At 45.0% G+C, this 576,716-nt stretch overlaps 1 protein-coding gene across 2 annotated transcripts; it reads right to left on the bottom strand.

Moving 5' to 3' along the window:
• Positions 1-110,947: 110,947 nt before the first annotated feature.
• On the bottom strand, positions 110,948-433,774 carry GPR176 (G protein-coupled receptor 176). 2 transcript variants are annotated; one of them, XM_085628096.1, is made up of 3 exons: positions 432,893-433,774; positions 131,623-131,875; positions 110,948-115,577 (listed from the first exon to the last, which is right to left on the bottom strand). In XM_085628096.1, exons 1-3 carry the CDS (start codon positions 433,143-433,145, stop codon positions 114,470-114,472), a joined length of 1,614 nt encoding a protein of 537 aa, XP_085484222.1. In that variant the 5' UTR covers positions 433,146-433,774; the 3' UTR covers positions 110,948-114,469. The 2 variants fall into 2 exon arrangements, with proteins under 2 accessions (XP_085484222.1, XP_085484223.1); XM_085628097.1 differs by lacking the exon at positions 432,893-433,774 and adding an exon at positions 400,303-400,494.
• Between the last annotated feature and the right edge of the window lie 142,942 nt (positions 433,775-576,716).

The raw sequence follows: 576,716 nt of genomic DNA, 5'->3' as shown, positions 1-576,716 counted from the left end.
AACTTTTGGCCTGAAATGTGCCCATGTTCAAATTGTGCCAGCGTGTACCACAAAAGTGTAAAAGTGGTACTTGTGCACTCCCTTGGGAGACCTCTGTCATGCAGGCACATCATTGTTCTTCACAAAAATCAAAGTGAAGCATATAAATTATTGGGACATGTTGACAAGTGTAGTAAGTGCCAGGGCACATGCCGTCGTGAATAACAACTTAAAACATGCCACCTGTCACATGGCCATCCGTACCATGATGACACAGTTGGCAACACATCTGACACACTACCTGTCATGTGGAGTGGCACACATGTCAAGACACAGGACAATGCATTAGCAAATGGCCCTGAAATTGTGTTGGAATAAGGAGCACCTGCACTGAGGAGACACCCTGATGTGAACGAAGAACGTCCACACAGATGTCAGCACACACAGACCAAACCACATAGCATCTGGAGCACACACCCGTGCCAATAATGGATGAGCAGGAAACTTGTTTTTTAACTTGTGACACATGCTGCAAAGCACACACATGACACCCTGCACAACATGTCTGGGTCACTGCAAGTTGAGTACCTGTCCAGACAATCATCACACACTGGTCAGACCTGGCAAGGAGACATAAGGTATGGACATGTAGTCCTTGCCTGCAAAAACAACCCATACCTGAGACAATGTGATTGAGACAGCTCAAAAAGTGACACCTCTCAATCTGGGTTTACTAAAAAGTGCATCAGGAAATCCTAAATGTACTCCACATCACCTCGTGAGGCTGCCAACACATATTTGTGACACAAAACCTCAACAGATTGTTGGACATAGACACACAGGCACTGGCCAGTGTGAGGATGCAGAAGCAAAATGGGGTCAGCCTGTACAATGGGCACATGTAGCACACTTTAGATAAATACAAATGAGGCCAGGGAACAATGCCACAGAGGCAAAACTATGCTGAACACATTGAGAATAGGCACAGTGTTGGATGACACACATGATACCGAGGCAAATGTGTCTTAGGGTACTGAAGTGGGCACACTGCTCCATGGGCCTGGAATTATCTGACTGTAACATGAGCTACCGTCCCGGCACTATGCATATCTCCCACTCATGCACATCATGTCTGAGGCAACAACATCGGTCATGCATGCTGCAAGTCTGTTCATTTGAACACTCACACTCCTATGTTGAGACTCAGCATCAGTGCCAACTGATATGGACCCCCAAATGACAACAGGACAGGGCACAGGCAAGGTAACAACACATGTCTCCGACCCCACCCCCACATGATGCAGACAGCAATGTGCACTTGGATCAACCGCCAGCCTAGATGAGCATGTGCAATAGTGATTACACACAGACCAGGGAACACATGTCAAGGAGGGGAAAGGAGGAAGAACAGCAGCGCATGACTTTGGGGAACAGGAAATGCAATGCACATCTTAACCCTGCCAGTGTATCGATGCGACTGGGCACTTCCCAAAGCTGGTGACACACAACAAACACACATGTACCTACCCCCTTGCTGCTGCTGCATCGCCTGTAACCGCCTATCCATGTCAGGGAAGACCACCACCAGGACACGCTTCATTTGGTGGGTCAGGCGCCGGCGCCGGCGCCGGCGCCCGCGGTTCTTGCCTTCTGGTGAGTCCCCCAGCAGGAACCGGGCGATCCTCCTGGTCCAGCACCGGATGTCCTGCCAGCGTTTCCTCACCTGTGCCAGGCGCCGACTGTGACCCTCCACAGATCTCACGGCCCTGACGGCCCGCTTCCATATCTCTCCCTTCTCGTAGGCGGTTACCTGTGAGGATGATAAAGTGAGACAACATCACTACACCTGCTCCATGTCACAGAGACACACATTTGAACATCTTTGATATGTTGAACAGGGCATAGTATGCTGCCAACGAATAGCACCTTTGTCATAGGGACATTAGGCTCAGTGGAGGCCCCAATGCACTACATGGTATTGAAAGTACACAGGTGGCATGAGGGGTGCGACACACTCCCTGATCATGGCACACACTGGACATCACAAGCAACACAAAACTGATGGCCAGCACCTCCAAGCAGTCACATGCCCCAGGCCACTGACCCAACAACAGCAGACTACACAGACACACACAGGCACAGATCATTCACCTGCCAGTGGCAACAGCCGATACAAACCTCACTCTGCACATGTGCCACTTGCCTGGGGGGTGTCACAGGCGTGGGGCTAGCCAAGCAAGTCAGACACACAGCACGGCTTACTTCTCACATCAGATGGGTCGAGCTGTTGCCTCCTCCATGCAGCTGTGGTGCAACACTCCACATAGACACTCACCCACATGACAAGGAACATTCACACACATCAATGTCCAGATCATTTGGACACTCTCACCACAGCTCCACTCAACTCACACACATCTGTGGGTACAGTCACCTGTCACACGGGGAGAACACTGAATCACCTCAGGACTATAGAACAAGATGGGCCAAGAGGATTAGCTATGCTGAATATGCCATGCAGCATGCAGTGAATGTCACAGTAAGCACAATGCAAGTGAGGAGTGCACACATGAACCACATCATGCTCTGCATGACAGACATGAGCCATTCCCCCCCCCCCCCCCCCCGGGACCCACTCTAAACAACATTTCATGTCTGTCACACCTGGACACAATGCCAGAAGTGCCAGCCACAAAAAGAAGGGGCACAGTCAAAGGTAGCGGAGTCAGCACTCACCTGCACCCCTGGTCTACCATACAGGCTGGGGAACTGTGGGAGGATGACGTCCAGCAACGCCTCATTCTCCTCCTGGGTGAATGGCTGGGCCCTCTCCACAGACTACGACATGGTGCCAGAGGAATCAAAAGCAGCAGCAGTGGTGTCGAATCAAAGGTTGTGCAGGCAAGTGCCCTCTCATGGGTTCTGCCTGACTTATATCTGCCTTGCTGCAGGAGTGCAGAGTGATTGGTCAGACTCCTTTGCATCCTAGGTTTCCTCCAATCCCTTTAAACATACACCAGTGACAGCATTAGCATTTTTTCGAATTTGCAGCATCATGTCAAGTCAACAACCACTTTGCAACAATGTATATTGTGGCCAACTGCTTTTTCCAGGCCACATGATGGAAAAATTTGAACTTCAAACTGGGTATCCATGACAACCAGCATGCATGTAGGCCCTAATACTTGTCCCTTATGTGTCCTCATTGTAAATTTCAAATCCCCACACAGGTACGGTGCGTTTCACACGTACCCCTAGGGCACCACTACTCTAGTGCTACGGGCCGTACACGCGTGTGTAAGGCCCGTAGCACTATGGTGGTGTTGCTGTACGCGAAGCCATAGTGCTACGGGCCGTACCCGCATGTGTAGGGCCCGTAGCACTATGGTAGTGTTGCCGTAGGTGTACGCCATAGTGCTACGGGCGGTACCCGCGTGTGTAGGGCCCGTAGCATTATGGCAGTGTTGCCGTAGGCATACGCCATAGTGCTACGGGCCGTACCCGCGTGTGTAGGGCCCTTAGCACTATGGTAGTGTTGCCGTAGGCGTACGCCACAGTGCTACGGGCCGTACCCGCGTGTGTAGGGCCCGTAGCACTATGGCAGTGTTGCCGTAGGCGTACGCCATAGTGCTACGGGCCGTACCCGCGTGTGTAGGGCCCGTAGCACTATGGCAGTGTTGCCGTAGGCGTACGCCATAGTGCTACGGGCCGTACCCGCGTGTGTAGGGCCCGTAGCACTATGGCAGTGTTGCCGTAGGCATACGCCATCGTGCTACGGGCCATACACACGCGGGTACGGCCCGTAGCACTATGGCGTACGCCTACGGCAACACTGCCATAGTGCTACTGGCCCTACACACACGTGTGCAGGGCCCGTAGCACTATGGTGGTGTTGCCGTACGCATACGCCATAGTGCTACGGGCCGTACCCGCGTGTGTAGGGCCCGTAGCACTATGGCATACGCCTACGGCAACACTGCTATAGTGCTACGGGCCCTACACACGCGTGTGTAGGGCCCGTAGCACTATGGTGGTGTTGCCCTACGCGTACGCCATAGTGCTACGGGACGTACCCGCGTGTGTAGGGCCTGTAGCACTATGGCGTACGCCTACGGCAACACTACCATAGTGCTACGGGCCCTACACACGCGTGTACGAGCCATATCTCTATGGCGTACGCTTACGGCGACACTCCCATAGGGATAGGACCAGTGTGTACACGTACATGTGTACGGTCCGTACACACACGCGCACTCCTACCCAAACCCCATATAGTGATACGACCGTACACACGCCCTCAGAGCGTGTGTACGGTGCGTTTCACAGCTCACACTGGTGATAGGAGGCGTACAGGAAAGGAATGGAGGTGTCAGACTCGCACGAGGATGGACATCAAGTCATTGTCAGGGCAGTGATTCATGTGTAGGGCCTAGGTGTGTTAGGCAGTGAGCTGGCACATGTCTCCTCATGTTTTAACCAAATAGTTGTGTGATGACCTGTGTACACATGTCATGTGTGATGGGGCACTATGTGGTGCACTTCCCCTTCACACCTTTTACATGTGTGCATGTAGTTCAAACTTGTCAAGCACTGCATCACTGGCATGGCACAGTCACCAACACCCGCAACTGTCCCCTGATGCCAGGTACAGGGATGATGACACCTGACATCTCACTACCAGCGTGCCCCGATGTGACTATGTCATGTGTGTGTCATGTGTTTCCATGATCTTGCTGTTGGTGTTCCGTCAACGGCATCTGCTGTAGCTGCATCCTACATGTGTCTGTGTGTAGATGCCCATGTCACACTATTACGCAAGCCTTGTAAAGACAAGGAGAGGGGCTCGATAGAGTCCAAAGGGACAGAGCACCAAAATATACTGTAAAGTTAAAAGATTCCCTTTGAACTGTCTCACATCAATAATAAGGGCACTACTAAGGTGTCCTGTCCAAGAGAATTATCACCTACGGAAATGTCAACCAAGACCAGATAAGTGGACCAATGGGGTTCAAGGCCCCCAACAGGGAATAGAAATAAATCTTTCCAACAAAATTATCACAAGGGTGATCCAATACATAGCAATAAAAATAACAAAAACATACGTAGAATAAATTCAATAGATCAATACAAATTTTATTAAAAACAATTTTAAAAAAGCGCATCACAGATGCACACACTCAAAATAATTGCATAAATCTATATAAAAAGTTATAAAAAAATACACATAATGAAAATCAATCTATCTCACAAGACTAATCACACAAATCTAATGGAAGGACACATTTTACAATTAAAACACCACAATCGTGCTTTAGCAGTGTTGGTTTGTGTTCCCTATGGACCAATTCCCACCGGGCTCACTATACCCAAGTATTTGGCAACCTTGGTCCCAGGACAAATGCAACTCAGATTTTGAGCGTCGCCGCGTTTCAGTGGAAAAATTTATAGAGCCACCTTCTTAAGGACGAGTAATAGAGATCCTTCCTTCTGTAAACCGTACATCTACCAATTCCTAACAATAAAATACATACATAACGTACAGTCAGTTTATGTAGATAGTAAAGCAAAAACAAACATATATATCTCAAAATTATGAATAACATCCTATCAACATCGTGTCTACAAATGTTAAGAGAGCTAGTCTCGCAATTCATTTTTAGATATCAAATTTATCCACAATTTGACTAATTGCTGTGGGAGGATCAAACCGGGAAAGACACATTTCCTTTTTTTAAAAAAAAGAGCAAAAAGGCTTCTAAGGCCAAAGTAGATCATTTCCGTAAACGTGACAATCAGTGAGCTCATTATTGAATATAAATTGCAGGCGCAGTATAATTTTTAAACAAACGGCCAGCATAGTCAGGTGTACAGAATAATAAACCAGACCTTTCTAGTTGTTTAACGAAAGAGCAGAAGTAAGCCAACATGTAAAAGATATATACCTCAATATGTGCGATTAAAAAGATGCCCGTAGTCTGTGATAGTTAGTTGAAGACTCGCAGTCTACCCATAGAGATTCGACTGGTTCACGAGAGGTAACAAAATCGATGTGGATATATCTGTCAAATGGCAGAGAGAACAAACTGCACTAGTTATCAATAGGCTGACTTAATTGTACTGGGATGTACAGTAAGTGATAAAAAGTCGATACTCACTTTAATCAACTGCCTCACACATCGTTCAACTATGGTTTTATTTAACCAGTTTATTTATTGGCTGAGGTTAAAACACTGTTGGTTTTCAATCTACAGATGAAGAAATGTCTAGATTAATACTAATCTTAGATAGGTCATTGTCAGATTAATCTCACTTTATTGGGGAGATAGCATACGCTTACCTATCAGCAGCAAGTTTGTTCCTAAACAGTAGTGGGAGGGGGGGATGAAAATTGGTAGTTGGTAGTCTGTATCCACTTGTTTGCCAACTCACCCGAATTGAGTCTCTTCTGTTTAGAAACTGGTATGCTATAGAGGGAAACAATGCCCCAATTTATTAAAACCAGAACCAATCTTAACCACACACTACTGCATGTTATCACACGGTTAACTGTCATTTATCCTTTGGGTAAATATCCCCGCATCGAGATAATCGTAAGGGAAATACGGCACCCAATTATACAGGTAAGGTACCAAATCATCGAGAAATATTTGTATATTATGCGCAGTATCGGCACATTGTATTGACAAAAAAAGGGGCTACTGGGGGGGGCCTAACACCTTCAACACATCCCCAATGATCAGCGCTGAGATGTTAAACGATATTACAATCAGTGTCCAAAACCACTAAAGCTCGGACATTGGATATTTCTTCACGTTCTTAGCGCTATGGTATATTATCAAAGCTAGGAGTAATATTTGCCAGTATCGTATTCTCCCTCACTTGCCTGTATAGCTCTACAGATTCGGGATTCCATTATGCCACCTCGTTCATCGCGGGTAAACACATTAACCGTGACTTGAGTTCCTTAAGTACACGGCGCCCCACCCATCTGCGTCATATAAGTGGGACTACCCATATCTCTATGATGTAACTTTGCAAGATATAACTAGGGCGCCATCTTGGAGTGTCAGTGTCAATAGTCCAAACGTTAAACACACCATATCTAATAGCCCGCACAAACGTGGGAATGAGCAAACCATAGTTGAACGATGTGTGGGGAAGTTGATTAAAGTGAGTATCGACTTTTTATCACTTACTGTACATCCCAGTACTATTAAGTCAGCCTATTGATAACTAGTGCAGTTTGTTCTCTCTGCCATTTGACAGATATATCCACATCGATTTTTTTACCTCTCGTGAACCAGTCGAATCTCTATGGGTAGACTGCGAGTCTTCAACTATCTATCACATACTACGGGCATCTTTTTAATCGCACATATTGAGGTATATATCTTTTACATGTTGGCTTACTTCTGCTCTTTCGTTAAACAACTAGAAAGGTCTGGTTTATTATTCTGTACACCTGACTATGCTGGCCATTTGTTTTAAAAATTATACTGCGCCTGCAATTTATATTCAATAATGAGCTCACTGATTGCCACGTTTACGTAAATGATCTACTTTGGCCTTAGAAGCCTTTTTGCTCTATTTTTTTAAAAAAGGAAATGTGTCTTTCCCGGTTTGATCCTCCCACAGCAATTAGTCATATTGTGAATAAATTTGATATCTAAAAATCAATCAATCAATCAAAGACATTTATAAAGCACACTACTCACCCGGAGGGTCTCAAGGCGCTACTGCTCGAACAGCCAGGTCTTGAGCTTCTTCCTGAAGAAGAGGTGGTCTTGGGTCAGGCGCAGGTCGGTCGGGAGGGAGTTCCAGGTCTTGGCGGCCAGGTGGGAGAAGGACCTTCCTCCTGTTGTCGCTCTTCGGATGCGGGGGACGGCGGCGAGGGCGTGGCTGGTTGATCGGAGATGGCGTTTGGGAACGTAGAAGTTGAGGCGGTTGTTGAGGTAGCTCGGGCCTTGGTCGTGTAGGGCTTTGTGTGCGTGGGTGAGGAGACGGAAGGTGATTCTCTTGTTGACGGGGAGCCAGTGCAGGTCTCTCAGATGTCCGGAGATGTGGCTGCTTCGGGGGATGTCGAGGATGAGTCTGGCTGAGGCGTTCTGTATCCGCTGGAGTCTCTTCTGGAGCTTGGCGGTGGTTCCGGCGTAGAGGGCGTTGCCGTAGTCCAGTCGGCTGGTGACGAGGGCCTGGGTGACCGTCTTCCTGGTCTCGGTGGGGATCCACCGGAAGATCTTCCGTAGCATGCGCAGGATGCTGAAACAGGACGAGGAGACGGCGTTGACTTGTCTGGTCATGGAGAGGGAGGAGTCCAGGATGAAGCCCAGGTTGCGTGCGTGGTCTGCCGGTTTGGGTGCGGTGCCCAGGGCGGGGGGCCACCAGGAGTCGTCCCAGGCGGAGGGCGAGGAGCCCAGGATGAGGACTTCCGTCTTGTCTGAGTTCAGTTTCAGGCGGCTGGTCGTCATCCACTCGGCTACGTCTTTCATCCCTTCGTGGAGGTTGGCTCTGGCGGCGGCGGGGTCGTTGGTCAGGGAGAGGATCAGCTGGGTGTCGTCGGCGTAGGAGATGATGTTGAGGTTGTGTTGGCGTGCGATGGCCACAAGGGGGCTCATGTAGACGTTGAAGAGGGTGGGGCTGAGCGAGGATCCTTGAGGGACGCCGCAGATGACTTCGGTGGCCTCTGACTTGTACGGTGGTAGGCGGACTCTCTGTGTCCTTCCGTCGAGAAAGGAGATGATCCATTCCACTGCCTTCTCCTGGATTCCGACGTTGCTGAGGCGCTGCACTAGGGTGCGGTGGCAGACAGTGTCGAATGCTGCGGAGAGGTCTAGGAGGATGAGGGCCGCTGTTTCTCCGTTGTCCAGCAGGGCTCGGATGTCATCGGTGGCAGCGATGAGGGCGGTCTCGGTGCTGTGGTTGGCTCGGAAGCCAGACTGTGAGGGGTCGAGGGATCCATTTGTCTCGAGGAAGGCGGCCAGCTGCTTGTTGACGGTCTTCTCGATGACTTTGGCTGGAAACGGGAGGAGCGAGATGGGGCGGTAATTCTTGAGTTCGGTGGGGTCCGCTGGTGGTTTCTTTAGTAGAGCGCTGAGTTCGGCGTGCTTCCAGCTCTCAGGGAAGGTGGCAGTGTTGAAGGAGGTGTTGATGATGTCCCACAGGTGGGGTGCGATGACAGCGTCGGCCTTGTTGAATACGTGGTGAGGGCAGGGGTCGGTCGGAGATCCGGAGTGGATAGAGTTCATCGTGCGGATGGTGTCTTCTGTGTTGATCAGGGTCCAGGCGCTGAGGGTGGTGGTGGGGGGCGTTGGTGCGGTCTTGGGGGGTGTTGTTTGTGGGATGAAGCTGTTGTGTATGTCAGCGATCTTGTTGTGGAAGTAGGAGGCGAGGGAGCTGCAGAGGTCTTGCGATGGGGTGATGTCGTTGTTTCCGGCGTTGGGGTTGGAGAGCTCTTTCACGATGTTGAAGAGTTCCTTGCAGTTGTGTGCGTTGTTTTCCAGCCGGTCCTTGAATGCTGTTTTCTTGGTGGCGTGGATCAGTTGATGGTGCTTCCGGGTGGAGAGCTTGAGGGTGGTCATGTTGTCCGGTGTTGGCTCCCTTCTCCAGGCTTTCTCGAGGGCTCGGCAGTTCTTCTTGGAGCTCTTGAGTTCGTCAGTGAACCATGGGGCCTTCTTGCTGCCGGGTCTGCTGGGCGGGGTCCTCAGTGGGGCGAGTTCGTCCGCGCAGGTGCTGATCCACTTCGTGAGGTTGTCGGCAGCCTGGCTGGGGTTCGCTGAGCTGGCGGGAGGGTGCTGGCTCAGGGATGCGGCGAGCTGGTCGGCTGTGATCTTGTTCCAGCTTCTTCGAGCAACCTGTTGCTGGTGGTGGTGGATCGTGATTCTTCTGAAGGTGAAGTGGACGCAGCTGTGGTCCGTCCAGTGGAGTCCAGTGGCGTGGCTGAAGGCGATGTCTTTGCTGGATGAGAAGACGGCGTCGAGTGTGTGTCCGGTGAGGTGGGTGGGGGTGGACACCAGCTGCTTGAGTCCGAGGTTGGCGAGGTTGTCAAGCAGGGTGGTGGTGTTGCGGTCGTTGTTGTTCTCCAGGTGGAAGTTGATGTCCCCCAGGAGGATGTAGTCAGCGGAGGGGAGGGCGTGCGGGCTGATGAAGTCGGCGATGTCTTCGCTGAATGGTGTGCGTGGTCCCGGGGGTCGGTAGATCAGGGTGCCTCTGAGGGTGGTCTTAGGGTCGGTGTGGATCTGGAAGTGTAGGTGTTCGGCGGTAGTCAGGGTGTCGTCGGTGTTGGTCGTGATGCGGATGGTGTCCCTGTGGATGATGGCGATGCCTCCTCCAGTCTGGTTGTCGCGATCTCTCCGGGTGATCTTGTATCCCTCTGGGATGGCGATGGCGATGTCGGGCGCTGAGGAGTCGTTCATCCAGGTTTCCGTGAGGAAGGCAACGTCTGGAGATGTGGTGTCGAGGAGGTTCCAGAGTTCGATGGCGTGTCTGTGGACGGAGCGGGTGTTGAGCAGGATGCACTTGAGGTGGTTGCTGCTGGTGTTCGGCTTGGCGGGTGCTGGTGCGGGGCAGGTCCGGATGCAGGTGAACTTGCAGGCGTGGCAGCTGAAGGGTCCATGGGTGCGTCTCGGGGTGGCTCGGTAGCATCCCGGGATTCGGCCGGTGTTGAGTGCGTTGAGGGTGGCGGCGTCGTACGTCTGGCGGGTGGGCTGGGGTCCTCGGGGGCCAGGGGTTCGGGCGCTGTGCGCGGTCCAGGCACGGACGGGCGCAGACGGGCTTACCTTTGGCGCACCTTTGGCGCACAATCGGCGCGCCCGCTGCGCGTGCACGCTGCGCGTTGGCCACTCTGCCATATGAGGAGAGTGGGGGGGCGGAGCGAGGCAGGGGCAGCTGGGAGGGGGAGCGGGGTGGCGAATGGGGAGGGCGAGCGAGGCAAGGGGGTGGGGCCGCAGGGGGGCAGCGGCGGGGAGGTGGCGGGAAACGCGGCCGGGGCTGGGCGAGAGAGGGGGGGAGCACAGGGGGCTAGGGCAAAACGGCGGGAAAAAAAGACGAAAAGGCGGCGAAGCAAGCTGGTGGCAGGAGGCGCAGGAGATCCGCGGACCAAGCGGATCCGGCGGGCGGGGCACAGCAGAGATGCACAGGGCACAGCTCAGGGCAGAGGCGGCACCAGGGGACGGGCTCACTCACGGGGAGTGTGCTCGGGGGGTGACCTGCCCGGAGGGACAGAGGTCAAAATGAATTGCGAGACTAGCTCTCTTAACATTTGTAGACACGATGTTTATAGGATGTTATTCATAATTTTGAGATATATATGTTTGTTTTTGCTTTACTATCTACATAAACTGACTGTACGTTATGTATGTATTTTATTGTTAGGAATTGGTAGATGTACGGTTTACAGAAGGAAGGTTCTCTATTACTCGTCCTGAAGAAGGTGGCTCTATAAATTTTTCCACCGAAACGCGTCGACGCTCAAAATCTGAGTTGCATTTGTCCTGGGACCAAGGTTGCCAAATACTTGGGTATAGTGAGCCCGGTGGGAATTGGTCCATAGGGAACACAAACCAACACTGCTAAAGCACGATTGTGGTGTTTTGATTGTAAAATGTGTCCTTCCATTAGATTTGTGTGATTAGTCTTGTGAGATAGATTGCTTTTCATTATGTGTATTTTTTTATAACTTTTATATAGATTTATGCAATTATTCTGAGTGTGTGCATCTGTGATGCGCTTTTTTAAAATTGTTTTTAATACAATTTGTATTGATCTATTGAATTTATTCTACGTATGTTTTTGTTATTTTTATTGCTGTGTATTGGATCACCCTTGTGATAATTTTGTTGGAAAGATTTATTTCTATTCCCTGTTGGGGGCCTTGAACCCCATTGGTCCACTTATCTGGTCTTGGTTGACATTTCCGTAGGTGATAATTCTCTTGGACAGGACACCTTAGTAGTGCCCTTATTATTGATGTGAGACAGTTCAAAGGGAATCTTTTAACTTTACACTATTACGCACACCAGGACACATGTGGAATAACACGTAACGTGTGTCTGTATGCATCGAACAGGGACTTGCGAGCTTAAGACATATCAGCATAGTCTCAATGTCTATGTGATCATTTTTGACATGTACCCCTTCATGGCAAGGTGTGTGGTCTGTCCTTTTTCCATGACATGTGTCCTGTGCGTCTAGCTTGCCGGCAGCTGTCTGTATGAGATAACATCCTTCAAATGCACATATGTGGATGTATGTCACTCCTGTAATGTGTCTAGCTGTTCACTCACACTGGCCCACAGCTACTTTCATGGCATGTCATGTAGACCTTGACAATCCAGGTTTGTAGCTGGCTCTTGGTAGGAGTATCACCTGGCTGTCATACGTGTGCAGGATGTAATGCACAGACCAGACTCTGTATGTAGCATATGTGTATTAGCTGTTGAACATGTGCTCAGTTCTTTGACATTGGTGTAGTAATGTACTCAATCATCGTTATTCCTTCCAAATTTCTGCAGGGCACCGCCTCTCCCCCGACCAATGCCAGACTTGGCTGCCATAAGGGAACGTGACTGCATACGCCGCTACAGATTCCCCCAACAGTTAATTATGGACCTGACAAACAGGCTGGCCCCACACCTCCAACCGCGACACAGTTATCCGACTGCGCTGACCCCCAAGATGAAGGTGATGTCAGCCCTACATTTCTTTGCCACCGGTACGTTTCAATTGACCATAGCTGATGTGGGTGGCATGTCCCAGACCATGTTCAGCCGTGTCCTGCATGATGTTTTAGAAGCCATGTTGGAGCACCTGGATGAATTCATCCATTTTCCAACTCCTGAGCAGTTGACAGGTATCAAGGGTGAGTTCTATGCCCTGGGAGGGATGCCCCATGTAATTGGGTCTATTGATGGGACACATGTGGCTTTGGTACCACCACAGGCACAGGAGGTAGCCTTTCGTAATGGTAAACATTACCACTCCATTAATGCCCTTGTGGTGTGTCTTGCTAACATGGTGATTTCCCATGTCTGTGCACGTTTTCCAGGGTCAGCACACGATGCCTACATCATGAGGCGTAGCAGGGTGCCAGAAATGATGCTGCAGCTGCACAACGAACGAGCATGTCTTGTTGGTGGGTAGACTCTGTTTGTCCAGTATTCAGCGGTATCTTAGTATGTGATGGCATCTCCTGACCCACTTCTTTAGATTATGTTTCCATGTAGGGGACTCTGGCTATCCCAACATGCCATGGCTGGTGGCGCCTCTCCGCAACCCGAGAACAGCTGCAGATCACCGTTACAACAACGCCCATGGGTAGACCAGGCGAGTGATTGAGAGGACGTTTGGCCTCCTGAAGAGCCGATTCTGTTGCCTCCACAAGACCGGCGGGTCCCTCCCATATGCACCGGTGAAGGTCTGCAAAATCTTCCTCGTGTGCTGCATGCTGCACAACATGGCAGTGGAGAAAGCTGTGCCACTCATCCTGGATCCCGATGAGCAGGAGTATCCACCCGTGGAGGATGACGGCCTTGGTCACTAGGCAAGTGAGGAGGAGGAGGAGGAGGAGGAGGAGGACATCCGGAGTCAGCTCATACGCAACTTCTTCTCATAATGGTGAGTCCCTGGGTCTGAGTGTGCACGCTTGGAGCCTTGTGTGGCATGTGTTGCAATGTGTGTGTCCAGCTGACTGTATGCGAAGTGACTTTGAGGTGTGTGCTGATGTGTCACTCGAGTGCTGATGTCATTCCACACATTTTATCTGACACACTCAATTGACATCTAGCATGGTGTCAACCTTATTCATGTAGAGTACATGACCATGCATGCGGATGACGATGTGTTTCCTGACTTCTTGTGTGTCTCTCATCCCCATGTATTTGCGCATGCTGTCTGCTCGTGGCATCGTTGTGCTCCTGCTATTCCTCATGAGTAATGCAACGTGTGCTGAATCAGCGTTACATGCACGGACATGGTGAGAAGTCCTCTTTGGGTAAGGATTGCAGCAAGGCTTTTTGGGTGTGGTAGTTGTTTGTAATGTGTGGGCACTGCTCCTGTGCAGATATTGTTACTATGCATACATGTCGACTCACCATGGGGCACATAACATGCAGTATGACTCACATGAATTGATAGTCACACTTCGTGACAGTCATCTGTTATGGGATTGTGGATTTTGATGAAGGCATCTATGTGTGTACAACTTCCCTCGGAAACATACGGGAGGCTACGGGTGGACATATTGCGGGATATCCCCATGAGAGGCTCAATGGGGAATTGCAGCCTCTCCGTGTGCAGCAGGGGATGTTTGGCTCACCCCCTTCACTTTTGTGCCACTCCCATGGATTGACAGCATCTGTGGTGCGAAGGGGGTGTCCAGTGTAGGTCCCACATGTTAATCCAAAAGACCACGTGAGTCTATTAATATTGATGCATTTCCATAGGTGTGAGCCTGAGTAATAAAGGTGTTCCTCAGCCTCCAAGGTGCCTCATCTCTGTCAATGCAGGTCTCTTGCCACTGTGCATGCGCCATCTCTGGCATGGTTGTCAAGGATTGTGCATATGAGTCTATGTGCAGATTAGCAACCTGCATGCTGTTCTACATGTATTTGATTCTCTATTGGGCATGACGTCCATGGCTGTGTATGTGTTTTGGTATCTTGGTCCCCACAACGGGCCGTTAACACCTTCTGAGGTGTGTTTCCTGTGCGCAGCTTGGCCTTCAGTTTCATGATCCGGTGTCAGTCATCTTTGGGGATTGTGCATCCTTTGTCTCTGGGTGTGCCATTGAAAACCGGTCACTCCTTCCTTGACATACACCTGTTGCAGTAGTCCTTTCTAACATCCTAGTCTTTGTGTGGAAATTGTGGCATAGTTCCCAGGACATGCCGCCTGCTGTTGCAGCCACTGCAGCAAGGGCACACAAAGTTTCCTGATTTGGCAACACACACACATCAAAGATGCTCCTCCCTTCCTCCATCAACCCATTCATTTGGCTGTCATCAGCTTGTCTGTGCCACAGTTGCGGCCACGCCGTCTCAAAGGCTGGACCATCAGAACATGCAACGTGCACATTGCACGAGCTTCGTGTCCTTGCATGACCCACATCACACTACAGTCTGATGTTGCAGCCACCCTCCAAGCAATGTCCATCCATACATCTGCCGCCTGCTCTCAGGGATACACTAAGCGCACACACAATACCTTTGCATGGTGAGTGTGCAACTCCGACTGCCTAAACAGTGCTGCCACGCCTTCCAGGCCCTGTCACACCCACCAGGTCATGTCCCTCATACTCCCCACCGACACCCTCTGTACCCCGGCAAGGACATGGGAGTGGGACTCAAGGCTTCTGCATGTAGTATGCTGTCGTTGTGAGGCACATGGCACAGGTATCATCTGTCAGCGTGCCAAACTACAATTTGTCCAGGACCCCCCTCTCCACCATCACATGCGCACACAACCTCATCATCAACTCGTATGCCATTGACAGCCAGGTGCTCCTCACCCTCACCAAGGGCGCAGACATTGCCAGTTCCAATATCCTAGATTGCATGAGATCCATTGATGAATGGCAGAACAGCAGCCACCTGAGGCTGGACTTGTACAGGACTGAGGTCAACATCTGAGGATTGTCCCCTTACAGCTGGGTCAACTGTTTGTGTCCCACCCGCAGAAGCCCCGCACAAGCACCCAGTGTCCATGCACACAAGATGGTGTGCATCATGGATTGCTTGCTCACATTTGCCATGGTAATCACCAGCATCTGTGCCTCAGACTGCAACACCCTCTGCATTATGCACATGATCTCCAGATAGATCCACTCCAAGGAAAGACGGACCATCCCCCAGGTCCACGACAACATCCGTGTCAAATACTGCCCTGCTCTCTACGGGGCAGCCACATCCAAACTCCCAGGACACTTGTCCACATCCAGGCTGCATCTGCACACCTCAGCTGCAACATCCCGCGCCCCAGCCACATCACCGTCCAGCAGAGATAGCTGCAATGGATCACTGTGTGCTGCAGGATGACCTTCATACTCCCCACCCACACTCAGGAGCCAGGCCACAACCCCGACCCAACACCAACCTTGTACCACTGTCATCCGAGACCCCGTAGTGCCATCTCCGTGCATCCAACCTTGACCTGGCCACCATTCTTCAGATCCACCGTACTCCAGCATGCAGGACATAGTTCTCCCACCTGGGTACGCATACCTGGGACTCCCTCCCCGGGAACCTCCGAATGAGGCATAACCTCTACGCCTTAATGGTACTCTTCCAAATAGGTCTGTCGGCACAGTATTGCATGCACCGCTCAGTAGCTTGAGGCCATCACAGGTGAGTATTGTGCTCCATGTCTGCATTGAATGATACATTGTGACCCATGTGTGTCCTGTACCAGACTCCGATCCCAGGGTATGGATGTGTGGAGTTAGTTCAACACTCAGGCATAGTTTGACATTTACACACACATATGTTGGGGAATAATGCCAAATCACAGCAACTTCTCATGATAAAATAAAGTATTCATTTTTGGTGGGGTAAGTCTTTTGGTGGATGAAGTAAGGTGCTCTACCGGGTGCATAGAATCCAAAGTTCACAGGAGGAGATGGCATCCTTGTCAGTTGGAGTCATCAGAGTCCAGACCACAGTGTTGGTCATCATTGGTCAGACTGTGACCAGCAAGTCCATATGGCAGAGAATGTCATTAGGTGAGGTGGTGCTGTTGCGCCAGAGGGCCAGGTGCCAGGCCAGGTGACCTGGGAGATGTGGATGGTCCGCTGACTCTCACGGTCTTTTCCGTGGACGACCCACCTTCCTCGGGGGACCCTCAGATGCAGGCCTTGACGATGTCTGTGATGCTCCGTCGGACGAATCCTCCTCCTCCTCCTCCCTCCCTGTGGCTGGTGCTGGTCTTCGACTGGTGTTACAGGGAGGGTTGCCCATGTTGTTGGCAATCCGACGGAGTGAACGGCTCATGTCCGTTTGCACCGCCAGGAGCTCAGCCAGTTTTGCCTCCATCCGTCCTTGGTGTTGTTATTGACTGGCATGTTGCTCGGCCTGCAGGTTCTTCATCTCGTCGAGGGTCGACACTACCTGGCTGAAGCCCCTGGTGTCACGCCGGTATGTGTCCAGGATGTGGCGTATGTGTGACATACCGGTTCCCTCAGCTGGCTGGTCAGGTTCTCGCCTCCGCCTGCCTCCACTCCCACCACCCCTGCCCACACGAGCCTGGCCTGCCGTTGTGGGCACATCGGATCTACGGGACCCCTGAGGGATGGCATTATCGGGGTTGTCTGCCTCCTCCTGGGTGCCCGGAGAACCTTGTCCCTCCTGGTCAGACTGGCTGTGTTGTTCAGTGCGAGCAGGGCTCCTGGGTGTCTCCTGGGATGTGGCAGGAATCGGGGTGGTGGTTGGCACAGATGTACCAGACGCAGGTGCTGCAGGGGCTTGGGCACCAGAGGGGCCAGGTTGGTCGGGGTCATCCACGGAGTGGTGAGAGTCGTCGCTGCCGGTGGGATCATCTTCACGCTGAGCCTGGGACTGTGATTGTTCCCCCCCATTGTTGGGGGGAGGTCGATGACATTGCCCTGTGTGTGAGAGAGAGACAATGTTAATGCTGTTTCATGCCGCATTCATGTTTCATACATATTCAAGTTGTCACAGATCCTCCAGGTAGTTGGATGTGTCTAGCATTCCTCTCAATGTCCACTTGGGGATGGGTATGTTGCGGGGGACAGTTTGGTATGTTCTCCTGAGTGTTTGACCAGTAGAATTTTGGCTCGGATGCTTATTTGGCGATGGATTGGTCTTGTTGTGTCACATGTCCATTGTGAGAGTGGGTAAATCCGTTGCCTGCCCCGGGGTTGTGTGCTTGTGTGAGGGGGGGTGTGTGACCGGGCCTGCTGTTGGGTGTAGTGTGATTTGTCATTGGGTCTCCCAGGTGATGTGTCTGTCCCCTCATGGTGCATGCTGGCATGACAGTGAGTTTGAGTGCCTGTGCTAGATATCTGAGCTTGTGTAGTTGGGGTTTGAGTGTACAGTGGTCACAGAAGGGCCTTGTGCTGCATACAGCAGGGCCAAGTGTCAGCTACCTTGTCAGTACTTTGCCAGTCTCTGTGCATTGGGCATGGTGCATGGGTATGTTCCTAGGCCATATGGGCTGAGGGCATTGGTGTCTGCTTCGGAGTTGCACAATGTGTTGTGTGAGCCCTACCCTCCCAGCATCTCGGACATCCAGTCTTGGGTTTGTGGTTGGTGTGGCCTGGGACATGGCATTGCCTTTATTTGTGAATGGGGCATGGAGAAGTTAGTGGCATGAGCGTGGTTGTGTGCGGTGAGGGCTTGGGGGAAGTTGCGTGCATTTGGTGTATTTGTGGTGTGGATGGCATTCCCCCCATGTTACGTGAGTTGTTTGTGTACTCACCATGCTCTGCGACTCCTTCGACTCCGTTTACTCCCACCGGCGGAAGCATGGCCATCACCTTCTCCTCCCAGGGATGGTAATGTACGGGTCTGCGGGGCAGCCCGCCTCCAGTTATGCACATGATCTCCAGATAGATCCACTCCAAGGAAAGACGGACCATCCCCCAGGTCCACGACAACATCCGTGTCAAATACTGCCCTGCTCTCTACGGGGCAGCCACATCCAAACTCCCAGGACACTTGTCCACATCCAGGGTGCATCTGCACACCTCAGCTGCAACATCCCGCGCCCCAGCCACATCACCGTCCAGCAGAGATAGCTGCAATGGATCACTGTGTGCTGCAGGATGACCTTCATACTCCCCACCCACACTCAGGAGCCAGGCCACAACCCCGACCCAACACCAACCTTGTACCACTGTCATCCGAGACCCCGTAGTGCCATCTCCGTGCATCCAACCTTGACCTGGCCACCATTCTTCAGATCCACCGTACTCCAGCATGCAGGACATAGTTCTCCCACCTGGGTACACATACCTGGGACTCCCTCCCCGGGAACCTCCGAATGAGGCATGACCTCTACGCCTTAATGGTACTCTTCCAAATAGGTCTGTCGGCACAGTATTGCATGCACCACTCAGTAGCTTGAGGCCATCACAGGTGAGTATTGTGCTCCATGTCTGCATTGAATGATACATTGTGACCCATGTGTGTCCTGTACCAGACTCCGATCCCAGGGTATGGATGTGTGGAGTTAGTTCAACACTCAGGCATAGTTTGACATTTACACACACATATGTTGGGGAATAATGCCAAATGACAGCAACTTCTCATGACAAAATAAAGTATTCATTTTTGGTGGGGTAAGTCTTTTGGTGGATGAAGTAAGGTGCTCTACCGGGTGCATAGAATCCAAAGTTCACAGGGGGAGATGGCATCCTTGTCAGTTGGAGTCATCAGAGTCCAGACCACAGTGTTGGTCATCATTGGTCAGACTGTGACCAGCAAGTCCATATGGCAGAGAATGTCATTAGGTGAGGTGGTGCTGTTGCGCCAGAGGGCCAGGTGCCAGGCCAGGTGACCTGGGAGATGTGGATGGTCCGCTGACTCTCACGGTCTTTTCCGTGGACGACCCACCTTCCTCCGGGGACCCTCAGATGCAGGCCTTGACGATGTCTGTGATGCTCCGTCGGACGAATCCTCCTCCTCCTCCTCCCTCCCTGTGGCTGGTGCTGGTCTTCGCCTGGTGTTACAGGGAGGGTTGCCCATGTTGTCGGCAATCCGACGGAGTGAACGGCTCATGTCCGTTTGCACCGCCAGGAGCTCAGCCAGTTTTGCCTCCATCCGTCCTTGGTGTTGTTATTGACTGGCATGTTGCTCGGCCTGCAGGTTCTTCATCTCGTCGAGGGTCGACACTACCTGGCTGAAGCCCCTGGTGTCACGCCGGTATGTGTCCAGGATGTGGCGTATGTGTGACATACCGGTTCCCTCAGCTGGCTGGTCAGGTTCTCGCCTCCGCCTGCCTCCACTCCCACCACCCCTGCCCACACGAGCCTGGCCTGCCGTTGTGGGCACATCGGATCTACGGGACCCCTGAGGGATGGCATTATCGGGGTTGTCTGCCTCCTCCTGGGTGCCCGGAGAACCTTGTCCCTCCTGGTCAGACTTGCTGTGTTGTTCAGTGCGAGCAGGGCTCCTGGGTGTCTCCTGGGATGTGGCAGGAATCGGGGTGGTGGTTGGCACAGATGTACCAGACGCAGGTGCTGCAGGGGCTTGGGCACCAGAGGGGCCAGGTTGGTCGGGGTCATCCACGGAGTGGTGAGAGTCGTCGCTGCCGGTGGGATCATCTTCACGCTGAGCCTGGGACTGTGATTGTTCCCCCCCATTGTTGGGGGGAGGTCGATGACATTGCCCTGTGTGTGAGAGAGAGACAATGTTAATGCTGTTTCATGCCGCATTCATGTTTCATACATATTCAAGTTGTCACAGATCCTCCAGGTAGTTGGATGTGTCTAGCATTCCTCTCAATGTCCACTTGACGATGGGTATGTTGCGGGGGACAGTTTGGTATGTTCTCCTGAGTGTTTGACCAGTAGAATTTTGGCTCGGATGCTTATTTGGCGATGGATTGGTCTTGTTGTGTCACATGTCCATTGTGAGAGTGGGTAAATCCGTTGCCTGCCCCGGGGTTGTGTGCTTGTGTGAGGGGGGTGTGTGACCGGGCCTGCTGTTGGGTGTAGTGTGATTTGTCATTGGGTCTCCCAGGTGATGTGTCTGTCCCCTCATGGTGCATGCTGGCATGACAGTGAGTTTGAGTGCCTGTGCTAGATATCTGAGCTTGTGTAGTTGGGGTTTGAGTGTACAGTGGTCACAGAAGGGCCTTGTGCTGCATACAGCAGGGCCAAGTGTCAGCTACCTTGTCAGTACTTTGCCAGTCCCTGTGCATTGGGCATGGTGCGTGGGTATGTTCCTAGGCCATATGGGCTGAGGGCATTGGTGTCTGCTTCGGAGTTGCACAATGTGTTGTGTGAGCCCTACCCTCCCAGCATCTCGGACATCCAGTCTTGGGTTTGTGGTTGGTGTGGCCTGGGACATGGCATTGCCTTTATTTGTGAATGGGGCATGGAGACGTTAGTGGCATGAGCGTGGTTTTAGAGCGTGGTTGTGTGCGGTGAGGGCTTGGGGGAAGTTGCGTGCATTTGGTGTATTTGTGGTGTGGATGGCATTCCCCCCATGTTACGTGAGTTGTTTGTGTACTCACCATGCTCTGCGACTCCTTCGACTCCGTTTACTCCCACCGGCGGAAGCATGGCCATCACCTTCTCCTCCCAGGGATGGTAATGTACGGGTCTGCGGGGCAGCCCGCCTCCAGTGATGTTACTCTGGGCGTATTCCTCGTTCATCTTCCTTCTTGACTGCCCTGCACAGATCGTACCACCTGGCTTGGCATTCATGCCTGGTCCTTCGGATGGGCGCAACAGCATTCACCTTATCGATGATCCTCTGCCACAGGCTTGTTTTTTGGGCTATGCTGGTCTGTCTGACCAATGTTCCAAACAGCTGTGGCTCGACTCTGATGACTTTGTTGACGAGGAGGTCCAGCTCCGCCCTTGTGAACTTTGGATTCTTGTCTGTGGGCATGGTGTGGGGTGTGGGTGTGGATGGTTGTGGGTGTGTGGGTGTGAAGGTGTAGGTGTGTGTGTGAATGTGAAGAGGGGGTGTTTGTGAATGAGGTTGTGTGAAGGTGTGTAAGTGAAGGTGTAGTTAAGGTGTAAGTAAGGTGCAGTTGTTTGTCTGTGGGGTCTGGCAGCAGTGAGTCTGTTGCAAAGGCTCATGGGTTGTGTGTGTGGGCCCTTTTTATTGGTCCATATGTGGGTGTGGCTGGGTTTGAATTTGTGGTGGGTGTGTTATAATAGGTGGTTGTGATTTAAGGCCTCTGTTTGCCTGTTTGCATGTGCCATGTCAGTCATAGAGATGTATTTTGTCATGTTGACGTGTTTTGTGGTGTTGTGCGAGTCAAATTGACCCTCCTTGTGCTGTTTTACAGTGTCCTGGTTCTGTACGAGTCTTTTTCGCATAGGTAAGGTCCGTACATACGTGATGCTGGGTGAGGGTGCTGGGGTACGGTGTTGGGGTATGGTGCATACAGGTACGGGGCTGGGGTACGAGCCTGGGGTGCGTCGTGTACAGGTGGGGGGCTGTGCTAAGGTGTTGGGGTATGGTGCGTACAGGTGCGGGGCTGTGCTACGGTGTTGGGGTACGGTGCATACAGGTACAGGGCTGTGCTATGGTGTTGGGGTACGGTGCATACAGGTACAGGGCTGGGCTACGGTGTTGGGGTACGGTGCGTACAGGTGCGGGGCTGTGCTACGGTTTTGGGGTACAGCGCGTACAGGTGCGGGGATGTGCTAGGGTGTTGGGGTACGGTGCGTACTGGTGCAGGGATGTGCTACGGTGTTGGGGTACGGTGCGTACAGGTGCGGGGCTGTGCTACAGTGTTGGGGTATGGTGCGTACAGGTGCGGGGATGTGCTACAGTGTTGGGGTACGGTGCGTACAGGTGCAGGGCTGTGCTACGTTGTTGGGGTACGGTGCGTACAGGTGCGGGGATGTGCTAGGGTGTTGGGGTACAGTGCGTACAGGTGCGGGGCTGGGCTACGGTGTTGGGGTACGGTGCGTACAGGTACAGGCTGGGCTACGGTGTTGGGGTACGGTGCATACAGGTACGGGGCTGGGAGACGGGCCTTGGGTGCGGCGCGTACAGGTGGGGGGCTGGGGTATGGTCCTGGGGTACGGGGCATACAGGTGCGGGGCTGGGAGACGGGCCTGGGGTGCGGCGCGTACAGGTGCGGGGCTGTGCTATGGTGTTGGGGTACGGTGCGGAGGGGGAGTACGGTGCTGACATACGGGGTACGGTGCTGACATGTGCGGGGTGAGGGGGGCTCGTATCCAGGCACAAGTTTACCCGTGTACATGTACGCTACAGCGTTCGCTCCATACGGGGCATTTTACATGCGGTTGTGTATTCGGACGGGCGGTACGGATCGTTCTTGCACGCTCGGACTTCTGTTTTACGATTTGCACGTAAAAATGTCCGGCTCCCTTTCGGACACTTTTCCCGACGCTATTCGGACGTAAAAATCTACGGCTTCCTCTCGGACCATTTTCCCGACACAATTCGTATGTATTTTTCACGTACGAATCGTACTTCGCAGTTTGTACGGTACTTGTACGATTCGTACGTGAAAATATACGGATACGAGTCGTACGCAAATTTTTTTCCCAGATCGGAATCGGCACCAGAATGTTAAAATATAGTTAGCTAAAATATCTAATTTTTTAAATGTATTAAAAATAATATAAAAGTAATTAAATATTAAAAACAATTAAATAAAACATACATAATATAATATAAAAAAGCTTAAAATGTAAACATAATAAAAGTAATGTAAAAAAAGTAGAGCTTTTGTTGGATAGTGAGAACGTAAAAATTACTATTCCCACTCCAGTGAGTGCAACAGTAGGGAAAACGTTGGATAGCGTAGGGGTAAAAATTACTATTCCCACTCCAGTGAGTGCAACAGTATGGAAAGTGTTGGATAGCGTAGGGGTAAAAATTACTATTCCCACTCCAGTGAGTGCAACAGTAGGGAAAGCGTTGGATATCGGGAATGGAAAAATTACTATTCCCACTCCAGTGAGTGCAACAGTAGGGAAAGCGTTGGATAGCGTAGGGGTAACAATTACTATTCCCACTCCAGAGAGTGCAACAGTAGGGAAAGCGTTGGATAGTGGGAGGGTAAAAATTACTATTCCCACTCCAGAGAGTGCAACAGTAGGGAAAGCGTTGGATATCGGGAATGGAAAAATTACTATTCCCACTCCAGTGAGTGCAACAGTAGGAAAAGTGTTGGATAGCGTAGGGGTAAAAATTACTATTCCCACTCCAGTGAGTGCAACAGTAGGGAAAACGTTGGATAGCGTAGGGGTAAAAATTGCTATTCCCACTCCAAAGAGTACAACAGTAGGGAAAGCATTGGATAGCGGGAGAGTTAAAATTACTATTCCCACTCCAGAGAGTGCAACAGTAGGGAAATCGTTGGATAGCGGGAAGGGAAAAATTAATATTCCCACTCCAGTGACTCCAACAGTAGGGAAAGCATTGGATAGCGTAGGGGTACAAATTACTATTCCCACTCCAGAGAGTGCAACAGTACAGAAAGCATTGGATAGCAGGAAGAGTTAAATTACTATTCCCACTCCAATGAGTGCAACAGTAGGGAAAGCGTTGGATAGCGTAGGGGTAAAAATTACTATTCCCACTCCAGTGAGTGCAACAGTAGGGAAAACGTTGGATAGCGTAGTGGTAAAAATTACTATTCCCACTCCAAAGAGTGTAACAGTAGGGAAAGCGTTGGATAGCAGGAGGGTAAAAATTACTATTCCCACTCCAGTGAGTGCAACAGTAGGGAAAGAGTTGGATAGCGGGAGGGTAAAAAATACTATTCCCACTCCTGAGAGTGCAAAAGTAGGGAAAGTAATGATTTAATTTTAAAATAAGATTACATTAATTATCAATACCAATAAAAAGTTAATTAAAAGTAATTACCAATTAATAACAATTAATTACCATTGAAAAATATTAATTAGCAATTAATACAAAGTATTTACCAATTAATACAAATTAATACAAATTAATTACCAATTAATAATTATTTATCAATTATTTATCAAGTATCAATACACATAAATAAAAAAATTAATATTTACTTTATTACAATTAATTTACTTCCCACCCAATTCCCCTATAAACCCACAACCAACTCCCAATAATAAAAAATACAATTAACATTATTCTCAATTAATCAATTAATAAAAATAATTTTGCGATTAATAAAAATTAATTAGTAATTCATATAAATTATTTTCCCATTAATACAAATTAATTACCAATTAATAATTAATTATCAATTAATTATCAATACACATAAATAAAAAAATAAATATTTACTTTATTACAATTAAATTACTTCCCACCCAATTCCCCTACAAACCCACAACCCGCTCCTAATAATAAAAAATACAATTAACATAATTATCAATTAATCAATTAATATAAATTAATTACCAATTAATACAAATTAATTACCAATTAATAATTAATTATCAATCAATTAATTATCAAAACATATAAATATAATTAATATTTAATTAACCATAATTGAATTACTTCCCACCCTATTCCCCTGTAAACCCACAACCCGCTACGGAATTAAATTATGCAAAAATTAAATTACATAACATTCATTAGTTTAAATAAATTAAACATACATTACCAAAATAATACATAATTTTAACACATATACTACCATACATAACACTAAAATACATAACAAAAAAAAAATATGATATTATATATATCTATATTTTTAAAATCGATATTATGGTAATCTATATTTTAAAATTCGATATTATGGAATTCTATATTTTTAAATTCTATATTAGGGAAATCGATATTTCGTACCCCAATTTCGATATTCTGACCTATCTATATTTTGATAATTCGATAATCTGTCCACTCTATATTTTAACTTCGATATTCTGGGCAGTCGATATTTCGGAATCGATATTTAGGGCGTTCACCAACAGCGGGGAGGCATATACACTCCCCAGTATCACAGTTTCACCACCTACTGTGCCCTGTAAGAAAAGGTACCTGCCCTGTATGTCTCCCCACGTCTTCACATGTGTATAGGGGACCCGGCGATGGATCAGAACTGCGACTGCCCGAGATCCCCTTACAAACCCTGAGTGGAACACATGTATGTAGCCAAAGCGTTGAAAGCACAGCGCCTTCATCCCCATGAGGGGTGTCTCCTGCAGCATTAATATATCCACGAGGGGCACGTTTGGCTTGTTTAAGGATAGCCCCACGTTTCACCTTATCCAGCGCCCCTCTAACATTCCAGCTCATTATCCGCAGGGACACAGTGGGATCCGGTGAACTACCCAACATGTCCGCCATTGGGGGCTTCACAAATGCAAAAGACACAGATGACAGAATAGAGGAAGCGCGGCATGGCTCCGACAAAAGATAGAACATTGCGATTACAAAACGACAACTCCCCAGAACAACCCAACAAGTGCCCCCCACCCTACACCTCAAAAACAGTGAAGTACCTGTTGTGGCAGGCAGAGCAGGCTGACCCCAACAGGAGGTCCCACCCCTCACCCGCCAATGGATCCCCAACTTACAGCCCATTGTCTGCTGGCCCTATCTCTGTCCGTCAAAGTCCAGCAGAGATGTAGGCCATCTTTGTTCTACTCTGGCCAATACGATATACCTGAGGTCCTTAGACGATTGCTCCAAGTGTCAATTAGTCATCTGGTGCATTCTGTCGCGAGGCAGACCCCGTCCGAGACGAGGCATCACCGGATTTGGATCGCCGTCTACACCTGGAGCGCCTGGAGCCTCTGCCCTTGACTTTGGGCAGATTCTGGGCCACCCCATTCGAGGATGAATCAGAGTCCCTCCCGGGCGGCGAATGAGGGCGCAGCCGCACCGTCTCATCAGTCCACTGGAACACCTCCACCGGGGAATCAAAGAAGTGGGTACGAGAGCGATACACAACCCGCAGCCCGGCTGGATAAAGCAATGCATAGGAGAGCTTGAGCTCTTGGAAGCGGGCTTTAGCTGCTAGAAATGATTGCCTCTGCTGCTGAACCAATTTTGTATAGTCGGGAAAGATCAGAATGCAGGCATTGTCATACATCAGCAGTTCCTTGGCCCTAACCTGTTTCAGGATAGCGTCCCGATCATGATAATTGAGTAGTTTTGCAATTACAGGCCTCGGGCGGGCCCCCGCCGGGGGTTTCTGCATCAGGGCCCTGTGGGTGCGTTCCACAACAAAACATTTGGAAAGGGATTCCGGGGGCAGCCAGCTCTCCAACCACTGAGTAAGGAACCGCTCCATATCTCCAGACTCGCATCCCTCCGGAAATCCAACGATGCGTAGATTGTTGCGCCACGCCCTTCCCTCAGCATCTTCCACTCTCAATGCCAGACCCTGTTGGGCGCTCTCCAAGGAGGTCACTCGCTGCTGCAGGCTAGTGACCACGTCTTCCACCCCTGAAATTCTTGTTTCAGTCTCAGTAATGCGAGCGACCGCATTCCGTAGGTCCTGCCGCAGTAGCATATCATCGTAGCCTACCGCCCCGATCTTGGCATCGAGGATGTCCCTGGACTGTGTGATTGCTGCCATGAGAGCGGTGTTATCTGGCACGTCTCCCTGGGTACCCCCCGTCGCCGCCGTAGAGTTCCCTGGGCCAGTGAATTTGTCGATTGTGCCCTGCTTGGTCGACCCTCCCCCGGGTTTATCCATCGTCATGACTGGCCAAGTGTCCCTCAACGACCCGGGCGGCGGTCCATCAGACACCAGCGCACATCCGCCCTGAAAGTGGGGTCAGCACAGATATTGCAGACGTAGCAACTGTGCGGGGCTACGACCCAAGCGCCCAATCCGACCGCCGATCTTTCCACTGTTGATATGGAACCCAGGGGCGGGACGCGGACTCCAGAGCCTCCACACGTGCCCCAGGTGACGCAGCCAGCACCAGAGTGAGTACCACCGCGGTCTGACGGACCGCCGATGGGAGGGAGATAGCACCGTACCAGCCCCCCGTCAGGCAGCAGAATGCGCAGGTGGGCACGCTCCCCCGTCCGGATCCCAGAGCGACCAACGCCTCCTCACAGCACCTCCAGGTGGCACCCCTCCATGGCCCGGCATGGCCGTCTATTCCCCGGAGCCAAATCGTGTAGGGGGAAAAGGGAGACTGGAGCGTCTGATGAGCAGGGTAGGTGGTGGCAGCACAAGGCCCCGTCCCCCAAGGGCCCAGGGGCTGTCTGACCAGGTCGACGGGCTGCCGACGGCAGGCAGGATGGGAAAGGAAGGGAGGCGCCGCCAAAGTCCGCAGGCACTCAATGCGAGCGCCCCCAGGGCAACCAGAGGGAAGCAGAACTCGGTTCCCGCTGGGGCCCCCAATCCACACCCCTGCATGGCCCGATTATGCCGCCGAACCCCCGAGTAGGCCTGTGGGGGGGGAGAAGAGGGACCCAAATAGCTGAGCGGGCGCTGGTCCGTGCCAAGTCTCAGGCCTCTAAGGGCCCCGGGCGCCGCTCACGAGTCCCCCAGGCCACCAGAGGAGAGACTACGCTGAGCAGGAAGGAGGCCGGCACACGCTGCCGCACAGCGAGGGCGGCCCGTTCCTCCACTGCCTGAGGCTTCACAGAGAGGTCAGCGACTCACCAATGTCACCGCGTGTACCTCCAACGTTCTTCCCTTGCGGTCCGACTCGACCGCCGATCGAGGGAGGTCTGTCCCGTAGTACTCAGGGCGCGAGGTGGAGATCAGGCCCCGGTGGAAGCACAGAGGAGTCGGCTCGCCTTCTCTTGGCAGGCCAGTCCCACCGCAATGGCTCCGCCCCCCCGCCGGGGAACACCGACAGCGCCGCACGCAAGGTCGCGGCTTCCACAGTGCCGCCAGGCCTCAGCCGCGGCCGTCGTTGCCTCACCGCTCCAGGGCACGTCGCGGGTCAGGATTCACCTTAGTATGCAGCGCCAGGTTGCTAAGCCTCAGAGGCGACTTGAAGGAGGACATTGTGGCCGGAGAAGCAGGATAATTGAAGGATATGGATCAGGGCTGGACAGAGCTCACTCAGCAAACGTCTGCCATGATGGCTTGCTAAGCCATGCCCCCAGCCCCCTTTTCTTTCTACATTTTTTGTGGGACTCTGCTTTAAGCCAAGTCCCAAGATGGCCCAAGATGTTTGCTAAGGTAAAAAAACTCTCCAAGCTCCCTGAAATTCAAAGCCAGGGCAATAGCCAGCACTTTTGCAACAGGCTAGCAAACGCCTTTCTACTTAAAGTCAACCAAGTCTTTGACAGCTTTATCCCACAAGTCAAATCATCTGCACTAACAGAGAAAAATTCCAGTGTAAACACATCCTACCAAATCAACATAGCTAGTCCTCCCACCACTATTCTATCTACGTTTTCACCAATTACTCTTGATCGCACTATTGAGCTGATCTCCCTAGTAAAATCAGGATCACCCTCTGATCCCTGTCCCCTAAAATTGTGCATCTAGTCCCAGAATTCGTGGGACTTGTCCTTTGGCCAATCTTTAACACCATGATCTTCTCAGGAGCCTTCCCTACTGAATGAAAAAAAGCATCTTTATTGCCTCGCTTGAAAAAGCCAAATTTGGACCAGATGATCCTTCCAACTACAGACCGATCTCCAGGATACCGTTCCCAGCTAAAATCATAGAAAAATATCCAAATGAGGAACATTCCACCTTCCTCATGGAAGGCGATATCCTAGATCACTCACAGTATGGAACTAGCCCTAATTACAGCCAGGGAGGGACTTAGGACAACCCTCGACAAAGGTGGAAGTGCTGCTCTGATACTTTTACACCTGTCAGCGGCATTCGACACCGTCAATCAAGACGTGCTGGTCGATCGTCTTGCCTCACTGGGAATAAGGGACAAAGCACTCCTCCTACTCTGATCTTGCATGTCAAACAGAACACAGTCCGTAGCGCTTGACCCATTTGTTTCCCCAAACTTTACACTGCCCTGTGGGAGTGCCTCAGGGCTCGTCGTTGAGCCCCACTCTTTTCAATCTCTACGTCACTCCATTGGCCAAATTGATAAAAACGTTTGGATTTACCCTGGTGTCACATGCGGACAACACGCAAATCATAGTGTCTATTAATAGTTTGTCCGTAGACAACGCGTCTCGGTTTAAAAAATGTATAAGCCATATTGGGGATTGGAGGCAGACAAATTGTCTCAAGCTCAACACCTCAAAAATAGAGGTCGTGCTTTTTGGCAATACACCTATTGTCTGGTTAGATAGCTGGTGGCCAAGTCATATGGCCACCCCCCCAGTACCAGCTGATAAGGTCAAGAACTTGGGAGTTCTGTTTGATGCCAAGCTCTCCTTTGAGCCCCAGATTAACCATACAACAGCAACCTGCTTTTTCATGCTCAAAATCTTGAGGAAGATATTACCGCTTATCCCGTTAGAGCTCAGGAAAACAGTGGTCACAGCCTTGATTGGCTCCAGACTAGACTACTAAAACGGCCTTCTGACCAGTGCAAGCGAACGTAGTCTCCAAAAATTGCAGACTACCCAAAATGCCGCTGCTAAAGTTCTGCTTGGGCTTCTTCGTCTTGCCTCAGCATCCAAGGCTCTTGCAGAACTACACTGGCTGCCTATCGACAAGCGCATCCAGTTTAAAGCCTTGTGCATCACATTCACGGCAATACACAGCAAAGGCCCACGACAACTATCACAACTCCTTAAACCCTACATCCCAGGCAGATCACTAATGGCAATCTCGCCATCCCCAAGATCTTAAGGACAAAATGGGGAGGCAAAAGCTTCTCCTACACCACCACCAAACTCTGGAACTCCTTGCCCACCTCCCTGAAAAACTAACACAACCTGCTACAGTCTAGGAAGCGCTTAAAAACTTGACTCTACCAGTAACATTTCTCTGGGAATAACTGCCTTCTAGTGTTTCTAGCACCTAGATACCTCCGGGTCATGTTGCACTTTAGAAATTCTTCATTTCAGTTCATTTAATTTCATTTCATGGCTGCCAACACTTCCTGGTTGAAATGTTGACAGCCATTCAAATTTCAGTAGGATTTCAATAGGATTTTGGGCTCCCAGATATCTATATTTTCTAAACTTAAATATCTCTGACACTACTGAACAGATTTACACCAAATCACAAAAAGCACGCCTTCTGGACCAACATCTAGCTTTCTTCCAAATTTGGTGTAATTCCGTTTAGCGGTTCGGGCTTTAGTCGTGTTAAAAAAATTAACAATCCCTATAGACATAACAGAGGGAAACATGTTTTGGGACTGCCCATTTTTCTGGGTCCCCGCTAGATGGATCACCCCAAAACTTTAAACACAGCAGCTGAACCAAAAAGGAGACGTTTTTGGAAAATATTGTGAAGATTCGTCAAGCAGCACTAAAGTGATTGGCAAATCGAAAAAAAGCTTTTTCTATGGAAACTTTGATCCTACCTATAACTTTAAGTTGTAGTTTGAAACAACTTTTCCTATAGACAAAGTTTTTTTTGTTTTGCTAATTACTTTGACACCTTTTGACAAATCCTGATGAAATTTTCAAAACCAGTAAGTCAGTTAGTTCAGCTGCTGCTTGCGGGGGATCCGCGGAACCAGAGCTAAAAGCAAGGCTCTGATTGGCTGGCTGCAATCTGAAAGGAAAGTTGCAGTTGCCATTTTGTTTCTCGGTTGGGCTCCCGAGGAGAAAACATAAATATAAATACACATAAGGGGTCAGGATAGAGGCATCCTTTCCCCCTAAGACACATGGAGGCGGTCTCTGAGGGACCCCTCAATGACCCAATTTTTATTGGGCCCGAGAGGAGGATCTGCAGACTTGTCGTGGCACTCAGCGTGACCCCCAGTGAAAATCCACAATGGCTCAGTGGACCCAAATCCCAATTTAAAAAAAATACATCCACTGACGCACCAAACCCCTGTCGCACACAGCCAAAGGCTGTGTGCAGCGTGTGGTTGGGTGCATGCAAGGGATTGGCCGCAAGTACTGGCCGCAGGCGAGGCCCTGCGCCTACCCCCACCGCACACAGCCTTTGGCTGTGCGCGACAGTGGTTGTATTGTTGATATAGTGGATGGCACTATACTAATCCTATGCTTAAAGACTTTGCTGTAGAAATGGCAAAATACTGTGTCACTTTCTAGCTCAGCATGGATGGCACTGTGCTAATCCTATGCTTAAAAGGTTTGTGTAATATTTCATAAAATAAAAGATGGGTCCTTGGGTTGCTGTATCCAGATGTACGTTTATTTTCATTAATCAGGAATCAATGTACAGGATACAGGCCCCAGTTAAGATCCAGTTAAAACTGAGTTAAGCCCAGTTTAAAACCCAGTTAAGCCCCACCGGGAGATCTAACTGGCAGTAGAATCAAAGATACACAAAAGGAACTCTTAGGTGACATCACAGATACAGGCTGAGGGGCTTCGAACAAACACAGAAGAAGGACAGAGAAGAAGGAAAAGCAGGATGTAACAGTTTGCTAGAAAAACTGACATTTGAGGTGAGCAGATTCAGAGTGCTGCTGTTGTTGTTGGGTGCTCTATACAGGAGCTGCTCTCCACTTACATTTAAAAACTACCCAGAGTTCTCTATTTCTTTTTTGCATAATTTATGCTGCACTCTAAGCCTGAAATGGTATTGTTTTGAATTGTACTGGGTGCTCTATTGTGTCGGGACTAAGCTGAACCTCTCCGAGGAGCTATAATGTTTGTGCAACACCTGTCAAGAGTTGCTTTTATTCATTCTGGGTTGGCTTGGAAGATATTTTACCAATCCAAAGCTGTAATACTTTGCCTGGAGTTGTAAAAGGCTTTTGCTATTTTACACCTGAGCATGGACTGCACGGTGCTAATCCTGCGCTTAAAGACTTTGCTGTAGAAATAGCAAAAGCATCTTCCTTTCCAGCTCTACACAGATTGCACTGTGCTAATCCTACGCTAAAAACCTTTGCTGCAGAAATTTGAGGTCGGCAGATTCAGAGTGTTGCTGATGTTGTAGGATGCTCTGTACAGGAGCTGCTCACCACCTAAACTTGGGAACTTCTCAGAGTTCTCTGCTTATAATTTGCATAATTTATGTGGCACACTAAGCCTGATATATATATTTCCTTACACAGTCTCCTCCTCTTCAACTTGACTTGTCCACAGCCATAAATGGTGCACAAAGAATAATTATTTTATTGGTAAATACACATACACACACACACTCACACACACACACACACACACACACACACACACGTAATTTCCTTATTATAATAAATGAACAATTTTACATTACATCTAAATATATTATATTTATATATACTTACATTATTTGTGAATAATGAATATGCATAATTAGTATTAACATTATATATATATATATGATGAAGTTGTTGATCTCCGATGAACCTGATTTGGACCTCTACTCTCTCAACTAACTTGTTTTCTCTTCTTGCTTGTGTTTCTCCTCTTTTTACTTCCGCCCTAGAAAACATAGGACTTTGAAACCTTTGCATTTTACATTAATCATGCCGCTTGTATAATAATTGTACTATACAGTTACTTGAGCATGTAATCTACACTGTCAGATATCATGATAGTACTGTCACTTATCGTTTCTTTATTAGCACTATAATTCACACCTATTTGAAATGTCAGGTACTAGACCGTAACTCAGTTGAAAGTCTCTTTTCCTGTTATTTAACAGTCGAATTTGAGTACCCTTCTGGATTTATATACACTTTTTGTTTTTTAATGCACTACATCACCCACAATGCAACATTACGATCTAGTGGATGTATATAAGGTGCAATAGAGAAAGGACTCACTGACCGTGACCAAGGCCTTGTTGGCTGAAACGCGTTGGTGGAGCTGTTTGGCAAATAAATTTACTTTTGAAAAATCTCTCTCCTGAGTGCCGCATCTTTGGATTTACAATATATATATATAAGTAGTTAATGTTGTATACACTCACACATCTATACATATATATAAATATATATATAACCATCATGTAAACTTTTCTTACCTGTGATCATGCTGCTTAAGAAAAAAAATTGATTTTTTAGAAAACAAAAACATTATTTACTCACCGAGCCCCGCAGCCTCGACACCCAGCAGGTTGAGCAGGTCCTGCTCTCTGCCCAGGATGTCTGCCCAGCTGCTGCAGGGTAGGTGCGATGCAGTGCTGCAGGGCACACATCGCCGCACTTGCCCCGAGAGCACTCGATGCTCCTGCAGGGCATACCCCTTTCCAGGACTGTCACCTGCTGCCAGCATGCGGGGGAGGTGGCGCTGCACCCAGAAATTGAGTGCGGCCACTTCCACCTCCATGAAGATGGGGATGGGCTATTCCACTGCCCACCTGCATCTCCCACGGGGGGGGGGTTCCCTGCTTCCGCTGTCGCTTCTGCCATTGGGAGGGAATTAGACTGGGAACAGGAAGGAAAGAAATGTGAGAACAGACAGAGAAGACAGGCCAGGAAAGTAAAACGAAAACAAAGAGGCCTATTTATTATAAAATCATTAGGAAAGTGCGGGGATGTGTCATAGTTACAGCAATAGGATGCATCCCTGTGCTTTCCTCTGCACTGGCGCCCAATTAGCTGCGTAGTGCAAATGCAGGCACACTTGCACCATGGTGCAAGGGTGTCTGCGTTGCAGGGATGGTTGATTTTGTGCCGGAAGCGACAACTTTCTGCACAAAAACAATAATTGATGGATTTTTCCTCCTTCTATGAATGCTGCAGAATGCATCACACATAGAAAGAGCAAAAAACGAGGAGAATTAAATGGTTTGGTCTTCTGCCTGGTGGCCTAACCAGCTGGGCCCTCCTCCTGTCCCAGTTGATAAGGCCAGAAACCTGGGAGTCATTTTTGACAGCAAGCTGTCATTCAACCTTCATGTCAACAAGGTTGTGTCATCTGCGTTCTTTATTTTAAAAAAAATTAGGAAAATACTGCCTTACCTTCCCACCTCAGCTGGGAAGACCCTGGTCTCTACCCTAGTGTTTTCTAAAATCGATTATGGGAACGCCCTCTTCCTTAATACTCAGAAACTCGTTCTATCTAAGCTGCAGTCCATGCAAAATGCTGCTGCAAGAATTCTTCTTGACATCCCCCGCCGCCAGCCAACTACTCCAGCCATTCGTCACCTGCATTGGCTAAGAGTAGAGGGCCGCATTAAATTCAAGGCCCTCTGCATTGCCTATAAGGCAGTGCATGGCGTCGGTCCAAAGTTTCTGATTGAAGCATTCCAGTTGTATAGCCCCAAGAGACAGCTGAGATCCGCCAACTCCTGCCTGCTTCCGTTACCTCGCACCAGAACGGCAACCTGGGGAGACAGGCGCTTCCTGGTTGCCACACCTAAACTCTGGAACCTTTTGCCACTCACCATAAAAACTGCCCCCAATTTGATAAGTTTTCGTAGGCTCTTAAAGACATGGCTGTTCAATCAGTAATCCTGCGGCTTGGTCTCTCGTTTGTCACATGCGCCGAGACACCTTCGGGTATTTGTTTGCGCAATAAAAATCGCGAAATAAATAAATAAATAAATAAATATTTCTCCTCATTGCGCCACGTTAATGCTTCCTCTGGGGAGGCAATAGAATCAGACACATTCCCAGGTTTTGAAACCATGTAAACCTGGGAATGCATCAGAATCCATGGGTGTTGCGTGGGAACACCCACAGCAACACCCATGGTACACACCTTTCATGCCGAGTAATGTATGAAAGGGGGCCATATGTACAAGGCCATGAAGGGTGGCTTTGCGTGGTCTTGGAAATATGGCTTAGCATTGTGCGCCACTGGATTGTCAAAAAAGTGACGTTTTGGTGGCACAGGTGTCTTGTAAATATGCTCCAAAGTACCAAAAAGTCAAACAAACATACACAGAAAAGTAAAATAAACCCAGCAACACAAACAAGTAAACAAAAGTTGTGATTGGGAACTGGGTGATCGGATGGGAGTGGATTGGGATGGATTCAGTGGAGCAGGCAGCCAGCAAGGAGACAGAAACACGAGAAGGCGAAACAAAATGGGAGCGCCTTTGCGCACCGCGTGGTCCTGTCCGTGCTGATTTTTCAGCGTGGAACACGCCACTGATGTGGAAAAAGCAGTGTGAACGGCACGACAAGCATTTTTTGTTTGAGAGTTAAACAGAATCTCAAAGAGTTTTTTTGTTACTCCACTCCGTGAATTCAGCCGAGGCCCAATTTTGAGCATTGTAGAAAATCCATGAAGTGTAAAAAATTAACTAAACAGATCTTGTACATTATATGCCATTATTTGGCCACAAGATGGCAGTGATGCTCCACCACTGGTACCAATGGAGCTACGGTTCAGCTGATCTAAGGAACATTGGGCTTGGTGTACTATGATTCCTATTAAAAAATAGAACATTCCATCAAATAACGATTTGCAATTTGCGATTTCTTCTCAGTAATCAATTCAAATGGATTCAGCGCTAACAAGCAAATTTCCCACACTTTTGACCCTTCCAGTTGGAATCATTTCCTTATTCACGTAAGATCACTGACAGACCGGACTGTTGTGGTCTGTCTTTTCTTTTATGTTGTTATTGAGTGTTCACTTGTGGAATGCCACGTTGTCTCTGCAGAATGCCATGTTGTCAGTGTGGCATTTTGTTTCAGTGAACATCAGTCCTCTGCCTGACCTGCATCTTGGTGGTCTCTCTCTGGGTACTCACAAACATTTGCCCAGGGGCCACAAAGTAAGGTCTGTGGTGTGATCGAGGGCCAAACTGATGCCAGTAGGGTGGCGGTAGGGGGTCTGGGTGGGTCGGGGGTTGTGTAAGGAGGCCCACAAATATGATAAATAAACGGGCAAGCATTTATTTGCAGGTTAATAAATGCTTGCACATTTATTTAACATTTTGTTTCTGAATATTAGTGCTCAGCAACTAAACAGCAGCATGTGTTGCTGTTCACCAGGGGGGCCGCATGTAAAGGTCAAGAGGGCCACAAGCGGCCCCCGGGCTGTACTTTGAGTATCACTGCTGTACACCAATAAACATCTGAAACCAAGGTGCGTCGGAGCTCTTTGTGGACAGGAAAGTCCATAAACTTCTAAAATCCTGCTTATGCGCAGCTTTTTATTGAATCAGCAGGCTACTAGTACGTCACTGTCTAGTGCAAAGAAAATCTTCCTAGTATACAGGCACACAGTGACGTAGTGTAACCAGAGTGAGAGCACAAGCACACGATCCCTTCCACTCTCCCAGCCCTGACCCACACATCAAAAGGGGTGTGTGCAAAGGCCAACCGAAGCGCTCATTCTTTCCAGCACTGGAGACATCTGGAACTCTTCCCTGACTCCTGTGGGCGGCCACCGTGGACTCTACCTTAGGGAGGTGACTGTAGAGTAGTGGGCTCTAGGCTCACATACTTGGAAATGATGGATGCAGATACAGTAGTACGATTCCTGGAACTGGCCCAGGTCATGTGCGCCCAGCCCCTTTTATTAGCAGGGTCACCTGACTGGTTACGCCAGTGATGGGCGGGTGTACAGCGTATGTGCAGCACATTCCTCGAACACTAGAACATGTGCAGCAGGACACTGCATCCCTCCCAGACTTTATTGAAAAAGAGATGAACATATCCAACCCGCAGGAAAGAGCAAACAACATACAGCGCCACTGAGTCTCTTCAGGCCATCCGCTGCGCGGTACTGGATCGCTTGACCACATGTCCATAAGGTTTTAGTCCACCTCGGTGATGTCATTCGGTCCGGCCTGGCCTCACGTTGTTGGAGACTATTTATATAGTTCAATGTCAAGTGTATCCAGAGTGGTGGTGGAGTCCTCTGCGGAGATCTCTTTGAAGGAGCTCAGGCTCCAGGGACGGCAAACCTGCAAAGACTGAGGACGACATCGATGAATGGGAGTCTTTCTTGAAGGCCATGATGCTGCCCAGTGCCCGCTGGCGGAGCAGCTTCAGACGTCCCTCTCGTGCCAGGACTCCCCTCTCACTGGAATTTCCTTGAGGCCCTTTCTGCCTTGCTGCCATGGGACTGTGTGGCCTCTCGTAGGTCGTGCAAAGGCGTCACAGAGCAACTGCCAACAGGGCCACATCCAAGTTGCTCTTGCAGCCACAAAAGGGGGCTATCTCAGTGGTATACCGCCCTGGGGTGGACAATCTCATGGGCTATTTTACACAACACCCTCCTCAAGAGGCTGCTGATCAACTCAAAGATGTCAAATCTGCTGAAGGATTCATGAACATAGTAGTGCAAGTGGCGTGCCCAAGGACTATGTCGCTGGCAGAGATATGGTCAGCTACAGCTGAAGATGCTAGCCTGAAGAAGACTCTCCAGGCCTTGCAGCTCCACCAGTGGAAGGGATTCCTGAATGCCACCCACCAGTGGAATGCCACTGAATGCATGGAAAGGATGCACCGCCTGAGGAATCAGGGATGAATTTAGCATGACAGCAAATGTCCTGTTGCTAAGAGTCCATCGCTTGATGATAGCCCACGTGCTTTGGGATCATGTGGTTGACCTGGTCCATCCAGGACATCAAGGGGCAGGGAAAACAAAGGTGAGGTTGTGGGAAAAGGTCTGGTTTCCTGCAATGAATGCAAAAGTTGATGACAAGATAAGAACCTGCCATCTGTGCCAGATCACAGGCCAGGCCCTCACTCTGCACCAATGATGACAGAAGAGACAAGCAGTGAGCCTTAGAGCAGACGAAGTACGGACTTTGGGAATTTCCCTGATGGGCGACAAATGCTTGTCATAGTAGACACCTACTCCTAAAATCCTGCGTTAGAATTGATGCCATCCCCAGTGTTCCACAATGTGAGAAGACATTTGTCACCTTTGGCCTGCCTGTAAAAATATTAATGGATAATGAACCTCCATTTCAGGAGTTTAAAGAGTATCGCAAATCTCTAGGTGTAGCACTACGTGTAGCGCTGCAGAAGACCACACCACAGTTACCTCAGGGGAATGGGAAGGTGGAATCTTTTATGAGGACGTTGAACTAAATGTTCAGGATTATGGAGGCCCAAGACAAAGTCCTCGAACGGTGCCTGCACCGTATACTACGAGTGTAGTGTAACACACCCCACAGTACCATGTCATGTGCTCCCATGTCACTCATGTTCCAAAGGTCAGTGAGGGAGAGCCTCCCTACTGGGCTTGGGGGGCACCCAACACCCATTGACCACCATGCAGTAGAGGCAACAAGGAAGACTGCCAGTGATTGTGGAAGTCAAGCACAACGAGCAGGCTTACCACAGCTGCAGGTGTGTGACAGTGTGGTGGTCTGTAACAGACATCCAGGGTAGACATTCCAAACACTTTTTGAGAAGAACTCCTGGCAGGTAGTAAGCATTCGAGACACCATGGTAACAATTACCTGAGAGCAGGCAAACTATACCCTGAAAATCTTGTGGTACAAACGAGTGAAAATGTCCCCATCAGCAAGGAGGACAACGGCGAGCGGCTCTCTGGAGGGAAGGTGGACAATAGCGGCTAAGTTATGTAAAGTTATGGCAGTTTATAAAGCGCCAAGGTTACTCCATTAAGGAGTGTCCTCGCGCTGAATTCCATTCATAGGCTGAGATCATGAAGCGCTTAAAGGATAGAGATATTCTTGGTAGCGAAACTTTTCCTAAACAGCTAAGTTTTAAGTTGCTTCCTAAACGCTGCTTCTAAAAGGCTCCTGTCTGAGGTAAACAGGTAAAGAGTTCCACCTCTTAGCTGCCACGTACCTAAAAGAGAAGCCTCCAAAACGTTTCCTATTAAATTTGGGAATGCAGACCAGTCCTGTTCCAGCTGATCTCAGGCTGCGCGTGGGGTGGTAGGAGTGTATCATGGGACGAAGATATTTCGGGCCCTTGCACTGTAGTATTCCGTGAACATAGCATATGGCTTTAAAGGAGATACTCTCATCAACAGAGAGCCAATGGAGAGTCTCCAAATCGCAACCAGTTGGGGCGAGTCTAGGGATGTTTAAGAGCATCCAAGCAGCCACTTTTTGCACCCACTAGAGCATATGTATGCTCCTCTTTGGTGCCCCCAGATAGAGGACATTGCAATAGTCTAATCTGGATGTTACAAGCACCAGTACCACTGTCTTCCTAGCATTGTCCGGGATGAGTCCTGAGATTTTTTCCAACATTTTTAAAATCCCAAAACAGGAGCCTGTAAGAGTTGTAATCTGGTCGGAGAAGGATAGGGTTGAGTCAAACCAGACTCCCAGATTTTTAACTTTCTGACTCGGGGAAGGTGGAGATGTGTGTCATCTGCATATGCCATCATCTGCACCCCATGTTTGTTCAGTAGATCTGCCAGAGGACGCATGTATAGGTTGAAAAGGGTCGGGCTCAAGGCGGAATCTTGAGGCACCCCCTGTTTCAGATGTTGAATAGACAAGACATAAGGTTGCAGAGTAGTTTGAAAGTTACAGTTTTCCAGAAAGCTTGCCAGCCAACCCAGAACCAAGCCACCTATGCCAGCCCGGTGTAGTCTGCCAAGTAGCAGACCATGGGAGACCGTTTCAAAGGCGGCGCTTGGGACAAGCATGATAAGGGCTGTCGTTTGACCATCATCAGCAATTTTGCATAGTGAATCAGAAGCTAGAAGTAGTGCTTATTCCGTGCTGAAGAGGGGTCTGAAATCAGACTGTGTCTCATGGAGGAGATCGTAATCCTCTAAAAACTGAAATATTTGTTGATTGACAAACATCTCAGCCACCTTTGCAAAGTAAGGGAGTAGTGAGATAGGTCTTAACCCCGAGCGTGCGTCAGACGGCCGGGAACCGTCCGATGTCACGGTGGGCCTGTGCGTCGGACGGCTCCCGGCTGTCCTAGCACCCAACCACGGGGGAAGCGCTGGTGCTCCCCCCATGGGCCGCCCTTTAAGCCGCCCCCACCGGGGAAGGCAGGGGAAGCCCTGCCCCCCCTCCACGTCATCTAATGACATAAGTGTGCGAGGCGCGCTGTCGTCATTAGAGGATAACGGATGCACTGGAAGCCATTTGCTTCCAGTGTGTGTGGAGAAGAGGAGGTGAGTTTCTCCTCGGGGAAGGTGGGGTTTCTTTTAAAAGGCATTTGAGGAAAGAAAAGGGTTTTTTTCTCCTCCGATGCCTTTTTAAGGATTCCTGCTGCACGATTGCGCCTTGGGCACGATTGTGCAGCAGGAATGAGGTTTTTTTTTCTTTTAAAAGCTCTTTTGTGTCGGGAGAGGCACCTTGGGCAAGGGTCGCTCCCCTTGGGGGAGCAATTTGTTTGCCTGGGTCTGCCCTCCCTGGGGGGGCAGATCAGATTATTAAAAAATAAATAAATATGTGGGTATGTGCCCACTATGCCACCAGGGATTTTTTTTTTATGCCCTTTTGTGTCGGGGAGCGGCCCCTTGGGCAGGGGTCGCTCCCCTTGGGGGTACGATTTGTTCAGCTGGGTCTGCCCCCTTCAGGGGGGCAGATCAGATTTATAAAAAAATAATAAAAAAGTAGCTGTGTGCCTACTAGGCCACCAGGGATATTTTTTTTTGTTATGTTTTTGGGGAGCAGCCCCTTAGGCAAGGGCCGCTCCCCTTTGGGGAGCATTTATTTGGGCCGTTTCTGCACCCCTGGGAGGGCAGATGGCCCAAGTAAAATATTCATTTTATTTTGTGCTGACTAGGCCACTCTGGATTATCTCTTTCTTTTTAAATATGTTTGTGGGGCGCGGCCCCTTAGGCAAGGGTCGCTCCCTTTTGGGGATCATTTATTTGGCCGTTTCTGCCCCCCTTGGGCACAGATAGGCCTTGTGAGTCTAGGCCCATCTGCCTCCAAGGGGGGCAGAAGCCATTAGATACCAGGGATTGTTTTAGTGTTGTTGGGGAGCGGCCCCTTGGGCAAGGGTCTCTCCCCCTGGGGGAGCAATATGTTTTTCGGGAGCAGCCCCTTAGGCAATAAAGAGCATTTATTTGGGCCGTTTCTGAAGCCCTGGACGGGCAGATCGACCCAAATAAACAATTAATTTTATTGTGTGCCCACTAGGCCACCGGGGATTGTTTTAGTGTTGTTGGGACCGGCCCAATGGGCAAGGGTCGCTCCCCTTTATGGGATGATTATTCTGGCCATTTCTGACCCATTTGGGGGCAGAGTGGCCATATGTTTTCAGGCCCATCTGTTCCCAAGGGGGCAGAAGCCACTAGACACAAGGATTTTTATAATGTTGGTGTTGAGGAGTGACCCCCTTGGGCAAGGGCGCTCCTCCTTTATGAGGGTGAATGTTTTGGCTGTTTCTGCTCCCCGTGGGGGCAGATCCGCCTTATGCTTTTAGGCCCATCTACCACCTTTGCTTGGCTGGTGGATAGTGTGTGGACTAGTGCACTTTTTTGCATATGTGATTGTAATGTTTTCTTTCTCCTTTATATTCTAGTGCACAGCTTTTGATTCTTGTTTGTGGGTTCGGCAGTGGTTGATCTGCAGTTTTGCTTTGCATATTTGTTTTTTTTGGTAAGGAAAACATTTTTGTTGTGTTTACTCCAAATGAGTGTTATCGTCATGCATGAATGTTTTTTTGTAAGTATTATCATAATAGCAGCATATTTAGTTAGCGTTTTGAGCATGAAATTCTTTGCAATGTGTTTTGCGTTGTCTCATGTGTATTTTTCTTTTCTTTTTCTTTTTTAATGGGATATTGTTGGTCCTTACTGTGTCTGTGCAGAGTAGGTGTTTGTGAGTCTAACTGTTTCTGGCAAGTGAGTGGTATAGTTTTGGAGTATATAGGTCTTCGTGATAAAGCCACAATTTGTTTATTACTTATTTTACAAAATGTTTGTTGTTGTTGACTTGTTTGACAAGTTACCTTTATTAGTAAGGTTTATGGCTGGCCGTAGAATTACTGCTCAGCAAGTGGTTAGTATGCTTTTTGAGTCTTCCTCTGAGCAGGATTATGAGACTGACAGTGCGTCTGAGGGAGAGGAGTGAGTGCAAGATTCTGGCAGTGAGTTTTCCGTCCATGAGGAATCATCTGATGATGAAGCTACTCTCAGCGCAGATGAAGCTACACTCAGTGCAGATGAAGTGCCTTTTTTAGAGAAGGACACTGATGTGTCGATGGTGCAGCAAGAGACATTGGAATTGCAGCCTCCGGCTGCAAGGCTTCCTACTGGAAGTGCTGGACACTGGGTTGATCAAAACATGGTGCAGCCGGTGTTGTCTGCCTTTAGTGGTGATGCAGGGTGTAGAGTGGATTGTGAATTTTTTTTGCCTATACAGTTTTTTCATTTGTTTATGGATGATGTATTTTTGGCTGAGATTGTTGAGCAGACTAATTTGCATGCTGAACAGTTTTTGAGGGACAACAGTGCCAGACTTAGGTCCCGCTCTAGAGCTACCGGGTGGACTCCCACAAATCTGGATGAGATGAAGAAGTTTTGGGGTTTTACTTTTTTGATGGGCTTGATAAAGAAGCCGTCCCTGGCTTCATATTGGTCTACTAGTCCCTTGATGGCAACGGCGTTTTTCCTGCAATTATGAGTCATTATCGGTTATTTACTTTTGCTACGTATGCTGCATTTTTTTGATAATGCTTTGGTGTTGCCACAAGATCACCCTAACTGTGACCGTCTTTTTAAGATTCGGCCTGTTCTTGATCACTTTGTAGATTGATTTTCAGAGATCTATACTCCAAGGAAAGAAATAGCTGTTGATGAGTCTTTGGTCCTGTTCAAGGGCCATTTGGTTTTTATGCAGTACATTCCTAGCAAGAGGGCAAGTTATGGAATTAAGATGTATATGTTGTCTGAGAGTAGGACAAAATATGTCGATAATTTCCGGGTGTACACTGGTAGAAATTCCACTATTGACCCCCCTGGTTGTCCGTCCACTTTTGGAGTTTCAGAGAAAATTGTGTGGGATCTTGCTAGAGGACTGTTTAACAGAGGTCACCATTTGTACCTTGATAACTTCTACACTGCTGTGCAATTGTTTAAGGAATTGTTCAAAGGGGACACTTTTGCTTGTGGCACATCCGCTCTAACCGTAAAGGTTACCCAAAAGATCTTGTTTCCAAAAAGCTTCAGAGGGGACAGTGCAGTGTCTTGTGTAGTAGGGAACTGCTAGCTGTGAAATTTGTGGACAGGAGGGATCTGTACATGCTGATTACCATCCATGATGAGAGTACTTTACCTGTGACTGTTTGGGGTCAGGTTGCTGAAGTGCGCAAACCTGTGTGCATTGTAGACTACAATAAGCATGTGGGTGGTGTTGACAGAGTAGATCAGGAATTGGAGCCTTACACTGCTGTTCATAAGGCTTATTTATTTATTTATTTATGCGATTTTTAAAGCGCTGCAATTACCCATAGGTGTCTCGGCGCTGAGAGCTATATCTGATACCAGTGAAGTAAATCTCTGAGGCAGTTTTAGAGTGATTTATGAATAATCATGTCGTTGAGAAAACAGCCATGTCTTTAGCTGCTTTCTAAAGATGATCAGCGTTGGACTGGATTTTATATTAAAAGGAAGGGAGTTCCATAGTTTTGCAGCTGCGATGGTAAAACATCTGTCTCCCCAGTTAACTTTCCTTGTTCTGGGTATATGAAGCAGATGAGCAGTATTGGAACGAAGCGTTCTGGAGGTTGATAAAGGCTTAAGTGAACTCCTAAGAAATTTAGGTCCCATATTATTTATTGCCTTGTAGACAATACAAAGGGCCTTGAATTTCGTGCGACTTATGACCGGGAGCCAATGCAGTTGGTCCAAATGTCTAGAGACAGAGCTAAATTTTGGAATGCCCAATAAAACTCTAGCTGAGGCATTTTGTATCATTTGAAGTTTGGAGATGACCTTTTTTTGTGCATTGAGGAAGAGGGCATTGCAGTAGTCAGTGCGTGAAAACACCAGTGTTGAAATTAGTGTTTTTCCTGTAGTTGTAGGAAGATATGGGAGAAGTTTCTTTATTTTCCTTAAGATGTTGAATGATGATGATACTACAGCGTTCACATGATGATGGAAAAGAAGTTTATCATCAAATATTACTCCCAGGTTTCTGACTTTACTGACTGGTTGAGGTGGAGTCCCCATTTCCTCCGGCCACCATAAGGGAGACCACAGAGGCTGAATCTTACCAAAGAGCATGACTTCCGTCTTTGATGAGTTAAGTTTTAGACAGTTGGAAGCCATCCAACTGCTGATGGCCCTCATGCCATCTTTGAAGTTTGCTGCTATGTTGGAGCCGTTTTTATGTATGGATAGTACCAACTGAGTATCGTCGGAATATGTTGTTAGGTTGATGTTATAAGCTTTTATTACCCTCGCTAAGTCCGAAACATAGATATTGAAAAGGGTCGGACTTAGCGAGGAACCCTGTGGAACTCCACAAGGATGGCTGAAAGTAGGAGAGGTGAATGTACCTAACTTAACTGCCTGTTTGCGGTCAGCCAGGAAAGATGTAATAAGATCTCTGGCTTTGCGTTTAATACCGATGGCCTCGACACGGCCGATCAAAGTAGAGTGATCGACCGTGTCGAAAGCCGCCGATAGGTCCAGCAAAATCAAGACAGCCTGTCCTCCATTATCCATCGTGGTTCTTATTTCATCTGCAGCCTTAATCAAGGCAGTTTCTGTTCCATGACCTTGTCGGAAACCGAACTGAGTGTCGTCTAAAAGGTCGTTGCTTTGAATGTAATCAGACAGTTGTTTGTTCATGACAGATTCGAAGATTTTAGCTGGGAACGGCAAAGATGCGATAGGACGGTAGCTGGAGGGTAGTAAAGGATCAAGCGATGTTTTTTTAAGAAGTGGTTTAATTATAGTGTTTTTCCAGATGGTTGGATATGAACCTGTTGAGAACATGATGTTACAGATGTGTGTCAGTGGTAAAGTAATAATGTCTGGAATAGTGTTGAGTATAGAGGGGTGACAGGGGTCCAATGGGGAACCAGATTTAATTGACAGAATTAGTTTATGGATGTATTGTGAATGTATCTTAGTGAATTCCGTTAGAGCTGTTGAGTTCAAGTTTGTTTGTGTGTTAAATGATTCAGTGATGTTGGAATTTGGGGTGAAATCCTTAAATATAGATGTGACCTTTTTAGAGAAGAAGTCAGCCAATGTGTTGCAGAGAGTTTGAGATGTTTCGGTGGGTGGATTGGATGGTTCAGCAAGATGGTTTACTACTTCGAACAATTTCTTCATGCTGCATTTGGCCTGGTCTATTTGGGTGGTATAGTAGATATTTTTTTCTGTAGCTATTCTCTGCTAATAAATATGAAGTGCAGCTTTATATGTTATTTTATCTGATGAGTTGTAATGTTTGCGCCAATGGCGCTCTAGGTTACGACAGTGTTGTCGTTGTAGTCTAAGTTGTTCAGTAAACCAAGGGGCCGAGGGGGTCTTCCTGTTGTGTTTAGATGTTCTGGATGGAGCTAATGTAGAAAATGCCCCTTCCAGAATAGAAGTATATCTGGTGGCTGCAATATTTGGATCAGTTTCGGTGTTTATACCCATGAAGGCATCAGTAAGAATCTGTGCAAGCTGAGTATGATCTAGATTTTTCCAGTCTCTGGTGGTTTGATAGGAGTTCTGAGATGTACTTTTAGGAGCTGTTGTTTTAATTTTAATATCGAATAGAATGGCGGAGTGATCAGACCATGTTAGAGGTAGAGGTAGAGGCTTACATTTGGTAATAAGAAGATGTCCATCCGTCTCTTCAATTTAGAAACTTTTAATTCTTTTGTTGTGTTCAAGGAGTGTTCTCCTGCGTCAAAGACGACTTTTGTTCAGTTTCAGGAGTCTGTGATAGGCAGCCTTGTTGTAGTGGAACAGGCAAGTGTTCCTAGAGTTGGAGTGGTGGAGGATGTGGCTAGAATGAAAGATCGCGACTTTCCTGATTTAATTCCTTCCACGCCCAAAAAAACCAAACCCTGTAAGAGATGTAGAGTCTGCTTGCGAAGCGGTATGTGAAAGGAGAGTCCTATGCACTGTGCTGATTGTCCTTCTAATCCTGGGCTGTGTGTGCCCACATGTTTCAGATTGTATCACACTCAAAAGAGTTTTTGGGAGCATCCGTGAGTCTAATAGTGTACTGCCTGGTCTGTATGGTTTTATATAGTTGTTGTTCAGTTTCACGTTTGGCAATAGAATGATGTCTTTAGTTACTGATGTTGCTTTTGTAGTTATAGTTTTGTATCTAGTTGCAATTGGTTTGTGTTTTCTTTCTTATTAAAAAAAATGTAATGACGGTATGCGTGGACTGGCGCTTGACTGGCGGTGTGCGTGGACTGGTGCTTGGCTGGCGGTGTGCGTGGACTGGTGCTTGGCTGGCGGTGTCGGTGGACTGGCGCTTGGCTGGCGCTGTGAGTGGACTGGCACTTGGCTGGCGTGTGCATGGACTGGTGCTTGGCTGGCGGTGTGCGTGGGCTGGCGGTTGGCTGGCAGAGTGCGTGGACTGGCGCTTGGCTGGCAGTGTGCATGGGCTGGTGCTTGGTTGGCAGTATGGGTGAGATGGTGCTTGGCTGGCCGTGTGTGTGGGCTGGCATTTGGCTGGCAGTGTGTGAGTAGTGACTTGCTGCTGGTCATTACACACTCTGCTAGTCAAAATCCACTGCAGACACTATGTCAACCACCAGCCGGTGTGATTGCTGTATCAGTCATGTGGGCATATGAAAGTGATGGGCCCTTGAATGGCGCTGTCTGTTGATGTGAATGTTGTAATGTGCTGGGCCCACGGCTGGCAGTGTGAATGGTCTTGTGTGTCACGTATGAAAGGTGTGTGAATGTCCTGTAAAGAGCTTGATGCCTTGCCGTGGCTTTACAGCTCGCGAGCTGTCTGTCATGGGTTCAGGTTTTAACCTTTTAAATATTAACAGTGCATTTCCTTTTTGTGAAATCTCTTGTTAATAGAATTTTTGCTCGGAACCATCACTCACCCTCATGCCAAATCCAACCAGTATGTGTGAGTACTTAAGGAATTGTTCATTTTGAATGAATATTTCTCTGCCGGGGTGTACATTGTCTCCACATTGTCTGTGGATGTGCGTGTTGTAATGTGCTGGGGCCGCAACTGGTGGTTTGAAAGTGTGTGTCAAGTATGAAAGGTGTGTGAATGGCCTGTAAAGAGGTTGATGCCTTGTCGTGGCTTTACAGCTCACGAGCTGTGAGTCTTTGGTTCAGTGCATTTCCTTTTTGTGAAATCTCTTGTTTATAAAATATACATTTTGAACCTTTCACTTACTCTCGTGCCAAATCCAACCAGTATGTCTGTATACTTGAGGAACAGATAGATAGGCAGTCATATTTGTCTCATCTGTCTTTCTGTGCTAAGGTGTTGTCTGTCTCTAGGGAAAATTTACAAACTTTAGATATTTCTGTAAAGTAAAAAAAATGGGGAGAGCTGGGTGGTGTGCCTCTCATGGATCCCAACAAGTTTTTTTACTCATTTGGACCATTTCCTGTTGCAGCCACTATGCCTACCCGCACAAGTGAGGTACCATTTTTATTGGGAGACCTGGAGGAATGCTGGGTGGTATGAAATTTGTGTCTGCCGAGTGAACCTACAACTTTTTCACACAGAAAATTTAGATTTTTGTAGCAAAATTTGAGGTTTGCAGGGGATTATGGGTAGGGAAACTTTGGGGGATCCACGCAAGTCATACCTTCTTGGACTCCCCCGGGTGTCTAGTTTTCAGAAATATGTGGGTTTGGTAGGTTTCCCTCAATGGCCGCCGAGCCCGGGGCCAAAAACCATGGGATCACCCCTTGCAAAACCAGATTGTTTTGAGATAGGTAATTTTGATGTCGCCTCAATAGGTTTTGGGCCCTTGCCTGTCACGGGTACTTGACCCACCCACGCGAGTGAGGTACCCTTTTTATTGGGAGACCTGGGGTAACGCTGGGTGGTAGGAAATTTGTGGATCCATGCAGATTCCAGAACTTTCCCACACAGAAATTTGACAAAAAAGTGATTTTTCAGCTAAATTTGAGGTTTGTAGGGGATTCTGGGTAGGAGAACGTTGGGGGAGCCCACGTAAGCTATACCTCGCTGGACTCCCCCGGGTGTCTAGTTTTCAAAAATGTATAGGTTTGCTAGGTTTCCCTAAGTGCCAGCAGAGCTAGGGTCCAAAATCTACAGCCGTTTTCCCTGTGAAAATGTGGTGTGTCCACGTTGCGTTTTGGGCCGTTTCCTGTAGCGGGCACTAGGCCTACCCACACAAGTGAGGTACCATTTTTCTTTGAAGACTTTAGGGAATGCGGGGATGGTGGAATTTTGTGGATCCACACAGATTCAAGAACTTTCCACCATAGAAATATGAGGAAAATGTGTTTTTTAAACAAATGTTGAGGTTTGCAAGGAATTCTGGGTAACAGAACCTGGTGAGAGCCAGATAAGTGAAGTGACCCCATCCTGGATTTCCCTGGGTGTCTAGTTTTAAAAAATTTATAGGTTTGCTAGGTTTCCTTATATGCCGGCAGAGCTAGGGTTCAAAATCTACAACTAGTCACTTTGCAAAAAAAAGGGTCCGCTTTCACTGCGAAAATGTGGTGTGTCCATGTTGTGTTTTGGGCCGTTTCCTGTTGCGGGCACTAGGCCTACCCACATAAGTGAGGTACAATTTTTCTTGGAAGACTTTGGGGAATGCGGGGTGGGTGGAATTTTGTGGATCCACGCAGATTCCAGAACTTTCCACCTTAGAAATGTGAGGAAAATGTGTTTTGGGGAAAATTTATAGGTTTGCAAGGGATTCTGGGTAACAGAACCTGGTGAGAAGCAGACAAGTCACCCCATCCTGGATTCCCCTGGGTGTCTACGTTTCAAAAATGTATAGGTTTGCTAGGTTTCTCTATGTGCCGGCAGAGGTAGGGTTCAAAATCTACAGCTAGGCACTTTGCAAAAAAAGGGTCAGTTTTCACTGTGAAAATGTGGTGTGTCCACGTTGCGTTTTGGGCCGTTTCCTGTCGTGGGCCAGTCCTATCCACACAAGTGAGGTACCATGTTTCTCGGAAGACTTTGGGGAATGTGGTGTGGGTGGAATTGTGTGGATCCACACAGGTTCCAGAACTTTTCACCACAGAAATGTGAGGAAAATGTGTTTCTTTGGACAAATTTTGAGATTTGCAAGGGATTCTGGCAGTGCTTAATTTGTAAAATATTAAGTGCCAGGGCTCTGACCAGGAGGCCACTTCAGCTTTCACCACCCATCGCCCCTGTCATTGCTGCCAAAACAACTCCTAACCATCTCTCTCACATGTAAATGCGACAGTTCAGATTATTCCAGGTCCCCAAAACTAAAGGAATGGCTGGGGAGGCAGGTATTAGTAATTTTTTTATGTATATTGTTTCCCTAAACAGCTATTATACTGCTCATTTCTAAATTACATGAGCAACGCCAGCTTGTGGCAGACTGCCCTAAGTGTGGTGGTGACAATTAGGTGCCGGTGCCGAGCACCAGAAACCAATTAGGTGCCGGTGCTCAGCACCGGAAAGCTCCGGCTCAAATTAAGCACTGGATTCTGAATACAGAACCTAGTGAGAGCCAGACAAGTCACCCCATCCTGAATTCCCCTGGGTGTCTAGTTTTCAAAAATGTATAGGTATGCTAGGTTTCCCTCTGTGCCGGCAGAGCTACGGTTCAAAATCTACAGCTTGGCACTTTGCAAAAAAAGGGTCCGCTTTCACTGTGAAAATGTGGTGTGTCCACATTATGTTTTGGGCCATTTCCTGTTGTAGGCACTAGGCCTACCCACATAAGTGAGGTACAATTTTTCTTGGAAGACTTTGGGGAATGTGGGGTGGGTGGAATTTTGTGGATCCACGCAGATTCCAGAACTTTCCACCTTAGAAATGTGAGGAAAATGTGTTTTGGGGAAAATGTATAGGTTTGCAAGGGATTCTGGGTAACAGAACCTGGTGAGGGTCAGACAAGTCACCCCATCCTGGATTCCCCTGGGTGTCTACGTTTAAAAAATGTATAGGTTTGCTAGGTTTCCCTCTGTGCCAGCAGAGCTACGGTTCAAAATCTACAGCTAGGCACTTTGCAAAAAAAGGTCCTTTTTCACTGTGAAAATGTGGTGTGTCCACATTATGTTTTGGGCCGTTTCCTGTTGCAGGCACTAGGCCTACTCACTCAAGTGAGGTACCATCTTTCTCGAAAGGCTTTGGTGAATGCGGGGTGGGTGGAATTTTGTGGATCCACGCAGATTCCAGATCTTTCCACCACAGAAATGTGAGAAAATGTGTTGTTTTTTTTTGTACAAATTTTGAGGTTTGCAAGGAATTCTGGGTAATAGAACCTAGTGAGAGCCAGTCAAGTCACCCCATCCTGGATTCCTCTGGGTGTCTAGTTTTCAAAAATGTATAGGTTTGCTAGCTTTCCCTAGGTGCCGGCAGAGCTAGGGTTCAAAATCTACAGCTAGGCACTTTGCAAAAAAAGGGTCAGTTTTCACTGTGAAAATAAAGTGTGTCCACGTTGCGTTTTGAGCCATTTCCTGTCGCGGGCACTAGGTCTACCCACACAAGTGAGGTACCATTTTTATCGGGAGACTTTGGGTAACACAGAATTGTAGAGCCACTGTTATTACCTATTGACTTTCGATTCATTTCTGCCTTCCAGATGAAAGACAATGTGTCAAAAAGAAGTCACTTTGAAAAATGTCATATAATTCTCATGCTAGTATGGGTACTCACAATTTCGGAAATGTGCAAACATCTACTGTTTTGAAACTCTATATTTTGTTCCAATTTCAGAAATACATAGGTGTCTTTTATACCGATTTTTCCATGTATATATTTTCCCAAATTAATTGCTATATACACGGTACATAACAAAAAACCATTGCAAGACGCTGCTCAGTTATTGGCTCTGGGTTCGTCGGGTTCTTGGTGAACCTACAAGTCCTATATATCCCCACAACCAGAAAGGTCCAGTTAATGTAACGGTATATTGCTTTAAAATAGCTGTCATAATTAGAAAAAGTTACAGGTGAAAACGTTGGTACAAATGGCTGTTTTTTTTCAACTAATTTTCAATTTTTCCTATATTCAACTGTTAGTTTATATAAAGAAACCTTGAAGGATCTACACAAATGACCCCTTGCTGAATTCAGAACTTTGTCTACTTTTCCAAAATGTATAGCTTTCCAGGATCCATTATTGCTTTCATACCCATTTCTACCATTAACTGGAAGAAGGTTGAAAGCACAAAAAATAGCAAAAATAGGCTATTTCCCAGTAAAATGCCAAAAATGTTGGTTTTCTGACAAAAGTCTGTCAGTCCCTGAAAGCTGGGAAAATGGTGATTTCAGCCACACAAACCCTTTGTTGATACCATTTGCAGGGAAAAAAACCCAGACACTTTCATTTGCAGCACTTTTTTTCCTATTTTTCCCAGAAAAAACTAAATGTAGCTGTATTTTGGCTAATTTCTGGGTCCCCTCCAGAAGAATCCACAAACCCTGGGTATCTTTAGAATCCCCATGATGTTGGAAGAAAAGGACACACATTTGGCGTGGATACCTTATGTGGTCAAAAAGTTACAGGGACCTCAGCGCGCACTACCCCAAATAGCCAAAAAAAGGCTTAGCACAGGTGTGGAAAAGGCCTGGCAGCAAAAGGGTTAAATTCTCAGGCTGTAAAGGGTCCAGGTTAGACTTTTGGAGCAGGGGAATTACCATGGCGTGCTTCCACTCTTTCAGAACTAGGCCCGAGCAAAATGACAGGTTGAGCAGCTCCGTTAGTACTGGGACAATGGCAGCATTGCCTTTATCCGAGATGGCCAGGGATGCGGGGTCTAGAGGGGATCCCGATTTGATTCTCAGCATAAGGCTGTGCGTATCAGCCTCAGCAATGGGTTGTAAATTGAGGAGCTTACCCAAGGTGCCTGGCAAGGTATTGGAGAGATGCGGATTCTTAAAAGTTCTAGCACTCTCAGGGAAAGAGGTGTAGATGCTATCCACTTTATTCACAAATAATCCTGCAATTTGATCACAGCGCTCAGTAGAGGGAGGGATTATTGCTGTGGTACGTCCAGTTCCGCCACCTAGCCTGAACAATCAAGTCACATCTCCAGGTTCAAGCGAACCATCATTGTTTGCCACTCTGATGGATGCCTGTGAACAGAATGGGGGTAGTGCCCTACCGGCAAGTGGAGAGCCCGGGAGAAGTTAAAGCTATCAGTTGAGACTTAATTCTAAATGCAGTCAAAACCTGCTTGACGTTTTACTCACTCTTTTGCGGATATCCATTTATTTAAAATGGGCTTGCCTGTCAACTAACATGTGAAGGGATGTAGATGGCCACCCGCCTCTACCCTAGGCAAGTGGTTTCGACACATACCCCCTGAGCCGGGTGCAGCCAATGGTATATATACATGGGAGTTGAACCGCTCTAGGAACTCCGAGCTTAGATATCCCTTATTTAGACAGCCTCACTTTCTCTCTTTTCTCCTTCTCATCTAGCCGAGAGCGTAGTCCCCTAAGCAAGGTGAGTCACAGTCACCACCCTCACTACAATTCCATTCTGCTTTTATTTTTTTATTTTTTTCTGCAGTTAAATATAGCATGAACTTGACCCAAAGGTATTGGAGTACTTTGCATGAGAACCCGTTACATTACACAAGGTCGCATTCTTTTTTTGGTGTGTGTGCGGGGAGATTACGTGATTTGCCCTGAATCACAGGATGTTGATCTGATGCTGAGAATTGAACCTGGTTCCCCAGCTCCATAGTCGGCAGCTCTTGCCATAACCCCACATTCTCTCCTCATTTCCTCTGGGTCCATCCCAGGTGATATCATTGGAACAGCACTGGGATTCTTAAACCCAGATGTTGGTACTGGGCCAATACTTGGTCTCCCACCTGAGTGATTCGGTCTTAGCACCGCTGTCATGGCAGACTCTATTATTATTGGTGCAGTGTTTCTATTCCATGTCTTCCTGTATGGTGGTGGGGGACAAAGTGGCTGCCATAGGGATTGTGTTACGTACAGCCCATCCAAACAACATTGAGGGGAATATTTATCACATTTTCACACAACACAGCATGTCACGTTGCTGCGCTGTGCAAAAGAGAGAGGCAGTAATGCACCGGATTAAACATTGTATGGTGCATCCCTGCTCTCTGCCTGCACTTGTGCACGATGTGCTGCCCAGAACCAACTCAGGCACCCTTGCACCATGGTGCATGGGTGTCTATGTTGTAGGAAGGAATATTTTTGTGTAGGAAGGGACTCTTTCCTGAACAAAAACCCGAAACTGGTCCCAGGATGCTTGTTTCTGGTCCAGGGAGGACCCAGCTTGGCAGTTTGGCCTGGACTGTTCCCATGAGGAGCAGGGTCGAGACTGATTTACATAAGGCTGGGACCAAACTGGGGTGACGAAGTGAGCAAAAGAACAATGGATTCAACCCAAATTTCTTGACTGGGGGTAAGTGGTTGAAAAGTTTCAGCACTCTGTCCATCATCTTGTTATGTTTGCTACATTTAATTATCCAGGCATGCACAGGAAATGCAATCCACTAAATTAAAAGTTTTACAGGGTTGCTAAATTTACCTATGTCATAGGGTGTATAGATAGTATACATGTTTCTATTTGTCCTCCATCACATCTAGAATATTTTTTTAGAAACAAGAAAAACACACATTCTCTGAACAATTAAGTGGTGCATGACGCAAACAACATATTAACTGATATTGTGTCCCTATACCCACAATGCACTCATGACTCCTTCATCTTTAGGCACAGTGAAATATACCGACGGCTGGCAAGAAGGGAGTTTGATGATGGCTATTTGTTATGTAATGATGCTAAATATAATGCCACATGTGTTTGAGCTTATCAAATGCAAAATGAAAGAAAATTCAAAGCTATTTTCTTGTTTTAGATGATAGTGCGAATGCCCTACGTCCACGGATTCTGAAACCACACCTATCCCACACTCCCCAAAATGAAAGATGATACAACAATCAATCAATCAATCATCGCTTTTGTAAAGCGCACTACATACCCGTGAGGGTCTCAAGGCGCTGGGGGGGGGAGGGGGAAGTGCCGCTACTGCTCGAAGAGCCAGGTCTTGAGGAGTCTTCTGAAGGTCAGCAGGTCTTGGGTTTGCCGTAGGTGGATGGGGAGGGTGTTCCAGGTTTTGGCACATCATAGCACAAGGGGTGTGATTGAGAGGACATTTGGGTTGCTGAAAAGTCATATCCAGTGCCTACATAAAGTGTGGTGCCTTTCAATATGCTTCGGAAACTGCATTCAAAGTAGTGGCAGCGTGTGCCATTCTACATAACATTACAGCCTGGAGAGGCCTGTATATCACCGTGTCAGACTCGGATTCCGAGGATGAAGATCTTGAGCCCCCTGTTCAGCAGCCAACAGAGGAGAGTAGAGCATTTGAGGGGAGATGGCGATGGGACCATATTGTCAACAATTACTTTTCAAGGTGAGTCATATTTGAAAGTACAAAAAGTTACATTTTACAAAGCTTGTTTGATGCTTCAAAGAATTAAGCAACCTTTATCATCAAGTTTTTTTAAATTTGTTTTGTCAAATTGTTTATTTTAACATTTAAATGGTAAGTAATGTTGACATCAAATGCCAGTTAAGTCACCGAAAACACAAAAATAAAGTACTATTGGTACTTCCTGTATGGCGACCTTTACTGCTTTTTCTGGATGCATCCCAAAGGGGTTGTGGCCACATGTTGTGCAGCCGGAGTATGGCTGCTGCTGGTTCGCAGTAACTGTGCATCTTTAGCAGAGATGCTGCTGACACTATCTTGAGGTTCTGCAGCTACCCACTAGCTATTTGGGCAGCTTGTAGTGCCTCGACTGCACAGGTAATCTGCCCTAAGTCCGTTGCGACATCCCCACTAAAGTGTCCCATCTGCTCTTGGAGATTGACTGTCCGCTTCAATAAGGTTGAAGTAGCATGTTCCAATCGCCCAATGGAACAGGTTAACCCATCTATCCTTGCTGCAGTGGTCTCTCTGTGGAGCAGATTAATTAATAACCTGCTGGTGCAGGGATCGCCACTTCGCCACGGGTTCTTATCAAGTAAGGAGGAATCAACAGTGGAGCGAAGTACAAACCATAGGTAATTTATTAAGCATTCAGAATGGGTCTCCATCCAACGAGCACCATGGAGTTACTCAAGGAAAGGAGCACACTTGAACAACTGCTACATGGGTTTTTATAGGGAAGATCACAAACAAGGAACGCCCAGAGGTAAATAGAACTTTGGAAAGAACACACAAATGAGCTAAGGCAAGAATCTGACAGCCTCGGTGTCTTGTGCAATTTCTACGTTTTAAGGCTGAACAACAAAATGTGCTATTCTGAGTAGACTTTACTTAAGGATTAACTATTGCCTGAGAACGTTTGAGCAAGCTGACTCTGCATGTTTACGCAGCCTACAATGTCTCAACTTTAGCTTCGTGACCTAATGTTCATGCAGGTAGCGTCAGGGACAGAATCGGGCTGAAAACAGATCAAAGGTGAGTATGAATGAAGCACAGCTAAATTAAGAAAATGAGAGATTCAGATTTTAAGGTTTCACATCTCTCTATATTGGCGAGGCTCTCCATTTTGTGCTCATCTTTTCTTCCATTTCCACCAATTGATGGGCCACATTATTGAGGCTAAATGAATTGCATTGCTGCATGTGTTGCAGGTTTTTGTTTACTATTTTATCTGCTTATGGTGCAGATGCTGAACTTGCAGCATGGAACCATCAAGCCCGCCAAACAACTGGGTATTTGCAGCTCTATTTTCTGCCAACTATACTTGGTTGGCATGAGACGCCTCCCAGCGCCAAGTGCGAGCCCGCACGGTGACACACTGGTGTCGTGGCCTCACAGCAAGCTGCAGGATTGGACTTTGAGGCTGTTGGACATCATCCTCATCCAATGATGGGGGCTGTGGGGAGAACAACGCACTTCAACAGTGGCCATGAGGTGTGGTTGGCTGACCGTCTATTTCAATCGGATCTTCCATCGCCTTGTGTGAGTCATCCTGTCATACCACATTTGAGCCATTGTTGTCTCCCTCAGGTTGATCTGTAATGAACTTAAAATAATTTTCTGTATGAGTGAAAAACATTTCTTACTATTTTCTATAATTTGTTAGATAAGTTTCTAAGACTGATCATTGTGAGTGACAGTTGTGTAAAGATTCCTTACTGCAAACTCTGTATTATGATAAATCATTAATGCACGTAGAAGGCACATTTAAGGTAAACTTACTTCGAGATGTTGCAGGAGTAGATGTATCAATCCCTGCTAAACCCACAACAGTTTCTGGCTCCAAGGCAGACTCCACTGTCGACTCCAGTGCAGTGGATCAGGGGGTGGGGGGGGAACAGTTGAGGGGCCACCTCCTGCTGCTCCGGACTCACTCTGTCAAGCCGCAACCTTCACCTTTGTTCGCGTCCTGAGGTCGTAACACCTCTTTCTAATTTTCAATGGAGCTCTATTACTATAACAGCATTCATTTTTTGCTGCATCTCCTGCCATGTTTTATTTTCACGCGCCTCCAGGACAGTCATGGAAGATCTCCCAAACAGGAGGTCATGATTGTTGCAGCACTCTTCTGTAAATATTTCAAGTTCTTTCTCAGAGAACTTGAGTTTTCTTTTTCAGCCCGTTGTCTCCTTCTCATGCTCTGGCTCACCCTTGCTGGTGTACTGAGCTGGCGCTTGCTGTTCAGATTCGCAAATTGCACTGGAAGCTGTGCACCACCTCCTCTCTGTCTGATTTCCAGGATTGAATTGAGAAACAGTTCCTGGTTTTGTGGTCATTACCCAGAAACAGGAAGTGCTTCTCTGTATTTGCAGTCACAATTTGTGACTGAGATTGTAATTTTGTTAATTGCATAATGCGATTATCAAAATAAAAAAGTGACTAAATTGTGAGTCGCAAAATATGGCCTCAACTCAATCGTTCATTCTGATTTGCAATTACCTAATTGCGATTTGCAAACAAACGCAATTAGGAAATCGCAAATCAGTACTTTTCTACATCTGGCCCAATATTCTTATCTGCAATATTCTGCGGCATGATATTTTCTTCATCACAATATTTTTTAATAATATTTGTGTCAGACAAGTATTTTTGACACAATATTAACGTCATGCTCCCCATTTTGATGATGTTAAAACTTTGAGGGTCCAAGCTGACCCCTTTGTCCTAGAATGCAGTCCTAACGAATTGTTGGTTGTTCTTCATAAACTCACATTTCCTCCTGTGAAAGGTTTAGCTGCAGTTTGAGATCTTCTGGATCGTGGCACGTAAGAGAACATGATTACTGATGCTCATGACGCCTTCCATTCCATCCATGAATTCTCAATGGAATCTTGGCCTACTGAGGAAGTCAGTGAGATGGCAATGTTGAACCAACAGTCTCATCGAATATCAAATTGGTTTAAAAATGTGGCACATTAAATGAAGTGTTCAGCATATGTTGGTGATATCCTGCTTTAAGGGAATGCCAGCTGAACCCTTTTGCCACAAGTAGGTCAGCTAGGATGTCACTGATTGGGGGTCAGGTGCCTTTCCTTCTTGATTGCTTGGTTTGGGAGCCTCATGTCTATGCAGATTTGCCATTACTTGTTTGGGTTTTCTTGTCATCAACATTGGGGACACCCAGGGGATAATCCCTGGTTGCCTTCATGATGACCCCCTTTCCTTCTAACTTTTTCAGTTGAGTTTCAACTTGGGGGCAAATATGGAAATGAATGCCGCTATGCTTAGGAGCCAGTGGTTTGACAACTGGGTGTATATGGAACTTCAACAGCCATCTATTAAGAAATGAAATGCGTTAAAGAGGTATTGAAACTTGCAGAAGATCTTTATCTTGCAGGTGCAGGCATTCCAGGCCACGCGCATATGACACATGCCGTGTGCTGGGCTGATATTCAGTAGCTTGTCTATACCTCCTTCTGTATGAAGATTTTCTTCTTGACATTTTTAATTGTGGTCTTAATGTGAGCTGGAGATGCAAGGCTGATTCACAAAGGTAAACATAGACGTTTTGTGTAAACTTAGACCAAATTTCTAAGTTTACGACTTTGGGAACTCACAAAGGGCATTTAGGAGTTCTATCTTTATGTGTGCACTCGGAGCTGAGATCCTCCCCGATTGCAGACGTAAAGAGAGTACTCGTAAATGCCCTTTGTGAATTCCCAAAGTCATAAACTTAGACGTTTGGTCTAAGTTTAGACCAAAAGTCTAAGTTTACCTTTGTCGAATCGGGCCCATTGTTTTTTGTCCATCACATTCACAGAGGCATATATGTCCATTATGCCCTAATGTGAAGCCCTTGTATATGCACACTGCCGATTCACTGTGATCTTTTGAGCATGACTCTTCATTGTAAGAATTCCTCTTTTTAGGTCTCGCCTAGGCAGCGCTTGCTCTGGCTCTTCCAGACATGCTGCTTTGAGGTATGCAGTGTAAGCTCTGCCCACTCTCCACCCAGCTTTTTAATTGGCTGCTGTCACTGTCCTTTGTAAATGTTGGCTTTCGAATTGTTAATAGGCTTATTAGTCCCTCCTTAGAACCTCCCTGTCTTCTGTTGTTACCTCCCAGAAGGTGTTGTTACATGGAATGCTTTATTTACAGTCTGTCTGCACTATTTTCATACATGACTTTTGACTGCCTGCAGCTGCAGGCAGGATACCTCTCCGACAATGTAATGTGTTTTTTGGCAGCAAAAGAGTGCCTTTCCCCTTCGTCTTGGTAAGCATCGACTTACTCCAACGAAAGACGAGGCTCGCCAAACTCTCTTTCAATATTTTATGCTTTAAATAAGCAGCGAGGCACAGGCGGCATGTTGTGCTGCTTACTAAAAGCATAAAATATTGAAAAAATAGAGTTTGGCAAGCAACTCCTTTCTTTTACTCAGCGCCACTCGACAAACTCTGTTGGGCATTTTGCAAGCCCCACCAGCCACACTCCAATGAAAGGCACGGCTCGGCAAACTCTATTTTACAGTATTTTATGATTTTAACAAAGAGCGCGGCACAGAATGCATGCTGCGCTGCTTACTAAATGCATAAAATACTGAAAAAAATAGATTGGTGAGCCCCGCCTTTATGTTACTTCTTTCACCGGCAGACCGAGCAGAAGCAAACTGGCTTTGCTGACCGATGTCAGCTTCTGGAGGAGGCAGATGTCAGGGGATAAAGACATCGCGTCGGCCTCGAAACAAAACAGTTGCAATCGTTGCACACAGTACATATAAAGTCGGTCTGCCAGTGTATTATCTCAGGCTTTTCTGCGAGCAATGATATTTACTGGAGCGCTGGCTTTTGCAGTTATACCCAGGATACCCCTCAGGGTTGGACTATGTGCCAGCAGGGACACAAGGTAACCTTTCTTTAGAGCATGGGCAGCCGTCGACCTGAAGTTGCATCAGGGTTCGAGTCCTGCACCAACAGTCGTGTTTCTTGCATCAGCACCTGGCAGGAACCCAATGAACTCTCTTCAAGCAAGGATCTGCATGTGTTCGTGTGCGAATCACGCACAACAGCTGTTTGATGAGCAGGAACAGACCAGCCCAGCTGTGGAAGAGGGTCGGCTGCCTTCCGCAGTTTAGAAGCAGTGTCAAGTCTTGTGTACATGTTTTAAATTGCTTAATCTGCACAGTGGTATTTAAAGCACCAAGGGCCATATGTATCATTCCAAATTGCGATCGCAAACGCCGAAATTCGCAGAATTTCGGTGTTTGCGATCGCACTTTGGCTCAGTGGTATGTATGAAAGCAAAACTGCCTTGCAAAATAAGGAATCGCAAAATTTGCGATTCCTTATTTTGCGATTGCATTTAAGGAATCGCAAATTGCTATTTCTTAAATGCAATGTAAGAAACACAGAAAAAGTGCAATTTGGCCTTAAGGAATCGCAAATTACCACCAACTTCAACTTGGTGGTAATTTGCGATTTCTTTGAAAAATGCACTTTGTTGCATTTTTCAAAGTGCCATGTGGCGCACATACATGCCCTTAGGGCATGTATGTGTGCCACATGTGCACACATGCACATTACAGGGGTGCAACAGGGTGTCCTTTTGACACCCTGGCACCCTTGAAATTGCATTCTCAATTTGCGATTCTCTAATTGAGAATCGCAAATTGAGAAGGCCTTCCCATTCATTCCTATGGGCCTCTAGGCCCATAGGAATGAATGGGGAGGTATTCCTTAATTGCAAATTGCAATTTGCGATTTGCAATTAAGGAATATGTAGGATTCGCAAAATTATTTGCAAATCCCATATACATAGCATTTTGTGATTCTCAAATAGCGATTCTCTAAAAATTGCCATTTGAGAATCGCAAAATCTAAGTTTCATACATATGGCCTCAAGACACAATCCAGACGTGCCATGCACAGTAAAAGTAAAGCTAAGGAATGTAATAGACCTGCTGTTGGAAAACCACTCCCACACTAGAAGGGGTGGTGGTGGTCTTCCGGACACACTGTGGTAGCTTGGCTCGAGTGGTCAAGAAACAGGCGCAGTGCTAAGCATACAATATACCCATACAATAACCATGCGTGCATCCGTTCCAAAAACGACTCTACACCGTAAAAATTATGAAAATATTCTTTCTTTATCTTTCTTCTCTTAGTTGCTGATTGGGAAAATAAATAAGTCAATCACAGTATATACATTTTAAATAGTGCAGGTCAAATAAATATTGGCTGTTTGCTGAAATAAATAGGGGTGATCATAAATAACAGGGCCTAAATACAAGTGCAATATATACAGACAATTAAATATTTTGAGGCAATAAATACCGTATCAATAAATATTGTACACCAACCAGTCCTGTGGACCTATAAATATAGTGCAACAATAAATAGATAAAAATTCAATAAATACAGTACCCCCAATAAATAATTAACAGTATACAGCAACACTCCTGTAATCAGATGACACTTCACTTCTGAAGGGCTGATTTGGCCCAGGCACAGCTTGTAGGGTTGTGGTAGGCTTGAGGGGGGCTACTCCCTGACTGAGGCAAAGGCTGAGGCCTAAACTGAGGTAGATCAAAGGGGGGAATTCCAATGCCCTGGCTTTCCTTCTCCACACAACCTCTCTAGGTTAGTCCCAGTTCACCCCAGGCACAGTCAGGTGGGTTTCAGCACCTCCCTAGCCCCTTAGAGTAGTCTCTCAGGTCTCCACAGGGCCTAAGGCGCCCTCTACTCCACTTACTGCCCTTTTCTGATGTTCCGACGCCGCTGGAGTCGTGTCGACGCCGTGAGGCGGTTCCGGTTCGGTCTCGGCGGCCTCGGCACAATGTCAGTTCTTTGACGACGCCGGCCGGCGGTTCCGGTCCGATGTCGGTGGCCTCGGTTCGATCTCGACCTCCGATTCGACGGCGTCGGGCAGTCTCTTCACGATGTCGACTTCGGGCGGCTCCGGTCCGATGGCGCTCTCGGCTCCGATGACGTCGGCCGGCCTGGCCTCGATGTCGACTTCCGGCGTCTCCGGGGTGCGATCCTCACCCCCGACCTCCGGTGTTCCTCCTCACAGGTTCCGGGTGACTCCGGAGTGCGATCCTCACTCCCGTCCTCCGGTGCTCCTCTACCTCGGTCTCCGACGACTCCGGAGGGCGGACTTCACTCCTCCGATGACGCCGCTCACTCGACCTCGGTTCACTTCCTTCTCGACCCTTGGTATTCCTCTCGACCTCCGTCGGTGCCCTCTTACGACCTCAGGTGGCTCCGGGTACGACGTCTGCTACCTCAGTCAGCGCCGCTTCTCCACCTCGGGCTCCAGGTCTTCGGCTACTCGACGCCAGACTCCAGGGAAACCAGTTCTCAGGTCAGAATCTTGCTGCTTTCTTGGTTCTAAGGCCTGTTCCTGCTGTCCAGGTCCTTAGGTTGAGTTTTTCTGTATTCTTCCCACACAGGGCTATAGGCTGGGATCCATCAGTAGGGACAAGTATCAAGGGTGGGTTTATGGACCCCACTCCAGGCACAAGTTTCCACCCCTGCTGCTTCACTCCGTCCTCCTTCACTGTTGTGCTCCTCTCTCTTCACCAGTCAGGTGCCAACTGCCAGCTCCAACTGCCAACTGCCTCTCTTATCCTCCCAACATTCTAAACGGTCTCCAACTGTCACAGAGTTCTGGAATCTCCCGGAATGTTCTGGAAGGTGCTGGTAGGTTCCAGTGGATGCTGGTGATGTCACAGGTGGCCACCATTTTGTGCTCCAGGCCCTCAGACAGAAGTTTCAGGGGTAGCTAAAATGGCTCCCTGAATCTGCAGCAACACTAAAAAGTCTGGTGGTTCCCAAAAAGGAAAAATTCAAACTGGGTTTGAGGCAAAAGTGGGACAAAATAAATAATGATGAGGAGGGACCACCCAAAGGGCTGACAGGTCTAACACGCGTCCCCCCCAGCTGAAAGTGGGGAGAGCTACCCAACCCCTTGGGAGTTCTCATCACTAAGGCGGAAATACCTTGAGAGACCGTCTGCATTGGCGTGGTCCACTCCAGGCCGATGTTCCACCTGAAAGTCCATCCCCTGTAGGGAAATAGACCACCTCAACAACTTGGGATTCTCCCCCTTCATTTGCATCAGCCAACGAAGGGGTCTGTGGTCGGTCTGAACTAGGAAGTGCGAGCCAAACAGGTATGGCCGCAACTTCTTCAGAGCCCATACCACTGCAAAGGCTTCACGCTCTATTGCACTCCACTTCTGTTCCCTGGGAAGTAGTCTCCGGGATAGGAAGACCACGGGTTGATCCAGACCCTCTTCGTTGAGTTGCGATAACACTGCCCCAATGCCATGTTCTGATGCATCTGTCTGGACAATGAACTTCTTGGAAAAGTCTGGGGCCCTTAAGACCGGGGCCTCGCACATGGCTTTCTTCAATTTCTCAAAGGCTTGCTGACAAGCCTCCGTCCAGACTACCCGTCGAGGTTGTTTCTTGGACGTGAGCTCCGTGAGAGGGGCTACGATGGTACCGTACCCCTTCACGAAGCGGCGATAGTATCCCGTGAGGCCCAAAAATGCTCGGACCTCAGTCTGTGTCTTGGGGGGTTCCCAGGCCATGATGGCCTCGATCTTCGCCTGGAGGGGTTGCACCGCTCCCCTACCCACCAAGTGTCCAAGGTACACTACCGACCCCTGCCCGATCTGGCACTTGCTGGCCTTGATCGTCAATCCAGCTTGTCTCAGGGCCTGGAGAACAGCTTGCAGGTGACGCAAGTGATCCTCCCAGCTGTTACTGAAGACGGCTATGTCATCCAGATAAGCAGCAGAGAAACTCTCCATTCCGGTGAGGATCTGGTTTACCAGGCGCTGAAACGTGGCAGGTGCGTTCTTGAGCCCAAAGGGCATCACACAGAACTGGTAGTGGCCATTGGGCGTGGAGAAGGCTGACCTTTCCCTTGCTCCATCAGTCAAAGAGATCTGCCAGTACCCCGAAGTAAGGTCAAAGGTACTTAGATATTGGGCAGCTCCCAGCCGGTCAATCAATTCATCCGCCCTAGGGATCGGATGTGCATCAGTCTTTGTCACTGAATTCAGTCCCCGGTAGTCCACACAGAACCTCAGTTCTGGTTGGGCACCCGGTGGTGCAGCTTTTGGTACTAACACCACCGGACTGGACCAGGGGCTGCTAGAAGGTTCAATCACTCCTAGCTCCAGCATCTTAGTGACCTCACTATGAATGCTGGCCTTCACCTTGTCTGACATCCGGTAGATCTTGGACTTCACAGGTGGGCTGTCTCCTGTGTCCACGTCATGGACACACAGGTGAGTCCTACCCGGGACAAGGGAGAACAACGAAGAGTACTGCCCCAGGACCTGGCGACAGTCCTCCTGCTGTTCAGGAGTTAGAGATGGGGAGAGTATCACTCCCTCCACCGACCCATCCTTTTCTTGAGACGCAAACAGATCAGGGAGAGGCTCGCTTTCCACGTCCTCTCCTCCGTCAGTCACCATCATCAAGATGACTTCGGGCCTCTCGTGGTGGGGTTTGAGGCGGTTGGCATGCAGCACCCGCAGGGGCTGACGAGGGGTCTTCAGGTCCACCAAGTAGGTAGCCTTACCCTTCTTCTCCAACACCTCAAAGGGTCCTGACCAGCGATCCTGGAGGGCACTAAGCTCTCCTGGTTCGATCACCCACACCTTCTGGCCAGGCTCCAACTCCACCGGGTGAGCGTTGTGGTCATACCACGCCTTCATCACTGCTTGGCTGGCTTCCAAGTTGTCAGAAGCTTGCTTCCACAACTTAGCCATTTGGCTCCGGAAGGCCAGCATGTAGCTCACCACATCCTGGGGAAGCTTTCTGGGAGTTCTTTCCCATCCGTCTCTCACCAGGTTGAGAGGTCCACGTACAGGGTGCCCATACAGAAGCTCGAAGGGGCTGAAGCCCACTCCCTTCTGTGGCACTTCCCTGTAGGAGAAAAGTAAACAGGGTAGGAGGACGTCCCATTTCCTCCGCAGGCTTTCAGGCAGACTTCTGATCATGCCCTTCAAGGTTTTGTTAAACCTCTCCACCAGACCATTTGTCTGGGGGTGGTAAGGAGTTGTGAACCGGTAGGTCACTCCACACTCCTTCCACATCGCCCGCATGTACGCTGACATGAAGTTGGTCCCCCTGTCGGACACAACTTCCTTGGGAAAACCCACTCGGGTAAAGATTCCCATCAGGGCCCTAGCCACAACAGGTGCTGTTATGGTCCTCAGAGGTATTGCCTCTGGGTACCGTGTGGCATGATCCACCAGAACCAGGATAAACCTGTGACCAGCTGTAGTTGGTGGATCTAATGGACCCACAATGTCGATGCCCACCCTTTCAAAGGGGGTGCTAACGACAGGGAGTGGTTCCAGGGGAGCTTTCAGCTTCACCCCTGTTTTCCCACTGGCTTGGCAAGACACACATGTCCGGCAGTAGGTATCGGACGACACTTTCATCTGAGGCCAATAAAAGTGTGGGACAAGACGGGCGAAGGTCTTGTCTTGCCCCAGGTGTCCTGCCAATGGTATCTCGTGAGCCAACTCTAAAAGGAAGGCTCGATAACGTTGAGGAACTACCAAGGCTCGTGACGATCCATGTAGGGGTGCCTTGGGTTCACTGTAGAGGAGGCCATCCTCCCAGTAAACACTGTAGTTCCCTTCAACGTTCCCTGCTGCCTGGGCTTCGGCCTGTCGCCTCAGCCCCTCAAGGGTAGGGCACTCCCTCTGGCCCTGGCAGAATTCCTCCCTGGACGGGCCTCCCTCCACGTGCCACTCGGCCGGGATGGGTAGGTCCTCCAGGTTGGTAACGTCCCCCTCCGCAGACTCCTGGCCCACCACCTCCGGTGGCCTATCCGTCCTACGGGGTGGAGACGCCGAGGCAGGCTCCTCCTGTCCTCGGTTCTTCCCTTGACTGGCAGCTGGCTGGGCCTTTGTTCCAGGCTCCAGCCGGAATGAACTCCCTCTTCGGGTAGTCTCGGACCTTGTGCTAACACAGGCCCAGTCAGGTGTACCCAGCATCTCGGTGTGAGTCCGGTATTCCACCTCCTTCCAAGCGTTGTGCTCCATGTCATTGCCCAGCAGACAATCGACTGGCACGGCAGGGCTTACGGCAACTCGAAGTGAACCTGCAACCCCCCCCCATTCAAAGGGAACCTCGGCCACTGGATAGTGACCTGTTCTGCCGTCAGCCATCGCGGCTGGGTGGAGTACATCGGGAATTACCTGCTCTGGAGACACCAGCTGGCTACGCACCATAGTCATACTGGCTCCTGTGTCCCTCAGAGCCTCCCCTCTTTGGCCGTTGATGGTGATCCACTGCCCATACTTTGCGGTATTTGCGGGCACCTGGATCTTAGGAACCATCTCCCGTTCTCCCAGGGACACTAAAGTGACACCCGCCCACTCCCTTCCCTTAGTTAAGGGCATCTCCTCCCCGAGCACTACACTAGCTACTCCGGGGGGCTTTCCTCCAGTGGGAGGGGGTGATCGTTTCTGACACTTCGGATCTCCTTTATAGTGTCCAACGCCACCGCACTCGTAGCAATGGACAACCCTTGGCTGCTGACTCTGGCCAGGATTAGGGTTTCTGGGTGGGTTAGCCTTAGAGGTGAATCCTGTTCCCTTCCCTTGGAAGTTATTTTGGGGGCCTTTGGAGAACTCCTTTTTCTTTTCCCCTCCTTCTTTCTTCTGGGGGGCGCCCTGTCCGGCCTTTTGAGTATCCCCTCCAGTCCCCCTTGTGGACACCCGGGTACTAGCCCAAATGTCCGCCTCCTCAGCAAGCTTCCGGGGGCTGGTCAGCTTGCTATCCACCAGGTGTTGCCGCAGTTCAGGGAAACATTTCTCGAGTAGGTGTTCCTTCAGTACTAGGTCGAACAACTCCTCGTAGTTCCTTACTTCACTGCCCTGAATCCAACCTTCTAGTGCCTTCTTTGCATAGTCCAGGAAGTCCACCCAATTCTGTGTGCCCAGTTTGTGACTACCCCTGAACTTCTGTCTGTACTTTTCAGGTGTTAGTCCAAACTTTCTGATGAGCGCCAGTTTCATGGTGGGGTAGTGGGTCTGCTCGTCCTCTTCGAGGGCCAATAAAGCATCCCTACCAGCTGGAGGCATGTACCTATACAATCCTCCTCCCCAATACTTCACTGGAACCCCATGGGCCCTCAACGAGACCTCATAGGCTGCTAGCCACTTGGCGATGTCGTCACCCGCCCCATAGCTAGCTACTATGTCCTTTGGCAGGTAAGGTTTGGATTCCCTGGTGATTTCTTGGTCTTTGCTGCCACCATTAGGAACAGTTGGTGCCCCAATTCTTAAGATCTGAAGCTCTATCTCTTTCAGTCTTATCTCATGAGCCATCCTCTCTTTCTCCGTCTCATGAGCCAACCTCTGTTCCTCCTTCTCCTTCTCCAGCTTTGCTAAATCCCATGTGAGCTGTCTTTTCTCTCTCCGATCTGCTAACTCCACGCTGGATAAGCCCCCGCTAGAGACAGTGCTGCCCTTCCTAGAAAGTGTCCTGGGCCCTGCTGACAGGTTCCCCACCTCAGGTTGGTACATCTCAGCCCCCTCGGGGTCAGGCTCTCCATCCCTGTCTTCCTCCTCAGCCTTGCTTTCTCGGCGTGCCTCCCCCCAAGCCCTTAAGCTGGTTTGGAGTGCACCCTTCTTTGCTCCTGGGGGACAGTACACCCCCTCCCGCTGGCAAAACTCCCTGAGTTGGGCCACAGTGTACGTTTCTAGATTCTCTAGTACAAACTCCATCTTGCCCACTCAGGTTAGAGGACAGGTTTTGTGCAGTAGCAATGTAGGGGGGTACCTTTAGTAATACCTCCTCCCACCACCAGAGTAAATTTGGAAAAAACAAAAACCCACAATTAGGAAGGCCGCTGTGAGAAAACTCCCGGTGTAGGCCTATGGACTACCCACAGTTATTGTTGAGTATATGTAGGCACAGCTCTATCCCACCACTGAACACCAATTTATGTTGGAAAACCACTCCCACACTAGAAGGGGTGGTGGTGGTCTTCCGGACACACTGTGGTAGCTTGGCTCGAGTGGTCAAGAAACAGGCGCAGTGCTAAGCATACAATATACCCATACAATAACCATGCGTGCATCCGTTCCAAAAACGACTCTACACCGTAAAAATTATGAAAATATTCTTTCTTTATCTTTCTTCTCTTAGTTGCTGATTGGGAAAATAAATAAGTCAATCACAGTATATACATTTTAAATAGTGCAGGTCAAATAAATATTGGCTGTTTGCTGAAATAAATAGGGGTGATCATAAATAACAGGGCCTAAATACAAGTGCAATATATACAGACAATTAAATATTTTGAGGCAATAAATACCGTATCAATAAATATTGTACACCAACCAGTCCTGTGGACCTATAAATATAGTGCAACAATAAATAGATAAAAATTCAATAAATACAGTACCCCCAATAAATAATTAACAGTATACAGCAACACTCCTGTAATCAGATGACACTTCACTTCTGAAGGGCTGATTTGGCCCAGGCACAGCTTGTAGGGTTGTGGTAGGCTTGAGGGGGGCTACTCCCTGACTGAGGCAAAGGCTGAGGCCTAAACTGAGGTAGATCAAAGGGGGGAATTCCAATGCCCTGGCTTTCCTTCTCCACACAACCTCTCTAGGTTAGTCCCAGTTCACCCCAGGCACAGTCAGGTGGGTTTCAGCACCTCCCTAGCCCCTTAGAGTAGTCTCTCAGGTCTCCACAGGGCCTAAGGCGCCCTCTACTCCACTTACTGCCCTTTTCTGATGTTCCGACGCCGCTGGAGTCGTGTCGACGCCGTGAGGCGGTTCCGGTTCGGTCTCGGCGGCCTCGGCACAATGTCAGTTCTTTGACGACGCCGGCCGGCGGTTCCGGTCCGATGTCGGTGGCCTCGGTTCGATCTCGACCTCCGATTCGACGGCGTCGGGCAGTCTCTTCACGATGTCGACTTCGGGCGGCTCCGGTCCGATGGCGCTCTCGGCTCCGATGACGTCGGCCGGCCTGGCCTCGATGTCGACTTCCGGCGTCTCCGGGGTGCGATCCTCACCCCCGACCTCCGGTGTTCCTCCTCACAGGTTCCGGGTGACTCCGGAGTGCGATCCTCACTCCCGACCTCCGGTGCTCCTCTACCTCGGTCTCCGACGACTCCGGAGGGCGGACTTCACTCCTCCGATGACGCCGCTCACTCGACCTCGGTTCACTTCCTTCTCGACCCTTGGTATTCCTCTCGACCTCCGTCGGTGCCCTCTTACGACCTCAGGTGGCTCCGGGTACGACGTCTGCTACCTCAGTCAGCGCCGCTTCTCCACCTCGGGCTCCAGGTCTTCGGCTACTCGACGCCAGACTCCAGGGAAACCAGTTCTCAGGTCAGAATCTTGCTGCTTTCTTGGTTCTAAGGCCTGTTCCTGCTGTCCAGGTCCTTAGGTTGAGTTTTTCTGTATTCTTCCCACACAGGGCTATAGGCTGGGATCCATCAGTAGGGACAAGTATCAAGGGTGGGTTTATGGACCCCACTCCAGGCACAAGTTTCCACCCCTGCTGCTTCACTCCGTCCTCCTTCACTGTTGTGCTCCTCTCTCTTCACCAGTCAGGTGCCAACTGCCAGCTCCAACTGCCAACTGCCTCTCTTATCCTCCCAACATTCTAAACGGTCTCCAACTGTCACAGAGTTCTGGAATCTCCCGGAATGTTCTGGAAGGTGCTGGTAGGTTCCAGTGGATGCTGGTGATGTCACAGGTGGCCAACATTTTGTGCTCCAGGCCCTCAGACAGAAGTTTCAGGGGTAGCTAAAATGGCTCCCTGAATCTGCAGCAACACTAAAAAGTCTGGTGGTTCCCAAAAAGGAAAAATTCAAACTGGGTTTGAGGCAAAAGTGGGACAAAATAAATAATGATGAGGAGGGACCACCCAAAGGGCTGACAGGTCTAACACCTGCCATGGCCTTTTTTTTAAACAAATCATTGAATTTATGTGCGTAAGTTCATTTGAAGAGAGCTGAGACTAAAAGTCACACAGTGCATGTAGTTGTTTAGCGAATCCCAAGAGTTGGAGCAGCACGTCATCGATGGCACTGAATCACCTTGTAACCTTGAATATCAAGCCCCAGGAAGTTGGGATATTTTTACTGGCAGCGAAACAGTAACGAAACAACTATTCATTTGTGAAGTTGCTCTACTTTTTAAATACAATTTTTGTTTCATGTCGCTATCCACTGCGTACAGACCAGACTCTGTGGGAAAGGTTAGTTCCTTTCTATCGACCTTTAATCAAACCAGGAGTTAGGAGAAAAAGCCCTGAAGAAGCCGTGAGACCTAAATGGCGAAACGCATGTTGGCTGTTTTTATGTTACCTCTGCAGGAGTCTTATGCAGTTTCCCCAATGGAAGAAAACTTCTTTAGTCTGTTGACCTCTATTGGCCCGACTCTACTCCTATGACTTGTGTTATGACAAACGCTGCACAGAAATGACTGGGATTGGAACTGTTTGTTAAAAAAGATGCTTGATGTGTTTCTTTTTTTAAACGCAATTATTGCCATAATAAAATGCGAAACGGGTTATATGGTATATTTCATTGATTGTTTAATTATAGTTGATGGTGTATTAGACTCCATATCAATTATAATGCCTGACGTACTAGAGTGCGTTAAAATTAATATAAAATGCTATTTTCCAGGGATATCCGACATGGTGGGTGGCAGGCTCTGCAGTGTCACTAGTTTATAACTCTTGTAAGACTTTGATATTTTCCTAAGAAAACCCCAATCTGTGTAATTGCTGGTTTGTATATTTTCTGGATGGAATTTCTCTTTTGTTATAAATAGCTTTCTGAACTAGTCAGAGTGATTCTATCTTGGTTCAGCTCTTTTTTTAGAGCAGATAATATGGGTTTATGCTTTTTGACGTTGAAGATCAGCCAAGATTATATAAATGCCTAAAAGATCAGGAATTGTTGTGCCTGGGAGAACAGACTTATTACTTCTTTCAGAATGTGGATTGGTTACAGACAAGACTTGGATACTTCCTTCACTTGTTCTTTCAGAGTGAGTGCTGCATCAGACTTCACCCCTTGGTTCTTCACCGCCTGAACTGGACTCAGGGCTTGCCCTAAGGATGGAGGCCAAAATCCATGATTCCAAATGGATGCCTCAGGGAAGGGTGCCAGCATCTCTGCTTTTCATGCCTTTCAACCTCAGCTGATTACTGCTCTTCCATTGCTCTGTCTCGGTCATGCAATTCTGCACGTTGTCTGCCTCGGTGGCAGGTTCCCCATCAATCCCACAAAAAGATTTGGGTGTCATCTGCATACATCACAGGAGCGAGGCCGAATGATTGTATCAGGCATGTCGGGGTGACCATGCAGGTGAAAGGACTGAGACTTGGGGTACTCCTGACCTCAGTGTTATTCTTCTGAGCTGTAAGACCCAACACTTCACTAGGTTGATTGGCTTCGACTGTGCATGAACTGTGGCTCTGATCCCAAGACCATCAAGATGATCAAGCAGCCCCTGATGATCCAAGTGCAAGTGCAAATATGAATCCAAGGGTGTGATGTCGACACTCTTCGGCACTGGAGCAATGGTGAGCATTATGCTGCTAGAACAGTACTAGCATCTGGGGGACAAACCACGCCTGACGCGGACATGATTCTATGTCTACGACAGCCTCAAACCACCCCCACTCAATGGCTGTTGTTGGGTCTCGCCTACAGACAGCTTGTAGCGGTTTCTTGTTGAAGACCTATTGTGTACAGTATCAATAGTTACAGGAGGCTTTGGATCAGCCTGGTGCTAATCATCATTTGTTGGCCTTCAGGAGATCGCCTTTGTTTTCTTCTTATTCAATGGCTTTCGCGCCTCCTCTTGTGTTTGTCTCTCCCCTGAAGCAAAGCGTATTTGCCATCCTTTTGATTGGATGACTCACACCGCGCCACCTTTTGTTTCAGCACTCATTGTTAAGTGTATGTGTTTCCAGCTCTCTCCCTCGTGCTACTTTTCCTCACATCCCTGCCACTCTGCGCTCTCTGTGTTACTTCCACCCAGCTTGTTTATAGCTGCCACCACCCCACTCCACCCATCTTTTTTGCTGCCCCATCAATTTCCTCTAATGCTCCACACTGTTTAGTGGGGTTTTATTTGCTCCCCTCACTTCTTTGTTGCCCCGACACTGCTTTTTTGCTCCACTGGCCCTCTCCATTAATTTTGCTTTTCTATTTTTTTTCTTTTTTGGAGGGTCTGGTAGGTCCAGTTTACTACAGGGCTGCTCTGAACTCCATTGACAGTTGTTTGCACTTTTTTCAAATTCACTACTCCAAGATTGGCATCCACCATCTTAGAAGAGTAAATTCAATCTAAGCAAAAAATGTCACCACAGGGTCAGTATGAATAAGTACGCATGTGTGCTGACACGTGCACGTGTACGTCATCACACTAAAACCTGGTAAAATAAAAGTAAACAAACAAATTACTGCCGCAGAGTCGTGACACATTTGTGTGCATGTTACGTGACATATGGTCGGTATATGTCATCATGCTGGCTGACTGTTCAGTATCCTCAACAACCATTTAGTTTTTTGCTGATGCTGTTGATCATCAGCAGCAAGCACTGGCAAAGCCAAATGCACAGCTAACGACTTTTAAAGGCAAACCCTATTGGCTATGCCAATGACTCTTGAATGAGTCATCTACCATGGATGGATGGAAGCCCTAGTAAACATATTTGTCACTGAGGCGGGGGGACTGCTAAGCTGCAACACAGCTGATTCACTTTGGACTCACTGTCAGACACGTGTGAGGTAGACACGCTCCTTAAAGTCTCTGCTGAAGTATTCTGTTTGGATGTCTCAGGCAAAAACAAAGACAACTACACCTAGATCATTCCTTGCAATATGTCACACGACTGCAACAAAGAATGCAGTTACATATCTTCAGAGAGAGCTCATCAAAAAATAATGACATGGATGTGGGGGCTGTCAACGAAGAGCTGAAAAGAGATGAGAACATAACAGCATGCTTCTATCCCCAGCAAGAAACTGAGATCCGGGTGTCCTGGCTCAACCAATGCGGGGGAACCCACCTTCAGAGGCAATGACTGAGGTCAGCTGGGATCCCCCCACAAACAACTGCAATGGGGGAAGAGATGATGGGTCTAGAATGAGGTACCAAGAGGCATCCTCAAGGCCTTCTGTTGAAGGATGGAACTTACACAGAATTGTGGCACAGTCCCCCATGGCTTCCCGAAGAAGTAACCAGCAAAGCCCCTGCAGCAGCCCTCTGGAGACTCACTTGTTGAGGATGGATTCCAGAAACGTAATTGTTCCATTGAATAGTATTTGGGAGAAGAGAACTCTACAGATTCCATGTTTCAAGACTCCAAGTAAGCCACACAGTAAGAGGAAGTGTAGATGACAGAACTGCATGTTACACTGGTGGAGATTGCGACCTTACGGGTGGAGGTGACCACAGAAACAGCCAATTGGTTGCACTGTCCAACTAACAAAGGTTTACACCAGGAAACCCCTTGAATGGAGACAACACCACACTTTCATCATAAGATGGGAGCAGACCACCTCAATCTAAGCCTGGGCGGAGGTCACGGAGTTCTACGTAGCAGAACTTCGCAAGCGGCGGAGTGCGTTAGATAAATGACGTTCGCGGTGATTTTGTGGAGAAGTGTGGCTCAGGGGTTAGAGGTGGCAGACCCGGAAGCTGAGATTGGTCCTGGACCAGGGTTCAATTCCCCGCCTCGGCGGGTCTTGGGCTAAAAATTCCACGGACTCGATAATTCTCACCCCGTTGCCTCCTCGACTCACGGGTTCACACTCTGCGACTCTGGGCAATAGCTTGCTTAATCTCCACAACGGCCCCTCGCGGCGGGATGCCTGACTTTCACCTTGTGGATACCCCGTTATCTCACAGGGGAATACCAGGACGGGTTCCCTAAGCAAGCGCCGGGAAACCCACTGCGGGTAGCTGTGCGCTATATAAGCTCAACTACATTTACATTTACATTTTCAGTGCTGAGTGTTTGACCGCCCTGTACAATTATCGCGAACGGCGCAAGTGGGGGTTGCTCCCTTTCTGCCGCTTGAGAGGATTTTTTTCTCGAGCGGCAGCTTTCTCAACGCGAACAGACGGTCGGGAGCACACGCGACCACTTGAAAAGAGAAATTCGACTGTCTGCGTTGAAAAATCTTGCCTGAAGGTTGATTTTTCACACTCACGCTCGCCAACTTGACATTGACAATCACAAACAAGGAAAAATCTCGCCGGGAGGTGGATTTTCCTTGCTTGTGCTCGCCAACATGATGTTGATGAGCGCGAGCGAGAAAAAAAACTCTGCTCTGCTACGCGGTGTGGAATGTTTCTGAACTCCGCGAGCTCAGCGTATTGTAAAGTGCGGAATACTCCATAAACTCTTCGAGCAGAGCAGAGTTCACCGCCCAGGGTTACCTCAGTCTCCATCATCTCCTAGAAGTGAGGAAACAAAGGGGATGAAGAAGGGTCTTGTAGGTTCACCACTCACTTCACCCAGCCCACTCTTGCACTATGAGCTCACAAGTAAATGTGTCCATCAGGGCTAGGCAGGGGACTGTGGTTTGAGAGCAGATGCTGCTGGAGGAATAAGAGGTATCAATCTTTTACTACATTGGGGTGCTTTTAGGCCTATTATTGCTGTAAGAGGCTACCTTTAATCACCTGACTGACCTAATTCAGCCATCAGTCAGACACTCCCACTAACTTACTCTCTGTCCTATGCACATGCACAGTGATTGTATTTCCCTCCTTCACACAATCCCTTCCTACCTCTCTCCTTCTCTTTTAACACTAACATCACAGCCATACAGAAACTTTGCTTGGAAAGTGTTTTGGTGCCCTGCTGATGCTCTGAAAAGGTTGATAACATAACATAGCATGTATCTGTATGGACAGCACGCAGAGTCAAAGACAGACATTGACCTCCATTCCAGGGACAGAAGACCCAGCACTTCACAGGACAGACAGCATCCGCCTATGATCAGTGCTTAATTTGTAAAGGTAGGAGTGCCGGTGGCCAAAGCTCTGCTCAGAAGGCGCGGACGATACCATTACATGTTAGATCAACTAATACTAAAGCTACTCCGTCCGCTTTACACCTCATGGCTCTTTAATCCACCACCAAACACTCCCTGCTCCTTCCTCTCACTCTTGCAAGTTCCTGCTTTCTCCCTTGGTGGCCATTTTTTCATCTTTCTCTTCCCCTGTCTTTCCACTTTGTTTGTTTTTCCCTCTCTTGCTCTTGGTAAATGGCAGTGTACCAGGTCTTCACACTGTCATTCCATCTGTGAACGTGATGGCCCTTTCTAGGGTGACTCAAACCACCCAGCTACCCACTAAACATCAACAGTTTTGATTAGTCGACAGTTCTACACTGACTAAGCAATCAGTGGAGACATGCCAAAAATGGGCTGTCGCCCATGTTAGCCGAGACCTCACCCGCCATCCTTTGTCCATGCATCACAGGCCTGCATGCACCGACCCCCAGTGCTTCTGCACAGTGGCCTTCATTAACTAGGGTCCATAAACACTGAGGCCTGATTCACGAAAAAGGAGAAAAATATAAGAAAATATATAAGATGCATTATCAGCTTCTGCCTGAACACATTTTCCCCTTTTTTTCTGATTCACAAACATTCCCAGGAGAACGTCTGGAAAGATAAAAAGATTTCTTGTGAGAACTTAGTTCTGTTGTACAGAGTTCCCATTGGAGGAGAACTGTGCACAGGGGGAGCAGAATATCCTGTGCAAATGTACTTTCTATTGCAATTATATTTGTTCTCTTATCAGCTCAAGCACATCTGGGGGCCTTCGGACCTCGAAAATGGATTTACATCAGCCCTGTGCCTGAGTACATTTCCAAGCATCTCCAGGGTAGAAAGATAATCGGTTGGAGCTGGGAAATGCCCACAAATGTATGAGTTTGGGGGCGTTCCCAAACTTCCAAGGCTAACCATACCTTGGAACTGAGTGATATCTGAATATCAACTCCAAAATATAGTGTGAATATACTGTCATAACATTTTTTCCAGTGCAGTGACAATAATATTTATGTTTAAAAAATGGTACACCAAATCTTGTTGTTCTTACGCATTATGTTAATTCGTTTTTAAAAAAAAAAAATGTTTACAAACAATTAGATCTCAAGTTATTGTTACTTAATTTCATATTTCTTTATGTGGCAACTTGTTTTGGATGGTTGGGTTTATTAGGGGCTTTGGTGGTTAGTGTTTAATTTAAGCAAATATTATTTTGTATCTATTTCTTTTAAATATGTTACCAATGTTAAGTTTCTTATGTTAAATCAATGTTGTATTATATTTTGATATGTTTTTATCTTATGGGTTGTGGGGGTTATAAGAGGATTGGCTAGATAGTGTTTTATTTTGATATATTAATTCATCTGAAATTGAAATGAAGAACTTTAAAGTATTTGAATTCAGTTAAAGTGTTTTATTTTATAATATAAAAAATGTTTAAAAGTATAAAAAGTATTGAGCTTCATTTATATCAGTTTCATAAATTGTAAATAAAAAATAAGAAAACAGGTTTCATTATTTTTGAGGGGTTGGTGGGTATTGTATTATTAGTAGTTAAGAGTCATATTCTTATATAGTTGGACATATAGTTGATATTAATTCATTTTATGTTAGTATTGTAATTGTAGAGGCTTTTAAAAATACAAATTGGGGTTTAGTGTTTAGGTTAATATAAAAAATAAAATAATCACAATTTCAATAATTAATCATTTTCCTTTGATCCACCGTATCCTATAACACAGCGATAGCAGCTAGACTACCCAGTTTGTACCAATGGAAAACCCTGACTATGAATGCTAACAAGAGTCATTTGACAACTTCCATGCATTCCTAAAAGACCTGCTCAGCACTTGCATGTTACATGACGAAGCAGAGGAAATGTGTGATCAGATCTTCCAAGGGTCTACATTTGTGAAGTTGTGGCCTTCATCCATGGAGATACTGGGATATCCCTACCTAACACACGCACGATAGTCCACTCTCTCTAACTGTAGGGCCTAGCATATGGAATCTACACTGAAATGGTTTTCAAAGGGAGTTCTACAGGCAGTCAGCGTGGTGGTACTACCATCACTCATAAGGAGGGCGTGGGGGATTGTTTCATTTGTGTGAAGATGAACCATTGCACGAACGTCTGTCATCCAGTGTCTAGTGTCCAGACGTCCAGATGATCACGGGTGACCTCTCTGACTCAGTAGGTCTGGCCTTTACACCTAAACCATTGCTGACCACACTTTCCAAGGATCAACCAACCACAACCTGTTGGTTCCCCTTTCCAAGGATCATCATCCAGAAACCCCCCATGAATTAACAAAGTGGATTCTGCAACATCCGGAATATTCTTTCAGAGTTATATATCGGTGGGATCCCACAACCTGGCAGACTATCTATCATGACACCAGTGGCTTGTAAACAACACAGATGTAGAAACTGCCACGGAGATGGAAGAATATGTCCGATTTGTTGTACAACGCCTATCGCCTCCACCACTGTCATTATCTGGCATTCAAACAACTACCCCAGGTGATGTCTGTCTGTAAATAGTAATCCAAGCAACCCTTCAAGGGTCATGGGAAACCATAAAACAAAAGCAATCATGCGGCACCATGCAAGCTTGCTAGACTGTAGCATGACCTGATATGGTTTACTCCTCAAAGGGAGTCGCCTGTGATCCCATCAATTTCTTATCAATGATGTCTTTCGGCTGGCCCCGTGGGTTACAAGTAAGCAGAAAAGGCTCAAGTCAGACTAAGAAGTAAAGTTTGGTTTCCACAACTTGGTGACATGATAGAAACAATGATAGCAGAATACCACTGCGGCACGCAGGTGTTCTACCTGTTTCCCAGCTCCTGTTATCATCAAGGACATCCTGCCCCACTTGTGGGTTAGGGCCAGTGCTGAATTCAGCTTTTTTCCTGATGGGAGTCACATCCTAGTTGTCATTGATAACTATGCCAAAGTTAAGAAAGTAAGGTTGTAGTACCTACTACTGCTGAAGAAGTAGTTCCGAAGATCGAAAAGATCGTATCTAGCCATGGACTGCTGAAGGAGCTACCAGCTGCCAATTGGCCACCATTTCAAAGGCAAGAGCTGGCAGAATAGCTCAGTTCCCTCAAAATCAGTCATACTGTGGACCCCAATTCAATGATAATACTGAAAGGTTCATGTGGACTTTAAATACAACTCTTACTACAGGATCCAACACTCAATGCACATGTGTGAATTCTTGGGAGAGTATTGCAATACCCCTCATCTAATTATTGGATGTAATTCTGTGCAATTCTGCATTGGATGAGCAAGGAGGGTTGCTGATATCATCTTACATCACTGCACCTAGACCTTGGTACCAACTGATGATGAGGCCACCTACAGAAGTAATGAAATACTATGCCAACTATGCCAGTGGTTGAGCATCCGACAGGCATTGTGGGTGCAAATTGAGACTTCCACACCAAACCTTGTTCAAGGGTGTTATCTGACACCAAATGAACTCTGGAAACTGCACGCAGAAATTAAGAGACTGTTGTAAAGAATCTATCCTTTGTCAGTAGATTCCATGGACCAACAGAATCTCAAAGAAGAGATGACTAAGATGAACTCAACCAAGAACTCCTTGCATCCCATGGTTAAGATGATCTTTTGGCCATGCCACCCTCTCCTGGAAATCCTGTGAAGGCAGCTCTTGAGCCCGATCCTTGATCCGCATGGACTCCTGCCATGAGACCTTAGTATGCAGTGCTGCAGAGGTCATTGGTACACCCAACTCTTCATAAGCTCCATTGGCTTTACTCATCCGATGCTTCGGATATTTTATTATTACGTATGCATCATTTGTTTGGATGGGATCATGCCCAGAATTGTATTTCCTTTGAACTATATTTGTCAGCCACAGCTAACCGGATGCAGAATAATACACTGAGAAATTCTGTTAAGACAGAGGTACTTGTTTTTGTCCTGAGTAATAGATTTATTCTGATACGTGGAGGCCTAGTAATCTGGCCCTCACCACCATCTTCACCTACAAAGGCGATTAGAAATCTGGGCAGCTTTTGAAGAGACACTCTGTACAGCAGCGTCTGTTACCGATCGCAAGTGGTAGGGCAGGGACGGGGGCTGGGTGGGGTAGGTTGCGGGATGGAATTAAATTAAAAAAGAAATACTCTTACCTGGGCCGGCCGGCTGCTGGATCGTCTCCATCCGATTCTTCCTGTCTACGCCGGCTGCAGGAACAAGCAGGAAGCACCCGGGCTCCCAGGCTCCCTATACCCAATCACAACACTGCAATGCAGCGTAGTGATTGGTCTGAGCGCCAAACCACGACGCTCAGATGGGGCCTGGGAGGTTTTGCATGTTCCTCACCAGTCTGTGTAATGCAGCCTGGTGGGGAAGATGCAAAATGTGCAGGACTGTTTGGCTGGCCCGAGAGGGCCGGCCAAGAAGTCATGTACACGGAAGGACTGCAACCACTCCTATCTCTGCTGTGGCCAGCCCCACCCTGAGAGCCACTCCCTTAAATAGGAGAATTAAAATGATAATAACAATACATTCTTTTTATTTTATTTGTCCTATTGAAGTCAGTGGGGCAACGCTCCTCTGCCTTAGCGGAGGTGCTGCCACTGACTCTGTATCTTATCAGATCAATAAGACAGTGTCCACCTGCTCTCTTCAGCTAAGAATGCCAAAATATTGTTTACCTCAGGAAGGCCTCTAGCTTGTTCTCAGGCAGTAATCCTCTTGAGGAATCCTTACTGTAATAGCCTTTACTTGGGAGCTCCCAAGGTTTTAATAGCTAACTTCTATATATTACAAGACATGGCTATTCATCCATTGTTTGGTCTCAGAGGAAGGGCTCATGTGTTCTCCTACATAAGTGCTCTTTATTGGCTCCTAGTAGAAAATATAATGTTTCGGTCCTCCGGCCAGTCCACAAAACCGTTCTTCTAGATCTGAAGGAGAAATTTCTGAAATAATCTCTGATCTGTTCTCTTTGGTCAACTGAGATGTGTTTCTTTTAGTCATTTGGCAGCCAAACACTCAAATGCCCTTCTCTGTCCTTTGAAGTCCACTCCACATTTGTCTTCCAGGCTATCTTTAAAGCCTCATCAATGAGGTGTGGCTGGTATTTTGTGTGTGTCTGTTAATCTTTGTTGGATTTAGCACCAGGACACTCTGTTTGGGTAATAGTTTGTTAGTCCTATTAACTAACCTTGTTGCCATCATCCAGATCCAGGTACTTCTCAGAAGGTTTGTGTCTCTCCAAGCCCTTCACTCACCCTGACTCCTGATCAAACTACTGGCCAGACTTCATTCTTTCTAAGATGTAATACTGTGCTGCCTTCACAGCAATGCAGAGAACACGGGCCCTAATTCGTCTCTGGCAGGCTGTGCTCTGTGCCACCCGGGAAGTGGCTGGGTGACCTCTGCCGCCCTCCTGGACTGAAGCCGGTCCTGCTGAGAGTGATCCACCAGCCTGGCAGAGACCGCAGTGCTTTCAAAGGAGGCAACTCTGCTGATCGCACTCTAGGTTTACTATCTGGGCGACCAGTGCTTAATTTGTAAAAACGTAAGTGCCAGGGCTTCTGTCAGGAGACCACTGCAGCTTGCACCACACCTCGCCCCTGCCATGCTGCCAATCATCATAACAACACAACACCTAACCATCACACTCCTACAAGTGTGACAATTCGGACCATTCCAGGCCCCCAAAACGATAGGAATGGCTTGAGTGGCAGGTAATAGTAATTTTTAATATATATTGAATTAATAATTTACTGTTGTTGTGGTCATCTCTAAATTAGACAGACAGTGCCACCTTGTAGCCGGTGTTGACAAATTAAGTGCTGGTGCTGAGCACAGGAAACCACCGGCTCAAATGAAGCACTCTGGGAGGCATGTCCAGTCTGCCCATGTGCAAAGTTTGTGTTTTACAAATACAACCTCCTACAGCCAGAATTGTTGTGCTTTCCTCTTGAGAACTGGCTTTTCTGGACAACCCAGAGCATGAAAAAAGTACATCAGAATGTGCACTCTAAATAGGATGGACAGTCTGGTGCCGATTACGATCCTGTAAAAAATTTCCCCGTACGACTCGTATCCGGTCTTTTTACCGTACGAATCGTACAAGTGCCGTACAAACTGCCAAGTACGATTCGCATGGGAAAAAGTCCATACGAATCGCATTGGGAATAATTCCCCACACGTCCTCGGGTCGGAAAATGTGTCCGACAATTTACCGTACAAACGTGAAAAGTGAAGTCCGACCGCGCAAGTACGATCCAACCTGTGCGTCCGATGTTACAACCGTATGGAAATAACACCATCCGCACCGAACTCCCATAGCAACCATGGAGACATGTGCCCACATACTCCCCATATCCCCCCCCAGCCCCCGTGAGTACGTGCCGTACCCCCCCAGCCCCCGTGAGTACGCGCCGAACCCCCCGTGTATGTACACCCGTGTACGTACGAGTCGTACCCCCACCCGTGTATGTGCACCCATGTACAAACGAGTCGTACCCCCACCCGTGTATGTGCACCCGTGTACGTACGAGTTGTACCCCCACCCATGTATGTATGAGTCGAACCCCCACCCGTGTATGGACACCCGTGTATGTACGAGTCGTACCCCCACCCGTGTACGTACGAGTCGAACCCCCACCCATGTATGGACCCATGTATGTACGGTGCGTACCCCCAGCGCTACGCGCTGGGGGTACGCACCGTACATACACAGGTGGGGTACGACTCGTACGTACACGGGTGTCCATACACGGGTGGGGGTTTGACTCGTACGTACACGGGTGGGGGTACGACTCGTACGTACACGGGTGTACATACACGGGTGGGGGTTTGACTCGTAGGTACACGGGTGTCCATACACGGGTGGGGGTTCGACTCGTACGTACACGGGTGGGGGTACGACTCGTACGTACACGGGTGTACATACACAGGTGGGGGTTCGACTCGTACGTACACGGGTGTCCATACACGGGTGGGGGTTCGACTCGTACGTACACGGGTGGGGGTACGACTTGTACGTACACGGGTGTACATACACGGGTGGGGGTTCGACTCGTACGTACACGGGTGTACATACACGGGTGGGGGTTCGACTCGTACTCACGGGGGCTGGGGGGGTACGGCACGTACTCACGGGGGCTGGGGGGGGGGTACGGCACATACCGGGCCTCCTAATCTGCTTGTTTCGCGGCGTACTTCGCTTTTCCGGCACTTTTTGGGTGCCGTAAAAATATTGCCGTCCGGACTGCTGTCGGTTCGATTCGTACTTCCTGGGTCGTGAAACCCTGCCTGAAGGCGTCCCAACGTCACATCGGAGCATTCCCGGATCACATTCGTATGTATATTTTCGGCGGTCGGTGTTTTGTACGACTCGTACGGAAATGGTGTTTCCGTGCGAATCGTACTTGCATGTTTGTGAAGTTTTACAACCGGGTACGAGTCGGACGGAGAAAAGCCTCCGTCCGACGGCTCGTACCTGGTTTTTCCAGGATCGTACTCGGCACCTAAGTGGTACGTTGACCAACTACCTGATGTCAGTCGTGCTGTCGGTCCAAGGTTTTTACAGGGGGGGGGGGGAGTGCTAGCGGGAGCTCTTCTGGCAGAAACATGATGATTCGCTCTACATTAAATAAATAATGCCGAAAAGACAGGAGTTTGGAGCACAGGACACTGGTCCATGTTGGTGGTGGAGTGCCCTGTCCACTAAACTTTAAATAGGCCCTTTGTTAGAAGCACTTAAACATCACAGGCTTTTGATTTGTTTATGTACTGTTTAGTGGCATTTTCACTTTAAAAAATGTAATACTCTTTTTTTGTCTCAAAATTGTTGCTAGAAGTAGCCAGGTGGACTCCACCACGGTGTTCCATTGTTGATTCTGACCAAGAGACAAGCATGATGTTGAAAGGAAGGCCCCACCGCATGTGGCTTCAACTTTTATTCAGTCACTGCTGCCTTCTCCTCCTTCATTCTCCCATTGAGGGACTATCCAGATACCACCACAGATACAGCATCCCATCACCACTGTGGAAGCAGGGAAGTGCCTGCTATCTATCAGGGAACTGTCTGCCTGAGGCTGTTGGCACTCTGTGCTGTGTTCCAGGTTGCAGGTATCTCACAGAGCGCCTTGAGACCCTCACAGGTGATTTGCTGCACTTTATAAATACTTGATTGATAAAGAATTGCTCATCAGAAGTGTTACTTGTTGGTCTCCTTGTGCCTGGTGTTGCTGTAGGTTTTACTGTCGAGGGCAGGTCATGGGGTGGAAAAGGAGGAGACATCTCTTTCCAACAAAGAGTCCTGAGGCTCCAGTTGCCCTTGTTAGGGAGGCAGACATGGTAAGTGTGGGTGCCAATGTTAGACTGGTGCTTACCAGAGCCCAGTATTGTTCTTGGACTGATGTGTAAACAGCCTAAGGCTGACAATAAATCTCAAGGGCGCAAACACAGATCATATTTTGGGGGGCAGGCAGAGGTCCAGAGGCAAGCACAATATATAAGCAGGAAAATGTAGCATTGCGGTCGCAAGTCACATGTGCTAAGTACAAAACAGATCAAACATGGACACTGTTGTGATAATCTTTCTACTGTTGAAATATTCAAAATGCTCCTCTGTGATCCAGATCTCCACCATGGACTGAGAATCCAGCATCAGGAGACCTGTGGAGCTCTCACAGTACACCTCCACCCTACCGTGGCACGTGCTTCTAATCTGCAAGTGGGTGTTGTTCTCAAAACACCAGTGACATCCTAAGGATTTTGGGTGGCCCTAGGTCAAACCTATTTTGGGGGGCCCTACTCAGAACAGGTTTGAATTTATGATTCAATTTCAACTTTTTCATGCCCTCTTTGGCGAGGTCACTGAGAGTGGACAGGCGCACTCGTCCAAATTCTAAATGTGTTTACATCTCATGTTCAGCTAGTGATGTGTGTTTTCAATATTGTAACATAGCAGCTGTTCATTAATATCACTGAAATTAATCTATTTGATACCCTCCCATTTTTCATATGTTATGTACGTTGCATGAAAAATGAGCACAACATTTCTCTGCAAAATGTTTGCAATAGACTCTCACACATCACCCACATTAAAAATAAATTGAAGGAAAACGGTACTTAAAACAATCTGTTTAAGAGTTATTCAAGGTCGTCAGGGCCAGACTCTCTGCAGAACAGAGCAGACTCTAACAGGGGGCCCCTGAAAGGCTGGGGCCTAGGGCCAGAGCCCATTTTGCCCTTGTCTTAAACATCTCTGGAAAACACTGAAACCTCCTGATAAAAGCCAGGTTTTACAATAATGGCATGCATGCATGACATAACTACCAGTCAATCACACACATCTGCATGCCCTTAGAGAAAGATGCCATCCTTCAGGTACAACATCCCAAAGCGACAACATCGCCCTCTTTCAGACCCGCTGCAGCGCCCAGACAGCCACTATCCAGGCCAGAGGCAAAGCTCTTCTCGTGACAGACACAAGCTACAAATGCCATCTGGTCCTGCTTCAATTATTCATTTTTATTTATTTTTTGGGGGATTTATTTAGCATGACCTGGCCTTTCTGTAATAAGAGGTGTGTCGTATCCAATAAAAAGCGTCCAGAACAATTTATTTGCGTTCTAATAGTGACCTCGTTAGACAAGATTACATAAATAGCCGCCATATGCAAGATTACCAGTAACAAATATCTCAGTGCACCAGAGATAGTTATCAGCAGTAATATTAAAGATGCTTTTTACTACGGTGCAGCCATTGGTGCAATGCCCCTGGCAAGGAGTTAATAATATTAGTTACAAGTCTTTTGAAGATCACATTATTTAACACTCAAATATCAGGTTTAAGTATATTTTGGAAATTCCACCTTTTTTCTACAAATATCTGCTAATGAGTTCTAAAAAAACGCCCATTTTTGTCTCAAATACACACTATATAGGTTGAGCCTAGCGCAGCGCGCATGCGTTGCACTAGGTGAAGGACTCTTGGAATCACTTCTGCAAACTCGTGCGTGCGGTGTTCGATTTTCCACACATGCTATTGGCCTTTGCGTGTGGCTTTCAAAAATGAAAGCACGCAATTGGCCAAAGGCGGGTGCATGACCCACCTTTTCTGAAAATGTTTACTCCCACAGCGTTTAGCTGTCGGGAGCGAGCAGTGGCCATCTGTTGTGGATCATGTTTCATTTTAAGACCTTGCAGCTTTCCCTACAAGGCGCGTCCCCTCCACCCCGGCCAAAGGACAGACCCTACCGCCACAAGAGTGCGCGCTTCTTTTTCCAGCACTCACATTTCATCTATGTCAGCACTCTCTTTCTTCCTGCACTGTTATCTTAGTATCTTATTGTCAAGACATTTGCTTGTACTCTCTAGTTGGCCTCTATAGGCGCCTCATTTTCGGTACCATCTAAAAAATTGACCACACCTTTTAACATAAGCGTTTTTTCATCACTGTGGTGCATGCTTCCTTTTACACATCTGTGCAGCTGTGGTGCGTGCTACCTTTGACATCTCTGCATAGTGCAAGGCTGTGGTGCATGTTTCCTTTCCCCACATTGCTTTTGATGATCGCTCAATCCAGGGGTGTAATGCAGGCCCTTACTGGGTGCTTAATTTGAGCTGGTGTCTACCGGTGCGCACATGGGCACTTAATTATTAGCACTTGCTTTTTGTGCGTGCTTGCTGGCACCAGCTGCTAAATAATGCCTCTGTGCAGCTGTGGTGCATGCTACCTTTCACATCTCTGCACAGTGCCCAGCTGTGGTGCGTGCTTCCTTCCCCCATTGCACAGTACGAAGCTTAAAAATTGACGGAACCTTTTTAACGTTTGAGTTTTTTCAGCGCCGTGGTGTGCGCTTCCTTTCACACCTCTGCGCAGCTGTGGTGCGTGCTACCTTTGACAACTCTGCACAGTACACAGTTTCAAAATGGACCGCACGTTTTAACATTCGCGTTTTTCATCACTGTGGTGTGTGCTTTCTTTCACATCTCTGCGCAGCTGTGGTGCGTGCTACCTATGATATCTCTGCACAATGCATAGCTGTGGTGCATGCTTCCTTTCCCCTCCATTGCACAGTGCACAGCTGTGGCGAGTGCTTCCTTTCACCCCACTGCACAGTAGTGGCGCGTGCTTCCTTTCACAACACTTCACAGTGCAGATATGTGGTGTGTGCCTCCTTTCGCCCCCATTGCACAGCTGTGGTGCGTGCTTCCTTTCACCTTATTGCACATTGCACAGTTGTGGTGCGTGCTTCCTTTCACCCCACTGCACAGTGCACAGTTTTGGTGCGTGTTTCCTTCACCCCACTGCACGTGCCCCCTCCATCACACCTACATGGGTCTCTCGTTTTCACACACAGATGCCCAGGTTTCCGATGTTAGCATTTGTGAACTCACTGAACCTCCCAGCTTTTCTTACAAGGCACGTCCCTTCCACCCCAGCCGAGGGACAGACCCCACTGCCATAAGCTGGATTATAAAGCGCCCTGACAGAAGCACCAAGGCGCTGGACCTTGCAGCTTTCCTTACAAGGCGCATCCTCTCCACCCCAGCCAAGGGACAAACTCCTCCGCCACAAGCTGCTGTGATAGTATGATAATATTATTAATTTGTATTATTCCTAGCAACTTTGGCATTGACATTATTGCCCTTTATTACACCATTTGTTAGTTTTTAAATCATTAGCAGCAACATTTGTGCCCCTGTGCTGCCTAGACAGGAAGCACACCAGTACCGCCACTGTAACAGGAGGCAGACCCACTACCCCTCCCACACTTCCAACAGACGACTCTACAGTAAACAGTCTGTGTATTGTTTCTTATCACTGCAATTTATCTCCCTTCACTGGCTCCTCAACTGCCCCCTTCACTCTTACTCTCTCTCCCTCCCACTGTCTCGTCCCCGAGATTGGTGCAACAGACGTAAGTGTTTAGGCTCTGTTAATCTGCAGGAACGTTAATACCCTTAACAGGTCCACGCTGCCACTGTTATTTTATTTTTCAGCTACACTGATTATAATGATATGCAAAAACCATCAAAACATGCAACAAGGTGCCTACTATACAAAATAAAGGACACGTAGCATTAAAAGATGTTTTGTTTTTGGGAATATTGTTAAATAAAGAGTTTTCCGTGGGAGGCCTGCACACGGGGACAGTTCAGAAAGCCAGCACATTTCACTCTACAGGAGAACTACAGATCAGCCGCTGCGTACCAGGCATCCCTTGTATTACAGTTCCTTTGAGTGTGTTTGTGTGTGTAGTAGTCCAGGCTCTTGGTGCTCGCTCGATCCAGGGGCATAACGCAGGCCCCTGGTGGGGGCTTAATTTAAGCTGGTGTCTGCCGGTGCGCACATGGGCACTTAATTATTAGCAATTGCTTTTTGTGCGTGCTTGCTGGTACCTGCTGCTAAATAATGCGTCTGCGTGGCTGTGGTGCGTGCTACCTTTGACATGTCTCTACAGTGCACAGGTGTAGTGCGTGCTTCCTTTCCCCATTACACAGTACACAGCTTCAAAATTGACCGCACCTTTTAACATTCCCGTTTTTTCAGCACCGTGGTGCGCGCTTCATTTTACACTTCTGCGCCGATGTGGTGCGTGCTACCTTTGACATCTCTGCACAGTGCACAGCTGTGGTGCGTGCTTCCTCCCCTATATCCACATTGCTTTTCGGACTAAACGAAACTAGAACACATTTTTTGTATTCATTTTTTATTTTTAGTACAATACTTCAGTTGTATATAATGTTTTTTTGGTTAGATATAAGGTGACAGAAATAGTTATAACACTTTGTTTATTATAACTTATACATTTTCAACATGCTGCACAACATTCACAATGCTCTACAACACATATTCCAAACACTTATAACGCCCCCAAAGGCGAGACCTATTGGCTATGCCAATGCTTTTTAATTTTGGTGTACGTATGTTTGTTAAGCCAAGTAGAGCTTATAATTAAGTAGGCTGGGCTGCACACAGGAGAGCTACTCACAGGTAGCTGGGGAGCTACTCGTTGGAGAAACCTTTTATAGAGAGAGACCTGAGACAGAAGCATGAATGGAAGTTTACCTTCTCAGCTGGTGAATATTGTATGGTGGTGGCCAGAGTCTGAAAAGTGGAAGTGTGCTGTTACAAAGGCAGAATGGGACATCTGTAGTTCAGGCTAAGATCTGCCATGCATCTAAAAAGGTCAGGGGGGGGGGGGGTAGTTGGGAGCTGGATGTTGAGAGTAATCAGTTCTATGACTTGACATGCTGTTCCAGGCTGCAGGAGTCACCCTGTAACTATTGCCAACCACGGTTCCAGCGGTACAAGGTGGGGGCTTCTGAGTAAGGGCTGGTAACTTTCCCCATGGAATTGTCAGGCACTCATGGCCCCCCCCAGAGCCCTTCTGGTGTATGTGTGTTCCACTGGTGAGAGAGATATTGCAACGGTTGCTGTCTCCCATGGGCGGGGCAATGTCTGCGATAGGAAGTATGGTGAGCCGGTACTTTAATTCACACCAGACAGATAAGAGCTATAGATATTTAACAGCACATGACACGGGATAAAGGGTCCCTAATTCCCATCGACCTGCCCGGGGGTTCCCTCACACTTGCCATGATAGACAGGAACATGCAAAAGGGGCAGAAACTGCTGATGCAGGCAGTTGATGGGAGGCTGCAGAACCAATCATGCCACAGGTCAGGTCGCAGAACACACCCACAGAACATTCTCAGCCAATCAGGAAATGAAAGGGGGCGGGGCACCCACATCCACGTGCTAGGCTCCCTATATAAACTACAGTATACCGCTGGCCAGAGAGGGAGAACCATGGTGCAGGGGTGGTGGTGGTGCTGGGGGGGCTTATGATGCCTCTCTTTTCTGTCTCTCCTCAGGACGTATAATTGTATGAGGACCCTGAGTAATTAACAGTAGAAGGATTCCCGAGCAGACTGTGTGAAATTAAAGACTTTCCTGGGACTTGTACTCTTACTCGGAGTATGGAGATGTAGTCACTAGCTGAAGATTTCTCCTAGCAGCTGGAACTTCTTCTCAGCAATAAAACCAACCAACCAATTGCTGTACTTGAAACCTGGCTTCAGCTGTGGCATCATAACAAGGAAGATATTGATTTTCTCATTGATGGTCAAGAGTGAAGGGGCCAGGCTTGGGAAGAAGGGAGATAATTTATTTGTACTCACTTTTTTTAAACTTTGGAGTCTCTTCTCCAGTAGCACCCGGTTCATGCTGTGGTGTACGTCCAGAGAAGGATCGGTTCTAGCGTTCCCTTCATACTATCCTGGAGAATTCTTGCTTATCTGCTAAAGAACATTGGAGAGCGGTGCATTCTGCTCTGCATGAACTTCTGATTGTGTTTATCTTCCTCAAGACTAGTAGGCAAGTCTCTCACTACCCAGAGGGAGTCAGGTTCTATCCAGTAGGAGCCTGCTTGCTCCTGTGGTGCTTCTTTCTTGGGCCTGGAGGCTGTAGAAGAGCTTAAAAAACAAGTCCATTTTAGGAAAATAAATTGAGAACCCAATATCAAATCCTGGGTCCAGACTGATATGATAAAGCTAGCAAAAGTACTAAAATGTTCTCTCAGTTGCTGAAAAGATAGTAATTGAAAGATTGTGCGAGTGAATAGTTTGAAGTTTTTAATTTGAAATCCATTTAGTATAAAACTTTTGCTCTGTTTTGTTCTAGGATGGGTGAACAGTTTGTGCGAACCAAGGAGAAGCTCAATTATATAGGAACGGGGCAAAGTTGGCCATGACTTGCTGTAATGAAGATTTATAGCATCTAACTGAATCATTGTTAGTGAGAATTGAAGACATTGGACGACTCTAAAGGATGTAGGGTAGGTAAAAGAGTGTTGGTCAGGTGGATGAGAAATACCCTTAGCTGAGTGTATCAGAGACTTAATGGGCTGAATACGAGGGTTGAAAATGCACACGGGAACAAGGTAGAGATAATCCATGTTTTCTGTCTGAGACCAACATATGACCCAGGTGTGTAGTATTTGACTATTATGCTGAAAAGCAATTCCTGGGCTCTGTTTTCAGCATCTTTATTTTATCTTCATTCCAGAAACATCACATGTTACAGCCATTACCACTTCTCCTTAACATTCTACTTGTTCTTGAAACCTATTATTGTCAAAAGTTCCTTCCATTGCACTATATCATTCTGTGTTCTCCGTTGTGGTTTTTTTGTATGTTGTTGTTAAAAAAGATCAGACTTTTTCCCAATTTGACACGTGTCTTAAAATGTACTGTTGTTACATTTATTCATCACCTACACATTTAAAACACCTAAAGACTCTGGACTTTGATCAGCAAAGAACATCACTGAAATACAGCTATGCAAAGCCTGTGGGGCCAGGTTAAAGGAGAAGTTGAGCCTGAGGAAGGGTTTGCTCCTTGCTTTTGGTGTACCAGATGATTGTGTCTCTGGAGAGGGGATATGAAGGGTGTGAGCAGAAGACAGCACCCCAAATAGCTTACCCAGGACTTAGTGTCAGTGGTGCAGGATAACCTTAAGGTAGAGTTCATGCATTGGAGACTTGAGGTCTGGATCCACCCAAAATATTTATTAGGAACAATGGAGCAGCCGGTGAGTGAGTTCAATAAGGGCATGCTAGGCGTTAGAGTGAGAAGCTTACCACTCTTGTACCATGACTGGTCTTCTAAGGCAAAGAAGGGAATCATTCCAGAAACAGTCAACTCTTGATGAATTTAGGAATGTAATTTCTGTTATTTACACTGAACCGTTACCCAAACACGCTGAGATACTAAATTCTGAGCGCTGCTACTGATGAAATCAGAACCCTCATGGACTGGGGAGAACTGGCGGCCCTGATACCCCTTGACCTCTCAGCCGTGTTCGACACCGCACTACACCCTCATCAGGAAGCTCCACCACATTGGAATCCAAGGAGACGCCCTTAAATTGATCACCTCCTTCCTCACCAGAAGAACCCAGATAATCCTCCTCTCAACCTTCACTTCGGACTCTAAGGACATCACATGTGGTGTCCCTCAAGGCTCGTCCCTCTGCCTTACACTGTTCAACACCTACATGACCTCCCTGGCCAACATTGTCAGAACCCATGAACTAAACATCATATCCTACACCAAAGACTCCCAGGTCATCCTCTCGTTAGCAGAAGACCCCTCCACCAAGATGGACAACTTCCACAGGTGCATTATGAGTGTCGCTGATTGGATGAAAGACAGCTGCCTTAGACTCAACTCAGGAACATCTCCCCATGGAGCTACACCTGGTAGCCTTCTGAAATAGGATCCTCATGCACTTTTACAGACCAGGCCCACAACCTTGGCATCATCCTGGACAGCAAGCTCTCCATGAGAAGCCAGATCAAAGCAGTCTCTTTCGCCTGCTTCCCCACTCTACGCATGCTTCACAAGATCTTCAGATGACTCCACGTCCACACCAGACGTACCGTCACTCAAGCCCTAGTCACCAACCGGATGGATTATGGTGAAGTACTTTACGTAGGAATCACCTCACACCTCCTGAAAAGACTGCGGACCACACAGAATTCAGCAGCCAGACTCATACTCAACCTCCCTGAGTAGACCCACATCACCCCCACCTCAAGAAGCTCCACTGGCTCCCCATTCAGAAGAGATGCCTATTCAAGATGCTGACAGCAACTCCATGTGCAGAAAGTTTCTAGGCCATGGAAGCAAGTATCTGAACCCCGACTCTCAGAAGCATTACGGGCTATCCCACTTGAATTCTCAAGTGCAGGATACTCTGATTTGACCAATAACAATAATTGGTTAACTCTAGCCCTGGATAGCATCTCACCTTTAACCCCTTCAGTGCCCATGATGAGCTGGACTCGTCATGGGCCGCGGTGGCGCTGTGCCCATGACGAGTCCAGCTCGTCATAGACCCCGCCCGCTAATGCAACGGCCGGCACTGGGCGGGGAAAGGGGCGGGCACTGAAGGGGTTAAAAGCAGTATCCCAACGGAGTTCAACTCCATTGCCCCCTGGTTTACTGATGCATTAAAAAAGGAGAGATCAAACTGTAAACTCCTGGAACGCAAGTGTAGGAGATCTCACACCCTGGTTGCAAAACTGACTTATAGGAAACCGCTAAATACTTTACGGAGTGCAGTACATAATGCATGTAAAGAGTTCATTTCATCTTCTATAACCTCAGTCGTGAATAAACCTCACAAACCTTTTAAAGTGGCAAACTCTTTTCTCTCCCACAGTGCTTCGCAAAACATTCTGATTCTATTGGCCATAATGTGTGAAGAACTTGCAGACTTCTTTCATCATAAATCTTGATCAGGGGTCAGCAGCCAAGGTGTCCTTCTTGATTTGTTAGTGGCCTTCAATATGGTCTCCCACTCTATCCTTCTGGACAGATTATGGGATGTGGGTATTCAAGACTCAGCTTGGTCCTGGCTGAAATCCTATCTAGAGGACCATTCACAAAGGGGTTTTCTGCCTCATTGTACATCCGCGGCTAAACCACTTGATTGTGGGGTACCTCAAGACTCAGCCCAACACTTTTTAACATCTACTTGGACCCTGTGGCTAAGTTGGTGGAGGCTTGGGGCATAAGAAGCAGATGATGCACAGTTTCTGCTTTCATTGCAGAAGAAAGAGGTGGGGCATTGATGGTATTTAAGGGATGCCTGAGGGTTGACGGCAAATGGATGAATGCGAGTTGCCTCAAATTAAACTCTGATAAAACAAGAGATTCTCTTTTTTCACTCTAACCATCAGCCTGACACCCTCATATGGTGGCCCTCGGAGCTTGACTCCCCGCCTTCCCCTGCAGCGGTGGTAAGAAACCTGGGGGTCAAATTTGAACCTCAGGTCAGATTTGTGTCCACCAGCTGTTTCCTGACGGTAAAATCAGTTAGGAAGATGATTCATTTGATCCCGAGGGAGAGCCGCAAATCTGTAATCCATGCACTGGGAACATCAAACCTTGACAATGCAAGCAGCCTGTATTTGGTTTGCCAGCTTACCTGCTCCACCGCTTACAGATCATTCAGCATGCGGCAGCCCGGTTGATCCTGAAGTTACCTGCGTGTGACTCTGTCACAGCCTCCCTGCTCAACCTTGATTGGCTGCCCATTGCTAGACGCATTAAATGTAAAGCCCTACACTCACCTATAGAGCATATGAGCATAAAGGCCCCGGCTATCTGAGGAAAAGATTCATTCCCTATCATCAAGTGAGAGTACTCTGGTCCAACTAGCAAAAACTTGTATTTGTCCCGAGGATCAACATTGATAAAAAGAGGTGGATGTTCCTTTTATCACCTGGCCACCAAACTCTGGAACTTTTTACTCTCAACCCTTTGCACCCTCTGAATCAACCTTCCACAAATTGTTGAAAACATACCTGTTTGATAAGTAGGCTCTCTGCTACGGTTCGGACTAATCCCTCCGCACATCTCAGAACCGCTAGCGCCTCCTCTGAGGCAGCTGTTCTCTTTATACATTTGACTGTATAATATTGTATTGTATGCACACCTACAAAGTGCTACACAACCAAGGATCAGCATACATCAACCACTGTCTGAATTTCTACCATCCCACCAGATACCTTCGTTCCACCTCCCTCTCCCTCGCTCACAACCCCCCAAATCCACTGAAGCAACAGTGGAGAACGCTCCTTCTCATACCTTACATGAAGTCCTGGAACAACGTCTCCCTTCACCCTGGCCTGGACCTCATCCTTTCTGCTAGAATTCAGAAAGGAGTCAAGACCTGGCTATTCAACTGAACCTTGAGATATGTATGAGTCCACAAAGTCAGGAGGAGAATCCTCCTTAAGGAAAAAGACCCTCACACATCCGGCAGACTAGCTGTCATATATCGTCAGCACTAGTGGAGCACTTACCACTGGTACAGCACCCTAATAAGTGGTTACTTATGTAGCTGAGGAAAAAAGCCCTGAGAAGCAAGGCTACAGGTTCCAACGAGATGGCGCTGGATGTTGCCACCAAAAGTCCGCAGTTCGGGATGCCTTCCCACCTACCCTGTGTCCGCGCCGACTCGGGGGACCACTAGTCACTACCACTTCCAATAAGTGTGTGATCGACTTGGTCCTGAAGAATTGCGGTTATATTTAACCAATGCAAGAAACATGTTGACCACACATCACTATAGCGTAAAACAGACATCTTAACTGTAGTATTACGCATGTTATTGTTTTTAATTAAGAGTGGGACCCCCCTCATTGAATAAACCTCGTTACTTAGGATCCCCACTACTTACTTTTAACACACTTCTTTCACCACACACTTTTTCACCTTAGGGCCCTCACCTGCACTCACCTACTGGCAGTTAAAGGAATAAAGATCTCCAGTAAAAGGCGCCACTGAGGTCGCCGATCGGGGATTGCAGCGCCGCCCCGATTCAGAGCAGACCTAATGATGAAACTTGACACGTGCTGACGGTATATGACAGCTAGTCTGCCGGATGTGTGAGGGTCTTTTTCCTTAAGGAGGATTCTCCTCCTGACTTTGTGGACTCATACATATCTCAACTCATCAATAGCTCTCTTGAGGAACTGCATACTTCAGTATTTATATACCTCTACTTGGGCTATGTATGCTGGACCTATTATAAACAGCCCTTGTTCCTTCTCTTTCTTTAGGTTCATATTCAACTGAACCTCCCATGCAACAGGGTTTCTCAGCACCTGGATTCCCTCATGAGAGATTAGCCGCGCTCTACAAGTCCTGTTTGATTGTTAAACATTTTCTGGTGGTGGTAGATGGTTTCTCAAGCTGGTCAGACTCATTCTAACTGCTTTACTTGCAAGGAGCTGGGGAATGGCATCTGTCTGTGCTTGTGAAGCCACCAGGTCATCCATTCTGACATGGGGACTTATTTTCTGAAGTGGCGGGGCCTCGAGGAGAGCAGTCAGCGGGCAAGGGACACATGAAAGAAATGTACAGTCCCAGACTATAATGACAATGGCTTCTTCTGTGCATGATTATTTGTAATGTGGCACACGTGCAAATGTTGTATCCTTAAGAGCTACCTTTTAATACAGAGTGGTTTATACAGAGCAGCATGGGGCCCAGGTTACCCATTCCCAGAAGCGTATTAGACTCACATGGGAAGAGGTGGCTCATTATTAAAGTCTGCCTAAGCCCAGGGCCGAAAGATGCTTCCTCCAACCGGGTGGACAATGTGCTGTGTGTGATGTGCTTGGAGTACTCCTTCGAGTCCAGAGAAATTAAAGTAACAGTTAACAGGGTTATCGAATTGCTTATCATATGACCTTCCTATAGACACATGGTATGCACAGAAGGTAGCTGCAACATACAAAGGTGATGTGAAGGGGGCAGGTATATTTTTGGCAACATCGAGTCTGAGGTCACAGTACACCTTTCTGTAGACTGAAAGTAAGGAGGGAATTAAGTCTCAGTGGGTGAAGCAGGGTTGTGACTAGTCCCATCAATTGCCCAATGATTCCTGGCCTGAGAAGCTGGGTTCCTCTCTCTTTTTGCAGTCAAACCATGGCACTGAGAGGAGATGAGGGACGACTGTTCTGCCCATGGGCTCTCTTGGCCAGAGAAAGGTATAATAGGTTAGCGGGTAGGTGGAGGCTTATATTCGAAGTAGCACACACAGATGTAGAGAGACTTTTAAAAAGCTGGTTCTTGTCCCAGGAGTGTGCATGAATAAATCATTTTAACTCAGCTGACATTGCGGTAATGAACGACAGAAAGATTAGATTAGCCTCTAACTCACTAGTAGCTGCTAATCACCACGTGCTATAAATGCATCCCACGTCCTGTTGGATTAGAAGCAGCATGGGAGGGTTGGTATCTTCTGGGAAACATCTCTGAATTATTCACAAATTATGAATTCGCAAAGAGCATTTCATAAAGCATTCTCCATGGGCAGGGATGGTATTGGCTTCTAGTTGATTAGCCTTTGATTCATCGAAGATGCCTTCGCTAATGTTCTGCAGCCGCTGCATTGGGTGGTGAGAGTACCCTAATTCCCATTATTTCATTGGTGATCCCTGATGGCATGGGGGCATCAGAAGGGAATGCCATGCACAAGGAAAAAATGTGTATCACTTGAATTCTTACCAGGGCGTGAGGGGAAGAGCAATGTCTTAGCTGCTATCTTGCAAGTCCGTGTGTAGGCGAGCAAACCCTCCCATGAGCACAAAGAACGGACCAGGAAAGCTCTACTGGTGGTTTTAAGCACCACTTCATCATGTCCCTGAAGAAACATCAGTGCTAAATTTGAGCTGGTGGTTTCTGGTGCTCAGCCCCGACACTTATTTGTCAACACCGGTGCTTGTGACTTTCTGCCACAAGGTGACGCTGTCTGGCTAATTTAGAGATGACCACAACAACAGTTAATTATTAATTTAAGATACATTAAAAATTACTATTACCTGCCGCCCAAGCGATTCTTATAGCTGTGGGGGTCTGGAACAGTAGGAATTGTCACACTTGTAGGACTGTGATGGTTAGTAGTTGTTTTTTTACTATCATTGGCAACACTGGCAGGGGCAATGGGGGGTGCCAGCTGCAGCGGCCTCCTGACGAGAGCCTTGGCACGTATGTTTTTTTTTTTACAAGTTAAGCACTGAGAAGCATTAATTAAACACATTACTACAAAACAAAAACCTAATATGATACTTCTCTCATTTAGAGAATTATTATTATTAATCATTTATAGAGCGCAACTATCACCCAACGGGTATCTTGGTGCTAATAGCTTATCAGTATAGAGGAGAGTCTTAGATGGTTACTCTGGGTTGATTTGAGACGGATGTCATTGTCTGGGTAAAAAACAGGTTTTTAAGTTTTTCCTGAAACTCAACAGAGTGGGATTGGTTCTTAAAAAGAGTGTCAGATCGTTCCATAATTGAGCAGCTCTGACCTGGAAAGCCCTACCTCCAAGCCGTGTCCCTTTAAAAGATGCTACAGACACCAGGAGGTATGATCTCAGGGTGCCTGCGGGCCTATAGAACTCAGCTTTCTGTTGTAAAGACTTGGGTCCCTTGACATTTAATGCCTTATGCAGTATACATAATGCCTTAAAAATGCACCCTTCCTTCACTGGAAGCCAGTGAAGTTCCTGCAGTGTCTCAGTTACTGAATCCCATCTCCCTTCGTTTAGCGCTAACTTTGCAGCCTCACCTGAATCCTTTGGAGCTGCTTGAGCAGATAGTCTGGGCTACCCAGAAGCAATGAATTACTGTAGTCCAGTCTGCTCAGTGGAATAGCTAGGAAGGGGGTGTGTGCAGGCGAAGATTTCTACTTTTGTAAACTGCATGTAAGGGAGGGATGCGCCGCCCCGAAAACTCGTGCGGCCCGGGGGGCACAACCCCCCTGCCCCCCTGCTAGCCACTGAGTCTGCTCAACACAGTGGCATGAACTACTAATTTCCTCAAAGGCTGCGGAAGCATAGGGACAATTTTCTTCACATTTCTTAGAAGTCCATGGCATACAGCTACCGTTTTATTGACGTGAGTCTCCTCTGAGAGTTTATCGTTAATTTGGACTTCAAGATTTCGCACTGAGTGTGCTATGTCCAGCTCCGAGGCCATGGCCAAAAGTTAGCCGGAAGCTGCTGCTGGGGGTTCCCTGGTGAGGAGAGAATTAGTTCCTTGTTGCAGAAGATGTTGGATGTATGTTGCAGGAGGCAGTGAAGGGGATTGTAGTGCCTGGACACCTTCAGCTGGTAGCGCCTAACTGCTGGATAATACATTTGCTAATAGAAAGCCTTCAGGGAGGCCAAACGAGTTTGGGCCTGGAGAAAGACTAGCACAGAATAAAATATTTATCATTTAATCAACGTTCTGCCCCTTTCAGTTATTCACATAGAAATGTACTTTTATGTAAGGCAGCAGGGAGATGGCCAAAGTGCCTGGTTTTTACATTTGATTAGTAAATAAATTGTGAAATGTATTGTCAGTTGCTTTTATGCATCACCCAAGTTTCTGCTGGTCTGTGGTGGTTGCATGTGTTTGAGATTCACTGAAATGTGTGTTGGATTGCAGCAACGTCTCAAGTAACGGGATGCAGAGGCAATGATGAAGTATTCCTTCCCACACCGCTGTATTTGAACAATTATAGCTCAAAAGAGTATGTTATGTTATGTTATCACAATTTCTATAGCGCACTACTACCCTTAGGAGTCTAGGCACTTGTGGACCGCATACTGCACAGAGAGCTTAGGGCCAGATGTAGGTAACTTCAATTTAGCGAGTCCTTAATAGCAATTTTTACCGAATCGCTATTAAGGACTCGCTAAATGGAATGTTGGTAGGAATCGCTAAAATATAAGCGATTCCTTAACATGCCTTAATAATGAATCGGTAATTGAGATTCGTTATTAGGGAATACCTACCCATTCATTCCTATGGGCTAGGAGGCCCATAGGAATGAATGGGAAGATATTCACTATTAGTGAATCGGTATTACCGAATCGCTAATAGCGGGAGCTATTTCAAGGGTGCCAGGGTGTCCAAAGGACACCCTGTTGCACCCCTGAAATATGCATGTGTGCACATGTGGTGCACATACATGCCCTAAGTGCATGGATGTGTTCCTCAATGGCACATTTAAAAAAGCAAAAAAGTGCTTTTGCAAAGGAAATCGCTACTTACCACCAACTTGAAGTTGGTGGTAATTAGCGATTCCTTAAGGCTGAAGTGCACTATTTTTAGTGCTACGTACATTGCATTTAAGGAATCTGTATTTCCGATTCCTTAAGTGCAAGAGCAAAATAAGGAATCACTATTTTGCGATTCCTTATTTTGCAAGTAGGCTTCAACTCACCTACATTGCACTCAGCCAACTACCGGTCAGTAACGCAGAAATTCTGCGAATTTCTGCGTTACCGCTTGGTATTTGGCCACCTACATCTGGCCCTCCGTTTTTAAATAGCCATGTTTTGAGGTTTTTCCTGAACTCTAACAGAGACGGTATCTTCCTAAGAGTAAGCGGGAGGGAGTTCCAGAGCCTAATAGTGCTATGACTGAAACTCCTGCCCCCCCCAGTTTGTTGTCCTGATTCTGTAAGTAGGCATTAAAAAGGCAGTAGCCAAACGCAGGTGTCTGGAGGGGGAGTGCCAGTTAAAGATATGCCAAAGAAAGCGTGGCCCAACTCTGTGTAAAGCCTTATGTGCTAAATACAGGGCCTCAAATTTCACACGACGAGCTACTGGCAGCCAGTGCAGCTTTTGTATTCCGGCCCTAATGGACTGGTATTTGGGGACATTTAGTACTAGCAGCATTTTGTGCTGACTGCAGTCTTCTAAGTTGACTAGACTGTAGATTAATATATAGGGCATTACAGTACTCTAGTTTGGACAACACAAGGGAGGTTAAAACTGTTTTTCTAGCGCTTTCCGGAACAAATGGAAGAATTTTGCGCACTGTTCTAATGGTGAAAAATGCAGAAGACACCACCTTAGAGACTTGGGATTTAAAGTTCAGCTTCTCATCAATTATGACCCCCAAATTTTTTGCTTTCACTACCGGCGTAAGAGGGGGGCCCAAGACGCTTGGCCATCAAACTGGTGACCAGAGAAGGGCCTGTTTACCAAAAAGCACCACCTCAGTTTAACTTGAATTGAGCTTTAGACAGTGTTTGCTCATCCAAGAACTCAAAGAGATCATGCATTCGTGGCGGTTCTTGGCATGATCGACCTCCTTATCAATGGTTGAAATAACCAATTGAGTATCATCTGCGTACGAGGTCGGAATCAGATTAGAACTTTTGATCAGGGGTGCTAGTTCAGACATAAATATATTAAAAAGTGTAGGGCTCAAAGAGGAGCCCTGTGGCACCCCGACGGCAGCGTAAAAGGTGTGGATTTAAAATCGCCTAGTTGCACTATCTGAGACCTATCTGCTAAAAAAGATGTTAAAATCGACAAAGCCTTCCCTCCAAGGCCAATGGTTTTCAGCTGTTCTATCAATAAGTTGTGGTCCACGGTATCAAATGCCGCAGACAAGTCAAGGAGGATCAGGGCTGCTGATCCCCCACCATCAAGTGCTGCACAAATCTCCTCCGTGGTCTTAATTAGGGCTGTTTCAGTGCTATGGCATGTACGAAAGTCAAATTGGCTATGGTCTAGAACCTCATTATTCAAAATGTAAGTGGAAAGATCCGTATTAAGAATTTTCTCTATTATTTAAGCAGGCAGCGGTAGTCTCGCAATTGGCCTATAGTTGGCTGGATCCATTTCATTAAGATTGTTTTTTTTTAATAATGGCAATATACAAGCCTGTTTCCACAAAGTAGGGAAGGTACCTTGTAAAAGCATTTGATTATAAATGCCAGATAACTGAGGACTAATGATGTGACTAATGGTATGCATTAATCTAGGAGGGCAAGGGTCTTCCGGAGAACCTGACTTAGTTTTTAGGAGAAGGGAGGCAACCTGCTCTGGGGAAGTAGCAGTAACATTTATTAATGGTGTCATGGCTTTAACTCCCTGATCTAGGTCAGCATTTTGAGAAAAATGTCCAGCAAATTTATCAAAGATCTGATCTACCTTGGTTTTAAAAGTCTGGGCCAATAGGTTGCAAAAGTCTTGAGTAGAGTTCTCATTGCTATCCTTTTTGGTAGTAGTCAAATTGGATATGACTGATAAAAGTTCCTTACTGGAGTTTCCCGCCATTTCTATTTTCTGCGTGTAAAAATAACTCTTCTGTGTAATAATGTTTTTCTTATAGTCTTCTAGCATAAGCTTATATTGTTCTTTTTCAGCTGCATCATAATTTTCCTGCCATAATCTTTCTTGTCTCCTGCACGCTTGTTTGTTTAGTCTAAGGGCTTCAGTGAACCATAGGGCAGAAGGATTTTTTCTATTTCTATTAACCTCGGTCATAGGGGCTACTTTAGTAAAGTTACGATCTAGCCAAGATGTATAACCTCTCGCTGATCCATCTGCCTCCAACTCCGGAACTGGAATACTTTGGATTAACTGAGTTTCTATAACTCCTGGGTCGATCTTGTTCCAGGCTCTCCTGGCAAATTTATTGGTAGCTGGGTTGGTAATCATAGGAGCAGGCAAAGCCCAATGAAATATAACAGCATAGTGATCGGTCCATGTCAGGGGGAGGATAGAAGTAATGGATAAGGCAGGATTGTTTGTAAGCACACCGTCCAAGGTGTGACCAGCTTGATGTGTCGCCCCTTCGACTAGCTGCTGGAGACCTACATCTGAGGTGATGTCTAAAAGTTCCTGAGTATCTTTGTCAGCTAATATGTCCAAGTGAAAATTCAAATCGCCAAGTATGATAGGTTAGTTGGAAAATGTACTTTTGAGCCAGGCGGGCGATATATTAGCAATCCTTTGAAAGTATCTTGCTCAGAGACATTAATGTTGAAATATAGTGCCTCACAGTCTAGGGAAGGGCATATTGAGCAGTGTGCTACAAGTTCATTTTTCTAAATATTTGCAAGCCGCCCGCCTTTTTTTATGGATCTGTCGTGCCTAGTAACTTTATATCCATGTGGCGCTGCAATATTAAAATCAGAGTCGGATGTTTCCTCCCACCTAGTTTCCGTGACAAATAGGATATCCAAATTGTTCTCTAGAATGAAATCCGAGATCTCATATTTATGCTTGATCAAGGACCTGGCATTGATCAAGGCTAAAATTAGTTGTGTTGTAGTTTTGTTAACCTTGATTGAACTTTTAACAGATTTTAATTCCACCCCATCCTCCTTATGAATATTCTTAGAGCATCCTAAACAATGTGGGTTGTCTGTTGAGAATAGCTCATCACAGGTGAATTGGCTGCAGTGTTTGTCCCTTGGCTGACCCAGTAAAAGAAGGCTCTCCCTTGAATAGTGTATTCTAACATTCTGAGAATGTTTTGAGTCAGGAATCCTGGCCCTGGGCCCGGTCCAGGAGTTGGTCGGGCGCAGACGGGCTTGCCTTAGGCACGCCCGCTGCGCGCAACTGCTGCGCGTGCGCTCCAGCTTGCCCCTAAATAGGCGCTGCTGGAGCCTAGAGCGCTGACCGAGCGGGAGGAATCCCGGAAATGAGTCAGAGCCTTTGGTCCTCCCTCTGCATCAATCGGCAAAAAGCCGCAGCGGACCGGGGAGGACCGAAGAAATGTGCAAACAGGCAGTAGTATGCAGGATAAATGTGCAAAATCGCAAGTAAGTGGGTTCGCTAAAATAAAACAGTACGATACAATTTAAAACAGAAGGAAGGTTAAAAAGAAGCTGCTAAAAATCGAGGTGTGCAACTAAGCGGCAGATTAAGAACAAGAGCTTTCAGTACAAACAAGAACTTGTACAGCGCAGTACCCAAGTATCTGCCTCACTCTGGTTCACAGCCCCTCTGACCCCTCCTGGGCTCTTGACTTCTCTGAGGGTGGACAGTGTGTTACTTGCAGCCCTCCATGGTTTCAATATTCTTTTGCAGATGAAGCTTCAAATGCATGTCATCGAGACACAAGAACAAGGGGTGGGCTATTACATCACCATTACACCAGTGATGCTGGAAGGATCAGGGAAGGAGTTATGGGACAACCAGAGGGTACTTCATACTAGGTAGGTGTAGGCGGGATGTAGGGTTAGTAAAGCAAAGGTATAACCTAGGGAAGATGGTGCATCTAATGAGGCATAGGCAGTGGCAGTCACTGAGGGTCCTATTTATGACCTCAGTCGCGGCGCTCTTGCACCACGTCATGTGGTGCAAGAGGGACGCAGCTCAAGGCCACCTTGCATGGTCATGAGTGGCTTTATAAATCTCAAGTAAAACAGCGCAGTGCAAATCGCTGCGTTGCCTTACTCTCGCAAGGGAGGCTTTCCATGGGCGTTGCATAGGTGTTCCCACGCAACTCCCATGGTTTTTTACGCATTCCCAGATTTAACAGAACTGGTAAACCTGGGAATGCGCCTAAAAGATACGCCTCCCTAGGGAAGGAGTAACAAGAAAAATTGTCTTTAGGTTTCCTTGTTACTTACTCTTTCTATGTGAGCTGCATTTTGCAGCACACATAGAAAGGAATATGTCTCTCAGGATTGGTTTTGTGCAGGAAGGTCTCCCATCCTGCATGCAACACAGGCACCCTTGCACCATGGTGCAAGGGTGCCTGTGTTGGCACTAGGCAGCCAAAAGGGCATCAGCGCAGGAACAAGGACAGGTATGCACCGTATTCTTTGAAAGACAGCACATTCTTGCCCTTTCCCTGTAATGCAGTGCAGCGCAGCAGGTGACTTGCAGCGCTGCACTGCATGACATTTTCATAAATATGCCCCATAATGCCTAGGATGGCTGATACTACTTATACACAGGACCACTTGTTCTAGTTTCTGGCAGACGGATGGCAGATGAACGCTTGTGAACTTTAGTGAAGGACGCGGATCCTCCGCTAAGGTGGAGCATCACCGTCGTCCCCTGCCAGCAGCCTAAAAATGTGAAAATAAAACATGTTTATTATCGTTTTTTTCCCTTCCCGGGCTGAGTCTTTGTTTCGGGGTCATCGGGGGAGGAGTGGGGAGTGGTGGGGACTGTTGTCAGTGCGCATGTCGGTTTGGCCGGCCGTCTTAGGAGGGCCAAACCAACATGGGCACTGAGCTGTCTCCAACCCGAGCTGCGTTGCCGGGTTGGAGACAGCAGGCCCAGGCTCCCAGTCTCTCTGAGAATGCAAATTGAGGGTGCTCAGGCCAATCCTGACGCTGCTCTCATGCTGCCAGCAGCATGAAAGCAGCGTCAGGATTGGTGGCAGTGGACTCTGGAAACCTGAGCAGCATGAGAGCAGCATCTGGATTGGCTCGGGGGAGTCTGGGAGCCTGTGCCTGCAGTGGACTGGAGCCAGCGAGGAGCAGAAGAGCAGGATGTGGCAGGTCAGTTCATTTTTATGTTTTTTTTGTACTTTCATCCGTCGCCCTCCCATCCCCCACTCTTCCCTGACACCAGCCGCTCCTGGCTCAGGGGTCAGAATCCAAGGTACAACATTTCAGGAGGCCAGATGAGGGAATTGGGATGTTGCTGAAATCCTGGACACCTTTACCATAAAAAAGATTTGAGAAAATGAGAAATAATAACTGAGCCTGGAATAGCAATTCGCAGCTGGCATCAGAAAAAGCCAGTGAGAGAATAAGGACAAAAGTTCTCTTGAGAGAAGTGGTTTACTCTTTGTCTTGAACTGAAGTTATGTTGCAAGGCACATTTATCTTGTTATATGTACAAGTAATAATAATAATAATCCACATTTGTAAAGCACAAACAATCACCCGTAAGGGTCTCTAGGCGCTGGGGGTGGCCGGGAAGATTAAGCAAGCTATTGCCCAGAGTCACATGGTGCTGGGCTAAACTGGCGCTGGGGATCGAACCGTGATTCCCAGATTCCGGAGTCAGTCGCCCTGGCCACGGTGCCACACCTCTTCCACTAAAGACCAAGTAAACAGCAATATAGTGGACTGTGCACAAGCTATTCTAGCAGTGGCCAAGTTGAATGTAAAAATGGCCACCAGCCTTACTTACTTTCCCAACAGTACGACTATTTTTACCCTGACAACCATCACCAAAAAGAGGATGTACCATAATGGCCAAACCTAACAACTTTGGAACTGGGGAACCAGGTTTGAGTCTTGGTATCCGCTCACCATCCTGTCATTCTAGGCAAATCATTTAATCTTCCTGGAACACAAGAAAAACAACCTCAAAAATAAATGTGACCGTGTGTGATGTAACTGGTGATCATGTAAAGCGCTCCAATACCTTTGGGTCTAGTTTATACTATATAAAGCTGCAAAAAAACTCTTTCACCATTTTAAAATTCTATGTCCAGGAAATGACCCTGAACTACTGTGATGTGGGGCACCACACCTCTACACACCCACGAAGACTGCCTCACCCCCACCATCATGGGCGTGAACTGAGCTGGGATAATTGGCAGCAGCTCAGTGGTGATGAGTGAACCAGCCTAAGGAGCACTCCAGATGTCTGGGTGACAGAATCCTGCAGTATCAGCCTACCTTAGCACCCCCTGATGAGGTAAGAATAGAAGGGATGACTTGGGAACTTGCATGAACTGCCTTAAGTAAATGTGGATTCTGCCTAATAGTTGTGTTTAAGCTGCTCTCGGAACATTGTAATGAATCTTGCGCATTGGGAAAGGCCTTATATAAAGCGCTCTGACACCTTTTGAGGCTAGTTCATGCTTTATAAAATTCTGAATGAGAAATAACGTGATCTCGCCCCATAGTTCAGATAAGGATGTTGTTGACTTACAGTCCATAGAGAAGAGAACATGCAGCCTCATGGGCCCAACAACCACAGGGGATCTTTGCAACCAAGATCCAAGTCTTACAATTCAAGCACTGCCCACCCCATACTGAACTTTACAAAGTGGTTTGTATCATACCCAAAATGTTGAATAGCAAAAAGAATCACAACATTACACACTGATGTTTATAAATCTATTTTATGCTTTTGTAGACCATCTGCCTTGGACAACTGGTAAAAACACATGTTGCTTAAATCCCAAGAGGCCCAAACTGTACCTCAAAACAAGTCTGCCAGGTAACAGTGGGATTCAGTGACTTGTGCAAGGGCCAGACTTGGGGAGGGGGAGGGGGTTAAAGTTGAGAAAAGCTTTGCTTCATTTGAATAGAAAACTGTGGAGATATTGGTTTACAAAAAACATCTTTATGAAAACAATGTCTTTGATAACAGACTGCAACAGTCGTGGTGAAGGCAGAGCTTCCAGTGGAGATATGTCGGAGAGTGGCAATACTGCCAAGTACGTGCAGAGACTGCTGCCCGTCAGCCTATGCGTTGTATATGTTCTCGCGGTTCATGACGATGAGAGGCAGCAGTGTTAACAAGTCCCACAGTGACCAAGGCCAGGACTTATAAAGACCAGCAAATTGTCCTAGTTGGCAAATACTTCAAGGCATATTCCCATCCTCCAGGTGTCCAAAGCTGCATTGCAAGGCGGTTAAACCTCTCAATGTCTATTGATGGGGGCTCGTCAGGCATTCAGTTGTGTGGCGAATGATTTAAACAGATGCAGTTTCATGCCAACTATTAAAACGTCCACCCAGAATTTGCAGTTGATGTATTTTGCTCTTAGCGTTGTTTTGCCAACTTTTGAATTGCGTACAAGCACAGTTTTTGTCCTTATAATCCAATCGATATTAACCAGTTCAACAAAATATGAACAATTCATGTTGGAATTGTTGACCAAACCCACCTCATTTACTCATTTTTCATGATGAATGATGTACATTTTGTCCAAATGGATCACCTTTGACCCATGGATATCAACAACATACACATGACGAGTTTATGACAATGTTTGTTAACAATACATATCTATGCTCTAAAAAAGAGATTGATGTTTTAACCACAACTTATAAACAGTTTGATTTGACATTGTTACCCGTGTCCATTTTTTGAATAATTTTGAGACAATGACTAACCTGTGAATTTTTGACATTTTTTATCTTCTCCATACATGGCGATCAGTAACACGTTCATCCAAAATAGATGGAATGTTGACAGCGATAAATTCTAAACTTGTTGATTTTTAATTTACACTAAACACAGCCCTCCACGTCGGTATTGCAGACCATCATTAACACATTTAGTCATGACTAACAAACAGCCATGACAGTAAACAACATACACACGGTAAACCTTTGATTTCTTTTTTTTCTTTTTTACAATAAGTTGAAAAGTTTAAAAACCATGCATTTATATTTTTTCCAAAATTGTATACCATTCAGTTTGGCATTATTGGCAGAATTCAGTAGTAAATTAGTAATTGACCTACTATTACCATGGATATTGGCACCACACACACAATAAAAGAAAAGAAATATTATTTGGCCGCAATCATTTCAAGACTCTGTGAACCTTGTTTTTTTTTGGCAATATGTCAAGTGAACCATTTTAAAAATGCTGACCATAATCAAGTAATTTAGTAGCACTTAACAATTATTATCCTGTTATTGCTGGTGATTTTGAATAATCTCAGTTAGGGTCTATCCAATGAACTCTTGAGAAACATCTGAATATTCAACAAGAATAAGCGGAGTTTCCAACCCCTTCGATTTTGACATCATTAGAACCATTCATTGAATTCATTCATTTTGCTTTTGCTGACCATCACACACTCATAAATTAATATCTGAAAAAATGATAACTTATCAGCTGTGAATCTTCTACCAATTTATCAATATTCATCAATAAAGAAAACAAGATTCTTAAGACATTGTTTAAGGTACTTTTAACAACAACTGAACATTTGAGTTTGGCAAATTTGGACATCTTCAGTTTATTTACTATATTTGACAAGGGCTAGTGTGTGAATTTTGGCACATACATTGAACTCCCCCCTTGGATATGAGCAGCAAAGTCAGTGTTTAAACTTCCATAAGTCCAATATTTTATATCCACTTATATAATGAACTTGGACACAGCTAAGCATTTTTTATATATTTGATGAAGATCAGTTATTCATTTCAAGTCTTCATCGGAGAAATGGTCTATGGCCCAGTCTGAATATCCCCAAACTAAGTCACAACTTCATTAAAAAAAAATAATAACAGAGTATGCTCTGAATTTAAATGTTTAATGGCTGTTATTTCTCAACCTGTACGTTCAGGTCAGTGATAGATGTGTGAAAGAAATACTGTCCCAATTTTTATTTGCAGAGAGCAGACAAGATTGACAAATAAGATACATGAAAATAAAGTTCATTGTCAGCATTTTCTCTTCTCCAGTAAAGTTTGTTTCATGTAATCACCATGGTTTGCATGGTCTCTTTCCCGCCAGTGTCCTCACAGTCTGCTGTGCTTTTTAGGATTATCCGCATTCTTATGTCCAATCCACGATTGGAAAGTTTGACCTGATCGTGTGAATCAGGATCAAGGAAATTCTGCCTGTGGATCCATTTATTGCTCAGACTACGCTCCAATTATCAGCATATTAAAACTTTGTTAATTCGTCTCACAATGTGCAGATTGAGAACCAAGATGAATGTCAGGATTAAAGCCCAGATTACAGGTTTGGCAATTCAGCCACTGCACTAGATCTCTTTCCACTTCTCTAATTCCTTCCATTCACTTTTTTCTTTTCTTAATTCCATTTCTTTATCCATTCGTTCCTCTCCTTCCTAACTTCATTTTTATTTATCACCTACTGGACCGCCCAAGCTGACTGGATGCAAAGACCTATTGTGAATTTATAGTGGGTTTACAGCCCACCCATTGCTTACCATTGGTTGACTTTATTGTCACTCATTTGCTAGTATTTTAATTTGTTGGCTTGGCTTTCTCTTCTCGTGTTTGTCCCGCCCCAGAGCATATGATCATTTTAATTGTCTCACTTGTATTCTTCGACTGCTTACATTTAGGGAAATGCTAATTTATTTTTTATTCAGCCCTCCGTGTTAGAGAGTGTATTTTGTAGCTATCTCTTTCTTGTTTACTACTTGCTTCACCCCTCCAAACAGCACCACACTGTATTGTGCCTCATCCCTCCCAGCTTGTCTGTAAAAACAGAGCAATGGTATATTTGTGCTGGGGTATGGCTAAAGAACAGACGTTATGGATTATTTTAGTTTTATCTCCTGCTTTCCACGTATTGCATGAAAGCAGAAGTATTAGCACATGAAAGCTTTTATGGTGCTGGGGAAGGGCCATCTGCTGCACTCACTCAGGTGGAGTCTGTGCAGATGGTGTACATAGCATGACACTTCACCTGAAGGCCCATAAATCTTCTCTCCAGGTTACTGCAGAGAACCATTTGGCTGGATCCTGTAGTAAGAAAATTAAGGCTTGGCAAACGCTTTACTTTACTAGCTTTTTCTTTTGAAACTCTTTTTAGAGTTTTGTGTGTGAAAAGAATTTGAAAATCGAAACTGTGACATTTATACATATTGAAACATTGAATTCAATGTACAGTTTTGAGATACCATAAGATATGTTTTGCTTTTTCTCCACTATTTAGGATTTTTTGTTTTTTTAAAACAATATTTTACAGACAAACATTGGCAAAGCCAACAGCTCAGCACTTGCATTATAAAGGTGATACCAATCAACACTGCAAATGCTTGTTCTCTATATCTTCCCTTCTCTTTATAAACTCTTTCTCTTTCCTCTTGTTCTCTCATACATCCTTTTCTCTTTCTCTGCCACCTTTCTTCTTTACTTTGTTCTTCCTGTCCTCCCTTCCTCATCTCCAGCTCTTTTCCACTTCCTTTACTTTTTTAGATCCTTCAGTCCGTCACTACCATTTCTTCTACTGTTTCTAGAGGACACCCAATCAGCAGGCATTGGTGTCACTTGACAGGTCTCTGCACCTTTAAAACAAGCTATGACCTCAGGTGAGATTAACCGCTGCTCTATTAATGCCCCTGCCCTGTTGCAGACATGTGCCTGCAACCAAGATGCTCTCACAGGCTGAAACTCGGTGGTCAGACTCAGTCTTTCATCCTTTCTAACACAAGAAAATGCCTGTGCTTAACAATGCTAACGCAGGTCATCAGCGGCATTTGTGGTGTGCACCATACGCAGATGCATTATGTTCTGAAGTTGTTGTGTATTGTGTGAGCCATAAGTTGCCGACACCTGTTCTCCACTAGCCTCTCTGCAGGAGAAGTACCAGGTGGGGAATGGGAGAACCTACCTTTGAAATGTCTAGTCAATGATGGACAGTTGGTGGTCAGCATCAATAGCCCTGAAGAGCTTGGTTGGGTGGGCTGCATGTCACTCAGCTTAGGGCGGGGTCTTTGCTCTTATTCAGCCTGAAGAATGTGCAAATACAGTAAGGAAGCGTTTGGTGTGGACCAATCAGTAGGTTTGGCTTTCAACAGACTTGTCGGAGTTCAGCAGTATATTTTTCCATCTTTTTATAACCGACTAGTGCAATGGGGAGGGGACTAGCGTAATATTTATTGTGCACGGGGACACTTTTGCCCTTCCTAAACCCATTGGTTTTAGTCAGGTGACCTTGATTTACAGATTCCAAATACCAAATAAAGGGTTTTCACATCTCCCTCCCACCTAACTGCATGTGAAACATAACATGCGGACCAGCCAGGACCTCTGAATTCATCCTCCCTGGCCAGACTCACCGCACGCTTTGTGCTTTCCTGGCCACTGCCAACATCTGGATAGAGCACAAAGCGACCGCCCTCAGCCCTTAAATAGTCACATCTGTTAACTGAGCCCAACCCACATTTTGTTTCCAAATTTTAGTCCTCAGCAGTTTATGATTTGTGATTTTTCCTGACGGTTCTGTCACCTATTTGCCATTTGATCACATTGAACCCTCTGATTTTTAGTTGATCACAGCCAGTCCAAGAATGCCCAGAAACAAGTGGTACATTTGTTCACTGGAGCCCTGGTCAGCTCAAAGAACATGTCCCTGTCTCCCCTCTTTTCCAACTAGAGAAATGTACAATATCAGACTGCAGGAGGCATCCAGAGTCTATGACTCACAGAAAGAGAAGGCAACGACCAGCTGCTCCCATTATCAGGAAAGGAGAAGAAACTGCACTATTGTTTTTAACAAGCTTTGCTGGTGTCTGTTCCTAGTGGCGAGTGCTGTGAGGGTCCCAAGGTGGTCCCAATGGGATGCTAGAGTCCATTGGCCCGATTCACAAAGGTAAAGTGAGATGAACGTCTAACTTACGACTTTCGGAATTCACAAAGGGCTTTTACGAGTAGTAAGTGAGACTTTTGCCTCAGTTAAACTTCAGTTTTGGTCTTAAGTGTAACTGAGACCAAGGACTTTTGGTCTCAGTTCAACTTAAGACCAAAACTTAAGTTTAACTGAGGCAAAATTCTAACTTTACTACTCGTAAAAGCCCTTTGTGAATTCCGAAAGTCGTAAAGTTAGACGTCTGTCTCAGTTTACCTTTGTGAATCGTGCCCTATGTGTCTGAGGAGCCGGAGGAACAGGAATGAAGGGCAGCGCTTCCAGAACAGGAAGAATAAAAACAAAGCCGGTGTGAAAAGGAGAAGGCGGCAAGTTCGAGACTTCTGCCAAAACATGGCTCAGCGAGAGGCCTGATGGAGCTGGCGGCAACATCGCCATCTATCAAGAGACCTCAAGGAGCTGCATTTGGCAGACTTGTGTCGTTGGGTTCCGCATAGTTATTGGCAGCAGTAGAAATGTTAATGACTTCAGATGCTTGGACATTTGGTAATATTTCCGTTTCTGAACAGAGCCAGCAGAAAACACTCATATCTGCTACAGTCTGCTCACCACACACCGCCCTGCACATCTGCAACAAGGAACTCCAACATCTGGAAACTAACAAGGGGGGGAGCTCCCTGGTAAGATTGTATATCCTCAATTTCTCACTGCACCCTCATTCTGGACTTAGCCCCCATTACAAAGGATACCCCGATGCTGGGTGATGTGTAAGTGGCTGAGTGGCGTTCATGTTCCCCCTGCATGGGGGATGTTTCTCAAATGTTTGGGGTGGTAACTTTTAAGCACAGCTGGAAGTGGCTAGCTGGGAGGAAGCCACATTGCCAAGAGACTCAGCGGATGGGGCAGGTTAGGAAGATGAACTGCAGGGGACTAGTTACTACTAAGAAAGGTGTGTTTGCACATTACTGTGCATCACCTTGTAAATATTCTGGTGTTTATGCAGAGCCGGACGTCCTTTTCATTGGATGCCAGGGTACTTTAGGGTGAGTTAAGCAGTATTTTGTAGGCAGTGTCGAAGTGTGTACATTTTGGGGGCGTGTCCGGCTCTCCTAATATGCTGGTGTGCCAGACCCAAACTGTGGTGCCTCTGACGTCATAAGCTCGACCTGCAATAGGCGCAGCTGGAGAGCCTCCTCTTTCTGCTCTCCTGGCCCTAAGTAAGAGAACTGGGATTTAACTAGTCTGCTGGAACTTGACCTAAGTAAGAGAACTGGGATTTAACTAGTCTGCTGGAACCTGACCTAAGTAAGAGAACTGGGATTTAACTAGTCTGCTGGAACTTGACCTAAGTAAGAGAACTGGGATTTAACTAGTCTGCTGGAACCTGACCTAAGTAAGTGAACTGGGATTTAACTAGTCTGCTGGAACCTGACCTAAGTAAGAGAACTGGGATTTAACTAGTCTGCTGGAACTTAACCTAAGTAAGAGAACTGGGATTTAACTAGTCTGCTGGACCTTGACCTAAGTAAGAGAACTGGGATTTAACTAGTCTGCTGGAACCTGACCTAAGTAAGAGAACTGGGATTTAACTAGTCTGCTGGAACCTGACCTAAGTAAGAGAACTGGGATTTAACTAGTCTGCTGGAACCTGACCTAAGTAAGAGAACTGTGATTTAACTAGTCTGCTGGAAGGTAAAATAGGCGATGCCACAACACTTCCGGTGCACTGACAGAGCACACATAACCCAACAAAGCAGCAAAGTTGCTTTAAAATAACCTTTCTTAAGGTTCTATTCTGACAACATAGGACAGTGCATGAACATTTGATTTGGGACACCATAAAAGGGAAGTGTTTTAATGGACTGTCCTTCACAGTAAACTGGTGCTAATAAACTTTGAAGAATTCCTATTTTTTTTTTTTACACAAAATGTATTTTGTTCTTGCTGTCCCATAGGGTGAAAAAGAAATAGCGTGGGATTTTTGTTGGCCAAACATTGATACACTTTCCTTTGAAATCTCAACCCGATTCCCAAAATGGAGAACATGATATTGCAAATGCGAACCTGGGGCTCTGTATGAAAACCTTCTGCGGACCTGGCAAAATGCTCAATTCTTCTGTTGAACTATCCAACCTGCGGAAGTGCCATTAGGTCTGCAGGTGGAATTTTGGAATTTTATGAATGACACAACCGGAGGATTCTCTTGCGTCAGAGTGCAACTGACATCAATTTTACTAGATATATTAATGATGCGGAATGTTAAAGGCCCTCTGGATCCATCCAATGTGTCAATGAGCCTGACTCTTAAAGGTGGTGTTGTACAAACTCACTAATTCTTCAGCAGAGATTCGCGTTGATCTGTAGATGTTGTTGTTGTTATTAGCTGCACAGATATCAATGATGTAAAATATTCTGTGATGTCATTGCTGGACTGTATGGTCCAAGGTGATTTCCCTTCCCTTCTAAACGTGTAGTCGAAATTCAGAATATTACGTCAATTACAGAAAACTCAGCAATAACCTTCACCATCAGCAAACAGCAGTAGCAAAGGCAAGAGATTTTCTGTCAACCTAGCACCTTTTTGAGGGAAGAGGTGCTGGTGTGGAGTTTGTTACATGCCAGGCATGTGCCTGGCACACCTGTCTTTGCCTACGCCCTATGGGGCTTATATACAAGTCCATTGCGCCGCCGGTGCGTCTCTTTTAATATGTGAAAAGTGATGTACTGGCCATGCAAATAAGCCCCTGTGAGCCTTCCTCTGTCTGTTAGAGGTAGTATTCAGTTTCTTTTAAGAGGTGGGAGGGTTGGCATTTGGTGGTCTGACAGCCACTCCTCAGAAGGAAACATGCACCACACAGGCAGAAGACAGACTTCTGAAGCTGGTGCTGTCTGCTGTTGCCAACATGTTATCCCAGCATGGCAGCTGCCTGCAACAAAGGGGGCCACCTCGGTGGGAAAATGTGCACAATGCACATTTCACCACGTTTGATCTGTCTGACATGATGGAACTGCTGTCACAAATGTGAATAAATGAAATGCGTCCCCAATATGGGCTACATTTTCAGCACTCACCGTACAAATGCCACTTAAGTGCTTGGAGTTTTCTGCAATCAGAGTCATTTTTAGGGTTTTCTGTGCAATACTGACATGTTCTACACAGTGGTCTTGTCCAGAAGTGGCACCACCAGAAAGGCTGGCATAAGTACAACATAAATTGTGTGACCGGTCCGAAGTCATTTCCAGTGGCACTCAACATGAGACCAAGCGCTCTCATGTGGATGGACAGGACAGGCAGCATCCTTTGGCCGATGTCCCATTACTTTCCACATCTACATCCAACGTAAATGTCGTCAGTAGTAGTAAGTTGATTTGTGGCCGGGTCGAGATGTACAGCCTAACGAGGGTGCTGGGACAAATGAGGCCCGTGTGGTAATATCACAATATTACCATGTGGTTATTCCCTTAGAGACACAAGTGACTGAGCACCATAAATAATTGTCTCCCTAAAAAACAAACAAAATGGACATTTAACTTTTTTTTCATCCTTTCTGAGTCATCAAATCAAATATGTATATCTCGCGAAGTACAAAACATTGGTTTTAACAGATATAATTAACCCAAGAGCAACAGTGTCCTACAGCGCTCTTAGCATGTAGGTATGTATCAAAACACATGTATAAGGAACACTTTGTTGTAGGTTTCCAGCTTGCTTGCTTCAGTCTGGAGGAAGAACCAGTGCTTAACTGGTTCACTCACACGGGATACGCGGGATAGGGTCTCCAAAGGATGCTTCTTGCTAGGAGTCCACCTTGGGAAAGATACTAACTTTATTGTTGCGGCTGACCTTGCGGGCCGCTTTGCATTTGGGCTGCTTGGTCTGTATGAGTTCCTCTGGCGTGTTGCCCAGGGGTGGCAACAGCCGCTTCTTACTGTTACGGTTCTCAGACAGCCACTGAGGCGGCAACTCGAAGGGGCCAAACCCAAACTGCATGGAGTACTTGTCGTTGAGCATCTCCTCCTCAGTAGGCATGGCTGGGGCCACCTGGGCGGAGGAATCAGCACAGTGTGGGACGAACTTCTGCACAAGAGTCTGCTCTACCTCCACGCTGGTGCTGGGGATCTCCGTGGCCTTGTAGTCACTGGAGCCCACGGATTTGGTTTCGTTCTCCTCCTCATCCTCAGTGGACTTGAATATCTGTTGCTGTCCAATATGGAACATCTCGAGAAGTTGACTCCCCGATCTCACGCTGGGCTCCAGGTTGACCTCAGCCATTCCGCCCGAGCTGACGGTGTTCCTCCTGCTGTACCGCCGGTGCAGCTGGACTATGGTCCCCACCAGGCACTTGCGCACAGACTTGTTCACAGTCAAGAAGAGCAAAGGGTTAGTCAGCAGAGAGACCTTGGGCAGCCAGATGGCAGTGAGCAGGAGGAACACCGAGATCTCAGAAATGTTGAGGATAGTGCGATAAATGACCAAGGTCAAATAGGGGACACTGCAAATGATAAAGACCATCACCATGGAAAGCAGCATGGAATGTAGCTCCGCCTCGCGTTGGGAGACGTAGGGGATGGAGAGGGTATTCTGGGGCGTCCTTAGGGCTGCTATGATGACTTTTTTCTTCTGACTGGCACTCAGAGCCCGACGAATGAGGAGCATGAAGAAGAAGACGGCCACTACTGGAACGATGACCGTGGTGACATTGTAAATGATGACATACAACAGGTGGCCCAGGGAGTAGCCCAATGACTCTGTGCAGGTAGACATGGCATATATGTCCGTCACATTGGTCACAGCGAAGACGGGGAGGCTGGCTATCACTGCGTGGACCCAGATATAGATGATCAAATCCCGGGCCTTGGCATCCGATATCTTGCGTTCTAATGGATATAATACTGAGTAATATCTGTGAATAGAAGAAAGAAAATATTAATATTCATGCAATACAGGCAAACTGACATAGCTGTATTGACGGTATACCTCTGTCTGTGCACACTATGGGCCTCATTTACAATGATTTGGCACAGGGCAGCGCCCCGACTCTTTTTGCTGCACTACACTACACCAAATCAAAAGGGCAGCAATGCACCATATTTACAAGATACGCTGCATTCCTGTCCTTTTAGCCAGCACCGGTGCAATATTTGGTGCCTAGCGCCAGCTCAGGCACCCTTTCACCATTGTGCAAGGATGTCTGTGTTGTTGACAGGATTGTTTTTGTGCAGGAAGGGGCACCTTTCTGCACAGAAACAATCCATGGAGACCTTTTCCTCTTTCTATGTGAGTTGCAGAATGCAGCACTCATAGAAAGAGGAAAAAAGGAGGAGAAATAAGTATATTTCTCATTGGGACGCCTGCCCTGGGGAGGCGTACAGTTTTGATGCATTACTAGGTTTACAGATCCTTGTAAATCTGGGAATGCGTCAAAGTCGGTGGGTGTTGCGGGGATACTCCCACCGCATCACCCATGAAATGGTTCCCTGTCGTAGTGTAAAGTAATGCAGTGACTAGCGCTATGTTGCATTACACCATATCTACAAGGCCATGAGCCCCTATGTTTGTTCAAAGTGCTTAACAGTGCCGATACCTCGTAGGGCACCAAAGGAAATTTGAAACACAAATATTGATGGTAGCAAAATGAGTAAGTTCAAAAACAACAATTGATGTACAGAATGCAGAACAATGTCATACATTTACCCCAGTACAGAGATCTGGGCCCAAATCCATCGTTTTTTTGCGCACCATGTCATTCCAGTTTGGACCCAGCCATATGCAAATCAGTCTTGACCCTGTGCCCAATGGGAGCAGTCCAGCCCGAACTGCCAGGCCAGGTCCTCTCTGGACTGGAACCAAGCATCCTAGGACTGGTTTCGGGGTTTCACCCCTCTTCAGAAAAATGAGTAGGAACATTGCACAACGCTTAAGAGATCAGAGGGCAAGATTATAAGCATTTTGCCCTTTGTAGTATGTATGAGGTAAAGCTGTCTTGGCCTTACTGTGGAGAATTCAACTGGTGGGTATATCAGCAATCTGCCAAGATTGACACTTTACTTGGCAGGAGTCAGCAGTGTTATGAACCCCAATGTACCCCAATATAGGCCTAGGTAGTTACACGATCTTTTACCTACATCTATCCTACCATTTTTTTACATACGGGTCTGGAGCTGACCTTTTACCTAGTTAGGTGCTACATGACTGTCGTGTGGTTTTCTCCGAAAACTAGCCTCATGTATTATGCATGAGGATTCTCAGTATCACAGCAGGATTACCATCTTCTGCATAATAACTCTGTATTAGGGTCACCTCTATCGTCATCCTTGCCCGACATGCCCATAGTACACTTCTAGGTAGAATATTGGATGCTACCTTTTGGGATATAAGCGCTACATCTTCGCTGGGCATCCCAGAGGAGAAAGACTTCCATGCTGACACGCTGACACGAGACATTGAGGTTCCTGCATGCAGACTCTCCAGCACGCAGTGGTCTGACATCCCTTTCGGGTTGTCCATCTCGAGACGGGCCCTTCGCTCTCCCACATCCGGTGATGGGGTTGGCTCTATCCTAAGGGGATTCCTGGCTATACACCTACATACATGCTAGGTACACTTACGTACATCTAGCTAGGGTTTGCATTGCAGGAGTATGCGTTATTACTGTTATGTCTATATATGCCTGCATATATTCATTGTTTTAGCACTATGGTAGAATTCTACCTTTTCTCTACTCTACTGGTGCTCATAATCGTATATATCTGTTTCTGTCTCATGGATGTTGCAGCACACATATTTTATACAAGAATGACGCTGGTTCAATAAATACTTATTGAAGACGTCCCCACCGTTTATTCTGTGTATCTCTGAGACTAAGGGCACGAGTGACTGAGCGAAAAGTACTGTACAGTTTTCCACGATCCCTGAGGGGTCAGGGTTGTCATGCTCGATAGTTGCCAGAAACTATTCGCTCCTTGGTAAAAGGGGCTCATAGTGGCACTGTGAGCTAGCTGGTCTACAGACTAACATATCCTTGGGGTGCCTGGAATCAGTCCGGACACCAATCCCTTAGTTTAAGTTGTCTAAACACGCAGATCCTAGATAGATTTGAAGGAACTACACGACAGCAGTGCTTACATTTACTACTTTTATTTTCTAGCACCTGAGGCAATATGGCATGACTGTTGGTGGCAGCCCTTGCTGGCGATATTTACTGCTGGTGCTAAAAATAACACGGGTGGAACACCTCATTTTCAGTATCTGCAGGCAAGTATTTACTGCTGGTGGTAAATGTAAACCCACCAGTAAAAAGTACCACTGCCCAGAAATGAATATAATAATTGAAAGGTCAGTGACAGGAGATTTGTGACAAAAACATTCCACTGTCATTAACTGAGTATGTAGTGACCATCCCTAGCCTTCCATTCATTTATTTTATTTTATTAATTATTTATTTAAATATTTACACAGTGCACTTACATAACAAAGGTCACTTAATGCCGACAGCTGAAGTTTACCTGCTAAAGGAGACAACGGTTAACAGAACAAAAATGTTTTTAAATGTTTGCTAAAATGTACGTGATTAAAGATCTAGGGCCAGATTTGTGAAAGGGTCGTGCTGCCCTAGTTCACGCAAGGTGACACAAGGGCAATGCGATCCTTAAGCCATGCAAGGCCCCCTTGTGTGGTCCTGCGTTGCTTAGTACATCTGGAGTAATGCGAGGCAGCGCAAGTCTCTGCTTTGCATTCCTCTGCACTGGGAATGCTTTATATGGGTGGAGAATGGGTGCTGCCACGCATCCACCCATTTTCTTTTGGTGCATTACCAGATTTACAGAGACAGGTAAACCTGGCAATGCATCATAATGCTGTGGTGACATTGTTATGCATTCTGTCCATCAACTGTTGTTTTTGCATTTGTTACCCCGAGTGGGACAGGTATGTCCAGACATGGATCCCGTGCTCTCCATGCCACTGGAATCAAGCTATCCTGGCTGAAGAGGGGTGAAACCCTGAAACCGGTCCTAGGATGCTTGTTTCCAGTCCAGGGAGGACCTGGCTTGGCAGTTCGGGCTGGACTGTTCCCATGAGGCACTGGGTCAAGACTGATTTGCATATGGCTGGGTTCAAACTGGAATGGCATGGTGAGCAAAAAAAACGATGGATTTAGGCCCAGATCTCTGTACTGGGGTGAATGTATGACATTGTTCTGCATTCTGTCCATCAACTGTTATTTTTGCATTTGTCACCCCGAGTGGGACGGGTATGCTCAGATGTGAGTCCCGTGCTCTCCATGTCACTGGAATCAAGCTATCCTGGCTGAAGAGGGGTAAAACCACGAAACCGGTCCTAGGATGCTTGTTTCCAGTCCAGGGAGGACCTGGCTTGGCAGTTCGGGCTGGACTTTTCCCATGAGGCACAGGGTCAAGACTGATTTGCATATGGCTGGGGTTCAAACTGGAATGGCATGGTGAGCAAAAACACGATGGATTTAGGCCCAGATCTCTGTACTGGGGTGAATGTATGGCATTGTTCTGCATTCTGTCCACCAACTGTTGTTTTTGTATAATTCAAGGTTCCTGGTGTTTTCCTACCCTATGTGTCTTTGCATGTAGGCTCCAGCTTAGATGATGTCTCCTCACCTCTGGAAGCTGACTGCCAGACAGACACCAGCTCTGGTTGCACAGCAATCCCCTGAGTACTCTGAGGAGCACCCCGTTCCTTGGTCATAGATGTGTTGGAACTGGAACAAGTGGGTTAGTGGGGTCCTACTTTTACACAGCAAAATCAGACAGGAGATGTCTATCCACTGTCTGAATCTTTTGAACCAGTATGGAGTAGTTCCCTTTTCAAGTGTCTTTTCCAGACTGCTGCTCAGACACAATTTTTGTGGAGAGTGATATTTCCAACAGTAGCATATTCTCCATCCTGGAGCACCCACAACAGAGGCACAAAGAGATGTGAGGTCTTTGCACCTGTCTGTCATCAACCAACTGAAAGTGTAATCGGGAAAAGACAAGAGGCTGGGCCTCTGCCAAAGGTTCCCCTCAGCTTGCATTAAGTTAACGGGTATCAAATGGCAGTGCTCTGGAGGCCTGATCCACTGCTCCTTGCCAAAAAGATATCTAAATGAATTTCTAAAGCAGCTCTGTTTCCAATCCTCTCTCTTACAGTCTCTGTCTCCTCCTGCTGCAGGAATGTCAGAAATGCACTCTCTGAGAAAACAACTTCACCTCAGTCTTGTGCAAAGGACAAGTCTGGGGTTCTCTAAAATGGATCCCACAGGCCTTCATTACTCTGGCTCACTCACACACCCCATGCGTGTAGGATACAGGCTACACACACAAAAACGTACACTTAGGATGTTAGGATTAGGAGTTTGGTAAACAGACAGAGGTGGAACTTTACATGGTGGAACAGGGGGCCTCAACTCCAGTGACACAGATAAAAAGGTCTGGTCACAGCTATCAATTCACAAACCACGTTATGCTTCTACCACCGCTCTATGTACTAAACCCACAGCAGGGAGAGTTGTTCACTACCTTTCAGTACAGGTAGGCGTGCTGCACCCTTTCGCGTCACAGGACCAGTCCAGGACCGTACTCATGCCGAAGGATTGTATACGCAACATTAGCGAGACAAGGGCCACAAATGAAAATGTATGTCATCAGATACACACAGTTTGGCAATCAAGGCAGGGGAACACAGCTATACACCATGCTGAGGACTGTTCCATCCAAATATTGAGTTTACGCTATAAGTGGAATAAAAAGTATTTGCAAAAAACGGTTGTGGGTCATGGTGAGGCGAGTGCTACCAATTTTCCTCAGGGTGCTGCGGCCTGAGACAGCAGTAGTGATGAATATATTATAAAAATGTCATCCAGGAGGATAATAAACTGCCACCACTTTGGTCATGAAATAACCACCATCTCAGAAAGTCTTTTGGTACCAAGTAAATAACATCCGCAATATCCATCGCAGCCTGAATTATCATTTAAATATTAGCTTTGCATATGAGGAAACACAATACTTTTGTCCACAAACAACTTGATATATTCTTGAAATGCACCCATACTGTTCCCCAATGGCAGCTTTCCATCTGCAGTAAATAAGTACAACCCACTCACCCACCCCCCAAAAAGTTACATTTTTTAACATATTTTATTGCCACCAAAATATAAATTTTCACTTGGGTAGATCCATTGGCTTCGTCCCCAAAGACCAACTACTCCTTTTCATAATGTACTCACCCGTGCTACTGCCCCACATGGACGCCATTTTCCTAATGTGCCCATGCACTAAAATTCCGTTTCAGGGATACAGATCCTATGCTAGTTGTAGCCGTCAAATGTTAGGGGTGACCACCTTATAACAGGGTCCCCATCAAATGCCAACGGTGCCTAAATGAACCAAAAGATACAACGATGGCCGCCTTATGCCAGGGGTCACCATAATATTGAGAATGCACATAACAAACCAAGAAAGTTCACGGTACTGCCATATGTCGAGGCTACCATAATATCTAGATTGACCATGACATTCCAAGGGGGGGCATCATACACCAGGGTCACCCTTTTGCTGAGAAAGCCCACAATATGCCAATCATGACCACCATATGCGAGGGTCATAATAATGACTAAACATCCCTCAACAATCCAAAGGAAAGTCAACTTATACCAGTGCCCCCATTGTGCCCAAGATGTTCATAATAATCCAACGAGGATCAACGTTTGTCAGGGCTACTATAATGTCTAGTTTGTCATGACATGCTGAAGAAGGAGAGCTACTTATGCAAAGTCACCATAATGGCTGGAATGCACACAACATGCCAAAGCAGGTCACCTTATGCAGGGGTCATAATGCCTGTAGTATTTGGGTGGCCAATAAAATGATAGGAGTGGTGGGTACTAGATGCCAGGGGTGGCGGCCCCTGTATAGACACATAGGCACATATGTGCAAGCATGCACACATGCATGTATACACATGAAGGCACACCGAGACACACGCGGACAATGGCAGGCACATAAAGGAATGTGCACAGAAGAGTGCACACACACACACAAATGCGAGCACCCACGTGCACAGGCACACATTACACACACCCACACACACCCACACACACCCACACACACTCTCTCTCTTTATATATATATATATATATATATATATATTACCTACTGGCGGTCGCCAGTAGGTAGTTATAGTTAGGACCACGTTTCCATAGGAAATCCGCAACATTCTATTTTGAATAACTTTGGCGCCGGTTGACGAATCCTCGCGAATTTTTCAAAATAGGTGGGGCGCTCCGCTCCGCTCCTACCCTGAAAGTCTCGGGGGGATTCGTCAAGCGGGGGCTGAGATAAAAGGGGGGTCCCAAAACGCGTTTTTCCCATGCATTTTTCCATAGGACCTTTAGACACAGCTACAGCCCGAACGGCTGAACAGAATTACTTGAAATTTGGCAGAGAGGTAGTCCTCAGGTCAAGGAAGTGCCTTTTGTAGGTTTGGTGTAAATCTGTTCAGTAGATTCTGAGAAAATAGCCTTTAAATCAATATATATATCTGAGCCAGCTTACGGTGCGCTTACGGTGCGCTTACCGTACGCGTACGGTGGCGTGCGCGAGCGCGATTCTGATTGGCCCTTAGATCTTAGTAAACATTCGAATCGGTCGAAACCAGGAAGCGGCGGCCGCCATTTTCTCTCTCGCACTCTGACAGGGGGTTGAAAAACAAAGTGCAAATCATGTAAAGGGGCTGTTTACACAGCTCCCAAGCACCTAGCCATGTCGAGGGAGTCCCCAACGATCCCCCAAGTGAAAAAAGGCAATTTTAATTTTTTCGAAAATTTCGCCGATTACGCTTACCGTACGCGTACGGTAAGAAATAATAAAAAATAAAAAAAAATATCCACATTCTCCCCACCCCGTGTGCAAAAGGTGCCAGAAGGACACCTTTTGTGCATGGCTCATCAGAGATAAACAAAACATATATTTTACCTGTCACAACGATGCTCATCATATGACCTCCATGTGCGCACGGTGCGCGAAGCGCATCGTGCGTTCATGGCCCATCTAGCGTAACGTGGGCACGCGGTGCGCGAAGCGCACCGCGTGCTCACTGTGCGCGCACGGTGCGCGCACGGAACGAACTGCGTTAAGTGGGCGCGCACGCCACAAATGGCGTAAAGTAACTTAGCATTTAAAAAAACGTACAAATTCACTGAAAAAACCATAGGTTTCACACACGTTATAGTTAGGAATTAGCATTTAAAAAACCTTGCAAATTCACTGAAAAAACCATAGGTTTCACACATGTTATAGTTAGCTGGACATTTTACTGATAAAAAACCAATGAAATTCCCCCGTTATAGTTACTGTAGGCAACTATAACTCACGCGACCGTAATCCTCTGCTGATGACATATGTCTTTATGAAAAAAAAATATTTGTAATATATGTATAGCTAAAATTTAATGGAAGAAGACATGGGCAAATAAGTGTCTAAATACAGTATTAGCATCAGCAGAGGATTACGGTCGCGTGAGTTATAGTTGCCTACAGTAACTATAACGGGGGAATTTCATTGGTTTTTTATCGGTAAAATGTCCAGCTAACTATAACATGTGTGAAACCTATGGTTTTTTCAGTGAATATATATATATATATATATATATGTGTATATTATCTACTGGCGGTCGCCAGTAGATAGTTATAGTTAGGACCTATTTTCCATAGGAAATCTGCAACATTTTATTCCCAATAAGTCTGGCGCCGGTTGACGAATCATCGTGAAATTTTCCAAACTCTTGGCCAGCTCCGCTCCACTCTTACCCTGAAAGTTTCGTGGTGATTCGTCAAGCGGGGGCCGATAAAAAAGGGGGGTCCCAAAACGCGTTTTCCCCATGCAATTTCCCATAGGATCTGTTGTCGCAGCTACAGCCCGAACCGCTGAACGGAATTACACCAAATTTGGCAGAGGTAGTCCTCAGTTCAGACTGGTACCTTTTGCATAAATGGTGTGAATCCGTTCAGTAGTTCCTGAGAAAATTAGAGTTAAAAGTGCATATATATCTGTGGCCGGGGAGGATCCGCGCACCCTACCCGCACCGTAAGCGCACCCTCCCCGAACCGAGCACGCACCCTCCCGATCACGCGCTGAATGCTAATTGGCTGTCGAGTGTCTGTCTACATTCGAAACCAGGAACTGTTGGCGGCCATTTTCTGCCTCGGTAGAAGCGAGGCTGAAGAAGCAAGGGGAATAAGTGTGTAAAACATATAAAGGGGGCAGAGTGGAAATACTCTGACCCTCTAGAGGTGCTTAGGGGGTCCCAGAAGTACCCCCTGGGGCCCCCTTTTTAAAAAAAAGAAAAAACGGCAAAGTGCGCGCAGGGTGCGCGGTTCCTATCGCGTTTGGTGCACGGATCCTCTCGCGTTGGGTGCGCGGATCCAAAAACATGGAAAAAACATATGTAAAATAAAGTTTTGAACATATAGTTAAAAAAATATTTAGAAAAATATAAAAAAAATATGTTTGAAAAACCCATTAAATTCAAATAATATTTTTTAATTTTTAAAAGAATTATTTGAAAAAATAAGTTTAAAAAATGGTGATAAAAAAGTATTTTAAAAACCCATAATTAATGAAATTGACACACTGAATTGGAAAAATATAGAAATCCAATCAAAATCATTAAACATGATATCTTTAGAGATAAGTTATAGATAGGAATTAGCATTTAAAAAACCTTTGAAATTCACTGAAAAAACCATAGGTTTCATGCACGTTATAGTTAGGAATTGCCATTTAAAAAACCTTTGAAATTCACTGAAAAAACCAAAGGTTTCAGGGGCGTTATAGTTAGGAATTGGCATTTAAAAAACCTTAGAAATTCACTGAAAAAACTATAGGTTTCAGGGGCGTTATAGTTAGCTGGACATTTCCCTCATACAAAACCCTAGAAATTACCCTGTTATAGTTAGTTCAGCTAACTATAACTCGCGCCCCCGCAATGCACTGCTGATGACGTCACATATTACATCACTCATGACATGGTCAGTGACATCACTGATGACATCTCAAATGACATCCCTGATGACATCACTGATGACGTCATCCATGTGATAAATTAGTGCATCTTCTCACACCCTAATATAACCTTTGATACACTGACTCAAAATTTCAGATGGCCATTTTGAAAACCATAGATACTCCAATACCAATAACTACATACCCACTCATTAACTCTTAGGTCTACATACACCTCCACTCACTCACCTGTACAGTCACTCATACTTACAGTCACTCCGTACAAGACTATCATATGCATTTATACACCTATATAGAGACTCACACACCGCCAATCATCCATTGAGGTACTGACACACCTAGTCAGTCGTGCAAATAATTAAACACAGTTCAATTTACTCACCTATACAGTTAAACACACTCAAGTTCACTTACTCATAAAAATAGCATCACATTCTTACGCTCTTATACAATCATTGATACAAGCACACACTCATCCATACAGCCACTCTCACAATCACACACTCTCACATATACCCACTTATATACTCTTACACACATATCTACTGCCTTTCACATATGTAGTTAGTCACACATGTACCACTGAGATATACATTCAATCCCTAACACACCCATACATACACTCACCCAACCATACAGTCCATCACAGATGCACTCTTAAAACCATGCACCCATAGAATCACCCACTCACACATCTATGCTTAGAGTCACACACACCCTACCCACACAAACACTCAGGCACCCATACAGATACTCAGACAACCAATCAATAGCCCATATAGACACTCATATAGCTATTCACAAAACCATGCACCCACTTATACACCAACACACAGACACATACAGACATTCACACAGTTTAGTCACTAGTCTGCAGTAAGATACATTTAATGACTCACTTATAGAGTCAGTTACACACCTAGAAAATCATCCATTCACACACTTGTACACCCACTCATTCTTCAACAGACCTTTCCCTATATATATTAAACATATTAAAACTGTACAGAAACACATACTCACTGGATGATGTCATCAGTGATGTCACTGACCATGTCATGAGTGATGTAATATGTGACGTCATCAGCAGTGCATTGCGGGGGTGCGTGTTATAGTTAGCTGAACTAACTATAACAGGGGAATTTCTAGGGTTTTGTACGAGGGAAATGTCCAGCTAACTATAACGCCCCTGAAACCTATGGTTTTTTCAGTGAATTTCTAAGGTTTTTTAAAGGCCAATTCCTAACTATAACGCCCCTGAAACCTTTGGTTTTTTCAGTGAATATATATATATGTTCACTGAAAAAAACCATAGGTTTTAGGGAAAGTTATAGTTAGTTGGACATTTCACTCGTACAAAACCAGAGAAATTCCCCCGTTATAGTTAGTTCAGCTAACTATAACTCGCGCCCCAGCAATGCACTACTGATAACATCACATATAACATCACTCATGACATGGTCAGTGACATCACTGATGACATCACTCATGACATCTCAAATGACATCACTGATGACATCACCGATGACATCATTCAGTGACTGTGTTTCTGTAAAGTTTAAACATGTTTAATATATATAGGGAAAGGCGTATTGAAGAATGAGTGGATGTATAAGTGTCTGAATGGATAATTTTGTAGGTGCGTGACTGACTATAAGTGAGTGATTAAACGTGTCTTACAGAATGCATGGGTTAGTGACTAAACTGTGTGAATGTCTGTATCCGTCTGTCTGTTGGTGTGTAAGCGGCTACATGGGTTTGTGAATAGCTACATGAGTGTCTATATGGGTTATTAATTGGTTGTCTGAGTATCTGTATGGGTGCCTGAGTGTTTATGTGGGTGGGGTGTGTGTGACTCTGTGCATAGATGTGTGAGTGGGTGATTCACTGGGTGCATGGTTTCAAGAGTGCATCTGTGATGGACTGTATGGGTGGGTGAGTGTGTGTATGGGTGTGTCAGTGAGTGAATGTATATCTCAGTGGTACATGGGTGAGAAACTACATATGTGAAAGGCAGTATATATGTGTGTCGGAGTATATAAATGGCTATAAGTGAGAGTGTGTGATTGTGAGAGTGGCTGTATGGATGAGTGTGTGCTTGTATCAGTGATTGTATAAGAGCGTAAGAATGAGCTAGTATTTGTATGAGTGATTGAGCTGGTGTGTGTATAACTATATAGGTGAGTAAATGGCAGTGTAAATAATTATTTGCATGACTGAATAGGTGTGTGAATACCTCTATGGATGAGTGGTGGTGTGTGAGTGTTGATATAGGTGTATGAGTATATATGATAGTCCTGTACTGAGTGACCATAAGTATGAGTGACTGTACGGGTGAGTGAGTGGATGTGTGTGTAAACCTAAGAATCAGTGAGTGTGTATGTAGTTATTGCTGTTGGAGTGTCTATGGTATTGAGAAAGGAAGTCTGTAATTCAGAGTGGGTGTATCAAAGGTTATATTAGGGTGTGAGAAGATGCATCAAATTATCACACGGATGATGTCATCAGTGATGTCATTTTAGATGTCATCAGTGATGTCATCAGTGATGTCACTGACCATGTTTGATGTAATATGTGACGTCATCAGCAGTGCATTGCGGGGGCGCGAGTTTTAGTTAGCTGAACTAACTATAACGGGGGAATTTCTCTGGTTTTGTACGAGTGAAATGTCCAACTAACTATAACTTTCCCTACGACCTATGACCTCCTCAGTAAGGCCCTAGTACATAATAGGGCAGGGGGATTAAAACTACCTCTTAAAATGCGCTACGGGGCGCGTTTGCAAAGTGGTGATGGGAGGGGGGCCTGAGGTGACATGTGTGGCAGTCCCCAGGGCCATCACAGGCTCCAGGAGGGGGGGCGCTCCCTTCAATTGCACAGCCTCGGGGAGGTGGCGGTCCCTGGGGTGTGTGGGGGGGCTCTAGCCCCCCACGCAGGTATATTTCTTTAAAAAAGAAGAAGCCCCGGGGGTGGCGGTCCCCGGGGCTGCGGGGGGGGCAGTGTGCCCCCCGCAAAAAATTAATGAAAGCCCCAGGGGTGGCTGTCCCTGGGGCTTGGGGGGGGCCTTGGAGGCCCCCCAAACTTTTAAAAAACAAGCCCCGGGGTGGCAGTCCCCGGGGCTGCGGGGGTCCCCCTGGGCCCCCACAATTTTATTTCTGCATGCCCCCGGGACCTGGCCCACCCGGAGGCTTAATTAAACGAAGCGCGGGAGTCCGCGCTTTTTTTTACATTTTCAGCCGGATTCGTGCACCCAGCGCGAATTCGGCTGATTTCGTTTTTAAAAAAATGCTTTCTTGGGCCCTGGGGGTGCTTGTGGGACCATCTGAGCAGGTCTAGGGGGTCAGGTTGTTTCTACCCTGCCCCCTTTTCTTTTTTTTTGCATTTGTTTCCCTGTTTTTTTGTGCCTCAGTTACAGAGGCACAAGATGGCTGCCAACACTTCCTGGTTTGGAGTGTTTGACAGCCAATTAGCATGGAGCTCGTGGTCACGAGGGTGCGTGAATCCACCGCGGCCATAGATATCGAAAATTTTATTTTTGAATTTTCTCAGTAACTACTAAACGGATGTACACCATTTTAAAAAAAAGGGCGCTTTCTGAACCAAGCACTACCTTTTTGGCAAATTTGGTGTAATTCCGTTCAGCAGTTTGAGCTATAGCCGTGTCTAAAGTTTCCTATGGGAAATAACATGGCGAAAACACGTTTTGGGACCCCCCTTTTTTCTCGGCCCCCGCTTGGCGAATCATACCAAAACATTCAGGATAGGAGCTGACCGTAACGGGCCATAAGTTTTGAAACTTTTGCGAAGATTCGTCAACCGGCGCCGAAGTTATTGCGAAAACAAAAAATGAGTTTCCTATGGAAACTAGGTCCTAACTATAACTATCTACTGGCGACCGCCAGTAGATAATATATAAATATCTCCCTATCAAAGTCTCTCTCTCTATCTCTATCACTCTTCACCCAGCTCCTTCATCCCAATGAGGCATTAACATATCCAGCTGGGTACCACCTCCTCCTCTTCCACAACATTAGGGAAAGGAAGAGTGGGATTGGAATTTGGCATAAAGTAGGCCATATATAGGCAAGCACCACGAGTGGACGCACACTGTTAGCATCACTTCCTGTATGTGCGTGGTGCCTCTGCACAGTCCCCCTTCTGCCCATCATATCACGCGTTATATTGTCTTGGCTGAACACGACTCACACAACACACATGCACTACATACACTCTATGTAAAGAATTGGCATGCCATGGAGGTAGGGCACAAATCCCCGGCAGACAAGTAATTCAAGTGGCAACATGCCATTTTGGCAGCACGGGGTGCACTACATCCACCAAACATTACCTTTGAACCTGTGCACAAGGATAGTGATAGTGCAGAGGTTTTCCTCTTACTAATTTACAACAATTTACAAAGAAAAATGATTTGTGACTCTGCTTTACATGGTAATGACAAAACGCGAATTAAACTCCGCGTTTCAAGAAATGGCAAATTGTAGGTCTGATTTAGATACTGCATCGTAAAAGCATGCAGAATTTTAGAATGTGTTTATGATTACATTTAAACTAAATAAATAGATCTGAGTTGTAACACTTCAATGACATGTGATCTTGTGATTAGATAATGTGAAAATAACGGTAACTAAGAAATTCACATGTGAGAACTAAACGTTTCATAAATGATGCAATAAAATTATGTAATGTGTGGACTTAAAATGACAAAAGAAAAGTAGGTGCCACGCGGGTTTAGCTTTTCGTAAATCTTTCCTTTGTTGTGCCTTTAAACATGTATGTTTTAATAACGTATGATGTGCAAAAGAAACGTACAAAATATATGTGAACGACAGTGACATTTTCAACATTTTATGAGTACCCTATACTTTCATGAATTAATTGCGGTATTAATGAAGTGATATTAATACATTTAATTAAAAGGTTAATTCAACAAGCAATACTATGCGAGGTACATATTTTAGCACCATTTCATCATGCATGAGCTGTATTTCATAAACGCCTCAGCTTTGCTTCTTTTTCAAATATGAACTTATGAACTGAACAGTCTGAAGACTATGGGAACTTTTCGTAAAGTTACCACTTGTGTTCTATCTTTCAATTGCTTCCTTTGACATGTGTAGCACAGCGTTACACGATAGAGCAGATGCTTGAGAACTGATAGAGAAGGTATGATAGCATAAATGCATCTATTTTCCTGAATGACACGTTGTTCATTTGACTAAAACTATAATGATTCTAAGGAAATCACGATTTATGCATTACTTAATTCCTCCGGATTTGTATACTTTTTACCTATTACATCATCTCATCCTATTGAAGTGACCAATGGGACAGAGTGGCCTGACAAATTTGATGATGTCAAGGGGTGTAAACCCAGAACTGATGAAGTATAATTTCTCAGATTTTAGACTTTTGTTTAGACTCCGATCTTGCAGCACAGAGACAGAAAATTTGGAATTCCAGGAACAACATGAACTGTGACTCCTATCTACTGCCGGCTGGTATGCTAGCGTAAGGAACCTTTTTGGCTGAAGGGTTTGTGTCATAAATCTGTGGCATTAATGCTGCAGTGTCAGACAGTGACAGAGATTCTGTCTTAAATGAACTGGAACTGGTCACTTGAAACTCACTGAACTTTTCTAAGGGTTTGCATAAGGCACTACTGATTTATCCTGCTGACCGAATTTTGCATAGATAACTAATCTCCCTCGGCTGGGAAAGATCAATCCTTATATACTTGGATCTCATAGAATTTGCTAATGCTTTATTAAATCTGTAATAAATTTAACTTTAGGATTGTATGCTATTCATTTGAAGCTCTTATGCAATACTAAAATATGAGATTTAAACTAATTCTGCTGATTGTGACTCATACATTACTAGTGGGTAAAGTCCTTTGAATAGTGTTTCCATCAAGGTTAAATTTGTGGGATTCCGAGTGATAAATGTATAAATTATATGATAGCAATTATCATATTCCTAGTCCTCATTCGATAATTGCTAATCCTCCTAGTATTTCCAGACCCTTTTAGCACAGAACAAGATCCATCTGAGGACCAAAAGGTTTGACAGGCAGAACATTGTAAAATGAGATGAAAATAAGATAGATAAATTATAGTCAATCAAAAGGGCTCAACACACAAACGCTACAACAATAGCAGAAACTACTTGTAGAGACACCACCTGATATCGTGTACCTTTGAGGTATGCAAGTACAGGCGTTTCTATGGCCTGCAGACCTCAGGGTGGGAAATAAAGAGTTATTCTGGAACCTCCCATTGATGACTGGCTTACTAGAAACCTGCATGCACCACTAAAATCACCATCCATGGAAACCATGGTTTTTTTAATGATCAATCCTAAATGATATTTCATAGCTGTGGTACAAATCATCCAAAAAACAAAACTGAAGTGTCTGCAACAATCAGAGCTTCAGTCAATTTTTTGGGTGGGAAACTAATACAATCCGATGCCTAAATGTTTGGAAGTCCTTCTGCTTTACTCTAAGTCAAAATGCTTCAATACTTAAACATTTGGGAGTGGGCAACTTCCATAACAAGAAAATATAGGAGTAGATAGTTGGAAAGTCGGTTATTCAATTCTGACAAAATATGGACTGTAGATCAGCCAGTGGGTCCCACTTTAGGAGAAAGGGGGTAAGGAGGGACTGAGTTGGGGATCAACTACCAACTTGTAGAGTAGCCGACCTAAAACTGTCTTTAATACAATAAATCCTGGATTGATATTTTGAACAGAGTGAAGTTTATGATAGCTTTCACCATAGGGCTCTACCTCTGAGGGGTTATAGCTTTTTTCTTGACTCAACATTCTGAACAGCTGGCTACAATTGAACTGATTCAAGTCCCCACACTTTATTTTTGACCTTTACCGTACCTGTCCAGCGCGATGGCTGTGAAGCTGAGGGTGGTCACCGAGCAGAAGATCTTGTGGAGGAACTTAATGACCTTGCAGAAGATCAGGCTGTAGACCCACCAGCAGCAGCCCGGGCTGGCGCTGAGGATGATGTCGAAAGGCACACAGACAAGGCTGGCACAGATGCCTGCGCACGCCAGGTTCTTGATGAATCTGTTCGTCACAGACTTGAAGACAGATGTCCTGCACGTGGACCACAAGACCATGAAGTTTCCTGGAAGTAAAAACAAATCAAAGGGCGTAAGCGATGGATAAACATGAAAGACACAAACAGATAGGTGGGCTAGCGGTCTCTTTTCTTTGTTTACATTGTTTATCTGGAAACGCTACACATCACCCCTATGTTTGGGGACATGAGGTAAATCCACACGAGATGATCCCTGGCACATTTCCAGGAGGGCCACTTATGATGTGAATGAGTTCCATTTACTTTCCCCAAATACAAATGCATCGTCGTATCTGGATATCCTGAAAATCTGTCATGGATCCCTCTCTGCTGCACCTACTTTGAACAGCGCCTGAACATGATTTGATAGTCCCACAGACCAACCCAACTTCTTTGCAATTTATGTTCAGGAAAGATGACTCCAGAAGTGCAGGATCCTGCATTGTGCATGGTAAGCGTTATTTCACTCCCCTCGTACTAACATCCCTTCACCGACCCCATGTTCTGCAGCTCATTTCACTATTCAAGCATTGGGATGTGCTCCATCGGGTGAAGATCTATGTCTGTTTTGAGAATTCCAAATGATTCTTGTTCTGTGAATGTGCATGTGGAGTAGAACACATGAAAGCTAGACAATCAATAGTGGAGAACTCTTTTCACTGGGCTCCCTTTCAAAGAAGGTGATTGTGAGCGTCAATGTTGTAGTAAGTTTCTTTTTGGGGTCAGTACAATGCCACTACTGATATGCCTTGAATCTCATGGTAATTGCCAGAATGTATTGCATTTCCCATCCAAGAAGTGACTTCTGTGGTGTCCCTCAAGGGCCTGCCCTGTCACCATGCTTTTCAATTTATACGCAGAGTCGCTGGGATCTGCTGTGTAGGAAATTCTTTGCCGTTCGCCAGTTTGCTGATAAAAGTACCTCAATCTCAGAGCTACTTGAAAATACAAGTGTGATCCAGGGCTGTGTAGAGCTGAATGGCCAAGAGTTTTCTTAGTTTTTGTTCAATCTTTTTTTTAAATTAAAGTTTATACTTAAAATAAAATAAGAAAAAAATCAATGCAGATGTAACCCAGGGAGCTTCAAGCATACCATATAGCATAAGATGAAATGTTAATAATTGACATCGTTTTTCACACTGTGATAACCATTGAATAATACTAAGTAACATAACACCATGGATTAGTTTAGACTACTCGTCATCCTTGTGCCCGCAGGATCCAGAAAGTAAGAAGAAGCCGATGGACAAGAGGGAGAAAGAGGGCTCGCGTACAGGATAAACTACTCCACCGAGTTGACTGTGGCGCCTTGGGCTCTTCTTGGTAAGGTTAACACATGTTCACATGGTGGTGACAATTCTAACACCTATGACAGAATACACCTGTCAATGTTTTATTTGTCTTCAGATAAACCTCGTGCTACTATCATACCAGAGCTCTCACCATGGTTGAAGCACTTGTAAATATATGTCCAGATGCACTTGTAAATATATGTCCAGATGAACCCCCTGGAGGTCTATGGCTAGAGACCAAGGGCCATATGTATGAAAATGCTCATTTGCGATTCTCAAATAGCGATTTTTGGGGACAATTCTGCCAAAGCAACGCCGTACCCATACCTTCCAGGCCAGCATACCGGGGTGCCCACGCTGTGTGTCTCCCTCGCCGCAGGACAACGCTACCGGACGCAGCGAGGGGAGACTACAGCTCCCGTGAGCCACTGCGCCCCTGTCGACTTCCGCCAACAGCGCGCCCGAGGCGCTTTAAAAGCAGTAGCTCCCTCGGTGGAGCGGGGGACAATTCTGCCAAAGCAACGCCGTACCCATACCTTCCAGGCCAGCATACCGGGGTGCCCACGCTGTGTGTCTCCCTCGCCGCAGGACAACGCTACCGGACGTAGCGAGGGGAGACTACAGCTCCCGTGAGCCACTGCGCCCCTGTCGACTTCCGCCAACAGCGCGCCCGAGGCGCTTTAAAAGCAGTAGCTCCATCAGCGTCGCGGGACGTGCGCGGGCGGCGCCGGGCTAAGCCCGGGCAAAGGGCGGGCCGTTGTGTGGCCGTTAGGGGGCCGGAAGAGGTTGGGTCGGGCTACCCCCCTAAGTTCTGTCTGCCCAGGAGTGTGCGCCAGGTGACTACTGGTGAGGATTGCCGACGTAATCCGTGAGCCTGTAGATGGCCTGTTATATGTAGTATGTTTATCGTGTAATTGTCTTTAAACTCTAATGATTATTGTTCGACCATTATTGTAGAAGGGTGAAGAGTCCTAAAAAGCTTTATTTAGTGATAGGATGGTAACTATTGTTAGCTAATCCTTTGAGGTGTTGTAGCCCATTCCTCGAGGGTTACTATTTTAGAGTTCCCTTGCAGATTATGGCAAATAGCAAGTCAACTATGGATAACTATTTAGTTAAAATGGTTAGCAAAATTAACAACGATAGAAAGAAATCACTGGGTAGAGATACACTCCCAGAACCCTTGCTTCCTCCTTTAGATGAAAATATTAGTCCTGCTTTGGCTGATCCTCTTACTATTGAATCGCCTTTTACGGAGACTCTAGCAAGTCCATTCCTGGCTCCAAATGTTTTAGATCAGGACCCCTTATCTGATCTTGAAGAGATTGTTAAATCACACTTCCCTGTTAAACGAGCAGTAAGGAAATGTAGAAAAACTCAGAATAAGGATAGGAATGTACGTTCTAAGCCAACGCTGGAAGTAGAACAGAGAAGCACTAAGATTATTAAGGAGACTCAGTCCAATGCCATAGATATGAATTCTGTTTTCCTGGGCCATATTGCCGTGATGTTTGAAACGAAGTTAAATTTAATTGTTAAACCATTAGTGGGAAAAATTGATTTTTTAACTGCTGAAGTATTTAGGTTAGGTAGCCTTTTAGCCGATTTTAATAAAGTACAGAGCATGAATCATATAGAGATATTAGAACCTGCCCATTCTGTACATTCGTGTGTACTTGGGGGAGCAAAATCTTTGGAACCCATTTCCAAGCCAAGGGAGCTACTTCCGAAGGTAGACAGTACCATCGCGGAAAAAAATAAAGCTCCACCTAGAGCCGTGAGGCCCACTATTTCAGTGGGATCAACACGCTCTGTGAATCTTCCACCAGACTGCGAACCTTATGTCGTAGTTCTTTCAAATGTCCCCCTTTTAGACTCCATAGTATCTAATTCTCGGGACCAGCCCCACGACTCACTTAAAAGAAAAACAGTTGCGTGGCTGAATAAAAACTATGGTTTCCCTACACACTTGTCCCAACAAATATTGTCCACCAGGCGGGTCCCCTGGATTGGTAACTCAAGGAAAAAATGTAAGGGGGATTGTGTGATTATAAACTTTAGATACCCTCAACACGTTATGTTCAATTTTATTTAGAGCAGCTTCCCTGGCCCCGGGGGAGAATGATGTGACCGTGCACTCGTTGGGTTATTTTTATAGTCATCTTGATAGATCATCTCAACCCAGTACTATTAAAAATGGGCCCCAAAATATCAATAGAAGCCCAGTCTTTCAAATCCCCACTGGAAATAGATTTTTGCCATTGAGCACATTGGACCACAATGACTGACTCCCACAGGATGGAAAAACCATTATAGGTAAAACTCCTGCAATCCAGGTACGGGGGCAAATTTCATGCATCGAAGATTTTGTTCTTAACCATTTATTGGAACCGATTCTTAAAGTTGTGGTGCCTAATGAGCCGTTATATAGCAACGGTCTTTACAAAACTAATTTGGGAGAAGTAGTTAAGATGGCCGAGGTGATTGGGGCGGGTGAGGTCACTAGTGATTATGTTATAAATTCAGAGACAATGTTAAAGGAAAGGTCCATGGATGACATCCAAGCTGAAGATATAAATATCTCCATTATTCCTGTGGGTGATACACTTGTAGTTATACCCCCACCAAGTGCAGAGGAAAACCCAAGTATAAGATTGGTATCATGGAATATAGCGGGGTTGGCCAGAAATTTAAAGGATGCGGTCTGGTGCTCATACATCGAGGATTATGATATTATTATGTTGCAGGAGACTTGGTCTGTTGAAATTCCCCATAGACTAGGGTATAAATCCTTTGGCACTGACGCAATTCCATCAGCAAGAGGAAGAGCATCAGGGGGGCTGGTCATATGGGTCAAAGTCATCTTGGAAATAGTTGTTACTCAACTATCTATTCCCTCCTCTGATTTATTAGGGCTAAAAATTGAGACGAGAGGGAAAGAAGTCATATATTTGATAAATATATACAATAGACCGTATCCATTAAATAAGGAATCGAAGGTGGTTGAACTCCTGGATTCCTTTTTAGATACATTGGGCCCTAGTGCACAAGTAATAGTTGGTAGGGATTTTAATTGTAAGTATGAACCTGTTTTGGGTCTGGAATCCTTATTTGAAGAGCAGGATGCTGCTAATGATATTCTGATCTTAGAGCCCACGGGCTCGGTTAAATCCACTATAGCCACCACACAGATCTTACAGTTGACCGTGTCCCATGATTTAAGGGCATGCAACGGCCGTTTTCGATCCGATAGACCACCGGCTCCAACCTTCTCGAAGGGAAACTGTAGGTCACAAATTGATTTTGTATTGGTCTCAATGACTCTATGGTATCTAATTACTGACTTTAAGATAGATTCTAGGTCAGAGAGTGACCATCTCCCACTTCAATTATGGCTAGTTCCACAGCCTTTTATCTCTAGACCAGCTGGTGAAGCCATATTATCCAATATTGATGAGGAGCCACTGATAACAAACAATAGGCGTGCTTTACGATGGCCTCATATTTTGGGGAATGAAGAGTTATTGTTAAATATTTTCAATACATTCTCTGAGACAGTAGAAAATTCCCAGAAGCCCTTATTGGGCTCTGAGGGTGTCCTTGACCTACATATTAAATTGGTAGATGCGTTAACTCCCTTTTTTTTTTTTTTTTTTTGTCCTCATCTCACCTGATCAAGCGGAAGCGGGTTTAATAGCCAACAAATAAGGATGGAGAGGGGGGAGGCCCAGTGGCTTACCGCGCTTGCTTGGGATCACCAGACCCATCCCTTCTGATGTTTCTCAGGGATATGGTGTAATCATAGGACTGATGGTAACAAGCTCAACGAGCGACCCCAACTCATTAACGGGTGCCAGATATTTAAGACCTTGTCCACAGAGCGCTCATACTCCAGCCTAGCCATACTGAATGCCGCATTCAGCCAATCCTCTCTTTTCGGGGGGAGTGGATCCTTCCATCTCTTGCAGATCTCTCTCCGTGTCAATAATATCAAGTACATTAATAACCCTTTATCCTGCTCGGTGGCAGAGCTAGTGAAATGCCCATCGGCTCCAAAAAACACCAAAGAGAGATTTACTTCCACCTTGAATTTAAAAATGTCTCGGAGGGATAACCCCACTTCATTCCAAAAAGCCTCCAGATTGTGACATTGGAAAAAAATATGCTCATCGTTGGCTAACGGAGTATGACACCTTGGACATTTCGGAGGGGGGAGGGGGGCAAACTTAGCGATCTTATAGGGAGTGTAGTAGAGTCGATTTATAACAAAAAAATGATTTTTCTTCAAGCAGGCTGGCTTTATAAATTTAGAAAGAGTTTTTAAAGAAGGCTCAAAGAGGGCGTCGACTTGGGGGCCCATGTTGGAGGAATACCATACCTCAATCGCCTTGGGTATTTTGATGTCATCTGCCGCTAGAAGAAGATTGTACCAGACCGAAATCTCCTTCTTTAGGGGCCCTTGCTGACACAATCTCTCGATTTCCCCATTTCCTTTTATCTCGTCCTTCTCCTTTTCCACCCCAAACCAAGAAGTTATCTGAAGATATTTGAATCTAGACAAACCTGGACCTATCTTGATTCTTAGGTATTCCCAGGGTAAAACACCTTCACCATCCAGCAGATCTGACCAGACAGAGATACCAGCACACTTTATTGGGATGGCTAGGGCATCCTTAAGCCAGAGAGGAGTGCCAGGGGAATCCCAAATAGGAGCCAGGTCTGAGAAATAACCAATCCCCCAACTCGATCTCACCTTATACCATAACTCTAGAGCAGCCCTCAATATCTTTAGTCTAACCCGCTTGAAAAATCTAGGAGAACCAAATTTGTAAAGAAAAGCCTCTCCTACATCCCCTCCCTCAGTTCTCACCATGTCAGCTAAAAGTTTGCCCCAGCTAGACTCATCCAGCTTCCCCAACAACATTCGTATGCTCCTGAAATGAAAGGCTGCTGCATAAAGGCTTAAATCTGGGAGAGCCAATCCGCCTTTATGGAGTCTACGCCTGAGCTTTTTCCATGAGAGCCTTACTCCCTTATCGCCCCATATAAAACTCCCGATCCTACCCTGTATTTTATTAATACCCTTCAATGAAAATGACAACGGAATGGTGGAGAATAAAAAAGAGAGTTTAGGGAGAATGATCATCTTTACAAGGTTGACCTTGCCAAAAATCGTCAAAGGAAGATTTCCCCATTTGTTTAAGAGACGGACTATTTCCTTGGAAACTCTATCTAGATTGATTTGCGGGATTCTATCCAAATCTGCGACCACTGTAATTCCCAAGTATCTAAACTCAGAAGAGACCTTCCCACTCCAGTTGTCTATGTTCCAGCACATGACCTCCGTTTTGGAGCTATTTACTTCATACCCAGAGACAGCACCAAATGAGGCCACTAGATTCTCTATAACCGGAATCGTGATTTCCAGATTACCAGTATATACTACTAGGTCGTCCGCATAGAGGGCTAATTTCGAGCTATAGGGGCCAGATTGAAAGGGAACTATTAGATTATTTAACCTGATCGCTTGCACCAACGGTTCAATATAAATATTAAACAACAATGGGGAAAGTGGACAGCCCTGCCTGGTCCCTCGTTGGATGTAAAAAACAGAGGTAATCACCCCATTCAGGAGTATCCGGGCCGAGGCCCCCTGATAACATCTCTGAAGGGTCTCAATAAAAATCGGGCCAAATCCCATCGCCTCAAGAACAACCCACAAATAGATCCAACAGACTTTATCAAAGGCCTTGGCCGCGTCCAGGGCGACCAAGGCCATGGGAACTTGTCTTTGTACCGCAAGATCTATATTGCCTAGCAGTATATGAGTCAGATCATCTAAGTGTCTTCCGGCCATAAAAACCTTCTGGTCCTGATGGATCAACTTCGGAACCAGTTTTTCCAGTCTCCCCGCAAGAATGCCGACAAAGATCTTATAATCGGCATTCAGCAGGGAGATTGGTCGATATGAATCTGCCTTAGTGGGGTCTTTGACTGGCTTCAAAATCAGAACCAGAATGGCTTCCTTCCATGATGCAGAGACCCTGCCTCCTATCGAAAAAATAGAGTTAAAGATTACCTTTAAGACCGGGACTAGTTCCTCCGCTAAGAGTTTATAGATCTCACTTGGTATTGCATCGGAACCAGCCGCTTTTTTATTCTTTAATCTCCTAATCTGTTCCTGAATTTCTTCTTCGGAGATAGGAGCATCTAACCATAATTTATCCTCCGACGATAACGCTGGGAGCTGTTTATCCCCAGCCAAGCTCTTATTGCTTCAAGGGTTGGAACAGACCCCTCCCTATATAAATCAGAAAACAGAGATAGCAGACAAGTTTGCATGTCCTCGACTCTATTTGAGATCTCTCCTTCATTATTTACTACCAGTTCTTTAATATAATTTTTAGATCTATCAAGTCTAGCCTTCCAGGCCAACAGAGCCCCGGCTTTCTCCCCATATTCAAAATTCTCCATACGAGATGCTTCCCACTGTGCCTTGCATTTATTATCCAAAGCAAAAAACAAAGGAAATGATGGACGGAGTGTTGAACCAATCAAACACTCTCACCCAGTCAACAGATCTGGGTTTGATCCATCACCGTTCTTTAGCCCACTCTGCCACCCCAGTTCAGACATGGCCATATGCAAATCAGTCTGACCCTGTGCCTCATGGGAACAGTCCATCCCGAACTGCCAAGCCATGTCTTCCCTGGACCGGAAACAAGCTTCCTAGGACCGGTGTTGTAACGCTTTTCGCCCTAAGTGGGATGGGTATTCCCAGACGTGGGACCCGTGCTCATTACGCCACTGGAGTCAAGCTATCCTGGCTGATGACGGCTGATAGCCAGAAACCGGTCCTAGGATGCTTGATTCCGGTCCAGGGAAGACATGGCTTGGCAGTTCGGGCTGGACTGTTCCCATGAGGCACAGGGTCAAGACTGATTTGCATATGGCCATGTCTGAACTGGGGTGGCGTAGTGGGCAAAAGAACGATGGATTTAACCCAGATCTCTTGACTGGGGGAGAATGTCTGCATTGTCAGCATTCCGTCCATCATTTGTTTGTTGTAACGCTTTTCGCCCTAAGTGGGATGGGTATTCCCAGACGTGGGACCCGTGCTCATTACGCCACTGGAGTCAAGCTATCCTGGCTGATGACGGCTGATAGCCAGAAACCGGTCCTAGGATGCTTGATTCCGGTCCAGGGAAGACATGGCTTGGCAGTTCGGGCTGGACTGTTCCCATGAGGCACAGGGTCAAGACTGATTTGCATATGGCCATGTCTGAACTGGGGTGGCGTAGTGGGCAAAAGAACGATGGATTTAACCCAGATCTCTTGACTGGGGGAGAATGTCTGCATTGTCAGCATTCCGTCCATCATTTGTTTGTTGTATTGCATTTATTATCCAGCATCACCCTATAATCCTGTCTCGCATTATCAAGGTCTGATGAAATCAGTTGGGCTTGCTCAGGATCACAGGAGAGGGACAACCAGGCAGACTCAAGCTGGCCAGTTCTCCCTTCTAGATCTTTTAAGACTTTGGTCTCCTCTCTATTAATTCCTGAAATTAATCCATGGAGGGACCCTCTTAGAGTGGCCTTATACGCATCCCACACCACATCAAACGAGGCACTACCGAGGTTTCTGGGGAAAAGTCGACGGAAAGGGTCTTAATAGCTAGTATTACATCAGGGTTGTTGAGCATTACCCTCTTTAATGTCCACCTTGTCTGCCCTCGTTCTTTACCGCTAGAGAGTTTTAAAACTAGAGGGGCATGATCTGATATGTTGCTAGGTAATATAGTAATCTGCTCAATATCCCTTTGCGACAGACTATCTACAAATAGATAGTCTATCCTCGAGGAATGACCCAGTTTCTTATTCTGAAACGTGTACCCTCTACGTTGACCCTCCCTAACCCTCCATGAATCAACTAGTTGAAGGTCGTGGATTAAATTCAGAAGTGCCCTACGAACCTTAGGGGCTCCTACATAATGGCTTAAATTAGATCTATCTATTTTGGGGTTTAACAGCACATTAAAGTCCCCTCCTAGAATTAAAGGAGGTTCCTCCAGCATCAGGATTGATTGAAGTTTAAGTAAATACGAGGGATCATCCACATTTGGACCATAAAAAGAGACACAGATTGTCTCTACATTATTAAGAAATATTTTAGCAACAATCCACCTGCCCGAGGAGTCGGATTGAATTCTTCCCATTGTACATAATGTACCTTGTTTTATTAGAATTGCAACTCCTCTTATGTGAGACGACTGATGGGAAGCGCAAAAGCATTTAATCCAACTAATCTTTGAAAATATAGAGTTACTTTCCTCGAGGGACAGATGAGTCTCCTGTAATAGGAAGACCTATAGACTAGGGTATAAATCCTTTGGCACTGACGCAATTCCATCAGCAAGAGGAAGAGCATCAGGGGGGCTGGTCATATGGGTCAAAGTCATCTTGGAAATAGTTGTTACTCAACTATCTATTCCCTCCTCTGATTTATTAGGGCTAAAAATTGAGACGAGAGGGAAAGAAGTCATATATTTGATAAATATATACAATAGACCGTATCCATTAAATAAGGAATCGAAGGTGGTTGAACTCCTGGATTCCTTTTTAGATACATTGGGCCCTAGTGCACAAGTAATAGTTGGTGGGGATTTTAATTGTAAGTATGAACCTGTTTTGGGTCTGGAATCCTTATTTGAAGAGCAGGATGCTGCTAATGATATTCTGATCTTAGAGCCCACGGGCTCGGTTAAATCCACTATAGCCACCACACAGATCTTACAGTTGACCGTGTCCCATGATTTAAGGGCATGCAACGGCCGTTTTCGATCCGATAGACCACCGGCTCCAACCTTCTCGAAGGGAAACTGTAGGTCACATATTGATTTTGTATTGGTCTCAATGACTCTATGGTATCTAATTACTGACTTTAAGATAGATTCTAGGTCAGAGAGTGACCATCTCCCACTTCAATTATGGCTAGTTCCACAGCCTTTTATCTCTAGACCAGCTGGTGAAGCCATATTATCCAATATTGATGAGGAGCCACTGATAACAAACAATAGGCGTGCTTTACGATGGCCTCATATTTTGGGGAATGAAGAGTTATTGTTAAATATTTTCAATACATTCTCTGAGACAGTAGAAAATTCCCAGAAGCCCTTATTGGGCTCTGAGGGTGTCCTTGACCTACATATTAAATTGGTAGATGCGTTAACTCCCCTTATGAGTAAACTGCATAAAAAGGGTGGAAATCCTAAAGGGAATTACCACGAGCCAACAAACCCATGGTATAATAATGATTGTCGGATAGCTAAATCCAGTTTGATTCTGGCAGTAAAATCTAAGAACCAACTGGATATAAAAAATGGTAGACTGGCTTATAAGAAAGCTCTGGCCCAAGCGAAAAAAACTTGGGATGGAATTCTATGGGACGATCTCTTAAGTGCGGCGAAGTCAAGAGATCAGAGTACATTCTGGAGTCTAATTTCTTAAGGAAATTAAAGAGGTAGATCACCAAAGGATGTATATTTAGACGAAAAAACTTGGTGTGACCATTTTTCTAAGCTCTATTCCAATGCTTCTGAGGGATTGACCCAAGGGGTCCAAGAGATCAATGTAGATTTGAACATCGCTCCCTTGAGATTTAGCCTAGAAGAAACTACTCAGGCACTTCAGGCTGTTAAAATGGGTAAAGCCCCTGGTCCCGACAAAATCCCCGGCGATCTACTCAAACACGACGGGGAAGTATGGGGGCCGTATATAAATTTCCTGTGTAATTCAATTGTGGCTGCAACATCGATCCCTGAAACATGGAAAGGGCCGGAAATTATAACTATTTTTAAAAAAGGTGATCGTTATGACCCAAGTAATTACCGCCCAATAAGTTTAATTGATATTTTACAAAAAAATTTTGCCAGACATATTTTAAATAGGCTTTTAGATTGGATTGAAGAGACGAAGATCTTAACCAAATACCAAGCAGGATTTAGGTAAAAAATTAGTACGGTTGACCAGGTGTTTAGGTTCTTGTGCATCTGTTGGAAGTATATTAACTTAAGGAAGGGCAGCCTGTATGTAGCGTTTGTTGATTTAAGAGCCGCCTTCGACCTTGTTCCACGCAAATTGCTGTGGATTAATCTTAGGAATATGGCAGTCCCAGGCGAGCTTCCTAAAGAACTTATTAAACTACATACAGGGAATTACGCTAAAATTAGATGGGGGAAGAGTGGTGAAGTTTCAAGGCCCATACCCGTGGACCGTGGTGTACGACAAGGATGTGTGTTAGCACCTACACTCTTTTCGCTATATGTCAATGACATCCCTAGCCACTTAAGGAATTGTGATCACGACTCCCCGAAGTTAGGTGGTGAGGCGATCACGTCCTTACTTTTTGCCGACGATACAATCCTAATTTCACAGACTCCGAGGGGGTTGCAAAAATTGGTGGATTCCTTCCAAAGTTATTGTTTGAGGAAGGGATTAGAAATCAACCCATCCAAAACTAAATATATGTCCATAAAACCCCAAATGTCCTTTAGGAAATCTTTGATTTTAGACAATTTAAAATTGGAACATGTGGGGAGTTTTAATTATCTAGGATTACTGCTGGACAATAACCTTACATGGAAAGGGCAGTTGGAAAAAAGCAACTTATCCCTTGAACAAAATTCATTGCCTATTTTAAAAGTGCATGGCGCAAGTTATTCCAAAGCCATTATGCCGGCACTCGAGGTATTCAAAGCGAAAGCCCAATCAGCAGCACTTTATGGTGCTGAGCTTTGGGGATGTTGCTGTAAAGATAACTTTGATAAAGCAGAAAATCACTTTGTTCGTAGACTGCTCAAAATTCCGATTAGAACCCCCTTATTACCGGTGTTCCTTGATATTAACCTTAAAAGGACACTTGAAGTTGGTGGTAATTTGCGATTCCTTAAGTCCAAATTGCACTTTTTGTGTGCTTTTTACATTGCATTTAAGGTATCGCAATTTGCGATTCCTTAAATGCAATTGCAAAATTAGGAATTGCAAAATTTGCGATTCCTTATTTTGCATGGGGTTGTTTGTGTCATACATATGACACTGCTGTTTTGCGATCGCAAATGCCGAAATTCTGCGAATTTCGGCATTTGCGATCGCAAAATTGCCTTCATACATATGGCCTGAGGTCTTTGCAACTCACAAGATGTTGTAACTTTTACAGATATGGCAACCTAGGCCCACCAATGCCACATGGGATTTGAAATCTTCTCAGCCAGGGCCACTGGAAGTATGTGATAGTGCAGCTGTGGTGTTTTTTTGTAGAATGATAGGTTTGCCCCCAAATCCACCTTTTGCTGCATAATATGCGGATTTGAACAAAAAATACATTTTGTTTCTGGCTCAAACAATTCGAATGTGACTAAAAAGGCAGCAACACGTGTTGCTGCGCAGTGGAAGGCCCATTTGCAAAGATTGACTGGCCACCTTTCTGGTGCTTATTGCTATATTTAGGTGGTACTAATGAGGTGCAACCAACACCCAGATATTGTTAACAAACGTGAAAGTGACAAAATAATGAAGTATTACTATCACACACTGCGCCACATTACGCCGCATTATTTGCCTTTTGTTGCTGCATCATTTGCACAAACTTGCCTCATAAATTGGCCCTCTGCTGCCACATAATTCCAGTTGCTCTGTATTTAGTTTGCAGCCAGCTTGATGAAATGATTTCAAAACCTACTACAGAAAAGAGGCTGAGCAGTGAGCATTCATTTTTGTGACGTGGAATTTTTGTTGGCGATTCATAGGGGCCCAAATATATCATTGTTGGGTTCTTCTGTATGACCACTTAGAAGGCTTTTGTGATACATTGCAGATGTAATCCCAATTGGTTCTCATTCTACTTTTAGTTGCTATTTTTTTAGTTTTCAGTAAGTGGTAAATGTTGGAGTTGACTTTGCCAGACTTATAAAATCTCCCTACGAAGTCCATTTTGGGGAGTCTGTTCGTCCACCTTTTCTTGTGAAGCAAACTGTAATTCTCCAAATGTTGTATGGTTTGCTTCCATGAAGTTTAAATTCATGTTGGAGCTGAGCCAATGGTTTGGGAGACCCATTTTCAAAAAGATGAGTCATTGAACCTAGTTGATAAGACCAAGAGGCACATTTCCCATCAACTGTAAATTTCTTATTTTTCAAGACATAATATAGTTTAGATTTAGAAATGTTGTTCCATTGTTTTGTGTACATTTACTTGAGGGCCTTGATTGTGTTTGTGATTGTAGAGGAAACTGATTTATGTGTGTTAGTGGATTAAAGCTTGGATCAGGGGGATGGCATTTCTTTTTCTCCTAAAAGCCACTGGGATGTTAAATCATCAAACACTAGGGTGCAGTTAGTCATCTTTGGAAGGCTGGTTGTTAAATGTGAAAAGTCAGGGTAACCTTGGTTGTGCTGTAGTTATTTCATGACACTTCTTTTTATATGGCTTGCTCCAAATAATGTCACAGATTGTTTGTCCAAGGTTAGGAAGAATATGATCCCTTAGTGGCAACTGAAGAAGGGTTTTGACTATGTGAGCAACAATCAACTTTTTAGCCTCTGTTCTGACCCATCAGAATCAATACTTAGAGAACTGTTTTGCAGTAAGATATACACCCTTCAGGGTAGCATTGTTACCTTTCTTGTTCTTCTTGTTTCCTCTGGATTATCCATACTAAATAATGCATTTAATATTCTTATCTTGACAGAGAAGATCAGATTTATCTGTTATTTCCTTTTTTGCAAAGCAGGTTCAGAGATTTAAGCCCCGACTTTTGAGAGTTTAAATAGTAACAACATATCACAATATTTGTGATAGTCTGCAGAACCACGGCTCTCAGTCAACAAAAGAATCACCTCAAAGCTCCTCACTCAAGCCTACCTAGCCCTACATGACGTGGGACTTACGTACCTCAACCACCATCTCGCATTACACTCACCAATCAGAGATCTCCGCTCTACCCAACTGGCCCTGGCTATAGTCCCATGTACCCGCAAGACTACAGCCAGAGAAAGATCCTTCTCCTAGCTTGCAGCAAAGACCTGGAACACACTATCTCTCCACCTCAGGCAATCACCGTCTCTGCCTCACTTCAGGAAGGACCTCAAGACACGGCTCTTCGACTGAAGCTACCCCCTAGCCCCTGTGCCTTGAGACCCTTATGGATGAGTAGTCGTGCTTTACAATACATCTGATTGATTGATTGAAGGTGGACAGTGATCACCCATGTCTTGTTCATAATCAAAGGCAATCCCATTTCCTCCAGCTCTGTGATACTGAGCTACGATGGGCTAATCAGGTATGTTGTTAAAACCTCTTTGAGAAACTTCCAGGAGACCCTATCAAAATCAGCGTTTAGGGCTAAAGATGCCTCAAAGAAGTTTCATTTTTTGTTTGCTCGGTAACGTGGAATAGGACTTTTGTTGTCCCCAGAAGTCTATCTTTCATAAAACAGGTTTGTGCTGGGTGTATCTGCCCAGGATGAGAAAGAGAACCTACTATTGTGATGCGCAGCAAATGGACTGGAGTGACATCTATTGGACGGAGAGACAACTATAGTGAAGCCCCATAAAGTGAATGGGATGACATATATCACAAGGAGACAAAGCAACATTTGGGAACAATAAGATGCATGTGACATCTCTTATCAAGCGGCTGCTCCAATGAAACCCAACAATCAGCAGAAGTCTGCTGCAATTACACAAAGTGCCTGGTAACATCTCATCAGCAGGAGGGACTGCTACAGGGAATGTACCGTAAAGAGAATGGGGTGAGATTGGTCCTGTACTGGATAGACTATTGCAGGAAGTACAACAAAGTGCATGGGTAAGATCTCCTCTCCAAGATAGACTGCTGCAGGAAGGACAGCAGTGTGTAGAGGGTTGGGTAAGATGTTCTCTCCAGAATAGACTGCTGTAGGAAGGACAGCAGAGTGTAGAGGGTTGGGTAAGATCTCCTCTCCAGGATAGACCTGCTGCAGGAAGGACAGCAGAGTGTAGAGGGGTTGGGTAAGATCTCCTCTCCAGGATAGAGTGTAGAGGGTATCTCCAATATACAGGAAAGAATCTATGGTGAAGTGCTGCAAGGTGATTGGGGTGATCTCTCTTCTAGTAAAACAGAGCAAAGTGCATACATTGGCACCTCTCATCAGCAGAAGGAGCTGCTGCACTGAAATACAACAAAGCACTTGGGGTGACATCTCTCATCAGCAGGAGACACCGCTGCAGGAAAGTTCAGTAAAGGGCATGGGATGAGAGCCAATCTGCTATAGGTTACAGTACCAAAGGAAGTACATTAAAGTGCATCATCAGCGGGAGAAACTGCTGAAGTGAAGTGTTGAGAATGTGGTGTTATGGCCAGAGATGACAACCTGTGGAACTGGGGAACCAGGTTTGAATCTTGGCGTCAGCTCAGCCTGTGATTCTGGGCAAATCACTTAATTTCCCAGTGGGTAAAAAAATACATCTGACCTTGTGTAATGTAGCTAGTGTTCATGTAAAGCACTCAAGGCCCTTGGGCTGAGTACGTTCTATATAAAAGTGCAAAAAAAGCTCAACAAAGTGCCTTCGGTAAGATCTCCTCTCCAGGATAGAGACCAGAAGGAAGAACTAAGAAGAGTTTTAGCTCATCCTGAGGAGAAACTGTTGCAATGAAGTATTGTTGCATTTATACAGCACTTAAAACCAAGTTATGGGGTTACGAAACAAATTTTCAGACGGATAGCAAGCTACACCATGGGAGCAGTGGCGGCTCCTCCACTATGGCGTAGGAGCGTCGCCTCCCCCCGCCATCAGATGCAAAACTTGAAAAATAAAATCCTAATAAAACAGGTTTATTATCATTTTTTGTTTCACAGGGCTGAGTCTTAGGGGCATGGAGGAGTGGTGGGCACTGCTATCAGTTCGCATGTAGGTTTGGTCAGCCGTCTTTGGGCGGCCAAACCGACATGTGCACTGAGATGTCTCCAACCCGAGCTGTGTTGCCGGGATGGAGACAGCAGGCACAGGCTCCCAGTCCCCATGGGAGCGCAGCTCCAGCCAACTCAGGCCAGTAGCATCTGGATTGGCCGTAGGGAAGTCTGGGAGACTCAGCCTGTGCTGCAGTGGAGCCAGAGGAGCAGAAGAGTGGCGGCAGGCAAGGGTTTTTTTTTTGTGTTATTGTCGCTCTGCCACCCACCCTCACACTGCCCTACCACTTTTACCTGACACCAGCCGCTACTGCGTGGGAGAGTGTATGGTTAACAGAGCAATGCCTTTGTTATAATCCTACAAGGGAAACATTTTGGTGCTCTGTGTGAGTGACCAACGGGGGGCAGTGTTAGCAGTGTGATGGCAGAGGTGTGGGAGATAGTCATGTAAAATATTTTTAAAATTAAATGGTTGTTATAATTTAGTATGCAGACTCCATGTTAACTTTTAGTTCATATTATGATAGCGGCAGTGGAAATAATTTGGTATAGGTCTACTTTCATAGTGTGTTATAGGTAGTCCATTCGGGGGAGGTGCAAGAGAACTGAAACATTTTGGGAACTACACTCTACCAACCTGGACAGAGGGACAGCGGGCTGCAATCTGCATGTACACCAATGAAAAGAATGAAACTATATTTCTCAGCAGTGCTCGAACTGTCATTTTGTTTGATGACGGCGGCGGCCATCTTGGGTCATCAGGTGTTAATTTCCTGACATTTCACTGCATCCTTCCTAGGCAATCAGGCTACAATGTTGCTGAGCCAAGACCTTGAAACATGTATTCATAATTTGTTTTGGTACAATAGTTGGCTTTTTTAGAGCTTGCTGGAAAACAGTTTGTGAATACAGCGGTATTTTGAAAATCAAGTCATGGTGGAAAGCAAACTTTGAACTATTTGAACATATCACTTTAAAGACTGTAATGATTGACTGCATTTGAATTAAAAGTTGTTGAATCATTTTTCATTTTGTGTATAGACTACAACAGATTGCCTGGGGTGACATCTCTCATCAGGAGGCAAGACTGTAGCAGTGAACTACGGCAAAGTGCATTAGTGGGACAACTGCAGTGAAGGACAGTGAAGAGAGGTAGTGGAACAGAGAGAGAGAATGCAAACATGATGTAATGTAGAGAGCAAAAAGAGAGGGATATCAGAGGCGTAGCTAGAGCTTGTGGCGCCCGGGGCTATCTCGCAGATTGCCGCCCCTGGGGAGGGGGGGTTGCTGGGGAAAAAAGACAGCGACCACTTGAAAGAGGTCCAAGAGACACGTAGTATCGCCGCTAATAGTTACCTCGATCATGCAAGTTACATGCACATACATGACACGGTCCAAGGCTACACAGTTGGATACACCGGTGACTGGCAATACAAAAGAGAACACACAGACTGCATGAGCTATCTGGGGGCTCAGAAAAACCACATGTGACATCCATCAGAGAGCTGCGTGAATAATTACCTAGTTATCCCCTCAGCACAATGCAAACATGCACATACATGACACTGTTCAGGGATCTATCATCTACAGCGGGCATTAAATGACCATTCATCATTGTCCCCCCATTAAAGCAGTGCACTTTGTGATCTGCATGGTACATGTTCTTTGCAGCAGGCACATTAACCCTCTGTGCTACCTTTCCAGGAGTCAACCCTTCCACTAGACAAAACTCCATCTCTCTCTAGGAAGAACATTAATCACCAAAGTTATCATTACATTTTTATTGTTTCTGAAAATTGCTGGAGGCCAGGAAGGCACAAAATATACTTGCAAACACTACGCACCCACCCAAAATAGGTACCCAGTGAGGTCACACCGTTCGCATCGCCCTAATCTGCTCAAGGTTCATGTGACCTCAGTGACAGAGTCACAGCGACTGGATCACTGTTGCTCTAGGGTGTGCTGCTTTGTAGGCCTGCCCGCAAGACTGGAGATGGATTGTGGTGGACAGGCCTTCAAGGGTAACCCACAATAGACACCACTAGGGTACACCTGCTTGTGCTAAGACATCAAGCCTTCTAAGGTCTAGTGGGGCCTTCTACGGTCTAGCATGGGAATGTGCTCCCTCAGTAGAGTGGTCTGGTGGACTGGTCATGAAGGCTGAACCCGGTTCCCCAGTTCCAAATTCGACAGCTCTGGCTATAGTGCCACATCCTCTCCCCCACTGAACACCATACTTCCCCACTGAGAGAAACTCGCACTGCCTTCAGCTACAAACTAATTGTGCCCGCTATAAACACTTGGGTGTGGCTCAAAACAAATTATGCACTTGATAAGAGTAATATACTGCCTAAAAAAAAGTAAAAGCAACCACTCATAGGGAATGCAAGATTAAGTAAAGCATGTGAAATGTAAGCAGAAACAACATGGTTACCTTAACGATCTCTCACTCACTATTCAGAAATCAGCGAGTAGTTTCAACTGAAAAGTTATGGACATGACTAGAGGGCCCTGAAGGGAACAGTTTCAATGTCCATTGCTTATATCCGTACAAAACGTAAGCAGTATGGTATAAAAAGACCACATCCATAAACACAGAGCCATGGTACACATTGTGATTTCCAATCAAACCAACAACCAGGTATTGCAGTACCTCCAGGAATGGTACACTCTCCCAACCTGGGAACAACAATGCTGTTCAAAGAAAGAAGAGAAAACGAAAGCAGCGCTTCACTGGCAAACTCTGTGATGCTGGTGTATTTGGATGTAAATAAAATCAATCTGGCCACTTTGCAACCCCTCTGTCTTACTTTATTTCACCTCCCCCACCTCCCTTTCCCACGCTAGTAGCACCCCTCAGAGAGAAAACGAGAGAAAAAGGGCATCTCTCGCAAGCGTGTCTCTTTTTTGGATCCATTTCACATGAAAGCAACTGTAATTAGCACGAACCAAGCATACAAAGCAACCTTATTTTCAAATCCCCGAAACTCAAAGGAAAGAATGTCAATGTCTGTTCTGAAAGCCTGAGCTAGGGGCTCCATGTATAGATCGAAAAGTAAAGGGGATAGTGGACATCCATGTTGGGTTCCCCTCCAGATGTTTATTCTCCTAGTCAGATTATGAATGCGGGTTGAATGCCAGCCACTGCTAAAGCTTTCCACAAGTAAGCTCAAAAGATCCTATCAAATACGTAAGCCGCATCTATTGTGACTATAGCCAAAGGGTCTGAGTTTGCAATAGATATGTCTTTTGATGAAATTAACAAACGGGTTAGGACAAACAACTGCCTTCCTGGCACAAATCACTTCTCGTCTGGATGTCTTATACCTGCTACCCTAGCTAGTCTTCTTGATAAGATACCAGTAAAAAATGTTATATTCATAGTTCAACAGGGAATTTGACCTATATGAATCCACCTTCTTTGGGTTCTTATTCAGCTTTAGGAGTAAGGTGATTATGACTTCATTCCACAACAGCGGGTATGTGATCTCCTAGACAACAACTCTCTCCATATAGCAACTATAACCTCCTTCAAAGCTTCATTGAACTGTCCCGGGAGTGCATCAGTGCCTGCTGCTTTCCCACTCTGGGTTCTATTTATTTGTGGAAGGATTTCTTCCTCCAAGATGGGGCTCAAGAGGGCTGTTGTTCCTTTACAGAGAAAACTGGGAGCTGCACCCTCCTTAATCACTCTCTTAACTTTGCTTGCTTACAGTTAGTTGTCTCTGTGTAAAGGTCTTCAAACAACTTTACTATACACACTTCTATCTGATCTTGATCTTCTGAAGTATTTCCCTCTTCATTCACTATTAGTGCCTCAATGTGGTTCCATCCTCTGTCTATTCTTGCCTTCCAGGCAAGCAATCTTCCTCTCCTCTTCCTGTATTTAAAGTGCACCAACTTGCTCGCTTGCCACTTTTCTCTGTTCCTCCTCTCTATTACCTGCCCAAAACCCTCAAGTTTCTCAAGCAGCAGCCTATGCTCAGCCGCTTCCACCTCCTCCTCTGACTACTGTAGGTACATTTCTAACATGCTAATTTCTTCCTCAAACCTTTTGTCCTCCTGCACTTTTCTTCCTTTCCAAGCCCCCTGCTTGCATGGAATACCTCAGACAATTGCCTTGTATACATCCCATACCATTTTCAGGGAAGCAGTGTCAAGATTACTTCCAAAATACTGCTGACTCCTCCCTTAATATCGTAAGTATGTCTGTATCTAAAAGTAGTGTTCTATTCAATGTCCACCTCAGTTTGACCTGAATTTCTGGCAAACCTATCGCCAAAACACTGCTAAATGATCTCAGCAATACAAAGGAATGTGCTTAATCTCCTTGACATTGTGTAATACTTATTTTTCTTCCTTAAAAGAATCTATCCTAGCATAACTGCAATATCTTTCATTAAAAAAGTGTACCCCAGTTGCGGCTAGTGACATTTGAAAGCGGTGAGGAGTAAAAGTTTGTGATGAGTCCCCAGTGGCAAGCGAGCGAACCAGACCATCATATGGGCGGTTCGGGGGAGTTCTCACCCGAAGTGTTTTTGAAAAAAAAAAAAAGAATGGGCAAATGGTGTATTTCCAAGCAAATTTGAGAAAGCCAGAAGGTTGATAAAGCAATAGTAAAAGTGTAGTTATGACATCAAAAAAGAGATTTCATATGATAATGAAGTAGGTAGCTGCTTATTCAGCATAACCACAGAACTTCATAGCAGACTTTGAGATAACAATGCTGAGTACCTCACAGATTTCTTTATTTATTGATATACCTTTACAAATGAAGGGTCTCATTTATAAGTGACGCATTGCTGCGTGAAAGCAGTGATGCGTCACTTCTCAGTGCGCCCTCCTTGCGACATGATGGATGCGTCATATTTACTGTATGACGCATCATGTCGCAAGGAGTTACAGATATGTCAGTATTTCTGAAGTATTCGTAGATTTCGCTGCGTCACTTCTACAAGGCTTACTGATGTGGGAACGCCCACCCGGCATACATTATACCTGACGCAGGTATAACGTAGCGCAGGGGTTTGCAAAGTGACGCATCTGCTTAGATGCGTCACTTTGTAAATAAGGCGCAACAGGAGGCATGTTTTACTCTGCCGATGCGTCACAAAAAGTGATGCAACAGAAGTGCAAAACTGTCACAAGGCCTCATAAATAAGGCCCATTATACCCGACTCGGGTAGAATGTAGCGCAGGGGTTTGCAAAGTGACGCATCTGCTTAGATGCGTCACTTTGTAAATAGGGCGCAACAGGAGGCATGTTTTATGCCGCCGATGCGTCACAAAAAGTGACGCAACGGAAGCGCAAAACTGTCGCAAGGCCTCATAAATAAGGCCCGAAATCTACTTAGGAAATACAAGTTGTGATTTGTCAGACTGAACACGAGAAGGCAAGGAATAAACTTCCTTGCTGTCTCATTGTGTCCAGTCCGACAAATCACAATAAAGGCGCATTGGCTGCCAGCTCAAGTATATTGAACTATACAGCTTATTTTTGCAGACTTGATATTACTTCTAGTCTTTATTTGGGCCTATTGCAGACACCTGTGTCTGCACTTAAGCAAGAAACAAGTTGGAGTTTTGAAAGTCTGCCAATTAGCCCTGCCAAAGGAGCACAAAGGCTAGAGACATGCAGCTCCTTTCGATTACAGGCACGTGACAATACCGAGTCAGCAATTAAATTACATTGCAACTTCAAACTCCCACAAACATACTGGCACTTTACAGAAAGACGGGACCTGGAGATGGCAGCCGCCATGCATGTTGCGTTCCATGTCATCAAGCAGCCTCTGTGTTGACATTAAACGGGACGTGCCTCAGTAATGAGCATTGAAATCGCCCTTTGCTCGTCACATTTATTTCACGGATGGTGGGAAACCATAGCGAAGAAGAGATTTCAAAGGCACACAGACTTTTCTTAATGCCAGGTTTCCCTCAACAGTTGCATGCGTAGTGTCTAGAACTTCAAATACGCGTTTAAAATATGGGGTCATAAAAAGGTAGAACAGGCAAACAGTCAGACAAAGCGGTGCATCGGTTTTGAAACGTGAAGCTGATCTAGTTTACTTTAACAGCATTTACTAAGTCACTTATAGATTATGCGTTAATAAGTTTAAAAACGGGTACAGGTGAGCGTTAACAATAAATTAATTATATCATACCAGGACTGGTACTGTTAAAGTATGCAAATACGGGAAGGTTCCAGGGGCACGACACAACTAGAGAGGTGCTGTTCTGAAAAGCAATAAAGGCAACTCATGAAGGTATGGGCAAAAGTAATTTAAACCTAAAGAAATTTAAAGCAAAAAGGGTCTTTCATAACCTCTCAGAGGCGCAACTAGAGCCAAATTTCGGGGGGGGCTGAGCAAAAATTTCGGGGGGGGGGCTGAACTTTAAGCAATAGGCAGAGTGGAGCTGCAGGGGCTCTTAGAAGGGGTGAAACAACAGCAAGACCTCATTAACATGAAAATGGTCTTTTAAAGACCTGTGAAGTGCTCGGGTGCGGCTGCTTTTTTGCCCGGGAAGGTGTCTCATCCCGGGCTGCCACACACGACGGGGGGGGGGGGGCTGAAGCCCTTTGAGTCCAATGGGTGTTGCGCGCCTGACAGAAGTGCACCTGCAACGTACAGCTCCTTCTAAGCTGCAGCTGCCGTGGATGTCCCTGCTCTGGCTACTCTGTTCCTGCCGTGGCAGAGTTCAGACACTTTTCTGCCAGCTGACAGAGCATTGAGAAAGAACCCAGAGTAGTAAAAAATCCTCAGCTCGTGGCATTCGAAAGTGGCCAAGGTCCAGAGAGACCCGAGGGGGAGGAGATCCGTCTGTGAATTACTATTCTAGAGGTGCTGTAGTGTGCCTATGCGCCTTATCATGTGGGGCATAACCGCCCTGCCCCCTGCTGTGTTCAGACATGTTGGTTTCCTCCTTGTTATGTGCATTGTGAGAATAACAGTGATGCCCTCGATCCTCGGGGTCCGTATGAATTACCTACCTACCCAATATCTGTCTCTGTACATAGTACTTATTTTACAACGAGGGAAAAACTCCTTGACTTGTCCCGAGTGAAAACATTCACTGGCTGGCCCATTTTAATCGCTCCACTAATCACAAGCACGGAAGGTGTACTTGCTTCCCGTGTTAATTATTCCGAACGGGGTTATTTGAAAAGGGAAACAGAATAGGCCGGGGTGTCAGAGTTAAAACGGCCCGACTCTGTCAAAACACAGAAAACGATGTAAAAGTCGGCTTACCGGGAGATTAATTCAATGGCTGCATAACCTCGACATCCGTGGAGACTGGCGCCAACAATGCGTAAAGCGGAAGTAAACGTGCTGCATGAAGCGTAACCTACGTGATGGCCATGAACAACAGATATTACGGGCAGATATCTATCAGGTCAAAAAATGCTCCAAAGTGCGAACAGACTCGGACCCGTCTGTCTAATTAATGGTAATTCCGGGACAGCTGAACGAAGCCGGGACAGCAAATAAAATAAACTCTAGCGACTAAATCGAAATAATAAAATAGCAAAGAACCACTACCGCCAGCCGCTACCGCCCCTGAAATAGTGCCGCCTGGGGCGGGCCGCCCCCACCGCCCCCCCCTAGCTACGCCACTGAGGGATATGGAGAAAGATGTACTATAACTGAAAGAAAGAACAGGCAAAACAGAGACAGGAAGAGAAAGGAAATGCATTGTACAGCAAGATCAGAGGGGAAGCAAAAAGAGAGGGAAAAATACAGTTGAGAATGAGGGAGTGAGGCTTATAGAGAGGGAAAACAGAGTGAAAGTAAGAGAGAAATAGTGTGAAAATGTTTTCAGAAGTCCCCTGCGCAGGCAGTTTATACTGAGCTAAGATTGTCTCAATCAGAGCCATTTAACAATGGTGTCCTGAGACCCAGCCCAAGTATTGAATCAAAAACTGAGCACCAGGTACAACCTTTTATCGCCTCACCCTCGGGGTAGTGGAGTTGAGCAGTCCAAGACTTACTCTGGGAAGTGACGTGAGGTCAGAGGCTCAGAATTCAATAGAATATCTAATACCAAGCAACAAACCACTGTCCAACCAGAGGGCATTGAAAATGCTGCAGCAAAAGTAACTGGCAACCATGGTAAACTCTTTCCTATGGACATGCGTTATGTGGTCATGTCACTGGCCCTTAGCTCTCTGAGGGAGATCTCAGGGGAAACATCTGTGGTTCAGCTCACCCTACAACTCCAGAGTCATTGTTTCAGTCCCCAAGAAAAATGAGATTATTCCTCCACTTCTCTCTCATGTTGCCATGATGCAGATCATTTTTCTTTTTGTTTTTTATGTGGACAGGTCGGACACGGTGTCCGTTGTTGGTTTGCGACCTTGCTGCTAAAGTTAGGGTGAGTTGCTCATAGCCCACCAAGTGGGATTCACCTGTTTTTATCTCTGGCCCAGAAGACATCGGTAGAGGTCTACTATAGACATATTGGAGTACTTCCAGTCAAGTGAGCGCAGGCCGCTCCCTATACTGGCGGCCAAGCAGCTGTGCGGTGGTTGCACTGTTCACGGTCTGTAGAGCCGCATCCTTGGGTTCTTCCTCCGGCACAAACATCAGTCCTCGCCCCAAATAATACTTGGAGTAAGCCTAGACTTCAGTATTGACTGATGGCTTCATCCATGAACTAGGGTGTCATCCTTTCCGACTTAGGACCAGATGTAGGTAAAATCAAATTTACGAATCCTTAATAGCGAATTTTACCAATTCGCTATTAAGGACTCGCAAAATTGAATGTAGGTAGGAATCGCTAAAATATTAGTGATTCCTTAACATTCCTTAATAACGAATCGCAAATTGAGATTAGCTAATAAGGAATACCTACCCATTCATTTCTATGGGCTAGGAGGCCCATACGAATGAATGGGAAGATATTCACTATTAGCGATTCGGTATTAAAGAATGGCAAATAGCGGGCGCTATTTCAAGGGTGCCAGGGTGTCAAAAGAACTTGAAGTTGGTGGTAATTAGCGATTCCTTAAGGCTAAAGTGTACTGACTTTTGTGCTACGTACATTGCATTTAAGGAATCGCAATTCCTGATTCCTTAAATGCAAGAGCAAAATAAGGAATCGCAATTTTGCAATTCCTTATTTTGCTAGTAGGTTTAAACTCACCTACATTGCTCGCAGCCAAATAGCGATCGGTAACGCTGGAATTCTGCTAATTGCAGCGTTGCCAATCGCTATTTGGCCACCTACATCTGGCCCTGAGTTCAGTCCAGCAGAACATCCCAATGCAGTGGTAAATTGATGAGACCTTCACACTTCGAAGTGCTACCTTCTGTTAGTGGGTTGCCACGACTGAAGACTTTGTTTTTGATCTTCAGGAAGGCCCTTTGTTTCGGGAACATTTTTGGGACAGCACACGCTTCAGTGATACTTGGCTCAGCTGAATATTGTCCATCATTGAGAGAGGTGCCAGTTTTACCCGTGCAACAGTGGCCAATTCGTCACCTCCTCGGCTTCCTTTGCTGTCCTCCTTTCGTAGGCAGCGTCGTCCTCATGCAAAGGCATCTCCAGTGCCCTTCCTCAGAACCTGGGCAGGCTCCTGGGCAGTTTTTCCTGGTTTTGGTCCCGAACCTCTCCAAGGGTGTTAGAAGTGGCTCCCCAACCCTTCAGCACATAATTTCTCAGTTACCAGTGGTGTGGGACCATGGATTGTGGTAGAGACATCTCATCACACCGGCTGGTAGTTTCTCCCCCATTTATATGCTAAAGTTGCAGACAATAGTTGTGTATCCCATCCGTTAGCTCTGAGTTCAGGACCTGTTGCTGATCTCACTCAGACTTGTTCCCTTGATCCTTCATGGTGAGGGAGGAAGGTGGGGTTGAGCACGAAGTCTCCTGTCAGGACAAACCCAAAACAAGGGTTCATAGAAGAGGGAGGATTTCACACGTTGGGCCTGATTCAAAAGTTAAACTCACATTTTTGTGTATGTTTACGATTGTTTGCTATTCACAAAGGTATTTTACTAATAGTATCTTTACGACTGTGGTGTCTTTGCACATAAAAAGATAGGGCAGTTATATCTTTTTATCTGAGGAGACTCCACAGTCGTAAAGATACTACTAGTAAAATACATTTGTGAATAGCAAACAATCGTAAACTTACACAAAAGTGTACGTTTACCTCTGTGAATCAGACCATTAATGTTTTGACAGGGATAGCCCTACCAGTGAACAATACACCGAGAAAAACAGTGAGAATTCATAAGTTTAAAAGTGGTGCTCCGCCTCCTCCCCTGTACCCATAATTAAAAAGGATCACAGCAATGGCCTGTAAAAGTCCAGCATTTCACGTCTGCAGTCTGGACTCTCTCCAGTCCCCATTTTAGGCACACTGCGGATGTGAAGAATACAAAATGGATTCCAGTCAGGCTCTGGCCATGTCGTACATACTCGGCACTCATCCTCACGGCACACAGATGGACATACACATGCGACACCCATACCCCACGTGGACAGGCAAAGGACCGGATTACAGAGGGCCGGAAGACACATTTAAAACAAGTGGGGGATCCAGTAGGCAACACTCCCTTGCAAGGGCAGGTGAAAAGGCTGCCATGTCACTATTATCAGGGCCACCCCTGTTAGTGCGCTGCAGCCCGGTGAGCTGACGGTAGTCACTCTAGTGAAAGAGGGTGCAGATCTGCAGTCTGGGTCTCAGCCCATGTTACACGTATGCCTCCGTTGCACGTGTGTGATCATTGCACGCGCTAAGGAGGGAGTAAAACAAATACAGCTTGCTATGATGAGCCCAGAGCAGGGATGCACACACGCCAGAGCCATGCAGGGGCCTTTCTCTGTTCCAAAAAATGAATTGCATTTGAGGGCAAGAATAAGGGAGAGAGAGGGTGAGGGACAGGGGAGAAGGAATAACATTGAGAACAAAAGGCTGAGGCAGATGGAGAGGGAGGGAGATACCGGGAAATTCTTGAGCAAGAGAGAGAGTGATAATGCCCTCGTACATGTCTGGTTGCCATAGAAACCAATGAAGAATCCCTCTCGGGTTCAGCCAAGAGAAGAACCCCATGGTTTAGAGTGCAGGAACACCTGTGTGTGCAGTGTATGTATCTGGGAAGATAACTGAGTGAGTTAATGCAGCTGCTGCGGAACTCCGTTCAATATCGATAAAACAACGCATGGGTTTTTAAAAACATGTTAACACTTGTAACCTATGAGCTGATAGAACATGGGTCAGATGTTCTACATTCCCAAAGAATCGTGGCTAATCCATCCACAGAAGTAATTTTAGCATAGCTACACAACTTGCGCGTGACCATCAATAACCTCACATCAGTTAGCCAAACTGACCGAGTCCCCTCAGTGTGACTGCCATCTCAGCAGTCAGGTAGCCTTTTGTTCCTTCAAAGTTACAGTCCACTGAGTAAACAAGGCGCCAATCACGTCCCTTACTTGCCTTTCTTCCTAGCTCCCCAGCCCTGCCTATGTACAAATAACACGTTTTAATAACAGCAAGCGGTTTGCTGCAAACAACAGCTGCCGCACACCCACTCATGCAGCCAAAACATGCCATGAACACGCAAAAACCTTCCCTACTAATTGATTTAAGCATGTAATACCTACATATCAATGTAGACTGTGTCACAGATTTTAACATATCCATGCACACTGCTGCAGTGGCGGCCCTCAACATCTGGAAAATGAGCATCACGGAGGCGGAGACTGCACAGCACCCGGTGCACACTGCTGCAGGTGCGGCCCTCAACATCTGGAAAATGAGCATCACGGAGGCGGAGACTGCACAGCACCCGGTGCACACTGCTGCAGTGGCGGCCCTCAACATCTGGAAAATGAGCAGCACGGAGGCGGAGACTGCACAGCACCCGGTGCACACTGCTGCAGTGGCGGCCCTCAACATCTGGAAAATGAGCATCACGGAGGCGGAGACTGCACAGCACCCGGTGCACACTGCTGCAGTGGCAGCCCTCAACATCTGGAAAATGTGCACCACCGAGGCGGAGACTGCACAGCACCCGGTGCACACTGCTGCAGTGGCGGCCCTCAACATCTGGAAAATGAGCACCACCGAGGCAGAGATTGCACAGCACCCGGTGCACGATCATTTGAAGCCCTTTTGAAGGGGTTGTTGCCACTTGTGTGTCTCTCAAGACCATATTTACATAGTCTGTAGCTGAGCTGCTCCATATAACAATGACCCCCTAGGGTACAGCTACTTCTTAATATGTGGAAAACAAAAGAATCAACACGGCTCCAGCAATTTGTAAATGGCACCAGACCTCATTTTGCTCCATTTCCACAGCTAAGTGTCCAGGTTCATCTTGAAATCCTCGCTGCATTCATTTAAGTCTACAACGTGGCGTGGAAGCTTCACTTCAGACATCATCAGCAGGCCGTCCAGATCGAATATCATTTTAATGAGTGACACTGCTTTGTTTTCACAAGTGTCATTAAAAAAATGATTATTCAACTATGTAAGGGGGAGATCAAAAAAGTGAAAGTGTTTATAGGAAAGAGGCGGTGTGAAAGACAGGGATATGGGCAAATGAAGGCACAGTGTAAGGGAAATGAAGCGTGTGAGAACGGCAAGTAAGTTGGGTGTACGAGGAAAAGGAGGATTTGAAAGAGACAGGGTAATGTGGGATTGTGAAGGGAGCAGTTCATTGAGAGGTGAGGGGATGAGACTGTGTGTGAGTGACAATGAGACAGTAAGAGGACTGTGTGGGAAAGAAAAGAGCATGTTTGAGAAAAGGATGTGAGAAGAAGCTGAGACTAAGATATGTGAAAGGAAGATGTGATAAAGTAATATCTGAGATACACAGCGCTTAATTTGTTAGAATAAAATTAGTTCCAGGGCCCCTCCCTGGAGGTCATAGCAGTTTGCACCACCAATTGCCCCTGCTATGCAGCCGAACACAACAACCAACAATCATACTCCAACAAGTGTGACAATTCAGACTGTTGCAGGCCACCCAAAGCTGTCTGCCTGGTGTGGGTGGCTGGTACTATTCATTTTTAATGTACATTGAACTGGTATCTCTGTTGTTGAGCTCATCTTAAAATTAGACAAACAACACCGCCATATGATGGGCTGTCATAAGGGCCGGTGTTGATAATTATGTACCGGTGCTGAGCACTGGAAAACACCGGCTCAAATTCAACACTGGAGATACAGTAGTGAGATGATAGGGAGAGTAATGTGTGTGTGAGCCTGAGGGAAGTGAGGTGGCTAGAGTGGACAGGGTTACAGAGGATGGACAGAATTAGGTGTGTGAATGAAATGTGTGAGAAGAGTGATAGTGAAGGTATCTGAGGCAGAGAAAGGGAAGTGAAAGGGTGGGAAGGGAAAGGGTGAGGATCTGGTGTTTAAAAAGTAAGGAGGTTGATTAGTAAAAAGTTCAAGAGTGTAGCTGTGAGAAGAGAGGATAGTGTGAGATATAGTAGAGAGCAGGACATTCATTGGCGAAGAGGATGCTGGGTGTATGCCTAGAGTGCCCCCTGTAGGGGTGTTTCATATTCAGTGCAAGCAGCAAATGTGGCACAATTGCTACAGTGGGTAAAACAGAAAAACGTACCTCCGTGTAAGATGGCAAAAGTCCCTGTGCAAGCCGTAGGTGGTTCACTTACTTCTGCACCTTCGGTGAAACCGTCTGGATTACTTTGATAGCAGTGTGCAGATGTTATAGTGCAGTTTGACCCCTAGAATACATTTCTGCAATGCTTGGAAAGGGAACATTCTCACAACTCGTGTTGCTATTTATACCCACATAATACCAGAGGAGTTGTCACAGTGCCTTTTGCTACTTTGTTTGGGGTCTGAAGGACAAGAGATTTTCAGAATTCTTCCCAAAGTGGAATCCTCCAAAGGGGAAGATGAGTATAAGGAAGTTATACTTAGTTTAGAGACCTATTTAAAGACTTTCATAAATATAACAATAGCGAGCACCTCTGTACTAGGAGACACAAGAACCTGAAACATTTAATGAATTCCAGACAGACTTGAAAAGTTCATTTACTACTTCTGTACTAGGAGACACAAGAACCTGAAACATTTAATGAATTCCAGACAGACTTGAAAAGTTAATTTACTACTTCTGTACTAGGAGACACAAGAACCTGACACATTTAATGAATTCCAGACAGACTTGAAAAGTTCATTTACTACTTCTGTACTAGGAGACACAAGAACCTGAAACATTTAATGAATTCCAGACAGACTTGAAAAGTTCATTTACTACTTCTTCACTAGGAGACACAAGAACCTGACACATTTAATGAATTCCAGACAGCCTTGAAGAGTTCATTTACTACTTCTGTACTAGGAGACACAAGAACCTGAAACATTTAATGCATTCCAGACAGCCTTGAAGAGTTCATTTACTACTTCTGTACTAGGAGACACAAGAACCTGAAACATTAAATGCATTTCAGGCAGCCTTGAAGAGTTCATTTACTGCTTGCAACTTTGGTACAACCACCAATAGGGCGCCTAAGAACCAATTGAAGGTGAACACTAATGCCAAAAGGGCACAGGGGTAACTATGCATCATAGATGACCCCAGCATGGGGGAAGAAATAAAGACAGCTAAAGCTAACGAACAGTCAGTCCATGTGTCAAGGAGGTTAATGAAGACAAATGTGGGATGGGAATATTGGACTATGCAACATGGAGAATAAACTGCCCACAGTGGATGTGGAAAAGGGAAAGGAAGTAGAGATGGAGACCAACTGTTACCCTGGGGCTTTTTCTACCTTTCCTTCATTAAAGGCTGCATTGCTGCAGGAAAATGTGCAAGAATTGTGGAAAAAGTTCCTCTCTTTGTGAAAATAATCAGAGAAAGTGAAAAATACCCGCAAATTAGGGTTACTCAAGTCAATAAAAAACCTACTATTGATGGTGCTCAAGATACCTACTCCACTAAGCACATGGGATTGATGATCAGAGCAGTGAACATTGTGGAAGGAGAAGAAGAAATTCTTCAATCTATGCATGCATTTCTGGTGTTGAGTAAGAAATGACATGCCATGGATGACTCATGATCACCGTACACAGTGGCCAGAATCGACAGCTTGTTGGCTAATGAAGGCACACGCCTTCTTGAACCACACACCAAGGATGACTTTTTTATGGGGCATAGGACAGAGTTTATAGGTTTTTTACCACTAATGTATGGTACCAGAGGAGGTCATCCTGGGTCAAAGTATATGTAACAAAGTATATGTAACTGAAACAGGACAACACATATTACGACAGAGGGACCAACAACTATTTAAACTAATACTTAAACCTTGTGCTTGAGATCCCATAATGTTAGTGTTGGATCCTAACATAAGATTACATATTTTTAAATCATTTCCACAAGGTTTTAGCAAAAAATCAGGAAAAATACAAGGATTTGTGCACAAATCTATTTGAAAGATAGGTCATCTTCAGTGGACAAAAACTAAGGGGTGTTCCCTTATATGTGAGGAAATAGCTACAATCTATGCTAGAAGACTGGATATAAAAAAGACATACTCAAAAAGACTTAGGACCTGATTTAGACTTTGGCGGCCGGATTTGGTACCATCACCATGGCAGGGCACTTTACTCCCAGCATGGCGACGGTACTCGGCCCGTCAAATTTAGAGGTCTGCTGGCTCAGAGGACATCTCTTGCATTTCCAGGTATCGCCATTGAGTCGGTTCCTGTAAATGCATTGAAAGTTTGACGGACAGCTCCTCCAACATGACAGAGTCATCCTTCAAACTTTCAATGTCTTTTTTATTTTTAAAATAAAGCAAGATTTTGTTTTTGAAAATAAAAATAAAAACATTGACCCACTCACCAAGGTAGTTTTTTCTTATGGAGTTGGGATATTCTTACAGTTTTCACTGTCTCTCCTGTCAGTGATGGACAGTAAAAATGTGCAATTTTTCTGCCCACTCTAAATAGGATTGGCAGACAAATGGCCAAACTTCCAACAGCAATTACTCTGTCATGCTGTTGGAGGTGTTTGTAGGCAGTGGAGATGGAGTAGTCTGCGCCATCTACATGCTGAGGTTGCGCCCTACTCTCCATTGTGACGGAGTACCCTCTTCACCAAAGTATAAATCAGCCCCTGAATCTGCAAAATGGGTCTCACCCATTGTGCTAGCCAAAAAGAACAAAGGGAACTTAAGTTCATGTGTGAATTTGTGTACCCTAAATGCCTGCATTGTTGTAGACAGACATCTCCGGCAAAAATAAATGAAATGGTTACCTCACCTAAAGGGACAACAATTTTGCCACACTTTTTTGAAGAATGCATAGCACCAGATAGATGTAACCTAGGAGTCCAGAGCACATTTATCACAACATTTGGATTGTTCTTTTAGGAAAGAATGCCATAAACTCAGTGGCATCAGTCTTTCAATGAGAAATGCACTGTATGTTCAAAGACTTGGAAAGCATGGAATGGAGTTATTGCAAGAGAGGTGGTTAGCTGAGGATGCAAGAGATTCCACACACAACCTTATTAACAAGTGAATACAAGAAAGTTGGCCCCTGAGCAAAAGAATATCCTCCCTCCATAAAGTTATACAATTCCAGTTGTGATATCCTGGTATGGATGTAGAAGCTGATATTCAGATATGGCATTGTCAGGATTCATACAGTAGAACACGATAATTCTGCTCCATTACCCCAGAATGCCAGGTTTAAATCTTTCTATGTGCATATAAGAAGTCATGATTGGAGAATATGGAGAACAGGATTCTAGATACTAGGTCAGACTTGCTTTCGAGGTGTAGGTTTGACCTTGAGCTCAAGACCCATGTCCATACTGGGTCAGTTTCTGACAACATCTCCAAGATGTTTTGGCTGATTTTGCTCTTCATAGTCGTAACTCAGTTTTTTTGTGCCCCATGTTTGTTTTCTTCTCTCTCCCCCTTTTTCCCCTTGTCTTATCCATCCCTTTTGTTACCGCTTACCTTTTGGCTCCTCTATGTGTGAAGAGCCTCTCTTTCTTGTATGCCTACATACTGCTGCAGATGCTGCCACTCCCCTGTTCTGGTAGCACTCTATTGGCGTTTACAGGTTATCGACAACCTCATCTGCATCCAGTAAGCGTCTCTGGCAAGCAGTCTTCTCCATCACAACAGCCTCATAGCTTCTCCACAGTTATTCGGTTTCTAGCCTGATTCCTGAAAATGTGTAAAATGTTCCCAGATCTGAAGTATCCTCTGGGGGGATCTTAAAGGGATGTCTCTTTTCCATTTTGCTTGTCATGCATGCAGCATTTTCTCATTATATTTCCCTTATGTTTCTGGGGAAGGGTGTGTTCCATGTTGCCATTTCCCCCCATTTCTGCTTCCCTTGGTGTTCTTCCATTGCCTCTTGCTTAGAATGTTGGAGAAAGGAAAGTTCTATGGGGTAACAGTTTATAAGGAGTGGTTTGGGATGCCATGAAGTTGAGATATGTATTGTGCTTTCTGCTTATTATCAACAAAGAATCTTCCATTCATTTAGGGTTACAGTTAATTATTATAGCCCCACCTGGACTGCTGTGGCTGCAGGAGCCTATGTTATGCCCCTGATCAAAGCTGGATGGGGCTTTCAGGTTGTTACAGTTCCTTGAGGCTCCAGTATCTGAATGACTCACTTTAGACGACGGCGCTCTATATTCTTAGGCCCTACTTTCTAATACAGAAGGCGCTATCGATGGCATTTGCAGTTATCGATTGTGTTAACAGGACCAGGAAATTCACTACACACACTGCAGACCAATATTTAGCAAATCTATTAAAATATAATTTCTTCAATTTAAAAAAACCTACACATATCTAGGACAATGGTGAGCACTAGATTCTTCTAGGAAGGCAGAAATGGGCTTGCTACGAGCCTCTTCAATTCAGAGTCAGTTCTAGAGAGGTCGGGCGGTAACTGGAAGGGACCTCAGATTCAGAGAAGACTTTTTCAATGGGGATGTAACAACTGTTGTCTTGAATTCAGACTGAATAATGCTGCTGTGTGAGGCTTGACTCAAATGAAAGTATAGGGAAGGGGCAGATACAAGCTTAAACTGTTTGATCAGACAAATGTCAAGATAGCATCATTTCAGTTTTTATAACGAGTTCAGGACTGGGAGATCTATTTCACAACGGAGATACTGGCACAACAGAGTACAAACTTCCAGAAGAACATCTTCAGACCACACACGGTGGCTGATTGAATAAAGGTTTTATACTGTGCGATTGGGGTGATCCCTGAAGGTGTTTGATTAAATTCCATAAGATCATTTACTGTGGATTGCTGCATGATACTCATTCATATAGGTGGCTATGCTGGTGCTCCTGGGTGGAACCCTTGGACCATGCTTGGTTGTATGTTGCCCCTTATCATGTGTTGCTCCTCAGCCATTCTTCTATGGACTTCTAAGACAATTGACTCCAGCCGGCAGCATAATGTCTACTGCTCGCCGCTCTTGAATGAACTGTACTTGACGCAGCTCTCAGCAGCTCCTGGATGCACCTCGGTGAGGATTGAACTACTCAACATTGACCTCACAGGATATTGTGGTACAAGAATATGAGGAGCAGAATATTGAGGGATAAAATATCAAAAGGTAAATGCATTTAGGGAAATATAGGTGTAGTATTTTAAACACCACGTTGACATACCTTGAGGATATATGTAGCGTGCAGGTACATATATTTGGAGCTAGCTATAAAAAATCTAGACATACTGACGCGCTGATTATTATTCAATATTTTGTCCTCGGTAATGTGTCCCACCGATATTTTGAAGACAATATTCAGGCCGCACACCTTCGGAGAGTGCGTATAATGCACTTTCACGTTGGTTTTTTCCTACCCCACATGGGTGGACTCCTAGAACATCAATTTTCGAGGATCATATAATTGTTTACTTTTTGCCACACTGCTTGGCTTCTTCACTGTGAGTTGTGCTTTTGTCACTCGCCTGTGGACTCACAGCACAAGTGAGTGGGTAATGTCCAGACATATGTGGTTTGTAGTTATTCCAGGGTGGTCTCCTCAGAGTAAATATCATGGCTGGTTTTATAATGCATGTTTACACAGCACCCCCTCACCAATCTTACGATAGTGCCCTTTCACCTCTGGGAACTTTCTCTTGTCCTTATTTAGTGTGATTTCAAAGGCAGAATACTGATCCACCCAAAAAGGGACAGTCTCCAGACACCCAAGCACAGGCACAGCTGCTTGCTTGTGGCAAAACGGCCTGAGCACTCTCTACCGTGCCGGCATGACACCAAAGCACTACTCACATCGCCCATGTTGCCAGGACCGGACTGGGAACAGCAACCAGCCCTGGCAGATTGCTGCTCGACCGGGCCTGGTAGCGGGGAGGGGGTGCTAGCAAGAAGCACCGCTCCCGCTTTTGTTTCAGGGAGTAGATATTACAGCACTGCTGCGAAACCGGCCCCCAGTCAGTGACAAAACCGGCCCCCATGGGCACAAAACTGGCCTCCACCACTCCGGCTCACCCGGGAAATGCCTGGTGGCTGCTACGGCCAGTTCGGCCCTGCATGTTGCACCCCTCTGCGCATCCACTGCTAAAGCGTCCTTTCACTCACTGCTTATTGCTTTAAATTCACACACAGGACAGCTACAAAACACCATAACAGCATAACTGTCGCCTGCATGCACCTTACCAAAACACCACCCATAGAGGCTATATGACAGGGGGGGACTCGATATCCACAGCACTCACAATGGGCAATGTGCACTGAGGCCCCATCAGTGGTAGGAAGCACTATATAAAAGCAAATACAGTACAACACGTAATGATTAGTACCGAGAAGCACAATGGAGGTAACAGATACATACAAACACACTCACAAATCTGTAAAATACAAAAACACAATATGAATAATATATGTGTGTTACACAAAAAGGTTATTTTCTCTGCTGTCGGGACCTCTGATGCAGCAACTCGTGAGTAACCATCGGGGCAGCCAACCCACATGGTTGAATGTCTGCTTTTCATATAGGTGCAATAAAACCACAGGTCTATGTGAACTGGGTGTGTCCCAAATGTGCAGAGATAATTCAGTAACCAGCTGCATAACCGGAAGTAGGAGCCTGAATTTAAAGCTTCACCCTCCTCTCAGGCTCCCCATCCATCTGGCCCCAAGAGGCCACTTTGCTGACATACTTTGCACTGGAGAGAACTTTTGAAAGAATTTAAAATGCATAAAGGGCAGTGGTTTGTGTTGTTACAAGTCCATCACCAGGCAAGAAGGCTTTTAAGACCTGTGATATTGAATTTCAATGGTAAATGTATAGACAGATATTTAATACATAGTTACACTCCTGCAAACGTTTGAACTTTAGCAGGTTAGTTGCAGAGACCTGTGTGAAACCTGCAGATCACAGGTCTGAGTCCTGGCAGGATCGACTCAGCCTTTCACCTTTTTTGAGATTGAAAAAATGAGGAACATTGAGGTGAGACATCACAACACCTGTCATGTAAGCGAGCTGCAGGAAAATGTTCATTTTGTGGTGTGCAGTAGATAAAGCAGTATTATTGTCATTGTTAGTAACAACAGCAGATACCTAAGCATGCTCGTTTCTATTATTAATATTATTAATCACTATTATTATCAGTACATGATACTAATAAGAACATAAAGATGATGATGGTGAAGAAAATGTGAAGAATAACACCGCCTTGTTTTTATTTTTAATGGTATTATCATCATTGTTGCTTATTGTAACCCTAATGTGTTATTGCTTCTGTTCTTTTTATTTGTTTTATACTAAAATTATTGTTTGATCTTTTTTCTAATATTAATATTAGTATTATTGCGTTTTAGGTTCCGAGTAAGACTTGAAGCTGCTGTTCACTAAATCTCTTACATGAAGTGTCACTCACTGCTCGGATGAACGTGCAAGGATTTCCTTTCAAGAACTGTTGGTAACGAACGCAGCCACTAGAGGGGGCAAAGAGACCGTCTTTGAGGAATGAACGGCTTTCTGTAACTTTCTGTCTGCATTATCGAAGTTCAGTAGCCAAGACTATGACTTCCAGGTGTGTATCCAGACCTTTTGATGCCCGCGGCGGTCGGGGCGTTTGGCGGCCGCGATGGCCGCTGTTGAGAGCGGGGTGGGGGATTGTTCCTGCGAATTTTACCCGAGACGGTCGCAGGTAACAGGGGTGTGGGGCGGGGGGAAAGAGGGGGGGGGGGGCATATGCTAGCGTCCAGGAGTGTGATGTACTACACTTTACACCCACCCATCACAGGTGTCACCAGTCAGGTGACCCTGCTAATAAAAGGGCCGGGCGCAAGTGCCCTGGGCAAGTTCCAGTACCATATACACCATGTCTGCGTGCTTTATTTCCTAAATAAGTGGACCTAGCGCCCACTACATTACAGTTTCCTCCTATTATGAGTTCAGACCACAGAATGGGGAATATCAGTGCGGACAAGGACTTGCCTTGAAAAAGTCTGTACAGCATTCTTAACTCCAATGGGTACTAACACACACATTAACCCCTGTGCTTAATTTGTAAAATAGTAAGTGCCAGGGCCACTGCAGCTCACACCATCCATTGCCCCGTCCTCGCTGCTATTGGTGATACCAAAACAACTACTAACCATCTCTCTCACCTGCAAGTGCGACAGTTCAGACTATTCCAGGCCCCCAAAGCTAATGGAATGTCTGGGGAGGCCAGCAGCAAGTATTAGTATTTTATAATATACATTGTATTCATAAACAACTTTTGTTCTGCTCATCTCTAAATTAGATGAACAGCGCCACCATGTGGCAGAGTGTTATAAGTGCAGTGATGACAATTAAGTGCGGGTGCTGAGCACCAGAAACCAACGGTTCAAATTAAGCACTAAAAACCACGTGCTCCAAGCAGGTAGTAACTTAGTGAAAATAGGCTGGTGTCATGGGTGCAACATTAGCCCCCACAGTGTGGGTGCCCCCGAGCCTCTTCCGGCACCGTGTACAGGTGGTGGGCCCCTGGCCTGAGGGCTCCGGACTGGGTCTGGAGCGTGGGGGTCCCCTCCATGTACTTTGCAGGGGGGACCCCTCACGTTTCGTTATGCCATTGCGGCAAGATCACGTGCTCCCTCATAGCTTGGAAGGGGGTCAGGTGACAGGAGTAGGGAGAATGGGGGACACAGCACCCGAGGAAGGGGTGGGGGAAGAAAAACAATGGAGGAGTGAGCATTGGCGACAGACGAATAGAGCAACTCGTGTGAAGACAAAAAGTAGTTGTGGGAGAGAACTGGTGGAAGTGGCGCCAAAGCAAAATGCACAACCTGAAGTGGGGGCAAAAGTATAAAATAAAACAAGCACTTGAGGGAGAGACAGCAAAAAAGAATCCCATGAACAGCTACAAGACAAAATAAAAAAAGTAGTTCTCTGAGTGTAAGCAGAGTATGGATACAATATATCCAATCAGAAACACTGGATAGCAGCTGTACCACTGGGCATGGAGGAAGCCACTGAATAAAAAGCAAGGAAAGGAGATTGACAAGAAAGCAACCAATGATTTGCAATCGGTTTACCCAAAACCCACTCTATGTATTGAGTTTATACACAATAGAACTTCAACAATACGCAGATAAATCTGCCTGTAGTCAAGACCTGTACACACAAAAGAAGGGGCGAGAAGTACAACTCCTCAACCGTCCTCCCAAACCATAAGCCTAGCACTCAAAACAAGAGAATGGGGAGGTAAGATTTAAAAATCTTATCATTATCACTCTCTCGGGGAACCCATATATGGGTAAAAGTGCCCGCACTCATTGACAGTGGCATTCTTCATCATAGGGCATACTACAACACCGCATGTGCAGCCAACGCTAGAGGGGTAGCTTTGTTTGTTTTTTTAAGTTTCAAAGAAACATTCAAAGATTGTACGTGGTATTAAAACAACCTTAGAAGCGTTCCTCTTTGTTAATTTTGGGCCTCCTAGGCAGGGTTAAAAACACTCCATAAGTTGGTATTTAGGTATCATTGCCCTATCATCTCTTTTGCTGTCAACATGTTTCGGTAATCGTATATCACCACTCAGGATTGTTTGCCTTCATCAGGACTACGATCCCTACAATCACCATCCCCACTACTCGCTTCCCCTTATTAGTAAGACTTGTGGTGATGTACATTCATGATGTGACCTTACTTGTCACTTTTTTCATAAGAGCAGGAATTTTTCTGGTAATTGACTCATCTCTCACTCTAAACCTGGGGTGGGAGCGTCGCCCTGCAGTCACACATTTTTCAAGGGACTGACGCCACCATAAGTGGCTACTCACAAAACCCTCCGTAGATGTAGGCAAGACTTACACAATTGGCTTGCTGGGGGGATGGGCAGGCTCACGCATCACATTTCTCCCAACCTCGTTTAAAAGGATCGACCATAACCTTTTGGTGAAGATCTATCCTAAACGCATTCAAGAGATTTTCTTCCCCTTGCATAAATCACTCTGGTGAGTGTGGATGTGATCCCATGTAACGGATGCGATGACGTGCTTCCAAACAATATAAGAGAGTGATTGAGGCAGTGTTATTACTTACAGTGTTATTAAAAAAAAAATCAGCCAATTAGATTAGAATGCATTTTTTTATTTCACAAAACCAATGATCCTGTTGCACAGAATTGTTGCAATTTAAAGTTTTTTATTTTATTAAAAGCTACTGATCAGTTGTACATCAAAAGAAGAAGAGTGGGTATGTTGGACCAAGCTACGGTGCGTGTAATGACGTCTGGCGGATATTTACTGTAGCAGAGAGGGAACATTCCCTTATAATGTGAGATTCAACTCCAGGGACACCTGCTCTATAATTTAATTTAATTTTCGCCGTTAGTAGCAATCCAAAGGAATGTATTTTCAGACGTTCTTATTATTATAATTATGGTTTTATAGAGTGCATATCTAGCCTAACAGGGTTTATCAGCGCTGAGAATTTTAAGTATACCATCGGAGTCTTAACATTGATACATAATTAAAATAAGCCATATGTTTAAAAGCTTTGGAAAAGCGCAAATGGTTGGCACGATCTCAGAGCGGCCGGTAGAGAGCTCCACATTTTAGGAACTAGAAAGGTAAAAGGCCGCCCACCTTGGCGGGATCTTCCCACTCTGGGAACTGTAGAAAGATGGTTAATGGATGATAGAAAAGATCGGCTAGGATGATAAGGAACCACCAGGGATCTAAGATACCCCAGTGGCCTAAATCCCTCACATCCGGAGAGCCAGAACGGGAGGAAGAGCCTTCTCCTACATCGTGGCCACGACCTGGACCAAACTCCCCCTCAGCATCATACGAACCCCCACACTGCAAGCATTCAGGAAGAGCCTCAAGACCTGGCTTTTCAGATGACTCGGAGCTGCCCGATATCCCCCCCCCCCCCCCCCGTGCCTTGAGACCCTCACGGGTGAGTAGTACGCTTCACAAATCCATGATTGATTGATTGATTGATTGATTGATTGATTAGTTAAGCCACCCATCATCTCAGTTATGCAACCCAGCCTCTTAGCTATACCACATAGCCTCTCATTGATGCTGCTCAGCCTTTGAAGCCACAGAGTCTCTCAGTTATACCACCCAGTCTCTCAGGTATGACACCCAGCCTCTCAGTTATATTACCCAGCATGCCAGTTATACCACCCAGCCTGTCAGTTATTGCACCCAGGCTATCAGGTATGCCAACAAGCCTCTTAGTTGAGCCACCAAGCATCTCAGCTATGCTACTCACCCTCTAGGGTATGCTACCCAGCCTCTCAGTTATACAACCCAGCCTCTTAGTTTTGCCACCCATCCTCAAAGGTATGGCACCCAGCCTCTCAATCACACCACCCAGCCTTTCAGGTATTCCACCCAGCCTCTCAGTTATAGCACTCAGACTTTCAGGTATTACACCCAGCCTCTCAGTTATACCACCCAGCCTCTCAGTTATACCACCCAGCCTCTCAGTTATACCACCCAGCCTCTTAGTTATACCACCCAGCCTCTCAGGTATGCCACCCAGCCTCTCAGGGAAGCCACCCAGCCTCTCAGTTATACCACCCAGCCTCTCAGTTATGCCACCCAGCCTCTCCGTCATGCCACCCAGCCTGTCAGGTATGCTGTCCAGTTTCTCAGGTATGCTACTCAGCCTCTCAGGTATACCTCTCGGCCTCTCAGTTATGCTACCTAGCCTTCCAGATATGCCAGTAGGCCTCTCAGGTATGCTACCCAGCCTCTCAGTTATACCACCCAGCCTCTCAGGTATACCACCCAGCCTCTCAGGTATGCCAGCCAACCTCTCAGGTATGCTACCCAGCCTCTCAGTTATACCACTCAGCCTGTCAGGTATACCATCCAGCCTCCCAGGTATGCTATCCAGCCTCTAAGGTATGCCACTCAGCCTCTCAGTTATACCAACCAGCCTCTCAGTTATACCACCCAGCCGCTCAGTTATACCACCCAGCCGCTCAGTTATACCACCCAGCCTCTCAGTTATGGCACCCAGCCTCTCAGTTATACCACCCAGCCGCTCAGGTATCCCACTGTATACAGAGGTGATGGCCATGAAGGGACCCAGAAGGTGGCAGCCTCAGATGCAAACTGAAGAGGAAATCGATGGCCCCAATGGGCTGGGCCAAGGATCGGTTTGTGTGAGGCCCATATGGCGTATGTCTAGAGGACGCGACGGGCAGTGGTTTTACAAGTATACCCAGAGACCACCTCTGAAAACACCATTCTCTGGGAGGGCAAGAGACCAGGAAGACGTGAGACCAAAGATAGAACATGAGAAGACTGGTGCCACTCTAACTGATGCCCAACCCCAGGAGGCCACGCCATCAACATCCTTCCTGATGAGTTGCAGAGAGCTCGAAGGCCCTACAAGAGAGGCTGGGCTGATGAGGCCAAGGAGGTTGGCACAGAAGTGCCAAGGAGCCATAAGAAACACAAGAGAAGCAATATCGGAGACCGCACGATGGCCCTGCAGGGGACAGAGAGGCAAGTGTTGATTTAATGGCTGTTCAGAACGTACAGGGTAAAGTATGTAAGTATGTGCATGCAGGGGGCGCTGTGCGATGAACTCATCTTGTGGCCATGATACACGTGATCTGGACTGAGAACAAAGCAACAAGAAAAGAAATTAAGAGGATACAAGGGTCTTTGTCTGAAGAGCAAGGCAAAAGCTACGCTCTTTAGAATAAACCTCACCCACACATTCTTCACCCGCAAGACATCCATTGGTTGAAGCTCTGCCTGTAGAACCGAGAAGTCCCTCTACACACTAGTAAAAGGGGAACTGCAGGGCGAGGTGGGGATGAACCTGAAGGACACAGAGCAAAGGGAGAGAAAATGTGAGGAAAATGGGTAAAGTGTTGATGCAGCTTAAGGGGGGAAACATCTGGAACAACGAGGCAAGAGCCATGAGTTCCGGAAGCCCGCAAGTGTAACCGCGCTTGCCCAATCAACAACTTTGCCTTTTCACGCATGCGTGGTTAAGGCAAATGCATTCTAGTGTTTGGAATGGGCGGGGAAAGAGGAGCTCCGGGACTGACACTGACAGGTAAGTGGGCCTGGGGCCGGGTCCGGCGGTGGGGGGGAGTGGGGTTGGTAGATTTTAGGGGTGGTGAAGGTTCAATAAAGTTTTATGGGGTGATGGGGGTCCTGGGTTGTTTTATGGGGTGGTGGGAGTTCGGGTAGTTTTAACAGATGGTGGGGGTTCAGGGAGGTTTTATGTGGTGGTGGGGGTTCGGGGTAGTTTTAAGGGGTGGTGGGGGTTTGGGGTAGTGTTCAGGGGTAGAGGGGGATTGGGGTAGATTTCAGAGGTGGTGGGGATTTGGGGTAGTTCTTAGGGGTGGAGGTTTGGGGTCTTTTTAGGGGTGGGGGTTCGGGGTAGTTTTCAGAGGTGGAGGGGGTTCGGGGTAGTTTCAGAGGTAGTGGGGATTTGGGGTAGTTTTCAGGGGTGGGGGGTTCAGGGTTGTTTTCAGGGGTGGAGGGGGGTTCGGGATAGATTTCAGGGGGATTAGGGGAGGGCGGGTGTCGTTTTTAGGGCTCAGGGGGAGGGGGTTAGTAACCTTTGCCACGCATACCACTTTACCATGCATGTCTTTACCACGAAAACCGTGGTAAAGGCATGCCTGGTTAAGACGCGGTCGTTGTACAGACCGCGTTGTTTAGGTATGCGGGGTTGAGGTACTCGTTGTTCCGACATACAACCCCTAAAGGCCACAGTTGCCAATTTGGATTTGAGAAATTAGGTTCAAATCCTGGCGTCAGCTCAACATACTTTTATTCTGGACAATCACTTAATCTGCCCATGCCTAAAAAAAAAAATCTGACCTTCTGTAATGTAATGCGATGCTCATTTATAGCACTCTGATCCCTTTGAGACAGGTTACAATACATACAAACACAAAAACAATACATATTACATTTGTTGAATGTCCAAAACATAAAGTTGAGAACTAGATATTTAGAAGAGAACACTGAAGGGATGGACATACATGGGAAATTTGCAAAACTTCTTAGTTTTGTGCCAAGAAATAGACTGGAATTACATGATTTTATCTTGTTTTCCGCAAAATGATAATCAGTGGCACTTGCTACATAAACCCTATTCCGAAAGCAGTAGCTGTCGCCGCAAAAGCTATAGGATATTACAATATAGAGAATTTTGCCGAGATGGTGTTACCCTGTCAGACCAGAAAGGTAGTAATGGAACAAAATGTGCCACATAATTTGTGTATGATTGCATATGAAGCCCTATAATTTGCCTTCCATTTGCAGCACGATTAAGCCTACCCTGACATATAATTTGGCCCACCATTACACATGATTACTGTGTCCCTTGAGTTATACTACTGAAGGACTTTAAAGTTGTGATCATAGAATCACTAACAACCCTGTTTAGTCGATCAGACATTGCATCCGAGAAAGGTTACGGAGATCTGGAAAAAAGGAGGGTGCTGTGACCCACTCTGCAAAGCAGTCAGGATGAAGGAGGGTGACTGAAGGGGATCTGCATGATATGAGTGGTCAGAAAATCAATGGGATTGATTATGAGGATTTTCATATCTTGTTACAGGGTGGAAGGCAGAGCAGTCTCAAGAGAGGGTGGTCGGGGCAGGAGACCTCGATGGGAAGTTATCTGATGTACAGGCTGTTGTGGCCTCTCCCTATCTTATGCATTCTCCCCACAGGCTTGGTGTTCCCTGCTGCTCAGCCAGTGAGTGAGGTGATTGGATGGTTGGAATGTGAGAATGTTTGTGATTGGATGAGTGGACAGTTGGATTGATAAGGGCTGAGCAGCAGGATGCTGCTACTCGTGGGGTTTAACATGATTTACCTGTAACCTGATGTAAACCTAATAAACCTACTCCTTCTGTAACCTACAAGACTACATCCTTGATTGTAACACAGGCCAATTTAGAACGATGCACAGGATCTGCTTGGGCTCAGCGTCACGCCCCACACTGACGACAGGTAAGCACGTTAAACATCCTTGCTAAGGAGGCCTGTGTATGAATCCCAGAGGCTGATTGCAGCTGGAGAGAGGTCTCTTGAGTGAATTTCAAGGACTGCCCTCCTGAGCTACAGCAATTAAAGCGTTTCAGTAGCTGTCGAGTTAACAATGAAAAATCAACTACAGGGTGTTAAAAATGTCAAGTACTCTGTTTTCAATTTCGAGTATTTCTTTTAATTAATTCCTTGTTTTTCATGGAGTGAATTCAGACTCAAACCCTCTTTACATCACGCTTTCCTGCTCCTTTTGTCCTTCTCGTCCCTAAAGATCACAGCATGATTCCCCTTACATCCGGTACCTGCCCTCTAGCATTCCTCTTTCCTTCTTTGACCCCATTAACTGCTCTCCTTTTTCCTTCTGCTCCTCTTATGTGTCCAGTGCTTAATTTGAGCTGGTGGTTGCTGGTGGGGCCCACTGCACTCATTTGCGGTGACCGACACTTATTTTTCTGCATCAGACATTTCCCAAGCACGAGAGAGGGAAAAACAAACAAAGCGGAAAGACAAAGGAGGAGAAACACAGAACACCTGTCTTAAAGGGAGAAAGAACCTGCAAGAGCAGATAATGGGGCTGGGAATGTCTGGAAGTGGATCAAAGAGCCATGAGCAGTGGCTGTGGGTAATTCTACCAGGGAGGATGGCAGAAGCCACACACACACACTTACAACTCACTCACACCCATTCATTCACACACACATACATACCCATTCACAACACTCACTAACAAATACACATATATTCATACATACAAACACCAATCATAAACAAAAACACATAAAACTTACCTCAGCAGCAGCTCTCCAACACGGAAGCCTAGGAGATCCCAGGAGGGTTCAAGGAAGGCAGCAGTCCAAATATCGTCACAAAGTAGGATGGGGTCAGAGAAACTGCTGACCCCACCCCACTCTGTGATGAGGTGTCACTGATTAACAGTCAGCCCTGGACCCTGGACACTTCAAGACTTAAACCTAAGGCGCCTAGGTTTGTGGCAATTGGTGATGCTCCCCTCGTCATGAGGGGGAGGACCTCAAAGGCACTTTTGCCAGGCTGAAGAGAACACGCTAACAACGCTCTGAAATCCTTAGCCTGGCAAAGTTCAGCTCAGGCAGCCGGGAGCCTGCGCATTTAGTGCATGTCTAGCTCCTGCTGCCTGACCTGAACCAGACTCTTGTCCAGCTTGAAAGACACTATTCTTGCCTGGCAAAAGGTGGGGGGGCATGGCTACTCAGTCCATACGGATGGGCCACAGATGGGCATGAGGTGGATTTAAGACTACCTTCCTTGGTATTGGGCACTCTGACATTTAATTGCACTAGCCGCCAGCTTCTGAGCAAAGCTTTGGGCAATGGCACTCATATTTTACAAATTAAACTGTGTGTCCGTCCTGCTCCCCTTCCTGACCTCTTCATTGCCTTCTTCCAGCCTGCCTCTTTGCCTATCCTTGACTCACAGTCCCTCTGATTCAGTGTCAGGACTGGAGACGAGGATTATGCATTTCTGGCTTCACTTTATTTCAATAGCAGACGTTTCCAAATTCCCTTCAATGGCTTTATTCAGTCATTAAAACAAATAATCATAAAAGTCCATCATTGCATAAAAAATTGAAAACAGTGGATAACGGGTCCCGAAAGATATAACACCTATAAAATGAGTTAAAAAAAAGATAATTGACAGTTTAAAAAATTCAAGATTGCCTACGCTGGAGAGCAAATTTAATGAAAGCGGCGACACAAAAACATACCTCGGTGTAGGAAACATCGGCTAATATAGTAGTGCCGGAGTGCATCTAGTCACCAAGGCACTTCTCAGTAGCAGGATTAAAAACATTTTTGTATAAATACAGTAAAATCTAGAGAAAAATATAAAGTGTGGCAAGGCTTGCAAAGAATTCTCATAGCATGGAGAAATAAGAATAGTTTTAGGGTCAAACTAGTCCAAGGGAAATGAAAGTTGACGCCTGACTAGGCCAAGTCTAAATCTTGTCAACAATGCCTTGTCCCAGGCATTGGGCACAAGGCCAAGAACCGGCTCCATCCCTAAGGCAGTTTGATTCAGCAAATAATCTTTATTAGTAGCCTTTCGGGTCAAATGAACCTTCTTCAGAGGTCTCTGCGAAATGAAAATCTATCAGCACCGAAGACAGTCTCTACTGTTACAGTCTCTCTATTGTGTCAATGCAATTGTTGAATATTAAATGAATTATAGACCTCACTCTGTGACAAAGTGCTCAAAAGAAAGTCAAAACCAGTCCAGAAGTGTGTGCGAATCTTTCAAAACAATGTCACAGAAAAGATACATGCCGCTATTCAAGGGTGACCCCATTTAAACCAATGGCAAGTGTCTCGCAGTGCATGTGCTTGTGAAAACAACCATGTGCATAGATAGAGAAACCAGGATAATATATGTGCTTTCATCAAAAGGTTACTGCGTCCAAATGAATAGCGATTTCTTCACATTATACCAGCGCATATGTGCTTGACGTGTGCAACAGCTCCCGTCTGTTCAAAACAAGTACTCAGTGATAACAACATGCTTTTTCAGAAAAACAGCAAAATAGGTTCCCTGCTTACCAATAGTATGAAAGATGACTGCGTACTGTGATCAAGGAATACGAGCCACTTTCAGCATTAACACTGTTCCAAACAAGCTGCTGAGTTTGCTACTACATTCAAGGGTATAAGCTAATGACGTGAGACCTTCCTATGCCAATGGTTCAGGACCGGAAATTAAAAGGTGCCTTCACCGCAGAATAATGCAAGCTCACACAGGATGTGTAAAAGGAGGTGTGTATTCCTGATGGTAAAACAAATAAACACATGTGTGAACCATATCGAATACACCAAATTACATCATGAAAAACACTATAAAAAGCAGAAAAAATGTTGTGTGAAAATTGTGGAAAACAAACTATGCATGTAATGTGTTGGAAATATCTTGGAAATATCTTATAATGTAATCATCTACAATATTCTGTCAAAGCAACAGACACAACGATTTCACAAGAGAAGTCACAAAAAACATTCATATTCTAATCTATCATTCATCCCAGATAGATGCATGGTATCCAGTTACTTGATCCAATAGAATTCTGTTTGAGATGGTCTTTTCTGAGTGTCCATATCTGGCCTAGCTGTTATAACCTCTAGAATTTAAAATTGTAGTTGAGCCCAGGGCAGGACTGGCCTTAGTGGGCAATCTGCATTTTCCCAGTGGGCTGGAAGAGTGGGGTCTGGTTTTGGACCCAGGGGAGCCAGTTTTACAGAAGTGCTGCAATATCGGCCCCATGTAACAAAAGCGGGAGCGGAACTCCTCACTAGCAACACACCCCCTGCTTCTCATTAGCAACCTTCCCAACCCCCCTGACCCTGCCCCCTGGCCAATTTGAGGCAAATTGCCAGGGCTGGTTGCTGTTCTGAGTCTGGAATTGTGGCCTGCTTCTAGCCAATGCACTGCCACACTTTAAGTTTTTGTTTTGTTCCGAAGATTGCTTTTATGTTCTGTGAAGCCGATTTTGAATTTTCGTTATGTCTTCCCTACATATAGTTTTGCGCATGGAGATTATAATGCATATATTACATGTTTGGTATCGCAATTTGACGAATAGTTCAGTAGAATGGCATTACCTTTGGTAGGATGTGCTATGGTGTTACCTCCAATAGCTTTATTGTAATGAATACAGTTCAAACACTGTTGCGTTCCTTTGTGATGTTCCTGTTAAGGAGCTTTTTTGGTGGACAGAATTTCTTTGATGTTTCTCGATATGCTGTATGCAAATTTGGGTCTAACCTCAAATGAACCTTAAAAGTCTGGTTCATTTTGTCAAATTCCCCATCTCTAGTGAATTATACATTTAGTAACTTGAGCTTCCTCTTTTACTGTTTTAGTCAACAATTTATTTCTGTCCAACTGTTCTTCTTGGTTCAAAGATTCTTGTAATACGTGAAGTGGATAACCTGATGTCTGATCCTCATTTTAAATTTCTCATTCATGATCGCAAGATCTTGGGGGTTTGAGATGATCATTTTTAGACTGATGAATTGTGAAAAAAGCAGGTATTTTTTTAGAGCTGGTTGGTGAAAACTTTGATAGTGCAAACAATTGTTCCTGTCTGCAGGTTTATATATAAAATGGCAAAAATAAAACAATCATGGATGCATCCCTCCATACTTGTTGAAGCCACATTCCTTGGGTCTACAACTGCTGGTTTTCTTTGGCAACTGCAACCCCTCTGGCTCCTCATGGGAAGACAGCTGCGCAGCACAGCAACTACACAACCCACAATTCACATAATACTTTCCCAAGCATCATACCATGACATACCATGACATCATTTACTTTTCCTCTGTCTTCACTGCTCCACAGTTAAGTGACTATAGTACATCTGCTCTCTATCATTTTCGTGTTTAATGCAGTATATATTTTTACTCCAGGTGTAACACTCTATACAACACTTGCACATCCAGCTGTAGCGCAGTAGGCCTGCTTGGGTAGTCCCAGTGCTTTGGGGTTCTTGACCCTACTGGAATGACCCAGCTGGCGATGTTCATCGTTGAGCAATTGCCTTCTTCAGCACACATTGCCAGTTTTGGGCCTGATGCAAGAGCAGTATCCTCACGCTAGACACAGCACACATGGTTCCCTTCTCCCTGCTCACCAGACACCGCTTCGCGGTAGGGATACCTCCCCTATTGGGCAGAGATGTATATTATGAAGTGAGCACCAGTGAGCAGGGCTGCCAGAAAAAATCAAGCAAAAAGCGTTATAAATAAATAAATTACGAAATTAGCCACTACTAAGAAATAATTCATATTAGAACATTTTGTAGGTGTACGAGCTCGCACATGATGCAGTCCTTTAGAGGGCATGACATTCCCACTACTTTGAGAGAGCGGAAAAGTAACGGCGACCAGCAAGACAAGGCCACTCAGGAGAACATGAAAGTTATCTCTCCTTGACGGCTTCAGAGGCCCCTAAGCCTGTTAATGATCAACTCCTCAGGCCAGCATAAATCACCCACTGACTGATACCAGACATGAATCGCCCGCTGTTACACACCCCACTGATACATACCTGACAAGAAGCATCCACTCATACACACCTGACACGAAGCACCTATTGATAGGCACCTGATATGAAGGACCTGCAAATACACACCTGAGAAGAAGCACCCCCTGATAGACACCTGACTTAAATCACCCACTGACTGATACCAGACATGAATCGCCCGCTGTTACAATCCCACCTGATACATACCTTACAAGAAGCATCCACTCATACACACCTGACACGAAGCACCCATTGATAGGCACCTGATATGAAGGACCTGCAAATACACACCTGAGAAGAAGCACCCCCTGATACACACCCGACATAAATCACCCACTGACATGAATCACCCGCTGTTACACACCCAACTGATACATACCTGACAAAAAGCACTGAAAAATACACACCTGACACAAAGCACCCCCTGATACAACCCTGCCATAAATCACCCACTGACTGATACCACACATGAATCGCCCGCTGTTACACAGCACACTGATACATCCCTGACAAGAAGCGTCCGCTGATCCACCCTGACACAAAGCACCCCCTGATACAACCCTGCCATAAATCACCCACTGACTGATACCACACATGAATCGCCCGCTGTTACACAGCACACTGATACATCCCTGACAAGAAGCGTCCGCTGATCCACCCTGACACAAAGCACCCCCTGATACACACTTGCCAAATATCACCCACTGACTGATACCAGACATGAATCAGCCTCTGTTACACAGCCCACTGATACATACCTGACAAGAAGCGTCCACTAATACCCACCTGAGAAGAAGCACCCCTGATGAACACCTGCCATAACTCACCCACTGACTGATACCAGGTATGAATCACCCGCTGTTACACAGCCCACTGATACATACCTGACAAGAAGCATCCACTAATACACACCTGACACAATGCACCCCTTGATACACACCTGCCATAAATCACCCACTGACTGATACCAGACATGAATCAGCCGCTGTTATACAGCCCACAGATACATACCTGACAAGAAGCATCCTCTAATGCACACCTGACACAAAGCACCCCCTGATACAACCCTGCCATAAATCACCCACTGACTGATACCAGACATGAGTCGCCCGCTGTTACACAGCCCACTGATACATACCTAGGCTTTCCTGTTTTCAGTTTTTTATTTTTGGGAAATTCTGGTGGGTTTTTTTCAGCGTTTTTCAGTGATTTCAATACCTTAAAAAACAGTGGTTATCAGTGGTTACACACTTTTGCGCAATTAAAAACAACAGAAACAGTGTTTTTCTGGTGTTTATGGAACTTTTTGCTTTTATTATTCCTTGCTTTCTGCACTGATAGTGCATGGAATATAGACAGTGTACGTACAGTGTAAATGAGGTCCAAATACATTTTTACAGATCAAACTTATTGTAGTACACCATACAATATTACTTTAGTGAATCTTTGGTCATGCATGCTCACTCTTTCCGTTCCATGTAAACTTTTATCTGTGAAAAGGCCCTCTCAACATTGGCACTTGAGACAGGCAACATCAAAATAGCCAGTATACAATTTGTTAACTCTGGCCACTGACATAGCTTTCCATGCCAATACTGGTGCACATGAAGATTGTGATTCTCTATGACAGGTTCTGCAACATATGCGTTGAAATGAGCACATATGCCCTCAGAGTTATTGAAGTGGTCAGAAATGAGGCGGCACTTTTGGAAACTCCAAAGAAAATTTCCCTTTATGGGACGTGTTGGACCTATCGTCCTTGGGGTAGCTTGGCTCAGGTATAAAGGCTTTTACTCCAGAATTGCATGTCGTGCTTGCATCACACCCAATTCACACTTCAGCGCTACACCACTTAAAAACGACGCTACACCGAATAATTAGAAAGGGTAAGAAAAAGTTTTATCTTTCCTTTTCAAAAGTAGTCAATCAATTTTTATCCATCGCATTTCAGGATCAAACATTTCATTGTATTCAAATCAACAGTACAATTCCTTTCTTTACGTCAGTATAGCAGATACCTAAACACCATCGGATGTTTCAATCCAGTGCCTTGACTCTGGAGCGCCAATTTAAATCCCTACAGATAGCGCTTCACATAACATTTACATAATACTGGATTTCAGATGGTCATCTAGTCTACACGATGCTCTTCAGTCAGATGGTTACACTAACCGCTATACTTCCTGAATCTTTTACTGTCGCATATAATCAATCTTTTACATTTAGGTGCTATACTAGAAATTTACTCTGCTGCTGGCAAACAATTGGTTACATCTGGGCAGTATACACGAAAATGACTCTATCACTGGAAATCAAGCTATTACATTTAAGTATTATACATGAAACTTTCTCTAGCACTGGAAATTAATCTGTTATTTCTAGCGCTGTTCTTGAAATTCTCAATACGTAGACTACAGTCTCACAAGTGTTTACGTATTCGTGCCGGTATTAATAACTTAGAACCTGGCTTCCCAAGGGACCGGCAATCGGGTCTATCAGTACATCATCTGGCCTTAAGTTCGTAATCTACTGTGCTTTCCCCCCTTCTCATAATGCCCAGCTTACTGTTTAAAATCTGTGTCCTCCTCACGGCAAGTTCGGCGGAGCCTGGAGTTGCGTTCCCTCTTCTTACGGGACGGGGCTCACCGCGCTGGCAAAGGAGATCTCTTTAGGGGGGAGGGCGAAAACAGGGCACACCCACCGACCACCTCCACCAAGGGCTTCCCTGCTGGTGGGTCTCCTCAGCTGGAGGAAGCCTCGCTCTTCCGTTTCCTCACAGCCGCTGGTCCCACTTCCTAGCGGACTCCCGGGAACCCACAGCACTGGCGCAGAGTCGTCCCTGGACCCTACTTGGATCCTGCAGGCCAGGCGCTGTCCCGTTCCAACTCCGCGTCTGCTGGGAGGCGCGCCCGCAGCTGCCAGAAGCAGCGCGGCTTGTGGGGGTGCGGCCTCCTCCCTCTACCGGCAACAGTGGGGCGGCACTTCCACGTCTGCCCCTGACACGTGATACCAGGAAGGCTGCTTCAAGGCCTGACAGGACCCTCTCTTCCTGGGTGCAATCTCCTCACACTTTCAGACGCGCCGCCTGTTCGCAGGCCAACACAGAGGAGTCCCGATTCTTCCCACAGACCTCCCGGTGACAACAGACAACCTCCTGACTTCCGGGATGCGGCGGTGAGTGTTCCAGGTAGGGACTCGTGGCAGGGGTGGCTGAAATTAAGGGTGCGATGTACACACCGGAGCAGATGAATAAGTCAACCAATTTCTTGTGTCTTTGGCACGGTCACCTCCCCTTCAGTCAGGAACAGTGGACAGTCATTAGGCCCAGTTTTATTCAAAATCCCAGGCAACAACAGGGGTGAGGGAGATGTAGTCCAGGACGGTGATTCCTCACCTGGTCTTCCTTCAGGGATTCTGACTAAACAGAAGCGCCTAAGGTAAAGATGACCCCCAGAGTCAGTGGCTGTGGACAGGGACAGGTCAAGAGGTCGAGGGTGGTATCAGCTGATGAGGGAAGTCACGCAGAACCTAAGAACTGTCAATTCCCTCTCTAGCGCAGCCACCTCCCCACTCAGGTGCTTTACTCCTGACTACCTCACAGCTCATCTACCTCCTAAAATGGCCGACCCACCTCACCTCTATTTAGAACCTGGGCCCTGACTGGCCAGAGTGGTCCAGAAGGTTCCGGAACCCCTCATGGCAGTCTATGGCCCAGGTTCTGAGGTGACAGTTTAGTCCACCATTTTGTGAAAACACTTTCTCCCTTCCTCCATTTTTAGTGAAGCATCTTGCGCCTCTCTCTCAGTTAATGCGAATAGGGCGCCCAGAGCCTCTACATCAACACCAAAAAAAGAAAGTCAGTGGACAGAAAAAATGAGAGGGTAAAGGGAGAAAACAAAAAAAATAAAATGAGGAGGGAACAGCCAAAGGGGCTGGCAGGTCTAACAGGAGGGATCTATAACTTGTGCAGAGTACCACAGTGATGCTTCATTGACTTCAAATGCCATGGTTGGTGAAGGGCTATTTCTCATACATTCTAAAATAAAAGTTCCTGAATTGCTCCTCAACATTTCTTTGCTTACCCAGTGACAAGCGCTCTAACTTGGAATATGTTGCAGTCCCAAAGTCACTAAAAGTGTCGTCCAACCTACTCTCAAGGAGATGTTTCACATCTACACCAATTATGCTGAACACTTGGTAGAAAAGAGTGTTTTCGAACTCTAGTTTTCATATTTTGTCCACTACAGCAGTCATGCTTTCCTATAAAAATCTAGGAATGCAGTAGAGTGTACTTTTTTTCTAATCCCTATCAATATGTGACCAAAGATCCTCACATTTCTTGCCTTTGGCAACATCACTCAGCAAATGTTCTGTAAACGGTTGCCACATGGATAATATAGCATTCATGGCCTCTAGGACTGAGAACCACCAGCTACGTGACACAGTTGGGATGACACTTTCATTGATACCACACAAAGCACAAAATGAGAAATATTTGCGTTTTAGTTTCCATGCATAACAAAACAGTGCGCCAGAATGGACTAAAAAGTCAATAGCATTCCTCATTAACTCTGAAGATTGTAAAGATGCTTTCAGCATACCATCTAACAAGTGGCAAGGATCTCTTACTGGGAAGCACTTCAGCTCAGGTATCGATTTTATAAGGTCATCACACAACTTTTTCATATCCGTAGCTGAATCACTGCAAATACAAACAAAATCACTCCAATCATAGTTGAACTTGATAAGAACGTTTTGCCGTGTTTTTCCATGTTTTTCAAAAGTCTGGTGTCATGTTTACACCAGTATCCCAGATGCTTTGTGACTGCACTCTTTTCACATATACCTGTCACTATACCTTGCATTGAATGTTTAAAGCCTGTGGTGTTTGGCAATTCACCTACTATCAATACTGACTCACTAGAAAGGGGTGCTGATGTATCAAGGGTGTTTAACTATTCTCTGTGGTTAAATGTGATGGTTCATATTGGGAAAGATTCTTATGAAACCTACATCTTTCCTATCAGTGAAAGACTCAAGCAAAGCCAAAAAATCAAATATGATTTTGATATTTCCTGATTCTCTACAGTTTATAAAATAAATGAACAACACCTAAAACATGCTTCTAACCCCTGTATCTTTAGACCAAAGGCCACAAAACTGAAAAAAAGGAAGAAAAACAATATTTTGGTGGCATCCCTAAACAGCAAAACTCAAACAGAATAATGTTAGCCCAGTCTTTCTTACTGCTACCTTATATAACAAAGTTACATTGTATTGGCCCCTTCAGGATGAAATTAAAATGACTCTTTCACTCTCCTTTTCCTTTCTTTGAAGGGCATTTAGTTTGTGGTTGTGCAGGGGTTTCTTCAGTGTGTATATGTTTACACTGGTGAGGGCTATTTCCTTTCCGGTGGGGTTTTATCAGTTATTATAGGTTTAAACCTAAAACTAGACAGCCTATACATACCTGACAAGAAGCGTCCACTAATGCACACCTGACACAAAACACCCCCTGATACAACCCTGCCATAAATCACCCACTGACTAATACCAGACATGAATCGCCCGCTGTTACACAGCCCACTGATACATATCTGACAAGTAGCGTCCACTAATACACACCTGACACAAAACACCCCCTGATACACACCTGCCATATATCACTCACTGACTGATACCAGACATGAATTGCCCACTGTTACACACCCCACTGATACAAACCTAACAAGAAGCGTCCACTCAAACACCTGACACAAACCACCCTCTGATACAACCCTGCCATAAATCACCCACTGACTGATACCAGACATGAATCAGCTGCTGTTACACAGCCCACTGATACATACCTGACAAGAAGCATCCACTGATACACACCTGGCACAGTGCACCCCCGATACACACCTGCCATAAATCACCCACTGAGTGATACCAGGCATGAATCAGCTGCTGTTACACAGCCCAGTGATACATACCTGACAAGAAGTGTCCACTAAGACACACCTGCCACAAAGCACCCCTGATACACACCTGCCATAAATCACCCACTGACTGATAACAGACATGAATCACCCGCTGTTACACACCCCACTGATACATACCTGACAAGAAGCGTCCACTAATACCCACCTGAGAAGAAGCACCCCTGATGCACACCTGCCATAAATCACCCACTGACTGATACCAGGCATGATTCACCGCTTTTACACAGCCCACTGATACATACCTGACAAGAAGCGTCCACTTATACACACCTGATACAAAGCACCCCCTGATACACACCTGCCATAAATCACCCACTGACTGATACCATACATGAATCACCCCCTGTTACACAGCCCACTGATACATACCTGACAAAAAGCGCATACTAATACACACCTGACACAAAGCACCCAGTGATACACACCTCCCATAAATCACCCACTGACTGATACCAGACATGAATCAGCTGCTGTTACACAGCCCACTGATACATATCTGACAAGAAGCGTCCACTAATACACACCTGACACAAAGCACCCCCTGATACACACCTGCCATGAATCACCCACTGACTGATACCAGACATGAATTGCCCGCTGTTACACAGCCCACTGATACATACCTGACAAGAAGTGTCCACTAATACACACCTGGCACAAAGCACCCCCTGAGACACACCTGCCATAAATCACCCACTGACTGATACCAGGCATGAATCACCCGCTGCTACACAGCCCACTGATATATACCTGACAAGAAGCGTCCACTAATTCACACCTGACACGAAGCACCCCCTGATACAACCCTGCCATAAATCATCCACTGACCGATACCAGACATGAATCAGCTACTGTTACACAGCCCACTGCTACATACCTGACAAGAAGTGTCCACTAATACACACCTGGCACAAAGCACCCCCTGAAACACACCTGCCATATATAACCCACTGACTGATACCAGGCATGAATCAGCCGCTGTTACACAGCCCACTGATACATACCTGACAAGAAGTGTCCACTAATACACACCGTTACAACAAACAAATGATGGACGGAATGCTGACCATGCAGACATTCTCCCCCAGTCAAGAGATCTGGGTTAAATCCATCGTTCTTTTGCCCACTACGCCATCCCAGTTCAGACATGGCCATATGCAAATCAGTCTTGACCCTGTGCCTCATGGGAACAGTCCAGCCCGAACTGCCAAGCCATGTCTTCACTGGACCGGAATCAAGCATCCTAGGACCGGTTTCTGGCTATCAGCCGTCATCAGCCAGGATAGCTTTGCTCCAGTGGCGGAGTGAGCACGGGACCCACGTCTGGGCATACCCATCCCACTTAGGGCGAAAAGCGTTACAACAAACAAATGATGGACGGAATGCTGACAATGCAGACATTCTCCCCCAGTCAAGAGATCTGGGTTAAATCCATCGTTCTTTTGCCCACTACGCCATCCCAGTTCAGACATGGCCATATGCAAATCAGTCTTGACCCTGTGCCTCATGGGAACAGTCCAGCCCGAACTGCCAAGCCATGTCTTCACTGGACCGGAATCAAGCATCCTAGGACCGGTTTCTGGCTATCAGCCGTCATCAGCCAGGATAGCTTTGCTCCAGTGGCGTAGTGAGCACGGGACCCACGTCTGGGCATACCCATCCCACTTAGGGCGAAAAGCGTTACAACAAACAAATGATGGACGGAATGCTGACAATGCAGACATTCTCCCCCAGTCAAGAGATCTGGGTTAAATCCATCGTTCTTTTGCCCACTACGCCATCCCAGTTCAGACATGGCCATATGCAAATCAGTCTTGACCCTGTGCCTCATGGGAACAGTCCAGCCCGAACTGCCAAGCCATGGCTTCACTGGACCGGAATCAAGCATCCTAGGACCGGTTTCTGGCTATCAGCCGTCATCAGCCAGGATAGCACAAAGCACCCCCTGATACACACCTGCCATAAATCACCCACTGACTGATACCAGGCATGAATCACCCGCTGCTACACAGCCCACTGATATATACCTGACAAGAAGCGTCCACTAATTCACACCTGACAAGAAGCACCCATTGATAGGCACCTGATATGAAGGACCTGCAAATACACACCTGAGAAGAAGCACCCCCTGATACACACCTGACATAAATCACCCACTGACATGAATCACCCGCTGTTACACACCCAACTGATACATACCTGACAAAAAGCACCGAAAAATACACACCTGACACAAAACACCCCTTGATACACACCTGCCATAAATCACCCACTGACTGATACCAGACATGAATCAGCTGCTGTTATACAGTCCACTGATACATACATGACAAGAAGCGTCCAGTAATACCCACCTGACATGAAGCACCCACTAATACCCGCCTGACATAAATCACCCACTGACTTATGCCAGACACGAATCACCCGCTGTTACACAGCCCACTGATACATCCCTGATAAGAAGTGTCCACTAATACACACCTGACACGAAGCACCCATTGATAGGCACCTAACATGAAGGACCTGCAGATACACACCTGAGAAGAAGCACCCCTATACACACCTGACATAAATCACCCACTGACTGATACCAGACATGAATCACCCGCTGTTACACAGCGAATTGATACATACCTGACAATAAGCGTCTGCTGATGCCCACCTGACATGTAGCACCCACTGATACACACTCCGCTGATACACACCTGACATGAAATGCCTCCTGATATACACCTGACATGAAGCGCCCGCTGACAGACGCCTAACATGAAGTGCCCGCTGAAAGTCACCTGACATGAAGTTCCTGCTGTCAGACACCTGACATGAAGTGCCTGCTGACAGACACCTGACATGAAGTGACCGCTAACAGACACCTGACATGAAGTGCCCGCAGACAGACACCTGACATGAAGTGCTCGCAGACAGACACCTCACATGAAGTGCCTGCTGACAGAAACCCAACATGAAATGCTCACTTACAGACACCTGACATGTAGTGCCCGCTGTTAGACACCTGACATGAAGTGCTCGCTGACAGACACCTGAGATGAAGTGCCCGCTGACAGACACCTGACATGAAGTGCCCGGAGACAGACACCTCACATGAAGCACCCGCTGACAGACACCTCACATGAAGTGCCCGGAGACAGACACCTCACATGAAGCACCCGCTGACAGACACCTCACATGAAGTGCTCGCTGACTGACACCTGACATGAAGTGCCCGCTGACAGACACCTCACATGATGCACCTGGTCATACATACCTGACATGGCTTGCCCACTAACTTCCAGCACCGAGGTGAACACCGAGCTCTAGAAAAGCTCCCCAGCCGTGTTCTGAAGCACCTTCTCTTCTTTGCACATACATTCCACTGTCATAGTTCACACACAGCAGGTTTGAAATGTGCAATATTTAGAACAAGTAATGCTGCTCGTTGTAGAAGTAGCCCACAAATATTTATTATTCTTTAAAAATACTGTGTAGACTTTAACACAACGTGTGTACAGTCATCCAGGACACAGTAGGAGAAGAGGGTGATCAAATAGGGGAACTCTACATTATTGTTAGCAATTTCAAACGAGGTTGAATAAAACTACACCGAGGGGTTCACAAGCAATTGGATTAACTTCATACATGCCAACATTTTTGAAGAGGAAAGTGGGATATTTAAAACTAAATAATCAGGAAAATGTATTTCTCCCATTGACTTCTATTAAAGGAGAGGCAATTTCAGATGGGAAACAGACAAAATAAAGACATTTTTGGCTTAAAAGGTCAGATGTCTCCCGTCTGAATCGGGTGTATTGGCAAGTATGCAACACCCAATATTTTTTGTTTTTCCTGCAGCCTCTTCCACAGAATGGACACTCAGGGAAATTCCACAGGTCCGGTTGCAGATGTGCGCTGCATTGCCACCCCAGGCAGCCTCATTCCCACTTGCACTGAGAGAACGGAAGTGACCCAGCCAGTGACAGCTGCCTCGGCATGAGGGTGGTGGGCGAAAAAAAACCAGAAAAGAAACTTACCTGTGAACGCCGCTGCCTCTCCCCCATCCTCTTCTCTCGGTACTGGCAGCATGGAACGGAAGTATCCAGGCGCACAGACTCTCCCAGCCAATCGCAACGCTGCTGTCACCATGACAGCAGCGTTGTGATTGGTCTGAACGCTGTGGTTCGGTGCTCAGATAGGGACTGGGAGGCTGTACATGTTCTCCACCGAGGCTGCATTACAGCCTAGTGGAGAACATGGAATGTGCGCATGACTGTTTAGCCGGCCGAAGACAGACAGCCAAACTGTCATGCGCACTTAGAGAGTGCAAACCACTCCTCCCTCAGCTCTGGCCAGCCTAGTCCGCCCTGCCTTAACCTGCCTCCGAGTCTGCACCGAAAAAAAATTAATAATAAAGTCATGTTATTATCATTTTGTTTTGCACTGCTCAAAGAGCAGTGGGGCGATGCTCCTCCGCCTTAGTGGAGGAGCTGACACTGGACGCAGCTACAGGCAGAAATACACTGTGTTGCTGGCACTGGTGTTCTGGGGTTCACAGCATGTCCCAAGGAGCAGGGCAGGGTAATGTGCACACCTGCACAGCACTACCTACTCGTTACACCCAGAGACACTCCCATGCATGGCACTTGCCTGGAGGAGCTCTCTACCTTAGCTTTAAATAATTGCAGTACAATTTAGTATGAAAGGCTAACAACTGCCCACCATATATTTTACATTTTTTATTTGACAGAGTTTTATATAGCGTGAACTTGACCCGAATCGGGTATCAGAGCGCTTTACATAGCACCAGTTGCGTTACATGAGGACACACATTCATTTTTGTTAGGCACGGGGAGATTACGTTATTTACCCAGAATCACAAGATGTTCAGCGTCAATGCCGAGACTCGAACCCAGTTCCCCAGATTCGAGGTCGACCGCCCTAGCGGTTAGGCCAAGTCCTCTGTGGTAAATAAAATTCCTTTACCGGGACTGAATTTGATACAGAATCATAATAAAATAGCTCAGTAAAATGAGAGGCAGAATCCGTGATATTAGAGTTTCGGAATGGGCTTTTATTCCAATAATCGATTATAATCGGATGCTCCAAGTTCCATCACCACGGGGGTTCAGGAAGTGAAGTACATACATTATTGACATGAAATGACTTTTATAGAACATACATTACAATGAAGCAAATGCGGTAGGCGTAACAATTGATAAGGAACTTGACGTTGTACCTACGTAACCGAAAATGGGTGTAATAAGGAGTAAAAAGGAAACATGATTGGTTATGATGTCATTCATAGGTGGATCTATAAGATAATACTTGACATAGATGCGCGCGCAGCAGTATGACGTGTGATTGACGTGCAACTAGGGGGTGAAGGGGACTTGACAGTAGCTCTACATGTGGAGACGAAAAGTCTGGGGGGTCAGGTCAACCTAATCCCAAATCATATCTAACATCCTATGTTTAAAGAACTATGTTATCCATAAAAGAAGGACTCTCGGACAGAATCTATTCTATACTGACTGTGCATGCGTGTACAAGCGTCTAAGTGTCTACACTGAATGCGAGGGGGTAGGAATATTCCATGGTGACAGGGCTATGAATTATTTGCACGAGGACAGAGAAGCCGGGCCCTTTGCTTGGTAACTGGAAGAATGTTTACTTAAACTACTTGGCAGGAATGCATCGGCTGAGGGGGAAGCAGATAATTCGAAGGTGAAATACAGTTCTTGGCAGAGAATAGGCTGATGTCAGGCTTCGTGAGCCGCGCAGAGAATGAGACAAAGTTCATGGTCACAGATGCAGGCTCAGACTGGAGCTTTCAGAGGCAGAAGGCAAAAGGAGTTTGATGACAGAATCAGGGTCTACTTGCCTGGACTGTAAAATGGCATGAGTGAACCATATAAAGCCGATGGCCTTTCATATTTAGGAATGGAATATCCGGCCTATTCATGGCGGATCTGACAGAGGACATGTTGACGGTGGACGCACATGTGTTTGCGTCTTCAGAACTGGAACTGGAGGGGACATACATGTACTTGTGATTCATACATGGAACCGTTGGGGTCCAAGATAGGGGACATAACTGACCAGGAAAATCCACATTTCCACATTCCCTCCTTGTCCCCCTACTTGCCCTTCAAGAGATATCGATCTTCATCAATCCATTGATCTGTTCATATAGCATCATTTGTTCTTCTTTCTTCTTCCGTGATCTTGAATGAAATCTTGGTGGTGGAATACACGATGTGGCACACAGACCACAAATCGCTGGTCCACATTGTAGACAAAGACAGCAACTGAATAGTATGAGAAGGCCAATACCTAGGAAGGATAAAACTCTCCATCCCCAGGCTGATATCACACTCCAAAACCAACTGGACCAAGTCCAAGTGCCTGGGTTCTGGTGTATTTGGTTTACAATCTTATGAAGGCGAGTGATGGCTTTATATACAGATGGCGAATTTTCTGGTATGAATACGCAGCAGCTTGATCCGATGACCCTACAAGCTCCGCCCCTATCCGCCAGGATGACGTCAAGGACAAGACGATTTTGAAGCACAACAATCCGCATAGCAGACTGCTCTTCTGTTAAATTGCCTAAGGCGGAAATAGTCTCATTCACTACTGCTTCAAGGGTTCTGGTTAATCTACGTATCAGCTTACTATTAGTAACAGTACCTATATAGGGAAAGATGCCTTTATTAAAATCTACATACTTGTCCCATGCCGTCTCAGTGTAATCGACAATGGGGAGATCTCTCCGCTTTCTGTTGTGTACTAAATGAATATTTCTGTAATAATCAGGAGGAGCTAGGAAAACGGGTGGCAAAAGGAATGCAATGTAGCAGGTACCATCCCAATCTGGAGGTAGACGCATATATGCAGTCTGACCACATATAAAGTAGGAGTGGCGAGAAGCTTTAAATGAAGATTTGCCTTGATCACGGAATTCTACTATAGTAGTGCATTTACTATGGCCCATATGTATGGAACCAACCCTTCTTACACACAATTCACCCTTCGCTGGGAATACTGACATGGTGGGTAAGACTAGTTCAACTTCGGATACGACATTTAGAATCATGAGATTAGGTATAAAATTACCTAATCCATATACTTCATTTTCTAGATCAGTTCCTGTTCTTTTGGGGCGACCCTCCTTGTCAGGGTAGCAGACCTTGAGTAAAACTAGGTTCAGGTTTCCCCATATCCAATGATCTTGGTAAACCGCTGTGTCTGAGTCTATGGAATTGATTAAACTAAACCATGCTCCACAGGAGCCATTATGTGTGAATGGATGTGGAAAGAAAGGCAGGACTCCTTCATAATTCTGATAGGGAGGGAGTCGGCCACACACCCAACAATTTGTAGCATTGCTAACCTGATGGGAATGATGTAACATACTGATAAACGTGTTATTGCGCAGCGCAAGTCTATAAGATAATTCATGCGGAGGTAAGTCACTAAAAGAATGTTCAGCAGTAACATTATAAACATGTCTAGAAATAGGGTAATATATGTGCAACAACATACTTGTAATAATTATTAAAAGACTCAATAAAAACAGAATTAATAATGTCATTATGCAATGGCTACGCAGTGATTTACAGTACGCCTGTCGTTTCAACATTTTCCGGGTGCTTTCTCTATTTAGGTCCAAGGGATACATGTCAGAGACAATTCAACCGCTTCACCTTGGAGAGGACTTAAACAATCAAATTGCTCGACTGGTGGGACCTAAATTTTTCTTTATACAGTTCTGTTTCAGTTTTTTCAACCAAAGGAAGTTTTGAATCAGTCTGTGAGGGAGTGCAGGGCACAATGTCTATATCCGAGGATAGTCCATGAAATTTCTTGATATGACTTGAATGAATCCAGCCCTTGCGGCCCTCGATCTTCACGGCTGTCCTCGTGGTCAACAGGACCAACTTGGGTGCTTTCCACCTGGGCTCCAGCTGAGTCTTTCGGTCAAAATTCCTCACAAAGACAAGATTACCCGGAACAACGTCATGGGGTTTCACCTCAGTGTTGTCGGGAAAGGCTGCAGCTACCTGTGAACGACAAGATTGTAGTGCAGACATCAAGGAAGCCAAGTAATCTGTCAGCATATTACAGTCAATATCAGTTATTTTGCGTGGTATGGGCGTCCCCCACATATTTGGTGGTCTGCCGAAGATCACCTCATACGGAGATAGCCCTGTTCGAGAGTGTGCTACCATTCTCATGTAAAAGAGTGCAACGGGTAACGCTACTACCCAGTCGACACCTTTTTCTCTGCATATTTTGGACAATCTGATTTTCAGGATCTGATTATGTCTTTCTACGAGACCTGCTGCCTCGGGGTGTCGGACACAGTGGAATCTCCACTGATAACCTAACAAAAGTGAAACGTGTTTCATTAGTTCGGATGAGAACGGCTGGCCGTTATCTGAGTAGACAACACGTGGTAAACCGTATCGTGGGAAGAATTCTCGAACCAACTGTTTGGCAGTAGTCGGGGCAGTGTAATCTGAAACCGGGTATGCCTCTGTCCAACGGGACAGAGCGCAGACAACTACAAGAACATATTTGAATCCTCGACATCGTTCCATCTGGATATAATCCATCTGGAGGACTTCAAAAGGGTGATCAGGAGGCTGAAATCCACCCTGTTCTACGGGAACGCTTTTTCCTGGGTTGAACTGGCAACAGATCATACAGGTACGGACTTTTTGTTTGGCTGCTGCTCGTAAATGTTTATTGAACCAAATGTGTTGAATGCTGTCTAGCATAGCTTTTTCTCCTAGATGCGCTGGACTATGTATAGTGTTAATAATAACTTGGACCATTGAATCAGGAAGGAACCACACAGACTTTTCCTTCATCATCCATCCTTGGTCCGTTTGGATCCCTCCTAATTCAGTCCATTTCTTTATTTCGTCTGGTGTAGCATGTGTCTGTATATCAATTACATCAAGAGTAGGATCTTTAACTGTCATACAATGTGTCGGCGTCGGAACTATTGTCTTTGTCATGTCGGATGTTTGTGTTTGAGCAGTCTGTTTAGCTGTTCTGTCAGCTAGATCATTGCCTTGAGAAATGATATCAGTGACTTTCGTATGAGCTTTACATTTCATAATTGATATTGCAGTTGGTAGATGTATTGCATCTAATAAGGCATGAATGAGGGGTCCGTGCTGAATGTGGGCACCGTGGGAAGTTAAATAACCTCTCTCTCGCCACAGCACGCCGAAGTCATGTACAACTCCGAATGCATAACGTGAATCAGTGTATATGTTGACTTTTTTATTTGTGGCTTGAATACAGGCTTGTGTCAGAGCGATGAGCTCTGCGGCTTGAGCTGACAAAGTATTTATACGATTAGTTTCAATGACTTCAGTATCTGTTGTGACTGCGTAAGCGGCCACTAAGTCTCCTGTACTTGTTCTCATACATGAACCATCTACATACAACGTCAGGTCTGGATCTGACAATGGAACATCTGTCAAGTCTTGTCTGGGTTTCGTTGTGATTGTAATAACTTCAATACAGTCATGAGCTAGTGGGTCTGTTCCGATTACAGGTAAAAGTGTGGCAGGATTCAATGTGTTACAGCGTCTGATTTCTATATGTGGCTGGAACAATGTAAGTTCGTACCCTGTAAGTCGCGCTATAGTCAAGTGTTGTGTTTGCGTTCGATTCACGAGAACCTCTACTGCGTGTGGTACTTGAACTGTCAATGGATGTCCTAACACTATGGCATCGCTTTGTCTGATTGCTAAAGCTGTCACTGCTACTGATTTTAGGCATGCAGGCAAAGCCTGAGCTACGGGATCTAATGTACTAGAAAAATAAGCACATGGTTTGTGTGCCCCTGCTTGTTCCTGTGTGAGTACTGACAAGGCAGTACCTTCGCGTTCTGTAACAAAGAGTGTAAACTGTTTTCTGTAACATGGCGTTGCTAAAACAGGTGCTTGACATAAAGCTTTCTTTAAGCTTTCAAAAGCTTGTGTGTGTTCCTGAATCCAAGGGAGAACAGTCGGTGTGGCTGCCTCCTGTGTGGTTAACTGAATGAGTGGTTTTGCTAGAAATGCATACTGAGGGATCCACTGCCTACAGTATGAAGTGAGACCTATGAAAGCTCGTACTTCCTTTTGTGTCTTGGGTATTGGCATGTTAGCTATTAACTGAATGCGGTCGGGCGTAAGCTGCCTTCCCTCCTTGGACAGCGAGTGTCCAAGATAAATAACTCGCTGGACACAGAATTGCAGCTTAGAAGGGGACACCTTGTGCCCCTTTTCGGCTAGAAATTGTAAAACTGTCAGTGATGCTTTCTCACATTCGGGTTCGCTTCTCGCGGTGATCAGCAGATCATCGACATATTGAAGCAGGGTAGTGTTAACCGGCATGTGGATACTGTCAAGTTCTCGTTTCAGTGCTTGGCTATAGATGCTGGGACTTTCTGTAAATCCTTGAGGTGCGCGTGAGAATTTAAAGCTACGTCCATTTAAACTAAATCCGAACAAATATTGGCTTTCCGGATCTATTGGGACGCTGAAAAAAGCATTTTTGAGATCAATTACAGTAAAGAATGTTGCTTCGGAATCAATGGCTGTCAGTAATGACGAGATATCTGGGACCACAGGGAATTGTGGCACAATGCACTTGTTTAATTCGCGCAGATCAATAACCAATCGATATACTGGCGGAGCCTTCGGATCTGTTCGTTTAAGAATCGGAATTATCGGTGAATTACATACATTGGAGTCTGTTTCTACAACTACTCCTTGGGCAATTAGCTCGTCAATGATTTGCAGCAAAGCCACTACAGCATCTGGTGGTAACTTGTATTGTCGCATTCGTGGTAGCACCACTCCTGCCTTTAATGTGACTCGATATGGTGTAATATTCATGCAACCAACATCAGTAGGGCCTTGTGCCCACAGATGTGTAGGTAAAGTCTGCAGTCGGGGATCCATGTCTCTGGATACATAGTGACCTTTAAAATCACGCAAAAACAATCTTACTCCTTCCGGAGAACAACATATTATAGCTCCTAGAGCTTTCAGAGTTTTTATTCCTAGCAAGTTTTCTGGACATGATTTAGTAAGCAATAAATCTGTAGTTCGGGTCAAAGGTCCTATCGTAAGTGGAAGAGGTTGTGATACTTCATTAACAATAGGTTTTCCTGAAAAACCAAGGGAAATATTCTGAGAGCCTGAGAGGGGTGCCCCTGGAACTTCACTACGTTTTATAGTTGTTCGACTTGCCCCTGTATCGAGTAAAAATTTTCTATCTTGACCTAATAATTCACTATGTACATAAGGTCCTTCTTGATCTACAGGAATCTCAATAAGGGGTAAGTCAACTTCCCTCTCTAGGCTAGTTCATGCGTATCGTTGATAATCAGGATAATCGTATTGTGCGGTCTGGTACAGTTGTCGTGTCGTGGTTTGTGTGGCAGCAACAGGCAGCGCTGGTGCAGCTGGCACAAACTGTATAGACTGTGGTGGAGCTGGCATGGACTGGGCATGCTGCATAGCTCCTTGTTCATTCTGATCTTGTCTTAGTGGCCGTGATCTTTCTTGTGTTTTACCCATAGAGATATTATGTTTTAGCACTGGACAATCGTGTACGTAATGACCTGGCTTTTTACAATAATTGCATGTCCCTTTTACAGGTCCTGCTGAATCACCGGAATGTGTCATACCCTTTTTATGTCCTTCAGCTGGTACTGTCTGGGAAACTAGCATTTTCATTTTTGTGTCTTTCATGCGTCTGTGTTCATGTTCTTGTTCCTCTCTAATTCTATTGTGATGGTACTGTAACATTTGTAACATTTGTGATGGGGTGTTACCTTGCCAGGTACTCTCGAATTTTAATACTCTGTTCTTTACTGGGGGCAAGGCATTTTCCACTAATTTTGTCACAAACAGATGTGGGTATGATTCGCTACTTGCTTTTATGCCACTATTTATACCAAAACATTTTTCAAATCGGGCATAGTAATCACTAGTGTCTTCATCTTGCTTCTGTTTACAGGCTGAAATTGTACCCCAATCTTCCTTTGTCGTAGTTAATAAACGTGGCAGTACCTGTACTAGTAAACCTGGTAGTGCTTTAGTTTTATCCCCAAGCCCTGCTCCTGCAGTTCGGGCCTTTTCTTCTGCTTCTAATGCTGACCATTCTATCTTTTGGTCGGTCTTGATTTCTGATCACACAATTTATGAGGAAACGTAACAGTTCCCCCTGTATCTCCACTTTCTGGTATTCCATAGCTCTGTTAATACATTCAGAATCTCGCCCTGTTTGAACAAAATGATATATATTGTCTAGATGCGTAGTCATTCCTGGTAACTTCCCTAAATACACCGCGGCTCTTCTGATACGTAATGATGCCATGATCATTTCGTCCTCTTTGCCGGGCACAGGGTCATATCTACAATCTACAAGAAGTTCTTTAAGCGTACGGGCGTTTATGAGTTTGGGGGTACGTGAATGTGCTGACTCCTGAAAAGTAAGTTTATTTATTCTGGGTGGCGTGGAGAAAATATTGGTAGCACCTCCCGTAGCCCCATCTGGGGTATCGGGCGTGAAAGGATTCGTTGAACGCGATACAGCAACTATAGGTGTGGACACAGCTATGGAAGTACCTGTAGGGACAGATGCAGAAACAGATGTGTTTGCCGGAACTTGTGTCATGACTTGTTGCTGTAGAGATACGGGTACTGGATCTTGGCGTTGAACCTCCCTGGCAGGCGGTCTATGTGGGGCGGAATTAGCATACTCGGGAGCTGCGTCATCTAAATATGAAGAAAGAAAAACATCTTCTGCGGTTCTAGGATGTCCCTTAGGATGTACCTTTATTGGGAATAATGGGGGTGGCAAGTCTTTCGGTATCTCCGGAGTAGCCTTAGGTAATCCTTCGGCCAGAAGGGGATACATACCATTCATAAGGGCATTTCTTTGTCTGTCTGCTTGTTCTGATTTTACTCTTGTACCTTCTTCAATTAATAGGTTTTCTTGAACTTTATTTGAACTTTCTTTACTCTTCTCTTCCTGTCTACGTGCTTTTTCTGTACGTCTATGAGATTCTTTACGCCATAACTCAACGGCGTCTTTCTGTGACTGTCTGACTTTCCTTTTCCATAACTCTTCTTCTACTTTCATGATGCACTCTGCATCCCAGGTTCCCGCTGTGGGCCACCTCTGACTTTCTGGTAATTCCTTGGTGTAGTCTACCCATAAATCAAGAAATAATATAGCATCTAAGCCATGTTTATGGTACATGAAGTACCCTGGAGTGTCCCTAGGAGGAATAGGAACGGCTTCTTCGAGTACCCCTTTTCTTGTTGTGATCTGTCTTAATTTCGAAAACAGCGGCATATTGAGAACTGACCTTACACTTGATTTTGAACAACTGACCTGATACTTGATTTTGAACAGACTTAATACAATAAACACGATAATGAACAATCATTCACACCACAATATGCAGGACGTTTAACACATTAAACATTAAACATTAAACAATTCTTAACCTTTAAAATAACCAACAATGATGATCGTCTGCATAACTAATCACCAAGCATAATTCTTGACAATAACTAAATACTTCGGAATACTTGATATACTGCTAAACAGTACAGATACACTGCTGAAACAGTGCAGACCGGATTTGTGTACCCAAACCCGTCTTGACCGGCACAACCTATGTGCACGTCAGACAGCCTCCCCAGTAATGGTACTCACCGGGTAGCTCGGAAACGGAAGGCCTCGGAAACTGAACTTGAACTTGAACCGGACTGGACTCGACTCGAACACTGCGGAAACTGGACTTGACTCAGGACTTCGGGAAACTGGTGGGCCTCTGTATACCTCGGATCTTGCTCTCTCAGCTAGGCTCTGGTCGGGATACTTCGCACTTCTCACCGCCTCGTCTGGGTGTTGATCGCAGCCTCAGTCGCCCCCGCTTGACCGGAGGGAGATACAGGAAATCCTGCTGGTACGCGTAATTGTCCGTCCAGCTGTGGCAGGAGACCGGGCCTGCAACTCACCGCCGGCGCGTGAGATGAGAAAGTGTCCCTGTTCGGGCGCCATCATGTGGTAAATAAAATTCCTTTACCGGGACTGAATTTGATACAGAATCATAATAAAATAGCTCAGTAAAATGAGAGGCAGAATCCGTGATATTAGAGTTTCGGAATGGGCTTTTATTCCAATAATCGATTATAATCGGATGCTCCAAGTTCCATCACCACGGGGGTTCAGGAAGTGAAGTACATACATTATTGACATGAAATGACTTTTATAGAACATACATTACAATGAAGCAAATGCGGTAGGCGTAACAATTGATAAGGAACTTGACGTTGTACCTACGTAACCGAAAATGGGTGTAATAAGGAGTAAAAAGGAAACATGATTGGTTATGATGTCATTCATAGGTGGATCTATAAGATAATACTTGACATAGATGCGCGCGCAGCAGTATGACGTGTGATTGACGTGCAACTAGGGGGTGAAGGGGACTTGACAGTAGCTCTACATGTGGAGACGAAAAGTCTGGGGGGTCAGGTCAACCTAATCCCAAATCATATCTAACATCCTATGTTTAAAGAACTATGTTATCCATAAAAGAAGGACTCTCGGACAGAATCTATTCTATACTGACTGTGCATGCGTGTACAAGCGTCTAAGTGTCTACACTGAATGCGAGGGGGTAGGAATATTCCATGGTGACAGGGCTATGAATTATTTGCACGAGGACAGAGAAGCCGGGCCCTTTGCTTGGTAACTGGAAGAATGTTTACTTAAACTACTTGGCAGGAATGCATCGGCTGAGGGGGAAGCAGATAATTCGAAGGTGAAATACAGTTCTTGGCAGAGAATAGGCTGATGTCAGGCTTCGTGAGCCGCGCAGAGAATGAGACAAAGTTCATGGTCACAGATGCAGGCTCAGACTGGAGCTTTCAGAGGCAGAAGGCAAAAGGAGTTTGATGACAGAATCAGGGCCTACTTGCCTGGACTGTAAAATGGCATGAGTGAACCATATAAAGCCGATGGCCTTTCATATTTAGGAATGGAATATCCGGCCTATTCATGGCGGATCTGACAGAGGACATGTTGACGGTGGACGCACATGTGTTTGCGTCTTCAGAACTGGAACTGGAGGGGACATACATGTACTTGTGATTCATACATGGAACCGTTGGGGTCCAAGATAGGGGACATAACTGACCAGGAAAATCCACATTTCCACACCTCTCCCCAACACATATAGTACAACACATTCACATACCTATAAAAAGAATTATTAATAAAGGCGCTTACAAAAATCACGAGTTTGTCTAAAGAAAGTAGTCATTATATTGCTAATAAGAATTGTTCAGCCATCCCTGCAGCATTAATAATAGCTTCGATGCTTCGGAAAACGTGTGTGTTTTTGAATAATTGTCACTCTCGGGAAGGATTCTGCAGAGGTCTGTTCGGCTGCTCATTAGACGCTTTCTGCCCTATCCCTGTAGGTGATATTTTGCTGCACGGATGTGGAGAGCAAGGAGAGCTGCAGGGCTCTAATCAAGACATACATGTGAAGCAACCCCCCACAGCCTGAACAACATCCCTTTCAATTGTAATTCTAAATTGTATTTATATAGTGCTTGCCACCCCTGCAGAGGCATTGAAGCGCTTCGCAGTGAGTAGCACGTTACTCCGGAACCCAAGATTAGAGGTTAATAGTGTGTAGAGTAGTACAATTTTATTTCTGTGATCATTAGTTGTGTTAGGTTTGTGCAGTTGATATCTTGTGCGTTTAGTAGAGTTTAGAGTAGGAATAGAATGATGGGGATAGATTTGAGCCCCTTGTTCCTTACAGGGAGGCCTAATTAATGTCAGCTCGTTAAGTAAACATACCCAGGAAATACATGATTTCATCATTGACAACGGTCTGGATGTCTTAATTGAGCCCTCCCATTGGGATGGGTCTCCCCTCATGTTCACTATGGTCAGCCGTGACGGAGAGGAATGCCTTGGGCGCGGAGTCGGCATCATTTTTCGAGGCGCTGGGAATATAGCTCCTTCGATTTTGCTTCCCTCAAGCGAGCCGAGAATCTTGGCTTCTGCCTCAAATTTAGTCCTTCTCAATCATTGGCAGGGCGCCTACTTTACCGTCCCCTGGGCCCTGGGACATCATTTATTTCCAGTGTAAGTGAATGAAGCCCCTGCTTCCTCTTTAATTAACTACACCACATTATTTGCTTTAGCAGAGACTTTAATTTCCAATCTGATGACTCTGCTAATTCATGTGCCATTAACCTATTAGACACCTTCAAGATATTAGGGCTTCCACAAAGAGTTACTGGCAGCACACATACTCTAGGCCACACCCAAGGCTTGAAATGATCTTGAATTGTCTGCGCCCACCCTTGATGCTTCTTGCTGGCTACGAATAAAGAGTTGACTTCCCCACGCTGCCTTGACTTCCAAAGCACTTCTACATCTTCACACCTGCTCGACATGGCTTAATAGGCTCGGTGCCGAAGCAATCCAGAACACTGTGGCCGGACTCATCCTCGACCTCCCCAGACAGACACACGTAACCCTCACCTCAGGAAACTCCACTGGCTACCAGTCATGAAGAGATGCCGGTACAAGCTACTCACCCAAGCATACATGGCACCACACAATGAAGGACCTGCGTACCTCAACCAAAGGCGTGACCTTTCAACAGCTCACCAGGGAACTCAGAACCGGATCCCTCGCCGCCACCTGTCGCACCCGCCGGACAAACAACGGAGGCTGCTCCTTCTCCCATCTGGCGGACAAGACCCGAAACGATCCTCCTCTGCACCTCAGAGCCTCACCATCACTTCAGCAATTCAGTAAGGACCTCAGGACCTGGATGTACAACCAATTGGAGAACAGACAAACTACCCAACAGCGCCACGAGAACATCACGGGTGAAACAGCGCGCTTTACAAATACTGATTGAGTGAGTGTGTGAGTGAGCGAGTGGGTGAGTGACTGACTGACTAATCGAGCCAACGCCTCACATCAGGTTTCTATGTTTTTCATTGATCTGGCTCACCTGTACTAGTGGGTCAAACACAGGTTCAGCAACGATTCCTTGTCACTCAACAACGAGTCAATGTAACTCTGTTGTAGCTATTTAAGCATACATAAGTAGCTGCACTTTCATTTTCTTGGGGCACTTTTCATGATCATTAATTGTTCTTCTCTTTTCCTAGTTTGACAGTCCATCTATCTACTGTTAGCTTTTCTGAAGTTCTTTTTATACAACCTCTCTTAAGACGTCTCAATGCTTGGCAAGGTGTGAAGGGAGTAAGTTGTGTTTTCTACTCAGTTCAGTGGTGTATAAAAGCCCCTGAGATATGCAGCTGAAATAGACAGCATTTGTGATTTACCTTTAGAGTGAATTACTTTGAGGAAGTTAATAAGAAGAATTACTAGGCTAAGTGGTACTCATTTTATTGTCGGAAAGAACTTGATTGTAACAAGGACGTGTGAAGAGTGGACGTATTAGGAATAATGTAGCAGTTAAAGGCGTAATTTGAAGTAACGAAGTATGTTTGTGAGGCAGCTGGCGTTGACCTGGTTGTTGGTCTACACTGCAGGTATATGAGGTTCTCCTATACGTGCTGGGCAGAATGATGGCCGGTTTAATGCCGGCTCTTCCCCCATTTGGAATCCACTTGTTGTTTGTGCTGATTTCACTTAGTCCAACTTAAATTCTAAATCCTTGAACAAGATCTTTGAGGGAGCGAAACTCGTGTCAGCTGTGGTTTTATGGCACTTACCCACTTGGTCTGAATACACGTGCTATTCAATACGATCCTAATTACCTTCAACACTAGGAATATGAACCTTCCTGTTCCAGTCACCTGACTTTCACATGATCTCACATAACTGAACCCCACAAGTTGGATTTAAGAACTAGTTGGAGAATTTCAAAAATTAAGAACAGATTCTACTGAATCCCAAAAGTTGGTCTACTTAAGTTACTTCCTGGAACTGAAAACCTAATGAACACTTATCACAACTATGATGGATTTGAAATAGGATGTTGTTCGGTGTAATTTTATGTTGCGTCCTCAAATGTATCTTACATTTTTAATTTAGCGAAGTTTGTGTCTGAAATGTTGATTCGTTTCCTACTGGATGTGCTGCACTGCAGTGATCCGAGTGTCTCAGGACTAGCCTTTCAGCACACCGGAACTGACGTCAGAAGCTACAAGCTTTGATGCGCGTGCTCGGGGGCTGTCAGGGCAGATGGTAAGAAGAGGCTCAGGTGAAGAGACAGTTCTTGCACCAGTGGTAACTTTGAGAGACATCTCAGTTGATGAGAGAGCTTACTTCCTGGGAGGGCTAGATTGAGCTCTCTTCGAGTGAGCGGTCCCACCAATCGAGAGGCCGTGGCTAGCGAACGAGAGCTCAGCTGGCATAGGGGCGACCTTGGAGAGAGCACCACTCTGAAAATGAAGAGCGCGCCTAGCGTGACACCCTAGTGCCTGCTGCACCGACTGTCTGCGCGATTTATGCGCTGCATTTACGAGGTAAACACCAGAACACTTGATACAGCCCCAAGTCCCCGGGGATGCGCGAGAGGAAAAGATTGCTTCTGCAAACAACAAGCGTGAATATCTGCAGAGAGCTGTAGACACAAATAAATGCTGAGAACGAGGATGATGAAGAGGGGGCCACCCCTGAGCCATGCAGACAGCGACCCTCGAGGGAACAGAAGTGAAGCATTTCCAGGGAAGGCTTCGAAGCGCTCGTGCCCACAAGAGCTCACGACGCAGGCAAAGGGAACTCAATTAAGAGCGTGTGTGCATAAAGCAGCGGCAGCGCCGCCGCTACTCGACTGTCAATGTGCTCGCATCACTCTGGAAGCAGACGCCTTGTGCGCCGGCATAAAGATTAGTGATGTCTCTGAAGGGCCGCGTGAAGCTACGAGGAGTCTTAGAATTAAACATGTCAAGAGGCTCCCTTCAAGTGCCCCAGATATGCTTCATAACCGCGCGTGAAGGGGCTGGTGTGAATAGAAGGGGGGGGGGGGGTGGGATGAGGTGGAGGGGCTGGTGTGGATAGAAGGGGGGTGGGATGAGGTGGAGGGGCTGGTGTGAATAGAAGGGGGTGGAACGAGGTGGAGGGGCTGGTGTGAATAGAAGGGGGTGGAACGAGGTGGAGGGGCTGGTGTGAATAGAAGGGGATGGAACGAGGTGGAGGGGCTGGAGTGAATAGTAGGGGGTGGAATGAGGTGGAGGGGCTGGTGTGAATAGAAGGGGGTGGAATGAGGTGGAGGGGCTGGTGTGAATAGAAGGGGGTGGAACGAGGTGGAGGGGCTGGAGTGAATAGAAGGGGTGGAATGAGGTGGAGGGGCTGGGGTGAATAGAAGGGGATGGAACGAGGTGGAGGGGCTGGAGTGAATAGTAGGGGGTGGAATGAGGTGGAGGGGCTGGAGTGAATAGAAGGAGGTGGAGGGGCTGGAGTGAATAGAAGGGGGTGGAATGAGGTGGAGGGGCTGGTGTGAATAGAAGGGGATGGAACGAGGTGGAGGACCTGGAGTGAATAGAAGGGGGTGGAATGAGGTGGAGGGGCTGGTGTGAATAAAAGGGGGTGGAATGAGGTGGAGGGGCTGGTGTGAATAGAAAGGGGTGGAATGAGGTGGGGGAGGCACAGGTGTTGAAGGAGGCGTGCGTTTCTGAGTCCCAGAAGTATAAACAGCTGCACAGGCCCCTGGCCTGGAGGACTGCTTGTTTACTGTGGTACAGCATTTACAGAGGCGTCGGGGCCCTAAGGGCTGGGAGGAACACATTGCACCCCAATTATGGCTCTCTATTTATTACTGAGCCGCAGACCTACCAACCTGAGCAAAAATGTCAGGTGTGAGGAGGGGTAGGGCCTTGAAGAGGGCGGGGCCTCCTGCCGAGAAGTACCTAACAGGCACTTTTGAGCTTGTACCGGCCCCAAGTACCCTCCCCCCAAAAAAGCGTACTGAGGCTGGTGCCGATGACCGAGCTGGAAATCCTCTATTTACATTGGTTTTCAACTTGTTTGCCCTGCCACCGCGTGATATCCGCTCCTCACCGGGTAACTGTGTGATGGAAGCAGATAACGTTTGTCACACGGTGGCACCGTGTGAGTTGGCTGGTATGGGCACCCATTTTCTTTGACTACGTTAGGGCCTACGGCTCCCTTGCTACACCACGTGTAGCGCCGCCAATACTGGAGACAGACACAGGTTCAAATGCACATTCAGGGCACACCCGCGGCTCAAGATCTGAGGGCGACCATAGTCTTTGTTAGGCAGGACGTAATTTACGTTAATCTTATCTGAACTGCAGTTCAAGCCCACGTACTCTCTTCTGAATGGTGCTAAGGCCCAACACCAGACTGTCCTAGACTCCACACAGGCACGCGTTAAGGGCATCCTACAAGCCTTAGCATCTCTCTTCCTGACCCAAAGAAATATGATCACATCACCGCCATCTTGATGGAATTCCAGTGGCACCTCTTGCCAGCCCACACCATCTCCAAAACAAGCTGCATCATTTACAAAGCCATCAGAACCACCATCCCTGCTTCACTTTCAGACGACCTCAGCCTCTCTCTTGGTTCCCGCAGCCGATACCCAATCAGACTGCAGACCAAGGAAAGTAAAAAACTAAAAAACAAAGGAAAAGGCCTTTTCTATCTATGCACACAGGAGCTGGACAATGTCCTCCTATCCATCGGGACCGCCCCAGTGCTGTGCCAATTTAGGAAAGCGATGAAGACGCCCCTCTTTGAAGAATACAACATCACAGTCTATAACCCAGGTACCTGTCCCATCACTCTGACTTTATTCTTGTCTTTGAATATGTACAGCTCTCTGCTGCCTGTGGCGAGGTTCACGCAAAAGAAATACCACATACATGTGCATATAAGCTTCTGCGTGTGCTCTGCGCGTCAGCTGTCTTCTTGGCTCTCCAGCTGAGAGACTCGTCAATCGGGCTGCTGAGTTCATTTTCTCAGAAGTTTTCTGCTTGTGGCGCATCCTGGTACTTCTTCTACAGTGTCAATTCAAAGAGTTGCCTCTCGTCCTTAGAACTCTTCAAAGAACTTTCTTGCATCTTTGGGACTCTTCAGCCTCTTCCAGTGACTCTTTTCAGAGGCTTCAGGTAAATGATCATCTACGGAGAGTTAGCTGCATTTGGTTGGATTGTGAAACTACTGGGTTCTCGAGATGCCCCCGTGCCTATGTTCTGGAACTCTGCCTCATTTTCTTAAGTGTGCTGCATCAATTGTCTCTCGGCCTTCGCAGAGATATTTACAAATCATGAGTGACCTCTTGTTTCTGTTCAGGGGAACAAGCTGTGGAACTTTAACAACTGTGTACAGGTCATCGGAACAGGACCAATCTCACAAGTCCCTTCGCTCTTGCAAAATAAATTTCCTGGGCCATTGACACGTTGAGTGTTTACTATGTCGCACTTCTTTCTACAGCGATTCCTGGGTATTTTTTTGGGATTGAGTGGAATGCTTCCCATTCAAGTGAAATCCATGTAAAAGAAAAAACTGCATGCAACTGAAAGGTATGTAAGAGCTGAAAGAACGGTGTCTTGGCTTCTGTTTTGCATAAACGAGACGAGATGAGCTGTGTGACTACAACCTGAAAATGGCTCTTGCGTGCCCTTTATCACACTGCTATTCCTTTTCCCTGTCCTCCCCTAGTCATCATCAGTATTAAGTCTTGGTTGTGATTGGCTCTATCTGTGGGGAAGGAGGAAGGTGGGGTACACATAATTCCTGAAGCAATATTCAGGTCTACAGGTTAGTGGGAACCCGGGTCCGACTCTTTCCCTCACTTGCACCTTACAGAATGAGGCCATTGTCTCTAAGGGCCTTATTCCGATGTTGTTGGGCCTGGTACCAACAGGCCGTTGGTAGCAGGCCCAACGACATCCACAAGAGCTGTCCGATCACCGGATTATGATCCGGCAGTCGGAGGTATCGGGCGGAGGGACTGACTGGTGCTTCTCCGACAGGCTCAAGTCAAGGAGGCAGTTGTGGGACCGTAATCCCTGCAATAGGGGTGGTGCCTGCTCAGGCACCGCTGTAGGAATTACGATGTCCGTTTCACTCGGCCTGTACATGGTGGTCTGAATACCACGTACAGGTAGACAGAAAGAGACTATGGGGGCCCTTAGCAGGGCCTCCGTCCCCTTGGGCCTCTGCTATGGGGCCTGGGGGCACAGGGAGTGACCCCCTCCAACATCCATCCACACACTACTAGTCGGACAGTTCCACTCCTGCTACGATGTCGGTCAGATGCTGTTTCCAACTGGCATCGTAATGAGCCCCTTAGTCTTTCTAACACAACTCTCAGCCTGTCATGGTGACCCTTTAAGTCTTTGACATATATGAGAATGCAATCAATGACATTCAGGTACCCAGTGGGGTCAATTAGGCCTCTGCATATGTTGTTTTGAAATACCTCAGTAGCTGAGGGCACTTCAATGTCCCACTTCTGCAGAAAGCATGGTGATGGACCTTGTGAGAGAGTAGGCTCAGATGGTGATAACTTGCATGCAGGCCCAGTTTCAATACCCCCTTGGCACCTGAGAGGTCAGTGACAATGCCAACTGTAAGTGGCCTGTGGTACAGATCTTGGCAGTTATATGTGCAATTGGAGAACACGAAACCTAAGGAAACTGACTCTGCCAACTTCTTTTCATCAACCAGATTTCCTTACTTTTGTCACCAGGAATGGCGTAGGAATCCAACTCAGTGAAGGCCTTTGTTGCTGCGGAGTTTCATTAGAGGCTTCCTTCTCCCCATTTTCAGTTTTCCTCCTTTTGATAGGCAGTATTCAACCTCCATCAATGTCCATACACATTTTATATGCATTTTATCAGGACAACTGCTTCCTTTTTCAAGCTCTTCTTGCAATCTTAACTCTCCTTTCCTTCTACATTTACTTTTCTATTCTCTTCATAATTAGAGTTTTTAGGTTTAATGTCTAAACTCGCACAGAAATATCTTTCACCCAGTTTTACTGTAGTAAGGAGCCAATGAATGAACTCAAAACGTTAGATGGTTTACTCAGAAGAAACATCTGCATTAGTAACTCTCCATGTGCAAATGCCACCATACTCCTTCACTTAGGTCAACACTGCCCAGAATTCTAAACAAATACTCGGTTTCCATTTCTTGCATGGTTTCAGTCCTCAGAGCTAAAAAGACCATATTTTTCAAAGTTCACTCTTTTGACTTGTCCTTAGACTGCAGATTTCAGTAAAAATCAAGGATGTATAAATAAACCTCACTTCAAACAATTCTAGATGATAGATCATAATGCTGCATATGTTTGTTCCACAACCAAAACTCTCTCTAAACCCCTGGATGCATAAGTCGTTGCCAGAGCAGAGTGAGAGTAGGGGCTTGGGCAAGGTCAAACCTATTGCATTTGTAAATGCTTGTTTTACTAAAGCCAGTTTGCCGGTGCAGCCCCCTCCACCCTCTGCTTTTTATTTTTATTTCTCATTGCCTTTTTTAGTCAAAGCCTACCAGACAGCACTGCTGTCTGGTTTGCTAATGACATCTTGGGTAATTTGGAAAGCTTCCCTGGGAATGCATTCCGCCCATTGCTTACCATTGGCTTTGTGGTTTGTAACTCACGTTTGCTTGCTTTCTATTTGCTGGCTTTATCTGTTTTTGGCTGTCCAGCTTGAGTTTGTCCCTCCCCTGGCCAAACCCTATTTACTACATTCTTCCATCAGTACTGAATTTCTGTAAACAGGCCTTTAAATGTTGACACATTTGCTGGGTATTCAAAGACAGAGGTCAAATGTCAGGCTCTGTCTTCCAGGGAGCTTGGTATTTACTTTTCACTCTCTGCCTTCAAAGTGAGAAGATTTATGGGACAATCTTGCGGGCTACTCCGGCTGTGCTGTACAATGTTAATTTTTGTTTTCTAGCATAAAACAAAATGTAATTGTCTGTAAATGAACTGTGCAGATATTTCAGAATATGAAAAGTACAAATGATGGGTAAGTCAGAAGTGGGGTGGAAACAAGTATTTTAATATGATCCAAAAAAATAAATACACTAGGCGGTGACATTACCACAAATTAATGTTTGTGCGCTTTATGCTTTTATCAGTAAAACTTTATATCTGTGCTAATGTAATGGTCATTTCATTTGAAGATGTTTTTGTAATGACAGTGCACTACCACACAATGCATATTCCACCTTACCCCACTGCACTCTACTTTGCACCACTCCACACTACACCACTCCACACTGCATCACTGCACTCTACACCACTCCACTCTATGCCACTTCACTAGACACCACTCTACTCCACACCACACTACTTTATGCCAATGCACTCTTCCTCACACTACTCTACTATGCAACACTGAACTCTTAGCTACTGTGCTGTACTGCACTCCCTCTATGCCACTGCACTCTGTGCCACTCTGCGCCACTCTGTGCCATTCCACTATACATCGCTCCACTTTACTCCACTGCACTGTATGCCACCGCACTCTACACCACTACACTCTTAGCCACTGCACTGTATGTCTATGAAACAATCTACTCCGTCACTGTACTCTATGCCATGCCACTCAACTCCACTTTGGCCCAATCCACTCTACGCCACTCCACTCTACGCCACTGCAATGTATCCTGTGCGATCCACTGCACTGTAAGTCACTGCACTCTATGCCAATTTACTCTACACCACTGCACTGTATATCCCTATATTCTACTCTGCACCACTGCACTTTGCGTCACTTTACCAAGCATCACTCTATGTCACTTTACTCAGAACCACTCTATGCCAATGCACTCTACGTCACTACTTTTGCACCCCTCCAAGCCACTGCACTCTACGTTACTACGTCACTTTACTCAGCACCACTGAAAGCAACTGCACTCTACACTAATGCATTTTACACAACTCTACGCTGTAGCACTGCACTGTACTCTGCACCACTATGCTGCACTCTATGCCAATGCAATCTACACCACTCTACTGCACTCTACAGCACTCTGGGCCAATGCACTATATGCCATTCTACTGCACTCTACGACAATGCACTCTATGCCACAACATCCTAAGCCATTAAACTCTACTACACACCACTGCACTCCGACGCTGCACTCTACACCACTTTCCTCTATGCCTCTCTACTCTACTCTGCTCCACTGCACTCTGACTCCACTCTGTAAGACTGCACTCTTCGCCACTGAACTCAGTGCCACTGTAGTCTCTGCCAGTGCACTCTACGCTGTGCCACTCAACTGCATTCTATGCCACTCTACTCAGCATCACTCTAATCTATTCTGCACCACTGCACTCTACACCACTCTACTCTATGCCACTGCACTATACACCACTCTACTCTACACCTCTGCACACTACCCTGCATCCCTTCACTCTGTATCACTCGACTCTACTCTGAAACAAACTACTCTCCGCCACTGCACTCTACACAACTCTACTCCACTCTGCTCCTCTCCACTCTACGCCAATGGACTCTACACCACTTTACTCAAACCAATGCACTCTACACCAATCTACTCTGCACCACTGTACTTTTTGCCCGTTCACTTGTGCTCACTCTGCTCCACTCTATGACACTCCACTGTACGACACTCTACTCCACTCTATGCCACTTCACTCTACATTTCTCTACTCCACGATCCTACTCCCCTCTACGACACTCTACGCAGCTCCTTCTATGCCACTCCAGGCCACTTTACTTCACTCTATTCTGCGAGCCACTACTCCAATCTACTCCACTCCACTGCTCCACTCTACGCCCCTTCACTCCACTCTGTGCAACTCCACTCTGACACTCTATGCGACGCCACGTGAATCTACCACACTCTGCTCGACTCCACGCCATTCCACACTCCTTCACTACTCCACTCTATGCCAATCATCTCTACGACAATCTACTCTGCTCTATGTCACTGTACTCCCCTCTACAGAACACCCTCTATGCCATGTCACTCTGCTCTACACCACTCCACAGCACTCTATGCCACTCCACTCTACAACACTTTACTCCACTCTACTCCACTCTGACATTCTACTCCACAATACACCACTTAACTATACTCCACCAAACTCTCTTCAACTCAATGACGCTCCATAACACTCCACTCTACTTCACTTTACAACATTCCACTCTCCTTTACCACACTAACTTTTAGCCATGCTGAACAGCTCCACACTGTGTACAACATGGCTAAAACATATTGGCAAAGCCAATAGTTCTAGCATAGGGGAGACCTATTGGCTTTGCCAGTGCTTGTTTCTTTTTATTGACTCAGCTGGTCCTCTGCAACATCGTTTGGCCTGGATAGCAGTAGAGGCAGAAATCAGATTACCGCAACCATTGTTTTTCCTGCATGTTTTGCTTTGACCCGGCTTCTCATTTCCAATACTTGTGCCCATGAATACATGTTCACATCTCTTGTAACCTCAGAACTATAATATATTTATTGTTTAAACAGAAAAAGTATTAATGGCTTCACTTCAGTATATCAGAATCAGAAACGAAACGTATTTGTGCATGATCAATCTATCCCCATACCCAATCAAAAACATATTTTATACAACCTTATAATCACTCATAAAATAGATTTTTTTTAAACTGATTGTTGGCCCTCAAAACAGCAACTGAAAGAAATGACTCAGTCACTGTAAACCATTGCATAATTGTATCATTGGGACACACCAGTAATCAGATCCTTTCCCTAATTGTCTCTGGGAAAGATTTTATAAATCACAAGAAATTGATTTCAGGCTCCTGGCTGATGTCCCCTAATGCAGAGTCCAACCCCTTTTCCACCACTCATAGACATTTTGGAAAACCTACAGACATTTGTAGATTATCAAAAGTCAAAGCAAATCTAAGTGCTTGTTTACACAGGCACATTAAGGAAAATAAACAGTTGTTTCAAGCAAGTCTTATGCTCCACTTCCATCTCATTACATAAATATAACATAACGTGTATTTGTAAAGCGCACGTTCACCCAAGGGTTTCTTGGCGCTGAATAACAGATATTTAGTAAACAGACAAAGTGCATCAAAGATACATTATGCCAACTGCACAACCCACAAGTACCATTATGAAATCTAAAATATCAGCCTTTTAACGCTCATCACAGGCTGCACTGAATGTTGACAGAATATATTTAGCTCCAATAATAAAATTGCGAGGTACTACTGAATTTAAGGAAATTGCAGTATTAGCAAAATGATGGAAGGAACATAAGATGGGTGAGCCTCATTTAGCCCCAAAGCTTCATAACGTCAACTTATTATAATATATAAATATGTATGTGATCCTGCGGGTACCAAAGCCACTGCCTGTTCTACCTTTCTATGATCCGCACTATAAGAAAGTGGCTTCTGCCCCTGAAACCTCCCTTGTGGCTATTCAGATGGGGAAAAACACACGAATATGTGTGTATTTACAACTACACTTAGGTGTAGCTGTACTCTTTTTTGTTATTCACCATTTCTGAGTGTAGATTTACACGTTGGGGTAAACTTACATTTCTCTACCCCTCAAATCAGGAGGCAGAGCCTCCTAAAACAGGGATTACAAGCATAAAGTTACAATTATTAGTAACTTTGCAGATGTAGGTGGATATCTACACCCCTGTGGGGGGGGAGTGTACTTATGATAAAGTTCAGGAAAATATTAATGTTTATTATTCTTTAACAAAACTAATTGCAAATATTTTAAACATTTTTTGAATATGTAATAAATTATAAAATTGTAATCAAAGTTATACTGCAAAAATGTTGCAGCATATTATCTCATCAAATTAAATGAATATTTAATATATTAATGTTATTTATACATAGGGGCCGATTCCGATCCTGTATTTTTTTTTCCCGTCCGACTCGTATCAGTAAATTTTTCCATACAAATCGTACAAGTCCCGTCCGACCCGTGAAGTACGATTCGTACGGGAAAAATACAACTTTTCCCGATCCGATTTGTACGGATCGGCCCGATCCTTACAAATCGGATCGGGAAAAGTTGTATGAGACGGACCCGGACACTTTTCCGTACAAATTGTAAAAATGCAGTCTGACAGTACTAGTACGATCCGGACCGGCTTTCCGATTTACGATTTGTACGGAAAACGTCCCGTACATGGGGAATGCCATTACCCGCTACGAAGCGAACTTTGTACGACTCGTATCCCGGGAAAAGTTGTTCCCGGGGTGCGAGTCGTACAGGTTTACGAGTCTTACAGGCATACACCCCGTGCGTTGTGTATGTACTGTGCGTACCCCCAACATCGTGTACCCCAACATCGCGTACCCCAACATCGCGTATGTACGGTGCGTACATATGCGATGTTGGGGTATGCGATGTTGGGGTATGTGATGTTGGGGTACGCGATGTTGGGGTACGCGATGTTGGGGGTACGCACAGTACATACGTGATGTTGGAGTACGCACAGTACATACACAATGCACGGGGGTGTATGCCTTTACGACTCGTACCCCTGGGGACTATGCTTTTGCAGCTGTTTTTGGCTCCCCTAAGAAAATAGCCGTACGGAGTGCCGTAGGGATGAATCGTACTTGCTGGGCTGGAAACCGCTGCTTAAATACATACAGACGTCGTGTGCAAGCTGTTCCGGATCAGAATCGTTGGTTTATTTTAGCTGTATGGTCTTTTTTACGATCTGTATGGAAAGAGGCTTACTGTACGAATCGTACTTCCTAGGTTGTAAGAAAAGTTTACCGGGTACGAGTTGTACGGGACAAACTCTCCATACAACGATTTGTACAGCCTTTTTCCAGGATTGGAATCGGCCCCATAATGTTTAAACAATATTTGAAAGGTTTTTTGAAAATCCCAACCTCTCTAACATTATATTTTTATATAATATGTAGTACATGTTGTTTAAAAAGTATGTGTTTAATTAATTTAAATTGCTTTTAATTTTTAAATAGAAAATGAATCGAAATTTTAAGTCAAGTTTATTTATTAACTTTTAAAATAATAATAAAGTAATTATTTAAGATATGTATAAATTTAAAGCATTAAAATACATGTATTGTAATATATTTTGAATGTTGCAATAATTCTTTTATTTTATCATTAATTCCTACGGATGTAATTTTTTTTCCCTGCTTCCACTGTCTTCTATGGTAGTTACCTGCTTGACTTACTTTAAGGACAGGCTGGAGTACTTTTAGGGCTGTAATAACTTCAAAAGTGTAGTTTGTCAGTAAAAGTTGTTTCACTCTTTTATGGGTGTGTGTTTTTACTAGCATGTCCTTCGTCAAACCCCTCCTTTAGTTTCTCTACGCCCCTCCCATTTAGTATTACCCATTTTCCAGCACTTGCCCTTGTCCCGCCCACATTTACTACCTAAACGTATACCAACGTATGCAAAGATGTCTTCCACTGTGGAAGACATGTCCTTAGAGAAAAGATACAAGCAGAGGAGTCTGCACCTAGGTTTGGTGAATAGCATTTTGTAGCGCATGAGTTGAACTATCGCAATACCACTTTATGTACTAAAAAATGCAGTTTGTGAATAGACCCCCAGTTTTTTCCCACTTTTGGACAACTGGTTTTTTAACTTCTGCTTTGGAGTGGGACCTCCTAATAGAATTTACTAACTAAAATGTACTTGGTATAATGGCCGTGAGCTGTAACCTCCAGTGCCACACTTTTAAGCTGCTGTGAACCTCTGGGAAGGGTCTCAGTCAGAGCAGGTTGCGTGTGAAATGATGTGCACACCCTTGACCGAGGAAGACCGTTTACTGACTCCAGCTAGCACTGGGCAGATGGGCCACATAGTTAAGTGTTATCATTTAATTGGAGCAATCTCCAATTAAATGATGACAGACCTGAACAGCAGGACAGACCTGATCAACAGGATAGACCTGACCAGCAGGATAGACCTGATCAGCAGGATAGACCTCACCAGCAGGATAGACCTGACCAGCAGGATAGACCTGATCAGCCCGATAGACCTGACCAGCAGGATAGACCTGACCAGCAGGATAGACCTGATCAGCAGGATAGACCTGACCAGCAGGATAGACCTGACCAGCAGGATAGACCTGACCAGCAGGATAGACCTGATCAGCAGGATAGACCTGATCAGCCCGATAGACCTTATCAGCAGGACAGACCTGACCAGCAGGATAGACCTGATCAGCAGGATAGACCTGATCAGCAGGATAGACCTGATCAGCCGGATAGACCTGATCAGCCCGATAGACCTGATCAGCCCGATAGACCTCATCAGCAGGATCCGTGTAGGTCCTTCCAATGAAGCATCCTGCTGATCAGGTCTATCAGGTATAATGTTTTCATTTTCTATGTTAATTGTAATCAAACAGTAACTCCAGATTGAACTATGATACAAGGGTCAGAGTCCCTGCCTTGCATATCAATTATAGAGCCAAGAATACAAATAAATGGCAGATGTTGAGGAGGCACCCAAGAAGCTGAAGCGAGAGCGCTCAGAAATGTAACACTGTAGGTCTCCCAGGATGGAGAATTGGGTACTAACAAGGGCAGTTCAGTCTTGTGCACTTTGGCATCCATAGTACCACAGATGCCTTTGTTCCCTTGGCGCGTGGTTTTGGCTTGTTGCAAGGGCTTTTTGGCATTGCTACTTCTTCCTGCCTCGAGCGTTCAGATGCTGCTTTCCTCTTCGTTGCACATGTATTGCTGGGTTTATGTGCTCTTACGAGTTCTAGAGTGGTTGCCAGTGAGATGCCAGCTTTCCTTCGGGTCTATCGCCGTACGCTCATTGCGACTGTCTATTTCATTCAATGTGCAGATGCCCTCAAGCTCCTGGAGGCGAGCATGGAAAACATCAGTTAATCTGTTTGAATAAGTATTGTTCATAATTCAGATTCACCTGCAGCCTAAAGTACAACATGAGGTCAGCCAATTCTAACAAGAAAAGAACAGATGAAGAACAGTTGTGTTATCACCTCACTTGCTGTTCTAATTCGGACCATGTGAGGATGGTGCCAGGTGGGATTAGACATTGAGCTAGAGATTATGGCTGTCACATGGAAGAACATTTATAGTTAGGGCACAAGGTCACTCTTGCCTCCTTTAGCCTCAGGAGCTACCTCTGACAGATCCTATACCTGTTTACAACTAAGCATGCCTCGTCGCCAGCTGTAATGCTTGTGTTTGAGGACCTGTCAACACTGGAAACAAAGGATAACATTTTACGGAAGTGGAACACTGGCTGTTCACGCGCCCAGGTGGGACACACACTTTATTAGCCTAACATCCCATGGTTCTTTTCTTGCCAGTGTGTGTATCTGGTTCAATTGTCTGGTTGCATCATATCAAGTTATACACACTGCAAGGCTAAACGACATTGCTCAAATGGTGAGCTCGAGCCTCTGGCCAAGGTTAGAGGACAGGTTGAATACAGTTACAGAAAGCAGGACACTATGCTGCTAGTCTTCAACTGTTATTTACCAAATAAAATGCATTCTGGAAGATCTAGTCTTGCTTTATTATCTTACTGAACCACAATAACAAACGTAGGGGCATATTATCAAGCACGGTGTTAAAATTATCGCCGAGAATTCCAATAGAAGCCCATGTTGACACCAGAACATGGGCTTCTATGGGAATTCTCTGCGGCATATTATCAAGCCCATTATCGCCGCTTGCCGCTAAAGCGGCGATAATCATAATGCCGTTTCTTGATAATATGCCCCTCAGTAAGGGATGCACACTGGTAACCAGTGGCCTGGATCCACATGTTAACCGCAAGCAGCAGGACTCCATCCATTCCCTGGTTTATCAGGACTTGGAAATTTATAATGATGGACAACTTTACTAAATGAGAGATTTGAACTGAGATCTTTGATCTGGACCCCCCGCTGCACGAGGTCTGCAAAAAAGTGCGGAATGCTGTCCTCGTGCCGGTGGCATTATCAGACCAATGTACTCTGCAGGACTATCCGCTGTCCTCTCATCTCCTTCCATGATGTCCTGTGGGGAGGATCAAACAGGTCTGTGCATGGCGTGATCTCAATATTTTATTCTCGCAGGCCAATCGCTGAGTGAGCAGACGCTCCATGCGGAGAGCAATCAAACGACCCCTGGGAGAGAAGGAAAAAAAGTAATAGCCGCAAAAGCTCCTTCACCACCCCATGTATCCTTGCTGATTCTAAAGGTCTATTTCAACCCACTCAAAGGCAGCGCTTGGCCTTTACAAGAAGACATGTAGGCACTATTTCTCAATGTGCCTCCTTGATTCTTAAAGGTGTCTGAGCCTTCCCCGGAAGGGGCCCGCTGAATCCTGAATATTGATGAATTAACCCCAAAATAAGCAATTGGGAAGGGGGGGTGCATTTATTTTCCTTCCTGGTTGTAGGGCCCTTGGCATCCATTCTATGCCACTGTGGAAGGAGGGCCTCTCTCTTTCAAAATTCTTTTTGCAGGTTTATATAGCGTGAACATGACCAATGGATGTCAGAGCAAATTACATTAGAACAGTTTCACAATGCATGCATAGTTTACAACTTTTGATTTAACACACATATGTAGCATGATGGCAGTTACAGCGCCCAGAACAGAATACTCTTCATTTTATAAATAATGTACGAAAGCACAGATTCTGATAGAATATTTGGAGTTACAAGTTTCACAGTGAAAAAGCTGTACAAAGAAGACCTGAGAATAGCATAATGAGGACAACATCTTTAGCTTCCTGTGAGGGCATCTTTCTTCAACAGAGATCTCCCAGGGCTGCCTGGGAAGTGGGTGCGGCATGGCGCACCTTCTGTCGTCTAGGCTTTGTATTTATACTGCAAGAACACACAACATGGCCGCTGTCCAGGATGGGCTTTGCATTAAGTAAGCAGTCTAGTCCATTTGGCAACACAATGTGAGCGCCTCCGTGGAGAAAGCAAAGCTGTTTTCAGACAAAATTCACTCTCTATCAACTATGTGGGGTTTCAATCTGTTTGGACGCGCGCGGGTTTTGGGGCTTGCAGGTTTACTTTGCTTCTTGAGTCGCCTCACAGGCTCAGCGTATAATTGTCCGAAGAAGCGTTTTAAAAAAAAAGACTATATATTATGATGTCAATACTTTGATTCGCAACGTTGTATTTTTCCTTTACTGGACAAAGGACTACACTACCACTGATATGTGCTTTACGAGGCACTGCAACCTGAAGTCCTAAAAATGAGAATTTAGGTCTCTAGATGATGTTTTCAACTGCTCACTCAGTAATGTAACCTCTTTTACTCCCACCATGTATCTTTGATGTCCAGTGACCCGGATACCCAGACCAGCGGTTGGGGAGTAGCTATCACCGCTGTCCACTATTCTCTGGCCTACTTTAAATGGGAAATGTAAATGTAATGTCATGAGATGTAACACTTACATCTGTCCACCATTAAGTGGCTTAAGAATTAAATACCCACTTACCACATATTTCTTTTGTATTTTGTTGTTCATAGTGTGTCCCTTTCCCTTATCCTGATGAAGACATGGTTACAAATCGTACATATACGGGTCGAAACATTGACACTGAAATTAAGAGCTTGATGAAGGCTGATTCTTAAAGGGGAGTACAGGGAGTTAATGGTTTGCCTCATTGGTTGCGTTCAAATTATTTACAAGCTCTTATTTATGTATTACATGATGTCTATTTGTTTTGTTATGACCTCACTATCATGAGCACTGCATAGCCCTTCACCTTGTGGAACACCCCTTTATGATGCATCTTTTCCTTTGCATATTTAAATGTAATTTGGTTTTAACTAAGCAGTGTGTTACTTGGAATTCAATAAATTATGGGTCAAGGGAACCCATGAACAAGAAGTGAAACTTTATTGTAATAACATACCCTAACAGAATCACTGTGCAATTATATATGGAGCAGATCCCGATTCTCAGGTTACTGGGTTCACCCCGCGTGCATTTTACTGTTTGATGCTATGACGGGTATTTTTTTTACAACCATGCGGCCCCAGTGTGATGACGTATATGTATGTGTGCGTCACCACGAATGCGCATGTATGCATCATGATGTTGCAGCAGTCTGTATTTTTATCTGTCTAATTATGGGAACACCCATTTTGTAGCGGTAAATTAAAACATTAAAAATGCACAACAACGCATTATGTAGAAAGGAGCGACAAGTTAGCGAATTACGGGGCATATTATCAAGACAGGCGATAAAATTATCGCCTCTTTAGCGGCAGAAAACTGCCGCTAAAACGGCGATAATGGGTTTGATAATATGCTCTATGGAATTCCAATTGAAGCCCATGTTAGATGGGAAGGACATCTAACCTGAGCTTCAATTGGAAATCCATAGAGCATATTATCAAGCCCTTTATCGCCGTTTTAGCGGCAGTTTTCTGCCGCCAAAGTGGCGTTAATTTTATCGCCTGTCTTGATAATATGCCCCAATAACTGCCGCATCCTCTGAAAAAGAAGCTGTAAAAAGAAATAAAACGGTATGGGATGGGCAGGTGAGCGACCAGCAGCATCGAGGAATGTGAAAAGGAAAGTACAGGTAAGAAATGGAGAAGCTGGAGGGAGCGAACGAACAAGTAAACGTAAAAAAAAAAAAAAGCGGAGTAGGGTGGAGTGGAACAGGAGAAGTATAAGAAGAGCTGGTGGGTGTAAAATGGACAGCACCGTGGCGGGAATGCGAGGATGGATCATCCCACTGGGGAGGGAGCAAGAAAACACATGCTTTTCCAAGAAGTGCTAAAAGCAAAAGAAAAAGGTGATTCCCTGAATGGAAGCAGTAGATGGATTCAAGGAATTTAAGCGAAAAGATGGCAAAGGAGCAGTGCTCCAGGGGAGGGACAATCATTACAAAAGGAAGGCAAACCATTAAATAAACAAGCAAATGAGATTGACAAGAAAGCCGACCAATTGACCATTGGTTGACCTTCTTGTCAGTCTCATCTGCTTACTTATTTATTGGCTTGTCTGCCTCTAGTAATGTTTGTTAACCAATGGGAAATGGGTTGACCAAAGCCTACTGTTCACAGTAAGTGGGTCTTCTGGATAAAACATCTAAAGCCGTCGGTCGGCAAGAACTGAACACCCAGGCAGGAATCCTGGCCTCGTGGTTAATCAGCTGCTTTGCAACTAAGACACAACTGCCTGAATCCAGCTTTTGACGTTTCATAAGATGTGCTGCTACAAAGTTGAAAATAACTCTCCATTTCAGTCTTCCGACTTTTAAAATTCCTGTTGTTATCTTCTCGTGTCTTTTCTCCCAATTTAGGGATGAGAACTACAGACATTGATAGTACAATAAACACATATTTGTATATTTTTCCCTTTCTTGTAGATTTCAGAAACAACAAACATCACCATAGCTTTATGAGACGTGTTTGAGGTCACAAATTCAACAGGGGTCAATTTCCAGACATAACAAATGTTTAAAGCCAGAAGTCAGGCAGGTGTCAGCGGTAAAGCCCTTCATCTCTGCCATTCCTTCCTCATCAATAGGGTGCCACTTGTTAGCTGTGGTGGACTTAAAGCTAAGGCATTTAGGGGCATATCAGCAACAACCGGCGATAATTATCGCTAAGCGCACTTAGCGCTAGGATAATTATCGCCGGCTAACGTGGATTTTTATCGCTGAGATAGCATGCTATTAGCAACGCTTATCTCAAAAGCGATAAAAATCCTAGCGCTAACTGCCTAGCGTGAGATTATCGCGATAATCTCACGAAATGTGGCGTTAGCTTGTTGATAGGGCCTCACAAACTTAGCCATGCTATCCACCCTCCATAGGATATCATGGCTAAGTCAGTCCTGAAGCAGGCGTAAGGAAAGTGGCGATAACAGGGGTTATCGCTACTTTTCTTGCCGCTATGCTTCATAGCGTGGGGCTTGATGATAGGAGAAATGTCGCTTAGCGACATTTCTCCTGTCATGTCAGGTCAGGAACGCCCACTTTGCATCTCATTAGAGATGCAAAGCTGGGCGTTAGGAATTCCTACGCCAACGCAAGTTTTCACGCGTTAGCGTGAGCTTGCTAATTAGGCGATAAAATTATCGCCGCTTTTCAGCCGAAAACGGCCGCAAAAGCGGCGATAATTCTATCGCCTCGCCTTGCTGATATGCCCCTTAGTCTCCCATGCGAGGCCCCTCAGGGGTCCTCGTTAAGCCCGACTCTTTTCAATCTGCATGTCGCCTCTCTTGTCGAACTGATACATTCTTTCAGCTTTGAAGCCCTTTCATATGCTGACGATTATTATACCCATCTCTGACAACTTGTTCTCAGTAGCTAACAAGTTTAATCACTGCATGACCAGGATTAATATCTGGATGAAAGAAAATTATCTTAGACTTAATACGGAGAAAAATGAGTTGTTAGTGTTTGGTGCACAAGAGTCCATCTGGATCAACAGTTGGTGGCCGGAGTTATGTGGCCCTTTACCTACTTCTGTGAAAGCGGCCGAAAATCTCAGTATCATCTTTGACACCTCTCTGAATTTTGATTTACAGGCCCATCGCACTACGAGTACTTGCATCCCCATCATCAGGACTCCTAGGTAAATCTTTCCATTTATTGCAGTTGAACGGCGTCACTAGGTGGTCATTGCTTTAGGCTCCTCCAGACTTGACTATGTAAATTGTAAATGTAAATTGATACTTGTATAGCGCACTACTCACCCGCAAGGGTCTCAAGGCGCTTGTCCAAATACCGCTGTAGAACCCATCCTGGCTTTCCCTGTGAGGCGTCCACTCCTGGGCACCCCCAAGGTGGAGGCCAGGCATCCTTAGCGTTGCTGGGGCCGTTGTGGAGATTAAGCAAGCTATTGCCCAGAGTTGCAGAGTGGGACTCCATGATTGGAATAGGCACCGAGGCGAGAATTATCAGGTCCGTGGAATTTTTTAGCCCAAGACCCACCGAGGCGGGGAATTGAACCCTGGTCCCGGGCTAGACCTCTGCATCAGGGTCTGCCGCTCTAATCATTGAGCCACACTTCTCTATGACAATGCTTCTTTACCTGAACATAAACGCCTCCACACTGAATAAGCGGCAAGTGTTGCAAAACGCAGTGGCTCATCTTATTCTTAATACCCCCAAACGAGTGCCTGTCAAAGAGGGCATTTGCACTGGCTCCCTGTTAGAAAGCGCATCTCCTTTAAGGCTTTCTGCCTGGTCTTCCTAGCCCTCCATCACAAAGGATCTAAACATCTCTCTGCTCTCTTCAACCGGCACGTTCCAGGGAGGTCACGTAGATCTTCTTCAGGTAGGAAAGTCATCCTTCCCAGGTTTCATAAAGTCAGATGAAACAGCCCGGCCATTTCCAGGACTCCTGCCAAGTTATGGAACACACTGACTGCCCACCTTGCTAGACTTGACTCCTTTCTCCTGTTTGATAAGTCCTTGAAAACATGACTTTTCTCATCTCAGGCTATTTGGGCACTGTAGTGGTTAATGAGCTCTGTCACTCAGCTTAGCGCTTAGATACCCTCGGATTTAATGCCCTTTATAAATTCACTTTTCATTTCATTTCAAAAGTGGAAATGCCGCCGTACCAAAGTAGCCTACGTTGACAGACTCCCAGTATGCTGCATTTGAGGTTCCCTCTGTGTCTGAGTTTTCCCCCCCTTACAACAGCGAATAGGTTTGATCCGCTTCAGTGAAGAGAAAGAGTAACATCCGGTCTACCGCGGCATGGCGAGCCTGTTGGCGCTTTTAATGTTACCTGAAGATAAAGTCCCAAGGCGGTGCCCATTCTTGACAAATAAAAAAATCTGTGTTCCTGATGCTCTCGGCGTTTTCTCCTAGCGGCGTGAGGAACATTTCAGGGCGCTTCCGGTACAGTGTTGCCATATTATGCACTGGTTGGTGGCCCCAGGCAAAATAAAAGCCATCAAACATGGCGTTGGAAGAGCCCTTCTACATAGGCTGTTTCGACATCATTCACACTGGTGCTGAGGCTGCAGCAGGGTCTTCCTTATGATGCTGTCAGTAGTGGCTCCATCATTGATAAACAGACACCCTATTTTGGTATGGTGGCATTTCCACTTTTGAAATGGTGACCTTTAATTGTTGCATTTAAGTATTTTTGGAAACTACATACCTCAATGGTATAGTAGCCATTTCGCCCCGGCTGAGAGCGCCAGGGCGAAATGGGTGGTAAAATATAAAGGAAGCAGATTTAAATGTCCTATCTGAAAGCAAGCATTGAAAAGAGACTCTCGGCTTGAGGCATGAGGCGTTCTTCATTGAGAAGCCCGGTCACGGGATGCCATGTTGTAGGTAAGATGGACTGGCCTTAAAAAGAGCCCAGTTGGAGATAAACCAGTACTGAGCATCTGACCAGTTACCAGCAGACAAGCGGCAATGGCCAGGAACCTGTGTGCAGGGGCGGACCGGGACAAACAATAGACCAAAAAAACATGTGGTTCCCTTTAGCGAACCAGATAGCTAAAATAGTGGTCCATATTCGCAAATCAGTCGAATTTTAAACTTGTTAAGGACATCTTTTGAACTTGTAAAGGTTTTTTGCAAGGTTTGGGAGACTGCATGCATTTGGGTTTGCTGAAGGCAATGTTTGTGTTAATACCTGGTAAATCAACAGTAAAAACAGGCCCACCTGGCCATAAAACAGGCCCACAAACTGATTAAAAACCGGCCTACACACTGATCTGTCAGACCAGCCCATCGGACACTGCTTGATTGCTCTATCGACCAGTCTAACCCTGGCTGTGTGGACGGCGGCATGCCTAGATCAGATCTGACAGGCTGCGGGCTGAGCAGAACAGGCAGATTTTTAGAGTTTTCTGAGTTTTAGAAAGAGTTGAGCCTGGAACATGGAAAGTTCCACAATCCCAACCTTTGAGGCTGGGGATCTTAAAAGTGGTGAGGGTTTTGAGAGGTGGGTTCCGTGGGACAGCTGCAACCATTTGGCAATTGAGTTTAACAACACCAAACGAAAAGTAAAGTCTTCAGTTTCTATCGATTCTGTAATAAGAGGGAGAGGTGTGGCGCCGTGGCCAGGGTGACTGACGTTGGAATCTTGGGATTACGGTTCGATCCCTGGCGCTGGAGGGAAATTAGCCCAGCACCATGTGACTCTGGGCAATAGCTTGCTTAATCTTCCCGATGGACCCAGCGCCTAGAGACCCTTAGGGGTGATTGTTCGCGCTTTACAAATGTGGATTATTATTATTATAAGAGGGCGGCCTTCAGGTGTGTTCAGCGTTGGTCCACGAAGACTGGTTTCATGCCAGGCTGGTGGACACCCACTGATTATATTCACCATCAGTCGCATGTAAACATAAACACATAAGAATTAAAAACTTGTTTTTTCAAAGGTTAAGGTATTTTTCAGCAGTTGACCCTACACCTCATTTCCATTTCTCACAGTCAAAAAGAGTAGGAGCTTTCTAGCGCTGTGATGTCACCCAAGGGATGAATGTCGGCGCTTTATAAATCCAGTAGATGAAAGTGCAATTCCTGGGCTGGGGGTACATTTGGCTGAGACAGGAGTCACGTTAGGTTCTCTAGCCTCATGAAAACATATACACAGGTCTTAGGGCCCGATTCACAGAACTAACTTAAGACAAAATCCTAAATTTACTACCATTTTGGTATTCACAGAAGGCACTTACTAATTTCGGTATTCACAGAAGTTAGGAGTCCTAACTTTAGGACTCCTAAATGCCTTCTGTGAATACCGAAAGCCTTAAAATTAGGATTTTTCTCAGTTTAGTAGTAGTATAGTTAGGACTCCTAACTTTAGGACTCCTAAATTCCTTCTGTGAATACCGAAAGTCTTAAAATTAGGATTTTTCTCAATTTAGTAGTAGTAAAGTTAGGACTCCTAACTTTAGGACTCCTAAAATGCCTTCTGCGAAGACCGAAAGCCTTAAAATTAGGATTTTTCTCAGTTTAGTAGTAGTATAGTTAGGACTCCTAACTTTAGGACTCCTAAATTCCTTCTGTGAATACCGAAAGTCTTAAAATTAGGATTTTTCTCAATTTAGTAGTAGTAAAGTTAGGACTCCTAACTTTAGGACTCCTAAAATGCCTTCTGCGAAGACCGAAAGCCTTAAAATTAGGATTTTTCTCAGTTTAGTAGTAGTATAGTTAGGACTCCTAACTTTAGGACTCCTAAACTGAGAAAAATCCTAATTTTAAGACTTTCGGTATTCACAGAAGGCATTTAGGAGTCCTAAAGTTAGGACTCCTAACTTCTGTGAATACCGAAGTGAGTAAATGTCTTCTGTGAATACCAAAATGAGTAAGTGCCTTCTGTGAATACGAAAATGGTAGTAAGTTTAGGATTTTGTCTTAAGTTAGTTCTGTGAATCGGGCCCTTAGTAATTCATTTCTATTTCCTACTTAGTGACTTATTTTTCAAAACGAAGCTCCTCTTTGCGCTCAGTGTGAAAACTGCGTTATTCCTCGTGTGTGTGTTTGTCCTGAGCTTTAGTAAGTGGACGAGAGACAATGGAGAGAGTGAGAGAAAAGAGAGAAAACACTATTCTTAAACCCTGTTATGCGAGACAGGAGTGGGAGTGGGGACAGAGCTTAGGGTATTCGTTTCATGCAAACATTTCTTACAAAACGTTTACACAGATCAATGAGGAATCTGATTAGTAATGAATGGGCCATTAATGATCCATTACATATAATTTACCTCAATTCACCCATTTTCATACATTTATATAGTTTTGGGCACAGGGAAAAAAGTGGTTTGCCCAGGATCAAACACAGCATCAGCAGGAGCACAAGGACTAGAAACCAGGGCCCTGATTTACTAAGAATTTGTGTTGGGGTTTTGTGACTTTTGTGGAGCAGCCTCGATGCGACATCCATTTCCGCATTTACTAGGCCATGCACAGTCGATCTGCACGGTTCCAGTGCATCCATCAATGTATTTTGACGCAAACCCGGATTTACAAAGTTTTGTAAACCTTGGTTTGCACCAAAATTGTGCACGATTGACACAAGCGTAACGAGGAGAAATATTTGTTGTGCTCCTCGTTACTGTCTCTTTCCATCTGTGCTTCATTTTGCACGGAAAAAGGACTATCCCTCTAAGGATTGTTTTTGTGCAGGAAGTGATATCTTCCTGCACAAAACAATCCTGCCACAATGCAGGCACCCTTGCACCGTGGTGCGTGGGTGCCTGCGTTAGTGCTAGGCAACCACACACAGAGCACATAGAGGGAGCTGGACAGCACCATATCTTGGCAAATATGGCACTGTTCAGCTCTCCACTGTCCAGCATGCTGTGCAGCAACTTGCCTTGCTGCCCTGTGTGGTGAGACGTATTAGTAAATATGGCCCCAGGTCTTTTGATGGAAGGAATGCAGAGCAAATCAAACATTCACCCCCAGGCAAGAGATCTGGGTTAAATCCATTCTCCTTTTGCTCACCATGCCACCCCAGTTTAGACCCAGCCATATGCAAATCAGTCTTGACCCTGTGCCTCATGGGAACAGTCCAGACCGAAGTGCCAAGCCTGGTCCTCCCTGGACCAGAAACAAGCATTCTCTGACTGGTTTCGGGGCATTACCCCTCATCAGCCAGCCTAGCTTTAATCCAGGGTCACAGTGAGCCCGGGACCCACATCTGGGCATACCTGGTGCACTTAGGGCGAAAAAACAAAAGGCACACAGATGATGGACGGAATGCAGAGCAAATCACACATTCACCCCCAGGCAAGAGATCTGGGTTAAATCCATTCTCCTTTTGCTCACCATGCCACGCCAGTTTTGACCCAGCCATATGCAAATCAGTCTTGACCCTGTGCCTCATGGGAACAGTCCAGACTGAACTTCCAAGCCTGGTCACCCTGGACCAGAAACAAGCATTCTCTGACTGGTTTCGGGGCATTACCCCTCATCAGCCAGCCGAGCTTGAATCCAGGGTCACAGTGAGCCCGGGACCCACATCTGGGCAACCTGGTGCACTTTGGGCGAAAAAACAAAAGACACACAGATGATGGACGGAATGCAGAGCAAATCACACATTCACCCCCAGGCAAGAGCTCTGGGTTAAATCCATTCTCCTTTTGCTCACCATGCCACGCCAGTTTTGACCCAGCCATATGCAAATCAGTCTTGACCCTGTGCCTCATGGGAACCGTCCAGACTGAACTTCCAAGCCTGGTCACCCTGGACCAGAAACAAGCATTCTCTGACTGGTTTCGGGGCATTACCCCTCATCAGCCAGCCGAGCTTGAATCCAGGGTCACAGTGAGCCCGGGACCCACATCTGGGCAACCTGGTGCACTTTGGGCAAAAAAAAAAAAGACACACAGATGATGGACGGAATGCAGAGTAAATCAAACATTCACCCCCAGACGAGATCTGGGTTAAATCCATCACCTGGCAGTTCGGGCTGGACTATTCCCATGGGGAACAGGGTCAAGACTGATTTGCATATGGCTGGGTCAATTGTTTTTTTTGCATGCTGGAAGTCTGAGCACGTTTATTAAATTTTCTTTTTTCCATATTAAGCACTACATTACTGTGAGGTCAAAACCACATGCTCCTGAGTGTTCAGTAGCCGCTCTGCAAGGTTTTCTGTGTATTCCTTCTGTGTCACTTTATGCTTCATGCTTCGATGTCTCATCAGAAGGAAGAGCCAATTATTGCGATCAGGGGATATCTCACTGGCGTTGAAATTAATATTCTAAAACTTGCAACACATGGTTTAAAAATAACCTGAAAAAGAGAGAGTAAAGGCTTGTTTTTACAGTGCTAGGGCGCTGTTGACAGCACCTTATTTAGCTCTGCTCTCTGCACCGCGCGTGACCTCGGGGGACATTGTTGTTATTGAAAGTGACAGGGCGTTCTGGCCGAGAGCGCTTGACGTGATAGGTTGTCTGCTTCTCATATCTATTGTGACAGCGCTGATGACTGATGGTGACAGCGTGATGCTCCAGCCAATCGCCGTCAGTGGGACCACAGCTTCCTTCTCCCTGGTCCCTGTCCTCTTAAAGGACAAGGGCAACGTTTGATTATCATTTTCCACCTCCAGGCACACAATGAAGCCTGCTAGAACAAGCATTTGCAATGCAATAGGTCTCGCATTCACGCAAGTTTGAGCTATTGGCATTGTAAATGAGAATGCCTTTTATTTATGGTTTGGTTCTAAAACATAAATAAAAGGCATTGTCATTTACAATGCCAAGTGTATTGCAAATGTTTGTTAACCAATGCAACTTGCATGCTAGGTTTGGGATCCTATACTAAGGGTTAAAAAACAAATCCCAAACAGCCACATGCTGTTGACTTAAAGCCAGAATAACAAATGTTGTCACATTTCCGCTGTGAAAAGCAACGTAAAATTCAGTTTGTGATGATGTCCTTTTTTTCAAGTGTTCAACAGCGAGTGAGCAAGAGGATGGATATGGTCTTAGGCGTGCAGGTGAGCCATTCCTACCAAACAGCCATTCCTACCAAACAGCCATTCCTACCAAACAGACATTCCTACCAAACAACCATTTCTACCAAACAGCCATTCCTACCAAACAGACATTCCTACCAAACAGCCATTCCTACCAAACAGCCATTCCTACCAAACAGCCATTCCTACCAAACAGACATTCCTACCAAACAGCCATTCCTACCAAACAGACATTCCTACCAAACAGCCATTCCTACCAAACAGCCATTCCTACCAAATAGCCATTCCTTCCAAACAGCCATTCATACCAAACAGACATTCCTACCAAACAGACATTCATACCAAACAGTCATTCCTACCAAACAGCCATTCCTACCAAACAGCCATTCCTACCAAACAGACATTCCTACCAAACAGCCATTCCTACCAAATAGCCATTCCTTCCAAACAGCCATTCATACCAAACAGACATTCCTACCAAACAGACATTCATACCAAACAGTCATTCCTACCAAACAGCCATTCCTACCAAACAGCCATTCCTACCAAACAGCCATTCCTACCAAACAGACATTCCTACCAAACAGCCATTCCTACCAAACAGCCATTCCTACCAAACAGCCATTCCTAATAAACAGACATTCCTACCAAACAGCCATTCCTAATAAACAGCCATTCCTACCAAACAGCTATTCCTACCAAACAGCCATTCCTACCAAACAGCTATTCCTACCAAACAGCCATTCCTACCAAACAGCCATTCTTACCAAGCAGACATTCCTACCAAACAGCCATTCCTACCAAACAGACATTCCTACCAAACAGCCATTCCTAATAAACAAACTGTCTGCAAGGATGCCACTGAGGTATGAAGGAAGCAGGAAGATGCCGGAGCAGTCCCTGCACTTCAAAGTTTTGTATCTCCTGCGCAGTCCAGCCACAGGAGTCCAGCTCACTTTCAGTGGAGGCCTGAGGAGGTTGCATTGCCTTCTCCCAAGCGACAAAGAACCGAATCATGACCCCTTCAATTGTTCATTTTGTCAGCCATCATAGATGAGTTCCTATATGCAGTGGAACAAGCTCACACAGACAGGCCCAACATACACCCTGCTCTCTGCATGCAACTCCGCATTCATTCCACATCCATTTCCCACATGGATGGAGCACTGGACGTGGCTGAGGGAGACCGTGTAAACCTTATATCAGGGGAAAGCAGAGGGCGGATCTCCCATGCCCGTGTTTTTCACTATAATTACTGCTGCTGCTTCTGAACATGAAGACCGCTGGACTGTTGTTCAAAATGGAGTTGTTGCGTTGGTTATAACCGAGACCAACCAACGCATGCCTAACGATACACGGAATTACAATATTAGCGTTTTTAGTTTATGTTGAATAAAAATCCAGTTTATTGTTGCATTTGAGTTTTTAACTTTTAACCGTGTCCTGGTGGCGCAGCGAAAACACTGCCCAAGAGAGTTTGTCGAGCAGCGCCGTAGAAAATGAAGGTGCGACTTGCTGAACTTTCTTTTTTCAATACTTTATGCGTTTAGTATGCAGGGCAGCATGTCGCCTGTGCCACGCAGCATGTTAAAAGCCTAAAATATTGAAAAACCAGAGTAAAAATGTCCATGAAGCATGGCGGTGCGCGCTGTTTCAGGAAAGCAGGTCATGGGTAGAATGAGTCAAAATAATTAATGAAAATAGTGCTCACAAATGGAGATAAAACAGACCGAGTAACACCACCAGTAAAAGGTCCAGTCCTCATGGAAGGTAACAAACAGAGACAAGGCGGTACCAAGGTGGGACTAACAAGCCTCATAATAAATCGGAAGCCAGCGTTTACGAAGGACAATGACGCAAGCCAATTAAACATATGGGCGGAGAGTGGGAGGGGCTTCCACGACATACTCTATTACAGCATGCTTCACAGAGCGGGCACTGCATGCGCGCTGCTGCTAGGCTCGACCTAAAAAGCCACCACTTACGTTGTAAATCCCAAGGATTTTTAGTTCATTATTAAGGGAAAATTGATGTAGATTCTGCAGCTGTGTTGAGCCTATGATCAGTTGAAGAAGCATTTTTTGGTCACTGATACATTTGGTCCTGTTCGACAAATATGCATTAAAAAATAATAACTAGAGGACACTGTGGGAGCTTTGTAGCGGCAGCCATGTCTAAGCACTTGAGACACCAGATCGCTGCTCCCCAATGGTTTATACAAAGGCATCTGGGCCACCTCCCATGTCCACCGATGGTTGCAAAACCTGCGTTGGATCACGTGGCTGCAGATTTGTGTCAGGGCTTCCAGCTCACTGTAGTGTTCACTATGTGTTAAAGTGTCCTCATTGGGAGCTAACGTGAATTTTGTTGATACCGTCTGCCATAGGGCATCACTGTATGGGCTTGGAGAACCTGTAAAGTGGAGGCCCAAAATGTGCGTTTCTCATTTCAATTTCCATCCAGTTGCATGTGTGGCCACTCCCCAGGAACACGGAGACTTTAGGGTCATTTAGGATGTCGGGCGGATCACCACCGCCCGCATGGCGGTGGCGATCCGCCCTACATCCTTCCCCGCCCGCCACCCATTTCCCCCCGCCATATTAGTATGGCGGGGGGCCCCGGCAGACGGAAAGACCGTCCGCCGGTTTTCCTCCAGTCGACTAGTTGACCGGACGGAAAAGGTGCTCAATATGGTGGCGGTGTCTGCATGAAACCGCCATCAATTTCTGGATGTAGGCGGACACGTGCCTTTCCGTGGCGGCATCGCTGGGAATGGAGGATGCCACGGTGGTGGTGGCATCCTAATTGCAGATGCGGGACCACCGCACCACTGGCGGCCGGTCCCAGCACTGCTAGGGTGGCGGGCGGACTAAAGTCTGCCCGCCATCCTAATGGGCCCCATTGTGTTCTTTAAAGAAGCCTGCTTGGGTATTCAAGTTGTACTTTCAAAGAATACAAAATAGAGGAAAAAGCTAAATACAAGTTGGCCCTCAAGAAATATCAGCCTTTGGTTAAATCAGCTAAGATGAAGCTTATGACAGCAGGGTTGATGAAGCCGGTAATAAATCAAGAGAAATATTTAAAGTCGAGAAAAAATTAACGGAACCAAAAGCCTGGTTAAGATGCCAGGAACCCTCAATTGGGTGGTGTGAACAACAGGCTGCATTTTTCACAATAAAATCAGGGAAATACAAACCAGCTTGAACACAGAAGGGCTGTTGGTTTCTGGCTCAGATATTGTCCGTAGAACACCCATAAAAGTGTGCTGTTCATTACTTTCCTTTGATTCCATCTCAACAGAAGGCACTATGTCAGTCATCTTAAATCTAAAATCAGGCTCGCTGTTGGGTCCATGCCCTCCCTCTCTTTTAGCCACGGGCGGAAGCTATTATCCCGGTGGGTAATGCACTTTGTCTACAGCTCAGGTCCCCTCTTTTTGGAAACTAGCAAAAATCCTACCTCTTTTAAAAAACCGTCCACTGAGCCTAATCTGCCAGGGAATTATAGACCAATTTCTCTGTTTCCGGAACTGTCTAAAGTACTCGAAAAATGTGTTAATCAACAACTCTCTCCGGTTACTTAGAAACTAGTAAGCTGCTCCACCCCAGCCAGTCTGGGTTCAGGCCTAGTTTTAGCACAGAGATGGCCTTAATGGAAGTGGCTGAGCTTGGCAGAAAGACTTTGGATGCAGGGGCCAAGGCTGTACTGATCCTTTTAGACCTTTCAGCTGCTTTTGATACGGTACCCCATCATAGGCTTTTTTCTCACCTACAAGACATAGGGATCGGCGGGAGGCACTGAATTCCCTGGAGTCCTTCTTGGAAGATAGGGATCAGAAAGTATGGATCCCCCATATTCCTCAGGATCAAGAAAACTGACAGTGGAAGCCCCCCAGAGCTCAGCCCTCAGTCCTACAATATTTAATATCTATATGACCCCGGCTGGCTTTTCTGATGAAGTCTTTTCGGGTCAAAATAATTTCCCATGCTGACGATGCTCAGCTTTTCTTTTCATTTAAAAAAGGTGAAGTTAATTCCCCAGATTCCATCAAACCATGTCTTACTGCAGTCTTTCAATGGATGTGCTGAATTGACTAAAGAGTAATGCAGATAAGACGGAGGTTCTCTGTTTTGGCCGTAGTTGCATTCTAGACTGGCAAATTCACTGGACAGACGGAGTTCTATCTCCAGGCCCGCAAACTGAGGCGGTCCAAAATCTGGGAGTTAAGATTGATAAATAGTTGCCCCTTCAAAACTAAATAAATACTGTGGTAGGACATGTTTTGGCCTTTTACGCACCGCCAAAACATTTTTGCATTTTGTTTCTCTTACAATCAGAAAAAAACTGTGATTCTTGCCCTTATTATGGATAGACTGGACTATGCAAATTAACTATATTCTAGTTTTTTGAATTACCTAGTAAATAAATTACAGGTCATACAAAATGCTGCTGCTCGCTTAACACTCAAGCTTCCGTTGAGGGCTCTTCTTTCCGCACATCTTCAGGCCGTGCAATGGCTCCCAGTGAACAAACTAATTTTGTTCAAAATCCTACTTTTGACTTTTAAAGTGTTACATCATAAGGGCCCAAGATATCTATCAGCCAGGATATATTCATATTACCCTTACAGGAAACTGCGGTCTTCGAATGGACTATTGGTGCAGGTCCCCTGGATCGGCCTTTTCGGAAAAACAAGTGGCTGCGCCTTTTCCTATTTGGAACCCTTAGCTTGGAATAAACTCTTGCTGGACCTTCATCAATTGATACTGAACATCAGTTTAAAAAGAAGATTAAAACTCCTTGGAGTAGCCATGTGCTTAATAAATCTGGCTTTCATTTCATTTCATTCATAGACTGGCATGTGCAAACAGATTTGTTAATCCGTCCTGCACCTTTTTGGTGTGAGTAAATCTACGCAAACACGAGGAGATGATGGACGGAGCACTGATACTTTTCAGACACTCACCCCCAATCACAGATCTGGGTTTAATCCATCATAGTTCTTTAGCTCACTTCGGTGCCCGAGTTCAGACCTAGGCATATGTAAATCAGTCTGATCCTGTTCCTTATGAGGACAGTCCAGCCCGAACTGCCAAGCCAGGTCTCCCCCGGATCGGAAACAAGTATCCTGAGACCGATTTCGGGGTAACACTCCTCATCAGTCAGGCTGACTTGAATCCAGTGGCAAAGTGAGCAGGGGACTCATGTCTGGGCATTCCCTGCCAACATTAAGATGAACAAAGCAAACACAAGGAGATGATGGACGGAGCACTGAAACATTTCAGACACTCACTCCCAGTCACAGATCTGGGTTAAATCCATCATCGTTCTTTAGCTCACTTCGATACACCCCAGTTCAGACCCAGCCATATGCAAATCAGTCGTGACCCTGTCCCTTATGGGAACATTCCAGCTCAAACTGCCAAGTCAGGTCTTTCCTGGACCAGAAAAAAGCATCCTGGGAACGGTTTCGGGGTAACATCCCTCATCCGTCAGGCCAGCTTCAATCTAGTGGCAAAGTGAGCAAGGGACCCATGTCTGTGCATACCCTGCCAACATCGGGGCGAACAAAGCAAACACAAGGAGATGATGTACGGAGCACTGAAACTTTTCAGACACTCACTTCAGTAAATCTACTGGGTGTAGATGTTCTAGTGCAAGGCAGTACTTGTGTGTAGGTATTCACAAACCTGTTTCTTCCTCATTGCCCACTATGGAAACATTCAACGATTTACTCCTGTCACATGCAGAAGTAAATCCACTTCATGGGTAGGAGTGGGAATAGTACACAGGAGCATAGCTTAGTCAGTGAGATTCAGGGGGTGTTAATCTCAAATTTCCCAACTAAAAAAGCATGAATGTGTGAGGTAAACAAGGTTTGGGACTGACTGTTCCCATTTGGAGTAGGACCAGAACTGGCCTGCATTAGGTGGGCTTCTGGGGCTGATTTAGAGTTTGGCGGACAGGCACTCAATGGTGATATGGTGGACTCAGGACCTCCAGACCAATCTACCAAGCCAAGAGTGTATTTATTGCAGGGTGTCACAAACCAAACATCCCAACTGAAGCTATGCCCCAGATTGTACACCCCAAAATGGGTGGGTTTGGCCATGAAAAAATCTATTCTCCCCTTCTCTGGAGTAAAACAAGTTTTGAAGTGAAATTGCACCGATGCAAGCTATTTTTGCATGTGCGATGTACAGTTACAGTACAGACCACGAAAAGAGGCGTTAGATCTCCTCCCACTGGAGCTGGGGCAAGGTCACCGAAACTCAGTGGTCACAGGCCCTCACCGCCTCCCAACCTGAGGCCTCAACAGACCTCGACCAGGCCGCCCATAACTTTGCCACCTGGATCACCAACAGTGCTGACAGAGTTGCCCCACTGAAACCTACAAAATCCAACAAGACCTCCAAACATGCCAGCTGGCACACTGCATAACTCAGGACCACCAAGCGCAAGTATCACCAACTGAAGAAACAATGGGGTGCTACCAAGAATTTCTTCTTACAGAGCAGCTCACAAAATAGCCCTCAGCAACTAACACCGGCACCTCAAAGAAGCCAATAAAGCAGCCATCACCAACCGCATTGACTCCACGGCCAACCACACAAAGGACCTCTTGAAAATAGTCAAAGAATTCTCCAACCCGACAGCCATAGTGAACACCATCCACCCATCTACAAACACTAACAGAAGGCCCTAAGTCGAAAAGTATACAAAATGCCGCATGATGCTGTATGTACTGCCCCTTACGTCAAAGCATAAAACATTACTGCATCACTAGGCGGGAAGATCAAAGAGTCTTTCGGGCCACCCTTAATGGCGGAGCTTCGTCATGTAAGACCCTTGGGGATCAAAGTCAGGGCCCCTACTCTCTTGAGCCACCTGGCTCTACTGGGTACCCGTCCCAAAGATCCCCACCAAAGAGAATCTCCTGCCAAAAGTGTGCAACAATATTTCAAAAGAATGTACAAAAAGTGCAGTGCGATAATGAGTTAGTGCTTTAAAAATGACTACGTGGTCAAAAAATCTGTTTAATATGGATTGGCCAGGTGTCATGTCTAAAAAAAAAACCAAATTAGTCAAAAACTTATGTATGACTATTTCCTGACTTGGTCTGTCTAGGTCGACATGTTTCAGCCGATCTGGTTGTTTCACCCGGCTTTCTTCAGGACCTAATGGTGATGTAAAACAAGGGCTACTGCAGGATCAATTTGGTAAACAGTGATATAAATCATATACAGTTCTCATAAAAAAGGTGTGTGGCCAAAGCCATCCTACCAGTCTAGCATGATTTATGCTTGGATTAGGTGTATTCACCTCTTCTTCTTTCCTAAAAAGAGAAGATATTCGTGGTCATAAATGGTTTATAGTGGGGTTTACACAGAACAAAAACAGCATCAGCGACAAGTGTTTAGTATTGCCCCTCTTGAGCATTACTTAGTTTAACGAATGGCCACCTAATGGTCCATAGAAAAAAGAAGAAAATTCTCTCAAAACATAAATGATTGTAACTCACCCAGCGTTCTGTGGGAGAAAAGCCTCACCTCACCCGGCAGATTGCTCGGTATAGGAGGCACCGCTCTGTTAAAAATAATAAGGACACAAGAGAACGGGTTGTGTATACATATGCCTGTGCTCAATGGTCCCTATAACAAGTTAACAAAAAAACCAATCAACTCTTAACTCTCAGACTTCCACTTCCAATGCCTGACAGGACTATGCCATGCAAACTATTTTACTTAAAGTCTGTTGTGTGATGGTATCTCAACACAACATTGTTCAGATGAAGGTAAATATATATCCCCACCTTGTATGGTCAAAACAGTATACCCCTCTGCTTATTGCTCGAGGTATATAGGTTAAGATGATATAAAACCATAATAAAAAAACAGAGGGTGTTGCTGTATAAAAAGACCTATTGGTAAAAGCTCAAAGTTCACCCATACAGATAATCTAATCTGTGTTATCTCTGAATCAAAGTGTAAGTCTGGAAAATGCCTTACCTATCCGTCGAGACCTCGAGCTGGACCCTGAGCAGTCTGGGAGGTAGCGACGTCTAGGCAAAAGGCTCCTTAAATAGCCACTCTTATTAGTCAGGAATCGCGCCAAAACGCAGGTGTTGCATATAAAGCCCCACTGGGTGTAGTCACAGCAACACGCATGCGTGAAAACATAGTCGCCACTCTCATTGATCGGGGTTGCCGGCGGAACGCATGCGCGGTGTAGTGTACTAGCGAAAATTGTGTCGCGCATGTCCATGGACACTAACGCCGCTCTGACCGCGCATGTGCCGCCAAAGATGTTAGCAAAGACTGCGCATGCGCAGTGCTTGCGATAGATCGCGGCAACTGCTCGCGAACACGCAGAACCTTTACAGTATATTCACAAGTATCAAATAACAACACGGGAAACAGGACAACGATCGAATTAATCATTCCTCCACAGTATGTACCCGCTCCCGTACCGGCCACCCGTCACCTTGACAGCCACCACACACTGCTCATACGTAGCGACGTCAATCGAGCAAAGCACACAATGTGCTTAATGGCGCTCAGTCATGCAGCACATCATAAAGGAGTCTAAGTCTAAGCACTGCTGAACACTGTAACACAAAAGATGCATTCAGTGTTCACAAACACTTCATATTATCCACTCTAACTCCATGCAAAAAAACATCCAGAATAGTGTAATATGTATGCTAGTGTGAATATGCGTCTATCGGTGGGGAATGGGGCCAAAAAGGGGCTGGAATGTTACTATCCTGCCTCTTGGGGTGGATCTACTGAGTCCCTGAGCAGTTTAGGCACCCATGGGGAGCAACATGATGTCAAGTAGCTACATTAGACACTATTGCATGTGTTATCTCTCTTGGAAGGTGTACCAATCAGCAACTCTTAACTTGTATTGCGCCAGTCATGGTCAATCTGATTGATATCATCTCGGTAGGTTAAAGGTAAGTATATTCGAGATGTAGTTGAAAAAGGGCCATGTGTACTTCGATGTCCACACCTTGAGGTACCACGTGTCACACAGCCCAATGGCCTTCCAAAAATCTCTGTAGTTGAGTGGTACCGTCTGGGCTAATCCACTCAATCGGTGTTATTAGTTACAGAACATAGGAAATTAAGATGTTTCGTGGAGTAAAAAACATGTAGTGACTATTCAGAGACGGAAAGGTTAACAATCAGATCGATGTCCAAGGAATGTTGTCGTTAAGACCATGCGTGTCCGTTTTCATTTTAAAAATCCATTTCTGTTCTTTCACAAACAAAAATTTAGAAATGTCACTCACATGTGAAGGGATGTGCGGTCGCTCAAGCACAATCCATCTTATGTCGTCTGCTTTGTGATGTTTGGCAAGAAAGTGGTCTGTCAAACATGTAGACTGTTTTTTGCACCGGATCGTGCTCTTGTGCTCGCTAATACGGAGCTTAATCTTTCTTGTAGTGTAGCCAATGTAATTCAGAGAGCAAGGGCACGTGATCATATAGATCACGCTTTCTGAATTACAATTCGTGTGGCTGTTCAGTATCCAAGGTCGTGCCGTACCAATATCAATGGAGGTAGTTTTGGAGGTCTGAGGGCAGACACTGCATGACCCGCATGGGTAGTGTCCCCTTACTGGTGGTAGTGACCACAACGTATTCTCACCACGTGTTGGTTCAGTACGTGGTCGTGTGTGGACTAGACTATTGCGCAGACTGGGACCTTTTCTGAAAGCAAACAGTGGGGACGGAATATTTTCTGCGGCCACGTTCAAAATGTGCCAATGCTTCCGTATCATCTTCTGCAAATTGTTTGAGAGGGTGCAAAAGGTAGTCACAAAAGTGAGCCTCTCATTGGGTGTCCTCATTATACTATTGTCCAAGAGGGCATCACGATGGTTATTAGATGCTCTTTTCCAAGCCTGTCGTACAAGTCTCCTGGGGTACTGGCGTGACCGCAAATGGTTAGCCAAGACCTCTGCATGTTTGTGAAAGAGGTCTGTGGTGGAACAATTCCGTCTAACACGCAGAAACTGACCCACCGGGAGGTTCTCTCTTAAGGCCCTAGGATGGTGACTGTCGAATGACAAGAGAGAATTCCTGGACATTGGTTTTTTATACAGCTCACAATGTAACGCGTTGCCAATAGGGAAGATTGAAATGTCAAGAAAAGACAAGCGTTGTTTGTCAAATTCTACTGTGAATTTCAGGAAAGTGTTCTGCTCATTGAGCCAGGCATGAAAAGCCTGAATCTCATGACTGGAGCCCCGCCACACAACCAAAATATCATCTATGTACCTCTTCCACAACACCAGATGTTTGAAAAAAGGGTTGTTGTGGTTCAGTACATGTTGTTGTTCAAAGAGGTGTACATAGAGGTTGGCGAGGCTCGGCGCAAAAACACTCCCCATCGATGTGCCAGAAATTTGTAAAAAGATCTGGTCTTCGAAGCGAAAGAAGTTTTCGGTCATCGCTATCCTAGCGCACTGCATGATGAAATGGACCGGTGTTATACTATCAAGATCCCGTCTTTCCAGGAGCCCTCTGATGGACTCGAGGGTCTCCATCTGCGGGATGCAGGTGTAGAGCGATTCTACATCAAAGCTCGCTAGAATGTCGGTTTCAGGATGGAAATCAATGTCTGGCAGCAATCGCAAGACATCTGACGTGTCTTTTAGATAAGTTGGCATTTCTGATACCATGGGCCGTAAAAAGACATCTACGAACTTCGAGAGAGGCTCGAGGAGTGACCCTATCCCCGAGATGATGGGTCGTCCCGGGGGGGGTGTTTTGTTCTTGTGTATTTTGGGGAGGCAGTAGAAATAAGGCATTACTGGATTATCTATCACTAAGAATCGAGCCTCTTGTGGCGTAATCCATCCTTCTGCCTCCCCTTCCTCAACCAGATGTTTGATCTCAATAGTGAGCCTAGGTGTCGGGTCCGTGGCCAAAATCCGATAGAATTTGTTGTCTGTCAGTTGTCGAAGACATTCCCTCTGATAGGTGACAGTGTCCTGTAGGACAGTGGCACCTCCCTTATCTGCTGGTTTAATAATGATGGACATGTCTGAACTAAGGTTGTGAAGAGCCTCTCTATCTTTCCATGAGAAATTACAAAAGCTGGTAGGCCGTGAATCACACAATGCCATCATGTCAAAAGTCACTGCTTTTTCAAAGGTGGAAACTTGAGAGGGAACTTGGTGTGCCATGGGTGTGAAGCTACTCTTGGGTCGTAGCCCAGTATTCGTAGTCAGCACATCGTCTACAGAGGAGATAGTATCATCTGTCGATCTGTTCTTAAAAAAGAAATGCAATCGAATTTTCCTAAAAAAATTCTCAAGTTCACATCTCATGGTGAATGGGTCACCTTGATAGGTGGGCACAAAGCCCAAACCTCTGTTAAGGACACTCAATTCACTTTCAGTTAGAATCCGCGAGCTCAAATTGACTACAAGGTCGTTTCTCAACTGCTGATTGTGCTGTTGGTTTGCTGGAGACTGCCTCTGCTCCGGGTATTCGGAAACGTTTGGTCCGGTTGCCAATGGACAGTTGTTGTGCCTCTCCGTTTGCCCCTCGTTCTGCCTGGGCCTTGATCTAAAAAAGGCTGGTTGGGGTAAAATTGGGGTTGAGGTGGGAAAGATGGTGCATGTGGTGGGAAGGGAGGTTGGTAGCCCCAGGGTCCTGGTGGCCACCATTGGCCTTGATTAGGATAATAACCCTGCATCCCACGCCCCCTATTGTATCTACGGGGTCTACCTCTGCCTCGTCCTCGAGGAAAACCATTGGGAGATGATTCTGAGTCAGTGGATCCCTGTTCTGATCCAGAGGAAGAATAATTGGATCCATACCGTCTGCCCTTGTTATTAAAGACTGGGGCCACGTAGTTCTCATTGGTGTATGGATAGATTTTCTCCCATGCGAAGCGGGCTAAGTCCTTTTTGAACTTGTCAATCTTGTTAATCAGTATGTTGTCCCTGTACTCTTTATTGGTCTTATTGGCCTCATCAAGATTCTTTTTGTACAATGCAGCTGTGATAGTTGTTTTAATCTGACCCTCCAAAGTTTGTATTTCAATAAGGATCGCGTCTGCCTGGCGCTTGGCCGTGCTGATGATCAAGATCAGCCAGTCACGGGTACAGCGCCAGGCAATGAGCGACCAGTCTCGCATAAACTGCTTGTCGGTGAGGAACAGTCTTGGTGCATTGGTAACTATGAGACCGGTTGGTGCACATTTACCTCGTAAGTACTCGGTCATAATAAGTCCGTGGACAGCTGTCCGAGACTGTGTTTTCTTCAAATTAAGTAATGTGCCCCAATCGTCTTTGGTATGTCCTGTTAACTCAGGGAGTGACTCTAAAATACTAGGATTATCAGATAAGATGGAGCTGAGGGTTTCATCATCGAATGCTAGGCCTGCAAAGTCAGCCATATTGGTGTGGAAGTACAGATTGAATCAAAAGAAAGGAGGGAGCGGAAAAAGACCACTAGACAATCTAGAGTCTGAAACAGGGACCATTGAGCACATTGATCATCAGCACGGCCAAGCGCCAGGCAGACGCGATCCTTATTGAAATACAAACTTTGGAGGGTCAGATTAAAACAACTATCACAGCTGCATTGTACAAAAAGAATCTTGATGAGGCCAATAAGACCAATAAAGAGTACAGGGACAACATACTGATTAACAAGATTGACAAGTTCAAAAAGGACTTAGCCCGCTTCGCATGGGAGAAAATCTATCCATACACCAATGAGAACTACGTGGCCCCAGTCTTTAATAACAAGGGCAGACGGTATGGATCCAATTATTCTTCCTCTGGATCAGAACAGGGATCCACTGACTCAGAATCATCTCCCAATGGTTTTCCTCGAGGACGAGGCAGAGGTAGACCCCGTAGATACAATAGGGGGCGTGGGATGCAGGGTTATTATCCTAATCAAGGCCAATGGTGGCCACCAGGACCCTGGGGCTACCAACCTCCCTTCCCACCACATGCACCATCTTTCCCACCTCAACCCCAATTTTACCCCAACCAGCCTTTTTTAGATCAAGGCCCAGGCAGAACGAGGGGCAAACGGAGAGGCACAACAACTGTCCATTGGCAACCGGACCAAACGTTTCCGAATACCCGGAGCAGAGGCAGTCTCCAGCAAACCAACAGCACAATCAGCAGTTGAGAAACGACCTTGTAGTCAATTTAAGCTCGCGGATTCTAACTGAAAGTGAATTGAGTGTCCTTAACAGAGGTTTGGGCTTTGTGCCCACCTATCAAGGTGACCCATTCACCATGAGATGTGAACTTGAGAATTTTTTTAGGAAAATTCGATTGCATTTCTTTTTTAAGAACAGATCGACAGATGATACTATCTCCTCTGTAGACGATGTGCTGACTACGAATACTGGGCTACGACCCAAGAGTAGCTTCACACCCATGGCACACCAAGTTCCCTCTCAAGTTTCCACCTTTGAAAAAGCAGTGACTTTTGACATGATGGCATTGTGTGATTCACGGCCTACCAGCTTTTGTAATTTCTCATGGAAAGATAGAGAGGCTCTTCACAACCTTAGTTCAGACATGTCCATCATTATTAAACCAGCAGATAAGGGAGGTGCCACTGTCCTACAGGACACTGTCACCTATCAGAGGGAATGTCTTCGACAACTGACAGACAACAAATTCTATCGGATTTTGGCCACGGACCCGACACCTAGGCTCACTATTGAGATCAAACATCTGGTTGAGGAAGGGGAGGCAGAAGGATGGATTACGCCACAAGAGGCTCGATTCTTAGTGATAGATAATCCAGTAATGCCTTATTTCTACTGCCTCCCCAAAATACACAAGAACAAAACACCCCCCCCGGGACGACCCATCATCTCGGGGATAGGGCCACTCCTCGAGCCTCTCTCGAAGTTCGTAGATGTCTTTTTACGGCCCATGGTATCAGAAATGCCAACTTATCTAAAAGACACGTCAGATGTCTTGCGATTGCTGCCAGACATTGATTTCCATCCTGAAACCGACATTCTAGCGAGCTTTGATGTAGAATCGCTCTACACCTGCATCCCGCAGATGGAGACCCTCGAGTCCATCAGAGGGCTCCTGGAAAGACGGGATCTTGATAGTATAACACCGGTCCATTTCATCATGCAGTGCGCTAGGATAGCGATGACCGAAAACTTCTTTCGCTTCGAAGACCAGATCTTTTTACAAATTTCTGGCACATCGATGGGGAGTGTTTTTGCGCCGAGCCTCGCCAACCTCTATGTACACCTCTTTGAACAACAACATGTACTGAACCACAACAACCCTTTTTTCAAACATCTGGTGTTGTGGAAGAGGTACATAGATGATATTTTGGTTGTGTGGCGGGGCTCCAGTCATGAGATTCAGGCTTTTCATGCCTGGCTCAATGAGCAGAACACTTTCCTGAAATTCACAGTAGAATTTGACAAACAACGCTTGTCTTTTCTTGACATTTCAATCTTCCCTATTGGCAACGCGTTACATTGTGAGCTGTATAAAAAACCAATGTCCAGGAATTCTCTCTTGTCATTCGACAGTCACCATCCTAGGGCCTTAAGAGAGAACCTCCCGGTGGGTCAGTTTCTGCGTGTTAGACGGAATTGTTCCACCACAGACCTCTTTCACAAACATGCAGAGGTCTTGGCTAACCATTTGCGGTCACGCCAGTACCCCAGGAGACTTGTACGACAGGCTTGGAAAAGAGCATCTAATAACCATCGTGATGCCCTCTTGGACAATAGTATAATGAGGACACCCAATGAGAGGCTCACTTTTGTGACTACCTTTTGCACCCTCTCAAACAATTTGCAGAAGATGATACGGAAGCATTGGCACATTTTGAACGTGGCCGCAGAAAATATTCCGTCCCCACTGTTTGCTTTCAGAAAAGGTCCCAGTCTGCGCAATAGTCTAGTCCACACACGACCACGTACTGAACCAACACGTGGTGAGAATACGTTGTGGTCACTACCACCAGTAAGGGGACACTACCCATGCGGGTCATGCAGTGTCTGCCCTCAGACCTCCAAAACTACCTCCATTGATATTGGTACGGCACGACCTTGGATACTGAACAGCCACACGAATTGTAATTCAGAAAGCGTGATCTATATGATCACGTGCCCTTGCTCTCTGAATTACATTGGCTACACTACAAGAAAGATTAAGCTCCGTATTAGCGAGCACAAGAGCACGATCCGGTGCAAAAAACAGTCTACATGTTTGACAGACCACTTCCTTGCCAAACATCACAAAGCAGACGACATAAGATGGATTGTGCTTGAGCGACCGCACATCCCTTCACATGTGAGTGACATTTCTAAATTTTTGTTTGTGAAAGAACAGAAATGGATTTTTAAAATGAAAACGGACACGCATGGTCTTAACGACAACATTCCTTGGACATCGATCTGATTGTTAACCTTTCCGTCTCTGAATAGTCACTACATGTTTTTTACTCCACGAAACATCTTAATTTCCTATGTTCTGTAACTAATAACACCGATTGAGTGGATTAGCCCAGACGGTACCACTCAACTACAGAGATTTTTGGAAGGCCATTGGGCTGTGTGACACGTGGTACCTCAAGGTGTGGACATCGAAGTACACATGGCCCTTTTTCAACTACATCTCGAATATACTTACCTTTAACCTACCGAGATGATATCAATCAGATTGACCATGACTGGCGCAATACAAGTTAAGAGTTGCTGATTGGTACACCTTCCAAGAGAGATAACACATGCAATAGTGTCTAATGTAGCTACTTGACATCATGTTGCTCCCCATGGGTGCCTAAACTGCTCAGGGACTCAGTAGATCCACCCCAAGAGGCAGGATAGTAACATTCCAGCCCCTTTTTGGCCCCATTCCCCACCGATAGACGCATATTCACACTAGCATACATATTACACTATTCTGGATGTTTTTTTGCATGGAGTTAGAGTGGATAATATGAAGTGTTTGTGAACACTGAATGCATCTTTTGTGTTACAGTGTTCAGCAGTGCTTAGACTTAGACTCCTTTATGATGTGCTGCATGACTGAGCGCCATTAAGCACATTGTGTGCTTTGCTCGATTGACGTCGCTACGTATGAGCAGTGTGTGGTGGCTGTCAAGGTGACGGGTGGCCGGTACGGGAGCGGGTACATACTGTGGAGGAATGATTAATTCGATCGTTGTCCTGTTTCCCGTGTTGTTATTTGATACTTGTGAATATACTGTAAAGGTTCTGCGTGTTCGCGAGCAGTTGCCGCGATCTATCGCAAGCACTGCGCATGCGCAGTCTTTGCTAACATCTTTGGCGGCACATGCGCGGTCAGAGCGGCGTTAGTGTCCATGGACATGCGCGACACAATTTTCGCTAGTACACTACACCGCGCATGCGTTCCGCCGGCAACCCCGATCAATGAGAGTGGCGACTATGTTTTCACGCATGCGTGTTGCTGTGACTACACCCAGTGGGGCTTTATATGCAACACCTGCGTTTTGGCGCGATTCCTGACTAATAAGAGTGGCTATTTAAGGAGCCTTTTGCCTAGACGTCGCTACCTCCCAGACTGCTCAGGGTCCAGCTCGAGGTCTCGACGGATAGGTAAGGCATTTTCCAGACTTACACTTTGATTCAGAGATAACACAGATTAGATTATCTGTATGGGTGAACTTTGAGCTTTTACCAATAGGTCTTTTTATACAGCAACACCCTCTGTTTTTTTATTATGGTTTTATATCATCTTAACCTATATACCTCGAGCAATAAGCAGAGGGGTATACTGTTTTGACCATACAAGGTGGGGATATATATTTACCTTCATCTGAACAATGTTGTGTTGAGATACCATCACACAACAGACTTTAAGTAAAATAGTTTGCATGGCATAGTCCTGTCAGGCATTGGAAGTGGAAGTCTGAGAGTTAAGAGTTGATTGGTTTTTTTGTTAACTTGTTATAGGGACCATTGAGCACAGGCATATGTATACACAACCCGTTCTCTTGTGTCCTTATTATTTTTAACAGAGCGGTGCCTCCTATACCGAGCAATCTGCCGGGTGAGGTGAGGCTTTTCTCCCACAGAACGCTGGGTGAGTTACAATCATTTATGTTTTGAGAGAATTTTCTTCTTTTTTCTATGGACCATTAGGTGGCCATTCGTTAAACTAAGTAATGCTCAAGAGGGGCAATACTAAACACTTGTCGCTGATGCTGTTTTTGTTCTGTGTAAACCCCACTATAAACCATTTATGACCACGAATATCTTCTCTTTTTAGGAAAGAAGAAGAGGTGAATACACCTAATCCAAGCATAAATCATGCTAGACTGGTAGGATGGCTTTGGCCACACACCTTTTTTATGAGAACTGTATATGATTTATATCACTGTTTACCAAATTGATCCTGCAGTAGCCCTTGTTTTACATCACCATTAGGTCCTGAAGAAAGCCGGGTGAAACAACCAGATCGGCTGAAACATGTCGACCTAGACAGACCAAGTCAGGAAATAGTCATACATAAGTTTTTGACTAATTTGTTTTTTTTTAGACATGACACCTGGCCAATCCATATTAAACAGATTTTTTGACCACGTAGTCATTTTTAAAGCACTAACTCATTATCGCACTGCACTTTTTGTACATTCTTTTGAAATATTGTTGCACACTTTTGGCAGGAGATTCTCTTTGGTGGGGATCTTTGGGACGGGTACCCAGTAGAGCCAGGTGGCTCAAGAGAGTAGGGGCCCTGACTTTGATCCCCAAGGGTCTTACATGACGAAGCTCCGCCATTAAGGGTGGCCCGAAAGACTCTTTGATCTTCCCGCCTAGTGATGCAGTAATGTTTTATGCTTTGACGTAAGGGGCAGTACATACAGCATCATGCGGCATTTTGTATACTTTTCGACTTAGGGCCTTCTGTTAGTGTTTGTAGATGTGTTTTGGGGACTGAAGGCAGTATAGTCGTTAAACTGGTCCCTCATAGACCCTCTTGTAGAGATTTTGTGGCACCATCCACCCATCCCAAGAACTCTGCAACACCGTCTCAGACTACTTCCACAGCAAGATCATCAACATCTACAACACTTTCAACCTCTAACTCTCCACCCTCAACCCCAACAGCCTCAACCAACCAGCAAAGATCCACCAAACCATTACCACCTGGACTCCGTTCACTGCCCTGACCACCTCAGCTTTCATGTCTTCCATCCACTCCATGGCACTCCGCCGACCCATTCCCCCACCACTTCTGGAACTTCACAATGAGCCCAATCAGCATGCAACTCACCAGCATCCTCATCACCTCCGTCTCCATAGCAACCTTCCCAGACAGATGGAAACACGCAGATGTCAGACCCCTCCTAAAGAAAGCCTCCGCCAACCCCAGTGATCTCAAAAATTAGCATCCGATCTCCCTGCTCCCCTACCCAACCAAAGTACTCGGGAAAGCCATCAACCAACAGCTCATAGAATACCTGGAAGAAACTCACCTACTGGACGCCTCAAAATCAGGATTCCGTGCCGACCACAGCACTGAGAACACGCTGATCGCTGCCACATACGACATCAGAACACGCCTCGACTGTGGAGAATCTTCTGTCCCTGATCATCCTCGACCTCTGTGCTGCATTCAACATGGTCTCCCCCAACAGTGCACAGACATAATATCGAGTTTTTTTTCCGACTCACAGAAATATCGAGTTTTAAATATCGTAGGGACAGAATATCGACATCAAGAATATCGGCGACCAGAATATCTACCAGAAGGTAAGAAATATCGTTTTTGTTAAGTTAGTAATATCGTTAGCAAAAATATTGTTGTTAATAATATCGATGTTTATGTTAGCGTTATGTATTTTAGTATGTATTTTAGATATATGTGTTCCACATTTTTTATGTTTTGTATTTTTTTTAAATATATGTATTAAATGTGTAGAAGTTAGTAATTTAAAAAAAAGTATATTTGGTGTTTTAGTACCGTAGCGGGTTGTGGGTTTATAGGGGAATAGGGTGGGAGGTCATTTAATTATAGTAAATTAAATCATAATTTTTAGAAATTATTAATTATTTTTAATTAAATTTTGCATTTTAGTTCCATAGTGGGTTGTGGGTTTATAGGGGAATAGGGTGGGAAGTAATTTAATAGTAATTAAGTAATAATCAATTTTTATTTATTGTTACTGATAATTAATTTATTGTTAATTAATTATTAATTGGTAATTAAGTTTTATTAATTGATTAATTGATAATTCTATTAATTGTGTTAATTTTTTATTGGAGCGGGTTGTGGGTTTATAGGGGAATAGGAGGGAAAGTAAATTAATTAATTAATAATTTGTATGTTTTGGTATTGATAATTATTGTATTGTTTATTAATTATTAATTGGTAATTAATGTGTATGAATTGATTATTTGTGTTAATTTAGTTTAGGAGCGGGTTGTGTGTTTATAGAGGAATAGGGTGGGAAGTAATTTATTATAATTAAATAATTATTAATTTGTATTTATTGGTATTGATAATTATTTTATTGTTAATTAATTATTAATTGTTATTAATTCATAATTATATTAATTGTGTTATTTTTTATGCAGAGCATGTTGTGAGTTTATAGGGAATTGGGTGGGAAGTAATTTAATGTTATTCAAGTAATTATTAATTTTAATTTATTGGTATTTATAATTATATTATTGTTAATTTATTATTAATTCATTGTTTAATTTAAAAAAACTATTTAATTGATAAGTATGTAATTTTTAACCCCTACGCTATCCAACACTTTCCCTACTGTTGCACTCTTTGGAGTGGGAATAGTAATTTCTACCCCTACACTTTCCCTACTGTTGCACTCACTGGAGTGGGAATAGTAATTTTTACCCCTACGCTATCCAACACTTTCCCTGGAGTTGAAATAGCAATTTTATTCCCTCCGCTATTCAATATTTTTCTGTATTGTTTTAGTTAATGTTGTGTATTATTTATTTTAAAAAGATTAAAAATATTGTAATTTTTTAATTTGTTATATATATTTCTTATATATTTATTTGTAATATTTTTCTATCTGTATGTATGTATTTATAAAATGTTTTTTTTAACAATTTATAAGTTATTAAAATAATTATTTATGAATATTATTAAGTAAGTATATATATTATTTTTTATGTCCCAAAAGATGACCTGTGCTCGAAGATGCACTCCATCGCCAGTTATTTAACCGAATTATTCATCAGGGGAACTGGCAAGTTTCATCTTGATACCTTTGGCCTTATGCGTTTTGAAGCCCCCTGGCTTCTTAATCTTAGGCTGCTGGTAACTATCGCAATTCACTTTCAAGGAGCACTTTAATTTTTGGGTTACGCCCTCTGGTGAGTTGAACAGGTGCGTTTAAATTACTCAAGGATTCTGGTATCCGTAGTGTTGCTTTGAAATAATCAAACCCTTCGGTGGGTAATTGCAATATTACAATTATTTATTAGCAATGTTCAAGCACTCCAGTGGGCCTCAGGATTAAACTTGCACAATTTATATCGCAATTACCCACCAAAGGGTTGGATTATTTCAAAGCAACACTACAGATACCAGAATCCTTGAGTAATTTAAACGCACCTGCTCAACCCACCAGAGGGCGTAACCCAAAAATAAAAGTGCTCCTTGAAAGTGAATTGCGATAGTTACCAGCAGTCTATGATTAACCTCTTCTGTGCCCATGACGAGATAGTCTCGTCATGGCACAGTCGCGCTGTGCCCATGACAAGACTATCTCGTCATGAACCCCACCCACTAATTAAACGCCCGGCACAGGAGGGGGAAAGGGCGTGGCACAGAAGGGGTTAAGGGGCCAGGGGGCTCCGAAATGTGTAAGGCCAAAAGTATCAAGATGAAACTTGCCAGTTCCCCTGATGAATAATTCAGTTAAATAACCGGCGGTGGAGTGCATCTTCGAGCACAGGACATCTTTTGGGACATATTATATTTTATATGTATATGTTTAATTTATTTTAACATTAAGTTGCCGATTCCGATCCGTTAAAAGAAATTACCGTACGACTCGTATCTGTATTTTTTTACGGACGAATCGTGCAAGTCCCGTACAACCGGTGAAGTACGATTCGTATGTGAAAAATACATACGAATCGCTTCGGGAAAAGTCTACGAGACGTACCCGGACAGTTTTACATACAAATCGTAAAACTGAAGTCCGAGCGCGCAAGTACGATCCGTACCGCCCTTCTGATAACACAAGCGTATGGAAAACGTCCCGTACGGAGCGAACTTTGTACGGCCCCTACCCCGGGTACACTTGTGCCTGGGGTACGAGTCGTACGGCCCCCCAGCCTCCCCCCAACAGGGTATGTCCGCACTGTACCCCCCACCCGCGTATGTCCGCACCGTACCCCCCACCTGCGTATGTTCGCACCGTACCCCAATGCTCGCGTATGTACAGACCGTACATACGCGAGGATTGGGGTACGCCTGGGGTACGGTGCAGACATACGCGGGTGGGGGGGTACGGTGCGGACATATGCGGGTGGGGGGTACGGTGCGGACATACGTGGGTGGGGGGGTACAGTGCGGACATACATGGGTGGGGGGGTACAGTGCGGACATACGCACCGTACATACGCACTGTTGGCCTATGTACGGTGCGTAGCCCAACAGCGCGTATGTACGCACTGTACATATGCAATGTTGGGGTACCCAGCGTACATGATGACACGTACGATATGGTTGATGGTGTGTACGTCGCGTACCGGGCCCCCTTTTCGTCATGCATCGCAGCGTACTTAGCTTTTCCGGCACTTTTTGGCTCCCGTAAAAAAATAGCCGTGCGGAGTGCTGTAGGTACGAATCGTACTTGCTGGTCCCTAAAACGCTGCCTGACTCCGTGCGGACGTCGCGTACGCGCTGTCCAGGATCAGAATAGTAGGTGTTTTTTAGCCGTACTGTGTTTTATACGATTCGTACGGAAATGGTATTTCTGTACGAATCGTACTTGCTGGTTTGTAAGGTGGATTTCCCGGGTACGAGTCGTACGAAGAATACGCTCCGTGCGACCATTCGTACCCGGGTTTTACAGGATCGGAATCGGCACCTATATGTATTAGTTATGATTTTTAATTTTTTTTAACTATTTCTAACTATGTTTCTTTTAATTATATGTATTATTTACTTTATTGTTTATGATTGTTTTACATTTTAAAAAAACAATATTTTTAACAACGATATTTTTGACCGATATTTTTTTCTCGATATTTTTGTACTTACCATGATGTAGATAGGATGTCGATATTCTTGACTTGGATATTTTTGTTACGATATTTTTGTACCTCGATATTGTGGTAGTCGATATTTTGTCAGTGATTCTCCCCCAACACCCTCATCAGCGGACTCTACAACACAGGCATACAGGAAGATGCCCTCAAGAGGATCGCCTCCTTCCTTTCAGGATGCACACAGAGCATCCGACTTCCTACCTTGACCTCGGAACCCAAAGAGATCATATGCCACATACAACAAGGATCCTCCCTCAGCCCCACCCTGTTCAACATCTACATGACCCCCTTCTCAGACATCATCAGATCCTGTTGACTCAACAAAATCTCCTACGCAGACAACTCTCCACTGATCCTCTCCTTGACCGAGGACCCCTCCAATGTGAAAACCAACTGCGGCGATGCCATGTTAAACTTAGCCAAATGGTTGAAAGATAATTGCCTCCAATTCAGCTCTATCTAAACTGAAGTACTGATCTTCTGGAAGAACACCTCCACATGGGATCACAGCTGGTGGCCTGCAGAGCTCATACCTACACCCACACTGACTGACCATGCACGCAACCTCAGCACCATCCTCGACAGCCAACTGACCATGAAACAACAAGCCAACACAGTGGACTCCTCCTGCTGCTTCCACACCCTCCGCATGCTCCCCAAATCTTCATATGGATTCCAACCAACACTAGAAAGACCATCACTCAGGCCCTCATCACCAGCCGCCTCGACTACGGCAACACCCTCTATGCCGGCATCTCCACCCAGCTCCTCAGAAGACTCCAGACCATACAGAACGCTGCAGCCAGACTCATCCTGGACCTCCCCAACTGAACACACATCACTACCCATCCGAGAGACCTCCACTGGCTCCCATCCAGAAGAGATGCCAGTTCAAGATCCTCACCCATGCCTACAAAACTACGCGATCTAGGTCCTGCCTACATCAATCATCGACAGAACTTCCACCAACCCTCTTGACACCTGCGCTCCTCCTCACTGGCCCTCGCACACCACCAACATCCGTTGCAGTGATGGCCACTCCTTCTCCGGCATTGCTGGAACGCCCTTCCCCTCCAGCTCTGCAAACCCCCTCGCTGGCAGATTTCAGAAAGAGACTCAAGACCTTTCTCTTCGACTGAAACACAGCGCCTAGATACCCGTAGGGGTGACAGTGTTACACTTCACAAATGCTGATTGATTGATTGATTGATTATGCACGAGGAAATCGTTTTGCATCAGTGTACAGTACACACAAATCGTAAAACATTTTCCAGGAGTAGTCCTGGAACCCACCACTGTGGTGACGTTATTACAAATTTCTGAGTTAAATTTGCTCCAGACATAGGACAGTTACACAGGAGGAAACCTACACACGTTAAGTTGCATTTTTTGTGTGATTTATTTGACCTGATGGATCAGGAACAAAAAAGAACCTCACGCCTAAAATGAATGCACATTAATGTACATTTCTCCGGAGAAGCTGTAGGTCGGAGCCAAGAGTCCATGTCCGCTGCAAACCAATGTGTCACATCTGCAGGTGTTGTTTCTTCTCAGGGGTGAGTGTGACGGGGCCAGGCCGAGACTGTCTCTCATGCCGCCCCCCCCCCCCCCGCAGCCAGGCCTGCAAGCCCAGACACTGTCAGCACCGCCTCAGTAGGAAATGAGAAAAACAAAACAGAGATTGAAAAACACAGGGCCCGGAAGCAGAGGGGTTCTGCTGTAACCCTCGTTAGCGGCGTCGTGCGCGAAGCAGACAAAAACAGTCCATGTTTGTTACTAACGCTTCACGGAAGCCGGCCCCGAGGGAGCGTGAAATCTCTGTTGATAAAAAGATATCACAGACAGCGAGTGTGGCGAATACTGTGGAGCATTATTATTAACAGAGGACTCGCTCTGTCTAGCGCTCTCTCCTAACAACTCCCTCTCTCTCCCTCTCTCTCGTTCTCTTCGACTATCTCTTCCTTTATCCCGCTATCCCTCCCTGGTACTCCCCGTCTCTCTGTCTCACTCTCTCTTTTTACCCCTTACGCTCCCTGTCTCCCTTTCTCTCGCTCCTCCTCCATTCCTCCCCTTCCAGTCTCACCCTCTCTCTCCTCACTCTCTATCACAATCTCTTGGTGCCTTTCTATCCTCTACTTCTCTTTCTCTCTCTATGGCCCTCTCTTCATATCTCTCCTCCCTTTCTCACTCTTTATCCTCTCTAAATAAAGTGTCACCCCTGGGGCACGATGCACCAGTCAGGTGAGTTCCTTACATACAGTCACCTGCCTCGGGGTATGAATCCAGAGGGGTCCATAAGTGGGTCGTACTCCCAGTCCCCATGTAGTAAGTGGTCACCCATATAGTAACACTCTGCTCTCAGTCCTGGAAGTAGTGAGTGGCCACTCATATTAATACTGTACCCTCAGTCCCGATGTACTACGGGGGTCACCCATATATTAATATTGCGCTCTCAGTCACAGGAAGCAGTGAGTGGCCACTTACATTTGAATACCATACCTTTAGCCCCGGTGTAGTAAGTGGGCCATCCATATATTAATACTGTGCTCTCAGTCACAGGAAGTAGTAAGTAGCCACTCACATATTAATACTGTACCCTCAGTCCCGATGTACTACGTGTGTCACCCATATATTAATACTGTGCTCTCAGTCACGGGAAGTAGTAAGTAGCCATTCACATATTAATACCATACCTTTAGCCCCGGTGTAGTAAGTTGGCCATCCATATATTAATCTGTTTTCTCAGTCACAGAAAGTAGTGAGTAGCCACTCACATATTAATGCTCTACCCTCAGTTCTGATGTAGTAAGTGGGACCACCCATATCTTAATACTGTGCTTTGAATCTCCGAAGGAGTAAGTGTCCACTTACATATTAAGTTCTGATGTAGTAAGTCGGTCATCCATATTTTAATACTGTGTTGTCTGCTGTGTGTATATGGCTACCTCACTGTATGCCAAAACGTTTGACCACGCTCTGTGGATGCCGCACTGCCACATGTCACCGTGAAAACAGAGTGAACATAATGCACTGCATGTTTGTCGATACACAGCTATAATGCTGTAACTCTGAACATACTCTGTGAATAAAGTGAGTGTGATATTAAGCGGTGCCAGGATGCTTGTTTCCAGTCCAGGGAGACCTGGCTTGGCAGTTCGGACTGGACTGTTCCCATAAGGAACAGGGTCAAAACTGATTTACATATGGCTGGATCTGGACTGGGGTGTTGAAGTGAGCTAAAGAACAAAGATGGATTCAACGCAGATCTGTGACTGGGGGTGAGTATCTGAAAAGTTTCAGCACTCCGTCCATCATCTCCTTGTGTTTGCTTTGTTTGCCCTAACTTTGCAGGGTATGCCCAGATGTGGGTCCTTTGCTCACTTTGCCACTGGATTCAAGCTAACCTGGCTGATGAAGGGTGTTACCCTGAAACCGGTCCTAGGGTCCTTGTTTCCGGTCCAGGGAAGACCTGGCTTGGCATTTCAGGCTGGACTGTACCCATGAGGCACAGGGTCAAGAGTGATTTGCATATGGCTGGGTCTGAACTGGGGTGGCGAAGTGAGCTAAAGAACGATGATGGATTCAACCCATATGTGTGACTGGGGGTGAGTGTCTGAAAATTTTCATCACTCCGTCCATCATCTCCTTGTGTTTGCTTTGTGAACCATATCTAACCAGAACTATCATTCTCTTGCTGGAGTTACCATGCAGGTTCTCCATGCACCATTATCCCAAAGGAATAGCCAGTATTACTTTACGCTTACCCGTGAAGTAAGATCTGATAGAACACTTGCGAAGTTTCCCAAAGCGAACGTCCCCTCATGCTGTGTTTGAAACTTTTTGTGTGAACATGTGCTGATGCATCTCACACATGATAGCTTGAACCCAATGCAACTGCATTGCACAGTACCTTGACACTCCAATAAGTCGGCCATATTGGAATGATTGTGGCGAGACTTCAATGTATACTTACAAGGGCGAAAAACAACAAAGAACAACCATGATTGTCATGACAAAATTTGCTGTGTAACAATACACACAAATTGTATATTTATATTTAATCCATAAGAAAACGGTATAAAAAATTCCCCAAACTGTATTAATCATTACAAAGTTTTAACTGAGAGATGAACAAACTCAAATCAATCCACCAGATACTTCTTTTTATGGGTGTGTGAGGGAGGGGTGGCTCATCTTGTAAGTGGTGTAAGAGGGTGTTATGAGACCATGGACTTATTGTTTGTATTTGAGGGAGGCACGAGGGAAGGGTATTAACGAGGAGGGTGGAAAGGGTAGCTGTACGCCAGATGTGTTTTTGTTATGTTTGGGTGGATCAGGCGAGGCTGGTGAAGCTAATGACGTGGTTAGTGGAGTTGACTGGAAGTTAGGAAAACAAGTGTTTAAAAATTTTGAAGGGGAGGGTAATGCAGAGATGAGGGAATGGTTGTTAAGTTTGTTTTATATTTGGGTGGGGGGGCAATTCAGATGGTGGTGGGGTGGGTTTGAGAAAGAGTTTGGGGTGATCTCCCTTTTAGAAAAATCAAGATGACATTTTTTCAGTGCTGTGCATAGATTCTTTTATTGTTAGACAAATTATTCTATTTCTGTTATGGGTGCAATCTTCCACTTGATGAATAAGTAAACAATTGCAAGCAGCCGACACGTGTTTCGCCCCCGTGGCTAATGAGCTTGTGGCTTTCTCAAGGCTCAAGAGATAAAGATTCCAACAAAGGTGCCGATTACGATCCGGTAAAAACCGGGTACGAACCGTCGGTCGGAGCGTTTTCTCCGTCCGACTCGTACCTGGTTGTAAAACTTTACAAACATGGAAGTACGATTCGCACGGAAACACCATTTCCGTACGAATCGTAAAAAACACCGACCGACGAAATTATACGTACCAATGTGATCCGGGAATGCTGCGACGTGACGTCGGGACGCTTTCAGGCAGCGTTTCACGACCCAGGAAGTACGATTCGAACCGACAGCAGTCCGGACGGCAATATTTTCACGGCATCCAAAAAGTGCCGGAAAAGCGAAGTACGGCGCAAAACGACCAAAGTAGGTGGCCCGGTACGCGCCGACCCCCCCCCCCAGCCCCCATACGTTCGAGTGGTACCCCCCCAGCCCCCGTATTTATGTGCCGACCCCCCCCAGCCCCCGTACGTTCGAGTCATACCCCCCGTGTATGTACACCCGTGTACGTGTCGAACCCCCCGTGTTTGTACACACGTGTACGTGTCGTACCCCCCGTCTATGTACACGCATGTACGTGTCGTACCCCGTGTATGTACACCCGTGTACGTGTCGAACCCCCCGTGTAGGTACACCCGTGTACGTGTCGAACCCCCCGTGTATGTACACCCGTGTACGTTCGAGTCGTACCCCCACCCGTGTATGTACACCCGTGTACGAGTCGAATCCCCCCTCCCGGCCCCCGTATGTACGCGCCGACCCCCCCAGCCCCCGTACGTTCGAGTCGTACCCCCCCAGCCCCCGTACGTTCGAGTCGTACCCCCCGTGTATGTACACCCGTGTACGTGTCGTACCCCCCGTGTATGTACACCCGTGTACGTTCGACTCGTACCCCCACCCGTGTATGTACACCCGTGTACGTGTCGTACCCCCACCCGTGTATGTACACCCGTGTACGTGTCGAACCCCCCGTGTATGTACACCTGTGTACGTGTCGTACCCCCGTGTATGTACACCCGTGTACATTCGAGTCGTTCCCCCACCCGTGTATGTACACCCGTGTACGTGTCGAACCCCCGTGTATGTACACCCGTGCACGTCTCGTACCCCCCGTGTATGTACACCCGTGTACATTCGAGTCGTACCCCCACCCGTGTATGTACACCCGTGTACGTGTCGTACCCCCGTGTATGTACACCCGTGTACGTTCGAGTCGTACCCCCACCCGTGTATGTACACCCGTGTACGTGTCAAACCCCCCGTGTATGTACACCCGTGTACGTGTCGTACCCCCGTGTATGTACACCCGTGTACGTTCGAGTCGTACCCCCACCCGTGTATGTACGGTGCGTGCACCGTACATACACGGGTGGGGGTACGACTCGAACGTACACGGGTGTACATACACGGGGGGGTACGACACGTACACGGGTGTACATACATGGGGGGTTCGACACGTACACGGGTGTACATACACGGGTGGGGGTACGACTCGAACGTACACGGGTGTACATACACGGGGGGTACGACACGTACACGGGTGTACATACACGGGGGGTTCGACACATACACGGGTGTACATACACGGGTGGGGGTACGACTCGAACGTACACGGGTGTACATACACGGTGGGTACGACACGGACACGGGTGTACATACACGGGGGGGTTCGACACGTACACGGGTGTACATACACGGGTGGGGGTACGACTCGAACGTACACGGGTGTACATACACGGGGGGTACGACACGTACACGGGTGTACATACACGGGGGGTTCGACACGTACACGGGTGTACATACACGGGTGGGGGTACGACTCGAACGTACACGGGTGTACATACACGGGGGGTACGACACGTACACGGGTGTACATACACGGGGGGTTCGACACGTACACGGGTGTACATACACGGGTGGGGGTACGACACGTACACGGGTGTACATACACGGGTGGGGGTACGAGTCGAACGTACACGGGTGTACATACACGGGGGGTATGACACGTACACGGGTGTACATACACGGGGGGTACGACTCGAACGTACGGGGGCTGGGGGGGGTACGACTCGAACGTACGGGGGCTGGGGGGGTCGGCGCGTACATACGGGGGCCGGGAGGGGGGGATTCGACTCGTACATAGGAGGGCTGGGGGGAGTGTTGGGCGCGTATGCGGGCACATGTCTCCATGGTTGCTATGGGAGTTCGGTGCGGACGGTGCATTTTCCATACGGTTGTAACATCGGACGCACGGGATGGATCGTAATTCCGCGGTCGGACTTCACTTTTCACGTTTGTACGGTAAATCGTCCGTGGACGTGTCGGACACATTTTCCGACCCGAGGACGTGTGGGGAATAATTCCCAATGCGATTCGTATGGACTTTTTCCCATGCGAATCGTAATTGCCAGTTTGTACGGCACTTGTACGATTCGTACGGTAAAAAGACCGGATACGAGTCGTACGGGGAATTTTTTTACCGGATCGTAATCGGCACCTAAGTCTTCTTAAGTGTGTGTCAATAGTTATATCAGTCCTGGGTCAAATCCCCACCGTCCACGAATAGCAGGGGTGGGGTGGGAGACAGGACACCAAGGCTCGTAATGTAGACAAGGTGCACCACTAAATAGATGTGTATAGTACTCTCAAGGGGAAAAAATCAGATGGGGGTGTGGCAACCAGTAGTGCTGAGCTGAGCTCTGGCACAAGCCCTGCAATAATCCTCTGAAATCCTGCATGGGACGGCCCGCTGAACCCGGGGAATCTACAAATGTACTAGCCTTGAGCGGCGGAGATAGACTACCTCGGTACGGCAAAGTGCTGTGAGGCATGTGTGACATGGGAAAACAGCCAGCTGCGGTGTGTGGTGGTCTCACTGACAACATCTTTACATGGAATGTTAGGGGCATAGCTACTCCCAGCAAGAGACACTGAGTGTATCGTACCTAAAACGAAGCCAGACCCACATAGCTTTCTTACAAGAGATGCACTTGGTGCAAGCTGAAGTACAAAAGGTGCGTACGAGATGGAGAGGGTAAACTTATGGAATGATCTCAGCTTACACCAATGGGGTGTTGATATGGATTGCTCCAGGAGTTCCATTTACACAGGTAATGCCCAAACTAGACCCGGAGGCCTTTTAGATGGTGCCCCACTGATGCTAATAGCAATTTATGCCCCAAATGTCAATCACTCAGCGTTCATAGATCCGTTGACACGTGCTCTCATACAAGAACTACAGGCTCCCTGTATCTGAGGGGATATTTTATGTGTATCCTGGACATAGCTGTGGACCGTTCTGTCCCTTCACTGGTGAGGACAGCCTGCTACAGAGTGACTCGTCACTTCGCACACTGAATAGACAGCAGGAGGGTGCACGATATCTGGTGAATACACCTGCATAGTAAAGAGTACTCGTTCTACTCTGTGGTACTCAATGTCCACACTAGATTAGAGTTATTTCTCTGCAATGATAAACTTGGCCCACATATAACTCTTCTTAGCATGCACTCTATCTGATCAGTGCTCATTACAGTTGGTGATGCGCTGGGGTAGATGCCATCCCGCTATTCCATCATGGAGAGTGCCGACCGAAGAACGACAAGATGCAGCATTGTGCAACTCCATAGCAACATACACTACTCATTATTTTGAACTTAATGTGGGTTCAACCTAGGGGTGGGCCGAATTTGCGAAATTCACTTTCGCAAATTATCGCGAAAATGTTAAAAATCTCTGCAAACACGCGGAAATATCGTGAAGATGCGGAAGTTTTTTTCCCGCCCGTTCGTGGTATTTTCTGCGTGGTTGCGGCTCGCCAACTTACCCATGCGGTTGCTCGCGGGCGCGGCCATCTTGTTTTCACTTGTCTCGCGGTGCATGATCGCGAGAAGAAAGACGTGATCGCGCGACGCATGACGTTACTGCGGGCGCGAACTGGTGTGAGACAGCGCAAATGGCTACCAACAATCCAACATCTTGTGGAGAACGCGACCGGATCGGGAAAACTTGTCGGCGAACGCGGGGATTCAGGTAAGGCGATCGCGCGCACTAGAGAATGTATTATTTTACAGCGCGAGCAAGCAAAAAATCTCCGGTAAAATGCGGATTGGGGAAATTTTGACATTTTCGCGCTCTCCGCGGAACGCGAAAATGTCAAATTATCGCAATCTCCGCGAGCAGAACGGAATTTTAGCCCAGGCCTAGTTCAACCCCATCTAGAGCAACGTAATGGGAGGCACATAAAGTGGTTATGCATGGACACTCCATCTCATCAAGATGGAGAGTTAAACAAACCCTGAGTAGGGATACTAAACACGCAATGGAACTTGAGCCGACTTGAGTCTGAGAAACCCCTCCAGGCAACACAAGTTAGAATAATTGCACTCACTTAGGAAATCCCACAGTGAACTGGAAACACATCTGGGTAACATAGATTACAAGCACAACAGCACAGAGAGGGAGAGTGCAGGTAGATGCTGGCATGGCTACAGTGTGGGGGGACAAGGCCTGCACATCCATAGGAGCCATCAAGACCGTAGATGGTATCGCATACTGTACTGAATTGAGTGTCAACTCTGCCTTTGTTGATTCCAATTGCTCTCTATATGCGGCAGACAACCATCCTTATGCTTCTCGAATACTCAAATGATATCCCGTCCAATGCTTAAAGCCACTCCAGCGTGCCGATCTGGACAAACACACCAAAGTAAAGGAAATTTGAGTGGCGATAACCCAAATGACCAGACATAAAACCCAGGCATTGATGGCCTCCTCACAGAGTACTATGCCGCTTACAGCACACTACTAAACCCGAAATTGCTAGAGGTTTGTAATAAAGTGAGAGAGTTGGACAGGCTCCCAGAGATGCTCCTGAAGTAGTCATACTCCCAAAGCCGAGCTATGATCCTCTGGACGAGCGCTCATACAGACTACTATCACCTTTAAACCTAGATCACAAAATACTGGGGAAAGTGCTGGCCAACAGATTACTCACAATAATCAATTCACTGGTTCCCACTGACCAAGACGGTTTCATCCCGGAATGAAATACCTGAAAATCCGTTGGTTGCTGGGACTGATGAGGATTAATAATATTGACACTGGAGAATGTATAGCAGTAGAAAAAGTGTTAGAGACTCTAGGATGCAATTATATGCTAGCGGCGCTGGAAGGGGCGGGAATAGGGCCGGGAAAACCTACCTGGATTTGAACATTATACAGCCACCCAATGGCCAGAGTTAAGATATGCCAAACGATCTCAGCAGGCTTCGGTATATACTTAGGGGCACCAGGTAGGTGTGCCTGCTCTCACCACTGATATTCGCCATTGCCATGGAACCACTTGCATTTAAATTACACCTACAAGCCCAACACTGGGGGATACCGGCCTATGGTAATTGGCATATGTTATGCTTCTATGCAGATAGTTCCTTAATCTGGCCTGCATGACACCACTCCCATACGCCAGGCACTTATGGAGACCCTGGATGACTTTGGGAATATATCGGACTTTAATGTCCATTGCACTAAGGGCCGGATTTAATTTTTGGCAGTAAGGAAACTTCATCACAACGGCGAGTATCCTCACCACCAAGAATGCGATCTGCCTGCCGCATATTTATGCAGGAAGACCTTCGGGCTACACATGGTGGAGACTACTCTTTCTGTGCCGTGATTAACCACCTGCGGCGGCTCTGGGGAGAAATGGACCAGTCTGAGACATGACTTTTCTGCTCATCCAATTTTGATGGGCGGACATGTAGTATTTCTTACTGTTTCTTACTGTATGAACAGTAAAAACATTTTAGTCCTTCTCCAGGCCAATGGGGACAACACCGTCCACCAATAATTAAATGGGTCCGTAAGTCCTGTCAATTTCCACTCGCAAATGCTAAAACAACACTTGATAGACAGAATGCACAACAACGTAATACATTCACTCCAGTACACAGATCTGGGCCTAAATCCATCGCTTTTTTGCTCACCATGCCATTCCAGTGTGAACCCAGCCATATGGAAATCAGTCTTGACCCTGGGCCTCATGGGAACAGTCCAGCCCGAACTGCCAAGCCAGGTCCTCCCTAACTGGAAACAAGCATCCTAGTACCGGTTTCAGGGTTTCACCCCTCTTCAGCCAGTATAGCTTGATTCCAGTAGCATGGAGAGCACGGGACCCACGTCTGGGCATAACCGTCCCACTCGGGGTAACAAATGCAAAAACAACAGTTGATGGACAGAATGCAGAACAATGTCATACATTCACCCCAGTACAGGGATCTGGGCCTAAATGCATCGTTTTTTTGCTCACCATGACATTGCAGTTTGAACCCAGCCATATGCAAATCAGTCTTGACCCTGTGCCTCATGGGAACAGTCCAGCCCAAACTGCCAAGCCAGGCCCTCCCTGGACTGGAAACAAGCATCCTAGGACCGGTTTCAGAGTTTCACTCCCCTTAAGCCAGGATAGCTTGATTCCAGTGGTGTGGAGAGCACGAGACCCACGTCTGGGCATACCCTTCCCACTCGGGGTAACAAATGCAAAAGCAACAGTTGATGGACAGAATACAGAACAATGTCATACACTCACCCCAGTACAGAGATCTGGGCCTAAATCCATTGTTTTCTTGCTCACCATGCCATTCCAGTTTGAACCCAGCCATATGCAAATCAGTCTTGACCCTGTGCCTCATGGGAACAGTCTAGCCCGAACTGCCAAGCCAGATCCTCCCTGGACAGGAAACAAGCATCCAAGGACCGGTTTCGGGGTTTCACCCCTTTTCAGCCAGGATAGCTTGTGTCCAGTGGCATGGAGAGCACAGGACCCATGTCTGGGCATACCCGTCCCACTCGGGGTAACAAATGCAAAAACAACAGTTGATGGACAGAATGCAGAACAATGTCATACATTCACTCCAGTACACAGATCTGGGCCTAAATCCTTCGCTTTTTTGCTCACCATGCCATTCCAGTTTGAACCCAGCCATATGCAAATCAGGCTTGACCCTGTGCCTCATGGGAACAGTCCAGCCCGAAGTGCCAAGCCAGGTCCTCCATGGACTGGGAACAAGCATCCTAGGACCGGTTTCGGAGTTTCACCCCTCTTCAGCCTCTTGCACCCATGGCAATGCCACGTAGAGAGGGCATGATACATCCTAGACTTTAAGGGTGCTTTGATACGTGCAAGTACCTAGAAATTGAATGCGTTGTTTAAAAGACAAAACAGCGAGTCAGACGCCATAACTAAGAATCAAGCTTGTGGAGGTGAGGGAGAGTGGATAACAACATGGGATATTAACATTGTGAATCTGGAAGCAAAGAATGACATGCCATCTCCTTGATCCTGCTCGTCTGCAGACTTACAGTATGATACCTGCAATATGGCATATCTTACACCCTTTGACATACATGCTATGCCACACTATCTGGAGGACGGTCACCACCCCCCTTGCGCACCCCATGGGCACCCCCTGGTCCGCGGAGTACGTACATACAAGATAGATTGTACCTCAGACATGCTGTGGGATCGTGCCCTAAGACTCACACCCACACACCTAGCATACCCCATCTTGAAATACAGGAGCAGGTCTATCCACCCTATTCATGAAGCGCTAAAGCAAGCCAGGTGGTGGTAACCACGGTAACGACCCTTCATGCTTCTACTTAAACTGGTGCAAGACCTGAGCGCTGTGTGTGCTCGGGGAGTGGACCTGCCTACCTGGTGAACGAGTTCACGTGCATATGGTGGCACACGCCATGTTACAGACATCCTACTGCACCAATGTTGACAATCAATTGCATACGTTTGTGTTGGTGGGCAACACCCCCGCATGTTCATTTATGTTTTTGTGTTGAAAAACTCAATAAAGAAATGGTAAAAGAAAGGGGTAAGATCAGATTGAATTAATGTTCCAGCATTGTAATTTAATTAACAATACCAAAAAGGAAAATATCCCAAATATAACATTGCTTCCTAATTTTGTTATCTCAATCACGTGTTCTACCAATATATGTCAAGTGTTGTCTTTCATGCACAAATTATTGATTTATAAGCAAAAGCTAAACAAATAATTTAGGAGCCATTTTCTTAAAATCAGCTTCTTGATTCAAAGCATCCCCTTCATATACCAAAGTCCTTGTGCATCTTCTGATCCCCAGGTTCCTCACTCAGAGTTGCATTCCCATTGAAGCTTCTTTCTTTAGAACATCACTCAAATGAATGAGTTTTGAGGAAAGCAAAGGCCACTGTCGTTCTTATTTCTGTTTTATGAACAAGCGATGGATTGGCTGCGTGCCATGGCACACATTGAAACTAGAATGCAGGGCACAGACAGGGACGGTGCCCTCGATTACAAATGATGCGCTGGCCTCAGTCCAGCCACGAACCTTCTCCTACCTGGAGGTAGCGCATTCTTGAAAAATGGAGCGAGCGGCTGTTTGAAGCAGCATGCCTGCACTTCAAAGAGGGGCTAGTGGGCCACCTGTAGGCAGGTGCAGTGAGTGACTGCATCTTCCTACAGGGAGAAGTCCGGGGGTCCATGGGACCCACTTTAATCCCTCCCAAGGGCTACACTCTGGGGTGAACTGAGTGTATGCCACCTTTTTGTGCACACTGTCAGTGGCCTCCTAAGGGCCTGTTTGCCTCTGCGCCCACTTCCGTAATAGGTTGTGGCACAGAGACAAAATGATTCCCTCATGTGCATGGGGCCACGCCCCATTCAAATGAGAGAACACCCTCTCAAGATGGCACTGAGGTTACATGTGCACCAGAGCTTTCAGTACTACAGAAAGGGTCGCACAAGCGTGTGTGGCTTCTTCTGTAATATTACATTCCCCGAGGTGGGTGGGGGAAAGTGCCCAGGGTGGGATTAGCAGAAAGTGGGTGCTCACAGCCATTGTGACCACGAGCCACTGTTAATAATATGGCCCCAGGTTGTCCATTGCTCCTGTAAAAGCAATATAATGTCCCTTGTACGATGTTTTATCTAAGGTAGCTTGTAACCGCCATGTTTTCTTGACAGCGGCGAAACCGGTCACCTGGAAGCTTCTGAGAGACACGGATCTTCCTTGGCAGGCGATGCATTATTTTCAAGAACTGCTGCTTCTGACAAAACTTTGTACACTTTCTAAAGGTTACCTGCTCTCATTTGCATGAGCTCCACCCACTCGTTATACTATTGCATAATCACTGACACGTGTGTGTGTGTTTCCTCACAACCAGGGCTGTTATGGGAACAGCAACCAGCCCTGGCAGATTGCTGCTCGACTGACCCTGGGAGCGGGGGTGGGGGTGCTAGCAAGAAGCACCGCTCCTGGTTTTGTTACAGTGGGCCGATATTCCAGTACTGCTGCAAAACCGGCCTGAGTTACAAAACCGGCCCCCACAAGCACAAAACTGGCCCCACCTCTCAGGCCCACCAGGTGAATGCCCGGTGCCCACTATGGCCAGTCCGGCCCTGCACACACCTTAGAGAGCTTGACTCTTTGGAAGATGCCAGAGGACCCCATTGTTTCATTTGACTGTGATTCACAGTTGTAAATGAATATATTTTAAGACTCAACCAACACTTGAAGCTGGTGTTTTATTTCATACTTCCCATGACTCCTCTACCAAGGTGCTGCTATGCTGGTAAAGGGGATATTTTTGACCTCAGGGCTCTGAGTGGCGTCAGAGACCACATGAGCATTTCTTTCATTTTCTTTTTGATGTCACTCAAAAACCCTGATTAGAAGGCATCTAGTGTCAAACTGGTCTGCAGGGCAATCAGACAGTGGCTGATGGGCTGGTCTGACAGGTCAGTGTGTGATCCCTTTTTTTGGCTGTTTTCGGGCCTGTTTTATGGTTCTCTAGACCCGCTTTCACTGTTGATTTCCGTGGTATTAAAAAAAACATTACCTGAAGCAATGTCAAATCCATGCAGTCTTCCATATTTTGAAAAAACACTTTTACCACGTGTCTTCACAACTTCAAAACCGCTCCATTTTGCACTCATGGGCCACATTTTCAGATATCTAATCCACTAATATGGGCCACTTTTATTTTGGTGCCTGGGCCTATTTTCTGCCCCTGTATTCGGTGTTACCCATTTATAATTCTGCATATAATGACTCACGAGTTCTTACATTCTTACAGATCGTATGACCTCCTTTAGGGCTTGTAAGGACAGTGGTGGAGTCAAAGAATAGAGTTGATATTGCGAGAGTATTCTGGGGAGATGAAGAGATCAAACTGATGTGGGCAGAATCGTATCTTTTCAGTGAAGCCTAACTTCCATACATTTCAGCAAACTAATACCAAATCTTAATCAAGCTTTTCATTTTGTTATTAACTTTTGTATAATGTTTTCTGTAATTATTTTTGAATTGATGCTCTTTTCTCAGACTTCCATTCATATGCAATTTCTTTGGGGGATTTTGATGCGGAATGCTCTATCAATCATCAATCCAGTATCAACTGTGGAGCCCACACGAAGCTATCATCTCAAACCTCTCTACACAATCAGATATCTATTTGAGTGGCGACATCTTAATAAAGCCTTAGAGCCTGCCGTAGTGGGCTCTAATGGCAACTAAAGGCCAGCTCCAGCGTTAAAGGCGAAGATGAGGGCCTTTAACGAGGGAGCGGGCCATTAATGGCCGGGAGAGCCTGCTATGGAGGGCTCGAAGGCTATTAGATCATTCCGCCCCTAGAGGGCAGAATGCTCTAATTTGTAAAACAAATGCCTCATGGAGCCCGAGGTGGTTGAAATCCCATCCAGCTCCGTGAGACCTTTGTTAGACATTGGAATGTTGATGCTCCGGGCTTCTACCGGCCATTAGAAGCCTGGAGCCAGACAAACATAATAAAAGCAATTGGCTCAGGTACGAGTAATTTGAGAAGCCAGGGAAAGATTTTCTTCAACCTAATCACCCAGGAGTTTGAAACAGTGGGAAGGAACAGCAGGAGAGCCCAGCTTGAAAGAATACTGTAAAGATTACCAAATTCGAGTGGGGCCAACAAAAATCAACATTTCTGTTTTTTCCAGAATGATGTTTGAGAGAATTGTTCCTTATCCACACGGAGGCTTCAGATTAACAGAGCCAAAATGTATATATGTGGACTGAGGCTCGACTCACTGTGTCCAGCTTAATAATACCCATTTTATTTCAGATTCTCTATTTGTCAGTGTTAACCTCTGACTCTTTATGAGGGTAAGGCCAACTCATCCTTTTGGTTAGAATGTAAATTGATTCTGATGAGTGTTAGTTTCCTGAGATTATTCTGCTTTTTGAGCTGTCCCCAATTGACCTGGTCTTTAGTTGTTCATTTACAACTACAAACAGAAGTTATGTTTATAAGAAGATATGTTTCTGAGAGATAAGACAATCAAATCTTCAATGCAACCTTTTCTTGAAAGTTCACAGATCAAGTTATTTTTAACCCTGGGCGTAGCGGGCGTAGTGCCTCTACGCGTATTTCCACGGAGTTTAAAAAAACCTCAGTGGAAATACGCTCTGCTCCGCTCCCTTTCCCCTGCTATTAAAGACAGACCAGTAAGGCGGGCCTGGGGTGCCACGTAAAGACTGAACAAGGTGTGACCTAATGTAAGCCTTGGATCTTCACAGGTCAACTCCTTAAAACCAGATCGCAAGGAGAAAAGGAGACGACCTGAGTACAACTGGAAAGAAAGGATCAGCCGCGGCCCGTGCAGGTGAGAGCGGTGGGGTCTTGGGGCCGGGTGGGGGGGATTTCGAGAGACGACAACGAGGGAAAATTAATTATTGAATTGAATTGAATTGAATTGAATTATTTATTTAATTTCCCCTCATGGCCGTCTGTCGAATCCTCCCCCAACCCGGCACCACCGCTATTACCTGCACGGTCCGCAGCTGGAAAGGACTGGAACTAGCCCGATGCAAGACCCTGAGCTCCTACAGAAGAAAGCTGAGTCAGCAAAACGGAGTGTGACATTGCGTCAACAGTTGTGGAGGTTCAGGAAAGGTTCAGGGCTTCTCTGCCTCCCTGATCCAGAGTAATGTGCAGATCTGCCGCCATGGTCAGTAAAGATGAATTATATAAGGATGAACTATATAGTGCAGAAGACAATTATCTGACTGTGTCAGATCTAGTATTTTGCTGGGATATAAAAATCAGAAAATTAGATATAAATGTGCTCTTCCAAAAGAAAAGCAGAAAATGGAAGCAAGGTGATGAGTTAGTAATTATGCAGTACAAAAGGGTCAGCATAATGTAATTTTTAATAATAATAAAGGTAATAGTTCCAGGCCAGTGGTTCAGCTACTGAGGAAACAGAAGAATTGCACACATTTATAATACCTGGTGTGAAAATAGAAGGGCTGTTGGAGAGTACGCAAGCAGGACAGGGGTCCGAGGAGATCCCAGATTACCAGGTGAACACAGTGAAAAGAGCATGACACACAATGAAAAGAGCAGCAACAGTAGCTGGCTGTGGTTCCTCTCAAAATACTCTAATTTTATTACGAGACATGGGAGCATGCAATCCCTGTGTAAAAGCGTGTCACTAATTTCTTTATTACAGGTGACTTCTGATGCACCTAGTCGTCTGTAATAAAGAAATGATATAGCCGCTCAACTGTAATAATTTATTTCAGTTGAGTTCTGACTAACAATGCCTGCAGCTAAAGGGAAGGCAGGTCACTGAGCATAATTAAAGCTATAGTTTCAAAATGACACCTAGCTTTTAATTTTGGGATCTGTTTTTCTAGATCAGTGATACTCAAAGTACGACCCGGGGTCGCATGCGGCCCTCCTGACATTTACATGCAGCCCTGACGGTCAGTAGCAGCACCGGGCTGCTGTTTTCTCGAATAAGCACTAGTACTGAGAAACAAGTTAAGTGAACAGGAAATCCTTTATTTAAAGGTCAATTGAAGTTAAACAAAAGAAATAACTAGGTTATCCTGCACCACTTAACTTTAGAAACACCTTTATTTTTAAAGACATCTTGCAGCAAAAGTGTAAAAACATTATAAGAACTCTTCAAAATTCAAAAAGAGTATTTCATTAAGATGCAGAACCATTTCACCTTAGTATTTCACGTTATATCACTGCATTAAGACGTCTTTTTTATTTAAAAGCAATCGTTTTTTTAACATGAATGTAAAAACACTCATTCTTCCCCCATCCTGACATCAATGTCAATAGTGAACTAAGATGCAAGTTAGATGTTAAATGCACTCCTTGGGCTGGGTTCCTGTTAGACCTGGCATCTTAGACGTGATTTCCCCAGTCTTTTTGCTTCGGACCGACTGTGTTTTTTTACTGTGTGCTGCATTTCATTTTTTGCTGGTGTTAGGACTCTGGGCACCTTACCATTGCTGACCAGTGCTAAAATACAAGTGCTCTCTGTGTAAATTGCATTTGTGAAGTTGATTTTTAAATTGGTGTTTGAAAATCCCACTTTTAGAAAGTGTGCATTCTCTTGCTTAACCATTCTGTGCCACTGCCTGTCTGTAGAATCCACGTCTGGGCTGGCTGACAGTTGGGCTCTTGTGCATTCACTCTAGACAATCACACAAAGGGAGCTGAGGTGTGCTTTGCATATTCTGATGGGACATCACCAGGCTGATGGGCCTTCCTGAGCTAGAGCCGAGGGCGAGTTGTCGGCTTGTCCTTACACAAAGCTGTCTCCATCCTCTGTAGTGTGTCTGGAGGCAGGTCAGGGAAAAGTAGGGTGTTGTGCACTGCAAAGACTTTCCTTTAAAGTTTGCCTACTTCAAAGGCAGAAATGGGTATAAGTATTGGACCTCTGATACCCCAAAAGGAGAACACTTCTGGACTGAGGACATTCTGCCAAGAAGAAGAGCTGGAATGCTATCAGGCGATACTGCCACTTTGCTGGGTGCTTTGCTGTGCTGGCCTGCTGCTTCAGTCCTTGGAGTGAAAGGACTGGACTTTGTTTTCTACATCCTGCTTCCAAGGTTCTCCAAGGGCTTGTGTGTGCTTGACTCCTGCTATGAAGTCTGAGGGCCATCAAAGACGTCACCTGCATCTTGCTAACAGCACCTCTCCCTTTCTGCTGAGAGTCCCGATTGCTAAGTGGTGCCAAATCCAGTTCCTGGGCCCTTGAAATCGTGTTGTTGGTGCTACAACCCAAGAAAAGCAACCCCAACGCTGTCAGCGATGCCGCTGTCTGCATAGGATCCAAGGGCACCGCTTGTGGTGTGCACGACACACCGCCCCGACTTATACCGCAGCTCTGGTGTTGCTGATGACAGAAACTTAGCGACTTTGACTCCGTCATTGAGGCTGCTGCCTGCATCGGAGCCTAGGGCATCACTCGTGAAATGCACGACACACCGGCCCAACTTACACCGCAGCCCTGACAGTGCCTCAACCGCATCATTGCGAAGTCAATACCCGACGTGCGTGACCTCCCGAACTCATCGACACCGCCCCATTGTAAGGAACTGACGCATCGCCGGCAATGCAGCCTCACCTTCCCTGCAACAGTAAGGGACCGATGCCTCACCTCCCCTGCCTAGCAGTAAGGAACTGACGCCTCACTTCCCATGTGGCAATAAAGAACCGATGCCGCATCGGCCCAGTGAAACCTCACCTACCCGACGCCCTGCAAGATCTTTGTTTTCCTCAGTTTGCAAGGTACTGTAATCAGGGTCCATGTGAGTCCACAGCCAGCATGCGCTTCCTCGTGAATAGCGCCAAACTGTTGGATTAGTACCTGTCACGACGTTGAGATAACTCCAGTTGGAGCTATTGTTTACTAGGACCTATATTTTTACTGTAATCTTTTTAAAGGTGATATCTTGATTTATGTATGTTGGATTTTTACTGTTTTGGTCTTGCTTTATTTAGATAAATATTGGCTATTTTTCCAAACTGGTGTGGACTTTTTTTGTAATGTTTCACTGTGTTACCGTATGTGTATGTACAAATGCTTTACACATTGCCTCTGACTGTTCATGCCAAGCCACCAAGGGAGTGAGGAGGAGTTATCTTAGCTATGTAACTTCCTTACCCTGACTACAGTGAGGGTCCCTACTTGACCAGGGTGCAAATCACCGCCAACTGGAGACCCTGTTTCTAACAGTTCCTATTATACAAGAACAACTTTATAGTTTATTAAATCAAACACAGGAGAATGCTTTCTACAATGCACATCCTGAAGTAATGTATTTTGACGTCCTTATATACATGATAATAAAGAAATAGAGGGAAAGTGAAATAAAACAGTTGCCTAGGATCAAAAATGTTGGTAAAGTGGGGTAGCGGGGATTAATCTCAGGTTTTCTGGTTTCACATTGTGGAATTCTGCCACTAGATGTATAAGCTTCGCTTCCCCTGCACCCACCTTACCAGCGCTGCACCCCCAGGATGAACATGATAATAAGCAGAAAGAAGATATTGATGGCAACACGTTTATTTCCGCCGCAAATTATAGGACAGATAGAATCTCTAAGCATGTTGCTACACATTCTGAGCCACAGCTGTTTTTTTATTTAATCTGACTTGTATTAAACTGATCCTGATATCCTTTTTTGACAAATATCTAAGTACTTTTTGGTGTGTTTAATTTTGTCTAGAGTTTCTAATGTTATTCTTCATGTTTACAAGCATCCTATCTCTTTCACATGAAAGAGCAGCCCACCAAGTTATAAAGCATTTTGTAGGAAGAATAATGGTATGGGCATGTATTCTAAGCAATAAAGCACCTCCTGCTGTATATTATAAGTATATTGCTAGTCACCTCAGAGTTCCATGACCTGTTAAAGGAGCTCAGCCTTCTGCCTCATTTCATATAGGTCAACACAATAATAAACCTTGAGGATTTATTCAACTTCTGTTAATAAATTAAATAGTCACCGTAGTGAACTTAATTTCCAAAAGACTCAGATAAAGAAAGAGAAATACAAAAAAGCCACAGTTCATTCTTTTGTATTGTTTTTATCTGAAATTAATCTTTTCTCGATTATTTAAATAACTTTCATTGATTTCATATACAAACGTAAAGGAATATACAATTTAAATTTGAACACTGGCAACAAAAACTACTGTCTCAATATGAAACCTAAGCAGTAGTTACTGACACTTTTTCTCAAATATGTACCATCCACAGTTGGTCATATGACACAAACCATTGGTTTAAACAATTGTAATATATGTCAACATTAAATGGAATTTATTCGCGTCAAAACAGTGTCACGGTGTCGACGTTTCGGTCTCCTTATCTGGAAGATTAATCCCCGAGACCATCCTCAGGACCAAAGTTGCACCATGTATCTAATATAGAAATATATACATACAATAAATAACAAAATATTTTATTTCACAAGTACCAACATCTGAGTTCTACTTTTAGTATTGTCAATACACTGAAGGAAGACAGGCCAACAGGTGTATCCCATTTGCACCACCCGAAATAGTGTGTCAGTACCCAGTCCCCAACAACTGTATAGCCACCAATATAAAAAGGCACACCGCAATGTGAACATGTACCAAACACAACTAGTTCTACCACAAATATACCATAAAGAAACACCATATTGTGAAAGTATCTCTCCTATTTAAAAAGGACTTGTAAACACTTACTCCCTCAATAAAGTTTTCAATCTCGTTATTTTATCTCGTTTTTCACGGAAGCACTAAATCAAAAAATCAAACAAAGGGACAAAATTTTCAATACCAATCACCTAAACCATCACTAACACCCAAAAGCAGAACGAGAATCAAACAATGCTGTAACCAGCCTTTACTTACACGGAAGCGGCTGCTTTTGTCTGCGCTTCTACACTCTAAAAGCAAACCAAAACAAAAAGTCAATCAAGACTCGTCACCTTGTCTTACCTAGGAACTACGAACCCCTTTAGAGTGTCAAGCTTACTTTGTTCACCACCAAGTCAGCTTCCTCTGTTCAAATCGCCAAACAAGTCCGAGCAGCAAACTCGGGTTAGGGCGGGAGTTATTTAAAAGGTAGCGTCATAAAGATCGCCACAGACTGACGGGAAACAAGTCGGCCATCTTAGAGTGTAGCCCTCGTTGTTCATAATGTAAACATCTAATACCAAAGATCTATATAAAAATCAAAGAATGGAAAAATGTAGTCTGCCATTCCGGGTCGGAAACTTAAACATCACCCCATATTCGCTGATGATGGCAACTCTTATCAAACAAGCCAAAGCATACATTTCTCAAGACTCGTAATCAATTGATTAAAGTCGCTACGCTGTATGTAAATAATAGTGATGATAAAGCCATTCTCAAGGCGTATTAAGAACAAAGATCATGCAAAATAGCCAATTACAGTTAAAAAACATATCAGCCAATATGACACGGTAGGAAGACAGTTTATATGTCAATACTAAGTAACTATATCTCCAAATTAAGGGGACAGCACTTTAAAAGTTAAAATATCCAACCGATGGGCCACTCTACACGGTGCCGGAAGGCAGCAAAGCGAAGTCTTTACGTTAAACGGACCGAAAGTGTCCCATATGTCCCAAGGAGTCAGCATCACATTTTGTAACACACGGCCAGTATGACCGCAATAGTAGGAAACTAAAGTCGTGGCTCATAGAGACCCCAAAATTGTAAAAACAAGTCTAATTCTGGCTCAATGGAAACTAAAAATTCAAAGTTCAGAAACTCAGGCCTTCATAACTCAACACAAATACCTAGGTGACTATATAGTTCATAATATCGCCAGAGTTTGCCATTCAATGTAAGAATTTAATCCCATCTCTACTGTTTTAGCAGACCAAATCCACCTGTTTTCCTTCAATGTAAGTGATCGATCCACATTTTGTCTACGTTTTGTGTTTTTCACAGTCTCTAACACAAACCATTTCATATCTGAAGGGGTATGTTCTTTTTTCATGTAATGTTCCACCAAGGGTGCTGTTACAATTTTGCATCTAATTATACGCTTTTTAATCTCTTGCGTTGTTTTGCCAATATAATATAAGGCACAGGGGCATTCTATGCAATAGATCACATTCTTAGTAAGACAGTTTGTATGTTGTCGCAGTATCCATTCCTTACCATTTAGAACACAAGATTTTACCACCGATGTTGTGGGGCAGGCTATACAATGTCCACATGGGTAGTGGCCCATTATGGGTGATAGTCCCCATAGATTTGTCAATGTAGTGGGAACTGGTTCTTTATAAGCCTTCACAAGAGAGTCCCTTAGATTTCTAGCCCTCTTAAATGCAAAACGAGGTGTTGCCAACTAAGGTTCTACCTTCTGGATCAAATGCCAGTTTTTTTGTCACTATCTTCTTGATCGAATTGGATTCCGTTCCAAATGTTGTTACACAAGTGATGGCTTCTTGTGTGGATACTGGTTCATTCTTAGTCTGTAAGAGTGCCTCCCGATCGTAATACCAGGCTCTTTTAAGAGAGCGTTTGACCAATCTATACGGGTAGCCTCTCATCACCAATTTAGTTTGTAGCATTTTAGCTTCTCTGAAATGCTACAAACTAAATTGGTGATGAGACGCTACCCGTATAGATTGGTCAAACGCTCTCTTAAAAGAGCCTGGTATTACGAAGTAAAGGCTGGTTACAGCATTGTTTGATTCTCGTTCTGCTTTTGGGTGTTAGTGATGGTTTAGGTGATTGGTATTGAAGATTTTGTCCCTTTGTTTGATTTTTTGATTTAGTGCTTCCGTGAAAAACGAGATAAAATAACGAGATTGAAAACTTTATTGAGGGAGTAAGTGTTTACAAGTCCTTTTTAAATAGGAGAGATAATTTCACAATATGGTGTTTCTTTATGGTATATTTGTGGTAGAACTAGTTGTGTTTGGTACATGTTCACATTGCGGTGTGCCTTTTTATATTGGTGGCTATACAGTTGTTGGGGACTGGGTACTGACACACTATTTCGGGTGGTGCAAAGGGGATACACCTGTTGGCCTGTCTTCCTTCAGTGTATTGACAATACTAAAAGTAGAACTCAGATGTTGGTATTTGTGAAATAAATGTTTTTGTTATTTATTGTATGTATATATTTCTATATTAGATACATGGTGCAACTTTGGTCCTGAGGATGATCTCGGAGATTAATCTTCCAGATAAGGAGACCGAAACGTCGACGCTGTGACACTGTTTTGACACGAATAAATTCCGTTTGATGTTGACATATATTACAATTGTTTAAACCAATGGTTTGTGTCATATGACCAACTGTGGATGGTACATAGTTGAGAAAAAGTGTCAGTAACTACTGCTTAGGTTTCATATTGAGACAGTAGATTTTGTTGCCAGTGTTCAAATTTAAATTGTATATTCCTTTACGTTTGTGTATGAAATCAATGAAAGTTATTTAAATAATCGAGAAAAGATTAATTTCAGATAAAAACAATACAAAAGAATGAACTGTGGCTTTTTTGTATTTCTCTTTCTTTATCTGAGTCTTTTGGAAATTAAGTTCACTACGGTGACTATTTAATTTATTAACAGAAGTTGAATAAATCCTCAAGGTTTATTATTGTGTTGACATATTATACCCAATCCCTTGGGGTTTAGTGGGTTGCCCTATTGTTGTATTCATTTCATATGGGGCCATGCTCAAAGAAGGTGGTAAACGTGTGCTTTAAACATCATGGAATTGAGAATTCTGTTTGGTTTTACTCCTGGTAAATCCTGGGCAGCAAAGTTATTCCCTATTCCGCAGGGTTCCACGCCGAATTGTATGGTGCTGGCGTGGTGCTATTGCACAGTAATGTAAATATTGCATGCAGGGTTTGAACCCCACTAGTACCGTACAACTCGTAATCTTGTGTCTTGCCCTCATGTTATTGGTGGTTGTTTTTATGGGAAGTGGCTCATTTGTAAAGTAATATTGTTGGTGGATATGATGGTGATGGGGAGGATATCTTTGAAGCGCTGAAGCAGGGGCCAGATCCACTTTGGGGATCGGATTATGCCAGAATATATCAGTATGCACCCCTGCAACCAAGAGCTCTTCATGGCTTTCATTTGAAGATGAAAGAAGCCTTGAGGAGGATAGAAATGCATACATCCACTCTCAACTCAGTACGTGTGTTTGGACAGGCGTGCTGTCATATTTAATGCATGTGTTTGTTAATCTGTATGCCTGCTGTGCAGTGCGCTCTGCACACATCCTCCAGACATGAAGGTGTTGGGTCCAGAGGACATCTTTAATGCATCAGACGAGGGAAAAGGGCCTCTTCACGTGCAGCTGGAAGCAGAAATGCACTGTTGTTCCAACCGCGCAGCAAAGAAAACTTCAATAAAGCACCGATCCTCTTACCCAAGAGTTTGCTCTTCCCCATATAACCACAATACTCAAACATAAATATACAGCATATTCCTGAATATATAAGCATTTATTTGAATTATATATGTGTACCTAGATATGTGCATTCCTTTAGAAATGTGTATAATAATTCTGTTTATAAATATATAGATTTTCGTTAGTTTCTGCTCTACACATGTACAATTTAGCTATGGTTATATTATTCTACATTTAACATGTATATAGGTCACTCCATAAATACGCACATTGTTATCTTATCTACAATTGCTTCACTATTGAATTAAAAAAATATATAAACATTATATAAACAAATAAATTCGCTTAAAGTACAGCAACACTTGAAAGTCTGAGTTGTATAAATACAACTTAAATCTATTTATATTACCTCCCTTATACATATTCCATGTACTTATGTATATTTATATTTATTATTTTGCTACAAATTCAGCATCTCCAATGCACTACCATATTTCTCACACTATACCTCTCTCAATATATCCTCTACCTCAACTCTCTGACTCATCCCAAACCTCATTCAACTACTCTCTCCAATTCACTACCCTGTTTCTCACCCTATACCTCGCTCAATATATCCTCCACCTCCACTCTCTGACTGATCACAAGCCCCATTCTACTACTATGATCCCCAAAATAACCCTTTCTAGACTCATCCCTCCTGTACCCCTCCTTGCATCATCTCAAACCTCTTCTATTTTTCAGATCTCCCAAACAAGCCTTTCTAAACCCTTCCCTCTGACTCTTTCCCTCTCCTCCTCCCCTTTGCTCATCACAAACATCCTCCTAGTGCTATGATCTCCAAATAAACACTTTCTGGACCCTTCCTTCTTCTATCCCTCCACTATCCTTTTCAATCCAACTAACAGACTCACATGTCCACCGCTCACCACCTTTCATATTTCCCTACACTAATTCACCACTAATTCTGTTTGGGTTTTTGAGTAGCGTGCTACTCACCAAAAAGCACTTTCACAACTCATCAGGGGTAGCAAGCGCTATGTAAATACAATTCTTTCCCCCTTCTACCCCTCCACTATCCCTTTTCAATCCAAATAACAGACTCAGATGTCCTCTACTCAAATTAATTTCATATTTCCCTATTCTAATTCACCACTAATCCTTTTTGGGTTCCTGAGTAGTTTGCTACTCATCGACAAGCGCTTCGACACCTCTTCAGGGGTAGGAAGCGCCATATGAATACAATCACAATTACATACAGGGCCCAATTGTTGCCTCTGTTAAACTATATATTACAGAGGCGGCTACAGAAGTTCTGTAGTCATGGTTACGGCGACCCTTCCTCCTGAAGAAGCACTCTGGATGCCTAATGGATCGAGTCTGTTCTGCGAGATAGTCTCCCAAAAATGTGTTCATGAACTTTATTTTGAGACTGGAAAGATTTCTGGAAATTGGCCAAGCAATGGAAAATTGATTACGTTTTTAACTTTCAGTATTACAATAGAAAGTTGTGCTGAAGTGCACCTCAGTAACCCCAGACAACTGAGACCAAGTCTTGGATGACAAGACAATTGTTTAGTACAACTTAGCTTCCAGGGTTGTTGTGGTGCAAATAGTTGTAGAAGTCTATTAGAAAATTGAGACAGTATGGGGGCTTTGTGTTGGCTTGGTTGAAAATCCAAAACATTGGTTTTTAATTTAAAAAACATATATATAAATAAATACAGACAATTATAGATTTATAGAACTGCATGTTTGAGACAAGCTTTGTCTTTGAATCATTGATCTTTTGATATTTGATTGTTGCATTCCAAACAGAAAATGGCAATCTACTGATAACTCACGTGCAGCTAAAATTACAAGTGATAAATGTTTTATGAAAAATACTAACAGTATGTAATATACATATAGATATGGGTAATAATCTGTTTATACTGATATAATACTACACTAATAAAGTCATACTCAACCAACCACCACTGTAGTGTAATGGTCAAAATCCATCTTATTACTACAGAATACTGAAAGTGGCCTGAGAACAACACTGTTTACTGACAAACAGATTGAACGTTACAAGGTTATTAGCAGCTTCACTATGCATTCCTACTGTTTATAAGCCATGCAAATAATATATGTTACTATTAGGCAGTTTATGATACTTGGTTTACCTATAGTTACTATTAGCCAGTTTATGATACTTGGTGTATTATGATACTTGGTTTATCTATTGTTACTATTAGCCAGTTTATGATACTTGGTTTACCTAGAGTTACTATTAGCCAGTTTATTATACTTTGGTTAGTCTAGAGTTACTATTAGCCAGTTTATGATACTTGGTTTACCTAGAGTTACTATTAGCCAGTTTATTATACTTTGGTTAGTCTAGAGTTACTATTAGCCAGTTTATGATACTTTGGTTAGTCTAGAGTTACTATTAGCCAGTTTATGATACTTGGTTTACCTATAGTTACTATTAGCCAGTTTATGATACTTGGTTTACCTATAGTTACTATTAGCCAGTTTATGATACTTGGTTTATCTAGAGTTACTATTAGCCAGTTTATGATACTTGGTTTACCTAGAGTTACTATTAGCCAAGTTACGATACATGGTTTACCTAGAGTTACTATTAGCCAGTTTATGATACGTGTTTTACCTATAGCTACCATTAGCCAGTTTACGATACTTGGTTTACCTAGAGTTACCATTAGCCAGTTTACGATACTTGGTCTACCTAGAGTTACTATTAGCCAGTTTACGATACTTGGTTTATCTAGAGTTACTATTAGCCAGTTTATGATACTTGGGTTACCTAGAGTTACTATTAGCCAGTTTACGATACTTGGTTTACCTAGAGTTACTATTAGCCAGTTTACAATACTTGGGTTACCTAGAGTTACTATTAGCCATTTTACGATACTTGGTTTACCTAGAGTTACTATTAGCCAGTTTACGATACATGGTTTACCTAGAGTTACTACTAGCCAGTTTACGATATGTGTTTTACCTTTAGTTACTATTAGCCATTTTACAATACTTAGTTTACCTATAGTTACTATTAGCTAATTTATGATACTTGGTTTATCTAGAGTTACTATTAGCCAGTTTATGATGCTTGGTTTACCTATAGTTACTATTAGCCAGTTTATGATACTTGGTTTATCTAGAGTTACTATTAGCCAGTTTATAATACTCGTTTTTCCAACTATTCACAAAGCAGTGGTGATAGATTGTGCTTAGTTATGGTTAAGTCAGAGTTTCCATTGATAAGTTGTTTTTTGTTGACATTTAACCAAACAAAGTTAATCAGATTTAAATACAGCATGGCAGGTTTTGTACAGAACTGTCAAGGGCAGTGGGAAAATGAAATAAAGGGGAGTCAAAAAAGTGACAATTCTCATTTGAACTGAAATAGGATTCTTTGCTCTCCTCTGCAGAAAAAGCAGCAAAAAGGAATTACACCAAACTTGACATAAAAGTAGAACTCAACACAAGTAAATGCCTTTGCTTGGTTTGGTGTAAATCCGTGCAGTTGTTTTTGAGAAATTGCCATTTAAAAATTGTTTAAGGGAGGGCATTTAAGGAATAGGGAGTTTTTTCTCCTATCAGCCATTGTGGATTCACAAATCTATCAGCAGGTGTGTGAATCCTGTGGGGATTTGCAAATCCTCCACACTCTGATTTCCTGGCCATCACAGAATTATTTCTGTCATTATCCAACAAGATGGACGGAGCACTGGGTTAGGAAAAATAAAAACAAAAAGGGCCTAAGGGGTAAAGTTATCCTTACCCCCAGACACACAAAGGGGATGCTCACAGTGACCTCTGGCATTAAAATACATTTTTTATAATTATTTTTATCCTGTTATTAATAAGTTCTGTGCCAGATCCCGAATGCAAGACTGGCATCTCGGGATGTGCGCAACTGTGGATCGCTGCCAGCATGGGCATTGGCCGAAAGGTACCCAGTATGTTGTATAGGATTATAAATAGGGCTCCCGGTTTACAGTATTTTTTTTTTTTACATTTCCGTCTGTATTTATCCATATTTATTTGTAGGCAATTTTATCTGTATTTATCCATATTTATTTTGTGTTTTGTGTATAAAAGAAGTTGTAAAACTGTACATTTCCATATTTATTTAACTGATAGATGGGCATTCAGACTTTGATGTCTGTCGTGTTTTAGCTATTTATGCGGTCAAATATTACATAATACACCCACTGGTAAATACTAGCATTATACTACACATGTATATTGACACAAGTCATTACTTAAAGAAATTGCATCCTGTTTTTTAGTTTCCCATGCTGTCCATCTGCTGAGCTGTTGGGCTATAACTCATGAAAGACAGCACGGAGAGTCACTTAAAAGCAATACAATTTTCTGTATTTATCCACCTTTAAAAATAAATGCAGACAGAAAACACATTGTTTTCTGTCTGTATTTATATGTAAGAATCTGTAAAAACGGAAAACATGGAGCCTTAATTATAAAACCCCCAAAATTTACTGGGGAAAAACAAAGGTTAAAGTGAAGTTATGGTTAGCTTTGTTATAATACTTCACTATGTAATTTAAAAAGCGTCAAACATTTACTTTAAAAAACACAAAGTACAGTTATGAAACTTGACAGTTATGGTTAGGATCCCAATCACAGCAAAGCAAACTATAACTTGTACACCAAATGCAATGCTTATGACCATACAATATTTATACTAAAACATAACAATACCATAACTATACTTTGGCTTTGTTTTTTAAGTTCATTTATAGTCCATATGCAGATACATAGAGTGTCATATGCTATTTACTACCATTGTTGAGTGTTTGGAGAGGCCATGACTCTCGAGAGGAGAGGCTTTGAGTGTGTCGTGATACCCCACGCTCAACTACGGTAATAAACAGCATTGTCGTTTCTGCACTTGTGTATATATCATTTATGCCAAGCTGTTTTTAAAGTGCATTATTTATACAAAAGGTATTTAAGCAGATCCAGAGCACACTCTCATTGCATATGCATACAGTGTGAAGCCACAAACACCTGAGGGTAGTATGAGCTTATCTCCAGAACATAAAGGAAATGGAGCTCTTCTCTGGTCATAAAATGGGGATTTAACATATTTACTGTAGTAATAAATGTATACTTGCTCCAAATAACATTCTTTATTGAGACACATGGCAGAAATACACTTATTTGATGGCAGTAAAAATAAATAAAGCCCATGAGCAATTATACTAATAAAATCATACTCATAAATTACTACAGCGTAAAGGTCAAATTCCAACGTATTGTCACAGTATACTGAAAGTGACCTGAGAACAACACAGTTTAATACCCCACAGGGTTTACAAAGGCTTTACATAGGGAAACAACTGTCCTACTAGGAGCTTTTTAATGTAATCTTGCCTTATTGCACACATTTAACACCTTGTGCCTGGTTTCCATTACATACATTTGAAAGAAAAACAAATACACATGAAAAATGCAACAGGTGACCAGTGTAATATGCAATCTATTACCATTGCTGAGGAAACTGAGAGGTATCAGGACCCACACGAGGCTTTACCTCTCACAGTAAATGCAAATGCCAGCATTTGTAAAGCGCACAGATACCCCTGGAGAGGTGTCCCGGCACTAGGGACGGTCGGGAAGATTAAGTGAGCTATTGCCCAGAGTCACATGGCGCGGGGTTAACCTGCCGCTGGAGCCCGGGATTGAACCATGAACCGTGAGGTCCGGAGTCAGGCACCCTGGTCGCTGCGCCACACCCCTTCCACAATCTCACAATCCACAATCTTACAACGGTAACAAATTGTATATTACACACATACGTGTGTGTGTGCGTGTGTGCGTGCGTGCGTGTGTGTGTGTATATATATCACTGAATTTTCTCCCCTATAAAGAGAAAGGCTGCACTCAGGAGCTTGAGCATTATTGTTTTATTTGGAAACAATGCTTGCCACAGGAACGCGTTTCGGCTGTTCACTCAGCCTTTGTCAAACTGAGAGCCCCATTATCTCCACAGTTTTAAATACTCTCACATGTGCAGGTAGGTAAACATATATATCTCCTGGCTGCAAAGAACCTATATCCCTGACGGGGTGTCGCACCTTGCCGGTGGAGCACACTGCTGTAATCTTATTGTAATACCCACTCATTGGAGAAATAGAGGAATGGCGCCCACTCAGAGTATCCAGTCGCGCTCAGTTTATTGTTTGGCTCACTTCATGTTAGCGCGCAATTCATCTACGGTTGACTATCTACTGGTATTTTTGTTTACAGTTTGCATGTAATAGCTCTCTCAATAGCAACATCATATGCACTGTGTGAAGACCAATGGTGTCTTTGATAGTATCAATAAATGCACTTGTAGGAGTTTTATCCACATTAACTTATACTACCGAATGTATACTATCAAAAACCTTTAACAAAATCTGGACACTTGCCGTCAACTCAATAAACTCAACTCAAACTTTATTCTAAGACTGAATGCTATTGGCTGAGATGCTTTTCTCACTTCAGCCATTTTGAAGTTTAAATCTATTCGCTTTTTAATAAATGCAAGGTTTAGACTCACATAGGTGTCCAGCACAATGCAATGCGTACCATAACATGTTGTCCTGTGAACTGAGAAAAAACAACGCAACTGCACCTCTTTCCCCCCAACTCCATCCTTTCACGATACAAATATTAAACTATCAAGTGAGAAAGAGACGTCCCTTCAGACATCCATGTGTGGACAGCAACATTGTTCACTCTGATTTTATGTCTCCCTGTGACATCTGCAATATCCTGTCTGGGACAAAGTGTAGGACACTTAGGCACCTAAGACAATATATTTGGCGGAAAGGAAGAACAGAAAGGGTGCCCATACCTCTTCAAAGTCCTCCCACCTCTGTTCTATGCACATTGTCAACTTCTCCATTGCTGGAAGTTCCCATAAGCTATGAGGCCTTTCCCTAGAGTCGATGAGGGGGGCTGGGGGGGTCATTATTCTCCCTGAGTGCAGTGATACCTTGTTGAGCTGTGCAGAAGGCTAGGCTGAGTGCTTCCTCCTGAGTGAGTGCTTTGGAAGTGTTTCTTTGTTAGGCTAGCATTATAGAGTGTATGCTTTAAATCTCGGGGTTTTGGGATGGAATATTTGGTTGACCACCTGTAGGATTTCTTCTTAGTACCTATGTCATTTTCTTCACAATTCCTCCAAAGATCCACCTCTCTGTGGCTTTCTCGCTGGTATATTCCTTGGGGTAGCATTATATTGTACATAGTTTCCTACACTTCTGTGCACCTGGTTATGGTGAACCTCCTAGATTGAATGTCTTCCAATTCTCTGTATGTGGCTCCCTGGCCCAGCTCTGTTTCCCACCTTTTCTGAGCAGTGGACTTCCCCACCCTAAGTTTCCCCATCTGGGGTATATCCGGCTCTACGACAAATTTCCTATCTCTGTCGTTCATTAATCGGCACCAATCAAAATTCGTAATATATATTGAAGCACGCGGTTTAATCGTCAGGTGGATAATCTAGTGTCAGATCTAATGGTATCTGTACCTTTCTGACTCAGACGCTTGTTTAGTTTTGTCTAAGGGTTTGATATCCATTTTGGAGACCAGGTCACCAACTCTCAGATGCCCCATCAATCTTGCCCGGGGCTGGGGTAAAGGGCGGGTGCGTGGTAAGTCGCAGCCTTGAAGCCTCTTTGCCTCAAACCAGCAAGTTAGCTTTTGTGACCAGAGAGAAGTAAAGGCCCCAAGCTGGATGGCCACGTCACCTTCTAAATGTAAATCTATGAAATATTTTAGTCGACTCATCATTCAAATATATATTTGAGCTGTGACACCCAGTAATATTTAGTTAGCGAGCTTTAGGCCCCCTTCTGTGACGTCACTGACATGAAGTGCCCTTGACAAAGGGATATATTGAGCTACCCCAAAAGCTAATTGTTGATCTAATACTGGCAAAATCTCACAGGACAAACTTCTATTTTAACAGAGAACATTTTGCTATCAGATGCAGTTTATAAAAAAGCAGAAACATTTTTTAAAAGATTCTATTCAGGCTTGAATTTGGCATTAAGAGCAGAGATTTATGCCTTATGTATATTTCAGTAGTTGGTAAAGTACTTTCAGTCTCTGTGGGCAGCCATACAAATTGAAGGCACTATTTCTCAATTACTAGTAGTCACAGAAGCTCAGGCAAAGTATGTGTCCGGTGGTGCCTTTAATCATTTAAAAGCCTCGTCCATGTCAGCAAGTGGGTGGTTGTGGGAAGAGAGAAAACACGTTTTTGGGTGGCATGCTCCTGGCCATAGATCCGCCATCAGTTATACACAGCTCGTTCAAAAACCAGAAACACACCCAGCCTTTCAGACACTGATCAAGATACTTTGAAAACTTTGGAAACCTGTTTGAAAGGTGCAGACAAAGTCAATTTGAACCAGTCACTTTCAGAGAAAGATTTCAGAGGTAGCAACAGAGCAAAATTAACAGGAGATGTAGTCAGGATTGAAGAGGGATTCAGAAGCAGAGATCCTGGCTATTCTGGGCTGCAGAGCACAGTCTCTCCAGTAGAGGGCCATCTATCAAGTTGTTTCAAAAAGCACCGTCAAAGATAGCTGGATTGTGGGACAGGTTTACTAAGGGCTTGTGTTGTCCTTGTGTCACAAAGATGACGCAAGCTCTTAACTGGGATTTAGTAAGCCATGCAAAGCCAGCTTGTGTGGCTCTGCGTGTTTTGGTAAAACCAAGATTAATGCAAACGCAGTGCATTTCGTTGCCTTGTGTTACCTTGCGGCAGGGATGCATTCCATGGGTAGGGTGTGGACGTTCCCACGCATCCACCCATGGAAATTGGCGCATTTACACATTTACAGAGAGTTGTAAGCCTGGGAATGTGTTAAAATGGTACGCCTCCCAGACCCAAGCATAACAAAGAGAAATATCTTTATTTCTCCTTGTTACTTTCTTTATCTATGTGTGATGTATACAGCATCACACATAGAAAATGGAAAATGCCTCTAAGGATTGTTTTTGTGCAGGAGGTGCATCTTGTTTCTCAAAAACAATCCAGCTTGTAACACAGGCACCCTTGCACCGTAGATCAAGGGTGCCTGCGATGGTGCAGCAGTGCAAGGAGGAAACAGAAATGCGGCATATCTTTGCACATATGGCACATTTCTGATGTGTGCCTTCCACGCCATTAGAAATAATGGGGTAACCCAGTGACCCTCAGAACCTGGGTAAGTACATAAAGCCGAAACAGTGGTTCTGTTGGGAATAAACTTAGTTTAAACAACACTACATGTATTCGATAACTGCTTCAATAGTCATTAGATACAGTTATAAAGACACGCACAAATAGACCAATTTGGGTAACACAAAGTGATTTTCATTTTCACTCTATTCGAATCCACATAGATATTACTATTGTACAGGACTGACCAACAAAAACTGAAATATACCACAAGATACTCAGTGACTAATAGTACATAATGACATAACAATCAAACATAAATTGACATCAAACACATATATACACAATGAACAAAAATTATACTTTGAGCACAGATAATCCAAAATCATTAGCATATAACACCACAACATATATCCTTCAATGTTCAAATGGTGGAATTGCATGGATCAATCAGACTGGTAACGTCGACGTTTCGACCCTAAGATGACGTGCAGATTTATACGCATCTAAAGCGGGTCTTCATCAGGACAAAAAAGTATGGCAGCCTGAGGACTAGGAAAAGACAAATTATCCTAAGGTCGCATGCGAAGATATCAGCCAACCTCTCACTCCGTCAGGTCAATATATTCTTAAAATGTGTTCAATCCCGGCAAGAAGAGCGGTGCCGTTGTAACTATCACCGAAATTTGGAGCGCAGAAAATGTACTTCCAATTTCCACACAAGCTGGGCAAACAATGGCAGCCACGCATCGCAGCACGGCAAGTTACTTTAAGGAGCGGTGCTGCGCTGTGTGAAATGTTAGTAAATTTGGCCCTGTGTCTGAAGGTTGCGTTCTGGAGCTTCAATCAGTCCCTACAGAATCAAGGTTTGTAGCGGCGCTTCTGCCAAAGGATATTGGTGAAGTGAAGCTCTGCAAGACATCTGGGCTCCAATCGAAGGGCGATTGTTCCAGTACCGCGATCGGAAAGAAATCTTGTATGATATTCAAGAGTTTTTCTAGTAAAGAAGCAAGACAGAAGAGGCTGATAATAGGCTTGAAGGACTTCACCTGGTTACTGAAAACTGTTAATTTCAAGGTGAATATGTTGCACTGAATCACCCAGTAAGTCCCAGAGCTGCGTTTTCTCACATCTCTGGATCTGCAGGCTTACCCACAACCCCCTAAAGATCTCAGGTTCGCAGCAGGGAGGATGCGTTGGCAATTTCATGCTACTGTTTGGACTGACTAAAAGCATCTCCCAGGGTGTTCACGAAAGTCCTCGCTCCAGAGATGCCCAGACTTCACGAGGAGGGAATTCGGGTTCATATGTACTTGGACCACCTTCTCATAGTAACTCACTCCAGTTGCCAGTCATAGGAGGTGACACAAGGAGCCGTTCTGGTACTATAGGAATATGGTTTCCTGCGAAGCTTTCAGAAATCCCACCTTCAGCCAGCCCAAAGTTTGGAATAGTTATGGGAATGGTTCCAGATAGACTAGGGAGTACTGTCTCTTACTGGTTCCAGGATGTTGAAATTATAACAAAGATGAACTCAGGTGTTTTGATAGGATTTTGCATCAGTGAAGGAGATGCAGACACAAAAGAACATGGTGAGTAATCTGCCAAGTTTCTTGGGGTGTAATATGGAATTAACCAAAGTATATACCCCTCACGAGTCATTTCAATTTCTTCAGTGGCTTGCCTCTGTGTGGTTCTATGGCCACGCCCTCACAATGGGTCCATCAGTCTATCACATCCTACACTATTGGCATTGATGTGCACACATTTTCGAGACTCTCTTTCCAGTGACTTCGGCAATAAGACAGCAGATAAAGTGGCGGCTTCACATATCCAGTCTGGAGGTGGGGGTTTCTCAGGCAGCCCTAATACCGAAAGATCTGTCAACAGCAGTGGCGGCTGGCGCAGATTGGGTGTGGGGGTGGAGGACAGGGTGGGGGAGCCAGGAGAGGGGGGAAAAGAAAAAAAATTACCTCCTCTCTCGCCGCTCTCCCCAACGTCGTCTCTGGAACAGGAACAAAGCACACAGGAAGCACCCTGAGCCAATCACAAAGTTGCAATGCAGCATTTTGAGCCATGGTTTGGCGCTCAGACGGGGGATGGGGGCCTGGGCATGTTCTCCACCCAGGCTGTAATTCAGTCTGGGTGGAGAACATGCAAAGTGCGCATGAATGCCTGAGAGGGCCAGCCAAACATTCATGCGCACTTTAGGGAGTCTAAACCACTCCTCCCCTGCCCTGTCGGGAGCGCAGCCCCGCTTGCCCACAAAGCTGCCGCAACCAGGAAAAAATAAAATGCTAATAACTTTAAGGTATTATCTTTTCATTTTTTACTTATTTACACTGCTTTAAAGCAGTGGGGCGACACTCCTCTGCCTTAGAAAAGGAGCCGCCACTGGTCGACAGACACCAGTAAGAAGGTTGGGGCTGCTTTAGATGCCCGGAAAACCCAGGGTTGGTGGTCTTTAGTAGAGAAGAGACGTTCCTGGAACTTAAAGTAGATTATGGTGGTAGGAGAGCTCTACAAGCATTCAAGGAAGACAGATATATTCATCTAAACAGACAATATGTTAACAATGTCGTAGTGTATCATCAGTTTGGAACAAGATCAAACTCTCTCAATGCCTTAGTAAGAAAAGTTTTGTTATGGACAGAGAGTCATTTACCAGAAGTCAGAACAGTTCCTATTTGGGGGAAGACCATGTGATGACAGATTCACGCCGCAGAGTATTTTCTTCCTCGCAGAACTCCAGGATTTTGGGACAGGTTTTTGGGGGGATTTGCATATGGTTTGGGTGTCTAACAGTGGACCTGTTTTCAAATCGGGAAAACTCTCCCCTTGTAAATGCTTTTCCAGGTTCCAAGATACAATGGAAGGCAATGGGGATTGATGCTGTATTGAGCCAACGGCCAAAGTCACTGCTATATATCTGTAGCCCAAATCTACTACTTCCTGGTTTGGTATGTATGTGTATGTTATTTTCATGGTGCAAACCTAGCAGAAAGGCAGTGAAGCGCTCTACATGGTTAGAAAGAAGTTTAAAGCCAAAGAGTAATAGGAGAGGATGCTGAGCCGTGATTGGTTAATGCACTGTGATGTAGTGGTCTTTGAAGAGGTTTGGTAGCCAACACTCAGAAGGCAAAAGCAGTTGCGCTATATCCCTTTTGGCTGAGAAGACAGTGGTTTCTGATCCCAAGTGACAAGTTGGTACAGGAAGCCTGGATTCTACCTCAAGATCCTTCATCCAGTTCTTCCATGTCTCTTCCTTCGATGACGAAGACTCCCAGTTTGGAGGTTGAGAGGAAGGCCTTGTAAGGTTGGGGTTGTTGTTTACTCTTTCAACATCTATGCAGGCTTTTAGAAGAGAATCAATCAGAAGAGGGTATGATCGTCCCTGGTTGTCATTTAATATGCGGTGTCAAAAGAACTGTTTTTCCCCTACCGGATGGCCTTCAAATCACATAGTGCAGTTTCTGGATGAAGGTTTTGAGTTGAGTCCATCAACAGCAGTACTTAAGTTCTAGTGGGCGTCAATTAAATCCTTTGGTCTTAACCATAGGGAGCACTAACTGAGGTGGGAAGCTAAATTGTTTGAGGCGTTTGAGTCCTAGTGGCTAAAGATTCAAAAATTGTTACCTTTATTGGATTTACATTTAGTATTAATAGCCCTCAAGAGTGCCCCGTTCGAATCAGTTTTGGACAAGTTTACAGGTGAGCGATCCAAACATTATAGAGCAGGTCTGAACAGTGATCCTATTATGCCACCCCAACCTTTTGCTGCCCCCAGCGAACCTTGATGCTGTATCTTGTCAGGAGTGGTTATACAGCTATTAATTGCTCAAGTTAATATTAAGTTAATAGGACCCCTCTGCTTCTTTGGGCGTGCCTCACAGCGCTAGTGCCCTCAGTGCCTGCTCTGGAAGGAACTCTTACAAGCCAGCTGGGGCTTGGCTTACACCACCTCAAACACCAGGACCCCAGAAGCTCAGTGCGGTCGCAGCGCAATGGTCCAGATTCTGCTACTCTCAGAGAAGGAGGTGCAGGAGACATGGCTACTCCATTACCCATGGTGGCCATGAGCCCACCCACCCTCCTCCATTTCAGCCATTTTGTGACAGGCAAACTAGTTTGCTATGAAGAAAATGTTGCAAAGGTGATGTAGAGCACACTGAGCAAACTCCAAAGACAAAGAAGGTGGTAGTGCACAACCCCAAAAGGGTGCAAAATAACGTTTGTTGTCAAAAGAAAGCACCATATTCAATCATGGGCTCGTGAACTGGTTCACAAACAAGGCTTAGAGCCTGACTGTCGTAAACGCGCCAACATGATTGCTCCAGTGGCCATTGTGAAGTTTGCGAACTGGCTCTCCCAATTTTCAAGCTTAGACTTAAATTTGAATTTCTTGGTAACTCTCGCCAGTGGTTTGAGCTAGATGCTACATGGACAAGGCCTCAAAGTGGCCCGTTGAGGCACCCCGCACACCTAGATCCTAGAGAGGTCTCCACGAGCACTTCTTGACTTCTACGATGAGGAGAGAGGACCCTATTGCCTGCTCCTCACCATGGTGATTTCTTTTAGACCCTGGACCACAATCCCCTGGTCCGGGGCATCAGAAGACGCGGAGAGATTCAGGATTATCAGTAGCCAGATCCTCCCTGATCTAAGATCCTTAGCAAGCGATCCACTCCAGCGATCAGTTGCCAGGGAATATTTCACCTGCGGTGACAAACAGCGGACACTTTATGTGCAAATGAAGGATTAGAGGAAACATTCCTGATTGAAAACGAATGATGCCAGGAAGGGCTTTTTTTTTAAACACGTGAAGTAAGGGTACATTTTGTCCCAGTTTCGATTTTAAGTCCCTGATGACTTGCATGTTTGGAGAAAACTCCCTAGAAAGAGTCACGGACTCTCTTTCATCAGATCCTGTTTCTTTCCTGTTTTCTTTCCTGTCCTGCGTCTTCAACTTCTTCACGCCAACATGCGGGAGGGCGTCTCTGTGTCTTTGCGCTCCTTAAGCACATATTGACTTCCTGTTCCGGTCACGTGCTTTCGTGTCACCCGAGACCCCGGGAAACAGGGGCAGGGGTCCAGAAGGGCAAGCCAGGGGTAGTAGTGGCCACCAGAGTGTGGCCTCTCATTGCCGTCCACGGTAGCCATGTCTCCCCAGGCCCCACCCCCCAGAGACATCGCTGACCGTGACCGCACCCTCCAACCCACCAGGGCCTCCGACCTATGTCTGGTGTTATGTGCAATTTAATCTCTCGCTACTAGCGCGCGTGGCACTGCAAACCGCACCCCCTCCCCAGAACACCCCGATTGTCTGCCATGAGAAGGGAAGCAAACAACACGGCTGACAAGCAAATTGGCTGCGGAAGGAGCCGGGTAAATGGCGCAGCGCAGGCGTGGGAGCCCCGAGCTATTAAATACACCCTGAAGTCATTATAGACATTTTAGAGTTATAGGTTTTGCGCCATTATCCGCGCGGCATTTCTGGGACGTATGGCGTGGGCTGTTGCTTAGCAACTTGCCGGAATGTGTGTGGTCCCCGTGGCATCAATGCAGTGGAATATTCACTCTGTGCATGGTACACAACACAAGTACCGGGGGTGCCGAAGCAATGCGACAATAATTACAATATTAACCTGCTTCTTTTATATAAAGCTTCCAGGCTCTGATGCAAAGTGCTGATAAACTATTCACATCAAAGGAACTTATTGTATCCTCCTCGCAAGGATAAGAAGGATGAAAGTCTGAGACCGCCTGCTTTCTACACATAACCTTGCGGTCGCACTAATATTTATAGCACTGATGCCTTGCCCCGCACAGATTGTGGCATGGAGGAGTCTCTGGTGAGACTTTTCGCTGCTGGGCAAAATGACATTTTACTGCTCGGGCACTCCATTAGCACTTGCAAGAAGGCGTTTTTAAGTCATTCACTGCTGGCTTTCAGCCTGTTGCGGTCACTTGTACCATAATGCATCAGCCTGCCATTGCCTTGATTTAGGCTAGTCGCTGGGAGGCCGCCCTCTGGAGCTGCAGTGACAATGATGGCAGCCCAGCCTTTAGTCTCCAGCTGGCCTACATGCAACTCATTGTGTAGTTGCAGGGGGCAGAGCAGTGCTGCGCGCCCTTCTTATTCTGGTGGTCTTCCATGGCCAACATGGCGAGAGAAAGGTAGGTGTGGCTAGAACTACGCAGGGTGACTTCTACAGCATAGCACCATCATGGCAAAGGCCCCCCCCACAAAGCATGAATGCCCGCAAATAAATACACACCACACAAGTTTAGACTTGGGAAAAACTGCTGCAGGTTTATTACATACAACGCTATGTAATCTGGTGGGTTAGCTTACGGGCGATCTAAGGGCAGGCAGCATTCTGGCCACCTGCCCGCCTGATGAGCCAAGCAGCACCGTGGCAAACCACCTTTGTACTGCACCTTCTGGTGATCCCCTTCCCGGATCACATGACCATTGGTCCCTTATACTCACACCCCTTTCAGGGCGGAGCGGAGCTAGGCAAGCCCCCGGTTGCTCAGGCCCACAACCGCCCGAAGAACTAACGGGGCGGCACACAGCTTCCAGGAACCTCCCATGAGGCTCCTGGGGTTACGCTCTGGCACCCCTATGTGCCACGCAGAGGTACCCTTCTGCACCCATTTGCTTTCAGATCACCCTGTAACTCCGCCTGCAACGAAAAAGTACAACATTACAAAGTTCTTGCCATGCCTCCTTCCGCCAACACGCCGGGTAAACGGTAGGGTGGGAGACAGCGTGTCCAGCTCCCTGGTGTCTGTGGCGTGTCCGGTGCCGCAAGAGGCAGAAAAAATGGTGAGGGGGACTTATGTACCCCTCACCCTGCCTGGCGCACTGGACATGACGCGGCACGCCCGCGACCCTGGAGGGGACTCCTCCCCAGGCCAACCCCCCAGAAGGGGCGGGAGGGAAAGCCCGATGCCACTAGAGGGCTGCCCTCCTGAGTGGCCCCCTGCGGTGGCCTTGGGCAGCCGCATTCTGTGGCCTGCATTTCTATCATACATTCTTGGGTCCATTCACAAGACACTATCCGAAAGTCACAGGGCTTAATTCTTAAAGAAATCCACACATTTACGCACTAATGTGTATAGTCTCATATGGGTGTATGTTGGTTCATTTTAGGTACCTGCAACGGTTGCAGAATTCCAGAGGCAATCTTGGAAAGGTTTTGCCGAAAAAGCGCTTCAACGCCTTGTCAGGGGTAGTAAGCGCTACATAAATGCAATTACAATACAATAGATGTAACTTTGTATTATGGAAATATTGTTTTCTTTGGAGAAACCCTTTAGCTTACACCCTCGCTAATTTTAGGGGGAGGAGGAGATTGCGTCCCCTTACAATCTTGAAATGTAGGTAATCCTTCCTCTGAAGAAATAATCCTCCTACTTTTAACAGGGTGGGAAAGGGTCAGAAAATGCTTTTGAATACCCACAAATGTCTAAGTATGTGCACAGGGTAATCAATCCAATGCTCTTGAAGCGGAAATGTGGCACACAGGCTATTTGCAAGAGCAAGGGTTCCTTTAACTTGCTAATAGTTTTCAGAATGAGCCCTCGACTTCCCATCATCAGTGTGAGGACAAGGCGGGTGGGTGACCATTGGGGGGGGGGGGTGTCTGTGTGCCCACCTTCTATATATTTGCTACACCGAAGTCAGACACGTGCATGTTGGGGTCTGGCACTCGGCTGCTAAAGGCAGTTTGTAGATTATGCTCCGGGACAGGAATGATGGGATTTTGTGGCTGTGGAGATTCCCCACATAATTATGGACTTGCTATATGAGCTACATAATCCATCATCGGCTCTAAAATATGCATATTTTAACAACAACAAAATCTTTGTTTCTAGCTCAAGCATCTCGAAAGTTACTGAAAAGCGGCAACACGAGTTGCCGCGCAGTGAATGACCCTTCGCAGTGGTTGACTGGTCACTTTTTAGTTGCTTATTGAAATATTTAGGTGTTAAACTGGTACTAATTAGTTGGAACCTATGCCAAGACAGAGTTAACAAATGTAAAAATGATAATGAAGTATTAGCATCACAAATGTGCAGCATTACACCGCATTATTTGTCTTTTCTTGCAGCATAATTTAGTGAACCTCGCCGTGTAATTTATTCCTTCCATGCTGCAAAATTCCAGTGGCCCTGTTTTTACTGGACTACCAATGTGCCAAGGAAATTAAATTCAATAAGAAAATTAGGTGCCTCAGTGAGCTAGTAACGGGGCAATTAATCAGCTAATAGAGCAAACAATGTATTTTTTCAACTAAGGCTCCCCGATAACTGTATGCCATCATGAATGACCCTGTCCAGTCCTTCTTTTCTTTCTGCAAACCTCTACCATCTATGACTTTTGAGCACTTGGTTCAAACAGGACTACAGCTCCCAGAATTCACTGGGTCGATAAACGGACGTTAAGAAAACGAATGGCAACCTTAGCACTAACTATGTTATTCCAGGTCTCTTAATGAAGTTTTACTTGTAGATTTGTATCTGTATAAACCATTGTCTGCATTCCAGTTGCCAGCATATGCCTATGGCAAGTTGAGGGGGTCATTTCGAGATGCATTTTAGTAATCACTGAATTTGTTCTGGATGCTTATTAAATTACCTCTGATGCCCTTTAATTAGATGTCATTTCGGTCAGCTACAACGCATGCATTTTCTATAAGTGCTAGCACTTACATCTGCTTGAATGCTGTGCAATGACACTTTTTGGTAGTTTATTTTCTTTACAAAGTGTTTATTTACCCATTTTTAACTATATAAACCTTTAGCTGCATTACAGTTACCAGTTTCTGCCTAAGGTAAGTTGTGGGGTCATCTCGTGATGCACCTTATTAGTTATGGACCTTGTTCTGGGTGATTTTTAAAGTATCTTAATTAGATGTCATTTCGGCCAGTGCCAGCAATGCATTTTTTATAAGTGCTAGCACTTAGAGCCGGCTGATGGCTTTGCACTGGCACTTTTTTGGTTGACCTGGTTGATTCTGCTTTATCTGCAGTGTCGATTGTTCTTAGTTTTTTAGGAATGATGTTACCTTGAAACTATAGGAGTATGTAATTAAATATTAAATTGTGTATATTTTGTAATTTATATTGTATGGCTTGTCTTTGACAGGCTGACACAATAAAGTATTGATTGCTTGATTGATAACCTTATAAAATATGCAAAGGCCAACCTGCCAGATGGCCCTTGTGACCACTGATGACCATATCATGCCACCAGTCAATACCCGCACTCATGCATTCGGAATGTGGCCCCTCAGCTGAGCCAGGGAGAAGAAACCGACCCTCTAGACACCTGCGCTCCACCTCGCTCGCTCTCGCACCCCCTGCATCTGTCGCAGCCACAGCAATGGCCGCTCGTTCTCCTACATCACTGCCAAGACCTGGAACGGCCCTCCCCTCCAGCTCCGTACAGCCCCTTCAGTGGCAGACTTCAGAAAGAGACTCAAAACCTGGAACGGCCTTCCCCTCCAGCTCCGTACAGCCCCTTCAGTGGCAGACTTCAGAAAGAGACACAAAACCTGGAACGGCATTCCCCTCCAGCTCCGTACAGCCCCTTCAGTGGCAGACTTCAGAAAGAGACTCAAAACCTGGAACGGCCTCCCCCTCCAGTTCCGTACAGCCCCTTCAGTGGGAGACTTCAGAAAGAGACTCAAAACCTGGAACGGCCTTCCCCTCCAGCTCCGTACAGCCCCTTCAGTGGCAGACTTCAGAAAGAGACTCAAAACCTGGAACGGCCTCCCATTCAGTTCCGTACAGCCCCCTCAGTGACACACTTCAGAAAGAGACTCAAAACCTGGAACGGCCTTCCCCTCCAGCTCCGTACAGCCCCTTCAGTGGCCGACTTCGGAAAGAGACTCAAAACCTGGAACGGCCTTCCCCTTCAGCTCCGTACAGCCCCTTCAGTGGCCGACTTCAGAAAGAGACTCAAAACCTGGAACGGCCTCCCCTCCAGCTCCGTACAGCCCCTTCAGTGGCCGACTTCAGAAAGAGACTTAAAACCTGGAACGGCCTTCCCCTCCAGCTCCGTACAGCCCCTTCAGTGGCAGACTTCAGAAAGAGACTCAAAACCTGGAACGGCCTTCCCCTCCAGCTCCGTACAGCCCCTTCAGTGGCACACTTCAGAAAGAGACTCAAAACCTGGAACGGCCTTCCCCTCCAGCTCCGTACAGCCCCTTCAGTGGCAGACTTCAGAAAGAGACTCAAAACCTGGAACGGCCTCCCCTCCAGCTCCGTACAGCCCCTTCAGTGGCAGACTTCAGAAAGAGACTCAAAACCAGGAACGGCCTTCCCCTCCAGCTCCGTACAGCCCCTTCAGTGGCAGACTTCAGAAAGAGACTCAAAACCTGGAACGGCCTCCCCTCCAGGTCTGTACAGCCCCTTCAGTGGCAGACTTCAGAAAGAGACTCAAAACCAGGAACGGCCTTCCCCTCCAGCTCCGTACAGCCCCTTCAGTGGCAGACTTCAGAAAGAGACCTGGCTCTTTGACAGGGATACAGCGCCCAGATACCCCTAGGGATGACGGTGTTGTGCTTTCAAAGTGCCAATCGATTGATTGAGACTGTGTTTAGAAACGCGTTTTCCATGTTTCCGCGTGACTCTGGTGGAGTGAAGATAAGTGCTCGAGTGCAAACTCTCCCAGAGCTGGACTGGGAATGAAAGATCGCCCTGGGAAACGTTTCAGGATCGTCCCCACATTGCACAGACTGAAGCAAGGGGTTTAGAGGTGTCTCCAGGAAGCAGATTTTGGAAATACATTGAGTGAATCGAATGAGGCACTTTACGTCATGGTTTCAAATACATTGGCTACAAACGCATAGGCCTCATCGACATTAATGGAATGTTCCAGTACCCCATGTTCTGCGCGGGACTCAGGAGCATCATTTCTCTATTGCGGCAAATCATGTGTGACTGAAATATACAACATAACGTGACCAATGAGACCCTTGTGTGGATTATACAAAACACTGGGTGCAGAAATGGCCCAACTTTGGGCACCCGATATATCTAAGTGGCAAAAAGACTGAAAATCCAGTTCAGGTGGAGCAGAGCTCCACTGTAAACACTCTGCTAGCCATACAGTGACAGAGCCCAGGTGCAGGCAGCAACAAAGAGCATGCAAAGGAAACACGTTCCATACATTTCTCCTTAGTGCTGTTGGCTGGTCATTGTATAAAAACTGACCAGGTGAAGGAAACGCCAGTTCGTGTTTCCATTGGTTAAACTAAAGCTGCAGTCCTGCTCCGTGGCTCGCCTTTCACCTTGTCTGCTATCTCTGGCAGCAGTATTGTGACCTCAGAACTCCACTGTAATAACTTATTACAGTCAAGCAGCTGGGTCATCATTGACTGTAGGTGGCTAGAGATGTCACAACTCGGCAGCAATAAGGAAGTCCGAAACAGGGTGTTATTCTGAGATGGCAGGCTCCCATATATTACAAAATAAGAGGGTTGTACATAAAAAGTGCACTGGACGCCAGAGGGTTACCTAGTTTGACATCAGAATAAGGAACATTTGAAGCAGCTCTTAAAATATCTGCCTTGTTTATCTGATTGTCACTGCGGGGTTAGATTAGTACCTTATCCTAAACGATACCACCTGTGCCTGCGTCTGACCTCAGCGCCTAGAAGCCTGTACACGTGCGACCCCCAGCGCCCCCATGCCCTGGAGCGGAGCGGCTTCCTTCCTCCTGCCTCTCTCGTGGCGCTCGAGGTCAGCCAGGCGTTTTTCATTGGCTCCCCGTTGCTAGGGAACAAGAAAAGAAGCGTTGCAAGGTAGGGGGCTTGCCTGGGATTGATTTCCGACGCTCTGTACTCGACGTGTCCGCACTTGTAAGGCCTGTTCTCCCATCTGAAGACTGCGCTTCACGCTGAGACAGCACTGCCATCGATCCGTCTGCCAGCTGCCGCCCTGGCACCTAGGCGACGAGATGGCAGCCCTCCCTCGCCCCTGTGTGAGGGAGACGGTGATAGCGAGAGAGAGCGGAAGAGAAGATAGAGAGACAGACAAACTGTCATGGAGAGAGAGTGAGTATGTGATGGAGAGTGGAACATACATGAGGCAGGCCTGGCTATAGTGGGGGGGGGGGGGGGCAGGACAGCCACGCCCCTCCTAGGATGACCCTCCGGGCCACCCAAGGCCTGTCCACAAGTGGGAAGGGCCAGTCTGTGGTTTAATATTTCCTGTGTGCCTCCAGCCCACACACTTTGCCTAATGGTGACTTAATTGTGCAAAGCGAGCAATCACTTACAATACTGAATGTGTTTGTAATTGGAATTGCATTTATATAGCACTTACTACCCTTGACGCGGCGTTGAAGCGTTTTTTCGGCGAGTAGCGCACTACTCCGGAATGCATAAAGGATGTTGAGTTAGTATAGTGAAATATAAAAGTAATTTGAGTGGTGGATGGGTTAGTCAGTCATTTGGATTCAGAAAGATAGCGGAGGGCTAGAAGAGGGAAAAAGGTTTGCATTTATATAGCGCTTGTTACCCCTGATGGGGTGATGAAGCACTTTTTTTGGTGAGTAGCACGCCACTCCAAACCCATAAAGGATTAGTGTTGAATTAGTATAGTGAAATATGAAATTTAATTGAGCGGTGCTTATGTTAGTCTGTTATTTGGATAGAGAAGGATAGTGGAGGGATAGAAGAGGGAAAAAGGTTTGCATTTATATATCGCTTGCTACCCCTGATGAGGTGTTGAAGCGCTTTGTAAGCGAGTAGCACGCTACTCGGGAACCCATAAAGGATTAGTGTTGAAAATTAGTATAGTGAAATATGAAAGTAGTTTGAATGGTGGATGCGTTATTCAGTTGGATAGAGAAAGGTAGCGGAGGGACAGAAGAGGGAAATAGGTTTGCATTTATATAATGCTCGCTTACCTCTGATGAGGTGTTGAAACGCTTTTTTGGTGAGTAGCACGCTACTCTGGGACCCATAAAGGATTAGTGGTGAATTAGTATAGTGGAATATGACATTTGAGAAGTGCACATGTTAGTCAGTTATTTTGATTGAAAAGGATAGCGGAGGGATAGAAGAGTGAAGGATTTTTGTTGTTAGAGATCATAGCAGTAGAAGGGGGCTTGGGATGAGTAAAAGGGATGTGAAGTGGAAGAGTCAGAGGGAAGAGCTTAAAAAAGGCTTGTCTTGGGGAATAGGTATAGTAAGGTGTAAAATGATGCAAGGAGGGGAGAGTCTCGAAAGGGTTAATTTGGGGGATCATAGTAGTGGTATGGGGCTTGGGATAGATGAGAGAGTGGGTGTAGAGGATATATTGATAGAGGTATAGGGTGAGAGATAGGGTAGTGCATTGGAAAGAGTAGTAGAAAGAGGTTTGAGATGAGTCAGAGATTTGAGGTAGAAAGTATATTGAGAAAGGTATAGGGTGAGACATAGGATAATTCATTGGATATGCTAAATTAGAAGAAAGTAATAAATATATAGATCCATAAGTACATGGAAGGTATATAGATACATAAAGGAAGTAAGTATATGTAGATTAAAGATATTGATAGAAGTATAGGGTGAGAAATACGGTAGTGCATTAAATATGCTTTTTTAGGAGAAAAATAATAAATATATAAATCCACGTACATGGAATGTATATAGATGCATAAAGGAAGTAAGTAAAATGTAGATTAAAGATGCATTAGATGAACTCTGGTTTTCAAGTGTGGTTGTACTTAAATATATATTTTTTTAACATAATTATTCTACATGTGTGACTGGACAGTCACAATGGGGAGGGGTGCAGCTGGTCCTGGTATCCCCATGCTTCATGGGGTCCCACCAGCAAGGGGGTCCACTCTAGGGCACCTCACTCCATCTCTGTAGGCTGAGGGAACAGTGAACAGAAGTTACTGTGGCCCTTGTAGGATACCGTTAGACTTGTAACCAGTGCTCTAATGGGCATGTACTGTCAGGTACAGAGTACCTGCACTTATTTCATTTGAAAGGGAGGGTACTGCACTTCTCAGCACTGGTGCATTACTATAATGCGAGAGCAGCAGCACTTCTCAGCACTGGTGCATTACTATAATGCGAGAGCAGCAGCACTTCTCAGTCCGGCTGCCTTACTTATATAAGGAGAGTACTGGCACTTCTCAGCACTGGTGCACTGCTTATAATAGGAGAGTACTGGCACTGCGCTGCACTGGTGCAGCTCATAATAGGTGAGTGCTGGCACTTCTTAGCACTGCTGTTTATACTTATTATGGGAACGCATCAGCATCTCTAGGCACTGTTGCATTACTAATAATAGAAGGGTGCTGGCACTTTTTAGCACAGGTGCATTACTTATATTGAGACAGTACCTGCACTTCTCAGCACCGGGGCACTACTTTTAATGGGAGAGCACCAGAACTTCTCTGCACTGGTGCATTTCTTATAATGGGAGCACACCAGCACATATCATCACTTGTGCATTATGTACAATGGGAGAGTATTGACTTTCTTAGTCACAAAAGGTACTTTCAGACAGTGTGCGCCTTCACTTTTCTATTTTCATACTACCTGTCACACATGTTGGACCTCTCCTGCAGCTCAGGATCTTAGAACTGAAGGCACTTTGTTGCTCTGGGTTGTGACCTATACCAGGCTTTCTTTAGTTGCACACATGGGTGTAGAACACTTGGAGACACAACTTTCTGTTTCCAGAGTTTACTCTCCATACTGATGCCAAATGCATTCCTTGCCCACATCTCCCACACTGTAGTCACATTAACCGGATATCATGCTTTGCGCATCTAGACCAGACAGCACTTTGCCCTTTCCATCTCCCAAGAGCAGGAGGGGCCTCAATGCTTGGTGCAGTGCTTAATTTGTAAAACAATAAGTGCCAGGGCTCTCGTCAGGAGGCCACTGCAGCTTGCAACACCTATTGCCAATGATACTAAAAACACAACTACTAACCATCACATTTCTACAAGTGTGACAGATCGGACTATTTAAGGCCCCAAAGCTATGAGAATGGCTCCGGCGGCAGGGAATAGTAATTTTTAATGTATATTGAATTAATAATTAGCTGTTGTTGTGGTCGTCTCTAAATTAACCAGACAGCGCCACCTTGTGGCAGGCTATCACAAGCACCGGTGCGGACAATTAAGTGCCGGGACCGTGCACCGGAAACCACCGGCTCAAATTAAGCACTGGGTTGGTGGCTACGGCAAGCAGTGTTTTTGATCTCAGCTTTTAGAATATATATCAGGGTATTACTCCAATTGGTTTAATTGAATTATGTTTTTGAAGGGAGAGGTCAGATCTAAAAATATGATGCCGAATGTATGAAACAATTTAGCATTTGCTAACCCTATGGTTCTCAAAATCTCAGAGGTTTCCAACTCAAAATGGCAATACCTTTTGGCAATACATTAAACAACCCATTTTGTGATTCAGAAATGCATTTCCGGCTTGCAAAATCTGTTTTGTGGCCCATGCCAAATCACATTTAGGAAAGAGCTTAAAAGGGGCATTACTAATTGTGATCCAGTATGACATGTGTCAATGGTTAAACCATTGACCAGTTTTAGACACCTCAAAGAAGATGGTAACTGATTTACAAAGGTTCCCAACAGGCTGCTTACCAGTGTTGAATTGTGTCTGGTGAGCTCAGTGAGAGCAGGCAGTGTCCACGAGACCACTACTTGCTGCCCCTGATATCTTCCCAAACGGGAAAGCTTTTTTTAAGCATCACCAGGTATGCTGGTCTGCTGTTCCATGCTGGTCTCCATCCCTGTGTTTGTAGCCAATCACAGGGGTCACAGATAGCGACAAGCCAAATTAATATTCATTACGTAAATCATTCTGCGACCTTCTGTGAGAGGAGATTTTACATCATGACCTACGGGTGTGAAGGTTGTATCACAAAATCATAGACAGGTTACAAAAAAAGTTGCAACACAATTTGTGATCACTTTTTACAACTTATCGCTTTGTACATCTGGCCCATGATGTGGTGCTCCCCTGGCGCAAAATGGAGACACTGTTTAAAAGGTTGGGTTATAGATAGCCAATATGAACCTCTTTCCTGCAGTATGGTGTCTTTGCTGCATGTTCCTGAACCCTCCCTTGACCCCCCTATAAGTACAATTCTACAAGGTGTAAACTGCAGATATTTTCCATCTGAAACATGTAATCAACAGTCGCTACCACTGAGAATGTGTTCGAGCAACCGAAACACCCAAATCAACACAGTCATCGCAAGAAGCACCAAATCTACCCGTGTGCCAAAAAGCGATTGCTCCGGTGGGCACTGCACTATACGCCCCTCAGACCTGTTTATGTAGATGTCAAACAGTAATGTTAAAAAGTTCCAAATTTGACCATTTACGGTTTCCGAATGCAGGTAGGGATGTTGGCGCCGTAGTTCTGTCAGTTTCTGAATGCAGGTAGGGATGTTGGCGCCGTAGTTCTGTCAGTTTCTGAATGCAGGTAGGGATGTTGGCGCCGTAGTTCTGTCTGTTCCTGAATGCAGGTAGGGGTGTTGACACAGGGGTTCTGTCTGGTCTATACATCACCTTGAAAGCACGATAAGATGCTGCAATCTGTAATATTCTTAGTATGATGGTCTGCGCATGCTCAACAAGCATCAATTGGTCCACTTGGGCACCATGAGTGGATATCATATCCTCACACATCGCTTGACAACCTGTTCAATGGACGTACATGGCAAATGCTTGTTTGCCTGCTTATCAGGTTTTCAGATAGCTGGCCTTTTGAAAGTGGTTTGTTCTAACCTTTTGGAGTGAGTACCAATTGGTCCCACAATGCGGTCAGCTACTCCATACATGCTGAACAAATCCAGACTCTAAGCTGTACTGGGAAATAATTGTACTGCATTTACCAGAATGCAATGGAGTGAACTTTGCATGTATGAGAGGTAGCGTGCTCTCACCCACTAGTGTTTAAAAAAGGCTTCATTGAGCCAACGAGCTTACAAGCTCACCTGGGATGCACCTGTGCTCCTGTGGAGTGGTACTGTGACCTGTGACGACTTGGGCAGCATTTCAGCAACCCTGGATGGCTTTTCTCTGCTACTACTTATGCTCTCTACTGATTAAGGGCTAAACCCAGAAACACGTGTCTAGAGATAACAGCACTATGTGCACCAACGTTGGTGAAACACTACAGCAACGTTGAAGTAGGCATACTGCATTTACCAGAATGCAATGGGGTGAACTGTGCTGGGATGAGAGACAGTGTGCCCCCCCTTCTGTTCTATGGACGTGCCCAGCAAATGCTTGTTTGCCTGCTTCTCAGGTTTTCAGATAGCTTCCTTTAGACAGTGGTTTGTTCTAATCTTATGGAGTGAGTACAGATTGGTCCTACGGTGGATACAACTACTCCATACATGCTGTACAAAGCTTCAATACTGTTAATCTTCCACACGCCCTCTTCTTTCCCTCCCCCCACTGTTTGCCCAACTTTGCTCTACTGGTGGTGTAAAGTCAGGCTCATATCGCTCCTCCGTGGACTCCGTACACTGATGAACCGGTGGGGCTGCATTGCCTCCAGGGAACAACTTTAACCACGGCTCCTTGAGGGAACACCGTCCCTTTGCCTGTTATGCAAACCTTGGATCTCGCCCCCACAAAGAACATTGAACCTCAGACCCACTAGTATTTACGTCACCAACAAAGACTTGAGACTTTCTAAAACACGACATAGATGGCCTCGAACGACACTCCCGCACTCTTTTGTATAGCGCTTCAGGTGTATAGCGCTGTTAAATGGAGCTACGTCAAGTTTGGATCATACTCTAAGGATACTCAGGCACAACACGAAATCTCTACACATTGTAGCAACCAACACCCTTCACCATCCATGCACTGTGAGACTGGGTCCCACCTAATGCCTACTTGGAGAGCATTTTGAGGCCTCAACAACAAGCACAGGATGCACTATAGAACTGCTGCAATGTTTAAAAAACATTCTATTGAGCTTTTTATTCTGCGAACATACTTTCCAAGCAGTCATAGCCCAAGCAAACATGCGGCACGACAATGACATCCAAGCAGTCATAGCCCAAGCAAACATGCGGCACGACAATGACGTCCAAGCAGTCATAGCCCAAGCAAACATGCAGCACTACAGTGACGTCCAAGCAGTCATAGCCCAAGCAAACATGCGGCACTACAATGACATCCAAGCAGTCATAGCCCAAGCAAACATGCGGCACGACAATGACGTCCAAGCAGTCATAGCCCAAGCAAACATGCAGCACTACAATGACGTCCAAGCAGTCATAGCCCAAGCAAACATGCAACACTACAATGACGTCCAAGCAGTCATAGCCCAAGCAAACATGCGGCACGACAATGACATTCAAGCAGTCATAGCCCAAGCAAACATGCGGCACGACAATGACGTCCAAGCAGTCATAGCCCAAGCAAACATGCGACACTACAATGACGTCCAAGCAGTCATAGCCCAAGCAAACATGCGGCACTACAATGACATTCAAGCAGTCATAGCCCAAGCAAACATGCGGTACTACAATGACATTCAAGCAGTCATAGCCCAAGCAAACATGCGACACTACAATGACGTCCAAGCAGTCATAGCCCAAGCAAACATGCGGCACGACAATGACGTCCAAGCAGTCATAGCCCAAGCAAACATGCGACACTATAATGACGTCCAAGCAGTCATAGCCCAAGCAAACATGCGGCACTACAATGACATTCAAGCAGTCATAGCCCAAGCAAACATGCGGCACTACAATGACATTCAAGCAGTCATAGCCCAAGCAAACATGCAACACTACAATGACGTCCAAGCAGTCATAGCCCAAGCAAACATGCGGCACTACAATGACATTCAAGCAGTCATAGCCCAAGCAAACAGGCAGCACTACAATGACGTTCAAGCAGTCATAGCCCAAGCAAACATACGGCACGACAATGACATTCAAGCAGTCATAGCCCAAGCAAACATGCGGCACTACAATGACGTCCAAGCAGTCATAGCCCAAGCAAACATGCGGCACTACAATGACATTCAAGCAGTCATAGCCCAAGCAAACATGCCGCAGGACAATGACGTTCAAGCAGTCATAGCCCAAGCAAACATGCGGCACTACAATGACGTTCAAGCAGTCATAGCCCAAGCAAACATGCAGCACTACAATGACGTTCAAACAGTCATAGCCGAAGCAAACATGCGGCACGACAATGACATTCAAGCAGTCATAGCCCAAGCAAACATGCGGCACTACAATGACGTCCAAGCAGTCATAGCCCAAGCAAACAGGCAGCACTACAATGACGTTCAAGCAGTCATAGCCCAAGCAAACATGCGGCACTACAATGACCTTCAAGCAGTCATAGCCCAAGCAAACATGCGGCACTACAATGACGTTCAAGCAGTCATAGCCCAAGCAAACATGTGGCACTACAATGACATTCAGTTGGCAGATCCGCATGTACAGTACTTCTGACCAAAGTGAGTTTGACAGGAACTGTGTCTGTCCCATAGCTTCCCATGAAACCCTCTACATGAATAATAATAAATAATAATAATAATCCTCATTTGTAAAGCGCGAAAAATCACTCGTAAGGGTCTCTAGGCGCTGGGGGTCGTCGGGAAGATTAAGCAAGCTATTGCCCAGAGTCACATGGTGCTGGGCTAATCTGCCGCCGGTGCCGGGGATCGAATCGTGATTCCCAGATTCCGGAGTCAGTCGCCCTGGCCGCGGCGCCGCACATCTTCCACAGATTATAGTGTCTGCATCCCCCTTCCCAGACCCCTAAGAGGGCCAGGAAATCCTCCCCAGATGGAATCTGTTGGTCATGCAAGTTCCATCCCTGTAATATTGTCTTGCAGGGGACCCCAGAAGTCTCTTGGCGTGGAGGCTCGCGGTAGGGTAGCCACATGTAGTAATGCCATGTCCCCAGCGATGTCAGCGCCCGGGGCAAGGCAAGTGTCCTTCCACATTTCTTTAAAAAGTTTGCGCCCCTAAGAATGCCCCCAAGAATTTGCGCACAGGCAACTGCCCCGTGCAACCCCCCCCACGCTACAGCACTGCATTTCCCTACACAATATCATGTCTTTCAGCGAGTGCTTAATTTGTGAAACAATAAGTGCCAGGGCCCTCGTCAAGCTGCCACTGCAGCTTGCACCACCCAATGTCCCTGCAAGCGCTGCCAATGACAGAACCAACACAACTAGGGAGCTTCACACTTCTACAAGTGTGACAATACAGCCTATTTCATGCCCCCTGAGTTATAAGAATGGCTTGGGTAAGCAAGTATTACTGATTTTTTTTTTAATGTATTAGCATTTTTATTAGGAATCAAACATCAAACACACGATTGACAGAGCCCAACATTTTGTAATAATTGTAAGTCTCTGCGTTTAACCATACAGTAGGTAATATTGCATATTTGTGGGCCAAATATACACCAACACAATCCGCAGCTGTCTTGCAAACTGTTGTGTGGGGAGTAACATGTAACACCGAAAAAGAGAAGGAAAGGAAAAACATTGTGATACATGTAAGGGCATGGGGGGAGGAAAGTAGGAGAGAGGAAAGAGCAGTTTTGAGGGAGCACAGAGTCCGTAGAAATGATTAGTGGCACTGTTGTGTAATGTGGCAATGAAGTGTTCATGGGTACCTGCAGCTGAGAGAGGGCCGTCGATAGGGCAGTGTTGCACACCAGCGGTGGTTAACGTCCAGAAGCTGGGGGAGGGCAGACAGAGCTGGGGTGGATGGCACTACATCTGCGGCTGTGTGGGGGGAACGGCATCTGGGAGTTGGGTTGCAGGGAGCGCAGGTAGGAGCAGAGAAGTTGACAGATATCCTTCGGGCGTGACGTGGGTGGTTGAAGTGCAGAGTATATCTCACTCTGAGTGTCGCAGTATGTCATGATCCGAAGCCATCCTTCTTAGTGCCCTAGTTCATTGCGATTTTTCTCTTAGCCAACAATAGAGCAATGGCTGTGAATCGTGGTGGTTGATCGGGATGTGGGAGACGTTAACCAACAGGGCGAGCATGGGGGATGGCTCTATGGCTGTGGATACCATAAGGGTTAGAGTTTGGAACACTGTGGTCCAATATGTACTGATCACGGGGCAGGCCCAGGTCATGTGTGCAAACTCAGCATCAGGCGTGTGGCACTTGGAGCATTGCGATGATCTGGAGGTGTCATGATTGCCAATCTCCTGGGGGTAATGTATGACCTGTGGAGGAATCGGAAGTATTAGTGATCTTAATGTATATTTAATTAATAAGCAACTGTGGCAGACTCCTATAAGTGCCGGTGTTGACAAATAAGTACAGGTGCCGGGCACCGGAAACCACCGACTCAAATTAAGCACTGCTTTATGCCAATCCTTAAAGGTGGGGTACCTTCTTGCTGCCTCATGTCATCGCCAGTCTGGAGTGCCCCAGCAAAAGCACCATTGGCAGCAATTTCCTATAGTGCCTAGCAGCAGCCAGCAAATATCTCAACATAGAGGCCATCGGATAAATGGCCAAGGTCCCATTAACCGGATTGTCACCCATGTCCAGAACTCAGCCATCTTGGACAATGTATGCAGCCTATTATTGGATTGTACTTTTAAGTCAAAGACAGAAAAGCAGTTGCAGGGCGAGGCCAAAGGTTCTACCCACTAGGCCCAATATTACTAAGGTTACTTTCAGTTCTTAGATATGTCCATATTGGACAGATGTTGTCAAAATCAAAACAACAGATCTCGAAAATAAATAGTTTGTTTTGCCTGATTGGTTCGTGTATCTTTATGGGCCACACAGGCTTCCTTATAGTGCTCCCAGACACTGAATCCTGAATCTGGGAGGAGAGGTATATATCTATAGCTAAATTATCTACTGGCGGTCGCCAGTAGATAGTTATAGTTAGGACCCTGTTTCCATAGGAAATCCGCAACATTCTATTTGGAATAACTTTGGCGCCGGTCGACGAATCCTCGCGAAATTTTCAAAACTAATGGGGGCGCTACGCTCCGCTCCTACCCTGAAAGTCTCGGGGGGATTCGTCAAGCGGGGGCTGAGAAAAAAGGGGGGTCCCAAAAAGCGTTTTCCCCATGCATTTTTCCATAGGACCTTTAGACACAGCTACAGCCCGAACGGCTGAACAGAGTTACTTGAAATTTGGCAGAGAGGTAGTCTACCGGTCAAGGAAGTGCCTTTTGTAGGTCTGGTGTAAATCTGTTCAGTAGGTCCTGAGAAAATAGCATTTAAATCAATATATATATCTGTAAGCGCGCTCCGTGCGATTACCGTGCGCTTACGGTAAGCTTACCGTACGCGTACGGTGCCGTGCGCGAGCGCGATTCTGATTGGCTGTTAGATCTTAGTAAACATTCGAATCGGTCGAAACCAGGAAGTGTCGGCCGCCATTTTCTCTCTCGCACTCTGAGGGGGGGAGGAAAAACAAAGTTGGATAACATGAAAAGGGGCAGGCTAGACAGCTCCTAACCACCTAGCCATGGTTAGGGTGTCCCAAAAGAACCCCCAAGGCCAAACAATTTTTTTTTGTTTTTTTTTTTAAAAAACGCCGAATGCGCTTACCGTACGCGTACGGTAAAAAAAAAATAAAAAAAAAAATATCCACATTTTCCCTACCCCTGAACTGATCATTTAACAGATAACCTTTCACAACGAAGCGCATAATATGTCCTCCGTGTGCGGACGGTGCGCGAAGCGCATCGCGAGTACATGGCCGATCCGCGTAACGTGGGCACGCGGTGCGCTACGCGCACCGCGTGCCCACCGTGCGTGCACCGCACTAACTGCGTAAAGTGGGCGCGCGGTGCGCGAAGCGCACCGCATGCTCACTGTGCGCGCACGGTGCGCGAAGCGCACCGTGCGCGCACGGAACGAACTGCGTGAAGTGGGCGCGCACGCCACGAACGGCGTAAAGTAACTTAGCATTTAAAAAACCATACAAATTCACTGAAAAAACCATAGGTTTCACACACGTTATAGTTAGGAATTAGCATTTAAAAAACCTTGCAAATTCACTGAAAAAACCATAGGTTTCACACATGTTATAGTTAGCTGGACATTTCACTCGTAAAAAACCATTGAAATTCCCCCGTTATAGTTAGTGCAGGCATCTATAACTCACGCAACCGCAATCCTCTGCTGATGACATATGTGTCTTTATGAAAAAAAAATATTTGTAATATATGTATAGCTAAAATTTAATGGAAGAAGACATGGGCAAATAAGTGTCTAAATACAGTATTAGCATCAGCAGAGGATTGCGGTCGCGTGAGTTATAGTTGCCTGCACTAACTATAACGGGGGAATTTCAATGGTTTTTTACGAGTGAAATGTCCAGCTAACTATAACATGTGTGAAACCTATGGTTTTTTCAGTGAATTTTATATATATATATGCAATTAAGAAACTAAATGTAAATACAAGTGCACTGACATTTATATATAGACCATATCCTAGAGTAATACATGATATGTATACTACATTACAGCATGCTTCGTTAAGCCCTGTATGGGCACAAAAACCCATTCATTATTAAACATATCGCCCTATATACGCGGAAAATGCTGTGTGCTCGTGCATACTGTCACGTCGCCCATTATGGGCCTTAATTACCCTTCAATGCATTATATGATGTCAGCTAGATTCCACTGACCTAATGTGCAAAGAACACAAGAAAAGAGTCCCTAATGTCCATTCAAATTAACAAAAAAGGTAAAAAAGGAAAAGAAAGAACATGTTTGTATGTGATATCACCTTGCCTACCATCTTTGGATACCTTCCCCTGTTTGTTATTCTCCAGAGTTCCTCACCGCTATTCATTCCTTGTAGGGTCTTGCTTTGTAAGTCGATTATATAATGTGATTCTAGTCTCCTAAATCTTAGAATTCTATCCCCTCCCCAAGGGTTGTCAGGCACATGATCTACACAGAAGAACTGTAAAAGGCCCCTATTACTTCGATGCTTCTTGCTGAAGTGTCTAGCGACTGGATACATTACATCCTCATTTGTGATCGCCCTCATGTGTTCTAAATTTCGTATTTTCGTTGGTTGTATGGTACTTCTAATGTATTTCGTACCACAGGGGCACACTAAGCAGTAAACCGTACATGGTGTTCTACAAGTCATGAACTTATTTATAGGTCTTGATTTCCTTAGCCCTGGGAATTTATGAGATGACATTTTGTTACTATTGATACAAGCCTTGCATTTCCCACATGGAAAGAAGCCTTGTAATTCCTCGAAGGTTGTCCCTGTTCTTGGTTTCTCATATTGGCTATGTACCAGATTGTTATTCAGGGACCCCCGCGATAAGAGCACCCACCTGCGAGTGCACAGGCAAAGGTGAAGAGGAGCAGAGATATATATATATATATATCAACACTCTTACCGACTTCCAGTAAGAAACGAGCCACACCGATTGTAGATGCAAAGATTAAGGATTAATTCGGGCAAACAAACAACGTGTTTCGACCTGTCGGAGTGGCTCGTTTCTTACTGGAAGTCGGTAGGGGTGTTGGTGCATTTACAAAGCGGCGGGTCCGCTCATAGCGAGCCACGGCCCGAGTGGATGGGCGTTCCAAAACACACCATTTCTTCTGTTGGATATATATATATATATATATATATATAGATATAAGTCCACATCAAGATAAAGGCTTTTATCTTGTTTTAAAATACCTTCTTCTTTGTTTTTTTTCACTTTAATTCACATTTTCGACAAAGGCTTTTGCCGATTAAGTAGGGGCTACTGCACTAGCACTTTATATCCTGATTGTATAACAATTAGGATTCACACAGTGTTAATTAACCAGGTAAGGACAACACGTACAGTTACACAATAACATCCAGATTCAGGCATATATACCCAGACTTAGCAAGGTAACACTAAATACAATAGAGGAGATAGATCAGTACCAATATTTATTTACATTTTATAGAATGATTTTTAGACTGTATTTTATGATTAAAGTTGGTGTCTAATAACTATTTATTCATGTAGGTATTTATTTATTTATTTATGGAGTACAATTCTGCAAAATGTAATCAATGGTATGACAAACAGTGGTTACTTGAAATGGATGTTTTGGTATTTAAACCCTGATTGCAGATTTCTTATCCTCCCATATAGATTTTACTGGATTTTAAAATCTACTTTTTAATATCATAAATTGTATTTATAAAACGTTGCATCTGATTCGCACTGGCAAACAGACTGGGAGCCAACATGGTTAAATGTTTGTACTGGTATGTAAACCCTGAGTGTAGATATTGCATCCTTCCGCATAGATTGTAATTGATTTTAAAATTGATGTTACTATCAAATATTGAATGGATGTAAATGGCACTGAATTTGCACATGTAAATAGACCGAGGGTCAATAGCGACATTAACAGCTGACAAGACATCCAGACAGACTAAATGGGTATTTATACCATGATACAGTTCGAACTCTAATCGTCTACTCATTGTACATAATGTATATATCTTGTATTGAACAGATACAGCCAGACTGGTTTTAACACTTGTATTCAAACACGTATTTATTTGTAAATTGCACTGTCACTTTAACACTGCTGAAAAAAACGTTGAAAAAAATGGTACAGATGACTTGCTTAGGTGTCATGTAATCAAGGCTCCCTGGAGCCGAAACGCGTAGTGGCTGACAGAGCTTGGGGAAAATAAACCAGATTCTGTGCACTTACTTATGGTCCGTGCTCCATTTGTTGACGAGTTGCAGTCGCTGTGCAGTGGAGTTTACTGGATATATATATATATATATATATATCAATAGCCACTCTGTTGCTAGATGTTAGGGTTGCCAGAGATAGAAATTCCTGGATATATATATATATATATATATATATATATATATATATATATATATATATATATATATTCACTGAAAAAACCATAGGTTTCACACACGTTATAGTTAGGAATTAGCATTTAAAAAACCTTGCAAATTCACTGAAAAAACCATAGGTTTCACACATGTTATAGTTAGCTGGACATTTCACTCGTAAAAAACCAATGAAATTCCCCCGTTATAGTTAGTGCAGGCAACTATAACTCACGCGACCGCAATCCTCTGCTGATGATGTCAGATATTACATCACTGATGACATATGTGTCTTTATGAAAAATAAATATTTGTAATATATGTATAGCTAAAGATACAGTATTAGCATCAACAGAGGATTGCGGTCGCGTGAGTTATAGTTGCCTGCACTAACTATAACGGGGGAATTTCATTGGTTTTTTACGAGTGAAATGTCCAGCTAACTATAACATGTGTGAAACCTATGGTTTTTTCAGTGAATTTGCAAGGTTTTTTAAATGCTAATTCCTAACTATAACATGTGTGAAACCTATGGTTTTTTCAGTGAATATATATATATATACACATCCTCCTCCTCTGGCTCATAATTGCGAAAACCCATGGCGCATCAGACCGGTGCAGGCTTCTCGGCAGAGCCACGCCGTCATTAATTTGAACACAATCCTTGTTAGGGAAAACAAAGCCGCACTCGCAGAAGAAACGGTTGTCCCAGATCTATATTGTTCAATTATTTCCAGGTTGAAAGACCAACCTTTCAACCTGGAAAAAATTGAACAATAAAGAACTTGGAAAACCGTTTCTTTTGCGAGTGCGGCTTCATTTTCCCTAACAATGATTGTATTCAAATATATATATATATCTATCTATATATCTATTTATCTAGATAGATAGATAGATAGATAGATAGATAGATAGATAGATAGATAGATAGATAGATAGATAGATAGATAGATAGATAGATAGATAGATAGATAGATAGATAGATAGATAGATCAGGAGGAGAGGTATAGATAGATGGATGGATGGATGGATAGATAGATAGATAGATAGATAGATAGATAGATAGATAGATAGATAGAGAGATAGATAGATAGATAGATAGATAGATAGATAGATAGATAGATAGATAGATAGATAGATAGATCAGGAGGAGAGGTATAGATAGATGGATGGATGGATGGATAGATAGATAGATAGATAGATAGATAGATAGATAGATAGATAGATAGATAGATAGATAGATCAGGAGGAGAGGTATAGATAGATGGATGGATGGATGGATGGATAGATAGATAGATAGATAGATAGATAGATAGATAGATAGATAGATAGATAGATAGATAGATAGATAGATAGATAGATAGATCAGGAGGAGAGGTATAGATAGATGGATGGATGGATGGATAGATAGATAGATAGATAGATAGATAGATAGATAGATAGATAGATAGATAGATCAGGAGGAGAGGTATAGATAGATGGATGGATGGATGGATGGATAGATAGATAGATAGATAGATAGATAGATAGATAGATAGATAGATAGATAGATAGATAGATAGAGGGACGGACGGACGGATAGATAGACAGACAGACAGACAGACAGACTGACCGACCACCAGCTGGTTTTACTGACTCGTATTCCAGGCCATGATTAAAACCAAACATCTTCTCCGTGCTGTGCAAGAACAGAAGACTACACGTTTTTTAAGTAGAGTCAAACCAACATTACTGGTGTTTCTGACTTTCCTCACAATGTTATATGGATTGAAGATATTGACACCGCGAGTGCATAGCTTTAAGGGCACTTATAGTCTCAATAAAAAAAACCTGTATGAAATGGTTGAAGACAGGTTATAGATGGAATCTAATGTCCACCAAATAAAGACTTTGCTGAGAAGCATTAAAGTTCCTCAGGGCCTAAGTATCAAACCAACCTTCAGCTGCCTGTTCACAGCTCTCTGCTTCCTCCTACGGATTATCCTCAGTTCACAAGGAAGAACCTCTCAATTGCAAAATAGAAAGCAAACAGCGAGAACACATAGACACAACCTATTAGGTTCACGTTCACTGCTTAAATATTCAGTGAGAGGATTTCAGGCATAAACACTTCCTGTTTTTCATTTGCTTTAGATGGTGATAGTTTTTTTCCTCTAAAAATGTCGGAGTGCTGTCACCAGAAAGGAAAGAAAAATAAGCATTGGTAAAGCCAAAAGGTTTTGCCTTTGGGACCTACAGGCTTTGCCAATGATTTTGCAAATCAGCATTGGTAAAAACATTTTGCATTGCTGTCTAGTATTGAAAAAAAAGGTGCAATGACGTTGCTGTCATTGAGGGACGCGTCATGCTGTAGGCATGCGCGTGTATCACCACACATGCGAGCGCCTACAGAATGACGGGCTGCTATTTTTTTAATTAACGGCTTTAGGATGCCGCGTGCAACTTAGATCAGTCAATTAAAAAAGAAAATAAATGCTAAGTGCTCAAAAGTGCTTTGTGGCGGGCCAGCAACAATTTGCTACACAGCCGTCTAAAAATATATATATATGTTTCAAAAACGACTGTTGGGGGAGGGGGAGACGGAGGAGCCAGTGGGAGGGGGGGTTAGGGGAAAGTGGTCTTAAGGGCACAGGAAGGAAGCAACATGGGGAACAGAGAAGCACAAGAGTAAGACCGCAACATGGGGATTAGAGGAATAGCACATAACAGAGAAAGCAACACAGAGGGCAGGATTGAAAAGGGAGGAGAGAGCGAGAGAGAAAGGGAGAGCTCAAAAGCGAGCGAGAGAGAGAGAGTGAAGCAATGAGGGAGAGAACAAACAGACCACGCAGCAAGTATTTAATGAGTGAGGTGGTGAGAAAAACACAAGAGCGAGAGAGCTGGAAAACACATGCACTTTGATAGATGTTTTTGCCAAAATTTAAAAAGTGACACAACGGTGGCGCAAGGGACTTTTTAAATTAGCCCCATAGTTCCCTACAAGTGAGCAGTGAAAGGACACAGCTCAGTCTGTCAGAGGACGGTGAAGCGGCTATGCTCTAGGCATGGGACCAATACATGATAGACAAGGATGCCATTGAATCAGAAACAGACACATGAGGGGCAATGAAGCCAGCCAGTGGTAAGCAATGGGCAGGATGCATGTAAGCCCCTGTAAGTTCTTGGTAAGCGCACAATAGACCATTTGCAACCAGACAACTGCACAGTCCGGTAGGCTTGATGTAAAAACCTAGGTGGTCAGTAATGTAAGGCAAACTATTGAATCATTTTCTAGAATATTTTTAGGGGCGTTTGATATTCATGCTAGCCGCTGTGTACCCTGAAAAATTACACCAAAATATCAGTGTGGCCCAATTTCGAGGACAAACTTTTGAGGCTAAAATATAGACAAGTAAGTAAGTCTAGATTTTCCAAACCTAACTCCACATATATGTATGACATAACCACATTTTATAAAGCGTTACAAAGTCCCGTGGGCATCTAGAATATGTAGTCTTGCTATGCTGCATGATGGAACTGTTAGAGAAACTTATAATTGTGCTGTGCCTTCCTAAAGGGGGAACAACCCGGCTTTTAAGGCCTTTCTAAAAGGGAAATACAACTTCATGGATGTGAGAAGATAGGGAAGAGTGTTCCAGAGCTTTGACGCCATGACGGAGAAGGCGCTGCCTCCCCATTTCTTCTTCCAGGCTCTGGGGACCATTACCCAGTTATGGTGTGCTGAATGGAGATTTCTAGCAGGAACATACCATTGGAACATGGCTTTGATGTCAACTGGACTTGCTACATAGAGAGCTTTATGTACAGAGCATAATGTCTTGAACCGGATACGCTTCTCTACCAGAAGCCAGTGCAGTTCTTGTACACTTTTCGACAGCAATTGCTGCTTGGGAATTTTCAAAGTAAGTCTAGCCATTGCTTTCTGCACGAGTTGCAGCTGTGCTAGGATCCACTGTTGGTCTCAAGGTAGAGCGCATTACAGTAGTCTATCCTTAAGGAGATCAAAGGAACAGCAACATGTTTACGGGCCGGAACGGCCATAAGCGCAAATGTCTTCCTCAACATTCTGATCGTCCAGAAGCAGGTTGACACTGTACGATTGACCTAACGATTCAGTGACCTCTCGCTGTCCAGAATGGCACCTAGATTTTTAGCAGTGTCAACTGGCGTGGGTAAAGTACCTAGCATATCAGGCCACCAGTTACTATTGCAGATCGAGGGTTGACCTCCAAAGAGAAATACCTCAGTCTTATCTCCGTTTAGCTTCAAGCAGTTCTTGGCCATCAAGATGCTAGTGCCTCCACACGGAAGTTGAAACTGGCTGCGACGTCCTTAGTGTCTTTAGAGATAGACACAATTATCTGTGTGTCATTGGCATATGACACAGCCTTTAGCCCGAAGGAACATACAAGCTAGGCCAGTGGGGAAACATAAAGATTAAATAGTGTGGGGTTCAGCGATGAGCTCTGAGGACCCTGACATGACAGAGAGAATGGCTCTGAATGGAATTGATTTATTGCCACCCTCTGAGATCTATCACTAGGAAAAGAGTTCAACAGGTCCAGAGCTCTGTCTTTGCTTCCCATTTCCTGCAGGCGCTCCGTCAGCAGGGTTGGAGAGATGGTATTGAAGGCCGCAGAAGGATCCAATAGGATGAAGGCCGCGGCCTGTCCTGCATCAGCCAAGCGTCTGATGCTATCCGTCGCTGATGTCAAAGCTGTTTCAGTTCCATGATTACTACTGAAGCTGTACTGTGACACATCCAACATACCCTGTTCCTCCGCATATGCCATCAATGTTGGATTAAGGTGCTTCTCCAGAATCTTCGCTGGGACCGAAAGCAGAGAAATAGGCTGATAGTTGTTGAGGTCATTGGGATCTAGATTCAGCTTCTTAAGTAAAGGTCATATCACGGCCTCTTTCCACAGACGTGGATGGGGCCCGGTCATGAGAGCTGTATTCATGATTGCCATTTGAGAACGGAAGACCATGCTGGCCACTAACTGCAAACTTTTAGAGGCTCATGGTTCCAGAGGGGATGTCGATTTGGTGTTAAGGGGATGCAATTCTGTTAGTTCTTTTGTCAGAGAAGGGAAACCTCAAACATCTGCACATGCTTCTGCTTGTACTCTGCAGGTACTAGTGGACTCTGCTGCGATTCCCTGCTGAAGCTAAGGGAGCCGTCCTCTGCTGTGCTATGAACATCAAGCTCTATATAGATGTTTGCAATTTTATGCTGAAAGAAGTCTGCAAGCTTGTTGCATAGCTCTTGTGAGCCTCTATTTCTGGACAGGCCTGGGAAGAAGATAACTGATGGAGAAGTTTAAAGAGCACTTTTGGGGAGTTAGTCATCTCAAATTTGTTGTTACAGTAGAGCGATTTTTCTTCTCTGATGGCAAGTTTATTTTCTCTGAGGGCTGTATCTTGGTGATATGTTTATGTATTTTGTATTGCATTTTTTTTCTTTCATTTATGTATCTTTAAGGTATGTAGATGTGAAGTTACAAATAGTGAATCTATACTTCCCTATATGTGCTTACCTTCCCATATTTTGTCCCTCGATATTCTGTCCTTGATATGCTTGTACCACAATATTCTGGGGGTGATATTGAAAAGTACACTTTAGCTGGGGTGTCACTATTGAACTAAAAGTGCCCCATGCGCCCCAAGAAATCCTTCATTCATATGTCAGCAAGATGGCTCATCAAACCAAGTGCTTGCTAATAACATTTATGTGAACAGATCACAAGGTAGATCCTGGCAAGGCCATCTCAACCTTTCATCCTTGGAAGGTAGATTAAATGAGCAGCATCGCTAGTGTAATAGAAACACCGTTTACTCACAGTGCTTGGACATCACAACAATATTTGTATTTAGCTTTATATAAAAAAAAAACGAAGCATTGCTAACAGAGGAGTTCTGGCCTGCTGCCAGTGGGTAGTTCCTTAGGTTTCGACTACAGAGGGTTTTTGGCTTGCTGCCAGGGTATGGAATTGCTTGTGTTGCCTTTCAGAGGGGACCTGGCCCTACAGTTCAGGCTGGACTGTTCCTGTTGGAGCAGAACCATAACTGGTGTATATGCGGAGGGTGTCAGTCTAAAGAGTCAGAGCGGGTAAAAAACAATGGACTTTAACGTGGTCCCATGCGATGGTCAGCGGCTGAGACTTTGGGGTGTCAGGACGGCTGTCAGCTGCTAGCCCATCGCTCTTTAATGACAATGTTTGACTCACCTGCAATGGCAGCAGGCTTCTGGTCTCCTGCTATATTTAAAGACCTTCAGTAGAACTGGTGCAAGGTTTCACACATACTATCTATTTCTGATTCATAGTGAGGCCCTTCTATTCATAATGCCTGGAAGAGGGAACTCTGCAGTCCACTTCAACTTCTTTTTACAGCACTCCTGACCTCATTTTCGGTTCCCCGTCATATTACGGGGGATATACTGGGACCGGATTTACCAATACTGGCTAGTATCTCCCTGGGAGATAATGGGAATTAGATGCCCCTTTTGCCCCATTCCCCAGGAATGGGGAATAACATGCAGACCTGGTCATATCTGCATGTTCCCCCTTTCCGGTGGGAAATAGCAGACATCATCTGCAAACATTTACTACCTGCTTGCACAGTTTAGCGCCAATCCTGCCATACTGCTCTTGGGGGTGCGGTACCCCCAGAACAGGGGACAAAACGTCTTGGCTCCTTGATATGATCTAAAGCCTCATTCTCTGTGGAGTTGCACAACTCCTTTGGCCTCATTCTTTATTCTATCTCGGAACTCCCTCAGTAGTCTGATACAACCTGAGGTCTCCTCCTGGTGCATATGGCCATGTCTGAACTGGGGTGGTGGAGTGCGCTAAAGAATGATGATGGATTAAACGCAGATCAGTTGACTGGGGGTGAGTGTTTGATTTGCTCAAGCGCTCCGTCCATCATCCCCTTTGGTATTGCTTTGTTCGCCGTAAGTTGGCAGGGAATGCCCAGACGTGGGTCCCTTGCTCACTTTGACACTGGATTCAAAATAGCCTGGCTGATGAGGGTTATGAACCGGAAACCGGTCCCAGGATGCTTGTTTCCGGTCCAGGGAAGACATGGCTTGGCAGTTCGGGCTGGACTGTTCCCATGAGGCACAGGGTCAGACTGATTTGCATATGGCCATGTCTGAACTGGGGTGGTGGAGTGAGCTAAAGAATGATGATGGATTAAACCAAGATCAGTTGACTGGGGGTGAGTGTTTGATTTGTTCAAGCGCTCCGACCATCATCCCCTTTGGCATTACTTTGTTCGCCCTAAGTTGGCAGGGAATGCCCAGACGTGGGTCCCTTGCTCACGTTGTCACTGGATTCAGGATAGCCTGACTGAGGAGGGTTATGAACCCGAAACTGGTCCCAGGATGCTTGTTTCCGGTCCAGGGAAGACATGGCTTGGCAGTTTGGGCTGGACTGTTCCCATGAGGCACAGGGTCAGACTTATTTGCATATGGCCATGTCTGAACTGGGGGGTGGAGTGAGCTAAAGAATGATGATGGATTAAACCCAGATCAGTTGACTGGGGGTGAGTGTTTGATTTTCTCAAGCGCTCTGTCCATCATCCCCTTTGGTATTGCTTAAAAACCCCAGCCTCTTTCCTCTATGCCCTTATCAGTAGTCTTTATTCAGTTGCCATTTTCTGGGCTGCACAGGTGGTATTCCTTCTGGCTTAATACTGCTGCTTTTGCAGAAACCGGTATGCTACAGTCCCTGTAAGTTCACTGTCATAAATATGCATTAATCATTTCTTGTTCCATAACTTTTTCCCTTTGTATTAACCATCAGTTTGAGCAGGTCTCTGTATACAGATCTGTGAAATACCGAATAAGTGATGTAGCCTTCATCTTCTGCTCATCTGACGAAAGAAGAAGCGGAGCCATGTTCTTCTCTGACCCCTCCTCTACCCACACTGGCACACCCACGGTTGTTATTTGTCATCTGTTGTTTTACTTCTGTGTCAGGGCAGGAGTGTAAAGATGGCACAGGCTGTTGTAGGCATCTGGATCTGTAACCTCTTGACATTGACCCTCGTGTAGGAAGCCCATCTTTTTCATTTTGAACTCTGGGGCCCCGATTCACAAACGTTAATTGAGACAAAATCCTAACTTTACAACTTTCGGTATTCACAAAGGGCATTTAGGAGTAGTAAAGTTAGGAGTCCTAACTGTTCAGGAGTAGTGAAGTTAGGATTCCTAACTTTACTACTCCTAAATGCCCTTTGTGAATACTGAAAGTCATAAAGTTAGGATTTTGGCTCAGTTAAACTTAAGTATTGGTCTTAAGTTTAACTTAAGTTTAACTGAAACAAAATCCTAACTTGGTGACTTTCGGTATTCACAAAGAGCATTTAGGAGTAGTAAAGTTAGGAATCCTAACTTTACTGCTCCTAAAAACGTAGGATTCCTAACTTTACTACTCCGAAATGCCCTTTGTGAATACTGGAAGTCGTAAAGTTAGGATTTTGTCTCAGATTACTTTTGTGAATCGGGCCCTGGGTATCTAGTGTTTGACCTCTGGGGTACCTGGGACCAGCTTATCAGACCCCAGCTACTTCTGTCCTGCACAAAAATGTACAACAACTTTGTGTTTAAATTGCCACATTTGACACTTCGATGAAGTAGCAGTAAATGGTTTGCACAGCTGCACAAAGCTTCAATCTGGAGCGCAAGAGTAAAGTGCATATTTTCTCCACACGTGACATATGCATAAGAGCACGTGTGTGCAACAGGTGGTTTTAAAGTGTGACAGTTGGGAAAACCCTACTTTCCGAAACATTTATAAGGAAAATACTACAAACCTCAAATGTTGTAGCATGTAAGTAAATAAGTATTTTGACTACCTACAGTCCTTGTCTAATTCACTATAACTGGTCGTGTTGCTTGTAGTAGTGTTGCAAAGGCATCATCTAATTTCCCTTCACACCTCTTGGTCCTAATCCATGTGTAATGGCCCCTTGAGCTCCAGTGGACACATGCCACAGTTCACAGGGCTGCTGAGACAGAGAGCAGCAGGAAGGGAGGTTAGTTGGCATTCACACACCCACATCACTCTGGAAGAAATATATGACTCTTGGTCTCTTTGTGTAGAGGGGACTTCCTTGGACAAGTGGAGCCCTTCACCTCATGGGTCAAAGGGGTGGATATTGTCTTTTACCACGACTGGGCCGGCGTTAGCAGGGGATAGGAGAGGGGGTTGAGAGGGCATTGCAGAAGTGGCATCTTGGTCTGCTATAGAGCAAAGGGCTCGGGCAGGTGTTCCACTGAAGCACATTTCTGAACCAGGAACAGAGTCATGTTGCTCAAAATACTAGCATGGGAAGTTGTGAGAGCTCTAGCTTGATTTGCTCTGGTGCTGTTGTCAATCACAGAGCCTTTTAAAAGAGCTACCTAGTACAGAAGGAGAAAGGCTTGCATGCTGCTGCAGGTGGAAGACACAAGACATCTGATCAATGTTTACCATCACTGCCCCAACAGAAGAAAGGCTGGGCCAAGACTATCATTAAAACTACCAGCAAAGCGACAGACTAACTATTTCGGCCAGAGAGTTTACTCCATGGGTATCATAGAAGGAAACATGTGTGTCCCGACGGTCAGATCTCTGCTGGGTTGTGCACCAGAGGTGCTGCTTGGGTGGTCTCTGTGATTTGAAACCATCAAATGAAAAGGACACCTGTAACCAACAGAGCTTCTACCGGGACAGCTGCGACGGGGAGCACTGGGCCATCAAGCATATGTCTTGTTATTGACTCAGTGTGAATGACTGCACTTCTGGTGGCTTCCCAGATTCCAGGGGAGGCTGATGGTCTTATGTGCCATACACTCCGTGCATTCTTACATTGCAGATGTGTCACTAAGGCATGGAGTAATTGTGTGTCACAGAACATGCATTCCACCCACGAGGCAGGTTTACGCCCATAGCAAAGCGCACCTGTCACTGTAAAATGTTTCCTGAATGAGTTCCATGTGGGATTTCTGGCACTACAAGGTACACTGTTCCTCTCCCTGCACCCTATGCTGCTTCTCACCTCAGTCCCTGTGCTGCTCATCACTTGCCTCCCTCCCTCCTCCACACCTCACTCCCTAGTGGCCCTGTTCAGAGTATGTCGGATACTCTGAGATGATGTCAAGGTCCTGCGCCCATACTGGGCAGACATTGAAGCCTATTAACATACAAGTCCTCCAAAATGTCTTCTATGATCTGTCCCCTGGGACCTAGAAGGAGCTCAGATCATAGAGAAGACATTACTAATTCCATAATCGATTGATCAATCGCAGCCTCCAAGAGACCTGGTTGTATGGCACTCCATGTCCGAAATTGATCCGTGCTTTCTTCTTCAAGGGTATCCATCCTGATCATTAGTTTCAGGGCCAGCTCGTTAAGCCAGTCGATGCTGGGAATGAAGCCGCTCCACGGTGTGTTAATCCTTTCCAAGGTGGAGAGGTTTGCGGCTTCGGTGGTGGATAATGGTTCCATATGTTCAGGAGCCAGTCCTCCTGCCTTCTCTTTCCTCTTGACTGAACGTCACTCAACAAACTACTTAAGTCTTGCAAATAGACAAGGATTTTTATTTTTTTGGGTTAAATAGAAGGGCATGCTAAATGATAAGATGTGTGTGTAGTGCAGCAATCAACAAATACTTGCCATGCTGCCACATGCATTGTGCAGGCATCTATTTACAGTTTGTGGCTCATCCAGCAGAGGTTCTCCACTGGGGGATTTTCTATTCCCATCACTTTGGTGTGGGTGGTTGGCTTGGGAGTCGTGCATTATCCTGAACTGAGCTGTCCCGTAAGGGCAGGAGGGTCCCGCAACCTTCCAGCTTCATCCGTGTGAATGTTGAGTGTGTTGTGTGTTGTCTGGGTGTGGTGGTTCACGGTGGAGGTTGAGGTCTTGTGGCCTGCAGCACAACCCCTGACGTCTATAGCAGTGTTGTAGTCTAGGGGCAATGGGTTTAGTTCCAATGTACACGAGCTGAGTGAATCTATCGCGCAGTGTTTGTGAATCCTCTGTTTCTCATCTGGGAATCACTGCTGCTGATCTAGGCGCAGACATCAGTGCTTGTTTCCCTGACACCTTGCTGTTGGAACAGGTCTGTCAGTATCTTGCCCTCTTTCTGCTGCATCTGGAGGCAGCATCCAGCTGTTGTTGTGTTCTAGTGGACTCCTGGAGGTTGGCCTTTCGCTGTGGTTGAGTTTCATGCGTAAATAGTCCATTTTAAAAGTGTAAATTAAGTATTTTGTGTTCACAAATCTTGTATGTACTCTCTAAAATGGATTTATTCCCATTTGACATCATACCAATATAGTGTAATTTTATGTGTTAGGAATCGGGCATCTAACCCCTGGTGTCGGCTGGGTTTCTCATGCTGGAGGTGCCTTGTAGTAGTTTTAATGGGACTCCACCCGCAGTTTGCAGAATAGATGTAATGCTTTCTATGGGGCAGTGCAAGTACTTTTCAGTAGGGTGCAATACTCTGTGGGGGGTGAATCTTGGAGAGTGCAAGAATATCAGTGGGTGAGTTTCACAACCTGTCAGCAGAGATTGTTCTACTGAAGATCGGCTCCCAGAATGTTATGGTTCAAGAATATCACGGGCAGAACCTCAGGGACAAAATATCGAAAGGGAAGTGCATGCCGGGAAGTGTTGACTTACTGTTCCTACCTCCACATCTACATACTTTGGAGATATATGTACCGTGAAGGTCACTTAGGTAGAGTCACATAGAGAAAATCTAGACTTAAATATTCATTAATATATTTCTTTATCTCTTGGCCTTGATGTTGTGTCCCAAAGATATTCGGGGGTCGATATTCGCGGTGCACACGATCAGAAGAAGAAGCATCAACGTGTAATTGCTATAAAGGAAACATTCTAGAACTTTCCAGGAGAGATGAAACTGTCAGTGAAAAAGGACTGGGAGGTCTTGGCAGGGAACCAACGCTGCTTCTGGGAGCGCGCGGATACTTCAAGGAGGAGTCAAAGACTTCAGGACTTCTCAGCAAGTGGGCAGAACATCCAGTGGGAGAGAGATATCAATGCACCTCTTTGTATAAGACTACTGTAACTACTCAGTAGGAAGGAGGTGCTCTACTGTAATTACTCAATAGGAAGGAGGGGCTCTACCATAGCTACTCTGTAGGAAGAACATGCTCCACTGTAACTACTCAGTAGGAAGGAGGGGCTCTACTGTAACTACTCAATAGGAAGGAGGGGCTCTACTGTAACTACTCAGTAGGAAGGAGGTGCTCTACTGTAATTACTCAATAGGAAGGAGGGGCTCTACCATAGCTACTCTGTAGGAAGAACATGCTCCACTGTAACTACTCAGTAGGAAGGAGGGGCTCTACTGTAACTACTCAGTAGGAAGGAGGGGCTCTACTGTAAGTACTCAGTAGGAAGGAGGGGCTCTACTGTAACTACTCAATAGGAAGGAGGGGCTCTACTGTAACTACTCAATAGGAAGGAGGGGCTCTACTGTAACTACTCAGTAGGAAGGAGGGGCTCTACTGTAAGTACTCAGTAGGAAGGAGGGGCTCTACTGTAAGTACTCAGTAGGAAGGAGGGGCTCTACTGTAACTACTCAATAGGAAGGAGGGGCTCTACTGTAACTACTCAGTAGGAAGGAGGGGCTCTACTGTAAGTACTCAGTAGGAAGGAGGGGCTCTACTGTAACTACTCAGTAGGAAGGAGGGGCTCTACTGTAACTACTCAGTAGGAAGGAGGGGCTCTGCTGTAACTACTCAGTAGGAAGGAGGGGCTCTGCTGTAACTACTCAGTAGGAAGGAGGGGCTCTGCTGTAACTACTCAATAGGAAGGAGGGGCTCTACTGTAACTACTCAATAGGAAGGAGGGGCTCTACTGTAACTACTCAGTAGGAAGGAGGGGCTCTACTGTAACTACTCAATAGGAAGGAGGGGCTCTACTGTAACTACTCAGTAGGAAGGAGGGGCTCTACTGTAACTACTCAATAGGAAGGAGGGGCTTTACCATAGCTACTCAGTAGGAAGGAGGGGCTTTACTGTAACTACTCAGTAGCAAGAACATGCTCTACTGTAACTACTCAGTAGGAAGGAGGGGCTCTACCATAGCTACTCTGTAGGAAGAACATGCTCCACTGTAACTACTCAGTAGCAAGAACATGCTCTACTGTAACTACTCAATAGGAAGGAGGTGCTCTACTGTAACTACTCAATAGGAAGGAGGGGCTCTACTGTAACTACTCAGTAGGAAGGAGGGGCTCTACCATAGCTACTCTGTAGGAAGAACATACTCCACTGTAACTACTCAGTAGGAAGGAGGGCTCTACTGTAACTACTCAGTAGGAAGGAGGGGCTTTACCATAGCTACTCAGTAGGAAGGAGGGGCTCTACTGTAACTACTCAGTAGGAAGGAGGGGCTCTACCATAGCTACTCTGTAGGAAGAACATGCTCCACTGTAACTACTCAGTAGGAAGGAGGGCTCTACTGTAACTACTCAGTAGGAAGGAGGGGCTTTACCATAGCTACTCAGTAGGAAGGAGGGGCTCTACTGTAACTACTCAATAGGAAGGAGGGCCTTTACCATAGCTACTCAGTAGGAAGGAGTGGCTCTACTGTAACTACTCAATAGGAAGGAGGGCTCTACTGTAACTACTCAGTAGCAAGAACATGCTCTACTGTTACTGCTCAGTAGGAAGGAGGGGCTCTACTGTAACTACTCAGTAGGAAGGAGGGGCTCTACCATAGCTACTCTGTAGGAAGAACATGCTCCACTGTAACTACTCAGTAGGAAGGAGGGCTCTACTGTAACTACTCAGTAGGAAGGAGGGGCTCTACTGTAACTACTCAGTAGGAAGGAGGGGCTCTACCATAGCTACTCTGTAGGAAGAACATGCTCCACTGTAACTACTCAGTAGGAAGGAGGGCTCTACTGTAACTACTCAGTAGGAAGGAGGGGCTTTACCATAGCTACTCAGTAGGAAGGAGGGGCTCTACCATAGCTACTCTGTAGGAAGAACATGCTCCACTGTAACTACTCAGTAGGAAGGAGGGCTCTACTGTAACTACTCAGTAGGAAGGAGGGGCTTTACCATAGCTACTCAGTAGGAAGGAGGGGATCTACTGTAACTACTCAGTAGCAAGAACATGCTCTACTGTAACTACTCAGTAGGAAGAACATGCTCTACTGTAACTACTCAGTAGGAAGAACATGCTCTACCGTAACTACTCAGTAGGAAGGAGGGGCTCTACTGTAACTACTCAGGGGGAAGGAGGGGCTCTACCGTAACTACTCAGGGGGAAAGAGGGGCTCTACCATCACTATTCAGTAGGAAGGAGGGTCTCTACTGGAACCTCTAAGTAGGAAGGGGGGTTCTACTGTACTCAATAAGAAGAAGGAGCTCTACCGTACCCACTCAGAGGGAAAGAGGGGCTCTACCGTACTACTTAGTGGGAAGGAGGGGCTCTACTGTACTCAATAGGAAGGAGGGGCTTTACTCTACTCAGTAGGTAGGAGGGGCTCTACTGTAATCAGTAGGAAGGAGGGGCTTTACTCTACTCAATAGGTAGAAGGGGCTCTACCTACCCACACAGAGGGAAGGAGGGGCTCTACCATAACTACTTAGTGGGAAGGAGGGGCTCTACTGTAACTACTCAGTGGGAAGTCAGGAACTCTACCGTAACTACTCAGTGGGAAGGAGGGGCTCTACTGTAACTACTAAGAGGAAAGGAGGGGCTCTACCTTAACTACTCAGAGGGAAAGAGGGGCTCTACCATAACTATTCAGTAGGAAGGAGGGGCTCCAACCTAACTACTCAGTGGGAAGGAGGGGCTCTACCATAACTACTCAGTCAGAAGGAGGGGCTGTACTGTAACAACTCAATGAGAAGGAGGGGCTCTTCCGTAAATACTCAGTGGGAAGGAGGGGCTCTACCATAACCACTCAGTAGGAAAGAGGGGCTCTAACATAACTACTCAGTAGAAAGGAGGAGCTCTACCATAGCTACTCTGTAGAAAGCAGGGGCTCTAACATACCTACTCAGTAGAAAGGAGGGGCTCTGTCGTAACTATTCAGTGGGAAGGAGGGGCTTTACTGTAACTATTCAGTGGGGAGGAGGGGCTCTACTGTAATTACTCAGTAGGAAGGAGGGGCTCTGTCATAGCTACTCAGTAGGAAGGAGGGGCTTTACTGTAACTACTCAGTAGGAAGGAGGGGCTCTACCATAGCTACTCCGTAGGAAGGAGGGACTCTACCTTAACTATTCAGTAGGAAGGAGGGGCTCTACCATAGCTACTCAGTAGGAAGGAGGGGCTCTACTGTAACTACTCAATAGGAAGGAGGGGCTCTACCATAGCTACTCAGTGGGAAGGAGGGGCTTTACTGTAACTACTCAGTAGGAAGGAGGGGCTTTACCATAGCTACTCAGTGAGGAGGAGGGGCTCTACTGTAACTACTCAGTAGGAAGGAGGGGCTCTACTGTAACTACTCAGTTGGAAGGATGGGCTCTACTGTACTCAGTAGGAAGGAGGGGCTCTACTGTAACTACTCAGTAGGAAGAAGGGGCTCTACTGTACTCAGTAGGAAGGAGGGGCTCTACTGTAACTATTCAGTAGGAAGGAGGGGCTCTACCATAGCTACTCAGTAGGAAGGAGGGGCTTTACTGTAACTACTCAGTAGGAAGACCATGCTCTACTGTAACTACTCAGTAGGAAGGAGGGGTTCTACTGTAACTACACAGTAGCAAGAACATGCTCTTCCATAGCTACTCAGTAGGAAGGAGGGGCTTTACTGTAACTACTCAGTAGGAAGGAGGGGCTCTACCATAGCTACTCAGTAGGAAGGAGGGGCTTTACTGTAACTACTCAGTAGGAAGGAGGGGCTCTACCATAGCTACTCAGTAGGAAGAAGGGGCTCTACTGTACTCAGTAGGAAGGAGGGGCTTTACCATAGCTACTCAGTAGGAAGGAGGGGCTCTACTGTAACTACTCAATAGGAAGGAGGGGCTCTACTGTATTTACTCAGTAGGAAGGAGGGGCTCTACCATAGCTACTCAGTAGGAAGGAGGGGCTTTACTGTAACCACTCAGTAGGAAGGAGGGGCTCTACCATAGCTACTCAGTAGGAAGGAGGGGCTTTGCTGTAACTACTCAGTAGGAAGGAGGGGCTCTACCGTAACTACTCAGTGGGAAGGAGGGGCTCTACCATAGCTACTCAGTAGGAAGGGGGAGCTTTACTGTAACTACTCAGTAGGAAGGAGGGGCTTTACCATAGCTACTCAGTAGGAAGGAGTGGCTCTACCATAGCTACTCAGTAGGAAGGAGGAGCTTTACTGTAACTACTCAGTAGGAAGGAGGGGCTTTACCATAGCTACTCAGTAGGAAGGAGGGGCTCTACTGTAACTACTCAGCAGGAAGGAGGGGCTCTACCATAGCTACTCAGTAGGAAGGAGTGGCTCTACCATAGCTACTCAGTAGGAAGGAGGGGCTTTACCATAGCTACTCCGTGAGGAAGAGGGGCTCTACTGTAACTACTCAGTAGGAAGGAGGGGCTCTAATGTAACTACTCAGTAGGAAGGATGGGCTCTACCATAGCTACTCAGTAGGAAGGAGGGGCTTTACCATAGCTACTCAGTAGGAAGAAGGGGCTCTAAAGGTACTCAGTAGGAAGGAGGGGCTTTACCATAGCTACTCAGAAGGAAGGAGAGGCTCTACTGTAACTACTCAGTAGGAAGGAGGGGTTCTACCATAGCTACTCAGTAGGAAGGAGGGGCTCTACTGTAACTATTCAGTAGGAAGGAGGGGCTCTACCATAGCTACTCAGTGGGAAGGAGGGGCTTTACTGTAACTACTCAGTAGGAAGGGGGGGCTCTACCATAGGTACTCAGTAGGAAGGAGGGGCTTTACTGTAACTACTCAGTAGGAAGGAGGGGCTCTACCGTAACTACTCAGTGGGAAGGAGGGGCTCTACTATAGTTCACTGCCAGGTTTCCCTTTCAAACGCTGGACATAAATAGAGAATGAAAACAAATGCGACATAAGGGACAAAGGGACTGAAGTTAAGAAAAGGCTAAGACTGATGACTACTTAGGGCCAGTGAGTACACAACAGGCAGGAAAAGGACAGAGTATATGTACCTGTCGGCCCATATCTGCCACCAAATTATGTCTGTCGCAAGTAGAACTAGTGTTAGTCTGTGACTGACTATATTCGAGTCAGGGATGCAGTGATTGCTAGACAACTGGCACCCTACACAGACCATGCCATAGGCGTCATCTGATTTTTATTTCATTTCCATGTTTTTTAAATTTGATGTTGCGCTTGAATTTAACATCCCACTTAACCTGACGACCTAAGTAACCACCTAGTTGCCTCCATGGACAGGCTACTGACTATTAACTGTCACCAGCGTCAGAACCATCCAGGGTGTACTCAGTTAAGTGCGTCAGACCAGCCTCTCGAGTAGCTTAAAAAAGTCACTCGCGTGGTACATGAAAAAGTAGTGCATGGTCGCATAGTTGAGTATAATCTACCAATAAGGAACTTTGCAACTTGCTGTCCAGTGCCACGTGCCTGACTCTGACATGGCGGCCTGGACAGCATCCACAATCCCACCTTTTCTAAAGGCACTGCTTTGTATGCGCGCCCCGTGCGCATGAATCACTGCTCCCTGCCAGCCATCTATTTACAAACATAAACATGTGTGCCTTCCATTCATTTGGCAACAGCTGCTTCTATTTCTGGCGCCCGAGAGGCGCACCAGTCCAAATATAGCTACAAAGGAGCAGGCTGCCATGGAAACGGCCGCCGCCTTGTAGTTGGATTCTCATTAATTGTACTTTTTAGCCCCTTCAGTAAGGACGGTGTAGATGAATGGCCTGCCATGCTGTGACAGAGCTCGTGCACAGAGGTAAGATAGTGTGAGGTTGCAGAATACAAAAATATCCTGCCCATTCATGAAACACAGCACGTCTGCTCTCCCAGTCAATGGGTTTTTTACCGGGGTGACGCAGCTTGTGTTTATTTCCTGTCCTGAGAGTGATCCGGCGCAATGACTTTTATAGGCAGCCAAAAATAGCGCTGCCCTTTTCACGAGTGCTTCTAAGTGTAATGGCCGCTATTTTAGGGGGAAGCTTTTGGGAAAGTAAGCATGCTTCTAGGCACTTGAGCTTCTTTCAGGTAAAATACATAGAGCAGTGTCTGTATTTCCGGTCGCCTCAAATCTCATGGCCCTTCCTTCGCTTTCTAGCGGTTGCTAGGCGCTATCAAAAGCTCCTTGAAATGTTACCTTCTCGAAAAATACCCCAGTCCCTTTTCTTGCAGCTCGTGCTCCTCCAAAGCAACCTGAAATATTTCTAAGTACTGAATGTGTCTCTAAACCATATTAAGCTGTTATGTCACTGGTCTGCTTAGGGGTGCCTCATATGGACATATTCTATCTCTGTGAAATACATTTATGGAAGTGGCCGAAGGATAAAGTCTAGAATATCATATTGTGTTGAATGTATGTTAAAACACCCGCCTTTTCTCTTTGTAACTACTCCTGTAAGGTGTGTGATAATGAGCCTGTAATCCCAAACATCCCTACAAAATTTCCAAACATTGTTATTTACTCTATCTGTTGTACCTGTAAATCTCGCTTTGACTCCCCCGGGGGCAGTTGTGCTAGCACGTCAGGACACTGAGTCCGTACCCCACTCCAAGACCGCCAACTCAACCTAGATTACTCAACACATTAGACCCGGGGTCTCCAACCTTTTCTGTAGTGAGAGCTACTTCTGCTCAAGGAAAGTCTTCCCGTGCTACTAGAAAATGTTATAACTGTAAAATAGTGACTACTGTATGACCACCCAAAGCAAGATTTTCATTAGTTACCACCCAAGTATACCAAGTGCGGTTACCAGCAGAAATGCTGGGAAAAAGTTCTTCAATATTAAATGCCTCCCCTTGACTCATGAAGTAACATTCAAATCTTGACATGCCCAGTGGTACAAAGGACATAAGCACAGCAGTACGTCTTCCCAGCTCAGCTTGAATTATAATTCACCAGTTTCGGAAAAAACACATTTTTCTATCTAATACTACTTTCCACTGTGGGCAAGCACACTCAATTTTCCAGAAGAAACCCCATTTTTGAAAACTAAAACTGCCTTTAAAATATCAGATTTCAGTTTTTGAGAAATACACAGTCTCAAACATCAGATTGTCATTATCATCATGTACTCCCATGTACAAATAAATGCATCATATGGACAGACTACTTTGAATTCCCAGGTATTAGTCATATGCCATGGATGCTCACCATTAGTATAGGAAACAATGGTCCTAGACTTCTTTAAAGCTACAATTCAGTTATGAAAAACATTCATTAGTCAAAGGGCGTCTGGTACATATAGAATTAGCATTGTATCATTAAAGTACCACCATTTTGAATGCAAACAAGTATATCTTCAAGAGACACAAAGGCACAAAATATCGCTCCAATAGTGACTGTTTATTATTTAGTTACTTTTATAACAGATCATCATATTCAATGCTCCAAATAGAGAAAGAGGTTGCTCAAAGGGGAGTATGAAAAAGGAAAGTGCTCGTGAAGTAGGACAGATATAAAGGAGGGCAATCCAAAAGGCAAATTCGATAACCAATCAATTATACATTCTGGTATCCTTAGTAAAACTGGTCATGGTTCACAGTGGCACCAGTTTTACAGATAGGCCAGTCCCTTATGGATTTACAAATATTCATTTCATGATTTTCTGATGACGCACAGAGAACATTCATCTGTGAAAAGGCAGGGCTGGGATGATATCAGGTACAGGCCCACTGGGGGAGAGTGTTGACGTTTCGACCCTGGTGCAATGAGGGTAATTTATATCCTCTGCAGGCGGGTCTTCCTCAGGACGGGGGGAGGGGAGGCAACCTAGGGGACGGGTACAGTCAGGATACATCCCCTGAGGAAGACCCGCCTGCAGAGGATATCAATTACCCTCATTGCAGTGGGCCTGTACCTGATATCATCCCAGCCTGCCTTATCACTGATGAATGTTCTCTGTGCATCATCAGAAAATCATGAAATTAATATTTGATGAATCTCTTAATTTTCTCTGGTCTGGATCATATCCTGTTCTCCTCAGGTCTTGTGCTGATCATGCATCTAACTGACACCTTTTCACTCTGACTCCTGCAGTCGCACACTTTGGTGGGTCAGCATTGATTACAGCTCAGGCTACTGCTGCCATACTTTTTTGATGGCACACTGTTCACACACATGTTGTGACTGATAAAGGAGGGACTGCAACATGGTCAATCTCCTTGTGGCTTAATTATAGTGAGATTGGATACAGACTGTCATGTAGCAGGTGCTATAAGCTGGCACAGTGTATGTTTGAGTGTTAGTGTGAATTACTGTGATAAGTTTGGCTGGCTGTCACTCTTAGGGTCTTGAGATGATCAGTGCTGCCTTCTTTAATAGACACCTTCTCTGAAATTGATACTGGGCTTGACTTCACCTTAGAGAGCTACTTTGAAGGTACTGGCGAGCTACCAGTAGCTCCCGAGCTACTCGTTGGAGACCCATGCATTAGACTGTAGTCAGCTACACAGAGCCAGAAACACTGGGCGTGGCGATCACACTCACTCCAGCTGTGTGTCAGGTGGTAAATCCCGACTCTGAAACACAGCCCCTGCTGCCGAGTGTTCTAACAGCACCTGGAGAACTGAGGGTGCTGAGTATTGGGCTATAATCACGATATACCATACATTACATGCACAAATGATTGAAAGAGGATGAGACGGCATGCCCAGGTCAGTAGTATGTTTACTATAAAATATGCAAACCTACAAAACTGGAATCAAGCAGGTCAGCTTTTCTGGAGTTTGATCTTCGAGGGGAGCAAAAAAGATGGGGACATTTTTAATAGAAGTGTTTGAGAACATCACCCTTACCTCAATGAGTGTATTTTATCAGTCACCAGATACAGAGGAGGCCCGCTCCCGCTGCTGGACCACTTCCTCCAAGAATGTGCAGGCGGGAACATGTCACAGACTGATGTGGGGGCAGCCGCAGTCTCTGCTGGCGAAGGCGCCTCAGACAGCACACAGACGGATGTCTCTGCTAGCATAGCGCTGTCCAAGCTGCTGAACTCAGCTCTTCTGGCGTCTACGATCTTGTCTGCTAGCAGGGCGCTGTCCAAGGTGCTGAACTCAGCTCTACTGGCGTCTACGGCCTTGTCTGCTAGCAGGGTGCTGTCCACGGTGCTGAACTCAGCTCTACTGGCGACTACGGCCTTGTCTGCTAGCAGGGTGCTGTCCACGGTGCTGAACTCAGCTCTAGTGGCGTCTACGGCCTTGTCTGCTAGCAGGGTGCTGTCCACGGTGCTGAACTCAGCTCTACTGGCGACTACGGCCTTGTCTGCTAGCAGGGTGCTGTCCACGGTGCTGAACACAGCTCTACTGGCTTCTATGGCCCTGTCTGCTAGCAGGGTGCTGTCCAAGGGGCTGGACTCTGCTCTACTGACGTCTAGCCTTGTCTGCTAGCAGGGTGCTGTCCAAGGTGCTGGACTCTGCTCTACTGACGTCTACGGCCTTGTCTGCTAGCAGGGTGCTGTCCAAGGGGCTGAACTCAGATCTACTGGCGTCTACGGCCTTGTCTGCTAGCAGGGCGCTGTCCAAGGTGCTGAACTCTGCTCTACTGACGTCTACGGCCTTGTCTGCTAGCAGGGTGCTGTCCAAGGGGCTGGACTCTGCTCTACTGACGTCTAGCCTTGTCTGCAAGCAGGGTGCTGTCCAAGGTGCTGGACTCTGCTCTACTGACGTCTACGGCCTTGTCTGCTATCAGGGCGCTGTCCAAGGTACTGGACTCTGCTCTACGGATGTCTACGGCCTGGATTATCAATGAGCCGGAGTTTTCCACCGCTTGCGTCAGCACGTTTCTACAGGGATGGGAACCCCGAATTGTGCATCCAGTAGTTACAGTGTCCGATAAAGTACACACCCTTTATTAAACTTCGGCAGTCAAACCTGCCGAAATCTAATAAACGAAAAGATATAGTATTTCATTGTGACTTTTGGATTTTAGTGACTTATCCACCAATATTCGCAAGGTATTCCCCAAAACGCAGAACAGATGCAATTTATTCCACCCCATAAATAGAGAAACATGGGGAGCTGCATTTTATCAGGTGTGATAAAGCACCTTCCCGACTAGGTGGACTGTCCAGGGGGCATTATGGAACTATGACAAAACACATAAACCATCATCAATTATCTTTATTTCGGTCGTTATGACCATAAAAGAGTACATCAAAATACAATAAAACACATTACAGTATAAAAACATTGCACAATTAGAATAAAATAAGTTAACTCATTAGATCATCTCTACTTGAGATTACTTTGAGAAGGCGTAGGCGTGTGAACCACATAGACGTTAAAAATTTGGCAACAGCAAAGGCAATTGGGGGCGAAAGGTCAGACTTCAGTATTCTAAAAGCGGGGGCGTATTGTTTAAAACCCATATTTCTAAGTAGGGGGCAAAGCCAGTACTTCCTTGCTCTTCGGTACACCGGACAGAAAAATAAAACATGTAAATCTGTCTCAGGTGTCTGCTTGCAAAAAGGGCATAAAGCCGTATGTTCCGAGTGTAACCAAAGTGCAGTATATGCCCTGAGGGGGAGAATATTATAGCGCCATTGCAAATAAAGCTTCCTTGTGAGTGTGGGGCCCATATCATTAAAAGTCAACTCTAAATGATAAAAGTCTTTAGAGGCCAAAAAATGGGCAGTGTGGGATCCCTCCCTCACATTCCTTATAGCATCTCGTAAATGATACTCCCGGAAGACCTTCGTGATAAGTTTGCGTGAGACCCTGGGTCAAACAGTCTCAGGATCGTACCACAAATCTGGTCTGTCAAGTGCCTCACAAGTATGCTTTATATAGGTTAACCATGGTATTTGGGTAACCTATATAAAGCATACTTGTGAGGCACTTGACAGACCAGATTTAAACCAATCACAGTTCACGAATGTAGAAGCCATCTTGCTGGAAATGTTGAAAACATTTACTGCAGAGACCTGGGCCCTGCTGGGTACTTGGCTGGCTTCAAGATTGCCGACAGGTGAGGAGCTCCGGCCGGGAGCTCCTGGCTAGAGATTGCCTTCTTGGCTCTAATCCCCTGAAATCTATCCCCTCCTTGGACCCTTTTAAACACCTGAGGTCATGTTTGACCACGGTCCTCGTCTTTCCAATCTCCCGCATTTGGGTTAGAGATCTTCGGAGGAATCATGATCGATGTTCTGGCCGCGGAGCCCAAGCAACATGGCCGATTCCCGGTGGAGCTGCCTCGACAGTTATAGAGGAGATTTGCTCTGGTTCGCTGCCTCGGCCGTCACCTACCCAGCCGGACATCGGGCACAGTTCTCCTTGTGTCTCCACTGTGCCTCCTTCCACCCCCGCCTTACCGACGAAACACTGATGATTTTCTGATCACGGAGCCTTTTTCAATGCGGCCGATGCATGGTGAAGATGTATGGATGGCTGTGGTGGGGATGAGTTGAGGTCCTCCCCTCGTGGACATCCCTTTGCCTTCCGGGTTTAACAGCAGCTGTTTAACCTCCTGAAAGACGACTTGAACGAGTCTTGTTCCCCACGGCGAGTGTGCAGCGGTGGTGAGTACCGCGGCATTGCGGTCCGGTGCCCCGAGCTTGTTTTTACTCTTACTATTTGAGCATGGGGAGGTGCGCCCTCCTGGTCCCCACTGCAGCCTCCCTTCTCGGGGGCTGCTGCCTTGGTGCCCGAGCTGTCTTCTCCTGACTTTTGTGGCATACTTAATGACGACATATCTTTACCGTAACCCAGAACCTGTGCACGTTGATTACCCGATTCTGAACGGCGATCTCCTTCCCTCCACCATCTTTGACCTTGTGGCTGCCTCCCCCATCTTGCCCTGCTCCATGGAGCCAGCTCCCCGTGGTATCTCTTGATTGGATTTTTGTGTATCCCGCCATTTTGGGATATTGCTATCGGTGCCCGTGACCGGGGTCCTCCATCTTGGTAGCTTAGACCGATCCTCTTTGCAGCAGGACTACTCCCTGTCCGCCTTTCTGACCTTCCACCTCAAGTCTCCCACACTCCTCTCATCATGTACAGTCACCCATTCACTGGATGTTGAGATTGCCTTTGCCCAGCCGGTTTGTCTGTCTTTCACTTTGTCTGCTTTGTCCCCCTGAAGTACTTTCCCCCTTGCTGGTCTGCCTGTTCCGATCTGCATTCCTTACCCCTTTTTCTCGCCCCCCTCTCGTTTTATGCCCCATAGGACATGTGTCTTTGTAATGCTATGCTCCAGTAACTTATGAAGTGTCTTTTTTATACTATGCTCTAGTAACTCATGTTTTACTGTGTATCACTGTTTGTTTTTCCTATGTTTTACTATGTTCCAATAACTGTCGTAATTTTGTAACTTGTAACACGTTGATCCTCATGTAAAGCGCTCTGATACCTCCGGGTCTATCCAGCACTATAAAAAACTCTGTAAATAAATAAATAAAATAAAGGAAGAGCAGCAAAGAGCAGAGTTGGGCACAGCCTTGAACATCGCACCAGCTGGGGCATCGCACTGTCTGGCACTTGTTGTGACTTCAGGGATTCCGATTAGCTGCTCTGGGCTGTGCAAGGCCGGAGAAGTTTTTATCCCAGTCACTACAAAGCTAAAAGGGCCAAGAAGTGACAACCAGATATAATGAAGGGAAGACCTTTAATGGTAGAACAAAACTTGCTCTGGCACAATAAACATGGGTCAAAGGGGCAGGAGGGGTATGTGGGCCCTCTCCTCGGAAAAGGTGGCACTTGGTAGTGGGGGTGGGCAAAGTTGGCATGGCATCTCCCCAGAAAACATGACACATGGGGGTGGGGTCTATGGAACCTATGGGGAATCTTCCCAGATAAAGTGGCACATGGGGGGAAGGAGTGATCAAAAATTGCTATGGTGCTTCTTGCCAGACGAATTGGGACATGGGAACAGGGTGGTTGAAGATGGCTGGGTACATCTACCCAGAAAATGTGGCAAATGGGACGAGGGTTTGACTAAGATGCCCACATGTCCTTTTCTCAGAAAATGTGGCACATTTATGGGGGCAGCGGGGGGGGGGGGGGGGGGGTGGGTGGATATGGGTAATATTTCCATATAAAAGAAAAGGAGAGACCCATTGTAAAGAACTGGAATGTTGAGCTACTGGGGAAGAGACCAGCCTTTTAATATGACCTGTGAGTGATCTCCATAACCTCTCAACAGTCTGACTCTCCGAGGTCACGTGGATTCTATAAGGAATGTCTGGCTCAGCCTTCGGAGTTTGGTTTAAGCAGTAGGGCTTTCCTGAGTCTACATGAGTGTGGTACATTTCCAAAAAATTGTTAAACTACCACACTGTTCAGATATAAAGGGGTATATTTATAAGCCCCTATTGCCCCAGGAACTCTCTCTTTCCAAAGTTTATGTGGCTATAGGGACTTTACCTTATTCAGAAGGTGACGTTAAACCACTTAATGTGGCTTAATGCCGCATTGTGAATAAGGCACATGGGAGTGGGGGTTGTGAAGCACACATAGAAACAGCAAATTGCTATGAATGATTGTTTATGTGCAGGAAGGTGTCCCTTCCTGCACATAAACATTCATTTAAAAAACAATGATTTACAAAATGACGATTTGCAACTTCTATGTGTGCTGTTGTCATTCTGGGTTGTTTATTTGCATGAACGTATCCCTTCCTGCACATAAACAATCATTCCCTCAGCGCAGGCACCCTCGCAGTATATTGCAAGGGTGCCTGAATTGGCGCGAGGTAGCTGAGTTTAGCGCCAGCGCTAGCGAAAACGCACAGATGCACCATATTGTTGTAAATATGGTGCATCCCTGCATTTTCAGAATGGCGGGGCGTTAGCTATTTGGGCTTAACACTGCACTCCGCCATTCTTTTGTAAATATGCCCGAAAGAGTTTTAAGGAGCAGAAGAAGAAAGCACATGTAATAAAAATAGGCCAGTGCAAACGTTTCATTTATGGGTTAGAAATTTGTTTTAAAGAAATTTGTGAATTCTCAGGAATTTCGTGGCTGTGAAATTTTTACACAATTTCATGTGAGAGATTGGTTTCAGCAGAAAATGTTTCACATGAGGCATTTTCTCCTTCAAGCTGTGTCACTCTTATCTTGTGTGACTCTGCGTTCAATTTTCCATTGGCGGCTGGTGAAGTTTGAGAGTGGTAAGGCTGAGCTTGGCCTTTGGTGGGTGGGGCATGTGGGGGAACACGTTATGGAGGCGCGGCACGGCATATTTTGGAAGGCCAATCACCATTTCTTTGCAAATCTTAATAAGAAAATGATGTACCACAGTTATGGCTCTTTTCTACTGCCCATACGATAGGAAGGTTCAACGTTTCTAGGTGTCATTCGGCCCCAGGACATTTCATAACTAAAAACGCATTTACCATAAACAAGAGAACCACCTGTCGCATAGAATCTGCTGATTTCCCTAAATGTTACAACATATGGGGAATCTCCCTGACGTTTACCTTTGCAATACTGCACTGATAAGTGCTTATTGAAGTGAGAGTTTTTAATTATGAACCATTAGTGCACTAACTAAAAGGCAAGACAGTTGTCATGTAGACCCTGCATGTGGCCCTGATTAGCACAGAGAAGCTCTCAGCAACATTAGCAATCCCTTCAGTTCACAATTACTAGCTGATTTGTACAAAGTGAAACTAGAAAACATGGATACATCAGGGCTTCCCACTTAAATTATGGGATCGCAGGCAAACCTTATATCTCACCAAATCTCTTATCCTTCATTTTCACATATGAAAGCATTTTAAATCACATGTAAGTGTTAATAATTCCAGTTGATCAAAAAACATTAGGGCTGCCTTCAGGTTAAGTTCTCACAGTCACCATACAAAAACTATGGAAAAATGCACAAAAAAGGTCGAAACCAAAGCCTTAACACGAGGAAAGACTAATAGACTCCCAGTTACTGGCTGATTTGTAAAGTGAAACTAGAATACCATGCATAAATCTGGGCTTCCTAACTTAAATTGTGTGATCTCAGGCACAATTTATGTCACCACAACTTTCCAGAGTACAAAAACTGTTACCTTGCATATGATGAAAGTACTTTCAAATATGTGCGTTCAGAATGCCAGTTATACAAAAACCTTTATTGATTGTACTTTCAATTAGGTGCGCGAATGCCATCTGTACAAAAAACATTAGCTGCTGCCATTTAAAACTGCAGAGAAATGCAGGAAGAGCGAACAACCAAAGCGCACACAAATGCTTAACTAAACTTTTACAAGGACAGACGGAGCCGTAAAATACAAACCACTCATCTCGTGGGTTGGGAGTCTGCAGGGCGCCATCTGGACTGCAAGTTAGTGACTCAGGCCTGAGTCACAGACAACTGCAGTATGCACCAGCACCATATTTCCTCCAGGCCACCACCGGGTCCAGGGGTCTGCTCCTGGTTGCCAGACAGTTCATCTCTGTGCAGTCAGGGCCGGACTGGCCGTAGCGGGCACCAGGCAATCCCCCGGTGCGCCGCACGGGTGGGGGCCGGTTTTGGGCCCCTGGGGGCCGTTTTTGTTACAGGGACGTTTTTGCAGCAGTTTTTGCCCAACGTCACTCAGCATCATTGACTCAGGCTGAGTGTCAGACTGGCAGTGTTCAGCGCTTCTGGCCCCAGCAAGGAAAAACATTATGAAGTGTTTATGTAAGTGTAGACTGTGATTTTAAAAACTTTAACAGCAACCTTTGCTTATATCTTGAAGATGGTGATGGGGGCGAAAGTAAAGGGGGCAGAGCCCCGGCGCCCTGGATGAGAAATTGCTGCTTCAGTTTTCTCCTGTGAAGCCACAAAGTGAATTACATGAAATTGCATAACATTTCACTCAATTTTTATGAAGTTTTGTCAAATTAGTGAAATTTTGCGAAACAAATTTTAGCAATTTGCACAGCCCCGAATGAAAACAACTTAGGCCCCACACTCCAGATATTGGTAAAATGGTGTAAAAAATGACATTTTAGGAGTATTAGGAATACCATAAAAACTGGGTAAGAATAGTCTAGGTTAAGTTCAGTTAGAAGTACAATTTGAATCCAGAATCAGCAAGTGAAACCATGCTGGCTCGTCAGTCGGTATCGTTTTGTGATCAGGATACGCCATCTTGAAGGAGATACAAGCCGCAGGGTCGGACCTTGACTTCAAGTAGATGATAAACTCATTCAAAATGTCAAATCACTTGATAGGAGCCTGATACAATTGACCTTCCTCTGGTATGTGAGCTGTATGTGGCCTCAGAAGGAGATCCAAAGCGCTTCTTCAGGACCACAGGAAGGTCAATTTTAGTATCAGTGGCAGCCTGAACTAACCAGTGCCACCAAGTATTTAGAAGGGAGTAGCATTTCCCTCTCCCTGTCTCCGCTGGATGCTACACCCTTCTACAAACTTGGTGATACTGGTTAGTTTAGGCTGCCACTGATACTAAAATTGACCTTCCTGTGGTCCTGAAGAAGCGCTTTGGATCTCCTTCTGAGGCCACATACAGCACGAAACATTTTGACCGTTATATATGTCCATTAGTGACTTTTACCCAGCTAGAGAGGGACATGATATCCCCTAGAGCAGCACTACACACTTTGTTTTAACAATGACAGAGGGATCACCCTAATAAATAGTTCCCACCCTCCCTCCTGTCATTTTTTAACACACCACTTTAAACTTCACTGCCACTTACACCCACGCACCCAAACAGCTTCTCATCAAAAGATCTCCGATGAAGAGACCCTTCGGGCATTGCAGCGCCGGCCCGACGAGGAGCAAAGCCCAAAAGATGAAGCATGACATCTTTCGGGGTGTGTGAGGGCATTATGATGAGGACACACTGTCCCCCACAGATAGAGTAGCACACGATAAAAAGTTTCTTCCTCTTTCATCCTCTACAAGGAACAGTGACTCCCTTTGTGTACTAGTTACTTTTCGGGAGCAAGGGTCACTGGACCTAATAATCTGCTCTTAGTGTCCCCCCTCTCTATAAATAGGAGCATCTTCAGTGCCTCAGCACCCACATTTTGAGAGATTTTTCCTCCAGCAGGCAGGTTATTCACATAAGACGGTTCTAGAAGTTCTCAAAGACAGGACACTGGTGCTGCCAGTTGTGCAGAAGAAAGGTGGAGAGAGAGTCCAAGACAGAGCTGGACATCACTCTTTCCAATGCTCTGCTGGCAGTCAGAGATATTTCTGTAGAGACAAGCAGGAAAGGCTTCTGGTCTTCAGGCATTTTCTTTCCTTGCAAGTGTCTAAAGGGCACATCAGTTTACTGTTGATGGGGTATCCCTAACCTAATCATATTAATGTTCCCACACGCCCCACTGCCACACAAAGTGGGGCCCTTGCTTTTTGGGACAGGTACTTGTGACATTAAATGATTATGAGAGTTCAATGTGCCTACACCCAAGAGAGTGACCCACTGTCTTGGATGTGCTGACCACGTCTTCCTCACAAATCCACCATCCCTGTCCCAGGGTATACCCCAGAGCTACAATGAAATCCAGTCACCCAGCCAACACCCAGACTACGCCTTCCACAGTAAGTCTCCATGGACAAGCACTACAAAAGAGTAGGGTGTCATTAAAGATATTCATTCAGAAATGTATCCATGCCATGCTGAGAGCAACTCCCACACCTTCAATCTGCTTAGTGTGAGAACACTTCCAGGTGGCAGCTACAGAGTAAAGGAACACTAATGAAGTGTCAAGGGAGTGTGGTTCCAGACATAGACGTGTATGTAATTGGACTGCGGTATACATGGTGTCAAGAGAGTGCAGTTCCAGACACAAACGTGTATGTCATTGGACTGTGGTATACATGGTGTCAAGAGAGTGCAATTCTAGACATAGAGGTGTATGTCATTGGACTGCGGTATACATGGTGTCAAGAGAGTGCAGTTCCAGACATAGACATGTATGTAATTGGACTGCGGTACAGTTGGTGTCAAGTGAGTGTGGTTCCAGACATAGATGTGTATGTCATTGGACTACGATACAGTTGGTGTCAAGAGAGTGCAGTTCCAGACATAGACGTGTATGTCATTGGACTACTGTATACATGGTGTCAAGAGAGTGCAGTTCCAGACATAGATGTGTATGTCATTGGATTACTGTATACATGGTGTCATGAGAGTGCAGTTCCAGACATAGATGTGTATGTCATTGGACTATGATACAGTTGGTGTCAAGAGAGTGTAGTTCCAGACATAGACGTGTATGTCATTGGACTATGATACAGTTGGTGTCAAGAGAGTACAGTTCCTGACATACACGTGTATGTCATTGGACTGCAGTATACATGGTGTCAAGAGAGTGCAGTTCCAGACACAGACGTGTATGTCATTGGACTGTGATATACATGGTGTCAAGAGAGTGCAATTCCAGACATAGAGGTGTATGTCATTGGACTGCGGTATACATGGTGTCAAGCGAGTGCAGTTCCAGACATAGACATGTATGTCATTGGACTACTGTATACATGGTGTCAAGAGAGTGCAGTTCCAGACATAGATGTGTATGTCATTGGACTATGATAGAGTTGGTGTCAAGAGAGTGCAGTTCCAGACATAGATGTGTATGTCATTGGAATACTGTATACATGGTGTCAAGAGAGTGCAGTTCCAGACATAGATGTGTATGTCATTGGACTACGATACAGTTGGTGTCAAGAGAGTGCAGTTCCAGACATAGACGTGTATGTCATTGGACTACTGTATACATGGTGTCAAGAGAGTGCAGTTCCAGACATAGATGTGTATGTCATTGGATTACTGTATACATGGTGTCATGAGAGTGCAGTTCCAGACATAGATGTGTATGTCATTGGACTATGATACAGTTGGTGTCAAGAGAGTGCAGTTCCAGACATAGACGTGTATGTCATTGGACTATGATACAGTTGGTGTCAAGAGAGTACAGTTCCTGACATAGACGTGTATGTCATTGGACTGCGGTATACATGGTGTCAAGAGAGTGCAGTTCCAGACACAGACGTGTATGTCATTGGACTGTGATATACATGGTGTCAAGAGAGTGCAATTCCAGACATAGAGGTGTATGTCATTGGACTGCGGTATACATGGTGTCAAGAGAGTGCAGTTCCAGACATAGACATGTATGTCATTGGACTACTGTATACATGGTGTCAAGAGAGTGCAGTTCCAGACATAGATGTGTATGTCATTGGACTATGATAGAGTTGGTGTCAAGAGAGTGCAGTTCCAGACATAGATGTGTATGTCATTGGAATACTGTATACATGGTGTCAAGAGAGTGCAGTTCCAGACATAGATGTGTATCTCATTGGACTGTGATACAGTTGGTGTCAAGAGAGTGCAGTTCCAGACATAGACGTGTATGTCATTGGACTATGATACAGTTGGTGTCAAGAGAGTACAGTTCCTGACATAGACGTGTATGTCATTGGACTGCGGTATACATGGTATCAAGAGAGTGCAGTTCCAGACACAGACGTGTTAGTCATTGGACTGCGGTATACATGGTGTCAAGAGAGTACAGTTCCAGACATAGAGGTGTATGTCATTGGACTGCAGTATACATGGTGTCAAGAGAGTGCAATTCCAGACATAGACGTGTATGTCACTGGACTATGACACTGTTGGTGTCAAGAGAGTGCAGTTCCAGACATAGACATGTATGTAATTGGACTGCGGTACAGTTGGTATCAAGTGAGTGTGGTTCCAGACATAGATGTGTATGTCATTGGACTACGATACAGTTGGTATCAAGAGAGTGCAGTTCCAGACATAGACGTGTGTGTCATTGGACTACTGTATACATGGTGTCAAGAGAGTACAGTTCCAGACATAGATGTGTATGTCATTGGACTACTGTATACATGGTGTCAAGAGAGTGCAGGTCCAGACATAGATGTGTATGTCATTGGACTATGATACAGTTGGTGTCAAGATAGTGCAGTTCCAGACATAGACGTGTATGTCATTGGACTATGATACAATTGGTGTCAAGAGAGTACAGTTCCTGACATAGACGTGTATGTCATTGGACTGCGGTATACATGGTATCAAGAGAGTGCAGTTCCAGACACAGACGTGTTAGTCATTGGACTGCGGTATACATGGTGTCAAGAGAGTACAGTTCCAGACATAGAGGTGTATGTCATTGGACTGCAGTATACATGGTGTCAAGAGAGTGCAGTTCCAGACATAGACGTGTATGTCACTGGACTATGACACTGTTGGTGTCAAGAGAGTGCAGTTCCAGACATAGACATGTATGTAATTGGACTGCGGTACAGTTGGTGTCAAGTAAGTGGGGTTCCAGACATAGACGTGTATGTCATTGGACTACGATACAGTTGGTGTCAAGAGAGTGCAGTTCCAGACACAGACGTGTATGTCATTGGACTTCAATATACATGGTGTCAAGAGAGTGCAGTTCCAGACATGGATGTGTATGTCATTAGACTACAGTAAACATGGTGTCAAGAGAGTGCAGTTCCAGACATAGATGTGTATGTCATTGGACTATGATACAGTTGGTGTCAAGAGAGTGCAATTCCAGACATAGACGTGTATGTCATTGGACTACGATACAGTTGGTGTCAAGAGAGTGCAGTTCCAGACATAGACGTGTATGTCATTGGACTGCGGTATACATGGTGTCAAGAGAGTGCAGTTCCAGACATAGACGTGTATGTCATTGGACTATGATACAGTTGGTGTCAAGAGAGTACAGTTCCTGACATAGACGTGTATGTCATTGGACTACGGTATACATGGTATCAAGAGAGTGCAGTTCCAGACACAGACGTGTTAGTCATTGGACTGCGGTATACATGGTGTCAAGAGAGTGCAGTTCCAGACACAGACGTGTATGTCATTGGACTGTGATATACATGGTGTCAAGAGAGTGCAATTCCAGACATAGAGGTGTATGTCATTGGACTGCGGTATACATGGTGTCAAGAGAGTGCAGTTCCAGACATAGACATGTATGTCATTGGACTACTGTATACATGGTGTCAAGAGAGTGCAGTTCCAGACATAGATGTGTATGTCTATGGACTATGATAGAGAAGGTGTCAAGAGAGTACAGTTCCTGACATAGACGTGTATGTCATTGGACTGCGGTATACATGGTATCAAGAGAGTACAGTTCCTGACATAGACGTGTATGTCATTCGACTGCGGTATACATGGTATCAAGAGAGTGCAGTTCCAGACATAGACGTGTATGTCATTGGACTTCGGTATACATGGTGTCAAGAGAGTGCAGTTCCAGACATGGATGTGTATGTCATTGGACTACAGTATACATGGTGTCAAGAGAGTGCAGTTTCAGACATAGACGTGTATGTCATTGGACTATGATACAGTTGGTGTCAAGAGAGTGCAATTCCAGACATAGACGTGTATGTCATTGGACAACGATACGGTTGGTGTCAAGAGAGTGCAGTTCCAGACATTGACATGTATGTCATTGGACTGCGGTATACATGGTGTCAAGAGAGTGCAGTTCCAGACACAGACGTGTATGTTATTGGACTGCGGTATACATGGTGTCAAGAGAGTGCAGTTCCAGACATAGAGGTGTATGTCATTGGACTGCGGTAAACATGGTGTCAAGAGAGTGCAGTTCCAGACATAGACGTGTATGTCACTGGACTATGATACTGTTGGTGTCAAGAGAGTGCAGTTCCAGACATAGACATGTATGTAATTGGACTGCGGTACAGTTGGTGTCAAGTGAGTGTGATTCCAGACATAGATGTGTATGTCATTGGACTACAATACAGTTGGTGTCAAGAGAGTGCAGTTCCAAACATAGACGTGTATGTCATTGGACTAAGGTATACATGATGTCAAGAGAGTGCAGTTCCAGACATAGATGTGTATGTCATTGGACTACGGTATACATAGTGTCAAGAGAGTGCAGTTCCAGATGTGGATGTGTATGTCATTGGACTATGATACAGTTGGTGTCAAGAGAGTGCGGTTCCAGACAGAGACGTGTATGTCATTGGACTACGATACAGTTGGTGTCAAGAGAGTGCAGTTCCAGACATAGATGTGTATGTAAAGCAAAAAACAAAAGGTCAGGGCACTAGAAACCTGCACCAGTCAGTCTAGTATTGTCACGTGGTTTTAGGCCACTCCCTATTTACAGTGCTAAGTTAGCTTAATCACGTTAGCTGTTGGAAAACCATCTTGTTGCTTTCGCTGCCTTTGCACCCGACACTGTTGTTACATGTTATTACTTTGAGAAATGCAGACTCGCTCTTGTCTCAAGTGAATGTTATTAATACATCCTTAACAGTTGCTAGTGCCCTTGGTCTGTACATCGAGTAAAGAACTGTTCTAGGACACTAGACGGTGCCGGCTGATTATGTTCAGGGTGATCGTACCACTGTTTAGTCACAACATGCACGCAGCTGCAAATACCAGAAAGTCGAGGGCTTTAATAACACAGCGCAGCATATTGTTAAGGCATTCGATAGAAGAGCTGTTGCAGAGAACACTGAGCTGATCCTGTGATGTGATACATCTGAGCTGATCTATACGGTATGGGGTCCCCTATGCAAGCCTATGAGACCTTCTAATAGTCTAATAATATTTTATTAGTAACTAGAGAAAGGAGGGTGGTTATTTTCCACTGTCATTATAATATGATCGCTCCTTTTATATTCTATGGTATTGTAACAATGTTAATGGTAATGATCTTAACCATTTGTCTACTTATGTTAGCCAAAGTATTGTTTAACAGGACTCGAGGTTTATGAATAAATTCTTTAAACTTTACTGTGTCTTAGTTATTCTGTTGTGGACTGATATATATATGTGCAAACGGGTATTTCGGGTTCCCACCATTCCTGAGAATAACTAAGTCGCTTGTTCTGGGTTGTCTATACATTGGGACCGCCGAGCTAAATCTCGGATAACGAATGTGACACTAAGCTAGTCGGATAAGGGGTTCTTAGTTCTGAGGGGAGTTTCTGGTACACCACAATTCTCTAAGGTTCTGGTTTCCTGCGCATAGTTCTGAGCATACGCAGAATCCCTACAACATGGCGCACCTAACGTTTGGTCTTAATATCTGAGATGCCTTAGTAGTGCTTTTTATTAGTCCACAACGCCCTCACTCTGGTTTCCGGATAACGGGAGTGACGGCTTAACCTACCTAGGTTTTAGGCTATAGGTTCTTTCAAGCTTGATAATAAAAAAGGTTATACTAATATAAGCCCAAGTGCTACTAAAGATCTCGTTGTATCTTTTATTTTATGTCCTTATGGCGGTAGATATTCCCGCTCACAGTAGGGTGTCTCTGCGTGCTCATTTAAGGACGTATGGGGTGCCTGATGACGGGATGGCAGTGGTATTTGTCGTAAGTGCAAGTGCTACTTACCCTTATGAGTTGTTTTACTCTTGGGTTACCTTTGAGGCTGTGGAAGACGTTGATAAAACGTTCCACAAATACACTGCTACTCAGGTGCCTCTACATTATACCCCATATATGGCATTAGAAATTCCTATTTCTACCTGGCAACACACTATTTGGTTTAATGGCGCCCTCCCCCACACGGTCGCCCCGGCGAGACTGGGTCCTTTGTCTATTGAAGGAGCTACTTGGCCGGTGCTGGCCGGACATACACCTCATCCACGCTACCTGACGGTAGGAGTGGATAGCTTACGTATACTACACACTACCCTGATTACGGTCCATAGGGCGTTAGTGCAGTATGTGTCGCGCACTGTACAGGTGGGGGCACCTGCAGTTGCGGGACACGGGGCTGATCATCATCATGCGGTTGTGATCAGTCCTGTAATGGTAAACGCGGTTGTTGGCAAGCGCCCCCAAAATAAGGATGAGTATCCTTATTGGCTTGCAGAGAAATTCGATCAACTAGAAGCCGTGTTTCCTAACACTAGTCCGGTGGATAAACACAGGATTCTCACTATTACTTTGCCAAAAGAACTAGTCCCAGACATTGTCGATTGTGACAATTGGGGCAAGGTCTTTGCCGCGACCTATTCGAAGTGCTTCGGTACTACGTCTATGTCGGTACTACCTTCCGTTATCAAGAAAGTCCAGGACGACCATGGTGCGGAAGCAGCTATTGAATTGGGAATGCGGCTTATCGACAGCTTCGATGTAGTATGTTCCATGATTATGGGAAATCTCAAAGGAGATGCCATGCAGTTTCAAGTGGGAAACATGATGGCACTTATTGCGGATGATGATAAGCCGAGGGAGTTTGCAAAAGTTATTGCAAAAGCCTATAGGATGGTTGGACGTAGTGCCCTGGGCGTGAAACCCGTCATCAAAATTCCTGATGTAGTACAGCACACTAAAGTGAGTTCGTCTACAAAAGACGATAAACCTAACTTTCCAAAACAAAATTGGAGAGCCAAAAAACAAGATAAACAGCAACAGAAACAGGAGACCCGTCCAGCTTCCCCGGTTCAGGCATATGTTGAACGAACTTATGATTTGCGTGATCGTTCTCGTATTAAGTCACCTGATAGGTTTCAGGTTCCTGACCAGCGCTCTCCTCGTTCTTCACAGGAATCAGCGGCTTCACACTTTGGTGGCGGAGACCGTGGGAGAGGTCGGAGTGCTCAAGGACGTGAGCAACCCAGACAAGCGGACATAAAAGGCAAACAGGAGGCTTCTGCACATCCGCGTCCTCCGTTTCAGAAAAAGAAAGTTGCTGCTATCTCAGCGAAGTATGCCTCAGATGGTGCGGACACAGCTTCTGAACATGAAATGGGCTTTGACGCTGCTAGACAGCGCGGCGGAAGTTACAGTAGTGCGGGGAGCACTGCGTCCATTTCTGGAGGCGACAGCAACTAAAATCTATGTAACAGTAGAAACTGCTGATACTCGCGTAGCCCCCCCTGAGAGATTATTTGACATAGTCCTCAATATTGAGGGTGACATACAACGTAAAATTAACGCGGTATTTTGGGATAATCTAACGACCACCTATGACATACTATTGGCGGAGAAAGATTGGCCCCCGGCTTTCGTTCTAAACGCTCCAAGGGGGGAAGAAGTCATTCTTCCTTCTTTTGGACACGTAGTGCCCAAGGAGGAGTCTGAGAAGTTAGCCGAGGAGTGGGCGCGGGTGCTTGCACCTGCGTTGTATCGTAATCAGGTGGGGTGGGATAAAAGTTCTACCCTCCACGATTTTCCATTGCGGTCCGACCCCCAGCCACAACCCCAATACCCTATGCGACGTGAGGCTAGGTCTCATGTCGCGGCTATCCTTGAACAATTGGAATATCAGGGTGTAATTGAAACATGTGTGTCATCCATGAATAATCCTTTATTCACTGTAACGAAGCCTGACGGATCGTACCGCCTAGTTTTGGATTACCGGCACTTAAACTCGCACTGCCGGAATTGTGCGGTGCAAAATACCCATAGTTCAGCTCTCGTTGATAGTCTTGTGAGAAAAAGGTTCAAAACCACACTTGACTTGTCCAATGGTTTTTATTGCCATAACATATCCCCTCATAGTTATGAGTGGACCGCTTTTACTTCGGGTGGTAAACAAAAAGTGTTCAAAAGGCTTCCAATGGGCTATAAAAATAGTCCTGGGGTCTTTGCTGCCCGTGTGGTCTCTCTCTTAGAGATGGTAGACCCGGAGGCATACTCGTACGTTGATGACATCTACTTAACTGACGACGAGTTGCTTCCTCACCTTGCTCGCGTGGACAACATAATTTGTATGTTTGCGGACTTTGGTTACAAGTTTAACTTTAAGAAGTCCCACATTGCCGAGTACACTGTTTTATTCTTGGGGTACGAACTCAACAATGAGGGCCGAGGCTTGGCTCCGCAGTTCCTTGAGAAATGCGCACGCCTTCGTATCCCTACGACACTGAAACAACTTCAATCATTGCTGGGCTTTCTGATTTTCGGTCGTACCTACATTCCTGAATATGCCCAGCGTATCAAGCCATTATATGCCTTGGTACAACCTACTTTTACCAAATCTTGCTGGCTGCCAGAACATTCGGCTGCATTACACTCTTTGCAGTCTGACCTTCTTACTGCGATATATTTACAAACTCGTGATAACCACAAAAACCTGGTAATTAGAATTGTGCCGGGTGCTGAGGGGTTCACGTACTTAACTTACAATGAAGGCGACACAGTCCCCATTGCTTACAAATCTCATTTATATACTTCGGCTAAAATGCGTTTCTCCACTGTCGAAAAGGTTTTGACAGCTGTTCAGATGGCAATCCTGAAAGAACGAGCGCTATCACAGGGGAAACGCATAATGGTGGTAACACCATTCCCTGCCCTAGAGGCAGTCACTAAAGCAAGTGTGCCGAATTCTAAAGCTTTGCATCCACGGTGGATACAATGGGCAACCTCCTTAGCCTCACCTGATGTCGAATACATTTTTGACGCAGGACTTCAGACTCAGGAGAGTTTGGAGTATGAATTAGTTCATCCGGCTCCGCTTACATTGCGCCCGTTGGAGGACTTCCATTGTGTCATTTACACTGACGGGTCTGCGCAACCCGCAACTGGATCGAGGCACGCTTATTCAGCGGCTTGCGCAATTGTGGTTGGTACTTTCGTGAATGGAGAATTCGTTCAGGATGCGGTGCATACGCAGACCTTGGGTGATTGTACCGCACAATTGGCGGAGCTTAGAGCTCTGGTGCTTGCACTGGAGTTTGCTGATTATAAAGTCACTACTCTTATAGTGAGTGATTCTTACTATTGTGTTCAATCTTACAACGACAATCTGATGTTTTGGATCACGAATGGTTTTCGTGATTCAAAAGGTAGCACAGTGAAGCATAAAACGCTTTGGGCTAGGGTGGCTGAACTAAAAGGCAGTCTACCCCTTGTGAGTGTTATTCACACTCTTGGTCACCAACGAGTTGGTGTCCATGCTGTCGGTAACAGTTTGGCTGACGAGGCGGCTAAAACAGCAGTGGCAACATACTTAGTAGCAGCAGTTACAAGATCCAAAACAAAGATCGATGATGACATCTTGGCAGCTATTGCTGCAACAGAGACTGGGACAAACTTCCCTAGAGGTTTCCCTTCTAGATACCATTATCACTTAAGTCCTGATAACGTCCCGTTGGTGAGGATTAATGAGGTTGGGGATAGGGTTATTCCCAATTCGGACTGCAGGCCGGCTTTGGTACAGGCTGCGCATGAGGGTGTTGCGTCAGCGCACGCCGGAGTGTCCGCAACTGTGTCACTGTTGCAACAGCGTTATTGGTGGTACGGTTTGTACAAACATACACGGACTTATGTCCTCAATTGTGGAATTTGCCAGCAAATAAAGCCATCTACGGTGGCGCGGCCACCACAAACGCAGCTGCATATATCTAATCAACCACTGGCGTGTGTTTATTTAGATCACTGCGGTCCTTTTTCCTCAGACACTGCGTACAAGTATATCTTGGTTGCAGTAGATTCGTGCACAAGTTTTCTTTGGGTGTGGCCACAAAGGAGTGCTGACGCCAGGACTGTCATCAAAGCATTGCGTGTCTTTATAGGGAGTTTTGCATGTGGCACCCTTCACTCTGATCAGGGCCCTGCGTTTGCCTCTAAGGCTTACAAAGAAGCCATGAAAAGTTTGGGGGTCCAAGTCAAATTTTCGTCTCCATATCGGCCTGAGGGCAATAGTGTTGTGGAACGAATGAACCGTGACCTAAAGCAATCATTGACGGCCCGGGTGTTAGGTACTGGCAAGAACTGGCTAGCCCATTTGTATGACGTCCAACGTGCACTTAATAATCTCCCTAGAAGGTCTCTGGGTGGGAGGACCCCGTACATGATGCTCTTCGGAGTTCGAATGTTTGTTCCTGACCTTGAGGGTCTCGACATGGCGGCGGCTGCCACGCCTTTTGACTTAGATGACCACTGTACTGTTTTACAGAATCTTCAAGAAACAAGAGACACTCTAGCAAAAGAGCACGTATCTTCTGCGACCGAGGCTGGATTGCAGATTCCGGTAGTCGGCTGGCTACCCCGAGTTGGTGATCTGGTCCGTGAGAAGGTGGAGAAGAAAAAGGAGTTTGGACCCTCTTATCGTGCACCAGTGCCGGTGCTTGGAGTTGAGGGTACCCGCACAATTGTTTTGCCTCCACTTCCTGGTCACAGAGACAACAGGTACATTTCGGTTGACAATGTCAAGCTACACAGGGTGGCCGATACTTCATAGTCTGACACCTTCAGTTTCTTGCCCTTCAATGATGCGCAGTGCTGTTGTGGTGCGACCATCTGACGTAGTACCTGAGGTTGCCATTGAAATGCAAGTACTTTCTGATTCTGCTGTTTCACCTGCGGATGGTACTTTACCTGATGATGCTGAATATTCATATCCTACTGATGTCCCATTGCCCCTTTTGCATTCAACTGACATTGTCCAGTCTAATTTTTCCTTTTGAACTGAATCATTGACTTCCACTGCCCCTTCCAAATTTTCTAAATTTTTTGCCTGGTTCAAGAGACAATTTTTGGTTCCCCCCTGGATTTACATCTGGCTGGTGCTAATTTGTATTTTTTTGTTCATGTCCATTGGTTTTGTGGTGGTATTTTTTAGGTTGATAAATGGACACTACCTGAATGAACGTTCTACAATTAGATTAATTAATGGAACTCTGGCCCCACATTCATCGTCGCACATCATGAAGAGGGACCTGACCTTTGTTAATATCACCGCCTGGCCTGTTCGTGATGGAATAGCATGGGATGCAGTTAAATTTCAAATTCATGGCCCCACGGAAGTGATTAATGTGCCATCTGTATATCGTGTCTCTATGGGTGATGTGGTGAAGCAGGACATTCGATCTGATGATTGGGATGTTAAAACTATAGAGACACTGTTTTCTGATTTAAAATACTATGCCGCTTTTGATGCTGAGGATTTGTATTTGAATAATGAGAACTATGCAGAGCAATTTTGTTATCAACATTATGGCACACATTTTCTCCATAGGGCAAACACATTTCGTAGTTTGGTTAACTTCACACAGTGGGAACATTGCCCTGCCCCGAAAATTGGAAGTTCAAAAACATTGATCGCAAAGTTTTCATATTTTTCAGATTTTAGTGTGACTAATAATGCTTCTTTTTATTTTAAGCTTAACAAAGACCCTGTTTCAAAGGTGCGTTTGACCCACACAAAATTGTTGTTTTCTAAGTCCTTCATGGATGATTTGGCGATTGGTGGGTATGACGTTTGGAAACAGGCTATTGATCTCAAGTCAGTTTGGGGTACTAAATATTGGCAGGTACAAGGTACAGAAGCTTTACATCGTGCCTGCCTGATCCCAAACCACATGTTGTTTTTAAATTCTACTGTTTTTCAGACAACCTGTTTTGGATTGGCTAAATCTAAAAACTTAAATTCCCCCTCGATCCCGGATCTGAGAGCTTATCCCGGTTGGGAGAATCACACAGATCTGTCCCTTACTATGTTGCAGTCTTTTGTCTCCAATTCCACCTTCAATATTAGTGCATTAGACCCTACAGGTTGGTTGATATGGCAGAAAAGTTCGGATAGCTGTCAACGTAGGTTTTTGGGGTTAATTCCCGGGTACATACAGGATAGAGTAGACCCACGTTTTCTGTCCTCACATACTGTCACTACCTACTCGGTGGGTAAATTATGTCAGACATGGTTGCAACATTCCACATTAGATTCTGTTAAACTTCACTTGACACGTTTGCATGACAACGTTGATTTGAATGATTTTGTTAAAGGTCCCGCATTAGGAAGATCCAAAAGATGGGTGTATGCGGTTTACAACGAGGTTTGGAAGTTGTCACAGATTGAGGCTGCTTCCAGACTCCGTGCTATTGACCAAGCCAATATGGAAAAAGTATTGGCAGTAATAGATAATAGTATTAATACCTTATCTTCAAGAATATATACATTGGACAACATTATTTCATCTGTTGTAGATATTGTCCAAGACGATGTGTCTGTATTGTATGATGGTCAAAATCAATTACGATCGATTATGCAATTTGCTTGGACTTTGCAGACGTTAAAGGCGGGGAAAGTGCCATGGGATTACATGAATGTTTCGTCTTTATTCCGCCCGTTTAATCTGTCAGCAAAGCAACAATTCATGTCCATGAAAGATGCTACATATTCATTATTACATATAGAAAAGTTAGATCCTTTGCCTTTTTCAGTTGCTGAGGCGGATTATTCAGTGTGGCTCGTACATGGAATGGTAACTTTACCAATTTCTATGTATAAGTTTAGTTCTTGTATGAAACATTATGCCTTAGGCAGATTTGAAAAACTTGGTTCTGCATTTTTGCATGAAGTCTGGTCTCTCCCATTTACATATCGATGTGAGAGAGACGGCAAAGAAGTTTATTTGAAGGGTGAGGAGTGTACGACTGCTCCAGATCATTCAGTAGTGTGTAGACATATCCAATTACATGGATCGTGTAATATGAATGCCCCTAATTTAGCTTGCGTGTTGAAAGGCATTCCTGTACAAGTTATAACGCCGTCATTTACGCTGCTAGCTAATGGTAGTTATCTGCTTCTTAATAGTGAGGCTTGCTGTGGGATGTTAGCAGGAATTCCCTATATTGTTTCAGTTTCACGAAGAGTAGTTTGCTGTAATAACGTGCTTTTCCCACCCCCGCAAGGCCGGCTGGATATATCCATCTGGCCGACGATTCCAACCTTGAAATCAGAGTTCAATAGGATGAGCAGAATAAGGGCTCTTTTGTCTCAAAAGGAGGTTGCGTTGACTTCATCACGAGAAACATTTCTCCTTCAAGTTGCGAACACTCGCACGGAAGTTCAAGCGCTTTTGAATACTGACCTTCCCCTACATTTTGGCACACTAATACACACTATCTTCAATGCTTCTTCTACGACTGGTCTGGTGCACTTTTTTAAAATTATAGGCTCTGGCCTTGTGACGTCTTTCCAGTCTATCTTTGGTGTAATACCAGCTATTTTCATTCTATTTTTTCTGGGGTCTTCGGAGGGTTTCCTCTGATACTCGCATTAATTGCTGGCATACTCCTGTTGGTCTGCGCACTACGCTATGGCTGCACGACTTGCGCTTCTCGACCACGGATCCAGCATGTTCCATCTGCGTAGCCGGATGTGGGAATGTTATGGAACTCTGCCACTGGCTACCTTGAGTGTCGCTTATGGATTATCCTTCCGATTCCCGTTTTTCACTTGTGTACAGCCTGTCTTTCACTGTCTCGAATGTCCGTTCCAATGGGCTCTGGATATGTGTCTGTCAAACTTGGTGTCACCTGACCTGGATTTTGATCGACTGATGTATCCCTTAGTGGTTCATGAGTTTGACTGTTCTGGAGTCGGGTTTATGGCCTTGGGTGCGGCGCATGGAGTCCTCGGATTATGGGATATCGAGAGAGCAGCAGTTGACTTCCTGGCACGAAGTTACATCGAGATGCCTGCTTCTTGTCCACATGGAGTGCTTGATGCTCATTTCCCTGTGGAACACGTGTGTTCTTTTTCTTTGCTGAACTGGATGTCCGAAATTTTTGCGGATGACTCAAATGATTTTCTACTGGAAGCCGCAGCTGCGTATGCTGCTTATACTTTCCTACATTGACTGCCTGATGGCGAGTCGAATAAGTTTTTTTTTTTGCCATCTTTTCACAAACGATCGTTGGCTTCTATGGACGATGGATTGTGTTTTTACATTTTTTTTTCCTCTCATTTTTCTGAACTCTCATTTCAAGCTTTTTAGTCTGTCTCATTGATCTTGAACTCTGCGTTCTGTAAAATATTCGCCCCTGGTTATACTGTGGTTCGATCAAAGGGGGATGTCACGTGGTTTTAGGCCACTCCCTATTTACAGTGCTAAGTTAGCTTAATCACGTTAGCTGTTGGAAAACCATCTTGTTGCTTTCGCTGCCTTTGCACCCGACACTGTTGTTACATGTTATTACTTTGAGAAATGCAGACTCGCTCTTGTCTCAAGTGAATGTTATTAATACATCCTTAACAGTTGCTAGTGCCCTTGGTCTGTACATCGAGTAAAGAACTGTTCTAGGACACTAGACGGTGCCGGCTGATTATGTTCAGGGTGATCGTACCACTGTTTAGTCACAACATGCACGCAGCTGCAAATACCAGAAAGTCGAGGGCTTTAATAACACAGCGCAGCATATTGTTAAGGCATTCGATAGAAGAGCTGTTGCAGAGAACACTGAGCTGATCCTGTGATGTGATACATCTGAGCTGATCTATACGGTATGGGGTCCCCTATGCAAGCCTATGAGACCTTCTAATAGTCTAATAATATTTTATTAGTAACTAGAGAAAGGAGGGTGGTTATTTTCCACTGTCATTATAATATGATCGCTCCTTTTATATTCTATGGTATTGTAACAATGTTAATGGTAATGATCTTAACCATTTGTCTACTTATGTTAGCCAAAGTATTGTTTAACAGGACTCGAGGTTTATGAATAAATTCTTTAAACTTTACTGTGTCTTAGTTATTCTGTTGTGGACTGATATATATATGTGCAAACGGGTATTTCGGGTTCCCACCATTCCTGAGAATAACTAAGTCGCTTGTTCTGGGTTGTCTATACATTGGGACCGCCGAGCTAAATCTCGGATAACGAATGTGACACTAAGCTAGTCGGATAAGGGGTTCTTAGTTCTGAGGGGAGTTTCTGGTACACCACAATTCTCTAAGGTTCTGGTTTCCTGCGCATAGTTCTGAGCATACGCAGAATCCCTACAACAGTATTCTGTAGTATACTTGCAAAGGTGCAGTGCAAAGACCCAGGGGTGTGACCTTCTTACGTCCCTAATATTTGGCAAAGCCAAAAATACAAGAAGCAGGAATGGCTCAGCACACAGCTATAGTTATGTGTAACCTACAATTGTATACGTCAGTAACAGACAGTGATAAGTACATGAACAATAACACAATGTCTCCCAAAAGATTCACAACGGACTTCAGTTTCTTAATGATGGAATTTTCTTTATTCTTTTATTTCTTAAGTTTTCTGGTCTTTTTTTTTAAAGCACAGCATACAGTTCATAGCGACGTGGCGCGTTTCGTCCCAACGGGACTTCTTCAAGGCTATAGAAATATACAAAGAACAAGCATTAATATATACAATTAAGAATGTGTACAAAAATTGATTTGGACTAAACAAATGAACCAATATCCATAAGGTACTTTCCATAAACCATTTTGTGACACATACATTCTGACATTTGAATCATGAGGAGACATTTTGCAAATTTGTATATTATTGGGAGATATATACAGCACGAAGGAGATACCTCACAAGAAATATCACAGAATCATTCTTATCATCATTTACAACATATTGTCAGCGATTTGTTAATATATAGCTTTTTAGTCATATCAGGATTGCCAGAGGGTCTCATATAAACCTTTCTATAGTAACACTGATATCCAATAATCAAATATCTACAATGAAAGACCAGTTCATATCACCATTTTGGTGGCCGATAATGCAGTCAATGATTAAACGAAGCACAGATGTGCTTCTTTTCATATTTTATAACCAGACAGTCATATGTAAACCTTTCTATAGTGACACAGATAGATAGTATCCAATTATCAGATGAGTACAATGATAGACCTACTCATATCGCCATGATAGCAAACAGTAATACAATCTATGTTATACACAGATGTAAAACTTATCATATTTTGCAGGACCTTAGATTTGCCTGTAATCACATGAGAGTTACACATACCTCAACAAACGCGATGCGTGCAAAGTCCAATGTGACGCTAAGTACTATATAAACAGATATTTTGAATTCACAAATATATAACAGAAAACAAAATGTATTTGTGCTTTCAATTTTAGACAAACGAATATATACAGGATAATAGAAGGTACTATTACTCACTCAAATTAGATTTCTTAATTTTTTTCTTTTTAAAATTTTCCTAATACTTCTATACGTATGGTCTAATTATTCTAAATCATATATTTGTTTAGATTCTGGCAATGTGCCAGTAAAATAGGTCACACTGGCAATTACAGTCAAACATACCTCTGTATTGAAAAGACGGACAACTATATTATGTTGTCAAGAATAGGTAAGTAAAGGTTTGATAACCACGGCCCTATAGAAAAGATAATAAAGAATACACATGAGATATGTTTAGGCTTACAATTAAGCCTTTATAAAGTCACACTATCATGGGCTAATCATAGTCCCACAAATGACGATCACTATTAGCTTAATGTGTGTATTCGACATTCAATATAAAACATTTTATTCAGTTCGAAAAGTCTGAACATAGAGCAATTGTTTATCAATATATTATGCACAAAGATTGTGCTAAATTAATAAGATATCCTGGATATTTAACTCGATTACTTAAATTATACATGGGATAATGATAATACACGCATAAATGTTTAAAACCTATGATTACTTTTTTATGGAAAAGCGTTTCTGTAAGGGAAATATTAAGTAGTTAACGATGAAACCAATATGTGCGCAATGGGCACCATATTGAAGGACTAGTTAGGACATATTACGCGTCTCAAGTCCAGTTATAAAAGGTTATATTCAAGGATATTTCACTATAAACAATATTACCGAATTTCATAACCATAGTTTTGGACATATGGCACGTTCCCAATTCACATAAAGCATTTATATAAAATAAAATACATTATATACAAGCAAGCGCTACATTTCCAAGCTAATCTTGATATCCAGCCTAATGACCAAAAATTGCACATGGCACAGTTATACCATACACACACATGTATAAGTCCTAAAGTTAATTTTTTATCGTAAACACGTCCCCATAAGCAAAGTATTCGATCGTCACAACTAAACAAATATATGCGTAAATAGGCGCCATATTGACGGGATTACAGGATAATGTTAAACTCCCAAAGTCAACTAGTGAACGGTTACTGAATGCTTAAGCGTGACTGTGAAACAAACGTTTTTTTTCTTTATTCTAAAACAAAAGTCTAAAAGAGAAGGAAATATTATTCAATTAGATTATTAATATTCTACAGAAGAGCAGCCGAGATTACAGTGCGAAGCACTAGTCTCAAATTACTTACGGGCGCAATGACGTTTAGCGGCGTGGTCCAAAGTCAGAGTTTCAAAAAGTTAGTCAGAAACTGATGTCCTAAATAAGACCTCTATATATATGAAAGATTTAACTATCAACACCTGTGTGTGGCCGACAGGATATAGACATAGAAACAGAAACAATAGTATTGACACATCCAGTCAACAGCGCAAAATGTGTCGGCCATTTTGAAGTGTGTTTCCAATAACGAAAAACACCACAGTAAAATGTTACGAATTTATACAAGGACACACTTTATAAAAGAGAACGTAAATTAGTAAACATATATTATGAATCAAGATGATCATTATCTTAAATGAAATTCATGTAGAATCAAGAAGTGCCATGAACATATTGCGTTACAAGTCAGACTATTAGTGTGTCAAGATTAGTCGCCAAACATATATCGCTGACAATCATGAATATCTACATAGCGCCAAAGTGTCACAAATAATACCAGCAACCTCTCACCGGTGCATTCTGTTAAATGCACCAACCCATATATGCCATCTTAAAGGAGGGGGCGCTGACAATTTATGGACTCAACATTGTTTTTTAATTATAGCGTGTCAGCAGAAATAGGTGGAACAGTCTTATTGGTGTCATCTTCCCAGAGAAGAGACAACAGTGATGAACAAAGGCATCCCTACACTGCCGGTATGCCATAGCTATCATCAAGAATTCATTATTAAAATATTTTGTTTTGCCAGATATATGAAGCGTGTCTGCCATTTTCAAAAGGGCTTCTGACCGAGAATGACTTTTGCTTGATGTAAATCAACCCAATTGGAAACATTGATGAATGAGTTACAGTAAATTCAGAAAAAATTTACTTATATAGTAAAAAATTACTTTATAAGAAATGATGAAATTCATTATTGACATTGAGACAGAACATTACAGTTCGCAAACGACAAATCCAACGGGCCTCAGTTTGTCTAAGATAACTTGTTCTGTCCCCCCCTCTTTCATTTCCGATAACATGATCTATGGCATGGAACGTTACTCTTGTATCTTCTGGATGAGTTTCATGTATATGGACAGATACAGGATATCTCTCATCTCTGTTTTTTATGGCCCGTGCATGCTCCTGTATATGTGCGTTCAAGCTACGGATACTGCTGCCAACATATGCTTTACCACATGCACACTTTAGGAGGTAAACAGTATATGTGGTGTTACAATTAATGTAGGACTTAATTTTAAATTCCTTTGAGTTGTTATATTGGAAAGTTGATATTTTGTTTACACCCAGGCTACATATATTGCAATTACCATAGATAAAGAACCCACAAGGTTTTTCTGGTAACCAAGTTTGTAAGAATGTCTTAGGCTGCTTCACATAACTTGGACAAATTATATCCTTTATGGTTCTTCCTCTTCTGTATCTTACCTTTGGTTTTAAAGAAACCATATCTGCTGGTAGAGTGTTTGATGTAAGTAAGTGCCAATTTTTTAGAAGTATGTTAAAGATTTGTCCACTGTATGGATTGTGTTCGGTTATGAATGCCAGGTCAACATGACTTGCATTGCCTTTCTTATGCCTGGTCTTTGAAAGGATTGATTTTCTGTCCACTTGGGTAATTCTTTTTTCAGCTTTCTGTAGACAATCTGTATCATAACCTCTTTGGCCAAAGTTTTTCTTGATTTTCTGAACTTGTGACACAAACTGAGGCCCGTTGGATTTGTCGTTTGTGAACTGTAATGTTCGGTCTCAATGTCAATAATGAATTTCATCATTTCTTATAAAGTAATATTTTACTATATAAGTAAATTTTTTCTGAATTTACTGTAACTCATTCATCAATGTTTCCAATTGGGTTGATTTACATCAAACCAAAGTCATTCTCGGTCAGAAGCTCTTTTGAAAATGGCGGACACGCTTCATATATCTGGCAAAACAAAATATTTCAATAATGAATTCTTGATGATAGCTATGGCATACCGGCAGTGTAGGGATGCCTTTGTTCATCACTGTTGTCTCTTCTCAGGGAAGATGACACCATTAAGACTGTTCCACCGATTTCTGATGACACGCTATAATAAAAAAAAAAAATGTGAGTCCACAAATTGTCAGAACCCCCTCTTTTAAGATGACATATATGGGTTGGTGCATTTAATAGAATGCACCGGTGGGAGGTTGCTGGTATTATTTGTGACACTTTGGCGCTATGTAGATATTCATGATTGTCATTGATATATGTTTGGTGACTAATCTTGACACACTAATAGTCTGACTTGTAATGCAATATGTTCAAGGCACTTCTTGATTCTACATGAATTTCATTTAAGATAATGATCATCTTGATTCATAATATATGTTTACTAATTTACGTTCTCTTTTATAAAGTGTGTCCTTGTATAAATTTGTAAAATTTTACTGTGGTGTTTTTCGTTATTGGAAACACACTTCAAAATGGCCGACACGTTTTGCGCTGTTGACCGGATGTGTCAATACTATTGTTTCCGTTTCTATGTCTATATCCTGTCGGCCACACACAGGTGTTGATAGTTAAATCTTTCATATATATAGAGGTCTTATTTAGGACATCAGTTTCTGACTAACTTTTTGAAACTCTGACTTTGGACTACGCCGCTAAACGTCATTGCGTCCGTAAGTAACTTGAGACTAGTGCTTCGCACTGTAATCTCGGCTGCTCTTCTGTAGAATATTAATGATCTAATTGAATAATATTTCCTTCTCTTTTAGACTTTTGTTTTAGAATAAAGAAAAAAAACTTTTGTTTCACAGTCAAGCTTAAGCATTCAGTAACCGTTCACTAGTTGACTTTGGGAGTTTAACATTATCCTGTAATCCCGTCAATATGGCGCCTATTTACGCATATATTTGTTTCGTTGTGACGATCGAATACTTTACTTATGGGGACGTGTTTACGATAAAAAATTAACTTTAGGACTTATACATGTGTGTGTATGGTATAACTATGCCATGTGCAATTTTTGGTCATTAGGCTGGATATCATGATTAGCTTGGAAATGTAGCGCTTGCTTGTATATAATGTATTTTATTTTATATAAATGCTTTATGTGAATTGGGAACGTGCCATATGTCCAAAACTAGGGTTATGAAATTCGGTAATATTGTTTATAGTGAAATATCCTTGAATATAACCTTTTATAACTGGACTTGAGACGCGTAATATGTCCTAACTAGTCCTTCAATATGGTGCCCATTGCGCACATATTGGTTTCATCGTTAACTACTTAATATTTCCTTTACAGAAACGCTTTTCCGTAAAAAAGTAATCTTAGGTTTTAAACATTTGTGCGTGTATTACCATCATCCCATGTATAATTTAAGTAATCGAGTTAGATATCCAAGCTATCTTATTAATTTAGCGCAATCTTTATGCATAATATATTGATACACAATTGTTCTATGTTCAGACTTTTCGAACTGAATAAAATGTTTTATATTGAATGTCGAATACACACATTGAGCTAATAGTGATCGTCATTTGTGGGACTATGATTAGTCCATGATAGTGTGACTTTATAATGGCTTAATTGTAAGCCTAAACATATCTCATGTATATTCTTTATTATCTTTTCTATAGGGCCGTGGTTATCAAACCTTTACTTATCTATTCTTGACAACATAATATAGTTGTCCATCTTTTCAATACAGAGGTATGTTTGACTGTAATTGCCAGTGTGACCTATTTTACTGGCACATTGCCAGAATCTAAAAAAATATATGATTTAGAATGATTAGACCATACGTATAGAAGTATTAGGAAAATTTAAAAAAGAAAAAAATTTAAAAATCTAATTCGAGTTAGTAATAGTACCTTCTATTATCCTGTATATATTTGTATGTCTAAAATTGAAAGCACAAATACATTTTGTTTTCTGTTATAGATTTATGATTCCCAAATACCTGTTTATATCGTACTTAGCGTCACATTGGACTTTGCTCGCATCGCTTTTGTTGAGGTATGTGTAACTCTCATGTGATTACAGGCAAATCTATGGTCCTGCAAAATATGATAAGTTTTACATCTGTGTATAACATAGACTGTATTACTGTTTGCTATCATGGCGATATGAGTAGGTCTATCATTGTACTCATCTGATAATTGGATACTATCTATCTGTGTCACTATAGAAAGGTTTACATATGACTGTCTGGTTATAAAATATGAAAAGAATGAAAAATTTCCTAGCTATCGTAACGGAAAGTTTCAATTCTATTAAGGACTCGGAGGCGAGGATTATGCTTAAACTTTCTCCACTTTAATGAACAGCAGCCATTTTAGGATGACAAAACAACTACTATTCCCATGAAACCTAGGGAATAGATCAAAACAACAATAGAGTCCACAGGTAGAGCGTCATCTTCCCTGCACCAATCACAGGCTCTGTTGTGGATAAAGTCCTCTGTCCCTGTTCATTCCTCCTCTTTCGTCGCTGTAAGTCAGGCAGACAGTAGGTATCGTGAATCTTGTTTTCCAGAATCGCCTGAAGGACAAAAAAAGGAGTATCAGCGATAGCCATGGCTAAGGTTTCTCCTGTAGGGGAGAGGACATCGCCAAGCAACAGCTAACAGAGAAATAACAAGACCAAAAAAATCGTTACTTACCCTAGTACGAGGGTGGGAAGGTATCACGGAGGACCGCGAACCCTGGGTGGGATAATCCTCGCCTCCGAGTCCTTAATAGAATTGAAACTTTCGGTTACGATAGCTAGGAAATTTTTCATTCTATGTCAGGACCGGAGGCGAGGATTATGCTCGTTTAAAGCTTGCTCACCACCAAATGAGCCATATCGATAATCGGTTTGAAGTAAAACCGTTTAAATGTAGAGTCTGAAGACCAATCTGCTGCATTCAGAATGTCTTCCAGACGAGCTCCCAGGGTAAATGCCTTAGAGGCCATTGCTCCTCTAGCGGAATGAGCCCCAAAGGCTCTAAGATCAATCCCCGCTTCTTGCATCACCCACCTCACCCAACGGGAAATGGTGGGAGAGGAAACCGCTTTATGAGGTTTCTTGAGCGCAATAAGCAGTTGGTGTTCGCCCGGCGGGCGAAACTCTTCCGACATTTCTTCGTACGCTTTGAGACAAGAGACGACACACAACTTGGGGACATCTGGAAAAGCCGGATACGAGATGGATGTCGTCCCACACTTCGTCCGTCTACGGATCATGAAAGTAACCCCCGAAGGGGAAAAAACCCTGCCGGAAATATCTAAGGCTCTCACATCAGACACCCTTCGGCAGGACACAAGGCACAGAAGCATTGCTAGCTTCGCCGATAGTTCCTTCCGCGATAAGAACCGGTTAGGTTGCCAGGAAAGAAACAAGTTTAAAACTTGATTTACATCCCAAAGTTTGGAATAACGGGGTTCAGGAGGTAAAGAAAGGCGAATGCCCCGAAGAAGCCGACACACTAACGGGTGTTCGCCCACTGGAGAACCGTCTATCACCGCGTGACCAGCGGAAATGGCTGAGCGAAAGGTATTGACAGTTCTATAAGCCAAGCCTTCCTCCGCCAGGCCGGCTAAAAAATTCAAGATGGAGGTCACGTCCGTTGCCACGGGATTGAGACCCCGTCGCACACACCAACGACACCATCTTCTCCAAGTTGACCGGTACCGTTTGATGGTGCTATCGGCCCAAGCCTTAGACATGAATTTCTCAGCTGTTCCCGAAAGGACTGGGACCGCCCAGCGTCCCCTGTAATCCTCCACGCCATGAGGGCGAGTGAACCCTGCGTGATCAGAGGATGAGCCATGTTGTCCGGACTGAGCAGAAGATTCGGAAGACGGGGGAGTGGGATTGGAGAATCCCAGGAAAGTTCCAGAAGAACTGGAAACCATACTTGAGATCTCCAAATTGGAGAGACTAGGACCACGTCCGCATTCTGGCGACGGACTTGAGCCGAGACCCTGGTCAGCATCGCAAACGGGGGAAAAGCATAACCTCGCTCGTTCTTCCAATTCTGTAGAAAACCATCTGTCTGAGCCGCCAGGGGATCCGGTCTCCAACTGAAGAACCGAGGGAGCTGATGGTCCAACCAGGAAGCAAACAGGTCGACTGTAAATAGACCCCAGAGATCCTGGAGGTCCGAAAAAATCCCTGGATGCAGCTTCCACAGGCTCCCGTCGTGAAAATGACGAGAATGAAAATCCGCCACCTGGTTGTCCCGACCTGGCAAATACTCCGCCCTCACTGACATGTGGTTCTGAAGGCAGTAGCGCCATAGATTCATCGCCAGGTCCGAGAGAGCTCTCGATCTCGTTCCCCCAAGATGGTTGACGTACCGGACCGCCGATACATTGTCCATCTTCAGCAATACGCAAGACTGAACGGAGTCCTTGGTCCAGCATTGGATCGCAAAGGATCCCGCCAAGAGCTCCAGACAATTGATATGTAACTGTTGCTCTTGTGGTGACCACACACCACCTGTTGTGAACTCGCCGCAGCGAGCTCCCCAGCCGGATCTGCTGGCGTCTGATTCGATAACAATATCGGGCGCGGAACGGAAAATCGCACGCCCGTTCCAGGCCTCCATGTTGGCGAGCCACCACTGAATCTCCTCCCTGGCCTCCGCCGAGAGGGGCACTTTCTGAGAGTAAGAATAACCCTTGCGAAGATGATAGGCTTTGAGACGCTGTAGGGCCCTGTAATGGAGCGGACCCGGAAATATGGCCTGAATTGACGCCGACAGCAAACCTACCAGACGGGCCAATTGCCTGAGAGAAAGATGAGGCTGAACTAGCGCCATCCTGAGTTCGTGGCGTATCTTCGCCAACTTGCGGGACGGAAGACTGAGTGTCGCCGCCACAGAATCGATCGTGAACCCCAGGAAGACTACAGTCTGGGACGGAACCAGAGTAGACTTTGCTTCGTTGATCACGAAGCCCAGACTCTGAAGCAGATCGACCGTCGTTTGGAGTTGACGAGACAAGGTTCAGGGACACTGCGCCATCAGAAGGATGTCGTCCAAGTAAACAATGAGACGTATGCCGGACGCCCGTAGCTTTTCGATCACTGGACGGAGGACCTTGGTGAAACACCAAGGGGCGGAGGACAGACCGAAGGGAAGAGTGGCGAATTCGTAAGTGACGCCCTGCCAGAGAAACTGGAGAAACCGCCGGTGAGGGGGAAAAATGGGAACCGTCAGATACGCGTCCTTGAGATCGAGACGCACCAGCCAGTCGTGCGGTCTGAGCAGATCGCGAAGAAGATGGATCCCCTCCATCTTGAAGTGACGGTAAACCAGCCACTCATTGAATTCACGCAAGTTGATCACTGGACGCTGACCTCCGTCCGCCTTGTCCACCACAAACAGGTTGCTGATAAAACCATTGGGATGGGGTAGGGATTCTATAACAGCCCCTTTGATCAACAGGGAACGCACCTCTTGTTCGACCAGCGCAGCGTCGGCGGAGGAGAACGAGAGAGGACGAGGAGGGGAAGGCTGGACGGGGTCCCCGAGGAAGTCTATATGAAAGCCCTGTACGGTTTGGAGAACCCATGCATCCCCCATGAGAGAAGTCCAGGCCGGGAAAACACGAGCCAGACGGCCCCCCACCCTTAGAAGGGAAGAAGGGAGAACACTCACCGGAAGAATTGGAGTTGGAGGCTCCTCCGCCTCTACCGCCTCTGTAACGCCCTCGCCGTCCTCTTGTAGGGTAGAAATTCCAGAATCGGGCTTGGTCTTGGTATTGTCCTTGATTGGAGCCTTGTCCTCTCTGTTGGTTAGGACGGCCGGACGAGCGGCCCGTGCCTCGGCCGGCCCCCCGGAAAACCCGAGGGCGAAACACCTTCCTAATTGAAGACAGAGCTCGGTCCAGAGACGTGAAGGTGTTGACAAAATGGCCCAGTTCCTTCATGAACGGCTCACCGAAAAGGCCCCCTTGGGCCACCGGGCCTGCCTCAGAATCCGCTAAGTCCCCCAACTTCGGGTCCACTTTGATTAGGAGGGACCTGCGCCGCTCTATAGAAATGGCGCAATTAGCGTTGCCAAGAAACACTATCACACGTTGGGCCCAGGAAGACAAATGTTCAGGGGAAATCAGAGACCCAGAGGCTTTGGCCTCCTCTGCCATATCCAGGATCTTAGTAACGGGTCCCAAGGCGTCCAACAGTTTGTCTTGGCTAGCCCGCCAAGACCTATCAATGCCCTTTTTCTGATCTTTTACAAATTTCTGCAGAAAGGTTGCCATGCGCGGGTCAATATCAGGGGTGGCTGCCACTTTTGCCTGCCAACGACGGGCGAGGGCACTCAGCCCTGAGGCAATTCCGAACTGACGCCTCTAAAGGCTGACGGATATGGCTGGCTACGTAAAGAGCGACCTTGTCACAGGGTGCCCACTCTGAGGACCTTGGATGCAGGATATCTGCAGGGTTAAGCATATCTGCGCAAAGATTTCCCTCTGCGGGGTCCAGCGCTGAACCTGCGGGGCGATCCGGACAAGAAGGGCCTGCAACATTGCCGTCGTCCCCTTGATCAGGATCTACCGGCATCGGTGGCGTATCTGGGTTGGGGTTACTCGCCAAAAAGGCCTGTTTCAGGCGAGCGAAGGCATCCAAATCTACCCCTGCCTCCCTAGGCCGTTTCGCCGGCGGAGGATCAGAGCTCACTGGAATAGCAGCAGGCATACTAGTAGACGCAGATTGAGTCGCCCTAGCCAACCTGTCGCAGGCTTGCTCAATTTTTTGGGAAAGGCGATCTTCCAGGGGCCCTATGGCCTGTTCAACCGCTTTCAAGATGGACAAATCCACCATTTCGTAGAAATCGTCATCGTACTGCAGAGAAGCGAGTGGGTCCTCCTCCCACTGCTCGTCAGGATAGGGTTCGTCCTCATATGACTCCATAGTTACCAAAAGGAGGCCCAGTAGCTCAGCAAAATAATGTAATTGTATATTAGAGAGAGAGTAAACTCAGTATGGGGGGGCTGGGTGGCAGCCTAAACTTTGCGCAAGCAGTGCTTGCAATCGAGACACAGCCCTGGCCCAGCAGCCCTGGTGCAAGGTATATCAACGGGCGGCCTACCAAATAAGGGCCCGCAGGAAGAAACCTGCCATACAGACTCCTGGAGCGTTGTGAATATTAGGCCTATTACAGACCCCTAATCAGCATAGTGTATAAAAAAATCCTGACAGGGGCGTTCAAATGAAATGCTGCTTAAAGGCAGCTACAGACCGTATACCGGCGTAATGGCAGGCCCAGGCTCACGTACGGTGCTGCCTTCCCGAGATCAATCGCGCGCGGAATGCGCGGAATCTCGGGAATGCACACCGTATGAAGGAGCGCGCACACGCGCGCCCTCTAGCGGCCGCAATGCGCACCGCGAGCCGCACCAACAGCGCAGCCGTTAGGGAGGAACACTCCCACGGCTGTTTGCGAGTCCGCCGAGTAGCGGTGGACTCGTCAAGTAAGTGAGACCAAAGGAACCTAAAAAGGGGGGAGAACGCGAGGCGCGCGTCGATCCGCGACGGCGCGCGCCTTGCGTCTGAAGTGCAAAGCAAATAAAGATCGTTGGGCTGCAATTGAGCAGGTTCTCAGATTGAGTCACGGTTAAACAAAACAGTGCCTGTTACCACACAAATAAAGCAATCGAATGCAAAGCACCCACATTACTAAGCAGAATGAATGAAATTAACGGTTTAAATTAACGCAAAGTACTATGACTAACTCAGAATCATGATCACAAGAAAAAACAGGACTTAACTGGCTGCAAGCAGCGAAGAAAGAGGAGGAATGAACAGGGACAGAGGACTTTATCCACAACAGAGCCTGTGATTGGTGCAGGGAAGATGACGCTCTACCTGTGGACTCTATTGTTGTTTTGATCTATTCCCTAGGTTTCATGGGAATAGTAGTTGTTTTGTTATCCTAAAATGGCTGCTGTTCATTAAAGTGGAGAAAGTTTAAGCATAATCCTCGCCTCCGGTCCTGACATAGAATCACATCTGTGCTTCGTTTAATCATTGACTGCATTATCGGCCACCAAAATGGTGATATGAACTGGTCTTTCATTGAAGATATTTGATTTTTTGATACTATCTATCAGTGTTACTATCGAAAGGTTTATATGAGACCCTCTGGCAATCCTGATAGGACTAAAAGCTATATATTAACAAATCGCTGACAATATGTTGTAAATGATGATAAGAATGATTCTGTGATATATCTCCTTTGTGCTGTATATGTCTCCCAATAATATACAAATTTGCAAAATGTCTCCTCATGATTCAAATGTCAGAATGTATGTGTAACAAAATGGTTTATGGAAAGTACCTTATAGATATTGGTTCATTTGTTTAGTCCAAATCAATTTTTGTACACATTTTTAATTGTATATATTAATGTTTGTTCTATGTATATTTTTATAGCCTTGAAGAAGTCCCGTTGGGACGAAACACGCCGCATCGGCTATGAACGGTATACTGTGCTTATAAAAAAATGTAAAAAAAGACCAGAAAACTTAAGAAAAAAAGAATAAAGAAAATTACATCATTAAGAAACTGAAGTCCATTGTGAATCTTTTGGGAGACATTGTGTTATTGTTCATGTACTTATCACTGTCTGTTACTGACGTATACAATTGTCGATTACACATAACTATGGCTGTGTGCTGAGCCATTCCTGCTTCATAGATGTGTATGTCATTGGACTACGATGCAGTTGGTGTTAAGTGATTGCGGCTCCAGTCATAAAAGTGTATGTCACTGGACTGCGGTACAGTTGGTGTCAAAGGAGTGTGGTTCCAGACATAGATGTAAATGCCATTGGACTGTTTTACAGTTTTTGTTAAGGCAGTGCGGTTCCAGACATAGACGTGTATGTCATTGTGCTGCTGTATTTACATGGTGTCAAGGAAGCGCGGTTCCAGACATAGAAGTGTATATCATTGGACTGCAGTATACATGGTGTCAAGGCAATACAGTTCCAGGCATATATGTGTATGTCACTGGACTGTGGTACAGCTGGTGTCTAGGGAGTAGGTATCCAGACATAGAAGTGTATGTCATTGGACTGCGGTACAGTTGGTTTCCAAAGAGTGCGGTTCCAGACATAGGTGCTTAAGTCATTGGAGTGCAGTACAATTGGTGGTAAGGTAGTGCAGTTCCAGATATAGGTGTGTATGTCATTGGACTGTGTTAGAAATGGTGTCAAGGGAGTGCGGTTCCAGACATCGACATGTACGTCTTGGACTGCGGTACAGTTGGTGTCACGGGAACATGGTTCCAGACATAGGCGTGTATGTCATTGGACTGCAGTATAGTTGATGTCAAGGGAGTGTGGTTCCAGTCATAGTCGTGTATGTCACAGGACTGAGTTATAGATGGTGTCAAGGGATTGCAGGTCCATACATAGACATGCATGTCATTGGACTGTGGTACAGTTGGTGCCAAGAGAGTGCGGTTCCAGACCTACAAGTGTATGTGATTGGACTGCGGTACAATTCGTGTCATGAGAGCGCGGTTTAGACATAGACTTGTATGTCATTGGACTTCGATACAGTTGGTGTCAAGAGAGCGCAGTTCCAGACATAGTCGTGTATGCCATTGGACTGTGGTAGAGTTGGTGTCAAGTGAGTGTGGTTACAGACATAGACATGAATGCCACTGAACTGCAGTACAGTTGAGTGCGGGCAGATTGCACGTCATATCTCATAACTACGTTACACGCACAGGATAACTGGAACCTAACATCACCAATAGTCTCTATGTGGTAGCTTACTTGTGCACTTCAAATATGGTTCTTATTGCACTTTCCAATCAGAGGTTGTAAATTATACACAACAATTAATATATAGGAATGTATATAAGGTTACCGTATGGGGTCCCATGAAAAGAAGGACTCTAAGCTGCACGTTACAGGTTAAGAGGTGGTTTGATCAACTTGTCCTTCGTTCCACTTCCCATATTTGTACTATTATCATTGGCACTGTGGACCTGTGCAGAGACAGCAGGATGTCAGTTATGTCAATTTAGGGAATAAACAGCACCCTCCTTTACCTGGGCACATATGCAGTGCTCTCTTCAGCTGACTGCAGCCACTGAAGAGGATGAAATACCAGCCAGGGGGACACACTAAAATGAACTTTCCCACAGTAAGAATCAAAAACGTTGTGGATAAGATTAGAGATTAAGACATATTGAGCCCTGACTGTGCAAAAGATATTACATTCTGGGGCCTGCCTGGACAGTCTGTTGCAGAAGCCTTCACGGCAACAAAGGGGTTCGTGGGAGCTGTGTTCAAAGCCCACAGCTCTCTGAACCAGGAATCACAAGTGAATGTGATAATTTCACACGCAGTCTCATCCTTTGTGAAATTGCCTCAGGTGCAGCAGAGGACAAATTCACAAGGTCAAAATTGGTGGAACTTGTTTAGGGACCATAGGCCAGATTTTGGGAAAGACGTAGAACTCTGGGTAAAACACCCACATTTCTGCTGTTATTCTCCACAATGAGGGTTGCTTGTAACCCTTCTGTAAATGTGCCTTTGGGAATCAAAGATACCAGCGGAATCAGAAATTTCAGGTGCACAATTACTAGGCACTCACAATCAGTGTTGTCTTAAGGATTTTTGGGGCCCTGGGCAAAGCATGCTTGTGACCCCCTGATCGTAATTGTCCTGCCCATTTTCTGCTAATTTAAGCTCACTTGATGCCAAGCAAACTTTCAGAAACAGGGTTCATAGAAAAACAGTTGAAACCAGTCATTTTAGGGCTCACAAAGTCCTTAAGCTGCCCCTGGGAAATGCAAGAGAGACTCCGAGGTGGCAGTAGTAGGGGGTGGGGAGAGGACAAAGAGGATGAAATATGGACCAAGACAGAGGTGAGCTTGATAAAGAGAGGGCCCCTTGGAAGATGGGGGTCCCACTTTGCGCATTCCTTGAAACATCTCTGCTTATAATGAAGGCGAAGGGTGCATGGATGCCCCTGAAAAAGCATCATCAGAGTACAGGTGCACCTCAAAGGTAGGGGTTTGTCTTAAAGAAGGAGAAGAAAAATGGCTGCTCTTGTGTCAAAGGCTTTGCTTGACAGCGTAGGCACCTTCTCAGGACGATAGATGCTGGTGCCTGGCGCGCTGGGTATTGCGCTGGTTTGTGTGGGGTGGATGCTTTCCATTGCGAAGGATACACTTACCTTCAAAGTAAAAATTCTAAGGTTGTGTGTGTTTCTCTTGTGTGTGCGCATGGTTTGAGGGATGAAGAGGCTGACTGTATGTCTCTCAGTTCTTCAGAGGCGGAGAGCGGAAGCTGAGTGTGGTGTGGCATCGTGTGTAGCATGTCGCTTAAGGTTGGGAATATTTTGAGAGGGCATGATGACGATCAATCATTCAGGGGTTTGTATAGCGCAGCTACTCACCCGTTAGGGTCTCAAGGCACTTGGGGGAAGGGGACGGCTCCGTTTGGGGGCATCTGAAGAGCCAAGTCTTGAGGTCCTTTTTGAACTGGAGCAGTGTAGGGCTTTGCCGGAGGTGGAGGGTGAGGTCATTCCAGGTCTTGGCTGTGAGGTAGGAGAAGAAACTTCCACCGACTCTGGTCCTGTAGACGCATGGGACAGTGGCTAGGGAGAGGTCGGCTGATCGGAGGTTTCTCTTGGGGGCGTGGAAGGAGAGATGGTTGTTACGGTATGCTGGTCTGATCTTCTGAAGGGCCTTGTCTGCATGCGTGAGGAGCTTGAAGGTTATTCTTCTTTCGATGGGAAGCCAGTGGAGATTGGGGAGGTGTTAGGTGTTGTGGTGGTGCCACGATGATGGTGAGCCGAAGAAACTTGGTGCACTGCTTGCCAGAGGATGGTGGAAAAGGGATAACAGGAGACAACGTTTGTGCAAGATAAGGAGGGAGATTTCATTTCGTGAGAGAGTCAAGTTATTTCCTAAAAGAGCCAGGGCCAGCCTTGCCCATGAGGGACACTTGGGCCTCCGTAAGAATGAAACGCCTTGGAGGTCCAGAATCATCAGGGAGGTGGGCTGAGGTTTGAGAATCTATGTTCGATCCGAGTAATACAGAAGGCGCCCTTAGCACCGTTAGAACAGCCAGGGAGGCAGTGTGTGGAATCTGTTGTACACCAGCTTCAATCATTTTCTCCAGAGAGTATCTAGAGAGCCCACGGGGTACCACTCACTAGAGACTCCGTTTTGGACAACCACCAGCATCTGTCTGAACACAAGGCTTTGGCGGAAGCATTGACACATGTTACATTCAGAACGTCATTAGGGCTGAATCTTGTATCTCGTAACTGGTTGTACACCACAGTGCAAGAGAATACCTGAGGCTTGTGGTTCTCTTCCGCACACAACAATAAAGAATTATTTTTCTGCACCTGCAGATCAAGAACTCATGTTAAATAAACACTCATTTATTTATTTATTTAAAAGGTTTTATATAGCGCTGGCTTGCTTGTTCTAAGGCCTGATACACATTGTGCTAAGTCGATGCACTCACACACGCAGACACATGCACAGACCATCAATGCATGGCAAGGCCTGCAACATATAACAGCATCATCATACACATAGGGGCTGAGGGCACATCTCAGCTGTCAGCTCTGGCTCTTCAGGCTTGGCGAACTTGTGAATCTCGTGTTCCCTTCCCAGTCTCTCCTCGCCCTGCGGCATCACTCACGAGGTGGGTACCAAGGCCACAGCCTCACTGACCCAAAAAACCACACCTCGGGAGGTGAAGAAGAAATAGAGACAAGAGGCGGGCAGACTCCAAAGCAAGACAAACATACAAGATAAGGAAATTAAAAGTCGTACAATTGTGTCCTGTATTATGTCAATACACTTTTACACTAGTATTACAGCCACTTCAATAGAAATATAACAAAATTAGATCACTTAAAATGTAATAAATCACTTAAAACAATATTTTAATGAATTACTAAGTGCCTCACATCGAGCTAACATGAAATGGTTGAGTGTTTAAAACACATTCAGCATTTTAGGGTTATAGGCATAGCCACTGGAATTATGTGGCAGGAGAGGGCCAAATTATGTGGCAGGGTTCAGCAAACTATGTGGCAAGAAAAGGCAAATTATGTGGCATAATGTGGCACATTTTTTAACAGTATTACTTCATTATTTCGTCATTTTTAAAATTGATAACACTGTCTGGACTTTGGTTTAACCTAATTACTACTAGTTTAACCCCCAAATATAGCAATAGGCAACTGCAGGGTGACGAGTCCAGCTTTGCAAAAAGCCTTCCTCTGAGCGGCAACCTGTGTTGCTGCAGCATTAGTAACTTTTGAACTGTTTAAGCTAGAAACAAAATCTTTCATTTGCTAAAATCTTCAGATTATGCAGCAGATGATGGATTATGTGGAAATTATGGCAAATTTATAATAATGTGAAAATCGCCGCAACTGCATGATTACATAATTCCAGTGGCCCTGATTATAGGTTTCCAAGCACCTGGTAATAAAAAGGATAGTTTGACTTTAACAATCTAGTCCTCTAAAAGTTTCAGAAAACTTCTCAATATTTGTATTCCTTGTGGGGCAGAGGGCAATACAATGTACTTTGCGGTAAAGTTTCTAAAAAAGTACTTTCATACATTGAACGTGTTATAGCTCCATACAACAAATAAGTAGAAAACACTTGTTAACGTATTCCATCATAATATGCAAAGCACGACAACTGTTAACTAGGAACCCCAGGTTCCAGATTCTACTCTCAGCACACTACCTTTGAGCACAAAAAATAAATGAATATCCATGTGAGAATGGAATGATCAGAAGAGGAGATACGTAAGGTAACGTTGAAAATGCTTAACAATTAAAACTTACTACCATAAAGGTATGAGAAAAATCAAACATATGTAAAAAGGTTAAACAGAAATTTACACAAAGATTGACTCAACAGACTCTCTCAACTTTGAAGATGGTTTCCTTATTCTGTGCAGGAGATTTATTCTGGATGCTACAGATCTTCTTTCTTATCGCTCAAACGAGACACACAAACACTCTCCGCTCCACCCAACACATACATCGCCACTGACACTTCTTCTTCCCGATTATCTCTTCCTCGTTAACTTCTACACTTCTCACCACAAACATCAGATAGATCCAAGAAAATCCCAAGTGTAGCACTAGGAACAACATCAGTCTGGAACAACATTGACTACACCACCACTAGGTGTCACAGTGTCATCTTCTGCGTAGCCCTTGGCAACAAGCCTAACAACCCAAACCCACCCATCTTGCGTATCCAAGCTACAATGATTATATTTGACAGTGGGAAGTGGGGTGGAACATATAGTTGTTGCTTTAGGCTTGGGAACCCTTACCCATTCTCCATAAACCTGGTGTCTCCACTTTCCTAATAGTATCATTCTTGTCTTTGATACTACGCTGTGCCTTAATTGGAAGAGCAACAAATCCAAGGGGAGTTTGGCTGAGCAACAGCATTAAATGTTTTGCATCATTAAGTCTCAGAAAGCTACTATATATCCACTGCAGGACAGCCAAGACGAATCCTCCATGGTTTTGCAAGAAAGGTATATTTAGTCTCCGGATAAGCTGAGTGTTGTCAGTGTGAGAGTTGACTCTGAATCCTTTAGGATTTTGGCTAAAGAATGAAGATAAATGTTAAAACAGGAGAGAGTGAAGAACCCTGTGGGACACCACAGAAAACAGGCAATGATTTAAATAAATGGAGGTGGGGGTAATTAACGGTGGATTTGTTCCTGATAGAAATTAAATTAACCATGATCAAGTAATCCCAGCCCGACTTATCTTCTCGATCCACAATACCAGAATGGAATGGCCTACTGTATCATAATCAACTGACAGGGCAAGCAGAACGAGGCGGATAGCAATGCCTTCATTCAGGTTGCAAGAAATTGGAGTATTAGTTGCAGGGGTAGGTACCCACCTCAATCGGTGTTAGGGTGAACCCTCAACGGTAGCTATTATTATTAGTGTGTTTTATAAAGCGCGCAGCGGCCCCAACGGGGCATCCCGGCGCTGAAGACTCTGACAGCCGGCTGAACAGGGTCGGGAAAGCAGTCTTAGGAAGAAAAGAGGTGGGTTTTCAGAGATTTGCGAAAAGTAGGTTCTGCTTGGCAGTTGCGTAGGGCTAAGGGGAGCTTGTTCCATTGTTGGGTGGCACAGACCTCAAAGGTTTTACCACCTGCCCGGGCTCGCTTAAATCGGGGAGTTTCTAGGAGAAGTAGGGAGTTGGAGCGTAGAGTCCTGGTTTTAACGTAAGGACGTAAGGTGTTTTTCAGGTGGGCTGATCCGCTGCCTTTGGAAGCACGGAAGGCCAGCGTCATTGCTTTGAAAACGCATCTCTTTACGATGGGCAGCCAGTGCAGTTTACGGAGGTGAGGAGAGATGTTATGTCTGGCAGGGATTCTCTCCACCAGCCGTGCGGCGGTGTTTTGGACCGTCTGTAGTTTGTGACACAGGCCGGCCGTAATGCCAAGGTAGAGGGCATTGGCATAATCGAGATGGGATATGATTAATGCCTGGATCCCAGTCTTACGGCAGTCCACCGGCAGGTAGTTAATGAGCCGTTTGATTGTTCTAATTTTGGCGAAGCAGGAGGCTGCAACTGTTTGTACCTGGGTGCTGAAACTGAGATGGTTGTCCCAGCGAACTCCGAGGTTTCTCACCGAGTCTTTCGGCGTGGGGGCTTGGCATAGTTCATCTGGCCACCAAAGGCTGGAGTCCAGGGGAGAGGGTGAGTTAAAAAACAGGATCTCTGTTTTACCTGCATTAAGACGGAGGGAGTTGGTATCCATCCAATGAGAAATAGCTCTGAGGCAGGATTTCAGCGGTTCGAAAGCAGAGACGGAGGGGGTGTCGAACGTGAAAAGTAGCTGAATGTCATCAGCATAGGATGTGGATTTAATTCCTGTCTGAGCAATCAGCTTGGCCAGGGGGGTGAAATAGACATTAAACAAAAGCGGGCTTAGAGAGGAGCCCTGTGGGACTCCCCATTTGAGGGGTCTGGGTGAGGAAGTGAAGGGAGGGGTGAAAACTTGTTGTGTACGGTCGGACAGATAGGATGACAGCCATTTCAACACAGAACCGCCCAGCCCTAAGTCCTCCAGCCTTCCCAGCAGGATCTTATGAGAGATGGTGTCGAATGCTGCTGAAAGATCCAGCAGCACTAACACCGCCCTCGACCCTCGGTCGAGCGTCCACCTCACAGAGTCGGCCATTTCAATAAGGGCCGACTCCGTGCTGTGGCCCGACCTAAAGCCATGCTGGGAGTCGTGGAGAAGCCCTTTGGACTCAATAAAATTCGCCAGTTGGGAGTGGACAAGCCTTTCCAAGATCTTAGCTGGGGCCGGCAGGAGGGAGATTGGCCTGTAGTTACTGGGAAGGTCAGGGTCCAAATTGGGCTTTTTCAAGATGGGGACTAAGGAGGCATGTTTCCATTTAGTAGGGAAGCTTCCTGTTCGGAGGGAGTCATTCCAGATGTGATTTAGGTAAGGGTTAAGTAGGGGGGCCAGTTTTTTGTATTCCTTGGCTGGCCAAGGGTCGTTTGGCGAACCTGATTTACATTTGAGTAATTCTGTCATAGATTCAGCTTCCGATATCACTGCAAATTCAGACATAAGGTGCGACGGCGGCGGCTGTGTCAGGGAAGTGGATCGCTCGTCATCTCCTTCACTAATGGAGGGGGGAAAAGATGAACAAATGATCTCAATCTTGTCCTCAAAAAATTGAGAAAGTTTATTGCAAAGCGCCTGTGAGGCGGGCTGAGATCGGGTCAGTGCAGTAGGGTCTGTGAAAGATCTAACAATATTGAAGATCTCTCTGGCGCCGTTGCTAGCAAGTTTAATTCGGGAGGCCAGAAAATCCCGTTTATGCTCCTCTATCATTCTCCGGTATTGTTTGAGGGCAGTTTTGTAGAGAGTTTTACTGTCTGGAGAGTAATTCCGTCTCCAGTGGCGTTCAAGGGATTTGCAGAAAGCCTTTTTCTGCCGAAGTTCATCGGAGTACCAGGGGGCTGATGGTGCCGTCCTGTAGGTTTTAATCGGTTTAATGGGGGCCAGGGCATCCAAGGCCTGTCCAATCCATGTGTCCAGGTGGTTAATAGCTAGGTCAGGGTTAGGTGCCGGACATGGTAGGGAGTTGTGGAGGTGTTTCTGGAGCGCTTCCAGGGTGACGCGGCTCCAGTTTCTGCCTAAGGTTTTAGGAATGATAGAGGGTCTGGTGGGACGGAGAGAGTCAATCTCAAAGGAGATGAAGAAGTGGTCCGACCAAGTGACCGGGATGGGAGGGTCCACCCGGATGGAGGGGAGATTGGAACAAATTAGATCCAGTGTGTGACCCGCTTTGTGCGTGGGTAGGGTTATGATTTGAACTAAGTTGCAGGCCGCAAGCGTGGAGATAAAGTGACTGCTGTGCAGGCAGAATTCATTGTTAACGTGGAGATTAAAATCTCCTAAAGCGGTAAAATTGGCATAGCGAGTACTAAGCTGAATGATATAGTCCGTCAAAGCCGGTAAGTGCGATAGATTGGAGTGAGGGGGACGATAAATGAGTATTCCCGAACAGGAGGAGGATGGGGAAGTTTGGATGCTGAAAGGCAAGCCTTCTATACAATCAATGTGGTTGAATGGGGGAAAAGTAGCCGTCCATATAGATTTATGGATTAGGGCAACACCGCCTCCCGATTTGCCATTAGGTCTATTGGCGCAGCTAATACTGTAGCCCTCCGGTAGGGCAAGGGAGATGGCGGGGTTCGTGGTGTCATTCAGCCATGTTTCCGTTAGGAAAAGCAAATCCCAGTTGTTGTCTCGTAGGGACTGCCAGATGTCGATGGCATGTTTAGTCAGTGATCTGCAGTTGATAAGAGCAGATCTAAGGGTCAGGGGGGGGTGGACACCCGAAGTAGTGGCCAAAGTTGGGCCGAGAATTGGACGGGTTGTGAGACCTGAGGATAAGAGGGTGAAGTGACAGAGTGAGCAGACATAGTTCCGACACTGAGCGTCTGAGAGAGAACATGGATGGGTTGTACAGAGGGGGGGTCTTATGGACAGCAAATCTGTTCGAGTGTAAGACGCGGTATTGTGGCTGGAGGATTGGGCAGGGGGACCGGCCCCGGTCGCGCCCAGATCGCGGACGAGCGCAGACGAGCTTGCCTTATGCGCGCCTTCGGCGCGCAATCGTCGCGCCCGCTGCGCTCGTCCGCTGCGCTTCCGATTACTGCACATTTGTATCGTGGGAGGACGATGGGGGGGCGTGGCCATGAAGTGGGCGTGTCCCTGTCAGGGCGTGGGGAATGGCGGTGTCAAGCTCGGCGATTTCGCCCTTGCTAACGCTCGTTTTTGGTCAAAAATGAATGCCTTCACACAGTAGTAAGGAGACCAAGTAAGTGAGGGTTGGATTAAAAATGCAAAGTTTCCAAGTTTTACAACACACAAAATACGATTTATCACGCTGCTCCCGGCTATGCCTCAGGAGTTGTTTAGAGTCTGTCAGCGCGCTAGTAATCAGCGCGCCTTTTAAGAACTAGTGGGGGGCGTGGCCACAAAGTGTGCGTGTCCCCGTCAGGGCGTAGGGAATGGCGGTGGCAAGCTCGGCGATTTCGCCCTTGCTAACGCTCGTTTTTGGTCAAAAATGAATGCCTTCACACAGTAGTAAGGAGACCAAGTAAGTGAGGGTTGGATTAAAAATGCAAAGTTTCCAAGTTTTACAACACACAAAATACGATTTATCACGCTGCTCCCGGCTATGCCTCAGGAGTTGTTTAGAGTCTGTCAGCGCGCTAGTAATCAGCGCGCCTTTTAAGACCTAGCGGGGGGCGTGGCCACAAAGTGGGCGTGTCCCCGTCAGGGCGTGGGGAATGGCGGTGGCAAGCTCGGCGATTTCGCCCTTGCTAACGCTCGTTTTTGGTCAAAAATGAATGCCTTCACACAGTAGTAAGGAGACCAAGTAAGTGAGGGTTGGATTAAAAATGCAAAGCTATGTCACAAAGTCCACAGATTTAACTTTGAGGCAGCGTGTAAAGTATTTATTATGTACTAAAACAGTAATAAAGTCAAAATGCAAAACAATAAAAATCCCAAACCAAATTAAAAACCTAGAGTAAAATTTACTAAGCAAGATGAAACCAAAATGACAAAAAGCCAATGAGGGGAACTGGAGATCTGAATTTTCAAAGTTTTAAGTAATAAATGGCATCATAATGCGTAATGTGGCAATGATAGTCAATGGTTGCTGTAGACCAGGAACTAGGCACAATTTAATGCTGGCGAAGATGGAGAGCAGGTCGGCTAAACCAACTAGGTTCATCTTGGTCAAAGATTTTACCTTCTCACTTTAGTCTTTTAACTCCCAAGTCCGCCACATGAGTACACTTCCAAAGCCCCCCAGGACCTCATGGGAAGCAACTAAAGACTCATGAGGTGTGAAGCAAAGGACAAAAAGCAGGGTTCAGCCCAGGTCCAGCTACCTCTGGCAGCTTGTTGTGTCCCTGTGGCTCTAACAAAGGTCGGCCATATGACTCTTGGAGTCTACTTCTTTGTACTGGGTACAAGAGCGAGAGCAGTTCCAGTCTTCTAGGCTCTTCTCAAGTCTCAGACAGCAAGTTCAGTTCTCTTCTAATCTTCCACAGGTCCAGGAATGTTCTTAAGTGGATGCCTGGAGATGCCACATTTATACCTGGCATGAGCTAGTAGGTGAGAATGACCCCTGAAGACACTCTAACTGATGGAATAAAGGTTCCCGTGGCTAATCCTACCCACTTAGGGCATTTTCACGAGGGTGAAAGTCTTCAGTCACACTAGTGGGCTACGGATGTGTGTGGTGAGTGTACTGTGATAATCCCAGTGTCCTCCCACATCAAACACAAAAATCAGATTTGATACAGCGATGGTACCCTTCCAATAAACCCAAAGACAGACGTTTAGTAGACCAAATAGTAGGGCTTTGAGCAACCAGACAGTGGATACACAAGAATTGCTTTTGCATCCTCTTTCCCTCCTTTGAATTGCACCCCAGGTGTTAATTAAAGCCTCAGCAGACCTAGCAATCAGATTTTGACACTCCAGCAGGTTGACACTGTAATGTCAAGAAGAGGCTCAATGTAATTGAAGCCTGCCTGGCGCAGGGGATAAAGGAAGGGAGCAGGCCCGGGTGTTAGCTACATCAGCTTTTGACAAGGTGGGCCTCTTTGAAGTTATTCAAGCTCCTGGCTTCAGCACAATGACCATCCTGTCAAGGGCACAACAACACCTTCCTACACTCAAGACATTTATCTAAACTCTGGGAGCAAATTCACAACTCATCAAAGGGGCTATTCGAGTTCTAATTACTGGCTGGCAGAAGTGAGAGAGAAAAATGCAGATTAGCATCCAGGCAGGGAAAGGTACATTTCTAAAAGTTAGTTTTCCTTATTATTTAGTAAATATCTGACTTTACCATTGAATTGAATTTTTAATAACTACTAAAATAGTTGTTTAATAAAATGTCTAGCCAGTCCCATTCCTGAGATAAAGTATTAGTATTTAATATTGCATCCCTGTGTTTTCCTTTAGAACAGCCAACTTTGCTGCAGTACACAAAGGAGTTCTTTTGACAGATCAGATCCATAGTCGTAAGCCTTCACAGCCGGGCTACAGAGGGTAGGCCTACAGTCTTGTTTATACTGTGACTGTAGTGGAGGGCACAGTGGGTGCTGCAGGCCACCTGTGAAATTTTACTTACAGGCCCTGGGTACACTTTTGTGCTGTGTACTAGGGACGTACAGGTAAGTTAAATATGCCAATTAGGAGTATGCCACTTTCATCATGTTGAAAGGGGAAATATAGGAACCTCACCACTGGTTAGCAGTAGTAATGTCCACTATCTTTACAGCCAGCAAAAACAGTCATTCAAGGCAAAAATCCATGGGTACACCAGGCAAAAGATGGTCATTTTAACAACAGGTCCATCTTACATAATTCAACACAGCAAATAGCAAATAGTGCCACCTTCCCCCATGCATAAAGGCTCATTTTTAAAAGATGCTGCTCCTCTAAATTACCTGAGAGCCAGAAGCGAAGGGATGCCCATTCCAAATATTTTCTTTTCTTTATGATGCCATCTTTTAGCATATCATACATCAGTGCCAGGAAGCCACTGCTTCCTGGCACTGAACACTGGCACATGAGCTTCTATAGCAATCAAGAAACTCCTAAGTTGCTCTTTCCATCTCTTCTGCAGCAAAGGTGGGAGGAGCTTGAAATTGTCGCAAATGGTAATACTATAGCCCGGCTCAGCTCCCAAGTCCATGAAAATCAGCTCAACTCATAAAAAAGATTTCAAGACTGAGGCCTTACAAACCACGGACTGACCCCACACAGTCCAGCAGGCACCATGACCCGACCCTTGTCCAGAACACCTGACCCAACAGCTTTGCCTGCAACGTGTCTGAAGTGCTGTGGTCGAGCCGACCAAAGGGACATGGTGTTCGGGAAACTTGTTGCCAACATTATAGTCTGTACGCAACTAAGTAGGAGATACTCATTAAAACAACTGATCACAACTGATCACAACAGGCACAGTACAACAACTGCCCACTGACAACCCCCCCTAGTTACGGATTACCAAATAGGCAAAGTAATGACCCTCCCTCCTTTTAGGAGCCCTGTGAGAACGGACAAATTGATAATAACAATAATAATTGTTAATGTTTTGTTTTATGTAATAAAATTGGATTTTTTAAAATTATTGATTGGTAAAATTAAAAACGCATTAGGAGATAATTTGTATGGGGAGGGGGCGTAATTTCAAATGCCTAGGGGCCTCCACCCTCCACAGGGTTTAATCCGACACTGACCCTCCCACACAGCAGATTCCAGATTCTAAATTCTACATTTTGAAACACGAGGTAGTAAAGATAAAATGAACGAATAGAATAAAAGTTTTAAACCTCTTAGATTTCCTGTGTATAGCCAAAGACAACAAGGTATTTTAGAAAGACCCGGCATCAATTTAATTTGTAGATGTCCAACTTAACATAACATAAAAGGTGGAACAACAAGGGTTGCTCCACTTTCTCTCCAATTTGTATACTCCCACAACTCCAGGGTGTAGATTTCCAACACCTCTTAAGCATCACTTTTGAGCTCTCTCAAAAATATGATTCTTTGAATAATATCTGGCAATAAAACAAGGGTTGTATTATCTCTGTGGCTCATACACAGTACTTCTATTCCAGGATTGTTACTCAAGAGGATTTCTGCCGGCTAGTGACCTAAGACTGTTATTGCACAGATATCTATTAATCATCAAAACAATTCACATAATGCTAAACTTGTAAGGCCACGTCCATATTTTACCTCTGTAATGTTCGGCCCACACCTGTGTGATCCCAATCCTAATAGGATCTCCACCGTGGATTTGGTGAAAGGCGGCCACGTGCGTGGTCAGATCACAAAGAACTTTCATGGTGGAGGCATCCGAACCACACTGAATCTTCACACGCATCTCACACGTATGTGCTGGACACTAAGACATTTAAAGAAAGCGACCCTCTTGCATTGATTTGCATCAGTATTCCAATTGTGATTAGATGTGATGTACTCACTGCCACAGGCCATCTTTTTGCATTCAAGATCTCAATCTTCAATTGATTCCTTCCATCAGACCCCATCAAGAGATGCAGCTGTGCCTGGAGGCTACTTTCCATCAGGTTAATTAACGCTGCTGATTCCCAAACATGGGCAATGAAGCTTCGGAGATCTTTGGCCGAAGTGATATTTACAGGCATAGCGGGAATCAAAATATTTAAAAGACAGGGATCTCAAACACATCCCTGGCGCTGCTCATCCTCAAATGTCAGTCTGTTAGATGAGTACCATGGACGTGGTCTACTTTATAGTCAAGTCACGGTATGACATCCTTCTTGCAGTCAGTAAACCCGAAGGAGTTTTATTTATGTATTTATAAAGCACAAACTTCACTGAAAGACAGTGCAGTGCTGTATGGGGTAAGAATACAGTCCATGTGTGATTGGAAGGTCTCTAAGAGCAAGAGTGGGCTGTTACTGCTTCATGGTATAGTGTTCAGTAAACTGATGGGTCACCAGCTCTTTTCTAGATGACAGCAGGCTCGTGGCTGTGCTCACAGACACAGGGATGCTGTTCCAAATCCTGGGTGCATAGATGGAGAAGGCCTGTTGGCGTGTGTTTTTTTTTTGCACTTCTTAATCTCCAATTTATTAGCATTCTGGCTGCGGGTGTGCTGAAAGCCACCAGAGATGCTGAGCTTGTCTGCAGATAGGCTGAGCTGCTTTGTACTCAATTCTGAAGATGGTGAAGCCACTGCAGTTCCATCAGGTGTGCGTGAGGTGGTTACACGTCTTCAGATGCTTGATGAGGTGTGCTGCTGAGAGAGGCCAGTGTGCAGTCTGGGAGGCTGTGGACCAGGGCATAGAGACCTATCCAGTAGAGTAGCCAAGCCACTAATATGTACCTGAGTAAAACATTATGGAGCTTATTTAAAAGCCCCTTGCACCCCTGGTGTGTCACTTTTAATATGGGGAAAAAGTGACCTACTAGAGGCGCAATAGGCTTGTACAAAGACATGACCAGAATGTCCCCAACCAAGATTAGGGTAAATCCCTGTCCTTCTGCAGATGATAAGTGCAGTGACCAGTAGGGAGGACCCCTCGTCTACATGCAGTGGCGGATGGTGACATTTGAAAGTGATGAAGCATCAAACAATTGTCATACTGCACTGTGGTGAACGAGCGTAGCAAGTGAGCCCGAACCACCTATGGGGGGTTCTGGTGGGTTCTCCCCCGTGAACATTTTGAAAAAAGAGTGGGCAAATTGTGCATTTTCAAGCAAATTTGAGAAAGCAGAAAGGTGTCAACCACTCTGAGGTCTGATGACCCTGTCCAGTCCTCGACCCGGCCCCTCCACACCCCGCACCCCATGGGTCCTACTAAGGCCAGTTGGACCATGGTAATGCCACTAGTAGAACTCAGGCTATTCCACAAAACGACTCGCCCAGACCATTATCTCTTGAGTTACATGGTTGGAAAGGAGTTGAAACAATTCCATACATCATGAAAGGAACCAAGACACATATACAGTGGAGTTATTGGCTTACACTGGCATACAGAAACCAAAGTCAAATCCACAGCCAAATTGCCACACTGAGGGAAAAGATTTAAAACAAGGCATGTTGCTCACTCACACCAACCTCACAGTTGCCTACATTACCTACATGAGAGAGTTAGGCCCTCATTAAGAATTGGGCAATAAATCTGCTCTGTACAACTGCACGTTTATCCGGCAGGTCTCCACACCCACTAATACAGAGTGCAGAAACACACCTCTTAATTCTGTGTATGTCTCCATGTGTGGAACACACCCAGAATCACCTCACCCAGTATTTCAGGGTGTAGTAATTGAAAATGCCATTATGCGTTGTAGTTGAGCCTGTCTAGAGAGTGGATTTGCCACCAAAAAATCTCCACCAGGTTTGAACAGGTCTTAAACTGTACCACATTATACCAAATGAAATTCAAAGATAAAAGACAATGAAAGCACCACTACTGACACAAATAAAGTGTGCAGCGGGGAAAAAACACCCACATCAAATTCACCCATGAAAACATAGCCATCATCATTTTTGCAGGTTAATCCAATCTCCCAAGCCTATCGGTATAAATGGCCACACCTTAGGACACACTCAGGCTGCCAAACAACACAATACATGAATTTCAACCGTAGATCTGCAACTGCAGATTGTTGTGTCACTGCAGAGTTGATGGGATGGGGTGTTGCCTTCCATTTTCTAGCCACACATGTGGATGGTGGTGAATGGATAGTTGTCACGTCTTGACGAGATGGCTAGAAAAGTAACTCACGTACCTCTCAACACCTATGATATTCAGTTTCATTGTGGGGAAAAATTGAGCTGGGAAGACAGGACACGGGAAAGAGGGAAAACACTTTGGCACCAATTTCTGAGAAACACCAAAGGTCTGAAAGACAAGTGATATCTGGCAGGACGTTGATTGTAAAGAAGTGAATATATACAGATCATTGGAAAAGAATGTTAACTCGTCAGTGTTGGACCGTAGTGATGAAAGGGCCTAGAGGGGGGAGCATGCAGATTGCAGACTTTACTGGTAAGTATTACAAACACTGACAAACTAAATAATAGCTAGGAACCCTATCAATAAGCAAAGAAACAAAATTAGGTATCCAAAAAGTGTACAAAAATGCCTGCTGCTATGAAAAGGGAGGTTGGATGCACGGGTGGCCGGAAGCAGGAAACCCAACCGCAATAAAGTATTGCCACAATATGTCTGTAAAGGAGCAGACCAACAGTGTAGGCGCTTATGCGGTATCATTTAACATTGCATATGCGGCTTAAAACATCCCATGTGCTCCTTTCAAGCATTTCTCGCCCAAAGGTTTTTGTTGTGGTTCTGAATACAAACGATAGATTCATCTAGAACACAGTGACTCAGGCCGGCTTTGTCCTGCCATAACTTAAACAGCGGCAGCAAATCCTGGTAACAAAAGGCGCAGGCAAACCATTTGCAGATTTTGTACATTAAAAGCACAAATCCTGCACTTTTCTGCAACTCAGCCATGGTAATGCCATCCAGCCATTCTGTGACAAAGAAAGAAAGCCCCAATGGAGTAGACGTGGGCTCAGTGGGTGAGTTTGTGAGTGTTCCAAGGAGAGCATATGAGCAAAACTAGATGAGCACCACACACTTGTAAGTGTGTCTGTATTCATTTACATCCTGCAGGTAGTTTCCTACGTGTAAAGATTCTAAAATGTTCTCCTGTAAAGCACTGAATTTCTCAGTGCACGAATAGGAAGAGAACACCCCACATTTAGCTGGGGTTTAAGAGATTAGATTTCTCCATAGGGAAAATATTTTTGGAGTTAAGAAATAAAAATAAATCTTTAATTTGAAAATGCACACGTGTCAATTTTCCGTACCTGGAAATTTCCAAATGGTAGAATTCCTGCCTGCATACACATTTGATTAGTCGAGAAAACTACACATTTTGTAATTTTCCAGGATTCCTCGTGGAAATTGGAATTCTTTAATCATTGCATAAAAGTCAGAAATGTGCGTCATTCTTTGGATTAATTATATGAGAGGAAAAGGCTGCCTTTTTTTTATTGAAGTGAACGAGCACAGCAAACAACAAACTGGCCTGGGGCAGATGAAATGCTCCGTCAGCCCTACCAGCATTTTAACCTGCCCTCGGCAGCATACAGCGGGAACTCCAGCGTGCATCAACCCAACAATCCATGAATGGTTAGATGCATTCCTCCCGGCCACGCTTCACACTTTCCATTGTAAGCCCAACTTTGCATAGCTCTAGCGCTATACAAAAGCACATGGTAATGGTGCAAATTAAGGGGCATATTATCAAGACAGGCGATAAAATGATCGCAGCTTTAGCGGCAGAAAACTGCCTTAAAAAGGCGATAATGGGCTTGATAATATGCTCTATGGAATTCCAATTGAAGCTCAGGTTAGATGTCCTTCACATCTAACATGGGCTTCAATTGGAATTCCATAGAGCGTATTATCAAGCCCATTATCGCCGTTTTAGCGGCAGTTTTCTGCTGTTAAAGCGGCAATAATTGTAACGCCGTGCTTGATAATATGCCCCTAAATGTCTGTCACAGCATTTTGTAAATAGCTCTTTTCATACATATTAAGGATTCTCACATAGATGTTTTCACACCAGAAAAGGAAAATACCCACCCTCAAGGCTCCAACACCTGAAACTTGAACCAGAGAAGACCTGGAACCCTACAAGCCGGAAACCTTAAAAAAGCACACAACTCAAAACGCAGCGGCAAAAGAGAGACCTTTTATTCTAAGCTTACGAGGAAATCTCTAGAAAAAAATTGCAGCAATGGACAAGCAAAAAGTGTACGTAGTGAAAGCCAAATTATAACCTATAACCAAGGAACTTTAGATTAATATTCCTACATAATAAGCTGGGGCAAATCTGGAGACCAAACATGCAGGAAAGGGTTAACTCTACCCCACCCCCGAGGCCAACGTCCCCACCTGTAGTGCAAATGACTGGGAAAGGAGAGCACCAAGTAAGCAGTGGTAAGGCTGGAGACCATGGGGCAGATTTACAAGCTCTTTGCCCTTGCGCCACTTTTGTGTCGCTTTTCCCATGTTAAAAGTGACGCAAAAGTGGCGCAAGGGGCTTGTAAGTCTACCCCCATGTATGAGCGATGGTGGCGCACAAAGGCAAGCCAGTGTCTGAGCTGTCAAAGACCTGGGAGGCAGGCGGCAACAGCAATGAGTGCCAGAGGTAACGCTGGAAACCGTTTAGCATCGGAGCGTAATGAGGTGGCAGGAATGGAGCAATCAGGGAGGCAGCAGCACTGGGCAGACATGGGTACACGCGTGTAAGGCTGCCAGCTGAGCTCAACCGCCCACCTCCAAAATTAAAAACACTGTACAGTACTTTATCCTCAAGGACGAACGAGTAGGACAGGCGGGCATTATCAAGCTGAACATGCATTATCAGGCATGACGGCGGTTACAGACAGGACTGGCACTGCCAGCAATTATCAGATAGGGCGAACATCACCAGGCAGCACAGGGATTCCAGGACAGAACAGGGCAGGCACAAACAGGCATAACATGAATGAACAAGCAGGGCTGGCATTATCAGGCAGGAAGGACAGGCATTCACAGAAAGGATGGGCGGCATCAGACGGGCATTAGCAGGTAACAGACAGGGCGGTCACACATAAGCATCAGTAGAAAGGGCAACTACCAGCAGGACGGATGGAAAAAATAAAAAGTTACTTACCGCGCCGCCGGGTACCGCACCACCTCTGATCCTGGCCACCTGGCCGGGGTAATGGTGCAGCAGGAATCGAATCCTGCATGTTCCAACAGGAAGCAGCCAGCAGGCAGCCTCCCTCCCGTACCCTAAGCCAATCACAACGCTGCACTGGCAGCGTTGTGATTGGTGAGGCACAGCAGAGAGCGCCCCAGCTGGGCCATTTTCTCTATGTAGGCTGCATGCAGCAGCCTACATGTAGAAAAAGGGGGAGTGCGCATGACTGCTTTGTTTGGCAGTTTTACCATTTTATGTTTCTGCCTTCTCGCACTGCTAGAAAGCAGTGGGGCGATGCCCCCACACCCCCATGGTGGAGCCACCACTGTCTACATGTGCTTCAGTCCCTCTCTGGAGCTTGCACTGGGAGAGAGCACTGTAGCTCCTGAAAGACAGCGTTATCTTCTAACTCTCTCCGTGTTAGGACCCAATTACAACTACTGTGGAATTCAATAAGGAAATTCTGGGCGGCCAGAATTATGGTATTCCCATGAATTTCCTCATAGCATTCCTGTAATTACAAGATAATCCATATGGAATGAGGAATAACTGGGCAGGGAAGTTTAAACATAGATTTAATTATTTAATTCAGTTTTCTTTAACATTACAATAGCTTGAATTAGCTGGAAAATGAGTAACCATTCTAAAATTGTTCCGACCAGGGAGCTCCAAAATATATTTTGCATAGGGCAAAGACTTGAATTTTAATCCAGCAGAGGCTAGGAGCCTGTGAGTTTCCTGATATGTCTTTTCTTTTGGGGGTAGTAGCACCCACTCTGGCGGCCGACTTCGGGGCACCGGGAGTCATATTTATTTCATAATCGTGTTGGATAGGCTGTGCCTTCATCTGTTTGTGAGAGAATAACTCATAGCTCTGCCAATGTATGTATTTTCATGTGTAGCGTTCAGTACCGCAACAAGGCCCCAGGGGGTGGCAGAGTGCCTTGCATATGTCTATAAGTAATATAGTTAACAAGCATTGGCAAAGCCAATTGGTCTCGGCACTGCCTGAACTATTGACCTTGGAAATATGAATGTCTTTTAGTCATGTTGTGAAGCAGCAAATCATTGTTTAAAGCTGTCTATGTATATAAGTGAAGGGTAACATTTCCCCATGTACCTTTCCCACATCCTGTGGTTATGCAGTCACAACTATTGTTTAAAGCTGTCTAACAAAAGAATTGAAAGGCAGCATTGTTTGAGGGGTATAAAACTTAGGCTGCAGTTGAGGTGCAGTCGCAATAATGCATAAAGCTGTCTAACTTAACAAATGTAAGGCAGCATTGTCTGAGGTGGAATAAAGGTAAATTTAAAGATGAATGTAAATGTTGCCCTCTGGGTTGCTTTTTGGATTCCCATACATTAAAATAAGTGAAAGATAACATTTTCTCGTGTACCTTGCACACATTCTGAGTTTTTTTAATCAAACTTCTTTTTATTGAAAAAAATCCTTCAGACATAGAGTCAAAGTTACATACATGTGTTCCCTCATTGCCAGCAGATGTCTAAAGGGAACCCAGATGCTTCTTCTGTGGATATCTCTATCTTAGAAAACAAAGTGACCACTCCATGCCCTCTGTTCACTGTAATCTTGTTTTACATCTACCACTTATTAAAACCATGTCCCAACTGCCCCTCCCTCCCTCAACTCCCTCACCCCTAAAATCTCCCCGTTGGTGCTGCTATTGTGACCACTTCAGCCTATGAGTGTATCGTTTGTCTCGGGAGGTGATTCATAGGTTCTGACCACCGGCCATGTGTGTTGATACCACGACCGTCGGAGCTTCTTATATGGCGGCGGAGGCGGGCCTTCCCTTCTACTAGAACTGGAAGAGGTGCATAGCTCTCATTGTGGGTGGACAAACTGCTAGCAGCAGGTCCCTTGTGGGGCATGTCACTAGAGGACGCCATTTGTATTCAAATTGTTTGTACTCGTCTCTAAAAATATCTGCTAACCTTTCCATGGTGAGTATTTTCCACAGTCGAGTGTGCTATTGCGCCAATGCCGGCACTTCTTTATTCCGCCAGGCCGCAGCGATCACCCTCTTTGCTGCCCCCAAACACGCCCACATCATAGCTCTGTCTGCCTTTGTTTGGTGTTTGAGCAGTGGATCTCTATGGCCCAGGAGAATAGCTTCTATAGAAGTCGGGATGGGATACCCAAGCAAGTCTTTCATCTGTGCCAAAATCTCCTTCCAGAACGGTTTAATCGTGGGACATTCCCACTCTATGTGGCGAAAGTTTCCCAGTAAGCCACACCCTTGCCTGCATAAATCTGAGGTCTCTGGGAACATCTTTTTAACCCGTTCCCTGCTCATGACGGAACCACTCCGTCATGAGCCACGGGCGCCGTGAGCTCATGACGGAGTGGTTCCGTCATGCTGCGGCCGTTGGCGGCCGCTCCGCCCACGCGGCACTGATTCCCTGCCTGTGCGGGCGATCAATGCAAGTGGGCGGAGTCGTGACGGAACCACTCCGTCATGAGCACAGCGCGCCCGTGGCTCATGACGGAGTGGTTCCGTCACGAGCATGGCGGCGCCGCGCTGACCCCGAACCCCCCCCAGCGCCGCGGCGGAATTCGTGACGAGGCGAAGGGGTTAAGCTTGGATGGGTATAGAAACCAATCAAAGAGCGTTTTGTAGTGTGCTTCTCCGAGGTCAAGCGAGTGGTTATTCTTCGCTATGTCTGACCATAGGTGTTTCAATTCCTTTTCTAGGACGCCTCTCCCTACATACCCTTCCAACTGGCGATATAACGCGGGTGTGGAGCTAGAAGCGTGGATACTAGTAGGCCATACAGGAATGATATCACGCCTTTCATTGCGCCCACCTTCCTTACAAAGGATTCTACTGTTATGGGGTCTTGTGTACTTGCTTCCCTTATTGGTGAGTGGAGGGCCCAGTGCTTAAGTTGGAGGTAGCGGTAGTGCTCATTGGGTGTTAGTTTAAAGTCCCTCTGACAATGTACGAATGCAAGTATGTCATAGTTGTGAAAGAGGTCCGATAGCATTATACATCCTCCCTCCCTCCATGCGTCAACTGAGTTTTTTTAAAGGTGTTTAACAAAAGAATTGAAAGGCAGCATTGTTTGAGGTGGAATAAAGGTAAATAAACAAGCCCTCACATGCAAGGTCCATTTCGTTTGATATAAGAAAATGTGCTTCCCAAACTGCTTTCACTTGCAATGTTAAGGGGGACTGAATTAATATTGTTTTACATGTCCACATTAACTAATTTGCCCCCCAATCACAAGAGGCTGTGGCACAGCTGGGACTTGAATGGGGTGCACAGCTTCAGAGGCCACAGCTCTGCACATAACGAAACACATAGCAATGCAGGTCACCTTATCTGCAATGAGTGGCCTTTGAAGCTGTGGAACCGTACCATAAAAGTCCAGGTTTAGCATTGGAAGCACATTTTCTAATGAGGTGTCCCTCGCGCATGACTTGAAACTTAGTTTCACAGCAACACAGTGGTCACCCCAGGGCAAAGAGATAAGGGAATTCTTGACAAGCTCTGAGAAAACTAGACCTTTCTTGTGTGTGTGTGCATGTTGTAAGAAAACAACATTTGCTATGGTGTCCTGGGCGTGGCTCTGCCACAAGCAGCCTGGATTGGAAATGGTGCTAAGATGTGTGTTTGCAGCCAGCATGTTTTGAAATTGGCTGCTCGACAGCTCCCAGCCCTTTCATGAGGAATGCCGTCCATCGAGGTCAGTGTTGGACACAAGCACTTGGTCTATGGGCGGGCGTAGCCCAGAGATTGTTGACAGCATGTCTCTTCGAGACAGCGTATGCGCTGTCTAGCCGAGACCTAAACGGGAAACTGCCATTACAACATGGCTGTTTTCCTGCATACCATTACAACTCAAGCATTACAACGTATGCGTTATAACCCATGTAGTCATTACTACGCATTTCTTTACTATGTATGTGCTTTTTACCACGCATGCCTTTACAACTAATTACGTTCTAAAAGTATGTGTGGTAAAAGCACATAGCTTGTAAAAACATTTAGGCGATCCACGTCGTTGTGAGGAAACAGAGGCTCTTTCGTTTCCTCACAATGACGTGCACTGCCCCTCAGATGACCAGAGGGAACCAGGAGCCACAAGGAGAGAGAGGAACCACGAAGAGAGAGAGGAACCACGAAGAGAGAGAGGAACCACGGGGAGGGAGAGGAACCACGAGGAGAGAGAGGAACCACGAGGAGAGAGAGGAACCATGGGAGGGAGAGGAACCACGAGGAGAGAGAGGAACCACGAGGAGAGAGAGGAACCACGAGGAGAGAGAGGAACCATGGGAGGGAGAGGAACCACGAGGAGAGAGAGGAACGACAAGGAGAGAGAGGAACCGCGAGGAGAGAGAGGAACCACAAGGAGAGAGAGGAACCACGAGGAGAGAGAGGAACCACGAGGAGAGAGAGGAACCATGGGAGGGAGAGGAACCACGAGGAGAGAGAGGAACCACGAGGAGAGAGAGGAACCACGAGGAGAGAGAGGAACCACGAGGAGAGAGAGGACCCACGGGAGGGAGAGGAACCACGAGGAGAGAGAGGAACGACGAGGAGAGAGAGGAACCACGAGGAGAGAGAGGAACCACAAGGAGAGAGAGGAACCACGAGGAGAGAAAGGAACCATGGGAGGGAGAGGAACCACGAGGAGAGAGAGGAACCACGAGGAGAGAGAGGAACCACGAGGAGAGAGAGGAACCACGAGGAGAGAGAGGAACCATGGGAGGGAGAAGAACCACAAGGAGAGAGAGGAACGACGAGGAGAGATAGGAACCACGAGGAGAGATAGGAACCACGAGGAGAGAGAGGAACCACGAGGAGAGAGGAACCACGAGGAGAGAGAGGAACCATGGGAGGGAGAGGAACCACGAGGAGAGAGAGGAACCACGAGAAGAGATAGGTAAGGGGGATTGGGCCTGGGGTGGTGTTTACTTTTTTAGGGTAAAAGTGGGTCGGATGGGGGTGTCGTGCAGGGTAGTGTTTTAGGGTAGGGTCGGGGGTGTTATGCAGGGTAATGTTTTAGGGTAGGGAGAGGACTGGGGTCGGGGGAGAGTCGTGCAGGGTAGTGTTTTAGGGTTTAGGGTAGGGTCGGGTTGTGCAGGGTAGTGTTTTAGGGTAGGAAGAGGACTGCGGGTCGGGGAAGGGTCGTGCGGGAGTAGTGTTTTAGGGTTTAGGATAGGGTCGTGGGGGTCGTGCAGGGTAGTGTTTTAGTGTAAGGAGAGGACTGGGGGTCGGGGGAGGGTGATGCAGGGGTTGTGTTGTAGGGTTTAGGGTAGGATGGGAGTTCGTGCAGGGTAGTGTTTTAGGGATGGGAGAGGACTGGGGGTTGGGGGCAGGGTCGTGCAGGGGTGTTGTTTTAGGATAGGGAAAGGACTGAGGGTTGGGGGTCATGCAGGGGTAGTGATTTAGGGTTTAGGGTAGGGAAAGGAAAGGATTGGGGCTCAGGTGGGGGGGCTGTGCAGGGGTACTAAATTAGGGTTTAGGGTAGGGTAGGGTAGGGTAGTGTAACTTACCTTAGATACTTCTATCAAAAGTATAACTTTACCACGCATGCCTTTGCGTTGTAATAGCATGCGTGGTAAAGGCATATTCGTGGTAAATGGTAGGTCGTGGTGAATGACTATGCGTAGTAATACCCGCGTTGTAATGACACGCATGGTATTAGCGCGCGTTGTAATGTGTCATATTCATCTAAACAGTAGAAAAGGAGGGCGGAGGTACATCATTCCTCAGGTTTACAGGGCAATGGAGGAGGTCTGCCTTTCAGCCAGAAAGACAAGATTCGGTATGCTGAACAAAGATAGGCTTTAATTGTGAATGTATGTCATTACAACGAATTCCGTTGCAACGCATGCCTTTACCACGCATGCGTTACAACAGAATGATTTTTCCTCGCATAATCTTTACCACTAATATTCCTTTACTATGCATACTTGCATGGTAATGGAATACTCTTGGTAAAAGTTATACCCCTCCCCTGTACCCTTCCCCCAATACTTTTTATAATTACCCCTGCCCGTTACCCTCAATTAATATATATATATTTTAAATTTTTATTTCCCTTACCTCTTCACGTCGTCTCTTCGTCCTTCCTTCATGACTGACGTTATACGTCATTTCCTTTCACTTAAAACGACGTCGATTTCCTCTACTTCCCCACGTTATTTTTTATTTTTATTTTTTTTGGGGGGGGGGAACCCCCCCCCCCCCCCCCCCCTCTCCCTTCTTTTCTCTTTTTTTGGGGGGGAGACCCCCCAAGCCCCCTTTCTTTCTTATTTTTGCCTTTAACTCACGTCTTCAACAAGCTGAAAACACACCTTAGAAAATAAAAAAGGACTACACTACTGACGTTAACGCAGGACGTAGCAACGTAGAATACGATGAAGATGGAAGAAGACTTGCGTGGTAAAGACGATCGTGGAAGAAGAACGCGTGGTGAAGACGTCTACGAGGTAAGTGTTGCGTAGTAAATGTTCCTCGTTGTAACGCCATCGTGGTAAAGGATGTTTCCCCTTAATTGTAGGCCTTTGATTTGAACACTCGTTGCTGACATCTGCAGTGACTTGTGGGTCGCAATTTCAACTGCCGATAAAGCTGAGGTTCCAAAGTTGGTGGATTAATTACCATTTAATTAAGTAACAGTAACAGCGCTTAGACGCATCCGGAATGTGGTCTGAAGTGCTATATAAAAGACGAGTTATTCTTATTATTAATTTCATACTCAGCCTGTGCTCTCGCGCTGTAAGGCATCGGCACTATCTAATCAGAGCCACATTTCAAATCTATTCTTCGCTTTTCCCAAAAAACACGAAATGATCCACGAGGCTATAATCCCCGTACAGATCTCGGCGCTCAGAAATTCAATAAACTGTTCATCATTCCACTGTACAATTTCATACCTTTCGAGTCATTTCAGCATTCACTCTAGCCCCAAATCTGCAAACATCTTCACTGTAATAGTATTAATGTCATATTTTTATAAACCCCAAATACTGCAGACTTTGAGGTGTTTACGCGCTGTAATTAACAAGTGTTACTATTACCTAACAATGCCAATTTATCAACCTCAGAAGGCTGAACGGCAGAGTCGACGATCACGAAATTCAACACGTCCACACCAGATGTCAGCAGTGAATGTTGAAGTCAATAAGCAAATAACGTTGAAACGCACTATTTTTTTTATATATATATAAAACTTTCGTCGTAGTTGTGCGCTTTCAATATTTCCCCACCCACTCGTGTCACTCGTGTGACTTTTCATTTCCGTGTCACTAGTGCACACGACCCTGCCCTCGGCAGATTGTCTGAAAGAGCACTGGGTGGGTGAGTGTGCCCCTGCCACGCATCTGGAGGCGCCCCCCAGCCCATATGACATTATTCCGCACACGGTCAAAGGGTTTGCAAGTTCCACAGCTCTGTTGTGAGTCATCTCAGAGTTGCCCACCAAAAGTGCATGTTTCATTTATTTCAAAATGTTTCCATGTTTCTAGGGCAGGGCCCTCACCCGCGTTCAGCTGAACCCTTAGCAAAATTAGCCTGGTTCTTAAAGAATAAAAACATGAACAAATGCAATATAAAATGAGAGATTAACATGCATTGGAAAATAAAATAATGAGAGAACTGCATGTCTGGTGGAATAAAAGGTTTCTTATTAAACCATATCATTCAACGGTATAAATATTTTAACAATTAGTAATTTACGCTTATACATGTGCAGCTTGCACTACTTTTTGGGACTGACGTAAATTTCCAAGTATTGCAGGTGTAAAGTGAAATGTCGTCATATAGATGACTCTCTTTGGTACTCAAGCACATTGGACAACTACTCCCATTTTAGAAGCCTAAGGTTCACAAAGCTGTTTGTCTGCGGAACGTTTGACTTACACATAGAAAAGCTTTCCTTTATAGGTGTAAAACTAATCAACATTTCACAAAGTTCGTTTTTGCACTCATAAAAGGATTTACTAACATGGTGTCAGTGTGAATGAATCTTCTGTGGGAAGCGAGAGAACGTGGTGGGTCCAGGGTGGGAGAGAACTAGTAGTCTGTGGCCACAAACAAATCAGGACCCTTTTCTTTTTGGAAATGTTCAGATATTTGAAAAGAGAAGGAAATATTTCCTGGTTAGAAAGGAAAAGGGAAAAACCCTAAAACTAGGTCTGGGCGGTGAACTGTGCTCTGTTCGTGGAGTTTGGGGAGTTTTCAGAGCTCAGCGGACCACGCAGAGTTCTGAAAAACTCCATTCCGCAAAGCAGAGCGGAGATTTTTCCTCGCTCACGCTCGCCAATGTTAAGTTGGCGAGCACGAAAAAAGAAAATCCAACAGTACACCACCGCCCAGTGAGATGATGGTCGTGACCGCTGGCATTGAGAAACAATACGTTCGTGTTGAGAACACTGCTGCTCGACCAGAAAATCTACTCGAGTGACAGACAGAAGCAGCACACTCTTGCGCTGCGCATGGTGCCGTTCGGGCTGATTCTTCAGTGCGAGAAACACACCCAGCGCTAAAAATCAGCGAAAACGATGCGACCTAATGCACTGCACCGCTTGTGGAACTCCGCATAGCACAGTGGAGTTTTTGGGTCGCCTAAATCCACCCAGGCCTATCTAAACTTTTTTTTTCTCCAATCTTGAAATATGCGTGTGTATATTTTCACCTTTGAATATGGACTTTTCAAAACTTTTTTCAGATGACACCTGGAAAGTTGTGACTAATGCAGGCTTCCAGGCATAACCTGGAAAAGTCTACAGAATTCCAAATGTCACACATCTACACCCATGCGAGGTAGTAAACCGTCAGGTGCAGATTCAGAGTTACAACGGTCTGTGAATCAGGGATACGCTGATCCAGGAAAGATGTGGACATTTGTATCTTTTTATTTTTCTGTTCTTTTCTGTAATTAAATTAATATTGATGTGCATGGGACTCAGTGCACTCGTACCGTCCATCTCAGACAGAGGCACTGTCGGTTCACTCTGGGCACCACTTTCTGAGTTGGCTTTCGGTGACAGAGTGCCCGATTTATATCTTGGCGGGATGGATACTCTGCTGCAACAGCGAGGGAGTATTCACACTGTGGTCCACCTGCCCAATTTAAATGTGGGTGGGTGGCCTGAGACTACTCCACCTCCACCGTGATTATTAAACCCTCTGACAGCCTGACAGAGTAAGGATCGCCAGAGATGGATCTCTAAATTCCGCCCACCTAATTTAGATGGATGGTCCTAACTGCTCGTTACCGCCAGTAAGACCCTGGCGTCATTAACGTAACGAAACTTGCGGGGGCCTCCAAAAAACTACATTGCGGTGCCCTCCTCCAGACTCAGTCAGGAGCTCTCAGGCCAGAGTACTATGCTGAGTGGAGCCCCCTAGAGCTCAGGGGTCCCCCTGCACCGCAGGGGCTGCGGTGGCCTATGTTACGCCACTTCCTGGTGGTAAGGGCCAGTGAAAACTGCTACTTGCTCCCCTTGCCGTTGGAAGAGGATTTACATAGCGAGGCAAGCATTTTATTTAAAAAATATATATATATATACCAACATAATGAACATAATGAACATAATGAAATATGTACATAACTGTTGGACTTTAAAATAAAAAATCTAAAATTAAAATGTACTTTACGATGAAAAGGTTCACAAAATCGAGAATGACTGTCAAAAACATGTTGCCTCTATATGTTTATTCATACGAAACAGCTATCACTGATGTATAGACTGTATTACATATACTGAGATATATGGTAAGAATATACAATTTAAAAACCTCCCACTAGCCAAAATTCACTATTCCTAAAATTCACTTGTACTTTATAATCAGTATAATGAATTTATCAAGCTGCCTCAAATCAAAAGCAATGGATTAATGTATTTATAAGGAATACGTTTTTAATTGAATTGATACCTTTTTGTCTAGTCTGTCTTCACTTTCAACATGGGTAACTGCACTAGCACTTTAAAAAAGACACTTTAGGCTCCAGGACTCTATGGTCCAGTAGAAGGCTGGGAGCCGAAACGCGTAGACCGTCCTCTACCGTTTATGTCACTTTGGTGTAAATAAAACACTTTTGGAATTACCTGCCGGTTGTGGTGCTGTGATCCTTCGCCGAAGCTCCAGGAACTGGGAAGGTGGTTGAAGGAATATCGAGCATATCCATGCAGTGGCTGTTCTGCATATCACAAGCACCTGGGAATGAAGTAAAGTGACGAAAAACTGCAGTCAATGGGAACGGAAAGAGTTTTTGAGAATCGCCGATACTTCTGTCTGCAACTGCGTGGTACCGCGCCTGGAACAGATAAACGCGGCGGCCAGTGGAAGATCGAGGGTGAGTGGAAGGGCGGGGAGAAGCGAACGACTTGTGACTCAGGACGCAGCGGAAGCGGTTTCCGGGTCGTGGCGGCCGCCGAACCCGGTATTCGAAAACCTTTCATTTTCTGTTGTGCCAGGTTTTATCTGGGTAACTGAGGAGCCAAGACTTTCCTTTATGCTCCGGATAGGAAATATACCCACTCATAAGCAAACCACATCAGCACCTGTTTGCCTAAGGGGGACAAAAGTTGACAAAGAACTTTCGTAGCAGACATTTTAAAAGATTACATCTTACTTTGCCAGACATACACTCAGAATTGACCAAAACGATTTTTTGATCAAGTAACACCGGCATCCATTATAAAGATACATATATATCACCGTATTAACCATAGTAACACGAACGGATAAGAAAACAATCGTATCAATCCATAGAGAAGAAAAATGATCCGTTATGGCTGAAAGAGGCAAAAATAGAGCACAAAGAACGAGTGATCTTCTAAATGATGATTCAGTGTCATCAGACAGCACAAAAACTCGAGAAGCTACTGGAGAGAGAAAAAAGAGAACTATCTCATGTGTCATCAGGGAATTACAACAAACTTGCATCCAGGAAGTGAATAAATGGTGGGAAAAGGCAACTTTAGAGAAGTACATCGAGTTTAAAAGAATCCCTAGGGGACCACGGATTTGAATTATGCCCACCCTGAATGACCTGGATGCAGACCTGATTAAACAGTGGCAAATGGACACAAATTAATGCTCCTTTAGACTGATAAACACCTTGATCTCACATGCTGAACGGAAATTATAGAAATTAATCAGCACCATCAAAGAATTGGAGGATGAATTGAATCAATATACTATGAATGATGAGAATAAAGAATTAATTGACACCATGGAAAAGAAAATTAATAAACATAAGGCAGATGTTGAAAAGCGTAAAGCTAGCAAATTTAACAGAGACAGATTGGACTACACAAATGGTCGGATATACACTTTCGCAAGGTAATACGATATGTACAGAAATCGTGTAGTTATGGATAAATGTGCCGGGTATGAAACAACTGGAACAATAGATAGCTCAGATTTAAGCTCCGCAGATGAAGAGCCAAGTATATAGAGTTTGGATTTTTCCGGGGAAATGCACCTGATGCAAATGATCACGCGAAAAACAGGAAGAGGATGAGGATCAACGTAGGGGAGGGGACAATCAAAACCCCAAACCGAAGACAAAGAAGAGGGGGCAAAACCCAAAAAAGGAAGAGGAAGGACAAAGCCAAATTAAAGAAAAACCTCCTTAAGAACAACCTAGTTATAAACATCTCAAATAAAGTCTTAAGCAAAGCGCAAACATCATTGCTTAATAAAGGACTGACATTTTGCCCCATTAAAGATATCAACACACCAAATTTACGCATCGACCTCTACAAATTCTGTCGGAAAGTTAAACTCAAAAAATACTTTGAAGAAAAATCACTTGTAACTAGACATCGAAGAAACTCGAGCCAGGAGATATCACCTTTGAGCTTAAATGACATTCCCACCCTGAGAGCTGCAACATCTTTGCAAACTGGGTCAGAAACAAGTGTAGAACAAAATCAATCCTCTCAAGACACCAATCTAGAATTTTGCCATATGATGAGGTCTGGAACAAATTGAGGTGGCAGAGGTGGTTGAAAACCAAATTCAACTTTTTGTCCACAAGCCCCCCCCCCCCCCCCGGGCAATAAGATTGACTTATTCCATGAGATTATGGTGAAGGAAATCAATAAAATGTCAATTAACAACCCTGGCAATACCAACCAAAAGAAAAACACAAATAGAACAAAAAAGAAATCATGGAATTTAACATTAGAGGAACACAAAGCATTAAAAGAACTAAGAGAAGACCAAAGCATAATATTAAAAGCCTCAGATAAGGGTGGAAACATTGTCATCCAAAATCGTGAGAGCTATATAAAAGAAGCCAATAGACAACTAGCCAATAAATATTTATTTATTTATTTATTTATTTCGCGATTTTTATTGCGCAAACAAATACCCGAAGGTGTCTCGGCGCATGTGACAAAAACGAGAGACCAAGCCGCAGGATTACTGATTGAACAGCCATGTCTTTAAGAGCCTACGAAAACTTATCAAATTGGGGGCAGTTTTTATGGTGAGTGGCAAAAGGTTCCAGAGTTTAGGTGTGGCAACCAGGAAGCGCCTGTCTCCCCAGGTTGCCGTTCTGGTGCGAGGTAACGGAAGCAGGCAGGAGTTGGCGGATCTCGGCTGTCTCTTGGGGCTATACAACTGGAATGCTTCAATCAGAAACTTTGGACCGACGCCATGCACTGCCTTATAGGCAATGCAGAGGGCCTTGAATTTAATGCGGCCCTCTACTCTTAGCCAATGCAGGTGACAAATGGTTGGAGTAGTTGGCTGGCTGCGGGGGATGTCAAGAAGAATTCTTGCAGCAGCATTTTGTATGGACTGCAACTTGGATAGAACGAGTTTCTGAGTATTAAGGAAGAGGGCGTTCCCATAATCGATTTTAGAAAACACTAGGGTGGAGACCAGGGTCTTCCCAGCTGAGGTGGGAAGGTAAGGCAGTATTTTCCTAATTTTCTTTAGAATAAAGAACGCAGATGACACAACCTTGTTGACATGAAGGTTGAATGACAGCTTGCTGTCAAAAATGACTCCCAGGTTTCTGGCCTTATCAACTGGGACAGGAGGAAGGCCCAGCTGGTCAGGCCACCAGGCAGAAGACCAAACCGGGGAGAGATTACCAAAGGTCATGACCTCAGTTTTGTCCGAGTTAAGCCTCAGACAGTTGGAGGACATCCAGGTACTGACAGCAAGCATGGCGCTTTGGAAATTAGCTGCCACCGCTGGGCCGTCCTTGTGTATTGCCAGAACCAGTTGGGTGTCATCTGCGTAGGATGTAAGTCGCAGCCCATGGGCCTTTATTACCCTCGCTAAGTCTGCTACATAGATATTAAATAGCGTTGGACTTAGCGAGGAGCCCTGTGGGACTCCACAGGGGAGTGCAGAGACAGGAGAATAGAAGTTACCCAACTTCACTGTCTGGGTACGGTAGGCAAGAAAAGATGAAATGAGATTTCTAGCCATACCGTTTATCCCCAGGGCTGTGACACGGTCGACCAGAATATCATGGTCGACCGTGTCAAAGGCTGTGGACAAATCCAGCAGAATCAGGACAGCCGCACCTCCCTGGTCCATAATGGCTCTAATCTCATCTGAAGCTTTTATTAAAGCGGTCTCAGTTCCATGACCTTTCCTAAAGCCAAACTGCGTTTCGTCGAGAAGTTGGTGAGTATCGATGAACTCTGAGAGTTGTTTATTCATCAGCGATTCGCATATTTTGGCAGGAAAGGGGAGACACGCTATTGGTCTATAGCTAGCCAGAGCTGTGGGGTCCAGGGAGGGTTTCTTCAGGAGAGGTTTGATCACGGCCTTCTTCCAAAGATCTGGATAGTGACCAGTTTGAAATGCGGTGTCACAGATTTTCATAAGTGGATAAGAGATCACCTCGCTAAGGTTAGCCATCACTGAAGGAGGGCAGGGGTCTAAGGGGGAGCCAGACTTGGTAGTAAAGATAAGTCTGCTGATTTGATCTTGCGTAATGGGAGCAAAGGAAGAGAAGGGATCATGATCGGTGGCGGGTTCTACATCACTGCAGACTCTGGATCTTGTCTCTGCGTTCCCTGCAAAGGATGAGTATATATCTGCTACCTTAGTGGTGAAAAATCTGGACAGAGCATTACAGAGAGACTGAGAGGGTTCGACCCCAGGTCCCGTGGAGGGGGTGGACAGAGTGGTGACCACTGAAAACAGCTCTCTCTAGCAGAGTTGCTGGCATTCTCGATTTGAGCCGAGAAAAATGCACTTTTTCGGGCAATGATAGCCTTTTTGTATATTGTCAGGGCGTCTTTGTAGGAATGCTTGGCTATGGGGCAGTAAAATTTCCTCCAGCGCCTTTCTAAGTTCCTGCAATGTTGTCGGTGGAGCCTAAGCTCTTCGGTATACCAAACCGCCGAATGGGATAATCTGTTAGGTCGCGTAAACTTCTCCGGCGCCACCTGATCAGCAGCATTCCGAATCCAGTCTTGGAAGTCGGAGGCTGAGAAGACAGGATTGGCTATCCCCATAGGAAAGGATAGTGTCAGGATATCTGCCATCTGATGGATATCCGCATTTTTCCAAGCACGGGTCCCTAACCTAGTTCGTGGCCTGGAATGGGGAGGGTTAGCGTGCCGTGTATGGATCCCAAAGATAATGGCCCTGTGATCTGACCAGGTGAGAGGAAGAATATCCTGTACAAAGATGTCTGAGTTATTGGTAAACAGACCATCTAATATGTGCCCCGCCTGGTGTGTAGTTCCCTTCACCAATTGTTGAAGTCCTAAGGTTAGGAGATCATCAGTGAGTTGAGTGGTTTCGTGGTTGCCCTGTTCTTCCAGAGGGAAGTTAAAATCACCTAAGATCATGTATTCCGGCGAACTTATGATAAGATCATTGAAATCAGAGAGTGTGGCAAGGAAAGAATTTCGGGGCCCAGGAGGTCGGTATAGCAAAATTCCCTTGAGGGCTTGTATGTGATTAATATTAATAGCAAAGGTGGCTGCTTCACAGTTAATGGACTGTATGAGATCGAGTGTAGTGCGATAGAGATTCTTGTAAATGATAGCAAGTCCGCCACCTCTTCCTATATGTCTATCATGCCTAGCGACACTATAGCCATCAGGGGTTGCCAGACAAAAGTCTGGTCCTGAACCAGCATCTCCCCAGGTTTCAGTGGCAAAAAGGAAATCAAGATCATGGGCGAGAATAAACTCGCTGATCTGTAGGCTGTGACAGGGAAGGGAGCGCGTATTAATGAGCGCTGCTCGATAACCATGGGGCTGAGTGATATGCAATTCATGAAAAGGTATATTGCTAGGGGGGTCTAAGGCTGAGGAGCCAGGAAGATGAGGTTGCGGAAGTTGGTATTGACACCCAGGGCAAGGGGTGGGGGTAACGCCCACTGCAGTGGAGGGAAGCCGAGTAATGCAATGTCGGTCGGAATGGCCAGGGTTCAACTGTCTTAGTTGCAGGGAAGAATAGCATAGTGGAGGGCCAGAAGTTATGGCCCTGGGCCGAGTTCGGTCGCGGACGGGCGCAGACGGGCGCAGACGGGCTTGCCACTGGCGCGCCTCCGGCGCGCCCGCTGCGCGCGCCCGCTGCGCGCTTGCATGACTCTGTGTTTTATAGTCTCCCCGTCTGAGAGCGTAAATGCATGTTACAAGATGGCGCTCAAAGTTTAGGATCTAGACCGATCCAAGATGGCGCTCAAAGTATAGGATCTAGACCGATCCAAGATGGCGCTCGTGACTAGGAAGAGAGAGAGAGAAAGATCCTGCTCAAGCGGCAGGTGAGTGAATTCTGATTTTAAATGAGGGTATGCGGTTCAGAGTGCAGATAAAAACACAGTAAACACAGTAAAAGACACAATAAACACAGTAAAAGACCGAAATCCGGTCAGTGAACTAGCAGCAACGAAGAAAATATTAGTATCAGCAAATGTCCCTGAATAGGCAGCAGCAAGTACCCATGGAACAGGTAGTGGCCCCGTTACAACTGACTCCTGCGGCTGAGGCTAAGCGTCATAATATCATTATGAAAAAATGAAAATAAATCCAATGACGACCTGGACGGAGGAATACCATCATAAATTACTGGTATGGAAAGATAAGAACCTTATTGATCTGGAAGAATTCTTATATTTAAAAACTGATCATACAATCACCGCAACTATTTACTTTCTCCCTAAAGTGCATAAATCAACTCAAAATCCACCGGGAAGACCGACAGTGAGTTCCATCGGTTCTCAGCTAGAATCAACATCTCGATTCATTGACATCTTCCCCATGAGCAATGTTACAGCACTTCCGTCCTATCTAAAGGATACGATGGACTTTTTGAAAAAAAATTAGAAAAATTATTGGAAAAACAACTATATCATGGCCTCAATTGATGTCTCGTCACTTTACACTTCCCTCCCCCACTCTGATGGAATTGCAGCGGTGAAGCAATTTTTACAAACAAGGTCCATAAGCCATCTCGAGCACTCGGATATGTTAATAGAAATGCTCACATATTGTTTAACACACAATGTTTTTTATTCAAAGGTGACCTTTTTATCCAAAAGCAAGGAACTGCTATGGGGACATCGTTTGCGCTAACTTATGCTAACTTACTGATGGTTGTATGGGAGACAGAAGTATTGAGGAATGAAAAATCTGGGAACATTAAATTCTGGTCGAGATTCATAGATGACCTTTTCATCATTTGGGAAGGTAATTGTAACGACCTCCAGAACTTCCTAAACTCTCTCAATACCAACAAGTACAATCTAACCTTTACATTCACTGTAAGTTCAGCGAACATTATTTTCCTGGATGTAGAAGTTTTTATTCAAGGTCAAAGGATATGCACAAAAATGCACAGGAAGCCCACCGCCTGCAACAGCATCATGCATGCGAACAGTGGGCACCCACAAAATCTTAAATGGAGCATTCCCTACGGGGAAATGCTGCGAGCAAAAAGGAACTGCTCTGAAACATTTGACCTGAACCTACAATTAAAAAATATGAGTGAGCGCTTCTTACAAAAAGGATACCCCCTGGAGGTAATAACCACCGCTAGAAACAGAGTCACTGCAGCAACAAGAGCAGATCTATTACAAACAAATAAAGAGAATCCAGAGAGATGCAAAAAAAGAAATGAGACTACGACCAGACTAATCATTGACTTTAACAATCAAAGCAATGAATTGAAAAGGATCATTCGGAGGCACTGTAGCATTTTAATGTTAGATGAAACTATCCAAAGGGTATTGTCTCCCCAACCCAATATTGCGTACACAAAAACAGCATCTTTGGGAGACATACTCACACAGAGTCACTTTGAGTCCAAAAAAGACGTTATATCATCATGGCTCAACATTCCGGGATTCTGGAAATGCTCCAAGTGCAGAGCTTGTGATCACGGTAAAAACATGACTACATACCAGCTCCAAAATGGTCAAACTGAGAAAATTGTGGATCACATCATATGTGAATCAAAATTTGTTGTATATCTTCTGGAGTGCCCGTGCAAAAAATTGTACGTAGGGAGCAACATCAATAAATTAAAGTTACGAATTTTACAACACCTACGAGCCATAAAAAACAAAGATTTCCCGTATCCAATGGCTAAACACTTCCATGAATTTAATTCTAGTGATTGAAAACAACTGAAATACTCAGGAATCAAGATCGTAAAAAAAAAAGAAAGAGGAGGCAACAGGACTCTCAATCTACATAGAACTGAGTCTAGAACAATTTTAGTCATTGGTACTGAGAACCCGTCAGGACAAAAATTAGATGCTGAACTACAAGTTCATCTGTGATGAAGAAGGAAGGAAGATAAGAACTGACTGATGAAGTTTATGGCAAGAAATTAAATAATTGAGGGGACATGGGAATCCAGGGATAACAAAATATCTGGAAGATATCATCATTGCTGCTAAAATTTGCTTTTTGATATACATGGAATAGATGGGAGAAAGAATATTAAGAACATTGTTTTTTCAGTATGTTCAACAAACTATAATCCTTTTAAATGCCTTTATAGTTGAGGACTATAACAAATGTATCCTTTTAGGTGGTATGACTGATACATTTTGGAACCTAGTCGTGATTTTTTTATCCAACTGTTATTGAAGGTTCAGGTTATTAATTATGTACTTTGCAGTTAATCGTCCTTTGAATCGTCTTTTGAATTAGATTTAGGGTATTAATGTCACTTTACCAACATAATGAACATAATGAAATATGTACATAACTTTTGGACTTTAAAATCAAAAATCAAAAATTAAAATGTACTTTACAGTGAAAAGGGTCACAAAATGGAGAATGACTGTCAAAAACATATCGCCTATATATGTTTATTCATATGAAACAGCTATCACTGTTGTATGGACTGTATTACATATACTGAGATATATGGTAAGAATATACAATTTAAAAAACTCCCACTAACCAAAATTCACTATTTTTAAAATTCATTTTATAATCAGTATAATGAATTTATCAAGCTGCCTCAAATCAAAAGCAATGGATTAATGTATTTATAAGGAATATGTTTTTAATTGGATGGATACCTTTTTGTCTAGTCTGTCTTCACTTCCAACATGGGTAACTGCACTAGCACTTTAAAAAAGACACTCTAGGCTCCAGGACTATATGGTACAGTAGAAGGCTGGGAGCCAAAACACGTAGATCGTCCTCTACTGTTTATGTCACTTTGGTTTAAATAAAACACTTTTGGAATTACCTGCTGGTTGTGGTGCTGTGATCCTTCGCCGAAGCTCCAGGAACTGGGAAGGTGGTTGAAGGAATATCGAGCATATATATATATATATATATATATATATATATATATATATATATATATATATATATATATATATATACGTATATATATATATAAAAGAAAACAGTTTGTCATACGGCTCTGTCGTGCTTGAAGGAGCTGTGCATCAAACTGCAAAAAGCTTTGACAGGAACCACCATGAATGTGGATCCTGGCAATGCTGTAAGAAATGACTTCCGGCTTGGTGGTCATTTCATAGTTTGGAGAGCGGATGAGAAGTCAAGGTGACAGAGTAAAGGACTCCATCGCAATGACTGCCAAACCTCTATCCCCCAAATGATAAATTGGCCCCAGGGGGGGGGGGGGGGGTGTGAATGCAGCAAACTTCCAAGTTTAAGCAATCCAAGGCTGTGTGTGTGATCTTCTCTTTAGATCCTTGGTGCCCTACCATGCACTTAGGGTTATACATCTTGGCAACCAATGGCACGACTCCAGTTATGCATGACTCCGCCCACTTTGTAGGAGTTCTTGATTCCAGAATCCTTGTGACGCAGTCCAGACAATCAGTCATTCCGGTTACAGCAAATAAAGTCTTTTCACCCCTCCCGCCTCCAACCTTCATTGGTATTTTGCACTATATGGTTATTGATCATATACTATTTGTCTAAAAATCACATGCAGTAGGATGATTGTAAATCTTATAAAAAATTCAACAAATACTGTACAAAGTAGGGTAAAGGTTAAGCAAGATCTCATCATATTTTATCACACATCCCTGTCCTGTTTGTCTAAAACAAAACATAGGTTGAAACCAGCCTGCTAAGAGCATGGTGATATTAGTTCTTTATAACACACCAAGTCATGAAAAGGGCTGATGTCATATTTCAGTATCACCTCCAGTAATTGGCCAGTGTGTCCTATTCCGCACCTTCATTGGTATCTTATACACCTTTCTTAAGCATGGTCTTCTATGGAGTGAGGGGGTCCGCACGTACCTGGCACCTGTATGAATTTACAGGATATTTGAACACTGCTTCTTGATCAGAATTTCTGCAGAAGTTCAATGCTACTTTTCTTCCTTCTTGCTATAAGATCGAACACACAAGATCACCTTCCCTTGAAGCCATACTTCAGCTACTGTATTAGTGCATTTACGAACAGTGTGTGTATCAGAGAATGGGAAGTTGCCTTCTTCGCTTTGTTAGCGCAAATCTTAAACAAGCCTTGGCAGTACAATCACACATTTTATTAGCTGCACAAAAACAAGTTAGCCTGCTTTCTAGGCCTTACACATATCCCATCCACTGCATTAATTGTGCACTAACAATGACCATGTCAGTGTAGAACCAGACCTCTATGGTAAGTAACACTAAAAATACAGATAGGAGCAATGCTGCACACATCAGGGGTATTACCACATCACCAGGGCGCGTCCTCCAGCCTGCCGCACTAGGCTGGACATGCATTCGAAGCAGCCTAGGGGCTGATGCGCACACCCTGGCCTGGAATGGCAGACTGGGCGCCTAGTTAACACCCCCAGGTACAAGTGCGCACTCCCTGGTCTGCGTTGGCAGACCGGCCCATGTTTCTGAGCATCGTGTCAGTGCCTCTTCTTACCCTGTGTAGCAACGCGCGCGCACTTCCCCACTGCATTGACAGCGAAGATGTGCTCAGGGCTCTGAGGCCACAGTAGAAAATCAGCACCCTCAGGAGAATCCCATGGGAAGAACCAAACTACATGGCAGAGGAAGCCCCACGTGGGAGGTTCCTCATCACCTGGTCAGGTAACATCCATAGGTACGCGTCCGGCCTTCAGCCTACTACCACCCGCTGCACCCATCAGGGTTTCCCTGGGGGGTGCCCTCATGGCATGGGGCGACCCACCCAGGGTTGGCTGAGGCATCAGTGATGTCAACCTAGGCAGGGGTGCAATGGTGCCCCACAGTCCTGCTATGACAGCCCAATACAATGTTGACAGGCTATCCAGTGAATGGTACAATCAGTGCTGCGTCCCACTGCCAGCCAGTGCTGTACCCGCCCCAGGTATGTGGTGTACCTGTTTACGGAATGCACAGAGGTACAGCACCTAAACCCATTGGGCAGCACCCCCTACCCAATGCAGGCGAGGTGGCCGCGCACACCTTCCCTCTGAAGTACGGTGGGAAGGAGCCCAGATTCCTAAGGGCCTGTGGTGAGAGTCGGCAAAGACTAGGAGGAAAAAATGAAAAGGTTTGGGGCAAATTCCCCTAAGACGGGCCAATTTAGACACTACCCCTAAACTCCACCCATTTCTGACCCCTAAAAATCCCTTCCTAGAGCTAAATCGCCCTTCCCTGTTCTCTTAAAATCCTGCACCACCCCTAAATTCCAGTCATCTCTAAACCCTATAAAAAACCCTCCCCACCCCTGAAAACTACCCATTAATGACCCAAAATCCTCTCACATCCCTAAACTCCCTCATACCTGAAACCTAAAAACACTTTCCATATATAAACTCTACCTTTACATGAACCCTTAAAACCCCCACACCACCCTAAATGCCACCCATTCCTGGACACTCAACACCCATAACCATCCTAAAAATCTTCCTATGACTGAACCTTAAAAACACCAGTTCTAAACCCCACCCATCCATATAACCTAACAATTCTCAACACTCCTACACGCCACCCACCCGTAAACCCTAAATAACCCTCACCAGCCCCAAAATCCTCTAATCAGTGAACCCTAAAAAACCCTCACCCCCCTAAACTCCAGCTAAACCATATAAAATCCTCACCACCCCCTAACCTCCATCCATCCCTGAACCCTAAACACCCTAAAAACTCCTCATTACCCCTAAACATCTCCTATCCCTGAAAGCAAAAAAAAGGTAACTACGGCTAATCTTCACCTGAGTGTGTGATTATGAATGTTACCTTAAAATTACATTTCCTTCACACTCTTTCCTTTAATTTGGGATTTATATGTATTTCATTACACATGTCTCGCCTTAAAATTGGTTTCCGTGATCTGGTTCCCTTCCATGTGGTTTCTCAATTTTCGTTTTTCCATTAATTTACATATATCAGTAGGAATCACGTCATCCATACTAATAGGCAGTATATTTTAAGAGTGTTTGGTCTGGAGAAGCACGCACTCTAGATTTAAATCGTACCACAGTGGTTGGGGTTGCATTTACTGATAAAAATGTATTTCTACCCAAATAAGCCCTTTTTAGCAACATTAGGATAATGAAAGACTGGGGTGGGGGGAGGGGGTTGGGGAGGGGGAACGTTCTAATGGGGTCACACAAAATACATCACAAAATCCTGTCATCACCTCACAAGAAACTCTACACACCCTGGGGCTTATTTACATGGGAAAAGTGATGCAAATGTGGCGCAAGGGGCTTGTAAATCTGCCCCCCTATATCTAAGATGTGACCTAATTGTCCTACTTGGTCCATAATCACCATCAAATCTTGGGTCGAAGAAGGCTACCTCCTGGCTACATTTTTGTTAAATATATACACAAAGACGGACCACAGGAATTTAATAAATTGGATGGGGATGCACCAGAAATTCAGAACATTTCTGCTTCCGTCCTCTTCTGTGCTGATGAGTCAGTATTTCTGGCAGACAGTCCAAATGCTTGAAAAATTACTCATGCACACAGAACATTTCTGCAAAACAAGTCTGGTCAGCAATGACGAACACCCCAGCGACAGGAACCTCGAAGAGGAAACCTTGGAAATCCTGCCACAGACCCGCAATCCTCTCAATGGCAGCTCTCCCAGCAGGGGGCGCATTTACACTTGTTGAGCTACAATCCTGGAAAAGCTCATGAGACATGGCGAGCAAAAAGAAAAGAATGCTCATCCCCCTTGATCGACACACGGAGGGAAGAATGTCTCAGTCCTGACAACAAAGTCAACCAGAAGAAGCATACAGCACAGGAGACAAGGGAAGTGAGTCTTCCACCTGAGACATTCCTTGCTCTTTGCTTCCCTCAAGGGCCAGGGTCCTAAAACACCTTACTGAAAAAAACACTACCTAAAAACTATCCAAAAAGAATGGCAGGAGAAGGCAGACCGGGAGCTGCCTTCGGATTGACACGCTACCAACCATCAGTAGACTCCAGGTGTCTTCAACGTTGGTTGCTTTCTTCCGGTACCACCTGGTGAATGTGCTACAGACAAGGTAACCATGGCATGGCTGGTTCCAGTGGCTCAGTTGACTAAGTCCTCCACTCAAGGATTCTCGGTTTGACCTCATTTTCACAGGTTGGAATTCCAGTGGGTCCACTTGGCCTTTTATCCTTCTGTGGTCGATAAATTGAACACCACTGAGTTGGGTAACAATAAATATATGACTTTGTTGAGCAGTTACACAGTTTATAGATTATAAAACATGTATGTTACCCCAGAGGGCGTTCTATCGCTGTCACCTAATTTTTTAAGATCAGCACATGATAAAAAGTAATCAAACAGTTTTGTTTTTAATGCCTTTCATGTTTTTTCACCACTAGGCAGTTTCACCATAATACAATGCTTCACACAGACCCACCACAACAACAAGGAGGATGGTGTTATTCAAGGATGACAAAGCCACTACCAGAATGAAAGAAGTACAAATACAAGGATGTGGATCTACTGACCAGATCCAACCTTCCCCCAATGTCCTAATGCTATAAAGAACAATAAAGAATCATTCATGGTGCCTTTTTAGATCCCATGTCCGACCGCACCATCATATACCCTTACTTATGAATCCTCTGTGGCCTAAACACATGGTCTGACAAACCCTAAATGCCACAGCCTAATAACATCACCCCTGGAGTAACCACATACAATCTCTCATAAATCACATCTGGACAGACTCACACAGCTGAATATATACTGGACCCACACAGCTGGACATACACTGGACTATCACAGCTGGACATACACTGGACTCACACAGCTGGATATACACTGGACCCACACAGATGGACATACATTAAACTCACAGATCTGGGTATACACTGGACTCACATAGTTGGGCATACACTGGACTCTCACAGCTGGACATACACTGGACTCACATGGGTGGACATACACTAGACCCACACAGATGGACATACACTAAACTCACACATCTGGACATACACTGAACTCACATAGTTGGGCATACACTGGACTCTCACAGCTGGGCATACACTGGACTCACACAGGTGGACATACAATGGACTCTCACAGCTGGACATACACTGGACTCACACAGCTGGGCATACACTGGTCTCACACCTCTGTACATACACTCTGGATTCACACAGCTGGGCATAAACTGGACTCACACAGCTGGGCATACAATGGTCTCAAACAGCTGGGCTTACACCGGATTCACACAGCTGGGCATACACTGGACTCCTCACACAGCTGGGCATACACTGGACTCTCACAGCTGGATATACACTGGACTCTCACAGCTGGACATACACTGGACTCACATAGCTGGGCTTACACGGATCTCACAGCTGGGCATACACAGGACTCTCACATCTGGACATACACAGGACTCCCAAAGCTGGACAAACACTGGACTCCCACAGATGGGCATACACTGGACTCACACAGCGGGACATACACTGGACTCTCACAGCTGGACATATACTGGACTCACATAGCTGGGCCTACACTGGAATCTCACAGCTGGACATCCACTGGACTGTCATAGTTGGACATACACTGGACTATCACAGCTGGGCATACACTGGACTCTCACAGCTGGACATACACTGGACTCACACAGCTGGACATACACTGCACTTGGTCTTCTGCAATCCAGGGCGAAATTGCCACAGTCCCAAGGATGACAATTTCCTCATCTTGATGGACCTTTATATTCTAACAAAACCTTTCACCAAATTCATATCTAATGTGACAAGGGAAAAACTCTACGGAGAACCTTGAAGTGGACCTTACAAAATAAACATAAACACAAACAGATAAACTCAAAAGAAAAGCAGTGACTAGAAGTAGATTGCCTTCATTCACGTTGTCTCCATGAACATGCGAAGACAACAAAAGGCAAACAGAGGAAGCCTTGTATGAATGATGATGTAAAAAAAAGACAAAAGCACACATATGTGCCCTTCAGTGATCATGATACATATCCAACAGCCTACTGCATAAAACATTCCTAAAAACAGGGGGTCAGATGTACGACCCTTTTTTGTGCTCGCAAACGGGAGATCGGCCCGTTTGTAACTGCAAAAAAGGGTCACGGCATGTACAAAACACTATTTTGCGAGTCACTGACTTGTAAAATAACATTTGGGACTCAATGCCATTTACTATTGTTTTGTGACCGCATTTGCAGCCGCAAAACACTCGCAGTTTATCACCTACTTCAAGAAGGTGGTAAACCACTCGCAAACGGGAAGGGGTCCTCAGGTGACATCTTCCCTTTTGTGAATGGGTGGGTAAATATTTTTTAAGAGCAGCCAGTGGTCCCAGGGAACACTGCCTATCTGGAGAAAACTACTACCACAGTGTGCTCCTCACAGCAACTATCATGTAATTCCATGACCAAGCGAGATGGAGAGGGTCAGCCGGTGCCCCCTCAGATGCTTATCTCCCAGGGCTAATAAAAGATCCCACTACCAATCTACGCACCCATCCCAGCACTGAATATCAACAATGAGTCCCCGACCAGAGGTGTGTTTCTTCCAGAACTTAAGACATCATGCACACAGCTAACAATTAAAAATAACTTGGACTCACAGATTCCAACAGCTGCAGACCTAGTTCTAACATCTCATTCCTTGGAAAACTGATAGAAAGGGCAGGCTTCTCCCAGATCTCAAAACACCAGGAGGAAAAGTCCTTGTCTCTGACCACCAAAAAAGGCTTCTGGACAGGAAGAGGCACTGAATCCAGCCTGATGTCCATTTGAGGCGGCCTGAAGAATACAGTGGATAAAGATGGAGCAGTAGCCCTCATTTTCTTGAACATACCAGCATCATTCAACACCACACATCAATAAATCTTACTGAGTAGACCAAGGGATATACCCTTGACTGGATCAGCTCTGACCTTAATGATAGTTGAGCATCATCTCTATGCAGGTCTTCTCCGCCAACCATTGAAAGTGGAGTTTGGAAAAGGTCAATTTTGTCATCACTTTTGTTCAATGTCTATGAAAAACCACTCCCAGAACTCATCAATTATTTCAACCTCATATGAGACAGCTATGCTGATGACATCAGGATGATCCTCAAACTGGATAATACAAATGACCTCGAGTGCTCTCAAAGTTAGATGTTGGCCTCAAAACTAAGTCTGGGTGGGGAACTCCGCTACGCTCGCAGAGTTTGCGGAGTTTGCGGAATTCTAAAAAACTCCGCTCCACAGAGCAGAGTTTTTTCCCTCACTCGCGTTCATCAATGTCAAGTTGGCGAGTGCGAGCAAGGAAAATTCACCTCCCGGAAAGATTTGTCCTCGTTCGCGATTGTCAACTTCAAGTTGGCAAGCCCGAACGTGGAAAATCAACCTCTCGGTGAGATTTTTCAACGCGGGTGGTCAGATTTCTCATTACAAGTGGTCGCGTATGCTTGCGACCGCTCGCGTTGAGAAACCACCCTCTCGCGTTGAGAAGGCTGCCGTTCGAGTAAAAATCTACTCAAGCGGCAGAAAGGAAGCAGTGCCCGCTTGCGCTGTGCATGATGCCATTCGTTATGATTGCACAGTGCGGACAAGCACCTGGCACTGAAAATCACAGCGAACTGCATTTATCTAAAGAAACTCGGCCACTCGCGGAGCTCCGTGTTGTGCAGCGGAGTTTTTTTTGCACTTCGCGGAGTTCCGCGTACTCCGTGAACTCCGGCAAGGCTTGCTCAAAACCACCGACCATTTGATGATTGAGAATCTCCTCAAACTCCACAGCTCAAAACCAAGAAATCATGACCTGTGGGAATGGAAAACCTATATCCTAATAACAATGTGGCCTCAAGAACTAGGAACAACCTCCTCCAAGGGCAAGAAACGTAGGTATTCACTCAAGTCAGACACCTGACCAAATCCACATCCCACACCATGAGAATACTCTGGTGCATCTTCGTTCATTTTGAATTCCCTCAGCATGTCCAGGACCATCATCTCAATTATTTTATCGTAGTACCCCTATGCCAATGAACTAGATGAAGGAATATCACTATCAGTTATGAGACATGCTCAAAATATTACAAATGCAGCAACAAGACAACTACCGCACCTTGAGGTTTGTGAGCGCATCTCCCCGGCTGTAAATACTTGACACTGGCCGCCTATTGCCAGGGGATCTGGCAACAGGCAAAATGCACAAGGCAGTAAGTGGACCAATATTTTTACATATGAAACTCAAGAAATACTCCCAGAAAACGACACCATGCTCCAGGTTGGCACCACGAGTAACTGCACCAGTGTCACTGGTACATCCTTCTCTGCCAAACTATGGAATTTACTTCCAGCAAGGAGATACAAGCAACTGTAAAATGACTGGAGTTTAAAAGGATGCTGAAATTGTGGTTCTTCCCAACCAGACCTCGGAGTACAAAACAAAGTAAGAATATTACTATTAGCAGGAAGCGGGAATTGGTGTAACAGCGACAAACTAGAAGGATCACATACGTCTGACCATGACCGGAAAATTGCAGCACCCCAAAACAACATATTTAATGCATCATTGACAGGGGGGTGCTTGATGGGCGGGGTGTTTGGGGTGTCACACCCCTCTATCAAATTTATTTTCTGATCAATAATTTGGTACAGGTGCTTTCAGTTGGGTATGGTGAGGTGTCGTATGTCACCTGTGATTTTTGCATGCGCACACTGCCAAATACACATACACTCTCTCATCTCTGTTTTGAAAGTCCTAAAAAGTATTGATTATTTTACAACATATTGTTTTTTTTCTCACATAGTACCCCTACCAATCGGCATTCCTCTCCCTTTCCACTGCCCCTTCAGCCCCTTTCATGCACCCTGCTTGTTGTATAATGTATTTTAACATTGTATGCCAGCGTGATTGTCGGGAAATCTGAAACTCCCCCAGCCCCCCAATCTTACTGACCAAGCTACGCCCCTGATCACTGACAAAGAAAGATGGAATACTGTTGCATCTGGAAACCTGGCTGAGGACTTGCATCTTTCATGTGCTTCTAAAGAGACTCAACCAGCACCAAGAAAAGTCTGACAACTTGTATAACTATAAAAAAAAAGCGTGGTGAAGGAAAAATCGAGGTAAAGGCTATGCGTAGAAAAAACACTCCGTTGTAACGCATGCGTGGTAAAGGCATGAGTTGCATCGGAATGCGTAGTAACGACATATATTCTTGCTGACTAATATATTTTGGCATTCATTAAGTGATTTTTTGCCCCGACTGCTTTAAAATCCCCATTGATGAAGTCAGGAGGGCTTTAATTTTGCCCGGAGCATGAAGTAATTTCTGATATATTTAAATGTAATTCAAACATGGTAGAAATAATGACTCCTTCTTTGGGACGAAAATAGTTCGCGCCATTATTCGTGCAAATCATATGAGACCACGGCCAGTGCTCTGAAAAGAGCAGTGATTTCAAGAGGGCACTCGTAGTACAGAACAATCCCAAAGATTGCATTTGTCTTTTTATCGCCCGATCTCTCGATACTTAAAGGCCCTCCTCGCGAGGCACTTGCATTATACATTGTAACCTTCCGCGCACTTTTTCTTAATGGAAACAGATAAACACAGTAAAACCAAAACTGTTTCCCAATTCTAAACCATAACTGCAAGATTCAGGATAAAAGGGACACACCTTTTATTACTTAAGGTTTGCACACGCAGGCGTGTTTTCTCATGTGTTTTATATAATCTATTTTACTCCTGGAGTTAGATGGAGCAGTGTTTATAAAGTGGTATACCTGTGCTTTCATGCAAGGTCAAAACATTATGTGTTGGTGACTATCACTTTCAAAAAGATTCAGTGTAGGTTCCTCAAAAAACATTTGCATTTTAACAGCACACGATCCCTTTTGTATCAACATGTGATCAAATGACGCAAAAGCAAGATTATACTGCCACAGAATGTGCTGCATAATTCTACCTCCTTTGCTTCTCTTGCCACATAATTTAGTCAACACTTCCGCAGAATTAGGTCCTCAGCTGCCGCATAATTCTAGGGGCTCTTCATATAGGGAAGCGTGCCACCAGTGTCAATTTCTGCTTGCCTGTGAGGAGTGTTACCAAACAACAAGCACCAGGCATCAGTCAGTAGTAACTTGCAATCCATCTACCCTCTGCACTGTAAAAAGGGTTTTTCCACTCTCCCTTGTCAGCAGGTAATTCAGTCCTGTTTTTGTCTTCATGCTGACACTTGTAGCTTCGATGTTCCCATTACAAGCGCAGGACTTCAAGTCCCAGCTTGTAAAAAGAAAACCAGTCTATATGAGATGTCCACTCCTGAAATTGGACACATTTTAATCCTCGCTAAAGCATTTTTTTTATTATCCTGCAAGTCCGGCAAGTAAGAAATGGAAGTGTACACATTTTAAAGCCCCCATTATTTGAAATTGGGATGGAGGAGTCCAGCTCATGTGAGAGGGAGTACAGTTTTTTCTTCCACACCTCCCTGGTTGTTGAGCCTCAGAAGAGAAGCACCGAAGAGGCTTTATTCTCGGTACCTTTTAAATGTAAATGTAAATGTAAATTGATACTTGTATAGCGCACTACTCACCCGCAAGGGTCTCAAGGCACTTGTACGACTACCACTGTGGAACCCATCCTGGCTTTCCCTGTGAGGTTTCCACTCCTGGGCACCCCCAAGGTGGAGGCCAGGCATCCTTAGTGTTGTGGGGGCCATTGTGGAGATTAAGCAAGCTATTGCCCAGAGTGGGACTCCATGATTGGAATAGGCACCAAGGCGAGAATTATCAGGTCCGTGGAATTTTGAGCCCAAGACCCGCCGAGGCGGGGAATTGAACCCTGGTCCCGGGCCAGATCTCTGCATCAGGGTCTGCCGCTCTAACCATTGAGCCACACTTCTCCACCTACCCAGGACATGCTCCATTATGGGTCGGGCTGCTCTTTTATTCTGAAGGTAATTACAGGCTGGAAACAAAGCAAGCAGCAGCACAGCTGGTTCAGGCAAAAACGCGAGCCTTGCTGGCATGGGCGAACAGTAGTAAATGACAGAGGTGGGCTCGACTGGATGGGGGTCTGCAAGCTCCTGAGACTGGCAAATGGCTCGCTAAGGCTGATAGGGCTGGGGCAGGGTCAGTCGCGGGTTGATGATATGCTACTGACTCTCGCCAGCATTTCAAGCCTTCAAGAGGGGTCCAGAGTCTGAGAGGGAACGAAAGAGATGGTGGATGCTAAAGAGAGATACTTAACACGTATGCTATGTCTATAAACATACACACACGTGTCAATGTGTGTGGTTCTAGATATTTATATATGTGCCATGACATTGGAAGTAAATGTGGTCCAATAACACAAGATTTAGAGCAACTTTACTAATAAACACTCAGTCACACGTTCATTACTATAGTGCAAAGGTCAGATTGCAAAAACACTTGCTACTGGGTCACAGAATGCGTGTAACACTTACTTTACACAAGGAAACAGAGGGCAGATTTACCAGCCCCTTGCGTCATTTTTGCGCTGTTGTTGCGTTACTTTTTGTGACGCAGGGGAGGCGTAAAAATGTGGCCCATTTACGGCGTGACACATCTAGGGAGATGCGTTACATTGTAAAGCCCTGTGTCACATTATACCTGCATCAGGTATAATGTATGCAAGGTGGACGTTCCCACGCAAAAAAGCATCGTAGAAGTGACGCAGTGAAATCTACAAGATTTCATGACGCCACTGCGTCAAAACCTTACGTCTGCTTGGAACAGACTTAAGGAGTGACGCAGCACAATGAGGCTAGGCCTCCCCATGAATTGCTGGAGTTGTGTCGTGCTTGCGACACGACTCCAGCAATGCGTGACATTTGCACCAAAAGATGCGTCAGAATTTCTGCCCTCTATGTAGAAACATGCGCACGTGCATAAGGGTGCAGCCGGCTTGGCAGTGAGCTCAGATCCCATGGACTAAACTTGGCTTTCTCAACAGCATGAAAGTCAGATGAATTCATGGACATCACGCGCAGCAGCTGAGACCTTTACGACTTGATAGGCACAGATCCAGAGTTCAACAGGGCAGAGCCAGACTTTCATCCTTGCGAGGTTTGTTTCACTCAGTTCTCACACACTACGAAATATTATTCAGGAAATGATCCAGTGTGTGGCGTGTAACATTTATCGATTGCTAGTCTTTTTTCTAAATTTTGTGTTGTTACTATATAGCGTTAAAGCTTATGTTTTAAACTTAATTCACATTTGTTTCGTGAACCATCCTTCACCCCTTTCCAATATGTATGATATCTTTAGGGATTTGTAATTTTCACAAAACTCCAAAACACAGTCTGGGCTTCGGTGTTTTGCATACGCTTTCCATGTGGTTTCTGTATCTAAGACAAAGGTGGAGAGGTATTTATTATGAGCGGGCAGAGAACTCCGCTCAGCCAGCGGAGTGTGGGAAGTTTTGCCTACTCTGTGCTCCGTCTCTCTCCTGCAAACCCCTACGTCAAGATGACGAGAAAGAGGAGGGCAGCCTGGAGACGCCACAGTAGAGGTAAGTGTGTTTTTTTCTTTATTCATTCTTTTTTTAATATTTTTTATTAGGGGGGGTGGAGGCGGGGAGAGGAGCGGAGTTCCACGGTATTTTTTCCCAACTCCGTGGAACTCCGCATAGTGGCACTACACCAGCTCCGCCCGGGGTTATTATTTACGAAAACAATGCGACTTGTTGGTTTCTACGAAAGACCCCCAAAGCTGAGGGAGTCCTTCGAGTACCATGTGTACCCGAGTCGGCTGCCAACTCTGCCACAGCCATGAACAAAACAAGGAATAGCAGAGCCCTTCTCACTTGTATCGATATGAGTTGTGTTGATCTGGGTCGATTAGTGCAATTATTTAAATATTTTAGATGCACAGAACATTTTCCATTGAGCAATATGATCAAAAAACTCCAAAAAAAGTTTCATCAACGCTTCAAATGTTGAGCTGAATCATATTTTTCACTTGGTCCTGGTTTTACAATGTGGTAACTGTGATTACAGTTTATTAACAGTAGCTTCAGAAATGCAGGCAGAGATGTTTCATAGATGGTTTCAGCCTAGATGATTTCAGCCGACACGTGTTTCGTCCCTGCTTTGGACTTTTTCAAGGCTACATCCAAAGCTAATGTATGAAAAAGCAGAGTAGTACACACAACATTTCAAGTCTTCTTATAACCCAACAGGATCATATGAAGCACGCCAATATTTAAAATTCTGAGGTAATGAAGCAACTATGCCCAAAAGTGTGTACACTCTGTTCCTATCCAATAGTGCGTGTATACATGTATTCTTTTTTTTTTTTTAAATCTTCTTTTCGGCACATGGCCATACATGAATAAATAGACATAATACAACAACATAGAAGAATAAAACAGTTGGCAGAGAATTCCAACCCCTAGATTAGTCCAGTGAATCTTTAACAAAGCACCTTACATTTATCATCCCATACTATCTAACAATCACATATACATAAAACGCGAGATACAAATTGAAATGACTTTAACCTTAACCTTAAAAACACATTACTCATAAAAAGAACAGGAATTGGTCAGCATAAAAACTACACCCACTAACTTAGTGAATTTTTCTGTCTATACCTCTGCATATGCAACAAAATTGAGAGACAGAAAAAACAATACATTGACGGCTGTTACTACTTAAAATTCTAGATGCAGTCCTATAATGTCTTATCCCCAGGTTGCGGCATACTGGTAAAATCCACTTCCTTCTAATTGCTTGATAACCCGGGCAAAAGAAAATAACGTGCTCAACTGTCTCGTCAATCAAGGGGCAAAAAACCAGGAGCTATGCCCAACCCCGGGGTGATGGTTCCATTTGGCAGCAAAGACATGTATGGGGAAAAATCCCTAAATGGAATTTAATATATAGGGTCTTTGTCTGTGGAGGTTGGATCTCATCCAAATATGCTTCCATACAATAATCTGCTTTGCATTCTAATAAAGTGTGAGTAAGCGATTCTTCCCGTGAGGAGCACAACTACCTGGGTAGTTATAAATCACCGGTAGGTGCATTTTAGCTCAGATTTTGGGGATTGACCTGGCACGGCCAGGGGAAGACCACAAATTGGAGTACCCAATCTGACTCAAACATGCTTCCATAGACCACAACCAAGGGATCTTATAAGCCCCAGGTTGCCTCATAACATCTTCTACAGCCATACAGAAAGAACAGAGTTCGGGTGTAACCCACAGCCTTCGCCAGTATAGGAATGGCCTTAGCTCAACAACATCATTAAGCCATCGAAGCCTTAACGGGACGAGCGGGGTACTCACTGGCAGTCCACACAGATTCCTAGCAAACCGGTTTTCATTTAATACTAGAGGGTGGGAGTCCCGAAAACTCCATAATTCTCTGCCATAAGGGTATCCCCCAAAGCCTGACTTTTGTAGATCTCAAGGGCAGGAGTCACTGGCCGAAAGGAGAAGCCACGGAGCTCCCTCAAGATGCCCTCACAAAGCTGCTCTAGTTTAAGGCCAGGCATCTTGATGTGGAATGAGAGCGTAGCCCCAAGATATTCAAACCCCTGTACTCTTTACAGGGCCGCTCCATTGAGGGTCTGGGTAGCACGAGTTGCGGGCCAAGGGTTACAAACCGTAAACCTGGTCTTGCCGAGGTTGATCTCGAGCCCTCGCTGCCGGCAGAACGACCCAAAGCAATCCAAAAGAGTCTGAATCCCCATGGGTGATTGGACAGCAAAAGGGCATCGTCTGGGAGCAGGAGGGCTGTGACCTTAACCCCGGCAAACCGCACGGCATCTCCCTCACACAGCTCCAGTATCGACACCAAATCACTGATATTTAAAAGAAAAAGAGTTGGAGCTAACACACATCCTGGCTGGCTACCTGACCAACCGGAATTGTCAAAGATGGTGGAGGAGAGACAGAGAAGAGATGTGGCAATCAGGAAGGTTTTTTTTTTTTTTTTTTAAACCTCCTTAACCTTCCACCCCGATCTGTGCTGGCCACCACTGATGACATGTGACTGACTGCTCCTCTGTCCTACAGGCCTTTATTCACATCTGGCTCCACCTTCTGTCCTATGGACCTTTATGACATGTGACTGACTGCTCCTCTGTCCTACAGACCTTTATTCATATCTGACTGACTCCTCCCGCTGTCCTATTGGCCTTTATGAGATGCAGGGCCGACTCTAGGGCGGTGCGACTGGTGCGACCGCATGGGGCGCTGACTTCTGGTGGGGTGTCGTGTTTGAAGTATATTATGGTTTTAAAAGCACCTTCTCCCGTGTTCCTGGCCTCCAGAAATTTTCAGGCAACAATAAAAATGTCAAGACAACTCCAGTGATTAATGTTCTTCCTAAAGAGAGATCAGAGGTTTGTCTAGTGGAAGTTTTGGCTCATGGTAAGGTAGCACATAGGGTTAATATGCCTGCTGCAAAGAACATGTACTGTTCAGATCACAAAGTGAATATAATGAAAATAGGTCCGTGCTTTACTGCTTTTGTCTGAGAGATCCTTTGTTACTTTCAGTTTATAGATTAAAATCCTATCATAGAACAGTGAGCTATTAACTGTCATCAAAAAGCTGCATGCAAACTGCAAAGTATATGTTAGAGCGTTATGATTTTCCCCAGTCTTTCATTATCCTCATGTTGAAAAAAGGGTTCATTTGGGTAGAAATCAATTCTCATTATTAAAGAGAACCCCCAACCATGGACTTACATTTTGAATTCTGAGTTTGAGCTTTTCCAGACCAAGCACTCTTAAACAATACTGTCTACCGTTAGGGATGACATGTGACTCCTACACCTTGTAGTCCTCTGTCTGATGTAACGTTTCCTATGCAGTGATTTACACACCTATGATTGATTGTCTCTGTGTAGTGTGTGTGATGTAAAGTGCTCTGACACCCTACACACTGACATGAGTGGTGGTGGCGCTATAAAACGAATTAAATGCATCTGAGAGAGAGCGGCTATGGAGACCTGAGTGGCACTGTTAAAGGGTGGTACTGAGGGAATCCGTGGTGGAAGTGGTCATTCGGGGGCGCAAACATACATTGTTGTACAGGGCGTCACAAACACTAAAGCCGGGCCTGATGACATGTGACTGACTGCTCCTCTCTCTTACAGGCCTTTATTCACGTCTGACTGACTTCTCCCTCTGTCCTATTGGCCTTCATGACATATGAGTGACTGCCTCTCAGTCCTACCGGCCTTTATAAATGTGTGACTGACTGCTCCTCTGTCCTACCGGCCTTTATTGACATCTGACTAATTCCTCCTCTGTCCTACCAGCCTTTATTAACATGTGACTGACTACACCTCTATCCTGACATGTGAATGACTATAGCAGCCCTACCATACAATTTACCTACGTGTGGATGGCTTGGCCTCTGTCCTGCCAGGCTTTGTTGAGATGTTACTGACTGCTCCCCTGTCCTACAGGGCTTTAATAACATGTGACTGATTCTTCCTCTGTCATACAGGTCTTCCTTGAGATGTGACTTACCCCGCCTCTGTCCTACTGGTCTTCATTGGCATGTGAATGATTGCCTCAACCCTGCCAGGCCATTATTGACATGTGACTGACTCCACCTCTGTCCCCCCAGCCTCTATTGCCAGGGGACTTACACTGTCTCTGTCCTTATGGACCGTGAATAACTCTGCCCTGGGACATGCTGGTACTTGATTGACATGTACTTGAGTAACTGACCCTGATCCCGTTCTACTTAGGCCTTTATCAACAGAAGTCTAGCCCTGCCCCAGCTGGGACTCCTTTCCTAACATGTGATTGAGTCTACAATGGCCCTATCTGACTTTTAGTAACATGAGACTGACTTGTCCCCACTCCACTGGTCTGTACTGGCATATAACTGACTCTTCCCCAGCTCTTCTAGTCATGTATGCACATATTACCAATGACCCAATCCTATTCCGCCTATATTGTATTGTGTAGACATTCATATAGCGCTTACTACCCCAGACGAGTTGACGAAGCACTTTCCAGAAGACTAGCTCGCTACTCACGGAGACGCAGAATGAGTTACCAGTCACATACAGGATAGGGTCACTGAAGTGTAGAGGATGCCATCTCCGCAGGGGTTTCATGCCAGTTTGTGTAGTGGGCACCAGTCCTGTCCAGTGGTTGGCTATGAGTATGGACAGAGTAACCCCAGGGTTAGGGACAGCCTTATGAATGATTTTCCAGGCGAGTAGCACGCTACCCCTGGCTACCCAATGCTAGCCATAGCGGTTCCTCGTGATATTCCAGTTTAGGCGCTTGGGGTGTACACAGGTTTCTCATGTCAGTTTGACGAGTTCCTGTTCACTGATGTGTGAATCCGTTTCCAGAACCCTACAAGTCTATATTGGCATTATTGACCCGACTGACTCCGCCCCATCCCTCACAGATCTTTATTAACATGTGATTCTGTGGCATCGCTCTCAAAGGCGTTTCGACACGAACTGACTCTATTCCAGCTCCACGGGCCCTTCTTTGATAGTGGCCTTAAGTGATGTTGGTTCTTCCTGTCACGTGACTGTCCAACCCTACCAGATCTTTATGTACGTGCTACCTACTCCGCCATAGACCTACCGCAGCCCGATAAATGTCTCCTCTTTGACATGCACCACCGCATTAGCAGGGTCAGGCCTTTTCCAGCTGCGATTTTGTCTACCTTGAATGTGCTGAAACGTATCTGCTGCTGCTTTTGGCTCATGCAGCTCCCACAGTTCTTATAGCGCACTGAAGCTGCATCCACAGTGCAAGGGGCTTTAAGACATCACAAGGGAAATAGAGGCACACCAGCGAGACCGGGGCTACTATGCCCAGGCAAACGAGTCTGCCCACTGCATCATTTCGTAGATGTTTATTGAGGGATTGAATGAGTGAATGAATACTTATTAGGAGCTTCACTCTCAGCATTAAAGTATGAAGGTGAGCAAACAGGACAATGGAACATGTTGAGCTGGAACCCTTAAACTTAAAGACCCTGCCAGCCAGGCCACGCAGAGGGGCGTGCTTCAGGGGGGGGGGGTGTTTGGGGTGTGACCCTCCTCGAAATAAATGCATTCTTGGCTTTGTAGTTGTGTCTAGAGACCCAGAATGGGTTCTGCTATGTCTGTGGGTTTTCTGCTAAGAATAAAAGACAAAACAGTAAAAAGGAGAAAGACAGATAGAGAAATACATCTGGTGGCTGAATTTCAAAATGTGAAACCAGATAAACTGCAATCAATGCCGGCTTCCCTGCTTGTGCAAACTGTGTGATCTTAGGAAAAAAAGACTATTTCACAGGGCCACCTTTTTCTGTATCATCGCATATGAGAGCACTTTTAAATACTTGAGTTCGGGATGTGCGCTGTCCAAGCATCTCTTATGATTGATTCAATTGACTATAATGTTGCTCCATCTGTAATCAAAATCTAGGATTTACATCACCTGTGACTCCCCTCTTGGCTCACTGTTGTCGTTGTCATTAGGGGAAGCCATTCATCTTTCTAAGGTCCTGTTTAAAACTATCACTTTTAATAAGTGTCTGTCTATGCAGTGATATAATCTGATGCACTAAGGTGAAACGCTTCAGCATGTTAAAGACATACACTTTGTTGACATTTTAAGAGCCTGCATCAAATGTTTACATTATGTATGTTGCATTTGTTGCATGATATATATGCCTAACGTTTTCATGGCACGGCACGTGCACAAACTCTTTAAAGCCAAGCCAGACCCATGGCATGGCTCGCCTATTAACTTTGCCTGCGCGCATCCTCTATTTGCGATTTGGGCTTAATACCTGGGCTGTCAGTCACTTGATAAAATGATTTGTAAAAGGCGAGGCTGGAAACAGGTAGCAGTGCCTACTTGCGCCGATTTAATAACACTACAATCAAGGCTTTTTGTCGCAGAGCCTAAGAAGGGTGTCTGCCATGAATATATATTTAAAATAAGTGACCTCAGGCCATGGACTCCAAACTGTTGTACTGTACCTGCCCGTAGTCATGAATTACCAAGGACTACCACATCCAGGTGGGACGGGGAGGGGCGTAGTCTCAGGGGGGTGTTTGGGGTGTAACATAGTAGTTAGATCGAGGGACCTGAGTCGGGTCTGATATTTGTGTCTTGGTTTTTCTTGCTATTCTCATTTCACTAAAAGATTTAATTTGTTCATTTTTGAAGCAGAAACTTTAATATAGACAGTGCTGGTTTTGCACCCGTAGAAGTATTCCTTGAATGGGGGCAAATGTACTACTGATTAAATTTGATACTTGTATAGCGCACTACTCACCCGCAAGGGTCTCAAGACGCTTGTACGAATACCGCTGTGGAACCCATCCTGGCTTTCCCTGTGAGGCGTCCACTCCTGGGCACCCCCAAGGTGGAGGCCAGGCATCCTTAGCGTTGTGGGGGCTGTTGTGGAGATTAAGCAAGCTATTGCCCACAGTTGCAGAGTGGGACTCCATGATTGGAATAGGCACCGAGGCGAGAATTATCAGTTCCGTGGAATTTTTTGAGCCCAAGACCCGCCGAGGCGGGGAATTGAACCCTGGTCCCGGGCTAGACCTCTGCATCAGGGTCTGCCACTCTAATCATTGATTGGAATTCGCTAAAAAATGCCAACAGTAGGCTTGGCAAGCTGTGCCAGTTTAAATTTTCAAGGGATACCACAGCCAATCACACACCAAAAAGGTGATGGGATGAAATCTTGCAAACAGCGGCAATCCTTCAGGGTGGCCTTCCACCCATCGTTTTTTGCCCACGGTGTGACTCTGGACAGAGGCCCATCTAATGCAAATCAGTACTGACCCTGCTCCTCACGGAAAGAGTCCATCCCAAATCTTGGTCATCTCACCCCTCCATCTTGCATCCCACTGCTTTTTTAGTTGGTGTATTTGAGATTCACCCACCCCCCTGATTCTCACTAAATAAGCTACAGACCTGGCCATGGATTCACTGCATATACAGTTCCCTGGGGCCCCATGTGTAGCAGATTCATCTGCTCTGACTTCAGTAGTCAAACGCACTTTTCAAATGGTGGGAAAAGTGGAACTACATTTCCCAAAACGCAAAGTGCTCTTGTTCAAAAAACCAGTTTGGCCCTAGTTGCCATGTAAGACATAGGGCTGCTTGGGAGGTACATACAGAAGTCTTGTTAGCCACGCTTTGCAAAACGCAAGAGGGCTCTGACAGTTGTGTTACCTGCCAGAAGGGAGGGGCAGAGACGAGGGCATTGTGGTCCCCTACTCTGGTCACAAAGCCTCCAAATCAGCCCCGTCACCTTATGGGAGGCACCATTCCCGTTTGGGGGGCTTTGCCCCTGCGGGGGGCAGGGTAAGGGGTTTAAAAAACCCACACCACCCGCCTGGTATCCCTCTGTTCCTCCAGAGGAGTGGTTACACGCAGCACACATATACCCAGTCCCTCTCATTGGCAATAGTTTGTCAGATGTAATCACAGTAATTATGCTAAAATAGTTCAATTATGTGATGCTATATACCATCATTGGATGTTTCTTAATCATAATCATGAGGGTTGAGCCAGGCGCAGGGGCTGGTTGGAGGGGGTCTAACTAGGCCTGGGCAGAGTTCGTGGAGTTCTGTAACGCGGAACTCCACAAAGTGACCAAAAAACTCCTTTGTGCTTGGCGGAGTTCCACAAGCCACGGATTCCATTAAGTCACACCGTTCCAGCTGAATTTTACTGTGGGTGTTTGTCCCGTGCTGGAAAATCTGCACAAACGCCACCATGCACAGCGCAAGAGGGCGCTGCTACTTTTTGCCACTCGAGTAGATGTTCCACTCGAGCTGCAGCTTCCTCAAAGCGAACTGAAGCTTTCTCAAAACGAGCGGCCATCTGCGACGTCCGCGTTGAGAAATCTCATCGGGAGGTGGTCTGGAGTACGATGCTCGCGCTCACCAACTTAATTTCGGTGAGTGGGGAAAACTTTGCTCCGCTATGTGGAGTGGGAAAAACTCTGTAAACTCCGCGAGTGGAGCGGAATTTTACACCCATGCCTAGATCTAACCTGCTGCCAGTCCACTGCCTCCTGCCAAACCGCAGGGAGGCCCATGGAGTGAACCTTTATAGGGGGCCACCAGCGTTGGCCACATGGGGCCCCCAGCAGGGACGGTGAGGTAAGCGGTCCCGGGTCACAGGCTCTGTAAATATTCAACTCTGTGTTCAGCTTCAGGCCTTCCAAGCTCACTTGAGCGTCACTTGTGCAAATATATCCTGGAAGCGAGGACCCGATCTGGAAGAGGGGTGTAAATATTGAACATGTGTTTTGTATTATTATGCCAGCAGTATGTTCATTGCCAAGATATGGAACTTTTGTTATTCAGTATCTGAAAACGTAAACAATCTGTACTGCTTGTAACACGCAACTATCTGATATGGGTGTAAATCGAATATACGCCTGTCCTTCCCCCCCCCCCCCTCCACCTCCCCCCTCTCCAAAACAACGTGTCGGCTGGCTTCTTTCATTATTGGTAGGTGAAGGGTGGCCGCCCCCACGACATCGCACGCATGTGCGCCCAACTTTAGCATATCATCTTAAAGAGGGGCTCTCGCTTGCAGAAATCCTTATTCCAGTACCGATCCCGGGTCTTCTGCTGAGCAGGAAGTCCCTCAATGTTATTCCAAAAGTACCAGCCTTGAGGACAAGAAATGTAATGTTCTAGCGTTTACTTTCCGCATTTAGCTACGACTAAATGCTTCCGGTTCGCTCTGGCTTAAACCCATGATGTACTGCAGCCGAGTATGCGTGAGATCACAGTTCTGAAACAGGGGAAGGTGGATATGACAGTTTGGGGATTAACGACACGTCTGCTTAAGAAATCTAGGAGCACTCAATAGAGCACAGGTTCAAATCCTGGCCGAGTTGATTCCGCCTTTCATCCTTATATCGTCGATGAGAACCTCCGAGAAGTTAAAACAGCAATATATTGATTCTAAAAACACAAAAAATGAAAATAGCTACACAGTGGTAGCATGGCTCCTATCCAGTAATCTGTACGTCACACGTTTGAATGCATGCAGGTGACTCCGCATTTTATCCTTCCGAGATAAAAACAAAACACTACTGAGTTAGGTGATATTTACATTTGTTTTATGGGCACTCAAAGACAAATATGCTTAAAGCATTTTAAAGCTTACAAAATATGCATGAAGTAAATGAGTCCGTCCCTTAAAAAAGTTACAATCAAACCCACACAGTTAACCCACTTACACCGCCAGATTTCACCATCAGAGAAGGAGCGCACAAGCACGTGGCAGCCGGTGGAACTCGGCGCCTGAGAACGCTGTTCGGTACGTGCTGGTTCATTTAGGGCACATTGAGATCTTGGGCTGTACATCTCCATGAGCCCGAGAGTCACCGAACTTTAAGAAAGGAAAGAAGGGTCTTGCTGAAAGCGACATAAATATTATAAACAAAGAAATAAACTAAGTCCCCTCCGCCGAGCCGATACTTATTCGTCAGCAATGTTCTTTCTGGCTGCTTCTCCTGCGCCAGGCGCCCGGTCCCTGTCTCCAGTTCATGTATTAGTTCGTCAATACATTAAAAACCTCAAAACCAAGAAGGAATCTTTTTTTAAAGTTAAGCATCTCAAAATCCTTTGAAATAAAGCGCCAGCGCTCCACAGCCACAGTGAGTGACCCTGGACGGATACCAGCCAGAACAGTGCAATGGGAGCACATGAAAGCGGGAACACCACAGGTTGGGGTATTATATGTCCGACATGCAATAGTAATCTCCAGGTCCGGAAGTCCGTTTATGTAAATGAGCGGGTTTTTATTCTGTTGCATTACATAATTAGCCAAAGTGAAGCTTATTTTTGTCAGGTAAAAAATCTAGGACACGAGGGGGAGTGAGTTGTGCTGCAAGATCACACAATTTAGGTAGGTTGAGCTGGGACTCAAACTAAGATTTCTTATTTGTGAAGGCTACAACGTATCCACCTGGGTACATCTTCTAGAGTGAGGTGGAAGTTAACACACAAATGTCAACCCTCTAGCACCTGGAGGCCCTTCAGCTTGAAAAGTGTGCTGTGCAAATGTACCTGTTCACTCTCTCACACAGAGTTAAAGTGCCCCGACAATGACATAACACAGGTGGCACAATAACCTCCAGGGCCGCTGGAGTTATGTGATTCTGCAGCCACAGCATGTTTTGCAATATTATGGATTTGCTACATTTGCCACATAAACCGTCCTCTGCTGCATAATCTGCAAATTGTAACAAAAATTATTTTTTGCTCAAACGGATCAATAGTTACTAAAAAGGTGGTGACATGTTGGGCCGCATGTGGTGACATGTTCGGCGGTATTTTGCTCTCAAGCTGGTACTAATGAGGTTAAATATTTGCAGGCAGCATTACCATCTGTACAAATTACAAAAATAATGCAGTAATATGATCAAAACATTTACCACATTCTGCTGCAGAATTTGCTTTTTCATGCCGTATAATTTAGTCAACCCGGCTTGCTGCTTCACTGCCGCATAATGCCAGTGTTCCTGATTAAGCCGAAACGGATAAAACACATCGGAAGTGACAAGCCACCAGCTTCAGCTGTGTGCGTAATCACAGCCATCTGAAAAGAGCCACGACCACTCCCAAAAAGTATACACTGCACAATATCTGGATTTTATTTTCAGTGAGTTCAGTAAAGGTACTAAAACCTGAAGATATTAAAGGATGTGTGGGTGAATGAATGGAAATGTTTATAACGGAGTCGCCAATCTGTGTGTGCAGAATAAGTTGTTTAAGCAGGTTCTGCGAGACGCAGCCACTCTCTCGCCAGCAGCACGCGGCCCTCCCCTGCAAACACTTACCCAGCAAAGACCCCACGAAGATGAAGGCCTGCACAGCCGTGGTGAAGTGCCGGTAAGTGAGCGCCAGGCCGCTCTCCTCTCCACCCACCAGCCTGCCGCCGTACAAGCTGCCGTTTGCCCACCCCAGCTGGGCAGTGGACACGTTTCGGCCCTGCTCCAGACCCTGGCCTGCCTCCGAAGCCTGGCCCGCTGCTGCCCGGTAAAAGCTCAGCTCGCTGACGTTGCTGGAGGTCCAGCTCCCATTGTGCCCCATGACGCGGGGCCGGCTTGGCTCTTGCTCTTCACAGTGCCGATCCTTTGTGGGTCCGCTCTATTTATTTACGGTTTTTGTAAAGCGCTCTATGCCGCATATCGGTCGCTTGAAAGCCAGGGGCGAGCATGACCGCTGCCTCTCCACCAGCTGCCACCGAGAGGAGCCTTTGTTGTAAGTCATTGTACAGGACACGCCGGCAGAGGCCTCGGAAATCAAGCAGCGGCAGCGGTGCCCTCGCCATAGGGGGGATCTCTCTCCTTGTCTGGGAGCCCACAAAAACGGTCTAGGCGCATGTCTAGGAGCGCTCTGGACCAGCCCTCCCATCACCACATCTTCTTCTGCCCTGCTTCATGCCCTCGCTCGCTCTGGGTACCAGTTTCGTTGGGTGGACATTAAGAAAATGATGCAGCGTGCACCGCAGCAGTCCCATCTCCTCCCTTTTTAAAGGGGTGGCCCTCCGACTCTTGGCGCCGAGGGTATCAGTTCGTGTCCTGCCCTGGCTGCTGGAGAGGGAAGGGGTATAAGCAGTACATAGCGCCAAGATTGCCCCTTTCCCTCGGCGTCCACCCTACACAGGACTGAGGGCTGTTCGCGGCAGGTGCCTAGAAGGCGGCAGCAGGTAGGAAGCGCTCCCTCCGAGAAATGAATAGACACCTTTGCCAGATGTTCCCCTGGAGAGGGTGGGAGTATTGTCCACTCGCAGCGCTAAGAGGATGGGGTTTAATAACTCAGGAGCTAGGATGGAATGGTGAAAAGAGGGAGAGATTCACCGGCGAGCTCCTGCGCACACAAAGGTTCAAGGCGTCTGCTTGGAGGAAGAGATGGAGCGTGAACATCGGCGCTAGCAGCAGTCTCAGGCGCTTGAAGCTTTCGGAGCTGTCATTCCGTCCCTAGTGCACTGCCTGCTGTGTAGGATGGGAGGGAGGAGGAGGGAGACGTGCGGTCACGTGACGCGCAGCATCTCACAGCCACCGCCGCCATCTTGCTAATGGGGCTGCGAGCTCTCCTGAGCCCGAGATGGGAAGCTGATGACTGGCAGGCCACGACCAATAGGTTTACATGTCATTGTAAATTGTATTTATATAACGCTTACTATGACCAATAGGCGTTATACGTAATTGCATTTAAATAGCGCTTACTCCCTCTGTTGAGGCATTGAATAGCTTTACGCTACAGCGCACTGCTCCAGGGTCAAATTGCCCTCACAATTCAGCCTGGCACCCCCGAAAAAGTGGCCCACCTTCCCGGGTCTATCAAATAGCATTTGGCTAGTCTAATTGGGCTCACTTTTAGAGAAATGTTTGATCAATTATGTATTTTAAACCTCATAAAGCCAGGAACATTGGTGAAAACTAGAAGCACTGCAGTCTGGCCGGGCGGGCGAGGTGAAATAAAGTGGCCCAAAGGCCACAACTCCTGATCTGGCTAGGTTTGCCAACTGGCTGTTTTTTAACCAGCATTACCGGTATTTTAATGTCCTCGCCGGTACGAATAAGAATAAAATTACAAAAAACTGGTATTTTCCCCTCCGATCAATATGTACTTTAAATAGTAAACTTAAGGGGAGCCCAGTTCAAAATGTGGCCTAAAGCTGTTTCGATGAACCGTGACGGAGAGTTAAAACAAAAAAAGGCAGAAAACCCATGTTAAGAAAGAATACAGACGTTTATTGTATAAAGAATTCTCTTTCATTAATTATGTTCCAGCCTTTGCAGACTCTTGAAACATGAGCAAATGGGTTATTTTCTATTTAGTTTTATATAGTGTGAACTCGGCCCAAGGACATCGATTACATGAGCACCAGTCACGTTACAGAAGATCAAATACATTTTTATTTTAGGCCTTGGGCAATGGAGTCATTTGCCCAGAATCACAAGATTTTGGGCTGGGACTTGAGCCCATATTCACAGCTCAAATGTCGGCAGCTCTGACCCTAACATTACATCCTCTCAAACTTTCCTCTCTGGTAAAGGTGTTCCCCCCTCTATCAAGGTCTGAAAGACTCGGGAGCCAAGGTGCTAACAACAGGACGTCAACAAGGCCGCTTCACTTACTCTCCCCTCTTCCCAGCCAACTATAGCCTCAGGCCGATGTCCTGGTAGGGGAGGGGTGCAGAAAAACACAGAGTGGCTGCTGCTCCAGAGAGCTGAGGTGATGATGGCCCAACGACCACATAACCTGCCACCAGCCAGGCGCCTTAGTTTAAAGGCATGAATGTATGACATTGTTCTGCATTCTGTCCATCAACTGTTGTTTTTGCATGTGTCACCCCGAGTGGGACGGGTATGCCCAGACGTGGGTCCCGTGCTCTCCATGCCACTGGAATCAAGCTATCCTGGCTGAAGAGGGGTGAAACCCCGAAACCGGTCCTAGGATGCTTGTTTCCAGTCCAGGGAGGACCTGGCTTGGCAGTTCGGGCTGGACTGTTCCCATTGGGCGCAGGGTCAAGACTGATTTGCATATGGCTGGGTTCAAACTGGAATGGCATGGTGAGCAAAAAAACGATGGATTTAGGCCCAGATCTCTGTACTGGGGTGAATGTATGACATTGTTCTGCATTCTGTCCATCAACTGTTGTTTTCGCATTAGTTTAAAGGCACGGCAAGAGAGTGGGACACTGCTTTTGGGCATCTGCGCCAGACCCACGGGGGTGGGGGGGCAAGCTAAAGTCTGCAGCAGCCAGAACAATACTGGCCTAGCGACGTTGCTGCAAGCTACCCCTTTCAAGCCAGTCTGCCCATGATGCTGCCCCCACATTACAGTGGCTCGGCGGGTAAGAGACTGTAAGGCTCTGTGGACCGGTTGATAGAGCATCTAACAAAAACCTTCACACAGGTGACCTTTGGGCACCGGCCCATCACCCAATGTCCGACTGCCTGCCTTCCCAGTCCGATGCTGCACTGCTCCGTCACCCAAGGGTAGTGGTTAATTTAGTGCTAATTGGTTGTTGTTAGTTATTGGCATTATTTATATGCTCTGAAGGAGACCGTTCCATGTATCTACAAAGGGAGCAAAATCACACATGACAACATTTTAAACAGGAAGGTGGGAGATTAAAAAAATTGTATTCTGGAGAATGTATTTCCTCCATTGACTACTACTGAAGGAGAGGCTATTTCAGGCAGGAAACAGCCAAAATAAAGCTATTTTTAGCATCAAAAGTCGGTAGTCTCCTGTTTGAATCGGGGCTATTGGTCTGTCTGCAAGATGCGCAGGGCAATGAGTTACATTCAGAAAGATGGGCCTGTGGACGCTTCTCCACTCCTGGGGCCATATTATCAAGGAACGGCGATAACATTATCACCGCATTAGCGGCAGGAAACTGCCGCTAAAGCGGCGATAATGGGCTTGATAATATGCCCGTGAGAATTCCTATAGAAGCCCCAGTTGACACCAGAACCGGGGCTTCTATAGGAATTCACAAGGGCATATTATCAAGCCCATTATCGCCGCTTTAGCGGCAGTTTCCTGCCGCTAAAGGTGCGATAATGTTATCGCCGTTCCTTGATAATATGGCCCCTGGTCTTTTCAGGAGCGGCTCTTTCATTTGAATAAAGGAGCGTCACCCCACTAACCAAAATGCCCCCAAAAAGCCCCAGGGATAAAAAAAAAAAAGGTAATAAACTTAATTTATTACCATTTTATTTTTTATCCATCTGCCCTAAACGGGGTGTCAGAACGCAGCAGGGAGGAAAGAGGGTGGGTGACTGGGCGCATTTCCCTTTGATCGTCCGTCTTGCGACGGCCAGCCAGACATGCGCACTGTGAAAGCTCTAACCCAGCTGTCATAAGACAGCTGGGTTAAACCAAGCCCAGGTCTCCAGGGCTCTCGGGGGTGCAGAGAGAGGCCCCTCCCTCAAATCCTGGTGTTGCTCTAATGCCGATGAGAGCAGTTCCAGGATTGGTAAGGGGAGTTGTTGAGGGTCCTGCGCTGGAGGCCGAGCCAAGCAGGAGACCAGACCAGAGCTAAGAGCACCTTCGTTCAGGTAAGTGCCATTTTCCTTATTAACTGTCACCCACCCATTTGTCCCCTCACCCCCCACTCTCCAGTGCTGCCAGCCGCAACTGGGTCTTTTCCCAAAACAGGGCTTGAAATGTGAAGTTCTTGCAACAGGCCTGTGACTCTATGGTGGAGCTGGAACAAGGTCAGTCACAAATTCGTTTGCAGGAAGACGAGTCAACCATTACACCGCGCATCTCACACATACCCGAAGCTTCATATTAGAAATCTTGCAACGGATTACTGCTGAGGATGTGTCCGTAAGATCCCTCAGTTGGTGATGAAGCTGCAGCCAAGATCATTTTTTATCATCTGAGGGCAACAAGACTGAACTTCAACAGTTTCCAACTCCGCTTCTCATTCTTCTGAAGTCGATGAAATGGGTACTTGAAACGCAAAGAGCAGCTATGGAGCCAACGCTTCTGATTGAGGCCAAAGGCTGACCATTTTTGACCTAAATATGTTATTTTATATTTCTCCCTTTTACAATTGTCTCCACTTCAATACAAGCTAAAGGAGCAACTTAAAAAACTCTTTGATTTTTTTCTCTCAAGTTGACTTGTAGGCTACAACCTGGGTGCAAGCCTTCCATTGGATGACTCTCTTCAATAGTACCCCTGTGAGAATTTGCTGAGGCCCCAGTAAAACAAACCAAAACAGTTATTGCTAAGTTGCGTCAAATGCATACTACAAGGCCAAAGCCAACCTGATGGGAGTACCATAAAACCCAAAAATGGTGGCTGGGGTGATTCATGAAGATTCATCTCTTGAACCCCACTGACTGGCAGGAGCCTATCAAATGACCCCACAAGCTATCCCCGGAAGTAAAGAGACATTAAAACCTTTCAAATAAGAGTTACTTTCCCATACACTTCAGATACATCATAATTATTAGAGTAGCACACAGGGCATAGACGCTGGAAGTAGGAGTGAGGCACCCCCAGAAATAACCATACTGGAGTTCAGAGGTGAATGAACAATAAAGAAACCTTTGCAGTTTGTTTTTAATGTGTCACATTTGTTGTGCGTGTCAAATGGTCAAAAGGTCAAAAGTCAAGCAATGTCTTCTGACAAATTGATGCTTACTTGTTTAACAGGTAGAACACTTTTCTTTCTTTGATTTTTTAAACTGAACTATGTGACAGTCCTACTTGGGTACAGGAAGCTTGAAAAGAAAGGCTGTAGATGTCAATTTTATTCTAATGCAACAACATTTAAATTCCTGTAAATGAACTGTACAAATATTTTGAATTATACATCCCATTAGGAAAGCACACAAGGCACTTTTGTTTTGTAATTCTGAACTGAAATGGAAGCAAAGGTTTTAATGGGATCAAAACAAATCAAGGCACATTTCTTGGTAAAATCGCATATCTGTACAAATAGAACATTCCATAGAAAATATGTTGTGTGTAAATGACAGTGAGCTACCACACCATGCTTTAGAAATATATTTATGACACTCTGCTCCAAAATGCACGACGAGGTACATACCACACCCGTACCACTCTCCTGCTAAATGGCAGTGGCACATTTGCCACACTAGCTCTTTGTGTGAAGCTTTGATCTTTTACAATCCTGGTGACTTTAGTGATGTCACATTGATGTCCGCGCCCAACTCAGAATATTGTTCCAGCACAACTTGCCCAGTGGGCACTGTCTGTGCAAGAAGGCACTTTACTCAGCAGCAGGCACTACGTAAGCTACAAGTCAATCAGCCGCGGCGGTGAACTCTGAAAGCAGCAGGTATAACTATGCCAATCAAATAGTGCCAAGTGAAGCAAACAACCTTCACTATCACAAGGGGCCCTAGCAGAGTCTTCCATGGGTAAGTCACAGATAACAGTTCTTTTTGGTGATACCTAACTCAACTAATCCTATTTGGAAAAGGAAGTACATATTACTAACCTACTACTGATTTACTTATAAGCTTGGGTTCTAGAGTAGCATTCTACTCACCGCAAAGCACTTTGATGGCTCGCCTGGGGTGATAAGCACCATATAAATACAATGTACAATTAAAATGCAGAGATGACACAACAAGAAATGCCTCCACATGAGTTATAAATGAACTTTTACAGTATCGAGAAAGTACCCACTGCGACCAGGAAATGTATACTATGATATCAGGGACAGGTGTCACAAACCAGCATAGATTATAACTCAAATATCACCTTGAAACAGTGTGTGAATGGGCCCACTTTTCCCCCCAAATCTGGGCTGTTTTCTGAAACCATATTTATTTCCCCCAAATGTCATCATTGATTTTAACACAAATATTACCTTTGACCCTAAAGCACAGCTTCTCATTTTCTTAAATACATCAATTCATCTTTTATTCTCATAGCTTTTCATTTTTAGTAAATAAAGTCAGTTTTTCCCAGAGATCAATTGTAATTTTCTGAAAATAAACACATTTTATTCTCAAATATCAGGATCCCATTTTTGGTGAGTAACCAGCATTTTTACTATCATTATTGCCATCATGTTTCCAGCTATTCCCTTCATGTGCCAATGCTTGGCATTGTTAGGCTGGCACACCATCATAAGGCAGTCACAGCTATCATATACCCCATTATTCCTTCATTGGTCCATAGATGCAATTATGTGCTTCCGGAAAACTGGCATTCCAGCCACTGTTAGAATATGCCTCCCCTCTCCACATATACAAGTCAATGCTATGGTTTGTTTCAGATGCCCCTATATGGGAGGGTTCTCCATCACTCCATTCTAAAGGGCAACCAATACCCTGAACTCTCCCAGCTAGCCCCTTTGCCAGACAAAGCCATTGTGTGCCCAGATATCCAGGATGTCAGCTAATACCATGGCATGCTCCAAGTTCTCCCCAGGTAGCCCATATGCCAGCCAATTCCATGAAGCGCCAGGGTACCCTTCCCCTATGCCAGTCAACTCCACTGCATGCAATAAGGGGCATATTTACAACAAAATGGCGTGGCACTACAAGCAATTTAGCCGTGCCGTGCTGCGTCATTTTAGAAACGCAGGGGTGCACCATATTTACAAGAATACGGTGCACCCCTGTGTTTTCCCTTGCACTGGCGCCAGTAAAGCTGGGATGACTGTGTTTGTGCAGGAAGACCCACCTTCCTGCACAAAAACAATCATTAATGGAGTTTTGCTCCTTCTATGTGTGCTGCAAAAAACGAGGAGAAATAAAAGTATTTCTCCTCGTTGCGCCACTTTAACACCTCCTCTAGAAAGGCATTCATTGTTGATGCTGCCTCAGATTTACAGATCCTTGTGAATCTGGGGCAGTGTAAAGAAGCGATGGGTTTTGCGTCGGAACGCCCACAGCAACACCCATTGCCCGCCCTTTTGCTGCAGAAAACTGTAGCGAGGAGGGCCATATTCACAAGGTGGTCTTAAGCCAGGCAAAGTTGCTTAGCACGGCCTTGTAAATATGGAGCAGGGCATTGCACCACCGGAGCAATATTCTTCTAAATATGGCTTTAGGTTCCCCACATAACAGCCAATGCAAAGATGTGTCTGAGGTACCCCTGTTTCTAGCCTATGTCATGAGGTGATGGGATGTGCATTTCAATATGAATCTGACTCCCAGACTGGATTTGTAAGCGGATGTTATGGCACAGGGGATGCTTATACAGTACTCATAAAACGCAAACAGCTGCCCGACCAGGGTGCCTCTGCGCTAAACCTGTTATAGTCACACGGATATAACAAACGAGCCGAGACTTCAGACCCTTATAAAATCTCAAAAAGTTCACCTCTGAAAATAGATAGACAGGGTAACAATTTCACACCCTAGGTACAAGGGAGAAAAAAGCTATACCTCCCAGTCATGAATTCCACATCCGTGCAGCGCTGGCTCTAGGGCGGTGCGGCCGGTGCCACCGCACCGATCGCTGATTTCGAGAGGTGCTGTGTTTTCAAGTATATTGTGATTTTAAAAGCACCTGCTGCTGCCTTCCTCACCTCTAGCAATTTTCAGGCAGAAATAAAAATGTCAAGATAACTCTGGTGATTAATGGACTTGCTGGCGATTGGGGTTTTGTCTAGTGACAGTTTTGACTCATCGCACGGAGCTCAGGTAGGGTTAGTCTGCCTGCTGCAAAGAACATGTACCGCGCAGGGGCGGCTCCTCTGTAATGACGGAGGAACCTCGCCCCATAGCCCAACACCAGCAGATGATTAATAAAATAATAACACAATGTTATTATCATTTCATCTATGCTGTCTGAGCCGCGCAATGAGAATTAGGCGGAGCAGGGCTGGGCATGGCAGGGAGGAGGAGTAGCGTGCACTTATAAGTGCGCATGTCTGTTTGACTGGCCGTCTTGGGCCGGCCAAACAGACATGCACACTTATGTTTCTCCAACCCAGATGTGTTGCACAGCTGGGTTGGAGAAAAGCCACAGGCTCTTATGCACTTGGAGTGGCAAACGAGGCCGCTCAGACCTATCCTGGCGCTGCTCTCATAGCATAAGAACAGCATCTGGAGTGGGTGGGGAGCCTCTGCTTCTCCTGCCCGACGAGAGGAGCTCCAAGGAGGCCAGCAGCGCCAGCAGGAGCGGATTGGCAGGTAAGTCTTTTTTATTTTTTATATTATTTCCTCCCCCCTCCCCAACAGCACTGCCCCCCACAGCTGCCCTCCAACTTTAGATAGGCGGCGGCTGCCACTGATACATGCAGATCAGAAAGTGTGTATAATGTAGCTAGTTCAGTGGGTTAGTGCTAGACAGGTGCTTTTGTTACTTGCAGTTTATAAGTTAAAGTCCTAACATGGAACAGCGAGCCATTGACTGTCATCAGAGCTGCATGCAAACTGCAAGGCATAGCTCAGGGAGGTATCACTTCTTTATCTAAACCAAGAGGACACAGTTCCTATGGGCGGGTGCAAAAAGTCACCAAGCCCTAAAAAAGGAAAGCAGAGTGTGAAAATTTCCTAGATTGGAAACCCACTCATGAAACTGGAAGACCACTCTTTGTCCTCTATTGTCCTCACACACCCCGAAGGGTGTCATGCTTCATCATCGGGCGGTTGCTCCTCGTAGGGCCGGCGCTGCAATTCCCTACGGGCCCCGCGAAGGGTCTCTTTGTCGGAGATCTTTTGAGGACCGCCGGATGGTGCATGTGGGTGTGTGGGGAGTGGGTTGTTGATGGAGGGTGAATGAAGTGCGTGCTAGTTGGTGTGAAAAATATGTAAAAAAGGGTCATCATGCAGCAAATTTTATTAGATGTAACCTTAGCAGGCTTTGGACTGCTGAAAAGTTATGACCCTAGAGGCACGCTATGCCTAGGGGTCATAGGTCATAGGTCAGTCATAGGTCAACATGTTTCGCGCTTCTTCCGCCTATAAGAGGTCGATGGCGCTTCATCAGGACCAAATTGTTAAAATTAAGTGCACGTGAAGGTTGGTGAGACATAATAAAATACCCTCAATACCACTCTGGGCCACAAACTGTGTTCCTCAGTGTGGTCACAGGTTGATGATGAAAAGTGGGCTCCAGGTCAGTATCTCATGTTATTATGGTGGAGCGCCGGCAAACCTGTGTGAATTCTATGACAGAGGAATCCTGCATAGTAGAGATTCAAATCAGTGTCCAATGCTGTGTATGATTTCAGAGTGGCAAGGGTGGCTGGAATAAATAGTAGTGGTGAATCACTTTTTGTTTGTTTTTGTATCGGGCGCCTCGGGAGAAGGAAGGCTGTTCAGGGCTCGTGCTCTTGGGGCCAACTTAAGTGGAATTCAGCCATGAGTTCTGCAACCGGCGTGAAGCGCGTTTGTTCCTATGCCGTTGGGACACCTCCTGTACTCAGCAACTATTTTGGTGACAGCGTTCCTCACAGCCCTCACATCATCGTCAAATCTGCAATGTGGAAGTGGTATCACTTCTTCCCCGACCTTTCATTATCCCAATGTTGTAAAAAAGGTTCTTTTGGGTAGAAATCAATTCTTATTAGTAAGAAACCCCCAGCCATCAAGTTACTTTTTAAATTCTGAGTTTATGCTTCTCCCGACCAAGCACTCCTAAACTATACTGTCTACCAGAATGGATGGTGTAAGGTAGAGGTGTTAGCAGCTCAGAATACCAAGTAGATGTTTGTAGTATCCAGTGTGTTTACAGTCTACAGTTTCCAGTGAGACACTGAGCTGCCTGTGGCCTCGTGGTGTAAAAGATTGAGCCTGGGACGCAACCAGACGGTAGCATGGCTACAGTGCTGAAAGTCCCTTGCACTGTACCACTGTGCCACCCTGCTCCAGGGATGGTGGACCCTGCAAATAGCAGAGGGCTGCCATTAGTCTCACCACGGGCAGGAGCTTGTGAAGAGGTCTCAGGTCGCTAGGAGTGTGATGTCACTAGCGGGCGCCGAGGCACAGGGGGCTTAGGAACACTGCAGGCACGGGGAGCTTCCTCTTTTTTCCCTTGATCTCGCGACAGTCAACACCTACCTACTCCAGGCCTGCAGTGGGGGCCACATTTGATGTGAACTATTTAACAGTCAGGTTTGGTGGCTCAGTGGGCTATTGCATCAGCTGTAGGGGCCTGTTTTTGACCCGCGGTCACAGTTTCAAACCCGGGCGGGTCAACACAGCCTTTCTTCCTTCTGAGGTCGATAAAATTAGTACACTGAGTTGGGTAACATACATCTATTATTCAGTGTCAAGATACCCAAGGGTGAAAGTGTACTTTACAAATATATGCTAAGGTGAGTCAGGATGTAGTGAAAAGCAGGCGGGCAACTAGAGTCAAATTGGGGGGGGGGGGGGGGGGGCTGAAAAAGATTTCAGGGGGGGGGGGGCTAAGTCTTCCAGCCATAGGCAGAGTGGCTGTAAGAAGGGGTGAAAACACAACAAAAGCCTCATTAACGAGTTAGTGGTCTTTTAAAGACCTGTGAAGTACTCAGGTGCGGCTGCAATTAGACGGACGCCAGCCCGCGAGGCTGTCTCAGCCGGGCTGACACACATGAGGGGGGGGGGGGTGGGGGGGGGTTGGCTGAAGCCCGGTGAGCCCAATGGGTGTTGCGCGCCTGGTGAGGAGTATGGTCGAGGGGCATCCTTGAGATAGCGTGAACGTCCATCATGCTGATTCAGTTTTCCTAATAGCGAACTTGGACGACGTTGATCAAAAGAATAAACTTCCATGCAGTGGCCGAATGTGCCTCAGAAATCATTGCTTGGCAATACCATTCAAATCCTTTCATCAGTCTCCCTTGAATTCAAGCTGATAGAGGGATATCGCTTCCGGCCAGCAGAATGGTCTGGGTGGCCACATATATTTAGCCGGACAATTTATGTGTCCCTCAGAGAGCAGCCATTGTGGTTAGGGGCTCAGACTCTACGTGAAGTGTATGTGTTCGAGCCCTCCCTATACACGATAGCGCTTCTGTTCCATGGCAAAGTGGTTACATAATTGAACGGATGATTTGAAATAAGGGGAACGCGTTAAGTAAGTTGAAGCATGGCACATTATTCTCCGGGACCGGATTAGTGGGGAGGATGTGGGTAGCAATGCAGTAGAGGCAGCATTCAATTCACTTCTTTGTGCGGGCAGCAGCCCACTGCGTTAATTTAATTCAAAATATCTAAGTATTAATATGCAAAAGCATCACTGGAGTGCTAGGCTCGCTTTTGCTTGTTAGGTACAAAGCAGTCACAGAAGTCCCGCTAAAAGAACGTGAAGCGGGTTATATTTAATAATATCTAACCAAATGGGAAGTATGTTTAAAAATAATAAACCTCAATGGCCAGTATCAATTCTCACCCTACACGTTTGGTCTTTCTTTTTTTTACGGCATTGATAACCGAGAGCGGCTCTTTGCTGAGATGGCATTGATGGGACCTGAAGACAGAGGGACAAGATCCTTGTGAGTTTGGCTGACCATGTGCGGTAACCCTTGGACACAAAGACTGTGTGGGGTTCGCGCAACAACTACATGAATTGTGAATCCTGCAGGAGCTCTGCACCGCCTATGTTCCTAGGCGCGCACTACGCTCCGCCGATCAACATTTGCTATGTATCCCACGAGTTTGCCGTTGCAGAGCTGGGGGTCGTTCCTTTAATGCCCAGGCCCCTGCACTGTGGAACTCTATACCTCGGGCTGCCCGCAGCACTCACGATCACTGGGCATTCAGGGAGCTGATTAAAACCTGGCTTTTTACATCCATCTAGCGTCATTTCTTCCAGCCTCCCGTTCTGCAAGCGCTGGAACGCCCTGTTGCTGGGGCAGCCATGCACGGTGTAAATCACCCCAACATAACATAACAAAACAATCCAGGCCTGAATGCCTTAAAGTCGTTTCGTAAGCAATGGGGTGGCAAGTGTGTCTTGGGTCTTACCGTAAGGAAGGAAATGGCCCCTTAGCTGCTTTGTGTAATATAACATACAGCAATAGTCAGGGCTCAGTGAGCCCCTCAGGCGCCTGTGCCCGGTGCTGTTGCACCTGCTGCACTATGGAGGGCTACGCCACTTCTGGTTAAACAGTAGATGGTGGTGGCCAAGCGAGGGGAAGAAAGGTCCTAGTGATCTTTCATAATGAGGCTGTACTCAAATAAGTCCACATTTACAAGGTTTTATGCGGTCGTCCTCCGGGAAGTTGGCTTTTCATACAGTGGCCAGAATCATTCAAGGACTTTCTGAGCTTTTCACTGGGATTGCCCGCTTGAGTACAGGTGTGCTGCACAGGTAAAAGTGCAACAGGCTGTTGCTCAGGGTGAACAGACCACAATTGCAGTAAGGGCAGTTGAACTGTGCATCATGCATTATTTCTAAGCATCTAAAGTAAGCGTTATTGCAGTCACCGCTGCCCTCATGGGAGCGATATGCAGATTAACCTCCCACACTGGTGAACAGTCACACAGAGAAGTCAAACCTCTGGGGGACAGCCCTCTCCTTCAGGTGCGGCACAAGGCACGGGTAGACTGCTCGTCAGCTGTTTGCATTTGACCTACAGCGTTTGTAGCACCTGGTCAGGGGTACTGGGCATTAGTTAATTGCACCTACCACAGTGAGCTGTCATTGAGACTTTGCTCCTGCTTCAACAGATATTTGTCCCTGAACGCCTTACGCAGAGGCGGAGCACAGGACTGGACTCAGCAATCACAAGGGAGACGGGAACATGAAATGACAGGAGGGTCTCAAACTCTGCACAGGGTGGAGGGGGGCAGTGCTCTTTCATCTGCTAATGTTCCCCTGGGGGCGCCAGGAAGTGGCATCTCACTGCAGGTGAGGGGATGATTCCTATGATGCGCCTCATTAAAGAAACACGGACTCCCCCCACTGCACATAGATGCCGCCATGCGCCATAGAAAGAGGGTGGGGGCGTAGAAGTTAATAAAGTGGATCATGTGCCACATAATGAATTGGTTTCCTGGGACATGAGATCAGAGGAGTGTTTGCTGTAGCCTTATGCAACACAGTTGACAATTCGTACACTGACCAGTTTATTTATTAGCTATTTCATCTCTGAGTATGAATCGGTGGGCGTGAGGAAATCATTCCACCAAGGAGTATGTCTCTGTACTGGTATAGCCACTGGAGAGAGTAACATCACGGTCAGTATAGAATTGCATATCTGAGCCATTTTGCTTCAGTTTAGGGTAGAAAACCTTGCTGCAAGTGGGGGCCACTCATTTTTAGGTCGAGCCTAGGCAGCGCTTGTACTGTCTCTTTAAGACATGTTGTATACACTTTATGGGCTTACAGCCCGCCCATTGCCATTGTATTGGTTACTTCAATTGTCCTTTAACCCCTCCCCTGCTCATGACGGAGCCATTCCGTCATGAGCCACGGTTGCCGTGTGCTCATGACGGAGTGGTTCCGTCATTCCGTGACCGCTGGCTGCCGCTCCGCCCACGCGGCGCTGTTTCCCCGCCTGTGCGGGGGGACAATGCAACTGGGCGGAGTCATGACGGAACCACTCCGTCATGAGCACAGCTCAACCGTGGCTCATGACGGAGTGGCTCCGTCATGAGCACAGCGCCACCGCGCTGCCCCCCAAACCCCCCAGTGCTGCGGCGTAATTCCCGCCGCAGCGAAGGGGTTAAAAAGGCTTGCTTGTTGTGGTTAATCCTTCCTCTTTGTTCCTACTTTTTGTGTTTTGTTTCTTCTGGCGGAGCACCACCCAATCACTGGTATCTCTATGCTTTGGTATTTATGTGATCATTTTGGGGAACTAGTTTTTCTTCATGTTTGTCTGTGTCTGCACCAGTCCCCACCTCGCCAGATGTCAGTCCTTGCACATGGCCCACCACCATCACGTGTAAGTTGCTTACTCCCCTAATTGCTTATTTTATTTAGGTTTAGGCATTTGAGCACAGAAGGGGAGAGATGTGCTGCTGAAGCCGCGTGACGCAGGGCACATCAGGCACTATGGCGCTCCTGAGCAGTGCGGTATGCTAGACTTGCACTGCTGCTCTGTGTGTGCCTCGAATGCTTATCTCCTCTGTAGGGCTGACGTTTCCCATCAGTCCCTATAATGCCAAAATATTGCGAGGTTTGTGCTCTGCTTGTTCTATCAATGCCCTTCATTTATTGCTCGATGACATTGCTAATTTTATCAAGTATTTCTTCCGCTGGCGAGAGTCAGACACAGGGTTTCCTCTTCGGGCAGTGACTGCAAATGCATTTTCTTTATCAGCAAGAGCTTGGTAAAGCTGAATAGCTGTAGAGGTATTTATACCTATCATAGCCTGCTCTCAAGGAGGTGATGTTACACGTCCTTCTTTTTAAAATATATCTCCTAAATAGTAGCAATGTAATACCCTTTCGTCAGGCGTGACAACATTTCTAGAACGGGTTTTCTTTCCTGTGTTATGCCAGCAGGATCAAGCATTGCAGGTTTTTGTGTGTGTGAGTATGCACACACACTGTAATACAGCGCACGTCCTTCTGTAAGGAAAGGGCACCACGAGGCCCTGTCTGCTATAAAGTGCTGTTCGTTCCTACCCGATTTCCTGCTCAGCTCCTCTGTGGCTCAAGCGCAATAAACCTGCATTGAAAGGCTTGTTTGGGTGAAATAATAAATAGTTTTAGAGTGGCAACAGGGAAATTGCCCTCCAGCGTACAACTGTTGAAGCCCTACTTCAGCTGTGTTTACTTGCCGAATGACCGACAATCTGTGCGTCCACTTCTTAAGAGAGAACCAAAGTTGCCTTTTGGCAGGGAGGATCGACTCAGTGGCGTAACATATGTGTGGCGGGCGGCTGATAGGATTGCAGCGTTGGTGGATGTGAGCTGAGACTGGTGAAAAAAGTAGGGTCAGTAGAAAGTTTACTAGTCGAGGGGTTTCATTGAGAAGTTGTTTTAACGCAGAAAATCCGAACATGAATTATTTTCATTTGATGAAGAAATTATGCTTTATGTTAGTGAGCAGGTAAACATACATCCTTTTTATTACAGAGTTATAGGTTTTGTGTCTGATTCTCATGCTGGTTTAATATTGTCATATGTGGTGTTTGCCTCTATTAAAAAACTAGAGTATCTTATGTGAGGATTCAATAATGTATGTTGACATCAGGCTTGCAATGCCCAATAGGCTAAAAGGGCGTAGGGTCTGTCTTGGATCTTGGAGCCATGCATGAGCCGAGCCCTGAAAATGTCTGCTATGTAAATTACGCAACAAACCACGTAAAGTATGAACAAGCCTCTTCAAAATTCAAGAAAGTGTATTTCTTTAACATGTGAAGCTTCGACATTAATGAATTGCATGATAGCTGTGCACCAAGGAGTGCTTATCAAAAATTATAGTTTTTAAACATGAACCAATAGTGTACGAAGAGGCAAGACAACAGTCATGTAAACTCTGTTTGTGGCCCAGATTATTAAAGAGCAACATTATAGTCTATTAAATCAAGCACAATAGGTTTTTGTACAACTGGTATTCTGAACTCACATATTTGAAAATGCTTTTGTATGAAGAAAAAGAGTTTGGATAAAATAAAATATATGGCTAAGATCACACAATGTAAGAGTGGAAGGTGCAATTTATCCAGGTTTTCTGGTTTCACTTTGTACAAATCAGCCAGGAAATGGGTATCTGTTTGTCTTTCCTTTTGCTAAGGCGTTGTTTTTACTATTCTTGTGCCTCTTCTGCAATTTTTATATAGCGTGAACTCGACCTGAAGGTATTCGAGTGTCTTACGTGAGTGTTAATTGCATTATACAAAGCCAGGCACAAGGCAGAATCCATAGTGATTTTTAAACCAGCTTTAAAAGAATGTCGATAAAATATTAATCTGGCTCAAGCAGATTTTGTTTTACAGACAGAATCAGCAACCCAACTCCATGTTACACCAATCTACCCCACTCTAAGTTACTCTAACAACCCATCCCCTCCACCCCACCCTTGTCCACCCCACTCCACTCTACTCCAATCTACCCCATTGTACTCTACCCTAATCTACTCCACCTCACACCACACCACTAATGTTTAGCCATGCTGAACAGCAGCTACACTGGTGTACAGCATGGCTGAAACACATTGCCAAAGCCAATAGCTCTCACAAAGGTGATACCTATTGGCTTTGCCAATGCTTGTTTACGTTTGTTCCCACACTCATACTTCTGGCACAGGGCCAGCCAGGCCAAGGGATCCAGGAATGTTATTAGTCAGCAGCAAGCTGATAAAGGCTGTAAAACATGCAGGGTTACTTAAGGTGCAGCCTGGGCAACACCATTGGCTCCTCTAAGTGTGGTGTATCGCCTTGGGGCGCGAAGAACTTCAACGGTTGGAAGCAGCAGTAAGATGCAGTTGGAGAGACCAGAGATGCTTAAGAGAATTACAGCAATAGTTTTTGTCTTATTGCAAAGTGGGGGTACCCAAGCGCCCTCTGCACAGTGTTGCAAGGCCAATTATACTATACGCCTATAAGGTGGGGGTCTCTATGTAGGCAGCTTAAAGCACTGAATGAAAGAAGCTCCCTTGAAAGATGATGAGCTCTTGAAGCCTCATCAAACGTTGCCACCGGTGGGAGTCATAATTGAGCCAGCCCAGAGCAACATGCAAAGCAACGAAAATGTCAATAGCGCATTCCTAGATACAAATTCTATTCCTTTTCCTCGGAGGCTTTTGAGGGTGAACTGATTTAAGGTAATACTAATCTATATTTAGGCAATGAAACATGGCATGCTTGTATCCTCTCTATGCTAGGTGTCGTCATGCCTGCTGGAGTCCGACCTGTTCTGCTTCTAAATCTTTTCACATTGAAAATAATTTGATTTGCGATTCCGTGGGGTTTTCAGAACAGGAGCTATTGAGAGGTTGAGGAAACTCTCCAAGGCTGGGGCTTATGACAACTTTTCCAAATAAAATTACTTACAGCTGTCAGTATAAGGCAAACATAAACATTTCAAGGGAGGTGTAATAAGTACACACTGCACAAAGGAGCAGTGTTTCACGAAAACATAGGGTTTAATTATATGATCGCATAGTGAGTTATTTCTGCTCATGGCAGTATATGACTCTGGACAACCCAGTAATTGAAGCATGCAATGTGTTTCAGCCATGTTGTACACCAGTGTGGCTGCTGTTCAGCATGGCTAAACGTTAGTGGTGTGGTGTGAGGTGGGGTAGATTGGGGTAGAGTAGAATGGGGTAGATTGGAGTAGCGATGAATGAGGTGAACTGGAGGTGGGATGGAGGGGGCAGGTTGGTTTAGAGTAGCTTGGAGTGGGGTAGATTGGGAAAGCGTGGAGTGGGGTTGATTGGTTTAGAGTGGAGTGGGGTCGATTGGGGTAGCGTGGAGTGGGGTCGATTAGTTTAGAGTAGCGTGAGGTAGATTGGGGAAGAGTGAAGTGGGGTCGATTGGTTTAGAGTAGAGTGGGGTAGATTGGGGAAGAGTGGGGTAGATTTGTTTAGAGTAGAGTGGGGTAAATTGGGGAATCGTGGAGTGGGGTCGATTGGTTTAGAGTAGAGTGGGGTAGATTGGTTTAGCGTGGAGTGGGGTAGATTGGTTTAAAGTAGAGTGGGGTGGATTGGGGTAGCGTGGAGTGGGGTGGATTGGTTTAGAGTAACTGGGGTAAACTGGGGTAGTGTAGAGTGGGGTCGATTAGTTAAGAGTAGAATGGGGTAGATTGGGGAAGCGTGGAATGGGGTAGATTGGTTTAGAGTAGAGTGGGGTAGATTGGGAAAGCGTGGAGTGGGGTTGATTGGTTTAGAGTAGAGAGGGGTAGATTTGAGTATCGTGGAGTGGGGTAGATTGGTTTAGAGTAGACTGGGGTAGATTAGGGAAGCGTTGTTTGGGGTTAATTGGTTTAGAGTGGAGTGGGGTAGATTGGGGTAGCGTGGAGTGCGATCGATTGGTTTAGAGTAGAGTGGGGTAGATTGGGGAAGCGTGGAGTGGGGTAGATTGGTTTAGAGTGGGGTAGATTGGGGTAGCGTGGAGTGGGGTTGATTGGTTTTGAGTAGAGTGGGGTAGATTTGAGTATCGTGGAGTGGGGTAGATTGGTTTAGAGTAGAGTGGGGTAGGTTTGAGTATCGTGGAGTGGGGTAGATTGGGGAAGCGTTGTTTGGGGTTAATTTGTTTAGAGTAGAGTTGGGTAGATTGGGGTAGCGTGGAGTGAGGTCGATTGGTTTTGAGTAGAGTGGGGTAGATTGAGGTAGCTTGGAGTGGGGTTGCTGATTCTGTCTGTAAAATTAATCTGCTTGAGCCAGTTTAATATTTTAGTGGTATTGTTTTAAAGCCGATTTAAAAATCACTTTGGCTTCTGCTTTGTGCCTGGCTTTGTGTAATGCAATTAACGCTCAAGTAAGGCGTTCTAATACTTTCGGGTCAAGTTCATGCTATATAAAAATTTGCAGAAGAGGCACAAAAACTGTAAAAACAAAGCCTTAGCAAAAGGAAAGACAAACACCCATTTCTAGCATCTTCCACGCTTATATTGTGTGACTCTTTTTCTTCATTTATGCATATGAAAGCATTTTCAAATAGGTGCGTTCAGAATACCAGTTGTACAACAGCCTATTGTTCTTGATTTAATAGACTATAATGTTGCTCTTTAATAATCTTGGTCACATACAGAGTTTACTTGATTGTTGTCTTGCCTCTTCGTACACTATTGGTTCATGTTTAAAAACTATAATTTTTGATAAGCACTCCTTGGTGCACAGCTATCATGTAATTCATTAATGTCGAAGTTTAACGTGTTAAAGAAATACACTTTCTTGACTTTTGAAGAGACTTTATCATACTTTTCGTGGCTTGTTGTGTGATTTACATAGCACACATTTTCAGGGATCAGCTCATGCATGGCTCCAAGATCCGAGCCTGGTCCCATGACAAATCAAGCGCTACCTAGGCTCGACCTAAAAATGAGGGCACCCCCTCTTGCAGCAAGATTTTCTAGCCTAAACTGAAGCAAAATGGCACGGATGTGCAATTCTACAACATGTAGTTGTTAGCTTCATTTTCACATCAGATTTACTGACCGATGTTACTCTCTCCAGCAGCTATACCAGTACAGAGACATAGTAATTGGTGGAATGATTTTCTCATACCCACCATTCCTACTCAGAGCTGAAAAAGCGAATGAATAAAATGGTCAGTCACAAATTGCCAACTGTGTTGCACAAGGCTACAGCAAACACTCCTCTGTCATCTCATGTGCCAGGAAACCAAATAACTATGTGCCACGTAATCCACTTTATTAACTTCTAAGCCCCCCTTACAGTTTATGGCGCATGACGGCAACTATGTAAACTGGGAGGAGTCAGTGTTCCTTTAATGAGGTGCATTATAGGAATCATCCCCTCACCTGCAGTGAGTTGCCACTTCCTGGCTTGGCCAGAGGAACATTAGCAGATGAATGTTCAATGTCCCCTCCACCGTAAGCGGAGTTTGAGACCCACTTGTCATTTCTTGCGACCCGTCTCCCTTGTGGTTGCTGAGCTAGTCCTTTGCTCCACCTCTGTGTAAGGCATTCAGGGACTAATATCTGTTGAAGTAGGAGATAATTCTCAACAGCAGTTGATTGTGGTAGGCTCAATTAACTAATGCTTAGTACCCCTGACAAGGTGATGCAAACGCTGTAGGTCAAATGCAAACACCTGACTAGCAGTCTACCCATGCCATGTGCTGCACCTGAAGGAGAGGACTGTCCCCCAGAGTTTTGGCCACTGATGAGAGCTGCAGTGTCCACAATAATGTTTACTTTAGATGCTTAGAAATAATCCGTGATGCATAAGTCAACTGCTCTTACAGCAATTGTGGTCTGTTCACCCTGAGCAGCTGCCGTTTGCGCTGTCACCTGTGCAGCACATCTTTACTCAAGCGGACACTCCCAGTGAAAAGCTCAGAAAGCACTTGAAGGATTCTGGGCACTTTACGAAGATCCAACTCCCTAGAGGACGACCACGTACAACCTTGGAACTGTGGACCCATTTGAGTGCAGCTTCCACCATAAAAGATCAGTAGGAGCTTGGCCACCACCATCTACTGTTTCACCAGAAGTGGCGTAGCCCTCCATAGTGCAGCAGGTGCAGCAGCACTGGGCCCAGGTACCTTATGGGCTCATTGAACCCTGACTATTCTATTCTATATTACACAAAGCAGCTAGGGGGGCCATTTCCTTCCTTAAGCTAAGACCCTGGACACACTGGCTACCCTATTGCTTACTATGTGCCTTTCCGGCATTCAGGCCTGGATCCACAATTTGAGTAGTTGTTGCGCACCCCCAGGCAGCCTTTGCCTACAAGGGTTGACAACTTATGGTCAGCCATACCCATGAGCGTCTTGTCTCTCTGTCTTAAGGTCCCATCACAGCCATCTTAGAAAAGAGCAGCTCCCATTTATCGATGCCAGAAACAAAAAAAGAAAGACCAAACATGCATGGTGGGAATTTATATTGACCGTTGCAATTTATTATTTTAAAACATACTTCCCATTTAGTTAGCTATTATTAAATTTTTTAGTCGTCTAAATACTTGGACCCTCATCAGGCTGGCTTCCGTCCCGCCCACTCCACCGAAGCTGTGATCCTAACAGTTGTGGACAGCTTGCGGGACAATGCTGATGGGGGTCGTCCCCGAGCTCTGCTCCTATTGGATCTCTCCGCGGCTTTCGACACGGTCGACCATAGTATTCTGGTCGACCGTGTGGGGATGGCGGGTGTTCAGGGGATCGCGGCTCGTTGGCTTACCTCCTTTCTGGAGGACCGGTCACAAGCTGTCCGCCTAGGTCAGTATCTCTCACACTCACATACTACCACCTGTGGGGTACCCCAGGGCTCAGCTCTTTCTCCCCATCTCTTTAATATCTACATGGCGCCCCTGATCAAGTCACTTAAAGACAGGAATGTGCTTGTCCTCAATTATGCTGATGACCTCCAGCTCCTTCTTAGGGTTGATAGCTCCAACAACTCTATCACGGAATTCCAGGACACTATGCTGTTCATCCAAACTTAGATGGATGTCAACCATCTTAAATTGAATCCTGGAAAAACGGAAATAATCCTTACTGGTGATAGCCATAAGCACTGGGGCCCTCACTATTGGCCCTTAGAACTCAGCTCCCCCCCCCCACCCCTTCATCTTCTGCCAAAACGCTAGGAGTGCTTTTGGACTGTGACCTCTCTCTGAAAACCCAGGTCGGAGCTGTGGTATCTAAGTGCTTCTTTCAAATGCGTAAAATCAGGAAAATCCATCGTTTCCTGACCCATGACGCCCTGAATCAAGCCATGATTTCCACTGTTCTTTCTCACTTGGATTACTCCAATTCTGTCTACTTGGGAATGCCCCACTACTTGTTCAAGCGCCTCCAGTTGGTTCCGAATCAAGCGTCGCGACTGATCTATCACCAACCTAAATGGCATTCTGCCTCCCCACTGCTGAGGAAACTACATTGGCTTCCAATTCTACAGCGCTGCATCTTTAAAACTGGGTGCCTTATCTTTAAATCTTTGCATGGCAACAGCCCTGAGTTTATCAGTAACTTGATATTTAGGTACTCCCCTACACGTAATTTAAGGTCCGCTCATCTTTCTCTTCTCTCCACCCCGGACTTTAAACGGGCACGTCTAGGAGGCCGCAGATTCGCCACTCTTGCCCCTAAACTGTGGAACTCTTTTCCGCTGCAAATCCGATCCTGTGCTGACCTCTTCCAGTTCAGGAAGCTCCTGAAAACCTGGTTATTTTCACAGTACTAGCCTCAGGCCTTTCGTCTTCCTTGAGCATTAGCGCCATGAAGCCAACCGGCGTACGTGCGCTCTACAAATTCCCAATAACATTAACATTAACATTAACATATTAAATATAACCCGGTTCACGTTCTTTTAGCAGGACTTCTGTGACTGCTTTGTACCTAACAGGCAAAAGCGAGCCTACCACTCCAATGATGCTTCTGCACATTAATACTTAGATATTTTGAATTAAATTAACACAGTGGGCTGCTGCCCGCACAAACAAGGGAATTGAATGCTGCCTCTACTGCATTGCTACCCACATCCTCCCCACTAATCCTGTCCCGGAGAATAATGTGCCATGCTTCAACTTACTTAACGCGTTCCCCTTATTTCAAATCATCCATTCAATTATGTAACCACTTTGCCGTGGATCAGAAGCACGATCATGTATAGGGAGGGCTCGAACACATACACTTCACGTAGAGTCTAAGCTCCTAACCACAATAGCTGCTCCCTCAGAAGGACACATAAAACGTCCGGCTTAATAGATTTGGTCCCCAAGACCCTCCTGCTGGCCGAAAGCGATAACTCTCCATTAGCTTGCATTCAAGGTGCATTCATTAAAGGATTAGAATGGTAATACCAAGCAATGATTTACGAGGCACATTTGGCCACTGCATGGAAGTTTAGAGTCTTTTGATCACCGTTGTTCATGCTCGCTATTAGGAAAACGGAATCTGCATGACGGACGTTCCCACTGTGTCACAGACGGCCCTCGACCATACTCCTCACTACCTCCTGACTCACCTTAACATAACATGTGTATTTATAAAGTGTACATTCACCTGTGGGCATCTTGACACTCAATAACAGATGTCTATTGTTATCCAACTCAATGGTACTTATTTTATCTATCTCAGTAAGATGAAAGGCTGAGAGGACCCACCGGGGTTTGAACCTGTGAGCATGGGGTCAAACACAGGCCCCCACAGCAAATGCAATATTCCACTGAGCCACCAGACCTGACCCTTGAATTGTTTACATCAAATGCGTACCCCATCGTAGGCTTGGAGACTAGGTAGGTGTTGGCTGCAACAAAGTCAAGGGACGAAAGAGGAAGCTGTCCGTGCCTGCAGGGTTCTTAAGGCCCCTGTGCCTCGGTGCCCTCAGGTGACATCACACTCCTAGCGAGAAGCCACCCTAAACCGTTTCACAAGCTCCTGCCCGTGGTGCGACTAATGGCAGCCCCCTGGTATATGTAGGGTCCACCAGCCCTGGAGTAAGGTGGCACATTGGTACAGTGCCAGGGACTTTCCGCACTGTAGTTATGCTACCATCTAGTTGCTTCTCAGACTCATTCTTTTATGCCATTATGCCACAGACAGCTCAGTGTCTAATCGGAAACTGTAGGCTGAAAACACAGGATACTAAAAACACGCATTGTGCTCTGCTAACACCTCTACCTTACACGAATATTCTTTACCGAATTGGTGACCTGTCTGAAGTTCAAGACAAACTCACCTTTCTACTGTTGTAAGGCCAAGTTAATATGACATTCTTACTCCAGTTCTAGCATGTTGGGTCAAATGCAGATAGATATATAAGTTGAGATTAACTCAAGCATTCCATCCATCACTTTTTTCTATACTTCAGTGTGACACACCAACCCACGGCACCTTCCATCCATACATGTGGAGCAAGCATACATGTAAGAGACGGTCACCGACTAAACTAGTGTCAGAAGTGGCTGCTTGCTACGTCTAATTGGGCCTTGCACTACTGTAAGCATCTGTTGGAAGCCAGATCTTCTATTTGTAGGTCTTGCCTATGGACAGATGTGAGCTGTGTGTTATTTAAATTCTTGTTGTGGACAATAACATACTTACAGTGGGCTTTGTGACAGCCCATTGAACATCATTGGTCGACTTTCCTGTGAATCCGGCATGTACTTTTTTGATGCTCTTGTGGTATTTGTCCCTCTCCTGGAGCATGATCACTTCTTTACCATTCTTTTGACTGGGTGGCTTGTATCCTTCCACTGCATGAATTTAGGAAACTACTTCTTTCTTTTGCCATTAGCACCCCATGGGAGTGCATGTGTTTTCTTGCTCTTTGTCCTGTGAGCTGCTTCTCCCACCATGCTTCTCTCGCCCCTTTCCGCTCTGCTTTTTTCCAATCCTACCCCCACCCCCCATTTCTCTCAGTCCCTCCTTGCTCACTGCCACCACACTTCTAGCTGTTGCTCTGTCCCCCTGCTGCTTCGTTGCTTCTCCTGGTGCTGAGACAGAATATGGAGTTGGAAATGTCGACTTACGCAAATTTCGAGTTGGAAATATTGTGATTCAGAAATATCAACAGCAAGAATCTCGTGGTCAAGAATATCGAATTTAAGTTAAGAAATATCGTTTAGCAAAATATAGAAGTCATTAATATTGGTGATAAAATATAGATGTTTCAAATATCGATTTTGTTATTAACGTTATGTATTTTAGTTTATATTTTAAATGTATGTGATGTATTTTTTTTGTATAAATATTGTTTATGTTTAATATATGTGTTAAATTTTTAGTAGTTAGGAATTTTATTTTAATTACATTTTGCATTTTTCAGTTCCGTAGAGGGTTGTATGTTTATAGGGGAATAGGGAGGGAAGTAATTTAATTATAAGAAAGCAATGATTGTTTTTATTGATTAAATTTAGATTTTATAGCGTCAACTGTGGGAAGTAATTTATTTTTAATTATTTATTGGTTGTTAATTAATATTAATTAATTCATTTGTGAGTAATTATAGTAATTGTTTTATTTGTTTTAGGTGCGGGTTGTGGGGTTTATGGGGGTAAATGATGGGAAGCAATTTATTTTTGATTAATTAATAATTAGTTGTTAATTTATATTAACTAATAATTGATAAGGTTATTGTGTGATTCTTTTAGGTGTGAGTTGTGGGGTTTATAGGGGTAAAGGGTGGGAAGTAAATTATGTTTAATTATGAATGATTCGTTCTTAATTAATATTAATTAATTGATAGAAAATTATTTACGGAAATTGTGTACTTAGTTTTAGGTGTGGGTTGTGGGGTTTATACGGGTAAAGGGTGGGAAGTAATTTATGTTTAATTAATTAACAATTAGTTTTTAATTTATATTAACTAATTGATAATTGATTATGGTAATTGTGTGATTTTCTTAGGTGTGGTCTGTGGGGTTATGGGGTAAAGTGTGGGAAGTATTTTATAGTTAATTAATAAATAGTTGTTAATATTAATTAATTAATTGAAAATTTATGATGGGATTTGTGTAATTACTTTTAGGTGTGAGTTGTGGGGTTGATAGGGGTAAAGAGTGGGAAATAACTATTGTTTAATCAATGAAAAATTAGTTGATCATTAGTATTAATTTATATTTAATTAGGGTATTTGTTAATATTGTTTGTGTGTGTTTTATTGTTAGAGGGGTACAGTGTGGGGAGTAAATTAGTTTTACTGACTTTATAATTAGTTGTTAAATACTATCGGATTTTTAATTGAAAATAAGAGTTTTTAAGTTTTTTTACAGTTTAATTTTAGCTGTGGGTTGTGAGGATTAAAGGGGTAAAGTGTGCAAAGTTAAATCATTTTTATGAGTTTTAATTAATAATATTTCTTTAATTGGTAATAATTATGTTTGTTGAGGAAGTACATTTTAAAAAATGTAAGATGTTGGTTGTGGATTGTGTGGTGTTATAGGATAGGAAATAAAAAGTAAATTTATATAATAATTAATGTTTTTATTTCTAAATAATTCTTATTTAAAAATATTTATTTGTTTGGAAATTATTTTTTATTTTATTTAATATTATATGTGTAGGTATGTGTTATATGTATTTAACATTATTATGTTTTAAAAAACATAATATTAAACATATGTGTATTTGAATTTTTACCATATTTATATATTTTTTTAATTTCTTTTGTTTTTTAAATAAATGTATTGTTTTTAAAATGTTGTTAATTTTGAACTGACTGAATTGAGAATATTAATTATTACTCCTCTGCAATCCAACACTTTCTCTACTGTTGCTCTCACTGGAGTTGGAATAGTAATTTTTACCCCTCCGCTGTCCAACACTTTCCCTACTGATAATAAACTCTTTATTGATAGGTATAAAAAAAAATTACAATTTAAAACATGACTAAATTGAATGATAAAAATGACAGTGATAAATGTTAAAAACTGTGGATTAAAAATTACTTAAAATTAGGGGGACCATTATGGGCTAATAATGTTCTGATGAAGGACATTGCTCTGGATTTCTTGTAGTCTCTGATTTAATTGCTGAGTCTATTAACTCAGCCGCCATGCTGTGATAATAGGGTTTGGGTGTGATTGTGGATTCCAATAGTTTTGACGTTTTATGACGAATTTAGTAAGCCCAATGTTTAGCATGGTGTTGTCAAGGTTAAGAGCGGCCATTATTGCTTGGCGGCAAGATCGATCGTAATACATTTGCCTCGCAGCAGTGACCGTCTGGCCATGAGCAGTGCAAGGCATGCACAGACGATGTGTTCCATTGTTTACGAATGATAGCCACACAACCTGCATTCAGTGCTACTACATGGTCGGCGCCATTCGGGAAGGTTCTTCAGAAAGGGCCAGTCACGCATACTCAAGGCTAAAAACTTATGTTTCCAATAAAGTGCATATGTGCTTGATAGGTAGAGCGGCTGAACACCCACTTTAAAATGACCAATTACAGCCCAAGCGTGTCTCCTCTTTGACAATATTGCCCTGTCCGAGTGAAAGGACCACAATCTAATGTTTTTTGTAATGGCGGTCTTTAACACCGGGTGAGAGGGGTTTGTTTCCCAGAAGTCTTTTACACCAGGTAGCTGTAAACTGCGATCCAGGAGTTGCCCATGCTTATGGCTGGTCTGATTTTTCTGTATTTCCTGCCGTAGTCAGGCCTCCAAGGAACCCTCCCGGGCACGGCGCGGTCTGTGACATAGTTTAATAAATGCGCCTGCCTCCACTCCATTATGAGCTTGAAGTCCCAGTTCGAGTTTTACTTGGGCTGGCGAGGCAGATCTTGACAACCGAAAGGCTCTTTTAAAAAATGTTGTTGTTAACTTGTTTGTGCTGGTTGTGCCCTTAGTGATCTTGTGTCCATACGTCAGGGAGTTGATTACTTTAGCCTTCATCACTTTCAGCATGGGGGTTAGGCTGGGACCTAGTAGCTGTTTTGCTAATTTTGCAGCGGCCACTGATAACGACAGGGCTTTAGTTTTCAATACTTCTTTATGCTTGATAAAGGTACCTCTTGTGTCAAGAAAGATGCCCAAGTATTTATAACGGAGGGCTGATTCTAGCTTTGTTTTGTTGAAGTACCACCTTTCTATTGACCTTTTTTGCTTCCCAAAAGATATTGTTTTGGTTTTTGACAGGTTAAGCTCTAGATGGTTTCTTATCGTGTAAGGTAGCAGTACATCCAGTAGCCTCTGGAGACCCACTTTTGTGTGGCTTAACAACACCAAGTCATCGGCGTAAAGCAGATTGGTGATGGGGGTCCTGTCTAGTTGAGGAGGGTGGCAGTTTACACTGTCGAGTACTGGAGAAAGATCAGATATAAACAAATTAAAAAGGAGTGGGGCCAATACATAACCTTGTTTGACGCCTGTTTCGGTTCGGATCTTCCTGGAAACGTGGGAGCCTTCACCCAGCTTGATTCTTATCCATGTTTCTGTGCGGAGTTGGATTATTGCTTGAAAAAAAGGCTGGGGTATGCCCCACGATTTTAGTTTCTGCAATTACAGACCCCTGGGAACACGGTCGAAGGCCGCTTTGAAGTCTACAAAGCAACAGTGCAGCTGGATTTGTTAGACTGTCGCTTTCTCCATCAGGGCTGTTAGCGTTAACAGATTGGTTGTAGTACCGGTGTTAGCCACAAAGCCCATCTGATTAAAAGGAAGGCACGCAGTTGTTTTGGCCCAGGCCTGTAGCTCCTCCAATAGTATATTTGCATAGTACTTAGACTCCACGTCGAGAAGTGCAACCATTCGGTAATTTTTTTGCTCGTTTCTCTTTCCATTTTTGCAGATTTGGTGAATGATTGCACCTCGCCAGGACTCTGGGACCATGTTGTTTGGACTGCAATAGAGAAACAAGGGGGTCAGGTATTCTGACCATAGGCTGACATCAGATTAGAACATGGCTTGAGGGAGGCCATTCGGGCCTGGGGCTCCTTCGGCTCTGACTTTTGTTATGAGGCACGAGATCTTGTTTAAGGCATCAGAAGTCACCATGGGCTCTAGTGAGGTATTGTTCCTTTTCGTTGATTCCTTGTGTGCCTCAGACACTCCAGTCCCAGGTGGGCATCATAGGGTTAACGGGGCTGGAGGAATTAGTGCAAGCTTCGTTTATATTGGTGTCCCCAAAGTGAAGAGAGAAAAACTTACTCCAAACGGCTTCACTAATATTTGCACTGCCATACCCACTTGTACTTTGTTTGCTCCTATTTACAAGAGACCAGAATTGGTTTGGGTTAGGATTTTTACTTTCATAGATGAGCTTCAGCCAGAATTGATCCGAGGCCGCAAGTTTTTCCTTTCGTGCAGAAATTCTAAAAGCTGCTTGGGCTTGCTTATAGTTATTAAAGTTGATTTTATTGCTGGGGTTCTTTCTTGATAGACTGAGTGCTCGGTTCCTCTCAGTCCTTAATTTCCTTGTGGCTTTTGAGATGTAGAGTTGAGAGATTTGGTTTCTCGGGCCCCTCCTGATTGGCAATTCATTGAGGAGGAGGTTTGTAAGAGAGGTCCAGCCACTACCGACATGAGTTTTTAGCTCTAGGGATTGATGTAATAGGGCTCTGCTTTTTTCCATCAGGGAAGGGGCCATGGAGTCCGACCACAGATCCTCTGTGTGGCTGCCTGAGTGAGTATGGGCACGTTCTTGATGGTGTGGGGTGCTGGTGGATAATGTTATTATTTATGCCCGGTGGTAACTCTCTCCTTGTGGTGCGATTTGATAACTCTTGATCCAGGGCAGTATTTCTCTACTCCCTAGAGTGAAGTCCGAAAACGAGAAGGATCTGCAATCAGACCGGGTCCATGAGGGCGGGATGTCGTTGGGGAGGTGCCCATTAAATAAGGTAAATCCTTAGCTGCTGAACTGCATTGCCAAATATTCGCCCAATGTCGAAGATCTGTTTCCAACAGGAATTGACTGGGATGCAAAGAGTGGAGGAACTCTTGGGCGGTCTGGTCCTGTGTCATCGGCAAGATTGCAGTAGAGATTGGTATTGAAGTCACCTGAAATGATACTTGGTGTGCTGCCATACTTGCAATTAAGTCACAGATGGAGTTGATCAAGCTGTCCATTTTGGCTTTTTTCTTGGTGGTGCAGGGGTGTAGTGAAGGTAGAGATTTAGATGCATACATTGCTATGTTAGCATAAGCGCGTTAGCTTTTAGAAAGCCATCTTGCCACTTTTGCTGCTTTTGCACACAACACTGCTGAGACATGTTATTATTTGAGAACTGCTTGCGTGCCTTTTCTTCACATAAGAACTGTCTGTTGTTCACATCCCTAGACATGCACTGCGATCTTGGTCTGAACATTGTGTGCAAAACACTCTCAGCCGCCAGACAGTGTATGTTTTTGAGTCCAGGTTGATCGGCCCACTCTCTAGTCATAATATGCACACAGCTGCAAATACCTGAATGTCAAGAGCCTTTAATATTACAGTTTGCATGCGTTTGAAACACATTCTGGAGAAGAACATTTCCAGGCGCAGAGCAAAGCTGATCCTGTGATGTGATCCACCTAAAGCTGATCTCTACGGTATGGGGTACCCCATTCAAGCCTAGAGACCTTCTACTAGTCTAATAATATTAGTATACGAGCGAAAGGAAGGTGGCTGTATTCCACTGTCATTTATACTATGATTTCTCCTTTCATTTTCTATGGTATTGTAACGATGCTAATGGTTTTAAATATAATCAATTGTCTGCTTATGTTAGCTAAAGTACTGCATCTTAGGACACGTAGTTTATAAAATAAACCTTTTAAACTTTACCGTGTCTCTGATTACTTCTGTGGTGGATTGATATATGAATAATAGCGAACAGGTATTTCTGATTCCCACCATTCCTGAGAATACTCTAAGTCGCTTGTTCTGGGTTGTCTATACATTGGGACCTCCGAGATAATACGGATAACGAATGGGACACTGATGCTGGTTGGATAGGGGTTCTGGGTACTGAGGTGAGTTTTTTGGTACACCACAATTCACTGAGGTCCTGGTTTCCTGCGCATAGTTCTGTGCATGAGCAGAATCCCTGCAACATGGCGCACCTAACGTTTGGTCTTTTGATTTGAAACACCTTAGTAGTGCTTATATTAGTCCACAACACCCTCACTCTTGTTTCCGGATAATGGGAGTGACGGATTTCACCTACCTGTTAGTTACCTAAGAGGTTCATACAAGCTTGTTAATTAAAAAGGTGTTTTTTATATTTCTGAACCCTTTTGCTACTTTAAAATCTGTTGTTGTTCTTCTCTGTGTCCTTATGGCGGTCGAAATTGCAGCACATAGTCGTACTCCTTTGCGGCGTCATTTGACGCAGTATGGGGTACCGGACGATGGGATGGCCGTAATTTTTGTGGTGAGTGCTGACGCGTCCCACCCTTATGAGTTGTTTTACTCTTGGGTAACGCTGCCGGAAATGAATGCGATTGATAAGACGTTTCACTCGTATACTCCCACACGGGTCCCAGCAAATTATACGCCATACAGGACCCTGGAGATTCCCCTTTCAGCCTGGCAGCATAGCATTTGGTTTAATGGCACCCTTCCCCATGCGGTTGCACCGGCTAGACTCGGCCCTTTGTCGATTCCAGGGGCCACGTGGCCGGTGCTGGCCGGATTTACGCCTCACCCCCGCTATTTGACTACTGCGGTGGATGAATTGCGTACACGCCATGCTGCCCTAATTACAGTTTATAGGGCTTTGGTACAATACGTTTCACGCAATGTGCAGGTGGGGGCACCTGCTGTTGCGGGTCTACCAGCTGGTCATCCTGCGGTTGTTATTAGCCCTGTCATAGTTAATTCGGTGATGGGCAAGCGCCCCAGAATAAGGACGATTTGCCTTATTGGCTTGCTGAGAAATTTGACCAACTGGAAGCGGTGTTTCCACACTCTACAACAGTGGAGAGACACAGGATCCTCACCATTAGTTTGCCGAAAGACTTAGTCCCAGAAGTGTCTGATTGTGACAAATGGGGTAAGGTTTTTGCCGCGGTCTACTCGAAGTGCTTTGGCACTCCGTCTATGGCTGTGCTTCCCTCCGTCATTAAACGTGTTCAAGATAACCACGGTCCGGAGGCGGCTGTTGAATTGGGAATGCGACTTGTCGGAGTATTCAACGTAGTTGCCTCTCTCGTCCTTGGTAACCTCAAGGGAGATGCGGTACAATTCCAAGTGGCTAATGGCTTAGCCCGCGTCGATGAACTCGATAAGCCAAAAGAGTTGCCTAAAATTATTGCGGAGGCGTATAGAAGAATTGGACGCAGTAGTTTAGGGGTTAAACCAACTATAGTCATTCCTGACCTGATACAACAAACTAAGGTGAGCTCGTCTGTTAAAGACGATCGTCCAAATTTTCCAAAGCAAAATTGGCGACAAAAGAAACAGGGAAAGCAGCAGCAGAAACAGGGGTCTCGTCCTGCGTCTCCCACACAGCCGACTAGTGAGCGCACATATGATTTGCGCGATCGCACTAGTATTAAGTCACGTGATAGATTTCAGGTTACTGAACGTTCTCCTCGTTCTTCACAGGAAACATCGGCCTCGCAGTCCGGTGGATGAGAACGTGGAAAAGGTCGGGGTGCCCAGCAAGGACGTGAGCAACCCCGTCAGGCTGAAGGTAGAGGCAAGCAAGACGAGTTTGCACGTCAACGTCCCCCGTTTCAAAAGAAGAAGGTTGCTACGCTGACAGCGAGGTATGCCACAGATAGTGCGGATGCAGCTTCGGAACCTGACATGGGCGATAACGCTGCTCGACAGCGCAGCGGAGGTTACAGTAGTGCGGCAAGCACTACGTCCATATCTGGAAGCGACAGCAACTGACACGTTCATTACTGTAGAAACTGCGGACACTAGAGTGGCTCCCCCTGACAGACTATATGATATAGTCCCCTTAATCGAAGGTGACATACAATGCACAATACAAGGGATTTTTTGGGATAATCTGACCTCTTCCTATGACATTCTCTTGGCGGCGGCGGACTGGCCCCGACTTTCATTTTAGATGCTCCTAGAGGGGAGGAGGTAATCCTCCCGTCCTTTGCGCATACTGTGCCAAAGGAGCATGCTGAAAGGTTTGCCGAAGAGTGGGCTCAGGTGCTTGCACCGGCTTTGTATCGTACTCAGGTAGGCTGGGATAAATTGTCCCCCATCCATGAGATTCCCTTACGGTCTATGCCTCAACCACAACCCCAATATCCCATGCGCCGCGAAGCTAGATCTCACGTCGCGGAAATCCTTGAACAATTGGAATATCAGGGTGTAATTGAAACGTGTGTCGCCAATGAATAATCCTTTATTCAATGTAACGAAGCCTGATGGGTCATACCGCCTAGTTTTGGATTACCGGCACATAAACTCTCATTGCCGGACGTGCGCGGTACAGAACACCCACAGTTCTGCCCTAGTTGATAGTCTTGTGCGTAAAAGGTTTAAAACCACACTTGACATATCAAATGGCTTTTACAGCCATAACCTGTCCTCTATTAGTAGTCAGTGGATAGCATTTACATCTGGCGGCAAGCAAAAACAATTTAAAAGATTGGCCATGGGCTATAAAAACAGCCCTGGCGTTTTTGCCGCCCGTGTAGTCTCTCTGTTAGAGAGCATTGACCCGGGTGCGTACTCGTATGTTGATGATATCTATCTCATGGATGACGAGTTGTGGCCGCATCTGTGTCTCGTTGATCGCATTATTGTTATGTTTGCAGACTTCGGTTACAAATTCAACTTTGCATAGTCTCACATTGCAGAGTGTACAGTGTTGTTTTTGGGCTACGAGCTCAACAATGAGGGTCGAGGATTAGCTCCTCACTTTCTGGAAAAGTGTGCATGCCTGCGTGCTCCGACAACACTGAAGAAATTACAATCGTTACTGGGCTTCCTGAATATCGGTCGTACGTATATTCCCGATTATGCCCAGCGTATCAAGCCACTATATGCCTTGGTACAACCAACTTTTTCCAAATCGAGCTGGCTGCCAGAACCTTCAGCTATTTTGCAGTCATTGCAGGCTGATCTTCTTGCTTCAAAATACATACTGACACGTGATAACCACACAAACCTGGTAATAAGAATTGTGCCAGGCGCGGTGGGTTTCACGTACTTAACGTTCAATGAGGGCGACACCGTCCCCACTGAACTGCGCTTTTCCTCTGTCGAAAAAGTTTTGACTGCGGTGCACATGTCGATCCTTAAACAACGAGCGCTGTCGCAAGGAAAACGCATGTTAGTGGTTACACCTTATCCTGCACTAGAGGCAGTTACGAAAGCCAGTGTACCCAATTCGAAAGGTTTGCATCCACGTTGGATACAATGGGCCACTTCACTGACATCGCCAGATGTCACTTACATCTTTGATGCCTCATTACAGACGCAGGAGTACTTGCAATATGAATTTGTTCATCCGGCTCCTCTGTCTTTGCGCCCGCTCGAAGATTACCATTGTATCATTTATACTGACGGTTCGGCGCAACCGGCGACAGGATCGAAGCACGCCTATTCGGCAGCTTGCACAATTGTGGCAGGTAATTTCGTAAATGGTGAATTCCAATCTGATGTCGTGCATACGCAGTCATTAGGTGATTGTACCGCACAGTTGGGGGAGCTACGTGCTCTAGTGCTTGCACTGGAGTTTGCTGATCCTCGAGTCACTACTCTTATAGTGAGTGACTCGTTTTACTGTGTTCAGTCATTCAACGACAATTTATTCTTTTGGTCTCAAAATGAATATCGTGATTCCAAAGGTAGCACACTTAAGCATAAAATGCTTTGGGTTCGAGTGGCAGAACTTAAAGAACATCTGCCCCTCGTGAATGTAATTCACACTCTTGGGCACCAGCGAGTTGGTGTCCACGGTGTCGGTAACAGCTTAGTTGACGAAGCAGCGAAAACAGCAGTGGCGACATATTTAGTAGCAGCAGTTACAAGATCCAAAAGTAAGATCGATTATGACATCTTGGCTAGGGGTGGGCGGAATTTGCGTAATCGCGTTACGCAAATCTCCGCGAAATGGTAAAAAATCTCCGCGAACACGCAGAAATTCCGCGAACACGCGGAATTGCTTGTTCGCGGTGCTTTTTTCCTGTTCACAATCGCTGTTTGCGTGCTCGGGGAGAAATATCTCGCGAACACGCATTTTGAGAACGCGAACAAGCAAAAATTTCGCGAAGTCGCGGAAAGCGGAATTTTTGGCAATTTCGCGGACTCCGCAGAACGCGAAATTACCCAAATTCCGCAAATTCCGCAAACGGAACGGAATTTACCGCCCAGGCCTAATCTTGGCAGCTATTGCTGCTACAGAGAAGGGAAGTAATTACCCGAGAGGGTTCCCTTCTCGTTACCATTATCACTTAAGTCCTGATAAAGTCCCATTAGTGAGAATTAACGATGTTGGTGACAGATTGATTCCCAACGCGGACTGCAGACCATCTCTGATATCAGCGGCTCACGAGGGTATGGCGTCTGCCCATGCCGGCATTACAACAACGTTACTGGTGGCGCGGGTTATATAAACAAGCTCACACGTATGTTCTTGATTGTGACATTTGCCAGCAGATTAAACCTTCAACTGCTGCGCGTCCACCACAAACTCAGTTGTATATATCCAATAAACCACTTGGGTGTGTTTATTTGGATCACTGCGGTCCATTCTCCTCTGATACTGCGTACAAGTATATCTTAGTTGCAGTGGATACGTGCACACATTTTCTGTGGGTATGGCCACAAAGGAGTGATGATGCCCTTACTATCATCAGGGATTTGCGTGTCTTTGTGGGAAGCTTTGCACGTGGTACCTTTCATTCTGATCAAGGCCCTGCGTTCGCCTCTAAGGCGTACAAAGAAGCCATGAAAAGTTTGGGGGTCCAAGTCAAATTTTCGTCTCCATACCGACCTGAGGGTAATAGTGTAGTGGAGCGGATGAACCGTGACTTAAAGCAATCCTTGACAGCTAGGGTTTTAGGCACTGGTCGGAACTGGCTAGCCCATTTGTATAACGTCCACCGTGCACTTGATAATCTCCCTAGAAGGTCTCTGGGTGGGCGGACCCCATACATGATGCTCTTTGGCATAAAAATGTTTGTCCCGGACCTTGATGGTCTAGACATGGCGGCGTCAGCCGCTCCCTTTGACGTAGATGATCACTGTGCTGTGTTACAGACTCTACAAGAGACTAGAGATAGTCTTGCGAAGGAACACTTGCCCTCCACATCTGAGGCTGCGCTTCAGATTCCGGTAGTCGGCTGGCTACCTCGAGTTGGTGACCTGGTTCGTGAGAAGGTGGAGAACAAGAAGGAGTTCGGCCCCTCTTATCGTGCCCCAGTTCCAGTGCTTGGCGTGCAGGGTACAAGAACAGTCATTTTACCTCCACTTCCTGGTCGCAAGGATAACAGGTACATCTCCATTGACAATGTCAAACTACAGCGAGTGGCCGATTCTTCTTAGTATGACTCCAGCGGTTTCTTGCCCTGCGATGCTGAGAAATTCTGTTTTGGCTCCGGCTCCTAACACCGTGCCTGATGTTGCCATCGAGATGCATACAGTTACTGATCCTTTATTGCTACCACCGGCTGGTGGTCTACCTGAAGATACGGAGTATGCTTATCCTGCAGATGTAAAATTACCCGTTTTGCAATCAACCGCAGTTACACAGTCACGTTTCTCCTTTGATACTAACTCTATGACTTCCAGGGTCCCATCAAAAGTTTCTATTTTTGCTGTTTGGTTTAAAGGACATTTTTTGATTCCCCCTTGGACTTACATTTGGCTGATGCTCATATGTATTTTTTTTATTTATGTCCATCGGATTTGTGGTGGTATTTTTTCGTCTTGTGAACGGACACTACCTAAAAGAAAGATCTACAATTAGACCAATTGATGGAACTTTGGCCCCCCACTCCTCATCACACATCATGAAAAGAGACCAGACTTTTGTGAATATTACTGCCTGGCCTGTGTTAGATGGGATTGCGTGGGATGCTGTTAAATTTCAAATTCATGGTCCGACTGAGGTTATCAATGTACCAAATGTATTTCGTGTTTCTATGGGAGATGTGGTCAAACAAAACATCCGCTCTGATGATTGGGATGTCCAGGCCATAGAGGCACTGTTTTCTGATTTGAAATATTATGCTGCTTTTGATGCTTTAAACACTGCTAATTACGGGGAGTTGTTTTGCTATCAGCATTATGGCAATCATTTCCTACACAAAGCCAATAAGTTTCGTAATTTTGTAAATTATACACAATGGGAAAATTGTCCAATGCCAATGTTAGGCAGCTCAAGCACATTGGTGAACAAATTTGCCTATTTTACTGATTTCAGTGTTTCGAACCCTGCCGCGTTTTATTTTAAAATGGCAGCGGAGTCAGCCTCGAAGGTTAGGCTGGCACACACTAAATTATTATATTTCAAATCCTTTATGGATGATTTAGCGGTCAGGAGTTATGATCTGTGGAAAGATACAATTGATCTTAAATCTGTCTGGGGTTCTAAACCATGTCAGGTACAAGGAACAGAAGCTTTGCATCGTGCCTGCCTCATCCGGAACCACATGTTATTTTTGAATTCGACTATTTTCCAGACCACCTGCTTTGGATTGGCTACTTCTAAAAAATTGAATTCCCCGTCTATTCCAGATCTGGGTGCTTATCCAAATTGTGTTAATCATACAGATCTGTCCCTTGATGCGCTGCAGTCGTACATTACTAAACCATCCTTCAATATTTCTAAGTTCCACTCTGAAGGATGGTTGACTTGGCAGACGAGTTCAGATTCCTGTCAACATCGTTTTTTGGGTCTGAAGCCTGGGTATACGCAGGATCGTGTAGACCCGCGCTTTGAATCTTCTCATACTGTTACTACCTAATCCGTTGGGAAGTTATGCCAGTCTTGGCTGCAACACTCCACCTTGGCATCTGTTAAAGTTCATTTATCTAAATTACATGACAAAATAGATTTGAATGATTTTTTTAAGGGTCCTGTGGGTGGCAGGTCCAAGAGATGGGTGTATGCTATTTATAACGAGGTTTGGAAGTTATCACAAATTGAAGCTGCTTCCAGATTGAGAGCTATTAATCAGGCCAATATGGAAAAAGTGCTAGCTGTTATAAATAATAGCATTAACACCCTTTCATCCAAAATTTACACATTAGATAATATTGTTTCATCTGTTGTTGATATCATGCAGAATGATGTGTCTATTTTATATCATGGTCAGAATCAATTGCGTTCTATAATGCAGTTTGCATGGACATTGCAAACATTAAAAGCTGGGAAAGTCCCCTGGGACTATATGAATACTTCATCATTATTCCTTCTTTTTAATCTAACTGCGAAACAACAATTCATGTCCATGAAGGATGCAACATACTCATTACTGCATATTGAAAAGTTAGAACCTTTGCCTCTCTCAGTGGCCGAATTGAACTCAGCTGTGTGGCTTATCCACGGGTTAATCACATTGCCATTTCCTTTGTTTAAATTCAGTTTGTGCATGAAACATTATGCCCTAGGCAGATATGAACCATTGGGTACTGCTTTCCTGCATGAAGTTTGGTCACTCCCATTTACATACAGGTGCATGAGAGAAGGTAAAGAAGTTTATTTGAAAGGTGAGGAATGTTCTTTCACACCTGATCATTCTGTAGTCTGTAGGCACATCCAATTGCATGGCGCATGCAATGTGCAAGAGCCTAATTTAGCATGCGTCCTGAAAGGGATTCCAGTGCCAGTTATTACACCTTCTTTTACGTTGCTAGCTAACGGTAGTTATTTGCTTTTGAATAACGAGGCTTGCTGCGGAATGCTAGTGGGAATTCCCTACATTGTGACTGTATCACAGAGAGTAGTCTGCTGTAAAAATGTCCTTTTCCCAACCCCGCATGGGCAGCTGGATGTATCCATCTGGCCTTCCATTTCAACCTTGAAGGCAGAGTTCAACAAGATGAGCAGAATAAGGGCTCTATTGTCTCAAAAAGAGGTCGCTCTGACTTCGTCCCGTGAAACAATTGTCCTTCACGTAGCTAACACCCGTACCGAGGTGCAGGCACTTTTAAATACTGATCTCCCACTTCATTTTGGTGCCCTGATTCAAACTATATTGAACGCCTCGTCAACAACTGGCTTGGTGCATTTTTTCTAAATTGTGGGCTCCAGCCTCGTGACCTCCTTCCAAACTATTTTTGGTGTGATACCGGCCTTTTTTCATTCTATTTTTTCCAGCGTCTTTGGAGGGCTCCCATTGATTCTCGCCTTCATGGCTGGCGTGCTGCTGTTGGTCTGCGTACTGCGCAATGGCTGCACACTGTGTGTCACGCAACAGCCTGTCCCGGCTGCTCCATCTTCGTAACCGGATGCTTGAATACTATGGAACTTTACCACTGGCAACCCTGAGCATAGCCTATGGATTATCCATCCGTTTGCCTATTTTACATGCGTACAACCTGTTTTTCATTGCCTAGATTGTCCTTTTGAATGGGCTCTGGATTTGTGCTTGTCAAACTCGGTGTCTCCTGCCCCGGATTATGATCGGCTGATGAGTCCATTAGTGGCTCATGTGTTGGACTGTTCTGGTGTTAGGATTATGGCCTGGGACATCGGGACGGCAGGGTATGACTTCTTGGCACGAAGTTATTTAGAAGAACACGCCAGTTGTCCTCTGAACGTGCTAGAGGCTCCAGTGGTCGAAGAACATGTATGTTCGTTTACCTTGTTAGACTGGATGGCGGACACTTTTGCAACTCGTTCCAATGACTTCCTTTTGGAAGCTGTTGCTACGTACTGTGCTTACACGTTTATGGATTAACTTCATTATCGTCCAGCTTCCATTGCACAAACCACACATTTGTTTTGTGCGTTCCTACATCTGGGCTCGTTGAGCTTTTGCATGATGTATTGACTTCCCATTTTTTTTTCTCTCCATTTTGTTTTTTTTTAACGTGTATTTTGAACTTTCACTGCTCTTTATTTGGATTTCCAATATATGCACTTGGTTCTGCTCTGTCGAACTTGAACTCTGCGTTCCTTTTTTGTATCCCTATTTGTTTGTGGTCCGATCAAGGGGGGGTGTAGTGAAGGTAGAGATTTAGATGCATGCATTGCTATGTTAGCATAAGCGCGTTAGCTTTTAGAAAGCCATCTTGCCACTTTTGCTGCTTTTGCACACAACACTGCTGAGACATGTTATTATTTGAGAACTACTTGCGTGCCTTTTCTTCACATGAGAACTGTCTGTTGTTCACATCCCTAGACGTGCACTGCGATCTTGGTCTGAACATTGTGTGCAAAACACTCTGAGCCGCCAGACAGTGTATGTTTTTGAGCCCAGGTTGATCGGCCCACTCTCTAGTCATAATATGCACACAGCTGCAAATACCTGAATGTCGAGAGCCTTTAATATTACAGTTTGCATGCGTTTGAAACACATTCTGGAGAAGAACATTTCCAGGCGCAGAGCAAAGCTGATCCTGTGATGTGATCCACCTAAAGCTGATCTCTACGGTATGGGGTTCCCCATTCAAGCCTAGAGACCTTCTACTAGTCTAATAATATTAGTTTACTAGCGAAAGGAAGGTGGCTGTATTCCACTGTCATTTATACTATGATTTCTCCTTTCATTTTCTATGGTATTGTAACGATGCTAATGGTTTTAAATATAATCATTTGTCTGCTTATTTTAGCTAAAGTACTGCATCTTAGGACACGTAGTTTATAAAAAAAAACCTTTTAAACTTTACCGTGTCTCTGATTACTTCTGTTGTGGATTGATATATGAATAATAGCGAACGGGTATTTCTGATTCCCACCATTCCTGAGAATACTCTAAGTCGCTTCTTCTGGGTTGTCTATACATTGGGACCTCCGAGATAATACGGATAACGAATGGGACACTGATGCTGGTCGAATAGGGGTTCTGGGTACTGAGGTGAGTTTTTTGGTACACTACAATTCACTGAGGTCCTGGTTTCCTGCGCATAGTTCTGTGCATGAGCAGAATCCCTGCAACAGGGGGAGATATAGACGTTGAGGATGAGCAGCTGAGGATCCGTAAGTGAACTTCCCAGAAATATTCCGGAGAGCCAATCTTCCTCAAAGTTAATCTGTTTAATGCAATTGGATAATTTTGTTGATACGTAGATCGAGAGATCGCCACTTGGTCTACCGAACTTGGACTGCCTGGTGGCGGGTGTCATAAACTCTAGGAAGCCCACTATTGGGGTACTTTCTCCTGCCCATGTTTCCTGTAAAAGAAGGTCGTATTCTTTTAAAAAGTCCAGGATGGCGGCAGATTGTTTTTCCTGCCCAAATCCGTTAATGTTCCAGTAGCATATTGTTAGACTGTAATTAATGGTGGTTCAATCGGTCCGGTTTCAGGATAGAACCTCCGGCAGCCATAACCAATCTGCTCCGTCGAAGTTTCGCTGGTCGGTTGCGGGCTCTGGGATTACTGTTGGTGAATTGCCTCTTGCGGACCTCAGTACTGAATAGGGGGCTAAGGAGGAGCTGGAAGTACGGGCCTGATTGTTTTCCAGTATTGAGGGGTAGCGAGGAGCACTTGGTATTATTGTTGTTATACCCCAGGATTTAAATTGGTCAGTTTTCGTCAGGACCAAATCCCGGGTTACAAGGGTTACCAGTGTTACTTGCGTAGCTTCACCCGTATTGAATCCGGTAGATGGAATGAATTCAATAGCGATTATGTCTCTCGATTGTAGGTGGCTTAGGACTGGTAATGATTTGAAAAGTTTTAGTATATTCCCTGTGTATATGCACTCACTGGAGTGAGAATAGTAATTTTTACCTCTCCGCTGACGAACACTTTCCCTACTGTTACGCTCACTGGAGTGGAAATAGTAATTTCTACCCCTTCGCTATCCAACACTTTCCCTACTGTTGTGCTCACTGGAGTGGGAACAGTAATATTTACCCCTCCCCTATCCAACACTTTCCCTACTGTTGCACTCACTGGAGTTGGAATAGTAATTTTTACCCCTCCACTATCCAACATTTTCCCTACTGTTGAACTCACTGGAGTGGGAATAGTAATTTTTACCCCTGCACTATCCAACACTTTCCCTACTGTTACACTCACTGGAGTGGGAAATTTAAGTTTGAAGATTTTTAAATAGTTTAATGTTTTAATTTATAATAGAATGTTTTTTAATACGATTTTGTTTTATTGGTACACACACACACACACACACATATATATATATATACACACACACATAAATTTGTAAATTTTCAAATAATTTTAAAATTATCATGTAAATTAAAATTAATAGTTTATTGTTTTAAAGTAAATATATATGAATTTTTATGTATGTGTGTTTAACTTTTTTTTAATAAAGTTTATTTATTATATATTTTAAAATTTATATTAAATCTACTTTATTTTTATATACATTTTATTTAACATTTAATATTTATTTTATAATATATATATATATATATATATATCTATTACCTACTGGCGGTCGCCAGTAGGTAGTTATAGTTAGGACCACGTTTCCATAGGAAATCCGCAACATTCTATTTTGAATAACTTTGGCGCCGGTCGACGAATCCTCGCGAATTTTTCAAAATAGGTGGGGCGCTACGCTCCGCTCCTTCCCTGAAAGTCTCGGGGGGATTCGTCAAGCGGGGGCTGAGATAAAAGGGGGGTCCCAAAACGCGTTTTTCCCATGCATTTTTCCATAGGACCTTTAGACACAGCTACAGCCCAAACGGCTGAACAGAATTACTTGAAATTTGGCAGAGAGGTAGTCCTCAGGTCAAGGAAGTGCCTTTTGTAGGTTTGGTGTAAATCTGTTCAGTAGATTCTGAGAAAATAGCCTTTAAATCAATATATATATCTGAGCCAGCTTACAGTGCGCTTACGGTGCGCTTACCGTACGCGTACGGTGGCGTGCGCGAGCGCGATTCTGATTGGCCCTTAGATCTTAGTAAACATTCGAATCGGTCGAAACCAGGAAGCGGCGGCTGCCATTTTCTCTCTCGCACTCTGACAGGGGGTTGAAAAACCAAGTGCAAAAACATGTAAAGGGGCTGTTTACACAGCTCCCAAGCACCTAGCCATGTCGAGGGAGTCCCCAACGATCCCCCAAGTGAAAAAAGGCAATTTAAATTTTTTCGAAAATTTCGCCGATTACGCTTACCATACGCGTACGGTAAGAAATAATAAAAAAAAATATATATATCCACATTCTCCCCACCCCGTGTGCTAAAGGAGCCCGAAGGGCACCTTTTGTGCATGGCTTAATAGAGCTAAACAAAACATATATTTTACCTGTCACAACGATGCTCATCATATGTCCTCCATGTGCGCACGGTGCGCGAAGCGCATCGTGCGTTCATGGCCCATCTAGCGTAACGTGGGCACGCGGTGCGCGAAGCGCACCGTGTGCTCACTCTGCGCGCACCGTGCGCGCACGGAACGAACTGCGTTAAGTGGGCGCGCACGCCACAAATGGCGTAAAGTAACTTAGCATTTAAAAAACCGTACAAATTCACTGAAAAAACCATAGGTTTCACACACGTTATAGTTAGGAATTAGCATTTAAAAAACCTTGCAAATTCACTGAAAAAACCATAGGTTTCACACGTTATAGTTAGCTGGACATTTTACTGATAAAAAAACCAATGAAATTCCCCCGTTATAGTTACTGTAGGCAACTATAACTCACGCGACCGTAATCCTCTGCTGATGACATATGTGTCTTTATGAAAAAAAAATATTTGTAATATATGTATAGCTAAAATTTAATGGAAGAAGACATGGGCAAATAAGTGTCTAAATACAGTATTGGCATCAGCAGAGGATTACGGTCGCGTGAGTTATAGTTGCCTACAGTAACTATAACGGGGGAATTTCATTGGTTTTTTTATCAGTAAAATGTCCAGCTAACTATAACATGTGTGAAACCTATGGTTTTTTCAGTGAATTTGCAAGGTTTTTTAAATGCTAATTCCTAACTATAACGTGTGTGAAACCTATGGTTTTTTCAGTGAATATATATATATATAAAATTCGAAATTTTGTACAACTACATTTTTTACATCGATTTTTTTTTCAATATTTTTGTACTTACTTGTTTAAGTATAGGGAGTTGATAATTTTGCATGCTGTATTCTTGCATCGATATTTTTTACTTCTATATTTTTAACATTGATATTTAGTCAGTGCCCCGCTTCTCCCACTCTCACCGTTCTGATCGACCTTTAATATTGTTCCCCCATGAGCGCCACTGTTGCACTCTGCTTAGATTCACTTCCTCTCCAGCTCCCCCTGTCCATTTGCCAATGTTGCATGCTTTTGTAATGGCTGGTCATTGGCAAAGCCAAACGTGACACCTGGCTTGCTGAAAGTATAGAAAAGAATTAATAAATAGTGTTTTCTCTGCTTTTCAAGATGGATGACGTTCCGTGATAACAGCGCAGTACAAAGAGCATGGAAAGGACTCAGGGGATGGAAGCCAGAGACGAGAGCTGAGGGGAGAAGACAGAGGAAAGACTAAGGGTGTGTACAGTACAGACGAGGGCTGAGGGTTGAGACAGAGGAAGTACTGAGGGGATCTGAAGCAGAGACGAGAGCTAAGGGCAGGAGACAGAGGAAAGACTGAAGGGATATAGAGCAAAGAGGAGAGCTAAGGGCAGGAGACAGAGGAAGAGCTGAAGGGTTGTGAGCAGAGACAAGGGCTGAGGGGTGAGACAGAGGAAGTACTGAGGGGATCTGAAGCAGAGACGAGAGCTAGGGGCAGGAGATTGAGGAAAGACTGGGGGTATGTACAGCACAGACGAGGACTGAGGGGAGGAGACAGAGGAAGGACTGAGGGGATGTGAAGCAGAGACGAGCGTTGAGGGTAGGAGACAGAGGAATAGCTTAGGGGATGTGAAGCAGAGAAGAGGGCTGAGGGGAGGTCAGGCAAAAGAAGGACTGAGGGGATGCGCAGCAGAGAGGAGGGCTGAGGGGACATGATGCACAGACGAAGACTGCACCTGAGCCTCAGGCCCGCCTCAACGCTCTGGCAATTCAGGAAAGGACTCAAGGTATGGCTGTTCGAGTGAACAGATGACCAAGAAGCAGCTCGCGACTCGAGCACCTTGAGACCCTTACGGGTGACTTGCAGTGCTTTACAAATTCTTGATTGATTAAAGACTGAGGGGATGTTAGGAAGAAGAAGGACTGAGGCAATGTGAAGCAGGGATGAGGGCTGAGGGGAGGAGACAGAGGAAGGACTGAGGGGACGTGAAGCAGAGACGAGGGCTGAGGGGAGATCAGGCAGAGAAAGGACTGAGGGGGAGTGAAGCAGCGACGAGAGATGAGGCAAGGAGACAGAGGGAGGATTGAGGGGATGTGAAGCAAAGATGAGGGCTGAGGGGAGACGACAGAGGAAGGACTGAGGGGATGTTAAGCAGAGACGAGGACTGAGAGGAGCTCAGGCAGAGAAAGGACTGAGGGACGTGAGGCAAAGACGAGGGCTGAGGGGAGGAGACAGAGGAAGGACTGAGGGGATGTTAAGCAGAGATGGGAGCTGAGGGGAGGAGACAGAGCAAGGACTGAGGGGGCATGAATCAGAGATGTGGGCTGAGAGGAGTAGACAGAGGAAGGACTGAGGGGATGTGAAGCAGAGACGAGGGCTGAGAGGAGCTCAGGCAGAGAAAGGACTGAGGGGACTTGAGGCAAAGACGAGGGCTGAGGGGAGGAGACAGAGGAAGGACTGAGGGGATGTGAAGTAGAGACGAGAGATGAGGAGAGGAGGCAGAGGGAGGATTGAGGGGATGTGATGCAAAGATGAGGGCTGAGGGGAGGTCAGGCAGAGGAAGGACTGAGGGGGCCTGAAGCAGAGATGAGAGCTGAAGGGAGGAGAACCGAGGAAGGATTGATGAGATGTGAAGCAGAGACCAGGGCTGAGAGGAGCTCAGGCAGAGAAAGGACTGAGGGGGCCTGAAGCAGAGATGAGGGATAGAGAACAGAGGAAGGACTGAGGGTACATGAAGCAGAGACGAGGGCTGAGGGGAGCTCAGGCAGGGGAAGGACTACATGGATGTGAAGCAGAGAAGAGGGCTGAGAAGAGGAGACAGAGGAAGAGCTGAGGGGAAATGAAGCAGAGACGAGGGCTGAGGAAAGGAGATAGAGGAAGGACTGAGGAGATGTGAGCCAGAGACAAGGGCTGAGGGGAGGACACAGAGCAAGGACTGAGGGAATGTGAAGCAGAGATGAGAACTGAGGAGAGGAGACAGAGGAAGGTTTAAGGGGATGTGTAGCTGAGATGAGAGCTGAAGGGAGGAGACAGAGGGAGGACTGAGGTGATGTGAAGCAGAGACGAGGGCTGAGAGGAGCTCAGACAGACCAAGGACTGAGGGGGTTCTAGATAAATACAAGCACATAGAGGGATTAGTAACAGGTTAACATTAGAATCATAATTTATATGAATTAATTATTCCTTTGTGTTTGTTTCGCTTAAGTTGACATCTGGGCCTAATCCAAAATGGCTGCTGACATCGCATGCAGAAGTGGCCACCGTCTCGTGAAGCGCAGAGTCAACTGCGCATGTACGAACAGTATCGCAAACTTCTTAGCGACCTTTACTCATCATGTTCCTGGTCAAGGATAACAATTTTGTGGTCAGCCAAGATAAGGGAACAAACAACCTTACAGTAAACCGGAACAAGCCGATACAAGAACGGACTTGTGACCTCACCCCTCGAACTGTACTGAGAATCTGGGAGTAAGAATCGGACGATCACAACCAGCCAATCACCACTGTTCTTGTCCTAAAAATGTATCTTCTTAACCTGATTTTATTATAAAAGGGTAATAGAATAGAGAGGGTAATGAGATTGCGCTGCAATGACTTTTCCTGATGGCCCAGATGCTGCCCGACCGCTTGATGACTGCAAACGTTTTCCAAATCAAAGGGCTATGATAGATGCTTGCACGATTTCTGGTCCTTTGATAAAATTGGGGACTGTAACGTGCTGAGCAGAGGATTTTGAACATTGAGCTTTGGCCTTCTTTATTCGGACAATTTACGACAAATTTGATTATACAGAGCCAATGAATTAGAGGACCCCAAATAGCCAGATTAGGTAAATATGATGTTCTGCGATTTACTTGAATTGATCTAGAAATTCTAAACTTTGACAAGACAAATGCAAATTTAAATCATTATGAAAAATTAGATAAAGAAAAATTGATTAACAAGGAAATATGAGTTTGTGGTTTTTCATTAAGAGTAATAAGGATTCTGATTCTTAAAATGTGTTTTAGCTGATTCTAAATCATCATCAACCAATCCAACTAATTGGTCCGCCGACCAAGTGGGTGGAGTGCCTTGATGTTTGAGAATAGGGATCTATAGGCGACGAATGCTAATGTATATTTTGTAAAATAATTCTTCTCTCCCTATAGGTTATAAGATGTTCCCCCCACATGTCCAGCACTTGAATTACTGCTCCCTCCTGTGTGTGTAGATTCGTGAATGGTGACGTGTGTGAGTTGGTGTTATGGGCCCCACCAATGAATGCATGTATGAATGAGTGTGCGTGACGACGGGTCTGCAACGCAACGAGGATGTCGGTATATGTTCCCCATTTTCCCAGTCTTGGGCTGGATCAGTTTTTCTGGTAGCAGTATGATGGTTATTATTGTATTGGTTTGGTGATTATTGCTTGTAAATTGCTTATTGATTATTGATTGTGGATAAGAATTGGTTTATGTATTAACACTCTATGTTGAGTTGCGTCGAGTTCTATGTTGTTTAACGGCTTCTGGGATGTAGGAAGTCGGAAGTTTGTAACGGTTCCGTAGTAGGGCAGACTGTTCGCTGCTCTCTGGAAAGACGGAATTATTGTAGCCCTGTAGGTACACGGGGAAAACGTGTGACGATTGGAATTGCTCAACGCATTGTCTGGGTTCGATTTGGTAACATCGTCGTGTGTTACTGCTAGGGACATTTTCTGTACAAGAGAAATGTGTGATAGCGAATCTCACTTGTGAATTTTTGGTCGTAGGTACCAGGAGTCCAAAAGGCACTCTGATTACGCTTATCACTGGAAAGGTAATAGGTGTTCCCTAAGCTTGCTAGAAGGATAAAGTAGAGGGAAGTGCTACTTTATTAATGAGTGTAATAATTCTGTATTAGGGCAGACTGTTTGCTGTTCTCGGGAAAGACAGAATTCTGTGTGAATGAACTACATTTTCTGTATGAAAGTGCGTGAATGAAATAGCATTCAGGTTAATTATGAAACTCTGGTTTTATTTCTCCGGAGCAGAGCGTCTCCAACTAGGTGTCTTAATTCTAGAGAAACAGTTAGCTAATGCTTGTTAGAAGGGTAAGGTAGAGGGAAGTGCTACTTTATCAACGGAAGTAACGATTCCGTAGTAGGGCAGATTGTTCGCTGCTCTCGGGAAAGACGGAATTCTTGTAAGAAAGGTCATTAACTATTCTTTTGTTAGCGATAATGGTGGCGTTTTTGTGTCGTTACTAACAGAATTTTAGTAAAAAGTTAATATAAAAGGTTTGCCGATAAATTTTGTAAAGGAGGGGTCAGCAGAAGCAGGAGTAGCGAGAAAAGCTGACGTCAGAAAGTCGTGCTGCCATTGGCCAGTCAGAAAGAGACGTAGACACTCCTGATTGGTGCGTTAGTGTATGCCGCGCTGAGAGTGGAGAATTACAGGGTGACGTAGACGCTCCTGATTGGTGCGTTAGTGTGAGTCGCGCTGGGATTGGAGAATTACAGAAGTGACATAAACGCTCTGGATAGGTGTGTTAGTGTAAGCCGTGCTACGATTGGAGAATAACAGAATAGTCGTAGGGAAAATCTAGTGATACACGGGGAAAAAAAAACAAAATTATGTATTACGATCCACCAGAAAAAGAGAAAAAGTCCTGGTTCGGAAAAATAAAGAGCTTATTTAAAAAGGACAAACCGATTGTGACTAGAGAGGGACAGTTGCTTCCCCCACCAAAATCGCCCGCATCCTTTATGGTTGCTAAATACGGATATCATACATGTATTTGGTTGGACAATTGGGCAAAGTATACAAAAGATGATGGAGTCTTAGCATTTCCGGAACATGGTTCATTTAATTTTGCGGTTTTGAGAAATTTGAGAGAGAGAATGATGAATCTAGAACCGAGACCTAGACCAACACAGTTTGAAGCATTGACAGAATGGGAAGACGAGATGCATGACAGAGAACGGCAGAGGAGTGGCGGAAGGTACAAATATATGTTTGGTAGATCATATGGACAGGAGAATCATGATGATAGAATGAGGAGATGGCGAAGCGCAAATATGACTGAGGGTTTGTTTCCTGTGAGAAGTACTGAAGAGATTAGCAATAAAAAATGTATGGAAAAGAGAAATAATACCGAGTCAGGAGGATATGGTATGCATGAATCGGAGGATGATGTTCTTGATGACATGTTATATAAAAATCCACCCCCATATCAATCAGATTCCACATTATTGACACCAAGTGCCCCAATGAAAGAGACACCACCAAATATAAAATTTGAATCAGTATCACAAGAGGTAGGAAGAAATAATCCTTTCAGAGAAATAGAGAAAGAACATCATGGTAAAACAGGTAATGAAAATTCAGCTGAACTAGCGTAAACCACTTTAGAATTAACTGAAAAGATTAGGGAATTGACCAAAAATTTGGAAGCCGTAACCGTTCCTGTAACTATAGGACCTGTAATGCCTATTTTTGATAAACAAAAGGATAGTGAGCATTGTCTGAGGATTCCTTATAACAGTAATAAACAGACCGAGAGGCTAAGAAAGAGTTCGGATGAAAATCCATGGAGACAAACAGTAAGTATTTCAGAACAAAGTACGCCTAAGAATTTGACAGTAAATCAAAGTTTAGTGGATAGAATAAAAATGACGACAGAATCAGTCCCAGGATCACCAAAGAGTTCAGAATAACCATGTAGTGAGGAAAATTCTATAGGACCTACTTCAGAAGAATTAAGTGAATGGTTAAGGAGTTTACAGCAGAAAGATACAGAATCCCAATCTATAGATGTGGCCAAGCTAAAGATTGTTTTGGAAGAATTAATAGTAGGGACTATCCCCACGGAGAAGTTAAAAGCTTATCAGGTTGAAGAATTATTATTTTTATGTAAAAGTATAACCTGGAGAGCAAGGAATCTACACGAAAGACTAGAAGAAGTGGCAAATGAAATGGGTATAGACTTTGAAAGAGTAAAGGCTTTACAAAAACCATACAGAGTAGATTTTTCTGAAAAAGATATTTAAAATCTGAATACCGCAGGAAGAACAACTCAGATTAAAGACAATCATTTTGTTAAGAAAATGGGGAGATGTAGACAAATGGAAAAGTAGGTGGTTTCGAAAATGAGATGATGTCTCAGACAAAACGTTTTCAGCTTTCCAGTGAGAGAAAAGAAAAAGGTAGTAACAGAATGTCCCATGAGAGAAATTCCAGGTGGAGGATATGTACATGTCCCTTGGACTAGACAAGATATTTTGTCATTTACCAATGATTTTCCTCGACTACGCGAAAAGCCAGTCGAGTGGTATAGGCAGGTAGATAGGTTTGTGAAATTATCAAAAGTTCTATGGATTGATTTACATAGTCTTTTTGACATAATAGTACCAGCAGATTTATGGACAGAATGTAAAATTATGATTAGCTGGCCTACACAAGAATACCCTAGAGACCCAAAAACTGGTGCCCCTGATCCTGAAGTAATGAAAAAATATGAACAGGTAATTAACTTTCTGAAAAACAAAGTACCTCCCAAGGAGACTGATTCGGAAATAATTGACCGAACTCATTAGGAAGCTAAAGAATCGGTGCTTATTATGAAAGGTTAATACTCGCCTTTAAGCAGTTTAGTGGTGATGAAAATTTGAGTGAAAAAGATTTAAGTCATTTTGTATACCGATTTGTATATGGGCTGTGTCAGGCTTGCCGGGTCCAAATCCTCAGGGCTGTGCCGATGCTCTATGGGGGCCCACCTCTGAATCGACCCAAGTCTGGCTATGAATATACGCAGACTTTTGGGGCAATTGAGCGGGGGAAGGAAAGGGTGGGGACTGCGGGGAGGGAGACCTGTGGGCGAGAGACAAGAAACACAATGAGCACTTCTATTTCCTCTTTACTCCCTTACTCTATTCACCACCCCCTCTCAATCCACCCTTTCTTACCTGTAAAGAAATAAGAACGAAGTAGCACTTTAAAGAGGAGATGCAGGGGCCGCGGCCTTGCGTATCTGGCTCTCTGAAGCTTTTTGCGTACGTCTCTTGTGACTATAAAAGAGAAGCACACACATACACCAGAAAGGAAAGCAACAAAGGAATCGTATGCTGCTACCACTGCAGCGCTAAGACAATGTAGGCCTGAATAGTTCTGAGATGTAGAAAGAGCTGGAAATCGTTATGTATCTTTCTCGCTTCCTTTTCCACTCTCGATAGAACACTTGTTATACTGATTTGTACAATGTCATGAAACAAATGAATATAGAATACGCTGCTTTGGGAGATCCAGAGGGATATTGTTACACTCATCCATCCATTCAAGGTTCCTTTCTCAGGCACGATAGAACAATGAAGAAACTGGTTTGGACAATGTCATGGAACAAACGAACACAATGTGCGCTATTTTGGGATGCCCAGAGGGATATCGTTACACTCATTCATCCATCCAAAGTTGCTACTCATACAACTCGCGGGCGCGTATTCACCCTGCATGAAACCGGGATAGGTTTCTCCAACGGGGTCAATCTAGCTGCCCAAGTGCCACTAAGTGCGCGGTTGCTCCCCTGCACGGTGAATCTCTCACCTCCAACAGGGGAGTCACAGAAGTCTGGCAAGACGTGTGTCTACGACACTCTAAGTATGCGGTCGTAGGATGTGTCCTTTGACACTCTTACCGCCTATGGTAAATGCAAAGCGAAGCGTCCAGCTTCCTCGCGGGTGAAGTCGAATAATCGGCACCGCGGTCTGGACTGCAGGGCTTTTATTTCCTGCTTCTGGTCCGCCGCCGTCCGATGCGCAACGTGCTCGCGTTGCCTATCGGGATTTGTAGTTTGTTGTCGTTCCGCGTCTCGCTTCTCGGCCGTCTGCAGCGAGCGCGATCACGGGAAGGCAAGTTCATGACAGCCTGTGTCCAGAAATAAGTGAAATGATTAAACAGCATTCAGTGGACTGGCAAAATAAGAAAATAGATGAAGTACTGAGACATGCAAAATACTTTAGTGATGAAATTGAAGCCAAACAGCGTAAGTTAAAAGAAAAGCTATGTGGGCACAGGTAAAAGTGGCGGAAAGACAGGAAGCTCAATTGATTGAACAGGCCAATGGTGCAGGTATGAAACCTAAATTTAATGTTGGAAAGGGAAAGGGACAATTTAATATAGAAGAAGCCAAAAAGAAATGGCCATGTCATAATTGCGGAAGAATAGGGCATTGGAAAACCGAGTGTAAATTTCCCCCGAGTGCTAATGGTGATAATGCATCATTGAATTCGCAGGTGCAGAAAGAGGTGAGTTGTCAACCACAGCGACAGCAGCAGGTTGCTGCCCAACAGAATCAGGCGCCAAAACCACCTCTTCCACAGAGCGTAAATCCTCAGAAATACAGTAATGAGACAGGATTCTACAGCGAAGAACAGGTAACTAAGCTGCCGCGCGCTAGTGCCGTTTCGCAGTATTGGTTACAACGCGATGAGAGTGAGTCAGAAGAAAGCTATTGACGGTGCCGCGGGGAGGAAGAAGAGTGCGTACTTGGCGCTACTCTAGAAGTAGACCAGACAGGTCCTTTTGTGGATGGAAAGGTAAATGATGAAAATATTACTTTCCTAGTAGATACTGGTGCTACTCGTTCAACTATCAGGTCAGCTGATGTTAAAAATCTTCCTCTCTCGGACGAAACAATCCAAGTAGTTGGAGTATCCAACAGACAGATTAAAAACATATCTCACTGAACCAGTAAAAGTTAACATAGGGAAATTTTCTGAAATGCACCGCTTTGTCGTGTGTGATTCAAGCCCTGTAAATTTGTTAGGAAGAGATTTACTGTGCAAAATGAATTGCACCATATTTTGCACTCCTGATGGTATAGCATTTGAGACCCCTGATGAAGATGTACTGTATAAAATGACTATGGCTAATATGGAACCTGAGATTACGGAGGCATTTGCTGTATTTAACCCTGAAGAACTACCAAAAGAACTGAAAAATACAGTAAAAGCGGAAGTCTGGGATTTCACAGGAGAAGATGTGGGATTAATGAAAAATGTAGATCCTGTTAAAGTGACTGTAAAGGAAGGCATACGTTACCCAAATATTCCTCAGTACAAATTGACACACGAAATAATTGAAGGAGTTACTCCTATAATCGAGAAAATGATTAAACAAGGTATTTTGAGAGAAACAATGAGTAGTCCATGTAATTCACCAATTATGGGCCTGAAAAAGCCTAATGGAACATTTAGAATAGTGCAAGACTTGAGAAAATAAACAAAATTGTTGTGTCATGTTGTCCTATTGTACCAAATCCATCTGTGATTTTGTATCAGATTCCTCATGATGCAGAATGGTACAATGTAATTGACCTGTGTCATGCTTTCTTCTCCATTCCATTGCATCATGACAGTCGGCAGATTTTTGCGTTCCGGTTTGGCGAACGTATTTTGGCAAGGTCCCAATCCAACAGGGGTATACAGAGAGCCTCTCAATATTTAACCAAATATTGAAAAAGTTCTTAGAAGATCTAGAGATGTCCGAGAGCTCAGTACTGGTACAGTACATTGACGACCTGCTTGTGGCGTCAAAAACTCAAGAAGCTTGTGTAGTGGATACCATAGCATTGCTAAATCATCTAGCAGATGGAGGACTTAAAGTATCCCCATCGAAATTACAATTCTGTCAGAAAGAAGTACAATATTTAGGCCACAAAATTGAAAAAGGACTGAGAAAAGTAACTGCAGATAGAATCAAGATAATAAAAGGAATGAGAGCCCCAATGACGCAAAGAGAAGTGAGAATGTTTCTTGGAATGGTTGGATATTGTCGTCAGTGGAGAAGTAACTTTTCCCTGATCGCAAAACCTTTGGTACGCCTGACAAGAAGTGATGTGAAAGACGCCATTGAATTAAATAGGGAAGAGTTAACAGCCTTTAAACAATTGAGAGACAGTTTGTGTGAGGCACCAGCACTTGGTATGCCTGACTATGAGAAGGAGTTTGAACTATACTGCAGCGAAAGGAATGGATGTGCACTTTCTGTATTAATAAAGAAACATGGAAAACTGAGAAGACCAATTGCATATTTTTCAGCTATACTCGACCCTGTAGCTGTAGCATTGCCTGGTTGTTTGAAAGCTGTAGCAGCCACTTGTAAGAGTCTGGAACAGAGCGAAGGAATTGTGATGGGATATCCTGTGCAAGTGTTTGTACCTCATGATGTGGCAATCCTTTTAGCAAGGAGCCGCACTCAGTTCATGACACATAGTCGGCTGACTAAATATGAGAAAGTCATATTAGGTGCAACAAATGTGAGCCTTGTAAGATGTCTGAATGTGAATCCTTCAACGTTATTGCCTGATGCTGAGAATGTGGAAGTCAGAGACGATGTGGATCATGACTGTTTGGATGTACTTGATTTCTGTACCAAACCAAGTCCTGATATAATAGATGTACCTTTAACAGAATGTGACTATGTGATGTTTGTGGATGGGTCATGTTTGAGAACAGACGACGGAATTTTGAGTGCAGCCTATGCAGTATGCACAGTAGCAGCGGTAATGGAAGCATCTTACCTAAAGGGAGTAAAATCAGCCCAGGTTGCTGAACTGTTTACGTTAACCAGAGCATGTAAGTTGGGAAAGAATGTGAGAGTGACTGTGATAACCGATAGTCAATATGGCTTCGGTGTAGTGCATGATTTTGGCCAAATTTGTTCCCAAAGAGGGTTTTTGACTTCAAGTGGAACCCCTATAAGGAATGCGGAAGTGGTTGGGAAATGGCTTGAGGCGATACAGCTGCCTAAACAATTAGCCGTTGTGAAATGTGCTGCACATACAAGGACTGGAGATTATATTTCAGCTGGAAACCAGTACGCTAACGATATGGCTCAATATTGTGCACGAAATCAGAATTCTGTTAATTGGGAAAAAGAAAAGGAAATGAATTCATGTCCCTTGTTGTTTACTAACATTGTGAATACATGGGAAGAAGTGAGGCAGTTACAGGAAGAAGCAGGAGATGAGGAAATGAGACAATGGGTAAAGGCAGGATGTGCACCAAGGGAAACAGATCATGTGTGGGTTTATCGGGATGGAAGACCAGTTATGCCTGATAGCATGGTGTCTGTCATGGCACGGATGTATCATGGACAAGCACATGTAGGGAGAGATGCAATGCTTAGATTATTCAAACAAACATGGTATAATGCAAAATTCAGACTTGTAGCTGAGCGCCTTTGTCAAAGATGCCTTATATGTCAACAGTTCAATCCTGGAAGAAAAACAGTGGTAAGTCTAGGAACGATAGGTCAAGAAGGAGGGCCTTTCACCAGAATGCAAATTGACTTCATTGAAATGCCTCCCTGTAACAGGTTGAGGTATGTTTGAGTGATGGTCTGACTGTTTTCTAGATGGGTAGAAGCATATCCCACAAGAAGAAGTGATGGAATTACAGTAGCCAAATTACTATTGAGGGAGTTCATCCCTAGATTTGGGTTTCCAGTCACAATTGAGTCAGATAGAGGAAACCATTTCCATAATGAAATCATGAAGCTAATTTGTGAGGCATTGAATGTACAACAAAAACTACATTGTGCCTATCGCCCAGAGGCTTCTGGTGTGGTGGAACAAGTAAATGGCACTATTAAAAAGAGATTAGGAAAGATGTGTTTAGCCACAGGTTTGAAATGGCCTGATGTCTTGCCTCTGGTACTCATGACTATTAGATCAATTCCAGATAGGAACACAGGCTTGAGTCCCCATGAAATTGTGATGGGAGAGCAATGAGGCATGTATTCATACCAGTCAACAAGCTGTTGCCTATCTCTGATGACTTGGTGTTGGATTACTGTAAGGGGTTGGCTGACTCCGTTCATTCTGTGTTTCATCAGGTTGGATCGGATGCCACCACCCTTGAAAAGAAGCCAGCTCATGATCTAAGCCCGGGTGACTGGGTGAGAATTAAAGTGCACAGAAGAAGGAACTGTTTGGTCCCACGTTGGGGAAAACCACGACAAGTGATTTTAACTATGACAACAGCTGTGCAGTGTGCAGGAGTGAAGAACTGGATTCATGCTAGTCATACCTTGCGAATTCCAAACCCAGTGGATAACAAGGAAGGAGAGTACTTTGAAGAATTAGAAACTAGTTCTGAATCTGATACTGAGGACACCAGAACAAGACAAAATCCTGAAAGGGGTGAGTCAGAACCAGATTTGACCTTTGCCCCAGAAAACATTCCCTTGAGGAGGAAGTTGCAGATTTGTGACACCAGCTCAGACTGGGAGACTGAACAAGCACAGGTACATACGGGAAAAGAGAGAAGCAGCGAAGAGACAATTAAAGAAACTTTTGATAAGGAAGTTCCTGATGGAAAGTTGAGAGAAAGTCCACCTGAAGTAACAAAAGCAGATGGTCAGGTGCCAGATACAGAAAGTGAGGGAAAGATTTTTGCGGAAGACCCCCGAGGAGTTGTAGGGAAGTCAAACACCCAGTTAGAGGAAGGGACGGTTAATCAGCAGGAAGATTGTGTGGAAGAACCACGAAGAGGGACAGAAGTAGGGAAAATAGAAGAAGTGGTGGAAAGAAAAACAGTTGAAAGTAAAAGTCAAGTTGAAACAGAATCAGAGGACAGTGATGAAGTACCAGAAGGTCGAGTCCTGAGAAAGAGAGCATGGAGAACTGAGAAAAATGAAAAGGAAATAAATTGAAAAGATCAGCAAGAGATTAAATTTGGCCAAACAAAATAAAGAGATTGAGATACAGATTGACACAAGTGAATTCAACTAGAGCTGAACAGGTGAATTAAATATCTAGTCAAGAAAAATTGAAAGAAGGGGAAAAAGCGACAGTGGAAGAAAATAAGAGCACGAGAAAACCTACCCAGAAGTATAAGTCGGGGGAATGGTCATATGTGGCACTGCCTGAAATAAAAGAAGAGGCGGATAGCCGGGAGGATCCAGAGGTGGCTGTACCAGAAGTGGTTGAGTAAGACGAAGAATCGGAAATCCTGAGAGTTATCTTGTCCGACATTGGAGAAGAAACGGATGTTCAGGAAGTTCTGTTTCAAGATTATGAAAGAAAAGTAAAAGACGATCAAATGCCAAACTGAAAAGACCAAAAGTGATTCCAATGGAAAGACAATAACTTACTGGAAAAGACATAACTGATAGAACCAAGTAGGTGCTTAGAGCCTTGGGTTAGACAAAACTAGTTGTGAAGTAGAAGAGGCTAAGTCAAAAGACACTGATCATTTATCGAAATGGCAAACACCGAAAGCAGAAAACCTAAAGGTGTATTTCTTAGAAGAGGATTTAAAATGTGTTGTTGTTGTACAGGACTACTAATGCTTCTATGGAGTGCGTTGGCTTTAATGATTTCATTTAAAGTTACACTAGAAACAATAGAAGGACATAGTGAAAATAAAACTAAAGTAGAAAAGATTCAGAAAGTATATCCGACTAAAATAGATAGAAATTATTTACATAAAGACAGGTCTATAAATGATTTCTCGAACAATGTATTTTCAAAATTGCTATACGAATATGTAAAGACGATGGACGTGAGGGACTGCTACGTCTGTATGCAGTTACCTGCATCTGTTTCAGAGGGAGTGACCTATCATCACCTCCCAGTAACATATGGAATTACATGTAGTGTAATAGCAAGTTTGTTTTACAAAATAGGGACATTAGAAAATTATTTTTCAGATGTAGATAATGTATTTTCACAAGTACCTGTAATTCACAAGTTGAATAAAGTCAAACCTGCAAAAGTGTTAGGTGAATTTTTCTTAGAAACTAAAGCACTAACATTAGAGTCCATATTTAGAAATAATCTAACTTGCAGCTTAAAGAAGGAGGAGAAAGTTTTCTTGGATATGGTTGAAGAAAGGAGATTGAAAATGCGAATGAAAGTACCTGAGGGAAAAGAAGAAAAGACAGTCTGGGATGTTGAAAAAGAGAAACATTTGAAAGGAGAAGCTAGTCCAACGATGGCTTTAGATTGGCCTCAGAAAGGGAAGTTGTGTATTAGAAGGAATCAAACTGCATATGATAATTATTTTGTAGGTACGAGTGATTGCCATGATACATATCGAATCATGGGTGGATGGGGATTTAAAGGAGCAAATGATCCAGTTTTTCCTGGATTATATTTTATCTGCGGGAACAAAGCATATTATCGTTTGCCAGACCATTGGTATGGCACATGTTATATAGGCCTGGTTTTCCCAAAGATATTCCATGTGGGAAGAGGAAGAGATGGTGTAAATGAGTTAGGTAGTCAACTAACGCGTAGAAAAAAAGAGAATCTTGGTCAGAAATTGTGGGAGACATTTTTGGAGCATTGATACCAGCAGTGGGAATATCTCTGAATGCACGCAAAATTAGGAAATTATCAACAGTAGTGGATCGCTTGTCAACAAGCACAGCCGGAGGATACTTATTGGTAAAAACAGAAATGGTTGCCATGCGTGCCATGGTAATGCAAAATTGGCTTGCCCTTGATATAATTTTGGCAAAAGAGGGTGGAGTCTATGGAATGCTGAAAGTTCAACATTGTTGTACTTACATTCCTGACGAAAGTCAAGATCTAAAGACGTACATTAAAAATATAACTGATTTGCATGAAGAAATTGTACCACTGGAGGTTGAAAGTGTTTGGGAAAAGATTGGAAAGAAATTATCCTCTATTAAAGATTTCCTATTAAATTTAGGTAGTACATTTATAGGTAAAATCCTATTTCCTTTAACATGTGTAATATGTTTAGTATTAATTTTAAGACTAAGATGTTTATGTTCCAAAAGAAAGAAAATGCAGAAAAACTTAAAAAGAGAAACTTTGAAAAAGAGAGAATAAAAGACGAGAAAGAGAATTTGAAGAAGTAGAATTAGAAGAAATGAAAGATAGTATGTATAGAAAAGCAAGAAAAGAAGAGATAGGTGAAACAGAAGAGTGAACTAAAACTTAAGACTTCTTGAATTCATTTTTTTATTAAAAAAATTTACACAATTTTAGGTATTGTGGTGATATAATCACCAAAGGGGGGATTGATGGAGCAGGTAGTGCAAAATTTTGTATACCACCTCTATTCTTGCATGAAATACTAATTATATAATCTATTAACTATAATATTATTAAACGAGTGTTGCATGTATACTAATCAACATTATAAAAATATAAACTAAACATGGGATTTGCTATTTGCATGGCTAAATAACTCTTATAACTAAAATCTGTACGCATATTAATACATAGTATATGTGGTAATAGAATATTGCATGCTTTATGTTGCTTTGTGACGTTGCATCGGCATATAGGATCGGAAAAGGTGAATATAATGGCTTTAAATGTCGCTATATGCTAGATAAATACAAGCACATAGAGGGATTAGTAAGGGGCTAACATTTGAATAATAATTTCTATGAATTAATTATTCCTTTGTGTTTGTTTCGCTTAAATTGACATCTGGGCCTAATCCAAAATGGCCGCTGACATCGCACGCAGAAGGGGCCACCGTCTCGTGAGGCGCAGAGTCAACTCATCATGTTCCTGGTCAAGGATAAGAATTTGGTGGTCAGCCAAGATAAGGGAACAATCAACCTTACAGTAAACCGGAACAAGGATACAAGATACAAAAGCGGACTAGTGACCTCACCCCTCGAACTGTACTGAGAATCTGGGAATAAGAATCGGACGATCCCAACCAGCCAATCACCACTGTTCTTGTCCTAAAAATATATCTTCTTAATCTGATTTTATTATAAAAGGGTAATAAAATAGAGAGGGTAATGAGATTGCGATGTGACGGCTTTTCCTGATGGTCCAGATGCTGCCCAACCACTTGATGACTGCAAACTTTTTCCAAATCCACGGGCTATGATAGATGCTTGCACGATTTCTGGTCCTTTGATAAAATTGGGGACTGTAACGTGCTGAGTAGAGGATTTTGAACATTGAGCTTTGGCCTGCTTTATTCTGACAATTTACGACAAATTTGATTATGCAGAGCCAATGAATTAGAGGACCCCAAATAGCCAGATTAGGTAAATATGATGTTCTGCGATTTACTTGAACTGATCTAGAAATTCTAAACCTTGACGAGACAAATGCAAATATAAATCATTATGAAAATGTAGATAAACAAAAATTGATTAACAAGGAAATATGAGTTTGTGGTTTTTCATTAAGAGTAATAAGGATTCTGATTCTTAAAATGTGTTTTAGCTGGTTCTAAATCATCATCAACCAATCCAAGTAATTGGTCCGCCGACCAAGTGGGTGGAGTGCCTTGATGTTTGAGAATAGGGATCTATAGGCGACGAATGCTAATGTATATTTTGTAAAATAATTCTTCTCTCCCTATAGGTTATAAGGTGTTCCCCCCACATGTCCAGCACTTGAATTACTGCTCCCTCCTGTGTGTGTAGATTCGTGAATGGTGACGTGTGTGAGTTGGTGTTATGGGCCCCACCAATGAATGCATGTATGAATGAGTGTGCGTGACGACGGGTCTGCGACGCAGGGAGGATATCGGTATATGTTGTCCCCCATTTTCCCAGTCTTGCGCTGGATCAGAGTCGTGAAGCAGAGACGAGGGCTGAGGGGAGAAGACAGAGGAAGAGCTGAGGGTACGTAAAGCAGAGACGAGGGCTGCAGGAGGAGACAGAGGAAGGACTGAGAAGGTGAAGCAGAGAGGAGAGCTGAGGGCCGGAGACAGAGGAAGGATTGAGGGGATAAGAAGCCGAGATGTGGGCTGGGGGTGGAGACAGAGGAAGAGCTGAGGGAATGTGAAGCAGAGACGAGAGCTGAGGGGAGGAGACAGAGGGAGGGCTGAGTGGACGTTAAGCAGTGACCAGAGCTGAGGGGAGGAGACAGGAGGAACTGAGTGGATGTGAAGCAGAGAATAGGGCTGAAGGGAGAAGGCAGAGGAAGGATTGGGGGACACGAAGCAGAGGAAGAGCTTGAGGGATGTGGAGCAGAGATGAGGGCTGAGGCGAGGTCAGGCAGAGGAAGGACTGACGGAGCATGAAGCTGAGTCGAGGGCTGAAAAGAGGTGACAGAGGAAGGTCTGAGGGGATGTGAAGCAGAGATGAGGGCTGAGGGGAGGTCAGGCAGAGGAAGGACTAGGGATCATGAAGCAGAGACGAGGGCTGAAAGTTGCAGCAGAGGAAGATCTGAGGGGACATGAAGCAGAACAAGGTCTGTGGGAGGATAAAGAGGAAGGACTGAAAGGATGTGAAGCAGAGACGAGAGCTGAGGGCAGGAGACAGAGGAAGGATTGAGGGGATGAGAACCTGAGATGAGGGCTGACGGGAGGAGACAGAGGAAGGACTGAGGGGATATGAAGCAGAGATGAGGGTTGAGAGAAGGAGACAGAGGAAGGACTGAGGGGATATGAAGCAGGGCTGAGGGGATGATCAGAGGAAAGACTGAGAGGATGTGAAGCAGAGACGAGAGCTGATGGGAGGAGACAGAGGAAAGGCTGAGGGGATGAGAAGCCGAGACGAGGGCTGAGGGGAGGAGACAGAAGATGGACAGAGGGGATGTGAAGCAGAGATGAGGGCTGAGGTGAGGAGACAGAGGAAGGACTGAGGGGACGTGAAGCAGAGACGAGGGCTGAGGGGAGCAGACAGAGGACGAGCTGAGGGGATGTAAAGCAGAGACGAGGGCTGAGGTGAAGAGACAGAGGAAGAGCTGAGGGCACATGAAGCAGAGATGAGGGCTGAGGGGAGGAGACAAAGGATGAGCTGAGGGGACGTGAAGCAGAGACGAGGGCTGCGGGGAGGAGACAGAGGAAGAGCTGTGGGGATGTAGAGCAGAGGTGAGGGCTGAGGGGAGGTCAGGAGGAGGAAGGACTAAGGGGGCATGAAGGAGAGACAAGAGCTGAGGGGAGAAGACAGAGGAAGGATGGAGGGAATGTGAAAGGGCTGGTAAAGTGGGACAGTTAAGATATGAAATTCTGCCAGTGAGAAATGCTAGGAAAAGAGCAAAAGGCTTATACTGCACTCCCTACTAAGACCCTCATTACAAGTTGCACTGCATTACTGGGGGGCAAATGGGAGCAGGGGCTTCTGTGCAAAGAGGACTTGGAGGGAGGGAGGGGAAAAAACATCCCAGCCAGAGAAGGGGCTAAGTTGCTGGTTGCTGTTGCAGTCAAAGCCTAAAGCAATTTTATCCGCTGTTTTTTCCGGCCGGTAAAGTTGGGTCTGATGTTTCCGTGCTGTGAAAACCAGGCGCTAAAACACCGGGCCATTTCTGACTGGGTAGATGGCAGTACTGAGTAAGCCAAGCCTGTGCCTGATGAGCAGGTAGGGTCTGTGGGGTTTGTGTAACTGGAGGCTATATGGCAATAAACTACTTGCTTTAACACTGTGTCTTATTGGGGCTGACGGGAAGCACACAGTTTCAATAGAATTTGAGCAACTATCTTCAATATAAGAGCATTATATCAAATGTAATGATATTTTGGAAGTTACTTTATTAATTTTATATGCTTCCAGGGTACTTGTAATTCATGTCAATGATAACTGATACGCTTCCTTTTTAGGTCTCGGCTGCGAAAGGCTGCGCTTGCGCAGTCTCGCTCCGAGATTTAATGAGTTGGAGTGACTTTGAGAAGAGGGGCTTGCACCCGCCCCTCTTCTCTCCTGTTCTCCATTGGCTGGCCTCGTAAATGCTGGCCAGCCACTGGAGAAGAGGTCCAGTCACTCCGATTAGGCCCCGTCCTTTTCGGATCGGGGGGCGTGTTTTTTGCGAGAAGTCTCAGGGAGGAGACAACAGCAAAACACGCCCCCCAATCCGAAAAGGACACTCCCTTTCTCCGAGGCATTTTCTGCTGTGCCTCGGAGAAAGGCGGTGGTGTCTTCCGGTGCCCTCGTCGTGTTTTAAAGTCTTCCACAGAGTTTCATATTCATGTGACGGCCCTCCAGGGACCTCGTCTTTATTTCTGGAACACTGCAAAGTAATCTGTAATTAACAGCACCCCGTGGGGTGCCTCTGCTGTGTGGTCCCAATCGGGTCCCTAAACAGGCATGCACACTACTTTACCTACCTAAAGACCAGTCGCCACTTTAACAGATAATGAATTATAAGGCCTACGTTGAATTAAGCGACAGAAAGTGCTAAGAAACGGGCATCAAGTAGCACTGGAAATCAACGGTTAAAATGTGAGCAATCTAGGCAGTTAAATATTTAAATATGAGCATTCGCGACTGCGTTCTTACCAGAGGAGGTCCATATCATTCCACACAGAAGGCAGAAGTGCAGGAACTCCGCGAGCATTGTAGTCAGGTAGTGCCCGCGAACAGTCTCATGCCGGAGAAAGCTGCCGCCCTACGCCCCGAGAGGATCCGAGCCGGGAGCGCGTCCTGCCTCCTCCAGCGCTACTGCACACGCCTACCACAAAGAGCGCCCCACACACGAGTATCACTTGCAAGAAGAGTATCGCCTGCCTGCGCGTAGTGGACGTCGAGGCGCTGCTCGGGGGAGCTGGCTCCTTTGAAGGGACTCCTCTCCTCCTCCAGTGGTCCTCCGGCAGGTCAGGGCTGGGATACACAGCCAGTGGTGCCTCCACGCAGTGCGCACGGACCCTCCTCGGGCATCGCCTGGTAACACAGGGAATAGAGAGGCTAGCTGCGGCTGGGGAGGAGGCGACGAGCCCGGCCAGGGGTGCAGGCGTGAGGGGAAGGGATAAGCAGCAGCGACCGGCGGCGGGTGGGGAGGAGGGGAGGCAGCAAGCCCAAATTTGCAGCACGCAGGGAGGGAAACTTCGCCCAGTAAGTGATCGGCGTGGGGAAGGCAGGGGGCGGGGGGGTGGGTTTGAAGTTGCTGCGAGCTGGGAGGGAACCTCTGCACTAGCAAGAATCAGCATACACAGGAGGAGGGCGGGGGGGGGGGGGCAGAGCCGGGGGTTGCACAGATCCTGAAAAGTCTTCGCCAGTGGCAGTCTCCAGGACAAAAGGGGGAAGGGACCGAGGCAGACAGATTGCACGTAGAGACAGAGGAGCGAGTGGCTGGGAGGGTGTGTGCCACCGGTGGAGCGGCGGCGGACGCGCACACCTTTGTTTATTTTTAACAGCATGACCACAAACATTCTTGAAAAGATGGTCTTTTATACCATTTGCGAGAACACCGTTTTGTCCCTTAACAGGCTCTTTTTCGGGTGATATCCACTCACCAGGAAGACCCACGCAATAAGCGTGAGTGCTGAAATAATTTAACTCAGACACAGTATCCTGCCAGGATAGGCGCTAGAACATGACATATTCTCTGCAGCCGGGTACCGCGAGCCTGCTTCGAATTCAGCACTCAATGCCTCTTTGTTATCGCCCCCCCCTGCGGAAGCTGAGTGGTGTGGTTTGAAGCGGGGACCCGATCCCAACCGGGTCGTTTTATGTGCAGGTAACTCGCACAGCTAAGCAGCATGCGCCTTAACCGAGTGACTTACCTCCCTACAGGACTGGGGCCTGTGGCATGTTAAGATAAACTTCGCAGCTGACGTGAACCTCTTGAGCTATCTTACTAGAATTGAAACCTGTTGAGTTTGGGCACTCGGCTGTCGGCAGTAGGCGCCTTAAGCACCCTAATAGGCTCTTGAAATTAATCCAAGATGTATTAAACGTAGTGCCCCGAAGAACTGGAAAATTCAATAGTATGCCAAAATCAGGGCTAATCAGTAAATATTTCTGTCAGCCGTTTCACCTCGTGGACTTCCTGCCTTGAGCCACACCGTGCAGCCAAATGCACGGAAAACAATAGGGTGGCGTAGGGGCCTACCTGGCTCACCCCCCACTCTGGAAGGACTTCTGGCCGGTCTGTCTGTCTGTCCAGCTGCCCCGCTTCCAAGCTCAGCGTGTCAGGGCGATTATTCCGCCGCCTCAGACATTTTCTGCTTGTTTAAAATCTGATTGGCTGTTAGCGGGGTTAGCGGTGCCAACAAGCAACAGCCATCAGTTTTCCTTGAACGCGCCACAAAAAAAATAGGTTAATGCAGGGCAGGGGTTTGTTAGCGAGTGTGTTAAATCGAGGGAGGGCGGGTGGCGAAGAGCAGCCAGGCTACAAACGCCAGCAGCAGAGGTGTGGGAACCCTGTGTATGTCAGACATCCATACAGGAGGGCGGCGGAAGGGGTCCGCCGTCACAGCGATTACCGAGGCGGAAGTACAAATGCAGCCAAAACACTGGCCGCGCCATTTTTGATGCGTGCGCACTTTATACTTCTGCACTGCGAGGTCTCAACGGCTTACAAAATTTCTGAAACTCAGTAAAACATGTATTTTGTTGCTCGTATAAAAATCATTACATCCTTTTGGGCTATTTTACCCTGGGACAACACGGTGTTGAAAAGTTTGTCTGCATGGTGACGTCCATACAATGGATTGTGATGGCCTGTTTTACTTATTGCACAAAGATTTTGCCAACGACAACAATGTAGCACAACAATCATTTTGCTCTTTTTTTCTGGACAAAAGATTCTAACTACACATAGTCGAATCCAAAACATCGACCACCACTATAAATTAAGGCTCGGGCTATAAGTGGGCCACTCTGTCCAGGTCTCAGACCTGCTAGTAATTAACAAGCACTTACAATGCAACGGTCTCGGCATTGTTAAAGTTAGAGCTATTGGCATTGCTCATGACATTCTTTTTGTTTATGTTTTTGTTTTTAAAACATGTAAAGAAACGGCATTGTTATTTACAATGTCAATAGCTTAATCAGTGTGTGTGTAGGAGGCTCTGTGTGTGGGTGCAAATGCAATAGTTCTCGCATTTGAGAGTGCTTAAGCTATTGACATTGTAAATAACAATGCCGTTTCTTTAAATGTTTTAAAAACAAAAAACATAAACAAAAATAATGTCATGAGCAATGCCAATAGCTCTAACTTTACCAATGCCGAGACCATTGCATTGTAAATGCTTGTTTAGGTTGAGTCTGGGCAGCGCATGCGCTGCTCTGCGAGGCGTGCTGTATTAAGGTAGGGACTGGAATCTCCCCGGCTACGCTGCCGACTTTGGTGCTGGAAACCAGAGTTCGAGCCTCGAGGTCGCATCCACATCCTGTAATTCTGGGCAAATCACTTAATCTCCCCGCGCCTGAATGTGTAATGTAAATACGGTGCTCTGTAAAGCGCTCCAATACCTTTGGTTCAAGTTCGCTCTATATAAAGATGCAAAAAAAAAAAATACATATTTTTCATTTGCTTGTGTCATTGTCCACTGCAAACTGTGGCTGTTTATTGGTCAAAGGGCTTAGTAGTCCCTCCTTAGTACGACCAGGTCTCATTTTGTAACCTCCCATGGCAACACCCCCTGTTACGTGTGTTGTTACTCTGTATGTCTTCATTATAGCTTGGAGCACTATTTTCAGAAATTACTTTTTTTCACAACCAGCGGCACGTTTTATGTTTCACTGCTTCCAAAAGCTTAGAAGATGCAGCATGCAACGCGAGGGTTCATCGTGCACATAAATTATTTTTTATGCTCCAGAACGCACACTGCGTTTTTTGCGAGGGGCTATCATGTGGGTAAAGTGTTTTTATCAGCAAGCACACCGTGGGTTTGATTTTTAAAATGGCGTCCGCTTTACATTAACACGGGTGCACAAAATCAACAATGGAACCTGTGTTTTGCAGCCGTCATTCCCATCCTGCCCCCAGGCGCCTCACTTAACGTTTCAGCACAATGCCCGCTTTTAATTTAAAAACACAGGAGCACACAATCAACAATTGTATTGTATTGTAATTTCATTTATATGGTGCTTACTACCCCGGACGTGGCGTCGAAGCGCTTTTTCAGTGAGTAGCACCCTACTCCGGAACCCATAAAGGATTATTGGTGAATTAGTATAGTGAAACATGAAATTAATTTGAACGGTGGATATGTTAGTCTGTTATTTGAATTGAGAAGGATAGTGGAGGGATAAAAGAGGGAAAAGGTTTGCATTTATATAGCGTTTGTTACCCCCGATGAGGTTTTGAAGCGCTTTTAGATGAGTAGCAAGCTACTCCACAACCAAAAAAGGATTAGTGGTGAATTAGTCTGAGGAAATATGAAATGAATTTGAGCGGTGGACATGTTAGTCTGTTATTTAGATTGAAAAGGACAGTTGAGGGATAGAAGAGGTAAGGGTCTGGAAAGTTATTTTTTTTAACATGTAACCACACCTTTACCAATTTAACAAAATATGCATATAATAGATGCTGCATTGAAATCTGGGCTTGGCCCCCGACAGTGTCATACCCCTGGGGACAGTCTTCTTTGCATCTTGCTATCAGAACCACCCCCACATCAGTGATCTGTTGGGCATTTTGGAAACTGTGGAACCAGGGGGAATGGTTTTTAATCCTGGTCTCCGAATAGGGCTTAGTTGTGTGATCTTAGACAATAATTTTCTGTCTTTGGTTATCTTTACAAGATCGAAAGAATCTAGAATTCAGCTTAGAGTTTGTAGTAGTGTGTGATAATAAAACTGGATTGGAACCCAACACATACTCTTTGAAGACTGTAACCATTCTTTTAGTTCACTCATCAAAATTTAGTGGGAACAAGTAACAATTGTAGCTTTGGTTCTTCAGCTTCACCAAACTGTCTGATCTTGTGCAGATATGAAGCAAGTGGTATAAACATTTTTATGGTTGCAAACAGTCCAAATAGCTGTGTCACCCACAGAAATGTTTTTTCCGCTATTTACCCATTTTAAGAATCTGTATTATTTTAAAGGCTTCTAAAATGGGTTTGGAATCCATATTGATTCAGTAAGGAAAGGCGTATTGGGAGTGTCCCTTTCAAAAGCCCAGTTGATATGAGTTCAGCCCAATTTACTTTATGGAAAATGGGCAGATTAAAAATAAAAGAAATCTTCATCTGAAAAGCTATCAGAGACATATTGGTTTGCTGATCTTCGCAGATCATTATCCCTGTGATGGTATCCAATCAAATCGAGTTGCTATCCTGAAGGGACAACTGTGGAATTGTTTTAGGGAAGAAGCATTGGCACATACGAGCTGGTTGACAGGGACTCTGTGCACTACAATCGAAACTACATCAAATTTCCAGGCACAAAGTGGGGGGCTAACCATGTCAAAAGAGGCACTTTCTCACATAATATCGCCCCCCTGCCCCTCCACCCAACCAAAAGACGATGAAACTAACCTTCCTCTGGAGAATCTTCATCTTCTAAGTGGAAGAATCTAGAAAGGCCTTCTGCATTGGCATGGACATTCCCAGGTCTGTGTTCCACTGTAAAGTCCATTCCCTGTAGGGATATGGACAACCTTAGCAGTTTGGGATTTTCACCTTTTGTAGGAAGCTGGCTCTGTATATGGTATTACCATTAGGTGGTTATATGGTGCGCAGAGGCCAGGGGTTCCCCAAAAGTGTACGGGGGTCGATGTAAAACCCAACTTGCTCTATTAATGGTAGTGTGGGCAAGCAGCCTTAGGCCTAACACAAAGGAGTGTAAGACATTTATTGCACAGCATTGACCAATAATGGCCACACAACTCAAGAAGGAGATCGAGACCAATTTTGGAAAATTATACTTTGTACTTTATTTTAAAACCAAGATCTCCGCAATAAGGCAAGTAAGTTTTCAAATAAAAATACTTTTCACTTTGAAAAATCAGCACTTAGAAACTTTTCAGAACAGTTAAATGCTATACTATGGGGAAAACAATATTGCAGTTAAAACAGGTAAGTAATGCACTTACAATCCCAGTCTCCGGAATCAAAAGTCAGCAAGGGGCAAGGGTTAGGTGAGTACCAAAACTCCACCACCAGTGACACTGGGGCAGCCGGGAACAGAGGTCAAATTTGGAGTTTGGCTCAAAGCTTTTCAATAGAGACTGGGGCTGCATGCAGCCACACTGCTTGCAGGTAAGTAGATAGGTTGCAGGAGCCACGTTTTGGGGGATAGGACCAGCACGGGGGGCACAAAGCATCATCAAACATACACCACCAGCGGCACAGGGGTGGCCGGGTGCATCGGTCAAAATCGGAGTTTGGTTCAATGCTTTTCAATGGAGACTGGTGTTAGAATTGAATGTGTCAATGCCCCTTCCCTTATGCTTTATACTGTGATAGTTAGCATTCATGTAGCTATTTTGTATTGACCGCCATTGCATATGCGTGTGACCAGCCCTTTCTAACATTGGTCAGGCTAAAGTTAGCATCTGTGACACCATTTTCTGTCATGTAGTTGCCATGTTGCGCTGTGATCGAAACCAGGCCTCTGTGCCCCTCTTTGCTTCCCTCAGCAGAAAGCTGCAGTCAGTTATTCTCTCATCGTATTCAAGGTTGAAACTTAAATGTACTAATGAACAGTCTGTTCTGCTCTTGCATGCCTATCCTTGGTCGTAGTTGCACTCCCTCATCAGATAGAGCTGAGACTGAACAAGACAACCTTGGGAGTCTGATAACGTGTACCCATTCTACAGGTGGTAGTCCATCCTTCTGTGCCTTCCTGGTTCAGCCTTTGCCCAAGCTGTAATTTTCCACCAGGGCCGGGACTTGGGAGATGTTGGAAAGCTCATTCTGTGTTACCAGGGGGCCTGAAGTCAGTCCCTCGACAGCTATCCCATGAAGCTGGTCAGACCGGACTCCACTGCAGTGTGTTTACTAATAAATGAGATAACTTGAATTCTCCACTGACATCCCTACACTTCATTTCTGGGAAGGCCGAGAGGTGGTCGCTAGTGACCCGTGTGACCCATTTCCGGTCACTTCCTTCAGTTGGCACCCGAACAGGGACTCCATCAGGCTGACCCATATCGCCCGCAATCGGGTGTAGAGGACGGGGCTGCGTCAGGTCCGATGGACAGATAGGGGATCCCCACACGATAGAGCCTAGTTCTCGCAGCTGCTCTGCCTGTCTGATCGAGCGGTGTCTCACCCAGTGGTCATCCCGGCTGGGGCCCTGAAAAGGCGAAACGCTTGGATCTGACCATTTGGTCCGAAGAGTCGGTGGAGGAGAATAACTGGGCTTGACCTATGTGCACCAGGTGAGTTTGTCTTGACTCTTGGTAACTATGGCGCCATCTTGAGTAATTGTGAGTATGGTCTGAGGACCATTCCTAGTTTGCTTGAACTTGGTGGGTCTGCGGACCCTTGGGATACAGAGCATTTGCGGACGCTCTGTCAGGCCACCTGTTGAATTTGGTCGACTGTTGAAAAGGCCTGGTGATAGAGCCTGTCTTCTTGTTTTGGTACAGTCCCCGGACTGTCTTGGTTTTGATGCAGTCTGCGGGCTGCTTCTTGGAATTCTTTTTTTGTTGTCTGTGTTATTTGTTCTGCGTGAACGGGGAGTGTGTATTATGTTAAGATGCCTTGTCTGAGTAAATTATGGTGTTAGGGGTGCCGCTGTTCTGCCGGAACTTGGCTGGAGGAGAAACAACCTGCGCCTTCGGAAGACACCCCGAATTTTGATATGTATACTAAGCATGGCATTGGCCCCATTATGTTTAGTACATTATGGCACAAATATACGCGGGACGATGCTGAGCTTCAGTGGCCACAGACAGGTACCTTTGATGAATGGAAATTGAATTATTTTCAGGATAAATTGTTTTCCAAAAGAAGCACGCAGTCGATGTTTGATTGTATTGTAGTGTAGCTGAACTTATATAGCGCAGACTGTCACCCCAAGGGTATCCTGGTGCTGCAAATTACCATGTTGTCAGTGTACATATAGGCGATCTACCCCAGAAAAACAGACAGTGAGACTCGTGTTACTCCTCCCTCGGGAATAACCAGGTCTTTAACTTCTTCCTGAATTGAACCAAGGTTTGGGTTTGTCTAATATATGAGGAGAGATCATTCCATAACCGTGAGGCTGCCGCGCCAAAGGCTCTGCCACCTGTCCGAATTTTTTTTAATCTCATAGTATTCACCAAATTTGCAGTTGATGAACGGAAATTTTTCGTGGGAACATACCAAGTAATCTTTTTTTGCAAGGATTTCGGAGCCATTCCATGCGCTGCTCTAAACACAGTACAAAGGGATTTAAATTGTATTCTCTGCCGAATTGGTAGCCAATGTGGGTTCTTCAGAGCCAGGGATGCTGAGGATCTACGCTGCCTGTTTAACGCTACTTTAGCTGCTATTGTCTGGATCCGTTGCATCTTCAGTATCACTGAATTTGGTGCACCCAGGGACAATGAGTTGCAATAATCTAATCTACTCAGAATTACCACTTGTGACCTGGTGGTAGCAGGCAGCAACGGAAGGATCTTTCGTAAGGCTCTAATCAGAGAGAAACAAGTACCAACTGTTTTATTAACGTGTGAGTCCAGCTGAAGATTATCATCCAGCATGACCCCCAAATAACGTACAGTTGTAGCAGGAGTTAATGGTTTGTCTGTGGGGTGAGTCGGAATTCAGTGGGGAAGGGGCGAGCAATTTTATTCATGGAGCAATATACAATTTCCGTTTTGTCCCCATTAAATTGTAGAGAGTTGTTTTTAGCCAGTTTGTGGTGCTTTGCATACACTCCTGGAATTCATCAAGAGAGACTATCTGGTCTCCTTCTAGTGAGAACATCAGTTGTGTGTCGTCTGCATAGTTGACTAATTCAATGTCAAAGGACTTAATAATGGGGATGAGTGGGCGCAGATCAATATTAAATAGGATTGGACTTATTGCTGATCCCTGCGGTACCCCGTAGCAGACGGGGGTCTTTGGGGATGTGAAAGGTGGCATTGTCACGGCCTGCTGCCTGTCCGTTAGATAGGACCGCAGCCATTTCAGTGCCAGATCTTTCACTTCGATATTCTCGAGTCTTTTCAGTAAAATACTGTGGTTCATCGTGTCGAATGTGGCAGACATATCTAATAGTACCAATACGGTCGATTTGCCATTATGGGCCCGCATTCTCAAGTTATCAAGGACTGTAACTGGGGCGGTTTCTGTTCTGTGCCCAGGGCGAAACCCAAATTGAGCCTCATCTAGCAGATGATTTTCTTCTAGTAAGTGGGAGAGGGATTTACTGACTGCTTGCTCCAGAATTTTTACCAGATAGGGCAGCATAGAGATAGGTCTAAAATTGGATGGGCAAAGAGGATCAAGTGTGGGTTTCTTGAGCAACGGAGTCACTGTTGCCTGCTTCCAGCCTGCTGGCACGGTTCCTTCGTTCAGTGATTGGCAGCATATATGCCACAACCGAGGAAATAGCTCTACATTAAAATCTTTCCATATCCTCATGATTCCCTTCAGGTATGGCAGAAGGAAGCTAGGCAGAGGCACATGCGGGTAGAACAGGAGGCCCGGAGAGGGAAAATGCAAACTGTAATTCTGAAAGCAGTAGCCTACGACAAAGAAAAAATAGAGAAAGTTATAGAGTGTGCTGATAGGAAGTTCCAATTGCAATGTGATAAGTCCTATGTTGCCTGAGAGGAAGGTGATGCCTTTGTAGAGAAGCTATTAGAAGATCGACCTCCACCTCCCTACACCCCACAGAGAATATATCCTGTTATTCTGACATCTCAGTCTTCTGCCCCTCCTGTTTCTGCCACTGGACCTTCTGTCTCAGACCCAGCTGCTCAAGCTACGGCCCGCCTGTTTCCTCCCTGGCTCCGCAAGTTGCGGTACAGTGGCTGCAGGCCTTCCAGCTGTGTCTGCTGCCCCCGCCCATGTTTCTCCCCTTTCTCTTACACCTTCGACACAGCTGTTACTAACATTGGTGCTCGTTCCTTCATCCATTGTGTCTTTCTCAGACGTTTCCTCCCTGACATAGTAGGGTGTTGGGATGCCAGTGCATGGGTCGTACGAAGGGAATTGGGGAGCAGCACAGGAGCGATTGGGTTGAGTATTGATTCGATCTGATGTGGGAAATGAGGAGAAAAATATGGCAGCTGATCAGGCTGCACAGTGGGCACAGAATCCAATTTACAGTTTAGAGGACGTGAGGAGTGTGGTGAACGATTTTGAGCCGTTCTTACAACAGCATGCTCTTAAGCATGTCGGCCACATTGATAGGGTTGTGGGATCAGTGTTTTGGTGGAGTGGCACCCCAAGAAGTTTATGACATTCAAGACCACGTATATGCTGCTGACATGGCCCCCAATGATGTTTTAGGTCTTGCCTGAGCCAGCGCATTTAGTCTGTGGGCTTTAAAAAGTGCTACCACAGCTTTTTGGCTGGCATCGATTGTGCGGTTACGCGCACAATGACAAGCAGAGACGCCATCTGGCTTTCCTCTCTCGTCATGGTGTGCGCACATCGCTTGCCAGCCTGCTTTCACTTTTGCCGTAGCGTGCTTTTTAAAATTTTCTTTTAGCGCGCGCACACAACTCCTGGGCTCGTTTATTCCGGGAGCCCTGTCCGGCTTGGCCTCCCAGGTTCCAGCAATCTTTCACTGTCAATGGATGCCACTTTCATTTTCGCGGCCGCATCACTTTAATGGCCGCACGGCCAATGCTTGTTTTTCTATAGCATCAAAGAACTGTGGTGGGGAGGAAGAGCCACGCCTTACACAACCAGGGTAAGGAGGCTGTGGCATGAATAACAATTTGCCTTGGGCAGTGAACGGAGGTATGTTCCTGCTGCGTTTGTTTTGTTTGCATGTCCCTTCACGCTTCATCATTGCTAACAGCTCTCAAACAGCTCTTCTCCTGTCAGCAGGCCGTACCTTTGTTTTGGTGATTTTTAGCCCTCCCCCCCTTGTGTGGTAAAACTCAGACAGTGTGCAGCCGCCCAGGTTAGGGGAACCTAGGCTGATGTGAGTTTCTGCATCACTTTCTTTTCAGGGGAACTGTTGCTGATTCAGTATTTATGAAAATGCACAATTTCAAGTTAACTATTTAAGACCTTGTAAATCTACCCTAGATGATCATGTGCAATTCACATCTAGACGTGACTACTCGTAGATACAGCTTTGTGAATTGGGTCACAAGTGTTTTCTTTGTACACATTTTTTGATAATGTGCACAGGAAAAGTTCCCTATTTGTTTTCGTCCTATGATTATTTCAGAGACGATGGTAAAAACATCTTTCATTGCTAGTGTTCAAGAACAGCCCTCATATGTTGTTCGAAATATTGAATTATCATAAGTAAATAATGACCTGTCTAACAGTACTCTCTGAACATCTGTGTTCAATAAATAACCAAGAGACTTAGAAAATACATGTTACCATGCCCTATGGGTCCATCCATTACTTTAAATGTCAAAGAAAAAACAATGATATTCTCTCCCTTCAAAGGTTTTGCTTAGTGCATTATCATTCAGAGACCCGTTTCAGTAGGTCTCTAGCTCATAAACCTCTTCCCAAAATTTTAGCACCAAATGTCCCAAAGGATAAGTTTACGTAAACATCAGAACTGCAAGGTATTGGCCAAATAACCATGGACTGAAGGAACACATACAGCTTTATAAAAATAGAGTTTGTATTAGAAGATTAGGCAGAAATCCCTTTTTAACAGATTGCTGAAATGGCTCACAAGAACAGGCCATCACGTAAGATTCTATTTTGTAAAATGCAGTGTAAAGCAGTGCCTTTCCAACCTCAAAGTACAGCATATTAAGAGAGGTGTTAATACTACATACCTTACACCTCTGAAATCCTGGAATAAGAGAGACTTTTAAAATCCCAAATAAAGTATATACCTCTTCATGCTTCCACAACTCCTTTTGTACAAGGGTTCATGGCGCAGCAACCCTGGCTTCAGTGAGACATGCATTGGGATAGGTGGGGCACTGCCCACACTACCCAGCAGGCAACATTGAACTCTCAATACATAATACTTGTCAGAACCTTGTTCAGAGGGCTATGTGGCAAGCAGCAATTACTGGGCCCAACCGTGGTGGATGAGGCCTTTTACCCCATATGTCCCAAGGCTCAGCCTATTATGGGATATGAGCAACTGGGCAAAGTACCCCTTCAGCCCTTGACTTTCAGTGGTAGTGGATGCTGTCCTGTCTATGGCTTTTCGGAGAGGAGGTAGTTGTAAGGCGAGCACAGACCCACAACTCAAAATACATCCGGAAACTCCATTAAATGATTGTCCAGTCAAACACATATTTTTCAGTAAAATCGAGAATTTATCTACTAACACAAAGTACAATACAAAAAACTGCAATCAATATACACAGACTTCATGAGGCAAGCCCACTAGTGTTACCTGAGTCAGCTTTCCCGTCTCACTTCCCTGTTTATAGCTGAAGGTTATACCAAATTTAGGTGTGGCAATATCCAAGGTAGACTAAAGAGCTCAAGTCTCAGAAGTTCTATGGGGACTCTTCAGTAAGACTCTCGAGGACATGCACTTGAGACCATCAATTCAGAGCAAGTTCCTCCGGCCTGACAGCCCATTTGTCTGTCTTACCTGCTCTTGTGGAGTTGTGCTTCAGAGTCCCGGGGTGCCCCTCAGCAGGCTGGTTAGGTCCAGGTGGCAGAAAGCTGCTGCTGCAGTGGCCACCGTCCTCTGAACTCTTCTGATGCTGTAGGTCTCTCCTGGGATCCAGGGACAGAACTCTGAAGCTCATAGATAGGGCAGTTGAACTTGTTGCTCTCACACTCCACAGGTCACAACCCGTGAGGTCTTCTAAGTTGCAAAGGGTGACGGCTCTCTTCCTACTTCACAGCCCCTTCCTACCTAGCACGCAGGTAGAGTCCCAGCAGCACATACTGGATGATGGCCCTCTCTCTTAATCACTGTCCCTACCTGGTTTAAAGGTGTCGCAGGCTGGACCCACCAGGTGATGGCACTCTTCTGATCGCAGTATCAGCCAATGGACCTACATCTCTCACAGCGCAGTGCCATGGGTGATAATGCTTATTCTTCACCGTGCCCCCCTCTGACAAAGGGGTCATGAACTGTGGCCAATGGACAGCACAGTGATTGGTGCCGTGGTCCAGTTACCAAAGAAACTTACCACAGAACTTACCAACGAAACTTACCACAGAAACTTACCACAGAACTGCAGTAGGCCACACGCCAGTGGCAGAACAAGCTAGGGAGGGGGCCCAGGTTAAGGCAGGGAGCGCAGGAGTGGCACAGCGCCGGTACCTGGTCGATCCCCCAGCAGTTCTGTGGTAAGTTTCTGTGGTAAGTTTCATTGGTAAGTTCTGTGGTAAGTTTCTTTGGTAAGTTCTTGGCGCTGGTTGGATCTGGCGCCCTTAGTAGTTTGGTTACTGGGGGGGGGGGGGGGTAGGTTGAGTTGGTGAGTGAAGGGAGTTCTCAGTCAGGCTTCCCCTTCCGCTGGGCCAGATCAGTGGGCTAGTTCAGGATCCCTCACTCAACTTAAAAGGCAGCACCTAAGCCCCGTCACTTTCAGTGGCATAGGTCCCTGACTAGGCCCTACCGCCTAATACTCCTGCGTAGGTTCCCCCAGGTCTGCGTCGCCCCAACTGTGGCTCTCCCTTGACCTGTGGACAGCAGAGGGGTGCAGATAAGCTCAGGGCCCAGCACACAGGCCCATATGGCGGTAACCCCTGGCAGCAGGTCCCCTCCCTCTCAGGTCCACGCTCTGACTGAGCACATGGCAGCCCAGCTCCGCCCTTTATACGCACCTCACCCCACCTACCAGACAGTGCCAGAAGCTTCTAGAAGCGTCTGGGGAAACTGGTTCTAACTGGCCTAGGGAGAGGGGTAGAGCACCCTGGGTGCCAGGCTTCCCTCCAAAAGCTGGGGTTGCTGGGAAATAACCACTAGACTGTTAACCCAGCTCAGTCAGACGGCACAACCACACAGCCATGGCATCCATTTTAAAGGTTACATGTTTTAAAATGGGGAAACTCAGTCTGCGTACACCATCACACAGCTTTCAATATTCACATTTATATAAAATGTAGTTTCCCATAAAAGCGAAAAAATTTCGGGAAAAGGGCCAAGTCCAACAGTCGTCGTCTTGTTTCCTAGGTCGTTGCAGATCTAGGTTCTAGATCTGGGGAAGCCACCTAAATACTAAATTTAGGAGGCTTTTAGGGGAGTAGTAGGTAGGTTCAATGGGCACCCTACATGAGGTAATTACACCCTTTTTATGCCACTCTCCTGTGGGAGGGGGCATACACCTAGCCCTGAATGGAGCGGTCACTCCATCTTCAAGATGGTGGAGACTGTAAGATGTGCTTCACCCCGCCTCCCCCACCGTAGGGGTGGAATTGGCAGAGATGGGCACACCTCCTATTCTTCTGAGTTTTCTTGCCCAAAGTGGGAGTGTAAATCATGGGCTGCCATCTGCTGCTAGTAGCAGAGTCTGGGGCTCGTATTACAAAGGCGGCAGGACTTTAAAGCTTACCTCTTCGAGCACTGGCCCATCCTTGGAAAGGAGGTGGGGTGGGACACCTCTGCCCAGGATATGCATTCTTTCTGGTCCTAGAGAGCAGGGACCGTCTAACCAGGGGTAAAAAACATGCCTGGTGGAGGCTGGCTGCCCACAGACAGTCAGAGAACACCATGGTTGGCAGGTTTTCAGGGGGCACCTTTGAGGTGCCCTCTGGGTACATGGTACAATAAATCCCACACTGGCATTAATGTGGATTCATTGAAAGAACTTGAAGTAGTTTGGTACCACACACTCCTGTGTTCATTGAAGCCATAATGTTGCTATGGAACTCGAGTTGTTGAGTTTCCAGCCCATGCTCTCTCTGTGGCTTTACTGGCACTTACAATATTAAAGAATGGAGCCCAATATTGTAGGGGCAGATCTGTTCCTGCAGATATCCCCTCATTTGTGGTATAGTGCACCTTGCCTCAGGGCTGAGGCCTGCTAGAGGGGTGACTTCCCTATGCTTTCAGGCAGCACTGACTGGAATGTCACCCAGGCAGGGTGCCATGTCGACTATCGTTTTCTCCCTCACAGGGGCATGCAAGCTGCAAGGGCAGTGGCATGGTCCCGGTGAATGGGTCCCAAGGGACCCTTTTCAGCGCCCAGGCCCTAGGTACTCAGGGTACCATTTACTAGAGACTTACAGGGGGCGGAAATACAAATTGGGCATTTGTTTTTAGGGAAGAAGCACTGGCACAGGTTAGCAGGGACCCTGTGCACTACAATTGAAACCAAATCAAAACCAGGCAAAAAGTGGGGGCTAACCATGCAAGAAGAGGCACTTTCTAACACCTTTTACCTGTTGTAACCACCTGAGAGGCCTGTAGTGAGTGCCAAATAGGTATGGCCTCAACTTCTTCAGGCCCAGACCACAGCAAAGGCTCTCCTCTCTATGGCACTGCAACGATGCTCTCTGGGGACTAGTATCCTGCTTATGAAAGTAACAGGTTGGTCAGGTCCCTTATCATTTGTTTGGTCTAGGAGTGCATCTATCCCATGCTCAGAGGCATCTGTCTGCACAATGAACAGCTTGGAGTAATCTGAAGCTTTCAGGACAGGGGCATAGCACATTGCATCCTTCAGAGTGTCAAAAGCTGTTTGACTTCACTGTCCAGTTCACTTTGTTGGGCATCTTCTTGGAGGTGAGTTCTATGAGGGGGTCATTACGAACCCATAATCCTTCCCACACCTCCTGTAATACCCAGTCAAGCCAAGGAATGCCCTGAGTTTGGTCTGGGTTTTTGGAGATTCACAGTCCAGAATTGTCTGAATCTTGGGTTTGAGTGGCTAAACTTGGCCTCCACCTACCACGTGGCCCAAGTATATAACCCTTCCCTGCCCTATCTGGCCCTTGCTTTTCTTGATAGTGAGGCCTGCACTTCTTAGAGCCTCAAGGACCTTCCGGAGGTGGATCAGGTGAGCCGCCAGGTGGAGCTATAGACAGCAATATCATTTAGCTAAGCTTCACTATAGGACTCCAATCCCAGCACTTTGTCCACCAACCTCTGGAAGGTGGCAGGGGCATTCTTTATTCCAAAGGGCACCACAGTAAACTGGAAGTGCCGACTTGGAGTGGAGAATGCAGACTTTTCTTTTGCTCGGTACCCTGATGTGAGATCAAAGGTACTCATCAATTTGTCTGCCCTGGGATTTGGATGTGCATTAGTCTTTGTCACAGTGTTGAGGCCCCTCTAGTCCACACAAATCTAATTTACTTCTTTTTACCCTTAGAGTGAGGTTTGGGGACTAAAACAACTGGGCTGACGCAGGGGCTTTCTGAGGGTTCAATGACACCCAATTCCAGCATTTTGCTGACTTCAGCTTGGATGTGCTCTCTGACATGATCAGACTGCTTGTAAATTGTGTTTTTGACAGGTGCTCTGTCACCAGTGCCCACATCATGGGTACACCAGCTAGTCTGACCAGGGGTCAGAGAGAAGAGCTCAGCATACTGACTTAGGACTTGCCTGCAGCCAGCTTGCTGTTGGTCAGGGAGGGTGTCTGATAAGAACCACTCTTATTAACAGACCCATCTTTGGGATTGCTGGAGAGGGGATGTATGACGTTACAACGCACACTTTTACAACGCATGCACTTACAACGCATTTTTTACAACGCATAATCCATTACAACGCATGACATTACAACGCATGACACTACAACGCATTTTTAAAAACTACCTTTACAACGCATTTCCATTACAACGCATACTACCTTTACAACGCATACCATTACAACGCATAATATTAAATTGCATTTAAGGTAAGTATTAGATAGTATAGGGGTAAAAGTTACTTTTCTAACTCCAGGGGGTGCAACAGTAGGGTAAGTGTTGGATAGTATAGGGGTAAAAATTACTATTCTAACTCCAGGGGGTGCAACAGTAGGGTAAGTGTTGGATAGTATAGGGGTAAAAATTACTATTCTAACTCCAGGGGGTGCAACAGCAGGGTAAGTGTTGGATAGTATAGGGGTAAAAATTACTATTCTAACTCCAGGGGGTGCAACAGTAGGGTAAGTGTTGGATAGAATAGGGGTAAAAATTACTATTCTAACTCCAGGGGGTGCAACAGTAGGGTAAGTGTTGGATAGAATAGGGGTAAAAATTAATATTCTAACTCCAGGGGGTGCAACAGTAGGGTAAGTGTTGGATAGTATAGGGGTAAAAATTACTATTCTAACTCCAGGGGGTGCAACAGTAGGGTAAGTGTTGGATAGTATAGGGGTAAAAATTACTATTCTAACTCCAGGGGGTGCAACAGTAGGGTAAGTGTTGGATAGTATAGGGGTAAAAATTACTATTCTAACTCCAGGGGGTGCAACAGTAGGGTAAGTGTTGGATAGTATAGGGGTAAAAATTACTATTCTAACTCCAGGGGGTGCAACAGTAGGGTAAGTTTTGGATAGTATAGGGGTAAAAATTACTATTCTAACTCCAGGGGGTGCAACAGTAGGGTAAGTGTTGGATAGTATAGGGGTAAAAATTACTATTCTAACTCCAGGGGGTGCAACAGTAGGGTAAGTGTTGGATAGAATAGGGGTAAAAATTACTATTCTAACTCCAGGGGGTGCAACAGTAGGGTAAGTGTTGGATAGTATAGGGGTAAAAATTACTATTCTAACTCCAGGGGGTGCAACAGTAGGGTAAGTGTTGGATAGTGTAGTGTAATATTATGCGTTGTAATGGTATGCGTTGTAATGGTAGTATGCGTTGTAATGGAATGCGTTGTAAAGGTAGTTTTTAAAAATGCGTTGTAGTGTCATGCGTTGTAATGTCATGCGTTGTAATGGATTATGCGTTGTAAAAAATGCGTTGTAAAGGTAGTGCGTTGTAAAAGTTGCGTTGTAAAGGTTGTTCCCCCTGGAGAGGATATCAGGGAGAGGTTCACTCTCAGTTTCCTGTCCCTCATCTGTGATCATGATCAGGGTCATGTCAGCTCTGTCATAATAGGGCTTTGAGTGGTTGATGTGTATTACCCTTTTGGGTGCTTGCAACTACCAAGGCCCACCAGACAGGTGACCTCCCCTTTTCTTTCAAGGACAGGGTAGGGTCCACTTCACTTATACCGGGGGGACCTAGGGACCACAGGCTCCAATACCCATACTTTCGGCTCTGGATGCAATTCTACCAAGGCAGCCTTTTGGTTATACCACTGCTTTTGAAGCTCTTGGCTGGCCTGAAGGTTTTGGCTTGCTTTCTGTATGTACTCAGCCGTCCTGAAATAAAGGCCAAGCACATAGTCTATGTCTTGTTTTGGATCTTTGAGAGGCTTCTCATATACTTCCTTGACAAGACTCAGAGGAGCTCTGACAGGGGTGCCCAAACAGAAATACAAAAGGGGAGAACCCCACTCCCTTTTGTTGCATTTCCCTGTTCGCAAATAGCAGGCATGGAATTAGGTCATCCCCTCTCCTTCTGAGTTTTTCAGGGAGACCACCAATCATGCCTTTCAATGCCTGGTTGAATCTCACCAACCCGGCCATTGGTTTGTGGGTGGTATGGTGTAGTGAACCTGTAAGTCACTCCACACTCCTCCCACATGTTTTAAGTATGCAGACATGAGGGGGCAGATTTACGAGTTCTGGCTCATCTCTGCAAATCAGCAGGGATGCGCCAGAAAAGATGCGATACGCAATTTCCTCCCTGCGCCACCACGAATGTGTCGCACTTACAATGCGGCGCACCGTGGCGCAAGGATAGGGTGATCCGTGTCGCATCCTGTGGCGTTAGGGCGGCGCATTTCTGGAGTCATGTCGCAAGTGCGACGCGGCTCCAGCAATAATCAGGGGCACCCTATTTCTAACATGCTGCGTCACTCCTTACACCTGCTTCAAGCATGCGCAGGGTTTTGATGTCGCATGGACGTAAAAGTGACTCCGTGAAATCTTGTAGATTTCACTGCGTCACTTTTACGAGGCGTTTCTGCAACGGAACGCGCACCCTGCGCTGGAACGCCCACATGAAACCTAACACTGGTTTCATGTGGCGCAGTGCTTTACAACGTGACGCATCTGCCTAGATGCATCACGTTGTAAATAAGGCGCAACGTGGGGCATGGTTTACGCCGCCGCTGTGTCACAGAAGTGATGCAACGGCGGCGTAAATGTGTCGCATGGGGCTTGGAAATCTGCCCTGATGTTTGTACCTCTATCTGATTCTACCTCATTAGGAAAACCAATCCTGGTAAAGATACCATTGAGGACCTTTGCTACTACTGGAGCAATAGCCGTCCTTAGGGGAATAGCTTCAAGATACCTGGTGGCATGATCCACTACTACCAGAATGTATCTGTTCCCTGAGGCTGTGTGAGGGTTAAGGGGGGCTAACAATCTCGACCCCTAACCTTTCAAAGGGTACGACAAAGACTGGAAATTGAATTAAGAGAGCCTTCAGGTGGACTCCTGCCTTGCCACTGGCTTGGCGGGTGACACAGGACTGACGAAAGTCCTTCACCTTCTGGGACATCCCTGGCCAGTAGAAGTGATTGACCAATCTACTCCATGTTTTATCCTGACCTATGTGCCCAGCAATGGGGATATCATAGGCCTAAGTAAGGAGAAACTCTCTAAACCTCTGAGGTACTACTACTCTCCTGGTTGCATCAGGTGTGGCCTCAGTTTATAGGAGTTCCTCCTCCCAATAGACCCTGTGGGTGACACTGATAACACCCTTTTCCTGTGCAGCAGCTTGCGGCCTGAGGCTCTTAAGAGTGGAACAGGTTTCTGGTCCCTGACAGAGATTCATCCTTAAGGGTCCCCCTTGGGCTTAAGAGGTCTGCCTGGTAAGGCCCAACCTCTTCAGGCTCAGTTCCCTCTGAGGATAACAAGTCCTCTTCTTTAGAAGAGGTGTTCTGACTTTGAATCTGTTTAGAAGCCGGTCCACCAGTCTTCTTCCCCTTTCTCTTGGAGTGCTGGTCCACTCTCTCAGGATCCAGCACCTCTTTTTACTTTGAGCTCTGCTCTGTGCTCTGGTTTTCACAAACCTCCATTTTGAGAGACCCAACATGCTTGCATGGGTTCTCAGTTTGACTTCAGCCCAAGGGGAAGTCTCCAAATAATTTCCAAGTCTATAGGGATAGTTGGAGACACAACCACTTGCTTCTTTCCAACTACTCCCCCCCCCCAGTCAAAAGATACAGTAGCCATGGGATGGATCTTTGTGACATTGTCAGCACTGGTGACTGGATCGATCCTTCCAATCAGGTACTGATGTGAGTGAACCAGTCGCTGGGTCATCATGGTGACACTAGCGTCAGTATCTGTCAAGACCTCAATTCTAGTCTGATTAATTAAGGGCTACTGCCTGTATTTGTGCATATTAGTGGGCCAAGATAAGTCTACCCTTCCCTCAAAGACTAATGTTGCCTCAGTTAGGTCACTGACATGGTCAGGCCACACCCGGGATCCCAATAGCAACAGCAGGTACTGCAGGTTGACTAGAGGCATTTTTCTTATTTTTACAGATAAGGTCTCCTGCTCGGTGCCCCAATGATCTACAGTCATGGCACCAAGCCTTCTTGGAATCTTAGTTCTTTCCCTGGTACCCACCCATTGGCTGTGAAGAGTCGCTGAGCCCACCCTCCTGAGCAGATGTTTGAAGGCCTGAAGAAGACTCTTTATTTCTAAGATTACTCTCTTTCCCTCCGTGGGGCTTTTTGACCTCTTTCTTTTGTTCTCCCCACTTGTAGTAGTTTTTGTCACCCATGTCTTGACTCAGTGGGTTTGCCTTCTTCCCCAATTCTTGAGAAGAAAGTGGACCTAGGTCTACCAGGAATTGATGTTGTTTTTCTTGGTGACAATTACTCAAAAGGTGCTCCTTCATTATCAAACTATACAACCATTCAAAGTTACGTAAATTATTACCATCTAAAAAACTTCCTAGTGTTTTCACAGAGTAGTCTACAAAGTCTACCACGGTCTGGCTCTGGAGTTTGAGCCTCTCTGTATCTGCCCCTATACTCTTCAGTACTATATCCAAAGCCTTCAATCAGGGTAGCCTTCATGAGGTCATAGGATGTAGCATTTTTCTCATTGAGTGTCAGGAGTCCATCCCTGCACTTCCCTGAGAACATTTCCCACAGGATAACACTCCACAGCTTTCTGTGGACCTGTCTCCCAAAGAAGGCTCTCTCCAATGCAATGAACCACTTAGTGATATCATCACCCTCAAAGAATTTAGGGATAATCCCTTTGGGCATTTTAGAGTCAAAGGGGTCTACCTCCCTATTTAATATGTTGCCATCACCAGAGATGGGTCCTTGGCCCCTCTCAGCTCTCTCTTCTTCTACATCCAGGAGTTTAGCCTCTTAGGATATCCTCTTGACCAGTTTCTGAAGATCTGCATCTTCAGTCTCTCCCTCGTCTGGGATACTACTGGGGTCACTCTCACCACTGGTGTTGCTATCTGAGTAGTTAGGGAGGGGGTTCTTCTCCTCCTCCGCCACTTGAGAATCATCATCCTCTTTTCCCAATGGGGGAAGTTTGTCTTGCCATGGCCTTGTCATTCTCTGCCAGCAACAGAGATGGGCTTTTGTGGGTTTAGAGGCCATGGCAATTTTCCATGTTTGGCACAAGGTCTCTCAGTCGGGTCACTCTCAGATGTGCATAGGGGCCAGGTTGAGCTCCTGGCTGGTCCCTGGAGTATCAGCCATGGTTTTTAAGGTAGTTGGTGTCAAAAAATGCAAAAGGACTACAAGGCCTAACTACTTGACATATTTTTTATTTCTAAACAGTGTGGGACTTAAGCAAGGCCTTAACACTAGTTGAAACACATTTGGAAACAAAAATGGAAAATTGGAAAAATATTTTATCAAAAGACAATTTTGGACTTCCTCTTCTGAAATCACTTATTAATCAAATAGTACAATAAATGCCAAAGTCTTGTACCCAATTGCTGCACCGCCAATGTAGGAAGCTGTCTCTGCATATGGTGTCGCCACTAGGTGGTTATACCATGCACAGAGTCCAGGGACCCCCCAGAAGTATACAGGGCCCAAAGCAAACCCAAGCGCGAGCGAGCAACCCCAGGGACAACACAGAGGAGTGCAAAGCATCTACTGCACAACATTGACCAGCAAGGAACACACATGACCCAAACAGGCGATCCACACAAACCTTACAAAAAATAAGCTTTGTCTGAGTTTTATTTCAATATATATTTATTTACAATATTTATTTATTTCAACAATGGCGCCCGTAGCTCACAGCCCCCAACCCTATCCCGCCCCCGGGCGCCGCACTAAATATTTCAGCATGGCGACTGCATTTACTTTTTAATATTTTGGATGGTACAAGCAATAACTATCGCCTGTCTGAAATCTCTGGCTGACTTTGAGGTAAACAACAGATGGGAATGTTAGCAGGGGTCGCTTGTCTGTTTCCGTGTTTCTAAGCTGTGCAATGCCACAGTGACATGTGGCTTGCTATCTGTTCAAAACATGACGCAGTGCTTTCAAAGCAGATATATTTCCTGAAAAGCAGCATGTTTTCTTACTTGTGGCTTTTCTCTATTAAAAGACACCTGCAATGCGGCCTTGATGCTCTTTAGCTCAGCAGTAGGTGGAGCTACCATTAGGTATGACAGAAATTTTTTGACCAAAGAGATGGACTTAGACTTGATTTTTTTCGGGGGCAGTGGAGTGGAAGAGGCAGCTTTGTAAGAGTGGTTAAGCGAACTGTAGAAGGGTTATTCGAAGTCTCTTTCTTGCCCACGCTAGCTGCCCTCTGTGCATTTGTCTGTCGGTGTTTGGTGTGGGCAGTGTGCATCTGCTAGAGTAGAGGGTGCTTTTATGATATATACCTTGGATGAGCTGTGAAAAAGAGTACCATATTATAGCCTTATAGCCCACTGTAGCGGGCTATACCGGACATTAAAGGCCTGCTCCAGCGTTAACAAGGGAGCAGGACTATAATGGCTGGTATAGCCCAGCTACGTAGGGCTATACAAGAACCACTAGAGGGCAGAATGTTCTAACAAATAAAACAAAGGCCTCACGGAGCTCGAGGGGGTTTAAATCCCTTCAGGCTCTGAGAGGCCTTTATTGTGAACACAAGCAACATTGGAATGTTGCTCTACGGGCTCTTACCGGCCCGTAGAAGCACGGAGCCCTCCTTTGTATTCAATGGACTGCTCCACATTCCAATGTTCTAATTTAGGATATTGTCTTTGAAAAAGAAGTTAATCATTTAAAAGTACCCAGGAATGAGAAGCAGCAGAATTGTTTCCTTTATTTATAGGATATAAAAAGTCTCCGGCTCTGCCTTGGATCTAACAGAAGAAATCTGAGTATCTGGTGAGATTTCCTTTGGCCTCGCCTGTACTCTCTCTAGGCCCCCTAGCAGCAGATGACTGGAAACCATCTGATGCTCAGCCTGAATACTAGGTTCATGATCACTGACCAGCCCCCTGTGGATACCAGCGGCCCCTTGTGGATGCCTCCACCCAATGCTTTATTTGTAAAATAATTCTGCTGGTGGCCGAAGTTTTTCTCAGAAGCCCGCAGCCGGCGCTGATGAAATTCTGGATTCCAGGACAACAAGGCTCTGTAGTCTTGATTCTACCACATGCCTATTTCTTCCACCACCGTAAACTCCCTGATGGTGAAATCCTAAATCTTTATTTAGCACTTCCTAAAAACATCTTCCCTCTAAATAGCCTTCACAAAAGAAGTGATGGCACAGTTCGCCATGCCAAGTCATACCCTGGCTATGCTAAACTGTTGTACCTACGTCTAAACATAACTTTTACTGCACCCCCAAATTGGGCAAAATGTTGTGGACTCACATCTGCTTCATCTCCATTGACCGCTTCAGTTGTGTTATAAAACAGAAACCGAGTTAATACCCCATATGGTCCTGTGCATTTGGGACGAACATTACAAAATCAATATTACTGCGCCAATGTCCACATCTAAACCCGTAATGCTAGCCATGCTTTTAGCAGGTGGTAATGAGCCGAGACTTTCATGCGGTATCACGGGATCCAGGAATTCCGCTGTGCTCTAACAATATACCACTAATATAACCTTTTTGGACAAAAATGGATGACCAGGCAGCTGCGAATGGGCGCCGAAGTCTGCCACATTCCTCTAAAAGAGGCACATTCCTTACCCTACTGACAGCCCATTTTGGTTTATTTATAACTGATTTCCTGTATCCTGTTTATCTTCTATGTCTCAATTATCTACAAATGTGATTGCCCCTCCTTAACTTCCTACACACTAAAGGAGCCTTAAAGTAAGTTCCCCAACATAGTTTAAACACATGGGCAAAGCCAATAGCTCTGGCTAAACAAAGTTCCCAAAGGCGCGACCTGTTGGCTATGTCAGTGCTTGTTGTCACTGCCCATGAAGTTGCTACCCATTATGAGGCATATTATCAAGCCAGGTGATAAAATTATCGCCGCTTTAGGACATCTAACATGGGCTTCAATTGGAATTCCATAGAGCATATTATCAAGCCCATTATCACCGTTTTAGCTGCAGTTTTCTGCCGCTAAAGCGGCGATAATTTTATCGCCTGGCTTGATAATATGCCCCTATGTTATTTGTTTCTAGACTTCTGTCCTGTCCCTTTCACTGAAATCACCTTGGTCAGAGATGGTGTGATGTCACTTCCTACAATGTAATTAATAATGCTATGTTCATTTGTGTCAGCTGAGGTTTGGGACCCACAAGCATGGCCCTAGCTAGATAAGGGCTGGACAGGACCTACCCAGGTGCCCATGAGCACAGCCCAGTTCTATAGGTTGGAACAGGGTAGGCGCAGAGCGCTCTCCCATCCATCCTGATCCTACCTACACACACACGGATTTCTGGAGCTACAGGCCTAAAGTTACCATCTCACTCCAGGTCATTACAGACACAGTCTCCAGCCTCGAACGTTTCATCTAAAAATCCATGGTACAGATGTTTAGGTCAAATTAAAACAAGACTACAACACCCAGAATGCATTAGGTTATTACACAAAAAAGTACAAGACTGGAAATAGTGCCGCAATGTTCTGGAGGGTGGTGGTCACCCTATTCGTGACCCCAGCTGAAGATGCCATCAGTATCCTCGTTTAAAGAACCCGTTGGGGCCATAGTACCTGGTCCACAATGGGACACGTTATCCCAAAAAACGTCCACAATGCTATAAAGGGCGAAAAAACAAGCTAGACCGACCAACCAAGCGCCAGAGACCATCTGACTGCCTGGAAGGAATCCAAGATGGCCGCAGCTTTTCTGACAGGGAAGGTGGGGTACCACGGGCCAGGTGGTGGTTGAAGACATCTTGGGACTGACGTGCAAAGTAGTTTTGTGCTCGAAAACCCTGTGCGGATAGCAAATAACATCATGGCGACGAGTCACCAGTCGTTGGGTACAACCTTTGGTCCAGGAAAATTGTGTGGATGCTTGAATAGATCAGGTCGATTCAACTCTAGCCACGTGGCCATGCTTCCTTGGCACGTGCCCTCGACGTTGCTTTACCATGCGAGCTGTCGGGGGCTGGACTTTCACCATCACATGTTGTGTTGCTGTGGTGCAGCCAGATCCAACTCTCACCAGAACCGCAGCAGCCTCCCGCGTGCAGCCTTGAGCCCGGTCCGCTTAGCGCCCACCTGAAAGCGCCTTGAAGTGTGAGCGCGTAGTCACTCGACCAGACGAGCCATTAGCCCCAGATCACGCGGACGGAGGAGAAAGGCCAGGTAGTCGCGAGATGTGGTATAAAGTGCCGCGTGGGCGAGCCTGGGAGCCTCTGCGGCTCACGCATCCGTGAGATTGATGCTTGTGACGGCGATGAGACATGTCAGTGGAGCCGAAATGTCAAACGACGCTTCTGACATTTCGCGGAGACGACGTGTTCGTGTGGAAGCGGCGCAGGAGACGAAAGCTGTTGCAGAGAGGTGGAAACTGGGTTTGGAAACAATGGCGGGCGGCCCTGAGAAACCTGAGGGGAAGAGCGTGCGGCAATGCAGGATGTTTGTGGGGAGACAACTGACCCCCCCGGGTCTCTGTCTAACATGCCAATCCGCCTGCATCCAAGTGTGAAGGAAGCCCTCTTCCCCAGGCTCTCCTCGGCGTCGTATAAGCATGACATCACCCGGCACATATGAACACTGAAGACACCCTACAGGTTCCCTTGGCATGCATAGGGCAATTTGTATACATATTACATAGGAGTGCCATGCTTTTGAGATGAGCGGGGCTTATTTATTGCCTCTCATTTTTGTGTTTTTGGCCACAGACCTTCCCCCAAGATGAGTTTCCCTTTATGTGCACAGGAGAGGGGGATGGGGGGATGGGGGGGGGGGGGACAGGAGTGTTAGGTACCTAGGCCGGCATCTCCCTGTGCGCACATTCTGATGCTCTTGAGTTTCTAGAAGACCACGCACCCCCCCCCGCACACATATTCGTACTCCTTGTCTCCTCTTTTATTCAACCACAGGGAGCAGAGCTCCCTAGAAGCACATCGTGGTTTCATCCATTATTTTCCAGTGATGTGTAGCCTCACATCCCTACGTGCGGCAGCCTATGTCTCATGTACAGTTTCATATAGCCGGGTCCAGCTAGGAACTACCCAGGTATACCTTCACATGCCCAGGTGGTGCTATCATATGCCAGGATCAGCCTCCTATTTCCATGTGTAAAGTTCATACACCCTTGCAGCACCTTCCATGCCCACGCGTGACCTCACAAGCCCAGGTTCGACAACTGTAAAGTAAAGATCATATCTGCACGTTCTGTCCCAGTGCGACTGCTTTTCACCAGGCTTTGCTACACTATGGCCAGGCCCATCCTCACAAGCCCATGAGCATGATTGGACGTCTGTGCACATCTCTCTGCCCAGGCCCATCTGTGGTTGGTGTGTCTATCAAGGGCTGGACAGAGGTGCTGCCCCTTTTTCCTTCTTGAAGAAAAGATGAGCCGTGCACGAGTCACACTATGTCTCAGAACAATACATTGCTTACCGAAGGATGGCCCCTGCAAGTTAATGTAACAAGCATTGGCATTGCCAATAGGTCTCGCTTTCGGGACCTTATAAGTATTTAGTTATGCAGCACAATATCGTTGGTGCAACAACATCAACTGTTGCATGGCTAAACACTTATAAGGTACAAGGTTTATGGACAAGGGCTATGAACACACGCCCGCTCCCCCCCCCCCCCCCCCCCAAGCTGAGTAGATGACACATTCCGTGAGTTTGAAAGAAATTGCGGGGAAGCGCCGGAAAATCAACAGTGACTACTGTGAATAAATCTAGAGACGAAACAATCTTTTTTCTTTTAGAAATACAGGTGATGGGCAGGAAATAAAGAGGCGCAAGTTCGGCAACCACTTGTATAATTACTCGGCTCTCAGCATAAAAGGACAGGTCTATAGCCGTTATCCTACACCAAATAGCACTCATTAGATCGACCTGGTAAAGATAAAGCACCGGAGAAATACTTGGAATGCAGTTAGGTGCAGTAACAAACTGTGCAAGAGGCCTGCGGAACTAATAGTAATTGCGATTAAAGTTGTATTTATATAGCGCTTACTACCCCTGACGAGGCGTCGAAGCGCTTTTCAGCGAGTAGCACTCTATGGTAAATCACCTTTGCTCTTTCCACATCCTGGGAGCTCTTTTCGGGTTTCCCAAGAAAGGCAGTGCTCTCCCAAGAAAGGCAGTGCTCTCCCAAGAAAGGCAGTGCTCTCAGAGAGCAAACACTCCATATACAGAAGAACAGTTCGTTTCTGATGAAAACAAACAGTTTATCTTTAAAAAATAAGTTTGTCAGGTTGATACTCGAAGGTTGTTTAACCCTTAATACTGATTCCCTTAAAGGTAAGATGGAAGATAGGAATGCCAATAATGCTGTAAACAATTAAACTGACTCTATAAAATGATGTAATTCTATGCACCAAAGTATAACAGCTCCGTAGATTATTTAAGTGACCCTGACTGGCTATAGAAAAGTATCATGCGAGGCACACAAGCATTTTAAATGCAGGCGCACAAAGAAAGATACGAGTCCTTCTAGGCACTATGTTGGTGAAGGCATTATTGGATAGAGTCAAGCATATTAGACTGACAGAAAGGCGCACATAACTTGTTGAGAAAGAGCAAAACAGACACATCCTTCAATTAATATGTCAGAATGAACTTCCCCAGTCAGTGCCCGCACTCAATAACCGGGTGACTTCGCTATGGAATGAAAGCCCTGCCATCAGCACCTGTCAACGAGGCGGACATTCCACACAGATGAAATAACCGAAAGGAAAACAGATTCGGGTTTTGTGGGTCACAACAGGCTTCAGAAGGCTGCTTCGCGTCACTCCGTTCCCTGGATTCGAGGAGACAAGGATGAGTGAGATCAGGGCGTGGCGGCCGGGATTGAAAAGGGCTGCCGGCCTGCCACAAGCAGACTTGGAAAAGATAGTCAAAGGGCTCATTTATTTGACAGCTCCGAACAAGTCCTGTAATGTTAGATTCTCTAGAACTCTGCATTTTTCTCTCTCAAAAGCAATTTATGCCGGGGAGTTTTAGCCGCATTTAGTCAAATAATGGTAGTTTCCTTGCGAAGGGTCCGGTTCCAAGGCACTTAATGAAGAATCCCCTCTCCCTGCTGGAGCGAGGGTTGCTTGTCTCCTTCGGGCGTGTAAGTGTTGTGTTGTTTCGGGCAGTCTGTAGTGTTGTTCGTCTCTGCGGATGGTAAGAGGAGACGGACATAAGGTGTAAACCGGGATTCCAAAGTCTGAGCATGCCAGGGTTTTGAAACGCGACTCCTGTGAGAGACAAAAAATGTCTTATTTGAAACTAATTGACGACATTTCATAACTGAGTAAAGGCCCAGCTATGGCCGCGTTGCCATGGAAATACCCCAAACTGTTTCTTGAAACAACTTAGAAACGAGGAAGGAAAGCCACAGCTCGACTAAAATTCTATGCATTTTATGTTATCAATGTATTTCTGCCTCTCTAAAATACCTATGCTGTGACATTTTTTTTGTCTGTGCAAATTTCAATTCATGCTTGAAATTGGAAAAACTAGTGCCATCTGCGTATTTTCCCGTATTTTTTTTTTTTTAAACGTTCGTGACATACAAACACCAGCCGTGTCGATACAATACTGGCCTGGAAGCAACACTATGCCGTATTAACTTCTATGTTGTCTATATTAAGTAGCTTCCATATACAATGTGGGAACACCACCACCTTGTGGACAGTTGTAGTAACAAAGAGCAAAAAGGAAGCTATCGACTTCAGGAATGTGAAAGAAAGCTCTTGTATCTTGAAAGCTGATGACCCATGATGAGAGAGGAAAGCCATATGGCGCCTCTGCTCGTAAACGCGTGCCTGCGCACATGCACGCAAGCTATAGGCCACAGAGTAGCACTTTGAAAAGCCCCTTACTAAAAGTCGAGCAGCAGCGCATGCGCTGCTCTAGGCTCGACCTAAAAAGCAGCAGATGGAAAATTATGCTTATTCACACGACTGGACCAGTTATCGCAGTCGACTCTTCAGGCTTGAAGATATAGGACGTGAATGGCAGAGTCAAACCTGAATATCTTGGCTTGTGTCTGTGTAACTGGATTGGATAGACAAGAGCTTGTTCTCCATGTTTGTAATGACTAAAGTGGAACAGAGACACAAGAGCAAGAAACTGCTCAGGCCTGCACATGATGCTGTAGGAGACCCCTTGAGGGCAGGAAGAATTGGTGGAAAAAACCGGTATCGCTTAGAAAAGGAGACCAGAGGAATGGTGAGGTGATGCAACATTACTCAAAGATGGAGTCCGTAGACTTAAAGCAGGTAACACCTGGCGGGAAGGAGCAGGTTGTAAAGCAACCATAATGGTTTGGTATTGGAAGAAAGGATTGGCCCCCATGATCAGATGGGGAATTTACAATGGCTTCTGGGACAACAGTCTACAGCCTGACAGCAACTGGCATCTGGAGAAAAAGCATCAAGCCTGACCACTACCTCCACAGTATCCAGGAAAGTCAACACGAAGCACCCAAAGTGCGCCATGACCAGTGACGATGAGAAGAAACTCCCAGGCTGTACCTGTGCTCTGTATTCGAGCCCTCAATTTAGGCACACATGTTGGATTTGCAGTGCAAGAGGCCTGATTCAAAGTGTACATGTGCAAGGAAAGTGTTGGGCGGCTCTATAAGCACACGGATATAAGGAACAAGGTCCTACAGAATCACTGGCACAGCTTGGGCATCCATAAGACTGCCGGGACCAATTCCCCAAACCAGGTGTGAACGAGCGCCAACCCTAACAGTATACCCCACTGACGCCCAAGCCGTTCACAAAAAGATATAAAAAGGACAAACCACCAAATACAGAAAGTGTCACCTTAAAGATAAGATTTCGGTCACTAATATAGAAATAATTTCAATCTCAGAGTAAGAGAAAGCACTGCTAACATATGACTGACCTGGGGAGAGATGAGAACCATGGTGGATACACCAAAAAACATTAAGATGAAGAACAAAGACCCCTGTAGGACTAACCACAAATTCTATACCAAAAGGTCCATAAAAACAAGCTATAAGCAGACTGGTCAAAGAACAGGAACAAAGGTGATGAAAGCCACACACTTCTTCCAAACCAGCTCCCCCATCTCATCCTAATTATCAATCAATGAAATCTCCACCGTGAAATCACGCCTCACTGACTGAACAACTTCACACCTCATTCACCACACCATATTTACTATAACTCGTCACTTTAGCATGTGTGTCAGAAACGATGCCATTTGAGACGTCATAAGTGCTGTTATAAACGTTATGATTTCACATGCTATAAATCTTGCAATATGCCTGGGTATAACCAGTGTGTGGAGAAGACATGCGCTCTGGCTAATGTAGTGTGGGGAGTAAAGTGAAAAGACTGTGTACGGAGGTGCGCAACTTATAGTAAACTGAAGGTGGTGCTTAAATTGCAAATTAAGTTATATCTGGTGGTGAGTAAATTATAAATTTAAACTATAACTATAATTTTTGTTTCTTTTGTTTGTATAGTTTTAATTGGGACTGCATTGTAAGAATAATTCAAGTTTTCCCAACTAAAACGTTTCCTTTGGGGGGGTTTTCATTGAAATATGTATATATATATATATAGGAAACCAATGTGGGATCACACTGCTTCACCTCCCAGCGGGTCGCCCCTGAGCATTGTGGTCAATGCAGTTTCAACAAGCGTGTGTGCTTTCAGGATTGTCTCGAGTAATTACAAAGTTGTACTGGCCATCTCTATACACGTGTTTCTGGATCATTATCCGTCATCAGTAGAGATTAGGCATCAAATATTTGCGGTTGCTGAGCATCTATAAATATATATACACACACACACAAACACACACGCTCTTACCTGAAATATACTTACTTTGCGTGGTAAAGGCGTATATGTGTAGTGAAGGTATGTGTGGTAAACAGAGCATTGTAAAGGCTGCTTCACATTTAGTGTTAAACCAATTTCACTGGCTTCCCACCAAAGTCTGAGTTATGTTTAAGTCCACGGTCTAAGTGCTTCTGCTGTAGTTTCAACTTCCGTGAATTTTAGAAATAATGTGATCAAGGTTTAAACAAATTATCCTCTATGTGTTTCGGTAAAGCTTTTCCCCAGGAAGTGTATTGATACCATCTACAAAATGAACTATAACAAAGTTTTATAATGATTGCAAAAGACCATCTTAATATGGGTACAGGGTTACAATAAACATATTTAAAATGGTCCATTCTTACAAGAAATATCTATATTATTAGTGACCAATGCAATGAACTTCCATCTGTCAAAAAACAAGCTTCCATATTGAACAAACCGCTTCGTACTGAAGACCTTTGCGATAGCCAAACACGACATTTCTTCTACGGGTTCTGTTCTCCAGGGCCTTATGGCTCTTTCTTCTATTTGTAGTGGTGCACTTTCCCATGTAGTGGAAATCTAGTCTTGTTTCATTCCTTACTCCTCAGTCTTTTTTGAGTTTCTCTGAAACAAAAATACTGCTCCCCCTTCTTTCTCTTAAAACTACTACAAATTCCCACAGTTTATTTAAAACTGAAGGCCATGTTCGTCCCCCGAACAGTCCGACGAGTTTACCCAGTGACTTGCAAAACCTTGGTAAGCTTCAGGATTTTGAACTAGGATGTGTAGTGAGTCTCCCAAATAGAGTCTCATACACCGTGAGCTGGGTTTCATTTGACTTACGACCTGCAACCTGTAGCACCCACCTTTTACTATAGTGTAACTGCCTGTGGACATCTAGGTTTAGAGGCTCCTAAAAGGTAGCAGGAGACATGTATGGAGAGTGCATGTGCACTATACATGTTGTGTGTGTGTGGATTATGCGGAGCATGGAGAGCATCTGTAGAGCTTTACTGTGTAGGATCAAGAACCTGTTTTGGATTCCATTGCATGCGGTACACACTATGGCGAAAGTAGTGAGCCTGACAGGCAGGGAGGCAGACTGAGGGAGCTCTCTGGACCTCCTTTGAACTGGGTTTCTGTGAAAGGAATGACACTCCCTGCTCCTTTCCCCCTGTCTTATTCCCATTAGACTGAGGCTCAGTAACTTGTGGAAGCCCTGCTGAAAAATGTCCTCACAAATGCACCAGCAGTGTTGTAACATACCATAACAGAACATAACAAAATAACATAACATGTTTATTTGTAAAGCACACGTTCACCCAGAAGACTATCTTGGTTCTTCGACAGTTCCTCCCCCCCCCCCCCCTTGATGGACTGGCGCCTGCTAACCCCCACCCCCACTCCCCAGCGCCTTGAGACTCTTACGGGTGAGTAGTCGTGCTTAACAAATGCCTGATTTGATTGACAGATGTTTATTGTTACTCAACTCAATTGTACTCGCTGTATTTAATTTCCTGGAAGCAGTGATAGTATTTAACAAGTACAGTTTTGTCATGCATTGCTGGTGCATAAAAGAGCAAATATCAGAGCTGTAGGCTAGGATGTAAGGAGAACTAAAAATAGAGCGCTTCAGACTTTCCCAAACCTAATGGAATACATGGGAAGATAATTGGTTGATTTAAAGAGTTAGAGTTATGCAGCTGGTTCTGCTTAGTGTGGAGAGAAAGGGAGGTGGAAGAAAAAACTCTTATCAGTAGGGAGGTGCAATGTTGTTGTTACTTTTGTGTATATTGTTTTAGACACTGTAAAAAGTGTCCAACGGATTGAGAAGATGGGTTCGGCCCTCCTTGCTGGAATGATGATGGATGGGAGACGTTGGTAAACACAAAGACCTATAGAGGTCTGTCTGAGTTTGAAGTCAAGGAGCTTACACCAAGTTGTGTTTTTGCTGACACTCTCCCACCTGTGTCAGAGATCTTGACCATGACGTTGATTGGCTAAAAGGATTCCGAAAAGATGGCAGGTACATGGTGGTGGAAGGCGCTGCAAGACGACCCATTGGAAGCTTAGGCAGGCTAGTAACACTAGACTACAAAGCTCCTATGTGACTCTTGCCCACTCACTTCCTGGTTAGGGGCCATTTCCAGGTTAAGTTTGGTAGAGCCCTATTTAATTCTCTTTTTTGGACCTCTACTCCTTTCCTGGCAATGTATTCTGTGGTTGCCTTGGCTTTCAGAGGTTTACTTCAGAAAATACCTGTTTTGCGACCCTCACTGTGGATTTTTCTCTTAGTCCCTCCCAAGCCTTGTCCTATGGCTTGTGCTGTCTTTGTCCACTTCGTAGAGTCTTACCAGCAAGCGCTCAGCAAATCCTTCCCCAATTTGTCATAGCACCATCTCTGTGGGAACTGGTATGCCTAGTTTCCTTCAATATTTGTTCTTTGTTACTGGGCTGGTGTTATATACTTACATTCTGCCCTCTGTCTTCCAGCTGGTTTGTTATTCACTTACATTCTGCTGCTCTCTGCCTTCCAGCCGGTTTGTTACTTACTGACATTCTGCCCTCTGTCTTCCACCCGGTTTGTTATTTACTTACATTCTACCCTCGGTTTTCCAGCTGGTTTGTTATTTACTTACATTCTGCCCTCGGTCTTCCAGCTGGTTTGGTATTTACTTACATTCTGCTGTTCGAGGGAGATTGTTTTAAGGGTCAAGAGGGCAGGGGGCTGAGTACAGGGCTCAGGGAACCTTCACCGTATGATCGAGGGAGTGAGTTTGGGACAAAAGGGGCACCTTAATTTGAGCCGGGGTGTCTGGGAACGCTTGCTCTAAAAATGAAGGAAACAGATATGTGAGCCATGGAAACTGAGGCTGAAAGTTTAACAGATTTATTTAGAAGGTGCAACTTCAAGAAACTTCAAGAAAAAAGGCATCAAAATACAAATATAGTGACCTCGCATGAATCAGAAGGCATTGAACTCGTTTGGAGAGAGACACTTCAGAAAACCTCAAAGACACATTTATAAGTGCATTATGAAAAACATAAGTTAAATCAAGGAAAATGTTCTCAGAATGCAAAACACACTTGATCTACAATACTGAGAAAACTCACATACCTACCTAAAACCTAAAAGAAAGCAGCTTTGCATGTGTAATATAAGCTTAAAATTGTCAATAAGAAAACGCCAAGTTAGAGACAAAATAGCATAGAAAAATAGCATACATAGCATATACAGCAAATATATTGGCAAGTTAAATTGTATCTTAACAACAAAAAAACACAAGAGTTCTTGGGGAGCACCCACACCCGCCTGCCCTCTACTAACAGACGGGTGGGGTAGTCCGCCGAGATCTGTGTGAGCTCCCTTTTTATACTGTTTAAGGCTATGAGAAGCGCCTACAGTAACGTCATCTCACGGCACTTCTACCTACATCAGTCACTTAAAGCATGGTCTGCAAATTTTATCAGACGTGTCGTGTCTATCCTACTAAATGCGGAACGTAGACTAGGTGAAAGATTATTGTCTCTGGCCAAGCGCTCATCGTAAATTGCATAGGGCAAGCAGAAAATATGTAATGCAAAGGAAAAATATATATATATATATCTAGATATATGTGTCTGGGTTGCCACATTCATCACGCCGGTCTGACAGGGGCCGACGGTTGCTGTGGTGGGAACTTCTCCATTTCTCATGTACAGACCCAGGATGTGATGTGCTATATGTCAACAGAATAGAGAAACGGTGAGATCTGCGCCAGTGAACTTCGCACATGGGTAGGGTGGGGGCTCTGTAGTTAGGAGCAGGAGGCCTCGCTAAGACAGACAGACAAGCCTAGAGTCTGCTGTTCAGTAAAGATGGGTGCAGAACTTTGATCAACTTAACAAAAGGCCTACAGATCAGGCTGGCAGGGCCTACGTAGGGGTTCATACTGGCTGAGTGACAAGGATGGCCCAGGGCATTTGTTATATAGTAAAACAAGACCCTCCGGTCAATTTAACACAGCCTACAAATTAGGCTGGCAGGGCAGGGACAAGGGTCTCGTACCTCAGGTGTGGACAGAACGGGCCTGGGGTACCCTATGATAAAAAATAGACCCTCTCTCATTCCCTCCTCTTGTTCATTCTTGAACAAAATCCTTACAGTATACCTTACACGACTTTCAGGTATTTTGTAATGGCAGCAGGCTGCATTTAGTGTAGTCCTATTGTTGTTACTTCTACAACTTCTAGAAGTGCTAAGTTATTCACATTCCCCGTTCTATCCTTGCTCTCCCTTAGTAAATGATGCTTTTCTCAGGAGGTGCAACTGCTACGGACTTGGTGTGCTGACTGAAGAACATATTGTACATCAGGACACAGCCCACGTATTTAGAGACAGGTATGACATTGTAACACATGCTGTTTTCTGTGTCGGTAGGCAGGTGTGTACAAACATAACATCCTGCTCTTTCAACTGTCCCCCTGTCCCATCTTTATCAATGGCAATTTATTCAGTGTGGTACAAAAGTCATTATAATAGCAGCAATGGGGGTCAATGCCGCTAGTAGTACCCATGATAATTTTCTCTAATTGTTCTGAAAGTCTTGAGCAAGTCTTGAGGCATTGTTCCAATCGTTGGTACGTGTGGCTAGTGTGACTAGTTGGAAGAATGTCTTATCTTCTGCTGAACTTTTACTCCTTTCAAAAAAAGTCTGTTGAGTAATAATGTAGAGCCTCAGATAATGATACCTGTAAACAGAAAAAGTAACCGTTGGTGCCTGTCTTCAAGTAATTTGAGAGGTTTGCAAGCACTTCGATTACTTAGGCACATTCAATATGAAGAAAACAAAGTGATGAAAAGGTAAAGATGTCTTGTTGTCACAACTTGTAGACTGAGGGGTTGGGGCCTCTATGTTTCCAGACGTTCTTTAGGCAATGTATCCTTGGGGCCCGCTTACACACTTTTCCTTTCTCTGCTGTGTAGCACGTGCAACCCTTCAGGATGAGCTTGTGATACCATTCTCACTTGGTAGTTTCCGTGGAACACGTACGTACATTCTGTGTGGCTCCTTGGCCCTTGCACAACCCCTCAATCATATGTGAGATGAATGCCGGTCCATTTTCAGAACCCAAAAGCATAGGTACTCAAAAGCGCGGTATGAACTCTTTCAGGAGGCATTTGGCAATAGTTTATGCATTTGCTGTTCTTGTATTGGTATGCCTCAGTCCATGTGCTGATCATGCACACAATAACCAACACATACTTGTAGTTTTAGTAGGGGGGGGTATGTTGATGAAGTCCATTTCATGTGGGTAAATAAAGTGGCCTGGGTCAGTGGAAATACAGCATTAGGAAAACAGTCTGATATTCCCATCACGTCCTACAAGTGATGAACCATGAAAGAGTCGGGCCATGGGAGCAAGCATTATCGTTGAACATATCTTTCCATTTGGGCCTATTCATATCCCTTTTCTCTTTGCATGCATCCTCCCCTGTTCCCTTCTTCCCTTTCTTCCACCCAGCCCTTTCAATAATATATTTAGTGTCATAGTACATATCATCATCATGTATCATCAGGAGTAGAAGCAATTTGAACCATTGTGTACTCACAATCAGTTAATGCTATTCTTTTTTGTACATTTGCATCAATAAATTCTTTACCAATTGATACATAGTCCTTGGAGGAGGTGTGTGCAGCTCATTCTACAATTGAAACTTTGGTAGCAACAGGCCTTGCAATAGTCGAGCTATTAATGGTGCACGCTGCATGTGTTGTCCAGCTGACGTAAGGAGGGAACTACAAATGAAGGAAAGAACCTAAAAATTATATTGGCATCCCTGTACAAGACTTTAAAAAGAAATTCATTATCTCCAAAAGCAAAAGAAGAATTAAAACATTGTACTATAGCTTGACCCAACAGCAAACACAGATGAAAATCTCTGTCACAGTAACATCTTTAGTAATGAAAAACACTCATAGTTTGTCAAACTGTGCCCAGGGATGTGGAATTCCTATAGCCCCACGCCCAGGACATATATATATATTTTTTGGTCAAGGGCAACAAGTTTTCATGCACATTTCGTCCTTGGGATAAGTAGGCCCAACCCCTACGGCACAAACCCTTTGGCTGCCAGTTTACAGTATGATATTATGGATCAGGGAAAGGCATTGCCTGCAGTTAAGGTAATATTTGTGTCCATGTGTTGATGCTGTTCAAACTTGTATTTATTGTTCATTAATGCAAAGGCTTTATTATTAGGGTGAGCGCTCTAAGTAAATGTTGTAAGCTCAGACTGCACTCCTGACAGTGGTTAGAGTACAAAAATGTGTACACACGTTTTCAATATTTAGCAATGTGAGGCTATGTATACTGCTCTCAGAATGCTCTTCAATTAGATGCAAATACTTGCAGAAGCTTGATAGCAAGACTGATAATTCTTTGCTTTCAAAATAAAAATGTTCACACAAAAAAAAAGCAAAAACATTTAGCAAAACTACTGGAATAAGGTAGGTACCATTTCTCTGCAACATAAAAATAAGCAAGCATTGGTAAAGCCAATGAAATTGTTTGTCAGCCTTTTGGCTTTGTCAATGCGCAACTTGTTTAGGCAATATTTTTGTGAAACCTCATTGGTGTGGGAGTTGCTGGGCCCTCACCATTATAACAAACATTGGCAAAAACAGAAATTGTCGTGGTCTCAAAAATCACACATTGCACAGTAGTTCCTGGCACTGGATAAAACAACTATGTCGATATGCTCCTTGTGAAAGAACAGAATGAAGTCACTCACAGTGAAGCTAGCCAAGAGAGGGAGAGAGAGACACCATTTTACTAAACATAAAAGGTCATTGTTAACGCCAGACCCAATTAGGGGCCTAATTATTAAATAAAGTGCACCCATGTCCTTGGATTATGTGCAGATATACAACTTTTGTGAATTCACAAGACTACAGAAGTAGGCCAAGAAATAGTACTCCTAGAAAATACTTGTGAACTGCATTTAAGCATAAGCAAATATGCAGGTGTAGATTTGCTCAAGCGAAAATCTGAGCCACTGCAAGTTCACTTTTCCTCCAGCCACTTTTTTTGTGAGCCAGAACTGTTGCTTACCATTACCTTCAGCCCCAGTTGCTGCCATAATTTGTCGCTGCATTACATGGCAAAAAAGGGACAAGTGTATTCTGTTACAGGACAAGTATATTTAAGAAGCAACCTGCCCCATAAAGAAGTAGATATTTCATTAAATTCAACACCCCTTTGTGCCAATCCCTACACCTTGAAACCTGTTTTCAAACACCCTGAAAGATTGCACCTATATATTAAAAGACATATTAAATCTGTACACATTGTATCCTTGAAACATTATAATACGAAGCACAGTTATTCAATTCACACTATCCTTCTGTATTCGCATATACTCATTACTAATGATCAATACCTAAACATAATATAAATACAACATTACTACTTTTCCTATTACTCCTATCCTTTGTAGTCCCTGGCGAATGCACTGCATTAGTATGCCTTTTAGCACATTCCACCTTACAATGTAATTTATTACTCCAATATTCTCTCCAACTCTGAAGACCATCTGCTTGTGAAGATGGTGGTGTTCCTGTTGCGGCTGATCACCTGTCCTCTTCTTCTTTGGACACAGGGATGATGGGGCCCTTCTCCTTCTGCCTGGATACCCGAGTAGAAAGAAACTTCGCAGCGGGTGTTAACTTATACAAATATAGGTCTACTTTCATAATTTCGATTTGTCACTGTGATGTCTAGTTGATGTGACCTATACATATATTAATTGTTCAGTGAGAAGTACATGGGTCGTTATGTTCTTGTCAGAACATTATAATATTTGTGAGTGAAAACAGAGTGATCCATGGGCAATAAACTATTTTTGCTTTATTTTATTTATTTATTTCCCTCAATTGTGGCGCTTATTTTGCCTATTTTATCTTTAAGCAGTCCGTTCAGGCATTGCTGAAAGTTGTTCCTATCTATATTTTATTTCTAACCAGACACGAGGTCATGAAAACAATAACATTGGGCCTATGTAAGCAAACATCCCGAAGACAGGAAATCCATTACACTTCTTGGAGACGCAGGGAAGACCCTAATAATAGTAATGTTGCAAAACCTCTCATCATTGATTAACTAAGAAAGCGAAAGAAGAACCCAAACAGAAGATAGAAACTTTTAAGGGAGATAAAAACTCGTAGTGGTCGAACCACAACATATATGTAACCACCTCTAAAATCTACAACTCTACTTTCAAAAGGCCTCTTTAAATCCACACCTATTATTCTGACAACACTGCGATACTGAGCATTGCTTACTCCATGCATACCGTCCTTTAACATTGAGATCTACTTTATATCTGCACGTATGAATCTCTGGTTGTCTCATATTTTGAAGGCTGCACACAGCTGTGCATATCCGAAAACTTATGCCTTACCTCCTCTCACCCATCTGCACAAAAACACATACATATTCCTTCACTAAACTGCACAACGTGAAACCTGAAACACTGCATTCAATCTCGGCTTCCCCCGTTACCAAATTGTGTGATTCTAGGCAACTTATTTCTCTTTTAACTTCCACAGCCCAGCGTATAATATACTTCTACACATACATATTTTCCTATCAATCTTATGTTCGTTGCCAACCACAGGAAGTCTCTTTCTTGTCTGGCCAGGAATGCTACTTCTGAAGGCAGCCCAAAAAATCTGTTAATCCTTCAACACCATGTAATATCCAGACACATGTTGTCTTTAATTGGACGTCAAATATAGCTTATTTTAAAATAATATGGCTTTTTTGTAAAGCGCACGTTTACTCAGAATGGTATTGTGGCGCAAAATAGCAAATCTTTATTGTTCCCCTAACTCAATGGTACTCATTTTATCCAACTTGGAAAGATGAAAGGCTGAGGAGACCTAGCAGCATTTGACGTGTGACCAAGAAGTCAAACCATGGATGTGGCAAGCGTGCATTCCACATAAAAAAGATGGCTGTGTGTTGTGGCGAGAAATGCATGCAAAAGCCTTCCTCCCACTCTTACTACCACTTTACTGAATATTCAAGTGGGAGGATCCTTTATTATGGGTGCAAGCACACCAGAAAGGTGAGATGAGAAGCATGAGGTGTGACTGTCAAGGAACAGAATGTGCTTAATTCAGTGTGTAATGAGTTAAAACACTGGATGCACCGTGCACCAGTTGTGTGGTCTCTAATTGAACCTGTCTCAGTTAAAGTGGGTGTGCTTGGCACGTACCCAGATGTTCCTGCTTATCACCTCTCACTGCAGTGCACAAGAGACGTACACCTATATATAACATCCCCTGTGGTACCACTGTGAGAGAAAGAGATGAGGCGGGCCCATAAGCAAAATAAGAGATGAATGGTAAGTATTTCCCTTCTGTTGTGGTCACGGGCTACACAAACATTGCTTATCTAAAAATAATGAACACGGATGTGAAACAAAGGTCTTACTCCAGAAAGACTATTCAAAACTACAATTGTAATCAGCCAGAAATAGCAACACAAGAATAGATGTTTATGACGCTCAAGTGCCTTCAAGGCAAACCCTTAAATGAAAAAATTAATCACGCAAGAATTTACAATTTCAAAGTACATTTAAAGGCAATGAAAGGGTGAAATTTCATGGTCCTGGGGCACTGCACCAAGGCAGCTTAATTTGAGGGGGTGCTTCTGCAACATTATGACAAAATAGACATGTAAACGATAGACAAAAATAGCTTTCTGATTTATATGAAAGAAGAACCCTTTTTTTAAAAAAAAATCAATATATAGCCTGGGATTCTTAGCATTAAAAGACACATTTCTGGAGTGAAGAACAACCTCATGTAATACAAACATATTTTAAGTCAATGGAAATACTTTCAAAATGCAACATACACTTTACTGCAGTGCTAGGAATGCACACGTTAAGTTAGGAGGGACGACCATTTGTGCTTTGCAATAATGTTTTAGAATAAGGGCAATGCAGAGGAGAGAGAAAAAGACCGTTTCAAAGTACAATAAGAAATTAGGGCTTCAGCCAAAGATGCTTAGATAGAGGGCGGAAGGAGACCACACATGCGTCAGTGACCCAAGGGGTCACTGCAGCGGGGTAGTCCGTCGAATGGACTAAGGAGCAAATCTTTATACTCTTTCAATGATGAACTATTAACCACAAAAGGACAACACTATCAGGTGCCTCAGACCTATAGGACATGACGCATTGTGGTCACTGCTGGGAAATATTTAAGAAAATAGAAGTGCCACCCATGCAACAAAAATTTTCTCAAAAGGTCACAGGATTTTTTACCATGAATCATAATGAAATTGAGCACCTATTGAACAGGATTTGCGTCACTTCAGGGAGAAAGGCCTATAAGCCAGGTAAGAGAGGGAGAGACTCTAAATTGCAAATCGAGAGAAGGTGACAGACATTTTATCTATTAAAGTACACCGCATGTAGCTGAAAAAGGAGAAGAACAGAGGACACCCATTAGAATATGGAGAGAGAAGTCAAAAGGCGTTGGCTACTGCCAGGCCTGAGATAGGAAACCACAATGCGATGTGATGAAGGAAAGTAGCTCCCCTTTTGGAAGCACGCAGTTGAAAAAAGACACTGTTCAACTCAATGCGATAAGATGCCTCCCATTCCCTGCAGAAATAAACGTTCAAACAATACAATTTACACCAAATATGTAATCAAAATTCAAAACAAATGTGAGCTGCCAGACGCGGTCCCATACACACGTATTTGTGGCACAAAGTAGGAGACGCCAGACGCAACCTCCTGTCTCCGAGTACATGCTTCAAAATATAAATGTGAGGAAATATTTAAACAATTCGGGGTATATTGTTGTGCATTACGTGGTCAGTTAGCTGAAAGTGACTTGTGCTAATTAAACGTGGTGCTGCGCCACATGGGTCAAACAGGGGCTGGGGGGGCAAGAGGTGACTATATAATACTACCTATACACAAACAAGGCAACAGCTTTGATATACAAAAACAGTAACAATCCTAGTTATTATTGGTCTTACTAAATACACGAAAGGTCGGTGCACCAAGCACAGATGCTTAAAAAGACAACCACAATGCATGCTAAAAAGGCCACAATAAAAAGACATTTGACCATAAAATAGTCGCACTTCAATTGTGAAGCATATTATGTACACGTCTATTTATATATATAAACCCATTGAACTTTTTGCGCATTCTCCTCTTCTGGCCTAAATGCGTACAGAAGGATGTCTTAAAATAACATAGCAAAAAAATTAAATGTCTTTACATTTCATTTTAACACAGGAAGAGAACAGAAAACCACATTGGAAAGCGTTTTGTTCACAAACCATAATCACACAATACTCATATTGACTGTCTTTAGAAATAAAAATATATACTGACAGTCCCTCGCAAAAGCTGAGGAAGTCTGATAACTGTTTATCATAAATCCTCATGTGCCAGTCACAAGACGTAGAGTGGCACATCTTATCCCGGACTCGGAACCGCTCCTGAGCCCACAAAAGGCTGAGATTTGCATCATGCGAACTCCTTGCCTTCCTGCACAGGTGTAAACTCTATCTCCGTTGCACAAAATATATTTATATAATAATAAAGAATCCATAATGTAAGCTCAAAAAAAAAAAACAATGCTTAAGCTAGCTAAAATATAACATCTAATACATCATCCCGGGGAAACCCCTTCTTATCTACTCTCAACAGGAGATAACCGTAAGCCCGTTAGCCAGGCGGGCTCGGAAATCAACCTCTTCCCTATTAGTATTGAAATAGGGGCCCCCTCTGAATCTTCAGAGAGGCACCAAAATTACTGCTAGAAAACTCAAGACGCAGTAAACTTCTCCCTATGTAAATAAGATAGGGGTATTCTAAAAAAAAAAAAAAAAATAGATAACCACTGAAAGACGCCAAACGCAATCTTCCCTTCCCTGTCAGGTCCTTGTGACTAGACAGAGGCCCTCCCCTAGCTATTTAGAGAGGCACGGTAACAACACATAACAAATAAATAACCACTGAAAGACGTCAAACGCAATCTTCCCTTCCCTGTCGGGTCCTTGTTGTGACTAGACAGAGGCCCCTCCCTAGCTATATGTAGAGAGGCACGATAACACGTTGTAACAACAATAAAGCAAAAATGAGCACTGAAAGATGCCAGACGCAGTCTTCCCTCTGGCTCTACGAGAGGCACAGTAATAATGTATGCCTATTGATAGCAAGAAAAACACGTAAATCGCATAACTTCCTAACTTCACTCTCTGGCTCAGAATTCCACTTCGCACACAATTTCCCTCAGCTTGAGAATTTAGCGAGACCAGCTAGACAGTGGGGAAAAACCGATAACCGAAAGGGACACAGATGTGTCACAAGCGCTTATTCTAAAACTGTTATCAAAAAAGACACAGGCACATCAGGCAGTCAACATAATCTTACTTGAGCGTTGCTCTCTGTGGTTCAGTCAGAAAGGAATCAACCTGATACTTCAAGTGTGTCTCATCACTTGACCCTGCCCGCACTGTGTGTTGCAAATGAATAATTTGCCGAATGTGTACTCACAAAGTTGTAAAACTTTCATACATTTCACATCATTTTAATACATCTTTCTCTTCATTAAACATATAAAAGTAATATCAAAATTGTTTTACACAAAAATACATGATAAACATAAATGTTTTTGTTTTCTGCAACACAACAAATAGTGGAATCAATCACGAATAGCTGTCTCACAAGACTCTGGTATGAAAAGAGAAATACGATACTAATAGATCATAGAGTCAACCTTCACCAAAATGAAACATTACGAATGCCACTTATCAACAATGAATATAAGGTGGCATTCGTAATGTGAGGTTTCTTTGTTAATCACGCACCTGGTATTTCATTTTGTTGAAGGTTGACATTTATGTTTATCATGTTTTATTTTAACAGTTGCCCTGAAAAAGGGATCCTGCATCCCGAAATGCATTGGAATAAAACAACAAATGAAACATAAGAATGTGCAGTCATATTTGTTAAAATTTCTATATAGTGTTTCGTTGATAAGAAATTATATGATCCAATAGAATATTGGTTGTAACACAATGTATTTTTGTGTAAAACAATTTTGATGATATTACTTTGATGATATGTTTCATGAAAAGAAAGATGTATTAAAATTATGTGAAATGTATGAAAGTTTTACAACTTTGTGAGTACACATTTGGCAAATTATTCATTTGCAACACACAGTGCGGGCAGGGTCAAGTGATCAGACACACTTGAAGTATCAGGTTGATTCTTTACAATAGGGAGGATAGCTACCTCCTTTTCCCACCCAGCACGCCCAGGCTAAACACAGGTTTAAAATTAGATTAAGGATTAAAATCTCAAAAACTCAGGTGTGCACAGTACAAACCATTATTGTTATAGTTTTCTCAGTCAGAAAGGAGGCACGAGTGTTTAGTCTGCGTCTCCTCCCGGTCCCAGCTGTCTCCTGTCTGCTGGTGCTGCTAATCAGAGTCACATCACCAAATGTTCGAGGGAGATTTTTTTAAGGGTCAAGAGGGCAGGGGGCTGAGCACAGGGCTCAGGGAACCTTCACTGCATGATCGAGGGAGTGAGTTTGGGACAAAAGGGGCACCTTAATTTGAGCAGGGGTGTCTGGGAATGCTCGATCTAAAAATGAAGGAAACAGATATGTGAGCCATGGAAACTGAGGCTGAAAGTTTAACAGATTTATTCAGAAGGTGCAACTTCAAGACACTTCAAGAAAAAAGGCATAAAAATACAAAATACAAATATAGTGACCTCGAATGAATCAGAAGGCATTGAACTCGTTTGGAGAGAGACACTTCAGAAAACCTCAAAGACACATTTATAAATGCATTATGAAAAACAAATTAAATCAAGGAAAATGTTCTCAGAATGCAAAACACACTTGATCTAAAATACTGAGAATATTCACGTACCTACCTAAAAGAAAGCAGCTTTGCACGTGTAATATAAGCTTTAAATTGTCAATAAGAAAACACCAATTTAGAGCCTGCTGTTCAGTAAAGATGGGTGCAGAACTTTTTTTTTTTTTTTTGTCCTCATATACCACCAAGGTTCTATATGCGCAATCAATAGGGTTACAAGCAATATGCTGTCACAGTTCATACCAACTGGAAGGGACAGACATGGAACCGGGGCCTCGTCCCACAGCAATAGGGCTTGACATACCAGCGATCACCATACCATAACCTCAGGAGTTCAGCCAGGGTGCTACTTAAGTGCTGAAAAAGGAATCAGAGCACCGCTTATAGCAAGCAGTGGGATAGATGGCTTAATCATTGGACCTGGGGAAGAAAGAAAAAAAAAAAAAAAACAGAGTCTCACTGATCCCATTTAAGAAGGTGCCAAAAGGATCTTTTGTCTGGATTCCCAGCTCTAGCCAAATCAAACTTAGAAACATGCAGGGCAGAGGCGTACCATTCATTGATAGAAGGAGGTGAAGGGTCCTTCCACTTTCTGCATATCTCCCTTCTAGCCAGTAGTATAGCGTAAAATACTAGCTTCTTCGCCGAGCTGGAGACCCCCTCTAAGATTCCGAAAATCACCAACTGGGGATCTAAAGTTATTTTGGAATCTATTGAAGACGACAGGATCTTACAAATGGCTTCCCAAAACTGAAACAGAAGGGGGCATTCATAAAACATGTGAATGTCAGAGGCTGCTAGAAGTCCACATCTAGCACACACCACCATATTCCCCTGAGTAAATTTAGAAAGTCGAAGGGGGGAATAATATGCTCTGTGGATAGTAAAGATGTGGTTCCTACGCAACCACGCTGGTTTCACCACATCCCACAGCCATCTGCAAGATGTTCTCCATAATTCTTGCAAATCAGTATTACTTATATCTGCCCCCCAGAGTTCATCTGGAAGCATAACTACTCCGTCCATCTCATCCAAAATCAGATTGTACCAGGACGAGATCTCCTTCTTAGCAGGGGGTCTATCAATTAACAAAGTAATAAGGGTACTATAACCACCTACTGGGAATTTATTTTTTCGAAAGGGCTGTGCAGAATAGGAGCGAGACCAGCTGGACATCTGCAGATATTTTAGCCTAGCTAGGCCAGGGCCAATCTTTCTACTCAAACACTCCCAGGAGAGCAGTTCCCCCTCAACAAATAGATCTCCCCAGACCTCCATCCCTGCCTCTCTAATAGGTACTGCAAGTGAGTCTCCCAACCAGGGTGGATTATCGGGGAGATCCCATAAGGGAGTTCTACAGCCATAGTACCCTATTTTAATGGATTTTGAAACCTGGGCCCAAGTCCTTGCCATTCCCAAAAGAATTTTCAATTTAATTTTTTTAAAGAACTTGGGATCTCCGAATTTCAGTAGGAACCCAGACTGGCTAACCCCCTCACCCCTAAGCAGAGTGGTATATAGAGTTCCCACCCCATACTCCAATGGTTTTTTTAACAACACCCTGGCATGAGATAACTGGAACGCCCAGGCATAGACCTGGATGTCCGGGGAAGCCAGCCCCCCCTTTTCCCTGCGCCTCCTTAACTTTTTCCACGAAATTCTTGGAAGATGTTTATTCCAGATAAAGGTGTTAATCTCGGCCTGAAAAGTTTTAATAGGCTTTGGATCAAAATACAGAGGGATAGTGTTGAAAAGAAAGGAAATCTTTGGCAAGACAGCCATCTTGACCAAGTTAGCCCTTCCTAATAAAGGCATTAGAGCGGCAGACGTTGGGAGAACATGGCGGCGGTCGGCTGATCCGCTGCAGCGCTCTGTGATCAAGCTCCCGATGCACTCTGCCTAGACGTCTGAGTTATGTGAATACGCGTTTAAAATGTTTTCCCGTAACCCGTAACCCGGTGTGACAGATTTCTCGACTAAGCTAAGCTTTGATAAGAAAAAGACTCGTGTAAGAATACGGAGTGTTTGTTTCCCTAAACGATCTTCTATCGTACCTGGTCTCCAGCACGGCTCGGTGTAGGCGGGCTGCTTTCCCTCTCTATGACCGGAGGTAGCGAGCTCAGCGGTGGAGGTAGCGGTGGTGCAGCAGGTGTCGCTCGCCCTAATCAAATCGTAATGCCGGCTGATCCAAGATTAAGATTGCGGTCCGTAGCCGCCCTGGAGCTGCGTCGGGGGAGGAAGGCGCGCTGTCTGGCTCTCTCTGCATGTAGTATTTCCACCCAGGCTCTGAAGCTCGAGTATAATTCTCGAGGTGCGGTGGAGGGTGAAGGAGGTGTTGAGTGCCGTGAGGGCACGAAGAACGTGGAATGCGGTGAGGAGGGTGAGGAGGGGTTCTTGGAGGATTTAGCTAAGAAGTGTCCACAGTTACATCAGCAGTTACATCAGCAGTCATCCAAAAGTAGAAACTCACGCAGAAGAGGCAAGGTGTCCATAAAGGCACAGTGGAAGAAGCCTGCTCCTTCCCCACAGGTAAATCTGGCCGATTTGGTACACAGCGGACCCTCACCCCCTGAAGGTAAGAAAGCCTCATCCTATCTGTCTGTGGAGGTAAAATCGAAGTGTACAAGATCAAACGGGGTCAGTGGTAAAGCTAAATATAAAAGGGACTCAAGCATGGCATCTGATTTGAGTTCTAAGATAACCCCGTCCCTGCGCTCATACTTTAAAGTTGTACCGCAGGTGCTTGTTTGACAGAGGCTCAGGGCATGTCTTCCCCCTTGACAGTAATGGACACTGGCGTTAATGATTTGCCCGTCTCGAGTGCCCTAGGTGTCATGGAAGTTCCAGCCGCGGATTCTGTTCCTGCCTCTTGTACCCCTTCCGGTGGAGACTCTGGTCCTATGCTCACTTCTGAGTGTGTTTTGTCTGAGGTGGATTCGGCTCAGCTAGATTTAGAGACCAGTGATTCGGTCAAGACTCTGGAGCCTGAGCTTCCGGGGGTGGGGGGGGGGGGGGGAAGTCATGTTAATGCAAGAGAAGTAGGGGGGCAGGGGATTCTGTTACTCTTGATCTGGTAACCCCAGTGGATCCAGATACGGGGGGCGTAATCTCTGTGGCTTCTATACTGGCAATGTTTTCAACCCTATCCCGGGACATTAAAAAAGGGTTTGAAGAGTCTTCTGCTAATCAGGCGGACATTCGGAGCTATTGCGAGTCTTTAGATGAAAAGATTGATGGGTTAACCTCTAGGACGGGGGAGCTAGAAGATACGGTTGCTGTGATGTCTATCCATCTGGACAAAGCCAAGGAGGACATTGTTAAACTGCAAAAGGAGGATCAGGCCCTACTTGACAGGATGGAATTGCTGGAAAATAATGCCAGAAGATCCAATATACGTATACTTAACGTACCAGAAGGTTCCGACGTTAAAAATGTTGTGGTGCAATTGCTAAAGGAGTCATTATGTCTCGATAAATCTCTAGAGGAACTGACCATCGATATTCAGAGGGTCCATAGAGATCCGTTCAGGAGAAATCAACAAAGATCTAAACCTCGCAAAATCTTGGTTAATTTCCATACCTATGCACTCAAAGAACAGATCCTCAACTTAGCCCTGAAACAAAAATCCCTCCTTGGAAAGGGATTTACTTTCCTCACTAGATCTGACCTTTCTAGGGTTACGTTAGAGAAGTAGTGGGAGTTTGGTAGGCGGCTTGAGGCATTTAGAAAATTGGGGGCATCGGCCCAGCTGGTGTTCCCATCTGCCCTGAAGGTGATGTTCAACAATAAGATGTTTAACATCAGGTCAGTGCAAGCCGCTGACGAGCTCCTTTTGGAGTTGGGCAATAAGGCAGCTGGCTGATATGTATCCTTTGTAAATCTTCAGACCAAAAAAAAATAAAAAATTGGGCTCCTGAGTGTTAAAATATATCAGTAGTTTTGTAGGTATTGAATTTAGTTTTTGGTATTAGAAGAGGTAGTTTTGGCTACAACATAATTATTATGGGGGAGGAAAAGGATAGGGGAGACAGGCAAAAAAAATAAAAAAGAAAAAAGAAAAAAATGGTGAAAGAAAAAAATATATATATATACTTTCGGTGAAGGGTAGGATTTCTAGTCTGTTTTCTCCTTTCCTTTCCTTTTCCCTGCTATATCCGGTTGTATCCATAAAATCCCATTCTCATATACCTGCATTTATAGATTTTGTTGAATATGTGTGCAACTAGGTCACTTTTGGAGGGGAACTTGGTTCAGCGTCGGGGAGGGTCACGGGAGCTTGAGATGGGGTGCTATCTACTGGATTTGTTCCGGTTAGATACACCAAAGGTTCTCCATGGGAGGGAGGGGGGTGTGGGGGATATAGGGGTCACGGGGTAAAATGCTTTATAAAATTCCTCATGTGCCAACCTTGTGCGCTATTGTATTCTGCTGGGTATTCTGCTGGGTGTAGGATAATTTCAGATATGCAACTATCAGACATTAGGTTAGGTCATACAGGTGATGTCCCGAGTCTCTGGGTGGGGTTGAGAGGAGTTAAAGTCAGATGGCTAATCTAAAGATAATATCTTGGAACGTAAATGGCCTCCGTACTAAACCTAGGGCCAGAAAAATACTACAATATCTTCGGGATTCAGAGGCACAGGTTATTATCCTGCAAGAGACGCATCTGGTTCAAGATGAAATGGACACGTTAGTTAAGGAGAATAAGTGGATCGACTTTTCAATTTCTACTTCAGTGTTTGACTTGTAGAGGGGTTTCACTTATCTTCAAAAAACAACTTAGGGCTAAAGTGTTAGATTTTAAGGTTGACCCAGCGGGTAGATGGGTTATTGCCTCCCTGTCTATTTTGGGCAGTCAGTTTACTATTGTGGGGTATTATGGTCCTAATCAGGACGATCCGTCATCTTTGGAGGTAATTTTTTCTCACCTTTTGTCTTTCCCAGAGCCTGTAATCTTTGCAGGTGATTTTAATATTGTCCTAGACCCCACTCTGGATAAATCGCATAATAGTCGATCTCGAATTCCATCAAAATCAAGATCCTTTTTGCTTAACGAAATGAAGCAATATGGTTATGTGGATATTTGGAGGTTGAGGGCAGGTGCACAGCTGGGTACCTCTTATAGGAATCAAAAATATCGCCACCAATCCAGAATAGACTTTGTATTAATTAGCCATACATTAGTAGATTCTGTTAAAGATGTTAAATACCTCCCATTACATCTATCAGACCACTCTGCAGTAACCATGGAGCTTATTTCGATGCTAAGTTTGCCGGCTAGAAGTTGGTCCTTTGATCGCTCCTTACTTTCTCACCCAGACGATGTTCTTTTTTTTAAGTCTGAGGGGAGCAACTTTTTCACAACAAATGTAGGATCGGCAAGCATCGGAGTGGTGTGGGACTCTCTTAAAGCTTTTGTGAGAGGCCTTATTACAAACAAAATGGCTTACAGGAGGAGGCAATATAAGGAGGCAGTGACATCAGTGGAAGCAAACATCGCTAAGATTCAGTTAGACCTAGACGCTGATTCCATTACATCTGAGGATCGCTCTCTTTGGTCTGGAAGATTAATTTCTTTAAAAGGCCACCTTGCTTCTATCTTAAATCAGCGGATACAAGAAAGATGGGAGGCCAGTAAGCTCGCACATTTCCAGTATGGAGAAGGAGCAGGGAAGCTATTGGCATGGAAAACCAAAACAGACCAAGTTCTTAATAATATCGAGGCGATTAATGTCAATGGCTCCCCTCTCTCCCGGGATGACGATATTAGATCTGCCTTCAGAAATTTTTTTCAAAATATTTACTGTGAGGATAAGAACATCAGTCCAGTTAGTATCAAAGATTGGCTCAGTAAGATCACACTTCCAGCACTTTCTGATGAGCAAAGTGAGAGCTTGTATAGTGAAATCTCGGAGGAGGAAGTTATCAAGGCTATACATAATGCCAAAAAGGGGAAGGCGTCCGATACAGATGGCCTACCGGCTGAAATTTATAACGCCCTGGAGCGGGAACTTGTCTCCTTCTTGGTACTACTGTTTAATGATATTTTACTGGATGGTGGTCGGCCCCCAACATCATGGGACAGTGCGTCTATTACTGTAATCTTAAAACCAGAGAAACCATTTACTGCATGCGGTTCCTATAGGCCAATCTCTATACTAAATGTCGATTATAAAATATTTGCCTCAATTCTGGCCAATAGATTAGCTCTTGTTGCCCCCAATATCTTACACCCGGATCAGAAAGGGTTTGTCAGGGGGCGACAGCTATATGAATTGACTTTTGATTTAATAGGGGCTATCGACTTGGCAGTTCTGGAGTCTCTCCCCCTGGCGGTTCTTACCTTGGATGCCACCAAGGCCTTCGACAGAGTTAATTGGTTGTATCTGTCGGAGGCCTTGGCAAAGTTCAATGTGGGAGCAGGGTTTCGCCGGGCAATCAGTCTATTATATCAGAACCCAAGTGCCTGTGTACTGATCAATGGCATCTTGTCTGACCCCTTTAACATCTCGAGGGGTACGCGACAGGGCTGCCCCCTCTCCCCACTTCTTTTCGATCTATACGTTGAACCATTCGCTCAAAATTTAAGGGATAATGTTGACATCAAGGCGTTCACGTACAGGGGTTGGGAAAGGAAAGTGGCCCTGTACGCTGATGATTATCTCATTTTTACATCTGATGCCCGTACGGCTCTCCCGGAAATAGTCAAGCTAGCCTCCGAATTTGGGGTAGTGTCCGGGTACGAGATCAACGCTTCAAAAACCGAGATGTTGACCTGGGGTATGGATAAGAGCTTTTGTATTTCGGGTATTCGGCCGGGAAATAAATTGAGATACCTGGGCCTTGATATTGTGGAAAATGTAGATCAGATCGTAAATATCAATTTTTCCAAGGTAGCCAAGGACTGCCGTAAGTTGCTTCAGTCTTGGTCCCATCTTCCATTGTCTTTATTAGAAAGATGGGTGCAGAACTTTGGTCAACTTAACAAAAGGCCTACAGATCAGGCTGGCAGGGCCTACGTAGGGGTTCATACTGGCTGAGTGACAATGATGGCCCAGGGTATTTGTTATACAGTAAAACAGGACCCTCCGGTGAATTTACCATGGCCTACAAATTAGGCAGGCAGGGCAAGTACAAGGGTCTCATACCTCAGGTGTGGACAGAAAGGGCCTGGGGTACCCTATGATAAAAAATAGACCCTCTCTCACTGCCCTCTGACTTCCAGCTGGTTATTTATTTACTTACATTCTGCCCCCTGTCTTCCTGCTGGTTAGTTATTTACTTACATTCTGCCCCCTGTCTTCCTGCTGGTTAGTTATTTACTTACATTCTGCCCCCTGTCTTCCAGCTGGTTTGTTATTTACTTACATTCTGCCCCCGGTCTTCCAGCTGGTTTATTTACTTACATTCTGCCTTCGGTTTTCCAGCTGGTTTGTTATTTACTTACATTCTGCCCTCGGTCTTCCAGCTGGTTTGTTATTTACTTACATTCTGCCCTCTGTCTTCCAGCTGGTTTGTTATTTACTTACATTCTGCCCCTTGTCTTCAAGCTTGTTTGTTATTTACTAACATTCTGCCCCCTTTCTTCAAGCTGGTTTGTTATTTACTAATATTCTGCCCCCTGTCTTCGGTTTTCCTGCTGGTTTGTTATTTACTTACATTCTGCCCTCTGTCTTCCAGATGGTTTGTTATTTACTTACATTCTGCCCTCGGTCTTCCAGCAGGTTTGTTATTTACTTACATTCTAGCCTCGGTCTTCCAGCTGGTTTGTTATTTACTTTCATTCTGCCTTCGGTCTTCCAGCTGGTTTGGTATTTACTTACATTCTGCCCTCAGTCTTCCAGTTGGTTTGTTACTTACTGATATTCTGCCCTCCGTCTCCAAGCTGGTTTGTTGTTTACTTACATTCTGCCTTCGGTTTTCCAGCTGGTTTGTTATTTACTCACATTCTGCCCTTGGTTTTCCCGCAGGTTTGTTATTTACTTACATTCTGCCTTCGGTTTTCCAGCTGGTTTGTTATTTACTTACATTCTGCCCTCGGTTTTCCAGCAGGCTGGTTATTTACTTACATTCTGCCCTTTGTCTTCAAGCTGGTTTGTTATTTACTTACATTCTGCCTTCGGTTTTCCAGCTGGTTTGTTATTTACTTACATTCTGCCCTCGGTTTTCCAGCAGGTTTGTTATTTACATACATTCTGCCCTCTGTCTTCCAGCTGGTTTGCTATTTACTTACATTGCCCCCTGTCTTCCTGCTGGTTTGTTATTTACTTACTTTCTGCCCCTTGTCTTTAAGCTGGTTTGTTATTTACTTACATTCTGCCCTCTGTCTTCCAGCTGGTTTGCTATTTACTTACATTGCCCCCTGTCTTCCTGCTGGTTTGTTATTTACTTACATTCTGCCCCTTGTCTTCAATCTGGTTTGTTATTTACTTACATTCTGCCCCCTGTCTTCCTGCTGGTTTGTTATTTACTTACATTCTGCCCCTGTCTTCCTGCTGGTTTATTTACTTACATTCTGCCCCTTGTCTTCAAGCTGGTTTGTTATTTACTTGCATTCTGACCTCTGTCTTCCAGCCGGTTTGTTATTTACTTACATTCTGCCCTCGGTTTTCAAACAGATTTGTTATTTACTCACATTCTGCCTTCGGTTTTCCAGCTGGTTTGTTATTTACTTACATTCTGCCCTCGGTTTTCCAGCAGGTTTGTTATTTACATACATTCTGCCCTCTGTCTTCCAGCTGGTTTGCTATTTACTTACATTGCCCCCTGTCTTCCTGCTGGTATATTTACTTACTTTCTGCCCCTTGTCTTCAAGCTGGTTTGTTATTTACTTACATTCTGCCCTCTGTCTTCCAGCTGGTTTGCTATTTACTTACATTGCCCCCTGTCTTCCTGCTGGTTTGTTATTTACTTACATTCTGCCCCTTGTCTTCAAGCTGGTTTGTTATTTACTTACATTCTGCCCCCTGTCTTCCTGCTGGTTTGTTATTTACTTACATTCTGCCCCTGTCTTCCTGCTGGTTTATTTACTTACATTCTGCCCCTTGTCTTCAAGCTGGTTTGTTATTTACTTGCATTCTGACCTCTGTCTACCAGCCGGTTTGTTATTTACTTACATTCTGCCCTCGGTTTTCAAACAGATTTGTTATTTACTTACATTCTGCCTTTGGCCTTCCAGCTGGTTTGTTATTTACTTACATTCTGCCCTCGGTGTTCCAGCTGGTTGTTATTTACTTACATTCTGCCCTCGATCTTCCAGCAGGTTTGTTATTTACTTACATTCTGCCCTCTGCCTTCCAGCTGGTTTGCTATTTACTTACATTCTGCCCTCGGTTTTCCAGCAGGTTTGTTATTTACATACATTCTGCCCTCTGTCTTCCAGCTGGTTTGCTATTTACTTACATTGCCCCCTGTCTTCCTGCTGGTTTGTTATTTACTTACTTTCTGCCCGTTGTCTTCAAGCTGGTTTGTTATTTACTTACATTCTGCCCTCTGTCTTCCAGCTGGTTTGCTATTTACTTACATTGCCCCCTGTCTTCCTGCTGGTTTGTTATTTACTTACATTCTGCCCCCTGTCTTCAAGCTGGTTTGTCATTTACTTACATTCTGCCCCCTGTCTTCCTGCTGGTTTGTTATTTACTTACATTCTGCTCCTGTCTTCCTGCTGGTTTGTTATTTACTTACATTCTGCCCCTTGTCTTCAAGCTGGTTTGTTATTTACTTGCATTTTGACCTCTGTCTTCCAGCCGGTTTGTTATTTACTTACATTCTGCCCTCGGTTTTCAAACAGATTTGTTATTTACTTACATTCTGCCCTCGATGTTCCAGCTGGTTTGTTATTTACTTACATTCTGCCCTCGGTGTTCCAGCTGGTTTGTTATTTACTTACATTCTGGCCTCGGTCTTCCAGCAGGTTTGTTATTTACTTACATTCTGCCCTCTGCCTTCCAGCTGGTTTGCTATTTACTTACATTCTGCCTTCGGTTGTCCAGCTGGTTTGTTATTTACTTACATTCTGCCCTCGGTTTTCCAGCAGGTTTGTTATTTACATACATTCTGCCCTCTGTCTTCCAGCTGGTTTGCTATTTACTTACATTGCCCCCTGTCTTCCTGCTGGTTTGTTATTTACTTACTTTCTGCCCCTTGTCTTCAAGCTGGTTTGTTATTTACTTACATTCTGCCCTTTGTCTTCCAGCTGGTTTGCTATTTACTTACATTGCCCCCTGTCTTCCTGCTGGTTTGTTATTTACTTACATTCTGCCCCTTGTCTTCAAGCTGGTTTGTTATTTACTTCCATTCTGACCTCTGTCTTCCAGCCGGTTTGTTATTTACTTACATTCTGCCCTCGGTTTTCAAACAGATTTGTTATTTACTTACATTCTGCCTTTGGCCTTCCAGCTGGTTTGTTATTTACTTACATTCTGGCCTCGGTCTTCCAGCTGGTTTGTCATTTACTTGCATTCTGCCCTCAGTCTTCCAGTTGGTTTGTTACTTACTTACATTCTGACCCCTGTCTTCCAGCTGGTTTGTTATTTACTTACATTCTGCCCCCTGACTTCAAGCTGGTTTGTTATTTACTTACATTCTGCCCTCTGTCTTCCAGCTGGTTTGTTATTTACTTACATTCTGCCCTCTGTCTTCCAGCTGGTGTGTTATTTACTTACATTCTGCCCTCGGTTTTCCAGCAGGTTTGTTATTTACTTACATTCTGCCCCCTGTCTTCCTGCTTGTTTGTTATTTTCTTACATTCTGCCCCCTGTCTTCCTGCTGGTTTGTTATTTACTTACATTCTGCCCCCTGTCTTCCTGCTGGTTTGTTATTTACTTACATTCTGCCCCTGTCTTCCTGCTTGTTTGTTATTTACTTACATTCTGCCCCTTGTCTTCAAGCTGGTTTGTTATTTACTTGCATTCTGACCTCTGTCTTCCAGCCGGTTTGTTATTTACTTACATTCTGCCCTCGTTTTTCAAACAGATTTGTTATTTACTTACATTCTGCCTTTGGCCTTCCAGCTGGTTTGTTATTTACTTACATTCTGCCCTCGGTCTTTCTGCTGGTTTGTTATTTACTTACATTCTGCTCCCAGTCTTCCAGCTGGTTTGTTATTTACTTACATTCTGCCCTCGGTCTTCAGCAGGTTTGTTATTTACTTACATTCTGCCTTCGGTTTTCCAGCTGGTTTGTTATTTACTTACATTCTGCCCCTTGTCTTCAAGCTGGTTTGTTATTTACTTACATTCTGCCCTTGGTTTTCAAATAGATTTGTTATTTACTTACATTCTGCCTTTGGCCTTCCAGCTGGTTTATTTACTTACATTCTGCCCTCGGTGTTCTAGCTGGTTTGTTATTTACTTACATTCTGTCCTCCGTCTTCCAGCTGGTTTGTTATTTACTTACATTCTGCCCTCGGTCTTCCAGCTGGTTTGTTATTTACTTACATTCTGCCCCTTGTCTTCAAGCTTGTTTGTTATTTACTAACATTCTGCCCCCTTTCTTCAAGCTGGTTTGTTATTTACTAACATTCTGCCCCCTGTCTTCGGTTTTCCTGCTGGTTTGTTATTTACTTACATTCTGCCCTCTGTCTTCCAGATGGTTTGTTATTTACTTACATTCTGCCCTCGGTCTTCCAGCAGGTTTGTTATTTACTTACATTCTGGCCTCGGTCTTCCAGCTGGTTTGTTATTTACTTACATTCTGCCCTCAGTCTTCCAGCAGGTTTGTTATTTACTTACATTCTAGCCTCGGTCTTCCAGCTGGTTTGTTATTTACTTGCATTCTGCCTTCGGTCTTCCAGCTGGTTTGGTATTTACTTACATTCTGCCCTAAGTCTTCCAGTTGGTTTCTTACTTACTGATATTCTGCCCTCTGTCTCCAAGCTGGTTTGTTGTTTACTTACATTCTGCCTTCGGTTTTCCAGCTGGTTTGTTATTTACTCACATTCTGCCCTTGGTTTTCCCGCAGGTTTGTTATTTACTTACATTCTGCCTTCGGTTTTCCAGCTGGTTTGTTATTTACTTACATTCTGCCCTCGGTTTTCCAGCAGGCTGGTTATTTACTTACATTCTGCCCTCGGTCTTCCAGCTGGTTTGTTATTTACGTACATTCTGCCCTTTGTCTTCAAGCTGGTTTGTTATTTACTTACATTCTGCCTTCGGTTTTCCAGCTGGTTTGTTATTTACTTACATTCTGCCCTCGGTTTTCCAGCAGGTTTGTTATTTACATACATTCTGCCCTCTGTCTTCCAGCTGGTTTGCTATTTACTTACATTGCCCCCTGTCTTCCTGCTGGTTTGTTATTTACTTACATTCTGCCCCCTGTCTTCCTGCTGGTTTGTTATTTACTTACATTCTGCCCCTGTCTTCCTGCTTGTTTGTTATTTACTTACATTCTGCCCCTTGTCTTCAAGCTGGTTTGTTATTTACTTGCATTCTGACCTCTGTCTTCCAGCCGGTTTGTTATTTACTTACATTCTGCCCTCGGTTTTCAAACAGATTTGTTATTTACTTACATTCTGCCCTCGATGTTCCAGCTGGTTTGTTATTTACTTACATTCTGCCCTCGATCTTCCAGCAGGTTTGTTATTTACCTACATTCTGGCCTCGGTCTTCCAGCTGGTTTGTCATTTACTTGCATTCTGCCCTCAGTCTTCCAGTTGGTTTGTTACTTACTTACATTCTGACCCCTGTCTTCCAGCTGGTTTGTTATTTACTTACATTCTGCCCTCTGTCTTCCAGCTGGTTTGTTATTTACTTACATTCTGCCCTCTGTCTTCCAGCTGGTGTGTTATTTACTTACATTCTGCCCTCGGTTTTCCAGCAGGTTTGTTATTTACTTACATTCTGCCCCCTGTCTTCCTGCTTGTTTGTTATTTTCTTACATTCTGCCCCTTGTCTTCAATCTGGTTTGTTATTTACTTACATTCTGCCCCCTGTCTTCCTGCTGGTTTGTTATTTACTTACATTCTGCCCCTGTCTTCCTGCTGGTTTATTTACTTACATTCTGCCCCTTGTCTTCAAGCTGGTTTGTTATTTACTTGCATTCTGACCTCTGTCTTCCAGCCGGTTTGTTATTTACTTACATTCTGCCCTCGGTTTTCAAACAGATTTGTTATTTACTCACATTCTGCCTTCGGTTTTCCAGCTGGTTTGTTATTTACTTACATTCTGCCCTCGGTTTTCCAGCAGGTTTGTTATTTACATACATTCTGCCCTCTGTCTTCCAGCTGGTTTGCTATTTACTTACATTGCCCCCTGTCTTCCTGCTGGTTTATTTACTTACTTTCTGCCCCTTGTCTTCAAGCTGGTTTGTTATTTACTTACATTCTGCCCTCTGTCTTCCAGCTGGTTTGCTATTTACTTACATTGCCCCCTGTCTTCCTGCTGGTTTGTTATTTACTTACATTCTGCCCCTTGTCTTCAAGCTGGTTTGTTATTTACTTACATTCTGCCCCCTGTCTTCCTGCTGGTTTGTTATTTACTTACATTCTGCCCCTGTCTTCCTGCTGGTTTATTTACTTACATTCTGCCCCTTGTCTTCAAGCTGGTTTGTTATTTACTTGCATTCTGACCTCTGTCTACCAGCCGGTTTGTTATTTACTTACATTCTGCCCTCGGTTTTCAAACAGATTTGTTATTTACTTACATTCTGCCCTCGATGTTCCAGCTGGTTTGTTATTTACTTACATTCTGCCTTTGGCCTTCCAGCTGGTTTGTTATTTACTTACATTCTGCCCTCGGTGTTCCAGCTGGTTGTTATTTACTTACATTCTGCCCTCGATCTTCCAGCAGGTTTGTTATTTACTTACATTCTGCCCTCTGCCTTCCAGCTGGTTTGCTATTTACTTACATTCTGCCCTCGGTTTTCCAGCAGGTTTGTTATTTACATACATTCTGCCCTCTGTCTTCCAGCTGGTTTGCTATTTACTTACATTGCCCCCTGTCTTCCTGCTGGTTTGTTATTTACTTACTTTCTGCCCGTTGTCTTCAAGCTGGTTTGTTATTTACTTACATTCTGCCCTCTGTCTTCCAGCTGGTTTGCTATTTACTTACATTGCCCCTTGTCTTCCTGCTGGTTTGTTATTTACTTACATTCTGCCCCCTGTCTTCAAGCTGGTTTGTCATTTACTTACATTCTGCCCCCTGTCTTCCTGCTGGTTTGTTATTTACTTACATTCTGCCCCTGTCTTCCTGCTGGTTTGTTATTTACTTACATTCTGCCCCTTGTCTTCAAGCTGGTTTGTTATTTACTTGCATTCTGACCTCTATCTTCCAGCCGGTTTGTTATTTACTTACATTCTACCCTCGGTTTTCAAACAGATTTGTTATTTACTTACATTCTGCCCTCGATGTTCCAGCTGGTTTGTTATTTACTTACATTCTGCCCTCGATCTTCCAGCAGGTTTGTTATTTACCTACATTCTGGCCTCGGTCTTCCAGCTGGTTTGTCATTTACTTGCATTCTGCCCTCAGTCTTCCAGTTGGTTTGTTACTTACTTACATTCTGACCCCTGTCTTCCAGCTGGTTTGTTATTTACTTACATTCTGCCCTCTGTCTTCCAGCTGGTTTGTTATTTACTTACATTCTGCCCTCTGTCTTCCAGCTGGTGTGTTATTTACTTACATTCTGCCCTCGGTTTTCCAGCAGGTTTGTTATTTACTTACATTGTGCCCCCTGTCTTCCTGCTGGTTTGTTATTTACTTACATTCTGATCTCTGTCTTCCAGCTGGTTTGTTATTTTCTTACATTCTGCCCCCTGTCTTCCTGCTGGTTTGTTATTTACTTACATTCTGCCCCTTGTCTTCAAGCTGGTTTGTTATTTACTTGCATTCTGACCTCTGTCTTCCAGCCGGTTTGTTATTTACTTACATTCTGCCCTGGGTCTTCCAGCAGGTTTGTTATTTACTTACATTCTGGCCTCGGTCTTCCAGCTGGTTTGTTATTTACTTACATTCTGCCCTCAGTCTTCCAGCAGGTTTGCTTTTTACTTACATTTTAGCCTCGGTCTTCCAGCTGGTTTGTTATTTACTTACATTCTGCCCTCTGTCTTCCAGATGGTTTGTTATTTACTTACATTCGGCCCTGGGTCTTCCAGCAGGTTTGTTATTTACTTACATTCTGGCCTCGGTCTTCCAGCTGGTTTGTTATTTACTTACATTCTGCCCTCAGTCTTCCAGCAGGTTTGTTTTTTACTTACATTCTAGCCTCGGTCTTCCAGCTGGTTTGTTATTTACTTGCATTCTGCCTTCGGTCTTCCAGCTGGTTTGTTATTTACTTACATTCTGCCCTCAGTCTTCCAGTTGGTTTGTTACTTACTGATATTCTGCCCTGTCTCCAAGCTGGTTTGTTGTTTACTTACATTCTGCCTTCGGTTTTCCAGCTGGTTTGTTATTTACTCACATTCTGCCCTCGGTTTTCCCGCAGGTTTGTTATTTACTTACATTCTGCCTTCGGTTTTCCAGCTGGTTTGTTATTTACTTACATTCTGCCCTCGGTTTTCCAGCAGGCTGGTTATTTACTTACATTCTGCCCTCGGTCTTCCAGCTGGTTTGTTATTTACGTGCATTCTGCCCTTTGTCTTCCAGCTGGTTTGTTATTTACTTACATTCTGCCCTCGGTTTTCCAGCAGGTTTGTTATTTACATACATTCTGCCCCTGTCTTCCAGCTGGTTTGCTATTTACTTACATTGCCCCCTGTCGTCCTGCTGGTTTGTTATTTACTTACTTTCTGCCCCTTGTCTTCAAGCTGGTTTGTTATTTACTTACATTCTGCCCTCTGTCTTCCAGCTGGTTTGCTATTTACTTACATTGCCCCCTGTCTTCCTGCTGGTTTGTTATTTACTTACATTCTGCCCCTTGTCTTCAAGCTGGTTTGTTATTTACTTACATTCTGCCCCCTGTCTTCCTGCTGGTTTGTTATTTACTTACATTCTGCCCCTGTCTTCCTGCTGGTTTATTTACTTACATTCTGCCCCTTGTCTTCAAGCTGGTTTGTTATTTACTTGCATTCTGACCTCTGTCTTCCAGCCGGTTTGTTATTTACTTACATTCTGCCCTCGGTTTTCAAACAGATTTGTTATTTACTTACATTCTGCCTTTGCCCTTCCAGCTGGTTTGTTATTTACTTACATTCTGCCCTCGGTGTTCCAGCTGGTTTGTTATTTACTTACATTCTGCCCTCTGTCTTCCAGCTGGTTTGCTATTTACTTACATTGCCCCCTGTCTTCCTGCTGGTTTGTTATTTACTTACTTTCTGCCCCTTGTCTTCAAGCTGGTTTGTTATTTACTTACATTCTGCCCTTTGTCTTCCAGCTGGTTTGCTATTTACTTACATTGCCCCCTGTCTTCCTGCTGGTTTGTTATTTACTTACATTCTGCCCCTTGTCTTCAAGCTGGTTTGTTATTTACTTCCATTCTGACCTCTGTCTTCCAGCCGGTTTGTTATTTACTTACATTCTGCCCTCGGTTTTCAAACAGATTTGTTATTTACTTACATTCTGCCTTTGGCCTTCCAGCTGGTTTGTTATTTACTTACATTCTGGCCTCGGTCTTCCAGCTGGTTTGTCATTTACTTGCATTCTGCCCTCAGTCTTCCAGTTGGTTTGTTACTTACTTACATTCTGACCCCTGTCTTCCAGCTGGTTTGTTATTTACTTACATTCTGCCCCCTGACTTCAAGCTGGTTTGTTATTTACTTACATTCTGCCCTCTGTCTTCCAGCTGGTTTGTTATTTACTTACATTCTGCCCTCTGTCTTCCAGCTGGTGTGTTATTTACTTACATTCTGCCCTCGGTTTTCCAGCAGGTTTGTTATTTACTTACATTCTGCCCCCTGTCTTCCTGCTTGTTTGTTATTTTCTTACATTCTGCCCCCTGTCTTCCTGCTGGTTTGTTATTTACTTACATTCTGCCCCCTGTCTTCCTGCTGGTTTGTTATTTACTTACATTCTGCCCCTGTCTTCCTGCTTGTTTGTTATTTACTTACATTCTGCACCTTGTCTTCAAGCTGGTTTGTTATTTACTTGCATTCTGACCTCTGTCTTCCAGCCGGTTTGTTATTTACTTACATTCTGCCCTCGTTTTTCAAACAGATTTGTTATTTACTTACATTCTGCCTTTGGCCTTCCAGCTGGTTTGTTATTTACTTACATTCTGCCCTCGGTCTTTCTGCTGGTTTGTTATTTACTTACATTCTGCTCCCAGTCTTCCAGCTGGTTTGTTATTTACTTACATTCTGCCCTCGGTCTTCAGCAGGTTTGTTATTTACTTACATTCTGCCTTCGGTTTTCCAGCTGGTTTGTTATTTACTTACATTCTGCCCCTTGTCTTCAAGCTGGTTTGTTATTTACTTACATTCTGCCCTTGGTTTTCAAATAGATTTGTTATTTACTTACATTCTGCCTTAGGCCTTCCAGCTGGTTTATTTACTTACATTCTGCCCTCGGTGTTCTAGCTGGTTTGTTATTTACTTACATTCTGTCCTCTGTCTTCCAGCTGGTTTGTTATTTACTTACATTCTGCCCCCTGTCTTCCTGCTGGTTTGTTATTTACTTACATTCTGCCCCTTGTCTTCAAGCTGGTTTGTTATTTACTTGCATTCTGACCTCTGTCTTCCAGCCGGTTTGTTATTTACTTACATTCTGCCTTCGGTTTTCCAGCTGGTTTGTTATTTACTTACATTCTGCCCTCGGTTTTCCAGCAGGTTTGTTATTTACATACATTCTGCCCCTGTCTTCCAGCTGGTTTGCTATTTACTTACATTGCCCCCTGTCGTCCTGCTGGTTTGTTATTTACTTACTTTCTGCCCCTTGTCTTCAAGCTGGTTTGTTATTTACTTACATTCTGCCCTCTGTCTTCCAGCTGGTTTGCTATTTACTTACATTGCCCCCTGTCTTCCTGCTGGTTTGTTATTTACTTACATTCTGCCCCTTGTCTTCAAGCTGGTTTGTTATTTACTTACATTCTGCCCCCTGTCTTCCTGCTGGTTTGTTATTTACTTACATTCTGCCCCTGTCTTCCTGCTGGTTTATTTACTTACATTCTGCCCCTTGTCTTCAAGCTGGTTTGTTATTTACTTGCATTCTGACCTCTGTCTTCCAGCCGGTTTGTTATTTACTTACATTCTGCCCTCGGTTTTCAAACAGATTTGTTATTTACTTACATTCTGCCTTTGCCCTTCCAGCTGGTTTGTTATTTACTTACATTCTGCCCTCGGTGTTCCAGCTGGTTTGTTATTTACTTACATTCTGCCCTCGATCTTCCAGCAGGTTTGTTATTTACTTACATTCTGCCCTCTGCCTTCCAGCTGGTTTGCTATTTACTTACATTCTGCCTTCGGTTGTCCAGCTGGTTTGTTATTTACTTACATTCTGCCCTCGGTTTTCCAGCAGGTTTGTTATTTACATACATTCTGCCCTCTGTCTTCCAGCTGGTTTGCTATTTACTTACATTGCCCCCTGTCTTCCTGCTGGTTTGTTATTTACTTACTTTCTGCCCCTTGTCTTCAAGCTGGTTTGTTATTTACTTACATTCTGCCCTTTGTCTTCCAGCTGGTTTGCTATTTACTTACATTGCCCCCTGTCTTCCTGCTGGTTTGTTATTTACTTACATTCTGCCCCTTGTCTTCAAGCTGGTTTGTTATTTACTTCCATTCTGACCTCTGTCTTCCAGCCGGTTTGTTATTTACTTACATTCTGCCCTCGGTTTTCAAACAGATTTGTTATTTACTTACATTCTGCCTTTGGCCTTCCAGCTGGTTTGTTATTTACTTACATTCTGGCCTCGGTCTTCCAGCTGGTTTGTCATTTACTTGCATTCTGCCCTCAGTCTTCCAGTTGGTTTGTTACTTACTTACATTCTGACCCCTGTCTTCCAGCTGGTTTGTTATTTACTTACATTCTGCCCCCTGACTTCAAGCTGGTTTGTTATTTACTTACATTCTGCCCTCTGTCTTCCAGCTGGTTTGTTATTTACTTACATTCTGCCCTCTGTCTTCCAGCTGGTGTGTTATTTACTTACATTCTGCCCTCGGTTTTCCAGCAGGTTTGTTATTTACTTACATTCTGCCCCCTGTCTTCCTGCTTGTTTGTTATTTTCTTACATTCTGCCCCCTGTCTTCCTGCTGGTTTGTTATTTACTTACATTCTGCCCCCTGTCTTCCTGCTGGTTTGTTATTTACTTACATTCTGCCCCTGTCTTCCTGCTTGTTTGTTATTTACTTACATTCTGCACCTTGTCTTCAAGCTGGTTTGTTATTTACTTGCATTCTGACCTCTGTCTTCCAGCCGGTTTGTTATTTACTTACATTCTGCCCTCGTTTTTCAAACAGATTTGTTATTTACTTACATTCTGCCTTTGGCCTTCCAGCTGGTTTGTTATTTACTTACATTCTGCCCTCGGTCTTTCTGCTGGTTTGTTATTTACTTACATTCTGCTCCCAGTCTTCCAGCTGGTTTGTTATTTACTTACATTCTGCCCTCGGTCTTCAGCAGGTTTGTTATTTACTTACATTCTGCCTTCGGTTTTCCAGCTGGTTTGTTATTTACTTACATTCTGCCCCTTGTCTTCAAGCTGGTTTGTTATTTACTTACATTCTGCCCTTGGTTTTCAAATAGATTTGTTATTTACTTACATTCTGCCTTTGGCCTTCCAGCTGGTTTATTTACTTACATTCTGCCCTCGGTGTTCTAGCTGGTTTGTTATTTACTTACATTCTGTCCTCTGTCTTCCAGCTGGTTTGTTATTTACTTACATTCTGCCCCCTGTCTTCCTGCTGGTTTGTTATTTACTTACATTCTGCCCCTTGTCTTCAAGCTGGTTTGTTATTTACTTGCATTCTGACCTCTGTCTTCCAGCCGGTTTGTTATTTACTTACATTCTGCCTTCGGTTTTCCAGCTGGTTTGTTATTTACTTACATTCTGCCCTCGGTTTTCCAGCAGGTTTGTTATTTACATACATTCTGCCCCTGTCTTCCAGCTGGTTTGCTATTTACTTACATTGCCCCCTGTCGTCCTGCTGGTTTGTTATTTACTTACTTTCTGCCCCTTGTCTTCAAGCTGGTTTGTTATTTACTTACATTCTGCCCTCTGTCTTCCAGCTGGTTTGCTATTTACTTACATTGCCCCCTGTCTTCCTGCTGGTTTGTTATTTACTTACATTCTGCCCCTTGTCTTCAAGCTGGTTTGTTATTTACTTACATTCTGCCCCCTGTCTTCCTGCTGGTTTGTTATTTACTTACATTCTGCCCCTGTCTTCCTGCTGGTTTATTTACTTACATTCTGCCCCTTGTCTTCAAGCTGGTTTGTTATTTACTTGCATTCTGACCTCTGTCTTCCAGCCGGTTTGTTATTTACTTACATTCTGCCCTCGGTTTTCAAACAGATTTGTTATTTACTTACATTCTGCCTTTGCCCTTCCAGCTGGTTTGTTATTTACTTACATTCTGCCCTCGGTGTTCCAGCTGGTTTGTTATTTACTTACATTCTGCCCTCGATCTTCCAGCAGGTTTGTTATTTACTTACATTCTGCCCTCTGCCTTCCAGCTGGTTTGCTATTTACTTACATTCTGCCTTCGGTTGTCCAGCTGGTTTGTTATTTACTTACATTCTGCCCTCGGTTTTCCAGCAGGTTTGTTATTTACATACATTCTGCCCTCTGTCTTCCAGCTGGTTTGCTATTTACTTACATTGCCCCCTGTCTTCCTGCTGGTTTGTTATTTACTTACTTTCTGCCCCTTGTCTTCAAGCTGGTTTGTTATTTACTTACATTCTGCCCTTTGTCTTCCAGCTGGTTTGCTATTTACTTACATTGCCCCCTGTCTTCCTGCTGGTTTGTTATTTACTTACATTCTGCCCCTTGTCTTCAAGCTGGTTTGTTATTTACTTCCATTCTGACCTCTGTCTTCCAGCCGGTTTGTTATTTACTTACATTCTGCCCTCGGTTTTCAAACAGATTTGTTATTTACTTACATTCTGCCTTTGGCCTTCCAGCTGGTTTGTTATATACTTACATTCTGGCCTCGGTCTTCCAGCTGGTTTGTCATTTACTTGCATTCTGCCCTCAGTCTTCCAGTTGGTTTGTTACTTACATTCTGACCCCTGTCTTCCAGCTGGTTTGTTATTTACTTACATTCTGCCCCCTGACTTCAAGCTGGTTTGTTATTTACTTGCATTCTGCCCTCAGTCTTCCAGTTGGTTTGTTACTTACATTCTGCCCTCTGTCTTCCTGCTGGTTTGTTATTTACTTACATTCTGCCCCTTGTCTTCAAGCTGGTTTGTTATTTACTTGCATTCTGACCTCTGTCTTCCAGCCGGTTTGTTATTTACTTACATTCTGGCCTCTGTCTTCCAGCTGGTTTGTTATTTACTTACATTCTGCCCTCTGTCTTCCAGCTGGTGTGTTATTTACTTACATTCTGCCCTCGGTTTTCCAGCAGGTTTGTTATTTACTTACATTCTGCCCCCTGTCTTCCTGCTTGTTTGTTATTTTCTTACATTCTGCCCCCTGTCTTCCTGCTGGTTTGTTATTTACTTACATTCTGCCCCCTGTCTTCCTGCTGGTTTGTTATTTACTTACATTCTGCCCCTGTCTTCCTGCTTGTTTGTTATTTACTTACATTCTGCCCCTTGTCTTCAAGCTGGTTTGTTATTTACTTGCATTCTGACCTCTGTCTTCCAGCCGGTTTGTTATTTACTTACATTCTGCCCTCGTTTTTCAAACAGATTTGTTATTTACTTACATTCTGCCTTTGGCCTTCCAGCTGGTTTGTTATTTACTTACATTCTGCCCTCGGTCTTTCTGCTGGTTTGTTATTTACTTACATTCTGCTCCCAGTCTTCCAGCTGGTTTGTTATTTACTTACATTCTGCCCTCAGTCTTCAGCAGGTTTGTTATTTACTTACATTCTGCCTTCGGTTTTCCAGCTGGTTTGTTATTTACTTACATTCTGCCCCTTGTCTTCAAGCTGGTTTGTTATTTACTTACATTCTGCCCTTGGTTTTCAAATAGATTTGTTATTTACTTACATTCTGCCTTTGGCCTTCCAGCTGGTTTATTTACTTACATTCTGCCCTCGGTGTTCTAGCTGGTTTGTTATTTACTTACATTCTGTCCTCCGTCTTCCAGCTGGTTTGTTATTTACTTACATTCTGCCCCCTGTCTTCCTGCTGGTTTGTTATTTACTTACATTCTGCCCCTTGTCTTCAAGCTGGTTTGTTATTTACTTGCATTCTGACCTCTGTCTTCCAGCCGGTTTGTTATTTACTTACATTCTGGCCTCTGTCTTCCAGCTGGTTTGTTATTTACTTACATTCTGCCCTCGGTCTTCCAGCAGGTTTGTTATTTACTTACATTCTGCCTTCGGTTTTCCAGCTGGTTTGTTATTTACTTACATTCTGCCCCTGGTCTTCAAGCTGGTTTGTTATTTACTTACATTCTGCCCTTGGTTTTCAACTAGATTTGTTATTTACTTACATTCTGCCTTTGGCCTTCCAGCTGGTTTATTTACTTACATTCTGCCCTCGGTGTTCTAGCTGGTTTGTTATTTACTTACATTCTGTCCTCCGTCTTCCAGCTGGTTTGTTATTTACTTACATTCTGCCCTCGGTCTTCCAGCAGGTGTGTTATTTACTTACATTCTGCCCCCTGTTTTCCTGCTGGTTTGTTATTTACTTACATTCTGCCCCTTGTCGTCCTGCTGGTTTGTTATTTACTTACTTTCTGCCCCTTGTCTTCAAGCTGGTTTGTTATTTACTTACATTCTGCCCTCTGTCTTCCAGCTGGTTTGCTATTTACTTACATTGCCCCCTGTCTTCCTGCTGGTTTGTTATTTACTTACATTCTGCCCCTTGTCTTCAAGCTGGTTTGTTATTTACTTACATTCTGCCCCCTGTCTTCCTGCTGGTTTGTTATTTACTTACATTCTGCCCCTGTCTTCCTGCTGGTTTATTTACTTACATTCTGCCCCTTGTCTTCAAGCTGGTTTGTTATTTACTTGCATTCTGACCTCTGTCTTCCAGCCGGTTTGTTATTTACTTACATTCTGCCCTCGGTTTTCAAACAGATTTGTTATTTACTTACATTCTGCCTTTGCCCTTCCAGCTGGTTTGTTATTTACTTACATTCTGCCCTCGGTGTTCCAGCTGGTTTGTTATTTACTTACATTCTGCCCTCGATCTTCCAGAAGGTTTGTTATTTACTTACATTCTGCCCTCTGCCTTCCAGCTGGTTTGCTATTTACTTACATTCTGCCTTCAGTTGTCCAGCTGGTTTGTTATTTACTTACATTCTGCCCTCGGTTTTCCAGCAGGTTTGTTATTTACATACATTCTGCCCTCTGTCTTCCAGCTGGTTTGCTATTTACTTACATTGCCCCCTGTCTTCCTGCTGTTTGTTATTTACTTACTTTCTGCCCCTTGTCTTCAAGCTGGTTTATTATTTACTTACATTCTGCCCTTTGTCTTCCAGCTGGTTTGCTATTTACTTACATTGCCCCCTGTCTTCCTGCTGGTTTGTTATTTACTTACATTCTGCCCCTTGTCTTCAAGCTGGTTTGTTATTTACTTCCATTCTGACCTCTGTCTTCCAGCCGGTTTGTTATTTACTTACATTCTGCCCTCGGTTTTCAAACAGATTTGTTATTTACTTACATTCTGCCTTTGGCCTTCCAGCTGGTTTGTTATTTACTTACATTCTGGCCTCGGTCTTCCAGCTGGTTTGTCATTTACTTGCATTCTGCCCTCAGTCTTCCAGTTGGTTTGTTACTTACTTACATTCTGACCCCTGTCTTCCAGCTGGTTTGTTATTTACTTACATTCTGCCCCCTGACTTCAAGCTGGTTTGTTATTTACTTACATTCTGCCCTCTGTCTTCCAGCTGGTTTGGTATTTACTTACATTCTGCCCTCTGTCTTCCAGCTGGTGTGTTATTTACTTACATTCTGCCCTCGGTTTTCCAGCAGGTTTGTTATTTACTTACATTCTGCCCCCTGTCTTCCTGCTGGTTTGTTATTTACTTACATTCTGACCTCTGTCTTCCAGCTGGTTTGTTATTTTCTTACATTCTGCCCCCTGTCTTCCTGCTGGTTTGTTATTTACTTACATTCTGCCCCTTGTCTTCAAGCTGGTTTGTTATTTACTTGCATTCTGACCTCTGTCTTCCAGCCGGTTTGTTATTTACTTACATTCTGCCCTCGTTTTTCAAACAGATTTGTTATTTACTTACATTCTGCCTTTGGCCTTCCAGCTGGTTTGTTATTTACTTACATTCTGCCCTCGATCTTCCAGCAGGTTTGTTATTTACTTACATTCTGCCCTCGGTCTTCAGCAGGTTTGTTATTTACTTACATTCTGCCCTCTGTCTTCCAGCTGGTTTGCTATTTACTTACATTGCCCCCTGTCTTCCTGCTGGTTTGTTATTTACTTACATTCTGCCCCTTGTCTTCAAGCTGGTTTGTTATTTACTTACATTCTGCCCCCTGTCTTCCTGCTGGTTTGTTATTTACTTACATTCTGCCCCTGTCTTCCTGCTGGTTTATTTACTTACATTCTGCCCCTTGTCTTCAAGCTGGTTTGTTATTTACTTGCATTCTGACCTCTGTCTTCCAGCCGGTTTGTTATTTACTTACATTCTGCCCTCGGTTTTCAAACAGATTTGTTATTTACTTACATTCTGCCTTTGGCCTTCCAGCTGGTTTGTTATTTACTTACATTCTGGCCTCGGTCTTCCAGCTGGTTTGTCATTTACTTGCATTCTGCCCTCAGTCTTCCAGTTGGTTTGTTACTTACTTACATTCTGACCCCTGTCTTCCAGCTGGTTTGTTATTTACTTACATTCTGCCCCCTGACTTCAAGCTGGTTTGTTATTTACTTACATTCTGCCCTCTGTCTTCCAGCTGGTTTGGTATTTACTTACATTCTGCCCTCTGTCTTCCAGCTGGTGTGTTATTTACTTACATTCTGCCCTCGGTTTTCCAGCAGGTTTGTTATTTACTTACATTCTGCCCCCTGTCTTCCTGCTGGTTTGTTATTTACTTACATTCTGACCTCTGTCTTCCAGCTGGTTTGTTATTTTCTTACATTCTGCCCCCTGTCTTCCTGCTGGTTTGTTATTTACTTACATTCTGCCCCTTGTCTTCAAGCTGGTTTGTTATTTACTTGCATTCTGACCTCTGTCTTCCAGCCGGTTTGTTATTTACTTACATTCTGCCCTCGTTTTTCAAACAGATTTGTTATTTACTTACATTCTGCCTTTGGCCTTCCAGCTGGTTTGTTATTTACTTACATTCTGCCCTCGATCTTCCAGCAGGTTTGTTATTTACTTACATTCTGCCCTCGGTCTTCAGCAGGTTTGTTATTTACTTACATTCTGCCCTCTGTCTTCCAGCTGGTTTGCTATTTACTTACATTGCCCCCTGTCTTCCTGCTGGTTTGTTATTTACTTACATTCTGCCCCTTGTCTTCAAGCTGGTTTGTTATTTACTTACATTCTGCCCCCTGTCTTCCTGCTGGTTTGTTATTTACTTACATTCTGCCCCTGTCTTCCTGCTGGTTTATTTACTTACATTCTGCCCCTTGTCTTCAAGCTGGTTTGTTATTTACTTGCATTCTGACCTCTGTCTTCCAGCCGGTTTGTTATTTACTTACATTCTGCCCTCGGTTTTCAAACAGATTTGTTATTTACTTACATTCTGCCTTTGCCCTTCCAGCTGGTTTGTTATTTACTTACATTCTGCCCTCGGTGTTCCAGCTGGTTTGTTATTTACTTACATTCTGCCCTCGATCTTCCAGCAGGTTTGTTATTTACTTACATTCTGCCCTCTGCCTTCCAGCTGGTTTGCTATTTACTTACATTCTGCCTTCGGTTGTCCAGCTGGTTTGTTATTTACTTACATTCTGCCCTCGGTTTTCCAGCAGGTTTGTTATTTACATACATTCTGCCCTCTGTCTTCCAGCTGGTTTGCTATTTACTTACATTGCCCCCTGTCTTCCTGCTGGTTTGTTATTTACTTACTTTCTGCCCCTTGTCTTCAAGCTGGTTTGTTATTTACTTACATTCTGCCCTTTGTCTTCCAGCTGGTTTGCTATTTACTTACATTGCCCCCTGTCTTCCTGCTGGTTTGTTATTTACTTACATTCTGCCCCTTGTCTTCAAGCTGGTTTGTTATTTACTTCCATTCTGACCTCTGTCTTCCAGCCGGTTTGTTATTTACTTACATTCTGCCCTCGGTTTTCAAACAGATTTGTTATTTACTTACATTCTGCCTTTGCCCTTCCAGCTGGTTTGTTATTTACTTACATTCTGCCCTCGGTGTTCCAGCTGGTTTGTTATTTACTTACATTCTGCCCTCGATCTTCCAGCTGGTTTGCTATTTACTTACATTCTGCCTTCGGTTGTCCAGCTGGTTTGTTATTTACTTACATTCTGCCCTCGGTTTTCCAGCAGGTTTGTTATTTACATACATTCTGCCCTCTGTCTTCCAGCTGGTTTGCTATTTACTTACATTGCCCCCTGTCTTCCTGCTGGTTTGTTATTTACTTACTTTCTGCCCCTTGTCTTCAAGCTGGTTTGTTATTTACTTACATTCTGCCCTTTGTCTTCCAGCTGGTTTGCTATTTACTTACATTGCCCCCTGTCTTCCTGCTGGTTTGTTATTTACTTACATTCTGCCCCTTGTCTTCAAGCTGGTTTGTTATTTACTTCCATTCTGACCTCTGTCTTCCAGCCGGTTTGTTATTTACTTACATTCTGCCCTCGGTTTTCAAACAGATTTGTTATTTACTTACATTCTGCCTTTGGCCTTCCAGCTGGTTTGTTATTTACTTACATTCTGGCCTCGGTCTTCCAGCTGGTTTGTCATTTACTTGCATTCTGCCCTCAGTCTTCCAGTTGGTTTGTTACTTACTTACATTCTGACCCCTGTCTTCCAGCTGGTTTGTTATTTACTTACATTCTGCCCCCTGACTTCAAGCTGGTTTGTTATTTACTTACATTCTGCCCTCTGTCTTCCAGCTGGTTTGTTATTTACTTACATTCTGCCCTCTGTCTTCCAGCTGGTGTGTTATTTACTTACATTCTGCCCTCGGTTTTCCAGCAGGTTTGTTATTTACTTACATTCTGCCCCCTGTCTTCCTGCTTGTTTGTTATTTTCTTACATTCTGCCCCCTGTCTTCCTGCTGGTTTGTTATTTACTTACATTCTGCCCCCTGTCTTCCTGCTGGTTTGTTATTTACTTACATTCTGCCCCTGTCTTCCTGCTTGTTTGTTATTTACTTACATTCTGCACCTTGTCTTCAAGCTGGTTTGTTATTTACTTGCATTCTGACCTCTGTCTTCCAGCCGGTTTGTTATTTACTTACATTCTGCCCTCGTTTTTCAAACAGATTTGTTATTTACTTACATTCTGCCTTTGGCCTTCCAGCTGGTTTGTTATTTACTTACATTCTGCCCTCGGTCTTTCTGCTGGTTTGTTATTTACTTACATTCTGCTCCCAGTCTTCCAGCTGGTTTGTTATTTACTTACATTCTGCCCTCGGTCTTCAGCAGGTTTGTTATTTACTTACATTCTGCCTTCGGTTTTCCTGCTGGTTTGTTATTTACTTACATTCTGCCCCTTGTCTTCAAGCTGGTTTGTTATTTACTTACATTCTGCCCCCTGTCTTCCTGCTGGTTTGTTATTTACTTACATTCTGCCCCTGTCTTCCTGCTGGTTTATTTACTTACATTCTGCCCCTTGTCTTCAAGCTGGTTTGTTATTTACTTGCATTCTGACCTCTGTCTTCCAGCCGGTTTGTTATTTACTTACATTCTGCCCTCGGTTTTCAAACAGATTTGTTATTTACTTACATTCTGCCTTTGCCCTTCCAGCTGGTTTGTTATTTACTTACATTCTGCCCTCGGTGTTCCAGCTGGTTTGTTATTTACTTACATTCTGCCCTCGATCTTCCAGCAGGTTTGTTATTTACTTACATTCTGCCCTCTGCCTTCCAGCTGGTTTGCTATTTACTTACATTCTGCCTTCGGTTGTCCAGCTGGTTTGTTATTTACTTACATTCTGCCCTCGGTTTTCCAGCAGGTTTGTTATTTACATACATTCTGCCCTCTGTCTTCCAGCTGGTTTGCTATTTACTTACATTGCCCCCTGTCTTCCTGCTGGTTTGTTATTTACTTACTTTCTGCCCCTTGTCTTCAAGCTGGTTTGTTATTTACTTACATTCTGCCCTTTGTCTTCCAGCTGGTTTGCTATTTACTTACATTGCCCCCTGTCTTCCTGCTGGTTTGTTATTTACTTACATTCTGCCCCTTGTCTTCAAGCTGGTTTGTTATTTACTTCCATTCTGACCTCTGTCTTCCAGCCGGTTTGTTATTTACTTACATTCTGCCCTCGGTTTTCAAACAGATTTGTTATTTACTTACATTCTGCCTTTGCCCTTCCAGCTGGTTTGTTATTTACTTACATTCTGCCCTCGGTGTTCCAGCTGGTTTGTTATTTACTTACATTCTGCCCTCGATCTTCCAGCTGGTTTGCTATTTACTTACATTCTGCCTTCGGTTGTCCAGCTGGTTTGTTATTTACTTACATTCTGCCCTCGGTTTTCCAGCAGGTTTGTTATTTACATACATTCTGCCCTCTGTCTTCCAGCTGGTTTGCTATTTACTTACATTGCCCCCTGTCTTCCTGCTGGTTTGTTATTTACTTACTTTCTGCCCCTTGTCTTCAAGCTGGTTTGTTATTTACTTACATTCTGCCCTTTGTCTTCCAGCTGGTTTGCTATTTACTTACATTGCCCCCTGTCTTCCTGCTGGTTTGTTATTTACTTACATTCTGCCCCTTGTCTTCAAGCTGGTTTGTTATTTACTTCCATTCTGACCTCTGTCTTCCAGCCGGTTTGTTATTTACTTACATTCTGCCCTCGGTTTTCAAACAGATTTGTTATTTACTTACATTCTGCCTTTGGCCTTCCAGCTGGTTTGTTATTTACTTACATTCTGGCCTCGGTCTTCCAGCTGGTTTGTCATTTACTTGCATTCTGCCCTCAGTCTTCCAGTTGGTTTGTTACTTACTTACATTCTGACCCCTGTCTTCCAGCTGGTTTGTTATTTACTTACATTCTGCCCCCTGACTTCAAGCTGGTTTGTTATTTACTTACATTCTGCCCTCTGTCTTCCAGCTGGTTTGTTATTTACTTACATTCTGCCCTCTGTCTTCCAGCTGGTGTGTTATTTACTTACATTCTGCCCTCGGTTTTCCAGCAGGTTTGTTATTTACTTACATTCTGCCCCCTGTCTTCCTGCTTGTTTGTTATTTTCTTACATTCTGCCCCCTGTCTTCCTGCTGGTTTGTTATTTACTTACATTCTGCCCCCTGTCTTCCTGCTGGTTTGTTATTTACTTACATTCTGCCCCTGTCTTCCTGCTTGTTTGTTATTTACTTACATTCTGCACCTTGTCTTCAAGCTGGTTTGTTATTTACTTGCATTCTGACCTCTGTCTTCCAGCCGGTTTGTTATTTACTTACATTCTGCCCTCGTTTTTCAAACAGATTTGTTATTTACTTACATTCTGCCTTTGGCCTTCCAGCTGGTTTGTTATTTACTTACATTCTGCCCTCGGTCTTTCTGCTGGTTTGTTATTTACTTACATTCTGCTCCCAGTCTTCCAGCTGGTTTGTTATTTACTTACATTCTGCCCTCGGTCTTCAGCAGGTTTGTTATTTACTTACATTCTGCCTTCGGTTTTCCAGCTGGTTTGTTATTTACTTACATTCTGCCCCTTGTCTTCAAGCTGGTTTGTTATTTACTTACATTCTGCCCTTGGTTTTCAAATAGATTTGTTATTTACTTACATTCTGCCTTAGGCCTTCCAGCTGGTTTATTTACTTACATTCTGCCCTCGGTGTTCTAGCTGGTTTGTTATTTACTTACATTCTGTCCTCTGTCTTCCAGCTGGTTTGTTATTTACTTACATTCTGCCCCCTGTCTTCCTGCTGGTTTGTTATTTACTTACATTCTGCCCCTTGTCTTCAAGCTGGTTTGTTATTTACTTGCATTCTGACCTCTGTCTTCCAGCCGGTTTGTTATTTACTTACATTCTGCCTTCGGTTTTCCAGCTGGTTTGTTATTTACTTACATTCTGCCCTCGGTTTTCCAGCAGGTTTGTTATTTACATACATTCTGCCCCTGTCTTCCAGCTGGTTTGCTATTTACTTACATTGCCCCCTGTCGTCCTGCTGGTTTGTTATTTACTTACTTTCTGCCCCTTGTCTTCAAGCTGGTTTGTTATTTACTTACATTCTGCCCTCTGTCTTCCAGCTGGTTTGCTATTTACTTACATTGCCCCCTGTCTTCCTGCTGGTTTGTTATTTACTTACATTCTGCCCCTTGTCTTCAAGCTGGTTTGTTATTTACTTACATTCTGCCCCCTGTCTTCCTGCTGGTTTGTTATTTACTTACATTCTGCCCCTGTCTTCCTGCTGGTTTATTTACTTACATTCTGCCCCTTGTCTTCAAGCTGGTTTGTTATTTACTTGCATTCTGACCTCTGTCTTCCAGCCGGTTTGTTATTTACTTACATTCTGCCCTCGGTTTTCAAACAGATTTGTTATTTACTTACATTCTGCCTTTGCCCTTCCAGCTGGTTTGTTATTTACTTACATTCTGCCCTCGGTGTTCCAGCTGGTTTGTTATTTACTTACATTCTGCCCTCGATCTTCCAGCAGGTTTGTTATTTACTTACATTCTGCCCTCTGCCTTCCAGCTGGTTTGCTATTTACTTACATTCTGCCTTCGGTTGTCCAGCTGGTTTGTTATTTACTTACATTCTGCCCTCGGTTTTCCAGCAGGTTTGTTATTTACATACATTCTGCCCTCTGTCTTCCAGCTGGTTTGCTATTTACTTACATTGCCCCCTGTCTTCCTGCTGGTTTGTTATTTACTTACTTTCTGCCCCTTGTCTTCAAGCTGGTTTGTTATTTACTTACATTCTGCCCTTTGTCTTCCAGCTGGTTTGCTATTTACTTACATTGCCCCCTGTCTTCCTGCTGGTTTGTTATTTACTTACATTCTGCCCCTTGTCTTCAAGCTGGTTTGTTATTTACTTCCATTCTGACCTCTGTCTTCCAGCCGGTTTGTTATTTACTTACATTCTGCCCTCGGTTTTCAAACAGATTTGTTATTTACTTACATTCTGCCTTTGGCCTTCCAGCTGGTTTGTTATTTACTTACATTCTGGCCTCGGTCTTCCAGCTGGTTTGTCATTTACTTGCATTCTGCCCTCAGTCTTCCAGTTGGTTTGTTACTTACTTACATTCTGACCCCTGTCTTCCAGCTGGTTTGTTATTTACTTACATTCTGCCCCCTGACTTCAAGCTGGTTTGTTATTTACTTACATTCTGCCCTCTGTCTTCCAGCTGGTTTGTTATTTACTTACATTCTGCCCTCTGTCTTCCAGCTGGTGTGTTATTTACTTACATTCTGCCCTCGGTTTTCCAGCAGGTTTGTTATTTACTTACATTCTGCCCCCTGTCTTCCTGCTGGTTTGTTATTTACTTACATTCTGACCTCTGTCTTCCAGCTGGTTTGTTATTTTCTTACATTCTGCCCCCTGTCTTCCTGCTGGTTTGTTATTTACTTACATTCTGCCCCCTGTCTTCCTGCTGGTTTGTTATTTACTTACATTCTGCCCCTGTCTTCCTGCTTGTTTGTTATTTACTTACATTCTGCACCTTGTCTTCAAGCTGGTTTGTTATTTACTTGCATTCTGACCTCTGTCTTCCAGCCGGTTTGTTATTTACTTACATTCTGCCCTCGTTTTTCAAACAGATTTGTTATTTACTTACATTCTGCCTTTGGCCTTCCAGCTGGTTTGTTATTTACTTACATTCTGCCCTCGGTCTTTCTGCTGGTTTGTTATTTACTTACATTCTGCTCCCAGTCTTCCAGCTGGTTTGTTATTTACTTACATTCTGCCCTCGGTCTTCAGCAGGTTTGTTATTTACTTACATTCTGCCTTCGGTTTTCCAGCTGGTTTGTTATTTACTTACATTCTGCCCCTTGTCTTCAAGCTGGTTTGTTATTTACTTACATTCTGCCCTTGGTTTTCAAATAGATTTGTTATTTACTTACATTCTGCCTTTGGCCTTCCAGCTGGTTTATTTACTTACATTCTGCCCTCGGTGTTCTAGCTGGTTTGTTATTTACTTACATTCTGTCCTCTGTCTTCCAGCTGGTTTGTTATTTACTTACATTCTGCCCCCTGTCTTCCTGCTGGTTTGTTATTTACTTACATTCTGCCCCTTGTCTTCAAGCTGGTTTGTTATTTACTTGCATTCTGACCTCTGTCTTCCAGCCGGTTTGTTATTTACTTACATTCTGCCTTCGGTTTTCCAGCTGGTTTGTTATTTACTTACATTCTGCCCTCGGTTTTCCAGCAGGTTTGTTATTTACATACATTCTGCCCCTGTCTTCCAGCTGGTTTGCTATTTACTTACATTGCCCCCTGTCGTCCTGCTGGTTTGTTATTTACTTACTTTCTGCCCCTTGTCTTCAAGCTGGTTTGTTATTTACTTACATTCTGCCCTCTGTCTTCCAGCTGGTTTGCTATTTACTTACATTGCCCCCTGTCTTCCTGCTGGTTTGTTATTTACTTACATTCTGCCCCTTGTCTTCAAGCTGGTTTGTTATTTACTTACATTCTGCCCCCTGTCTTCCTGCTGGTTTGTTATTTACTTACATTCTGCCCCTGTCTTCCTGCTGGTTTATTTACTTACATTCTGCCCCTTGTCTTCAAGCTGGTTTGTTATTTACTTGCATTCTGACCTCTGTCTTCCAGCCGGTTTGTTATTTACTTACATTCTGCCCTCGGTTTTCAAACAGATTTGTTATTTACTTACATTCTGCCTTTGCCCTTCCAGCTGGTTTGTTATTTACTTACATTCTGCCCTCGGTGTTCCAGCTGGTTTGTTATTTACTTACATTCTGCCCTCGATCTTCCAGCAGGTTTGTTATTTACTTACATTCTGCCCTCTGCCTTCCAGCTGGTTTGCTATTTACTTACATTCTGCCTTCGGTTGTCCAGCTGGTTTGTTATTTACTTACATTCTGCCCTCGGTTTTCCAGCAGGTTTGTTATTTACATACATTCTGCCCTCTGTCTTCCAGCTGGTTTGCTATTTACTTACATTGCCCCCTGTCTTCCTGCTGGTTTGTTATTTACTTACTTTCTGCCCCTTGTCTTCAAGCTGGTTTGTTATTTACTTACATTCTGCCCTTTGTCTTCCAGCTGGTTTGCTATTTACTTACATTGCCCCCTGTCTTCCTGCTGGTTTGTTATTTACTTACATTCTGCCCCTTGTCTTCAAGCTGGTTTGTTATTTACTTCCATTCTGACCTCTGTCTTCCAGCTGGTTTGTTATTTACTTACATTCTGCCCTCGGTTTTCCAGCAGGTTTGTTATTTACATACATTCTGCCCTCTGTCTTCCAGCTGGTTTGCTATTTACTTACATTGCCCCCTGTCTTCCTGCTGGTTTGTTATTTACTTACTTTCTGCCCCTTGTCTTCAAGCTGGTTTGTTATTTACTTACATTCTGCCCTTTGTCTTCCAGCTGGTTTGCTATTTACTTACATTGCCCCCTGTCTTCCTGCTGGTTTGTTATTTACTTACATTCTGCCCCTTGTCTTCAAGCTGGTTTGTTATTTACTTCCATTCTGACCTCTGTCTTCCAGCCGGTTTGTTATTTAGTTACATTCTGCCCTCGGTTTTCAAACAGATTTGTTATTTACTTACATTCTGCCTTTGGCCTTCCAGCTGGTTTGTTATATACTTACATTCTGGCCTCGGTCTTCCAGCTGGTTTGTCATTTACTTGCATTCTGCCCTCAGTCTTCCAGTTGGTTTGTTACTTACATTCTGACCCCTGTCTTCCAGCTGGTTTGTTATTTACTTACATTCTGCCCCCTGACTTCAAGCTGGTTTGTTATTTACTTACATTCTGCCCTCTGTCTTCCAGCTGGTTTGTTATTTACTTACATTCTGCCCTCTGTCTTCCAGCTGGTGTGTTATTTACTTACATTCTGCCCTCGGTTTTCCAGCAGGTTTGTTATTTACTTACATTCTGCCCCCTGTCTTCCTGCTTGTTTGTTATTTTCTTACATTCTGCCCCCTGTCTTCCTGCTGGTTTGTTATTTACTTACATTCTGCCCCCTGTCTTCCTGCTGGTTTGTTATTTACTTACATTCTGCCCCTGTCTTCCTGCTTGTTTGTTATTTACTTACATTCTGCCCCTTGTCTTCCAGCTGGTTTGTTATTTACTTGCATTCTGACCTCTGTCTTCCAGCCGGTTTGTTATTTACTTACATTCTGCCCTCGTTTTTCAAACAGATTTGTTATTTACTTACATTCTGCCTTTGGCCTTCCAGCTGGTTTGTTATTTACTTACATTCTGCCCTCGGTCTTTCTGCTGGTTTGTTATTTACTTACATTCTGCTCCCAGTCTTCCAGCTGGTTTGTTATTTACTTACATTCTGCCCTCAGTCTTCAGCAGGTTTGTTATTTACTTACATTCTGCCTTCGGTTTTCCAGCTGGTTTGTTATTTACTTACATTCTGCCCCTTGTCTTCAAGCTGGTTTGTTATTTACTTACATTCTGCCCTTGGTTTTCAAATAGATTTGTTATTTACTTACATTCTGCCTTTGGCCTTCCAGCTGGTTTATTTACTTACATTCTGCCCTCGGTGTTCTAGCTGGTTTGTTATTTACTTACATTCTGTCCTCCGTCTTTCAGCTGGTTTGTTATTTACTTACTTTCTGCCCCCTGTCTTCCTGCTGGTTTGTTATTTACTTACATTCTGCCCCTTGTCTTCAAGCTGGTTTGTTATTTACTTGCATTCTGACCTCTGTCTTCCAGCCGGTTTGTTATTTACTTACATTCTGGCCTCTGTCTTCCAGCTGGTTTGTTATTTACTTACATTCTGCCCTCGGTCTTCCAGCAGGTTTGTTATTTACTTACATTCTGCCTTCGGTTTTCCAGCTGGTTTGTTATTTACTTACATTCTGCCCCTGGTCTTCAAGCTGGTTTGTTATTTACTTACATTCTGCCCTTGGTTTTCAACTAGATTTGTTATTTACTTACATTCTGCCTTTGGCCTTCCAGCTGGTTTATTTACTTACATTCTGCCCTCGGTGTTCTAGCTGGTTTGTTATTTACTTACATTCTGTCCTCCGTCTTCCAGCTGGTTTGTTATTTACTTACATTCTGCCCTCGGTCTTCCAGCAGGTGTGTTATTTACTTACATTCTGCCCCCTGTTTTCCTGCTGGTTTGTTATTTACTTACATTCTGCCCCTTGTCGTCCTGCTGGTTTGTTATTTACTTACTTTCTGCCCCTTGTCTTCAAGCTGGTTTGTTATTTACTTACATTCTGCCCTCTGTCTTCCAGCTGGTTTGCTATTTACTTACATTGCCCCCTGTCTTCCTGCTGGTTTGTTATTTACTTACATTCTGCCCCTTGTCTTCAAGCTGGTTTGTTATTTACTTACATTCTGCCCCCTGTCTTCCTGCTGGTTTGTTATTTACTTACATTCTGCCCCTGTCTTCCTGCTGGTTTATTTACTTACATTCTGCCCCTTGTCTTCAAGCTGGTTTGTTATTTACTTGCATTCTGACCTCTGTCTTCCAGCCGGTTTGTTATTTACTTACATTCTGCCCTCGGTTTTCAAACAGATTTGTTATTTACTTACATTCTGCCTTTGCCCTTCCAGCTGGTTTGTTATTTACTTACATTCTGCCCTCGGTGTTCCAGCTGGTTTGTTATTTACTTACATTCTGCCCTCGATCTTCCAGCAGGTTTGTTATTTACTTACATTCTGCCCTCTGCCTTCCAGCTGGTTTGCTATTTACTTACATTCTGCCTTCAGTTGTCCAGCTGGTTTGTTATTTACTTACATTCTGCCCTCGGTTTTCC

Source organism: Triturus cristatus, chromosome 9, assembly GCF_964204655.1.
Source record: "Triturus cristatus chromosome 9, aTriCri1.1, whole genome shotgun sequence".
Classification (NCBI taxonomy): Eukaryota; Metazoa; Chordata; class Amphibia; order Caudata; family Salamandridae; genus Triturus; species Triturus cristatus.
Note: the sequence above shows the minus strand (reverse complement) of the source record. Positions and strands in the feature narration are given on the sequence as shown.

What these genes read in the sequence shown, in the direction of transcription:
- GPR176 (XM_085628096.1), bottom strand. Translation starts at nt 433,145, where the DNA reads ATGGGGCACAATGGGAGCTGGACCTCCAGCAACGTCAGCGAGCTGAGC. An exon ending in CTTCGTGGGGTCTTTGCTGG is followed by an intron (nt 131,876 to 432,892) that starts GTAAGTGTTTGC and finishes TTTTACTTCCAG; the next exon opens with GAAACTTCATGGTCTTGTGG. An exon ending in ACAGCCATCGCGCTGGACAG is followed by an intron (nt 115,578 to 131,622) that starts GTACGGTAAAGG and finishes TTCTATTCACAG; the next exon opens with ATATTACTCAGTATTATATC.